This window comes from Pristis pectinata, chromosome 23 (assembly GCF_009764475.1).
Source record: "Pristis pectinata isolate sPriPec2 chromosome 23, sPriPec2.1.pri, whole genome shotgun sequence".
NCBI classification, from domain to species: Eukaryota; Metazoa; Chordata; class Chondrichthyes; order Rhinopristiformes; family Pristidae; genus Pristis; species Pristis pectinata.
The window spans coordinates 15,725,371-16,261,807 of record NC_067427.1 but is presented as its reverse complement, the minus strand read 5'-3'; the positions used below and the strand labels follow the sequence as shown (position 1 = coordinate 16,261,807).

Sequence of the window (536,437 nt, the reverse complement as noted above, 5' to 3'; positions counted from 1 at the left end):
GAAATGCAGCAGTTCAAGCTAGCAGCTCACCACCAGCTTTTCAAGGACAGTGGGGTTTGGGCAATACATGCTGACCTTGCTAGTGATACTCACATCCTTGTAACAAATAATAAAAGAATACATTCTTGCATTCCTTTCTCCTTCATGAGGTTAAAAAAATCCTCCCCTTTAAACATTGGATTTATTAGTGAGACACATTTCTGGACTTTGGTTCTGGTTTTTCCTACATTCAAAGCAAAGGAGCCCTTTTTGAACTTCTTTGGCAGTTCCTCAGGGTTGAGAGGACTTGCTTCCACTCTGGTTTTGTGGGTTCTGCTGTGGCTGATGAGGCCAATGTGGGAACCGCAGACTCTTCTGCAGATAAAGCAAGAGGTGGCAGACAGATGGGTGGTTTGTGAGGCAGTACTTTCTGCCACTTATGCAGCGCTTCTGTTGCTCCAAATTTATCGATTTGAAGTTCTCGATACTATCTCAAACAGTCCTTTTTCACTTTGAGCAATCTTGGTCCAAAGGTTCCCAAAAGCCAGTGGGGATGTTGCAATTTTTCAAGGAAGCTTTGAGCACATTCTTGAATCTTTTTCTTTGTTTGCCTGGTAACCTCCTCCCACATCAGAACTAGTCAGTGTTGCGCATGCGAATGATGTGGCCCACCCAGTGTGGTTAACTGAGAGTAACCAGCTCCTCGAAGGTGGGAATGTTAGCATGGGAGATGATGCTGATGTTGATTCACTTACTCTTATATCCCATCCGGAGACCTGCACGGTGGTCAGTATCAATTTTATTAATGTTCAAGTCAAGTCGAGTTTATTGTCATATACACAAGTACATGTATGCATAGGTGCAATGAAAAACTTACTTGCAGCACATCACAGACCTATAGCATCATATAAGCTGCATTCACAAGAAAACATAAATTAAACATAAATTATACGCAATTTTTACAGGAAAGAACACAATTAGAACAAAAAAAGTCCACTTTAGTGCAAAGCGATCAAAATGATCATAATGTTGCTAAACTGTCGTGATTAGGGTTGTGCCGGTTAGTTCAAGAACTAAATGGTTGTCCTTGAACCTGGTGGTGTGGGACTTCAGGCTTCATAGTAGCTGTGAAAAGATGGCATGGCCTGGATGATGGGCAATGAATCACGAAGGGACTGACGCACCTGTTGCTCATGGTAGCTTGTTGACCAAAGCCTACATTTGCTTTCTAGCTGTGTGCTGAGTTAGACGATCAAAGACTGTGATTGGATGCTATAACTTCTACCGGCTCTCAGTGCTCTGTGAGATAAAGTGCCCAGTTTCTCCACTGCTGAGCACCACCAATAGCGTTGGCTAGAAAGTATGCACAAGGATGTCAAGTAAGGTCCAGCTCTGCAGCTGGAGTGCCCATATGTGTGTTACTCCTCACTGTTCAGATCTGTATGTAAAGAATAGAGCACATGGATGTGTTAATGATAAATCTGTCACCCACAAAACAAGTAGCCCAGCATATGTCACTGCCTCCAGACAGAACAGAGCAAATTCGGAATATAAGATTCAAAAACAAATCTTAATTCTTTCTGTTCAATTAAGAGATGTACTTCTAATAGCAATCCCTGCCAAATGTATACCATTACAATAATTGCATAATTAAGGTACATGTGAGCCATTCCTGGGAGAGGTGTGCAGTTTGGCTGTCACTCTGTAAGACGAGGTGAGCTCAAGGAGGATAGAAACCTCCTACGGAGCAGAGATCTCAACCATCTGGTTGTGGTTGGATCTTTGTGTCACACACTCGACACTGGGAATCAAAGGTATGTCAATTTCTGTGAAAGAAATCTACCTGCCAATGAGTGATTAACGTTTAGTCTAAACACAAGCTGTTAGAGTTTATTTCTGATAAAATTCTGCAGAATGCAAATTCTACTAGTATCTACTGTCAGATTGTATCTCTTGAACAGGCATTCATAGCCAAGTCGAGACTGGTGCTGTCAGTTCCGATTTACAGCTGAAAATAAAGTTCCATTGTTTATTTGTGTGAAACATATACTCTGACAATAATTGAACAATTATCATGGCCTAATTTTTAAAAAGATGCAGCAGAGAGAGAAATAGCTCGATGTGCATCACATCAGTTTCCCTTCAAGGGAATTATAAGTATTATAATATTGTATATTACATATATTTGAAAAATACTTTAGTTGAAGTGTAATAAACAAATGAAATTTAAATGTATAAAACTAGAAGCTGTCTCTGGCTGCGCTGTTTTAAGGTGTGCTGCGCAGTTTTAAGATGAGTCAGTCTCATCTTTATTGACTGTGTTATTTGTCATGAGAGGGTGGACACCTAAAGTAGATGCGTTTTTTGCTACATTAAAGGTATACTTGAAATGCAATGACCTTCAGTCTTCAATGCTGGCTACAAGTTATTACAAGACCTGGCGCAGTTTTTACATTTCTTTGTTAAGATAGCATCATAGCCTGAAACATGCAGGTGTTCAAACACTTCTGAGATTTGTTGAAACATGCACCAGGTCAAAAAAAAACGGAATTCGTTGTTGACAGACTAGCATAACCGAATGAACCAGCGTCAACCATGACTCGGTGGAAAGCTCTCTTGTCTGAGTCAGAATTGAGTCCATTATCTAAGGTGACACTACCACTGAAGTCCAGAGGGAATGCTGCACTGCTGGAGGTGCTGTCTTTTGAATGAGATGTTAAACCAAAAGCCTGAGAGCACTCTCACATTAACATAAATGATCCTATGGCTGCTCTTTTAGAGAAATGCAGGGTGGCAGTCCTCTGTGTTGGGGCAAATATTTACTCCACAGCCTTCATCATTGTTTGGTCGTTATCACAGTACAGTTTGTGGGAGTCATACAGCACAGAAACAGGCCCTGCAGCCCAACTGGTCCATGCCAACAATGATGCCCTTCTAAGTTAGTCCTATTTGCCAGTGCTTGGCCCATATCCCTCTAAACTTTCCTATCCAAGTACTTGTCCAAGTGCCTTTTAAATGTTGTTAATGTCCCTGCCTCAACCACTTTCTCTGGCAGTTCATTCTATATATAGACCATCCTCTGGGTGAAAAAGTTGCCCTTCAGGATCCTATTAAACCCTCCCCTCTTACCTTAAAGCTATGCCCTCTAGTTTTTGGTTTTCCAACTTTGGGGGAAAAAGACTGTGTGTGTTCACCCTACATATGCCCCTCATGATTTTATACACCTTCGATAAGATCACCCCTCATTCTCCTACACACCAATGAATAAAGTCCTAGCCTGCTCAATCTCTCTCTTTAACTCAGTCCCTTGCGTCCTGGCAACATCCTCGTAAATCTTTTCTGCAAGTTTGCTCTGCACAAACTGGATACCAGGATTCTCATATTACAGTGCAGTGGCGGAGGCTGAGGGGAAACCTGATGGACGTTTATAAGATTATGAGCGGCATAATCTCACAATCTTTTTCACGATATTAGAGAGCATGTGTTTCAGGTGAGTGAGGGCAAGTTCAAAGGAGATGTATGGGGAAATTTTCTATGTTCTATTTGTAAGGCACTTTTGAGATGTCCTGGGAATGTGAAAATCACGAGATAAGTGCAATTCTCTTGTTCCTTCTTCTTGACATGATCATGAAGTTCCATGGCTAATGTATCAGGCAGATTCTTGCTGGACTCACCCACTGCCCAGAATCGTGTCCATGGTTCCAACCTGCTGCGCTGACTTTTGCACTGCTGGTCAGTCCTTTTCATGCTGTAGTCAATTAGGGAGGTGCAGACAATGAGCAGGTCACAGCTGGTGTACTGCTGAAACATTTAAGAACTGTTAAATTTGTTCTAAATTATTTTTTAAAATACAAGTTATTAAAAAATATAAAAAAGTAAATTAAAATGCATTTAATCACTTGGAAATTATTAAACATATTAAAGTACCTTCCTCCTTTTGCAGGCTGAGAATCTCCATGAAATGAATGGGATCTCAGATTCAGTTCCTGATCTAACCTAGGATAAGGCCGGTGAGGCAGATCCACTAACACAACACTTTGGAATCCCAGCAAGATTAGGCTCTGCTGTTGGACTCTTCAGATTCAATATGATAAATGTTATTTCCTCTGGTAAAGGAAGAAAGACTTGCCTTCAAATGGAAGGATGCAGAACCTTTTCCGGTTGTGCGCCAGACTGACATCCTGAATCACTTCTAAGGGTCACACAGGTTAACAGAAAACTTCAGCGATGCCCTCATTGATGTCATTCTGACTGTTCCTTGATGTTGGACTTCTCAAGGAGTCCAGTGGTAGAACGACAACTTACTGCACATTTCCAGAAGTTAATATGGGAATCTTCCTATTTAAATTGCACTGAGTTAGCCTGGGGCAAGTTCAGCAACTCTTTTCATTTCAATGGAGATCAATGGCTTCAAGGGAGATAGGTGAATTTAAGGTAATTTACATTTTTCAATTAATTCAATTCAATTAACTTGCACTTACTTTGTTGTTAACTCACATGTATTTAATATTTTAATGGTTTTCTAGTGCTTTTTATTTTAAATTTATTCTAATTGTAGTTAAATGATTATTTATTCATAGATTTTGACCATGGTTCAATGTTCACGGGTGTCAGAAATATTCACAAGCATTCCAAGCTCTTTGTCAGTTTGGACAGCTGGTAAGCCTGGAGTGTGGTTAATCAGATATTAAAGCATTTTGGGAGTGAGGCTTGTCACCCACAGTGTGAAGGCCTTGTGCTGTATGGACCTTGCCAATCAGGAGCCAGCTTTCAGGTTTGAGTTGCCATTGCTACTAAGTGCAGATGGAGAAGTGAAATGTAAAAAGAGGTAATACTAATGATTGATCTGTACATGAATGTAAATGTTTGCACTGTTTTATTGTTGTATATAGTTTGTTTTTTATGATGAATAAAGTTTATTTTGGTTAAAAGAAGTGAAATGTGGGCAGCCTGCCACAGAGGCACATCATTAATGTAGTGACTTTCACCACACCCCTTCTCCCTTCTCCTCGTGCAACTCCCTGGCCAGTGCCTGAGGGTAAACCAAGGTTCACAAACCCAAAGGATTAACCCTAAGATGAGCTTCAGACTCCTCATCCTCTCCACATACAATAATGTCCTTGCTCTAGTCATGGTCCGTTTCCTGCTGAAACCTTGTTACCTCTTGACCACTGTTCCAACAAGCCCTGACCAGGTTCTCTCATTCTACACTGTTAACAAGGTAATCTGTTGTGCACATTCCTACTCCTACAATGGTAAGTTCAGCAAGGCAGTTTAGGCTGGTTGATCTACATTGTTCCCGATTTACCCACAATTTAGAAATTCTCTTCCTTTAGTTCAAATCCCTCCACAACTTTATCCTCCCCCATCTCTGTAACCTCGAGTTCCATAGCGCCCGTAAGATTCTACACACCTTCATTTCTGGCCTCTTGACTGTCCCCAGATGCTGTTGGCCCACTATTGGAAGCTTGCTCTCCTGACCTTAAACCATGGATTCTCTCCCTTCTCTACTTTTCATCTCTATCATCACATTTTGAAAAGAGGCCACATGGTAAATGAGGATTTGCAACTTGGGAGAAATACCGGTGTGCTGATGACACAAGAGGGTGTTGTGGTTCACAATATTCATCGTGTTCTGTAAAGGAGCAGGGAACTGGATTTAAAATATAAGGATGAAAATCAAAAGAAAACTGCAGATGCTGGTAATCTGAAACAAAAAAAGAAAACCCTGAAAAACTCAGCAAGTTAGGAACCATCTGTGGAAAGAGAAATAGTCAATGTTTCAGTCTGCAACTCTTCTTCAGAAATGGATATCAAATACAAGGACAACTTGGACCTGAGCTTTTGCCACTTGAGAATGAGAATGCTGCCATCTGCTGCTGGTAGGAAATATTGTTCCCTCATGACAAAGTAAAATACTGCAGATACTGGACATCTGAAAACTAAGAAGACCAAGAAACAGTAGCAGATCAGGCAGCATATGCGGAGAGGGGAACAGAGTTGCTATTTCAGGTCAATGGCTTGTTATCAAGTGGTAAATTGGTTTATTATTGTCACATGTACCGAGGTATGTGAAAAGCTTTGTTTTGCATGCCATCCATACAGGGGTAGTGACTGAGCTTTTCCTATTTTCATTTAAAATTGATCTTTCAAGATAGATATTTTTAGGCTAATTTCTGTCAATTGAGGAAGAAAAATACTGTTCATCCATTGATGTACTTCTCTTCCTACAAAACAATGTCACAGTTCCCTCATCCAATAGATCCAGACCATGGAGTGGTGGTGGCCATCGCCATCAGGGCTAGTCAAGCCTCTTGAAAAAAGGGCCCCTCAGTCTTCTGTGATATAATTAGTTCTTTAAGATTATGAATGAGCTTGATAGGGTAAACATAGGGATCATGTTCCTATTCAAATAACGTATCTGGTTCAAGAGAAACCATCATTGTGATCACATTGTCTTCTTTGTTTCCAGGCAAAGTCCCAATTTCCTAAATCATTCCCAATAACTTAGTCTTTAAACTGGGACCCCCCTGAGTGTTCTCTGAGGCCTCATTTTTGGGGAATTGCAGACCAATTGGAAGCACCTGTAGGAGAGACTCAAGGGTCAAGGTGTGAGTAGGAGGAAAAAGGGGCTTGGACTGTTTTCACACGTAAATTGGGTTACAAGAAGCTATAGCTTATTAGTCTATGTTGACACATTACTAACATCTTCCTTTTATGTAGTGCCAGTTAATGTAATAAAATGTCCTTAGTCCCAGTGTCAGCAGTAACTCAATGAGAAGCTTTCTAGCACGAGTCCCTCACAGGTTTGATTGCAAATATCTTAGTTGACACTCTGGTGCAGTGTTATTGCCAGAGATGCAGCTGTGTTATTGCCAGAGATGCAGCCTTTTGGTCGGTCTCTGAGGTGGACGTAACAGATCCCACCAGCCACTAATTTGAAGATGAGAAGGGGTATTATCACTGGTATTTACCCTTTGATTAATATTACTTGTCATTATCACCCATCTAGTTGTGGGAGCTTGCTGCTTGCAAATTAACTGCTGCATTTCCTAAATTATAACAGCAACTGCACAATCTTTACATTGACGTCATCAAATATGCTGCAGATAACACAAGTCTCTCATTCTTTGTTTCTTTACAGGGGTATTAAACTAAATTTGGCATAGAGCCATGAAAGGATCAAAAACTTGAGGAAAGAGATAGGGCCTTACAGAAGGGTCCTACTTTAGGGATGGGATTCCTGAACTTAAGACCTTGCCACTTTAGCTTGAGGTCTATGGGAGGTGGGGAGAGGTGGTGGGGTGGTGAATTGTGTGTAAATTGGAAACATGTAACAGGCCAGAATTAGGGAAGCACAAAAATCTTGGGGATTCGTCGGACTGGAGGTAGTTACAGAGAGAGGAAAGGTCAAGACCATGAGGGAACATGAAGATAAGAGATATAAGACATCTTTATTAGTCACATGTACATTGAAACACACAGTGAAATACATCTTTTGCGTAGAGTGTTCTGGGGGCAGCCCACAAGTATTGCCACGCTTCCAGTGCCAACATAGCATGCCCACAACTTCCTAAACCCATACGTCTTTGGAATGTGGGAGAAAACCGGAGCACCCGGAGGAAACCCACACAGACACGGGGAAAACGTACAAACACCTTACAGACAGTGGCCGGATTTGAACCCGGGTCGCTGGTGCTGTAAAGCGTTACACTAACCACTACACTACCGTGCTTGCCCTCATAATGAACACATGAATGAGAAATTTCAAATCATTTTTGGACCAGGTGCTAATTTATATCAGTGTGAAGGGGAATGATGGCCTTGGTGTGAATAAGGATACAGGCAGCAGAGATTTGCAGGTTCAAGTTGAAGAAAGTTCATTGGCGTGAATCTGTGGATTTGTAGTTCAACATGAAGCAATGCCTTCGTGTGACCCTTTGTGTAACCAAACAGTGAAGCTTTAACTAGCACTTCTCCTGACAGTTAAACATCTCCTTTTTGAAGATTTTATTTTGATGGCTGGTTGAGGTTTGTGCATTTATCCTAATCCATGGTTAACTGTGTTGCCTATCTAAAAATAAACATTTGCCTTTGAGCGCAGCTTCTCATTGGCTGTTAAAAAGGATAACTCCTCTGATAATCAGCTTTTCTGTACATGGTTTCTAAAGCAGCAGCAGAATAGGTTTTGCTGCTTGTTTTCTTATCATCAAATAATTTGCATGCTCCAAGAGCTCAAGGAGGGAAAAGGTTTTGGGGGTTAGATGAGGATATTGGGATAGGAGCTGGTAAGGCCAGGAAATATCAGGATAAGCACGGGGAGAGTTGAGCCACTATAATTCACCGAGAGCCCTAAGACGTTATACCTTCCAGAATCAATGGACACTCAATCCAAATTGTACGCTGCATCTCACCAAAGACAGCTGGGGTTCAGCAAATAGCTTTCAATCATCAGACCCGCCCCTCAGTATATTATTGACCCAACTGACCTTAGCATGAGTTGATTCAACCCACCAGGAGTATTTTAGACAGCTCCATCAAAACAACTGAAACGTCACAGTCATGCTCCAGAGGACATCAACTACAGCATACAAAGAAAAACCAGTTTATTCCATTTTACTAAAGTGATGTGACAATAACAGAAGTGTTTAGTACTGAAGAAATTCGATAATCAAATTTGGTAAAATTCACTTTTAGATCCTATGCCTAGACCACCTGGTGCTGCAGACCACCTGATTAAATTGGTACCTGGCTTTTGGAAAGCTCATTTGGGTCAAATCATGCTCAAGATGTCTCCTTCCACCTGGTTCAACCTGCACTGTTCCCACATTGGCCACTTCAGCAGCATTATATTCAGGAATATGTAATGTGCACAAGCTCCTGTTGAACCTCACTGCAGTGATTTATGTAGCTTGTAACCTGTATAAGAAATATAGCACTGCCCTTGTTAATAGTTTAAAATGTTGTGAAGTATTAAGGGAACTAGAATTTCCTTCTGGGAAAGCAACAAGATTTTAATTGTATATTTGTTTAATTAGTTCTGTCACTGTAGTTGTATGCATTCCACACGGCCTTGCAATAGTCCTCGAAGAAAAGTGTATCAGCATGATTAAATCACTCAATGGTTCAGTGGACAGCCTTCTCACTTCTGAAAAGAACATTGTGGTTTAAGTCCCCTTTCCAATTCAGACCAACATTCCAGTGTAGCAATGATTGTTTTACTGTCAGTGGTGGTGTCTTATTGGATAATACTTCAACTTAAAGTATTGCCTGCTTTCTCAAGTAGATGAAAGAATCCTGTGACACAATATTAAAGAGCAAAGGACTGAACCCCAGTGTTTGGAACAATATCTATAGCTTAGTCAGAAGCAGATCATTATCACAAACTTTAAAAAAAAAGGAAAAGTGGGGACATAATTTGTCATTGATGCCACTTGGTCAATCCAGTGCCTCTTAATTAAAAAAGTAGACTGATGTGCTGCTTTGTTTATTGCCAGCTCTCTCTCTTTCACTAGATGGCACTGTACCTTTCCATCTTGAACCTCTTGCTGAAGGAATGCCAACACATGCCCCATGTTTTAGAGCAGAAGGAAAGCGTGATCACGTTGACATAAGGTGTATTGTTGGATTTTTCAATGGCATGATGTGGCTGTCACTGGCAAGGCCAATGTTTATTGCCCATTCCTCAATGCTGTTGAGGAGATGGCGGTGAACCGCTGACACAAGAGATTCTGTAGATGATGGAATCTGGAGCAACACCCAGAAGGTCCTGATGAAGGATCTTGACCTGAAACGTCGACTGTTTATTTGTCTCCATAGGCGCTGCCTGAGCTGCTGAGTTCCTCCAGCATTTTGTGCACGTTGGTGGTGAACCGCCACCTTGAACTGCTACAAGCCTTCTGATGAAGGTACTCCCACAGGGCTGCAGGTATTTTCAAGATTTAGCCCTAGAAATTATGAAAAAATGTCAATTTTTTCCAAGTTCTAATGGTGTGTGCCATGGAGGAAACCTGCAGATTGTGCTATTCCTATGTGTCAGCTATTGATCTTCATGATGTTAGAGGTTGTGGTTTTGGGACATGCTGTTAAAGGAACCAAGAGAGTTAGAACTGCTGCAGTACATTTGTGGATGGTGCAGATTGGAGTGCTGAGGATGGAGGGACTGAATGTTTAGGGTAGTGAATGGGGTGCCAATCAAGTGGACTGCTTTGTCCTAACATCGAGCTTCTTCAGTGTTGTTGGTAGTACTATCCAGGCAAGTGGAGAGTATTCCATTACAGTCTTGCCTTTTACCTTGCTGATGATAGAAAGAACTTGGAATGTCAGAAAGTGAGCCACTTAACTGGGCTAGCCACGTAAATACTATACCTATAAGAGCAGCCTCTGACCTGGTCTTATAGGTATAGTATTTATGTGGCTGGCCCAGTTAAGTTTCTGGTCTATGACGTCTCCCACCCACCTGAGATGTTGACAGTAAGGGACTCTGCAATGGAAATGCCATTGAATAACAAAGGATAAGGTAATTGGAGGTGGCTATTTTCTGACATTTTTTTGGCGTGACTGTTTACTTACCATTGATCAGCCCATGCCTGACTGTTGTTAGGCAGGGACTGATAGGCACAGACTGCATGCAGGCGAAGGCTGTGTTAATTTTTGAGGAGGTGTGAATGGAGCTGAGCGCTGTGCAATCGGTAGCAAACGACTCTGTATGATAGAAGGAGGCCATTGATAAACTAGCAGAAAATGTATGGACCTAGGATATTCTCCTGAGGAACTCCTGCAGCGATATCCTGGGGGTATTGACATCAAACAACCACAACCATTTTCCTTTATCTGAGGTCCGACTAACCATCGGAGCAGTTTCTCCTTGAAATCCATTGGTTTCAATTTTTACCAAGGCCACTTGATGTCATACTCGGTCAAATACAGCCAATGCTGTCACTCTTACCTCATCTCTGGAATTAAGCTCTTTGTGCAATGTCTGTATCAAGGTCGTAATGATGTCTGAAGCCAAGAGGTCTGGCAAAACTCAAACTGTGCATCAGTAATATATCTTCCATTTCTTTGCTGATGATTGATACTCTTCTCAATTGGGGGTAATTATATTGGTCCTGACTTGAGGGAGAGGACTTACCTGGGTAATCTACTACATTGTTAGTGTATGCTAATTTTGTAACTGTGCTGGAATAACTTGAATAGGGACACAACTAGTTCTGGAGAGCATGTCTTCAGTACCGCAGCTGGGGTGACAAGAAAACACTATTTTTCATTAACACTATTTAAAAGTAACAGAATATGCACAATGGATGGTTATACTAGCCTCAACTGACAGATTGGCACAGAGAGTGTTGAGAAAGTGGGTGAGGGAAGCCTTGGTCATTATGTATCCACCCAAATAGCATTTACAGTTGTCTAATATGGTTGCTCAGTGAAAAAGGGGCCTTTCTGCACAGAATTCATTGTTGGATCAATATTCAATAAGTAAAGTTATTTAGTGGCAGTAATGAAAGCTGTTTACATCAATAATATAATCAAAATTTTCTTCTTCCTCGGTATTTGTAATTCAGTATGTTGAAACCTATGCTAGAACACATCTTCCCCACTGTCTCCATGCTAATTCACACCTACCCTTAGCTCCAATCTCAGATGTGCAATGCCTGGTTATTAGTTGTATCACCTGCTCTTGAACAAGCTGAGTAAGACATTTTTCAGAAAGATCTCATATTTAACAAGATGGAGGATAAACTCTATGAAAATGAGATTTGTCTCCATCAGGATTGTGTGGTAGTGATGAACACCCTCTACAGTAGATAGATTGTTGAGGACAAGGTCATGTTGGCTTATCTCTCCTGTTGGTTCATTGACCACCTTTCACAGATTTAGTCAGGCAGCAATGTCCTTCACTTCAGGGCCAGTTCATTCAGTGGTATTGGTACCATCCTACTCCGGTGATTCATCCGTTGAGTCAGTAGCAATAAGGAGGAAGTTTCCTTGCCTGTGTTTAACTTGATGTCATGAGACTTCATGGGAGTTGGATTCAATGTTGAAGAGTCCCAGGGCCACTCCCCTCCTACTAGTAAGTTAATGTGCTACAACATCTGCTGGGTTTGTCCCATTAATGGGACAGATGTAACCAGAAATTGTGAAGGAAGATCCTTATATGTTATCTGTAAAGTATGATTTTGTGATATGATTATGTCAGGTGTTTGCTTAAGAAACAGTGGAGCAGTCCATTGACACCATTGTTGAAAGGTATAGTGGGAGCAACTTACATAGAACAGCACAGCACAGCACAGCACAGGAACAGAACTGTGATACCAATCCAAACTAATTCCATCTGCCTGCACTTGGTATATATCCCTCCATTCCCTGCATGTTCATGTGCCTGTCTAAATGTCTCTTAAATGTTGCTATTGTATCTGCTTTCACCACTTCCCCTGGTAGTGTATTCCAGGCATCTACCACTCTGTGTAATAAAACTCACCTCATAAATCTCCATTAAACTTTTCCCCTCTCACCTTAAAGTAATGCCACCCCAGTATTTGATATTTCCGTGCTGGGAAAAAGACTGACTGCCTACCCTATCTATGCCTCTCATAATTTTATATACTTCTATCAGGCCACCTCTCAGCCTACAACACTCCAGAAAAAATAATCCAAGTTGTGCAACCTCTCCCAAGAGCTAATACTCCCTAATCCAGGCAGCATTCTGGTGAGCATCTTCTACACCCTCTCCAAAGTCTTCACATCCTTCCTGTAGTGAGGCAACCAGAACTGCACACAATACTCCAAATGTGGCCTAATCATAGTTTTATACAACTGCAACATGACTTCCCAACTTTTCTACTCAATACCCCGACCAATTAAGGCAAGTATGCCACACACCTCCTTTACCACCCTATCTACTTGTGTTGCCACTTTCAGGGAGCTATGGACTTGCACCCCAAGATCCCTCTGTACATGAATGCTCCCAAGGTTCCTGCCATTTACTGTATACTTTCCTCTTGCATTTGACCTCCCAAAGTGCAACACCTCACATTTTTCTGGATTACATTCCATCTGCCATTTCTCTGCCCACATTTTCAACGGGTCTATATCCTGCTGAATCCTTTGACAACCTTCCTTGCTATCCACAACTCTGCCAATTTTTGTGTCATCTGCAAACTTACTAGTCAGCCCACCTACATTTTGGTCCAGGTCATTTATGCATATCACAAACAACAAAGGTCCAGGTACTAATCTTTACGGAACACCATTGGTCACAGACCTCCAGTCAGAATAACATCCCTCCACCACAATCCTCTGTCTTCTATGACCAAGCCAGATGGGTTTTTCAGGGATATTGAGTAGTTTAATGATAACCCAGGGACTTGTTTTTTTTAAATTTCAGATTGTTTAATTACTCTGAATTGAAATTACCCAGCTGCTATGGTAAGATTTGAACTAGTTTACTACTTAATCATTTGTGTTAACATTCCCTTAAGCACTACACATCTGTGCCAAGCTACTAAGGATTGTAGTCAATATTTGGGCGTTTTGCAATACTTGCAAAATTTTTCAAAAAAATTGCAAAACATGAATTTTGAAATTGGAGACGACATTGAATACAATCTCTGATTTTATTATCTCCAGCCTTGAAATTCCAAAGTTTTTCTTGCAGGCCTCTATGGATCAATGTGTCAAGACAGCAACATATACCAAGGATTTGACACCCAGTCACATCAGGTATTAGGACCAAAAGCTCAGTCAAGGAGGAGATTTTAAACATTTCCTTAAAAGGACAGAAGAGAGGTGGAGAGGTTTAGAGGAGGGATGTCAGTCAGAACTTAGGGCCTTGGGAGCTGAAGATACAGTCACCAATGGTAAAGCGGGGCTAGTCATGATCTCAGACAGTTGTAGGGCTGTCATTAAGTGTGGGAAAGGAAAATCCACAAAAAAATGCTGAGTGAATCAAATGCAGCACATTTGACTTGTCAGATTTCAAAATTCAACACAATATGAAATATGCTGATAATTGGCAAGACATCTTAACCCATAAGTGCAAAATTGATGGAAATTATGCAAGATTGGTGATTAATAGATAGGTTTCCATCATCCTTTACCATAATGTGGAATATTGGGGTGAAAGCCATCCATATAATTTGATGTTTCCTAGTCCTTATAAATTCACTTGTACCCTAAGACGTGTCACCCACAGGAACTTGATAAATAGAGAGGTGTTGGGTGTCTTAACCCGAACTTCCTAACCCTACTAGTCGTAGCTGCACAAAAGAACTGTTCATGGCTTTTCCTAAAGTTACTTGATAATGGTTGGCTTCAATGCCACCTTGTTCTCCCATCAAGGCTTTACTTTGAAGTTTTTTACGGTGAAATTATTTATCACCTTATATGTATCTTACTTCTCACTTTTTATGGGTGAAACTACTAATTTCATCCAATTTGAGTACATTCCCTCAGCTTGGGATCAGCTAATTCAGCAAGGAACCTGGTCTAAGCTGACTGAGTGATTTGGTACCACATAAGGTAATGTATGTACTTGAACCCAGTGGAGAGTTATTATATATGCATTCAGTTTTTTAGTTGCAGCATCTTTTGCTGGGAGAATTGATATATCTGTTTTGATGTTTGTGTCTATGAAATATAGATAAAGTAGCTGCCCCAGCCGATACAAATGTGCTCACAAGGCAGGGGAAAAAAATAACAGCCATGTCACCAGAGAATTGCTCATGAACAAACACACAAGGGAAATTTCCATGGCATATAAAATACTTACAATGGTGTTTGCACATTGCACACAAGGGAATGATTAGCAAGGCACATTGGCAAAGACCAATATGTTGGTAAACAAACTGAATCGGACAAAGTTTCACAGTACTAGAATGTGGCAAGATTCGGTGAATTGTTACATTCTAGAGGCAAAGGTTACAAGGCAACAGGTTTAAAGTCTTAAATGGAATATTTTCTGCAAAAATGGGTTGTACAGATGCTGTGGCCAACGACATGGACTCAAACTTAGTTATGGAAAGAAAGGGGGGGAGATTGCAAGGGACATCCATTTGATAAGAGGCCTCTCCACCGATGTGTGGATTCCTGAGCTTCTTCCTCCACCCCCACCATTTAAAAGATGTACGTTATAAAAATGTGCATGTCCACAGTGGTTTTCATATCCTCAGGACATCACAGATGCATTATAACAAATGAATCACTGTTGGTAGTCATGAAAAAATCAAGGAAATACCCCACAAAGTTGCACCCGTCAAGATCCCTCAAAGAGCAATATTTTCTGCTTTAATAAGGTAGTTTATGGAAAGAACATTGACAGGACTCCAGGGAGAACTCCTTGCTCCTCTTCCACGAGTAGCTGTGCAATCTTACATCCACCCATTGGTCTTATCTGAAAACTGTGCTTCTCTGAATGTGTAGTCCTCCCTTAATACTAGGAATGTCAGTTTGTATCATTTCAGGAGTGAGTTTGACTCAGAAAGAAAGTGCTACCCATTGAGCTACAGATGACACAAAAAATTAGTCTGGACAAAGGATTCCTTTCAGAGGTTTTCCTAATTTTTCTGTACCATTCCTGAAGACAACAACTCCTTGCCAGTTTGAGATTCCATCAATGCCAGTCTCCTTTTACTATTTCCCTAAGCAGCCATTCTTCATAAGGGGCCATGAGCAGATATTGGCAAATAGCAAACCCAAGAATTTGAATAGCACCTACAAGTACCTCTGGAACCTTGGAACAAGAGTAGGAGAATCAGTCCCTTGAGACTGTTCTGCTGGTCACTTAGCTTGCATCTCAACTCCTACCCACCTTGGTTCAGCAGCTTTTAAAAGCTTGACTGGCAAAAATCTACTTCCCAGTTTTCACATGTCCCATTGATGTTCCTTCCTCAATAACATTTCGGAGGAGAGAATTTCAGGCGTACACTGCATTAATGCAGATTGCTTTCTGAAGTCTCCCGATTGCTTCCTGATGTAATTTTAATGTTATCTCTCTGTATTCTAGATTTTTCTCCTCACTTCACATAAATCACAGACTTGGGCTGGACAAAGCATCCACTCTATATGCTCAATTTCTCCCTTGAGAAGCTGGCTGAGGCTGCCTGGGAACACATCTACCATGTTGTATGTGCTCAGATTTTCTTCAATGAATGGATTGTGTCTGTCAGAATCTCTTTAATGAAGGCCAGAGGTGATCTGCTCCCTGACCTCTGAAGTTTCTTACCAAAAGCAATTGATAAAGGATACAAGGGTGGATCAGTGGAAACTCACTGTCATATCTGAGGGCAGCATGTTCAGCCTGCTTGATTCTGCTCTGCACACCTCTCTCCTCAATAGCCTGGCACCAATTTTCAGCATCTCAGGAATATATGACCAGTTGGTGCGAAGGATAGAAACTCCTTAAATGTTTTCATTTAAAACATGGGCAAGAAATCGCATCATGTTGAAGGTAAGTGTTGTTGTTGGTAACAGTTGAGTCATTTGACCACCTCAGGTTTACATGGAAATTTTGTACAGGCTCTGAGTGCTTCAATCTCTTTCTGAAAATTAGATGCCTCCAGGGCACAGGTGGCATGTGTGTGTGTGTGTGTGTGTGTGTGTGTGTGTGTGTGTGTGTGTGTGTGTGTGTGTGTGTGTGTGTGTGTGTGTGTGTGTGTGTGTGTGTGTGTGTGTGTGTGTGTGTGTGTGTGTGTGTGTGTGTGTGTGTGTGTGGCTGGTGTTGTCTGGTGGTCAAAGTTTTTGTCCCTTATGGCACGACTTAGGCTCCATGAAGCTATTGTTGTTGTACTGCCTTTTACTCCTCATAACAATGAAACAAACTACACAGGTCTCCCAAGCACAGCAGAATTAAAAGCACTGAATAGAACATTGCTACATGACACATTGGGATAAAAGTAAATTCACACAACTCCAAAAAAATATGAGCATCATTCTATTGAAAATTAGTTTGAATCAAAGTATAGCAATTCTGCAACATTCTCGGTATCATGATGCTCATTGGCAAATTCACTTTCTTATTTATAGTGGGATTTCATTCACTTACTTTTCTTGCATAAAACTCCCCCAAATCCTCCTCTCCATGGACTCTGTCTACACTTCTCACTGTCTCAGTAAAGCAGCCAGCATAATTAAAGATCCCACCCACCCCAGATATTCTTTCTTCTCCCCTCTCCCATCAGGCAGAAGATACAAAAGCCTAAAAGCAGGTATCACCAGGCTCAAGGACAGCTTCTATCCCACCGTTATAAGACTATTGAACAGTTCCCTGTATGATAAGATGGACTATTGACCTCACAATCTACCTTGTTGTGACCATGCACTTTACTGTCTATCTGCACTGCACCTTCTCTGTACTGTAACACCTTATTCTGCACACTGTTATTGTTATACCTTGTACCACCTCAATGCACTGTTGTAATGTATTGATCAGTATGGATGGTATGCAAGACAAGTTTTTCACTGTACCTTGGTTCAGGTGACAATAAACCAATTTATCCAATCAACAGTTGTGCACATCCAAAATGAAGTGTGGTTTTTCAACCTCAATGGTTTGAAAACTGACCGTTTTTCTTTACTCATAGAAGTGCCAGGTTTTACTAATTCTGTTTCCCATGAAATCGAGCTACTTAAAGGATTAAAACTCAAACTGCATTCTTTATGCTTCCTGAGATCTGTTATCTTATGCAGCCTTAAAAACAAACTTGCATATGTGCTTTGAAGGCTCTGTCCACAGAGATCAGGATCACAGTCATTCTCAGTTTCCTAGCCTCAGAATCATTCCAGGCTGCTGCTGCTGACCTCTTCCACGTCTCAGTCGGCTGCTCACTGAATATTGAAGAAGAAAAGACTTCATTTACTTTTCCTTCAGCCCACAGGAGCAAATAGAGCAGGCATGGACATGTACCTGTTATGTGGACTAAAAGTGCTGAAGTTTATAGACTGCACTTGTGATCTCGCAGACCTCATGGGGTGCCTGGCTATAGCCACTGAAGGTCTCTGTGGCCAATACTATCCACTGTTCCCCACTTTGCACAAAGACCATTTAATAGATGCATAGATTGCACCTGCTGGGCTACATGTTGACAACCATGAGAACTAGCAACACATCAATAGGGAAAACCATGCCGAAGCAGGCTATGTTAGTTCAAGAGTGGCATTACACAGGGGAACCTGACAATGCTATTTTTACCAACCTTGCAAATGAAGTTCTCACTCTCTGCAACTTTCACCAATGATGTTAAGTTGATCTACAATACTCTTTCTAATACCAAAGAAAATGACATGGAATTATTTCTAGCATAAAATAAACTGCAATTGCTTACATCATTGTAATCTACAGGCATTAGAGATATAATTTTCATTCTGATTGGAATCTTTGTGGCAGCATTAATATAAACTGTGTCCATTGACAATGCTGTGTCAATGAAAGAGCTGGAGTTAGGGCATAGGATATAACTAATCCAACAGCAAATTGTCAATTATACAGCAAACACTTAGAAAGTGGTCAATATAAAGAGAGAAGAGGAAAACGGTTTCATGGCAGAAATCACAGCAACCTCTGCAGGGTATTGGTCATGGAAAATGTAGTATGGAGTACAGTTACATACAAATTACATGCTTAAAATTATCTTGGTAATCAACAGCACATTGTTCGTCAGGCTTGATTGACAGGGGAATTGTGCAATTGTTTCCACTCTGTCTGGGAATAGCATTGTCACCATATGAAAACTAAATTCAAAGAATTTAGATGTTCAAAGCTAATCCTGTTTCTCTCTTCATAAACACTGCTTATTCTGTTGCATTCATTTGTGTTTCATTTTAGGGCAAGGGTAATGTGTAGTCTGGGATTGGCGCTACACCCTCACAGGTATCTGCAACTTCTTAATTCTGCCCCCCTTGTCATTTTCAAATTCAGTTGCTCCATCAAATGCTGCCAAGGCCCTAAGGGAGGCCCTGGAACTTCTAAATTCCTCTTTTTTTCCCCTTTAAGACATTAAATCTTAAATCACTTTAAATCTTCCCTTGGTGTTCAAGTTTTTTGGTCATTTCAGTGTCAATTTTTTTATTGTTAATGCTGCTGTGAAGCAACTTGGGATATTTTTGCCAGTTAAATATGTAAATGGATGATTGCTGTTTTGCTGAAATTTGTTCACACAGGATAGGAGTCTGAGAACAGAAAGTTAGGAGGTGTTTTATAAAATGACTGCCCAATTGGCATGAGGTCTTCCCAGGATTGAGTCAGCCACATTGTGAGCAGTGAATACAGTGTACCATCTGTGTAAGTAATACTGTTTTTGCTGAAAGATGTTTGCCACCATAGATGAGATAAGGACAGCAATTGCAATTCCTCTGCATGAGTGGGAATGTTTTGGGGTAAGGGAAGCTGATTCTGGGTGCTGCAAGCCTGCATAAAGAAGTCACAAAGTGAAAGAAGAGTGAAGATGTTTGAAGGTGGCAGAGAGTGACATGGAACTGGCTGCATTTGAAGATGAGAAGAGGGGAGAGGGGTGAGGGTGCAGTATGAACATGATCAAGGATCCAATTAACCAAAAGCAAGGCATATTGGAGCCATCAGTTTTTTCTTGCAAATTGGTATTGACAGATTTGATAGGATAGATAAAGAGAAACTAGAATACTAAATACTAAATTTGCCCTTGACATTTGGTGACTGATGGGTTTGATTTGATGTGTACTTTGAGTGTAAATATTAATAACCAAATGGCCTTAGATAGATGTGTTTATTGATACGGTATTGAGCCACAAAAATATGGTCTGAGTTAGATAATGACTTAGTGCAACTCTACAGTTGAGATGCTGGCAATTCTGAGCTGGTTTATGTAAACTTAAGTTACTATTTCATTTATTTTCTTGAGCAGTACATCTCCTCAAATCTCTGCAGACTTAAATTTCTATTCTCTAGGTCGTTCCTAGTTTTAATCTCTCTACTATTAGTTGTCATGCATTCAAATTCCTGGGTCCCAAGTTCTGGAATTCCCACCCTCAATCTCTCCACTTCTTTTTCCTAATTTAAGATTCTTCTATTAGTCATCTATCTTGTAATCTTGTGTGGCTGGATGTCCAAATTTCCATATGATTACAATCCTGTGGTATGCCTTGGAATGTTTCATTGTATTATAGGTGCAATGCAACTGGATTCTATGTTTCTCTTTACTTTTTTGATTTCGATAACCATTGTTCATTTCTCAAATGTACCAAAACAAAATGGAATGAAGAGCCATAAAGAAGTTTCATTATATCAAATCAAGCAGAGCAACTAACATGTCCACTTAATTAAGTGTACTCAAGAGGTCAGATGCTGTAAATAGAATTCCAGTGCTTATTGCTTGGGAATTATTTGATCTTTGTGGTATTTTGACTGAGGGCCTTGAATGGACTTAAGGGTGGAGACAAAAACAGCAATAGACTCATGATGTAGTGCCTGTTCAAGGGTTTAGTTTGGAATTAATTAACATGAAAGTAGCTGTTATTGTGGAAGTCTTGCCCTGACTGTACCTGGTGAAGAGCACAATTCTTGTATGTTGCATTTTTAATAAAATTTAGGCCAAAGACAAGTCTGTTGAAAACCACAGCGAACAGTTATCACAATCATCGTTTTCATTCCTTTCCCATTTTGAGACACTTGCATTGCAAAACTTTGAAGGACACATTCAGTAATGTGTTTCAAAAACAGCTACAATTTTTCTACTCATCAACTTTCATAATCTAGAGATAAATTTTGCATTAAAATACAAAAGTATGAGGTAATATTGTTGGAAAATTTAATAGTTGAAATTGTGATGTCATTTTACATTTTTATTCTAGTGAAACATCATTACAGCATTTTGTTGGCCTGGAGATTTTTTGAAGTATTGCATTTGTATTTTTTTCAAATGGCACAATCAAAATGGTCACAGTACAATGGGTTCAAATTCCAGAAGCTGAGCATGCTCACTCTATGATGAAATTTCTGATCCCCTTAATCTGCGAAAGGATTAAGTAAATTGCTGCAGACATAGATTTTGTTGGACTAACTCAAAAATAGAATAATATAAGTAGATATACTGGTGAACTAATCCCCTTGTCAACACTCTATGTACTAGGTTGATACTGACATAGCCATAGTATTTAGAGTCATGGCGTCGTACAGCCCACCATGTCTATATTGACCTTTTTACCCATCCATGGTAATTCCATTTGCCTGCATTAGGACTGGATCCTTTAGGTGGCTGATCCAGTTGAATTCCTCTTCAGTTCAACTTGATTCTTGAGATGGAGCCAGGGTTGTCCTGTGAGGGGAGATTAAGCAAACTGGGCCTATATTCTCCCGAGTTGAGAAAAATGAAAAGGATATCTCATTGAGATATATATAATTCTCACAAGGCTTGACAGAGTAAGTGCAAGGATGATATTTTCCCTGGTGAAGGTGTCTGGAACCAGGGGGTCATGGGATCAAAATAAGGGGTAGGCTATTCAGGACAGAATGAGGAGAAATTTCTTTACCCAGTGGGTTGTGAATCTTTGGAATCTTCCACCCAATAGCCTGTATAGGCTTTGTGCTCCATATGTTCAAGAAGGAGATGAATACATTTGTAGATATTAAGAGTATCGAAGGATATGAAGTTAGTGGAGGAAAGCAGCTCTGTGATTAAAAATCAACCATGATCTTATTGAATGACAGAGCAGGCACAATGGACCAAATAGTTTATTCCCGCTTCAATTTCTTATGTCCTTCTATTCACTGGTGGCCCCCTGGATTTTATTAGTTGGGAACTCAGTAATGATTTTGTTATTGAAGGTCAATGATAGGAGGTTAGACTCTTTTTGGGGTAATTGCCCAATGCTCCTGGGCACAAACATTATTTGTCACATTAGTCCATTCTTGAATATTGTCTAGTTCTTGTTGCATGCAGACTTAGACTGCTTCATTTCGTGCAGAATTGAAAACTGAATTCAGTATAGTCTGCTGATGATCACCCATCTCCACTTTTGACCTTATGATGGAAAGGTCATTGATTAAGTAACTGAAGGTCTTTCTCTTGATAATCTCAGATTGCAGGTAGCAGAGGGAAGAAGACTGGGACTTTCATTATTTACTTGCAGAAAGACACACACTTACAGCCCATACATCTTCTAGTTAAATTTACACCTACTTCCCTAATCTCTACCATATAAATGGATATGACAATCTTCAAGTATTAAGCATCACGTGAATACAATTAAAAAAATTGATACATCAGTTATATTAATGCTGAATGTGGCATTTTTTCTATTACTTTGCTAGAAAATTTTACCTACTACATGAAAAATATTTATCCTAGTTTCTCCTTGAAGGCTAAGAGAACCCATGTTCCAAGCGTGCCTACCTCTCCCCTCATTCTCAGCGAATGGTTATAATTGATGACTCCTAGTCATGGACTCCACAGCCCTTTTCATGCAAACAATTCACTGTAAAATATGTCACATAACTAGACAATTATGTAGCTTAATCGGACAAATGCTGACTGAGACTTTTCTAAGTATTGATGAGAAACTTGATAGGAAATATTGGAAGCACAAAGCGAAACAAGAACAAAAATATGACAAGTCCACATTTTCCACATTATTCATTCTCAGAACCAGGCAATACCTGAAATGTTTTCTTGGTTCCAAGCTTTGCTTCAGACATTGTTTTATTCTGAAACAGTAGTTTCTTTTGTTGAACATATATTTCTTTGAAACCAACTCCCAACACTCAAAGAGACAAACTCCATCCAACAGTACACTGAATGGAAAACTAGAACAGAGAATCCCTATCTGATTTCAAAACTATTTCTCAGATCAGTCAGGCAATTTCATGACCCCAAGCCATACAATGCAAGTATCCATATTCCACAATTATGTTGATTGTGAGAAATTCCAGCCAATTTAGTTATTTGAAGAAGCTGCTTTTCTGATTCTAGTTTGAAATGCAGTCTCACATTCCTAATCTTTAATCACAGTGGTGGTGCGTGAGTTGATAAGTCGGAAGACTTGAGATCAATAGGACCAGGACAGTGAGGAAAATCAAACAATAGAGGAATTAAACAATTACTTTGCATCTGTCTTCATGGAAGAAGACATACAAAACCCAGATATATTAGAGAATGAAAGAATTAAGTACTAGTCAAAAAATAATACCAGAGAAGTTGGTGAAATTTAAAGCAGATAAATACCAAGGACACAATGTTTTACATTCCAGGATTGTGAAAGAGGTGGTTAGAAATGGTGGATATGCTCTGATTATCATCTTCCAAAGTATATAGATTTTGGAATTATTCTTGTGGATTGGAGGATAGCAAATGCTAACACCACTATTTAAAAGAGACAGGGAGAGAAAATAGGAAACCACTGACCTGTTAGACTAACAATAGTGGTAGAGAAAATGCTGCAATTTATAATGAAGGATGTCTTAAAGAATACCTTGAAAAGAATAATAAGATTGAGCAGAGCCAATATGGATTTTTGAAAGGAAAATCACACTTGACTGATTTGCTGGAGTTCTTTGAGGATGTGACCAGTCAAATAGATAAAGAAGAACCAGTGGATGTGGTGTATTTGGATTTTTGAAAGGCATTCAATAATGTCCCACACATGAGGTTGATCAACCAGGTCACAGCACATGGAATTGGGGGTAATATACTGACATGGATTGAGAATTGGTTATGGGACAGAAAGCAAAGAGTTGGAAAAATGGTTTGCTCTCGGGTTAGCAGGCTGTAATTAATGGGATACTGCAAAGATCACTGCTTGAGTTTTCATGATCTATATCAACTATTTGGCTGAGGGAACCAAATGACGTATTTTCAATTGTGCTGATAATACTAAACTGGAATTGAGTATGGAGGAATATGTAAAGAGACCTCAATGAAATATCAACAAGTAAAGTGATTGGATGAAAACACAGTTGACAGAACATTGTGTGGACAAATGTGAAGTTATCCACTTTGATGCACACAATGGAAAAATAGGGTACAGGTCCTCACTGAGTTACAGCAGGGTTCCATTCCTGTGAACTATTCATAACCTGGAGTTTGCTAGTTTGAAATGCAGCCACAAACTGAGTTCCCAGGTGGTAGATGCTGCAACCCCACAGCTGCCAGCAAATCCATCCCACTGGTCTCCCAAACGTTTGTTTGTATTAATGGGTTGCACATAAGTTGGACGTTGGTAACCGAGGGATGATCTTTATTTGTTAAGTGGTGAGAAAATAGTGTTAATATTTAGAGGGATTAAATATACACAAGTTGCTAAAGGCCAACATGCAGTTGCAGTAAGCAATTAAGACAGCAAATGTCCTGTTGGTCTTAATTATGCGAAAATTAGAAAGTAAGGAAGTCAAACTACAATTGCAGCAAAAAAAACAAAGTGTTGGAGGAACCCAATGGGTCAGGTAGCATCCGTGGAGCAGACTTGCTGAGTTCCTCTAGCACTTTGTTTTTTGCTCCCCCAGCTACGGCATCAGCAGTCTCTTATTTCAATTGTATATTGTTGGTGAGACCATCCTGGACTATTGTGTACAGTTTTGGTCTTGTCACCTCAGAAAGGATGTACTTGCCATACAGGGAATGCCACAGAGATTCACTGGATTGGTTCAAGGGATGGTGAGTTTGCTGTAGGAGGAGAGATTGAGTAAACTGGGACTGTATCCTCTAGAGTTGAAAACATTAGAAGGAAATCTCATTGAATGATTCTTAAAGGACAACAGAAGAGATGCAGGGAAAATATTTCCCCTGTTGAGGAGTCTCAGAAATGGGGGAGGGGATCAGTTGCAGAATAAGGGGTAGACAGTTTGAGACTATGGAGAAATTTCTTCATTCAGAGGATGGTGAACTTTGGCATTCTTTACCCCAAAGGGCTTTGGAGGCCCAGTCGTTGTATTAAGAGTCATACAGAACAGAAACAAGCTCTTCAGTTCGACTTGTCAACGCCAATAAATTCATTCAAAACAGATAGATATCTAGATATTAAGGGAATCAAGGGTTATGAGCATAAAGCTGAAAAATGGCATCAAGGTAGAAAATCAGTCATAATATTCAAAGAATCAGGTTTATCATCACTGACATTATGTCATGAAATTTGTTTTGTGCAGCATATTTGCAATATATAAAAATTACTATAAGTTACAAAGATAAATAAATAGTTCGAAAGAGGAATAGGAGGTAGGATTCATGGACCCTTATAAGGTTCTTATACCAGAAGCTGCAATGGAATGGAAAAATCTGACGACCCAGCTTTTTAGTAACATCCATAGTTGTATCGTATGTCAACAGTCACCGGTTAATAAAGCTGGCCATCATTTGGGCGACGCCCCATCTCCCGATTGGTTAACGTTTGGACGCGCCGACGAAGATCCCCAGATGGAGTGGTAGATGATTATGTTAATAAGGGTTCCGTTATCCGCCCCCGGTGCAGTGTCATTGGCTGATACGGAGGCACGACTTCAGAAATCTCCAATTAGAGTGGTCAATGTGCCTGTCAATCGAATCTCGCCCGCCATCTGAGTGGAAAGCAAGTGCTTGCGATCTTGTCCTGCCGACAGCAGCCAGTGCGCGGTTGTGTTCACTCGTGGGGTTTTTTCCCTCTAAAATTTTAGCCGTCGATTTGGGCTTTGAGCCACTTTTCTCTTCAGAATCCAGCTCGCTCGGGAATGAAAGAACGTGCCCTCGCCTCGCCATTATTCAGCGGCCTCTTCTGCGAGTGCGAGGCGGCGTGCTCGGCCGACAGCCACTGCCAGGCGGCCCGGCTCGAACAGGAGCGGCGGTTCCAGGACCTCTTCCAGCAACTGGATGTCAACCAGGACGGGGGGCTGTGTGTCAACGACCTGGCGGCGGGGCTGCGGCGGCTTGGCGTCCACCGGACTGAATCGGAGCTGAGGGTGAGTCGGGTTTTTTAACAACCAAGCCAGCGGGCCTGGAAAATGCCGGCCGGCCAGCGAATCCGCTGGGTGGAGTCTGGGCGGCGCATTGAAGGAGGGGGCCCTGGTTAGCCGGGTAGTTACGCGATTAACACGTTATTAGACCGTTAACACCAGAATGATGAACCTTTTGTGATTAAAATTAAGTGTCGGACATTGGTCAGGCAGCACATGCGGAGAAAGAAATATTTCAGGCCGATGATCTTTCATCAGAACTTTTAGGTTTAATTCATGTACATTATAGCGGCACAGCAAGCTAGTTTCATTGATGATCATGGAACTACAGGAAGGTTGTAAAAGTCCATCCGATCCATTAAAACCTTAAGGAAAGGAAATTCTTGTCTGCCTGTCCTCTGTTGTCTAAATTAGGAGAATCTTAAAAGGCTCAGCAAACCAATCGGTTGTAACGTTACCGATGCATTCAAACGGGTAATAAAACCAGAGAGCTGACAACCACATGATCACTGAATTTGGACATAGCAAAGTCCTCCTCTTGAACATATCTGGATATTGATGTCTAAGTTCGGAGAGCTATCCCACGGATTAATTCTGCTATTGCTTGACCTGATATGAGATAATTTTGTAGGTAAAGTCATGCCAGAATCCTTCATTACACGCTTGGTTATGTTCAGTACCACAGGCAGTCTGACTTTTCAGAAGTGGCAGCACAGTGGTAGACAAAGGGAATAAGTAGCCCTTGGAATTCTCAGCATTGTCTCCAGACTCCATGAAGTCTTCATGCGACCAAACTGTAGCAAGGAATCTTCCTTCCTATTACCGCCTACTGTCCTCCTCTTGCTGACAAATCAGTGCTCTCCCACGTTGACTAACACTTGAAGCTCTGAAATTATCAGAGGCACAGAATGTACACTGGGTGAGGGACTTCAATGTCCATCAGCAAGGGTAATTTATTAGCACTAGCCCTGATCAAACAGTTCTGAAGGACGTAGCTGCCTTACAGGATTCATGGCAGGTAGTGAGTGAATCCACATGAGGGATAAACTTACTTGACCTCATTCTTGTCAATCTAGCTGCACCAGATGCATCTGGCCATGATAACTTAGCAATGCTTGTAGACATTGTCCTGACTTCACACTGAGAACACACCAAGTTGTGTTGTGTGAATTTACAATTACGATAAATAGGATAGAAGCAGACCTGGAGCTCATTTGGCATCCACCAGGAACTGTGGGTAATCAGCAGCAGCTGAATTGTACAACGTGATGATGTGTAACCTTGTGGTCTGTGTTATTTCCATAGAACCATAGAACAATACAGGCCCTTCAGCCCACCATGTCGTGCCGACCTTTAAACCACGCCTAAGACTATCTAATCCCTTCCTCCCACATATCCCCCTATTTTAAATTCCTCCATATGCCTACCTAGCAATCTCTTGAATTTGAGCAATGCATCTGCCTCCACCACTACCCAGGCAGCGCATTCCATGCACCAACCATTCTCTGGGTGAAAAAGCTCCCTCTGATATCTGATTCAAACTCTACTATTACTATTGAGCCAAGGAATCAACCCTAGTTCAATGAGGAGTTCAGGGCATGTCAGGAGCAGCATCAGGTATGCCTGAAAATGAGATGCCATCATGGTGAAGCTGCAACATGGGACTACAGGTATGCTACACAATGTACCATAGACACCACTAAGTAATCTCAAAATTAACATATCAGATCTGTAGTCCTCTGACATCTAGTGGTTAATGATAATGCAGAAGGTGGCTCCCAGCCCCAGGACATCACAGCAGCCCTCCTTACTACTGTGTCCTAAGTCAAGTCATCTTTGTTTCATCGATGACCTTGCTCCAATCAAATTGTGCAGTCATCATCAAATTTCTGAATCCTGTATTCCATTTACAATCCTCATCAGTTAGAACTGTCCACACTTGCACACAGCAAGATCTCAACAGCATTCAAGCATTGGTTGATGATGTTTGTGCCTCAAAAATGTCAGGCAATGACCTTCTCTGATAGGAGAACCTGATCACCTACTCTTGACAGTAGCAGCATTACTCTTGCTGGGGCCCCAACCATCAACATCTTGTGTGTCACTATCGTTAGATCTGCAGATTATGTTCAGAAGGTTCTTTGGAAGTCAAGAATGAGGTGCAAATTTTATGGTTAAAGCTGTTTTATTAGATATTCATCATAGTACAGGTCAAGCAGTGTCAGCTTGTAACAGCAAGTAAGGCAAGCAAAATGAAGTAACAAAAGAATTTGTCCTCGTGCTTTCCCTTTGTACTGCCAATTGGTCTAACTGGTTAGATAAGGAAATCTTCTGATAATAGCCTGTGAAAAGGTACTGTCTGAGTTGCACTTCAGTTTTACAGACAAATAAACTACAGAAGAATAGAGTCAAATATACTACAAGTTAGTAAAAGTTTACAAAGTGGTGATTTATACAACATATAAGTGTAAAGAAACCTAAAACTAAAAAAAACAATCTGGACCCTAATCCAACAGTTCCCCACTCCACTCCCCAATTTCTAAATACAGCATTTTGAATCAGAACTGTTGAAAATTCAGATGTAGAAAAACTTGCATTACCAGCATCAAGTATGAGATTTAATCAACCCCAAGTTATAAAACATCAAAGGGTCCTTATACAGCTATGTCATAATCAGGTGGATTGTCCTTATGGGTAGGGAGCTCACATGAGGTTGAACAGCTTTATTGATGATGGCCCTTACATAAATAATTAAAATATAAACTACAATAATGTGCACCAGCGTAAACATTACAACTCATAACATCAAGTAACCCCAGCTCCCTAGGGCTGATTTGACCCAGTCAAAGAAATCCCACCCATCAGATTGATGTATCTTGGCTGCTGCTTTACGGATATGATCAGATCAGACCAAATCAGATAGGTCTTCAGACTCAGCGGGTATATAAGTACAACATTCTTTGCTTATAACTGCACATGTCGCCGCCACCACCCCCCCCCCCCCACCTTAACGGCTAAGAGAAGATATAATGCCATGTGATTTTGGAGAACCATTTTACGCTTTGCAACCATTTCTGCTGTTACTTTCTGTGAGGCATCAGTAGTGTCATTGCTTACTCTTTCTAGAGCAGTAACAACATTTTTAATTTCCCTCATAGACCTTGCAACACCATACATTGGAAATAGGATTGCTGCAAAACAACTTCTTTCTGAGATGTTGCATTTATATCTGGATTCAGGGTAATAAGATAAGGTTTGTGTGTGTGTGTATCATAGCAGGGAACACATAACAGGATCCTAACCAGTCGGGTGGAGGGGAGAGATGAGCTCGATCTTTACACATAAATTATGCGTTGTTACATGAATTCAAGCCATTTCTTGTTGATTGACTGGAACCTTGTTGGATTGTGACATTCTTATGGTGGACATTGTAAATAAAAACACCAGAATCATTGTTCCATTTAGGATAGTGGAACCAGTAGTTATATGAACTATACCCTACTGCAATGGTACCTTCTGAACTCCTGCAAAAGGCAGCCTTTACAGGGAACACTTGAAAGGACTTGATCGCCTTGTCATGGACCTCAGGTTTGGGTATAGAGATATCCCAGGTGAAAACGTGGGTAGGACTGGACTTGATATGACTGAATAGGTTAGACATATCAGCATCAACAATCTAGACTAAGATGTTGTGTCAGGGACGTGGCCCTTGTATATCTGTGTTTCCCTTGAAAACAGTGAATGAGGGATACAAGGTTATTATTTTTAGATCGTGATGTTGAATTTTGTCCAAGGAAAGGAGTACATATCTGTACAGGGTCTACAGGAATACCTAACATTGGTAGGTATTGTGAGGTGTGTGGTATGTATTGGCATATCCAACAGCCAGAGAGATTAACAGCATCTGCAAACTCGTGTGATACTGGTAAGAACACGTTGTGTCATTTCAATTGGCACATTGTGAGTGGACAAGATTGGTAAAAATGCAACAACAACAAATAACCTCAGGATGAGTTTCATCATGTCCAGTGGTTAATGACTTTGTTCGACATCTTCTGGCTGGTTAGTAATTTATGCACTGTAGCCCAGCAGTGTAGGCACTGAGTCAGAGGTTACTAGCACATTAACCTCTGTGCATGCTGTCTCCATCTTCACTTCTTGTGCCACCTTAGGTTGCTTACAGTGGCTGGCATGTATCCACTTGCTTTTTCCTTCGACCTTTACTGCTGAATTACAGGTCCTGATACAGTCCTTCTCACCAAGTGCCCATTGGCACCCATGTGGTTTCTTGATCAGGACCTGCTCTCCAGGAGTCAAGGTGTGTCCTCCTTCTACTGGATTGCTCCAGCCAGCAGAAACCTGTGGAAAAGCAGACTGAACAGTTTGGGTCAGTTTTACACAATTGTCAACTAAGCTGTCTGTTATAATGTGCATATCAGCTTCTCTGAGGTCAATAGCTCTGGGTAATGACATAGGTTGTCCTGTCTCCACCTCAAATGTGCTTAGTCTAGTCTTTTTGTTTGGGGTTGCTTCGATACTGCATAAGACCATGGGGACGGGCATAGGCCATGGTACACCCTCTTCGTGATACTTAGTCTTTGTTTGATGGTTCCATTCATTCGTTCCACCTGTCCTGATGATTCTGGATGATGTAGATAGTGGAAGGACCATTCAGTGTTCATCAGCTGGTGTAACTCCTGACATATACTTACAGTGAAGTGTGTCCCTTGGTCAGAGTCAATGTGACATGGCAATCCCCATCTGGGGATGTAGTCCTTGATCAAAGTTTTTCCTGTATGTGTGACAGTGGCTTTTCTTGCTGGAATAGCCTCCACCCACCTTGAGAACTTGTCTACTATTACCAGTACATCTGAGTATCCTTAGCATTTCGGTAGCATTATGTAATCCACTTGTAGGTGCAAAAATGGTCCAGGTGGGGCAGGAGCACTCAATTGTGGTAGATTTTCGCTGCTCCTGAGTTTGTTTTCTGATATGTCCGGCATCTTTCCAATGTTTGTCGGCTTGTGACCAAAACTTTGGATTCCTATACCGTTGGGAGAAGCTACTGGTCACCTTTTCTACTCCAATGTGTTGTAGGGAGTGTGTCTGCTGTGCCAGCCAATCTGTGACTAGTGCTATATCTCCATGCTCTGTTGTTCAATTCCATCCAGGACCACTTTTCTTCATTAGAACATTGAGCTTGCATTTCTCGAATATACTGTATCTTTGTATGTGATAGAGGGTTCAAGTTTGTTCTCGTGACTTTAATTGTCAGATTCACCTAATTTATTTCTTTACTTTCTTTTATTCCTTCCTATGTGACCCTTTTTTTTTTGCTGCCTTGTCTGCTAATGCATTTCCAGGGCTTTCAAATGCGTCCATTTTGGAGTGGCTTTTACATTTTAATACAGCCACTTCTGATGACAATTGTATAACATCCGTTAATTCTTGTACCAGCTGTCCATTTTTGATTGGGGTTCCTAGAGCTGTAAGAAATCCCCTTTGCCTCCATAGATTTCCAAAATCATGAACAACACCAAAAGCATGTTGGGAGTCTGTGTCAATGTTAGCTGAATTTCTTCTGCATCTTACAGGCCTCAATCAGGGCTTTTAGTTCGGCCTGTTGTGCAGAGGTACCAGGAGCCATACTACTTGATGCCAGCGCTTCAGTTTCAGAGACAATAGCCCATCCAGCCATTCTAACTCCACCTTCAATCATCGAGGAGCCATCTGTGAACAGAATCAGATATGGGTTAGGTAGGGGCATTTTTGTGGTGATTTGCACCTTCATGGCATGTTACTATCTTTGCACACTCATGGTCATCATTGTCCTGCATGTCCAATGGCAACAATGTAGATGGATTCACTGTACTTGCTCACTGGATGCCGATGTTAGGTACCTCAAGACAGTGGACCATTTAGATCACTGAGCAGCTGTTACCTATTCAAGTCAGTAAGGCGTGTGCAGACGGACGTTCAAGACTTGATCAAGCACAATACTGGAAACAGCTGTGACTGTCAGATAAGTTGCTTTCACTGTTCGCAAACACAAACCCCATCCTAGTGCTATGTTATCCAATTTGGCAGAATAATAGCCAACAAGACGCTGTTGGTCTTCACGTTCTTGAGTCAAGACTGCTGTCATGTAGCCATGTTTCTCATTGACATGTAGGGTGAATGGTTTATCCATGTCAGGGATTCCTAATGCAGGTGTTGTGCATGATGCTGCGTTTAGAGTTTGAAATGCCTTCAATTGTTCACCAGTGAGAGTCACAGGGTTGTCTGAGCATTTGCTGCCTTTCAGCAAATTGTTGAGTGGTTGTGCACTTTCAGTATATGAATTGACCCATGCTCTATTGTAGTTACACAAACCCAGAAATGATCGGAGTTGCTGGACAGTTGCAGGTGGTTTTACTGATTTGATGGCCTTTGTACGATCCTTGGTGATTTCCCACTTACCTTGGGAAATTCTTTATTCCAAGCAAATTACTTCCTCTTGCAGTTGTGCCTTGTCCAAACTTGCTTTGTGGCCCTTGGAGGGTAAATAATTGACTAAGGAAAGTACATTGTGTTCATGCTGGTCTGCAGTATCAGATACAAACAGGACATCATCCACAAATTGTATGTTGGTCAAATCAGTGGTTGGTAAGTATCTCAGATGTTGCCTTAGAGTTATGTGGTAGACAGTTGGGCTGTTGTGGAACCCTTGTGGCAGCCTTGTCCACTGGAATTGCTGTCCATTAACTGTGAAAGCCAACCATGGTTGACAGTCATGTACCAAGGGTTTGCCATGTCAATGACTGTGAACCACTTGTGTGACTGTTTCAGTGCATTGAAAATGGTTGATGGGTCAGCCACTAGAGGGGTTAACTTATCAGTGAATTGATTGGCAACCCTGTAATCCACTGTCAGTTTCCAGGTGCTATTCCCTTTTTAACAGGCCAAACTGGACTGTTAGTTTTAATGGACTGTGAGTTTTGACAAAAATACCCTGTTCATCTAGCTGATTAAGGATAGGTAAAATACCTTCCATGGATGTTTTGCTGAGAGGATACTGCTTAGTACATGGGGCCACTTTACCGGAAAATGTGACGGGGTCCATTTCCAGCAGGCCACAGTCATTTTTGTCTTTTGACCATATTGGGTAGTTTGTTAGTTCATGTTTGACCAACCACATTAGGTTCCAGGCAACCTTACCCTTCACAAACTCAAGGGTGGAGTTTTAGGGTCAACAAAACGTCCATTCCAAGGAGAGGTTGGGAGATGTCTCCCACTCAAAATTGTATTTTTCTTTGCAGTTGAGGGCCAAGCTGCACTTCAACTGATCTGGTTTTGGTTAGAGTAATTTTCTGTCCTCCAGCACCACATACATATCTGCAAATATTGGTCAGTGGTTCTTTGCATTTTTAGGCAATGGTTTTGGTTATAACATGTTAGCTTAGCTCCAGTATCTAAAAAGAATTTAACACATTTGTTTTCTATCGGTAGTGTAACATATAGACTATTTTTTGCTCTATCAGGGCAAGTAAGGGGTGCAGGGAAGGAGTTGGTTGTTCTTTGACCTTGAGATTGTGTCCAAAAGTTGCCTTTCATCAGCTGACCATTGATCAAACCATCCTGTCAGGTCAGGGTCTTCCGATGTTGGTGGAGCTGATGGTTGAGCCTTTTTCCTTTGACTACCCTACAACTCCTAGCCCAATGTCTCATTTTACCATGATAGTGACGTGCTCCTTTAGGGACTTGGTCTCGCTTCTGTCATTGGTCAATGGGTGGTCCTGCCTGTAATGCTCTTACTCGAACTTCCATATTTGATTTCACTTGATTAGCGATATCTACTAACTGGCTGTATGAAATGTTTAGTTCATTCTAATTTGGTTTTGTTAACCTAACCATTCTGGCAACATCTGGCTTCAGACCATCCATAAAAGTTGATTTCCAGTGGACCATAGTCAGATCCCTCTGTTATCTTCATTTACCGTTGGCACTCCTGAATGGTTCAACCACACTGTTCTGAAGCATTCCTCGTATTCAGGGATGTCCTCAAGTTCTTCTGCTTGCAGCTGACTACCTTTCCCCAGTCTGTTGGTGTTGGGATTTGTTCATGCAACCACATCTTAATGGCATTCCAACCACCTTGTAGATTTTGCTTATCCTCTGCTATGTCAGTGTTAACTTTATGCATCGACTGTCTGACTTGACGAGTAGATAACAATGGCTAGAATTCAGATGCCATCATATGGCTGCAGGTCGTATAAATTCTTACTACGTAGAAGCTCAGTCCAGGTCTTTGAACCTTTTTTTTGGATGTGGGACCTTTTTGGACCATCTATCGATCTGCTTAGGTTCAGCAGATTTGTGAGAAAACACTTGTCTTTTTTCATAGGATCCGTTTGCATTCCTTTGTAGCTTCACTTGCTTGGTCTTTAATGGAGCTAGTCAAGGCATGGCTGCCAATCCCCTTTTCTCATCATCACTTGAATCATTAGAGGTCTCTGTAGTATCAGTGTCATGTCCATTCTACCATTCCTCCAAGTATTGGTATATTATTGTCACTTGTACCGAGGTACAGTGAAAAGCTTGTCTTACAAACCGATCGTACAGGTCAATTCATTACACAGTGCAGTTACATTGAGTTAGTACAGAGTGCATTGAGGTAGTACAGGTAAAAACAGTAACAGTACAGAGAAAGTGCAGGGCAATAAGGTGCAAGGTCACAACGAGGTAGATCATGAGGTCATAGTCCATCTCATTGTATAAGGGAACCATTCAATAGTCTCATCACAGTGGGGTAGAAGCTGTCAAGTCTGGTGGTACATGCCTCAGGCTCCTATATCTTCTAACCGATGGAAGACGAGAGAAGAGAGAATGTCCCGGGTGGGTGGGGTCTTTGATTATGCTGGCTGCTACACCAAGACAACGAGAGGTAAAGACAGAGTCTAAGGAGGGGAGGCTGGTGTCCGTGATGCACTGGGCTGTGTCCACAACTCTCTGCAGCTTCTTGCGGTCTTGGGCAGAGCAGTTGCCGTACCAAGCTGTGATACATCCAGATAGGATGCTTTCTATGGTGCATCGGTAAAAGTTGGTGAGAGTCAAAGGGGACAAACCAAATTTCTTTAGCCTCCTGAGGAAGTAGAGGCACTGGTGAGCTTTCTTGGCTGTGGCATCTACGTGATTTGACCAGGACAGGCTGTTGGTGATGTTCATTCCCAGGAACTTGAAGCTGTCAACCCTCTCGACCACAGCACCATTGGTATAGACAGATGCATGTACACCGCCCCCTTCCCTGAAGTCAATGACCAGCTCTTTAGTTTTGTTGACATTGAGGGAAGGGTTGTTGTCATGACACCATTCCACAAAGCTCTCTATCTCCTTCCTGTACTCTGACTCATCGCTGTTTGAGATACAGCCTACAACGGTGGTATCATCTGCAAACTTGTAGATGGAGTTAGAGCAGAATCTGGCCACACAGTTGTGAGTGTATAGGGAGTAGATGGCTGAGGACGCAGCCTTGTGGGGCACCAGTGTTGAGAATAATCGTGCTGGAGGTATTGCTGCCTATCCTCACTGATTGCGGCCTGTTTGTTAGAAAGTCAAGGGATCCAGTTACAGAGGGAGGTGTTGAGTCCTAGGTCTCGGAGTTTGGTGACAAGCTTGCTTGGAATTATTGTATTGAAGGCAGAGCTATAGTCAATAAACAATAGTCTAATATGTGTCTTCAGATAGACGCGCTGTTTTGGATTATTATCTGATGTAGGGGGTGTATCCCAAGGGGGAGGATCAGTGACAGGCCTGCCCCTCTGAGGACCCTGCTGTGCTTCTCTGTACTGTCTCGGTTTGTCTCTGAGCTTTGTACAGTTCACTTTGACACTATCACAGTTTTGTTTTCTCACTTGTTCAGTCAATGCACAGGTTTCCTCTTTAGATTTTTTACTGCCTCTGTAAGTTCATGGTGCTTATTAAGTAATCAGCTGTTTGTTTCACGGAAAAGCCACTTTACCAGTTCTGAGGAAATAGACACAAGTGATCAGCAGCCAACATTGTTGTCCATTTTAATTTTTTACAAAAGGTATGTAGTTATGTCATTGCAACAACCCACCCAGATTGTCTTAAAGGAAACGTATTGACAGCATTACAAGATGTGCAGCTGGCATAGGTGACCAAAAGCTAGGTCAAAGATATAACAGATGAAAGTGACTGAGAGAGTTAAAGTGTGAATTCCAGAGACCCAGGTGTGAATTTCTCCCAACCTCCTCCACCTTCCAAAACCTCACCAACTCCATAGCACTTTGAGACCCTCCAATTAACCTTTTAACGAAGTGTAACTTGTTGTCGGGTCCAAGCGCTTGAAGAGGTGGTCATCAATAGTGGGGTGACAGAAATTCTATCAAATATTTTATTCCTCGCCAACATAATCTTTCATTACGTGCTTTTTTTTTGGTATTGGTTTATTATTGTCACTTGTACCGAGGTACAGTGGAAAAACTTGTCTTACAAACCGATCATACAAGTCAATTCATTACACAGTGCAGTTACAGTGAGTTAGTACAAAATGCATTGATGCAATACAGGTAAAAACAATAACAGTACAAAGTAAAGTGTCTCAGCTACAGAGAAAGTGCAGTGCAATAAGGTGCAAGGTCACAACAAGGTAGATTGTGAGGCCATTAGGTCATAGTCCATCTCATTGTATGAGGGAACTGTTCAATAGTCTTATCACAGTGGGGTAGAAGCTGTCTTTAAGTCTGGTGGTACGTGCCCTCAGGCACCTGTGGGCACATTTTTTTTGTGGGCCTGGGCAATCATAGCACGTGATTTGGTAATAGCCGCAATCATCTCAATTATGTATGACTCCAGTCGGTAGAAAATGTTGTCCCTTTTCCCCATTGACTTCAATATCAGCAAGACTTCTTGATACAACACTCTGCCAATTATAGTCTTGATTCCAGGCAGATGTTCTTCTCACCTCACCTATGAGATTCGGATGTTTGGACTAAGGCGGTAATAAGGTTTGAAGCCAGGTGCTGCTGGCAAAACCCAAATTGCACCAGTAATCTTGTTAATGGTTAGTAAAAGCTGTTTGACTGCACTGTTGATGATGAATTGAATCATTTGTGGAAGATGGAAAGTAGACTGGGTGCTAATTTGCTGTATGGGATTTGTCCTGCATTTTGTGCATATGATGTATCTGGATAATTTTCCACTGAAGCAGTTTGAGTTACTGCTGTACTGTGAGTTTTAAACACTACAGCCAGGCTTATGATCTTTGCATATCTTGGTGCTTTGATGGATACATTTTTTGATATTATTTGATATGATTTGGCTTGGCTGAAGACCTTAAATACAGAACAATCTACTGGTGAAACTAAGCTCATTTTGTGAAAGGGAATTTACCCCATCAGAGTACATCTGTACCCTTTTTAGTCTTGGCGCTGCTTCCAAATGATGCTCAACATGTGTGTTGATTCATCAGCTGAGGGGTTTGGAGGGTGGTAGGTAAAAATGCAAGAGAATATACTGTTGATATGTTTGAATTGATGCCATGATGTTTCATGGGGCTCTGAGTTAATTTTGGTGGCTGCCAGGTTGACACACTCTTGTATACTGCCACCTCTTGCTGGATTTGACTTGCTGCTGGGAGAGTATGTACTGGGGGTAGGGGGAGGTGTGTGTGATTCTGTCAGCCTGTTGCTTGTTTGATCTGTGGAGCAGGTCTGCCAAATATTTGCAGTGAGGAGAACTCCTTCATGTTCCTAAAACAAAGACGTAACAAGCCTTTTGCCAAGTGCCTAGACAATGCTGTATTTTGTAGTGGCTTAGTGTAATTGACTTACTGAGGCTAAAACAGCTAAGATTTTCCTTTCTCAGTGGACATCAGTGAACTAGATGGGTTTTCATGGCAATTGTATTGGGTTTTGAAATTGAGATTCCATTTAACTATTTAGATTCCCAGTTGCTGTCATTGGTTTTGAAATTCTCTGAATTAATATTTCAAATAGATGCACTATGTTGCAGTGCTCACAGTAAATTAAGATATCTTTCCAATGACCTTTATAATAATGTTGAACTGAAAAGGATGATAGATGACCCATTAAATTTCAGTTTGCCTAATAGGGTGTGGAATATTTAGAGTGATGTAGTGTTTTGAGATTGGGAAATGGTGAATATTAGATGTACATTATACTGAGCCTCCTTTTATTTAAAGATGGTGTGCTTGGATAGGAACATAAAATTGTCACCATAAAGAAAAAGATTTTGAGATGTCTTCCATTTTGGTATTACTACTAAAATCTTACTGTAGAACTATCTGAATGGACGCAGTATAGTTGTACTTCTGAAATGCACTGCTGTAACATTTTTCAGCAAGATTTTTTTTAACAGAAATATTTTTGATTGAACTGCTTGGAATCCAACCTATTCCATGCAATCTTTGCTAATTTTTTTTGCTTCATTTTTTGATACTTGTATTAATATCAATTCTATGTGGAAGCTTTTATTTTCTCATTAAGGAAACACCTTGCGTCTTACTGAAAATTGATGTTTGTTGCGTATTGGACATTTTGGTGCTGCAAGTTATTTCTTGTCCACAGCTGCTATTTTTGTATGCCATTCTTAGATATATACTAATTCATTTAAATTCATCCTACAAATTTGGCAATGATATTGATAAGATGATTAGGTGCATGGAAAAACCATCACCAGGTTCCCCTCCAAGTGGCACACCATCCTGACCTGGACACATTTTGCTTTTTCATTATGTATCAATTAACCAAAGTCCTGGCACTTCTAGTGAATCATTACATTGTAAAAGTAGCTTCATAACAGACTATGGCTACTTATGAAATTGTCTGCTATCTACTCAAGGATAGGGTGGAGGGGGGCTTGGGATGGGCCATAAGTGTTGGTTTTGCCACATCACAAAATCATAATTTAGCTATTGAGGTAATTTTTAAATAATTTTTTGTAAAAATCTACTCTAATTAGCTTTTCATTTACTAGATTGTCATTTACTGTGTCTTGTTGAGCCATAATATTGACGAATTCTGATGTATTGGGATTGCAGTCCTCTCAGATTTTCATTTCAGTTCATGTAATACTCAAACATTTGAGATTTTTCCACTTTGGTGCTGCTTTCACTAGATTATTCAGTGTTTTGTTTTAAATAGTTGTGCCAATTTAAATGGCTTGAAATAAAAGGGGCACAGAATCCATGGGTAAAATTTTGTAGTAGTTTGTTTTTATTATTTTAATTTAATTGCAGACTTAAGTACAGGCAGTTATACTTCTGTAAACCTAGGGTAAGAATGAAGTAAAATTGTCAAGAGCTTCGTCCAAACAATTTTGTACTGTGTGATATGCTGACAAGAATCTTAATTAGATTGGATCAGCCCATGTTTCCTCCGGGATTTTTGCACAATGGTGTTAGTTGATGTTCAATTCATCTTGGTTAAACTGTCTGCACATGAAGTACAGTGGTCTGGTATGACGAATGAGAAAATGATCAATACAAATTGTTCAGCATTTTTTTCAATCATCACCCTGTAGATGCTTTGGCATCGGACACTTGTAATCTGATTGGCTGAAAGGTGGTTTTGAAATGAAACATGTTAGTATCTTGTTCTATGAATGGCTAGGAAAATGCTGCATTGAGTCTGCAGGCTTTGCGACATTGCAGAGAGAGAGAGACTCCCCTGCATTGCATTCGCATATTGTTTTTGGCCTGAAGTTCAGTGTATTACAGTGTAGGGTGCTGTAGCATCTCGCCAGTAGGAGTAATAGAAATTTCTCGTATTAAACTCCGAAGACTACAGGATGTTAAGAGCTGTATACGAGTATTTGCATAAATTATTCCTAAAAGTGCTATGTCAGGAAGCGGGATTGGGGAACGAACTGACCAATGACTTGGACAATGCAACTGAAAAGCATGGGACATCCATTAACACAGAGGATGCAATTGATGCTGAAGCAAAGTGCCATAGGCAGGATCAAAAAGCTGTGCAGGAACCAGTAAAGGTAATACATGGAGATTCTGTGGTTGGAGTTAAATATTATTTTCTTTAATTGATTTTTAAAGAATGTTTTGTGGAACATTCAGATAGCAAAATTTTAACAAAATCCAGTTCTAAATCCTTTTTAGTAAAATAGCAGAACAATCATGGAAGAGACATCTTATTTAAAAATTGTTAGTACAGGAGTTTAAAATGATGATGACTCGGAGTTTGTTTGCTAAAAGTATGCTCCGATTATCTTTTTTGATTTGCATTCAGCAGCCATTTACAAAATGCCTCCCATGAACTACTTTGGAAATTGAATTTAGTGAGTTATTTTAGTGGGTAAGAAAAGACACTTCTTATGTCATGGTTTATAGGAAATTTGGAATTCAATATATCTTGCATCACCTTCTAAACTACAATACATTTATTTGGTCAAATTAAGGCACTTTTGCTATCCTTCAGAAGGTTTAAAAGATTGTATTTATTTGATTGGTTTGATGACAATATACCAGTGATTTTTTTTCTGGAGTAATGTCTGCAGTATGTGCTGTAAGTGCGAGTCTTTCCTGGTGCAGCATTTATTGTCTTTGTCCTTCAAATGTGTCTCTGCTTAATTGACTTGCACTGTGAAACATGCATAATTTGGAACCCATTTTCTGTATATAGACTATGATTTTTATTTATTTGTGGCATTAATTGCAAATTATTTTGAAACATATAGTTAAACTTTTGGGTATGTTCTTGAGATTAGTTTTCAAAGTTTGAAGAAGCATGTTTACTTTGCTCCTAAATAGTCTAAAATGCTTAATGAACTAGTTAAAGTTGGCAATTTGCTGATTTGGGTATATGTAAAAGAAATTAAATTTCCAATTGCATTTTCATGGAATGTTGTTCCCAGTGTCCATCCAATTCTGAGATTGCTCTCTGGAGGAATCACAGGAGATCTAGAAATTTAATGGAAACAATCATGTTAGATCCAAAAGAACACTGAATATCTGAAAACACGCATCTTCATAATTTATGTCTGGAGGAGTGTGATGCAATATTGAAATTAGTTTGAACATAGCTGAATATCAAAACATATTGTACTGACTGGTCAGATTATATGAAATTGCACAAAAATTTGAATAAAGTAATAATTTGAATAACTTCAATCATACTGCACTTTGAAAATAATCAAAATGCATAACTGGAGATTTTAGGTTTCAGTTGTGCAAATAGTTATTATACCAGACGATACCGAACAAGTGTTTGCTATGAACAACTAGTTGAAAATCTTGAGCTAGATTTTAAATTTGAATTCTTTGTCCTGATGTGTCTTTTGTCTGATATATCCAAATATTTCTTTTTTACTTGAACATTCACGGGATGTGGGCATTGATAGCAAAGCCAGCTTTAAATGGCCATTTCCAATTGCTCTTGAGAAAGTGCTGGTTTACTGCTACCTTGATCTACAGCAGTCTCTCTAATGAAGGTACTTCCACAATGCTGTTAGTAGAGTATTTGAGGATTTTCACCCAGAAACAACGAAGGAGCACATTATATTTCCTTGGAGACAGAAGGGACTGCAGATGCTGAAAAACAAATATCTCTGAAGAAAGTCAGCAGGTCAGGCAGCATCTGTGGAGGCAGAGGGATAGTTGATATTTCTGGTCGAAACCTTATTGTCAGGATGGATTGTGACTTGAGGAACTACAAGGTTGTGCTATTCACATAACTACTCTTTGCTTTTTAGATGATAAAGGTAATGAATTTGCTAGATACTATTAAAGAAGTTTGTTACTATAGTCGATCTTGTAATATCTAGCTAAGTTTTCTATGCATGTGCAAAAGGTGGATGTTCAGAACTCTCTTCTGTGAAGGTAATTAATCTTGGGTCAATTAGTAACTTTAAGTCTGGATATAAAATACATGGAGTTGTGTCATGGTTCAGCCATGATGTTAATTGAGTGAATAGGTTTTTGGGGGGAGGGGGAGGAGGGTGCTAAAACACTATTTGTGTATTTGTGCACCCTATTCCTAAAGCTTTTTAGGGATTTTCCCCTGAATTCTAGACTTCTAGTTGGTGTAGGGATAATATCAGACTAGTCACGTAGAATCCTGGCCTAACAGACCAGAGGCATGAGTTCAAATCGTGCTGTGGAGACGTAGAATGTAAATTTTTTTTTCTCTCTTGAAACCAGTAGCTTTCCTCTTTTCAGTCAAGTGCCCTTGAAAGAGTTGTTATGTCTCGAGAGCAAGGACACGAGATATTTCGACTTGGGCCTCATTTTGCCATTAGTTCCCACGATGCACCTCTGGGAACTTCCACAAACTTATTCCAGCAGATGGAGGGGGGTGTCCAGGGCTAAATTCAGCAGTGGAGCCCCATGCTTTTATATGTTGGGTTCTGAAGAGCACATTTGTTCTCCCCACCCCACAAGGAAACTCCATGAAAGCATAATCTGGTAGGAACTGCTCCATCACTTTGTCTTGGGTTGAAATTGCAGATTGGGGAAAGAGGACCCATTAACTTGCTAACAATTTTCAAATTTCAGTCTGTGTAAATATGGAGACCCTTTACGAGAGTTGGAACTTGGTTATATCATGCAATACTCACTAGTTGTCTGGATGAATGGTAAGTTTAAAAGGATTTGGGATAAATATAGGACTTCCCTGGTAAATGAACACTTACAGAATTTTTGCTACAATGAAGGGTAGGGAGCATGCTTGGATACAGTCTTTCAAACATAGCTCCATTAAAACCAGTAATATTTAAGTTTTATTCATTGAGTTAATGGGAATGAGTTGGGGGAAAAAAAAACAACCTGCAAACTATTTAAAATGGGTGTTGGGGGCAGTGTGAGGTTGGAAACTTGAGCACTTGTGCTATTCTACCTGGCATTGATGGCCACTGGATGAATGACATGTATGCTGAAGCTTGTGTGTTTTAGCTCATAAAATTGTGTGGTTTGATTTTTGATCTACTGCAGCCTTACAGGAAGGAATTTGACTAACTTCTGACTTATTGATGGCAAGGGTTTTTTGTACTTCCTGCTGTACAAATTTTCCCATGACAACAACATTTTCTTTCGGACCCTAACCCCTTTTGTTACTCAATGGAGACCTGTAGTCTGCTTGATTGGCACTGTTGCTGCTGTACTCCAATATCCATCCCTTCTGTCACTGACTTACTATGACTGCAGTACAAGCTGTCTTTGGGTGTACTAGGGTAACACACTAAGCACTGCAATCAAAGTCAGCAGTCCTGATACCAAAATGATTAGAGTACCAATGTTATGGTGGTATTATCATTTTTCAGTTATTATCCTAGATATGTATGTCACTGTTCCTTTCTTTGGGCCAGCATGAGGATTGAAGCCTCCCCTCTGAAATTGCCTCACGTTTTGTCCGATTTAAGAAAGATTGTGGGCCAGTTTTTCACATTGACCATTGGGCTGCACCTGGGCTGTCACTGAGATAATAAACGTGTATATTTGAGGAATCACCTGCACCTGCGTTTGATCTGATGGAAGCCATGGGAGTGAAATCCAAGCCAGGAAATGAAATTGTTGTGAATGTGTAATGTCAGTTATTGCTGCTTTGCAATGCTGCTTCTGTTGCAAATGCAGTATGACCAGGAGTTACTGAAGAGTGTGTGTAAACCATGTAGATGCCAGAGGACACTGCAGAGGAAAGAAGTCTTTATGTTCAGACCATGTTTCATCTGAGTTTACAGGGAGCTGTGGTCCTACTTTGGATCTCCTGAAAAGCACTTTATTTTCTACGTCAATTGTGACAGAGATAGAATCCTACTATTGTTGTACTTCAGTAAAACTCACAGCCAATTGTGTCTTTGCCAGGTGTTCCTAGACCAATTCAGTTGAGTTCTTTATCCCATATATTATTTTCCATCAATTGCCTACCTATTCCTTTTTGAAAGCCTGATGGGCAGTGAATTGGAGTCAGAAATATCCTCTGAATTTTGCCTTGAACTCGTATATTGCACTCATCTCAAATTTGTGTGCCCTGGTCCTTCTGGTGATCCAGATGCTGAACCGTCAGGATTTCTGTGTAGTCATTTAGCAGATTATCAGAGTTTTGCACTACCCAGCCATTGTTTAAATTGTTCAAAAGAAATGGAATATTAAAATAAAGCATATCTGTCATAGATTCTTTGGTTTTCATGGTGTCTCAATGTTCCTTTTTGGGTTTCTTTTGTTTAAACATAGAAATGCGCTGATTGTGTGAACTCTGGCATAATTCAGTTGTAAATGGCTGTAGACTGCAATTTGATTAAAATGTTCGGGAATGACTGGATATTAATGGGCAATAAATAACATTTTTGTCAGCAGTTTATTTTAAGCTGGAAAAGTTAGCTGCCTGTCAGGGTGATAGAAGAATCAATCATTTCTAGAGTTAATAAATAACATTGGTATGTAAGAAGTTAAAATCTTAAAATGTGCTTGGGGTATGTAAGCAGCTGGTGACTATGGAAGAGAGTATGCAGTAAAGATACTAAGAGTATGCATTGAAGAAGTTTGGAAACAACTGCTTTAAGGTATTAACCTCCTCCAGATAGCTTGCTAAATGAATCTTTAGTTTAAATGTTAAATTGCCATTGTTTCAGATGAATGTACTCATATTAAATTTTATCCATTAAATTTGTAAGTTGTTGAATTATTAGTTTATAGTTCTAATGAGCTATAGGTATTTCAATTTTTGTACAAAGGATCTCTGGATGTACTAAAGCATTTATTTTGTCTTTTTTTTGCCTTTTCAAGGTATAAATAACATATGGTTAACCACTGATTTGTTTTATCATCACTCTTTTCAATGCTGTTTCCTAATCTACTACAGGCAACTTGTATCTCATGCCTTCATAGTTTGCTTTTTTCAGACTTAAAACCTTGCTTTAGATTTTATTATATTTAGCGTCATATCATATTGTGGTCACTGTTTCCTGAAGAGCCCTTGATTATCATAGCATCATCTAGCCCTTTCTCATTACATAATACTGGAACCTGTTCCTTTATTGGTTCCTTAACATATCAATCAAGAATACCATCTCTCATTCTCCAAGGACTAAATATACCCACATCATACTGCTAATGTAATTCCTCCAGTCTAATGGAGGTTTAAAGTCCCCATGATTGTGTTGCCTTGTTACATACATCTCTAGTTTCCTGCTTTGTACTATTCTCTGCATTACTATTTGTGGGTCTGTATTACAACTCTCACCAATACTTTTGTTCTTTGCTCCATCCAAACTGATTCTATGTGATTTCTGAGCTAAGATCCTTCCCCGCTACTGCTTTTTGTCCCATTCTTGAAGATCTGTATTACCTTGCTTCCTTTTCTGTTTTGCATCTTCTCAATATCTTTGAATATTAATTCCAAATCTTGGTTAGTTAACCATGCAGTTGCATCTATTTAATTCTATTACATGGGCTTGGTGGTAATGGAGGGGATAGACAGATTGTGGAATAGAAAATGTTTTGAAGTGGAAGTATGCAATTTTACTTCAGTCACTGATCTACTACTTTCTGTGATGGGATTGATTGCTCTTCCCATTAACTACCTTCCTTGTGCCAAGGTGTTTCCTTAGCTAAATCTTTTTATCTTGCTTCCCATCTTTCCATATGTTCCTTCTCCTCCTCTTCAAATATGTTTACTGTTGACACATTAGTTGTTGATAGGGGGCACGGTTTACAGAAGCTTGGGAGTATTGAAATATTCTGTTTATTTGTGAAGCTGTCCAGCTACTGCTATATACCAATATTTAATGAAACAGTCAATAATGCCTCTAGCATTTTTTTAAAAAAAAGCAGTCAGTTTTGATTCCCATTTATCAAATTGTGTGAATGATGTTTTAAGTGAGTACTTTATAATTGCATGGGGATAAGAAATATAACAGTGAAATGAGGAGACCTATTATTTTTCTGTCTGGTCTTCATTCTTATGTTGGTATACTATAGTAAAAATTTTACAATATGGTTGAAGTTGCAAAAAAAAAATTACCTATATACAAATAGCAAGACAAACGGTCCATCTGGAAAATCGATTTGGATTGTTTCTTTTTCATATTTTAACCTGGTCACTTGGCTATAATCACCTTAATTCTTTGCTTTTTAATAGCTTTTGATTCTTCCAGGTACAAGTTGGCCTGTTGTTCATTTTTCCATCTATTATAAGAATGTTTTTTTTCAGCCATCCTAGTTATGATTGATGCCAAATGGCCTTTAAGGAACACCTTGAATTTCAAACATGAAGGTATTAGTACAAGGAAAGCTGAAGGGAGAATTCACTGGCTTGAAATGTCATTGAAAACTAAAAAGCTCTTAATGTTTACTAAGGTTAAGACATTTATAATATTCCATTGGTATTTGGATAAACTTGAAGTAAGCAGGTTAACACCTGAAGAAAAACCTGGTAGGAAAGTTAAGTGGTTTTCTGCTAACATCAGCAACTTTAATTTTTGGAGTTGTTTATATAACAAAGTGCATATGGATAAGCCAGTAACATCTGGTCTCATTGGAAGTGTCTTGACCTTGAGTGTCCCTCATATCAAAGTAGAATTTGACTGAGCATGCCACCAAAGAGTTCAGGTGCAGTAAAACTTCAATTATCCAGCACCCTCTGGACTTTAGTGATACAAGACTATTGGGTGTCCCAATGCTAATGATATTCCAACACTTCTTTAATTCATCTTTTATCAGTAGGTTGCACAGTCCATATATTTTCCAGTGAACCTGGTGAGTTTAAAGGGAGCAGGAAATAGAACCCAGTGAATTCAGCTTGCCAAAATGAGTTAGAGACACAATTACACAGAATTCTGGCTTTGGCTACAAACGTATCTCTGATCACGGCTCACAGTGGTCCTCACCTTGTCCCCATCTGTGCACCCAGCCTGCACTCCAGATGCTGAACAATTGGATTATTGGAGTTTTAAACTGTTCAGTGGGCCTAGGATGCTGCATAAGTCATCAAAGGTACAGTAGTAGTATAATGATTAAGATGTCGTGGTACACCTCTTGCATTACTGGGCTAGTTATCCAGAAATCACTACAGCTACCAGTCTTTAATTACTTAAATAATTTGGGGTATAAAGTAACAGCTTTATTGGTAGCCATGAAAATACTGGATTGTCTTAAAACAATAACTTGGGGTGGGGGGGGGACGTCTGCCATGTTATCTAGTGTGGCATATATTTGACTCTACCATTATGTGGTTGACTCTTAAATACCCTCCTGAAATAGCTCAACAAAAACCTGCTACATTCTGTGAATGTGCCCTTTGCCTGCAGTATTTCTAGAATATGGCTCACCATTACCATGTGGGCCATCAAAATTGGCAAAGAATGTCAGCTTATAGCCGCACTCATGAACTAATAAGACCCAGTGGCTATAGTTCTACCTGGCACAAAGCTTTTGGTATGTTTTTTTTTATTCATTTAGTTTTCAGGATCTGAGGATCATTGTCAAGGCTTGAATTTATTGCCCTTGAACAGATACTGCTGAATCACCTTCATGAACTACGACAGTCTTGGTGAAGGTGCTCCCTTGGTGCTGTTGGAGGTAGAGACATTTAATGAAGGCTCTTCCTTCGTTGTCACTGGGTTAAATCCTGACACTCTAAGTAAGGATAGTGAACTTGAAAGGGAATATGCAAGTAGTGGTACTTCTGTGTGCCTGAAGGTCGTCGTCTTCTGGGTGGTAGATGCCACAAGTTTTGGAACTATTGTCCCAGTAGCCTAGGGAGTAACTGTAGTTCCATTTGTTAATGGTGTACACTGCAGTCACTGGATGGTTAGGGAATGAATGGTTAGGGAGTGGATTGGGTACAAATCAAGTGGTACTTGGTCTTGAATACTGTCAGGCTGCTTGATAGTCTTTGGAACTGCATTCAACCAAACAAGTGGAAAGTATTCTGTTACACTTCTGATGTGTGTCTTGTAGATAATATATTGAGGAGGCTTCGGGGTGTTGGGAAGTTTGTCACTTGCCACAGGATACCCAGGTTTTGAACTGCTTTTGTGGCCAGAGTATTTGTGGTTTATCCAGTTGACTTTCTGATTGATGTGGACCAACAGGATGTTGAGGGTGGGGTGCTCTGCAATGTTAATGCCATTGAATGTCAAGAGAGGTGATTAGACTGTCTTTTTGGTGTTGTTCATTGTATAGCACTTTTGAGGCATTAATGTTACTTGTCGCTATTCAGCCCTTGCCTCAATGTTGTCTAAGTCTGAGTGCATGCAGGGATGACTGTTCCAGTTGTTGAGGAATTGCAAATGGAAATTGACCAATGTGCAATCACTAGGAAATATCTCTATTTCTGACCTTTTGATGGAATGTCATTGATGAATTGGGTGTAGATAGTCAGGCATGGACACTGCTCTGAGTCATTGCTGCATTGATGTCATGGGGTTGGGATAACTAACATTTTAACCTTGAACAACCATATTCATCCATCAATCCATCTTTGTATGAGGTATGACTACAACCATTGGAGTGTTTTCCCTTTTGATGTCCATTGGCTTCATGTTTATCAGTGCTCCTTGATGGCATGCTCATTGAATTCTGCTTTGATGTTATGGGCAATTGCTCTCACCTCACTCAACTGGTCAGAGCAAGTGGTTCTCCTCCTTGGTCCCCAATGCTACTTCATGCTTTGATATCTGCCTTTTATGTAATGATGCCTTTTATGGAACGTATTCCATTTGTCAGATAAGTTCAGCTCCACAAACACATGAAGCTCAATACTATTTGAAAACAAGCATGGGGATGGAGTCCTGTTCGTTGCCAACATACCATGGCCACAGTGCACACAATTTAAGCAATTTGTGAAGCATTCTTAGCAACACCACCAAAATCTCTCGCCACGGGGTTACAGTTGTAAATATATGGAAACACAGTCACTTCCAAATTCTATTCTAAATTGTGCAGCATCTTTTGCATAAATCGCTATATGTTCACATATTTGGTTATAATCCTGGAACTCCAGTAGTACCTTTGCCACACAGATTTCATTGTTCAAAATGGCCTGTCCGAGAGGAATGAATGATAAATTGCTTGTGTTGCTCACATTTTGAGAATGAATTTAAGAAAGACTGATCCACATCATCATGAGGTGAAAGCTATGATCACACCAGCTTGTGTTTTTGGCATTAATTAAAAAAAGCATTTTTAAAATTTGTTAACCAAGTTCAGTGTGAGGATATTTTGTGACCAAGGTGAGAGGAGTATCGCAGTAGGTAAGGGAATTACACATTTAATTCTTGATTATTTTGTGTTCCTCATTGTTGCAGTTAAACTTTATGCACATGGAGAAGATCTCTGTATTTTAAAGTAACGCTGGGTATTCAGTTACTCCACAGAATTCTGGCTGGCTCATCTTGGGAACCACTTCACAACAATGGCCAGCATGACCACTCGTGAGTAAAACAGCTGCTGCTGTCACTTTGGTATGTTGAAAAACTTGCTCCTGCATTAAAATATAAATTGACACCTGACTATCAGGAAATTTGGAGTGCTTAGATTATAGGTGACAACTAAATTCATGGTCCATAAGTATAACTGATGTAGGAGTCAAATTGGACCGAATGTTAAACAAAACAAATTCAGTAATTAAATGTAAAGGCTTAAATTTATTAAATTCCAAGCTCTCTGCATTGGTGGAGGGATGGAGAATAGATGGAATTTACTATAGTGCACGGTGTTAATCAGGCCTGCTCCTGTATTTTTGTGCAGCCTGGGTAATCACAACCAGGAATTATCTGGGAAAGAATAGAGCTGAAAAATGTGCCTACTTCCAGGTACTCAAATTTAAGCTACAATGAAATATTAAACACTTGCTTATTAAGACCTTTATGACAATTGAAGTTTTCAAAATCTTTGAAGAGAATTGACACAACTGATGCAACTAAATTGTTTATCACTCTGAAATATTTAACAACGAAGGGGCACAGGTTAATCTTTAAGATTAAACAGGGTTAAATGGAATTTTTTTTGTTATTGTGGAAGGTATTAGCAATTGAAATGGTCTAAAGTCAAGAGATTGAATGCAATTATGAGTAGAAAAAAATAATTAAGGTTTGTAACTACATCTTCCTGTTACAGACCTCAATTGCAGGAATTGGGCTTATTGTGCCTAATGGTTTTCTTTTCCCAAATTTTTTGTTTCTTCCTGATTATTAGTTTGTCCATGGAATTGCAATCTGCCTCCCTGCCATGATTTTATTAAATTTTAAAATGAAAGCTAGAGCCCATCATTCTACAAATAGTAATCCTGATATATTGTCCTTGACTCTGTTCTCCAGCTTTGTTTTCAACTGGAGTTCGGAGTGTTGGTAGGATACTTCCTTGAGTGGTACAGATGGGCACACATGCTATTCAAGTTATTTCTTTAGTGTTCGCTTAGCTTGCACCAGAGGAAATTCAACCATCTGTGCACCCCACCACATGTCTATTGCTTGGTTTGAATTTCAGTCACTCGTGCAGCCACCAGAAATCACCTGTCAGCAACTGTACTTGGAGTCACCTTTGTTTCTTAGGAGTTTGATGTAATTCCTGAAGAATAGTAGATCTCCTTGGAATTTTGAGGCTGGTATGTGAATCTCCTTTTTTGAAAATAGATTGAACACTTTTTTAGTTAATTTATCTTGTAGCAAGAACTTGTGACAACTAACCCTGTGATACTTCCCTGAGGCAGCCATTATTTTACTTAGTGTGAGCTGAAAGACGCTTTAAATTTGGATCCTTGGAGGCTAATGGCTGTGACGTGGTTCTTTGAGTTCACTGCTAAGTTTGGAAATGTTATCTTAGTATCAGAGTCCTTCACTTAGTTTGTTCGGTTTTGACTTTTCTACAAAGATTCAGGATACTTTTTGGTAAATTTTGTGTAAAATATGGATATTTAAGGCAACTTGTGAACTCCAGTATAATGAGTACGATTTGATTAATGCATACAAACCTCTTATGAGACTTGCACATTATGGGAATAAGTGAAATAAACATATTGAAACATGTTTGCACTAAGTGGGAAGCATTGATGCATTTGGTCCCAGGGTGAGTGGTCGTTGCTGCTATCATCACTGGCTCTATTCCAATACAGTATATTACTCCAGTATACAGGATCACTGTTCCAGTCGTGTGCCCAAACTTAAGTTTGATGGCATTTTATGTAAAGATTTGGTAATGTGGACACATGCTTGGATATATAAAGTTCATGGTTAGTTTTGTTGAAATGTAATGTTGTGAACTCTCTGAACTTGGAACATGGCGCAAATATGCTGGTGAACTTCACTCATTTACGTGTGCTTAAACGTCAGTATGTCCATTGCATAATGCTGGAGAATTGCCAATATTCTTGGTCGATAAGCAATCAATATTCACTGAACAGGTTGTTTAATCCAATATTAAGCAAAATTATTAAAATTTTCAGCCATGCTTTATTTTGCTTTTGTTTTTCTGAAACTTGGCCGAGGATCTTTAATTACTAATCTGCAGTGAACTTTGCATGTTATGTGATGTAAATCTTAACGTTTGATTGATGAGAAGGAAGGGAGTCTTGATACTACGTAGACAGGAAAGGTAGGGATTAGTTTACTCTTCTATAAAAGTGACGTAGATGGCCTTCAGTCTTGTGAATGTCAGCCACCCAGTACTTCAGTGCTGTCTCGGAGGGTGCTAGATAATTTCAATCACTTTAATTTAATTTTTATACATTTTATATGTCTTAGTTTGTATAATTTATCCAAAAAATCTTTGGTCAGTATGCTGTGCCTCTGTTTAAATGTACCAGTGCCAGACACTGTGGAAAGAGAATTTGAATACTTTGAATCAGGACAGCTGCCTGCTGAGCTCAAATCATTGTTCAGGCTCAGCCTTTTCATCCCTTCGCACGAGTTACTGACCTATCGTCGGTGGAGACAGGTAAATCCTAACTGTCTTTATTCTAGATTGGTCAGTACCTTAAGTACCTCTTAAGTTTCAGGAGCCCTTAATTATCTGATAACTGAGTAGAAAATACATTGCTTGAACTTGTTTCAATACTTCAGTAATACTGGGCTGTTTTCTTGCTGTGCTAGCTTGGGAAGAGGGATAGGTTACAAGTCTCTTGCATATAGTCTTCTGTCAGTATTACCATTTTAATGCAAGCTACCATAACCTGAATTTCATAAAACATAAGAGGCTTGGTGATCTGTGAGTAGGATTGTAATGGGCTTTAAGGACGCGGGTTAAAGGTAGCAGGTAAAGTTCTAATGCTATGAAATGTGAAGCATTATTTTGCTTGGAAGAACACAGAGACAATGTAAATTAAACAGCACAATTCAGAAAATGGTCCAAGAATTGAGATCTGAGGATCTGTGTGTGTGTAGTGCTCTAAAAGTCTCTGGATAGGTTAAGAATATGTTTGCTTTTTAAAAAAAAAAGTCATGGACTTTGTGCATGGGTAAAGAATACAAGAGCAAGGAAGTTGTAATGAACCTTGATGCAGCCTCGCAGAAACACAAGATCTTTGGATTCATTGAACACTTGACTTTTTTTTTGAACAACATTTTTATTTTGCTAAAGGTATGCAAGTACTTTAAACGTTGCACACCAGCCCAGACTCTTTGTAAACTCTTGACATACAGCTACTTTTTCTGCCTTGAAATAAAATACTTTCTAATTGAACCATATGTTTTCTCCATGTTAGTGATATAGGTCACAGAATTTTGCTTGGCAGTGTGCTAATGCATTACATAAATCTGTAATGCTTCTGAGGGAAAACTGTTCTCTTCTGATTCCCCTGCACATAAAATTTGAGGCCAAATAATCCCAAATTCCTGAGTGACTGTAGAGCTATCATTTATATTTGTTTCACGATAGAAACTATTTAAAAAAAAAAGTCGTATATCTCGCATCAACTTGCTTCTAAGTGAATGTAGATAGTTGCATGACTTGGTGTCTGCTGAGACAGCTGTCTTCCATCAGCTGACATGACATTCAGTTCAGTGAGGAACTTGATCCTTGCATACAAGATTTTTGCTGGAGCTTGACATTTTGTATGGCTATAATATAGTTACAACCCTGACTCCATTTTAAAAATTGTGGATCAGTTTGCAGCATAATGTATATTGGTAAGGAGGGAAGAAATTAACTTGTCTCCATTCATTTATTGGAATTTTGTCCGTGGAAGAGGCTATTTAGGGCTCTTTAACTTGGATCTAAGTTGGCCATGGACTGTGAAAGAACCATTAACATAATGCTTTTTGATCAATATTCTTCCAAGCAGAATATATTGTGTCAAGAAATCTGTTTTATAAATACTGAACAAAATTGTGATGATAATGAAAATTGTTAGTAGGCCACTTGTACCAGAACATTAGTTAGAATGGTCTCTAAAATTTTTGGAGTAGAGACTGATTTTCCTTGAGGATTAAGTTGCCCACCCAAAATAGGCAGTAATGTGTTAGGTTTTGTTTCAAAAGTAGTTTTCCCATCACAAGATTTCCCTATTGTCTGTCTGGAAAATAAAAGATTTGTTTTTGTTTTAAACAGAAAAATTGTTAAAGCTGGTGACAAAGACCTAGATGGCCAACTTGATTTTGAAGAATTTGTTCATTATTTAAAAGATCATGAGAAGAAACTCCGGCTGGTTTTCAAAAGCCTAGATAAGAAAAACGATGGTAAGAACTAGTTTTTTCTTCCTGCAACAGTGTGCAATTTAGTAATTTATAAATGCATATAATTAAGTGAAATAAACATTTTATCTTAAATCTTGGGCAATACAATATAGAATTTGGCATTTGGGCTTGTAGTGTGGCCTGGATGTCTTTTAGTGGTGTCCAGTGAGTGTGTTCATAGTGTTCAATAGATTGTATATTCAGGTTTTTTTTCTTAATTTTTCAGGTAAAATTGATGCACAAGAAATCATGCAGTCATTACGTGACCTTGGAGTACATATTTCAGAACAGCAGGCAGAGAAGATCCTGAAACGGTGAGTTATTTTACTTCTTAAAACATTCACCTTTTGAATTTTAGTAATTGTAATTTATTTGCACCATTATTATTAATATGTGGTGTTTCCCTGCAAATTTTCTTCTTGTCTTCAATTGCACAAAAATCCTCTACTGTGTTTATTTTCCTTCTTTCCGTTTGGTTATAAACCAGATAATGTCAAAAAGCTGATAGATACATGAGAAGATTCCTGTATTAAAGCATCCTTTCATTTTTTTAATATACATTTGTCTAATGACCCTCCCTTTGTGATAAGGTAAAAACGAAACTTTATATATAAAAAAATATTTTGGTCAAATCTGAATAACTCCAATTCAGTAGCTGCTACTGTGGTGATACAACACAACACGTGATATTGTTGTTTTAATTTCCACCCACTACCCCAACTACTTACACATGGAATTCCATGATTATCCAGTTATGACATGACGTGCTAATATACTAATGGCACTCCATTGTCTAAAACCTTTTTTTCGCTTTTATTCCAAACACATTCACACTTCTGCACATTTGTATTGCCTGACATAATGAAAATTGTCTGATTTAACACAAAATCCATGTTTCTGTTCCTGACATTTTTGGATAGACCTTATGAGCTTGTGTTTGATTGACATCCTCGCTGCCTTTTAGAAAAATGATATGATATTTCTGCAAAGTACACATCACCATTGATCATGTGACATTGAGGAAGGTGACAACAAAGCTTTTAAAGCTGATATTCTTTGAAAAATAAAGGATGGTTTGCTGCAGATTTTGGTGGGAATAAGAATTACAGCATATTGTTCTATGTTCTCTGTTATATGTACAAAATACTTTATCTGTGCTATTTTTCTACATCTTTTGCTTTCTGTCTTCAGAATTTGGAGAGGGCACCTTTGGGGCCCTATTGCTTAGTAAGTACCAGTTATGTCTGCCTGTTTCTCTGCTTCTACTTCATTGAAATATATAAACAGCATTTTGTATCCATCATATGCAGCTTCACCCCTCCCTAGCAAAATAGGTTGAAATAATGTCCCTGCACCAACTTGAGCCTACATTGTCTTAACTTTCCAATTTTATTCCTAACATCCTTTAGCAATTACTTTATAGTATGAGAAAATCTAGTGTTTAACATTTTAATTATATCAGTCAAAGATTATTAAATGAGAGTTGAATATACAGAAACCACACTATATAACGGTTATTTTTTCTCTTTTTTTTAAATAGCATGGATAAAAATGGAACAATGACAATTGACTGGAATGAATGGCGAGATTATCATCTTCTGCATCCAGCGGATAACATTCCTGAAATAATTCTGTACTGGAAGCACTCCACAGTAAGTCCAGCAAATACTATGTTGACAATAATTACTTAAGAAGAATAGCCACGTGTAGTTTTGTTGAAATTGCTTTTGCCCCTATCCCAGTTTCTGTTGCATTCTCATACATGCTTGAAAAGACATGTCTATAGTGAAACCATGAAGATGTTATACATACAATCCAAATATTAAACATGATTTAAGATTTATAATTGCTAGAGATTTTAGGAATAAGAAATCTTGTTAGGAATGTGTCCACAATGTACAAAGCTAACATTCTTGGTTTTAATCCTTTTGCAGAACAAAACTAATTCTGATCACACTGATATTTGTTTAGACTTGAAAGGAACTAAAGAAATTGAGGGAAGATTTGAGAACATAAGGTTTAGAGGAGATCTGACAGCGTTCAATACCGAGATTTTTTTGTGGTAAATGGAATACTTTGTGTGGTGGTCACTAATTAAATAAAGGGCATTAATTGAAAGTCATTGTCAGAAGAAGGACGAGGAAGGGCGTTCATTTTATAATATAGTTGATTGTTTTAAAATGCCTTTCCAGGAACATTATTGGGAGCATAATCTCTAGTAGTTTATAACAGGGAAGTAGGTAAATACGTAAACTAAGAAAATTGCTTTTTCAGAGAACAAGGACAATATCCAAATTTCTTTGTAGTCATGTTATAAAGTTCTATGAATTTGATTTGCTTTTCCCATTTGGTTTCATTTTCCTTAGTAGTTCAGACCAGCTGAGCTACTCGGGCTGAGCTCCTTCAACTATACATCTATACTGATTCAGTCGATTGTAGTTTGTAACTTCATGACCAAACAGTGCACCATACTTGGTTCCTGAATTGATACTTGATACCTTCTAACGTCAGGTGTTAAAATTTGCTATAAAAATTTTCATTGCTGGCATTTAAAAGATATTAGTACATCTAATTGGTAGCAAGGCTGACCCAAATAGGCTGTTGTGGAATGAAGTGAAGGGCACTGATGTCAAGGGGAGTGTCATACACAAAGAGCTTCAGATCACTCCTTCCATTGGGAGTTGATTGCCTCTGTATATGATGAGTTTGCCTCCTTTCCAGTCTCTCAGTAGTATGGTGCTTTGGTGGTTGGGCAGAGATGGTTTTTACAGTGTTGAAGAACCCACATAAGTCATGGTTGTTAAGTTGCAGAGCCTCCTATGCTCTCTCCATCTGTTTTTTAGTTCCTTTTTTTTTCCCTGCTGGACCACCTGCCTTCAGATGCCTGTAAAGCTGTTCCTTTTCCTTTTGGCTCTTTGACCTTTTGATCACTCTTATCAAATCAGTCCTTGCTCTTATTAGAGAAGTCAAGAGTCTCTGTACTATACAGGTGTCAATCCACCGCCTCATCGCCCACATCTTGAAGGAGAAGGATGTTCCAGGGGATCTCGGAGATGCTATAATCATAACCATGTTCAAGAAAGGAATCTGTGGTAGCTGCAGGGGTCTCTCCCTCCTGTCCATCACGGAGATTTGTCCACAGAGTTCTCAGCTGCCTCCTTCCATGGCTGAAGAGCTTCTCCCTGAATCACTGTGGATCCTAGCTATCCAGAGACACAATGGACATGATAGAAAATATGCAGCATCTCCAATAAAAATACAGAGCACCAGCCACTATACGTGGGGTATTTCGACCTCACTAAAGCCTTTGACTTCATCAGTTCAGTGGAAGACCCTCCTCAGATTCGGCTGCCTACAGAAATTTGTCTTCAAAGTACATTTGTTCACAATGATTTGCAGCTATGATATTAATTGATAGGTCTACAACAGAACAATTCCAAATGAAACTCGTGTCAAACAAAGCCACATAATTGCTTGAATACTCTCAAGCTTTCTTGATGCATTGTTGCTTTGTGTGCCCAACAACTTTTCCACAGGTTATCCAAACTTCTATGGTTGAGTCTTGGCGTGGAGGTGATGCTTGCTTTTGGGTATGCTTGGAGGCCAAGCTGCAATCCATTGTCGTAAGTTTCACTAAAGCATACAAGAAGGCAGGCCATCACTCAACATCTAAAAGAGCAAAATCCTTTACCAACCTGCTCCTGCTGTACTATACTGCCCTCCCACAAATAATGTTCCAGACTACACCCAGGAAAATGTGGAACGCTTTCCATATCTCAGAGCCACTTCTTTTGAAGGCAGCGATGAATGTCATCATCAATGGCTGCTTATCCTAAGTGTCAGTGCAGGCTATGGGCGATTTGAGGAAAAAGGTATTTGAAGATCAAAACCTTGGCTATGGTACAACACTCGGGTTCTAGTGGGCAGCGGTGATCCCTGCCCTGAGATCTGGACTACTTACAGCGGGCATCACTAGGCATTGGGAAAAATACCACTGACCATACTTCAGGTAAATCTTCCAAATTCACTGGAAAGATGAGCAAATTGATATCAGTAATCTCTCCCAGTACCCAGTACTAAGGCCATAGTTAAACTCTGGTGGCTTAGTTTTGCAAACCATTGTTTGCAACACCAGACTCCTAAAACAGCTACTCTGCCCTGAGCTCTATGATGGGAAAAGATTGCATAGTGGATGGAGGAAAAGATTCAAGGTAAAGCCAGCCACTTTTACCACCCTAAATACTTTTGCTGATACTTTCAGGGAGCTATGGACTTGCATCCCAAGATCCCTCCATACATCAATGCTTCTAAGGGTCCTGTCATTTACAATATACTTTTCTCTTACATTTGACCTCCCAAAGTATTACACCTTGCACTTGTCCAGATTAAACTCCATCTGCCATTTCTCCACCCATATTTCCAACTGATCTGTATCCTTTGACAACCTTCCTCACTGTCCACAAGTCCATCAATTTTTCATGTTATCTGTGAACTTGCCAATGAGCCCACCTACATATTTGTCCAAATCATCACATAAATACATCACAGACGAGAGGTCCCGGCACTAATCCCTGCAGAACATCAGTGGTCACAGACCTCCAGTCAGAATAACACCCCTCCACTACTGCTCTGTTCTATAGCCAAGCCAACTTTGAATCTAGTCTACCAAGTCTCCATTGACGCCATGTGCCTAATCTTCTGGATCAGCCTATCACAAGGGAAACAAAGGACTGCAGATGCTGGAATCAAGATGGAAAAAACAAGATACTGGAGGAATTCAGCAGGTCAGGCAGCGTCTGTGGAGAAAAGCGGATGGTTAATGTTTCGAGTCAGGACTGAAGATAGGAAAAGGGAAAGCCCAATATATAGGAGGGAAAACAGAGCAGTGATAGGTGGACCAAAGAGAGGAGGTGGGATGACCACAAGGTGGTGATAGGTTGATGCAGATAAAAGAGAGTGATAGGCAGATGCGGTGGAGGAGCGGAGAGCAGATCCACTAGGGGATGGTTCAAAGGTATGGAGGGAGGGGCAGAGAGGAAAAACAATGGCAAGGAGGGAAAAGAGAGAGGCTGGGAAAGGGAAGAAAAGAGGCAAGGTGGGTGGGAGAGGGGGTTACTTAAAGTGTGAGAATTCGATGTTCATCCCGTTAGGCTGTAAGGTCCCAAGATAGAAAATGAAGTGTTGTTCCTCCATTTTACGTTTGCAGTGGAGGAGGCCAAGGACTGACATATCAGTGATGGAGGGGGAGTTGAAGTGACTGGCAACAGAAGGAGTTTCAGCAATTAATGTTGCATGTTTATCTTACATTGGATGAATCTGTTAAACTTCAAAAAAAAAAGTGAATATTTTCTGTTCCCCAATGAATCATTGAAGTTTTGTGTTGAATAATTTTTGCTTTGAGCACAGTGCATCGTGCTGCCATTTTTCTGTGAAAGATTCAAGTAGTTCGGATATCACTTTCCACCTGAATAAAATGTATTGATTCAGTAAGGGATGGATTATCTGAGTTGTGATTAAAAACAGGACGTTGACCAATTTTAATGAGTGAGTCATGTTATCTTCTGTATTGGGTACAAAAGCACCTGTAGACAAAATGCTGCTTTTGATTCTGGGGAGTGAGTGGGGATATGGTGGAGGTGGGGTCGTGGGATGGAAGGGTGACTTGCCAAATCCAAATCCTGCTTGAATTTTAAAAATTAATTTTGTGTAGCAAATCTAATCTCAGGTTTTTGGAATAGCTTTAAAATTGGTATATCTTTTCAAGTATCCAGTACTTCAAAACCGAAAACCATTGCAATCTTGAGACTTGTGCCAGTCTTGAAAATTAAAATAGAAATCTTTCTAACGAGTCGTAGAATGGTAGTACCAACTTGTACATCAAGATTATAAATTACCTTCCTGTGGAGAAAATTGCTCTTCTTTCAGAGGTTTTGTCTTGCCAGCTTGCAAATTTCTGCTTGGATGGTCAGGGCGTGGGAGGAAGCATGGGTAAAAGTTGGTTGTTTAAAATCCTCTAATTGTGATTGGGTGTGTAATAGTAACCAAAAAGTTCACATTATAACAATTCATATTATCTTGCTTCCTGTTGTTTCTGAAGGTGTAGTCTAAATTCTGAAACACAGCAGTATCAGAAAATGGTGTTGTAAAGTAATAGCTTAAAGCTTTTTGTGGCTGCTGGTTCTTCAGATTCTGAAGAACATGTTACAAGTCGGTGGTTGGAAGGGTACTTTTTTGGGTTACTTTAATGTTCTCTGCTTACCATTTCTTGCATAGAACAAAGATGTGAGCAACCTTTCCAAAATTTCTAAGTTACTGGGATAATCTGTATAACTTTTCAGGGCTGTGCAGATATTGAACTGTCAGTGATTGTTACTTTGTAAAATTGTCAAGACTTTTGTGCTTTAATCTGCAGTTAGTGGGTGACTTGCTTTGTCACAAAAAATAGCTCATGTGACATTGATTCAATAAAAGCACATGTTGATTCCGATTTTATTTGAAAGGATTGTTTCTATCTTTATTATTGGCATTTTAAATTTAAATTTTTACATTCAAAGATTAATTAGAAAGGATTGAGTTTTTGCAGAAGATGATTAGTTGTATAATACATGGAACTTAGTAATTAAGAATTCTTCCTACTTTATTATAAATGTGACTTGAACTGTAAAGTTCCATTGTGGTCAAGTTTAAGCATTTAATTGCTGAGAATTGGATGTTGATGTACCTCACTAAATCAGATTGATTAGTATGGAGCAATTGTTTCCATTGCTCAACAGTTGAATTGAGCAAAGATCAGAGTTTAAATAACCTTTGGACATCTGTTGATGAAATTCATTTAAAAAAAAAACTCTGCTTTTTTAATTCAAACTATTTCCATCTTCAAATTTAGTCTGTATCTAACAAAGTAAATTTTAAGCTGGAGTACAGATCCACCACATTGGAAAAGGTTATTATGGCAATTGTTATTTATATGTTCATTTTTTTGATTTACCCATTGAGGGGAAATAAAAGAAATCATTTTTATGTTTCAGATATTTGATGTAGGCGAGAGTTTAACAATTCCAGATGAGTTCACGGAGGAGGAGAAGCAAACTGGCATGTGGTGGCGACAGCTAGTGGCAGGAGGAGGTGCAGGTGCTGTGTCTAGAACGTGTACTGCCCCACTTGATCGGCTCAAGGTACTAATGCAGGTGAGTCCCCCACAAGTGTTGGCATGCTCTTTGATTACTCAGTGCATCATAGCTCAGTTGTCCTACCCCCACATTTCCAGCATGTATGCCTGGCTGGTCATCAGGAGCAAGTTTTTAATGTTTTCTTCCTACATCTCCCTGCCCTCCCTATCTTTCAGCCAACAACGCAGAAATCAATTTGCATACTGGATGCAGTAGGCTAGTTTAGCACAGACAAGACATCAGGATGAACAAACTTTGTACACAGTTTGCTTAGTTTTGTCTCTCCTGATAGCCAGCTATCAGAGCAGAAAATATTGCCTTTATGTGATACTTAATGGCTGCAGGGTATGTATATTGTGATTTTTGCATCCAGTTATACCTAGTGAGTTTGGAACTTGTATATTTTGCATCACACAATTTGATTGTCAGAAGCTGACTTTTATTTAAAAGGCAAGTTGATGTTTTCAGGGCATAGCATCTTGTACTATTTTTCGACTTTAACTGGAAGAGAATTTTGATAATCTTAACTGACAGGATTCTCTTTGAAGAAAACCACATGTCTTCCTGTACAAAGAGCTTGTGAAGCATATAAACTAACTGGAATAATTCACTGAGTGAATAGGATATTGATAAGGTAGAACTGCTTTCCTTTGGCTCAACCAGCTTTTCTGCTTGGCTCTGTAAAGAAGATAAAGCAGACCTCTGCAAAATAGACTAATGGCTTTGTTTTAAAATATTAGTGTGACATGAGAAATGTGTAAAATTGGCATTTCTCAGCTCTTTTTTAAAGTAGATTGATTTGCTTGATCTGGGTGATCACCTTCTAAGAAATTTGTTTGTTTTATTGATATGTTAATTATTAGGCAGACTCAGTTGGTATCAAAAAACAAAGATAGAATATGCAGGAAAAACCTCAACAGGTCAAGCAGTATCTGTGGAAAGAGAAACAGTCAATGTTTCAAGTTTGAGACTGTCAGAACTGGGAAAGAAGATTGCAAGGTAGTTTTTAGTAGGGGAGGGAGGTGCAAAACAAAGGGAGTGTCTGTACAGGATGAGTTGAAATGGCTTGAGGGGGATAATTGTCAGGTCCATGTAATGAGTTGTTAATGGTTAGGTCCTGGTACTTGCCTGGCAGGCTGGACCTGCATTTGTTGGATAACAAAAAAACAGAAATGTAAAATGCTGGAAAAACTAAGCAGGTCGTTAGCATCTATGGATAGAGAAACCGACGAGATCCTCCTTCAGACCTGAGAATAAGAGAAATAAGTTAGTGTGGGTAACAGTGAAATGTGGCTGAAACCAAGGGAATTTCTCTGATAGGGGTGAACGCATGTGGCAGATGGGATAAGATATTATGGCTGTGTAATTTGTTGCTGATTTGGTTCTGGCCTACTGGAACATGTCTGGCCTGCAGAACTATACACAGGAAAGAAAAATGGATGGCGGACAGAAATGGTGCTCATATAGACAGGAAGAAAAACATCTCTGGAGGAACTCAGCAGGTCAAGTGGCATCTGTGGGGCTAAAGGAATTGTCAACCTTCCGGGTCAAAACCCTGTATCAGGAAGATAAGGTGTTGATCCTTGTTTTTGCTTTGGATCTCGTAACAATGCAGGAGGCCACAGACGGAGAGATCAGAGTGGGAGTAAAATGGTGGGGTGGGAGTGAATTAAAGTTGCAGGCAATTGGAAGCTTGGTGTCTTTCCTGTGAACTGAGCACAAGTGCTCCACAAAGCATGCACCCAATCTGCCTTGGCTTCTCCAGTGTAGATAAGGCTGCATTGTAAACACCAAATGCAGTACAATGAAATCACTGTTTCATCTTGAAAGAATGTTTGGGTCCCTGGATAGTGGGAAGGGAAGTATCTGCTGAGTTTTTCCAGCATCTGATTTCCAGATTTCTAGCATCTGCAGTTTTTAAAAATTTTCATTTATTAGTATTCAGCTCAGTCATTTATCTGGATTCTCCCTCTGAATTTGATATATTTGGAAATAGGATAGAACTTCTGCATAAATTATATTCATTTGTCAAGTTATGCTGCTCGTGCCAGGGCCTTGACAAGAATATTCTACTGGTCTGTATTATTAACCTGGTCATAAAAGGCATGATGAGTTATTGACATTTGCAGGATAATGCCCTGATTTCTAATCTTAAACTAAAAAGTATTTTAATTTTTTTTATGCAGAAGATTTATTCCTTTAATCAGTGATTTTTGTAAAAATACTTGCATGTTTTGTAAGGATAACTGATGCACTTAGTGACATTAAAATCATGCTTAACAGCTTAATCATTAACAGCTTAAAATCATTGTTAATAGGTTCATGCCTCCAAATCTAACAACATGTGTATTGCGGGAGGATTTAGCCAGATGATTAAAGAAGGAGGATTCCGGTCTCTGTGGCGAGGAAACGGAATCAATGCAATCAAAATTGCTCCTGAGTCTGCTCTCAAGTTCATGGCTTATGAGCAGGTGAGAAAGCTGAAGTAGAAGGAAGGTCTTGCATTCATGAAATAGAATTTAGTTAAAAGTGAAATTATCAATAAATATACTGATAAGTTACTCTTACTATACATTATTAGTAATTATAACTTTGCTCAAAGTTGCATTAGTCCTATAGAGATTTTTTAAATGTTAATGAGGTAAGGAAACCTGAATAACCATTACTTGTCTGATCATCATATTTTTCATTGTGGATGTTACCTTGCAGATAAAGAGAATCATTGGCAGTAACCAACAAACTCTGGGAATACAGGAGCGATTGATTGCAGGTTCACTAGCTGGAGTAATTGCTCAGAGCACCATCTATCCAATGGAGGTAAAAAGACTTTATTTAGAGCGAAAATCTGTTTGTTAATTTATATTTCCCTTATTTAAAAATAAATATGCTGTTCTGTGTTTCTCTCTAAGTTTGATTATTGCTTCCATCAGGTATTAAAAACTCGGCTGGCACTGCGGAAAACTGGACAGTATTCAGGAATACTTAACTGTGCAAAGCACATTTTTAAGAAGGAGGGAATTACTGCATTTTACAAAGGCTATGTTCCCAATATGCTGGGCATCATTCCTTATGCTGGAATAGACTTGGCTATATATGAGGTGAGTTTTCCAACTTGCAGGATTTGTTTTATTGTAACCATACCTGACTGCAGAACCTAATTTCATTGCTGAATTTTCATTTGTTTGTTACAAGTAAGTTCTTGCCTTACACTGTATGAGGTTTTACTAATTGGATATATATTAAGTTTATCATGAGCATTTTTGTTTCTTTTTAGACTTTGAAGAATTCATGGCTGCAGCGCTGTGCCACTGATAGTGTGGATCCTGGGGTCTTTGTTCTCTTGGCTTGTGGCACCGTTTCAAGCACATGTGGGCAGTTAGCCAGTTACCCCTTAGCACTTGTCAGGACACGAATGCAGGCACAAGGTAATTGGCTAAGGTGTCAAGTTGATACTGAGTGGGGGGGGGGGGGGGGGGGGGGGGGGGGGGGGGGGGGGAGGGGGGGAGTCTTTTTCCAGATTTTATCAAATGATCTATTAATGGATTCTGTGAGGCGACAGCAGCACTTCTTACCAACATGAATAAAACTCTCTTGAGGTAGTCTATATCCTTAATTTCTAGTAATGTTTTAATACATTAGTAGGATACTTTTCATGGTGCTAGCATCTTTAATCTTCTTTGGTCTGATAGTTGTACTCTGATATCTAGAGTTTATGGTTTTCCATTGATTGCAAACAGAAATCACAAGTATTTTCTCTTCCTTTAAAGCTACCACTGAAGGAGCAACTCAGCACACAATGCTTGGACTATTCAGACACATTCTAAGCACAGAAGGAGCAATTGGACTGTACAGAGGCTTAGCACCAAATTTCATGAAAGTTATTCCTGCTGTGAGCATTAGCTATGTGGTGTATGAAAACTTGAAAATGACACTTGGAGTCACATCGCGATGATGAGACTTGAGGGAAAACTTGTTTGAAGTTGCTTGATCTTGGGTGATCATCCTGGGATTTGACCATCTCATTCTGTGAATGTCATAAAACACTAGTGAAATAACGACGCACTGGGGAAGAGGGTTAAAGGGACCATTCCCCAATATTTATCAGCAGATTTATTTTCTGAGTTGCATTTTATTTTTATCAGCTCTAAAATGCTGCCTGAATCCCTGATGGAGATGCTTTGTACAGTACTAGTGCCACTTTGGCTCATTGGTTGTACTGTGACATGTTCAGAGGTCACTTGGACCATCTTGATCATTGCATCAAATGTTGGTTGTTATAGAGGGTGAATGCTTACACACCTATATTATATTTATCTGCTATTCCAGTAGCAGTATTATCCTATTTAGAATAAGTGGCTTAGATAACAAACACAGGAACATCGTAGGAATGCTTTTAAAGTATTCATTCATTAATATCACTTTTCATCATTAATAACCTGCGATGAAGGGCTTGAGAAACCAAATCAGAAGTCTTAATGAATGTTTGAATCAGTAGAGAGAGAATTCCCACAAATACCAGATGTAGTATGGCCTAAGGGTTTTTTCCTGATCTGGTGTAATGCTTACAACTGGAAGCTCAAGGAAGGATTTTGGTTTGCATGTGAGTTTTTTAAAACAAAAACAATCATTCTTTTGTCAAACTTGTGGAATTCATCAGTTTCATTACCAGTTTAATTAATTTTGTTATTGTCTGGCTTTTATCATGTAGTGCTGGTTTAAACTGGATATTTATATTATTTATTGTTTACAAGTTTTCACAAGGCTCATAATCAGTGATAGTGGAGGCTTAATTTTTCACTGAAGCAACTAAATATTAGGCCTATACACAAATCTGTCATAGTACCATGCTGAAGTTTAAACCCAGAGAAAGCTGATTTGAAATTACCTTGTGTTGCAGGTAATTAGCTGTGTCTTAAGGAAATCTTAAGTGGTCATCTTACATTTAGAAAAGGGTAAATTATTTATTTTTGTACACCTTGGGGCTAAGCAGATATTTATTAATAAATGTGATCTAAATAAGGACAGATTGTGTGTTGCTGATATTTGCACAACCTGTAAATTAGCTATTCATTTTGTGTGGTTTTAAGATTCTTCCAGGCCCCCTCTATTGTGTGTTGTTAATGCTTAACCTAGGTTTCAATATTTAGATTTTATTTGTATTTTCCTCTTTAGATGATTAGGTTAAGGAATGGAAGGGGGAAAAAAACATGTGCTGCACAGTCCAGCTTTCTCCTACAATGTGCAACTCTTCCCAGTGTAACAGATTTCTGCAGGAGATGTTTAAGGGTATATTAAATTGTTGAAAGATTGTGAATTACAAAGCACTGAATTTTAGTCTTGAGCTTTTCACAAAGATGAGCCACTCCATTTTAAGTCATTGCAACGATTTAAAATGAAGACCTTTTAATTTTCTGAATATTTATGAAGAAGCTCTGAGCCGTCAAACGTAACTATCTTGTGTGACGTATGTAAAGGGAATAATGGTGTCTCTATTGGTGTATAATAGAAAGGCCTTGTTGTATGGTTCTGTGGACATTTGCTTGCCAGTGATGTACAAACCTCCACATTTTTTTTTGAATCTTCAAAAGAGGGCATGAAATGCTTGTGATGTATGTATATAGGATCATTGAATTACAGTCTGATTTGATTTAAAAAAAACATTTCGGAGAGGGAGCATTATGGATATTGGGAAAGTAATGAATGATGATGCAAACCTCCTCGAGTACTGGCACAGAGCCTGTGCCTCTGGTTTACAAGTATCACGGTCATGTGGGACCTGCAGGATTTTGGGACCAGATGATATCTGTCTAAAATGTGGGTTTTAGCAGGATAACCTTGGGCTCCATTGAGAGAGTCTGATCCTTATGTATTTGAACATGTTACAGCAGTAGGTCTTAAAAGTGTGGTTCAGCTGAAGCAAAGATCTCAATTGCTCACACTGTTTCAAAACAAAATGTTGTTTAAGCAGCAATATTCTATATTACAGCTAGTTGAAAGGCTATTGCTGATTTGTTTTTGTTTTAAGAAGGGCAGTTTCCTTTTTTCCGAGCTCAACTATAATTTGCTCCTCTACTGGTTGCACAACCTTTTGCAGGTTGTTGTTATTTTAGAATTGCAAACTGCCTTATTCGTGTTTCCAATATTGGCTGTTATGTGCCGAAAGCTAAGTTTTGAGGGATTTCCCTGCTCCCTATTTATCTATTTATTTTGAAGATATGTGAAAACCATGTGTAGCTTTAATTGAAACTGTGTAATCACTAAATTTAGTCAATGGATTTGGAGCATGGCTTGGGCTCTGCCTTGTTCAAATTGTTTCTGTTCTAGATATTTGCACAAAAATTTACAGGGGCATTAAACCGCTACTCTGCAGTGTTCTTTGGGATGACCAGGATGTTCGTTCCATTGATTTTTGTGAAAACCTTGCTTATTTCCAGTGATGTCTTGTACTCGGGTTGTGGGTTAAGGATTCTATGCGGAAGCTGTGAGGCAATCTTACTAATTTGATGCAAGGCTGTAATCTGCACTGTTAACATTTTTGGGGGAAGGGGAGCATTAAGTAAGGGAATGAAGTGGTTTATTGTTGCACATGGATAAGTTCCTTCTCAAATATGTTATCAGAGTTAATACAATGTTATTTTTCTGGGACCATTGGGTGTTTTCCACTGAAGGCTTATTTTCATGTTGTAAATCAGTTGATCATGTGAATATGGTTTTATAAATACTAAACATTAATAAAAACGAGGCATATTGATTAATGGAGGTAGATTCTGAGTACTAGACCTGTACTCCAAGACCCGTAAACTGTGACCGTTGGTCTGTTTTCAAAGCCTTAATGGCATTAAAGTGCCTCCACAGATCCCATTGTACTTGTGCCGACCCTGTTTTGGAACTTTGCTGCGAATCCCCTTCTTTTGGGAGAGTGTCTCCAGAGAACAAATACAAATGTACTGTAATGCTGCTGTTCAGCTTGATCCTTTTACTTCACATCTGAATGAAGAACATTTTGGAACTTCACAGTGGGAACCCAAGATGCTGATTTGCCAAAGGCAGCCTGTTACTAGTTTCTTAAATTATGAATGCAAGTTGAGCAGAACCAATGAAAGCAAGGTTCTCTATTTGTTGTTCCTGTTATGTTGCAGAGCAAAACTGAGTTTCAACCCTATGTATTTATGTTCAAATAAAAATATCTACTAATAAAGTTTATTTCTATGTGAATAAACAGTTTTGTCTCATTCTCTTTACTGTGTATACAAGTCTGCTGTCATGTGTGGTAAAATGCAGAGTCTTGCAGACCAGTATATCACTAATTTTAGCCCTGACCTGTAACGAATTAGCTAAACCCATAGCATTTCTGAGCTCAGATAGAGGGGTGGGGGGGTTAGTGGTAGCAATCTCCAACTGGATTTTCTGCTCATCATCATTGTCATGGGTGAATTTGCTCATTTGAGTGAGGACAGGATTAAGTTTAAATGTGTTGTCACAGCTGAATAACATGCAAGAACTGACTCTGGCCTCTGGCTTGAAGAATGATTTAGTGGGGTGGGTTGTTTGAGCTGGTGAGCAGCTGAAGAAGGAGGCAAGTTGCAGCTCAGTGGTTGGCACTCTAAGTTTAAATCCTGTTACGGAGACATAAATATAGAATCTAGGTTGAAATGCTGGAGCTGTAGTTAGAGGTACCTGCTGTTTGAATAAGACAGCAGCCGAGACCCTGTTAACCAACTAAATCACCATGAAAGATCCTATGGCACTATTTGGAGAAGAGTGAGGAGAGGTCAATCATGTATAACTGAAACAACAAAATGTTATTTATTGCAACACAAAATTTCCAGCACCTGCAGTTTTTCTTGTGAAAACTTTATTTGTTGTTGTGTGGGGAATTCGCTGAACACAAATTAGTTTCTATGTCTCCTTCATTGCAATATTTACCACTACTTAAGAACCTTGTATTACTGTATCTAAGAAAAACAATTAAGGACATTAGGCTGTCAAAGATGTACAAAATGCAGATCTGTCATTGGAGTATATTTTTCCCCTTCCTATGCTGTCTATTTAATGTTAGCCTCTGTTCAGTTTTATTTTACCCTGGTACTTTATCCATTCCATTCTAGCCTGAGATTTTTATATCCATTCTGGAGCTTCCATTCAGTACCAATGGCAAATTTGTCAATTTTATGTTTCTGAATTGTAATCATCTAAAATGTCTTTTTAAAAAAGATAGGCCTGTTTAGTTCACTTTCTAAGATTTTAGTGTCAATCGCACCCTAATGATCCACAGTGGACACATAATGAGGGAAAACTCCAATGGTAAAAGCCTTTTTGGGAATCATGGTTTCAAAGTTAACTATGTCACAAAATTTTTTTTGAAAGAAATGTGTTTGAATGGAAAAGAGATGTTGAAGGTATCCTGAATTACTTTGCAGCAAATAAAGCACTTGAAATAAAAGCTGAAAATATTGGCTGGGCTGTGGCTGCGGCTGTGGAGTGAGAAATGGAGGTTAGTGACTGTTCATCTGTATTTTAGGTGCAGGCAGGATGATAATATAGGAAATGCAGCAGAGAGCTTGCACAAAGAGCAGTGTTCTCATAATAATATTTGTATGATGTTGACTGATGTAATATTGGCAGGATAACATCGTGGAATCTTTTGCTTCCACTTGAAAGTGAAAGACAAGAAATGTGCAGGAGGGGATCATTAAACCCCTTGTGTGTGCTTTGCTATTCAATAAAGTCATGGTTGATTTATCTTTTTCCTGTATTTAAACTCTCTTGGGTAGAGAATTCCCGAGATTCAGTAAACTCTAGGTGAAGGAGTTTCTCCCCATCTTTGTTCTGAATGGCTAGCTTCTTGATTTGTTTTCCCCACCTCCCCCCTTCCCTTTTCACCTTAGCTGAGGGAGACATCAACTCTCTACAGCTATTCTGTACAAAATGCTTAGAGTTTGACAAGGTATAGCGGCACGGTAGCGTAGCAGTTGGTGCGACGCTATTACAGCGCCAGCGATCGGGGTTTGATTCCCGTTGCTGTCTGTAAGGAGTTTGTACGTTCTCCCATGTCTGCGTGGGTTTCCGCCGAGTGCTCAGGTTTCCTCCCACATTCCAAAGACGTACGGGTAGGTTAACTTGGGTTTAAAATGGGTGGCACGGACTCGTTGGGCCGGAAGGGCCTGTTACCATGCTGTAAATAAAACTTTTAAAAAAAAATCACTCCTCTTGGATCTAGAGAGAATAGACTGTCCACTTAAACTTTACTGTTAGGACATACTATCCTAGTACTTGATTCAGTCTACTTTCACTACACTCCCTGTATTCTTCCTAGGGTGAGATCAGACCTGCACACAATATTCCAAGTGATTTTACCAGGCCTCTGTGTAAGTGGAGCAAGGTGTCTGTACTCTTGTACTTGTGTACTTGTATATTGAATGCCATAATGTTGTTTACCTTAACTACTTGCTGAGCTTGCATGTTAATGAGCAGCAATTTGTGCATAAAGAATCCTTGATTCTTTGAACAATGAACACCTTTTAAAGAGGACAGTTTCAATGACTCACCAATGCAAAGTAGCATTCCTTCACTGTGTTATCCTGAAGACTAGTGTATAAGTGGCTAGAATTGGACTTGAAACCAGAATCTTCTGGCTTTGAGGTGAAGGTGCTAACAACTTGAGCCATATCTGAATGAATAAATCTCACTCAAAATGTCAATTCTTTCTACATTACGCTTTGAATGACATTCAATTTATTTTCTATTTTGTACTTCCAGCAATAATAGCTTTGCATTCCATTTTGAATATGGTTTCATCTGGATGAAGTGAATGGAGATTGTTATTGTGAGTATTTTGACTTGTGTATAAGAGAGTTGTGTTGTGATCCTTGTTCTTCCAGTTGGAAATTTTTGTGAGATTGTCAATTCTGGCAAAACTCAAATTTTTTTTTGAGTTGGTGAATCAATTAAACCTGCCCTAGAGTTTAAATTTGAGAAAGATGTGAGCATTGGGTTTGTTTTATACAAACAAGGAATGATAGAACATACAAGGAAGTCGTTTGACCTTCTATGGCTATGTCTTTGAAGATTATCCAATAAGTCCGCACATCTCTAGTCTTTCTCCATAGCTCTGGAAAAATTATCCCTTCGGGTATTTATTCCATTTTCGTTTGGAGGACAGTATTATAATAATTTGGCATTCGGCACCTTTTCAGGCAATGCATTCCAGATCACTCCCCAGTTTTTGCAAACTGTTTAATTCTCTGATTCTGGTTACTGAAATGATTTCTCCTAATTCATAACTTTTGATGTCTCTATTGCATTTCCTCCTGAGGAGAACAACTATGGTCTCGCCACTTAATTGCTACCATTCTAGCTTCTTGAGAGTGAGAAAAGGTAACTGTGGCAAAAAAAGATATTGACTGTAACCTTGTATCCACTCAAGTAACGCACAGCAGTTTTTTGGCAAGAAAAATAACTATCATTATCTCAAAATTAAACTATAAAATATCAATGGATTGAATGTCATTGAATATGATTTCAACTAGCACTTTTTAAGATTAATAAGCCAGTAGGATTGTTCTAATGTATTCCTTTGCACAAGGTATGAGTTCAACCACTGAAGTGTCTTCTGCTTGATGTCCATTGACCAGTTTAAGCAAGGTCCCTTGATGCCACAGTCAAATGCTGCCTTGATGTCAAAGCAGCTTTTTTCACCTCTCTTCTAGAACTTAGCATTGAATGATACAATTTATCTACATTACAGATTTGTCAGGTTTAGATGAAACATGCCTCAATGTTGGAATTTTGAGACCTGGCCCTAACAAATTCCTTCATCCCCAAAGGCAGTATTGCCCTATGGCTTCCCAAAGGAGCTTAATGTGTATCCATAACATATTATGACAAGCCCCACATATTAAAAGATACATTTTTTGAAATTACTATACAAGCATGTTTTTGTTTTGATCCTGAAAGTGCAATAGCAAGGAAAGAATGGAATCTGAATGAGACTTCAGACTTCATGCTCCTCCAATTGTGACTTCTTACACAATCCTGATTTTTAATTGCTTCACCAGTGGCTGTGGCTTCAGCTGCCTTGGCTCTAAGATTGTGAATACCTACCCTAACTTGTCTGTGCTCCATCTTGCCTTTAAAATGCTTTTTGGGGGAAGAAAAACAAGATTGTGTCAATCTACTGGTTTATCTCTGTGATTTTTGTGTTCGATTTTGTGTTAAATTTAGTTTGATAACACCCTTGTGATGCACTTTGAGTTGCTTTGCTGTGTTAAAATTCTAGTAGATACATGGTTGATACATTCTCAGTATTTTTTGGATAGTTTCTAGAGTAATGTGCTCTGTAATTAGCTGTGGCTTAAATCCAATCTGGCTAATCACTGTCCAATCAGTCTAATCTATTCACTGATGTCCAATATTGATTTTGCTAGGACCACTTACTTCTAAGCCTTATCAAAGTCTTGGCGCAAACATGGATCAAAACAAAGTTCTAGAGGCGAAGTGAAAAAAGCTGCTCTTGAAACCTTTTTACGTTCTCCTCCCAACTTACAGTATCATCTTATTTTGTATTGTAAGCAAATTAAAGTGACATTTGCTTTCTTCAGTCCAATTGTTGATGTAGTTTGTGAACATCTCAGTTCTGAGCATTGATCCCTTGGTATCCCACTAATCACAGCCTGCCGATCTGGGGGAAAATATCCTTTTAGTTTCACTCGTTGCTTTCTGCTCAATGACCAGTTCTAAATCCATTTTGATTTATTCCCCCAATTTGTATGCTTTAACTTTCTTGTCTGAACTCCTGTAATGGGACCTTATCAAAACCTTTCTGAAAATCCAAATACATTATAGAAGTGTATAAAATCATGAGGGGTGTAGATAGGGTCAATGTGCAGTCTTTCTCCCATGGTTAGGGAATAGAGGACTAGAGGGCATAGATTTAAGGTGAGAGGGGAAAGATTTAATCTGAGGGGGATCTTTTTCACCCAGAGGGTGGTCAGTATATGGAATGAGCTGTCAGAGGAAGTGGTTGAGGCAGCTACATTAACAACATTTAAAAGGTACTTGGACAGGTACATAATTAGGAAAGGTTTAGAGGGATATGAGTCAAATGTGGGCAAATGGGACTAGCTTAGATGGGAATCTTGGTCTGCATGGACCAGTTGAGCCGAAGCTCATAGAGCCATACAGCACAGAAATGACCTCATTCTTGATCTTAAGAGAAAGCAGTGATTATTGGCGGAAGGTAGAAAGTGGAGGGAATTAACTGGAGTAAACTCGTACCTCAGTAAGGCTGAATAGCTGATCATCTTGCATCCTCTGGTAGACTAAGGTGGTATTGCAAACTTTATTTGGCCATTTGATCTTGAGATTTAATAAAGACATGAATTTCTATAACCTTTTCTATGATCTCCAAATTTCCCAAAGTAATACAGCAAACAGAAAACTATAGAAATTTATTCACTGTTTTAGACAAGGAAATGCAGCATAGCAAGTTGTCATCAACAGCAATGACCAGATAATCTATTTGTGTGATGTTGGTTAAGGCATAAATATTTGGCAGGATACAGGGAATGGCTGACTAGCATAGAGTCCCTTGAAATCTTTTATCTATACCTAAATTAACAAAAATAGTGGGCTGTGGCTGTCACAGGCAGAATTATTGCTGGATTCTAATGGTCCTTGAGGCGATGGTGGTGAGCTTCCTTCTGCAGACCATTTGAAGAAGGCACTTTTAATGTGCAGTTGGATATGGAATTTCAGGAATTCAATCCAATTCAACAATATATGCTGTTCCCATGCGCCTGCTGCTTTTGCCCTCCTAGATGGTGCAGGTTGCAAGTCAGGGAGCAAATCTCCAACATTGCTTCCAATAATTTGTACCTTGGTCTGTTTTGTAAAGTAATATTATGCTGTGGAATACACAATGTATAATTTTAATAGAGTTAAATATTGCTCTGTGAAAGGCACAAAATGTTAGAATAGTCACAAATTTTTTACCCAGAGAGTGGTTGGAATGCGCTGCCTGGGGCGGTGGTGGAGGCAGGTACATTGGTCAAATTCAAGAGATTGCTAGATAAGCATATGGAGGAAGTTAAAATAGAGGGATATGTGGGGGGAAGGGGTTAGATAGTCTTAGGCGAGGTTCAAAGGTCAGCACGACATTGTGGGCCGAAGGGCCTGTATTGTGCTGTACTGTTCTATGTAAATTAATGAATCTTCTATTTCACTGTCAGAAGATGAAATAACGGTCTTTCTTTCTCTTAACACAAAAGGTTATCTATGTCATGGACTGCAGATATTATGACCTTCTTCCCCGCTTCATCCTTCAAAACTCTCACTAATGATGCATTTTCATGGTGGTATGAAGTTCATTGTTGTTTTCTAAATTACTTAAATCTAACATTCAGCATTTTCTGTTTAAATTAAAGAATTTCGCAAGCAAGTGGAACAACTGCAAGGAACTCCAAATAAAATGAAAGTGCACCATTGAGAAATAACATGCAAACTGTGACATACAAGCTGGAATATGCTGTTTTTCTTATTGCTCATAGATCTATCACTCAGTCTGTCAGGTAATTCACTTTTTTTAGGAATGATTGGTAATGTTAGAGTGTACAAATACAGAGGATCTATTTTCATCTCCTCCCATTGGGGATTTTCCTGCAAGTTGCACATGATTCCATTCACCTTTTTTTAAGTGGAACGGGAGTTGGACCATGGCACTTTGAAAAGGGAAATGTATGCAATACTGATGATGTATTGCTGATAATACCAACTGCATGATTCCCAGAAGCCATGGCTCACCATGAACAATCGCATTCCAAGGACAGGAATGTTGTATAGTGAATTCATCATCTTAGTTGTAGATGTGTGTCTCTCTTAAGATTCTGTAAAGCAACCTCTATATCTATTCTTTAAAAGATATGTTCCTAAACAGGCTGGAGATAAGAATCCTGCCTTTATTTATATAGAAGTCTATTCACAGCTTACAGATACTGTGGGTTCTGGTGTTCTTTGTCCTTGAGAAATTCTTTGTATTGTAAATGTTTCTTCATAATAAGATGTAATTATAACACAAAAATTTGAATTAACATTTGACTTTGGAAATAAAACTACCAAGAAGTATGTGCATAAAATGGTATTTATAATATGATTGGTTATATTAAATAACTTTTAATTGGATATTAACTGTAGCATTTGCAAGATATCATGGATGTATGAAGACCTGAATGAAAAACAAAAAATGTTAGAAGTACTCAAGTTGTCAAACAGCATCCGTGAAGAGAAAAACAGAGTTTGAGGAAAGGTCAGCTAGCTGAAACATTAATTCTGTTCCTTTCTCCACAGAAGCTTCCTGATCTACTGAGTATTTTTAGTATTTTTTAATTTAAAAATGTATGTTGCGTATTCTGTTATCTATGTAGAAATATAGCATCATGGTAGACGTAGTCCCTTGATTGTGGGCTGAGGAAATTTTTAAGGCCGAGTCTGCAAGTTTTGATAAACTGGGACTTCACATACATACTACCAGTTGGAAAAGTGACCAAGGAGTCAGTGCATGTAAGTACAGAGTTTCGTAAATTTCTCTTAACATTTAGTATGATACCATTTTGCTTTCGTGGTTGAAGTAGTTTGTTTATTTTGGATTCTGTGGTTGGAGATGACATGGAAAGTGGAGACGGTGAGAGAACCCTGCTGGCGCCAGTACTATGTGTCAACATTTGGCCTGTGGAATAACAACTGGGACAGGATAATATTGTCCACGGTTACAAGGTTCTTACTCCCTGCATAGTTGAATAAATACTAAGTATTTAGGCAATATTTATCAGGGAGGTGTTGACTATTTTGTGTAAGAAAATGAGGTGAAAGGCCAGTGTTTTCCTTGCTTTCCTGTGAATTTATTGATAGTTGCATCCTCTTTAGTTCTGTTGCTTTGTTTTTGACAATTTCCCTCCCTTTCCTGAAGTAGGTGTGTTGAGTTGTACCTGATCTCAGTCTTGGTGCACTTGATCGCCATCCAGAAGGCTAATTTATTTTGAGTTTGTATTATGAATATCAGTGACCTAGTTGACCTTAACTAATTTATTATAATAAGAACAGAAAATGCTGGGAATACTCAGCAGGTCAGGCTGCATCTGTGGGAAGTGAAACAAAACTAACATTTCAGGCTGAAGACCCTTCGTTAGAACAGTTCTGCTGAGTTTTTCCAGTATTTTCTGTTTTTATTTCAGATTTCCAGCATCTTGAAATTTTTTAATCTTCACAACCAATTTATTGTTATCTCACTGTTGGCAAGTGACTTTATAGGAAAAGATATGCCCCATGTGAGCTCCTTGACTTGGATACACTCAAGGTGCATAATTCATAATTTCATGTAATTCTGAGAGGGTTGAGAGGAATTTTGCAAGGTTATTAGCCCCTTATTAGCTCATATTTTCTCTGTGTTTGTTGACCCTTCCAGAAATTAAATGGCTGAGAAGAAACAGTGAGGAGCAAAGGGTGGAGGAGAGGGGAATATCAGCTGTGAAGGTGTAGTTTTAAAATTTCCCACTGGTCCATGAGATCAGCAGCCCCCACCCCCCGGAGACACACACACACACACACACACACACACACACACACTTGCCTTCTCTGGAATGGAGGAGGATGTATGAAGCTGGCTTGATGAGGCCATTTGTCTGGATCCTGGTAACCACCAGAAGTGAGAATCTCTGGTTGTGAGTTCCTCCACATCACACCCATCAAATTCCCTTCACTTGACCTCACCCGTAACTGAAGCTCTGTACAGTTGTGACGTCAGCTACCTTGGATATAAGATGGTTGTTAATAAATCCAGTGAGTAGTTCAGGGAAAAATCTTTACCCAGAGAGATACAAGCCTAAGAAATTCACTGCCAGAGGGAGTGTTTGAGGCAAATAGTATAGATACATTTAATGGGCAGCTATACAAACATGAGAAAGAAGTTCAAGAAACTGTTGATGGAGTTGGATTAAGAAAGGCTGGAAGCAGGAAACATGGAAAATAGACACAGCATGGACCTGTTGGACTGAATGGCTAATTTCTTTTCCGTAACTACCATGTAATACTACTACTTAACTATTGTGCCTTTTAGTCTTTTTAAGAAGAACTAATTTAATATTGACCAGGATTAAACAGGAGAACATCCTTGTTCATGCGGCCCAGTTCAAAAGAGTCATCTGGTTGATGTTTCCTCACCCAGTCCCCTTCTCTCCCCTCTCCTTGAAGCTCTTGTATGTACTGTTGCTAAATTTCCACAGAAAATGACATGAGTCTGAATTTGTCCCAGGGATGTCCTTCCCATAATCTCTGGTTGTTATGTCACATCTCAGATTATATTTTAAACTCTGTCATTTTCTAAAGGAAATGTAATTAATTTGAATTTGCCTGGATTAATACTGGCTGTTCCTATTGTCTATCTAGGGAGCCTGGTTCACAGATTGACCACTTGCTCAATTATTGTTCCCACAGATTAGTTTAGAATTCACTCCCTTTCAGGTGCAACCATGCTCCAGTAATTTGCATAAGGTATGATACCTTGTTAAACTCAGCATTATCAAGTTCCTTTAGAATCCTAAACACAGCAGTTGTATCTTTTCCTCAGCCGTTGGTTTCCCAGTGAGAACGTGCCGATTTATCTAGTGGCCATCAACCACTCACTCCTCTGAATTGTCCTGATTGCTGTCTTCAGCATCCTTTCAAGAGCTGCACTATTCTTGTATGGTAACAATGTACACTGTGCATGGTATTCAAAGTGCGGTGATACCAGTGATTTAGTGAGAGGATCACATCATTATAACTTCATGTGTTACAACAGTGACTGCACTACAAAAGTACATAATCAGCTGTGAAACACATTGGGGCATTTTGATATCACAGGAGACAACATGACAGTGTCATTTTCTTTGTTCTTTCATTCATCCACTATTTCAGCTTAAAATAGATCCTTTAGCGCATTGCAATATTTGATGCATAAACACATTTAATAAATAACCAGCAGCATAGTGCTATGCAGAGAAAAGATTTATTACCATGAAAGAAATACTGAATATGGTAGTGACTTTAATTGTGTCATATTGCAATCAGTGTGGCACAGTTATAAGTTAGGTATTTTTTTCCAAGAAAGAATAAGTCCTTGCTTATTCCACATAAAATGCATTTCCATATGTTCCCTTTATTCTATGATTAGATTACTATCTGACTATATGTGGTTGTAAATGGCTTCTAGTTAGTCATTTGAAGATGCATTCATTTGCATCTAATTATCACTTTCCCAATCTCATATTCTGTTTCTTTGTGCATTAAATGGGCAATGATCACATGGCCAGGTGTAGTACTGTCACTCTTTATTCAAATCTCAAGCAAAAAGAGCACAAGCTAATAAACTGTTAGCGTAATTTAAACCGATACAGATCATTTTTATAAATCCTTAGAAATCTGATAACTCAAACTTTGACAACCAGTCAAAGGCGATGTGAGAGGCAAGTTTCTTTATGCAAAGAGTGGGAGGTGTCTGGAATGGGTTACCAGGGTAATAGTGGAAGCAGGCAGTTTGATGGAGTTTGAGGCTTTTAGATAGACAGATGAATATGAGGGGATATAGATGATGCACAGCAGGAAGGCATTTAGTACAAATTGGCATCATGATCGGCACAACATCGTGGGCCAAATGGCCTGTCCAGTGCTGTACTGTTCAGAATCTCTTTGTTGCCAGCTCTTTCTAAATTTTTTCTCTGAACCTATTGACCATTTTCCTTTCTCATTTTTCCTCTTTGTCTATCATCATTGTGTTCTTGTCTCAATGGCATTGAAGGCAAACTTCCAGCATTCAGGAGCTTAAGCTCAATGACATATCATAAATTCATAATTTAAAACAGAAAGACCCAGTGTTTTCTGGTTGCCTCTGCCAGCACCTAGAGTTATCTAATTATTCTCACTCTGCTGCAGTTTTCCCCAAACCCTGCATGTCTTTTCTGAGATCATTTGTTTTCCTTTTGAACATTATAATTAAATCTATTTCCACCACCCTTTCAGACAGCTCCTTCTAGATCATTATAATTCACTGTTTAAAATAAATATCTCTTCTCCCCTCGTGTCCTTTTGTCAAAACACTTCTCCAAAGAAGTGAAACTTCCCCTTTCATTAAAATTCTCCACTGTTTGAATAGACTAATCTTACTACTTTCTGTTCCCGTGATCAAGTATTCTGAGAAATCACATTCGTCATAGTGCTTCATTCATTCTTCAACCAGCTTCAAATAATGACTGTAAATCAAAAGGAAATAATGGGGGCCAGTTTAAGCCAAAAGACTGCATGGAATTCCCTCTCGATCTAGTGTTTTTATACCCCTATCCAGATAATAAAACTTCAGATTTGACTGTTTTGTTTTCCTTGCGTGCTTGAGAGTTATAGTTGCCCTCAAGTGTGTCTATCCACATCTGTGGTGTTGCTGGTGAGGAGAATGGCAAGGTATAATTATTCACCTTGTCAGCTGACTGTTGTGTAACATGCTCCTATTCAAACCTTTGTCATTGGAGGCCACAAGGGAATTCCTTGGAGGCTGGTTAGACACACCATTTGCTCTGGGTCCTTCCTGGGAGGAGGAGTATGTCTGACTAGTAACCAAAGTGTTGGCTCTATTTCCTGCTGTTGCTCATCTCCAGACCCTGCAGACTGGTCTGTCAGCTCACTGTTTAAGAACCTTTAGACGGTCTATTGTTCAACAAACAAAGTCACGGTTCAGAGAAACAGAGTCAAAAGAGCAAAGTAAACAAATACAGCATCTTTTCCCAATTTTTTTTTAAAAGAAAGGGTAATTTCTCCAGAAACTGCTGTGCATGGAAAAATGCTACATAAATTTTGTGTTTGAAATCTACCTTAGCAACTTGCAGCAGTGATTGACAGGGACATTATTCAATCATTGTCACTCTGGCTGGGTAGAGCATTGTCATTAGCTGCAGGCCTAAACAAACCAAACTGACACTGCATTGTTGTCAGATTAAACTGCATTTAAATCCTATGTAGCATGAGCAGGAGAACCTACTTTTCTGTTCTAATCCCTATTTGGACTGGGAAAAGCAAATTTTGTCAGAAAATAGTCTTAAAACTAATGCTAAATTAGTATAACTAGCTCTGCTAACTTGGAATTAATACAGAAATTTAATTTTGGAAATGTGATGGTAGACAGTGATTTCCAAAGCTCCTCTTTACTGAGCTGTTGGTGCTTTTATTTTCATTTGATGTCTTCCACTGCGTCTTACGGCTTGCACTCATCCTGAAGGAAAGAAAACAAAGCATTTGGCAATGAAATACATGTTTAAGATGGTACAACTTTCATTCCATTAGAGTATACAAGTAGTCTAAAGGATAGCTTCACCCATCCTATAACACATTCTAGTTTAGTTTGAATCATGTGTTTACAGATTTTAGTTTCTTTTTTCCAGCCATGCATCTGGGAAGAGCCAGGCTACTCCAATATGAAGATTGTTGATAGAATCTCTTCTGATGTTTCTCTGATCTTTGATACTTCTAGCAAAATCCCTGCCAAATATCACTCAAACTTATGATTAGAAAAATTGAACTTTTTTTGGCAATTGAAGGTGCAGCCATGGTAGTGGAATGCTTAAGATCAGGGTGGTTCAAGAGGCCAGGATTAGAGACGGGTGCAGATATCTGAAAAAGCTGTAAGAGTAAGAGAACGAGAGGACTTGGGGGGGGAAAAAAGGAGTGTTTCAAAATGGAGATTGGGAAACAATCTAGGTCAGTGAACACGGGCAGTGCTGATGGGTAGAAAACTGCAAGTTGGGCATGGACAGTATTTTTGATGAGCTTACATTTTTGAGATTGCAGATGATGGGTGTAGGTTGGAATTATTATCTAGAGATAACAATTAAGCCTCTGCATGCAGGCTGTGAAAACTATATCCTGTGCATTTCTAGCAGGAATGAAAATAGGAAGCTAACCTTCAATTGAGGTGGGACTATGATTTTATCCTTCTTTATCCCCCACACATTTGCACATGTTCTTCAAAGATCTTCAATTCATTCTCCATTGTAATTGGATTTCGACCTGTTCACGGACAAAAATAAAATGGTTTATGTTTCCTGGTCGTGAATCTTGAGGAGGATTTTGATTTCCAGTTTGCTGAAAGTAAGTAGCCTTGGTACATCTCATCTGCGAGGTGGCACATCTGACAATAAGGCAATCGTGTTTGTGAGGGCAGAGCTGAAGGAGGACAGGGTTGGGAGGAGGAAGGGAGGATGGGAAAGGCAAAGTGGAGAAGTGCAGGGGAAAGTGGGTGAGCGGGGAGAGATGGTGCCATTGGGGAAGGGTGAAAGGGGCAAGTTGGAAGAGGAAGGGAGATGCAGGTGGAGGGAACAAGACAGCGAGGGGAAAAGCAAGAATGTAGGGATGGAGCAGAAGGTGTGGTGGGGAGGATGGGAAGGGTAAAGAGCAGATGGGCAGAAGGATGGATGTATGGAAGGATTGAAGGAGTGGGAGATGTGAGAATGAATAAGAAAGGGGGCTGGAGGAGTGGCAGGGTAGGAGATAAGATAGAACCTCTGACCCACGACATTTCACAAATAGCTTGGCTTAGAAACTGTTCTTCCTTTAGCATTTTCCTGAACAAGGCAACATGTGCTCACCGTAGAGGGAAATTGTGTGGTACGTTTTGCCTTCTCTCTTCTCCTCCATGTGGAAAAGCAAGGAAGTATGAATCTTTGTGTCGAGAATTCTGAACACCATAAATGGTTTGGCTGCAAGTAAAAGAAGAAAGAACTTATTTCACCCAGTTGACAATTTCCCAAGTAGGAAGCAATGTTCAGGAAGAAGAGTTGGATGTGGTGGCTGTTACTGAGATATGGCTGCAGGTCAGAATTAGGAATTAAATGTACCAGGTTATTGAAAAAGGATTAAAGTGGTGGCATAGCACTTAGACTCTGGGGCTACTAATCCAGATGTCTGGACTGACAATCCAGAGATATGAGTTCAAATCCCACCATGGCAGCTGTGGAATTTAAATTCAGTTAATGATCTGGAATTAAAAAAGAGTAAACTAGACTAAATAATGATGACCACAAAACTATCATTTTGGCATTCTAAAAAAAAGAACATCTGGTTCACTAATGTCCTTTAGGGGAGCATATCTGCCATACTTGCCTGTCTGGCCCTTGTATGAATCCAGCTCCACCCTATGTAGTTGGCTGAAATGCCCTGTGATAAGCCTAGCAAGCCACTTGTTGTACCGTTACTATGATGTTCAAACAGCAAAAGATTAGAACCAGCAGACTACCTGGCAGTGACCAAGGCACTTATTTCAGACACAGCAGATTCACTTCCATCCTATTCAACATTGCAAAGTCCTCCTCATGAACACCTGTGTGTCTAAATTCGGAGAGATGGTCAACCAGTAGCCTAATATAATCGACTCATGGCAGCATTCCTCACAGACCATATTCCAGACTCCTCCAATCATGAATGGTGGCAGACAATTAAACAGCTAATGAGAAGTGGAGACTCCAAGAATATCTCCATTCTCAACATGGTGGAGCCCAGCATAAGTGTTAAAGGCAGAGGCATTAGCAACCATGTTCAGCCAGAACCACTAAACAGGCGGTCCACCTTGGCTCCCTCCTGAGATCCCTAGTAGTGCAGAAGCCAGTCTTCAGGCAATTTGATTTACATGACGTGATACCAAGAAATGTCTGAGAGCACTGAAACAGCGAAGGCTACAGGAAAGACCACATCCCAGCTCTAGTACTGACAAGCTGCTTTACAGAATCGGCTGTGCCTCCAACCAAACTGTTCCAGTACAGTTACAATGCTGCCATCTACCTGACAATGTGGAGAAGTGCCCAGCGTGTTCTGTTCACCAAAGGTAGAATGAATCCAATCTAGCTAATTACTGCCCAATCATTTTCCCCCATAATCAACAAAGTATTGCAAGGTGTCATCGACAGTGCTATGAAGCAGCACTTATTTTATGATAACCTGTTCACTGATGCCCTGTTGGGTTTTGCCAGGACCACTCATCACAGCTTTGGTCCAAACATGGACCAAAGAGATGAATTCCATGGGTGGGGTGAGGATGATTGCCCTTGACCAAATGTGGCATCAAATGAGTCCTGGTAAAAGTCGATGAGCATCAAGAAGAAAACACTTCCGTGGCTGGAGTCATATGTTGCACAAAGGAAGACGGTTATTGGAGGTCAGTCAGTCATCCAAGCCCAGGATATCAAAGCAGGTGTTCCTCAGGGCAATATCCTAGGCACAACCATCTGTAGCTTCTTTAGCAATGACCTTTCTTCTATCAAGAGTTTAGAAGTAAGGTTATTGTCTGATGGTTGTGCAATGTTCAATTCCATTCACAACTGTTCAGAAAATGAAGCAGCCCATGTCTGCATACAATGAGATGTAGACAGCTTTCAGACATGGGCTTATAGGTGGCAAATAACACTAGAAACCATAGACATGCTAGACAATGACCATCTCCAATAAGAGAGGGTCTCATAACCTATCCTTGATATTCAATGGCATTATCTCATGGAATTTCCCAACATCAATATCCAAGGGTTGCCATCAACCAGGTAATCAACTGGACCGGCTACATAAATAAATATCAGAGCAGGTCAGAGGATGGGTCTCATGCATTGGGTGATTTGCCTCCTGATGTCCCAGGCCATTCCACCAAATACAAGGAACAAATCAGGAGTGTGACGGAATACTGACCACTTGGTGGATGAGTGAAGCTCCTACAATTCCAAAGGAGCTCAACACATCCAGGACAAAGCATCCCTTCCTCCACATTAAACATTCATTCCTCCACCACCAGTGTACAGAGGCTGCAGTGTGCATCATCACCAAAATGCATTCTACCACCAGGAAAGACTAGGGCAACGGGCATGGGGACACTATCATGTGCAAGATCCCCTGCAAGCCACACGTCCTAGTTTGGAAATATATCACTGGTCCTTATCATCACTGGGTCTGAATCCTTGAGCTCCCTCCCTAACTGCAGTGTGGCAGTGCCTTCACCTGAAAAACTGGGGAAATTCAAGAAGGCAGCAAATATTGGTTGGGCAATAAATGCTGGCCTTGCCAGCAACACCCAGAACAAATATATTTTTGGAAGATGTTTGAGCTGTCCAGTCGGCTATCCTGATATCAGTAATATCCCTTAACTTAGCAAGAGAAGCAACAAACTAGTACAATATGCTGCTAATTTTATCGAGCCTGTCCCATGACAGTTATTGTGTGGAGCTCTCAGTTCCAATTTGTGTTACTGTGGGCAAAGATGGGTGATATTGTGGATAATTATGTCATCCTATGTGTAGCTGATGCCAGTGAAACATCAGATACCCTAACGGGGATTGCATATGGACGTGCCTGGTCCAATTTTGAATGGTGAAATATCATTCAGAAAGGATTGCTATTGTGATCCATTCCAGGTAAAATTGAACTTTGGATTAGTTCCTAAAAAAACGCTTTGCATGCTAGCTTCTAGGCAAAAGTTAGATCAACTTGGCGTCATCACCTTGAATGGTAGAAATGAGTGGCTAATGATTTTCCCCAAGTTTGAAAACTCCTCTAAGTTTTATCAATGTGATGTATCTGCCCATCATGTCCTCATAGCTGCATCTGAGCTGCGATACACAACCTGTCATATTTTTGTTTAACTCTTAACTTTGGTACTTACCTTCAGAGGTAAAATCCACACCATCACTCGATAAATGGTAGGCCTCCATCTGAGAGATGCATTCATCTCCACTGGTGAAGTAAAAAAGGAAATTAATGTCCAAGCAAGAACTGATGGGTCCATTCTGTGTTACTGACTTATTGTTCACTGCTACTGCATTCTTTACCCTTGCCACAGTACTGCCCGGTTCCACTGTTTTCAAATACCAACGCCCACAGCCTCCCTCTCTAGGGCCATAGTTTATCTGATGGATTGATTTGTTGTTGGACTATTCCCTCCCCTGTGGATGCTCAGTTGAGTTGCTCCGATGTCTTTGTATTCAGGTGCAGACTGTAGTTCTAATAAATGGGTTGAAGCCCATCCCCATGAGCTGCCAGAACTCTTCAGGTGATGAGCATCCACCTTTCACCTCCCAGCCTCTTGCAATTTCCACCCCTCCCTCCTCGATCTGCCCATTAACTGTCCTCACCTGGATCCACCTATCACTCGCCAGCTCTATCCTTTCCCCTGACCTCTTTATACTGGCCATCTCCCCTCTACTCTTTCAGTCCAGGTGAAGGGTCTTGACCCAAAACATCGGCTGTGTATTTCCCTCCACAGATGCTGCCTGACTCGCTGAGTTCCTCCAGCAGATTTGTTTTTTTTTGCTCCAGATTCCAGCATCTGCGGTCTCTTGTGTCTCAATTTAAGAAATAGGAGGATGGATACAGTTAATGCTTTTCTATATTTTGTTCTGACAGTGAAAGAGGCCATTTGGCCCATCATGTCCATGCTAGCTCCAAACAATCCCATCAATCCCCTTTCACCAATTCTCTGTAAGCTTTTCTCATCCGCTCCTCTGGATCCTCCTACCACCCTGCAGCAGTTAATTAAGGTACCAATCCGTAGATCCAGCACGCGGAAGAAATGCACAGGTACAGGGAGGTGCGCACCCTCCACACTGGATGTCGGGTTCATACCCGGGTTGCTGGAGCTGTGAGGCAGAAACACCACCTGCTGCCCAGGCTCAAGGAACAGGCTTAAAGGGCTGAATGAGCTCAGCCAGTTACCAAATGGAAGGCATAGAGTAAAGTGGACTTACATCCGCATGTAGCCCTTCATCAACGTTTTGTTCATTGGGACGATAGGAGAGTTCAGAAAGAATGCGTTGTCCACGTGGCCAAATTCCTTTCGGTAAGGTTCATACTGTGTTGCCCAACGCAGTAAATACCACTTGCCGGAGAACTGTTGGGGGTGAAGAGTAAAAGCCATCATTGTAAAGGGGCTTTGTGCAGTGTTTCTGTTTATGGACACGTGGGATACATCACAAAGGTTCTGTGACATAATTGTCAAAAGTACAAAATGGCAATGTTCTCTGATGACAGCCAGGTTCCAGGGTCACCACCCACCACCACCTCGATGGCTGGAGAAATCAGTCCGGTTCGGCAAAGGAAGCACTAACCACGCGCACCATGATAAAACAGTTACCTGGAGCTTAACTGAGAATCGGGAAACCCCCTCCCAAGTCTGGCTGAATGTATTCCCAGAGGTTTCCTCATGTGGCATCTTGCCTCCCTCCCCACACCCATGTCATTGGTTAACTGACACGTCCATCCTTGTGTCCTGCCTCCCCAAGGCTAACTGGGGAGTGAAAAGACTTATTGTTACTCAGTTCCACGATCCTTAATTCAGCCCAATGATCCTCCCCATTGCCAGCTCCAAATTTTTTATAACTAACGAACAGAAACATTGAAGGAAAAAGAGTAAAACACACCGTTTCCATTGTCCAGATGATTTTATTGCTGGACTTGATTTCAAGATCAAACAAACCTGTTGCATCTGAAACCATATCTCTGAGGGACAAAGTGACTTCCCTATTTTGAATCAAAGTCAAGTATTCAGGTACACACTGGGCTAATTGTTCTGTGTTGGTAGAACAAGGTTCAGGTTTCAGTCAGTAAACCTGAGCTAAAGACTCTTGAGCTGTCTTTCTGTGCTGTATTAAACCATCACCCTCCAAGATGGTCACAAAAGATCCCATAGCACCATTTTAAAGAAGATTTATCATGGTGTTCTGGGTCATGTTTAGCCATTTTCACAGGTAACAGATCAGCTGGTCGTTACCACATTGTTTGTGGGAGCATGCTGTATCCAAACAGTTTGCCATGCTTCATACCGTACAACAGTTACTATGCTTCATAAACCTTCATTGCTTATGAAAATGCTTTTGAACAAAGGATTTGACAAATATTGCAAAACTGTGAGTTATTTGTTTCTTTTTTTTAGTTCTATTTGTGATTGTCTTACCGTTGTACTCTTCAGGTCAATCTTTCTCGGCTGGAGCATCTCGCAGTTTGAAGGAACAGCAGTGAATGACTGAATCAGGTTGATAGCGATGAAGACCAGCATGGTGAAGGCAGCCATTGTCCTGGTTGCTCATGGATCGCAGAGAGTGCACAGCTCTGGGGTTTTTATAGGAGCCTTGGGGTTTGTTGCAATCCGAGTACTGGCACAATGTTTACCCAGTAGCTATCCACCCACTTCTTATTTCATCACAGGATGATGTGTTTTCTTGGACTGCTGCCATAAAGTATTATTACACAAATAAGATCACTTAACAGAAACTTTCTGCATGAAGCAATAATGGAATGTTCTGTGTAGCCCTGAGCTGAACATGTTGACTGGTCTCGGCTGTTGCTCAATGGGTGACACTCTTGCCTCCAAATCAGTGGGTTCAAGGCCCATTGCCAGGAATGTGAGCACAGTAACAAGGCTGACATGATCTGGGACACTGAACCAAAGCCTGACTACCCTCTCAGTTGGATGTAGAATATCCCCATAGCCACTACTTCAAGAAGAGCAGGCAGAGTGTTGAGCAATATTTATTTTTTGACCAATACCACAAAAACATATTAATATGGACATTATTACAGTGTTGCTTGAGGAGACTTAATGTGTACAATTTGGCTGCTGTGCTTCCTATGTTACAACATTTCAGAGGTACTTAGAAGCTTGTAAGTTTCTTGGGGAACTCTGGGATCATGGAAGGTGCAAAGTAAATGCAAGTCTCCTTCTGGGTATCGATGGGGCTGGCAGCTGCTAGAGTTATTTTACATCTGTGTAAGAGGGTAGGGAGGCCTCGGTTTAACTGCAACTCCTACTGTCCAGCACTCCGTAAATTGGATTGGAGTGCAATCCTGGTCTTCTGTTCCAATCTCTAGAGACGAGGCAAGAGTTCAGAACCATGCCTGATAACTCAATCTTATTATCTCGGAACAAACAGATTTTCCAAACATCCCATCTGATATGTGATCCTTGAAATTCCTGCAATTTCCTTGTCAGTATTTATTTGAATAGAATTTTGTTTTAGCCAGTTTTTGTGAAGAATTGTGGCTAAATTGTTTTTTTTTGCCCAGAAATGTTGGGTAACAACATGTAGGTTGTTATGGGAAATGCAGAACTGAATTATCATAGGTTCCCATGTCACTACCTGCTTTGTTATATTGTGAAACAGAATTCAACAAATTTGGGCTGAGATCAGGGAAGTAACTATCCAAAACTGTTGCTTCATCATGAAGATGAAGCATGTTTACTAATGTGTTTCAGGGAAGGAATTTTGCAACTTTGCCCAAGATGTTTTAGCTCAATGTGAATTGAACTTTTCTGTCATTTGTACCTTTCCAGCCCAATCATGAACCAATGACTATAATTGTTTTTAATCTATCAGGTTGAATCATGTTTTGTTCAGGAGATTAAACAAGAAAACACCTTTTCACACAGGCACCTTGGTGAATTTTTATTCAGAGTGAAAATTAAATCAGTTTTCTGGGGCTCTGAGTGATGATGGGAGGACCATTTTTCACAGCAATGCCTGTGTGACTTAGTGTGTCACTTTCAGAAGGTGTTAAGGGACAACCCTTAAAGCAGTGAGACAGTCCATGTTAGGAGTCCTTGACTTTATCCTTTTTAATGAGGGATAGGACATTGAGGTAATGTGTTTGACATTTATATGTTGACTTCCTAAGAGTTTTGGATAAAAGTATTGCATAACAACTTACAATTTAGAAGGATGTGGCATTAAAGGAATGATGATAACTTGTGTACAAAATTGTCCAAGGATTAAGAGCTGTGACTACTGGTGATTAGAAGGAAGTATGCAGTGGGCTTACAGTTTTGGGTGCTATCTATAAATGTTCTTGACTAAGATACTCGGAGAGCAATTTCATAATTTATGAATGATGCAAAATCAAGTAGCATAGAAAATAATGAGCAGGATAGTAATGGTCTTCAGAAGGGCTGAGTGAGCCTGGTGAATGGGCAGACACATGGCAGATGAGGTTTAGTGAGTAATTGAGAAGTGATGCATTTGGGGGAAACAATATGCAGAGGTGGTGTAATCTGAATGCTACAATTTTGAGGGGTTGGTTGGGGGGGGGAGGCTGCAGGGATCGGAAAGTTGAAAGTATATGGGATACTTGGTTTTGTTAACATGAGAATGGAAAAGTAAGGAAACCGTGCTCAGGTCAGTTTACCAGGGTGATATCAGGGATGGAGGAGTTTGGCTATTGGCAGAATTTGGTGAAGTTGGCATTCTTCCCTTTTACAGCAGAGGAGATTAATGGGAGATCTTAAATCCAAAATCTCAATATTTTGATAGAGCAGGCAGTGGAAAAACCATTTCCTCTGGCAGGTAGTTCGGTAACCAGATGCAGCTTTGAGATTGACTCCTTTAGTCTCTCATCCAAATGGCCATCATTAAGTGAGCATTGCCTCGTGGTCTAAATGTGCCCTGACTTGACTTCTACACTTTAACAGCAGGAGTTGTGTGGTGATCAACATCAGGAACCTGGACAATTTTATCATCCTTCAGTGGGATGATTAAGACCATTGCAGCAGGGTTACTGTATGCAGTCTCGGGTGGCACATTGAGCCTGCCTGTGTTAGTGGCTGGGCTGTACCCTGGGGAAGTTTGCTGAGCTTCAGGGAACCTGCAATGATCCCTCCTTAATTCTGCTTTCTGGCTGAGATGGATGATGCTCTCAAGTGGTCTGCTTTTATCTGCCTGCTGACTAAACAGTCACAGCTTGGTGCCTGTTTCATTCTGGAACATTCTGCAACAGTGTTTCATTATGTATCATTGGACTGAGATCCATGGGAGATGTTTATTTCTCTGATGTTAATCCAGATTCTGTATGGTTCCATTCCTAGAAGTGTTTAATTCTGTTAAGGATTATAAATTATTTTTAAAAATGTTGTTCCTTGTAACACATTCCACAATGAAGTATATTTGTTGTGGTTCGTGGTTTTACGGATGAAGCGTGACGCCTGATTGATGTGCATCAAACTCCCTCAGAGAGATCATGTGACCAGGTAATTTGTTTTCTGAGTGGTAAGTATTGCACATTGTTCCTCTTCAAAATGCTGATGTGGGTCTTTTTTGTTGAGCATTTGCCCAGAATTGGATCCATTAGCACTGGTTTCTCATGCACAAATCACACACAAAAGCAATCTAACTCTGTTTAGACTGTGATCAATTCTAGATAAAATAGCATCCATTGGAAAATTGGAATAAACCCTTCCATGCATAATTCATCTTTGTGTGGCTGACATTTTCTTGGAGTCAGATATGTACTCAATAATATCATGTGTTACACACCACGTATTTCCTCAATTATTGACATAAATCGAAACTCGTGGTTATAACCATGACCTTTGTTGAACACTGATGCACAAAATAGGAGGATATCATGCTGAGGTCACCAATGAGATGTGAATTGAAGGGTCTCCATTTTACCATCAGTATCTTGCTCACAGCATCTGCCAGTCTATTTGGAAGCTGACACCTCGGCACTGGTTGTTCCATGCAGATTGCAGCCTTTTTAAATGATGCTACACGTCACAAGCTCTGTGCCATTGATCACCTCGAACCTTGCGGCAGCGTGGGGACACCCATGGCACAGGACTCATTCAGGGCAGGGCCACAGGGAGGTGCTCACACAATCCAAAACTCTTCAGTCCCCCCCTCCCTCCCTGCAAAATTGCCCCTCACTTCTGGCAGCTTTTTATGTAGCTGTTCAGTGGCTTCTATTAGTGAGTCCCTTTAAGGACTGATAGCCTTCACGATTTGTGGCAGGTACAAACTTTTCTTGTAGGTCCTGTTTAGTGGCTGGTTCTTGGAGCAGACCACGTCATTGAGGTTTACAACAGAAATCTGGGCAATTTCACAATTTTTTGCTACATGTTCTGTTGCAGGAAATTGCTTATATGTGAAATAAAGATATAAACTGGAGTTTTTACTGATAAAGGACATAGTATTTTCTGAATTATTTTGGTTTCTACATATTCTTCTCATTGTATATTATGGATTTTTATCTATTGCGCTGTTTAATATACCACATTGCCATCTTCCGTGATTTAAATTTCACATTGCTTTCAAACACCAAAGCTGCTCCGTAATTCCATTATGGATGCTTTTACTTAACTAAAACATGGGTTTACTCATCTGCCAGATACACAGCAGAGTTGCCATTGAATATTTTTCTGATGGAGTAAGTGAAACCCCACTTTTATTATACCTTTACTGAACATGTGTTTAATTCTATATGATTTGATTTGAAATTTGACTCTAACTCAAAAAGAACATGTAACACCCAGAAAATTATTGGACATTAAAAGTCTGTGGACAGGATAGTTCTTTTCTGTTTTGCTGTTAGATAGCTTTCCATGTTATTCTTTGTCTTCACTTCTGTGACATTGCTATACTGCAAGACAATAGGAACTCACTGTGAAAGAATTGCTCATAATTCCTCCATTATGACAATTTTTTTTCCACTTGTGGACAATTAAACACTGTAGTTCAATGCTTAACCAACTCGATTGTGGTTGTAGATGGCAGGACCAGTTAGTGCATTGAGAACACAATGTGATTTTGTGCTTTAGTGAAGTGATATTAGTTTTTTTTTAGTGAGCTGACTTCATTAAACAAATCCAGCCAGGCAATTTGTTTCTGCTGCATGGTTTTAACAGATTTTTGGCAACATTTTCTCTGGTATTGATTCTTGCTGAGTTGGTTAGTTGCAACCACCTCACATCTTTTCCCAATGCTGTCTTGTACAAGTTTAGACTGATGATGCACAATTCTGTTGCAGGGAGGTTCAGATTGACAGTCCAAATCACTTTTGAAGGTCATGCACACAAATGTGAAAGTCCTGAACTTTCTGGGGGTCCCCATTACTGTCAGTCTGACAGCACTGATGTTCGGCTTCTCTTCCAGCAGTATCATCCTGTGGTTTTCCAGCCAGTTACACCAGGAGACCCAACAAATGAACCTGCCCCAGATTGTCCAATGACTCCATCCACTTGATGGAAAGGAATGGCTCCTTCAGAGATGGGTACATTTCAGGTAATGTATGTTTTTTAAATTAATATAAATACATTTTATTATTATAAATGCATTTAATAGTTTGAAGTCTTTTCTAGTGTTTTTGCATGTTAATTAATTTTCTTTAAAGCAGTTTTTAAATTCTTTAATTTTTTTAAAAGATTTCTTTCAATGTTTGTGAATGTCAGAGATGTTTACTGACTTTGTGTTTCTGCACATCCGAACGCCCGTGGGTTTTGCTTGACTGGCTGACAAATCATTTTCTGGGGTTGGAGCTTGTCGTTTCAAAGGTGGTGGGGGAGGTGTCCAGTGCTGCACTTCACCAAATGGGACCTGGCCTTAGGGGCTAGGTTTCTCCTGCAGGTATGTGATGTATCTGAATATATAGATTGGCTATATGAGAATGTGGGGGAGTTTACAATAATGGGATTAATGTTGGATTAGCATAGATGGATAGTTGATGGCAAAGATCCAGTGGGTCAAGGGCTTGTTTTCATTCTATACCTTCCTATGACTCTAATAGAGGGGGGAGCAGTGAAAGCATGCAGCTTAATGCTCACTGAATTCTGTTGCAGGAAGTCAATGTACAGCCCAGATGTACAATGCAGCCTGTACATTGTGCACCACTAGCATAAACTGACTTCACGCATTGAAAAAAAATTACATAATCAGTTGGAAAGCTGGTTTTGCATCCTCCTGATTTAAAATCTCAATAATACTGAACAGGATTTTGAAAAACAGCATTATGTACTGTTGTGTCAGAATTATCCCAATATCAGCAATCTGTTTGACCAGGAAAAACTGTGTTTCATTTTATCCTCATTGGAGATGTGCGTACACATGTTCTGAGTGGGGAGGAAAGAAGAAAAGCAGAAAATACAACTTAGGAGATGTCGCCCTAGCTGAAGTTTGACTCCATCAGCATCAGTAACACAAATTCATTGCATTGCCATTAATGTCAGTGAACCAAAGCTTATGCAAGATTTGAACCTGCTTTAATAGCATGCCAGACTGCACTTACCTACTGAGGGCTTGAAAAGATCTCTTGAACAACAACCCTTACCCCTAGCTTACACCTACCATCTTCCAGCACAGCATCTCCAAAACAAAATGCCCAGATAAATTTTCTGAAGGAGTAACTGTCTTTCCTTAGCATTTGTGAACACTGCATCAGATGGTACGTTGTTTCATAACATCAGTCTGTGGGATCCAGTTTACCACTTGTTTGAGATTATTGTTTTCAGTTGTTTTTTTTCACACAATACTCTAAAAGCCAACTCTTGTAAATCTAGGAGTCAATAGAATGTTAAAAGCTGCTGATGAAGGGAGTTCATGCGTTTTGAAATGTTTGATTGAACACAGAAGAGACAATTGTGGAATAACATTGTTTTTCTTTTAATAATTGCTGCCATGTGATATTTGATGTGTTCTCAAGGTAGGATATTTTAATTATATCAGGACACTACATTGCCTTTGGTTAGTAAAGTGCAGTTTGTTTCTGGAATACTTGTTAGTCCCTTGTGCTTTCTCTTTCAAAGTCTGACATAAAGATCAGAATATGACATTTGTAGTGTGAGTGGCAGAAAATATGTGGCAAGATGTCGGGAACTTCTCATTGGGTCTGCTCAGTTAGAGAAAGGATTGATGTTAGGCACAGCAACCTTATTTCACATGAGATGCAATGGGGTAGACGGTTACCTTTTGGAGTCTAGATTCTAAACATTCCCTTGTTGAGATGGACACAACACCCTTTATAGAACCTGTTTCATTTTCCATCAGTTATCAGAGAATATAGAAAACTGGATGAGTTCTCTCCCCACCACAAGAATTTACTTCCTTCTGCTTCACCCAGACTGAATTTTATCATGAGTATGAAGAATGAAATTCAGCCTCAGTTACTGTGACACTGGTATTTGGCATGTTGAAGTTACAAAGTCTATTTTATGATCAAATATTTAAGCTGTGAAATTGGATCTGAGAGGATTTAACCCAGGTTAGATCATGCTAGGAATCACTTATGGGTGAAATTGTACCCATCAGGAAATTGGCTGGGCACTTCATGGAGAATTCATGTTAGTACATTGGATACTTTTCTGGCTTTAGTTATGCACCTATTGATGTCTTTAGTTGCACACTGCATCTTTCCTCCCTTCCTGGCATAAATTGCAGTTTCTAAGTGTGACCTACAACTTCCACAGTACTAATTAAATGGCAGAACATACTTACACAGCTGAATTAGCCTATGGATATCTGTGTGTAGGAGAAAGACAGACCAGGCATTGCTAACATAAAACGCTGTGCCTCCATGATGGTTTGGGATAGGGCAAGTGCTGAAATGGTACAGAGTTGTGGTGAGGCTTCAGTAAGGGAACAAAGAGGGACTAGGTTTCATTACCTGTAAAGTGAAATTGAACAGTGGATATTCTGAAGGAAAAATGCAGAATTAAAAAAAACTCTTCAATTGATAAGTGTAATCACATTACTGTGATATTAGTAATTTGAAACATTTGCTTAATGTTAGACATTTGTTGTTGCAGAATGCAGATTTTGAAAAAGCAGTTTGAGAGAATTCTGAAAGTCTCGTGGACAGAGTGTGCAAAGTGATTAGTTTAGAAATGTCAATACCAGAGAGTGGCTGGTACTCTTGTCTGAGTTTAAAAAGTCATGGGTTCAATTCCCATTCTAGATCTCATTATAAGAAGAAGCTTAAGATGTTTTAATGAGAAAAAGCTGGAACAAAAAGTGTATCAGAAGCATAACAATAGCAAATATAATCTCAATGGAACGGTTTAAGAAGTCTCTTGGTCATTAAACTGCGAAGTAAAATCTCATCTGATGTGTAACCAAGAAGTGAGAAGCAAGTTTTATTTCCAGTGTTAAAATACCTTGATATATTCAAGAAGTATTGATTAATTTGTTTTGTGGAACTCACATTTTTCTTGAAAAATGCACAAAACAGACAAACCAGGTTTCATTGCTTCAGTTTGAAATATTTATTTCAATAAAGTTTCAGAAACTTTTAATTTCAAACAATGGAAGTCTAAGCCCCAATGAGACTAGCAAAGGCTGAGTAAGGTACTTCACAGCTAAATAGTGAACCGTTGTACAGAACGTTCAAACATTTGCAACTAAGGCAATAATGATACTGTTGTCTGCGGATGACCATTTTATGGCAACTCTGTTTCTATAGCAACAGACACACAGAAAAGCAAATGGAATAGAAAAAAACCAAAGTAAAAAAAAATGAAAAATTAAAATAAAATGAAACAAGGTTGAAATGTGTTCAGAATGGTACCAAAATGTATCTGAGGTATTCTGATGGCTGGTTTTTCAACTGTTTTATCAGATTATTTAAAATGAAATAAATTTAAAATAATGTATTAGAATTCTAGATTCTTCACATATTTCCTTCGAAGTAAAAAAAAATCAGGAATTAAAAAGCGCTTAATGCATTTTCCTATACAGTACGTTTAAACTCTGCATAATACCTTATAGATTTGAAACACTGAAATATTTCTCTCTTCAAAGCACCAAATTTACACATTAGACAAGCCACAAAAGAACTCCACATAACTCTCCAAGACCAGTTGGGTGCTGAAGCAATATGTTTACAACTACAAAAAAGACAGATCTACTTTGAAACATAGACATCTGTGATAGGGAGAGGCGATTTGTTTTTTTTAACTATGGTTTTAAAACATTTAAATAACATTAAATAGCAGACTGTAAAATATTGATCCACTGTATACAACATAGCACGTAGAAACATTTTACACAATTTGATAAGAAGGTGGAAAATCTACCATTTCAGGAAAGATCTAGTTCCTTTTTAATAAAGCTTCCCTAAATATTAATTACAGCTTTCAAGGGCAACTCTGTACAAACAGAAGCAGTATTCAAAATAAAGAACTTAAAAGACAGTATAGCTTTTAAAAATAGTTTAACTCTCATCAATTTCCCAACTTTACTCTTTTTTTAAAAAAAAGGTCATTCAGTGACTCAGGAATGGTAGGCTGCTTTCATAATGCTCCAAAACACAATTACAATTATCCCTTAAAATATTAAAGGCACTTTAGACATAATTAGGACAACAACTATTGTTGCACTTACAGAAGGCGTGGGTAGGTGAGACGTGGATGAGGGGTCTCACCCCACTCAAAGTAGAAACTCTACCCTGGGACAGCCACTTTGGCCCTCTGGGAATTACATAGCACCACTGAGTCAGAAATGACATGTGAATGGAAACAAAACATGAGAACGTGAGCACCAGTATCAGGAAATGGGAGGTAGAAAATCACCCCGGGAAGCTCATTCTATTAGCACCGTTTCATAAATCAAGAAAACTAGGTGGTACAAGTGCACCACTTTTTTTTCTCTGATTTTCCCCTTGCCTGCAACCAGTCAATTAGGTCAGGCATCTTTTGGCTGCAAGCCAACTCTAGAATGGTTCACACATTAAATTAAGTGTCACGGATTTAGAAAATTTCAACAACTCTTAAGTTCCCCTTTCTCCTCCACTATTGCACATTGGTGATGCTTATCAGGCATGCAGCCACCAGCTATTTAATCACCCTTTTAGAAGTCTCCTAACCTGTGGCTGCTAATATTATGCTATGTTGGTTTCACAGCCACTAGAAACCAATTCGCTTTTTTAAAAAAAAAATGGATTTTCTGCAACCCAGTTATAGACATTCTCATTTCTCTCAACACAATGGCAGAAAGATTCTTTGGCTACTGGTGGAGATTTTTAATTCTAGTTGTTTTAGCTAAGAATTCTCCCTCAAATCAAGTCTAACATTTTCCTTAATTATTTTGAAAAAGCCATTGATGGCCTTTTCCGATCAGCAATGTGACATCTTCACATCATACCAGCAATTCCTTCACTTTTATTAATATATAGTAAAGAATAACTACGCTCTGATGTGGGTTAAAGATTGTTCAGTTAGGAGTTCAGAGAAAGCAGACAGGCCCGACCTCTAGGTGGTAATGTATTCCAGGTTTTGGTTGTGGTAAGTTATAGATGCCAATTATTGGCAGCTGACTGGGATCTTGTGTGTGAAAAAAGAAGTGAGTCTGATGCCACCGGCCATCCTGTATCTGAAAGACAATAAAGAAAAGGAATATGGTCACCAGTTTTATTTTATACCTGTGAGTAAAGCAGCTAAAATAAAGGGTTCCACTGAGTTAAAAAAAACATTGCTTTATTCCCAGAAGATCTTCAATCATTCTGAAGGACAGTGATGGCAACTGTAGTTTCACAGTTATTTGACAGGATCATTCCTAAACCTACTTTCGGTAAAAGGGGCCTCACTGAAAGGCATGGCCCAATGGTGGCCTTGCCTTTAGCTGCCACAGCCCTGGAATTCCTTCCCTAAATCTCTACAACACTTTACTTGTTCAGTTGCTTCCTAAATCCTCTTCCTTTGAACTGATCTAATATTGCTAAATGTAGTTTGGTGTGAAATATTGTCTGATGATGCTCCTGTGAAGCATCCAGGGTCGTCTTGTATAACTGCAAATGTTGTGTTGGCACAGAAATGCTATGACTCTGCACCATGAAATTATTTATCATTAACCATGAATAGGATGTGGGGTGGCAAGGTGGAAATTCTTGCCATGGCACAGTATGTGATGGCCTGTTCTCCTGCGTTAATATTAGCTTTTACCTCTCCATGTGGCTGAACTGTGAGGAGTGACAAAACATGGCGACGCACTGGTAATGTAAAGAATGAAGACACACACAGCATGGAAAATGGATTTGATTTAAGGTAATCTGTACCCGGCAATCATCCAGCAGCACTTTTGGAATAAACTGTCCTCCTGCCTCCAGCATCAGGCCATTCCAGGACTTGAACTTCACGGCTTGTTTGAAAGGTTTGTTCGAATTTCCATCTGTCCAGACCGGCACGTTCAGGCAGTGAATGGTGATGTGTTGGACTGCCTCTGAGCTCAGCAAATGCAAAAAGTTCATCTGGACTCGTCCCACAGAAAACTCCAACTGAAACCACAGAAAGGAGTGAAAATCCAGCTAATTAGGACCTGCTCTAATATGGCTAGAAAACAAAGAGTTGGGTGCACCTGCCTCAACTGGCTGATGCATACAGATTGCATACCACTAATTCTGGTCTCTGCAAATAAAACACATTAGTGAGAACATTTATTAGTGAGGAAAAACAAGCCATATTAATTACATTCAGTAAGTATAGTCAAGTATTTTATCCTTTTTAGAGATCAGCCTTTTTTCTCAGCACACAGTTTGTAGTTTTTATAAGTAAGTCATAGAAGCTCAAACCTTTACTTCTGTGTTACAGGCTTGTGCACTTGGACAAGATTCACAATGGGTTCCATGATATCCTAACGATTTATTGGATAAAGTGTGGACTGCTTGCCGCTGCCTTCCAGTTCTCCTCCAGATAAAAATTCAGGTGAGATTTATGTCCAGGTAAAGTGTAAAATGCAAGAAGATCAAACAACAAGCAGGAAGACAGTTCCACAAAAGGCTAAGTATACCCATGGGAAGTATCACATTGTTAAATGGACACATTAAGGTTTTTCTTTTCTGCAGAGTGTTACAATGCAGCACTCTGTGAATTCTGATTTCTGCTTCTTTCAACCACAGTTCTACAATGGGAGAATAGAACAGTTGTGTTTATCAGGCTATACCTGAATACTGTGAGTTCCTATGGATTTTTGACAAAGGGTCTTTGACCTGAAATTCCACAGAAGCTGCCTGACCTGCTGAGTATTTCCAGTATTTTCCATTTTTAGTTACCTAGAGAACTCATTATTTTTATCTCAGAGCTTTGGATTTTCATGTCATGTGGAAGTAACCAGGCCAATAATGATGTCAATAGACTTTATAACTTGGTAATGGTTGAAAGGGCACCATTCTGCCATGCTGAATACAACTCTGTCAAAACAAAATATTCAAGTCACTTTAGTGTAATTGCTAGCCATTTTATTCCATCCAGATTTTTGTGACAGTAATCCAGTCAGTCCCATTACCCTTTCAGGTAGTGGTTCCAAATCAAAAATATCCAGTATGTCAGCTTAAATCCATGCCATCTGTTTCTTAGCCCTCCTACCAATGAATCTGCTTCCCTTTACTCCCTTTGTCTAAATACTTACTGATTTTGAACATTCGTGTCAATCACTTCTCAATCTCCTCAGTTTTTCCAGGTAAATAGAGTCTCTTATACCTGATGTGATTCTAATAAATCCTTTCTTAAATTACAGTGCCAAGAATTGGGCACAATAGTCCAGTTGCAGCTCAGCCAGTGTTTTATAGAGGCTCAGTATGACTTCACTTTTGTAGTCAATGTTTGTTTTATAAACTCTAGGATCCTGGGTGCTCCTTTAAGGATTGGTGCACATAAATGCTTAAGTCTTTCTGCTCCTGCATTTCTTTTAGAATTGTATCATCTACCTTGTATGGCCATTTTTTGATCTTAGCAGAGTATAATTTTCATTTCTCAGCATTGTCCATCTGCTGTGTGCCTGCTCATTCCACTAGTCTATGTCCTCATGAAGTCTATCGGAACCCTTCACATTGTTCAATTTGCAAATGTTTAAATTGTATCCTAGTCATTAGTATATATTAAGCCAAGTGGTGTCCCAGGAGAAACAACCATTTACCAAAGCTGTGTTTTCTGTCGGCAAGCTAATTTAGAATCCATTCTGCCACTTTTTTCTTTAATTCCACACATTTCAATTAAACTAACATTAAATAGCACTTTATGAAATAACTTTTGAAGGTCCACAACTTGACCCTCAACCATGATATACAGTCAGCTGTCAGTCATGATTGTCTCTGGGTTAGAAGGTTGTGGAATCAAGCCAAAATCCAAAGACTTGAACTCAAAATCAAGGCTGACAATTCAATGCAAAATACCCATGCAATGAATCATTAAGATCTGGAATATCCTTAGATGGTTGGAGGAAGCAAATTCAGTTGTAACTTTCAGTAGGGAATTGGTTAAACAGCTGATGGGCAGAAAGATAGAAGGTTATGTGAGAAGGTATGGGATTGAGACTAAGGGCACACACAAAAGCGATGACTGAAGGGCTTTACTTGGTATTGTAAACTTGTATAATGTCATGTCTATGCAGCATATAACTTGGGCATTTCAGATTCTGACCTGTTGCATTAATAACCTTCCTCTTTGCTGTATTTAAAAGCAGATCAAAGAAGGACTAAGATATGACCCAGATCCGACGCAAAAAAAACATATGTGGTCTCCTTGGCAATATTTGTAGTTAACTGGAGGATACAGCACTTTACAAGGACTGGAGTTTAGTACTATTGCAGTGCACGAACTATATTACACTACATTAGGAACCTTGCCTGAGAGATGGAAGTGGTGTGTGGTTTAAATATAAAAGACAACATTTTCACTTTTCTCGTGGTACCTGCATCTAATTGGTTTCTAGGTATATATTTATTGAAATACTGCCCTTCTTCTTCCATGCTTTTACGTTGTTTCATTTGGATCATGGGAAGACAGTGCTTCCACTTAAATTGCCCAGGTTATCCCAGCAGAGTCACTGCTTCTGGTGGGAGAGCAGAATTGATCCAGGACACACAGATCCAAAGTAGAACTGCAGGCTTCCCAGCATCCAAGCTCAGAAGGATCCTCTCTGTTGTTCTAAAGTTTCTGTGTACATTTCCCAGCTCTTGTTTGCCTAGATTTGTTCTATGACTCCAGTTCCTCTCCTTGCTGGTAAGGCCTCAGTGACCTGACACAACATGTACCTTGGGTATTATTTTGGTCCAGGTCTCAATATTTCAGAATGTAAATGTTACACAAAAAATATTTTGGAGCATTACCTTAACCTTCAACTGAAAGGATAGTTTCAATCACTTCTTTATTTTATTCTGTGAGATGGACAAAAAAGAACCATACTAGGCTCACGGTTTAATCAGCAGTTCCAGTATCTTATAATTTTATAAAGAAGTGTAAACCTGAGGAGTTGGAGCTGTAGAAACCATGAAATAGTGAGGAATGGAATATGCAAAGGCTTCTGCAAGTGTGCAAAAAGGATCAGAATAACAGAAATAAATATGCTGCAACAGGTAATAGATAGGTTAAGTGAGTTAACAAGAAGGTAAGTTGCATTGTACCCAAAACATGGAAAGTGAACCTAAGGTTACAAAAAGCAAACTTGAAGGTTAGTGGTACATTGGCCTTCATTACTAGGGGTTGGACAGCAAATTTAATAAGTTTTGTTGTATTTATACAGGGCTCTAGTATGGCCACACTTAGAGTACCACATGCAATTTTGATCTCCCTATCTGAGGAAGTACAATGAAGGTTCAATAGATTGATTACTGGGATACAGGATGGAGGTTTGTGTAGTTGTCCCAGCATGAGTGAGCAGTAAGGGGCAATAGTCTCTGGAATTTAGAAGAATGAGAGGGGCTCTCTTTGAAACATAAAAGATTGGTGAGCAGCATTTACAGCCTATCTGTTGAGAGAGTTTCATCTGGCTAAAGAATGTAGAACCCTAGACCAGATGGCTTGTCCATTTAGGACTGAGATGAGAAAATATTTCACACTAAATAGTTGTGAGCCTTTGGAATTCTCTGACCCAGAGATCTGTGGATGCTCAGTTATGAATGTTTTTGAGGCTAAGATCGTTATGGCTATAATTATGGTGAAGGCTAAGGTTGAACTCTAGGGGAATTGAGGTTAGAAAGGCTGGACAGACCACTCTCTTTCCTATGTTTTGTGCGTTGTGTAACTCTTTGGGTGTGTTTAAAGCATTATTTTCAATATTTGATCAGTAATTATACAAGATGCCCATATAGCATCAGGAATCCAGATTAATGAACACACAGTAATTCAACACTGAATCAGAGATTGATATAGTACATGTGGAGGCCACTTGACTTGTCATTCCCCACTGGCCCTTTGAGAAAGCTGTCCAATTTTGTTCAACACCTCATATTTTCTCCCACAATCCTGCAAATTAGTTTTCTTCAATTACATGTTACCTTTTCCTAGCTAAAATAAAAAAGTATTTGCTCTAGTAAACTTAGTTATAGGATGAGGTCAGAGATAATATGAAAGTTATAGCATTTATTTGTGGAAGTTTATCCAGTTATAGGTTGAGACCAGGGCCAAAGTAACAGATGGAAGTCTGTGTTACTATATCCCTAGTCGCAACCTATGTCCTAGCCATTCCTCTCTGCAACTTAAAACTAACTTGTGTTCTCACTTTCCCAGTTCTGACAAAACATTTAACTCTGTTCCTCTCTCTACAGATGCTGCCTGTCCTCTTGAATGGTTCCAGCGTCAGCAATTTTGTAAGATTTTCAGTGGTAGATAATAGCTGTCTAACTTTGACCTGAAACCATTAAAGTGATAGTTTTGTTGCAGAATTATACTGAACTGTTTGTCTTTAGGACCAAAGTTAAAATGATAGTCACAATATTTGTTGTGTAACTATATACAGTTGCTATTTATTCAGCAACAAAAAGCAGAATGCTGCCTTTTAGCCCAAGGAACTCTGTAACAGGTGGTGGCCATTCTCCACCTTGTGCCTACCCTGCCCTTAAGCTCCAGCTCGCATCCTAACCCAACAAAAATCTACCTATTTCAATGTTGAAAGATTCAACTGATCCAGCTTGGCTTCCTTCAGAAGTCCAGATTTCCACTTAACTCTGTGCGAAAACTGGCTTCTGGTTACTCTTTTTCATGGCCAAGTTCCAACTGTGAGAACACGGAAACTTGTTCTGGACTTCCTCATCAAAGGAAATAGACTTTCTGTTACCATGTTGGGAAATCAGTTAATTATGTGAAGCACTTCAATCAAGTTGTCCCTCATCCAAGCAGTCCATGCTGGTATTTGTGCTGTATCTGCACCTCTTCCCATTCTTCCTTATTCAACTCCATCAGCAAAGTCCCCATTACAATTTCCCTTATATACTTACCCAACTTGATATTCTACACCATCCTACAGATGTCGAGAGATTGAATAATCTTTTAGAAGTGTTTTCTTTAACATTTAGGTAAAAGAGTAATTGCAATAGCCATCACACATTAAAGAATATTTTGGAAAGGCACTTGCAGCAAGAGCATACACCTGTTGGTGGTGCTGTGGTAATGATTTTGCTCCCAGCATAGCCACCTTGTGGTATTAACTGGTATGGCAGCTCCCTACAGCAACCTTCCTCCTCCACATTTTTAAAGTGAGAAACATAATAACTTTTGGACAGTCAAATTTGAAGGTTTTATTGTTGCTTTAAATTATCTGGAGCTCTTTTTCTAAAAATAATTCCAACTGCACTGTGTAAAAACGGTATACTGCATCTGCTGAAATCCAAAATTTAAAAATAAATAAGAATAAGCTTAATCTGACAAAAGGTCATCAACCTGAAATGTGAACTCTGACTCTTTCTCCACAGGTGCAGCCTGGCCAGTTGAGTATTTCCACCATTTACTGTTTTTATTCCGATTACATTATGCTCTTAAGATCTCTACGACCTGTAGGACAATGCATTATTTTTCAGGACCTGGGTGTGAATGACAAGGTCAGGATTAATTGGTCAAACTCATTGTCTTTAAAGATGGTGGTGACCACTGCCTTGAACTATTGTGGTCCATCTGGTGAGGGTACTCCAATAATGCTGCAGGTGAGGGAGTTCCAGGATTTAGACCGAGCAATGATGAGAATGTGCATAACTTTCTGACCATGAGAGTAAAAGAGTAAAGAATGAACCTTTGTAAAACTGGTTTGGCCACAACTGTAGTATCAACCCCAATTCTAGGTGGCACACTTTAAGCAAGACTTGAAGACTTTTGGAGAGGATGCAGAAGAGATTTACGAAAATGACTCCAGGGATGAGAGACTTTAGTTCTGTGGTTTAGCTCTGTCAAACAATCTGCTGGAGGAACTCAAGTGGATCAAGTGGATAGTTTGCTGCTCCAGATCCCAGCATCTGCAGTCTCTCATGTCTCTGACAGGCTGGAAAAGTTGGTTTGTTCTCCTGGGAACACAGGAAGTTGAGGGGAGACTTAACAGAGGTATTCAAGATCATGAAAGATGTAGGCGAAGTAGATAGAAACTCCTCCCATTGCGTAACTTAGAATAAAGGTGAAGGGCAAAAGAACCAGAGTGACATGGGCAAGATTTTCCTTACACATCGAATGTTCGGGGTCTGAAAAGCACTGAGGGGAATAGTGGAGGCCAATTCATTGTAACATTCAAAACTAAGCTGGAAGTATCTGAAAGGCCATGAAGAGGCCATGGATTGATCTCTCACAGCATCAGTATGGACTTGATGGGCTGAATGGCCTCATTCTCTGCTGTAACCAATCCGTGATTAATTCAAGACAGGCTCATTTTTCTGGATGTGGCAGAGGACAAAGGGCAGAGCTGAGCTCTGCCAGGCCAGGTTTGAGGGAGAACAGGTGACCAGGCCAACTTGCCCCATAGGTGAGTACTGCGAGGCTCAGCACAGTGTATCTGCTACGGGTTGACGACGGACACACACAATGTCAAAATATTACAGCTAAGATCCAAGGACTGCACCTTGAGTTTGATTTTTGTATATATTGACTGCTTCTTGAGACTCAAGACTGGTTTCTGTGACTTTATGAAACCATTCCATACTATAGCACACATTTCCCTCCCAAAAATTGTGATTGTAAACAGCTCAACATTCACTCAGTCTTTACAAGGACCTGAGTAATAAGGACCAAGAATTCATATAAGCTAGGGAATTAAAGATAGTTGGCAAGGCTTTGTGAGGGGGAGATCCTGTCTGACCAATTTTATGGAACTTTTCAAAGAGGTAACAAAATATATTGATGCGGTTGATTTAATTCAGTTGGACTTCAGAAAGGCCTTTAACAAGGCCCCACATGGCGAGATAAAGCAGGGTGGAGCACACACGCAGCACAGATCAAAAGATCACAGACCCTTTAAGAGCATTGATGTACAGTGGGATCTTGGGGTGCAAGTCCAGGGCTCCTTGCAGGTGTCAACACAAGTAGATAGAGTGGTAAAGAAGGCGTACGGCATACTTGTCTTCATCGGTTGAGGTGTTGAGTATAAAAGTTGGCAAGTCATGTTACAGCTGTATAAAACTTTGGTCAGGCCACATTTGGAGCACTGTGTGCAGTTCTGGTCACCGCATTACAGGAAGTATGTGGAGGCTTTGGAGAGGGCACAGAAGAGGTTCACCAGGATGTTGCCTGGATTAGGAAAGTGTTAGACATAAGGAGAGGTTGGACAAACTCTGGAGCATTGGAGATTGAGGGGCAACTTGATAGAAGTTTATAAAATTATGAGACTCCCAGAGTAGACAGTCAGTCTTTTTTCCAGGGGGGAAATGTCAAATACTAGAGGGCATAGGTTTAAGGTGTGAGGGGAATGTTTAAAGGAGATTTACAAGACACAGAGAGTGGTGGGTGCCTGGAACAGGTGCCGGGGAAGTGGTGCAAGCAGATATGACAGCGATGTTTGAGGTATTTTACAGACATGTGAACAGGTGGAGAATGGAGGGATATAGACTATGTACAGATAGATGGGATCAGTTAGATTGGGATCATGGTCTGCACAGACATGGTGGGCTGAAGGGCCTGTTCCTGTGCTGTACTGTTCTATGTTCTATGATCATGATGGAGTGCCACATGAGGGAAAGCTCCAGTGGTTGTGTTCCCATGCACCTGCTGCCCTTATCCTGCATGGTGGCAGAGCTCATGAGTTTGGGAGGTGAGTAACTGCAGTGCATTTTGTGAATGGTACCTTTTAGACAGTATAAAGGCTTTGGGTGCTGTAGGGTCCTGCTGCAGGACATCCAGCCATTGATCTCGTCCTGTTGTCATTGTACTATACTTAGATTTCCAGAAAGCATCAAAGGTTATTGTGAAAAAGAAAAGCTCATTATGTAGAGGTAACATATTGGTTGACAAACAGGAAACGGAGAGTATGCATAAATGTGTCTGTTTCTGGTTGGTAAGATGTAACAAGTGGCATACCATAGGGATTGATGCTGAGGCCTCAACTTTTTATAATTTATATAAGTGACTTAGATGAGGGCATTGAAGGTATCATTGCTGATATCATGAAGATAGGCAGTAAGGCAAGTTGTGAAGAGGACATAAGTTTATAAAGGGTATAGATAGGTTGTGAGGAGCAAGAGATGTGAGAGATGGAATATAAGGTGGGGAAAAACTAAAACTGTCCATTTAGAAAGAAAAGTAAAAAAGCATTTTATCTAAATGGTGAGAAGTTGCAGGTGTCCTAGTGCATGAGTTGCAAAAGGCTAATATTCCATGTACAGCAAGTAATAAGAAAAGCTAACAATGCTATTGTTTATTGCGACAGGAACTGAAAACTAAAGTAGGGAGATTTAAGCCCTAGTTACGTAAGGCACTAGGGAAACCACATCTGGAGTACTGTGTACAGAATTGGTCTCTCAAGGAAGGATGAAAGGTATGTTGGAGCAGTTCAGAGGTTTACTGGACTTGTACTTGGGTTGTCTTAAGAGACAAGGTTGGGCATGTATTGTCTGGAGTTTATTAGAGTGATAAAGGACTTGACTGAAACGCACAAGATCCTGATAGGTGGCTATGGGGTGGATGTTTCCTCATGTGAGAGTTAGAACTAGGGGTCACTGTTTAAAAATAGGGGGTTGTCCATTTAAGGCAAATGAGGAAAAATGATTTCTCTCAGTCATGAATCTTTGTAACTCCATCTTGATAAAACAAGGGAGTGAAAGGTTACCAGGGAGATGTGGGAGTGTGGAGTTGAGTTACAATCAAATTGTCCAATGGTGGAGAAGGCTTGAAGGACAGAGTGGACTCCTCCTGCTCCTAAATGGTACGTTTATATATCAAGCTGAGGTTCTTGTCAATGCTGACCCCCAGAATGTTGATGATGGGAGACTCGGTGATAGTAATACCATTCAATATCAAAGGTAAATGGTTAGATTCTTTCTTCTTGGAGATAGCTATGCCTGGCACTTTTGTGGCACAGATGTTACTTGCCTTGCCTGAACATTGCACAGGTCTTGCATGGACTGCTTCATTTGCTGAGGAACTGTGAATGGAATTGAACAATGTGCAATCATCAGGGAAAATAACAAATTAAGAGGCTGTCATTAGAGCCACAAACGTCCTCACTTCTGGCCCTATGATAGAAGGGAGATCATTGATGAAACAGCTGAAGGTCATTGGGCTTTGCCCTGAACAACTTCTGCAGTGATGTTCTGGATGGTTGTGGATGATTGAACTCCAACAACCATTGGAGTGTTCTCCCTTTGATGCCATGCTCAGGCAAATGCTGCCTTGACATCAAGGCAGTGACTTTCACCTCATCTCTGGAATTTGGTTTTTTAGTTCATGGTTAGACCAAGGCTACAATGAGGTCTGGTACAGAATGGTCTTGGCAAAACCCAAATTGGGCATTGGTGAGTAGGTTATTAATTAGTAGGTACCACTTGATTGACGCCTTCCATTGCTTTCATGATGATTGTGAGTAGACTGAGCAGTAACTGGATTGGAATTGTCCTGCTTTTTGCGAACAGGACTTATCTGGGAAATTTTCCACATTTTTGGGTAGCTGCCAGTGCTGTAACTGTATTGTAACAGCTTGGCATGAGGCCCGATCTACAGAATGGAATGTTGTCTGGTCCCATTGCCTTTGCTGCATCAGTGCTGCAGCTTTATCAGGTTTTAGGTGTGTGTGGTGCTACTCCCATCATGCTCTTCTGCACCCTTATTGTACTAGGATTCAGCTCAGCTCAATAGTCACGTTGAAGTGAAGGGTGTGAGGTTACAGATTGATGATGTATATTTCTGCCACAGCTGGTGGTCATGGAATCCAACTTTGTTGCACTAACTCATGTACCTTGATTCCTTTAATATCCAAGTCTATTCTCTGTCTTGAATATACACGGTGATAGCTGCACCACCTTTTTTTTGAAAGGGAAGTGCAAAGATCCATCAATCTCTTGGTGAAGAATAGCTAACCCCTTTGAGATTGTAACCTCTGGTTCCCCAACAAGAGAAAACATCATCCCTGCATGGTCCCTGTCAAGCCCTGTAAGAATTCTAAACGTTACAAAGTATGGTCCAGTCTGCTTAACCCTATTCACAGGACAAATCCCTCTATCATGAATATACACTCCTTTTGGGTAGGAAGACCAGACCAGAGATCTGATCCACTGGACCCCTATATAATTTAAGTCTGATGTCTTTGCTCTTGTACACAAATCCTCTTGCAATAGATTCCTATCTTCTCACAATAAATAGGTCATATTCAGGTTTTACAGACCAGTACCAGTGGGTGGCAAAAGGATTGTTCCTAGCCTCTTTGCTATTTATCAGTATTTTTAAGGGAACAAGTATAAGTTGTGAAGATGAGCAAAGCTGATGCATAGGGATCTAGACACGTTAACTGAGGGAGCAAGGTGGTGGCATATCAAATATAATTATATCAAGTATGAAGTCATTCATTTCAATTGGATGAACAAGAAATCAAATAGTGAGAATTCTTTGGTCACTGGTGTAAATTGTGATCTGAAAGCAGCAGGTACGAGAAACACCGATGGTTAATGTGCAGGAACGAAAACAATAAGTGTGTTGGCCTGAAGTTGAAACATAAGAGCAAAAAAGTTTTGTTGCAGATGTACACAGCTTTGAGCCCACACTTGAAATACTGTGTGTAGTTTTGGTCTCCATATTTTTAAAGAGATACAACATGGATGCACTGGATATATTTTTGAGACGAGAGATTACAGGAATTTCCTTTAAAGAGAGATTAAGCTTATACTCACTATGGTGTAGAAGAACGAAAGGTGGTATAACATTCTCAAAGGGATTGACAGTAGAAGCTGAGAAGCTATTTTCTTTGGGTGGGGAATTTTTGTGATAGGTTGAGTTTGTTAGGGCTTTTCTCTTTGGAGAGGAGGAGGATGAGAGGTGACTTGATAGAGGTGTACAAGATGATAAGAGGCACAGATAGAGTGAACAGTCAGATACTTTTTTCCAGTGTGAAAATGGCTAACATGAGGAGGCATAATTTTAAGGTGATTGGAGGAAAGTATAAGGGGGATGTCAGAGGTAAGTTTTTTTTTACACAGAGTGGTGGGTGTGTGGAACGCACTGCCAGCAGAGGTTATGGGGGCAGATACATTAGGGACATTTAAGAGACTCTTAGATAGCCACATGAACAATTGAAAAATGGACGTCTGTGTGGCAGGAAAGGGTTAGATATACTAGAGCAGGATAAAATGTCAGCACAACATTGTGGGCCGAAGGGCCTGTACTGTGCTGTTATGTTCTATGTTCAAAGATTCACATTTGTGCATAGAAATTTCTTCTCTCAGAGGGCACTGACTCTCTGGAATTCAATCCCTGGGGATATTGGAGGTCAGATCATTAGAAATATATAAGGTGAAAATAAACTAATATTTGAAAGATTGAGGAATTGAGGGTTATAGGGAACTGGCACAGAAGAGGAGCTGAGGCCATCATAGTTTAGCCATGATCATATTGAATGGCAGGATGGGCTTGAGGACCCAAGTGGCCTACACCTATTTCCTTGTGTTCTTATGAATCCTCTGCTCAGTATGCTCCACAATGGAGCATATACAAGGGGTTAGATCAACAGATTTTTGGACTATAAGGGAATCATGCACCCAAACAAAGATTATGATTAGAAACCTGCAGATATTTTGTGTCCCTTCAGTCCTTATAAAGAGTTGAGAATCGCAAAGTTACTCATATCTCAAGGCATTTAAAAGTCCATCTCTGTCCAGGCTTATCTATGAAGAATTTCTGCAGCTACTTCATCCAGGAATTAACATTACAGGCCCAAACTGGGAAGGACCTTTTGGGATATAGTCCAGATAGAGTTTTATTAAAATATATAATAAAATAGATAACTAAAGGCATAGCGTTACCTTTGACACAGTGATGGGTTTGAGACAGGTTTGCCCGCCATTCGTGAAGTTGCATGCTACTTCAATCGTGTCAGAGGTACAACCAAGGTTGGGATCGATCCAGTAAGTGCCTAGACATCATGCGAAAGAGAAGAGATCCATTATTGTACACAAGCAATAGTAGGAAGCTGGGAAATAAAAGGAAATGCACCATTCAGATGAAATTTACAAAATGGTCTGAGGTGCATATATAGTGTATCTGCCCAGCAAGACAAGGTTGGGAATGACTGTAATTAGACATTTACTACTCAAAGCATACTCTCAAACCATCTGAAATTGATGAGTTGGCTAACACCCTGATACAAGTGGCAGAGGCTGATAGCAATTGTGTCACTGATGTTGTGTTTTAGATCATGTGGGATATAGCGCTGCAACTTGTGTTCCCAACTGGGCTAGGTTCATCCAGCGGTTTGAGAGCTGCCCAGGTGTGTGCACAACCAGGCTTTTAATGTAAGTAACAAGCATCTTTAGATGGTTCATGACTCCACCAAAACCAGTCATCTCAAAATTGCCAATTTCAATAGGGAGAAATTCATGTCAATTGGTTTGGTGGGGGGGGGGGGGGGGGGGGGGGGGGGGGGGGTGGGGGGGTGGGGAGGGGAGGTGGTGGGGGGAGGTGGTGGCAGGGGTAGATTTTAGAGAACGAGGTCAGGAGGAGGGCAGGTGCAGATCTTGCAATGGATCAAGTGCAGAGTATAGAAATTTAAAGTGCTTCGCAAAAGGACCAGAGGTGACACAAAGAAACATTTTTGTATGTGATGTGCTTTTTTTTAAAACGCTAAATGTGCTGCTTAAAACAGCGGTGGAAGAAGATCTAATGGTGACATTCAAAAGAGAATTGGACAAACATGAAGGGGAATAAATAGTGGGAAACTGGGAAAGAATAAAGGAGTGAAATCAATTGGATAATTATCAAGAAGTTGGCACAGCCCAGTGGGTTGAATGGCCTCCATTGATGCCGTATCATTCATTGATACTAAGACTAACATTGCATGGTAATGCTGGGATGGGGTGGGGAGGTGTTGGGAAGATGCGTAAAGTGACTGCGTTAGTAAAAGAAATCAGTGTTGGGGCTGGACTTACCATCATTCATTCGCTGCTCACAGTTCATGAGATCACGGCAGACCCGGGCAGGATTGTCCTTGGTGCCCAAAGGGTTCTTTATGCTGTGGATAAGATTACTGAGGTAGTGTAGGGTCTTAAAGATCTCTGCTCCCTGGTCAATCAAAGGTAGGTCTGAATTCTGATAGTTCTGGGGAAGGGAAATAAATGTTGGCTTGAATAACCAGTTAAGTATTTCATGATTAATTTTGAATAAGCATTCATGACAGGAGATGTGGAAAAAATGGTTTCAACTGGTCAAGGATTTCAATAAATAAATGAGGGACATAAAGTTACCTCTGTCCTGAGTGCAGTTTTTGATTCGATATATGCTTGTAAAGCAGCACCTAGATCTTCATGTTTCTGAAAAGATAAGTGGTACAAAATAAGAATATAAAAAGTTTGAAACTCAATCTTGGAGTTGGGACAAAGTGGAAAGCTCTTGCAGAGAGTTAGCAATGGGCTGAGTACAGCTTTTAATTGCAGTTGTAAGTACTGTAGAAGTATGTTGGATATATTTAACTTTATAAGTCACTGTATAGCAAAGGATGTATTTTATAAATTACCCATTAGAATCTGTTACTGCATTTGGAGAATAAACTTTATCAATAATTGTATATTGTGGAAAATGTTTATTATGAAATAATCCATCTGTGATCACCTCTCAGTTATGAAATGTACAGTGAGGGCAAGTGTTCTGAGCTCTTAATTGTTTTAGCAGTTTAATAATGTGTGGCTTTGAAATACATGAAAAATTAAGAAGAGTAACTTTCAACAACTTACAAGTGCGTCTTGAATTCCGGGAGGACCCTGTTCAAAAGATCAAAAATTAGTTAACCAACAAATAAATGCTGGATTATTACCTATATTATGCTTTGTGACATTAGCAATTTTCCAACACAAAATATAAAGTTCAAAACATGCAATTATGTTGTTATAATATTAAGAGTATAAAAAAAAATGAAATCCAGGAACTTACTGGTGGTCCAGGGAGTCCTCGAGGGCCCATTGGACCCTAAAACATTAGAAGGCATAAAGTACTCCATCAGTTTCCAGTATTAAGTTCAAGAAGAAATGAATATTGAAAATGTTGTGATGGTATTTTCTCATGGGTGTTAAGTTTACAATTGTTTTGCAGCACCTAATTCTAATGAGTACTATTAAATAAAAACATTTTTCACATGGACAATTACAGAGCAGAATGGACTCTATTTTCTGTGGTGGGCAAGTAGGATATGGCTTGTCTTTAACACTGCAGATTCTAAATATGTTTATTTTGTCAATATATTTATGAACATGTGCTCAGCAGGGCTAAACTGCAGCACTTCATGGGAAGACTTCTTTGTCTGGGCTGTAGTTTGCACTAGAATGACCATTCTTTCCTCTTTGTGGAATTGCTCTTCAACTTGTATTACAATATCAACAAAAATGTTAAACAGAAAAATTTATATTGAGGCTGATTATACCAGGCAACCTCAGCAAAATACAGGTAAGATAAAGAATACCATAATCGGAAAAATTAAAAGAAGGAACATCTTACCTTTGGCCCTTGTGGCCCCTGCCATCCAAACAAGGAAAAAGAAAAAAAATAACAGATAACGATGAGTAAGGAAGTCCTATGGAGATTCTCAGAAATATTTTATTAATAAAAACCATCCACTGTAATGAATAGTCAGCCAAGGCACAAATCCCTATCTTTAGAACAGCTGTCCCAGACTAACTGGAACCTAATTAGAACCAACATATGCACGGATCATGAACCAAACTGAGGTATAATAACTAGTTGTAGCACAGATGTATATAAGACCTCTGACAGGGAGGCACAGAACATCTCTTGTTCACTCTGATGTATCCAGTGGCTCCTGAGCACGTGGAGGACTGGGGTTCTGGCAGGAGGCTGCTTGGTCAATTTTTACTTTTACATAAGCAATTGCCACAACGATTCACAGGTACCCAAGCAGTAGGAAAGGAAATTAAAGAAAATATCTGAAATGGCTTAAGGAGCTACTTGGAGGATTCGTGGACCCAGAATTATACTTCTCCCCGCAAAAGTTTTTTTTCCCTCAGTTACATTTTATGTTCATCAAGGTGAAGGAGTCTTGTGGCAGGAAGCTGAAACTGCTACTCTTCAGGGTTATTAACCAGTATCAGCTGCTGGCATTTCAATGTCAGCATAAGAACAAATCCCCTTTCACTTTGCGTCAACATTGAGCACAAGCGCATAACCTACTGAGAAGTATCCACCTTGTGGCCTGTACTCTCTTCCACTGATCTCATTACTAATTTGGTGCTCAACACAGTGCAAGTCTTTATGGGCTATCTGAGTACCCGAGTGAGACTAATAAAATCTTCTTAACCTTTTACTCAAATCCTCTTGCAATAAAGGCCAACATTCTGTTTGTCCTTCTAATTGTTGCTGTAGCTGGATATTACCTTTTGGTGATTTGTACAAAAGAACACCTATAGGTACCTTTGAACATCAACATCTTTCAATATGATATTTAAAAAACTTAGATTTCCTACTTTTTCTAACAAAGTGGATGACTTCACATTTTTCTGGTCTGCTGTGTCCCATTCATTTAGTCTGTTAATATCTCCCTGAAGCCTCTTTGCAGCCTTCTCAGAAGTCATCCTGTCTTCCAGCATCAACCTGGCTTGTTATTACACTTGCTTTCCTCATCCAAGTCATTGACAGAAATTGAAAGCAGCTGGGGTCTGAGCACCATTCCCTGCAGCATCCCACTAATCTCAGCCTCCCAACCTGAAAAAGATCTACTTACTCCTAATCCTCTTTTCTGCCCATTTTACAATTGTCCATTTCACCAATTTACAATCCAGAATCACCCCCAGTGCCACGTGTGCTAATTTTGTGTAATAACATGTTGTGAGGCACCTTATCGGAGGCTTCCTGAAAGTCCAAATAAACATATCCGCTAGTTTGCACGTATCTATTCTGCCACGTGGAACCTCAACAACTCTTAATAAATAGAAAATGATAACCGGATTGGGCATATTCAAAATGGATCTAAGTGCCCAGTAAACATTTTCTTAATAACAAACTTTACCACTGTTCCTGTCAGGCTAACAGATCTGCAGTTCCCTGTTTTCTCACTCCCTCCTTTGTTAAATAGCGGGGTTACATTCACTACCTTCCAATCTATGAGTATTATTTTAGAAACTACCATATTTTGGAACAATCACTGTATCCACAGTCTACACAGCTGCTGGTTTCAAAACCTTAAGACTTAGGCCACCAGTCTTGGAGATTTATCACCTTTCAATCTTATTGATTTCTCCAATACTACATTTGTCATTAATGTTAATCTCTTTCAGCTTCTCAGTCATTCTGGACCTATTGTTCTCTATTATTTATGGTATTTCTCTGCCATTTCCTTATTCGCCAATATAATTTACTGCAGTCTATAAGGGACCCACATTAACTTTTGCTAATCTTTTCCTTTCTACATATCCTTAGAACCTACTACACTTTGCTTTTAATATTTCTCAGCTAGTTTCCCTTTTTTGCATGAATTTCTTCATCTTCCTACGCTGAAATCTGAAATGTTCCAAATTCTCATTCTCACTGCTCTTTTTGGTAACCTTTTCCTTTCATCTATAACCTCGGGTTAGTCAGGGCTTGAATACTTTTCCTGTTGTGTTTTTATAGTTTTAAAGGAGTTAGATTTGTTGTAAACTATTTATCAATTCTTTAAATATTAGCCATTATCACTATTAGACCTTTTAATATGGTTTCCCAATCTATCTTAATCAACATATGCCTTGTTCTTTCTTAGTTTGTTTTGATTCAAGACTTCTTATATTGAACTAAGTTACCTTCAATCTTTATATGAAATACTACCGAATTAAGAAACCTCTCTCTGAAGGTTCATCATTAATTAACCCTTTCTCACCCCACAATACAAAATCTAAAGTAGCCTCTTCCCTTATTGGATTTTCCAGACCAGTGTCTGGAAGAACATCTCATAAACACTCCCATTAGTTTGTCCTTCACACTGTCTTGTCTATACATCAGTTAAAGTTCCCCGTAATTACTGTATTACCATTGTTACATTTGCCTTTAATTTCCCCATTTATATTGTTTACAGTAAAAATCCAGCACACTCAGGGCTTTGATGGTATTGGACCTGCAGATTTTACAGACTACTGGATTTTTTTTCTATAAATATCCCATCATGCTTTAGATATTACACAGTGTTGTAATAAACTTTACACCGAACCCAGTAAATGGAAAGAGAGTGCAGGAACCAGGGCCCCAGTGAGTTGAAAGGAATACAGAAAACATCGTCTGGTGAGCCTGATGCTGAACTGTCAGGATTTCTGAACAGTTGGATAGTAGATTATTGGAGTTTTATTGTTTGTATAGTATTATACTTTGCCATTACTATTTGCAAGACCACAACTCCTACCAATGTTTTCTGCTCCTTGCTATTTCTTAGCTTCACACAAACTGATTCTATTTCTTGATTTTCCAGGCTCTAATCCTTTTTCTTTATTGTTTTTATCCTTTTCCTTATTGTCCTTTTTCATCTCTTCTAAGAGTTAAGTATCCTGTAATATTTAATTCCTTATCTGGATCACTTTGGATCCACATCTCCATATATGCTACTAGTTCATAGCCATTTATTTGTATTATTAATTCGTCAGCCTGGTTACAAGTGCTGCATGCATTCAGAGAAAGAGCCTTCAATTTGTCTTTGCACCCTTTTTTCCCTGCTTTTACCCTGATTGGAGATGCACTTCATTGTTTGTTAGACTGGTTATTATTACTCATTTAGCTACTCAGCACCATCTGATTGTCTTTTCTCTTTAACTTTCTAAATTTCCCTTGACCAGGGCCAATGGCTGAATCTCCCTCCTATTCCTTGTGATCTATTGATTAATATTGATAATCATTATCATAATCAGCACAAAATAAAAGTAATAACAAATTGCATCCTGAACAGAAATTAAGTTCCTCAAAATGAAGAGCTAAATAAAGTTAGAATTACTCATCAAGTAGAGAGACTGGCTTTTAGGTTTTTCCAATATTGATCTTACCGTATCACCTTGATTTCCTTTGTAACCTTTTGGACCCTGAGAAACAAATAAGAAACAGAATGTGTTATTTCTAGATTAGCATAAAAAGAAAATGTAAATATTAATTATTCAAAGCATTTTTTTAATTCAACTATAAAGGCAAAGGAAAGAATACTTACAGGATGCCCCTTAGGACCTGTCAAACCAAATGGACCCATGATGCCTTCTTTACCCTGGATAGGAAAGAGAGTTTATCCTCTGACACCAACAATTTACAAACACAATTTTATTTATGCATGTGTTTGACTGAGACAGCAGATTCCAAAGTTGTTTTTAATGATTTTAGCAGGGCACTAAGCTTTCTAGATTCACAAAGGCTAGAAGTTAGAAAGATGCTAGCACCCAACAACCACTAAATCCAATGTACAAATTTAATAAAGAATCACAGAATTTTGCACATTTTTGCCCTATGGTTTTACTCTAAAACTTTGAATGCTTACACAAAGTACTATTATAACATTATATTTTATAATATCCATTATACTTTAATAATTCAGAACTGAAGATAGATGACAGTAATTCATAACACATGGTTTATCACCTTCCTGCAATCGACATCTTTACATTTACTCATTTTGATGTTTCTCATAATTATGCATGCTTGTGGAATTGTAAATTCCGAATTCAGTAACTAGTAAAATATGTAATTGAAATAGCCTGCAATGCTCATTAAGGTGCCATCCACTGCCCTCTTGTCAATTTCAAGACCACAATGTTCATCCTTTGCTGATTGAGCGGAATGAGGGGTTTACTGGTGCTGGTTGCATTGATAAATGTGCACTGTGCTGTAACTTTTGAGAGTCAGGTTTGGTAAAATGAAGTTAAGCAAATCAGTAATCACTCAACTTTAACTGACCATACCAGCTCTTTTATTTACAGTATATGTACAATTACTGATGATGTAAAACTCTGAATTTCCTGTAATATGTAACTACTTACCATTAATCCAGGAGGCCCTTTTGGACCTTGGATCCCAGTAAAACCCACGTCTCCAGGATGGCCCTAAACAGAAAAAAGCAAATAGCAGATGATGAATTATGTGATCCTAATTCTAACTTATTCCCACATTCATAAATAAGATAATTTGACTGGAAATGTTAAGATACACTTAAATGCAATGGAGAATATAACTGTCAACTGTTAAGTAACTGGCCTGACCACTCCCAGGATATAATTTTCCTGTTGTTGATTTTGGTGGGTGAGAAATTTCAGGCTGCTAAATATAGAAGAGGAAAACTTCCTAAGTATTGCTGATTGTCCAAAGAATCGCTCAGGAGGTTCCACTATTGTGTCAAGCTTGTCAAACACTGGAGGAGCCTTCAATGAGACTGTGGCATTGCTAACCAGAAGACGGTGTGTTACAGATCTATTTCTTTAAACCCTTGTGCTACAGTTACACAATTAGTACTGTATCTGCATGCTTCACTACTAGGCTCGTTTTGTAACTCCTTTTACTGCCTTAAACTGCTTTCAGCTTTTTATTTTTATAATGGTCTGACTAACCAAATACTTCCTTGAATTAGAAGTTGACCCTTAACATTTTCATTCTGCCCCACAAAAGGACCTGTTCATCACTTCTTAGTTCTGGTGAACTGTCCAATGAACACATAAGCTTATCTTTTCTCTTAATAAAATGTTATGGTTTCTCACTCACTTCCCTGCATACCATCTCCAGATGTATCTTCAGCTCCACTGAAGCCACTCAACTTTCCATCATATAACCCAGCACCTACGCTGGCAAATAGTGTTAATGTTTTTCACTCCCTAGGAACTGTCCCCATATTTTTTGAATATGCTGTCACCCCACTCTTTGCTCTTCATTTCCTTCTTCCTGCAAACATCACCCGTCCACCACCTCCGTTTCCTCACCAAAACCTCTGAATATGCTGCAGTTTTCAAAATCCTTGCCCATCTTTTCCAACGTATCTTGTTGAATACCTCTAATCAGGTTTCTACCCATGGCTGTGTTGTGTGTATGTGTCTGTGTGCATGCTTGCATGTGTGTGTCTATACCACGTAGTATGACCCTTGATACACTGTTGTATCAGCCACTGCTATTAATTGATTGCTGGTAGTCTTCATTCAAGAATGCTTTGTTGGTAGCTCTACTCTTGTTACTTCATGAACTGCAACAGAAAAGAGCCTTTAGGCACTGGCGACGTTTAAGATAGTAATGCTGCAGGAAGTTGCAGGGCAGCACTCAAGTATGAAGCAAAAAAATAAACAATTCTCCAGGTAGAACCTTGATAATGGCAGGTAGTGGATCTGATGGATATATCAGTGAGCTTGAGAAGTACAAGAGATCTTAGCCATATGCACTACTATTGGAACGAATGGAGGTGTTCCTGAGAATGAGTCCCAGAGAGGACACAAAACAGTGTAACAAAGTCACATGCAAAGAGAGGAAAGTGATATTGATGCTGGATGTTGGGCTGAAGACATGAGAAATTGTGTAAAAAAGCTCTATAGACAAGATCTCATGAGAACATCGTAAAAACCTTGAAGGGACATTTTAACCTTGTGCCTTCTGAGATTTTTGTCACATCACGTTGATGCTATAAGTGTGATCGGTGTGAAATATGAGCGCACAACAACAGCAAGTCATGAAGGTGCAAAAGGCCAGGAGACCCTCCTAGGAATGTTAAGGGAGCCACCGAGCCTCAAAATGCCCATTCTAAATGGCTTGGAGGCATAACTGTCACAGAATAGGCTTATTGCACGAAAAGGTGAATCGTGATAGCTCCAAAACAAATCCTTGAAGAACACTACTGAGCCACACAGCTAATTTCCTAGGCAGGTCAATACGTTGCTGCTCATGAGCTTTAGCTGCAGCCTTTTATGAGGGACTTTTCAAATGCCTTCTCGAGGTGCACATAAATAACACCACTTGACATTATCCTGTATCCTACTTTAGTCACCTCTTCAAAAAATTCATGACCTACCCTTTACAAATCCACAATAAAACAGAAAATGTGGAAATACTCAGCAGGTCAGGCCGCACCTGTGGAGAGAGAAACAGAGTTAACGTTTCAGGTCAAAGACCTTTTTGTTTGACCTGCTGAGTAATTCCAGCATTTTCTGGTTTTATTTGAGATTTCCAGCACCTGCAGTTTTTTGCCTTTCCTCTACAATCCATCTTGGCACTCCCTGACCAACTGTACATTTTCAAGGAGTACAGTCACTTTATGCTCAATTACAGATTCCAGTAATTTCCCCAACCACAAATGTTAGGCTAACTAGTAAATTATTCCTTGATTTCCCTCTCACCATTCCTAAATATTGGAGCAGCAAGTGCAATTTTTCAAATTTTGTTTGATATTCCATGCTTTGCTATGTTGGGTATCATATAAAAACAAACTGTTGCAGCTGCTGCTTCATAGCTCTGCAGTGTATGTTCATCCATTTTGTTTCTCCTTTCAGATATGTATTATTTACACATCAGTTTAGAATAGGACTTTAATATTGGTGCAGCAAAGGGCAATATGAATTGATGCTCATTGAGATGGACAGTTTGAGGCTTCTCTAAAAGTGTAGATTCCAAAGATTTGCAGGTTTAAACTTTTGCCATGTGGATACCAGAACAGTTCACATTAATTACCTCTTTAATCCAATGCATCGATTGTAAGTGGCTTCCAGCTTGGTTCAATCATTCCATTACTTGCTAACGTCAATAACTTTCACTCCAACAATGCCTCCACCCTCTCTGCTTCCTCGCCTCCACCTGACTTTTCATCTGGCCCCTCTGCTCTAGCCCAGCCAAAACTGGCAATGTAGCTTGCTCCAATTCATTAGAAAAGGGTTGCTGACCTCTGTTGAAAAGGTAAGTGAAGCTAGGTTATTTGTTTCTTATCTTTTATAATCAATTAATATTTTAAATTAATTTCCACGGGAAAGTGTTTTATGTTAATTTATTTTTTTTTAAATTAATTTTTAAACTGTGCTAGTGACACCTCCAGGACTTTGTGAGTGAGTGGTCATAAATAGTTTGTGTGGTCATGGGGACCCTGTGGGAGATGAATGTGAAGTGTGGGCTGGTCAAGCATAAATCAGCTGTTACTGGCCGTAAAGAGAATGTCATCAGCAAACTGTGGATACAATTAATGTAAAAATCATATGCAGTTGTGTATCATTGCTATGTTAATATCAGAATAACTGAAAAACGTCCATAGGTGATACATAAAGTATATGAAGGGTATGTGCTTAAAATGACTAAATACACAAGAACACAGGAAAATGGAAGCAGGAGGAGGCCATCTGGCTTCTCTCTGCCTCCACCATTCAATATGATCATGGTTGATCTATGCTGGCTTCAACTCCTCGTGTGCCAGTTCCCAATAGGCATTAATTTCTCAATCTTTAAAACATTTATCTATCTGCACTTCAAATACTTCTATTGACCCAGCATCCATAACTCTTTGGGGCAAAGAATTCCAGAGATTCACTACCCTTTGGGAGAAGAAACTTCTACATACCCCGGTTTTAAATGACTTACCAACCCGTTACCGTGCAATGACGTTCCATTGTTTGAGACACTCCCACTAGTGCAGACATCTAAACATCAATCCTGTCATGCACCCTTAGGATTTTATATGTTTCAATAAGTTCATCCCTTACTCTTCTGAATTCCAAAGAACACAGATCCTGTTTAGTCTCTCTTGATAGGATAACCCTTTCATCCCAAGAATTACTTTGGTGAATCTCCTTTGGACTGCCTCTGATGCTACTATAACCTTCCTTAGTTGAGGGGACAAAAACTGCACCTACAGTGGTTAAAAACTAAACATTTCAATAGCTCCCTAGTGGTCAAGAACATATATAAGATATGAGACTGTTTACACAAAGACGTCAATATTGGTTACACTCTCAATTATTTTAAATCTAACTTAATCCACTTACATGAATCACAACCAAGAAGTTCATGTACAATTACTTAAACCTATCTGACATCTGATGCTCATATAATGTTGGCCACTGGCGATACTTGCTCTATAGTTAATGAGTTTTTTGCAGGATATAGCAACACCATGTAAAGGAAATACACAGTTTATAAACAAATCATGTTGATGGTGAAATAGTGAATTACTCAACAACACATTAATTAATCAAAATAAATGTTAAAATAAAAACTCTGATCAACATGCTGGTTGAGAATCCAATGGCTTTCTTTAGATTATCTGTTACCAAATTATACAAGGTTCTAAACAGTTCATGGAAAACAGAAAGTGATCCTAAATCTCAGAAAATGGTCACAGATCCAATACCTTTGGTCCAAATACTCCCATCAGCCCAGGGAAGCCAGACTCTCCAGGATCTCCCTAAAATAAACAAATACATATTGGTTAGTTATTAATAAGAGGCCCCATTAGGCTGGGGGTATCACTAAACACAGACAGGGATGTTAAACAGTTAGCATCATAGTAGTCATCCAATGACTTATAAAGAACTGAATATGGCTGATGTATGATAGGTGACAAATTTGACAGTTTTGCATCCCCACCTCTGTCTCATTTATGTCCTGTATTCTATTACAATACCAACAAGAATTCAGTTCATGGATCCTATCCCACACACTCAATAAGATTACATTTCTCTACTATTGCTTCATTGAACCTTGATACGTTATATTAGAATATAATTTGTACCTTATAAGGTTCAAATTATACTTCAATTTACACAACATCTGCTGCTGTATTTCCAATGTCATAAAAATGGTTCCTGTTATTTAATCTTGCATATAATAGGAGCCCACAGTACCATGAAGCAAATCAGTACCAGGTGAAAATGTGATTATACCTGAACTTTAATAATACTAGTTGTGCTTGACACTTCAATCATACTGGGTGAACACATAATGCTGAATTTCAAACTGAGCTGATTTTGAACAGAAGGTTAACCTCAATAGTACTTCCTCTCACACGTTTTTATTACACCATCATTTTGTTTGGATGACTAATTATGCAATGATCAAATGCAGTTACTTATGCACTGCTGAGGCTGTGGTCAGACTCCATTTGGAATACTGTGAGCAATTTTGGGCCCCGTATCTAAGGAAAGATATGCTGGCCCTGAAGGGGTTCCAGAGGAGGTTCACAAGAAAACTCCCAAGAATTAAAGGCTTAACATATGAGGATCATTTGATAGTTATGGGCCGGTCCTCTATAGAGTTCAGAAGGATGAGGGGAGATCTCATTGAAATATATCGAATACTAAAAGGCTTGGATAGAAGGGAGGTGGAAAGGATGTTTCCATTAGCAGGAGAGTCTAGGATCTGAGGGCATGGCCTCAGAATAAAGGGATGTCCCTTTACAAGCGAGATGAGGAGGAATTTTTTCAGCCAGAGGGTGGTGAACCTGTGGAATTCCTTGCCATGGAGTGCTGTGGCGGCCAAGTCATTGGGTGTATTTAAGGCAGAGATCAACAGATTCTTGATTGGTAAGGGGGTTAAGGGTTATGGAGAGAAGGCAGGAGAATGGGGTTGAGAGAAAAAAATCAGCCATGACTGAATGGCAGAGCAGACTTGATGGGCTGAATCACCTAATTCTGCTCCTATATCTTATGGATTGGGGTGACAGTAAAATACATTCAGAAATAACTGATTCAGTTTCATATTAGATTTAAATAATTGATGGAACAAATTGTGAGATATTTATTACAGGACATCTACATTACAAAATCAGATTTTTCAGTTTTATTAATACCCCATCCACATAGGTATGCCATCCTACACTCTTCTATGCCAATTATCACTTTGAAAGAGTTCAAGAGGACTTACTGATTGGCTTCATCTTTATGGAATCCATTTTGAAAGTATCATCATCATAGAGAAAGCTTTTAGAATTCCAAAGAGATTTTGGAAGGGTCGATTACAGAAAGTGAGCGATCTTTCAATTATTTCAAAATCACGATGCATTTACTCAGCAATACCTAGGCATTCCTTGTTACAGTGGAACTGATTGATGAGGTATTTCCATCATGTGCATAATATTTGAACATCAATATCTGGGTAGGCATTTTAGACTCAATATCACGTCAGCAAAAAGCCCAGTCAACTGGAAAATCAACAGAGTGGTTTCTGAAGAAATTCCAGGTTATTTGCAGGGTTGTGAAGAGAAACTGGAATAACTCCAGGTAACATAAATCTTAGTCATGATCTGAGCCGGACACTGATTGAATCTTATGTTTTCTTGCTAGCCTGGGTCACTGCTAAACAAATTTTAGCAGGTGATTGGCTACACAATAGGAATAATTAAGAGGATGAAGCAGGCTGTGGGAGGCTTAGGCCAAACAGCCATTTTCTGTGCTATACTTTCAGTGCAACTCATTGTAACTGGATATTTCTCAATCACATGTATGGGGCTCTGTATGCTGTTTCACTTTGCTAGTGAAAGCTGATGATGCAAGCGGTGGGACATTGTCATGGTCTTGGAAGAGATAGTGAGTCTGAAGTTTATTTTCAGCACATTTGAAAGTTAGCTGTTTATGCTGATGTCTTCTAAGTCATTCTCTCAACTCCCACTCAATTGAGCCTGATTCTGACATCACCAATGTCCACGAACACACACACAGAATACAAAAGAAGTCAGTAGGCAATGAGCAGGAGTGAAAATCTTGTTTAATTAGTCAATTCCCCAGCAGAGATCAATTAACAAACTTGTGCCTCTAACTTTGTATAGTTGCTCAAGACACAGAACATTGACGGTCATGAGTCAATGATGGCAAATGTGCAGTGGCAAAACATGATACCATCTGATCAAATGAAGCAATACATCATATACACCAGATAATCTGAGTAGGATGGTTGGTCAAGTAGTTCCTCATCAATTTTCTGCCTAATTTAAAATTAGTTCTTGATTAATTTTGGACATCACTCCAAATCACAGTCAGCTTTTATTTCCCATAATTCTCAGTCAAACTTAGCTGATATCATCTCAGTGAAATACAACTCAAGAAAAAAGTGTAACTGACCGGTTGACCTTTGGAACCTGGATCACCTCTCTTCCCTGGAAGACCTGCCCCTCCTTCTGTTCCTTTTATTCCAGGTGGTCCTGCTTGACCCCGCAAACCTCTTTCTCCCTGTGACAATTACAATGGATAAAAGAAATCCATTTAATGAAAATGATCACAGCTTACACATTATCTGTATGGCATTTAACTTACTGCTATTCTAAATCAAACAGTAACTAACAATTAAGGTTTAACATCTCAGTATTCTTTAAAATGACTTACTTCTACTGTTGTAACAATATTTCACTTTCAGACAGCAAAAATAGATGGTCCCAAACAAATATCTTTTAAATGGAATTGCTTCCCAAAAGGCAGTGGAGTCAATTGAAATTTTCAATATTGAGCAATAGATTTTTGGCTGGCATTAAGGCACATAATTGCATTTGAAACATTCATGTACTGATTGAATGGCAGAGCAGGCTTAGGGACTGATTAGTCACTTTCTGTTTCCATCACTTCACAGAATAACCAGCAGTGTTTTGAAGATTGAATATATTCTTTTTGTTCACCACCTCTTCAATGTTCTTAGCCCAGGGAATGATGTAGGAGTATGGATAAAGACATTGTGCTACTCACTCAACAAAATCAAAACTGATTGAATTAAATCACATAGAGAGGTGTTTGGTCTGGCACTAGTTTTGGCCTTCCTTAAATCGTAAGGCCATGTACAAAAGTTCTCAATAGTTAGGCCTGGTGGTAGCACAGATAATGGACAATGGTGTGCTTCAAAGTACTCTTCTATCCTTTCTACACAATGCTCTCTGATATGCTGGGACTGGTGTCCTTCTCCACAGCCAGATCACACAGACCATTTTGTCACCCTCTCAAGTGTGACCTTACCACTTCCTCAATTGGGTCCAGTCAACTTCTATATCTGGAAGAGGTGGAGTGGCTTTGGTGCAGCCTGTTAGTGGGGTTCTCATGGAGACTGGGTCTGATATGCTAATCAAGTACAAGGTCCAAGAGTAGGTGCATCAGTCCAACGCAGAAAAGAACAGCTCTTACTGTAACATGATGTATTAAATCAACAGAGTGCTGCCTCTAATCTTACAACAATCAAAAAAGATTCCAATATCCACCAGTCTCAGAATGGATAACTTCATTTACACAATTACTCTCAAAGAGAATGAGCATTAATTATAGATGTGACTGGCAGACTTCAGTTTACTTTCACTTAATTTTGACAGGCACTTCAGTACCAAAGCTTGGTACTTGGATTGGGCACATGATGTAAGTGATTCTCTTGCTGGAGCCAAATGATGATACAGAATAATTATTTATAAAATATTCTGAAGCTATGTTTGATTCTTGTGGCAAAAGGATCTACAGCTGCAATTTATTTTACAACATTATTATTGCAATTGTTTATTAAGATGCTTTAAAAAAGCATTGTGCTGAGGAATTAAACGCACTTCACTGTGTGGGTGCACTTTGCTAATTGCCTCCACAGGGACACATGGAGATGTGTTACTTTCTGTGGGACACAGTATAATAGGACAACACTAGCACTGGGGAAGCCGGAAGGACTGAGGGTTGTGTTGCCACAAAATACAGTAAATGTTGTTGCTATGTTTGTGTTCTCGATCTCTCACTACCATCATTTCCTATCTTTTGTTTTTTTTTCTCTCCAATTCCGCCCATTAACCCGATGACCTCTACAACTTACTTTCATGGCAATCCTTGCCTCAGTCAGAGATTTTCATGTTGTCCTAACCATCCCTCCCTCACCACCTCTGCAACTTAAAACTAACCTATTTTCTTTTTTTCCCATTTCTGATGAAGGGTCTTGGAATTGGCACACTATCTCTGGTTCTATTTTCACAGATGCCAACTGACCTGCTGAGTGTTTCCAGCATTTTCTGTTTTTGTTTTAGATTTCCAGCACCTGCAGTTTTTGATTTTCATTTTCTCTAACTCCGAATTGGCAGTGCAGCCTGATAATCAAATGGTGTGCAGAATTTGCTTGGTGCACATGGAATTTTATTTATTTTTACTTTTAAATAGTAAAATATGTCAAGTCATTTTGATGTAAACTGCTTCCCATTTCACTAAAATTTCTTTTGACAGCTTGAGTTGTCAGGATGATCGCTGTTTATCGTGAGCATACATTCAGCTTTAGATTTAATTTGACAGATTTGCCCAAAGGAGTAGGATTTCAGGAAATCATTTGAAAATAGGTGGAGGAGGTCTCATTTAAATACAAAAAAATCTTATGTGTTAATTATGATAAGATATCCAATTTTATTACAGAAGCTTTATTCAGAAGGTATATCAATTTTTGGATTAAATTTTCTCAAATTTGAGAGGCTGAAAGTTTTGTCTGGAATATCGTGACAGCTTTATTGGGTTATATAGTAAGTTAATTCCAAAATTAGAAGAAGTTTTTAACTTAAATCAAAAATAGGGGCATTCATTGAACTGACATGCAAGCGTAGGGTGATTAAAAGTGTGAATGGAAAATGACTAGATTCCATTATTTGCATCAGTAGAAATCTGGTCCATCCAGGAGGCAGTACCAGCTACTAAGTTACAAAGGGTGCTAACTCATTCAAACCTTTAGTAACTCCATTATCCCATCATTTTGACTAATCTGACTAGACAATATAAATGCAAGGAATTTTTAAGCAATAACTCAGGTGATACAATGCAAAGGATAGATGTTAACAAGAGACTCTAACTCATTTAATCTCCAGAAATTTAGCAAGTATTAGAGACTAAATTAATCATGTAGCTTTTTACTCAGGCTTGGTCAGTACATGCTTACGTGATCACCTGGGGATAACAGGTGTTGTCTGCGGAAAGAATGAACCAAACACCAGACTGAATTCAGTGAGGATCTCAGTCACATAATTCATTTAGCAGAGGCAAAGCAATGTATGCTTCTAATACACAGATTGACTTGGTTCCTAAAACATATTTAGGAATATTTTTGAAATCGTGTTTTGATTAAATTGAGAAGAAACAATGTTTTAATGCACTTCAATAATTTTGCAATATTTCATTACTGCCATTAATACAGCAAACCGACCTAACAGGAGACTAGTTGAACCATTGAAAGTAAGTACCTTGCTATTGAAGCTCAGACTGAAGTTATAAATCTCATAACTTGAAGGTGCATTAAAATATCGCTACTTCCCAATTTAATCAAAACACTAATTCATACCGTAAATGCTCTTTAAAATATCAACTGAAGTAGCACATTTCCTAATTATTTGCAGTAGGGGAGGTTAAGTAGAGTCAATGGTGTCACTACAGACCCAAGATGAGATTTGAAAAGGTGTAGGAAACAATGGCTTTCTAAAACAAACATAAAGCAAGATGCAACATAAGGCATTATATATTGTGTCTTTCTAGCAGAGTGACAACTCATTCCAGAGTACAATAAAATTCCGATAGTCTACTATCTGACTATTTGGAAAACCCACTGTTTGGTATCTGTGGCAGGTAATGTTTGCCACACTCCTTTTCCACTCACCTGGGCCTGGTTCCCTCGCTCCATTTCAACTTACTGGGGCTCTAATTCCTCTGTTCCCTTTTAACCCACCTTGTTTGCTGGAAAATTTATCAAACTGTATAACTTTTAAAATAAAATGATTTTAAAAGATGTTGAGGTTTAATAGAAATAACCTGCAAAGGTCCAGAAAATCTGTCAGTCCAACATCACCAAAGATACAAGAATGCAGGATTATCAGAGTTTTACTGTATTAATGTCACCTCACTCCAGTGTTACACCAGTTCATTGGCTAATGAGATCATACTTCACCTCAATGGATAATGCTCTTCTGCATTGCATGAACAGATCATCTTTAAAGAACAATCTGTCTTTCTAATGATCAGGTTATTGTACAGGACTATTTTAGGCTACTGAACTGAGACCCTGGAATTCTCAAACCTGCTCACCTTAAAGCCAGGGGGTCCCTGAGATCCAGGCAATCCGGGTACTCCAACACGACCACGTGCCCCAGATGCACCAATCAATCCCACATTCCCATCATCTCCCTGTTCTCCCTAAAGTATGAGGAAAAGTTGCACGTTAACAAGCTTAAGCAAAATAAACTATTTGTCCGCTAATTGGGGCATAGGTAGGGTGAATGCACGCGGTCTTTTTCCCAGGGATTGGAAATCAAGAACTGGACGGCACAGATTTAAGGTGAAAGGGGAAAAGATTTAAAAGGGATCTGAGGGGCAACTTTTTCACGCAGAGGGTATTACATATATGGAAATGAGCTGCCAGAGGAAGCGGTTGAGGCAGAAACAATAACGACATTTAAAAGACATTTGGACCGGTGCATGATTAGGAAAAGCTTAGAGGGATATGGACCAAATGTGGTAAATGGGACTTGCTTAGATGGGTAACTTGGTTGGCATGGACGAGTTGGGCTGAAGGGCCTGTTTCTGTGCTGTATTACTCTATGAGTCAAATTCTAAAACCATTGTGATTTGTTATGCAATTGAAGTTGTAATTTATTATACTAAAAGAAAAGGATCTGGGAATATATAATAACTGACAAATGTAATGTGCAATCCTGAATTCATTCATTTCACCTCATGATTATGTACGTCTTATTCAGTTTGCTCTTTAATCTGTTCTGTGTCAATGAAAACACATTCATTCTCTAATATCTTATGACTAAAACTTCCTAGCATTATTGCAAATTTAGTAAATCTCTTCTATAGCTTCACTGTCTCAGCAGCACTCATAAAGCAGGGCCCATTGTTTTAAAATCTTGAGGGCTAATATCCTTTTTATTTTGACAGCTTTATCAAATTGCTTGCTATCTTAACTAAGCTGAGTCAAAAAGAACATTTGCTCTCTTCATTACAGGTGAAATAGATGACAGCAGGGGATCACAATGTACAGAAAACAAAAATGTCTTTATTATCAGAGGTTAGTTACAATGATGGTACTTTTGATGGTTGGGCTACATTTAAATTTGTTGACTTTGGCAGAAATGTACATCACGTGTGAAAAGAGTCTGTAGTAAAAGCAGACCAATACTTCATTTTCAACCAATATGTGAATACTGTTAGCATCTTGATTACTTGACTGTTTCAAAGGAAATTCCTTTACATGAAAGAGATTCCATGGGACCAATAACCCCATCTTGGCTACTGATCTTTTGATCCAACCTGGATGACGAGGCTCTGGAGATGCTGGAAGTTCATGCATGTAATGTCTTACATTGAATGAATAATTTGGTAAATACTATTGCCTAAGAAAAAGCTGTCTTCCCCCAAAAACTGCTACATACCATTAAAAACTAATAGCATTCATAGTATTAAATCCTTTACCAATTGCTTCCATGACCTACATGTTCATTGTGGACTGCGATGGCTGTGGACTGTGGGCATGAAGGGGAGGAGGATATCAAGGGCAGTACGTGACAGGTGGGATTAAAAATTGGCTCTCCAGTTATAAAGAAAACCTCGTAAGTGCAGAATTAATTCTGGGCCTGAGTACATAACTTGGGTGAAACAATTTTGCACAAGGTACCACAAACAGGTACATAATCTCTTAATTGTATATTCATTAAGTTTAATTCCTGCTGGAAGCTTGGGCAAAGGACACCTACTATCTTCTTCTTCCATACTGTAAGGTGACACACTTCTGGGGAATTGTGCAGGTGCTTCTTCCCCTCCATACTGTATCAGTAGACCTGATGGTGTCTGTAAAAATGGGCCATGCTCAAACCAATTCCTGGGACATTTCACTACTACATATATGATGTTTGGTATTTTGCCTGCACCTCTGCTATGATAAATATTATAATTAAATGTAAAAAAGCAGTTATCACAGAAGGCATTGCTGTTATCACCAACCATCAAGTTTCATCAGCTGGGTTAGGCAATATAGTGGTGGCTAACGAAGCAGATATTAGATTACAGATGATCTCAATATTATTTGTGGACAGTGGCACTAACAGGATTTATTAACTGAACAGTTTGGGAGTGAGTCTTTACTTTTAAATATTATTCATTAGTAATAACAATGTATTGGATTGCAATTATTTGATGGATAGACTATGTGCTAGGCAGTGGTAGTATAGCTTATAAAGTGCACAGGTGTGTGGTTTATTACTTTCAGAGCTGTGCAATATTACTGTTACAGAGCAAGATTTCTACAGGGATGATTACTTAAATCAATATCTTAGAGATGCCAATACAGATATTTTTATTATTATCAGAAGGTTCTTCTTACTGTAATTCCTGGTTTGCCATCGATTCCTGGAATTCCATCCAAACCTGGAGCACCCTCTTGACCTTGCCGGCCAACAACACCCCTCGGACCAGGAGGCCCAACTGGACCCTAAGTGTTAAAAACAAAAATAACATTAGTTAAGTTTTAAAATTTTTAGATTGCAACAACATAAGAATGTATGGTACATAATATTCATTTCCATACTATAGAATGTTCTTTCAATGCAAGAGGGACTGTACTTCAAAACTACTTTTTGAAAAAAAACACTTTGGAACATTCTGCAAGGTATGTGAAAGGCATGGTATAAATAGATATCATTTTTTTCTCTTTCGATGTACCATACTATTGGAAAATAATTATATTTACTGTTATTAAGGCAGACTAATCACATCCTCAGGGCATATCAAGCATTGTAGTCAATAAAATAGTTTGGATCCTAGTTAGTGTTGAAATGGGTAAGGCCCCACCAAATTGCAATATTGCAGAAAATGTGGATCCTGCAATATCTGGCATCTGATGCAAAGCACTGGATTGTCCAACGTGCTCCTACTCCTGGGGTCTCCAACCTCCCTCTCAGATGCTCTCACAGTTTATTGACTGGGAGCTCCCAGGATTGCTGACTTTCCAGACTTGAATGCATCCCAGAGCTGTAGCCTTCATTTCAGCTGTTTCTTGGACCTCTGGCCTCCCTCTTGCCCTGAGGATATTGAGCCTCAATTTCATCTGTTCCTGGGATTTCTGGTCTCTCAGGCACTTCTGGGGCTTGGAGTCTGCCCTCACAATCCCAGATCCCAGACTCACCTGTTTCTGCAGCAGACTCTCTGAACCAAGCCAACTGTGTCCCGGGAGTACAGCAATGAGGTGCAGAGCACTGGCACCAATGGAAAAAAGTCAACTACTTAAGTAAAACATTTCACTGATGGGATTAAATGAGATGCTTTATATGTCTTAAAGAAGTATAAAAAGTCTATTAGCTTAAGTTAGGTGATGCCTTAGTAAAGCATTAATACACTGTAAACACTGTACACATGTAAAACACTTACAGGTGGGCCTGGGCTTCCTCGCATGCCTCGGACACCTGTTTTTCCTTTACGTCCCTGTAAAAATGAAAAATATTGAACTGAGTTTTGACAGTTTGATGTCATGTTGCACAGTAGAATTCAGCTTTATCACATGTTTACCTTTGTTTTTGTTTTGCAGTTCTGGTCACAAGAGAATAGGTTTGAAGTTCCTGGCTTATAAATTTATCTTCGGTCAATAGTGCTAATCTGGCACTAGAGTACCAGCTATCTGTTGTAGTCTCCTCTTGAAATTTGGTTCCATTGCCATCAATGCAATCAATTATCAGGAACAGAGTAAAACACACAGACACTTGTTTAGCCCTAGCAAATAGAGGTGCATTTCTTTCCCACTGTGACTACATTGCTAGAAGGACTGTGGTTACAATGCATATGCTGACAGCTGAATTCCAGACTAATGAAAATTCTGCAGTCAGAAAAAGGGATATAAAAAAATGCAGTTGATCCACAGAAACAGCAAATGAAACAGTAATATTCTACTTGCAACATAGAGTAACAGGGTGTTTAACTTTAGAGTGTAGCATTTCATTTTATTTTTAAAAATCCTAGATGTTAGTGAGTATCCAATTATGGCTAGTTTCTAATAGATTTGGATTGTTCTTATAACTCAGTGGTTCCTGCCACAGTCATCTTACATTGACTTGATTTACCCACATTGGCAAATTTTACTTGTTCTTGCAAGACTAATAGGTGGAAATTGGGAGGGGATCTATGTTTGCCTATTGCTGTAAAACAAGGCAGGAGTTAAAAAAAAATAAAAATGACCTACTGGTCATCAGCTACTCAACAGGATTTTCTTTCCCTCACTCCTGTTTACCATCTGTTATGTTAATCTTTTGGAAAACTGAGGGACATTTCCCCATATTAAAGGTGCTGCATTATTCTTAATATTGTTGTTTCTTTGAAAATCTGTAAAATTCTTATTTGCTCTGCAGGGTACAAATGAAGAATGGAAGGTGGGTTTCTTTACTATACAGGTACGACTTAAGTGTTACATATAGTAATGCTGTGGATATCTTATACCATGAGATGGGGGTGCATTGAATACGAGGGATGCTGATTATCATAACTAATCTGCTAACAACACTACTATTTACAATAACAACACTTTATTCCTTTCAATAGTGCAGACACGAGGTGCTGGTTTGCAGTGATTAGACCACAAGACATTGGAGCAGAATTAGGCTATTCAGCCCATCGAGTCTGCTCCGGCATTTGATCATGGCTGATTTATTTTTCCCTCTCAACCCCATTCTCCTGCCTTCTCCCCGTAACCTTTGATGCCCTTACTAATCAAGAACCTATCAACATCCGCTTTAAATATACCTAATGACTTGGCCTCCACAGCCGTCTGTGGCAATGAATTCCACAGATTCATCACCCTCTGGCTAAATGTATTCCTTCTCATCTCTGTTCTAAAGGGACATCCTTCTACTCTGAGGCTGTGCCCTCTGGTCCTAGACTCTCCCACGACTGGAAACATCCTCTCCACGTCCACTGCCTCCGGGCCTTTCAATATTCGGAAAGTTTCAATGAGATCCCTCCCCTGCCTTCCCATCCTTTTAAATGCCAGCGAGTACAAGCCCAGAGCCATCAAACGTCCCTCATACATTAACCTGTCCATTCCTGGGATCATTCTTGTAAACCTCCTCTGGACCCTCTCCAATGCCAGCACATCCTTCCTTGGATATGGGGCCCAAAACTGCTCACAATAGTCCAAACGTGGTCTGACCAACACATTATAAAGCCTCAGCATTACATCTTTGCTTTTATATTCTAGTCCTTTCAAAATGAATGCTAACATCGCATTTGCCTTCCCTATTACTGACTCAACCTGCAAGTTAACCTTCAGGGAATCCTGCACTAGGACTCTCAAGTCCCTTTGCACCTCTGATTTCTGAATTCGCTCCCCGTTTAGAAAATAGTCTACGCCTTTATTCTTTCTACCAAAGTGCATGACCGTACACTTCCCTACGCTGTATTCCATCTGCCACTTCTTTGCCCATTCTCCCAACCTGTCCAAGTCCTTCTGCAGACTCCCTGCTTCCTCAATACTACCTACCCCTCCACCTATCTTTGTAACATCCACAAACTTGGCCACAAAGCCATCAGTTCCGTCATCCAGATCATTAACATATAACGTGAAAAGTAGTAGACCCAACACCGACCCTTTGGGGAACACCACTAGTCTCCGGCAGCAACCAGAAAAGGCCGCCTTTATTCCCACTTTTTGCCTTCTGTAAGTCAGCCAATCTTCTATCCATGCAACTACCTTTCCTGTAATACCCTGGGCTCCTATCTTGTTTAGCAGCCTCGTGTGCGGCACCTTGTCAAAGGCCTTCCGAAAATCCAAGTAAACAACACCTACCGACTCCTTTGTCTATCCTGCCTGTTACTTCCTCAGAATTCCAACAGGTTTGTCAGGCAAGATCTCCCCTTAAGGAAACCATGCTGACTTCAGCCCATGTTATCATGAGCTTCCAGGTACCCCAAAACCTCATCATAATAGATGGACTCTAACATCTTACCAACCACTGAAGTCAGGCTAACTGGCCTATAATTTCCTGTCTTTTGCCTCCCTCCTTTCTTAAAGAGTGAAGTGACATCTGTGATCTTCCAGTCCTCCGGAACCATTTCTGATTCTAGTGATAGATTCTTGAAAGATCACTACTAAAGCCTCCACAATCTCTTCAGCTACCTCTTTCAGGGTGTAGTCCATCCGGTCCAGGTGACTTATCTACCTTCAGTCCTTTCAGCTTCCCAAGCACCTTCTCCTTAGTAATAGTGACTATCTTTACTTCTGCCCCTCTTCCAAATTACTCCCAGAAACTCCTGCCATTGAAGATGCAGGATCATTTCATCCCAAAGAAGAAGCATTCTAAAGTGATGATGAGGCAACCGTGGCTGACAAGGGAAGCCAAAGACAGCATAAAAGCAATAGAGAAAGCATACAATGTTGCAAAAATTAGTGGGAACCTGGAGGATTGGGAAGCTTTTAAAAACCAACAGAAGGCAACTAAAAAAGCAATAAGGGGAGAAAAGATGAAATATGGAGGTAAGCTAGCCAATAATATAAAAGAGGATACCAGAAGTTCTTTTCAGATATATAAAGAGTAATGGAGAGGCAAGACTGGACATTGGACCACTGGAAAATTATGCTGGAGAGGTAGTAATGGGGAACAAAGAAATGTCGGATGAATTGAATAAGTATTTTGCATCAGTCTTCATTGTGGAAGACACCAGCAACATGCCAGAAATCCAAAAGAGTCAGGGGGCAGAAGTGAGTGTAGTTGCTATTGTTAAGGAGAAGGTGCTGAGGAAGCTGAAAGGCCTGAAGGTTGATAAGTCACCTGGACTGGATGGACTACACCACAGGGTTCTGAAAGAGGGAGCTGAAGAGATTGTGGAGGCTGACTTCAGTGGTTGGTAAGATGTTAGAATCCATTACTAAGGATGAGGTTATGGTGTACTTGGAAGCTCATAAAATAGGCCGAAGTTAGCATGGTTTCCTTAAGGGGAGTACTTGCCTGACAAATCTGTTGGAATTCTTTGAGGAAGTAACAGGCAGGATAGACAAAGGAGAGTTGGTAGATGTTTACTTGGATTTTCAGAAGGCGTTCGACAAGGTGCCACACATGAGATTGCTAAATAAGATAGGAGCCCATGTCATTACAGGAAAGGTAGTAGCATGGATAGAAGATTGGCTGACTGGCAGAAGGCAAAGAGTGGGGATAAAGGGGGCCTTTTCTGGTTGGCTGCCGGTGCCTAGTGGTGTTCCCCAGGGGTCAGTGTTGGTTCTGTTACTTCTCACGTTATATGTAATCCTTTTTTGGACTCCCTTTATTGCAAGTGTATCCTTCCTTGTATAGAGAGGCTAGACACGATAATCTATGTCCAGTCTTACCAGGATCTTATAATTCCTGTAAGATTTCTTTACTTGTGTACTCAAATCCTCTTGCATTTAAGGCTAACACACCATTTGCCTTCCTAATTGCTTGCACGACCTGTATGTTAACTTTCAGTGATTTGTGTGCGACACCCAGGTCCATTTGAACAACAACATCTTTCACCAGTTTGTTGGAGTCCAAACTGAACAGAATTTCTCTACTTTCACTCATTTCTTTGAAGACTGATATGTTTGCATGCTAATTATCTCTGTTTTTGCATTGTATTTGGCTCCTTGGAATAAATTCTCACTCTTCTTATATTTAAAACTGGCACCTTTATCATTGACTGGCATATATTTCCTTTAGTCATTTAAAAAATAAGTTTTATTTTTCCACCAAAATTGATGACATCAAAATTTCCCACATTGCCTTCCATCTACCATGTCCTTGCCTACTCTCTTAGCCTATCAATATCCCAAATGAAGCCTCTTCACAACCCACTCTGACAGCATTTTTTCATTTGTATAAATGATTTGGATCAAGGCACAAATATGATGATGATAACAAATAATGATAATAATTTGATATATTCCAAAGTTGTACATATGGTAAACCATGAGGCCGAAAGCAAGAGCATGCAGTACTTGGACACGCTGGTGGTCGGAGTATATGAATAATAAATGTAGTGGTATGTGTAACCATGAAGTGTGAGATAAAGGATTAAGAATAGCAATATACTCCAAGTAGCCAGATAAAATGCAAATACAGTGATATTTAGAGTATAGACACATAGGTCTTCAGAGAAATGAATAGAAGTAGAGAAGTACTGTTCAGTTCTGTCTCCAATGCAAACTTGACCACCAATGCGATGGAAAGCTGCCAATAACTGACAACCCCATTATAGAGTATATTAGTATGATGTAAAAGGTATGGTAAAAATTGACTAAGATTACTCTAAGTTATAGTTACGAGGGAATATTTAAAACATACTTTTTTACTGGAAAATTGAAAGTATTTAATCATTTTGAATATCTTCAGCTGATGGGTAGATCTAGTTAACTACAGTGGACAGACTGAGAATTATTACTAGAAGAGAAAGCAAAAATTGGAAAAACTCTTTTCACACAGAAAATTAATAGAATGTGAAATACTTTATTACAAGTAAATGCTGAGGCAAAATATACATTATCACAAAACAGAATTAAGTCTCTATTTTAAAAGGAAGGAAAATAAATATATGGAACATGAGTAAGTACAGTGGGCTACATTGCTTTGTTCTTGTTGATTTCTTTGATTCTACATCATTGGCTATATGAAATATTACTTATCATGGGCAAAAAGTTACCTACCTCTTGACCTTTAGATCCTTTTACACCTGGTTGACCCGGAGGTCCGGGATTACCCTAGAAATGCAAAACAAATAATTAAGGTATTATCTGTAATTCTATTTCTAATGCAAGCCAGCATTTCTACAACGTAAAAGCCATCCTCCTTTATGTGGAATCACTTATTGTTGCCCTTCCCATCCAGACAAATTCTCCCCCCACTGCACAATCATGTAAGTGATTCAACATTTGAGGTTTGGTGGACAGAATTAAGAAATACTGGCAATTTTTAAAAAATGAAATTTTAATCTTTCGGAGCATTTATGTAATGTCTGCAACATGTCAATTTTTATGAAGTTTTAAAATGTACTTACTGGTAAACCTTGTTGCCCAGGCTTCCCTCTCTCACCATCCAGGCCTTCCTGACCCTGTAGGAAATACACGTCCATCAATGATTGTGGTGCTAATATCTAGGCAATCTATAATATGAAGGGTATTTGGAGTGTTTTAAATTCAAGCACCCAAGTAGCATCACATTTGTTTATTGTGCACTGTTCTGGTGACAGTGTGTACAATTCTAGGATAGTCTCCTTGTCTCATATTCTATGCCTCAGTTTATGAATAAATCATCTGGTCTGCCTTTTTAAACATCTTTTCAACCTGCCCTGTTATTTTAAAGAATCTGTGGACATGCACTTCAAGGAGCCTCTGTGCATCCACACCTTTCAATGTCCTCCTATTTATTGCATGCCTTGCCTCACTGGATCTTCCCAAATGCATTACCTCATACTTCTCTGGAGTAAATTCCATTCGTCACTTTTCCACCAAACAAGCCATCAATATCCTGCTGATATTGAATTTTTTCCTCCTCCCTATCAATCACAGGTCAATTTTTGTATACCCTGTCCAATTCCAAGACACTTGTGATTTCATCATGGAATGATCATTAATCTGGGTAAAATTGATATTGGATTGTGCAGCATTAAAAAAAAAGAATGCTTTGCGATCTGAGTTCTGGGCTACTGTATTGTCCACTGATGGATGAAAGCATTTGCAGTTCAATAGTTAAGGCACACTATCGCAAATTGTTTGAATCCAAGTAGAAGCTTAATTGCTAATTATATCAAAGAAAACTGAGCCAAGTGTGATAATTACTGCTGAAATAAAACACAGAAGATCCCTTTAATAATACAGGGAGTACACATTGATGCTGAGGGAAGTGGTAGATAACTTACAGGATAACCAGGATCTCCAGAATCGCCTCTGTCTCCCCGATCCCCAGTAGGACCCTACAAAAAAGATTCACTTCAGTTAGTTAGGTACTTTGTTCTTCTTTTACATAGATTGTGGATAAAGCTGCGGAAAATCTGCCCTGCTGCAGATATTTTCTATTTAACTTTACTACCTCTAATATGAACCTTCATGTTTATGTGTTCTAATTCTTATTTTGGTTTGATTTTCAGAGTGATGATTCTACACAAGTTGCAGATACTGTTTCTTTATTTTATTAACTGAGACAGTATTACAGAGAGAAATCAGAAACACATTATTACTTTGATAATTGACAAAAATCTGGTGCAAAGTGACAAGAGTTAAGTATGTTGTTTAAAGCTGGAAATTAATGAAAACTTTTCTTGAAATTTACCTAAAAACATCTGCTGAGAGTTGAATCTGCACTAACTTGAGCACTCTGGTAACAATTTAATGACTGGAAACTGAATTGTCTTTGTGGTTCTCTGCAGAAGTTATCGTCATTCTGAAGAACATCTCGTGGCTTTGACTTATAATGCAGCTTGTATTAGGTTACATCAATTGCATGCAGATGTAGGGCCTGTATTTGCATATGGCTGTCAAGAAGTTTGCCTACTATTGCTTTCATCATTACTTTAATGGAGGCAATAACCTATTTAATTTTAACTCGGTGAAGAGTGTAATTTCAGTGTTCAAGTTATCATATAACTTTCTGTGTATCGAGAACATGGATCTGTGCCCTGCATTGGATGTGCCTATCCTGTATTTGGTATGCTGTTGGCTGAGAGATAGATATCAAAACCCCAAACTTAGCATTCCTTTAGTGTACTCCCACTAATACTCTGGCAGGAATGTAGTGGAAGGCTAAGTATTCTCAGGCCATGATGATTAGAATCACTCAGCCAAAAGCATACCAAAATAAGCAACAGGACTGCCCTTCATGACTCAGCTCCATTTGCTGGATACATAAGCAATTACACAATACTCTCAAGCACTGGGCTGAAATTCATGGCCTTGATCCATGGCATAACTGTGTCAGGCCAGAACTGTGGCTTGCTTTTGCCTCTTGATGCTGAGGTAATTTGTTTCTTTTATTATGCCATTGATATTTGCAAGGCATGACCTTCCCTTCCAAAATGAGGGGAATTTCAGGTAAATATCTCAACTATTTCCTGTCTCTGGAGGGAAGGAAGTGAGAGGCGTGGGATACAGGCAGATTGATCCAGCCTGCAATGTCCGTTTCTGGGGCCCTCACATGGTGCATCCGGCCTATATATAGTATTCTTCCTCAGGCAGTGCAGGGAGTCTCAAACCAGAAGCAGTATAAATATAAAAACAATGGCAGTGGGGAAGTTTATGGTTGTTACACTGTGGCCATCACCATTAAACTTAAGAAGTAAGGACTTCTTACAAGCTGAGAAACATTGGAGTTAAAGGAAAGTTAGAAAACATGCCAACATGCAGACAATGGTTAGAAGTCGTCATAATCAGTTAAGGAAGCAGTTTCAATGGTCCTAAGGTATTCACAATAATATTTTACCCTGTCACCGGGTGGACCGGATGGTCCTTCCACCTTCCCATCATCCCCTTGTTCACCCTGAAGCACAAGAAAAATTCTGTCAACAACATTCTTAGTACACTCCAGAAAACGGGACTTACAAGTAGGTCTAACTTAAACTCCAATGAAGTGTTAATGATCTGATTACTGTGGCAATAAAAGAATAAACAAGACAAAGTACAGAAAATAAAACCAAGAGTCTTTTTCCAGTAACTTGGCTTTTTACTGGTACAGGTTCACTGATGATTGAACCTAAACCCATGAATCACTTAAGAGTTGGCAGGCTGTCGCTACACTGTAGCTAGATTTATAGATAACATTACTTAATACCAGTGTTGTTAAGCTCAGAATTAAGTAAAGATTTTTGGGGTATTAATATCTACCTTAGTAACATTACCACAAAAGAAAAAAATTCACTAATTTCTACAAAATATCCTACTTTTTGACTCCAGCTGGACTGCATTCAATTTAGGAAGATGTAAAGGTTTTGTGAGGGTAGAGATGAGTTCCAGCAGGAAATACATTAGTGGATAGATTGAGATTATTCTCTCTGAAGCAGAGAAGATCAAGAGGAAACCTGACAGAGAAATTTAAAATCACGATGGACATTGACTGAAAACACCCCATATTATGGAATTGTGGTTCAAGTATGGTGCATGGCATCTCTTGACTGGGCTTGTTGTAGGGTAACATTCCTGAAGGGACGCCTCTGATACTTAACAGTCTTCTTCTTAGGCAGGCCCTCAGGATCAGGATTGCAGTTTTGTGGGAAATGAGGTGACTGATGAGGCCAGTATGGGAACTGTGGATTCTTCTGTAGATGGGGCAAGAGATGCTGGACGAAGTAGGCTGGTGGATAGTTTGTGGGGTGGTGTGCTGTTTGACCCACGGAGTTCTTCCAACATTTTGTTTTTTTTGTCTGTTTGGTATCAGGCATGCAAACAACGTGGAATGTCCAACAGAGCCAACTGGGTGTAATTAGGGTCTCAATGCTAGGGATGTTGATCTGGGCAGGACATTGGCATTGGTTCAGTTATCTTCCAATGAATTTGGAGGATTTTGTGGAGGTAGTGTTGGTGATATCTTTCCAGTGCTTTGACGTGCCTGCTGTAGGTAGTCGAGGTTTCAGATGTATATAGAAGGCAGGAATCACTGCGGTCTGGTTTCATGCCAGGTTTGAGATCTTGTTCTTCAAACACACTTTTCCTCAATCAGCCAATGTCTGTGTTGGTGCATTGAAGGCAATACTGACTGTCCTCAAGTCTCACAGCATCATGGGCAGTCGAAGGGGTCTTCCTCTGTGATCCGTTGCCATTGTGGAGAGAAGATAATGCTGAATAAGTGAACAGGGAAAGGATCATGGTGGGAAAGGACCAGGCAAATTAGATACTGGATATCTGAAACAAAAAAAGAAAATGCTGGAGGTACTCAGAATGGTGTTTTTTTTTATTTATTGACTTTTCAAGATCTGGATGTCACTGCAAAAGCAGCATTTTTTTGCCCATTCCTAATTGGCTTGAAAGAGGTAGCGGTGTGCTGTTACTGTCTGCTGTCCTTCTGGTTAAGATATTTCCACACAGCCATTGGCTGGTTCCAGAATTTAGATCCAGAAATGAAGTACTGGTTATAGACCTCCAAGTCAGGGAGGTATGAAGCTTGCAGGTTGTGGTGCTCCAGTGTGACGACTACCCTTGTCCTTCTTGGTGGTGGAGGACACAGGTTTCTGGTGCTGTCAGAATAGTCTCAGTAAATAACTGCACTGCATCTTGTAGATAATATATTGCAAGATCTGATGCCAGAGGTGTAGGGAATGAATGATTAGGGTGGTGGATAAGGACTAATCAAGGGGTTGCTTTATGCTGAACAAGGTTTAGCTTTTTGAGAGTTGTTGGAACTCTAGGCAAGTGGAGAGTATTCCATCACATTTCTGACTTGTGCCTTACAGATGGTGGTAAGATTTTGGGTTGTCAAGCTCATTGCAGCCTCTGACTTGCTATTGTCACCACTGTATCTATGCAGCCACAAGAGACTGCAGATGCTAGAATCTGGAGCAAAAAAACAAACTGCTCGGAGGAACTCAGCAGGTCAGGCAGCATCTGCAGAGGGAAATGGAGAGTTGGCGCTTTGGGTCGAGACCCTTCATGTGGGCTGAAAGTGGAAATAGCCGGTATAAAGTGGTAAGGGGAAGGGGTGGGGCAAGAGCTGGAAAGTGATAGGTGGATCCAGGTGAGGAGGGGTGATAGGCAGATGGAGGAGGGAAGGGTGGAAATTGCGACAGTGGCTGGGAGGTGATAGGTGGAGGTGACAAGGGGCTGCAGCTGATGGAATCTGATAGGAAAGAAAGGTGGAGCATGGAACCAAATAAGGGAGGTGGGGTGAGCAGATGGGAAAAGTTTTGGGGGGGGGGGGAGGTTAGGGGACCCAGTGGGAGGAGTGTGTGTGTGTGATAGGCAGATGGAGTAGGTGGAGGAGGGGAAAGAAACTGAATGATGGGGGCTGTGGAGGAGGTTGGGTGTGTGTCGGAGGGACAGGGTAGACGAGGAGGAGAGGGAAAGGGATTGAGGGGGAGCATGTTATCTGAAATTGGAAAATTCTATGTTCATGCATCTGGTTGTAGATTACGGAATATGAGGTGCTGTTCTATAGTTTGTGTTTGCAAGACCACTTAAGAGGGCATTTAAGAGTCAATCACATGGACGGGTGTCCCAATTTAGACAAACATATAGCCCAGACCAGGTAAGGATGACTGATTTCCTCCTCTTCAGAGTTCTCTGTGGTTGTGAATTCCACAGGTTCACCACCCTCTGAGAGAAGAAATTTCTCTCAACTTAGTTCTAAAAGTCTTACTGCATATTCTGAGACTGTGACTCCTCATTCTAGACACACCAGCTAGGGAAATCATTCTTCTCATACCCAGTATGTCTCGATCTGTTAGAAAATTGTATGTTTCAATTAGATCCCCTCTCCTAAATTCTAGGGAACACAAACCTTGTCAACCTAATCTCAGCTCGTAGAGCAGTCCAACAAATCAGTACAGTGAGCCTCTGCTGCATGCCCTCAAGGCAAGTATTTTTCTTCTTCGATCAGGGGACCAAACCTGCACACAATACCCCAGGTGTGGTCTCACCAAGATCTTGTATAATTGTAGCAAGTCAGCCTTGCTCCTGGACTCAAATCTTCTCACTGTGAAGGCCAACATACCTTTTACCTTCTTAACTGCTTGCTGGAAAGTATTATTGTACAGAGATATGGGTGCTCTTCTATGCATCTAGTCGCACAGCTGGCCCATGTACCCACCACTTGTTTGCTTTCAGTGGTGGGTACATGGGCCAGCTCCACGTGACTAGAAGCGTAGAAGACCACCCATATCTCTTTGTACAATAATACTTTCTAGACAAATACCATTATAATAACACTCCATCTTTGTTTTGATACATTTATCAACATTATACTGCATCTGCCAAGTGTTGCTCATACTGCCTAAGTCATCTTGAAGTGGGTCATTATTAGGGCCACTTGTTTTTTAACCAAACTCCAGATTATTAACTGATGCTACTGAGTGTTTCCAGCATTCTCATTTATTTCAGATTTTCAGCATCTCTCAATCCCAGAATTGTTTTCTTTTCTCTCTATTGTCCTCATTAATCTCCTTCCAATATCAATAAGTCTGTCTCTATCAGTTAAGGAATAGCTTGGATGGTGTTGGTGACAATCACATCAATCTCCCAGTTTATAATAGATAGGGCAGATATTTGTAAGATTTTTTTCCTGGGATAGAAAAGAAGATGGTCTCTTGTGATTTCCTCTCATAGACGACTAAAGGTACTTATTGATTTCTCCACAGTGCATTCAATTTGACAGTTAATATTCAAATTTGCATGGGATGGGACTAACTGATAGATTTTTCATAAGGCTGAGTGGTCTCCCTCTGTGCTGCATCATTCCATGATTCTATTAACTTTTTTCAAAACAGAGTGATGACAAATGAGCTTCAGAATTTTACTGAAAAGGCAGTCTTGGTCCTTACAACTCAGGATGCCAGACATTACGAAACAGTTTTTTTTCTAATCTTCCAGTGAAATAAGATCTTCCTTATGGGGTTGTGCAGACAGCAAGTTAATTTCAACTGTCAGGACTTGGCAGTTGTTCCCACCTTTAGGATTGCTGGACAATCCTGGGGAGTTTGTTTTCCTGACAGCTGAGTCCAGCTGAAACAGAGCCAGTTTTTAATCACAGATAATGTAGAGGTGAATCCGCAATGAACCATAGGACTGTGTTTTTAAAGCCGAGTCTGGAGAACTCATTGCTAAACCAATCAAGAAACCCCAAACATCATAACAATTGGAAAATGAGAGTAACTACAGTTAAAAATGGTTTGGGAGTCAGATCTTTTCCATCTCCCAACACAGCAATCATCCCTTTGACGAATGCAATAAAAAATTAAAGCACAACTGTTACATTTGGTAATATTCAGCTGGTTGCTCCTGTCTGCCCCATTTTACCATTGAATTTTACAAAAAATTATACAAAATTAGTATTATTTGAAGCCATTTTTTGAAAACCATTCCTTGTTTGTAAATGAGGCAATATGCTGTAATTCTGAGGCATTATTGTGTATGTGAACAAGATGTCCAGAAAACAGCCTTTCCATTGTGAAAAATATGCAATATATTTGTTTTAAATTTCCTTTTCTTCCATTGCAATGGTGATAATAGTCTGAGTACAATAAATTCCTCCTAATATTTTCAGACAAAAGCTTTTCAAACAAATTGCTTGGGCCAGATCATGCCGGACGCAGAGGACTACCTGGATATTTGCCCATCCACCCTCATTTACTTTTTCCATATGCAGAGAGCTGAACAAGCTGATCCTCACACCAAAGAGGCAGAGCAGGCCCAAAAATGGTAAGTCTATTCTCTGGCAGTGTATGACTGAATCTTACCTCAGAAATATTTATGTACCATTTAAAAAAATTTTAAAAGTCAGTAAAAAAAATTATAAATATATTTAATTTAAACACTGTAAGTATTAACAAGTAATGAAACACACTAAAATAGTAAAATAATGCAAGCACTTAATCTGCACTTGCCATGTTCCACCAGGAGTGGTAACCCCATCCATACAAATGAGGTGACCAGATGTATTTAAATCAACCAGGGTGTTGTCACTTTTAAGATGAAGACTTCAAACTCAGCACAAAGCTCAACATCTAACTAGCCAGCAGTGATCCCTGCACTCCTCTGTGCTTCTGAGACATTATTTACCTAAAGTAGATTCCTCAGAGCACTGGAGAGGTATCATGAACATCGTTGTTGCAAAATCTTCACATTCATACGCAAGATAAGTGAACCAATGTCATGTCCTCTCTCAGGTCAGTATCTCAGCTGTGAGGACCCAGTTACACTCAGTTGGCTCTGATGGGCAGCCCACAGCATTCCTATGCTCAACAGCAGACTCCTAAAATAGACACTCTATTCTGACTTCCGTCATGGTAGAGATTATCAAATGGACAAAGGAAAAGGTTCAGGGATGTCCTCATTGAAAAATTGTAACATATCCACTGACCTGCAAGGGATTCCTGACCCTGACAACTCAAAATGGAGAAGGAGCTTTTGGGACAGCACTAAGTACTTTGAGTCCATTTGGCAGAAGGAAACAGAAATCCAGTGTAAACAGGGCAAAGAGAGCACCAACTCCCAAACTACCCAGACACTTGCCCCATCAGGCACCTCCCAACCATTCCACAATGGCCACTTCACCCCTTCGAGCCCACAGAACTAGAGAGGATGCCAGTCATCCTTGACCACCAAGGGATTGCCAAAGATGAAGAGAAAGAGCAGATGAATGACCCAATCTGAAGTGCATTGGCTTCCCCTTTCCAGGACATCAGTCGAGCTCAATGGTGAGTCCAGAAGTGCAGCTGGCGGCCACATATGCTAGTATCACTTTGGACTCCTGTGTGAGCCAAGTATGCACACAAGTGTGAAACAAACTAAGGTGTTGCTCAGCTACTTTTAGCCCAAAGTGTGGCCAAAAGCTAATATTCACAAGTGTATTCACAAATATTCACAAACTTCCAGTAATGACAACATTAAAACAGAACTATTTAGTCACTATCAAAGCTACATTTATTTACCAATAGTAAAATGATCAACTTAAGATTCAGTCATTGTTATGACATTGTGTAAAAGTACAGGAAATGGCGTCTAAGACAGTGTTTCCCAACAAATGGTCTGTGGACTGGTGCTGATCTGCAGAAGTGCTTTGCCAATCCACGTGAGATTAAGTAAAAATATATATTTATAAATTTTTAAGGAAGGAAAAAAATTGACCCAGACTTCTTATATTTCTGAGAAGAGCAGAATTTCACAAAATCCCAAATAGCTTACAGTAAGTTCACATTCCGATTCATTGCAGTTCCACTTTGGGTCATCCATTAACCAGGGTACAGGAGTGGTATGGTGGGTACATGGGCCAGATGTGTGACTAGAAATGGGAAAGTGGGTAGGTACGTGCTCAGAGCCATTGGTGTGGAACAGGGGCCAGGAATGTGGTTGGAGCAGGGGGTTGGGAACCTGGGTAGGTGTGTGACCTAAACTATGGGTTGTGATCATAGAATGGACAAAAAGAACGTAAAGAATAGAAACTGGAATGGGCTATTCCTTCTTTCTATCTGCTCCATCATTCAGTCAGATCTTGGCTGATTTTCTACCTCATTGTGTTCCAAACAATCCCCATCTCTTACTTCCATACTATTTAAAAACCCATCAGTCTCTGTCTTGAATATACAAATCTACTGGATATCCACAACTCTCTGAAGTGGAAAACTTCAAAGATTTACAACACTTTTGGTGTAGAAATTTCTCCTTATCTGTCTCAGGCAGTCCTTAACTGCCTGATCCCTTATTCTGAGACTGATTCCTACTCCTGCCACTCAAAGTTTTCGATGGTCCAGACAAAGGAAACATCTGCCCAGTATCCACTATGCCAAGCCCTTTAATAATTTTATATAGAGCACTACAGCACAGAAACAGGTCCTTTGGCTCATCTAGTCTATGCCGGTCTGGTTTTCTGCCTAGTTCCATCTACCTGCACATGGACCATAACCCTCCATACCACTCTCATCCATGTACCTTTTCAAACTTCTCTTAAATGTTACAATTGAACCCACATCCACCACTTCCGCTGGCAGCCTATTCCACACTCACACCACCCTCTGAGTGAACTAGTTCCCTCTCAGATTTCCCCTCATATATTTCACCTTTCACCCTAAACCTATGACCTCTAGTTCTAGTCTCACCCAACCTGAGGGGAGAAAAGCCGGCATGCATTCTATCTATTTATACCCCTCATAATTTTGTATACCTCTATAAGATCTCCCCTCACTTTTCTGCATTCCAGGGAATAAAGTCCAAACCTATTCAACCTTTCCCTATAACTCAAGTCCTCAAGTTCCGGCAACATCCATGTAAATTTTCTCTGCACTCTTTGTTTCAATGAAATTAGATCTCATTCACATGAACCCTAGGGAGTGTAACCAAGTCTACTCAGTGTATCCTCATGGGACAAACCCTTGTTTCCCTTCTTACAAGGAAAGAATATTCTTCCTTTGGTAAGGAGACCAAAATTTTAAACACTACTCAAGTCCTAAATCCAATCACTTTCCAATTGAGTGAAATATACCATTTGCTTTCCTAATTGCTTGTGATTCATGTAAAAGAACACCCAGATAGTAATTTGCTTGTATAGAAAAGTAAAATCTGACTGAACCCAACTGACCACAGGCAAGTTAAATCTGCCCTGAGCCAACGTACTTGTAAATTATTTCTATACCCAACCCTACCTGAGCCAGTCCAGATAAATTTGTGGAATATGATGTCCAAGCGCTGAGACTTAGTGAGACTTGACATTCATGCTTGGAAAATACACTTCAAGCTTGGCGAAGTCTTTCTTTCACTTCTCATTAGTGATACCAATACCTGATCATAGCATTAAGGCAAACTTGAAGGTGATGTCCAAGAAACTCACTGGAAGCCCAGGTAACATTCACTTGTCAAATGTCACACTCTGCTGCTGACTCTAAGTTAAACTCAAAATCAAAATAACCAGTCCTAAACTGCATGTTACGTGTACCAGGAGTGCTTACTTGGGAGCATTTATCTTGTTTGCCTGAATCTGGACATTTCCGAATGCAGACTTGCTGGTACACGTAACATGCAGTTTAGGACTGGTATTTTGATTTTGAAGAGTGCAGGAGAAGTTAAAAAAAGTTAGAGGAACTATTTGGGTCAGATTCTATACTATGTTCCAATCTACTCCAGGAAGGCCTCTTTAAATAGTCCTGTTGAAAGCTCAGTTGTTCCCAGAATAACCAATGCTGCCAGTACATAAGGTATAGGTGCAAAAATAGGACACACAGTCTCTTGAGTGTCTTCTGCCACTCAGTAAGGCTTGGCTCCACTTATCCGCCTGTTCCCCATGACGCTTGATTACTTTTTTGACCAAGAATCTGTCTGCTCTAGCCTTGAATATATTCAGTAATTCATGTTCCCCAATGCTCTGGGGTAGAGAATTCCAAAGATCGACAACTCTTATGCAAGAAATTCCTTCTTATCTCTGACTATAATGAGCAACCACTTATTCTGAAATTATGACCCACAGTTCCAGAAGAACTACGAGATGAAACATCCCCTCAGAATCTTATATGTTTCAATAAGGCCATGTTTCATTCTCCTTTCACTACTAGACAACCTCTTCATCCCAGCAATCAACTCCCTGAACTGCCTCCAATGCAAATGTATCCTGAAGTTGTACATAATACTGTACATAGTATTTCAGGTACAGTTTCACCAATACCTGCTACTACATAATTGTAGTAAGACTTCTACTCTTGTACTTTATTCTTTTTGCAACAAAGAACAATATTGCTAAATACTTGTTATATGTGCATATTAACTTTTTGTATTTATGAATGATGACATTCAGGATCATTTGTACTGCAGCATTTTGCATTCTTTCTCTATTTATATCTTACTCTTTTTTTTTATTCTTCCTACCTCACAATCCCTATCTTGGCTGAATTTTTTTCCATTTTCCATTTGCTTAACCTATCTATTGTCCTCCTCGCACCTTGCTTTCCCACTTTGGAACAATGTGACCTCATTACTCAGACATTACTCTAGCTGAACATTGCAGAGGTAATGATATCATCTTTCATGCAACAATGTAAATTGTGTCATTGGCCAAAGGCGATTTACATCTGGAAGTGGGTAAACAAATTTCCGCTATGGATGAATTATGTAGAACAAAGAAAAAAAACAATGCTACAAAACTGTTTTTCTTGACTGTAATGACTAGAGGCAGTAGGTAATGCAAAACATCTCCCTCCCACTGGAAAATGATCTTAAAGAAACAGAGCAAAATCATGGCAAAACTGAATTCTCCACTGAATTCCTTTGTTTTGATTCTGAAAGGAATTTTACGTCTAATGTACTTACTTCTGAGGGTGTTAAAGCAGCTCTGGTTGAAAGCACAAGAGTGGAGAGAAAAGGGCTTGGTTGACAATGTCTTGAGCTATAAATTGCAGCTGGGAACAGAGGCTAGAGTTGAAGACTGGCCTGAGAGAGATAGTGATGATGATGAGGGGATAGTGGTGAGGTGAGTCTGCTTCTTTTCTATCAAGTTATTATTGTGAGCAGTCTACTCTTAAATTGTCTGTCCCAAACCTTAGCTGCAAGGGATGCATTGCTTTGGGAGATCTAAGACATGCAACGGCAGGTAGGGATGGAAGGTAAATGTTTTCTTTGGAGTCTAAAGGTTTAAAAAATCTCCTAGACCTGGGACTCAACACCTCCTTTTGCAATTAGATCATTGACTTCCTGACCAACAGACTGCAATTGGTAAAGATAGGCAGTTACACCTCCGCCACGATTATCTTCAACACTGGTGTCCCACAAGCTGCATCCTCAGCCCCCTACTCTGCTTCCTATACACTCATGACTGCGTGGCCAGATTCTGCTCTAACTCCATCTACAAGTTTACAGGTGACACCACCGTAATGGGCCGAATCTCAAATAACGATGAGTCGGAGTACAGGAAAGAGATAGACAGCCCAGTGGCATGGTGTTATGACAACAACCTTTCCCTCAATGTCAGCAAAACAAAGGAGCTGGTCATTGATTTCAGAAAGGTGGACAGTGCACACACTCCTGTTTACACCAATGGTGCTGAGATCAAGAGGGTTGAAAGCTTCAAATTCCTAGGAGTGAACATCACCTGGTCCTGGTCCAACCAGGTAGGCCCCACAGCCAAGAAAGTGTACTGGCGCCTCTACTTCCTCAGGAGGCTAAAGAAATTTTGCATATCCCATTTGACCCTCACCAAATTTTATAGATGCACCATAGAAAGCATCCTATTCAGATGCATCATGGCTTGGTATGGCAACTGCTCTGCCCGAGACCACAGAAACTGCAGGGAGTTGTGATCACAGCTCAGCACATCACAGAAACCAGCCTCCCCTCCATGGACTCTGTCTATGTTTCTCGCTGCCTCTTAAAGCAGCCAACCTAATCAAAGACCCTACCTACTCCACACATTCTCTCTCTTTCCCCTTCCACTGGGCAGAAGATACAAAAGCCTGAAAGCACGTACCACCAGGCTCGAAGACAGCTTCCATCCAGCTGTTAAAAGACTATTGAATGGTCCCCTTGATGGAATCTTGACCTCACATTTTACCTTGTTGTGGCCTTGCACCCTATTATCTGCCTGTAATGCATTTTCTCTGTAACTGTAACACTTTTTTTCTGCATTCTGTTATTGTTTTTCCTTGGACTACCTCAATGCACTGTCATAATGAAATGATCTATATGGATGGCATGCAGAACAAAGTTTTTCGCTGTACCTCAGTATATGTGACAATAATAAATCAATTTACCAATTTAAAATTCCAGTTCAGTGGATTTCAAGGTTATTAAATAATCATTTTCATATATTATATCTTTACAAGTCAGGCTTTCAATTTCCTCCAGTAGTATCTATGTGGAGATTGCATGTTCTTCCTGTGAGCATGTTGGTTTCCTCTGGGCGATCTGGTTTCCTTCCACATTCCAAAGATGTGCTGGTTTGTAGGTTAATTGGCCACTGTAAAATGCCATTTGTGTAGTTGTGAGAGGTAGTTGTGAGAGGGAGTTGATCGGAATAGAGAATAAAATGGAATTAGTGTAGGATTAGAGTGAATGGGTGCTTGGTAGCCATCATGAACTTGGTGGGCTGAAGGACCTGTTTCAAAGTTGTATGACTCCGTGACTCTATCTAAAGTACAGAAGTTACTTCCTAGTGGCCACAGTGTAGAATAGAGATAAAAGTGGAATTCATTTATATCCTTGCAATTTATGGCAATCAAATACAAATCTCAGCCTGTGCCAATATTGCACTGTACCACAATAGAGCTTTTCAGAAACAGTATCACTGGCACAGAATCAAACTTCCAGCTTCTCCCTCTACAGACAACTGAACATTTACATAAATGGAGTTCAAATAAAAATAAACAAAACATTTCCCCTAAAAGAGATCAAAAGGAACTGCAAAGCACTGGAGATTTAGAGAGATTAAGAGCCTCTATAAAGTATAAATCAATGAGCTACCATTTACTGCACATGAAGGCTTGTTTCATCTTTCATTCGACTAAGTCTTCAGTGCACAAACATTTCCAGATGAGTGCAACAGCAGACGGACTAGTCAATGCATACAAAATCAGATGTTGGCTGCTTGAGCAGAATACTTTGTTTAATTATTTAAATGAGTACATTGGAAGTAAGTATAATTCAGAGCCTCGGGCAATTGTCAATGAGCTGACTGATAGGTATAGATCATTTAATGCAATCGTATAATATAAACTTAAATGATTTGAGAAACAGTTTCAGATTATAGAGCTGAATGTGCTCTGCATGCAATTGGCTGATTAGTTTATTCATTTCTTGCTGCCAAAACAAAAGTTAACTCTACAACGCTTTCATTTCAGAGTAATTAAAAACTAACTTTAAATATTAGACCATTTTACCTTTTCACCTTTGGGACCTGGCGGTCCTTTTGGGCCAGGCGGTCCTTTATGCCCCTGTATAAGACAAAAATGAATTTTAAATATTCTACAACCAAATTACGATTAATAAGATAAAGCAAATGTATTGCCTACTGGATCAATTCTGTACTTTTAAAATCATTATAATATTCACATTACCAACATGAAAAATAAGACTGGAGATATAGCAACCTTGACTCTTGCACAGCTTGACCTGTTTTATACCAATCTGTGACATGATAACTGTATTCTCTGTATGCCAAAGAGAAGTTTCTATTGCAAACGAGTCATTTATCACCGTGTAGTCAGTAGATTATCAATTTATCAATGTCATATTATGCAGTTTGCCTTAATAACACACAACATATATTGAATAGTCATATGCAATAATTATAAAGGTAAGAATCGTAAAATTGGTCTGGATGTAAAGTAGGCAACTGACCACTGACCCAATCCTTATCCAAGGTCTGGTAGGAGGAGAAGTTGTGTGTGTAGGGGTGGGGGGGTGGGTGTTGGAGGAGAGTTTAACATTACTCACTATTTATAAGAGCAAAAATTTATTTTAAATCACCGTAGAAACATGGATAATATGTAACAAAATGGAAACAGAAATGGACAATGAAATAATTTCCTGCATTTGGGCGTCAGAACAAGGGGACAGAGCTCCCTGCTTACTTCAATGGAAGCTGTCCATATAGATCAGCAATCTCTATGGCATGGATTTTCCCTTTCCATAAATTAAAGTTAATTTCACTCTGGCGTCAATCTCTGAGACACAACAAGAGCATGTCATCAAGTCAGCTGAGGAGGCAATTGCACTGAAGAATTCTTACAGATAGAACTCTTATAGATAGGAAACCTGAAAGTGAAAGCTCTAATTTTTAAAGAACATTTTGTATAAAGTGGAAGTATAATTTGGGACATACTTGAAGTTAAGACAGAAGCTGAAATACAAGTTGACACTGAATTGAGGTACAATATTAATTGTTGAATGGCATCAGGACTTTGTACTATGCTAGGCAAACAGCACTGACATGGAAACAGGCCATTCGGCCCTTCTAGTCTGTGCCAAAACTTTATTCCACTAGTCCCATTTACCTGCACCCAGTCCATAACCCTCCAGACCTCTCCCGTCCATGTATCTATCCAATTTATTCTTAAAACTTAAGAGTGAGCCCGCATTTACCACATCAGATGGCAGCTCGTTCCACACTCCCACCACTCTCGGAGTGAAGAAATTCCCCCTAATGTTCCCCCAAACCTTTCCCCCTTCACCCTAAAACCATGTCCTCTTGTACTTATCTCTCCTAATCTACAGATGCTGAAAATCTGAATTAAAACAGAAAGTGGTGGGAACAGTCAGCAGGTTGGGTAGTATCAGTACAGAGAAACCTAGTTAACATTTCAGGTTGACGATCTTACATTAGCACTGGGAAATGTAAGAAATGAAGGAACTTTTAATTTGCAGACAGAATGAAAAAGTGAAGAGATCAAAGGGAAGATCTATGGTGTCATTCAATCTGTCATGGTCTCCATCTAATCAAAGCCCTTCCCTTCTGTTCTGTCCACCTCTCCCATTTTGTAAAAATACATAATTATTTATTTTGTATTTATTACATTTAAGATATTTCTGAAGACATCAAAAACATCAAAAACCCTTGACAGCTTTAAGAGCTGCAAAGTGGAGCAGGATTTTGCTGGCTTTCTAATGCTTCCAGAGGAATCTACTGGGTAAAGCTTGTTCAGGGTTGCCTATCTCACTCCCCTTCATGTTTAGAAGGCAAGCAAAACTGGCTTTTGGATTTGGCTAAAAGTAAGTTTGGGGGAATAATGAATATAGACAGTGAGTAGGGGCAGCAGCCTTGTGTCAGAAAATTATAGTTATGGATTAAAACGTTTAATTATTCTGACTGTCTTACCATATACCACCAATCAGAGTACTTGCTACTAAAAGAAGAGGCCATTTATAATTATAGGGTTATGTTTTTAGTTAGTTGAGATTGTGTGATGAGTTAATGAAAACAGGAATATTCTGAAGCCTTGCCTCATTGCCTTAGTTGTCAGAAGGAAGTTTCTAAACTTGTTCCTGAATGTGACACACAATTACTGCTTTTGCTGTTTTTTTGCCTGTTTCACAAGAGATTAGATTACTGGAAGAGTGTGGTTAATGAGCAAGGTCGATGAGACTGAGTTGGTTTGAGGAAAGTTTATTTTTCACTATACCAAAAAAAGTTGGATGTAAAACACTTTTGCACTGTACCTGAAGGAAATTCAAGGAATCTGTGTGAAAGGTTAATAATTTAAGACAGAGTATCAAAAAACTGTACATTGGAAGGCTCTTTAGGATCACTGAGCTTATTTAAGAATTTGAAATAAACCAGAGGACCATGAATATATTTCACTGTGTTTGCTTTCTTAGCTCAGTTGTATTGTTTTGTCTGTTACCCACCGACATTGTGTATCATTTCAATTCTCACTTTTGCTTTCCTCTTCACATGAAAGATATTTTCTTACTCCATTGTTTGGATGGAACCATGTGACACATTTAACATGTTTGAGTAGGTAAAGTAAACTTATTGGATTGGATTGCAGTGGCGGGACTTGAATTGAAATATGCAATTCTGTACCAAAAGACTGGAGAGGCTGACTGTTGCTGCATTGTCACTGATATTGCGAGACCTGCTTTCTATTTCCAATCAAAAAACTCCAGATGCTGGAAATCTGAGATAAAAACAGGTCAGGCAACAACTGCAGAGAGAGAAAAAAAGTTAATGTTTCAGAAATGGGTAAGAGAGAAAACAAGTTGGTTTTTAGTTGCAGAAAAAATGGGAGAGTAATGGATAGGACAAAGGAATATCTTTGGTATGGTGAAGCCATTGAGTTCATCTGGTAAATGGGTTAATGGGGGCAGTTACAGAGAGAAAAGATGAATGAAAACTCTGAAGGCAGTTAGAAAGTGAGAATACAAACAAAGGAATATAACAGTTACAAGTGCAGGGTTGTGGGATATGCCCAGCAAGTCAGGCTGTGCTAATTGAGAGAGAAAAGTATGCCTTTCCTTTACCACAGCTGACAGAGCTCTTGACCACATGTCAGCTATTTCCTGCACCTCTATTCTCACCTCCTCTCCTTTTGGATAGAACAACATTAGAGTTCCCTGGTCCTACATTCCACTTCTCCAGCCTCTGCATTCAATGGATCGTGCTTTGGAATTTTAGCCACCTTCAATGGCATTTCACCACCAGATGCATCATCCCTCTCCTCCTCTTTCAGCATTTCAAAGGGACCATTCCCTTCACAACTCCTTGGTCCACTCTTTGTCTCCAGCAACAGTTCCCCATCTAATGGCACTTTCCCATGTAACCACTGGAGATTCAACACTTGCCCATTTAACTTTTCCCCTCCCAATATCCAAGGACCCAAAAAGTCCTTCCAAATGAAGCAGTGATTCACTTGACCTTCTTCCAATCTAATGCACTGCATTTGGTAGTTACAATGTGGTCTCCTCTACATTGGACCAACTAAATGCAGATTGGACGACCATTTTGTGGAGCACCTACATTCGGTCTGCAGGGGTGAATCTGAGCTTGCTATTTTAATTCTCCATTTTACTCTCATTCTAACCCATCTGTCTGTGGCCTCACACTGCTATAATGAGGCCTAATGTAAGCTTGCAGAACAACACTTCATCATCCATCTGGGCACATTACAGCCTTTTGGACTCAGTATAAAATTCTGCGACTTCAGGTAACTCGCTTTTTCTGTCTACTTCAGAATTGGCCATTTTTGCTGCAAGTCATCTGCCTGCAATGTTGACTTGGCTTTTCTCTCATCATTAGTACAGCCTGACCTGCTTGAGATGTCCTAGAGCCCTGCATTTCACAACTTTTATGCTCCTTTGTATTCTCATCATCTAACTGTCATCATCTTGTTCCTTTTATTCATTTTCTCTCTCTCCCTCTCTCTATAAATGTCCCTTTGAACTCATCAACCAAATGACCTTTGTAAGTCAGCCCCAAGGTAATCCTGGCCTCACCCATTCAGAGATTTTCCCTTTCCCCTATCCAGCCCTCCCCTACATTCTCTACAAGTTAAAACAAACTTGTTTTCTCTCTTCCCCAGTTCTGGCAGAGGCTTTGGTATGGAATACATCTCTTTTCACAGACACCACCTGGTGTGCTGAGAATTTGAGCAATTCCTGTTTTTTATTTCAAACATTTGTTGTTCTTGTATTTCCAGCATTTGTAAAACTTTGTATTTTGACCATAACTACTTTATTGCTTAACCATAGAAATTCCTAAAAAACTAAGATGACTTCACTGTATTTGCCTGCCAGTAAATGTATTCCTGCTAGATAATAGTGAATGTTATTTCAATCAGATGATATCATTCCTTAGACATAACTGGCTTATGTATAACGTTCATACCTTCCAATATAAACAGAATATATTATTAACACAATAACAGATGGAAGGGAGCATCCCTTCAAGTGCAAAGGTTGTGTGTCTGCCATTTCAATAATTTTCTTTGCCAATGTTTATCCATCCCATATGTGAAGATGCAGATTCATGATGGGATCCTTTTTCTGACCTATTCAGTAACATGCTTGCAAGATCACATTAGAATATGGAATACTTTGGAAATAAGGACTAATTGAGACTGGGATCATTACATTTTTTTAAGCAGGGGTAGTTAAACATTTAGAGTAGTGGAATTAGTCCTGGATTGCTTTAATGAGGAATCGATGCAGAAACAATAGGCTAAAAGACAAATCTTATGTTCTGTAAATCTTAATGACACCAACAACCATGCAATACAAGCAATTTACTTTTTCAGCTACTTAGTGACATCAAGTATTTAAATCTTTTGCATTACAGGAAATGTAGTAAAATCTCTAGTACTCTGAGGATGAGATACCGCTCCTGAGCACAGTTGGATGGTGATTATAGCCAAAAAACCAAAGTAACTATCAATGCTGGAAAATGAAAATAAAAGCATAAAACATTAGTAAGCTTCAGCAGGTCAGGCAGCATTCACAGTAAAACAGCAATGGTCAATTGCCTAGAAGTTGGATATAATCCTTTTTTGATGCAGTAAATATTTACTGCGTATAAAGACCAATCAGATCCTTAGAAAAAAAATCATGTAACAGGTCAAAAATACATTGAAATTGACATTTTGATGGTTTTCATTCAGAATTGTCAGTGAAAATGTGACCCTGAGGGGCACTGAATACAAGAGTTGGAATGTTATGCCACAACTTTACTTTACTGGTTAGGCTGCACTTGGAGTTCTGGTCACCCACACTATAGCAAGGATGTGATTATGCTGGAGAGAGTGCAGAGGAGATTCATCAGGATGTTGCCTGCATTGGAGAACTTTATTTATGGGTAGAGAATAGATAGGTGGGACTTGCTTTACCTGGAGCGAAGGAAGCTAATAGAAATGGGTAAGATTATGAGAGGCATAGATAGGGTAGATAGTCAAAATATTTTAGAGTTACCAAAAACAAGGGGCATAGTTTAAAAGTGAGCGGTAGAAGTTTAAAGGGGATCTGAAGGGTAGGTTTTTTGTTTACACAGAAAGAGGCTGATATCTGGAACACACTGCCAGAAAAGGTGGTGGAATCAGATGTAATCATTATGTTTAAGAAACATTTAGGTAAGCACTTCACTAGGAAAGGCATGGAAGCACATGATCCTAATGCAGGCAAATGGGTTCACTATAGACTGGCAAAAAGATCGGCATGGATGTGGTGTCCGAGGGGCCTGTTTCTGTGCTGCACAACTCTTTGACTCCTTACAGTTCCCAATGGGAGCTGCATGAAAAGCTCCCAATTATTGCATTCTTGCCATGCTGAGCACTGGGAAGGGCATCGGATCTTCAGGGAACTTTCCGCAAAGCAGCCACATGACAGTTACATAAAAGGATGCCATGGCGTTGTGTGAAAAGGTTCTTTTGGAATCTTAAAGATGGAGGGCTCTGGACACAGGCTTTGGATTTTAAAAATAGTTTAATCACAAAGGTAAACGCGGGGACAGAATGAATGGGAACAGATGCACACTTGCACACACACACGCCGGAGACTGCAAACGTGAGGGGGAATCGCAACGAGGATGAGATACACACACAGACACACATACTCACACACACAAACACACAATAAATAAGGTACAGCTTATCAAGGGATAAACACTTCAATGCCTGAATACCTTGACCCAAACAAGCATTGGCTCTAACACTCCCTGGAATATGACTAAGACACTCCCAAACCACATGGTGGTGCACACTCTTACCAGTGGTCTCTGCAGCGTTGTCTCACTATTTCCTGGAGCAGTCGAGAGAGGGAGGGCCTGGGGATTGCAACACTCTTTATAGTGCTGGGAGGCTGGGTGGAGCCTGGCCAGGTGATTTAGACAGGCCAATGGTTTGGAGGTCAAGGACAAAGGTGCCTGCCAAGGCCAATGGTCAGGCAGGTTCAGGAACAAAGGTGCTCTCCAAGTCCACTCCCTATGCCCACACCTGATGAGTGGGGTCACTTCCAATCCGAGGAGCAATGCTGTCCTCCGACCAGAGGGGTCAGTGTTGTTACTGTCACGTGACAGCCATGTGCTCTCCTACTACGTTCCACCCCTCGGAAGTTAGATCACATGCCAATCAAAGGGAGAGCTACAACTAAGGGAAAAAAAGAAAAAAAAACTATAACAACTAAAATGAGGGCAGTGGCCAGTGGGTGACAGTTGCCCAATATCCCCCAGTGACCCAAACGGCCACCTGTATCCCCATAAGGTGTCGTGCTGGAGGAGTTTGTCCCTTGGTTCTGAGTTTTGGCCGCCGAGTCCCTGAAGTGAGCAGCCAGGTTGGAGGGGTTGCTGGGTTTATCAGAGGTAAGAGTTCAGTACTCCTTGGTGATCACCGCACGTGTACCACCATCTGCAGCGAGTGGATCATCCAGGGCCGTCCATTTCTACTGGGCTACCAGCCTGATGGCAGCCAGCTCCGCTGCTGTCATTGTTTCTCATGGGACAGTCTGGTTGTGCAATACGGGGGGGCAGGCTATCATCTAGAACCTCTGCGCCTCCGCGATGGCCCTGCTGTCCCTGCACCCGCTTTATGCTGGGTGCTCACCCTGTTTATCAAGCATGGGTTCGGGGCACCACAAACACTGGAAAACGGCAACTGTACCAGCCCGTGGGGAGCCACGGGTGGATACTGTAGCCGCAAATCCAGTGGGTCCCGTTCAGCGTTTAGGGAGCCCTAGCTTAGTGGCACCATCGGCAGTGGTCATGGAGGCACCCGGATACCAGTCTCGCTCAAACTCACAATGGCCAACTGAAAAGGTGGAATTGTGCTCATTCTGGAGTCTACACCAGCATTCCCTTGGCGTACTCAGTGACTGTGGAATGCTCTGGGGGTCGGGACTTGCATGGAGGTCAAATTATATGGAGGGAAATACCAGCTCCTGAAAATTGGAAGGAATGTGCAGTGGTGGGGGAAGTGATGGGGAACTGCCATCCGGCCCCCCCAGAACACCGATATACCGAACCTGACAGGCGCAACAGAGAAAAGTCCATGTAAACAGTTCATTCCAACAAGTATCCAAGGGAATCGTTATCAATGGCAGAGCTTTAGCGGCATGTGCTGCGGTTCGGAGGTAGATCCAACCGTTCGATATATTCGAGGTGCTGGCAGATTTATGGGTAATTTCGAGGAAAGGTTGAGCAGACGTCTCGCCAATCATCGCAGTCAGCAGGAGGAGGGGGTGGAGCAGTGCCATCATCCTGTAGCGGGGGGGGGTGGGGGGGGACAAACTCATTCCCGGCGGGTCAGGTGTTGGGTATGGAGACAGGACAGGTTAGTTCGACTCGGAATCGCGGCCCAACAAGTGTCGCCGGGACCACGTGCAATGACTTTTCCCTTCTGAGGGGGGGTCCAATGTAATGGGTGGCTGCCACCCCTAGGGGGAGTTGAAGTGAGGGGGGGGGGCAGCCTTGCTCAAGTGTCGGTAGTCCACTGTCATGCGCCACATCCTGTTTCTTTTGCGGACAGGCCAGACGGGCTATTAAAAGGGGAGGCTGCAGGCCAAATGCCTCCCTTCCGCAGCACGGCTTGAATGGCCTCTGTAATATTTTGATGTCCCCTGGGCACCCTATACTGCCAACTGCAGATGACCTTGGAGGGAGGGGGGACAACAACCGGTTCCCATTTGGTCGCCCCGACCACCACCGTAGCACGGGCAACTCCAAAAGTGAACTTGCCTCGGTTGGTGTGTAGGGACTGTCCCTTTAAGACATTCATCCCCAGTATGCATTCAGAAAAATCTGCAATTAAGACAGCTACAGTCCGAGGAGGTTGGTTCCCGATGGCCATGCGGACCTTGACTTCCCTCGCGGGCAAAAGGCAACCCCCAACCCCTCTATCTGCATCTGTGGCCCCTTCCACGCAGTGGGGTTACCCGGGATGATGGTGTGTTGGGCACCTGTGTCGATGAGCTCCTTGATGGAGAAATCCCGGGTCTCTGTAGTCTCAGAGGGATCATGGGCACTTCCCCTGCAGGGGCCTCATCCTGACTCCCCTGGGACTGCATGGTGATGGGTCGAGTATGCAGGGGTTCGGGTGGGTAGGGGGGAGGGTGGGTGTGAGGGAGCCCCTGCTCCTCGGGTGCCCCCTCATCATCCGTATCCATCCATATATCCCCATTCCCCAGCCATGCATCCAGCCTGTCGCCATGCCGGACCAGGGCTCGAATTTTAAGTGGGTCTGGCTGCTAGCCAGACCTGCGGGCGGCTTGTGCCTGCTGTGCCTGGATCAGCTGGCAGATGACCTCGGTACCCTGGACCTCGAGGTCATTGGCCCGGGTCTGGGCAGTTTGAACTGCCTCCTGCAGTGTGCAACATTGTTGCCGGAGGGTCTCTATTTCTTTTTCCCTCTGTAAGCAGGTATCCTGCAACTGGCTGGTAATCTCGACGTGGTGCCTCACGAAAGACGTCAGGAGCCAGAGCGCACCCCTTGGGCTCCATTTGTCACTGGGGAACCCTGACTGCTGGAGGAGGGCCATCACATGGTATCCCAGTTTCTCACCACGTGGATTTAACTGCTCAGCCCAGTCCACTGGTTTACTGTGGTTTGCCAGCATACTAGCCAAGCTCCCAAATCCCTCACTCTCGTCTGTCCACCCAGGGATTCTCTTCTCTGTATCTGCGCTAGCCTCATACCCCCAGTTTCAAAACATATTCCCTGCGTCTGTGTCCAGCCAAGATCTTCAAGACCCTGCTCGCAGCGCCAAATGTTATGTGAAAAGGTCCTTTTGGAATCTTAAAGATGGAAGGCTCTGGACACAGGCTTTGGATTTTAAAAATAGTTTAATCACAAAGGCAAACACGGAAGACCGCAAACGTGAGGGTGAATCGCAACGAGGATGAGATACACACACACTCACACACACAACAAACAAGGTACAGCTTATCAAGGGATAAACACTTCAATGCCCGAATACCTTGACCCAAACAAGCATTGGCTCTAACACTCCCTGGAATATGACTAAGACACTCCCAAACCGCATGGTGGTGCAGACTCTTACCAGTGGTCTCTGCAGTGTTGTCTCACTATTCCTGGGGCAGTCGAGAGAGGGAGGGCCAGGGAATTGCAACACTCTTTATAGTGCTGGGAGGCTGGGTGGAGCCTGGCCAGGTGATTTAGACAGGCCAATGGTTTGGAGGTCAAGGACAAAGGTGCCTGCCAAGGCCAATGGTCAGGCAGGTTCAGGAACAAAGGTGCTCTCCAAGTCCAATCCCTATGCCCACACCTGATGGTTGGGGTCGAGCCACACCTTGATTGACAGTGGTGTCACTTCCGATCTGAGGAGCAATGCTGTCCTCCGACCAGAGGGGTCAATGTTGTTACTGTCACGTGACAGCCATGTGCTCTCCTACTACACATGGAGATGAAGAAAAACACGGTGATCTTTTTTAAGCAGGGGCATCAACTCCACCTGATCATCTGCCCTGATCTAGTCCTGTACCACTGTGAGGTGTGGGATGATCAACAATGCAGAGATTGCAACATGTAGCTCTGACGTGCACGGTATAAAAAGGCTGCAATCACCATGGAACAACCAGGATTGAGGTTTCAGGTATTCCAAGCATTGAAACTGAAGCTAACAGAAGCTGTATGCATGACACTGATGTCAAAGTGAAGGCCCTTCATTATCAATGTTTCATTATCAATCTCTCATTATCAATCTCAGCTCAATAGCTCTTAATTTTTTTCTGACTATTCAGGGAATGTCGTAGGTCCCATTTATATTGGTAAAGGGGGAAGCATGTTGTGAAATGTCAAACACGCCCAGGTGAATTGCACACAGAAGTGTCTAGACTCAATGAGTGCGATGTCACCTGAAAATGATCATTTGCCTGATCCAGCCAGGGTTATATGGATGTTACACACCATTTGCAGAAGATCCAATCTCTCTGAGCAATTTTTCCCAATCTTTTGGTTCTGGACTAGAAGTCCTGAGGTTGAGATTTCCAGACTTCCAATGTCATTATAGTAGTTTGCAAAATTGAATTCCACTTGATCATTCCTGATTAGCAGTACGAAAAAACAACCACTCAGGGAGGAAATGTCACCTCCTAATTGTTGTGGCCGATGCATTGCTCTGGTGTGGCTCTTTACAGTCTCTGAAGCAGAATTGCAAGCCATGTAATGTAAAAGAAATGTTACTTTACTTGACGGCATTATAAGTGGTCATACCAGCAATTCAGAGAGCTCAACAACAAAACAGAACGTGGTCTTCTAATGAAGGATCTTTGATATGGAGCGTTTACTCTGCCTTTCTTTCTACAGAGACACAAGAGATTGCAGATTCTGGAACCTGGAGCAAAAAAATACCAAACTGCTGGAAGAACACAGTGGGTCAGGCAGCATCTGTGGAGGGAAAGGAATGGTTGAGGTTGACAAGTCCTGATGCAGGATCTCAAATGAAATGTTTACCATTCCTTTCCTCCAGCAGTTTGTTTCTTTTTTCTTTCCACAGATGCCATCTGACTTTTTCAGTTTTGCCAGCTTTATCTGATTTTATTTTTTAAATGGTGCTACTGCAGTCTTTGCAAAATGTATTCAAAACTGTTGCATTATGGATTGAGAAGTATTAACTTTGGAATATTATATTTCACATTCAGACCTGTGCAGTTATCCATTACAAGGAAGTAAATGTTACCAATGTCTGTGCCCTTACCTCATAGCCTGCAAGCCCAGGTTCACCCTGAGCTCCCATCCGACCAGGAGCACCCTATCAAACAGGGAAGAGGAAAGCTTATCTGACAACTGAATCAGGAAGCAAGGATTTATAGTGATATGTTTATTAATTTTAAATAATTTTATTTATCTAATTATTGGAAAATTAGTTAAATACTTAACATTCCATTTAACTTCAGACATTCCAATACATTGGGTCCTCATAGGCACTGCAATGTATTGGAATGTCTAAAGTTAAATGCAATTTCTGCAAACAGATATCACAGGCCTAGAACGAATTTTATTCCTTAGTACTTTTCACACCAATATATTTTATCCAACACTGTAAAGCTGAAGTAGGCCTTTAATTAAATGCCATGTTAATATATAAACAATATAAATACAGTATATTGCATTTAAAGTGGAAAAATGGGCAGCCTCGTCAATACTATTCTGAGTTAACAGACTCTATGACTCTATTAACTTTACATTCTTGTTAGCTTTTTAGTGATGTGTTTAGTTCAGTAAAATATACTGTATTTATGAAGCTTTGTACCAAAGATCCTCGTGTTCCTCGAGATCCCTTGGGCCCTTGGGTTCCTATAGGTCCTTGCTCTCCTGGGGGTCCAGTTTCTCCCAGATACCCCATGTGTCCTTTGCTACCCTACAAAACACAATGCATGAAAAGGTTAACAGGCATTTCATTACTGGCCGGTTAATTCTGATTCCAACAAATTTTGTATAAGAGATACTAAATCATATATAGCAGCAGAGTCCAAGAAACAACTAGACTCTAAATTTACTAAATAAATTTACCAAATAACTTTAGAAAGCGAAGGCAGAAGGAAATGCACCTGAGCCTTCATAATTTGCAATGTAGTAATTGTAGGAATGGAGGATGAAGAGGGGTTATTGGAAAGGTATTTGGATAAAGTTGTTTCAGTCGTTGGATGGAATACAATGCATTTTTAGAGGTGGATTCTTTTCCTCTCCAGCATTACAATTGCCACTGGATACAATAAATATCATTTAGTCACAAGAACAAAAGATAATCTCCAGAGTGAACACAATCTATATTTTTCAATGATGTGTGAATAAATAATTTGCACAGAAAATCTATCCACCATAATATCACTACTGAGTGAAGGGAAGAATGCCGTTTATCTCCACAGACTGAATCATTTTACAGTTTGTTCATGGATCTTCTCCAAGGTCACAAAGGGAATTATCCACTCATGTAACTTTCCATAATTCGATAAGAGCATGGAAGTGCTACCTTCAACCAATATTATTTGGCAAGTGTTAGAGTCTTTTAAAGATATTTCAGAGATGTAATGCTTTAACTCTTATGTATTAGCAGTGTGTGAAACAATTTGGTTCTCTTAACTGAATTTAACTCTAGAAGTGTAAAATAGAAATGAATGGGCCAAATCAGAATCAGCTTTATTATCATTGACTAATATATCGTGAAATTTGTTGTTCTGTGGCAGCAGTACAGTGCAAAAACATAAAATTACAATAAATTACAAGTAAATAAATAGTGCAAATAAAAAGGAATAAGGAATAATGAGGTAGTGTTCATGGGTTCGGGGACCGTTCAGAAATCTGATGGCAGAGGGGAAGAAGCTGTTTCTAAGTCATTGAGTGTGGGTCTTCAGGTCCTGTACCTTCTCCCAGATGGTAGTAACAAGAAGAGGGCATGTCCCGGGTGGTGAGGGTCCTTAATGATGGATGTCGCCTTCTTGAGGCACCGCCTCTTGAAGATGTCCTCGATGGTGGAGAGGAGTGATGGAGCTGGCTGAGTCTACGGCCCTCTGCAGCCTCTTGCAATCCTGTGCATTGGAGCCTCCGTCCCAGGCTGTGATGGAACCAGTCAGGATGCTCTCCATTGTGCATCCATAGAAATCTGCAAGAGCCTTTAGTGACATACCAAATCTCCCCAAACTCCTAACAAGGTAGAGCTGCAGGCATGCCTGCTTCATGATTGCATTAATGTGTTGGGTCCAGGATAGATCCTTTGAGATGTTGATGCCCAGGAACTTGAAGCTGCTCATCCTTTCCACCGTTGACCCCTCAATGAGGACTGGTGTGTGTTCTCCTGACTTCCCCTTCCTGAAGTCCACAATCAATTCCTTGATCTTGTTGATGTTGAGTGCGAGGTTGTTGTTGCGACACCACTCAACCAGCTGATCATCTCACTCCTGTACACCTCCTTGTCGCCATCTGAGATTCCACCAACAACAGTGGTGTCATTGGCGAATTTATGGATGGCGTTTGAGCTGTGCTTAGCCAGGCAGTCATGCGTGTAGAGAGAAATATTGAAAGGCAGATGGATACAATGATTGACAAGCAAAGAGACGAAGAAACGTCCAATTGCGTAATGATGCTATTTGGACACAGGCTGTTAGATCCATATGTAAAAATTGGCAAATACTGGTGTACCTTTTGATACTACTAAACAAAACACAAGTGCAACTAACCTTTCTGCCAGGTATTCCCCTTATCCCAGGTTTCCCTGGTTTTCCTTCAGGTCCCTAGATAAAAATAACAACATAGATTAAAAGTCAATACAAACAATTTGTATAGCAATCACGTACTAAGCTGCTGGTACAAAAACAGAAAGGGCTGGAAAATAGACAGCATGTCAGACAACAGCTTGAAGGAGGAGAACACAGTTGACAATATATGTTGATGACTTTTCAATTAACTGGTGTTACGCTAATCTGTGAAACCAGTTCTCAATAACTGTTTGCTGTCTGTATTAAAAGAAGAGTGATTCTTCTGGTTAGGACTGAATTCTACCACTTTCCTCACTTCTCTACTTCTCTTCTATCCACCACTCCCTGGACTAAAGATGTCCCATTATTGTATGAAATTTTATCCAACACTAGGGTCAAGAACTGGTGAAAGCCAACTCAGCTGAACTCAGTGGGTTGAAAAATAAAATGTAACCAAGGAACCTAAACTCGAGCTACCCACTCTTAAATGAAGTATACTTTATAAAGTTCTAGATTGAGTTTGGATTAAGGATAAACACATGACTTCGCTATGCATGTATCTAAAACTTCAATATTGCAGACCCTAGAACGCTTTTGCCATCCTGAGGTCTGATGAAATCCAAATATAATGCCTAAACAGACAACTTTCAATTTCAGGGAAATTTTACAGTAACTTTATAACTTGCTTAATGAAATAAACAGAGGTATTTTTGTATCAAATCTCATTCAGTTATAAATCAATTAAGTAGTTTCAAATCTGTGCACAATAGCATTACCAGGTTAAGTAGTAGCTTCTGTTCAGATATCAGTATTGGAGTAGACAGTTGTACATATTTCACATGTCAATTGAGGCTATTATATAGTGTGGAGACCCAAGGAGGATAAAAATTATTCTTGTCTATAACTTTAGCAAAAGTATGGAATCAACAAGAAATTATTATTGGAGTGATTTTATCCTTCAAGTTTTTTCAAGGTTTCTTCTGTGTTACTAGTCTATTTTACCCCAAATTTTTCATTATTTCAGTCATTTATTTCCTTATTTTTCTCTTCAGTGGGCTTTACATGGAATCCAATGAGACAAATTTCACTGCCAATGATTCAGCATGATCTTTTTTTAAAGTTTTTTTTTGTTCCATACTTTGTAATTGTACATTCCCAAAAGGCCACATCTAGCTTGTTAGAACACTGAAAAGCTGAAGGAAATTTTCTATAAAGCGCTTTCAGCAAAATGAATATTTCCTTGCCCTGGAGAGGGAACCAGACTAATGGTGATGACAGCCCTGCAATATGAACTTCAGCATTGTTGTAACAGCTACCAGCTAATTATCTGAAGGGTTTTACACATACAAAGTTTATTTAACTGCTCTAGGCAAGTTCTTAAAGCCCTCTTAAGAAACACCCACCAACTGTGACAACATTCATAAGGGTTGGGATGAGGGTGGGAGAGAGATGGGAATAACTTGCAGTTTATAAATGAACTCACAGACTGACTTCCCACAACCTGAATACTTGGAGTAATTTTCAGACATGACATTGGGGCCAGGAGCAGACAATTTTTTTTACAGGTCTGAATAGTCCCAGGATAGAGTAAATAGAATTTAGGTCTGCACTGCAAATCTCCTCTGTGTGCAATTAATATTTCATATTTCTGTGGAATTTCAGAAATGAAAATAGCATGAAACAGAAGTAATTCAACCTATATAATATTGTTTCAAAACGTAACAAAACTAAATGTCTCACAATATATGACATGTAGAATTTAACTGTCAATGGATTCTAGTTATGAACAGAAGTCCAATTTAAGCATGTCTTTGTAGTGACTCACCATCTGAGCACGCGAACCGGCTTGGCGGTCGGGTCGCGCGTCGTCGGAGCGTTGAGGCCCAAGATGGCATTGGGCCTTCGTCTTCCCTGAGCGACGGGGAGAACCCGCACGCGGGAAAATTTTGATGACGTGGCGCATACGTCATTTCCATTTTCGGTGGGTGGGAACTGTTCCTCTTAAAAGGCCCACGCAAGGTGGGAAAAAAAATCAGTTTTTGTTCTGCAGCCCACCGACTAGTGTCTTGCTTTCACATCGCGGTAGCAGCCGCTACATTGGTGACCCCGATGGTCCAAACGGATTTTGGACCCGCACAATGGACGACAATGCAGCAGCCAATGCAGTGGCACTCAAGCTGCCCACCTTCTGGACGCTTCGGCCCACCGTCTGGTTCGACCAGGCTGAAGCACAATTCCAACTACGGCAGATCACCTCCGACTCCACAAAGTACTACCATGTGGTCAGCTCTCTGGACTAGGAGACAGCCGCCCAGGTTGGAGACTTCATCCAGTCTCCTCCGGAGGAGGGTAAGTACCCGGCTTTCAAAGACCTTCTTATTCAGACCTTTGGCCTCTCCCATCGTGAGCGCGCCGCCCGCCTGCTTCATCTCGACGGCCTGGGGGCAGATCCCCATCAGCCTTAATGAACGAGATGCTGGCCTTGGCTGAGGGACACAAGCCTTGCCTAATGTTCGAACAGGCCTTCCTCGAACAACTACCCGATGACATTCACCTGCTGTTGGCCGACGCAGATTTTAGCAACCCACGTGAGGTAGCTGCCGGGGCAGATGTCCTGTGGAAGGCCAAATGCGAGAGCGGGTCGTTTGTCGGCCAAATCGCCAGGTCGTGAGCCCAATGCCTACCTAAACCAGTCCCAGCAACCGAGCGACCACACCCCAGAAACACAGACGATGACACTGGTGACCAGCTGTGTTTCTACCATCAGAGGTGGGGCGCGGAGGGCCGTTGACGTCGCCCACCCTGCAAGTTTCAGGGAAACGCCAGGGCCAGCCGCCGCTGATGGCTACGGCGGCTGGCTGCCAACACAGGCTCCTATTTGTTCGGGACAAACAGCCCGGGTGTCATTTCCTTGTCGATACTGGAGTAGAGGTCAGTATTTTGCCCCCGACTGGCTGCGACACTCGTAACAGGCAACAAGGTCCTGTACTCAATGCCGCAAACGGCACAACGATACGGACTTTTAGTACCCATACAGTTCAATTACAATTCGGTGACAGCCATTTTACCTGGAACTTTACCCTTGCCACCGTCACCCGGCCACTCCTGGGAGCCGATTTTCTTGGGGCCCACAGCCTGTTAGTCGACCTGAGAGGGAAGTGGCTAGTGCACTCCAGAACTTTCCAAACCTACCCCCTGGGAGAAGCTAGACTACCAGCCCCGCACCTGGACTCTGTTTCCCTGTCTGGTAATGAGTTCACCAAGCTCCTAGCTGAGTTCCCATCAGTTTTGGCACCTCAGTTTACAAATTCGATGCCCAAACACAGGGTGCAGCACCACATCATTACCACAGGGCCACCCCTTCATGCCCGAGCACGACGACTACCTTCAGACAAGCTCCACCTGGTAAAGGAAGAGTTCCACCGCATGGAGGAGCTAGGGATGGTTTGCAGGTCAGACAGCCCCTGGGCCTCCCCCCTGCACATGGTCCCCAAAGCCACCGGCGGGTGGAGGCCCTGCGGCGACTACCGCAGACTGAATGACGCCACCACCCCGGACCGCTACCCCATCCCTCACATCCAGGACTTCGTGGCGAACCTACACGGGGCCCACATCTTCTCCAAGGTGGACGTCGTCCGGGGACACCACCAAATCCCGGTCCACCCTGACGACGTCCCCAAAACTGTGCTTATCACTCCATTTAGCCTCTTCAAATTCCTTTGAATGCCATTTGGCCTTAAGAACGCTGCGCAGACTTTCCAGTGGCTGATGGACGTGGTAGGCCGAGACCTGGACTTCGTGTTCATTTATTTAGATGACATACTAATCGCCAGCCGTGACCGTGCAGAACACCCTTCCCACCTCCGCCAACTGTACTCCCGTCTCCGTGATTTCGGCCTCACTATCAACTCGGCCAAGTGCCAATTCGGACTTGACTCTATCGATTTCCTCGGCCACAGAATCACCAGCGAAGGAGCAACACCCCTACCCGCCAAGGTAGATGCTATCCGCCATTTTGCCTGTCCCAACACGGTCAAAGGCCTTCAGGAATTCCTGGGGATGGTCAACTTTTACCATCGGTTCATCCCTGCAGCAGCCCGTATCAGGCGCCCTTTGTTCTCGCTGATGTCTGGCAAGGGCAAGGACATCTCCTGGAACGACGAGGCTGCAGCTGCCTTCGTTAAGGCCAAGGACAACCTGGCAGACGCCGCTATGCTGGTACACCCTAGGACAAACGTCCCAACCACCCTCAGGGGGGACACATCCAACACCGCGGTTGGTGGAGTACTGGAACAACTTATCGAAGGCCGTTGGCAACCCTTGGCATTTTTCAGCGGGCACCTTAGACCACCTGAACTGAAATACAGCGCTTTTGATTGGGAACTTCTAGCGCTGTACCTGGCGGTCCGGCATTTCTGGTACTTTTTAGAAAACAGGCCTTTCACCGCTTTCACTGACCATAAGCCTTTGTCCTTCGCCTTCTCTAAGGTCTCTGATCCCTGGTCAGCTCGTCAGCAGCGACATTTGTCCTACATTTCCGAATTCACAACGGATATCCAACATGTCTCCGGAAAGGACAATGTCGTTGCTGACGCACTTTCCAGACCCACCATCCACAGCCTGTCCCTGGGTATGGACTACACGGCCCTGGCTGACGCACAGCAAGCCGACGACGAGCTGCCCAGCTACAGAACCACAATCTCGGGCCTGCAGCTCCAAGATTTCTTAGTCAGTCCAGGTCAGCGGACCCTCCTTTGCGACATCGCCACAGGTCAACCCCGCCCTATAGTTCCTACAGCCTGGCAGAAACGCGTTTTCGACTCGGTACACGGGTTGGCGCACCCGTCCATCAGATCAACTGTCCGACTGGTCGCCAGCAAGTTCGTCTGGTACGGCCTGCGCAAACAGGTCAGTGAGTGGGCCAGGTCCCCACTGCCAGACATCAAAAATCCAACGACACACTAAGGTCCCGCTGCAGCAGTTCAAGCCTACCACATCCACGTCGACCTCGTTGGTCCTCTGCCAGTTTCAAGAGGAGCCCAGTACCTCCCTACCATTGTGGACTGGTTCATGAGGTGGCCAGAGGCAACCCCTCTATCCAACATCATGACTGATTCCTGCGCCTGGGCGCTGCTCACAACTTGGATCTCATGTTTTGGTGTTCCAGCCCACATCACTTCAGACAGGGGCACCCAGTTTACCTCCAGCCTCTGGTCTGCATTAACGAACATGCTAGGGACACAGCTGCACACCACCAGCCTACCACCCTCAATCAAACGGGTTGGTGGAACGTTTCCACCGCCATCTAAAATCAGCCCTGATGGCCCGCCTGAAGGGTCCTAACTGGGTCGACGAACTGCCTTGGGTCCTGCTTGGCATACACAAGCCCCCAAGGAAGACATCCACGCTTCGTCAGCTGAACTCATGTATGGGGCGCCCCTGGTCGTCCCAGGGGATTTCATACCCTCCCTTCGGGGCCAAGAGGAACAACCCACGGCAGTCCTGGAAAGACTGCGCGAGAGGCTCGGCAGCTTGGCACTGATTCCCACTTCGCAGCATGGTCAAGCCCCATCCTGTGAGCCCAAGGAACTACGAGACCCTAAGAAGTTTGTTTTCGTTCGCAGGGGCACACCCCGGGCACCATTGCAATGACCATACGAGGGGCCATTCCGGGTCATCAGGAATAATGGTTCCACCTTTATTTTGGACATTGGGGGCAAGGAAGAGGTCTTCACGATGGACCACCTCAAACCGGCCCATTTAGATCTACAACAACCGGTCGAGGTGCCAACACTGCAACACAGAGGCCGACCTCCTAAGCAACGGCTAGCACAGCCCACGAACCTTGGGGACCGTATCCCCAGTTCTGGGGGGGGGGGGGGAGCGGTTGTGTAGTGACTCACTGTCCGAGCAAGTGAACCAGCTTGACGGTCGGGTCCTGCGTCATCGGAGCGGTGAGGCCCAAGATGGCGTTGGGTCTTCGTCTTCCCCGAGCGACGGGGAGAACCCGCTCGCGGGAAAAGTTTGATGACGTAGCGCATATGTCATTTCCGTTTTTGGTGGGCGGGAACTGTGCCTCTTAAAAGGCCCGCGCAAGGCGGGAAAAAAAATCAGTTTTTGTTCTGCAGCTCACCGACTAGTGCCTTGCTTTCACATCGCGGTAGCAGCCGCTACATCTTATACATATATCTCTACTTGTATCTTATAATGCCATGGAAAGAGGCCATTCCGCTCAGAGCCATGCCAGTTCCCAGGGGAGCAATTCCATTTGAACTATTCCCCCATTCCTTATTTCCATGCAGCCCTGCAACTCATTCTCCTTCACACATACCTATCAATTCCCTTTTGATTCTTTTTGCCATTAACCTACTCTAACGGGTAATTTACAGGAGCCAATTAACCTACCAGTTCATCATTGGGATGTGGGAGAAAACTGGAACTTTCAGAGGAAATTGATGTGGTCACAAAAAGAATGTGCAAGCGCTGCACATATGGCACCTGAGGTCAGGATTAAACCCAGGTCCCCAGAGTTGTGAGGCAGCAGCACTAAATGCTTCACCACCGTGCCACCACAAAGCTATGCCACTTTCAAAAAGAATTCTGGGGGTTGGCAAATGTGTTCAGTTAATTCCCAAACTACAGTTGCACTGATAGCTGAGCCAGATTTGAAAAGATTTAAATGTAATCTGGGAATGTAAATGCTTACTGGCAGCAGCTTGTAAAAATGCTTTCTAGTTTTAAAAATATCCCTCTGTTTTGCAATCACACATAAGACTTCAATAAAATTTAAATGAACTAAATGAGTGGTTTAGGAAAAGATGACATCACTTTTATTTTATTGGTTATTCAGGAAACTATCAGTAAACAGATAATCTGACAAAAGACAGCTTGACAAATAGCCTAATAATTAGCCCTGCTACAGTTTAACAAAATGTTCTTATAATATGAATTTATTGAACATTATGATATGTCCATTCCAATTTCACAGATGTCTTTGTGTTATGAACCTGCAACAAGGGAAGTTTGATGCTGAATGGTCTACCCTTCCTACTTCAACATAATCTGCATCAATGCTTCATGACAAAAAGGCACATGTAGCAAGGGGAGGAGAATTTGCAAGATTTCCCCATCTGGTGGCCAGCTGAACTTCAATAAACTCATCACTGGAAGAAACTAAATATAATGTCAATTGAGGCTGGAATTTGTCTTTGGTCTCTGAAAAGTCGAAGCAAAGTTTTAAACATTAGACTTTAGGTGAGCAGAAATCTTTTTATTTCCAATGTTTCCTCAAGGTCAGTCACATCAACGTATTTATTTTGAAGACTATAAAGATTTGACAATCAGAGAAATGCAATAAAAATAGGGTTATTGCACTGGGGGATTTAAATTTCCCAAATATTAACTGAAAGTGCCTTAGAATTAAAGGTTCAGAGGGGGCAGAATTTTTGAGGTGTGTCCAAGAGAGCTTTTTGATGCAGTATGTAGATAGACCAATGAGGGACGGAGCATTACTGGACCTTATCTTGGGGAATGTAGCTGGTCAAGTGGAGGGAGTGCCAGTAAGGGAACATTTTGGAGATAATGAATATAACTCTGTATATTTTAAAGAGGTTATGGAAAAGGATAGGGATGGACCAGCAATTAAGGTCATATTCTGATTTTATCAACCATATTCAATCTGATTAAATTTCTTTTGAGGGGGTAACAAAGTGTATTGACGAGGGCAGTGCTGTAGGTGTGTTTTTACATGGACTTCAGTAAGGACTTTGACAAGTTCCCACATGGAAGACTGGTCCAAAATGTGAGCTCATGCATTTTGGGAATCCTGATGAGTCTAGGACATACACCATGAATGGTTGGGTCTTAGAGAGTATTGAGGGAACAGAGGGATCTTGGTGTACAAGTCCATAGATCTTTGAAGGTGACAATGCAGATAGACAACATGGTTAGGAAAGCATAGGGGAATAATGGCCTTCATTAGTCAGGGAACAGAATACAGAAGTAGGAAGGTTATTGTCCAACTTTGTAAAACCTTGGTCTGACCTCAACTAGAGTGCTGCATGCAATTCTGGTCATCAAGGTATAGAAAGGATGCAATAGTGCTGGTGAGTGTGCAGAGGAGATTCACAGGATGTTGTCTGGGATGACGAAAGACTAGAGAAGCTAGGTCTTTTCTACTTGGAGCAGAGGAGATTTAGGGGGAATATGATTGAGGCATGTAAAACTATGAGGAGTATAAATAGGTAGACAGCAAGAAACCTATTCCCATATCAGAGGTAGATAAAACCGGAGGACATGCGGTGGGGGGGGGGGGGGGTGGGGTGAAGAGATTCAGCAGGGATACGAGGGGAACTTCTTCACCCAGAAAGTGGTAAGTATGTGGAATGCACTGCCTAATAGAATGGTCTTAGCTGGGTCAGTGACAGCATTAAAGAAGTTTTGAGATGGACACTTGAATTGCTTAGGTATAGAGGGCTATGGACCAAGTGCTGGTGATGGGGTTAATACGGAATGGTGCCCACTGGTCGATGTGGACAAGCTGGGGCAAATGGCTTGTTTCCATGCTGTATGATTCTATGATCAGGTAAACTGTTAAAGCTCTTCCAAATTCTTTTGCTGACAAGTGTTTGACTCATTAATGGTTCATTCAATATGTTCATGGCTGATCTACGCCACGGCTGAACTTCGTCTTTGTAACACATCTCCACAGCCCTCAATTCTTCAGTCCACTTTTCTGTATAATTTAGTTCCCTTTATTGAACTGTTTTGGGATGTTGCGTTAACTTCAAGGCTTTATACAAGAATAAGCTTCTGTCCTAAAATAATTTAGAACCATGAGATGTTTCGTCAGGTGGACCTGCAGCAAAACAATCCATGGAATGTCAAATAGACCAAATAGTCAATGTAGCTTTTAATACTCCACATCAAGTCTCCTTTTCCATCTAATTATTTTGACTTCTTTATCCATACAGTATTCTTTCCTGTGTCTAGTTTCCTTCTGAATGTTTCTTAGCCATTTATCCCAATTCCTTCCTGTGGTAACAAGTTCAATATTCTAAACACTTTAAAAAAAAATGTAGAAATCATATACTGGCCAGAGATGTCAGAGTCCCCAGATGCTTGTGACAAAATTTTGCAGTGCGGACTCAGCTGGCAATGACTTTGCTGAATATGAATTTAATGCCTGGAATGATGCCTCCTGGTTAGTCCAATTTCATTTTTATTCTGTTCTAATACAGTTTGCTAGACTATTTCAGAGGGTAGTTAAGAATTGCTGTGGATCTAGAGTGACACATAGACCAGACTGGAAAAAGGTGGGAGGTTTTCTTCCTAAAGGTTATTATAGAACCTGATGGGTTTTTATGCCAACCTGGTAGTTTCATGGTCACCATTACTGAGAATAGATTTTTCTTTTAGATTCCGAGTTAGGGGATTTGAACCCGTTTCACTGGATGGTTGGTCAAGGTCTCTGGCTGGAGGACAGGTTAGGCGGCAGAGGGGTAGATTAGACCCCAAGCTCAAGCTGCTTTCACTGAGCCTAAAGGAGGTCCTCCAGTAACCCAACAAAATACACCAATATTTTCATTTGGACTGCCAACTGACACTGGGTAGAGCATCATATAATACTTTCTGCCCCTTACTGTCCTAAAATAGTTAATAAGGAATCCAGAAACCTCACTGGATCCCAATTTGCACTTTAAAAAAGCCTACTATCTGACTTGGATGAATGTACCACTTGAATGGGCAACCACTATGAAGATGGGAATGGAAAGTTTTTTTGCCCCTGCACTTAAGACTTGACATAGGATTCACCAAAATAAATGACCAACCAGCTCCCTGACACCCCATCCCTTCCTCAAACCTGCTTCATCCTGAACACTTGCCAAAAATTCATTCATTTTTGGCACATTAAATCATAGTTGTGTACTGCACTTATGCCAATTGATCTAAGTGCATTAGATTGTTGGTTTTAGGTTGTGATCCTAGTGAAAAAACACATGCATTTTTTGGGAATGTTTCTGCATAGGGGAAGTAATGTGAGTCCTGGTACCTCCTGATTTTAACACAGCTACTGCCACTGAGCAACCAGGTGGGGCTAGAGCCCTTAAGGAGATCCTCGCCATGCTGACAGACTACTGCAGTGACTAATTTAATGGCCACCCTGCTGAGAAACAGGAAAGGGGAGGAAGCAGGTCAGAGGCTCGAAATCCTGCAGACAGTAACTCACCTCTCAACTCCCCAAAGCCTGCCCACCATCTACAAGGCTTACGTCAGGAGTGTGATGGAATATTCTCCGCTTGCCTGGATGAATACAGCTTCAACAACACTCAAGAAGCTTAACACCATGAAGGACATAGCAGCCCATCCACAATTATTCATTCACTCCACCACTGATGGACCACAGCAGTTTGTACCATGTACAGGATGCACTGCAGCAGCTCACTGAGACTGTGAAGGTGAGCAACTTCAAGTGGAAAAACTCTGGAGGCTATTGATATAAAACAGTCATCAAGAAATCAAATAATCCATTCAGGAAAAACTTTGGTCAGTAAGAGTGATGAGAATGAAGAATTGCTCTCATGTGATGAACAAATGGAATCAAACAGATACATTTAAGGGAAGGCAGATAAGCAAATGAGGAGAAGTTAACAAAGGTCTTAGATTAGGAATGAGGCTGCAGTGGCACATCTATGTTGGGACTGTCCAGTGGGAAGCATGGAATTTATATCTGATACAATTTTATGTAAAATTAAATTCCCGTTCTATAAAGGCAAAGATTCTTATGCATTTCATTGATTGAATTACTATGGCCTTCCTCAAGCTGAGGGGAATGACTTTGGGGAGATGAAACACTATTTATCTCACTGACTAGAATTATCATCAAACAATTCTAAACCAATTCTAGTATAGTCCTGCACTAACCCAAATATTTGCCTCACTCCTATTCTGTAAACATAATAATTTCCTGTTTCCAAAACCAGATATACTTTGGCTTCTTTGAATGAGTAGTATGCTGATTTTGTTTGAACTGCAATTTCATGAGAAGCTGTTCTGTGCTGTGAACGTTCTATTTTCAGGAACAGGGCTGAGGCTGTGGACCCTTACAAGATGAAGGAAACTTTTATCTCCTCAGTTTGGCTGAATTCATCCTTGGGGTGAAAGGCCAACATCCAAACCACAGAAGCATACAGTCTCTATGTATTTTAAAGATTTACTGCAGAGTACCACCAGGAAACTTGAGACTTGAATTCAGCAGAAGCTAGCTAAAACCTTACACAGTGAAAAGTGTTAAAAATCTGTAAGGCATTTGGCTATTGCAATCACAGAAACAATGAATTTTCTGAGATTACTTTTGAGACATGTAATCTGAACAAGTAGTGGAGGCTGACTAGACAGCAAGAATTTAGTTATATAATGAAAGTTTAACAGTTTGGTCAAGAGGGCCAATTACCACCCGTACACAGAGGAGGTAAAATTTAAACCTAGTTTTGAAGCACCTGAACCTGTTTATCTAACTTGTATAAAATGTACAGTAGAATACACCATCCATGAACGTAGAACAGACATGCACCCATGCCTCTGGAATAAGAACATCAGAAACAGAAGCACACAAGAACATAAAAACACAAAAACACATGAAAATACAAGCGGGAGTAGGCACCAGGCCCCTCCAGCCTGCCCTGCTGTTCATGGCTGATTTTTGCTGGCCTCCACTCCTCTGCCAGTTCCCCATAACCCTCAATTCCTCAGTCTTTCAAATATTTATCTCCACCTTAAAGCAGGAGGAGCCATATGGCCCTCCATGCCTGCTCTGTCATTCAATTTATGGTTGATCTACCACCTTGGTGCCACTTCCCTGCACTAACCTTACATCCCTTCATTCCATTATCTAAAAATCTATTGATCCCAGTCTTGAATATACTGACCGACTGAGCCTCCACCATTTTCTTAGGTAGAGAATTCCAAAGACTCACTACCCTCTGGGTGAAGAAATTTCTTTTTCATCTCTGTGCTGAATGGTCAACCAGACCTCTACATGATCTTCCAGTTTTGGTCTCAGCAACTGGAGCAGAATGTAATACTCTTGATGTATCTGCTTGTTAACCTTCATTGATTTGTATACAAAGATACCCAGATCCTTCTGAATACCACGATCTTTCAATCTTTCACTGCTGATAAAATACTCCATGTATTTTTCCACAAAATTCTTTGACCTCCTTTTTTCTCCACATTATATTGCATCTGCCATATTCTTGCCCATTCATGTAACCTGCTAGTTCCCTCCTGAAGCCTCTCTGCACCCTCCTCATGCCCACACTGCTACCTAACTTTGTAATATCAGCAAACTTGGATATATTGTTTTTGATCCCCTCATCTAAATCATTGATATAAATTGTAAACAGTTGGGCCACCACATTCAGTAATCACAGCCTCCAGACCAGGAAAAAAAACGGTTATTCATACTCCCTGTTTTCTGTCCGTTAACCAATCTTCAAACCATATCAGTAAATTATTCCCAAAACAATAAGCTCTGATTTTATTTAATCTTGAGTGACACCTCACTAAAGGCTTTCTGAAAGTTCAAATGCCCCACATAAATTGGTTTGTACTTATCCAGTCTGGTAATTATGATTTTAAAATACACTAACATATTTGTCAAACATGATTTCCCTTTCATAAATCCATGTTGACTCTACCCAATGTTATTATATTCTTCTAAATGCTATTGCAACTTTCTTAGAAGTAGTATTTTAGTATTTTCCTGACTGCTGATGTTAGGTTAACTGCTCAATAGGTCCCTGTTTTTTTCTCTCCCTTTTTTAAATAATGGGATTGCATTTGCTGTCCTCTGATCTCTGGAATTTTGGAAAATAACAACCAGTGCATTTCCTTTGCCATCGCCTTAAAAATGATCAGATCCAGGTCATCAGGTCCTGGGGACTTATCACCTTTCAGACCTATTAATTTCTTCATATCAAGTTTTAACTAATGCTAATTTTTTTGAGCTCATTCACTAGAGTTAACTTCTCAGTCTACCACAGCCAACTGTAGTCTGCCTTATTCAGATTTAGTACTCTGACTTCAGACTGTAAGTTACAATAATGTCTTGTGCAGTCTCCAGACATTAGAGTAGAATGGGTGCACATGTTGTGGTATGAGGCTCTGATTATTAAAGAGACCTGGAAGAGCCACTAGGAGATTTCCTACTCTTCACCATCTACAGGGAGGAGAGACTGCCAAATCCTGGAGTGATTTATGCAAACTCAGGCCAACATGAACTTGCATTAAGAACTAACTCATTCCAGATTTCACTGGCCTGGATCCCAACTTCTGAAAATTAATGGGAACAGTTAATCTTATGGTCCATCATGACTGAACAAACTCTATAGCAAAAGCCCCCAAAAAGGGGAATTTAAATGAAACTTCTCAGTAGTAGTCCATTTAACCCATTCTTGTCCTTTCAGTCAAATCTCGATGGACTTTTATTAGTTTCATTTACTCAAAAGCAATGCATGCAGAAGGCTCTCAAACTGTAGTCATAGTTAAGTATGATGTTTGTCAGCTTTTTCCATTGCATTAAGAATCAGCCAAGGCATTTTCAACAACAGGCAATGCAGACTGTGATAAATGTAATAAAAACATGAAACACTCAGCAGATCAACTACCATTTGTGGAGAAACAGCATTAACGTTTCAGGTTGACGAACTTTCATCAGAACTGGAAAAAACTACATATAGTTTCCATAAATCACTCCACGATTTGGCAATCTTTTCTCCCTGTGGATGGTAAAGAGTAGGAAATCTCCCTATGGCTCATCCAGGTCACTTTAATTAACAGATTTTTATACCACAACATAAGCAAAGTGAGTGCATGCCTTTTATTATATACATGTAAGATGTATTCCATTCTTTGCTTTATGGTGCTGACAGCAAATGGTACCACTTGGAAGAGGGAGAATGTGCTGGAGCTTCAAAACTAGATTTAAGAAGTAAGGAAAGAGGAGAGGCAAGGACAAAAGGGAAGGTTTATGGAAAAGTAACTACTACCACCCTGTTTTGTTTTTTACCACCTCCTTTTGCCACTTCATTCCTCCCTGTACCCTTTTTGTGTTTCTGTACTCACTTAAATCTATTAATGTTTTTACATTTACTAGTTCTTATTCACCTGAGGTGGTAACTTTGTTTCTCTGAACACTGATGCTGATTTACCAGAACACTTCCAGCATTTTATCCACATTATGATGCTTTTGATTTAACTATCATATGGCTAATCAGGGATTTTATTCCTAACTGTAACAACAGTATTAAAATATAAACCACTCATTAAACACTGCAGCATTCTGAGGACCCTTCCAATTCTGAGAAATCCAAAAACACCTCCAATTATATGCTCTGTGTTCTCTCCAGTAATGCACATCATTTCAGTGATGCTCTTTGGTCAGTGGGAGGTAATCACTTGTGTATAAAGGAGAAAATTTAATGATATGAGCTGCGATGAAGTTTTGAAAAGTGAGTTTAGGAATTTAAAAAATCAATTTTTTATAGGAATAAAATTGATTCAGATATTAATTATAAAGTTATAATGCATGCATTGTTTAGGTTTTACTATTTTTTTGGTAAATTAGAATGCTGCTCCTGGCCACATCCACGTGATGGGGTTGAGGATACAGTTCAGGTGCCGATTACACAGAAATGCTGAAAGATATATCCAAAAGCAATTCTGCCGAAGAAATAAAATGAAGCATTTCTGACTATTTTGGGAATGTGTTCAATGGATGTCTATATACCTGCATTTAAACCATTTGTTTGTCTCCTAAGTAGTTGGTATTTTTAGAATTTTCAGAAATATTTTTAGAAATTATTTCGGCTCCAGAACCCATTGGCTTGGCTCAGTTTCCATGTCCGTCTGGCACTTGTTTCCTCACCATTCTGACTGTACAACACTATAAAATGTCAGATTCAAATAACCTCCAGATGTTGGGCACCTGGTTCTTAAATTTGCTGCTGAACAACTTCCTAAATCTCCAAACATTATACAGAATTGTCATTTGGGATGAAATACCCTTTGTTTGTAGTTTATTGCAACATTTAAAATTAATCTCCAAAAAATATGTAATCTCTTTTGAATGTCATTCTTTCCAACAAAGACTTCATAGTGTTCCTGAACAATTTCACATGACACCTCAAAGCAGTTATAAACCACAGATAAGGATGTCAGCAAGCCACTGCTCCCCCATTTAACTCCTTTGAGAATATTAATTAAGAGTTTAGGAAACAGTGTAAGAAGAGCTTGGCATGGTGCACTGCCATAAAAGAAAGCATCAGGAGTGTTATTCAGCATGAACAAGTAGAAACAATATTCATTAAAAGATCAAACCTTGCCATACATTGGTAGAGTGAAAATAAACCAGACTAAAGTTTAGTTAACGACAATCGGCACCCTCCTATTGCAAAGATGTTATGGTACTATTAAACAAGTAAACCAGCACACTTTTTCTACCTTTATTGTCCAAAGTGCAATATGGTTTACTGTGCTATAATTCTTATTTTAACAGGTAACATAATTGTCATTCTATTTACATTATAGAGAATTGGTTCCTTGACAGATGACTCAGACTCTAAAAGAGAAAATAATCTCCTTGAAAACCAATTTCCATATCCCGAGGTGGGCAGACAGCGCTGCTGGAATCAACTGCCCACTTCCCAAATGGAATAAAGAAGATACCGCTATTTCTCACCATATTTATGAGACAGATGTTTCAAGAAAATAAAATACACATTTCCTGAATTTTATCGATAGTGTAACAGAATTATCAAAGCATTCCTGTGCAGCATGTGATTTAACATGAAATAATTCAATGACTGAATTAGCTGCTTGATTCTCTGATTGAAAGAGCTGATATGATAATGCAATGAAATTTCTACTTCTTCAACCGTAACATGAGTAATGATGCAGTTATCTGTGTCCTGAACAGTGAAAAATACACAGTCTGCTGTTTACTTCTCAGACTAGATAAGACACCACAATGAAACACTCAGAATTTAAGATTATCAGGCAATAGATGACAGCAGGAGTCATGCAGACTTAAGCATAGATGGGCAACTTCGTGCTATTAGTGAAAACCCTCCTAAGTCATTCATGGAATGTTCTCACCCTTAAATCTACCTTATGAATAGAAATGACACAATATATTGCTTGATTCCATAAGAAGATATCAGATCACTTTCCTTGCAAGTTTTCTGTTCTTGATAAAGTGGAAACAGAAAGTTTCACTTGTGATCTATGCACATTGTAAAACTGAACATAGTTAATGATTCAGACAATGACCTTTTATCTACTAGTTTTTTTTTGTCAATGCTATTTCCCTCTCTACAGATGCTGCCTGGTCCGGTGAGTATTTCCATATTGTCTGTTTCTATATTATTAAATGCAATATTACTACATTTTGATTACATTATAATCCTATCTTCACAATTGCACTTTGTACCAGGAGTGGAATTACTTAAAATTAATGGTAATTTGTGCATACATCACATATTAAGGCGGCAATGGATCTTGATCAGCAAATAATTATTATTTTAAATGTTCCCATGTAGCAATATTCCTATGATGCAAGATACCTCAATGTTAACGCCTGCTAATTGTTATCTCCAGTCATTTCACATTCTGTGGAAATCATTAGAAATGGTTCTTACTTGTACTCCCATTATTCCTGGTACTCCTGGTGGTCCTTCTTTTCCTTTCAATCCTTCTGGCCCCTTCTCTCCTTTATCCCCTTCTACCCCTGGGTCTCCTTTGTCACCCTGTTGGGAAATAAAACAAGGTACTCAGCAGGATGTGGCTTATTTAATCAGAGTAAGACCAGCAAGATATGTGGCCTTCTAAATCGGGTTCCATCAGTAGCATGGCATCACAGCATTCAGAAAATATTATACATTTATTTGAAAGCACATGAAACCACCATTAATTATTTAGAAGTACAGAGATACATTGAAATAACCAAAAATAAATGAAAAACTTACCTTAAATTTTGAAGGTTAGCAACCCCATTCAAATGAAAGTGGTATCAAAAATGGTATATTACATATACCAGCCACGGCAGACTAAAGCTAAGGGGTGGTTCTCATGGACTCACTGGCTAGCTATCAGCATGTTCTGGCCCAATGTTGTAAAGCAATAATACAAAAATTGGGCAGTCAGAGGCTTAGCAGTAAAGAAAGTTGAAGGAGCATGCACCATGCTGAGGCATTTGAGGAGTGCAAGGAGCAGGGAAGTTGGAGATAGATATGGACATTTAGAAACAGAGGCAAGGATCAGAATAGAAGAAAGTTTTGAGTGGTGATTAGTGGTTTTGAAAAGGAGCTTGAGGTTGACATTTATTTTTGAGATTTTTCAAATAGATTGGGAGAAACCGTGCTACTTAAACCACACCAGTCAAATGTACATATACTCTTTAAAATCTTTAAAACTTTATTTATACTACTCACTAACAGGCCCTTCCAGCCCAATCACAGAATCATAGAACAGTACAGCACAGCACAATACAGGCCCTTTGGCCTACAATGTTGTGCTGACCCTTAAACCTCACCTAAGACTATCTAAACTCTTCCTCCCACATATCCCTCTATTTTAAATTCCTCCATATGCGTATCTAGCAATCTCTTGAATTTGACCAATGTACCTGCCTCCACCACCACCCCAGGCAGCGCATTCCATGCCCCAACCAGTCTCTGGGTTAAAAACCTTCCTCTGATATCTCGCTTGAACTTCCCACCTATTACTTTAAAGCCATGCCCTCTTGTATTGAGCATTGGTACCCTGGGAAAGAGGTGCTGGCTGTCCACTCTATCTATTCCTCTTAATATTCTGTACACCTCTATCATGTCTCCTCTCATCCTCCTTCTCTCCAAAGAGTCAAGCCCTAGCTCCCTTAGTCTCTCCTCAAAATGCATACTCTCTAAACCAGGCAGCATCCTGGTAAATCTCTTCTGCACCCTTTCCACATTCTTCCTATAATGAGGTGACCAGAACTGGACACTAAGTATGGTCAAACCAGAGGTTTGTAGAGCTGCATCATTACCTCGCGGCTCTTAAACTCGATCCCACGACTTATGAATGCTAACATCCCATAAGCTTTCTTAACTACCCTCTCCACCTGTGAGGCAACTTTCAGGGATCTGTGGATATGGACCCCCAGATCCCTCTGTTCCTCCACACTACCCCAAATCCTGCCATTACCTTTGTACTCCGCCTTGGAGTTTGTCCTTCCAAAGTGTACCACCTCACACTTCTCCGGATTGAATTCCATCTGCCACTTCTCAGCCCAGCTCTGCAATCCTCCACACTATCCACAACACCACCAACCTTTGTGTCATCTGCAAACTTGCCAACCCACCCTTCTACCCCCTCATCCAAGTCATTAATAAAAATCACGAAAAGCAGAGGTCCCAGAGGTCAAAATGAGCCCACACCGCCCAATTCACCCATGTTAACCTACTAACCCATATGTCTTTGGAATGTGGGAGGAAACTGGAGCACCTGGAGGAAACCCATGCAGTCATGGGGATAACATACAAATTCCTTACAGAGAACGGAGGTAATTGAACCCTGATCACTGGCGCTGTAATAGCGTTACACTAACCGCTATGCTGCCATGCTACCCTTGAACGAAACCACCTATAGCACTTCAAATACAGGTCCTCTCTGGGTTACGAACTGTTCGTAACCCGTACTGCCAGTCTCCCAAATACTCATTTGAATGTACGGGCTGCACATAAGTTGGGCATTTGTAAGGATGGAGATGTAACAAGTGGAGATGAGTTCACTTATTGGAACAAATGATCACTCTTTCATATGACCATGGCACTAATGCAGGGAAGCCCAAACAGCCCATTATGCCTGCACCAAGTCTTTGACAGTTATCATTTAATTCGCCACTTTTTCCCCTTTAGTTTGTTTCCCTTCAAGTATTTATCCAAATCTCTTGAAAGTGACCACTGAACATAGAACACTACAGCACAGTACAGGCCCTTCGGCCCGCAATGTTGTGCTGACACTGAAATTAGTTTCACCATTTTTGGGAGAGAGGTACTCTAAATCAAAATCATTTGCCATGTAAATAAAAACAGTTTTCACTTTAAAACCTTTTTTGGTGAATTCAGCACAATCAGCATTTTATAAAGTTTTAGCATATTGTATTTCTGTTGCATTCTATTTCTCTTTTAATAAAAACAAGGACCCCTTATGTTATTTTAACAGCCTTTTCAACTTGTCTCTATTCTCAGAGGTTTGTGTATATCTGCTTCTGGGTTCCCGTAAACCATTTAAAATGGCATCTTTTTAGCCTCTCATCATTCTTCCCAATCACACACGACACTTCAAAGTATCTTGATTTAAATTTCATCTGCCATGTACTTCCAAATTTCTTGTCTATCCATGGCTTTTGAAACTTTTAGATACACAACAAGCCCCTTGAGTCCACTCCACTATTCCTAGAGATTCTGTAACTCAAGTCCAGCTTTCAACCTGATTACGACACACTTGACTCCCTTAGTGTCCAAAAATTTATCATTCTTGGTCTGAAATATAATCAATGACTAAGCATCCACAAACCACTGGGACAGAGAATTCCAAAAGTTTGCAACATTCCAAGTGAAGAAATTTCTCCTTATCTCAGTCCTAAAAGATCAACTCCTTATCCCTTGGCCTTCCAGTTCCAGATTCTCCAGCCAGTAGAAATAACCTCAGACCATCTACCCTGCTGTTCTTTTCAGACTCATGTGTTTTCAATGAGTTTATCTCTCCTTCTTCTTGACTCCAGAGAATACAAATCAATCTTACTAAATCTTTCCTCTTCCCACCCCATCCCAAGAATCAATCTGTCAGGGTAGTTCTTGAACACAGGAAAATTTGGAACATTATCAAGAATGCATTCACTACCTTTGCAGTCATCTTTTTGAATATCCTAGGAAGTAGGCTATTAGATGCAGGTCATTTATTAGATTTTCATCCTCTTAATTTCTCCAGATCTATCTGTTTATGAACAACTTTTTTCCAGTTTATTGGATCCCTGCTTCCCTACTACTTCTGCCTTTTCAATATGTCCTTTAAAATTAACTTAGATTCAAAATGCTTGTTTATAGCCTCAGCCGTTTCTTCATTTGCAGTTACAATGCTGTGCATGTCAATGTTGTACTAGATATCCTCACGATCAATTTTCTTTTCCTTGCAGCTGTGACTGTAGTGCATGTTATTTGACAAGCTCTCAGTGACCTAGTTGAACTCCCAATAGATCACCATCTCAATGATGGAGCTAGTGCCACGCTGGCTTCAACAGCATGCACAATGTGGTCTGCACGCTGAAGACACAATTATAAAGACATTTTCCCCAAAATCTGCGTGGAGGCTTGCACTGATTTTGTCACTGTCACCTTACTTGCATATATTGTTCATAATCAGGACAAAATGCAATCAGGTACTGCATTTGGGCATCCCAAAAATTCACTAATGAGTTAAAATTGATGGATCTTATTCCAGGGAAAAACTATTGAGAACACTGGGGAGCTTGTGAGCACATGTGTTAAACACAATAAATGTATTTCTGAAAAAGCCAAAGCATTTTCCAGAAAGTAGCTCGAGTTTAGTAAATGCTCTGATGTGGCATTACATGTGTCTTCCTGCTTCTCAAATTAACAGTCACACACCAAATTATACTGGTGTGTGTCCAACTGGAATGTTATTGAAAAATAATGAGCAGTACTGCTGTAAACATAGACAGACGTCTTAACAGGTCCTGTGGTAATTGAAGTTAATTTGACTTTTAATATAGTATGATGCAAAAACATTGGGCATTCATACCTAAAGTCTAAGACATCAAACTAATAGGTGGGCTACAAGCTACTAAGTATGGTTATAGTCCTGGCCATATCTTAATTGCATTGCAATAGTTTTATATATTGAGAGTCAAATCCAGTTTCTAACAACTTCCCAACCACAAGTCAGATCCAACGCTTCCACCTTTGTATAGTTGATCCTGACAATTTATGGTGAAAAATCTATCAGTAGCCAGGAGATTTGATGGCTAATACTTGTCATGAGATGAGAATATAATCCAGACATAGTAATCCTTATGGTTCAAGATCTCTTTTTTGACCCAAAAGCCAATACAATATAATCTACAAAATATAATGAATATTTTATCTTTTGGACTCAAAGTACTTTTTCAATATTTTCCCTTTGTTTAAGACACTGGCAAGCATTTATCACTGACCTACCATAAGCACCAATGAAGGATTATTATATCTTCAATGAATTATAATTACACAAGAGAGAAAATGAAAAGATAATACTGTGTAGGCTAAAAATCAGTTAATCTGGCACAAATCAAAAGGGGACTGTGAAATACAAAAAGAGACAGGGACTGCATTTTCAAACCTTCTGAGATACAAAGCGTCTTAAAATCTTCACAAAATGAAAACTATCAGCTTATAGCGGAGATTGGCTATCTTTTATTTAACAGTCTGCATTGTGGAAAGTAAACATAGCTTTGGTTATTTAAAACTTTCATAGAAGAAGATGGGTTTGGGTCCTTCCCACTGTGCACCCATATGTCTTAAGTGACTGTACTGGCAAGAAGAAAAGTCATGCCAGTGATGGAAATATCAGAAAATGGCAGACAAGGCAATGGAACAGGATTGATCAAGGCAGCTGGAAGATGGTGGTTTGATAATTTGCAAATGACTCTTGCCAATTTGACCACCTTCTGACTAGAAAGGCAGGTAAACATCAGCAGTTGTGGTCAGCAAGGGTTTTTATTTCTCAAAGTAATATATTTTGAGAATTATGAAATATTTATTTAAACATATCCCAGTGTTAACTGCCAGCAAACCTTTTAAACTAATTTCCCAATTGACCTTAGCCAATTTGCCTGCCTTACCTCTGTAAGTTAGTTAAGTTCCAGAATCTGATCGAATATAATGCTCTGTCATTTTGTAATCATTTTTCCTAGAAGATCACTTATTGTGAGATTACTAATTAACCTTGAAATATTAAGGAAGATGGGGTCAAAAATAATCTATTCCATTGGTGGCTCTTATGTTTTAATCCATGAAAATGCTCAAGTGCATTGTATGAACTTGCACTCTAAACTACTTTTACTAGTTTGATTTGTCTAATCTGTCAGTTAAAATACCCCATGATTATTGTAAAACCTTTATTGATTGTTCCTGCTGTTTCTTGCTTCTTTAACCTTAGTGGTCTCTTGTAGCACAGCCCATTGTCTGACTTTCTTTCCCTCCTACAATTTTATGTTCTCATCCATACAACCCACTTTAAACTCTCACCCTGCTTTTAAATTCTTATCTCAACCTTCCACTGTTCTAAATTCTCTGCCTGCTTTCTTGCCACTTTAAACCCTCATGCTGCAACCTCATTGCTTTAAAGCCTCACCTCACTCTCTTCCTGCTTTAAAGCTGCACACCATACACTTCCTGCTTTAATACCTCCCCACTCTCTGCTTTAAACCCTCACCCCACTCACTCCCTGCTTTAAACCCTCCCCACTCTCTGCTTTGAACCCTCACCCCACTCACTCCCTGTTTTAAACCCTCCCCACTCTCTGCTTTAAATCTCTCACCACTTTTAACTTCTGGCCTTTTCTCTTGACATTTTAAACTCCCACCATGAACTCAGTTTTTCATCACTTGAAATTCCTGATCATTCTTTGTTTTAACTATGATGTGTTTTCCTCTAATTTAAACTCCCACTCCCAAATCACTGCTTTTAAGTTTTATGTTGATCTCTTGTTGCTTTAAGATTTCAGCTTGTTTACTTGCTGTTTTAAACTCACTCTTTGTTTTAAGTTCTTTGCTGTCTTAATATGTTACACTCTCAGCCTACTCTCTCATTCTCTCCCTGCCTTAAAGTTTCGTTTGGTGCTGTAAAACCTTTCTTAATGGTTAAAACATTTCCAAGTTTCATATCATCTGCAAGTTATACTCTTATACAGGCAAATTCAGATCAGTTACTCTATATTGAAGGACTAATGGTCCTAATACCAATTTTTGGTGAACGTCACTATACCATGCATCAATCTGAAAAACCGTTCACTACCACTCTTTTTTTCTCCTTGAAACAACATTATGTTCTTGCTGCTGCTGTCTCTTTAATCCCATGGGTTTTAATATTGCTAATGTTTATTATGCAGTAATCAATTCGATTCTTTCCAGAGAATGTTCATTTTAATTAGGGTCATTGTTTCCAGAAGAGACCTTATCTACAGGATACATTAGCGGCCTTTAGATGAGAAAAATTTTAAAAGGGACTTTAGTATTCACTCTATGAAAACACCCTTCCTACTAATTTTAAGGAAAGATGTGGCACTCCTTTTTGTATGGTGAAATAGTTCCCTCAAAAAATGTAAACATAAATCAGAATTTGTGCATAAAAGAAAATTCTATAGAGCCTTTTATGAGCTTGTGAAGTCCAAATGGCATTTTAGTCAAAGGAATACATAACAGTCACTCCTGTAAAGACAACCAATTTACACATAGCACAATCACACAACAGTACTAAAATTAATAACCAAGTCATCCATTTTAAAGCAAAAAACAAACTGCTGGAGGAACTCAGCGGGCCAGGTAGCAACTGCAGAGGCAGAGGGATGGTCGACGTTTCTGGTCGAGATCCTGCATCAGAACTTGTGTCTCCATCCATTTTAAATGTTGGCTATGGAACATTTATCAGATATCAGACATAGTTACACTGATCAAATTCGAAATAGGGCCATTGGATCTTTTATGTCTTCCTGAGAGCGCAGAGAGGACCATGACTTAATCTCTCAAACAAAAGATAGCACCTTTGACAATGCAATGCTTTCTCAGTACAGTACTGGAGCATCAGTTAAGGCACTATCTAAATTGTAGGATTAACCTCAAAAAAATGTTTTAATTGAATAAGAAGGCACATTTGTTTTTGGATGGTAAAGCAGCTTAACTACATTAATAACTTGTATACTTTTAAAAACATATAAATCATGCCATTAATTCAAATCTATGGAGCGTCTTACCTTATTTTATATAAATTGTTCACAATACATACTGGATATAGTTGGATTCATTTTTGGGTCTATTGCTGAAACAGGTGACTTTGGGATCAGGGATTCAGTCGGCAGTTTACAGAAGTGGTCATGAGAGAGGTCAAGAAGGAGATGGGAGTGGATTCAACAATCTGGCCCATTGCTGTAGAGGCCAGATTGCATTTTAGGCAGGGCCTTAGTGTGAGCCTAATTTTAAAGTTCAAATAAACAACATGAATACTTATATGTAATGCAGTAATTATCATCCCAGGCAAAAAAGTATGAAGGAAAAAATATTAACAGTCCACTAACGATCTGTTCCCTCCTGCTTTGAAAAGGTTAACTTGGAGAAACTAAAATTTTCAAAATCTACATTTTAAATATGCACAGATATATTCAAAATGCTAATTTTAAATATACTATGTATATATTAAGTTCAAATATATTCTGGACGCTTAAGTCAAATTTATGCCTGTATTATCTTTATACAAGTCTATTCAGATTTCAGTTTTATTGGTATTATACTTTTGTGTTTTTATTCAAATCCATGCTTGAAATCCTTACCTTGAGCCCATCAATTCCCGGGGCTCCATCATCACCCACCAGACCAGGCTCACCCTTTGCAAATAAAAAAAGATTGATTATTGAAGATGTCAGTTTCATCTGGTCAATATATAGTGACAAGAAATTTCAAAGCATGCTTTTGTAAGCATTTGTAAAAATAACATTGCAACTGATCCATTCTCTCTAAGTTATCTCACCTAAGACCAGATAAAACTTCCAGACTAACCATGAGGAGGAGTAAGTGCTATGATCAGTACAGTGAGTGGCAAAGTTTGACAATTCCAAAGCTATCTTAAATTATGTGCCTACAAAGGCCAAGGACTTTTAAGGCTCTAACACAGGAACATTAATTTACAAGGACATTGAATAAAACACACCCATTTTGCAATATCCTGATGGTCTGTATCTTGGGCTAAAATAAGATTGGTATTTGGGAAACACTGAGTTTTACAGCACTAATGCCTAGAACCATAGGGTGATGGATAACTATCGATTTGAAAGGGTAGTATATTGGAATGGAGAAGTGACCACAAAACCTTTGATGCAATCTAACACCAGGGTTGGACTTGCAAAGAATGTAGTTGGATTATTAAAGAGTTAAAAATAAAGAATTCCTTAACATTACTAACTTGGTTGCCAAACATAAAAGAAAATAAATAATTTGGTGTACTTAAGGAGATTGAGATATAATTATTTTCAAAATTTATGGCATCCAATCAGTCATTCAGATTCTTTATCTGAACTGAAAACAGAAAGTACTGCAAATACTCAGTAGGTCAGGGTCCATCAATAGGACGAGAAACAGGGTTAACACTTCGGGTTGAAGATCCTCCGTCAGCACTGGGAAGGAGAGAAAAGAAGCTTGTTAAACTGCAGGGAGGGTGGGGGAGGGGTGTCTCTGATAGGGCAAAACCAGGATGACCATGGGGATAAACTGTAAACAAGATTATCTGGTTAACAAGTGAATGGGAGCAGTTAGAGAGTAAGACTATAGGTGAAAGAACACAGGAGATGTGAAATGCCAGTAGGAAAACGTGCCTGTCAGGTCAATCTGGGCATGTCCTACACTTACAGAGAAAATTCATGGAGTTGTACAGCACAGAAATGGGCCCTTTGGCTCACTACATCCATGCTGACCTTTTTGCCCATCTACGTTAATCCCATTTGCCCGATTTCAGAGCAAGAAGAAAAAAAATGAAAGAACTGGGGCAAATCCTACTTTCTTTTACCTAGGTCTTTTTGTTCTCATTCTCAAACTGCTCCCATTCACTCATGGACCAGATAATCTTGTTTACAGTTTATCCCCGTGATCACCTTGGTTTTACCCTATCAGAGACATTACTTCCATCCCCCCAACCCCCATAATTTAATAAGCTTTGTTTCTCTTCTTCCCAGTTCTGAAGAAGTGTCTTTTATCTGAAAAGTTAACTATGTTTCTCTTCCCACAGTTCTCATCCCACAAATGCAGTTTGATCTGCTGAGTATTTCCAGCATTTCTTTCGAGTTTTTATTTTAGATTTTTAGCATTGGCAGTTTTTTTATTTTCTGTAACTGAATTCCCTGAACTACGTGCAACTGTTTCAGAAAATCATTGTGACTTAATTTCTTGATTGTTTGCTCATCAGTTTGAAAAACATAATGATAATCTCTATTTTCATAATACCAACACACTGATAACATACATATTCAAATTTTGCAGTAGTATTTGGGTCAAGTAACCATTGTAAAATTTTGGAAAAAAATAAATGCACAATAACTTTTCTATCTTTAATTGTCTACATAACCCACATATGTTTGGTAATCTGAAAAAATTGGAAATAGTTCAACCTGAAAGAAAATCAGCTGGGAGTAAACAATAGCGTGCTTTTATCGAAGTTACACAAAGGTAGATTATACCAGCTAGATTAACTAGATGTTGATATTTCCTGGCACTCTTTTGCTATGTTGCTTGTTAAAAGGACCGTTCGCGACAAAGGAACAATGGCTGTGCTTTACACAGGGGTTCGAGGAACAAACAGAAATTCAGGGAAATACATGGTGGAATATAGAGATTACCTTTCCTGATGGCTTCCCTGTGACACTCTGGAGGAGTGTTTTTGGAATACCTTTCTCATACTGGGAACACAAATAGGATTGAAATGCCATATAATCAATCACTCACCCTTTGGCCCATAAGTCCTTGTTCACCTGCAGCTCCAGCTGGTCCAATTCCACCCTGTAGGTCAGAGGATTTGAAAATTAAGTATTAATTCACAACCTCTAAATCTCAAATCCTTTTGCATCATTCAATTTTGGACAAATCACAATTGTTAAAATATGGCCTATCTGCAAATGTTCTTATCAATCAGCAAAAATTAAAAAAAAAATCTTACATAGGCAATATTCTTTGACAAAATTTTTGTCAAAGAATATTTTTTGATGTCATTTTGTGAAAATTATAAATTATTTGTATGACACAGAAACATTTCAAAACTATTTTTTTTATCAAAGTTACACAAGGAGATGCATACAGGTAAAATTAAACTCTGCTTTCCCTATGATTTTAAGCAATCATGGACCAGTCAAGACTGAAAGAGTTCTGTTTTTAACCAGCAGACATTATCTAGATATACACTATTTTATGAAGATAAACAATGTTCCAGATTTTGTGGTTAGCAGTAAACGGACAACATTCACTGCCGACCTCAAAAGACTGCTCTTGAAGATGTAATGGACTGCAGATCATTTCACCCATTCCAAAGTAACTTTAAATCTGATGCCATTCATAGAGGAATCCAAACCCCTATAATGTAACTATACTCAAACATTTGCAAGTCAACACATATGTAGCAAAGATGGCATCAATAAGTCTGGTTCTGTCCCAAACAGCCTTTGAAAGTGGTGAAAATTGGAACTGTCACTAAAGAGAAACCCATTCACCAACTTTTTAGAATGCTGATAAGCTTAGACATTTCTCCATTGAAACACTTTTGCTGTGTTTTAATAGTCAAATATCAAGCATCAAACAATTCTACATTGAACTGTTCATGGTCTTGCTGCAGGCTAACAGGATGGAGATGGTACAATCAAAGTAGATCTTGCATGGCTGTGATTCTTGTATTATAAAATAAGGAGGTTCAGGGCAAACCTTAACAATTTGCAAGGATAATCTGATTCCTACTCATGTGGGGCCACATTCTCTAGAGCGATTTGCAGGGTGAGTTATGTTTAAAAGCATCTAAAGTTAAAGAGTGAATAATCCTTAAAGGAAAAGATTAGCTTGCAAGAGAGCTGCTATCATGGGTGTTTGCCTGTATGCATCCTTAGAGTAATTGAGGGAGTGAGTGGAGTTCATCGTCAGAGTTAGCGAGAAGTACATGTGAGTAGAAGTTGTATTCAGTTAAGGATAAAGCTCTGTAAGGTGCAGAGTATGGAGTTCCTATCAGTGTACAATAGTTTGTAGTATTTGACTCCTCAGCAGGTTCAGTCATGTTAAGTCCCGTGTTTGTATTGATATCATTTTATTTGTATTTCATATTTTCTAATGATATAGGAGGTTGTTTGGCCGATTGACTCTATGCGGCTCTCAGAGCAAACCCATTAGACCCATTCCCCATGTCTTTCCTTGTAATCTATTCTCTCTCCAAGGCCCATCAACTCCCCAACACTACCTCCTCCTTCCCCCCAAATTCTCCTGCCAAATTCTTACACTAGGGGCAATACATAGTTGACCATTAACTTACCAGCACATCTTGGGATGTGGGATGAAGCTGGTGCATCTAGAGGAAACCCACATGGTAATGGGAGAACAAGCAAACTTCACACAGATAGTACTGGACGTCAGGATTGAACCCAGGTTGCTGGAGTTGTGAGGCAGCAGCTCCAATGGCTACGCCACTAATAGTCTTTGCTCAGTCTTAATGTACTTTTAAGAGTTCTGGGTTGTACTGGTCTGTGAACTCAGAGTATGAGTGTAAGAGATGTGTATCTTATTCACAAATAATTTGTGTCTTATACAGTGAAACTCCAATAATCTGGCACCCTTGGGACTTCAATAGTGCCAGACTTGTAGATTTTCTGGACTATTGGATGTTACTCTTAGTAATATAGCAACATACTTTTAATTTATTCTTCTTTAGTATTACACAATAGTATAATAAGCTTTCCAGTGAATGAGGTGAGCTTATAGGGATCACAGAAAACAGAAACCCAATGAGTTTAAAGGGAGTGAAGGAAAAGGCTTTGGCAAGTTTAAAAGGAGTGAGGGACAGTGCACTTACAAGGAGCACGGGGATGGGTCCCAGTGAGTTTAACAGGAGGGTGGGAATGCGGCCCTGGTGAGCTAAAAAGATGCTTGGGAACAAGGCTCCAATGAGTCTAAAGGGAGTGCGGGACCAACTGCCCTGGTGAGTTCACAGGGAAACAGAACCAGTGAGCCAGATGCTGAACCAGTGGGTTTTCTGAAAAATCTGACAGTATACCATTGGAGTTCTTAAGCTTTTAAAATGTTTTGTTTCCCATCAAATCATTTAATTCTGTGTTGAATGAAGTCTGCAACAGCACACCCTGAGGAGAATTCTTTCTCTAACAGTAAAGTCTAGATTTCTGTACTTAACCACGTAGAGTAAAGCTCTAATAATCCAGCACCTACATGACTATAGTGTTGCTAAACTGGCATATTTTCCAGACTATTGGGTGTGATTCCTATTAATGACCCTACATACTTATAATTCACTTTTTAAAAATGTTACACAGTACTATAACATACTATAGCATGGATAACATGGCCCAGCTAAGTTTAAAGGAAATAGAGGAAATAGGGCCAATGAGTTTAAAAGGAACAAGGAAAACAGGACCCCAGTGAATTTAAAGGAAGTGTGTGGAGCAGAACCCTGGCAATGTTAAAGGGAGCACAGTTCACAGGGCCCTGGCGATTTTGAAGGGAGTATGGGAAAAGGGGCACCAGTGAATTTAAAGGGAGCACGGGAAACAACGCCCAATGAGCCAAATGCTGAATCATCCAAATAAAAGGATAGTGAATATCAGAGTTTGACTGTATATGCTGATTCCCCAAAGTTGCTGACACCATTACAGTAATGATGGTGAGTGGTGAGAGTTTTACTGTTACTACCACCACAAATTATAGACCAAAGACCAAATTTTAGACCACTTATAACACATTGTTATTTATAGATTTAAAAAAAATGAATTTTATAGTTTTTGACTTTCCTTTCAATACAGGGTTTCTGGCTTAGGGTAGTATTCAAAGATGTTGCCTATTGGACTTTGAGAAAGTACTCATTAAGATTCCACACTAGAGATTATCAACAAAACTGAGAACATTTAGAATCGGTGGTAATTATGTGAGATTGATTAGTAATTTGTTGATAGAACTCTCGGAACAAGAATAACCTGTTAATTTTTTGTTTGCTGAGAATGTAATAAATAGCATTTGCAAAAGATCTGTACAGGACCTTCATCTTTTCTATGTATGTTATTGACTAAGATAAAGGAAAATATGTGGTTTATCCAAAGTTTGCAGATGAGCACTAAGTTAGGAGGTACAGTAAATTATGTGGATGGAAGGATAAAGTTATGAAGAGACATAAATAAACTGAGTGAATATGCACACCTATGACAGATGGAGTACAGAGTGGAGAGATATAAGATAATCCACTTTGGATCAGAGAAAAATAAGTTGGGCACAGCTCTTAGTCTCCTAGTTGTTTTACTAACATGCAGTTAGGAGCAGTGGGTGAGTAAAAGGATTCAAATATCTATGGATAAAAATCATTAATATTTAATGCACAGGTATAAAATGTAAACAAAAGGTCTAATAGTTTTTGGCCTTTATCTCAAGATGGCCAAAATTCAAAAGTGAAGAAATAACTCAGTCTTGGTAAGATCCCATCTGGAGTGCTGTGTTCAGTTTTGGGCACTGGCTCTCAAGCTTTTGAGAACAAATTGGGCAGAATGACAGAATCTTAAACATAAAAGTTAAATTATGAGATCAGATTGGATAAAGTTGGCCAGCAGTTTAAGGCAATTTAAGTGAGATGTTGATATAAAAAAACTAATTTCTGCATTGGGAAAATGCAGAGGGAATTATTAGAATTAGAATTATTAGAATTAAATTCATGATATTCATAATTAGCAAGCATTTTATCATAAAGTTTGGAATTTCTTCTCTAAGAGGTGTAGATGCTGAATTAATGGACATTTTCAGGATGTTGACTGATTGGTTTATATTAGGCAAGGATATGATGCAAAATGGAATAAAAACCTGGTGAATGGAATTGATGTACTGATGAATGCTAATCTATTGATTGGTGAAACTCCTTCAAAGGGCTGAATGGCTGACTGATTCTTCAAATTCAAGACAACACACTTAACTCACTGGAGGATTTGATGAGTGCAGAGTTAAAAAAGGCATAATATTCTTTTAAGCTATGTCTGTGTACATGTGAGTCCTTGCATTGTTGAACAACCACAATAAATAAAAGCTGAATATATTAATCTGATAATTGTTATTCAAACATTTCCGCTGCTGCACATTTCACATCTGGTGCAATGTAAACTTTGCCTGTAGCTAATATACGGGCAGTAGAAACAAAAACTTTGGAGCTGGCAAATTCTTTCAGCCAGAATGCTCCTCAAAATGAAAACCCATTTAAGGTGGAAGATTTAAAAAAGTTATTTACAGTATATATCTATATACTGGTATATTTCTCTAATTTTATTTTATAAAATTCAGAATTGGGCATTTTTCAAAAATCAGTTCCAATGATATTACCTGATAGAAAACAGGTGCATATTTAACTAACTGCAAAGGAAACTCAGAGCACAGAGGGCTATTTTGAGAAAGATTCGGCCCACTTTCCCTTTCCACTAAAGAAGTTTTTCAGGAAGAATGGAGCCTGCTGTAGTAATTCTGGCTTATTCTGTCCGGCTGCCCAGTTGGAATGGGTTGTAATGAGAGAGCCAGTCTTCAAAACAAAAGCCTCCATTATCCTTAGAAAATTCAGTTAGTAATGATTAGAATGTCATACCTTTTCTCCTACTTCACCTGGGAGTCCAGGCTCACCAATAGGACCAGGAATCCCCTAAAAAAAAAAGAAAGTCTTTTGAAAAAATCTGTAGTATCTTCACATTAATACAGATGAAATCTGTGGCAATCAGACTCAGTGGACTGTCCAAAAGAACTATTGAATGAAAAGTTGATATAAAAAGATATGCCTATATATGTAACTCAGGTTAAAGCTAGTCTATGTAATGCATCAAAACAAAGCAACTCCTTCTCTACCCTGCTTGCCAGCATTAAGGTGCAGAGGAAACTTTGTGTATGCTAACTCTTCATTATGAACCTCAAAGGAGAACTTCAGGGAAATAAAGATTGACAATGGGTATTGGAAATAAGAGCTTCTAGAGACGAAAGGATAGGTTTTCAAGTGCCAGTTGGGCTGGGGGTGGGAGGTGCGTGTTCCACTGGCGGTGTTGGGGAAATGCAATTTGCTTTACACAAAATGACTGCTATTTCCTATGTAACAACAGAAATTATACTTCAAAAGTCCTTCACTGGCTACGGTCTGCTTTGTAATGCTCTGAGAGGCTAAGGGTATTATATAAATGCAAGTTACTTCTTTTCTATCATTTTTCTAGGAGCCTCATTTCATTTATAGTTTCTCCAGGTTGAGCTCCGGAGGGAATTGGTGGAGACCACTCCCAAAAGGTAAGATGCTTTATTCTACAAGATCTTTGTGACACTAGTAGGAGGAGTGTTGGTCTTGGCCCCACAAATATATTCCAATCCCAAGCAGTTGACTTTTGTTTCAGTCTGCTCACAGAATACACTTGTCTGCCAACAGGCTACCCGCTGGCTAGCTGTTTGCAGTAGCTTGCTGATTTTTTGTTCCATACCACAGTATGAGCTCACTTAAAAAATGGTAACGTGGCCAGAACCTAAAATTAGTTACAGCTTCTCAATTGTCACATTGGGCAAGCACCATGAGCACAACCTAACGTTCCACTCTGACACCTAACCCTGAACATTCCCAATGCACCACAATTTTTCAGATACTGGCCTTCAGTTCTGGGGCCTGGTTTGAAACTCATTATAGAGTAACAAGATTATTTTTGAACTGTCTGGTTAAGGGTTCAAAAACTACAATTAAATTAATCTGGGCAGCCTCAAACGAGTTCTCATGTGCTTGAATATGAAGCATAAACTGTTTACAATGTGACGCTTAAGTCAACAATCTCAGTCTTAGAAGCAAGACAATGTGGGATATAGGAATGCTACATTGAGCTGACCCCAGCTGCTAATCTGGGGCTATCTTTATTACATACTATTCAGGCAATAGACAGGAAACTTAATAATTAATTTTACTCACACTATATCGAACTTGTAATACATTTTCTGAAGTTGAACATAAAAGTGAAAAAATATCAACTTCCTAGCACTATTACCTTCACCAGTACAATATATAATTTTAAAAAATAATTGGATGGTTTTCACTTTACCTTTGGACCCATCTCTCCTAGCATTCCAATTACTCCCTCTGGTCCAGGAGGTCCCTGAAAAATAAGCAAAGGAGTTTGTAAATAGTTCACAATTTAAGATTTATGAAGGGCTTATCTTAAAATATTCTGATGGTGAATAGCTAGGTATGGATTTGTACTTAGAAGGTAATTGCAGGCATCCATCAGCCCACACAGTGGATTTTAGTTTTAATGATCACTATTTGTAGGGTTTTTTCTTTTAATATAACACAGCTTGGTGCAAGTTGAGAAAGAACATGCTGCACTGGATGACACCTTCACTGAAGTAATTTAACTGTTTCCTTATGCATTCAAACATGGAGTGTCACCAAGAAGGCATAAAAATAATCTTCAAACCTGCCAAGCTTGTTCACAGCTCAAGCACACCATGCTGACTGTGGGTGAGCTATATAGCAGTAAGATAATGAGGTGGTCATTTGGGATGAAAGCTTCTCTTTCTGTTCCACTTCCCAGAGTTGACATGAATTAAAAAAGGGCACTAAACTTAAGAGACAATAGAACTCTTAGCCAGTTTCAAGTGGGCACAGAAGTCCAAAATACAGAAAACAAGGAACCAAAGACCATTCAGCCTAACTTTGTTAGGGAACAAATGGAATACCTACAAGAGAAAAACATTCCAATGATAACAATAATAATAAATATTCGGTTCCGAGTTCATAAAGGAAAATCTATCCTAACATAATTGGATTCTTTGATGTCATAGCAGAGAGTGCAGACAAGGGTAATGCAGTAGATATAAATGACATATATATTTCCATTTCTTATTTTCGAAAACCCTCTGAAAAGGTGCCACATAATAGAATAATTAATGTTGGAGTATGCAATCAGGAGACTAGCAAAGTCAGGGCATTCTGGAAAGAGGGACTCTGGATTTGAGGCCTAGTCACCACTGAGACCATGCCCCACTCAACCCAAGGGAATAGGGGCCAGCAAGATCAGCTCTCCTCATGTGTCCCAGGTACATTCAGGTACATGGGGACCACAGGCAGAGACTTCAGGTAGCGGACTGGGTCCAGGTGTAATATGGTAATGGCGGTATTACTGAACAACTACTTAGGCAAATAAATTATTTCAAAATGTAGGATAGACCTTTTAATGAAGGTTCTTGGAGAACTGGTATATATGTAATATGTAACTGGGACGTTTTTATGGATTCAAGCCAAAAAGACTGATGATAATACAGCTAATAATCTACTCTCTACTATTTTGGCAATGTGTTTATATTTAATATAGTGCCTTTTATATTTACAGGTGGAGGAAGTTATAGACAGAAGAGAATAAAAAACAAGAGACAAAGACATAGGAGAGGGGTCAAATACCTGGCTGCTGTGAATCATTATCATTGAAAAAAATCCCCAGACACTTTATGGAGAGTAATGAACACTGAGCCAAAGAAGAAGCAGTTAAGAGGGCCAGCCAGATTAAAAATGTTAATTTTCAGAATGTGGAAATGTGGAGGGGCTTGAGAAGAGAATTCCAGAGAATAGAATCTAGACTTTGGATGATTTAAGGCCTGGGGATTTGGGAAAGAGAAGAAAAATGCAGAAGAGGAAAGTTCCTTGGAGGGATGTTGGTGGGGACATGGCTGGAGGGGGCTTGGGATTTAGTTGGTGAGTAGGTGTCGGGTGAAAAATATAGGGCTCAATGACTGAGGCCACAGTGGTATTTTAATACAAGAATAAGAAGTTTGAAGTGCTGCAGGACAGAAATACGTGTTGGTTACCAACGATGCAGACTGGGGATAAAATCTATGGAAGATGGGAAAAGAGAGGCCAGTCCGGAGAAATTTTCAGTAACAAAATCTACAGGCATTGAAGCTTCAATGGCTGATGTTTTGAAATAAGGATATAGGAAGTATGACCGATGTTTTGAGATAAGGATATAGGAAGTGATTATGGTAGTGAAAGGGATAAACTTTGTAATGGACAGGGTACAAGGTTGGATACAAGCTGGAGTAAAACAGGATGCTAAGACTGCCAATGGCTTGGTTGCCAGCATGAGGAATGAAGAAAGAGCTGCAGGCTGCCCAATGTTTCGCTGAAGGAAGTTACAAAGCATCCAAGAATGGATTTCAGGCTAGCAATCTGACAGCTGTTGGGAGTCATTCGGATATCTTTGGATGATGTTGCTATGGTATAGAAATTTGATGAGAATGAGGGGGTCCAAAGATATTAAAAAAAAGTGAATGCTGATTTTTAAAGATGAAGATTCAAGCAGGGTGTAAATTTGTAGCAAATTTTGGAAAAGGTGCTAAAGGTTTTGATGTGATGAGACGAGGAGAAACAGAAGACAGAAGACCTAAGTCATATGAGCAGAGTGAAAGAGATAAACTTTGTAGTGGAAAGGATACAAGGCTGGGAGGAGATATAAAGTTGCAGGTATGGGGTGGAGGAATGATATGGAGAAATTTGAAGATGGGTATAAATCTTTAAATTTAATATGCTGGGGTACAGACAGCAAGCAAAAGACTGAAGGGTGGGTGGAACAGTGCAGGACAGGAAATGGCTCATTCAGTTTCGAGTAAAATGAAGTTGATGCAAATTGGAGGTTGGACATTTGGCAGGACATTGGAGAAACCAGTCTTATATAACAAAAGCAAACATAAGAGACATATATTTCATATTCAGAGCAGATCTGTGCTGGACAAAGCAAGTGGTGAAGCCACTGGAAAAGATGGTAAAAATGTAGAAATTCTTAAAAAACCTTGGCTCTATTTTCACCACATGAAATTAGGAAATTCAACACAGTAGTCCTTGGCATGGCAGAGGGGAAACGCATTCTTTTCTGCTGGGCTCAATATAGTCCAAAGACATACAGACCAATAGGTTTGACATGTCCTAAAGTCCACATTCTACAACACAAGGGAGAAAGACCAGCTGTCAGTCTTGGTAAGATAAATGAACAAAGCAGGGGTAGCACTGTAGTGGAGGTCATAGAGATCACAGCACTAGCAACCCAAGTTCAATCCTGATTGCTGGTGCTGTTTGTGTGGAGTTTATACATTCTCTCTGTGATGCATGGTTTTCCTCCAAGCGCTCCAGTTTCCTCAAATGATCGAAAGACATGTGGTTGTTAAGCTAATTAGCCACCTTAAATTGACCTAGTGTGTAGGTAAGTAGTAGAATCTGGTGTGTGTGCGTGTGTGCGTGTGTGCGTGCGTGCGTGCGTGCATGCGCGCGCGCATGTGTGTGGGGTGGCAGGGGGCGAGGGATGGTAGGTGATGGGACAATCAAATGGGATTAGTGTATTATTTCAGTAAATGGATCCTTGATTGTCGGCACAGACTTGGTGGGCTGAAGGGCCTGCTTCTGTGTTGTATGACTCTATGCCTCTTTATAATTCAATATTATTAGTTGCCAGCTCTTCAAACAGATCTCCAGGTTTTATGGCAGGAACATAATGAGCTTATTCATCTCAATAATCCACATCAATGACAAGCATTTACATTTATTATTAATAGTGAAATTTCATTTCATTTCTCCTGTAGGTGACCTTTCACTCAAACCCTTTATCTGGAGTTTAGTGCCTTATGTGCAGAAGTTCAAATGCCCAGTTAACTATTATTCATTAGACTGGAAGTATGCCAAAGCAATATAATGTAAACATTAACTTTAGTTCCAGTCTCCACAGATGATGGCCAACCTGCTGAGTATTTCTAGGATTTTCTGTTTCCATTTCAGAAATGTGTAAAAATTGCAACCTGCTCACAGGTATTACAAAATATTAATTTTACCCTTTATCTTATACATATCAGGTAAGTCAAGAAGACATTATTGCAGAAATTATTGTTAATGTGTTCATGAAAACATGTTTGACAAATAAACAAATAATTCAAACTTGGCTAAAATAAAATGTATTGAGAGAGTTTACTGGAACAATACATAGTGGATCCAACAGGAAACAAGCACATTTAGATCTGGTCATGAGGAGCAATTAGTAACCTCATATAAAGGAACATTTAGGGAAGAATGCTCATAACAGGATAGAATTTCATATTCAGTTTGAGAATGACAAATATAAGTGTGAAACTAGAGTCTTAAACAATGCCAATTACTGAGGTACGGGGGATGCATTTCCTCAATTAGACTAAAAGTTATGACGGTAAAGAAGTAGAGGCAGTCGCAAAAAGAAATATTCCTTAATTTCCAACAAAATATTAATTTAGAAATAGAGACTCCATGGGAAAACTAATACCTTTATGGATAATAAATGTAAGAATGGTATCAGATGGAAAGAAAAGGGCAATAAAGTTGTAAGAATTGGGAAAGTTTTAGAAAAGCATACCAAAAGGTGTAGATATTGAAGGGCAAAAGAGAATGATCAACTTAAAGCAATTAATAGCAGGTAAAAGTGTTCAGCAAAGTAATGCAACTAAGGATAACCAAATCTCCTGGGCTGGGAGGCCTGTAACTTAGGATTCGAAAATAACTGGCTGTAGTGATAGTGGATGCCTTGGTTGTCAGCTTCCACATTCCTTAGATACTGGAGAGGTTCCAGTGATATTCTACTAAAAAGGAAGGCAGTAAATGTAATGCCTCTATTTAAGAAAGAAGGGAGAGAGAAAACAGGGAACTACAGACCAGAGAGAACTAATATTAATTGTCAGGAAAATGTTTGAATCCAATGTGAAGTACCTGATACAAGAATACTTAGAAAAAGTATAACATGAAGAGACAGGTAAATATGGTTTAATGAAGGCAAATTTATGCTTAATAAATTTGTCAGAATCCTTTGAGGTCATGACTGGCAGGATAGACATCGGAAAACCAATGGTTGTTGTGTATTTGAAATTCCAAATAACATGTTAAGGGGACTGCATAAGATAAAGATTAAAGGTAACATATTAATTTGGATAGATAACTGGCCAATAGACAAAGGATAGAAATAAAATGGCAATTTCAAGTTGGAAAAGTGAGATGCCTCATGGATCAGTATTGGAGCCTCAGCTATTTACAATCTATATTAATGAGAGTTGAAGAAACAGAGTAATGTATTCACCTTTGTTGGGTTGAAGATTGAGACTTCTGGATAGATACATGGAGCTGAGAAAAATAGAGGGCTATGGGTAAGCCTAGTAATTTCTAAGGTAGGGACATGTTCGGCACAGCTTTGTGGGCCAAAGGGCCTGAATTGTGCTGTAGGTTTTCTATGTTTCTAAGATAATGTTTTGAGGAGGATACTAAGTGTCTGCAAAGGTATTTTGACAGATGTATTCATCTAAGAATCACAGAAATTTAACATGCAAATAATTAAGAAGGCAACTGGAATGTTGGGCTGTATTGCAAAGAGGATGAAGTGATAGAGCAAGAAGGAATGATCCTATTTCATATGTGTAATGCATGTACTGAAAACCATGCATGGGTCAGTTCTCTCCTATTAATATTTCTTTCTTTAAGCTATGATAAAGATACTCACTGGTTCGCCTGGAACTCCTTTTATACCTGGAGGACCAGAAGGTCCTGGTATACCCTGCAACATCAAAGTGATTAAGTTCACTTTCAACAATACAATTAAATGAGGAGCTTAAATATGATGAAGCATACATAATTCTGTTATGTCTTATTATTTCGATCTATGGTCTTTTCTGTTTCTTTCCACATTTGTGTTGTTTGGTTTTACTGTCTTCTGAACTAAAACAACCAATTCTATCTATCTAATATGCTGTTACAATTTTTTTGGAAAACACTTGAGGTGGTAGATTTCTTCAAATTCAATTGCAGAGAAAGCTGTCCTTCCAGGGATGTGTTTATTCATGCCAAGGAGATAAAGGTAAAATTGGTCACATTATAAATTCTGGAGAATCTAGGATTTTGTTTTCTCTTTAGATTTGATGGATGTTTTCTCAAACTTCTGATAATAATGATAAAGTCTTTCTCCTGTAAGGTGATCTGGGTCATTGATTTAAAACATTTGACAAAACAAAATAATGAGGAGGGTTGTGAGAAGATTATTACCCCATAAAATGCCATTTTCTCTAATACAATGTTTTAAAGGATTATGGATGCAAATTCAGTATAGACTTTCAAAAACAAATTGATTATTTATACTTGAGAAGAAGTTGTTACAGGACTTGGGGAAAAAAATAGGTGTAGTGGATTCTAAGGTGGACCTTAGGATCCCCACCTCAATGAATTTGGAATCAGAAAGGGGAAGGTTGAACTCTTCTGTTTATTTCTTTGGTGGAGTGCCTTCACCCAAGACTGGACCCTATTCCTGTCCTCAGAATTCCCACCTCAGCTACCCTCTTCCCCCAGCCTCTTACCATCTCCAGATCTATTCACTGTAAACTATTGGTAAGACACTGCCTATCTCAATTTTTCCACTTCACTTACTCTAACCTACCTCACTCTCAACTTGCAACCCTCTGCTCACTAAGGATCAACCCTCACATTGTTAACAAAACTGCTGACAAAGACAGTGCTGTTGTTGTTTGGCAAACTGACTCCTACCTTGCAGAGGCTGAATGCCATTTCCTCAAGATCCCACTGGACCATGAGCTTGTCAGAACATCAGGTCATTGTTTCCAAATCACTGTCTTCAGTTTCTTTGAGGATCTTCCCTCCATAGCCTTCAGCCTCACAGCCCCCAACTATGGTGAACCCATTTCTATCTCCTCTCTAAGACCTATAAACAGGACTGTCCTGATAGATTCATTGCTTCAGCCTTTGCCTACAACTCACTATTTTACCTTCACTCTTTCTCACTGGTTCAGTCTTTTCCCACTTACATCTATGACATCTATGACATTATTGACACTTCCATTTTCCTGATCTTAGCTGCTTCATTTTGACTGTACATCCCATACCAGGATGGTCTGAGAGCCTTTCACTTCATCTTTGAACAGAGGCCCAGCCAGTTCTTTGCTACCGCCAACCCCTTCCTTTGGCTGAACTTGTTTATATATTGAATAACTTCTCATAGAATCATTGAGCAATACAGCACGATACAGGCCCTTCAGCCTAATGAGTCCATACCGACCATGGTGCCTACCCAGCTAGTCCCAATTTCCTGCATTTGGCCCATATCCCTCCAAGCCCCGCCCCTCCATATAGCTATCCAAGTGCTTCTTAAATGATACTATTACACCTGCCTCAACCATTTCTTCTGGCAGCTCAGTCCATATATTCACCACCCCCTGCGCGAAAAAGTTGCCCCTCAGGCCTCAGGTCCATTTTAAATCTTTCCCCTCTCATGCTAAATCTATGCCCCCTAGTTTTGGACTCCCCTATCCTGAGGAAAAGAATGTTACTGTCCACCTTATCTATGCCTCTCATAATTTGAAACATTTCTATAAGGTCGCCCTTCATTCTCCTACATTCCAAAGAATAAAGACCTAGCCTGGCCAACCTCTCCCTATAACTCAGGTCCTCTAGTCCTGGCAACATCCTCATAAATCTTTCTAGTTTAACCACATCTTTCCTTTAACAGGGTGACCAAAACTATACACAATACTCCAAGTGTGGCCTCACCAACGACTTATACAACTAGAACATAATGTGCCAACTCATATTTTCAGTGCCCTGACTGATAAAGGCCAGCGTGCTAAATGGCTTTTTCACCACCCTGTCTACCTGTAACGCCGCTTTCAATGAACTATACACTTGTAACTCCAAGGTCCCTCTGTTCCATTACACCCCCTAGTGCCCTACCATTCATAGTACAAATCCTACACTGGTTTGACTTTCCAAAATGCATCACCTCACACTTATCTGTATTGAAGTCCATTTGCCACACCTCGGCCCACGTCCCTAACTGATCAAGATTCCCCTGTAATCTACAGGAACCTTCTTCACTATCAACAAACCCCTCCTAATTTCATGTCATCCACAAACTTACTGAACAAGCCTTGTGCTTTTGCATCCTAATCATTTATATAAATAATGAATAACAAGGGTCCCAACACCGACCCCTTCGGCACACCACTAGTCAGCGCCTCCTTTCCAAGAAATGACCTTCAACCACCACCCTCTGTTTCCTACCTCCGAGCCAATTTTGAATGCACCTAACTAGATCTCCCTGGATTCCGTGGGACCTAACCTTCCAGACCAGCCTACCATGTGGGACCTTGTCGAAGGCCTTTCTAAAGTCCAAATAAACAACATCCACTGCCCTAGCCTCATCTACCTTTTTGGTTACCTCTTCAAAAAATTCTAAAAGGTTCATCGAGCACGATTTTCCACACACAAAGCCATACTAACTCTTCCTAATCATACTCTGTCTATCCAAATACTTGCAGATCCTGTCCCTCAGAACTCCCTCCAGTAACTTCCCTACTACTGATGTCATGTTGACCAGCCTGTAGTTCCCTGGCTTGTCCTTGCTACCCTTCTTAAACAACAGAACAACACTAGACACCTTCCAGTCTTTGGGACCTTCACCAGTAACTAGCAATGAAGCAAATATCTCTGCAAGGGCCTCTGCAAATTTCTTCTCTAGCCTCCCACAAAGTCCGAGGATGCACTTGGTCAGGCCCTGGGGATTTATCCACCCTGATGCACTGTAAGACTGCAAATACCTCCTCTCTGGTAATATGAATTTCTTCCAAAACTTCTCCATTAGTTTCCCTCATCTCGTGAGCAACCATGATTTCCTCCTCAGTAAACACCAAAGAGAAATATTCGTTAAAAATCCCACCCATCTCCTGCGGCTTGAGACATAAGTGGTCCTGCTGATCTCTAACGGGACCTACTCTCCTCTCTCCCTAGCCACCCATTTACTCTTTATATAGCGATAGAACCTCTTGGGATTTTCCTTCACCTTACCTGCCAGATCCATCTCATACCCTCTCTTTGCCCTCCTGATTCCCCTCTTAAGAATATTCTTAATCTCTTCATAGTTATCAAGGGATTCACTCGTCCCCGACTTCCTAAACCTTTTTCTTGACCAGAGCCTCAATGTTTCTTGTCAGCCAAGGTTCCCTAAACTTGCCAGGTTTACTCTTCACACTAACAGGAACATGCTACTCCTGGACTCTTCGTATCACACTTTTAAAAGCCTCCCACTTGCTATTCGTTCCTTTCCCTTCAAACAGGCTCACCCAATCAACCTCTGCTAGATCTGCCTAATTCCTCCAAAATTAGCCCTGCTCTAGTTTAGGACCCTAACCTGTGGGTCTGTCCTATCCTTTTCCATCACTATCTTAAAACTAATAGAATTATGGTCACTAGAGCCAAAGTACTCCCTGACTGCAACTTCAGTAACTTGCCCTACCTCGTTCCCTAAGAGGATGTCCAGTATTGCACCCTCCCGAGTAGGGTCCTCTATATATTGACTCAGGAAGCTTTTCTGGACACATTTCACAAATTCCACCCTGTCCAGGCCCTTAACGCTCTGGGTAGTCCAGTTAATACCGGGGAAATTAAATCTCCCACTAATACAACCCTATTATTCTTACAACTATGAATAATTTCTCTACAGACCTGCTCTTCAAGTACCTGCTGACTCTTGGGGGATCTATAATACAGCCCCACTAGAGTGATCCTCCCCTTCCTATTTCTAAGTTCTACCGATACAGCCTCACTGCACAATCCCCCAAGAATATCATCTCTAAGTTCTGCTGTTATATCCTCCCTTATCAAAATGGCAACACTCCCTCCTCGCTTACCCGTATCTCTGTCACGCCTGCAGTATTTGTATCCTGGAATATTGAGCTGCCAGTCCTGCCCTTCTCTCAGTCATGTTTGTTATGGCTACAACGTCCCAGTCCTCAGACCCAATCCAGTCCCCCTTACCTGTTAAACTGAGGAAGGTATAACCTGTACAAAAGGGATGGGTTACACCTGAACTTGAGAGGGACCAATATCCTTGTGGGCAGGTTTGCTAGAGCTGTTGGGGAGGGTTTAAACTAGGTTGGCAGGGGGAACCAGAGTGTTAGGTCAGATGATAGAGCAGTTGGTGTAAAGGTAGATGCGATGTGCAGAGAGACTATGAGGAAGGATAGACAGTGGATAGGTCATAAACACAGTCAATTGCATGGGTTGAAATGTCTTTAATGTGAGAAGTATTAAGAATAAGGGTGATGAACTTAGAGCATGGATCAGTATGTGGAATTATGATGTTGTGGCCATTACAAAGACTTGGCTGTCACAAGGGCAGGATTGGCTGCTTGATGTCCCTGGGTTTAGATGTTTCAAAAGGGATAGGGAAGGAGGTAAAGAGGGGAGGGGGAGGGGAGTCACATTGATAATCAGGGACAGTATCATAGCTGCAGAAAGGGAGGATGTCGTGGAGGGATCATCTACTGAGTCAGTGTGGGTGGAAGTTAGAAACAGGAAGGGAGCGATCACTCTATTGGGCGTATTCTATAGGCCCCCCAATAGACACTAGGACACTGAGGAGCAGATAAGTAGGCAGATTTTGGAAAGGTGCAAAAATAACAGGGTTGTCATGGAGACTTCAACTTCCCTAATATTGACTGGCACCTCCTTAGTGCAAAAGGTTTAGATGGGGCATAATTTGTTAGGTGTGTCCAGGATTCCTGACACAGTATGTGGACAAGCCGACCAGAGGAGAGGCCATACTGGATCTAGTACTAGGCAATGAACTTGGTCAGGTGACAGACCTCTAGGTGGGCGAGCATTTCAGAGATAGTGACCATAACTCCCTGACCTTTCACATAGCCATGGAGAGGGATAGGAGCAGATGATATGGGAAAGTTTTTAATTGGGTGAGGACTAATTATGATGGTATAAGGCAGGATCTTGGGAGCATAAACTGGGAACAGGTGTTCTCAGGGAAATTCACAGAAGAAATGTGGAGTCTGTTTAGGGAACACTTGCATGGGTTTCTGGATAGGTTTGTCCCTCTGAGACAAGGAAAGGATGGTAGGGTAAAGGAACGATGGTTGACAAGAGAGGTGAAATATTTAGTCAAGAGGAAGAAGGAAGTATACTTTAGGAAGCAAAAATCAGGCAGGGCTCTTGAGAATTATAAGGTAGCCAGGAAGGAGCTTAAGAAGGGACTTAGGGGAGCTAGAAGGGGACATGAGAAGGCCTTGGCGAGTAAAATTAAGGAAAACCCCAAAACGTTCTACATGTATGTGAGGAACAGGAGGATGACGAGAGTGAGGGTAAGGCCGCTCAGGGATGAAGGGGGAAAAATGTGTCTGGAGGCAGAGGAGGTAGGGGAGGTCCTTAATGAATACTTTGCTTCAGTTTTCACCAGGGAGAGGGACTTTGATGGATGTGAGGTCAGCATAGAACAGGCTAATGTGCTGGAGCATGTTGAGGTTAAGAAAGAGGTAGTGTTGGAGCTTCTGAAAAACATTAGGATAGAAGAGTCCCCGGGGCCGGAAAGGATATACCCCAGGTTACTACGGGAAGTGAAGGAAGAGATTGCTGGGGCATTGACAATAATATTTGCATCCTCCCGGGCCCTAGGAGTGGTACCAGAGGATTGAAGGATGGCTAATGTTGTTCCCTTATTCAAAAAAGGGATAAACCTGGGAATTATAGACCAGTGAGTCTAACATCAGTGGTGGGCAAGCTATTGGAGAGGATTCTTAGGGACAGGATTTATGAGCATTTGGAGAAGCATAGCCTGATTAGGGATAGTCAGCATGATTTTGTGAAGGGCAGGTTGTGCCTCACCAGCCTAATTGAATTTTCCGAGGACGTGACAAAACAAATAGATGAAGGTAGAGCAGTGGATGTGGTGTATATGGACTTTAGTAAAGCGTTTGACAAGGTTCCCCATGGTAGGCTCATCCAGAAAGTCATGAGGAATAGGATCCATGGAGACTTGGCTGTGTGGATTCGGAATTGGCTTGCCCACAGAAGGCAGAGGGTGGTAGTAGATGGAGAGTATTCTGCCTGGAGGTTGGTGACCAGTGGTGTTCTGCAGGGATCTGTTCTGGGACACCTACTCTTTGTGATTTTTATAAATGACTTGGATAAGGAAGTGGAGGGATGGGTTAGAAAGCTTGTGGATGACATGAAGGTTGGAGGGGCTGTGGATAGTTTAGAAGGTTGTCATAGGTTACAATGGGATATAGACAGGATGCAGAGTTGGGTGGAGAAGTGGCAGATGGAGTTCAATCCGGAAAAGTGTGAAGTGATACAATTTGGAAGAATGAACACGAAGGCAGAGTACAAGGTTAATGGCAGAATTCTGAGCAGTGTGCAGGAACAGAGGGATCTTGGGTTCCAAGTCCATAGATCCCTCAAAGTTGCCACGCAAGTTGATAGGGTGGTTAAGAAGGCGTATGGTATACTGGCCTTCATTAGTCGGGGGACTGAGTTCAAGAGCTGCGAGGTAATGTTGCAGCTCTATAAAACTCTGGTTAGACCACACTTAGAGTATTGTGTTCCGTTCTGGTCACCTCATTATAGGAAGGATGTAGAAGCTTTAGAGAGGGTGCAGAGGAGATTTACCAGGATGCTGCCTGGATTAGAGAACATGTCTTATGAGGAAAGGTTGAACAAGCTAGGGCTTTTCTCTCTGGAACGACGCTGGATGAGTGGTGACTTGATAGAGGTGTATAAAATTATGAGGGGCATACATAGAGTGGACAACCAGCACCTTTTCCCTAGGGCAGCAATAGCCAATACCAGAGCACTTCCATTTAAAGTCACAGGAGGAATGTTCAGGGAAGATGTTGGAGGTAGGTTCTTTACACAGAGAGTGGTGGGTGCCTGGAATGCACTGCCGGGGTTGGTTGTAGAGGCTGATACAATAGGGGACCTTTAAAAGGGTCTTAGATAGGCACATGGAAGTAAGAAAAATGGTGGGATATGGGTTGTGTAGGAGGGAAGGGTTAGATTGATCATGGAGGAAGTGCTCATATAGTTCGGCACAACATCATGGGCTGAAGGGCCTGTATTAAGCTGTATGGTTCTATGTTGAAATAAATGCAGTTTAACTGGGTATCCCTTTCCCTACCTTACTGTGCCCCTGGCTATCCTGATTACTGAACTTGCTCTCACTGGCTACTGCTTTATCCCATGACTTGCTCTTGTTCAGAATCCCATACCCCTGCCAATCTATTTTAAACCCTCCCGTGTAGCATTAGAAAATTTCCCTGCAAAGATATCGGTCCCCCTCTGGTTCAAGTGCAACCCACCCCTCTTGTACAGGTCACCTCTACCCCAGAAGTGAACCCAATGGTCCAAGAACCTGAATCTCTGGCCCCTGCACTAGCTCCTCAGCCGTGAATTCATCTGGCCTATCCTTCTATTTCTGACCTCACTAGCACGTGGCACTGGGAGTAATCCAGAGATCACTACCCTCAAGGTCTTGCTTCTTGACTTCTTACCTAACTCTCAATACTCATTCTGCAGGACATTATAAGCGGTTCTACCTTTGTCATTTGTAGCAACATGTACAATGATCTCTGGTTGTACGCCCTCCCCCTCGAGTATCTTCTGCAGCCGCCTGGAGACATCCTTGACCCTGGCACCTGGGAGGCAACACACCATCCTGGCGTCTCTTCTGAAGACACAGAATCTCCTGTCTGTCCCCCTCACTAATGAACCTTCTATCACTATTGCCCTGTCTACCTGCACCCTTTCCCTCTGAGCCTCAGAGCCAGTCACACTGCCAGAGCCCTGACTACCGCTGCTAGACCCTGAAAGAACATCCACCTCAACAGTATCCAAAGAGGTATACCTGTTAGTGAGGGGAATGGCCACAGGGGAACCCTGTACTGACAGCCTACTTCCCTTACTTTTCCTGGTGGTCACCCAGCTATCTGAAGTCTCTACCCTGGGTGTGACCACCTCTGTAGAAGTCTCATCTATGATGTTCTCAGATTCCCGGATGATCCTGAGTACATCCAACTCCAGCTCCAGTTCCTTGACCCAGTCTGTCAGGAGCTCCAGCTGGGTGGGGTGCAATTCCTACAGATGTAGTCATCAGGGAGACTGTGAGGTTCCCTGACTTTCCCACATTCTCCTTTAACAATATTTACCCTTCAAATCAAAAGTGTAGCTATGGGGAACATGGGGTCAAACTATGCCTTTCCCTTTATGGGAGTGGAATAGCTGTTGTTTAGTTAAATTAGAATCTTGCTGTTGGCAGGTACAATAACAACATTTAAAAGATATTTGGACAGGTACATGGATAGCAAAGGTTTAAAGGGATATGGGCATCTTGGTCAGCAAATCTCTCTATTTTTATATCAGATATCCAGCATTTCTAGATTTTTGCTTTTCAATTACTGTTATTAGTATAGTTTATTTGGCGTAATAATGGCCAAAGTGAAAAGGAATCTGAGCAGGACTTGATTGAATCTTAAGTGAGAAAATTGCTGAGTTTAACCTATACAGAGTCTGACTTGGATCTTCAAGACTATGTTCAGTTCTGATCAGCTCACTATGAAGACAGTACAGAAAAAAAACAAAGTTGATCCCTAGTGGCAGAGAATTCCATTAGGGGAATAAAAAGAAAACCACAAGTTTCACACTAGGAAGGTGACTGAATGGACTGTAACTAGAAGTACACCATTTATTAAATGAACAATGAACAATGTCAATTTAATTTATATTGTCTTAACCAATGTTAATTAACCTGGTGCTTAAGATGATGTGAATCCTATGCACCTAACTACTTCCTGTTAATGTCTGCTGGGTGGAAAAAATAAACCAAGCATAAAATTTAAATTGATATCCTCCATTGAAATGTAGCATACCAGTCTACCTAACCATTTCCCATTGAATCCCACTTTGAGCCAGGCATAGTACTAACAAATAAATGGTGATGCAGGCATAAGATTCTAATTTACCTAATCACTTCCTTATTGTAGAACATCAGATCCAAGTAAAACGTCTTAAAGTGAAATCCTGATCCAAACATAGAATGTTCCTGAGTTATCCAGATTTAGTTACCAATATTCCAGGGACAGCCAATCCATTCGTTAGGTTAAGCTAAACACAGCAACAGATTTTAGATATTTCAACAACTTTGACATAAATTATGATTTAATAACATTGTGTTATTTTTGTTTAGATTGAGTAATTAAATATATTTGAACCAAATTATTTAATGATTTATACTATAAAGATATGAAATTGTATTTTTTATATTTAGAAAATAAGTTTTTAAACAGTACATAGAAATCAATTTCTTGAAATATATTTGCTCGAAAATCTTTTCAGATTAGATACTAGTTCAATAGTTAAGGCTCTTCTCAAATATTTATTTTACAACCTAATTAAAACATATAAAATACCCTCCTTTCTAGGCATCCAGGATCCCTCACTGTTTGACATTTCTCAGCTCTGGGAGGAGGCCAAAGATCATGCTTTGAGTTGTAACTTATTTCTAATGAGCCATTTGTTCTAATTAGGATCAAATTCCCAAAATATGGATTATAAGTATACAGAATTACAGTCACTAATTGGTAACAAGCAAGTGTGGATTAAATTCAAGCCCAGAGTTGAATCACGCCCAAATTCAGGCATGACCTGTCTGCACTAGTTGCTGTTAGAGCCTGAAGAGGCCAGTGGCATAACCAGGCAAAATTAGTCTGCTGACTTTATTTGTTAATTGCTTTTAAGATCTGAACCCCATCATAGCCTGAGCTAGCTTGTTGATTGAGAGAAAAGGGTAGGATCTTCCAGCTAATTCCCCACGTCAGGGCAATAAGTATATCTGAGAGTGAAGAAGTCAGTAAGGTGGTCAGTAAACAGTCTAATAGGGAACCAAGAAGCAAAAAAAACTTGAATTTACTTCGCACTTTATGTGACTGCAGTGTTTTCAAAGTGCCTTATTGTCAATGAAATATATTTTGTAATGTAGATACTGTTGCAATGTAGGAAATACTGCCGTCAACTAGTAAACAATGTGGTCCCACAAATAGCAATAAGATAATGTCAGATAATATGTTTTAATGATATTCTTTGACATATATCTTAGCCAGGCCACTGGTGAAACTTTCTATGCACTTTTTGAAATGGTATTTGGGAGTGCTAAATAATGTGGTCTCTGCGTAGACTGAGTGCATGCATGCCATTTTCAGCCCTTTGATACCTGTTTCTTATCACAATTGAATTTCTGCACCAAAATATCAAGTAAGTGTGGATTTGGATGGAAACAACCACCAACAAGGATCATTCTTGACACACCTCCTCCCCCAAATGTTTTCCAGGTTCATTCTGACAAATGACAAAAACAACTTTATAGAATTCCAAAATGACAAACAATAGTATTTAAATATTAAATTTTATCAAATTCATTTGTAGTCATTTTCTTCTAATTGTTCACAATGCTCCTTAGTTAAAGATTAAGAACATTTTGGATGTTGCAGGATGTTTTCTCTAGAGAAATGTTGTCTTTACATTTACTTAGTATTTTTATTGGTTCATAAATTGTTATTCAAAGGCTTTAAATACATACTGGAAATCCGGGTGGTCCTGTCTTTCCTGGTTCTCCTCTTTTCCCCTGTAAATAAATACATGGATTTCAAACAACTTATATGTTATAAAGTGTTTGGCAGAAAAAGATTTACATGCTTTGGATAAATAAAAAATAATAAAAATACTGGGTTGCCTCTTTGGCTTCACATACCCTCTGTCCATCTGGTCCAGTACGTCCCATGTCCCCTACAGATCCCTGTCATAGAAAAGAAATAAAATTAATAAAATTAAGTTTATTAATTGAGGCAACCATTTTTTAAACATACTCCTAACTTAAGCAGCACAGCAACTTATGGAGCAGAAGGCTTATTTATCCACTAACACTCTGAATGCAACTGTTGGATCGAATGGTAAATTCCTTCATTAAGTTAACTCTCATTAGAAGTATTACCAATATTTATTTGTGAACATACTGCTGGCTACAAATTATTTATGGTATGCTCCCAACTACATATAAAGCCTTTTGCAGAAAGAAAACCCTTGTTTCATAGCTATTACATAATATCAATGAGCGTTAATAGCTAGTTCCATTTACATGATAAGCATCATGGGTGAAGTTAAAATAATGTAACAGGTACTGAAAGAAGTCTTGGAAACATTATGGAAACCAATGAGTAAACAGTAAAAGAAAGTTGAAAAATATTTCAAATTTTATGAACTCCACTTTGAAGATAAAATAGTGAATGAATATTTCTGTCTCTAAAATGAAGGAATATAGGACCCCAGTCTATCCCTTTCTGTCTAATCTTGTAATTACGTACCTTGACACCTGATGACCCTGGCTCCCCTGTAGGACCATCAGAACCTCTTGCACCCTGAAAGACAGAGGAGATTATTTGAACAGCAGGTGTCTCTCTCGCACTTCTTCCAACTTTGGTCTCAGCACAGAGTTGGTGTTGTGCTAGGATTTTTTCTCTATTTATTAATATATTTCTTTTTTAATCCCTATTTGTACAACATCCTGGATTGTTGATTTATTGGTTTGGTTTTTGCTGCTTTGTTCTCTCTTTCCTCCCCCTCTTTCTCCGATTTCTTTTGTTTCCTATCTGGAGCTAATTTTCTCAGTCATCTGAATAGTAGCATTTCATTCTGTGACCTGCTGTCTGCCTAAATGGTTAATCCTTTAAAGGATTCAGTGAAAGTTTACCAAAATAAGAGCACTGCCTACCAAGAAATACAGCTTCTGACAATAACATGAATGAACACTTTTATAGATGCAGTTTTATAAAGCCTATGTAGTAACAGTCAGGATTTGAAATGTATAGAATTTTCTTTTTCATAAGTCAGTAGACAAAAGAAAATGTATATTCTATATTCAGAGCACAATGAGTTTAAACCACTGCAAATACTTTCTATAAGCTACAAATTATCTTCAGTTCCTGTGTCTCTTGGTTTTGCAGCATGTGTTTTGTATTTTTTTATTTAGAATGTATGTCATAATTTACAAAACTATATCTCCTGGACATTCAACGTATTCTACAAATAATATATTCTACTTTTTAAAGGTTTTCAGTGTTTTTTTAAAGAAACAATTCAGAACTGAAACAAAAATCTGAAACCGATGATTTGATGGGATGGTAAACGAATAGTAAGAAATCCTCTAAGTTAATTACACTTAATTACTCCAAAAACTCCAACTCAGAAACATCCAGCAATCAAAACCTTTTTCAAGTAGCTAAAATACAATCAATATCAGATTCACAACAAACTGCTAACTATACAGGATACTTTGATAGAATTTTCAGTACCCAGTATATAGTTGCAATGAAATAAAGATCAGAAAGATCTTCCCCAGGCTAGGTCATAAAATAATCAAAATGTGAACACTTCTTATTTTTGTCTCAGTGAAATTACAAAAGCTAGAATGCAAAATTAATAAAAGTTTATTGCAGTTTTGAATTGTTAAAATATTAGTATTCCTGTAGATTTCTCGCAAAGATGAGTATTTCATGGTTTAAAATTAGCACCATCAAAAACTTTACTCATCATCACTCGAGAAAATTGGAAAAATATAACAGTGTTATCTGCAATGCACTAAGAAACAAAGAAATCCCATGGCAAGCATGCATCACCCATTCAATCAGACAGTTTGGTCAAAAATGCATCAATTTGCTGCTTTAGGAAGAAATTCAGGTTTATTTAAAATAGAACAAGACCAATACATATGTTAAAATAGTGGACAGAATTCAGCACAAGCTTGTTAATCATCCAACATAGTGTGTTGATAATTCTACCACTGTAGTGCTCAAATCAAGATTTTCACACCTCAGGTTCATTGCTTTTATCACCATCTGCACTGGTCAATATGGCCACTGTATTGGTAAATTTGGACTGGGTGTTATTTTGCTTTCTGCAGGGGAGGAATTCACAGGATTTTTGCACGTCATTATCTGATTGTAACTAACTCTGACTGCATCACAGTTTATTTGCCTTGTGAATATTTTACATGCATTCCATATGACTGACAGTTTGGGGAATACTTCTGAAGACTTGATTGTAATTTCCTGCTGGAAATGAAGTTTCTTGCTGCACAAGGTACCTAAAGATTATGAGTTAAAGTGACTGACAAATATAACAAATTATTACAAAGCAGGAATTTAATTTGTGAAGTAGTCTAAATTGGAAGCAAACTTTCTGAGTATGATGTTAAAAATGTACTGTTATTTTAAATACAAAAGCTACATTATCACCGTCTGGAGTTTAACTCAAACACTAAAGTATGAAAGAATTCGATAAAGCTTTATTAGAATGCTGTAAACAATCACTAACCACATAAAACAGATATAGGAAAGTTCTTTAAATATAGAAATTGATGGGATTATAACAATTTGATGATGTAAAAACAAAGGTGGTGCATGCGATTTCTTTTGCATTATTTTGAATAAAAAGAAAGTTAGTGTTGTAGTACTTGCACACAGTTCCCAATCTAAGGAGATACAACATGCAGAAATGTACGAGAATGAATCTGAACAGAATATTCACGTATCCCAACATACATTTCTTCAAAATAAACCACAGGTCTACTGGATCAATAGAAATAAATGAGGAAGCACAGTGAATACACAGTGTACGGAACTGAAAATTTAAGGGGTACTTTTGGCTTTCAAACTGGGTCATAAATAACTCTACCAGGTTTGTAAACAGGAGAATTTAAACAGATGTCATCTTTTGACCTTTGTAAGACAAACCACCAGTTTTAGAGCAATCTCTTTTGTCATGTCATGAATCTGTAACATATTTAAGATCTTTGGAAGGCTGTTACTGTAGATTTTCCATGCGGGTGAATGTCAGCTCTCTTTTTGGTAGCAGACGGGATGGGAAGAAGTACAATTTTATGCACTTGATCCTCAGATATATCAATGGTGACTAGTGCAGCAGAATCACATCTTGACATCACAGGTGAGTAATGTGAAGGCCTGAATGGTTTGGGTTTGTGTTATTCAATTTAAGCTCAATTGCTTTGTATCTGCTGTATAGATAATTTAAAGAGCATCATATAGATAAACTCAAAGGAAAAGAAACTGCCAGATTTATGGAGGAAAACATGCAGGGAAAAGAAACCTCGTATGTATTTTTTGGCAGGCATGATTGAAAGAGACTGCCAGAAATACAGAGACAAACGTAGTCGGGGGGGGGGGGGGGGGTGGTGGGGTGAAGACATGTCAGACTTGTGGAACAAGGCCAACTCAGTAACTGTCTTTTTATAAAACATATAAATGATGACTGCCATTTCAATATGGAAGAACAGAAAAAAAGATGGAATTGCAGATGAACATACAGCACAAGTGAAGATGATGGTATAACTCAAATGTGTTACAAGTTTCAGACCGCATGTCAGAACAAAAGTAATGAAAAGAAAACAGAAATGAAAAGAAAATGATGTTGCTGAATTATAAGAGACTTAAAATAAATCTATGAAGTAACAAATTTAAGAATTTATTTGTGCACTGATTTATTTTGGCTATTGGATTTTTTTCCCTCCAGCAATACAAATAAATTTGTTACATCACCTGTACATTTTATTCTTATCAATGTATGAGAATTGGGAAGTAAAATTATTTTATAAATTTTTGCATTATTGGACTGTCTTATAAAGGCAATTGGGGCAGGTCTCATCTACTGTCCTTCCAGATAATCTTATATAGACCTGTGATTTCCTAACATGTCTGATTGACACAACATTGGGAGTATTTGTAAAGTCAGTCCAACAACAAAAAAAGAAATGGGCAATCTGGCTCTGGAGCTTTCTCACTGAGGTTGTGGTTGTTTCGCACGCTAACTTCATTTACCCATTGTGGCTCCATATTCTTTAAAACTTTTGGTTGTGAAGAATGTATAAATTTCAGACAATTTCAAACTATTAATCAAGCTTGCTCTTGCAGATTTTTGCAGGAATTAATTCCAAACTTCTACCACCCTTTGAGGAAAGAAGAGATTCCTCATTTCTCTTCTAAAGGCCTGGCTCTGATTTTAAGTTTATGCCCTCTTGTCCTAGATGTTCCCAAAAGTATATAAAAAACAGTTTGTATCACCCTTTAACCTCAGTATGATGTACTGCAATGTGAGCCACACCACAACTTAGAGCCATAATAAACAATCTCAACAAAGGGAACTTATCACAAAAAATTCATAAAATGGCTAAAAGGCAGTTTTCTCCACTTCCTCTCCAGATGGCCATAGCAGATTTACTTGCAGAAAAACACTAACTATCATAAAAGATGAAAATTATATCTGGCTGACTACAAGGTTTGTGAACAAGACCATTGTGCTTTTACTGAACAATTAGATTTGCCATCCATATGTCTCTCCTGTCTGCGTCTGCCTACGTAATATTAATTAGTGTTTCATTTGAAGCAGTTATAATGGGATTGTTTGTGCTTGTTTTACTTAAATTCCTAACCAGATATCAGAAATATCGATCTTTATCCATTTGCCTGTGGAAAAGAAATGAAGTTGTACATATCTGGAGGTTTAACATACAGTACGAGGAAATCGATGAAAGTCTAATAATTATGAAGTGCGTCATATTAAATTTCAAGCAGATGATTAAAAATTCAAACATAAGGACTAATCATTAGCTTCTCATATATATTCACCTGGGATTTCCTTGGATGGCTCGTTACCTATCTGGACCTGGTCATTTGATAGTGTGGCAAAAAAACAGTAAAAGATTTGAAACTGTAGGATTCCTGGGACTCTATTTTTGTCTTTTCCAAAAAAAAGGAAATGCCCTTTTTTATTGAATTTAGCAAATGCTGATAACATTGCAGAAATGGTTTATTATCTAAAACATAGAATATAAGAGAAGTGAGATCATGCTAAATCATGTTAAAACCATATAGAACACTATTTAGGCCACATTAGAGGAAAAGTATGATCGAACTGGTGAGTGTACAGAAAAGATTAAGAGGATATTACTTGGACTGGAGAAGTTTATTAATAAGGAGAGATTGGCTAGGCTGAGGTTGTTTTCTTTGGAGTGCAAGTGACTCAGGGGAGGTTTAAGTGAGGTGTATAACATCATGAGAGGTCTGGAGAAGGTGAATGGGAATGATCTATTTTTCTCTGTAGAAAGGCCAATGATTAGGAAACAAAAATTTGAGGTAATTAGTGGAAGAATAAGATGGCTGGGTGGGGCTTTGGAACTCACAGCTGGAAATGAGAGTGGTGGCGAGAACCCTTGTCATATTTAAAGTGTACCTGGATGAAAACTTGATGTGCAGTAACTTACAGCATTATGGCAACAAGCTGAAGTGGAATAAGTCTAAATGCCTGTTTTTTGAGCAGCATGGACATGATGGGCTGAATGGCCTTCTGTGCTGCAAATTTCTGACTCTAAGGAGGCAGAATGAATCTGATTCCTTAGATTGCACTTTTATTGCAGATTCCCATAAACTGTCTCTACTGCGAACAAGCCATTTGATAAATAACTGCAAATTCTTAAAGAAAATGTCCAGGTGGCTACAGATAAAAATGCATTTGTGGCAACCATGATCTGTATGTGTCCAGAAGCTTAATATTAGTGAAGATAAGGATTTTTTTTATTGTGGGAAATGGTCCTCAAATAATACAAGGCAATGCATACACTGAAAGTCTCAGATAATTGCAAATCATAGTAGGTCTCTTGAACCAAGCCTGTGTATGTGGTTTCTATGTTCCAGCAGAGTACATATGGACATAAAGTTAAGTACTAATTACTACAGAACATGCAAAGAACAAGGATCTTGAAATTGATATAACCCTGCAGTTTGTAAGTCAATAAATACAGGAAGTAAAATGATGAACCATGGTATCATGGATATGACAGGATAGGGATGGCAAAGATTACCTTCCTAAAGGACAGCGATGAATTAGTTTCATTTCTAGAATGATTTTGAGGTGCATAGCTGGTTGAAGGGCTTTGCATTAATGGTAAACCCAAAGCTGTGGGGGTGGAAGAGGCTGTGAAATTGTTTGGAGGGTTAGTGGATGTGAGAGCAGATTGAACTGAGGGTTGAAGTGCATTTGATATTGAGTGGCTGGTTGTTGGGCGGAGTCAATGAAGGAATTTTAACACAAAGATAAGAATTTTAAATCTGAGCCAATGTAAATCTGTGAGGTGATGGACAAATGTGACAATGCAAGATAGGATACTGGGAGTAGAGTACTGGATGAGTGCACTGTTGTCACCTGTCCACAATGGCTACTTCACTGCACTTTCAGACCTTCTTGGACAAGCTGGCACAGATTACAGCAAATCATATAGTTCCTCCACTCTCCATGCTCAAAACCCATTCTCTCATCCTGATGCATTGCAGGATAAATTTACTAATCCTATATCTGTCTTGGATTAAAATAATCACTTTTCTGTGACTCCCTACAGCTGTATAGCATAATGTAAGTTTGCTTTTATAATAGCCTTCATCAAAATTGTCACAAGAAAAGGACTATTATATTTAGTGATCTCACTTTATTAAAGACCTTATTATATTTTGTGATCTCACTCTTTGCCACCGTTTGTGAAACATCACAACTTCTTTGGAAATGTGCATTACACAAACGTACAGTCTTGTAAGAATTTTCTACCAACATAACTTCTCATTCACCATGACCTTTTTATAAACATTAGCAAAGACAGAAATATCTGCCTCTTGTTGGCTGGAGACACTGGCTTGCTTTGAAAGGCAAAAAAGAAAAAGATTGTAAATGAAATGAATTAAATGTTAATTTGTAAACAAGTAAATTGTTCAAAAATGTTTTCCCTTGTTGTCAACAGCAAAACAAGACTGATAGGTACAGTTGTAAACAACCCTGCTGTCCCTTCCCTGGGCTGACACCTACAATTGGCAATCACCCTGCTCTTTCTTCTTTATTCTGATACAGAAAATCACAATTGGAGACTCAAATGTGTGACATACATCTTCATAATTTGATTGGACAGAAGCTGCAGGATTCGGCCAATTAGCTAAAAATGAATTCTATTAAGTTTACTAAACCTGACATGCTTAATTAAAGATTAGTGAAGGAAGTAGCACATTCCTGAATTAATTCCAGTAACTATCACATCATCAACCTCTACCTCCCCCCCCCCCCCCCCCCCCCCCCGCATCACTTATGGTATGGCAATGGAAACAGGGAAAAAACTTAGTCTTGAAGTAGCTGTAAGGGCAAAATTCATCCTGTGAGATGTTTTCACTGTAAGATTATTTAAGCAGTCAAATTTTTAGAATTAGCTACATAGCTGAAATTTTAAAACTCCTTAATCTCAGAATCTGCTCTGAAATAATTTCAACCACACTTGATTTGTTCTTGAATCCCACATAACTTAATTTCTTCCCTATGGAAATGAGAGATGGATTCATTACATGAAACAGACTTCATTACAAAAAAATTCCTCATATTACCAGTGTAAATTCATCCACTCAATCCAAAAGAAAACCATGGGTCTATCAGTCCTTTTGAAAATGAATTTACAGTTACAAATCTAGCTTCTCACATTCACTAACAACATTCCCTTGTGTGGCTTTCCTAATGGAAGAGGCATTCAACATATGGGTTAATTAATGCATGAACCTCATGTAACCTACTGGTACTACTCTGCTAAAAATCAGAATTGACAAGACAGATCCAAACCAGATTAATCTAGACTAAAACACCCCCATCCTGTGTTACCAAGTGACGACTTGTCTTTTATCTCATTTTTCAAGGCTTTTCCAGTAATTTCTCCAGTCCTATTTTTCATGATGTTCCCTTGAATACAAAATTACAGATTAAAAAGCCTGACTACACAAGTTAATTTGGCAATTGGTGATAGAAGAGCAAAATGCTGCAGATGCTGGAAATGTGAAATAAAACAGAAAAACTGGAAATATTCAACAAGCCAGGTGGCATCTGTGCAGAGAGATGGACAGCAAAATCATTTGGTGTGATCTGTTACTCTATTTCTTTCTTCCAGTTTTGTCAGCTACGCCTGTTCATGCCTTCGAAGGTTCCTTCCTGAGCTAGTCCCACTCACTGCATTGACCCATATCCAGCCAAACCTTTCCTATCCATAAACATGTCCAAATGTCTTTTAAACATTATATCTTTACCCATCTCTAGCATGCTCATTCCACACACCCCCCACCCTCTGTGTGAAAAACTTGCCCTGCAGATCCCCTTTAAATTTTTCCCCTCTCACAAACCTGTGTCCTCTAGTTTTAGATTCCCCTAAACTGGGAAAAAGACTGTGACCATCCACCTTATCTACGCCCCTCGTGATTTTATAAACCTCTCTAATGTCCCCCTTCAGCCTCCTTCGCTCCAAGGAAAACAGTTCCGGCCTATCCAATCTCTCCTTATAAATCAAGCCCTCCAGTCCTGGCAACATCCTTGTGAATCTTTTCTGCACTGCCTCCAGCTTAATCACATCCTTCCTATAGTATGGTAATGGCAACCAGAAATGCACACAGTATTCCAAGTGTGGTTTCACCAATGTTCTATACAGCTGTAAACTGGCATCCCAAATCTTGTACTCAATGCTCCATCCGATGAAAGCAAGCACGCCATAGGCCCTCTTCATGACTTTGTCTACATGTGCTTCAACTTTCAGAGAACTATGTATTTGTGGAACAGAGGTTAATTAACAGCACTTCTCAGGGCCCTGTCAGTTACTGTGTTAAGTCCTGCCCTGGTTTAACTTCCCAAAATGCATCACTTTGCATTTGTCTGAGTTAAATTCCACCTGCCATTCCTTTGCCCACTTTCCCAGCTGATTGATATCCAGCTGTAGCCTTTGAAAATCTTCTTCATTGTCCACCACACCACCAAATTTGGTGTCATCCACAAACTTACTAATCATGCCACCTACATTCTCATCCAAGTCATTAATATATAAGACAAACAGCAGGGGATCAAGCACTGATCGCTGTGGCATACCACTGGTCACAGGTCTCTAATCTGAAAAACACCCTGCGCTACCACCCTCTGAATCCTTCCACCAAGCTAATTTTACATCCAACTGGCTAGCTCACCCTCTACCCCATATGATCTCACCTTCTGGACCAGTCTTCCATGTGGGACATTGTCAACCGCCATGCCTTCATCAATCTTCTTGGCCACCTCTTCAAATAACTCAATTAAATTTGTGAGACACAATTTTCCATGCACAAAGTCATGCTGACTATCCTTAATCAGTCCTTTCCTTTCCAAATGCAGATTCTGTCTCTCAGAATCCCCTCCAGTAATTTATGCACCACTGACATTAGGCTCACTGGCATGTACTTCCCTGGCTCATCCTTGCAGCCCTTCTTAAGAAGAGGCACAGCCTTAGCCACCTTCCAGTACCTCACCTGTGGCTAAGGAAAATACAAAAATCTCTGCCAAGGCCCCAGCAATTCTTTTCCTTGCTTCCCGTAACATCCTAGGGTACACTTGGTCAGGCCCCTTTATGGGGCTCAAGACCACCAACACCTCCTCTTTCATAATATCAGTATATTTCAGGACATCACTTGTCACTTCCCTGAATCCCCTAGCTTCCATGAACTTCTCCTCGGTAAATAGAGATGACAAACATTTATTTAAAATCTTGCCCATCTCCCATGGCTCCACATATGTCCAAACTGATCCTTAAGGATCTATTCTTTCCCTCGTTACTTTTTTGCTCTTAATATACTTATAGAATCTCCTTAGGATTCTCCTTTACCTTATCAATACCCCTCGTCAGCCAGGATTCCCTAATCCTTGCCGTTTACTCTAACAGGAATGTGTTGGCTTTGAACTCTCCTTATCTCACTTTTAAAAGCCTCCCATGCCCAATGTCCTCTTACCTGCTAACAGCCTCTCCCAACCTTTGCAAGTTCCTGTCTAATGCCATCTATTGCCATTATTTCTGTTCACATAAACTGTGGGAGTTGGTATTTTTTTGTCTTATTTGACAGCAGTGTGGCGCCCCACTGATTCGAATGCTTACAAAAGAAACTGGATCAAATTTTAGAAGACTGTGAACCCTGGATAAACCTGGCTCTTCTGTCCTTTTGCATGTATACTGATGTCTACCAAGATGGTTTCAGATTTACACTCCAGAGCAAAATGTCACCCATAACTCATTTTACTTGTTGAATTTAGTGGGTTAGTTAATAATAAATATATGAGTATTATGTGTGCCAGAGCTGTACTAATTTACTTAATTCTTAGTACTATGTGACTAAAGATATTGTAATGGTACTAAAGAAACAAGTAGCAATGCAACTCTTAGACTGGACAAGAACTTTCCACAAACTTTCAAACCCAATTTACTGTAAGTTCATGATGATACTATGAAATTGGTACAATAATGCCACCCATAATTTTGCTCTGTCTTGGATTGTCAACAGCTCCAGGATGTTACTGGATGTGTGTTCCGGCTATGGTAAGCCCTACAAGGCAATGTAATAATTGAAGAGGAAAATAAATCTCAGCAATACATTCTATCACTTTGGCAATATTGTAGTGAATTTCCTCTATGTTCTATCTTCTATGGAGTGCTAGGAAGCAATTTCTAGAAATATATTTGAATTCATGGCAATGTAGATCATGTACCAGGGTCAAATGATAAGTGCTCATAAATTTAGAAACAAATATAAAACAATCATGAACATATGTTTAAAAGTAGCTGTGACTCATGTGTAGTAAAGTTGTGCAGTAAGTGTTAGTCTTGGCAGACTTCACAACATTCTTGCCTGAATCAGAAAGATTTGCTGCAGAGGATTTAAGCACATAATGTACCTGATTGCTTGGTTCAGCACTGAAGGAGAACTGCAATGTTAGAAGCAACATCTTTTGAATAAGGTGTTCAGAATAGTTTATTGTCATATACACAAGGGTGCAATGAAATTCCTGGCTTGTATGAAACTTACAGAGTAAACATTATAAACAGCAAATAGAATGTTAAAAAATAGGTCTGACCAGCCTTCTTGCGTGAATCTAAAAGATCCCATGAACTAATGCAAAGATAACTAAAAGAGTTAACTTGGTCAATATTACTTCCTCAAATAGCTTCACAAAAAAAACAGATTATTCCATCATTATTTTATTATTTGTAATGGAACATACCCCTGTGTATATTGGCGTTATTGCAACAGTTAAAAAACTTGGTATGACCCTGGTCATGAAAAGCTCTGCATAAATGGAGATTCTTTCTTCCAGCTACTGTGGAAGCATCTGGGACCAACACACCATTACTTCTTAAGAGGTGACCAGACATGTTAAATTATGGGTTACGCCAATTGAGAACCAAACTGTGAACTTGGCATTTTCTGTGTAATGCAATGACCATAATTTATTTTATGAGATATCTGAATATGATGCACCCTGATATTAGTAAGATTCCTCACACCGTTTGATTTTCCACTTTAAAATAACGTAGCAGATTTTAGACAGCATTTCTGTGCACATTTAGACTGTACCATGAATCCGGCCCTTTTCTCAGGACGTGGGTTGGTTACATTTTGCTGGCAGGCCCATTTTCCTTTGGGAGTTTCTGCAGTACCAGCCCAGAGCACAATCTTAGTAGTTATGGAGGATGTAGGTTATATTTTATGTTTAAATATTTAACATTTTGAATGTCTCTCCTAAGTATTATGCAATCAGCTGTCCTGTAAGCAACTGTCTTAGTCATAGTTGCCCTATAAATTTTAAGAATTCCAGTTGCAAAGTAAGGCACTAATGAAGGAAATACACTTTGTGACATATTTTTATCATTGACATTTTAATACATCCTCCCCATGGTGGGTCAACACACTAAGCACGATTGTGACTCCTAGGTGAAAATCCTGGTAGAAACAAGGTACTACCGAAAGCCATTGCCTTCATTGGTCAGGGCACTGAGTACAAGAGTTGTGACATTATGTTAGAACTGTAGAAGACGTTGATGAGACCATACTCGAATTATTGTGTGTAGTTCTGGTCACCTAGCTGAAGGGAGGGTGTCATTAAGCTGAGAAGGGTGCAGATAAAATTCACATTCCTCTCTTTACCAGCTTTGAAAATAGATGGTAAAGGGAGGACAATCTCCTGCATTGAGAACATAAGAAAAAAGAAGCAGGTAGAGACCACATGTTCCCTCAAACTCCTTTGTCATCCAATAAGATCATGTTTGATCCTGTCATATCCAGCCACCCAAGCCCCACTATTCCCAACAGACTTATGATCTATTGACCTCAGCCTCAAATATACCCAGTCACTCAGCATTCACAGCTCTCTGAGGTAGAAAGTTCCAAAGATTTATAACCCTCTGCATAATGAAATTTACCTTCATCTCATTGTAAATAGTTGGGCCTTATCCTGAGATGATGCCCCCGTTCTAGACTCAGGGCTGGAAGAGATAGCTCTTCAGCACTGACTTCACCAATTTCTTTCAGAATCTTTTGCGTCTTAATGAAATGACATCTTATTCTATTAACCGATCAATCTTACTTGGTCTCTTCTCAAAGGACAACCCCCTTATTCCAGGAATCAATCTAGTGAATCTCCACTGTCAAGTACATCCACCTTAATATGCATTACAACTAAAACTGCACCTACTTCTTCTAATTAGACCCTATGAAAGTCCTGTATAACCTTCCACCACAATCCCCCCCCCCCCCAAATTATAGTGGTGCAGTAGAAGGGCTTGCCAATCTAGTTGCCTACCTGAGCAAGTCTCATTTGCCTGCATATGGCCCATATCTCTCTAAACCTTTCCTATTCATGTACCTGTCAAAGTGTCTTTTAAATGTTGCAATTGCACCCACCTCTACTACTTCCTTTGCCAGCTTGTTCCATATACCCACCACCCTCTGTGTGACAAAGTTGCCTCTCAGATTCCCTTTAAATCTTTCCCCACTCACCTTAAACCTATGACCTCTAGTTTTAGACTCCTCTACCCTGGGAAAAAGACGAAGACCATCTACCTTATCTATATCCCTCATGATTTTATATAACTCTATAAGATCACCCTTTAGCCTCCTACACTCCAGGGAAAAAGTCCCAGCTTATCCAGTCTCTCCTTATAACTCAAACGCTCCAGCCCCGGTAACATCCTTGTGAATTTTATCTGCACCCTTCTCAGCTTAATGACACCCTCCCTTCAGCTAGGTGACCAGAACTACACACAATACTTTGAGTATGGTCTCATCAACATCTTCTACAGTTCTAACATAATGTCACAACTCTTGTACTCAGTGCCCTGACCGATGAATGCAAGCATGCCAATGCCTTCTTCACCACCCTATCTACCCATGTCATTTACTTTCAGTACCTATAGGTCTCTCTGTACTACAACATTCTACAGGCCCTGACAAGTCCTGCCCTGATTTAACTTACCAAAATGCAACAGTTCTCACTTGTGACGAATAACCAGGCAGTCTAGACAACTGCCTGTTACTTAATACAAATAATTTCAATCTTTCCAAATAATAAAATTTTCAAACATTCCACATAGTTAGATAGCCTTCCTGATGAACGTTGCTAATTTTGTAAATATTTTGACAGGGCCTCTACAAATGAGATAGAACAAAATTGTGACAACTTAAACACTTAGGAATTGTCCCCAAAAATGTACCAAGGAAATAGAGGTATAGAGTACTAATCAGGCAGGAATGCAGCCTGTTGATGAGGCAGGAACAGAGACAAAGCATATGTTGTTGTTCATGCATTAGATATACTTTACATTCTACAAGGAGATGTTTCTGAATTCCTAACCCTATCTATTTGCTCAATCCTCCAAAGATCCAGTAAGGCTTCCAATTAAAATCCAGATGAGCTGAATGTTTAGAACTAGCAATGATTTCTGATGCATCTAAGTCTTATATCACAGACCAATCATGTGATGATGTTTGGAATGTGCAGCTGGCAATGACTGAATGCATGCTTTGCCATTGTGGGGAGAAATTTCCTTTACTAAAGGCTATGCTATAAATGTGCTTTTGATGCTCATATTTATGATTTTGTTAAAGCCAACAGAGGAAATCTTTACCTCTTGACATCTCTCTGCTATTTGTTTTGGTATAAATCCAGCATTAAAGTCATAGAGGAATGTGAAACAAACCTGTTAAGAGTTCAACTGCTAACACTACCAAAATAACCTCTAGACCATTCAATGTTTCTTAAGCCTGGCACCAAAATTGCCCTTTGAAGTACATTCAGGTAAATAATCAATAAGATGATCTGAAGCACCTCAAGGAACTATTGATTTTTTTACTTTAGAATTAAGTATTCATCGTAGTTATTTAAATTACTTCATCATCATTAAGAACTTACTATACACGAGGGTTCACATTTCAGACTCAAATACTCTTTGAAAAATCTTCATCCTTTGAAAGCTAAGGGTCTTCAGTATTTTGGGAGTGGTAGTTAATTGACGAGAAAATTTGAAAACATGAGAGCTAGAATGAGCTCTAACTGAACTCCCTTGAAAAGAAACTTCAAAATATTTACCTACAGTGGGTTATTAATCCATAAATAAGTTTAAATATCTGAGCATGGGTTAATGGTGAACCTATTGAAGGCAAGCCTTTTTACTTACTTTATTACAAATGTGCAGGATTTTGAACAATTGATACACACAGTACTTTTTGGAAGAACTCCATTATAATATTTTAAATTATGGTAGTAGCTCTACTGGGACATTAGTAGTGTTCACTGTTTATGCTCAGTCTTCAAATTTAAATGTTGCTGGCCCATGAAGAAATTTAGTTCTGAGAGATCAATAAAGAAATATTGATGCAGGTAAAATATCATAGCTGCAATACTGAGTGACTTATCTTCTCAGAAGAAATTCACTACTAGAAGGTGGTAAGTCAGAGCTGAATTCTGGCACAAATCTCAGATCCTCACTTAAAGTCAGTAACTTAATACCAATTTTCTCCAAATAGAACATTTCCCCTCAGATCAACTTTTCAATCAAACACCAATCTCTCACCATGTACATATACTTCACTTTTTAATGTTTTCTATCTTGCTCTTTCCCACATATTCATCTATCATATCCTTGTCCATTCACTTGCTGTCCGTATCCCTTTGAAACTTTTCCTCAAAACCCACATTATCACCTACCTTAGTGGCAACAGCAAACATGGATATACTACATATGGATCCCTCATCCAAATCACTGCAGATTGTGAACATCTATGGCTCTGGCACCAATCTTTGAAGCATCCCACTTCACTACCTCCCCACCTGAAAATGGCACGGTAGTGTAGCAGTTAGCGTAACGCTATTACAGTTCCAGTGACCAGGGTTCAATTCCTGCCGCAGTCTGTAAGGAGTTTGTACATTCTCCCCGTGTCTGTGTGGGTTTTCTCCAGGTACTCTGGTTTCCTCCCACATTACAAGGACGTATGGGTTAGGAAGTTGTGGGCATGCTATGTTGGCGCTGGAAGAGTGTCGACACTTTCGGGCTGTTCCAGAACATTCTATGCAAAAGACGCATTTCACTGTGTGTTCTAACGTACATGTGACTAATAAAGATACCTTATCTTATTCCTATTTTGTTTTCCGTTGTTAAGCTATTCCACAATCCACATCAGTACATTATCCCCAATCCCATGAGATCTACTGTTGATCAATAACCTCCTGTGTGGCCCTTTATTGAAGGCATTCTCAAAGTCCAAATACACTACATCCATTGAATCCATTTATCTAATCAGCAGTTTACAACTTAAAAAAACAGCTAACAGATTTATTCAACGTGATTTCCTTTTCATAAATCCATGATAACTCTGCCCAATTATATTACTATCATTGTCCAAATGCCCTGCTCCGAATTCCTTAATCATAGATCATGCACCATTGCACCGATGCACCATTGAAAGCAACCTATCAGGATGTATCATGGCTTGGTATGGCAACTGCTCTGCCCAGGACCGCAAGAAGCTGCAGAGAGTTGTGGACACAGCCCAGTGCATCACGGACACCAGTCTTCCCTCCTTGGACTCCCTTTACTTCTCGTTGTCTTGGTGTAGCAGCCAGCATAATCAAAGACCCCACCCACCCGGGACATTCTCTCTTCTCTCCTCTTCCATCAGGTAGAAGATACAGGTGCCTGAGGGCACGTACCACCAGACTTAAGGACAGCTTCTACCCCACTGTGGTAAGACTATTGAATGGTTCCCTTATACAATGAGATGGACTATGACCTCACGATCTACCTTGTTGTGACCTTGCACCTTATTGCACTGCACTTTCTCTGTAGCTGTGACACTTTACTCTGTACTGTTACTGTTTTTACCTGTACTACACCAATTCACTTTGTACTAACTCAATGTAACTGCACTGTGTAATGAATTGACCTGTACGATTGGTTTGTAAGACAAGCTTTTCACTGTACCTCGGTACAAGTGACAATAATAATAAACCAATACCAATACCAACCAGTACCAATGCATTTTACCTACTACTGATGTCAGGCTTACTCTTTTGTTTTTTTTCCCTTTCATTCCTTTCTTGAAGAGTGGGATTACATTTCCTACCTTCCAATCTATTGGAACCATTGTAGAATACATGGAATTTTAGAAGATAATTACCATTGCACTCCTCATCTCTTTAAAGAAACCTTTTTCATAAGCTTTGGAGGCAGATCATCAGTCTTGGGCAACACACACAGAAAGTGCTGGAGGACCTCAGCAGGTCAGGCAGCATCTATGGAGAGAAATAAACAGTCGACGTTTTGGGTTGAGACCCTTCATCAGGACTGGAAAGGAAGAAGGCAGAAGCCAGAATAAGGAGGTCAGGGGAGGGGGAGGAGCACACACAGGCAGGTTATAGGTGATTTTGGGTGATAGGTGAGTTCAGCTGAGAGGGGGAAAGGTAAGTGGGTGCGGGAGGGGGAGATGTAAGAAGCTGAGAGGTGATAGGTAGAAGAGGCAAAGGGCTGAAGGAGGAATCCAGTAGGAGAGGGCAGTGGACCATGGAATAAAGGGAAGGAGGTGGGGAAAAGATGGGCAGGTTACGAGGGCGGAAAGGGAAGGGGTGGGGGGGGACACAGGAATGAGGAAAGACAAAGGTGGGGGGAAGGAGGAAGAAAAAAGGGGGGAGAAGAGTGGGGAGGGGGGGTTACCGGAAGTTAGAGAAATCGATGTTGAGGCGGTCAGGTTGGAGACTACCAGGCGGAATATGAGGTGCTGTACCTCCAAGCTGCATCTGGCCTCAACATGGCAGTAGAGGAGGCCGTGGACAGACATGTTAGTATGGGAGTGGGAAGTGGAATTGAAGTGGCTGGCCACTGGGAGATCCTTGCTTTTGTGGCGGACAGAGCGATGGTGCTCAATGAAGTGGTTACCCAATTTGTGTTGGGTCTCTCTAATGTAGAGGCCACTGCACCGGGAGCACTGGATGCAATAAATGACACCCTCAGATTCACAGGTGAAGCGCTGCCTCACCTGGAGGGACTGTCCAGGACCCTGAATGGTGGTGAGGGAGGAGGTGTAGAGACATGTGTTTACATGTGTAGTGACTAAGTGTCGAGAGGGTCATCAGTGGAGAGGGATGAGTGGATAAGGGAGTTGAGGAGGGAGCGATCCCTGTGGAAAGTGGGGGTGGGGGGTGTGAGGAAAAGATGTGTCTGGTGATGGGATCCCGTTGGAGGTGACGGATGTTGCGGAGAATGATATGTTGGATGCAGAGGCTTGTAGGGTGGTAGATGAGGACAAGGGCAACCCTTCCCTGTTCTGCCGGGGGGGGGGGGGGCGGGCAGAATGGGGTGAGGGCAGATGTGCAGGAAATGGAGATATGGGTGAGGGCAGCATTAATGGCAGTGGATGGGAAACCCCGTTTACTGAAAAAGGAGGACATCTTAGATGTCCTGGAGCGGAAAGCCTCATCATGGGATCAGATGTGGCGGAGGCGGAGGAACTGGGAGAAGGGGATTGCATCCTTGCTGTGGGAAGAGGTGTATTCAAGGTAAATGTGGGAATCAGTGGGTTTGTAAAAGATGGCTGTGGTTAATTTGTCTCCGGAGATGGAGACAGATCCAGAAAGGGGAGAGAGGTGTTGGAGATGGACCAAGTAAATTTGAGGGCAGGATGGAAGTTGGAGGCTAAGTTGATGAAATTGATGAGCTCAGCATGGGTGCAGGAAGCAGCACCAATGCAGTAGTCAATGTAGCGGAAAAAGAGTTGGGGAGCGTTACCAGTGCAGGCTTGGAACATGGACTTCTTCTACCTATCACCTCTCAGCTTCTTACATCTCCGCCCTCTCCCACCTACCTACCTTCCCTCCTCACCTGGATTCACCTATCACCTGCCTGCATGTACTCTTTCCCCCTCCCCTGACCTTCTTACTCTAGCCTCAGCCCTCTTCTTTTCCGGTCCTGATGAAGGGTCTCGACCCGAAATGTTGACTGTTTATTTCTCTCCATAGATGCTGCTGACCTGCTGAGTCCCTCCAGCACTTCTTGTATGTATTGCTCCAGATTCCAGCATCTGCAGAATCTCTTGTGTCATCAGTCTTGGGGATTTATCCTAAACGCTAATTTTATACCAATGCTAATTTCATACCAATGCTAATTTCTTCCAAGTCCTCATTCACTTTAAGTCCATTGCTTCTCACTATTTCCAGGAGATTTTCTGTGTCATTTTTCTTGAAGAGAGGCACAAAATATTTGTTTAATTTCTCAGCAATTTCCATATTCCCATTATCACTTTTTCTGTCTTAATCTGCAATTCACAACTACGAAAGCTTTTAAACTATGTTGTATTCCTCAATAGATTTCTTTCTTATATTATTTTTTCAATCTTTAATTCCTTGCTCTCCTCAGCTGAACTCTGAAATGTTCCCAATATTCAGGCTTGCTGTTCCATTTGGCAACATGATAAAGATATCTTTATCTTCTTGATTGCCAGTGCTGGACCACTTTTCCTGTTGAGTTTTTGTTCCTTAAAAGGTTACGTATTTGTTGTTAACTATTAATTAATTTTCAAGTGTTAACCATTTCTCGTTGCTGTCATTCCTCCTAATGTAGTTTCCCCACTTTACCATAGCTAATTCCTGCCTCAAACCTCCTGAGACTGCTATGTTTACATTTAAGACTCTGGTTTCGGATTGAACCAAATCACATTCAATCTGCAAATAAATTGATAGCATATAATGACCATTGTTCCATAAAGGCCCCTCAACTGGCAACATTAATTAACCCTTTCTTACTGCACAAAACTGGATCTAAGTACCAGCTCCCTCATTGGTCCCTTTACAAATTGTTCTAAGAAACCATCTTGTATTCACTCCATGAGTTTATCTAAAACATGATTACTGTTAATTTGGTTTGCCCAGTCAACATATAGGTTAATACTCCCCAAGAAAATTGTATTACTCTTGTAACATGTGCATTTAATGTCCTGCATTACCACCACTGCGTATGGGTCTGCAGTGAACTCTGTTCAATGTTTTTTGCCCTTTCTATTTCTTATTGCCACCCAAAACTAATATTACTATTTGATTTTCCAAGTTATTAACCCTTTCTCTCTTCTGCTTTTATTGAATTCTTTATTATCAGGTCTACTAGCCCTCCTTTTCCATTTTGGTCATCTCTTCTAAAAATCCAGTATCTTGAATATTCAATTCCCAACCTCGATTACTTCACAAACAGTTCTCTGTAATGACTTTAGATAGTACCCATTTATTTCTACTTGTGACATGAAATCATCTACCTTGTTATAAATGAGGTGTGCATTCAGATAAAGAGCCTTCAGTCTTTCTATCATTTTATCCCACTCTGACTCTAATTGGCAGAATACTCTTTTGTTTGTATGCTCTGTCCGATCCTGACAGACTTGGTTACTATTTCCCATTTTGCTACCCTGCAGTGTTTCCTTACCCTTCTTAACTTTCCAAATTTCCCTTGATAAGAACCTTCCCTCCTTTTCCACTATTTGCTTTAAAGCCTTATCTATTGCCCTGGTTATGTGATTTGCCAGGGCACTGCTGATTCAAGCGAAGCCAATCTTTAAGAAACAGCTACCTCTTTCTCCCATTTATCCGTCAGTGCCCATGAATTGGAACCCACTTACCCATATTAATCTTCAATGAAAAGGAATATGGAATGAATGATTGGATCAAATCTCGTTGATACAGAACATTGCACCCTACTCCTTGAATCACCATCTCAGGTTCTTGCAGATTTCGGATGTGGAGAGCAAATCTCACTGACTTGGACTCCAGCACCATGGCCTGGACAATGCCAGAGCTCCTGGTGAATTTTTTAAAAAATATCTTAAATGTTTTAACAAGTAAAGATAACCGAAAACATTAAAGTGAGATAATTAAATGAAATTAATTTTCTCTCCAAATTCCCATGTGTACAATTTCCATTGAAATTAATAGGATCTTAGATCCTAGCAATTCTTCAACATAAAGGGAATTAAAGATTGTAAATTTCTGCAGAGACTGTAACTGCACAACAAAATAGTAACATTTAAAAGGCTTTTGGATAAGGACATGCGTAGGACAGTTTTAGAGGGCTACAGGCCAAACGTGGGCATATGGCACTAGTTTAGGTGGGTACTTTGGTCGGCATGGACAAGTTGGGCCAAAGGGCCTGCTTCCTTGCTGTATTACTCTGTGACACGGCTCCAGCACTGGATTTCATGTGGTGTAGCAAAGTGATGGATTATGTGCTCTAAATCTGTGAGCATGATTTTGGTACTTCTAAGACTTCTGTGCTTGACAGCACATGCACAGAAATCCTGTTCTTAATATATGTATAAATGGATGAATGCCAGTGCTTTTGAATAGCAACACCAGGCTAATACTGTATAATACTTATTGTTTTGTTTAACCTTTTATCAGAATTAATTCATATCGTCCTTGTAGAAACATCTAAAATAAAGCTATATTTTAGAATAAAAACTATTAATTCTTCTGCACCCCTTCTTGTAAGAAGTATGCAAAGTATCTCACTGTGTTACAAATGAGCAACACAGTTGAGGAGCTTGGCTGCTGTCTTAGTTACCTGAACTCTAAATGTATGCTCAAGCCCATGTAACACACACAAAACCAGCTGTTCTTTTAAACATCAGTCTTCTACTCTGTCACTGAGGGATTATTTTTTTTTCCAGTATCACTGCCAAGTTTTGCTGCTCAGGTTTGAATTTCCTGCAGCTGCTGCTACTGTGACCCAAGAACTCTAAGAGGGTTGACATCGTACAAAAGGACACAGAACATGATTATTTTGCATTGTACATTACCAGAATATAGGAACACAGACTGCACTTGCCCATTCATCTAATTCATTTTCCAGCATCCTATTAGTTGCAGGATACAATCATTTGTTGACTAATCACAGCAATTAATCTCTATGTGTTCACTTATGGCTGAATCAGAAATCAAAAACCCATGTAATGAATTGATCTGTATGAACAGTATGCAAGACAGGCTTTTCACTGCACCTTGGTACATGTGACAATAATAAACCAATACCAAAAACCTCTGTGCTGGATATAAATTGCAAACTATTGGACAATAGTCACCTATTTACGCCAAGCTTGCTAAATTTAATCTCATGCCTGAAATTGCTCACATTTTGTAGCCCAAGACATTACTGTCTGAAAGGTATCTGTCTAATTTGTATTTGAATGAATCAATACTAAGTACATATATCATATGCCATTGTTACACAGCACAGAAAAAGGCCCTTTGGTGTAACATGTTCTGTCGGTTGAAAGGGAAGTCCCGAACTAATGGATCAGAACTTGCTGATAGAGGCAAGCCACGAATGTTCACTTATCATTCTGAGTCTGCAAAACTTTCATGAATTTGTTCCCAGAGGCCATCCATAGACTCTATGGGGAGGATCTGTGTGATGGCATGATGAAAGCTGACAAATGGGATTGAGCTATAGGGTTTGGAGGGTGCGATGGGGAGAGGGAAGATGGGAGTAGGCATGAGAAGAGGGAATTGGGAGAGGTGAAGAAAGGGGAAAGACAAAATCTGAGGGGGTAATTTGAGGAACAGGGAAGTGGGTGCTAAGGTGGACAGGAAGGAAGAAGTAGAGGAAGGGGGAAAAAGGAAGGGGAAAGGAGGAAGGGGAGAGGAAGAAGGGGAGGAAGGACATTTCCCATCCACTAAACAAAAATTTTTATCAGTAGGCTGAGCTAGAACATCCTTCAAACTCTCAAAAACTTTAAATGATCTGATCTTGACAACTAAATTTTCTTGCTTGTTCCCCATAACTCTGGACACGAATATAGACTAAATTTTCATGTCAGGACCTTCTCGCTAAGGGGTGATTTTGTGTTTGGCAAAATCAGCAATTTTTATTAAAAGATAGGATCCAATGTCAATAAATTTCAGTCTCAATAAACATAACTAAATTGAGATAATAACATGCACATTCAGGATGTTTGTAGCTTGATTGCCATTTAGCTCAGGCCTTTCTTCAACTGATTGTTACTCACCATGCTTGCAATGTGTGTTGCAAATCATTTACACAAACCTCTGACAAATACATGTTGTAAAGTGGCAGACTTCTCCCTCCTAAGTGCTGGAGGAAATCTATTTCCAGGTTTTTCAGAACGCTTAATCACCTGCCTCCTCTGATCCCCTCTGACATTCAATCTCCATTTTCTCTAATCACATTCCCATTAGTTCTCCTTGCAAAGCCTCAAGCCCTCATTCACTTCTGTTCACTCATTGCCTCATCCTGGGCCCTCCCTTTTTTCTTTCCCTCTCTGACCCTCCCACATATCTTCTCACCTTACCAATGACCCTGCCATCCCTTTCTCTGTTGTCTCTCACTGTCCCACTGCTCTCTGTTTGTTCTCTCCCAGGGAGAAGCCTCTCTAGTATCATCCCCTCCTCTTCAGCCTTCACACATGATGACCAACCTTTCCACAAACTCCTGTCCCAGCATGTGCACTGATGCTACAGCACAAGTTGCCATAATGGGATTTAGTGGAAACTAACAATGACACTACTTGTTGGTTGCTTATTTTGTTAAGAGATTGTGTTATGCTGCTGATAGACGTCAATAGAGTGCTCTTGAACAGTTGTATAGTTGGACAGAAACACACAAGACAACCTACAATAAAACTCTGATAATCCACTATCTGATTGTTCAGAAATCCTGATAGTTCAGCATCTGGCTCACCAGGAGCTGATTCCCATGCTCCCTTCTCCTCACCAGGGCCATGTTTCCTATGCTCCCTTGAAACTCACTCAGGCCCCATTTCCTGCGCTCTTTTCATTCACCGGGGCCATTTCCCCATACACCCTTTGACAAACTGGGGCCCCATTTCATCTGTTCCCTTTAAAATCACCAGGGCCCCATTGTTTGCACTTTCTTTAAACCCACTTTCATGCTCCCTTTTTAAACTGCATAATGTCTAAAAAATGCAAATTATGTGTGTGTTGGGCATTATTAGGAATAACAGCCAACAGGCCAGGAAATCTGCTGGTCCAGCATCCTAAGTGTACCAGACTATCAGAGTTATGTTGTTTTCAGTTTCAATAGACTCAAGCTGGAAAAATATTTAAATTAACTAATCCCAGGACACATGTGGGTAATTGTGAGGAATACATGACCAATGGAAATTGAAATTAAGACTCCTTCCTTAAAATGTGAGGAACTGTGGCTTATTTTCATGGGCTGCTGACATGAGTCCTATTCATTGCAAACTTGCTCAAGGCCAAGACAAATTGTTTGTTAAATTTCCTACACAAGCTTTGTGTTCACACACCTAGTTTTCCTAAATATGTTGAAGGTAGGTACTTTTAACCACTCTAGGAATAAAATATGTTTTTCCTCTATTATTTAATACATTATGGCCTAGAAATTATTGTTCATTATATTAGGTAACAGACAATAAACATGACATTCCTCTGCAATTTTATTGGAACTATTCATCATTGAAGTTAAACAGATTAATCCCTTCTCTAAAGCAGTGTAATGAATCTCTGGAATACTTTACCTTGGAGGTTTTGCTGGCTAGATTATTGGAGGTACTTAAAGAGGATTTACTTACATTTTTGAAGGATAGGGGAGTTGAGTGCTCTGGGAAATAGCACAGAAGAGGTAAGGCATGGGATAGATCAGTCCAATCTTCTTGAATGGTGGGGCAGGCCTGAGGGGCCAGGTGGTCTACTCCTCCTCCCATTTTCTTGTATCCTTGTGTGTGTGAACTGGGATTGCGAATGTTATGTGAACAGGTTAAGTATGCATGTGCTAAATCCTATGAATTCAAAGCTAAAAAGTTCAGCAAAAGCCATTTTCATTTTATTACTTTAAGGAACACAACAAGACCAAAATAATTTTAAAATAGTAGGGTCATGCAATTTTCTGCAAGATCCTACATATTAAATTTTTCAGATCAAATTCACTGGGCGAAGACAAACATTGATTTTTTTTTGTTTAAACAGAATTTCTACACTAAATCCTTAATATATAACTCGCAAGAAATCTGTTGAAAACTTGACTATTTCATGTTTTCTCTTTATTAATGGTCATTATGTATTTGATGTGCCAAAAGGGTTAAAGTGCATCAACATTCAGGCTTTACTGTACATGCAGCTTACCCATTGTGGCCCACAAATGATATGTTTGAAATGTTTACACTTTTCTCAATTACAAGAGAACAGATAATATAAAGTTCACTAACTTCATTTTTCAGAACCACTCATCATGAAAGGTGAATATTGAATTAAAAGTCCAATTACAATGACCTATTATGTACATTTCTCTTTCCAATCCTAAAATAAATCATTTGCTCTCATTAAGTAAATTTCAAATGTTTGATTCTCAGCGAAACTTAGCAGTTTAAAAAATTTCTATTCTTCAAGCTAATATCAAAACCATACTGTGAATTCCATGAACACAGTCAAGTAAATAATGAAGTTATATGAGCACTATTTAGACAGAATGACCCCATGTGGACATAAATCAAAAAGAGGATTCTTGCTGATTTCCACATAAAATATACACTGCAATTATTATTTTCATCAATTATATTCTGTTTTTGAAAATTCTACTTTACTTTTTAAACTAAAACACACTTTATCAAATAATACCAAAGACCTATGGGCCCCAATTTCTGGTATAATTATCATGATAATACTCCCCACTGTTGCCATGCTAACCATGAAGAGTTAATTTGAGGGATCCTCACTTGAATCATTTCTCCATTATCTACTGCCTACTGTAGTCTTTAGGTTTGTGAGAAGATTCCATGAGCCCTACTGAGGCCTGAAGCTTTGTGTCCAAGTCAAAATGTTTCTGTAATCTCTCCTTGTAATTTAACCCTTGGTTTCCAGATTTCTTCCCAGTAAATGAAAATCAAAACTGCTGATGCCAAAAATCTGAAATAAAAACAGAGAATACTGCAAACACTTAGCTCAGGCAGCCTCTGTGGAAAAAGAAATAATGTTAACATTTAAGACCCTTTTTCACAACTAAGAAAAAGAAAGAACAAGTTAGCCTTAAGCAGTGGCGATTAAGGGGGGGGGATTGGATAGGTCAAAGGGAATGTCGCTGATAGGACGAGGTCAGTTTTGCTGTGAAGTGGGAGAGAGAGAGAGAGAAAGAGAGAGAGAGAGAGAGAGAGAGAGAGGGAGAGAGAGAGAGAGAGAGAGAGAGAAAGAAAGAAAGAAACGGGAACAAAGGAACATATAAAAGCTGTGAAAAAAATAAATACGCACCATCTGAAACTCGCATGAACTGCTTCACGTATTGTAGATAGATGGCATCACCCTTATCCCTTCTGTACTGAATTCCCCCTAACCAAATTCTCAAACTTACATTACAAATCAATCCACTTAAGATCTCTCTATGTGGGCACTCTCTTGACCAGCACTCTGCTGGGTTCCAGGATGCACATGTTTTACAACAGCTCAGTCTTTTCTTCATCTTCATTTCCTCTGCACTCCCTGAACTGTTCCAGATATCAGACTACTCAAGTTCTACTTGAACTTATCCTCCACGTAAGTTTTGAGACCTTTTATTTAACATAGTATATCTTGCCTACCTACTAGATTTCACCAAAGTTAAACATAGGATTTACAAAACGTAGGAAGGCTATAAGAAGATATGCAGCAGAGAAAAAAATGCATGAAAAAGATCAGTCGCAAAAAAGAGAGAAAAACAGAATTGTACATAGATATGAATTCTGAAAAATGTGAAAAGGGTAAGTAGAGGTAGAGAAAGAAGGAAAAAAAGGAAGATCTTGAATCTGTGAGATGCTACTGCAGACACTGATCAAAATATCAAATGTTAACAATTACAAATTATTAAATACACATACAAGAGGAAATAGCATTTGGATGGAACAACGCAAACCTAACTCTAATGGCTAATGCATTCTAGCATCATTTCATCCTTTTAATGATCTCCAGTGGTTCAACCCACAGCCTTCTTTCCTAAAGGGAAAAGTGGTATTGTGTGCTTCTACCTTATTGATATATGTATCTCTACGTCCCCAATATCACCATCTGACATAATTCTAGAGAAGCTCCCATCAGAAATGAAGTCATAAGAAAAATATCTTTCTAACCCACATAGTGATTGGATTGGAAATTTCAGTGTAATTGGTTTCTTTGGTCATGTCATTCCCATGATTTTTTAATTTACTTTTCATTGTGAAACATGTTGTGAATTAAATTTACCATATGGAACTCACAGATAGTTTTGTTTATCACTATGTGATGTGACATTAGACTAGTACCAGTAAAAAACAGTGAAACCTACTCACCAGAACCAACATCATTCTTCAGCAGATCAGGTCCAACTATATTACCACTCCTTCAAATATTTAAATAGAAAACTCTCAATGGTCAGATTTTGATTTTGAGAAATTTTGTGTACATTTTTGGTCAAGGCACTGAGATTTATGGAGAACAGCATTTACTTGCCAAAGGCTAGACCTGCAATACCACAGTCCTTATGACTGTTGAAAGCTTAGAAAAATGCATAAAGGAAGAACATTTTTCCAGGAGAGCTTGATCAAATAGCTATATACTATCACTGAACTGAGGAGAGATAGAGTCATTTGAAGAATGGGCCACCAAACTACCCACAATTTCCTGAGGGAATTAAACAAGAGGTATGGTGGCAGTGGTCAACCATTGGCCAAGGCTAAGAATCCACAGACCCCTGTTCAAATCCCAGCACTGCACCTGTGGGACTTAAAGCTGGTTAATAGCCTGATGACCACAAAAACCACTGAACTGTTGTAAATTCATAAATGCCGTTCAGGGTAGGAAATCTGCCAATTTTACCTGGTCTGGTATATGTGTAACTCCAGAGCCACCAATGGAATTGACTGTTAAATGCCACTCCGAGCTTTCTTAACGAGCCATTCAGTTGTTCCACATCACTATAATGAAACTAATAAAGGATAAAATGGGATGGACCAACACTTCCAGCCCATTCAACCTTGCAAAGTTTTCCTCACAAACATCTGGGTACTGGTGTTTAAACTGGGAGAGACGGCTCATAAATTAGTCAAGGAATAGCCTTACAAAATCATATCTTACAGACTCCCCTGTTACAATCACTATTCCACCAACAGGGCTGACCCAGCATAATGACACAGTTGTATACTGGCAGGAGGGGGTAGTCCTTTGACATCAGACCCTGTGAAATCTCAGGGAAGCAAGTCAAACATGAGCAAGGGAACATCCACCTGATTACCACCTATTGCTGTCCTTCAGATGGTGAATCTGTGCTCCTCCATGTTGAACAACATGAAGAGAAAGCACTGAAGGTAGCAAGGAAACAGAATGTACTGTAGCTGGTGAACTTCAATGTTCATCACCAAGAGTGCCTTGATAGCACCACAGAGGGATTCATCCTGCCAGAGTGGGTCTGCCACAGGTAGTGAATGAACAAATATGAGGAATAAACTGACTTGACCTTGCAATCAGCAGTTAACTTGCAGCAGATGAATGTGTCCATGACAGCTCTGTTGGAAATGACCACTGCAAAGCCCTTATGCGGACAAAGTCTTCAGACAGAGGAAACACTCCATCATGTTGAGTGGCATTACAATCATGCTAAATGGGATGAACTCAGAATAGATTTGGCAGTTCAATGCTGCACACCCATAGACCATTAGAACCAGCAAAAATGTACATTGCCACAATCTGTAACCTTATGGCCTGGCATACCCCTCACTCTGCCATTAATATTAAGATAAGGGATTAATGCTAGTTTACAGCAGCACTGGGCATATCTAAAAATGAAATATAAGATGACAACCTGATGAAACTGCAATACAAGAGACAGAAAAAAACAGCATGCAACATAGAGCTAAGAGATCTCAAGACCAATGGATTAGTCAAAGCTCTTCAGATTTGTCACATTTAGTACCGCTTGGTGGACAACTAAACAACTAACAGGAGGAAGCAGCTCTGGTAAAAGTCCATCCACAACAATGGCAGGGCACAACAGGTGAAAGCTAAAGACGGTGGCTGGAGTGCATTCTATCAACAAAATGAATGGTGTTAGTCACCTTAGCTACTCTGAAAGCACCTCCCAAGCCTGCATACACATTATCAAAAAGAACAAGGGCTTCAAGCACGTAGGAACACCATCACCTGCATGCTCCCCACCAAGGTACACAACACCTTGACTTTGAAATACATTGGTATTTCTTCATTGTTACTGAGTCTAAATTCCGAAGAGCATTGTGGGAGTACCTTCACTAGAAGGGTTGCAACAGTTCAAGAAGTTGGCTCAACACCACTTTCTCAAGAACACTAACGAATAGATAATAAATGTTGATCTTGCCAGCAACACCCACTTTCCCAAAAATGAACAATAAAAAAAAATCCACTATGGCTAAAGTTCAATGCACAAAGCTGTAACAATGGCTTGTTAGATATTAGACCAGGCTGACTGAAAAGGCAATGTCATACAAGTATTTTTACATCAGAATTGTTAAGGAATCTGCTTTCTAGCATCATTGCTTATGATAATTATATGCTAAAGTTTCAACATTCAGAATGCTAACATTTTGTTTTATCTATAGATAAAACCACTTTACAAACTTAATTCATAAAGTAACTGCATGTGTACCAATTGCTGATTACAATCAAGAATATAAACTATTACCCAAAAACCGTGTGAATAGAATTCCTAACGTGAAAGTAAATCAAAAGAGAAAACACTAATAGTATGATATCACCATTATCATTTTTAATGAATAGAATTCGAATGCTTAGATGTGGCTGATGGCAAACAAGCTGGACATTGTATACACTGGACAACTTTTTAATTGCCAAAAAACGACCCAGGAAACTTTATTCATTAGGATGGAACTGTTGAAATAATGTATCAGATTGACCTATGATGTCTGCACTGGTGTTTTTCTCCACATACCACCTTGTACTTTCTTGCTCAGAGTTATACTCTGATATTTCAATGGCATTAACGACACTATATTCTTAAGATGCAGCAATTTTTAAATACTTTATAAGAAGAAAGAACGGCAGCAGGTTAACACATATATTTTGTGTGAATTATATGAGCCTGAAAAGCCCTGGATCAGCTACACTGGCACAAGTGCAACATAACATTTGCTGCTGACAACTACCTATGAACCAATTGCACATTCACGCACCCAGCTGGGGGTTATTTGCTTCTTGTATCCCTGGTGAGTGCACATTTACTACAGATATAGCTGGACTTATCTCTATGTAATTTAGGGCCACCTTTCTTTATTAATGCCGTTAGTTTTGACAGATACAGTAAGAACACAGAAGTTCCTCACAATGTGAACTTCAAATAGACAGATATTAGCAGTATGACATTCTAGCTCAATAGCATTCTTAAATGTCAATTTTAATCCCTAGTGTATGAAAATAGTGAGAAACAATTTGCTTACCTAGAAAGATACTGTGTAACATTATTCTTTCTCACTGATTTGGTATAATAACAAAACTACATTTTTCCTTTCATTGTTATCATCAACACTGCACAATATGTTAATAATTCACTTTCTGTGACTGAAATGCTCTCCACAATAAAATTATTTATTTCATTTATATTTGCTTGCTTACCCTGCGGCCCTTCATTCCTCTCATCCCTGGGGATCCTTGAACGCCTTTGGCACCCTGTGATAGATAAATAAGCAACAGGTTATAATTACCTAGATGTTAGCAACTCAACAACATAACGTCACTATTTTAATATGAAGTTTTATTGTCTACCATTGTAATGCCAGTGGCATCTTACAAAATGTTACGTTATTAGCATACAGCATAATCTTCATACTCTTATAAAAATTTTAATACCTTCACATCCATTTAGAGCTATACCTTTTGCAACAATCAGCAGTTAACTGGTCAGCAGCTTCACTTACTAAAAACATATTTGAATGACAATTTCTTCTGGTTTTTTAAAATTATGTTCATCAGTTAACACTATTCCAGATTGTTCTTTATGCTCTTCTAAATTAATTCAATACTGTGAGTACATTTTATATTCACAATGTATTCTAAACCTACAATGTTAGTAGTCCTCTAATCTTCTAGCACCACTTCTGTAGCCAGATGCAATTTTTTTCCTTGCTTCTTTAATAGCATTGGATATCACTAAAAAGAAATCACTTTATTTTGCTATTTATGGAAATATGCTGTATATAAATCTATTGTGTATCACCTATAAACAACAGTAGAGCACTTGGAAAAGGCCCAATGATATGAAAGGTATATTAGTGCATATTTGGTCACTCTTACCCAAATAGCTGCTAAGATTCTCTAAGTTCTTGCATGATTTTTCTCCAATCTTGACAAGCATGTTGTTGCAGCAGAAGCTGGCAGCAGTAAGTTAGGCAAAAGAAAAGGATATAAAAGATGAAGTTAGAAAAGCAAAGATAAACAGCAGCAGGAAGATAAAAATGAAAAAAAAATCACTAACAGAAACAGAATGAGAAAAAAAGTGGGAAAAAAAAGAGAAAATAGAAAGAAAATTAGCAAGAGTCAGGACAAAGAAGGAACTGTAAAAACGTAGGCTAAAAAGCAAAGCACTGAGAAGGAGATATTCATTTTCAATTTTAAAAAAATCACTTTTGTATCCATTTGGTGTAGAGGAAAGTTAGAGAAAATGGGAAAAATCACATGAGAAAAGCCAAAAAATTTTACTGGAGCACACAATACAACATTGTTAAGTACACTATAATGTTAGCTACATTTAGGAAACTGATCAGCAAGCACCATTATTGTTGTACATGGAAAAGTACACCTTTTCACTGTCACTTATATACCCCAAGAAAACACGGTATGTTACTAATGAAGGCTGTTAGAATTCTGCAGTACCGCTACACTGATGAAAACTGAAACATTTGTGAGCTAAAAGTCACTTTTGAATAAGTTAAAATAATTTGTCATTATTAACTACGTTATACATAAAGTGCACCACTAAAGTTAAGTATATGAATAGGAAGGGAATAGGAAATCCATTTTAGCCAATGATTATTTATTCTGTCATGGAGAACTGCTCCAACTCATTAAAGTTCAAAGATAAATAATGGTTTGGTTACTGGGGAAGTGCTATCCTGTAATATTTCACATTCCTTCACTCCAATATGAAGAGGAAATATTGCCTTTAACAGTAGGCTCATTACATAAAAAAATCCCCTTCGAGCAACTGAAGGTGTGGGTTCAAACAAAAATAAACATCCTGGGACACTGGCACTGTGATGTAATCGCTTGGGTAAACTTGTAACTCTAACATCCATAGATATAGCAGATTTTATATCCAAAGGAACAGTGTAAAGGGTCTTCAGATGCATTTGTAGTCTGTGATCCTTTGGTGGAATAAACCTTTGTAAGTCAGCTGGAGGTGCTAACTTTCTGCTCGAAGGATAAGCATTTTGTCACCTCACACACACACACACTCAAAAGTTCCTCACTAACATTGAGATATATTTAAAAAATGCTTATATAATTGGAGAATTCTTTCAGCTTTTACAGGCAATCTTTAATATCATTGTAAAATAGAAGTATTGAAAGGCACAATAATAATCAGCATTGTATATAAGTAAGAAAATAAAATGCAGTCATTTAGCACCCTGAGGTAGAAATTCAAATGCCCATGATAACATCGGCTAAAACATGCACAGGGGGACCTGTTCCAGTTTAGCCCAGTGCAATGCTTTTTCTTGAGTGTTCCTTGTGCAAGGATGCATGAGCTTATGTGGCACCAAATGCAATTTTTCTTTGTTTTAGCACATAATAACAGTGATATGCCCAGGACATTGCCCATCAAGCCACAGAGCTTGTATGAGACGCCTAGGAACATGGGGAACTCCAGCTTCAACCTTACTACTACACCAACTGTCATCACAGTTTCCAGATAGCCATGTAAGCCAGACTGCTGCCATTCATTACAAGATGATACAAAGCTGGGCTACCTAGGTCCGCAGGTACTCACAGTTGCCCTCCAGAGCCATCTGTTACCTCTTTTACAGCAAGTAAGCAATTAATCATACATCAGCTTGGCTGCAGCACTGGGGAACCTCTGTACCGAAGTAGACAGATAGGCAAAAACACATAGGAGACTGGCAGTAAAAGGAACACAAAAGGCTAATTAATTAGTAATCATATGGTTTTGGGATTGGATGTAAAATAAATATTTGGCATGCTGATTTAGTTAGTTCTTGTATCTTTCTTGACCCACTGTGGTGTTTATGGTGAAACTAATATGTGGGCAGCTCCACTGTTGAGATTGAGGAAACATGTCATGTGTTAGAAGTATTTGAATGAACAAGTGAAGAGCCACAACCTTCAAGGTCATAGATTGAGATTTGGAAAATGAAATAACCTACATAGCTCTTCTTATGGCGAGCATGAGAATGATGGGCTGAATTACCTGCTTTCTTGCCATAAATATCTAAGATACAATAATTATAAAATCAGCATTGTGTATGCTGTGTTACAATATCCAAGTAATTGCTGTACTTGGCCTTTCAGGTGGTGCAGGTTGAGGCTTTTCCATTTGTTCCCCTTGAAGTCTTGTATGTGGGTTGGCATTCAAGGATGCTGCTTAGTCCTGAATGAATGCAAGTTCCTTCAGTTTTGTGCACAAATGGGGGTACGTTGTGCTTACAAACACATATTACACAACTTGCTTTCTGAACTTTCGACTTCAAAATTATTCTGTGCTTATTCCATGGATTGAAATCTTTTTTTTAACCAAAGAAAGTCGTGAATGAGCTGCTTTGAGTTGTTGGCAAAATTGAATTATTTATCTAGTTATTATGCAATGTGGAAATAAGGTACAGGCATCTCATTCATTCTTAACCTGATCCATGATTAATAAGTGGGTTAAATAAACTTTCATCAGTCTTGCACTTCATGTACTCAAATTTGTTTTCAAAAAATATTTTATATTTCATAAATGTAAAGTTCATTGACTTTTGTTGATTAAATATTTTATGGCCCACAAAATGCAATTTCCTGTCATTTACCAGAAAAAGGTTTCTTTATAATAAAAAACCCAGATAAAGTTACTTGATTAAAAATTACAAAAACTGAAGTTCATAAACAGTGTGAACAGTAGGTACACCCAATTTGATATTGAGTATCCCTGTACTCTTACGCATTGTAACATTTCTGAATAGCATATTCTTAAACAACATTATTAAAAGAATAGACAGAAGCTGTGAAAGATACTTTGTGGGATAGTTCATCTGTGTATTTGTATACCAAAGCTTTTGGTCAAAGATCCAAACTTTAATCCAAAAATGTTGGGCACTTACTGGTGGTCCAATTGGTCCAGGGGGGCCTAGTTCTCCTGGAGGCCCTGGGTGACCCTGAAAATCAGAAAAAGAAAACTGTGAATTCAGTTAATAATATCTTAGATATTTTCCAAACTGATCTTTTGAGGATTGTATATAATAACAACTCAGAGTCATGCAGCACAGGAACAGTCCCTTGCCTCACCACATCCTCGCCAATCATCAAGCACCCTATACACTAATCCTGCAATAATTCCACTTCATTCTCCCAACATTCCCATCAACTTCCAGATTCTACCACGAAGCTACACACCAGCGGCAATCTACAGTGGCCAGTCAAGCTACCGACCCACACATCTCTGGGAACGTGGGAAGAAATGGGTGTTTTCATTTAGATTTCATTTAGAAAAACATCTCTTGGCACCTAAAGATGTGTTTGCGCTGGAGAGGGTGCAAAGGAGATTTACCATGATATTGCCTGGGATGAAGTGTTTTAGTTATGAGGAGAGACTGAAGGGGCCAGGTCAGTCTAAGGTTCAGTCCTGATGCAGGGTTTTGACCCAAAATGTTAACAATTCCTCTCCCCACCATAGATGCTGCTCAACCTGCTGAGTTCCTCCAGCAGATTGTTTGATGTTAGATCTAATGTTGGAATGGTTCTACAATGCAGGTAAAGCTGTGGAAGTGTCCTCAAAATATGTGAAAGAATTTTTACCAGTAGAGATTGTTAGTATAAATGCAGCATACAGACCAATGGTATAAGCAAGGGCAGGGTTCTGGGATTAAGTTCTGGTCACATGAGTTAGATAGTGCAAATAGTAGGTGTGGTGAGAAATACTGATGCAGTTGCAATAGGAATCATTCAGTACAAGTGTGCAAGTTCAATGCACCAAAATGTTTTAACTGTAGGAAGCAAGGTACAGAAGATTTTGCAATACCTTGAGAATATTAGGACAAATGGAATGATTGTTCTCTGACATATGGAAAAGTCTACTGCCACCATTGAGGATGGGATTTTCCTGGTGCCACCTCCTCCTGTTACCACATACATGTATTGCAGCACTACTAGGATGCATCTCACTATTTTCAGGTATGCCTGATGCTGCTCCCAGCATGCCCCTTTGCACTCCTCACTGAATGAGCATGGAGCATTGATAGTAATAGCAGAATGAGGTATAATGCAAATGCCTTACTGTAAATTCTTGATTTAATACTTATTCTATGTCTTGAGAACTATTAACAGACAGTAGCAAAAATGAGATTTGGTAACTAGCAAACTGTATGACTCAATTTTTACAAAATATTTTTTAAAAATTAGCATAAATCCAGTTATTAAATTACAGTCATTAAGCATTTAATTATTAGTATATTCTTATAAATAGGGAAGGATAAGAATAATAGGTATAACTGGAAGAGCACGGCCACTTAAAAAATTAAATTAATACTTTAAAAATTAATTTAACTTAATTGTTGTATAATTAGTATTTCACATTGGTCTTTGCATTCACTGCCCCCCTGAAATAGTTTTCTCTTTCTCTGTGCATTCTTTGCTTCTTGCAGTGGTTAATGTTAGTATAGAAAATGGAATATTTTCCACTTTTCAAGATCAGTGGTGGTACTGAGTACTCCCATGCTCGATACAGCATGGTCAGATGAACTAAAGTTTCCTCTTCTATTCTTCCTACCATGAATCTTAACAACACTACAGAGTTTACTCTCCACTACACAACTGTGACCTTCTCTTTCCAAGTTTGTCACTCCAAGCTGGTTTTTAGGGAGTAATATAACGTTTTGTGATGTACATGAGTCCACATGTCCACCAGAAGGTGAACTTTGCTATCTGGAGACTATTCAAACTCATTTCATGTAGGATTATAAAAAGTAATAGAAAGCAAACTTCTATTCTGTCATTCTCAGTTGGATTCAAACACATGCCCAAGGGTTGAGAAGGCTCTTCATCAGACAACCCATCCCAAATTAAAAGGATAAAAAATTCACCGTGGTATTTAATACATACCTATGAGGGATATTGAATTGTAGATTTCCCAGCCTAACACCTACTGTAACTTAGCATAACAATTACCTTGCAAGTAATCCAAACTTTCTGAATTTCTATATCAGTTAAAGTAATAAAGAATCAGGGAACACAGTGATCAGTAAAGGCAACAGATGATTGTATGGATCATGTGGACTACTTTTGCTCTAATTTATGTTCTTATGGACCATGCAGATCCTGAGTGCCCTTGCAGCCTTATTGAAATTAGCTCCACAAACTTTTAAGATCTTGACACAGTTTAACTGGACAATGCCAGAAATTTACAAAGACCTCATTTTGCATTAACTGGACTGGGCCTGGAACCTGAATGGAGATCTATGTGCTCAAAACACTAAATTACAAACTTTATTTTATACCGGCTTTGTGATTTCTTATTGTATTGAAGTCTTTTATATACTAAAGTGTAAATTTCTAGGCATCTTTCTTCCTTTTCCCTTTCATAATTCCTTGAAATTATCATGTGAAACGGGAATATATTTTTGAGCTGCTCTACATGAACAGTTGTGCCATGATATAAGTAGGTTCAGAAAGATCAGAATGAATGGCATATGGAATGTTGAAGATAGCAACTGTACATATCATGCTTGTAAAGGAAAGCTGAAGGACCATTAATAATTATTTGATTATTTAAACAGAATATATGCCAAAAGCTAAAGCAGATTGCTCAGTTACAAATACGTCTCATTTTTTCAACATCTGATGGTCAGTGCATCTTCATGTTTCTTCTATCCTGCAGTTCACAATATAAGTAGCTAGCAGGTTACAGCTATCACACAGGATGTGCATATGAAATAGGTTTCTTACAGACTTCTGAAACCAGCAATTGGAATAAAGAAGATGGAGAAAATAAATGTTTAAGAAAATACTGTGTACTAGCAAATCAAAAACCAACAATCATTGAGTCATATGTATATGAACCAACCTCACCACAACATACAATTACACCTAATCAAATTCATATCTGGATAGGTTGGAAGAAGTGACTAACCAAAACAAGCATATTCTATTTCAAATTGGAATAGTTAGCATCTTTGATTATATTAAATGTGGGATAATGTAGATTTTGGCATTTTTATTTGGAAAGAGTTCTTAAGTACGTGTTCATTTGTCTGAAGGTCACAGAACAGAAATTTCAGTATATCTTTGTGGGAAATAGAAAATGGTGTTCAGTGTGAAATAAGTTTTTCACTAGCATCTATGATTGGCCATCAGTACTGCCTTCATTTTGCTGCCATTTCCTGCAAAGGAAACTGCTTTCAATAAATATTTCTGTCTCTTAACTTTTCTTAATTCTCTTAGACTGAAATGTGCCAGACCTCTTTCTGGCAAGTGAAGACTGAAGCATCTATATTTCGTTTTTCTAGCTACATTGGCCAAGAGACAGTAAATACACAGAATGTATGTTCTGGTTCCAGTGGGCAGTGGGGGAATGCCCTCACTCCCACAGCAATTATCAACATATTGAAAAGATATCAGGTAAACAGATTCAACTATTCTAAAAATAGTCACCAGTATTAAAAATCCTTCTTTAGCATTTCTGGGTGGGCAGCTGAACTTATGCTCACAACTTCCAGCGAGGAACTGAGAGGTTTATTGACACAAAACTCTTAAGCTGCATTCAGTTAGACTTCCATCAGCAGTCTGAATGTGGTTAGGACTGGTTTGGCAGGACAGAGTGCAAAAAGACATGAATTAAAGGGAATTCACACTGGTATCTCACCTTGAAAATACGCCAGTTGGTGGAAATAATTTATCACAATAACCTGATGCATGCACCATATGTTGTCAACACATCCATGCAATCTCTTATGGCTGCTTTCACTCAGAATGTCTGTAAGTTATTTCTCAGTTGCACAGCTTTTATAGCCATTTCCGTTTTTAGTTCACTGAGCAGAAAATAGTAAGGTTGGCCATTTTTAACCCAATTCCATCCAAATAGCAATACTGAGATGAAAGCTCCAATGCAGCCATACCAAGAAATATTGACAATAAAGTTGGGTATGAAATTACCATGCACCTCAGTGTTACAATATAGTAAACCATATTTACAAAAAAAATGGGATGAATTTAGTCAATATGATTGTAATTAAATTCCAAATTTCAATGTTTTCAAACATGAAAATGATCTTAATGAAAATGTTTTTGTTAACTGTACCCATTAGATCTTTACAGCAGATAAAGTAGTTCATTGTGTAAGATTAGCTTTTCAGAATTTCCTCTCATCAAAGGGATGACCACACATATGTCATTAAGTGGTGGGATAAATTGGAAAAACAAATTGCTTGTTTTAGTAAAACATAATTGACATAAAAATGTTATATTTGTTGAACACCTTATTTTTGCTTTTGTTGGTTAATTCTCTTGTTGAGTATTTTACCAATTTAAAAGTTCAAGTTGTCATTCTGAAATCTCGTAACATTGTACTAAAGGCATTTCTCAAATATGATAAGGCACCTTATCAATAAACTCTTTCAAATACATAATAATTTTAACAAAATTATAAAATCAAAGTGAGCAGCTTGTAGAGAGCCCTTTATCTCTATTCAATTCATACACCTAATTATTGGCTGATAGTTATAATTCCTGAACATGGGAAAATATATCTAAAGGGTAATCTCATCCTGTAGATAATTACTGTTTTAAAATTCTATAGATACTCCAAGGCTGTTGTCAATTTTAGTCATGAATACAGGTGACATTTTCCATCTCCATATCTCTGGCAGAATCTGGTACAGCATGATAGAGAACTCTGGATCCCCTAGCACATTATTTTACTGTCATTAGAATTAATAGAAGATCATTGCTTACAGTACATAACTTCTTGATATGCACTCCAGGTTTATATCAGGAGCACTGAATTCTTCTTTTACCTCGACAGAAAAGAGCTCCAGTCCAAAGGGATTTGTTGGAATGTGATACTTTAAATTAAGATGGATAATTTTAATGCTAGTCAAATGCAGATCATTAGAAACGTATACAAAACCTGAATGAAAACCTTGCCATATTTTCAGGAAATCTTTTGTAAAGGACAGGCATTGTGATTTTTAATTTACTATTTTTAAAAAAGTCCACTGGTTCAGATTCTGAGCCAAGAATGCACCCTGTCACGTGCCATTCGTTAAATGTGACAGTATAAATTTAAGTTTTAACTTTTTTTTGCCTATGAAAGTATCAGAAGCATGAGCTGATTATAGGACAGGGAAGGCAAAAGGGCTACTAGAACCTTGGTGAACAATGCAACCAATGGTCTATCTCCTTAATCCACAAAACTATTGAGCAAAAGAGGGAGGAAGGGCTGAAATGGAGAGTAAATTAGAGTTGATGAATTCCATGGCAAATGACATACAAAAAATGTGGGACAGAAAGAATGGATAAAGAAACAGAAAAGTAACAGAAGAGAATGAAAATAAATGTAATCATATATATTTGCATATTAAAATCTCTTCAAAAATTCACTATCTGAAGGAAAGGGAATCACATTTCACTTTTCAAGCAAATAAAGCTGTGTGTCAATAATTAACAATTATCATGTCATTGAATGGGTACTTATTATGTTAAATGTTAGATTTAATTTTCTGTAGCAAGCTTTAGGGGCAGTTAATGTATAATTCATGGGGAAATTAATCAAGAGATGCCATTTTACAAATCTTCAGGCTGAATGGTGCAAACTAACCAGTGACATTCCATAAACTGCTGGCTGAGTTGCACATTAGTAACAGCATGCATTGACTGTAGATATTCTTCAGCAAAATCAGGGCTATAATAATTTTCACTGGTCTTCTCTCACTCATTTTCTTCTTATATTCTAAATTTTGGTCCTAATTTACATGCTAGTTTAGTCTAGCTTGTGGTCTCCTCATGTGAGAAACCATGGCTGGGAATTTGGGTAAATGGCTCCTTACATTGTATTTAAATAATTGCTTACAAAAGAACACTTGAGTACAAGTACAATTTTGGACACAAATCTCACTAATTTATCCCCTCACTTTTCATGGAGAAAACACTGGCCTCTGCTTGGCATGAAGCACTAGTGCAGAAAAAAAATCAGGAAATCACTGTGGTGTGAATCATGGATGTAAACCTTACCCCTTTGTTACATATCATGCTTAAGAACAAGATCACATGATTTTATTCCAATTATAGCTACATGGACCTGACAGTATGTTATAGGATAAAAGCAAATATTATGTTCTATTTATTATTGGCAATGGCTCTCAATTTTTTAATGCCCATTTCATCAGTTTTGAGTTCTAGATGTTGGTTATGCTGAAATAGTTCCAGTTTTGGCAGACACATATTAAATTCTAAAAGAATTTTATTCCTAATCTTAGCCCTTCCTGTTGGATTGGCTCCATGCAATTTATCAGACAAATGCTGTGACCAGCAGATTAACTGTTACCTTGCTGAATAAACATGAATTCTATGCATCAGTATAAATTAGTGTAGCTGAACTGGTGTATACCACATATAAAGTGTCCTCATGCACGTGTCTGGTTTGGCTGCTAAAACCCTCTATTCAACTCAGCCATTCTTATGTGAGATTTATTTATCATTATGTAATATAATTTTAATCCATCTTGGCCAGAAGACAAAAATTCATCTGCACTGTTTTCTGGCTTTAAAACAGCATTGGCAATCTGTTTCAAAAAGCTCTAAAAAAAATCATTAAATTCATTAGCAGTAGTTCCAAAACAGCACCACTTTAAGAACATTGCATGTTATGTATCCAATTACCTGCATTGATAACAACTTTCTTCATAACTTTGATTTTCGCAAATATATCTTAAAAGTTCACAGCACATTACAATCAGGATTCTTCTGGAGAGTTGATAATAAAGGGACAGGGTTTGCAGAGTCGTCCCAAAGAGGAAGTGGAATTTGCAAAGGCCTCTTAAGAACAGTGTATTCTGGACCCAACTTCCATATGCTAAAGGCACACATGAAAGGAAGTTGCCAGGGAGGTATCTGAAAGAGCATGAGTACCCACTATGAATGCCTGCAATTTTCGGAGTCCTGCAGCCAAATACTCCTTCCAGCTTTGACGAATAAACAGAAAGCACCCAATGCAGCAGTGATCAGTGAAGGTCATATGTGTCATATGTCCGCAGATACAGACGGTTAAGAATCCTGAGGCAAAATTTCTGAGAGTTAGCGTGACCCTGACTTTGACTTTGAGAGCAGTGCAGGCACTTGTATTTGGTTGCTAGGCAAATTTCAAGTAGCAACCAAATGTAAGTGCTCTACATTTCTCTTGAAGTCTGTGTCAGGGTCACCTTAACTCTCAGAACCCTGGCTTCAGGATCTTTGTAGGCTGGCTCCAATGAGATTCATTATTATGGCAATTTGCTGTTCATAGCTTCAGTGCAAAAGTCGAAATCTCCAACAGATTGTTGATGAATGTGACTTTTGCATTCATACTTCAAGGGGTCATTAGTGGTAATGCAGAGCTCCCAAAAGTGCAGCAGTCATAGAAAGTAGTCATACCCTAGCACCTTATAGACAATGCCCTGGCAACTTCTTTCCATGAGTACCGTGTGATCTGTTGTATGTCTTTCTCCTTCTTTTCCACTCATTTCTCATCTGATGAATATGGAAGTGCTTCTCTTTTGCAAGATTTTATTTGGTATTTGTTGCCACTTAATTTTGCTGAAACCACCTTAGGAGGTGGTAACTAGGATCTCAGTTTGGGTCAATCTGCTTGAGGCTTTTGGCAGACAGATGTGCAGCACTCTGCCCACTACCACTGGAGGATGAGCCTGACCTCTAAATGATGTTCAGCTGGAGTCTTCATCATTATTAAAAGCTCTTTCTTCAATGAGGAAAGTGTGCCAAAAGGTTGAAAGTTTCATCAGATACAGATTTTGGGTATGATGCTACAACTGGCATCATATGGATTAGCTGGACAATAGGAAAACAGTTCCAGGTTACCCAAAGTTCTTGTATTCAATCCTTATTAATGATGGGAGTTATCCCACTCCGAAATCTGCACAAAAATTGGTGAACGCTGTGTAAACACAATTTCCATCTGCAGTGTGCTTTATTGTGGACGCTGTGCAAACAGACTTTTAGCCATAAGTTTTGAATATGAAGGTTTATAACTATCTCAGTTTCCAACCCTTCTTTTGCCAAATTACTTTTCTAAGCTGAAAAGATAGCAAAGTTACCCTCTAGTCAGTTGGAAAAAGTGTTGTGGTCTAACAGAACTACTCTTTTCACTTCCCTGTGGGAAAATGTCTGGCTTCCAATCAATGCATCCCTAGGTAACTAGACTTGATGTCACTCTTGTCAGTAAATAAGCTTCCATGTGTGGAGAGTCACACATATAAGCTTATTTACTGACACTTCAGTGTACGCTCATGCCACAATGCAAATGCAAAACTAACATCTTCAAGACAAAAATAATATTTCAGGAGGTTCTGTTCTTTAATTTTGAATACAGAGCAGATATCTTGATCAAATGTCAACACATTATCTTGAAAAACAGTATATTTTAACAATGAGATTTTTTTATACAAACGTAACACATCACATCTGTGGTTTGATAATAAGTGATTAGTTTGTAAGATTAATTATGTTATTGGACTGACCTTTCACAGATAACACTGGAATTAATAAGAATTTGGAGAATGAATTGATATAGTTAACCAAGTAAATCTTTTCCTGATGACATGCTAAAATCTGCAGCTTAAGATATAATTTCAATGTTGGAGGGACCAAATTAGACCAGATGAGGAATACAGGGCTTTCAACCAAAAATGCTGAAATCAAACCCCAGTTTGCCAAGTTGTTCTGACTCAGCTGGTCTCTCCACTATTTGTAATAATTTATATTCAGTTTGACCACCAGATGGAGCATTTCATCACCAGGATGTAGTAAAGATGACACAAAAACTCTTGCAAGACCACTCCGCCTTAGAGAAACAATTTTGCTGTTGAGTTATATTGGCTGCTAGAACAATCTAAACACAGTGAGGCTCCACCTGAAACACTGATGCTTCCTTGATCTTTTCAAATGCTAATGATCTAGGTATATACTTAATTCTGTATTGGCATTCTTCCCTTTGTTTAACATTATGGCCAGAGAGTAACAGAATCACAGAATGATATGGAGCAGGACGATGATATTTGTCCTAAAGTGCCAGTGCCAACACTTTGGTAGAGCTACTAATTAATCCACCTTCCTCACTTTCTCCACTGGAGACTTATAAATGTAGTTCATTCAAATGTTTATCCAATTCTCTTTTGAAAATTACTAATGAAACTTCTTCCACCACTGTTATTGGGCAGTACATTCCAGATCACAAGAGCTCATTGTGTAAGGTAAAGAGTTCCTCAAAAAGATTACATGTGCCAATAAACTTAAACCAGTGTCTTCTAGTTAGAGACTCTTTTGCTATGGAAACAATTTCTGCTTATTCACTCTATCACAGCAATTCACAATCATCAACCTATGAAATAGCCACATAACCATCTGCGTAATATGAATAATTCCAGCTTCTCTAAATTTTAAACATATTTGGTTTTGCTCATTCCTATGACTATTCTGGTAAATCTCCTCAGCTACATCTCCAAAGCAACAAATTTCCTAAAGCATAAAGCCCAGATTTGAACACAATAGGCCTGAACATACTCATTTGTAATTGGAAATTTTGTTGGGAACCGTCAATTACTGCAGTGCAGGGGTCAGCACATCTCTGACTTCTGTGCCTACCCATCGAAATGCACAGATCAAAGGTGAGCTAAAGTTCAGATGCCAATACACGTGTCCTCCCGCTCCTCCTCTGGACTCGCCACTGAGTCTAGCAGCGAAAAAAACCCAAAACATCCTTCTCTGAGTGCTCAAAAAGTAAAGTTAAGTGACTTGTTTATTTTACTTCATCTTTTCGATTCATCTATTTCAAGCAGTTTAAGGTATTTTAAATAAATAAATAGATGTATTGTTCTTGTTTTTTAAAATATTTTTCTGGATTACTTAGTTCTATTTCAACTGTTTAAATGCCTCTGATTCTCAGGGCCATTTAAAAATTGTTAAAAAGGCCTTGACAGCAATAACTATCAGAAGACCATCAGGGCATCTGGAGGTGGGACCTCAGGCCCAGTCACCACTCATGGCCAACTCCACCTCTCAGGAAGGCCATGGAATCAAGAGTTCCGGGTCAATTGATCCCACAGAGCCTCACCAAAACAGCAGTGAGACAATCATGGCAGAGGCGAGGCAGGAGTGCAGGTTGCAGACCAGATCATCCTTGATCTGACCCATATTACAGCTGAGGCATAGGCAGTCATTTAAGAAGGTTTAGTGTGTTTTTGCTTTTGTTCGCTTTAGCTCAAATGGAAAAAAACAAAGATCATGTGTGCTTCTTTCACAGCCTTTTTGACCTACCCTGCCACCATGTGTGTACAAATTCCCCAAGTCCCTCTGCTCCCACTAACATGTTTAAACTTTATTGTTTAAATTCATATTGTTCTCCTCATTCTTCCTAGAGAAATGTAAGACTGCTCCTTTGTCTGTCACGTGCCTGCCTATTTTACTAATCTTTCTGTTTCGCTTACAGCCTGCTATTATTCTCCTCAACCTTACTCTGGAAACTTCAGGAAAACTACATAAGAACATAAAAAGTGGAAGCAGGAGACAGCCATTAAGCTTCAGGGTTGCTAAGCAAATCAAACGATTCTTTATCTGAGTCTCATTTTCCTGCACTAAGTCTATATCCCTTGATTCCCTCATCATCCAAAAATCTACCTCGATCTTGAATATACTTTGCGATTGAGCCGCCAAAGCCCTCCTGGGTAGAGAATTTTTAAGATTCACTGCTCTCTGGTTGAAGAAACTTCTTCTCTGTGTCCTGAAGAACTAACCCCATATTTGAAACTGACCCAAGTTGGGTTGAGTAGCTTGGTCCATACTCATTGGAATTCAAAGGAATGTGAGATGATCATTTTGAGATACCGTATGTATGATTCTGAGGGAGCTCAAGAATGCGACAGCTGAGAAGATGTTTCCCCTTGAGTATAGTTTCAGCATAAGGGGTTGCCCATCTAAGGCAGTGATGAGGAAGAAATTCTTCACTCAGAAAGTCATGAATCTCTTGAATTCTCTACCCCAGAGAGTTATAGAGTTTGGATTACTGACCACAGTGGGCAGATTTTTGAACTATAGAGGAATCAATTATGGAAAGAAACATCAAAGTATATTTGGATCAAGATCAGATCAATCATGATCTGACTGAATGATAGAATAGGCTCACCACATAGCCTACTCCTGCTCTTATTTCTGAGATAATGTTGTGAACAGAGTGATGAAAAATGAACAGGACTTGAAGTAAATCAGGCAGCCGAGAGTGGAATGAGAAAGGCAAGCCAGGAATACATATGAGCTTTGGAATAGTTAAGCCTAGAGATATCAAAGGCATGGATGGAGTATCAAATGAGCTGAAGCAGAGCTGTGCAATACGATAGAGGTAAAAATAGGCAGTCTCATGCTGCAGATAACGGATCTGAAACTCTTCCAGGGATCTGATGACATCAAAGTTTCAGTTTTGGAAAATTCTCTGGAAGTCAATGAATGGGACTCTAGCAGAATTTAAGAATTCATAAAGCCTAGTGAACAGGGGAAAGATTAATTACAGCTGGAATGTCCTCAGAAGTCGGGTTTGACTATTACCTACACACTTCCAAGCGTGTTTTAGATTTGTGGCCCAATTCTTAATCCAGGTAAATCTATATCTCTGTATTTAATTGCACAAAGTATTTGACTTTTCTCAGAAATAGCAAATGTGCTATGTAAAAATTAAGGACCAATATTACTTAAAATACAGCTCATTTCTGTTGACACATTGAAATTAAAAGTAAAAATACATTTTCAGGCCTATTCTTAACTGTTTCTTAAAATCAAACAGAAAATCTTGGAAATATTCAACAGCATTATTAATGGGAGTGTCAGTGTTAACGAAACATTAAATCTGCTTCCCTCTTTGTAGATGCTGCGATGGCCTATTGTGTGCTTCCAGCCTTTTCTGTTTTATTTCAGATTTATAGCATTGGCAGTATTTTGCTTCTGAATTCCTGATTATTAAAAACTGCAGACTCTGTGCATTTCAGAACTTGCATTTCTATGAGTAGATATTATCCTTTATACAAGTCTATCGTATAATCTATGGAACAATCATGAAGCTAATTATTTCTCATCATGCAAATGTTTTGTAATGGATGGAAAGAGGCTCAGAAAACATGGTTTTCAAAATGACATGGTGAGAGGGCAAGGGGGAGAAAATGAGCAAACGGAGAGGGAGATAAATGGGAGGAGAAAAAGGATGAAAGAGTTGAAAGATAGCAGGGAAAAGGAAAGTGAGGAAGAAAAGGGGAAGGACGAGAGGGGAAAGGAGGAGAGGGCAAGGAGGTAAGGAAAGAAAGGGAGCAGGTAAAGGGCAACAAGGGAGGCAAATGAGAAAGAAAAGGGGAAAGAAGAATAAAAGGAGAGTAAATAAATAAGTGGAAAGCAAGGGGGGTGGGAAAGTGGGGTGCAGGAAGGAAGAAGAAAATGGAGAAGGGGCAAGAAGAGGAGAGTAGTAAGGAAGGGAAGAAGAGGTGGAAGGGAAGATAAGAGAAGAATGTATAGAGGGGAGAGAGAGGGGAGGGAAGAAGGTGGTGAAGGGACAAGAGGGGGAAAAGGGATAGTGTATGTGAAGGGGATTCAGTAAAGGGAGGGGTAGAAGAAAGGGAGAAGAAAGGATATGGGGAGGGAGTGAGAAGGAAGAATGGGGTGGATGGGAGAGGACAGGGTAGAAAAAGGAAGGGGAAAATGGGAGGGGAAAGAGGGGCAAGGAGGAGGGAGAAGTTAAAAAGGGAAGGTTGAGGAAGGAGAGTGGGGAGGGCTTGTGGAGATAAGCAAAAGAGTTTGAGTAGATGTAGGAGCCGGGGAGCAGGGAGGGCAAGGGGCTATAAAGTGATGGGGAGAGAGACAATAAGCTTACTCCTTACCATTGCTCCTTTAACTCCTGGAGGGCCTGGAGGACCTGTTTCACCACGATCACCCTGCAGAAACAAGAGCAAGCAGTGTTCAGTGGAAATTCCAGAATACAGTTTACACAATGCTCTAATATTAGAGACTTCAGTGAGATGGGACAGATGCTCTTGGTATGTGTTCATCATCAGGAATCTAATGTGTTTCAAAATGAGATGGGGAGAGGGCAAGGGGGCAAAAAAGAGCAAAGAGGAGAAGGAGACAAAATATCAGGAGAGGAGAGGGTATACTGGTATATACTGTAAGTGTGATTATGCCCTAGTTTACATGTATAGTCTAAAACATTGTTCAAATAGCACACATTGTGTGAGGATCAAACAAACTGATTCTATCTCTGTCTGTACAAAAGCTGCTTTTTGATTTGCTCATACACCTGTAGTCTAAGTAGATTTCGATGATAAAATGGAGACACAACAGAGACTGCAGATGCTGGAAATATGGACCAAAACACAAAATGGTGGAGGAACTCAGCGGGTCAGGCAGCATTTATGGAGGGAAATGGATAGTCGATTTTTCAGGCCGAGACCCTTCATCAGGATGAAAGGTCCTGATGAAGGGTCTTAGCACAAACTGTCGACTGTGCATTTCCCTCCATAGATGCTGCATGACCGCTGAGTTCCTCCAGCATTTTGTGCATTGCTTTTGATGATAAAAGTTGCATTTGTACAATATTCCTAAATTTCAGTGCCTCTTTTTTGCTTGGAATGAGCTTAAAAGTTGTTTTTAAACTTAATTTGATTGGTTAAAACTTGAGCTATCACTGAAGTAGATCAACAGGAATATATGTGTCCGGCTAGATCAACTACCAAAAAAAAATCAGTAACCAAGAAATGGTGCCATATTTGAGCCAGGGAAATCAATGGACAGAGTGCTTAGATTTTGGATTCAGAATTGTGATGTCTTCAGCAGTTTGGAGGAAATATTTAAATTCTGAATGATAGCTAAGGGAAACAGACACATTGAGATATCCTCCTTGTATCCATGCAGCATAATATCTCTTTAAGCAGTCAACTTCCAACAGGATTTGAGTGTCGTTCAGTCATTTGTCATAGAGAACTGAAGCTTAGTGATTGAAGAGCAAAAGACTATAGATATTAGAAATGTGAAATAAAAACACCAAATACTAGAAATATTCAGCAGACCAGGCAACATCAGTGAAGAGAGAAATAGAGTTAATGATTCAGGGGATAACCTTTCATCATAACTAAGAAAGGTTTTGTTGAAAGGTTATCAACCTGAAACACTGATTCTGTCTCTCTCTTCACAGATGCTCCCTGACCTGATAAGTATTTCCAGCAATCCCTGTTTTTATTGTATAGTTATTGTGAGATGAAACACCTAGTAAATTGCTAAAGTAGTACTTGTTGCCTGGCATCAAAAGAACTCACAAGAACTGCCTTCCTTTAGGGACTCTGCTGCTTACCTAATCTTCCTACACACTAATGATCCAAAATGTCTCTGGGAAAATGGCAATTGGCAATGCATCTTGTCATGCTAGTAAGCACTTCTGATATTGCAACTCTCCCTCACTACTACATGGGAGTCTCACAAGAGAGTCATAGAGTCATAGAGCAATACGGCATGGATAAGGGCCCTTCAGCTTGAATATCCAGGAATAGACCCATGAAATTCTGATTCAGAGGCAAGAGACCCATTGCCATGACTGTACCAAGATGAACAAATATTCAGGGGTGGCACAGTAATGTAGCGGTTAGCGCGACGCTATTACAGCGCCAGCGATCGGGGTTCAATTCCTGTTGCTGTCTGTAAGGAGTTTGAACGTTCTCCCCGTGTCTGTGTGGGTTTCCTCCGGGTGCTCCAGTTTCCTCCCACATTCCAAAGATGTACAGGTAGGTTAACATGGGTTTAAATGGACAGTGCGGACTCGTTGGGCCGGAAGAGCCTGTTACCATGCTGTAAATAAAGTTTAAATATACAATACAGGTCCTTCCCAGGTTATGGCAGGTTCCATTCCTGTGAACTGTTCATAACCCGAAAAGTTCACAAGTTGGAAATGTGGCTATGAACTGAATTCCCACACAACAGAATGAGCCGGCAGCCCGACAAAACTATCCCACCAGTCTCCCAAATGCTTGTCCTTATTTTCAGGCTGTACCTAAGCCAGGCATCCATAAGCTGGGGAGGACCTGTAGGTGTTTATCCAAGCATATCAGCACATCAACACATGAGGTAAAAAGGAAGAGGATACATTTGCGGTGGCTGGATGGAGGGAGAAATCGCACATGGTGTATAAACACTGGCAAGAATTTATTGAGCCAAATGGTAGTTTCAGTTCTCCAATCCCCATAAATACTATCTAAGTTAAACCTTTTTCAAATGTTCTTATACATTGTTTCCTTTTACTTCAATCACCTTCAGTTCCTCACTTTGGTGAATTTTGCATCTGTTTCCAGCCATTCCACAATAAATTGCATCTTTGCATCAATAGGCCTGAATTATTTCTGACAATTTCTGTTATTTTACCAGTGACAGGATTTTCTTCTGCGAGTTACTAGAATTTAACAATATAGGACATAAACTATACATTTTATTTCTACCAAGTAGAGGAACTGTAGAGCATGGCTCAAATGCAAAGCCATTGTAAAGCAGATTGTTGTACTGTCTTTACACACTGTGGACTTGAAACCTATCACCAGGCTGGATGGCACATTGCTTTTGTTCAAACCATCTATCAACATCAATGTGTAATTTAGATGCCTACTATATTCCAAAATCTCACTTTCAACACAAGTTGATGAGTATTAATTTTATGTACCTTTTCCCCAATCTTCCCAAGTTCTCCGATTGGTCCCATGAATCCCGGCTCACCCTGGTAATAGAATAAAAAAAACAGAATATTTATTTCATTTTGAAAGCAATGACAAATGATTACAGTGTTGTAATTAATGGCTACTGGAGTCTGGGACTAGACAGAGCAATGATAGTCCATGGATTCTGAAGCATTGATTAATCAGGTTTGCATATGGACAACAATTGCATCCACTTTATCCTAAATTAGGCTATGTATGACAAAGTGTGCTGAGAACACAATTAAAAAATCAAATGAGGTTGCCTTAGAAAATTGTAGTTGGAGAGGTAGGTTCCCATGGGATTGGATGGAAAGCCACTATTATTCTGAAATGGATGGAGTGACATTGCACACTTATCATGTTTTCCAGCAAGTTGCCCTGTTGTGTCATCAGAGCCTTTGTGGCAGAAGATCAAGCATTACGTTGTCCAATGATCAAATTCCTGCCCAAATATATTGTAAATAACTGTAGCTTAGAAAATGCCCCACACTATTCTTTTAGCTTTAAAGCATCACCTTAATGTGAAGGTTGCATAAAGAATGAGAAATTCACAGAACAGTGTTGTCGTATATACATATAATATCATGCTGAAGCTGACATCGTTAGTTTCAGTGCAACATGCTGTAAGTTCTTGCAATTTCCGGCACATGGCCCAGCAAATGCGACCTTTGCAACCAACTCTAAAAGGGACATATCACAATACAAAGATCATTCTTTGAGCTACAAAGGAGTGTTGCTACTGAATGAATGGATACCGTTATGATGGGAAAGGAGAGAAAGGATGTTTCCAGGGGGTCAGAACTACCTAGATGAAAAAGTAGTTAAAGTCTCCTCTCCTTGAGTATGGAATTTGGATGACCTCCTTAATGCAGCAATGAAAGCAAACTGTGAGCTGTGGAAGAGATGGAAAGCACTATCAATAAACCAGGGCTATCAACTACAAAGCTGCTAGTTGCTCCAAATCACAATGAGCTCTGGGCTGATCCAGAGACCAGTGATTGCTGTCTGAATCTCACAATTTATTTTTTTTAAAAAGGCAGGAATCAGTGAAAGGAACTGCAGTGAATTATTTACTGTGAGCCTGGTCACTGAAAAGTCAGGCTGTGAGATGAAGTGTGCAATATGTTGATAAGACAATCAGGATCCTTCAATTGCAGTCTCATTTCTGAACCCTGCAGAATGATATACTACTAGTTCTTCTGTGAAACAACAAGAAAGATAGTAGGTTTCCCCCAAATATCTCCAACTTCTGACAGCAGTGGAGAAAACATGTGCTGTGTGAACTACACTATTGTTAACTACATGAATCAAACTGTGCCAACAGCTGCATGTAGGTGAATTGAAGTGCCTCGGTAATTGTATCAAGGTTCACAAGCTGACCCGGAAATGATCAGTAGTATGATCTAAGATGTGTAAAACAACATATGCAGATGGGACCAATTTCTTATAGAGTCATACAGCACAGAAACAGCAGCCTTCAGCCCACAGCCTGCCCTGTCCATGCTGCCCATCTGGTACATATTTTAAAAAATCATTTGGTTTATTTTCAAACATTATTAGTTTTCTTACCAGGTTGCAAATTTCAACGCATTTGGGACTCAACACCTCCCTCTGTAACTGGATCCTTGACTTTCTGACCAACAGACCCCAATCAGTGAGAATAGGCAGCAATACCTCCAGCACAATTATTCTCAACACTGGTGTCCCACAAGGCTGTGTCCTCAGCCCTCTACTCTACTCCCTATATACTCATGACTGCGTGGACAGATTCTGCTCTAACTCCATCTACAAGTTTGCAGATGATACCACCGTTATAGGCCGTATCTCAAATAACGATGAGTTGGAGTACAGGAAGGAGATAGAGAGCTTAGTGACATGGCGTCATGACAACAACCTTTCCCTCAATGTCAACAAAAGAGCTGGCCATTGACTTCAGGAAAGGAGGCGGTGTACATGCACCTGTCCACATCAATGCTGCTGAGGTCGAGAGGGTTGAGAGCTTCAAGTTCCCAGGAGCGAACATCACCAATAGCCTGTCCTGGTCCAATCTTGTAGACACCACGGCCAAGAAAGCTCACCAGTGCTTCTACTTCCTCAGGAGGCTAAAGAAATTTGGTATGTCCCCTGTGACACTCATCAACTTTTACCGATGCTGGAGACCTCCTCATGTTCCTGTTAATGAAGACTGGGAATGATACTTGGGAAGATCACATCTCTGCGTTAGAAAGGTTGTTTGAAAGACTTTCCAAGGCTAAACCTTACAGAAGTAAAGCAGTCTATGAGAAAAGCAGTTATTCATAGAATGATAGTTGACTATTATTTGGAGAAGGAAGTGTTTGAGTTGAGTGAGGTAGTTGAGTTTCCTGAGAGTAAACCAGTGATTTCTGATGTGACTTTTCAACCAGTGGAGTTGGAGGATCTGGAGGAGGAAGAATTAGAACAGTTAGAAGAGTTTTCTGGGGGTGAGTCAGTGAGACCTGTTAGACAGGTGCAGATAGCAAAGATGGAGTTAGAACAAACACGACTGAAGGTGGAGTTGGGACAAAAAAAGGATAGAGGCCGAACAAAAGAAATTGGAGACTGAACGAGAGATAACTCAGATGAAATTGGGGGCTCGTCCGGGATAGTTCCCAAGGTTAACGAGATTTGTCCGGGATCCAATCCAAAGATTAACGAGTGTCGTCTGGGATCGTTCCCCAGATTGACAAGATTTGTTCGGGATTCAATCCAAAGATTTTTGAGGGAGGTCTGATAAATTCTTTTTTTTTTAATTGGCTTGTGTGTGTGGAAACCAGCAGCAATGAATATTAAAGCATTTTTGGAGTCACCAACCCTACAGGGATTGGAGATGGCGAAAAAGGACGTAATGACGTTGTTGAAGAAGTAAGAAGAAGAAGAAGAAGAAGAAGAAGGAGAAGAAGGAGAAGAAGGAGAAGAAGGAGAGAGAGAGAGAAGGGAGAGAGACACCAGCCTGCTTGTTTTCTCTACCGATGGATGAGAAACAATAACTGTGTTTGCTACTGAAATCCATGTATGGAAGTTGGAAGTAATCCTGTGGAGTTCACTTTGTTGCTGACCTGTAGAAGGAAACAGGTATATTTGTGTGGACGACCACGATTCGGATGCTTTTCGGGGTGAGGAAGTCACTACCGAGTAAACACTGGAGTGTCGTTTGGGTTCCATCATGGAACATTTGGATTTCGTATGTACTCTCTCTCTGTTTTTCTACATCTACGTCTTATCTTCAGACAACGGTGGTTGTTGAAGAAGCCCTTGCTCATGTTTTACCTTATGGCTTGCGGAACTGAACTTTAAGAACCATTCCGGAACTGGGAGTTTTGGACTTTGCCACCCACACACACACACGAAGAGTTTAGTTTTGGGGTTAACGTTCGAGGTTTAACATTTTTGAATTCTAACATACTAACATTTTTACTTTTATTTTATGTATTATCATAAGTAGTGATTAATAAAATAGTTTTTAACACTGAATCATGCTCAGTGTCTTTCTTTTGTTGCTGGTTCGTGATGTCTGGATGCATCAACTGCACTGCCCAGGACCGCAAGAAACTGCAGAGAGTTGTGGACACAGCCCAGCGTGTTACAGAAACCAGCCTACCCTCCATGGACTCTGTCCATACCTCTCACTGCCTTGGTGAAGCAGCCAGCATAATCAAAGACCCCACCCACCCAAATCATCTCTCCTCTCCCATCAGGCAGAAGATATAGGAGTCTGAGGGCACATACCACCAGGCCCAAGGACAGCTTCTATCCCACTGTGATAAGACTATTGAACGGTTTCCTTATATGATGAGATGGACTCTTGACCTCACAATCCACCTTGTTGTGACCTTGCACCTTATTGTCTACCTGCACTGCACTCCCTCTGTAGCTGTGACACTTTACTCTGTACTGTTTTTGTTTTTACCTGTACTGCCTCAATGCACTCTGTACTAACTCAATATAATTGCACTGTGTAACGAATTGATCTGTACGATCAATATGCAAGACAAGTTTTTCACTGTACCTCAATACAAGTGACAATAATAAACCAATACGAGTACATTTAAAAAAAACTGGTTCCTTTTTGGATCTGAATGGACTGAAGTTTCCACAAAAATGCCTGTAGATGCGCACTGAAATGCTGGCATTTACTTCTGTAAATGAAGGTAAGTTTGAGACTTCCATGCAAGCCAGTGCAAATACAGAAGTCCAGCTGATCACTTTGTGGAGTCAAGTGGCAGAATGCAAACACATAGTTTCTTGACAGATATGCTGTCAAATCAGCCTACTGAAACTGCAGCAGGTTAAACCTTGTGCAGATTCAGCAACTCCTTTCATTTCAGAGAATGGAGGAAGGGCTGTGAAAGAGGGCCAAGTTTCCAGTAATTTGCATTTTTTTTGGAGTTGTTAATTTTAATTCTTTTAATAATAGTTAATACTTGCTTTTTAATTTATTGAACAATTTATCATTTTTAATGACCTGTTTAATTTTTAACATATTTTGAATGTGAGACATCCACAATCATTCAATCTGCTTTACAATTTTGACAACTGGTTCAAAGTATTACAGTGGGATTTATGATTGGAAGGCACTGCACAAATCAGATCTGAACTGGCTTCCCCAAGGAAGTTTTTGCCAGCAAACCTGCTTAGGGCAAAAGTATGGTTAGTGGGTGGAAAAATAGTGAGCTGCTCCAAGGGAATTCTGAGCCAGTGAGCTAGTTATAGTTTACCTTCTATTTATTAGAATTAAGTATTTTGGGAGGCATAACAACAAATTTGTGGCTAGGCAATTGTAATGGAGGAAAACATCTTTTGAATTTGGCCATGATGGCTTTTGGGAACACAGAAAAACTAATGAGAATGCACAGGAAGTCACAAAAATGCTCTATCAATTAAAGAGTTTGTAAAAGTCATGGGAGCATGCTTGTCTTCACTTTTCCAGTTATGGTGAAAGATCCTTGACCCAAAACGTTCACTCTTTTTCTCTGCTCACTGATGCTTCTTGACATGCTGAATGCTTCTAGCATTTTCCGTTTTTGTTTCAGATTTCCAGCATTTGCTCATCTTTCCTAAATGTTAATTTTTTTTAAATAGTGTATACCTTACAAAAAGTAATGAAATGTGATTAGAATCTAATGGATTAGCCTCTGACTCAAGCAAAGACTGATAACAATAAGCAATGCTTTAGTTTATCTCTGTAATAGATAAGTTGTGTTGGAAGTTCCTACGCCCTTGGAGGGGTAGCCTTCCTTGATGGATTTGTCTTGGATCTTCCTCACTTTTTACTGTGAACAAGATTGAAAAAAACGCTGCATGATTAAAAAAATTGCAAATGCTGGATATCTGAAACAAAAACAGAAAAAGCTGGAAGCACTAAGCAGGTCAGGAAGCATCAGTGAGGAGAGAAAAAGATTTGACATTTCAGGTCAAGGATTCTTTATCAGAACTGAAAAAGTGAGAAGACGCATATTTTAATTATGCAGAGATGAAGGAGGGTGGAAAGTCTCTAATAGGGTGCAGACCAAAGCTGCCAAGGTAATCATTACCAGCATTAGGAATCAAAAGAGAAAATTAAACAAACTGAAGTAGAGGGTACAGCCAAAACCATGGAGAGGGAACAAAGGGAGGTTTACTTGAAATTGTTAAATTCTGCACCAAATCTTGATGATTCTAATGTACCCAGAAGAAAGATGAGGTGCTGTTCCTCAAAATTACATTGGACATTGTTGGAACAATGCAGGTCAAAGTGAGAGAGGGACAGAAAATTAAAGTGACTAGAAACTGAAAGTTCAGAGCCGCCCTTGTGGACTGAATGGAGATATTCTGCAAAGCGTCACCCAATCTATATTTGGTTTCTCCATTGTAGAGGAGACAATATCGTGACCATCACTGTGACTCAAAATGTGCTTGTCTTCTCACTTTTCCAGTTCTTTTGAAGGGTCCTTGACCAAGAATGTCAACTAATTCTGCCCACTAACGCTGCTTGATCTGACGTACACTACAATACTTTTTATTTTTGTTACTGAGAGAGAAATTTTAAGCAGAAAGCAAATAAACACAGCTAGTATTGTCATACTGAAGACAATATCTAAGGTAAAGTCCTTAAACTAGTGCTGGCAAACTCAAGAGTTGAACGTTTGCAGGAGGCAGGAGTTTTTTGGGATGGGCCTTCTTCCTACAGGCCCCCATCCTGCCAACAACCAGCATTAGAAATGTCCTACGGTGGGTATCAGAATGCAGTATGAACAGAGTTTGGCAAAAAATCTTAAAGCACAGTTGAAGCAGCAATTGATTTCTTATGGAATATGACTATCCTGTTTCAGGATTGCTTTTGTGGTCAGAATTTTATCCAAAAAAGAAAAAAAACAGTTGGACCTGAACAAGTTGCTATTTCATCTTTTTTAAAGTGCAGTTTAATGGCAGGGAAAGGCATGAAGATCATAGTGCTGTTTTGCACTAGAACCATGGGTCAGTTGTTACATTATCATCTGCCACAGTGAGATAGAATAACCAAACATTACAGCATTACAGACTATTTAGTCTATGACTGTCCTTTTAAAGACCAATCCTGTTAGTTCCACTGCCCCACTTTCTCCCTTTATTCCTGCAGCATTTTTTCTTTAAACACTAAGAATTCATTTCAACCTATCTCGGTAATCCTGTTAGATCCATGCACAGCACCAAAATGCGTCATTTCTGTGTCTCACAAACTTCAGTACAGGCCATCCCTGGGTTATGAACACCAGACTTATGGACACCCCTACATATGAATGAGATCCCGTAATATTATGAAATTCAGAAGTCCAACATACTTACACACGTTCGTTCCTAAGAACAGTAGCACTAGTTCCCCCCCCCTCTCCACTTTGAGTAATTGTTCTTTCTTATCAGTCTTATGTGCTTTGATGCCATTCATTACAATACTGTGGAGGTATGGTTACCATATCGAGTAATTTTTATGTATTTTCAAACACGGACAAAATCAACTCACGGACGTCTGTAATAATGGAATCTGCTCATTACCTGGGGACAGGTAACACTGTGACACCTTGGATATAATACTGATTCACTAGGTGTCCATTCTTTTCTTACAAATGATGGTGGTTATGGAAATATTGTCATTTAACACCTCAAAAGTTTATTGATTCGAGTTGATCATTTATACTCCATTTGAAAATTATGTCTGCCCACCAGTTAACTTAAACTTGATGCAAGCAATCAGGTGACATGTCTTCAACTGTGTAATGTTCAAAAGGTAGTGACGATGACCAATGACCAATGGATGATCCTCCCTATAAATCCCACTCTCTCATTTCTGTCAACATGTGTAGTTCCTTGGCATCTGCTTGCCACCTCTTTGAGACCATCTGTATTTCTATGTTGTGCTGATGCTTGTGATACTTCCAATATGATAACAAGATGTCAAAAGAATTGCTTAGCATACAATCATGGTTCCAGCTTCGTTCTCCTGGTTGCTTTTGGAATATTTTTAAAACTAATTTCAAAAATCTGCATATTTAAAATAGAGCAAGATGTACAGAAGGCATAGGATGTTTGTGAAAACTCTCCATACACATCCATTCTGGAAATGACACTTACAGTGCTTCATTAACAAGGATCAATTTCCCAACTATGCAGTGCAAATGACTTTGGATTGAGTCATAATTTAAGAGTATTCCAATATAGCAAATCACTTCAGTTTCTCTCTCATTAAAATACAATCCAAGCATAATACTCAAAAACATAACCCTGAATTGAACTAATATGTTCTCCAACAATCTATTTTTATTGGTCTGCACTCTGAATATTGCCAGCTCAGCACATTCCAATTACCTTTCATGCACCAAGAGTTATAAAAGTCCATATTTGGTCTGATAATGTGTTTTAGTTGGACAATGTGTTTAAATGGTGCAGTGGTAAAAACTGGACATTTTTAGATAAAAACTAGATATGTATTCACCAAAAGACAGCAAGATGCAATAAATTCCTGTTACAAAATGAGAACGAGAAAGTCAATCAGTACCTGCTCTCCAACTTTCCCCACTCTTCCAAGATCGCCAGGTTCACCCTTTGGGTTGGGGATGGGAGAGAAAACAATAAAAACCTCAGCAATGTAGCCTCATTCTAACAGATTTGAAAAGTTAAACATTATTTTGAAATATTACTCAATTCTCCAGAGCCTGATATTTCTACTACAATAGAAAACTAATTCTTCAATCTGAATAATGCACTTCCAGCATTAGTGGTGGACTGAATACAGCCTTTCTTGAGTTAATACATTTGCCCAAAGCTTCTACTTATTGAAGAGAACTGTTGATGTCACATATGTTTAAAGTCATTCAACATCAACATCCAGCTTCACATACACACAAATGTTTTTGTTTTGACCCCATGCAATCCCATTAAAACAGCCTGCAGGTATGGAATGAAAGATACAATGCCATTAAACTATTGCATGAGACAGTAAAAATCATCCAAAAGAATGTCACATTCATAAAGGTGCAATACTTAAATAAAATAATTGTATCATCCAAATTCAGGCATTATATCAAAATAATTTTGCATTTATTTCTTTTCTGTAAGTTATGCTTCCCTTGCAGTACACTCACATTGAATAAAGAATGCACACATAAGATGCAGTTCTTCCTCACCATCAACAGTAAACAGAAGAATTTCAAACAAAACTTCACAGTCACCAAAGTATTGCACAGACAGATCTCCAAGAAACAAGTTAATTGTGAGGGTAAATGTTAAGAAAATGATAGAATCTCCCTTTGATATTTGAAGATCCAATTCATTTTTTGTAGCAAATACTTCACTATGATCAGACTGTGTGTTGTGCAATTAAATTATATTTGTAAGACTGTCAGACAATAGGGTAGCTTTTAATTCAAGTTAATAGGAGCTCAAAAATATCTTCTGCCCCATTTACATCAGCACTCCGACTAATTCCACTGTTGGTAGGCTAATCCACTGGATGGCTGTTATGGGTACTGGATCCAATATATGCATAAATCGGGTGCTATATCATTAACCAGAAACTGTCAAAATGGCAAATGTGGCACCAAAAGATATTAAAAATCATTTTGATGGATGTTCTCCTTCCAACTGAGGAAGAATAATGTCTGCCACTGCCAATGTGTCTTCCCATTGGGGTGTCATGTTCCCAGCTTCCTGATATCATTCTGGGTGAGAGCCACAGAAATGCCTGTTACCCATCCACAATACGGGAACACAATCAAGTTTTCAAAGTGAACAGGATCATCTGCAAGCAGGATGTTAGAATCTAACCTCTCCCAGTCAGCTAATATAACTTCACTGCACAATTCCTGCCCAAGTGGGAAAAAAATAAAGTGGGATCAACAACATGCTGATTTACATTTTAGTTAATTTACACTCAAGATGAAATGAAACATTTGGTTCATTCCGATCTAATTTCAATTTAAACCAGGACCAGGCTCATTTTAGAGATGTTGGGAAAGGGTTGGATTTTTATCCAGAATCATATTCCTCTTCAATCTATGTATAGGTTGTTTGTGATAGGAGCATTTAATTATGTCATTAACTGAAGTCATATTTGTGCCATCAGCTTAAGTTAGTGAACTTTAAAATAATATGATCTTGAACTCTTTGAGGAAACAATTCTTGAAATTAACAAATGCATTTTAGATTTTACTGTTTAGCTGTAATTCTAGTTAAATGTACATGAAGCAGTCAAAATATATCCATGTTGTTATATCCACCTATTCCTTTACCTTAGGACCATCAGGTCCTGGTTTGCCTGGAAATCCTCTCCTCCCAGGACGTCCCTAGAATAATACACATAAATAGAAGAAATTAATGCCACATGTTAGAATGATGGCTCAATTCCAAAATTTATTCAGAAGAAATTTAAATACCATGTTAGTTGGGGGCTACTCTAGTATATAATACATAGCACATTGGTGTTTTCCACCACATAACCCCTGAAATTGGTGGGACTTGTTCAAGTAGAATGCAATCCACCAAATGTAGGAAAAGTACAGGCAGCTCTTGTACAAATTCCTTATAGGTTTTCCAGGTGAATGAAACTCTCCACCATGGTCAGAAATTTAAGTGGATCATGGAACAGACATTTTCACCAGCTCACCTATGCTGTTATGAAGTAACATAGTTTGAGGAACCGTTTTCTGGACTTGGTGATTACAGGAGTACAAAACACATTTAATATTACTCACATTCATTATTGAGAGGCAGAATATTTACAAGCATTTACCAAGCACTAAGGTAATGACATATTGAATTTCTTTTGGAAATAGGAATAGAAACTTTTGCATATTATTTTTAACTGCTTTCTGGTCTAGTGCTTCCTAGACCAATTGTACGACCTCCAGTGCCTACACAGCTGAAATCAGTACATGGAGCACAGACCACAGTGGATCTGGCTGAGACCTTCTTGTTTTATGTTTTCACTAGCCTTTCAAAAGAAGCTTTTACTTAAATGCATCAGAAGAATTCCAATCTATTTAAGATTTGGATTAGCCCTGAGTTGAACAGTTGGCATTAGTCTGAAGGAATGGTATGCTGTAAAATGTCATCACTAATATGGAATGTTGTCATTTATTGGGTTAGCACCTTGTTCTTTCATATCTGGTCTATGGGTTTGAAAGCTATCCAAACTGCTGGGATAAAAGTTTCTTCTCTCTTTACTGTACAGGTTCCATGCAAAATAAGTCTGTTCAGTGGCAAGCCAGATGTTAACAAGTACAGACTTGCTTCACAAAGCTGGCAGTACTTCAACACAAACTGGCACAGGAATTAACCACAAGAATGGAGATATGAGAAATGGGAAAATTCATGCAGTAAAGAGCGTCTTTCTGAATTGGTGCCTGAGTCATATTGCGAGCAGCTTAAGGGGAGTTTTCCTATGAATCAGTGTGTTGTACCAACTTTGGTTACTTAACAAATAAAAACATTCCGTTCCCATCTGGAAAATCACTTACTGACTCAACACACAAAAAATATTAACACCTAGATCTTAGTCTTCATCAAGCAGTTAAGACCTTCATCCATATCCTACTGGAAATTTAAGCTATGATTTTCAATTCAATTAGAAAACTGTGGACAATGCATCCTTGAGTTTCCTATCAATGTTTGGGTGAATCTTACCCCTAATGTAACTCAATCAGTAAGCAGAATGGATTGTTCAATGTGCTAATCAAGATCTCACTTCAAAAGATGTTATGATCTGTTACAAATCTGTATTCAGTGTGGAGTTCTTCATTTCATACCATTTACAAACCATTCCAGAATCATTTAAATAGCCACAAACTCAATAATTCTGAATGTTAATTTTAAAATTGATTTATCAAATCGGTCCCATCAGAACTCTCGATCAGAGCTCTCACCCAAATTTATATTCAAATCCGCTTTTTCCTTAGTTTGCTTCCTCCAAATCTTGTTTGCTTCCTGTGTTCTTATTGATAATCTTGCCTGTTGCTCTGTCCTGCAAATTTCAATCAGTATGTCCTTCAAATCGCCCACAACAACTTCTTTTAAATTTCAATTCAAGTTCTTTCCCAAATTTTCTTCCACAAAATTTTGTTCAATGTCTCTGCACTTAAATCTTAGTCAGTACAATCTCTTCATGTCTCTCAGGATTACTTGAAGTTTTTTCCTTTATGTCTGGCTCATCGCTTTGTCCCTAAATTTCAGCTCAGCATTCTATTTTTCAACTTTCATGCAGCACTCATTCTTTCAAATCACATTCAGGGTTCCCACTTAAATCCTACCTAGCACTACTTCCTCCAGATCATACTTTATACTATCTCCTTCAAGTTTTGCTGAGGACTCACTTCTTTATGTTTTGTCCAGAATGTACACAAACTGTCTTCTTCAATGCACAGTTCTTCCAATTTCTTTATCTTCATGCTTCAAATGTTGCTTGTTGATTCATCCACCAATCTATCTTTATTCCCATGTCTTCAAATTTTACTCAGATTTTACATCCGCCTACTGTTTTCAACTCTCACATCCTCAGATTATCCACAACATTCAGTCAGTTGCAATTTTCAATGAATCAGTTAATGAAAAATTACTAAAAATTTACACAATGCTATAAAATCCTTTGAAGTGTTTACAGGTCCAATTAACACAATTATCCAACTAATTAAAGAAATTAAACTAAATTATTGTAGAAATGAGATCATTAGATCTACAGATGAAAGAAAAATTGCTGCAAATATTATAGTTTTATGGAATACTTAACATCTTGTGAATCACTGAATACATCGGACTAGGGATATGAACTCTTGTCCCAGTGCAGTAGGTTGGTCGCTTATTCATTATACATCATGATTTGTAATTGCTGTACAAGAATTGTATTTTCTGGATTCTTAAAAGTTTTAAAATATGCTGCCAATAGCCAATCAACAGTGAGATATTAGTAGTGACACCATTATACAGCCACACACTGAGAAGACTGAACTTGTATGTTTTGATATTCAAGGCTTACTTCATCTCATAATCAGTTCTTAGTGGCTTTTAAATGATTCTGGAATGGTTTGTAAATAGTATGACTTGAAGAGCTGCAGACTGAACACAGATTTGTAACAGATCACAACATCTTTTGAAGGTGGCAACTATTTTTTTGGTGAAAAAGCTATGATCTAAACTGCCATCAGTTCATGTTCTCCCACTCAGAAGTACATTTAATCAGTGCCACCATTTCGCTATGGGAGAATAGTCTAAATGTGTTTTTTTTAAACAATAATGGGGTGAGGGTTTTGCTGACAAGACTAACATTTACCTTCTATCCCTAACTGATCTTAAAAATGTGATTGTAACCACTGCAGAACTTCTGCGATGGTAATTCCATAATGCTATTGAATATGAACCTCCAAAATTTAGTTCCAGTGTTGATGAAGGAATGGAGATGTGTTTCCAGGAAAGGATAGTGTATAACTTGTGTAGGAAATTGCAAATAGTGCTATTCCTCTGCACCTGCAGCCCTTGTCCTTCTTGATGATAGAGGTTGTGTGGTTGGGAGGTCCTGTCAAAGTAGCTTTCTCAGAGATCTACAGTGTATTTTAAACACACATTGGTAGAAGAGAAAGTGAATGTTTAGGGTAAGGGATGGTGTGCCAGTCAAGTGAGCTACTTTGTTTTAGATGGTGCCAAGCTTCTTGATTACTGCTGGAGCTGCACTCATCTAAGCAAGTGGAGAGTATGCCATCACATGCTTCTTCAACAGGCATTGGGAGTCAGGTAAAAAGTCATTAACTGCAGTATATCCAGCCTCTGATCTGCTCTAGGAGCCACACCATTTCTATGGCTTGTCCAATTAAGTTTCTGGTCAATGATTTTGGTTCTCCAGGGTATTGTGAATGTTGTGTCAACACTGTTAGTACTATTGAATGCCAAGCTGGGTAATTCGATCCATTCTTGTTAGAGTTGGTCATTGCCTGGTACTTCTGCTCCATGAATGTTCCTTTCTACTTATGAGCCCACATCTGAGGGTTGTCTAGGTCTGCATGGGTTTCTTCATTTTCTGAAAACATGCAAATGGAATTGAACTTTGTGCAATCATCAGTGAACATCCCATCTTCTCACCTTATTATGGAAGGAAGTTCTGTGAAAAAGCAGCTGAAGGTGGTTTGGCAAGGCCATTGCCCTGAAGAACTCTTGTGGTGATGTCTTAGGCTGAGACATCCACAATAGCTTCCTTTGTGTCAGGTATCACTTTTTAGCCAGTGGAGTTTTCCCTTTGATTCACACTGACCAGTTTTGCCAGGGCCCTTTAATGCCACACTTGATGAAATCCATCCTGAAATCAACCACAGTTCCCCTCACCTCACCCTTTTGCTCATGCAAAGGGCTGCGATAAGGTCTGATATGAACTTATGAATTTGTCTGCTCCTTTAATTCTATCCAGCTCTTTGCTTCAAGGTGTCAAAGTAGTTATACAATTAAACTTTGCCTAACCTTAACATATTATGTGTTTGCATTATTACTAATGAATGTTTAAAATTTTAAACATACCTCAGGGCCTGGATCTCCCAACGGTCCATTTGGTCCTTCGTCACCCTTTAATAAACAGTTTAAAAAACATAAGTCAATGAATAAAATGCATTGATTATTATAATATGCCTTAACAATTTTACTTCAAAGCCATTTTATCCCATGGACTGCCTGCACATGCCAAACTAATTTCAATAGGTGGATTACGAGCATTTTTTCATCTACATAGCCTTTGTTGATTTGGATGAAACAAATAGAAATTTATGTCCATAAACAGGGAAACATTACTGTTAGCCTGAGTTGCTTATTTTTTTTTGATATTCAGCTATAAATACTATTTCAGTAAAATAACAACAGATTTCACCTTATTTCTGATCAAGTATCATATTGTTCATTGGTTCTCGATGCAGAACCTACAGTTTATCTTAAGAGTTATAAATAGAGCTCATTAATCATGCTTTTGATTAATTTTTATCTAATTCTTATCCTTCCTTGATGGGAAAATCTTTGAAAAGATATTGCACTGTACAATAATGTCACATTGGCATTACAATTGACCCTAAGTCATGGTAGCGGGAGTAGGCTATTCAGATCTTCAAGCCTACTCTGCCTCTCATCAAGATCATAGCTGATCTTCCAGCTCAGTGCTATTTTTCAGTATTATCCCTATATCCCTTGATTCCAATAATGCCCAGGAATCTATCAATCTCTGTTTTAATGGCATATAACAACTGAGCTTCCCCAGCTATCTGAGGTACAGAATTCTAAAGGTTCATCAATGTTCTGAGTGAAGAATTATCTCCTCATCTTGGTCCTAAATGGCTGACCCTTTATTCTCCAGCTGTGCCCCTTGAACATAGACTCCTCAGCCCAGGAAAGCATTCTGCTTGTATCTTACTTTTCAAACCGTTTAAGAATTTTCTGATGCCTAAGTTCTGATGCAAGGTTTCAACCCAAAATGTCAACATATCCTTTCCTCCGACAGATGCTGCTTGACCTGCTAAGTTCTTCCAACAGATTGTTTGTTGCTTAAGAATTTTCTATAAGCTTTGTGAGATCTCCTCATATCCTAAACTGGAAAGAATATTATCCCAGTCTATTCAATCTCTTTTCATACAGCAAAATGGAATCTAGTGAACCTTTGCTGCACTCCCTCCATGGTAGGACCAACCTTTCATAGGTAGGGAGACCAAAATTGTACACAACACTCCAGGTACAGTCTCACCAAGAGCCTATACAATTGCTATAAGACTTTCTTAGTCTTATAATCAAACTGTCGCGTAACAACATCTAACATACAATTTGCCCTACTGATTGCTTGTTGCACCTGTAATGTTGGCCCCAAGGTCCCTTTGAACATCAACAATTTCATCATTTCAACCTTTCATCATTTGACAAACATTCTACTTTTCTGTATGTGTGCAATGTGGATGGCCTTAAAATTTTCCACATAACATTCCATCTGCCACATTCTTGCCCACTCACTCAACTTGTCCCTAACCCCTTGAAGTCTCTTTAGATCCTCCTCCATAATTATAATCCCACCTCATTTGGTATTGTCAGCATACTTGGAAATATGACATTTTGTCTCCTCTGTCAAATTATGGATATAGATTGTAAATAACTGGAGCCCTGTGGTACCCAACTAGTCAAAGCCTGTCAACCTGAAAAGGATCCAATTATTCTCATTCTTTACTTACCAAAGTAGTTATCCTCAGGACTTACCTCTCGACCAGTCAGGCCCTGTGGTCCAGGTAGACCTCGCGCTCCAGGTTTTCCCTATAAAAGAATTTTAAAAAGTTAAAAGTAGTCAATTTTGTAACGAAGTGACTACTGCAACGATAATATGAATGACCTCCTAACTGTGGCCACTAAGGAAAATCTTTCAACATTTGTTACTTTTTTAAATAATTAGAATAGTATTGATAAAAATATTAGCATAATTAGGCAAATCAGGACAATTTTTTGAAAGACAACCAAATAATGAAATTAGGACACTGTTTTAGTTGTCTAATTCTTTGCCTGAATGGAAAAGCCATATAGATCTGCTCACCTTTTGGCCTTCTGGACCATTTTGCCCCGGTGGTCCAATATCTCCCGGAAAACCCTTAAAGATAAAATAAAAGATGATGCATATAGATAACCTATAAGTGTGACAGATAATGGTCACATTATACTGGCATAGGCAGCTGCTCATCCATAGTCACCCCACAAACTTACTTCATCCAGATTTGAAGGTGATACCCTGCTGGCCTGAAGTGTCATGGACTCTAGCTGGCGGCCTAAGTGACAGAGGGCCTCACCACCACATGGAAGAAGTCCATTCCAAAACTCCCCTCAAAGTATTTAACAAGTGGCAGGGTTGTGCCATCTGTTTTGTCAAATCTGAAAGTTTATTTTTCCTGTAAATGTTGCTGATAAAAAATACATTTAAAAATGAATCATGTTTTTTAAAAAAGCTAAAAGGAAAAAATTATCACAAAAGACTCAAACATTAAATAAAACTAAAATTAAAAAAGAAGCAATTTACCTTACCCTTTGCTCTCTTTTCCACATCCTTACAATCCCCGTTGAAATAACCTGGGTGCTGGATTTAAGAGACATTTCCCTAGTGCCTGTGGGAAATCTAATGGAGGAGTATTTTGGCAACCTCAACCCCCAAAGCCTCAGAATGAGTTTGCGATATGTACTTTTAACTGTACGTGTGCTTAAGTTCTTGGATTTGCTGACAACTAGCAGAAAAATCTGGGCTGATGTCAAATTCTATCTGTATTCTGAAGTTTTTGAAAAAAAATCCACGTATTTTGACCACACCAATGGTATGGTACTAATCCAGATGAAAACCTGTAGCTTGTTCGATTTGGCAATACTTTGGACATAAGAAAGTATAAATTGGAGTAGGCCACTAGGCTCCTTATACCTGCACTACAATTCAATATGGTCATGGCTGATTTATGCTGGCTTCAACTTCTTTTCTATGCCAGTTTTTCCAAAACCTCAATTCCCAATAAAGACTAACATGTCATTTGTCTTCTTAACTAGTTGTTGGACCTGCCTGCTAACGTCTTGTGATTCATGCACTAGAACACCTACATCCCTCTGACCCTCACTCACTTGCAACCTTGCTTGATTTAGAGAATAGTCCACCTTTTGATTCCTCTTACCAAAGTGTATGACCTCACATTTCCCTATATTCAACTCCATTTGTCGATTTTTACCCAATTACTCAATCCAGCTGTATCCCGTTCCAGAATCACAATGTCCTCATCACAACATGCCTTTCCACCTTTTTCATTGGCAAATCTGGAAACTGCACATTTCGTTTCCTCCTTCAGATCATTAACGTAAATAGTAAACGACTGAGGGCCAAGAACTGATCCCTAGGGTACTTCACTGGTTATACCCTTTCGACTTATAATGGACGTTATCCTATATCTGCAATGTAAATTATTAAACTAACTATTGCTTTGCTGATACCATTATGTCAAACAATCTTTTGCTTACTACAATTACAATAAGAATAATCACAAAGGATTGTTTGAATTGCTTGTCCATAGCAAGCTGTCATCAAAATTTATTCTACTGAAGCCAATGGAACGAATTTCAAGAGAAGAGTACAACAGATCTAATGCTAACAACCAGGGATGAATTTCTCCATTTGTAACATTTATTGATGCAGAGAGCTGCTATAATGTTGTAGCCATATACTGTAAATAGCATCAGCTTCTAAACAACATACAAGTTTCAAGACTTGCCTAAAGTTAAATTAGTAACCTGAGGTACAGACTCCAGACAGGCTCTAATGAATCATCTCAAATTGTACCACTAAAAACATCACTGTTGAAATGCTGCATGAGAAAGAGAAGGGAGTGCAGTCATACATGAAGGATGACTAATATCTTCCACCAGAATGAAACCCACTAACAGCTGACTGTTTGGTTCTAGCATACTTTAGTTTAAGTCAGTTGAACAGGCTTGAGAGAAAAGTAAGTTGTATTATACAGCTGTCTGTTTGATGGGGGTAACCAAAGGAACCACTGCATTGTGTCTAACTGTGGTAAATCAAGGAATCCCATCACAGCTTTGTGAAAGGTATAACCAATGTTGCCACTGTAGCATTGAAACCAAAGGGACGTGAACAAATGGAGTTAACTAATGACTCAAGAAAATACTTATTTGGAATTGTAGCCATTATACTAATCACTTAACCACTGCTCATTGGAATTTGCCTTGGAAGTCATTTGAAAAATCAGGATTTTCTGTTAGTGTAATGTTGGATCTTTGGTGTTAACTCTAATGTAACCTAACAGGAATCTTCTGCATTGTTGATTCACTGTGAGTATCATAGATGCATTGGAACACCTTTGTTAATGACGTGGCTCCCTTTGGTTTGCAAATATTTGATGCTAAAAATGGGGTATTGTCACAGCTGATTGGGCTTGCTATCGTCACGTTAATCAATGTTATGGCACTTACCACTTGATTCCTAACTTCTTTCACTGGCAGAATTTTACAATTTCATTTGAACAAAACAGTTCCTCAACAACAATGTATTTTAATTCTTTGGGCATTACAATATTCTTTATTCTGTCAAAGCAAAAATCTGGATCTTTGTATCGCTCTTTACAACAAAGACACATAAATTGTATTGAATTGAGGGCACTGGACAACACATAAAAGCATGACTCAGAATTTGATGCCATACTTTCAACTCTATGCATTATATTGCTTATTCATAACGTTCACTGTCCTAAATTTGTGTATCTGTTGTTCTTAGCTTTACAGCAGCAAATACATCATAGCTTGCATGTCATCTTAGAGCAAGCAAAAGATGGACACTAATTTCTGTGAGCAGCTGATTTGAGGAGGCTGTTCCACAGTTCCTCCTCACTGAAGGAGTCAAAGGGTTTTGGTGAGGTCGAGAAAGGCGATGCTGGTGATGCTATTCCCTGCATTTTTCTTGGAGTTGTCATACAGTGAAGATCATGTCCATTGTGCCTCAGGATTAACAGAATCCACAATGATTTAGGGACCTACTCTTCAGCCTCCTGGAAAAAGCAGTTGAGGAAGGCCCTGGTGATGACTTTCCCTGTTGCAGGAAGATTCATCTGTTGTTACCATGGATGGACATCCCATTTCTTGGTGATCTGATATAGTATCTCTGAGGTCTTCAGGAATATCCTTCTCTTCCCATATGTGAGTGTATTACATATTCACCACCACCTTCAATGTGGCATAGCCTTTGGTCAATTGAGGAAAAAGGATACTTGAAGATTAAGGTCTCAGACCTGGCACAAAACTCATGGTCTACTGGGCATCAGTGATCCTTACCCTCCTACATGCTTCTGAGACCTGAGCTCCTTCCAGCAGACATCTCAAGGCACTGAAAAAATACCATCAATGTCAAATCTGAAAAATCCTTCAAATTCACTGGAAGGATATAAGATATTTAAGACCTTCAAATCTGTGATTCTGCAATGGGATTGAAAGATCAAGTAAACCAACATCAGTATTCTCTCCCAGGCCAACATCCCCAGTATTGAGGCCCTAGTTACACTCACCTGGCTGCCTTAGAGAGGACATGTACCCCATATGGAATTGTATCATGTTCTCTCGGTTGTTGCAACAATGTTTAGTGTGGAATTTGTCAGAGTGTATATGGTTGTGGAACAAACCATAGCAAGACAAATAATATTCCTCACTACAAGCTTTTCTTTTCAATAAAGCACCTTTGTTTATATAAATTATTATTTTCCAATGTCTTAGTAAGAGAGATACTGAGACTGCATCTCATTGAATGTTCACATAAAATTAGTAAAGAATTATTTTGCTTCAAAGGGCTGGATTTTGTGAGGGATTTTGCAAGGAATTTTGTCAGAGCAATTGTTGACACATGAAAGTAATTAAAAGCACTGGAATAAATATTATTTTTCTAAAGTATTTATGAGTTATTTTTCTGCAGATTACAAATCTTTGATTAAGATTTGGTGGTTTCAAGTTTGGAAAGGCTCAATTCTAAATCTTTTCTTTGATGATTAAACTTTAATTGTGGCCACTCAGCTACTAGAATTATTCTAAACAAGGTTTTGTATTCTTCGTTTGAGTATTGCAAAACTCTTTCTTTGTGTAGATGACTCCTCTAAACTCTAAATATGCATACATGACTTTGGCTAATCGTGCTGTTTATCACATGTTGGATTGGCACTCAGCCTTTTTTTGGCCAATTGCATAACAGCTGTCAGCAAAGCTCATAAGGGAAATGTTCTGCAGAATAAGCTGATTGCCAAATGAGTCCTGACCTTGTAGTTCACATTTTGCTTCCTGTCATGCAGCTCTCCTCTAAACTACTAAGGCTCTCATTTTAATATCTTGCAGGAGTGAACAATGGGCGTGAAGTATACTATGGCAGCTATAATTCATCATCATTAATCATTGGATGACCAGGACAAGATAATGGAACTGAGAACCAATTTTCAGCTCTACAGGGAATGACCATCTCCTCTTACCATTGTTTCCCTGAAAGGATTTTTGAACATATTCCAGCAGAGATTGCTGTAGACGATGACCTGTGCCAAGATTCCCTCCTTTCGGAGGATTCGGACCTTGTCTTTCACCAACCATCTTCCCTTGGGACCAAAAGCTAGGCGCTCCTTTGTCAAATTACAGACAGTAATCACAAACCTGAAAAGTCTAAATCTGTACACCAGCACAACAAGAAACATCAGTATGGAGCACAATGGGGAGCCACAGTGCTGCAGATACACACACTGCATTTCCTCGAGATTTAGAATTTCATAGTGGGCAATGATTGTAATGGAAGCCGTGGAAAATCAGTGAAGGAGCATTGAAGAAAACTGGACAGATTTTCAGCAATAATAATGGCTAGAAATGATGTCCCACTTAACTTTTGGCAATTAAGCTGCCAATGAGCAATTGAAAGCTGTATTTTGCTCAGATTATATTGGGCTGTGAGATGCAGACATAGACCTGTGGTGTCTGAGCCAAGATTGGTCAGCTGTCAGAAACCCTTGGGGGACAATTTAAGAACATTTTGATGAACAAGAATGTGGTTAACGTTGGCTGATACACAACAAAAATAACTAGCAATTAGCTGTCCATCAACACAAAATATTGAAAATTATTAAAGAGTTGGGTCAGTAGCTGTTGTATATTGTTAATTTGTAGCCAGAGAAGAGAACAAACAACACTGCGCTGATCCACACTGGCTGCAGTAACCTCTCCCAGGTAAGTAGGGTCCAGGTGAAAGCAGACTTCTTCTAAGTCCAGGACAAGGAGTCCAAACAATGGAGCTGTACCTTGCCGGGACTTTTCAGCATTTTGCTGGAATCCACCTGTCCAAGCATTGCTCAGCCAGAATTGACACAGGATTTAAAATTATTTGTAGGAATCTTAATAATTTAAAAAACTACTAAGAATAACACAGGCAAAATTTCACCCCCAGCTTTGCCTCTTGTCGAGGGCAAAGGAGTTCCAGGCCCGAGGCCAACTTATTGTTGAGGCCTCATTATATCTCACCAGACCTTCTGGGTGTGGAGGTCCATTTTATCAATACTCTGCGTCATGTCCAAAAAAAGTGTGGGTTGGCAGGGACTGTGGGCAGAGAGCCTGGGCAGTTGGCCAAATCCAGTTTGATTTGGCCCATTAGATACAATTCCATTCAACTGATCCGAAAAGCTATTCCCTTCAGTTTCATTTATTTACTTATCAAATTATTAAATCTGTGTGCAATGTCTGTAAGCAAGTGGAATCTTGGCTGAAGTATGATGGGATCTGTGTTGAAATAATGTACAAGCATTCAGAAGGGGAGGATAGAAATGAGAGAGAAGGGAATTTAAAATAACAGAAGAGATTGAATAAGAAAATACAAATTAAAGAATAATACAAGTGGGAGAAAGAATTTATGCAGTTAATAAAGGGAAAAGGTTGAGTACTTACTTTTAAAGAAAGTCTTGACAATTGATATTAAAATTACTTTTAAACAATAGTTGGTAAAGATGAAACCAAGGGAATGCTTATGAAATAATCTTTATTGGAGCAGTACAGAAATGAATGGAGAATATGATGTATAATCGCTAAAATGATTGAACCTGGACTATTCATGAGCTTTCTATTATGCAGTGTCCCTTTGAAACTTTAGCAGGCTTGCGGATGCTAGAATTGTCATCAGCTGCCATGAGAAAAGTAAAAAAATAGAAATATAGAAAAGGTCTGAGTATTACAGAAACAAAAGAAAATGCAGCAAAACAACAAAAAGTATAGATGCAGTGCAAATAATGAGTAGAGGGAGAGAGGAACGGAGAAGGAGAAAGACATTAGTAATTCCATTAAAACATGATCGATCTGATTACCTATATAGACCTCAGCATGATTACTGATAATGTGTGACACAATTTTAGGGAAAATAAAATCCAAGTTTAATATTAATTAGAAATTACATTGTTAACCAACTAGTCTGTTTTCAAACCATATCACTGCCAATTGCCGCTGCTCTATCCATTGCCTAGTTTACTACAATCCAAGAGACTGGTTTTGGGAGTATAACAAGATGACAACTGTATTTCATGCAGATAATACTTCCAGTTCATCAAGTACTGCTCAAAACATTAAACATTTACAACATTGGAAATAAGTATTTCTAACATTTTAAATGTTTCATGTTTAATGGACATATGAAGTCCTTAAGTTGTGATTGTTATTTTCTGAGAATCTGCATATAATATAATATAAAAAAGAACCCTATAACATGAAGCCCGTATTGATAAGTTTTGCCTCGTTGGCACAATCAGTAAACTGTGCCATGATATCAACATTGTGCACCTCTAACCATTATTCTGATAAAAATATACTTGTAAAACTTAAATAGTTATACCGATCTTAAGTGACTAAAACTCAGTGGTAAATTCTAAGTGATCTGCATGTTGTTCATGGAACAATAATTGTCCAGAAATCAAATGAAAGGAAGTTCATTGGTGGCAGAATCTGAGACAGTTATTCAGCATATTTGCCATACAAAAATTGAAGAATTCAATGAAGGGGAAGCTGGAAGTAATGGCATTCCCATGTACCTGCTGACCTTGTACAGCAGCGTTACTGAAGTCATGGATTAGGGAGGTGCTATCGAAAAAGCTTTGGTTAGGCTATTGAAAGTCCTGGGTTGGGGGTGAAGGAGGTTTGAGTTGGGGTGAAGGGGGTTTAGGTTGGGGGTTACGCTCCTGACAAGCTGGCTGTTTTGTCTTGTATGATGTCATGCTTTTGGAGGTGCTGTTGATGACACCTTCTAGACTAAAGGGATGGTAATTAATACTACTTTTATTGGTGTTTCTGGATGGAAACATACGTGGGCAATTTTCTACATTCTTTGAAGTTGGGGATGTTTTTGGGCACTCTTCCCCAAGTCAATTGTTTTAAAGTTCATCACGATTCACAACAGGATGTGGCAGGACTGTAGACCTTTGATCTGATCCATTGGTTGTGGAACTGCCTGGCTCTGTTGTCTTATTGCTTTTGCTGTTTATAATGTGTATAGACCTGTGTCATAGCCTCATCAGACTGGCTTGCTTGGTGCTGCCCCTGAGCCATACTAGCTTAGGGTTGGGCCCTTGGCTATATAGTGATGGTAGAGTGAGGGATGTCATGCCAGGAGGTTGATTTAGGGTAGAATGAACTCACGACTCACAGTATGTTACGAATGACATGTTTCGAGCTGCCAGAGCTGTTCCGGATCCTTCCCATGTTAGTTCCACACAACACAATAAATATCCTTATTTCTATGATGAAAGCTCATCTCCGCATGACTTCTGAGACCAATACTGTTAACAACAGATGCACTTTCAAAATACAGACTGGCGAGGGCAAGGTCAAATAAATTTATCACTCTGGTGGCCTTTCTCACCACCTGGCACAATTCAAGCCAGCAGCCACACTTGATGATGAACAATAATGTTCTTCCATTCAGAGTATATTCTGTGCCTTTCTGACTCTCAGTTCTTTTCCAAAAGCATTCAACATGTGGAATATTGATTCATCAGCTGTCCAGGTGATTTCCTTACCACAAAATGTAATGGGGTCTGAAGCCAATATTGACAGGTCCCAGGATTAATTCCTCCTGACTGTGTACCACAGTACATCACTTCTGGTTGCACTTTCCTGCCAGAGCATACCCCAGAGATTGTGATGGAAGTCTGAGATGCTGGCACTCCCACTTTAGAAATATCTTTGGATGTTTATGAGGAGGACTTTGCAGAATTTACTGTGCTTGCAAGTACCTATGCAATGTGCCTAAACTGAAATTGGGTGGTTAGTCCATTTTTGCTTCTTACAGTGTATTGAAGGTCTGGAGTGCACAAATAATTTGGTAATTATGGTGATTTTCTTCTCAGAATTACATTAATGAACCAGATAGGCTTAACAACATTCCTATAGATTCATGATCACTATTATTGATACTAGTTATTTTCTCTATATTTGGGATCTGTACTGAGACCACTAGCATTCATAATTTACACTTAAGATTTAAATTCTGGAATCAAACACATGATTTCTAAATTTTCAGATGAGACCAAGTTTTGGGAAGGGGGTGGTAAATTCTAATGAAGACTGCAAACAAATTACAGGATGGTGTTTAAAAACTCACGGAATGGACACCAATATATGCAAGGTAGTACACTTTGGTAGAAAGAACAGGGAGACCACTTATTACTTGGGAAATTGGAGAAATGAAAAAAGAGATCTTGGAGTACAGATAAGTCAATCCTTACCACAGCTTAGCAAAGTAATAAAAAAGAAAAACAAACACTGGACTTATTCCTCAAGGACAGATTGAAAAGAAGGGAACTTTTACTAAGCCTATATTGAACCTTGGTTAGACCACACTAAGAATAAAACACACGGTTCTGATTGTCATCTTACAAAAGGCGCTCTGTAGAGGGTGCAGAGATTTACAAGAACGATATCAGAATTGTGACTGTATACATATCAGGAAAGGATGAACAGACTGGGCTTCTCTCCTCTCAAGAAAATAAGGCTGATGGGTGAAATGAAGCAAACTTTGAAATTATTTCGATAGAATAGATAAATAGAGAAAGCTTCCATTTGTGAGGAAGAGCATAACTAGAGATGGTCAATATAAGATTGTTATCTCAAAACCCAATAGAGAATTCAGAAGAAACTTCCTTACACGATGTATGGCGAGAATATGAAACTTGTTACCATAGAGTACAGTAGAAGCGAACAGTAGAGGTGCACTTTTGAGAGACTTGAAGATACAAGGGAGAAAGGACAAAAGGGATACATTAATAGATATAGCTAAGCAAAGCCATGAGGAGGTTCAAATAAAGCATAAATGTGGCATGGATTGGTTGGGTTGAATGGTCTGCATCTGTGCCATATATCATATGTAATCCTGTGTAATTAGCATGTTTCTGGATCATTAGTCCAAGCATCTGAAATACAAATCCAGTTGCTTAATTACTATCAACAGTTGTCCTACCACTATGATTATATGTATATTGCCTCTATATTACATTCCTTTCTTTATGGAAATCCTCCTACAACTGAATTTTTGTATATCCTTCTTTGATAGAGAGAAATAGAAAAATTAAAAAAATATTGATCTTGCAATATTGAGTCTGTTATCTTCCTTTTTTAACGTTACTCTTTAAGTCAATTTTTGTTAATTCTTGGCTATTATGGTAAATTCCCTTTGATAACTATTTTTTAATGGTCTATAATGACTTCTTAGATATTTTAAACAAAATATTTTAAACAAGAATGTACATTTCTTCATGTCTATCACCAGCCACATAAAGATATACTTTCAAAAGCTGAAGTAAATAAGTGTGATACAGCAGGTCTAAAAATAAGAAAATTTACTCCAACAAGGTAGTACATCCCATTGAATGTGAGATTGGATCACTATAAATTAAGAAAGAAGTAAGGCTATTCTCCGTGACTATACGGCAGAACATTCACTGATATAGAAAGAAACTCTCTTTTAAAGCCCTGTATAATTTTATTGGCTTTATGTTGTTTCCTACACCAAACTGGGTTCTAAATGTTGGGCAATAAATTTGGTTGCAATATGAATGAGACTATCCTTTCATATTTAGAATCATGTCCAAACTCCTTTAATGAATGTCTCTCTGACAGCTCTATCAATCATGTAGAAAGTTGATAGGTTGACTTCAATACAAAATGGGCATTGCATAATTTGTCAATAATCTGGAGAGTTCACTCAGGTGCCATAAGAACAGTGGGTGCAGAAATTACACCATTACACTGGAAATGCTCTTCTAGGGTTTGGAGAACAAAATGTTTTGAGGCAGATTTGAGCACAGTTGCAAATTATGCTCCAACTGACCAGGAAGTTTTTTATGCTAACGTCAGGTGCCAAAATTGAAAAGTTTCACAAACATCCCTTAGTTAAAAACAAAAATATGTTCCCTCAAAATAGAATGTAACATATCAAAATTATAGTTTTCAGCTGTATTTTAGGAATATCCATTCATTCAATTTTTACATATGCCACCACTATTGACAGATTGGTGACTTTATATGTATCAGCATAAATATCACAGATAGTTTTAACTTTTTTTACATAATTAGAATGAACAAACTGGATCTGAACAATTTTGTTTCGGATCCTACTAAAAGTTTCCTTGGATTAAAAAGAGGATTGCTGAGTTGGTCCCAAGACACTTATATACAGCCCACAGAGCCTAGCTTCAGTTCAAAATTAAATTTATCTAGCACAGATGGGAGTTCCTGAACCAATTTCTCTTCAATATTAATTAAGCTAATACTGACTAGGACCATGCAACTGATACTGCAGGCAATGAATTGTACATGGGCCGTGACCAAATTCTTTTCTGAAGGTCTGGAACATAAAAATAAAGAGTGACTCAAAGAAAAAAAAGTTGGGTCTCAAAATAAAGCTTAAAAAGTTGCTTAGTCATATTTAACTAGAGGACTAGTAAGGGCTTATCTCCAGCTCTTACTTTGTCAGCTGACCAAGCATAGCACTAACCCTGCTACACATATGGATATACTTGACGTGCTTAGAATTGCAAACTCGAAGTCCTGAAACATCATCAAACTCAACATAAAAATCAGTAACTATCAAATGCTTAATTTCTAGGAACACCCCACTTCTGAAAAAATGAATACGGTTAATTTGAAGCTCAAGCCAAACTGGTAGTTGCATATAACAAACATACTGCATATCACTAAATTTATTTCAACAATTCTGTTTCCAGATCTGAAAAAAAGAACACCTTCATAACATATATACAGCAAATTAGAACAGGAGAACTTGTTCTTATTCAGTTTCTGCACGTTATTATATTTCTAGGATTCAGATGAATAGCTTCTAGGGTATTCATAATCTGCCCAATTGACTTTTAGATCTTAAAACTGCTCTGCTTATTGCAATCATGTACTCCACTATTATTATTTACTATTGCTTAAATGATTTTTAAAAACATTTAAATATGATTAAGGTGTTTATAAATGTTTCTGATTTTCATACATGCTTAGAAACAGTCAAAAGGCCGATAGGGTGGAGTTTCTAAATCCTTTGCCTGAGACCTAGTGACAGACCACAGACTGTGGCAGCAAAGCCTGGATATGTGAGGAAATGAAAGGATGATGCAGCTATAGGGATAGCGCAGAGGGCAAATGTGAGGCAAGGGCTGGATCAAGCACTATCTGGTCCATTATTTCAGCATTCTAATATCTGCAAAGTAAAAATGTTTCCATTTAAATGTTTTAGAGTGGGGGAAGCAAAGTAGAATTTCAATCAATGAATTTGCAAATTAATTTAATTATTTTTATGTCAGCTTGTTCATACATCTTTGCATAACATTTCAAAGTCGAATAAGAACTGCTATACTGGCTTTTCAATTTTGTGGGTTCAGTAATACAATAATCTTGTATTGATATTTTTATGTAAAAATTGTTTCTAAATGGAATGGAAGACATGGATTCCTTTATCATTGCTAACAGAAACAATGGCTCAGTAAATCACATTATTCAGAGAACAAGAGGCACACAGTATTGGAAACAGCTGCTGTTAGTCCATATCCAACATAAACATCAAATAGACCAAGGCGGACCAAAACCTGACCTAATTTTTATTTAGAATACGGAAATGTCAGGCTTTTATTATTCTATTATTATTCTACAAATGCTCCTGGTCCAACACTGCCTGGATTTTAACTTGCTCATTCTTGTATTCTAATCTCTCCATGGCCTAGCTGTTTCCACTTCAATTGCTACAATCTCTAACAACACAATAGTTTTCCAAGACGTCTGTGGTCATCAGTTTTGGCCTCTTGTGCAACTTCTTTTTTCACTCCACTATTAGTGCTAGTGCCTACAGCTGTATAACTGTTGGAACTCCATTTCTAAACCTCTCAGCCTCAATGTCCCTCTCTCCTCCTATGAATTGATCCCCAAAACCAACCACTTGATCAAGTACTTGTGTTACGGACTCAGTGAAAGTCCCTTTAAGATAGAGAGTGTGTGTGTATGTGTGTGTGGGGCGTGCTTACGTCAATAGAAGATAAAGGACGTAATGACGTTGAAGAAGAAGAAGAAGAAGAAGGAGAGAGAGAGAAGGGAGAGAGACACCAGCCTGCTTGTTTTCTCTATCGATGGATGAGAAACAATAACTGTGTTTGCCACTGAAATCCATGTATGGAAGTTGGAAGTAATCCGGTGGAGTTCACTTTGTTGCTGACCTGTAGAAGGAAACAGGTATTTGTATGTGGACGACCACGGTTCGGATGCTTTTCGGGGTGAGGAAGTCACTACCGAGTAAACACTGAAGTGTCGTTTGGGTTCCATCGTGGAACATTTGGTTTTCGTATGTACTCTCTCTATGTTTTTCTACATCTACATCTTATCTTCAGACAATGGTGGTTGTTGAAGAAGCCCTTGCTCATGTTTCACCTTATGACTTGCGGAACTGAACTTTAAGAACCATTCAGGAACTGGGAGTTTTGGACTTTGTCACACACACACACACGAAGAGTTTAGTTTTGGGGTTAACGTTCGAGGTTTAACATTCTTGAATTCTAACATACTAACATTTTTACTTTTATTTTACGTATTATCATAAGTAGTGATTAATAAAATAGTTTTTAACACTAAATCATGCTCAGTGTGTTTCTTTTGTTGCTGGTTCGTGACAAAATTGGGGGCTCGTCCGGGATAGTTCCCAAGGTTAACGAGTGTCGTCTGGGATTGTATCCCAGATTGACGAGATTTGTTCGGGATTCAATCCAAAGATTTTTGAGGGAGGTCTGATAAATTCTTTTTTAATTGGCTTGTGTGTGTGGAAACCAGCAGCAATGGATATTAAGGCATTTTTGGAGTCACCAACCCAAAAGGGATTGGAGGTGGCGAAAAAGGATGATCTGATAAAGATTGCTACAAGGCTAAACCTTACAGAAGTAAAGCAGTCTATGAGAAAGGCAGATGTTCAGAGACTGATAGCTGGCCATTATGTGGAAAAGAAAGTGTTTGAGAAGGAAGTGTTAAAACAGTTTCCTGGCAGTGAAATAGCAATTTCTGAGGCACAGGTGCAGCTGGCAAAGATAGAGGCTGAACGAGAACAAAATAAATTAGAAGCTGAACGAGAGCAAAAGAGATTAGAGGCCGAACGAGAGCAAACCCAGTTAAAGATAGAAGCTGAACGCGAGCAAACCCAGTTAAAGATAGAAGCTGAACGAGAGGAAAAGAGATTAGAGGCCGAACAAAAGCTAACTCAGATGAAGATAGAGGCTGATCTAGCAATGAAGCAGATGGAATTGAAGAGGATGGAGCTGGATAACGAGGAGAAAAAGAGGCAGCATGAGTTACAAATGAAGCGTAGGAGTTCGGAATCTGATTCTGATGATGGTTTTTCAGCCAGCAGGGAGGTTCGATTAGTCCCTCCTTTTGAAGAAGATCAGGTTGATCAGTATTTCCAACATTTTGAAAAGGTTGCTGTGAGTTCAAACTGGCCAAGGAAAGGATGGGCTCTTATGGTACAGAGTGTGATTAAAGGTAAAGCTCAAAAAGCTTATTCTGCTTTGTCTGTTGAGGATGCAGCTGATTATACCAAGGTAAAACAAGCTATATTGAAGGCCTATGAATTGGTCCCTGAGGCTTATAGACAAAAATTCAGAGACTTGAGGAAATCTGCAGATCAGACTTATATGGAATTTGCCAATGGAAAGAGAATATGTTTTGAACGATGGTGCCTGGCTAAAAATGTAGATGGGGATTATGATAAATTGACAGAATTGATACTAGTGGAAGACTTTAAAAGATGTGTTCCAGCTGAATTAACAACATATTTAAATGAAAAGGCAGTGGAAACTTTACAAGAAACTGCTAGGTTGGCAGATGATTATGCTTTAACCCATAAATCCAAATGGGGACAACCTAAAACCTTTCAAAAGAGTTACAAAGACAATCCAGGTAAACCAGAGATTAAATTGGGAGGTAATCAAAAAGGAAAAGATGAAAAGAAGCCAGGGCTGGAGAAACCTGTTGAGCGTACTTGTTATTACTGTAGGAAACCTGGCCACGTGATATCTAATTGTGCCCTTTTGAAGAAAAAGAAGGAAGCTGGGCCCAATGCTTGCTTTCAGGCAATTAAAAATCAAAAAGGTTTAGGAGATGCTGTTAAAGATCAGTCCTTGCAAGAGGGAAAAGCGGAAAAGTTGGAGGAGGTGAGAAAGGAATTCCGTTCGTATGTATCAGAGGGTTTTGTTTCACTGAATGATGAGTCACCCCAGGTGCCAGTGAAAATTCTTAGAGATACTGGGGCTAGTCAATCTCTCTTGCTGGACAGTGTTTTAAATTTTGGTGAAGAAAGTGACACTGGTGAAGTAAATCTAGTACGAGGCGTTACAGGTGAGACCATGTCTGTCCCTTTTCACAGGGTGATTTTAAAGTCAAAGTTCGTAGAAGGACCAGTCGAGATAGGGATAAGACCTAGTTTGCCAGTGGAAGGAGTTTCTTTGTTATTGGGAAATGACCTTGCAAATGGAGAAAGTGATCCTGTGGTACGGTTAACAACCAAACCAAGGATTGATGAGTCTGAGGATGATCCAGATGTTTACCCATCATGTGCGGTGACTCGAGCTAGAGCTAAAGAATTAGCCAAGACAGACAGTCCGGTGCAGTCTGATGTAGTTCCTTGTGACAGTCCTAAACAGGAAGAAAATTTTGATGCCTTATCTGAGACTTTTCTGTCTTCACTGGAGGATCAACATCCTTACAGTGAGCCTGAATTTAAAGATTTGTCTTTGTCGAGGAAGGATTTTATGGTGGAACAGACAAAGGACCCTGAGTTGACAGAATTGAAAGAAAAAGCTCTCTCATGTGAGGAGATTGAAAAGGTGCCAACTGGATACTATGTCAAAAATGGAGTGTTAATGAGGAAATGGAGACCTCCTCATGTTCCTGTTACTGAGGAATGGGAAACATGTATCTGTACTAATCTGATAGTCTGTAGTTGTGTAGCATGATAATTATTAACATTACTAACTATGCGCGGTTAAAATTTTCTTGGGAAAATTTTTTTTTTAGGTGGGAGGTGTTACGGACTCAGTGAAAGTCCCTTTAAGATAGAGAGTGTGTGTGTATGTGTGTGTGGGGCGTGCTTACGTCAATAGAAGATAAAGGACGTAATGACGTTGAAGAAGAAGAAGAAGAAGAAGAAGGAGAGAGAGAGAAGGGAGAGAGACACCAGCCTGCTTGTTTTCTCTATCGATGGATGAGAAACAATAACTGTGTTTGCTACTGAAATCCATGTATGGAAGTTGGAAGTAATCCGGTGGAGTTCACTTTGTTGCTGACCTGTAGAAGGAAACAGGTATTTGTATGTGGACGACCACGGTTCGGATGCTTTTCGGGGTGAGGAAGTCACTACCGAGTAAACACTGAAGTGTCGTTTGGGTTCCATCGTGGAACATTTGGTTTTCGTATGTACTCTCTCTATGTTTTTCTACATCTACATCTTATCTTCAGACAACGGTGGTTGTTGAAGAAGCCCTTGCTCATGTTTCACCTTATGACTTGCGGAACTGAACTTTAAGAACCATTCAGGAACTGGGAGTTTTGGACTTTGTCACACACACACACACGAAGAGTTTAGTTTTGGGGTTAACGTTCGAGGTTTAACATTCTTGAATTCTAACATACTAACATTTTTACTTTTATTTTACGTATTATCATAAGTAGTGATTAATAAAATAGTTTTTAACACTAAATCATGCTCAGTGTGTTTCTTTTGTTGCTGGTTCGTGACACTTGGTCATTGGTTCCTTCTCTTAAGTATCTCTTTACATGACTCATTCAAATTTTACCTGATAAAGCTCTTACAAAATGCATTATGATATATTACTACCTGTTAAGTAATCTGTCATTTTCATTATGTAAAGTACAATGCAAATCCAAAATGCATGTAGGCAATTTGAGAGCCACAAAGATATGTATAATAGCAAGACCAAAAACAGAATCTTTTCATGACACTGACATAATACGAATGTGACACAGTATCATAAAAAAAATTACAAAACAAAGAAAACCATTTGGCCCATCATCTGTGCTGGTCCATTAAGAGTTATTTAACCTAATCTTCCTTTCTAGTATATAATCTATAACCCTGCAGGTCATGCCTCTTTAAGTACATCCAAGAGGTTTTTAAATGGGAAGAGGCTTTCTGCCACCACCACCCTTTCAGGTGGTGAGTTCCAGACCTCCCCCATCCCTGAGTGAAAATTGTTTTCCTCATCGCCCATCTAATCCTTCTACTGATTATTTTAAATCTCTGTCCCCAGGTTTTGACCCCTTTGCTATGGGAAGTTGATCCTTCATGTAGATCCATGAACATTTTATACACCACAATTAAATCTTCTCTAAGTCACCTCTGTTCCAAAGAAAACATCCCCAGCCTATCCAGTCTTTCCTCATAGTTAAAATATTCCAATTATGGAAACTTTCTTATTAATTTCCTCTGTACTCCCTCCCGTGCAATCACATCTTTCCTATAATTTGGTGACCAAAACTCTAAGAAGAACTCAAACTGTGATCTAATCAGTGTTGTAAATAATTGTGTTAATTAAGAGCAGGGATTAGCCACTTGGCCCTTTGAACCTGCTAGTACATTCAATAGGATCATGATGATCTGATTATAACCAGTCCTCATTGAGGGGTTAGCGTTGGAAAGGGTGTCAACAAGTTCCTGGGCGTCAACATCTCAGAAGATCTATCTTGGGCCCAACACATTGTTACAATCACAGAGAAGGCACACCAGCAGCTCTACTTCATTAGGAGTTTGAGGAGATTTGGTATGTCACCAAAGACTCTTGCAAATTTCTACAGATGTACGGTGGAGAGCATTCTGACTGGTTGCATCACCGCCTGGTATTGAGGCTCCAATGTGCAGGATCAAAAGAGGTCACAGAGGGTTGTAGACTCAGCCAGCTCCATCACAGGCACAACCCTCCCCACCAACGAGGACAACTTCAAGAGGTGGTGCCTCAAGAAGGCAGCATCCATCATTAATGATCCTAACCACTGTCTTGCACTGTAGTGCTGCCACAAAACAACAAATTTCACAACGTATGTCAGTGATAATAAACCTGATTCTGAACTTCATCATAATGTTCCAGCTGACCGCCCAATAACCTTCCACCCTCTTGCTTATTGAGATTCAATTTGCCACTATCTTAAAAATTTTCAAAGATCCTGTTTCCACCAGCCTCTGGGGAAGAAAATTACAAGGACTCACTGAGAGAAAAAATCCACCTCACTTCTGTCTTAAAGGGGTGACCCCAGGTTCTAGATTGTCCCACAAAAGGAAACATCCTCTCTACATCCACCCTGCCAAGATCCTGCAGGTTTTATTTGTTTCAAGCTGATTACTTCTCATACTTTTTGACTTCAGCAATTAAATACCTAGCCTGTCCAACTTTTCCTCACAAGATAAACCACCCATTCCAAGTATCAGCTAGTAAACCTTCTGTGAACTGCTTCCAACTCATTTTACATCCTTCCTTAAATAAATAGACCATTGGTGTTAGCAGTACTCCAGATGTGGTCTCCTCAGTACCTCATCTGAAGTGTTATCTCTCTACTTTTGTATTCAATTCCCCTAACAATAAACGATAACACTTTGTTAGCTTTCCAAAATATTTGCAATAGCTACTGACTAGCATTTAGTGAATCTATGCACCAGGAGAGTCATGGCCCAACGTATTTCGGAGTTCTGCAATCTCACGCCATTTAGATAATTTTTAAATTATTTTTTTCCTGCAAAATGGACAATTTCATATGTTTCTAGATTATATCAGATTTTTGTTCACTCACTTAACACATCTATATTTCTTTGTAGTCTTATTATATCCTCTTCACGACTTACTTTCTTACCTATCTTTATGTCAACAACAAATTCAACAATCATATCTTTGGTGCCTTCATCCAAGTCAATTATATAGACTTATACAAGTTGAGGCCCCACTACCATTCCCTGTGAGACACCACTCAATACATCTTGCTAAACACCGAAAGACCTTTTTATTCCTACTCTCCATTTTCTTTCCAACCAGCCAATTTTCTATAATGCCATACACTATCAGTGACACCATGAATTTTTATTATTCAAATAACCTTTGAATAAGGAATCATACTCCTTCTGGAAATCTTAATACAGAGGTTTTCCTTTATCTACAGTGCATGTTACCTCTTCAAAGAACGTAAATAAATTAATTAGATTAGTCAAATATGATACCCTTTTCACAAAACCATGTTGACTTCACCTAATTAACTCCATTGATTTTTTTAAAATTCTAGCATAACCGCTTTTATTCTATGCCTCAGCTAATAAAGGAAGGCATCTCATTAGCATTTTTAACTGGCTGTATCTTTTAAGGATCTGCAAGATCCCCTTGATCCTCCACGCTACTCAATATCCTCCCATTTATTGTGTAGTCCCTTTCCTAGTTGCACATCTCTATTTGATTAACCTTTAGCAAAAATTGATACACCCCAAGTTCTGTCGTATTGCATTTGTGCAGTTAGGTAAAATTATTATTGGTCTTGATATTGATTTTTTTCAACCCTGCATTTTCTACTGTGTCTCTTAACTGGCCTTTCACTAAATTGGTCTCAACCATAAATATTTTGTATCTGATGACTAATACAAAGTACATTTGAGCATCAATTTGCTTTCGGTTCACTTATCAAAATGTTGTGGCTTCCAATCTGGTGCTCATGTGCACTGTTTCCTCCTCCCCAACTGTATAATCAAGGCCAATAACTCACCATTTGAGTTCCAAATTGAGAACATATGCACTACAGCTTCCAGTTCACATACAAGCATAGAAAGAGGGGATTTTTTTTAAAGCATTTATTCTTTTATTGTTTGCCTTGACCAAAGCATATGTGTACAAACTGTTTATAATTTCATGGTGGAATTGAATGTTTTCCATTATTAGTTCTGTTTGAATGAAGGGTCCTTTTGATTACAACTACTATTTATTATTTAGCATTGTGGTACCATATTGCACTGTTTTCATTCATTAATATGGTCCTTGTTGAATGCAAGCTACAAATGCAGAAACAGTAAGAAAAAATGATTGGCAACTCCTGACTCAGTGATTCTCCTTCCTAAAACAAGTGACTACCCTAGTTCAGTAACCCTACAACCAACCCACAACAGACCTGTCCAGTTCTTGGTCAGGAATGGGCCCCTGGTCCAACAATCAGAGGCCCAACTATCACTGGTTAATGACTGACTAACACACTAATAAAGGTTTAAGTACTGAACTTGAAGGGGATATACCTTGGAAGGTTTAATCAGGAGATACTTGCATGAAGTTACTCATAGTCACTTGAGAATAGAAGACTGAGGGGTAATCTATTCAAAACATACAAAATTATCTTAGAGTTCATCAGGGTAGAGAAAGAGAATCTATGTTCTCTGGTGGGGCATTCCAGAGAAAAAAATGATTGCTGACTTAATTAGAACTTTCAAAACTGAAGACAATAGAAATATATCCAAGGACGTGAAGCAAAGACAAGCAAATGCAATTGAAATACAGACTGGCAGTGATGAAGATAAATGATGGGACTAACTGAATGAGCTGCCTTATCCTATAAGCCACTGAATAACAATTTACATTGTTGCAATTAGAAACTTTAACATACCGAAAAGTAGACATGGTGAAGATATCTCATCTAAAGCTTATCTCAGAGTCAAATACAACAACCAGGTTGAGTCTAATCTAGTTTAATTTCAGATAAACAGCAGGGATAAAATTGGAGTCAGCCAATTAGAAACAGAGTTTGTAGCAAGTAATGATTACACTATTTTTAATCTTTTCAGTATTTTAAAGAAATTTCTGTTGAATACCAGTATGTTGTACAAGCAACCAAACAATTTCAAGGCAGTGGAGGGTCAAGAAAGGGGGGAGTGAGTTATCTTTTACATAGGTCACCCTATTATTTTGCTGTCAATTAATATTTTTCATTGAAAAATAAAGCAGTTTTATTATTCTTCATTCAAAATATTTTTCACTTTGTACATTTTCAACAGATATTTTCCAGTAGGGGGAGCAGCTACCTGAGAGCATATTTCAAAAGCCTTGTCCATTTTTCCTATTTCTTGCTCACTAGTTTCAAAATTGAAGGCTATCAACTGTTAATTGATTTATGATCTCCAGGATGTTGATGATGGGGACTTAGCTATGGTGATCCCATTGAATGTCTATGGTAGGTAGTTAAGCTCTCTTTTTGGAAATGGCCATTGTGTGGCACGAATGTTACTTGCCACTTGTCAACCCATACCTGAATGTTGTCTATATCTTGCTGCATACAGGCATGGAATGCTTCATTTGCTGAGGAGCTGTGAGTGGAAGTGAACTCTGAGTAACTTTCCCACTTCTAACCATATAATGGAGTGAAGGTAATAAATGAAACAGCTGAACATGATTAGGGCTAGGACACTGCCCTGTGGAACTTGTGTAGTGATGTTTTATTTTGAGGCTCATATGATTGAGCTCCAACAACCTCAAGTACCTTCCTTTGTATGAGATACGTTTCCAAACATTTTTCTTTCAGTTCAGTTTTACCAGGACTCCTTGATGCCACTGTTGGTTAAATGCTGTCTTGGTTAAGGGCAGTCATTCTCACCTCACCTCTGAAATTCTATTCCTTGGTCTATGTCATGAGGTCTGATGCTGAATGGTTGAGGAGAAATCCAAAGTAGGTGTTGCTGAGCAGGATATTGGCAAGTACGTGCAACATTCCATCTAAACAGGACAACACATTCCATCACTCCGCTGATGATTGAACATTAATTAGATTGATGCTGTTTTTTGTGGATGGTACATAAAGGGGAATTTTCTACATCATTGGGTAGACGTTAATATTGTAACTGTAATGGAATAGCTTGGCTGGAGGTCCAATTTGTTCTGGAACATGGGTCTTCACTGTTGCCGCCAGATATTATTTAGTCCTATAGCCTTAGCTGTATCTAGCATTCACAAATGTTTTTGATATCACATAGAGGGAATTAACTTGTCTGAAGACAGCCTTTTATGACGATGGGGATCTCAGGAGGAAACCAAGATGGATGATTCATGGCACCTCTAGCCGTACAAGATTGTGAATGTTTCACCCTTTCCTTTAGCAGTTACATGCAGGAACCTGCAATTACTCAGGATGGAAATGTTCTTGAAGCAGCCTCCTCCCATTAACTGTTTAATTGTCCATCATTATTCACAACTAGATATGGTAGGGCTGTAGAACTTTGTAATTTTCTGATTGTTTCTTATTTTAAATTTACCTTATTTTCCTTTCCCCTTTTTAGAGTTTTCTTCACTTTGCGCCTCCACAAATATCAATCAGGAGAGCGATTTAAAAAAATAGATTCAAAAACAAATTGATAATGAGATCGTCCACACCTACAAATAGCAAGAGCTGGACAACACCCAATCTTGGGGTGATATGTGGCAAGTAACTTTTCCACCACACAAAATCAGGCAACGACAATCAACAAGAAAGAGAATATTGGCTAGCTCCTTAAGATTAAGTGCCACTAGTCGCTCACCTCCATCAACATCTTCAGTGCCACAGCAGAATGCTTTCTTCAGCGGCACTTCCTAAACCTGCAACTTTTATTGCATAGGAAGATAAGTACCTTCATCCTCAAGCTCCCTTCCAAGTCTGATGACATTCTGGCATAACTGGACATCTATCACCATTAATTCATTGTTACTGGGGCTGAAAAGCTAACAATACCTACATCCTGAGAAAGAAGGAGAAGAATCAAGCAAAGAGCCATTTCCTTAGGAAGTAATTCAAGGATGAACTGGATAACCATTTCTCCTTCTCAAAGAGTTTTGGTAACAATGTTAAGATGTCTAATGAATAACAGAATTCTTTAGATACGAAATTTAACTTGGCAGGACATGAAAGCTGGCCACTTTATATGGCTACACACTGAGTTCTATTGAATTTAATGGAACTGAATATTAAATGGGTCATATAACAAGCAGAGAGCAATCAAACAGTTTTGCTGAATGCCAAATCAAATTTCATCCTCTTGTACTCAGTGGAATAACTTAAAATAATAATTGCTGCAGAAGATGGTTGGTTGGGAGAACCAGGAGAAATTTGCTGTCCTCTGTCAAAATTGTTACATGAGAATTTATCTTTATTCAGGTAGGATTATTGTTTAATGGTTCACATGAATGAGTAAATCTCTGACAATGTAGCATTCCTTCCAGACAGTACGGAGAGTCAGCTGTTATAAGTTCTTGGGAATACATATAGCAGATGACCTGTCCTGGTCAACCAACACCTCCTCCCTCGCCAAGAAGGCACAGCAGCGTCTCCACTTTTTACGGCGGCTGAAAAGAGCAAACCTGCCCTCCCCCACCCTCAGCACATTCTACAGGGGTACTATTGAGAGTGTTCTGACCAGCTGCATCTCTGCCTGGTATGGTAACTGTAACACCTCAGACCGCAAGACTCTGCAGAGAATTGCGAGTACAGCTGGAAAGAACATTGGAGTACCTCTTCCCTCCATCCTGGATATCTACAACACACGATGCACACACAAGGTCTGCAGAATCATAGATGACCCTCCTCATCCCTCCCACGACCTATTTGTCCCACTGCTGTCTGGCAAGCGGTACCAGAGCATCTGGGCCAGAACTGCTAGACTGTACAACAGTGTTTTTTCCCCCCAGGCTGTCAGGCTCCTGAATACCCTGGAAGCAGTTTCAGACAAGTGCCGTGTCAAAAGCCCTGGTTTGCACAACGGCGTATAAAAGCTTTGGCTGCTGCTGAACATATTTATACATTTAGTGCAACACACTGAGTTCTGTATTTTCTTCGTCCAACTCGGTTTTGCACTAACCTTGCACTAATTTTATATTCTGTATATACCGTTTTTTGCACTATTTGTACTTGCACAATGTTTTTGTCTACGTTTATTGTATGTCCTCTGTTGTGAGAGTCTGGGGGAAACGACATTTCATTCCTCCATGTGTATTTATAGCATATGGGTGAATGACAATAAAGTATAATTTGAATTTGAAATGTCCGCGTAGATTATATGCTGAAGGATACAAGCAAGACAACTATCAGCCCTGTAGTATATGAATCTCGTACAACCCACTTTGCTTCAGGATCACTCCCAAGATCGCTTTTCTTTTCCACAAACACCTTCCCAGACCAGCAAAGGAGATAGAACCCCTGCCCTTTTATTTCCTCCTTTCCTACCGTTCTTGTCAAACAGCTTGTACTTCCTGCAGGGTCTCAACTCAAAATGTTAAGTTGCAACATTTGCCTCCACAGATGCTGCTTGATCCAATGAGTTCTTCCAGTATTCTGTATTTTTGTACTTAGTTGAATTTATTTTCCTGTATTTTTTGTTTGGTACATGGACTCTTCTAAGTTGGACAGGACCTCCACATCTCTTTCTTTCTGTTCATTTGAGAACTGGCCATTTTTACCTTCCATCCATTTTTTCCTTTTGCTTTTTGTGTAGTCAGATTATACATTACACAGACTAGGCAATATTAGCAACGCATTACAAAGCAGCTTAATCTTAACTTCCTCGATATTTCACCCTATTAGTGAAATTCCCCTTTGTTCCACCCATTGCCCCACCCCCCACCTTCATGGTACTTTGCCTAATTTGTTTCTCTCTTTCTCACTTCTAGTGAAGGGTCTCAGATGTGAAATGCTAATTGCTGAAGGGCCTGTTTCCATGCTGTAGAACTTTATATTTAAAAAAAATCAGTAAGGACTGCCAGTGTGGAGCAACTAAATGTGGATAATTGAGAAGCCAACCCTGAAAGAGCAAATTTCCTGCAGAATTACAGGATTGGAGGAGCTCACATTTATAAGGAGCAATGTGACCATAGAGAATTTGAAACCAAGGGTAAGAATTTGAAAAGCAATACACTATATAAACACAAGTCAGTGTAGGTTAGCAAGTACATGGCCAATAAGCAGCAGGACATTGCAAGTCAGAATATGAGCAGCAGAATTTTGGATGACATTGAGTTTCTGGACGGTAGGACAAGGGAGGGCAGCCAACCCCTGAGAAAATAAAGGCAAGAATGTGGGTTTCAGCAGAAGATGCATAGATTAGAGTGATTTTACAAGGGTGGAAATAGATGGTTTTTGTCATGGTTCAGCCATGTGGACAGATGTTCATCTCAGGGTGAAATAAAACATGAAGGTTGTAAATCAAATAATTCCACTTCATTTTAGGCAGATCTCAGGGACTTGGTCGCAAAGGAACATAGTTTGTAAAAAAAAATGATTTCAATCCTCCCAGTATTTAGTCAGTGAAAATTTCTGATGGTCAAGTACCATATGCGAGATAAGCAGTTTGACAATATAGAATCAGTGGAGGGATCAAGACAGATCATGATGATTTTGAGCAGTGTGCAGTCAGCATAAACGTGAACTTTTATTTGGAATCTTACAAGGAATCTTTAATGATATATCTTTAAGCTTACCTCAAGGCCAGGGGGTCCTGGTATTCCAATTGGACCTTTGTCACCAATTTTTCCCTGAAAAGTTAATGTAAATAACAAATCAAATAAGTGCATCAATATATATTTCAGCTGAAACTAACCAATAATTTGTGGTTATAACAATTTCTTTGCCTTTGTTCCCTATGCTTCTGTTTTTAGAGACAAAGGGTCTTTGAGCCATTAATTGTTGGTCTTTCCACAGATACTGCCTGGTCTGCTGAGTGTTTCCAATGTTTTCTGTCTTTATTTTGTAATATTTTAATGTATTTTTCAGCAAAACTACCTGGCAAGAATTTTAACCTCACACTAACTCAACTGATGTATCTTTATTCTGTTGGAAAAGGCTACAAACACAGCAGCTTATGAAGATGGCTGAATTACTGACAGCAGAAATCTTGAAGTTACTGTCACTTCCAAGGTGTGATGATAGCAAACAGCAATAGCTTCATCATTAATAGAATTGTAAAATCTGGGCCATTTACAAGTTCACTTTGTCCACAGGCATCAACTATAGTAGGTATGTGCTGAGCACAATAGAATTTTAAATATATAGAGACTCTCCAGCATGGTTTAAATTTTGTGAAGGATCAGAATTACAGAATAAATGCAATTGATCTTTACATCCAAGAGAGAAATACCTGACACATTGTGGAACAGCAAGAAAAATGTATGTTTAAAATGAACAAAACTCCAATGCAAAGATTAATATTATAATTAATGAAGTAAATACATAAAACTGGAATATACCACTAATCCGCTTTGCATTGCTCTGAAGAGCACTGATTTATTATTTCATTCTTGGTTCTTCAGTCCAAATATTCACAAACGGTTACACACTCACCACCCCCCCCCCCCCCCAAGTGAAGCGTGAAATAAGATAAACACTTACTCAGGCTGCATTCTGGGTGGATTGGGACAAGCAGTGCAGCTGGCTAGCACAGTGTTTGCAGATTGTTGCACCATGTATTGATGGCCCACCCACATCTTATAATCTCCCTCATCAATTCCTGTTGGTTGATTGTAAACTGCTGTCCCCCTCTCTCTTTGGCTAAACAGGCTCAACGTCCAGCAGATGTGAATGGGGTCAACCTTATGGAAGACTTTGACTCAGCAAACATCTTCCAAAGGCATGGAGACTGGCAGATTAATTGACTACTATTAATTATCTTTAGAGTGGTAGGTGGTAGGAGGAACAGGATTGAGGTGATCGGCATGTGAGAGAAGATAGGTTGCAGAGAAATGTGGGAAATGGCATTGGTGGGATGCTGTGAGCCACCATAGGCCTAAGCTTCCAAATGTTTTCCTTCAATGTTTCAATATATGAAAATATCAGGAGTGTTGATAAGAGAGTGGGTCTCTGTGAAACCTGGGCGGATAAGGTGTTGTGTGCCACCTCTTTTCTCAGATGTCTTTCTCCTGCTTTTTACCCATTTCTAATCGATTGAACATGAAATCATTTCTCCATTTGTAGGATTTCCCCTGGCAGCTAAATTTTGAGAAGGAATCTACTGAAATCACCTGGTGGTGCGCTTGGTGAACAGGATCTCAATTAGGATCAGTTTACTTAAGGTTTGTAACGCAGAGAATTATGCAACACTCTGCCTATGATCTTAGTAGAAACATGTCCAGATCAATGCATTGGAATTTTACTCATTATGAGCATACATTATTTTGCTGTCCACAGTGTGTCAAGTATTTCTCTAAAATGCACGGCCATAGAGTTTCAGTGTTAACAACAAGCTGCTTTCTCTGTAAGCATATGGACAGGTCGGCCATCAGATCAATATTGTTGAAAATATTGCTGGAGGTGAATTTTGGTTGCTGCACTACCATCATGTCACTTGGGCAGCACTAAGGTACAAAAGTATTTTGAAGTAGAAAGGCCAGAAAATATTAATGGCTGTCATTAACTCTCTGAGAAATATACGGAAAATTGCTTAACATTGCAGTACTGTGATTTTCTGTCTCCATAATGCCTGAAAAATGGATGTTGTGCAGATATATTTTGGGACCAGTGATTGTTTTGATTTGAATCTTCAAATCAGCATAAATAAAAATTTATTGTAGTTACATTAAACATTCATATCAAAGATCGTAGAAATTACTAATAACATATATACCTCTACAAATTTATGAACCTGAAGTATACGTAAAGTTGCATCAAACAAATGCTGAGATTGTTGAATGGCTGTGATATTTTAAAAAAAATCACCTATAAGAAGTGACATATACATCTGAATAGCAAGAATGAGAAATGATCAAATACTCACAGCTATCCCAATTTTCCCCCTCATTCCAGGCAAACCCTGTAATCCTGGATTACCCTGTAGTGATACAACAGCAAATTTATTGATTCAGAGTAACTTAGTTATCATTAATGACTTGTGCTACCAATGGCAGCATTCTGCTCAATAATCATTAAGTAAACAAAACTAACTTCCAATATAGTGGCTAGTTTGCAATCAGAAAGAAATATGATTCAAATAATTTTGTCTGGATATTGATCACAGCAGTAAATAGTACACTGTTAATATAAATTTACAATGCTCAAACATGATAAAAAAATGAGAAGATATCTTTTACCTGTTACTGAATGGATGGAGTGCATTATTGTTACTTGTTCCTGAGTCAAATTATACAACTGACAAGAAATTGGATCAATAACATCAGATACACGTCTGGGAGTTGTGGCATATTAATATGCCTGTTTGATTCACGGGGAGTGAGGGATAAATGGAATAGCCATACTGGTCATAATCCGTGAACAAATGAAGGAGAAGGCCTGATCATCTGAGTGATCTCTTTGATTTCATGTTTTATCAGCATGGAGGTAACTTAATTTTCTGCAGCTTCATGAATACGAGTAATGTTTCAACATGATCAGAGAACATAAAATGCAAAACAAATATCTTGAATTACCTGGTGCAAGCAACAATGGCAGAACTTCTTTTAATTAACAAAGGTTAGGTATATTTCCCCTTATTAGTTGGATCTTAGTCTAACTGCATCTTCTTTTAAACTAAACTAATAATATTCTGATTTCACAGAATAGATGGTGAAAAGGTCAAACAACAGCCCCTTCTGCAGTCAATGTATTTAAATATATCAACAATCAAAGTACCAGGAGTAATGTTGAGCAGAATTGGAGCAATTCTCCGAGTGGATCACATGCTAGTAGTTTGGGTGTGAAAATATATTTTACCATCTGCAATAAATTAATTTAAGCCTAGCAGCTAATTTTAATTTTCAGCATTCCTGCAGAGCAACTTCCCATATTAAGGATTTTTATTGGAACTCAAGGCATGTGGCCACCTAAATCTTTCATTCACACTCTGCAAAAAATTCTTTGAAGCAGTGGGATGAAAATGTACCATTAATAATTTCAGTACATTTTGTTTTCTTCACTAAAGTTCCAATGTTTCAAATTGTTTTGTAAATGCTTTTGATATATTCCCAGTAACTATATATAGTAAATTAATGACAGCACATTTACAAAAAAAAAATTCATCTTGAAATAATAACTTGCCTTCTGGGATTAGCTTTATCCAAAGCTTGCTTTAATATTTCTTGTGCCATCACATAATACTAAGAAAACAATCCTTCATCAAATGACAATGATAAGGCAGATTTTCAGTATCCTCATGCTAAACTGCATGTCAAAATCCAAATCTTTGCCGTTCCTGTACTCTATACATGTCATTTTTGATCTTGCACCTAAATGCTAATAACTTTTAAGCTTTTTTAGGATATACAAACTTGCACAATAATATTGATATTGAGCATAAACTACCTGCAACAAATGAATTCATGGAACATTTCTTGCTGACAACAACGAAAAGTTGGCATCTCCAAATGAAAGTTGCAAAGTCGGATCAATTTATCAATATCAGAACTTCTTTATAAGAACATAATGTACAGAAAAATAATCATGCAGGACATTTTCAATTTGGATCCCACTCATAGTCTGAACAAAAAATTGAATCCACATGGCATTCATTCAAAAAGCAGCTCCTTTTGTGATAAATACTGACCATTTCTTAATCTATGTGAATTATTACTATTTTTACATAGTGTGGATGAAACTGTGGTATATAAACAAGTAGTTATGGCTTGTAGTATTAATGAGTTCCAGCAATACATCCATTCACAAATTCTAGCACATGGTCAAAGGTGGAAGATTAGAAAAACCCTTTGAGGCTGATGCTCACAAATATAGTTAATAATGGTGACACCTGTTCATTATTTAATACTAAATCATGAAAACCATCTTAACACTTTAAGCAGAAATACACCCATAACTTTTCCAATAGTGAAGCAACTCTTGCTTTGTACAGCACCGAGGTAGTAACTGGCAGGTATTATTTGTGCCAACTCAAACAAGAGAAAGCTTAGGAGATTTCCACGTAACCATTGCTGTAACCTCCACATAACCATAGCTATTACTGGAAGCTGAGGTGGATTGGCCACAAGAACAGAAGGGCAAATGGACACCCTACAATGAGTGACTCACTTTCTGAACCATCAAAGTCTTACCTCCATCTGCAAAGAGTCCTTATTTATATGGATGGGTTTTCCTAACACTGGATTCAGTATCATCCCTCCCATCTTTAAGCTAGAGGATGCATGCTGCAGCTCACTAAGGTTATTCTGAAAACAGCTCCTTCTCTTGTAACAAGTACCACACAGAAGTATACAAACAGCAATGTTGTGAGACCAACCCAAATTTCCCTCAGTCATTTACCATATCGATTTGGACATTTATTATTGTTCCTTTATTGCCACTGATTTGCTACCCAATGCCACTATCACTACAAGCCCTTCAACAGTTTAAAGAAGAGAGACACCTCTATCTTTTCTTGGCAACTCGGGTTGGGAAATAAATGTGGCCTGGCTGGTGATGACCCCAATATCATTATCAGCACCACCTGGAACTCTCTTACCCCTATACTAAGAACAAAAAAATGTAAATGGAACCGGCTTGTTCTTCACATTGTGCAACAGTGTAAAACATGGGATAGGGCCCAGTTGAAATAAAAAACAGGCTCCTGATTTGGTGACACACATTTTACACCACTGCACAAATTCAAAATGTATCTTACATTCAAAACTCAGCTGTCGATTTTTTGTAAATTTGAAGTTCCTGATGGAACAGAGTGATTGTATAGCTAAGAACCAATATTCAGCCTGTTGTGTAACATTGCCTGATTGCCATCCTGACTCTTCATAGCCTCTGAGGGATGAACAGCATCTTCCTTATCCTGTCAGGGAAACTCAGTATTCTCGTCTGTAAATCTTGCACTAGCAACACTTTAAACACTTAAAAAAAAGGATGTATTTTGTATTTATATATGAACTCTCATCTTAACACTTTGGTTCATTTATCAAAATCATGACTAATTTTTAAAGGAAAGAAATTCAGAAATAAACATGGTCAGTTTTCTTTGTATTTGGGATGAATTATTCTGGCATTTAAAAAAAGGCACTACAGTTTACTTCCACAGGAAAGTACTGTACCTAAAAGATGGAAATACTTAATAAAAAAAGAGGTTCTACTAACACCAGTATAAACCCTATACTGAAATCAATGCTTGCTTTTTAAGTACCAGATTTAAACTGGGGATTAAATAGGTTGAATTAATCAAATTGAAACTCATTATCAAACCATTGACAAACTCACCTTATCACCAGGGAAACCTGGTTCTCCTGGTATTCCTGGAATGCCCTCGTCACCCTAGACTCACAGTACAAGACAACATAGTGTTAGAACATTGCTACATTGCCTAAACACTGAAGCACACAATAGATCTGTAAAACTGCCTCATAAATCTTAATGTAATGGATGTTGAACCATCTGAGTGTCATTCTAAACATATTTTACAAGCTAATATATTGTAGCATTATTTCATTATTCTAGACTTAGTTTAGGACACTTCTCCATTATTCTAGATACAGTTTAGAGAACTGCTTCACAACCCTAAATCAAATATTACAATGCAGTATTACATAATCACCTTTTAACTGCAAACCCTCAATAAAATATCAGAATTGGAATATAGTTTCATAACATGAACAATCTACAATAACAACAACATTAGGCAGTCGCCTCATCACTACAGACACTGCACAACTGCAAAATGCTGAAGTGAAGCAAAATATAGCAGACATTGTAAATAGAAAAAGTGTTGACAATGCTGCAACTGCTTAGCAAATCCGGCAACATCTTTGCAGGAAAGAGGTTTGGTAGTAGCTAGAGATGATAAAATTGGTAATGAATATCCACTGAATGAAAAATCTGTTAGATTGAAGGTGAGCAGATAATGAACCCTACCGTTGTTTTGAGATGGAAGGGAGCAATAATGTAGAAAATGGAGGAGATATGGTTGACTATGATGTTGGCAGATCCTTGATTGAGGAACAAGGAAACCACACAAAAAATGCTGGTGTGGAAGCTAGCAACACCAGAACAGATGCAGTAGAGCACAGGGATCACAGTGGGAGGAAGCTAAATAAGCTGGATTTGGGAATCAGTGAACAATCCCAGAGATGGAGATAGAGATCAAGAAAGGGTTGAGATGAGGATGGACCATCAAATGATGAATAACAAGTTAAAACTGGCAACAAGATCTTCCAGTTCAGGGCGACGGTAGGAAATGCAATTGACAGAGTCAAAGTGGAAAACGATGAGAGGGAAAGGAATTGAGCACCCATGACAGGATCCATGTGGGTTTCCATAGCAATACTTTTTACCCAGAAGAAATGTATGGAGTCACAGAAAAGTTAATGGCCTCCAACATTGTCCCATCGAAGCTCAATGTAAGTTTATCTTTTGATAGGCACACTGGATCCTTCCAAATGCAGTTCAAAGTTCAACAATTTCAGATAACAATTCTGTCTCTCCCACTTTCACCTCCATCCATCATTTCTTATTCTTTAACCACCCCTGGATAGGCTGGATTTGTTTTCCCTGAAGCAAAGAAGGTTGAAAGATAACCTCATGGAGGAATATAAAGTTATGATGGGTATAGATAAGGTAAATAGATAAGTAATAACCCTTTTTTCACTGTGGGGGGTGTCTAAGACATAAGGGCATAGGATTAAAGTGAGAGGTAAGAGGTTTAGAGGGAATCTAAGGGGAAGGTTTTTCACATAGAGGGTGGTTGGAACCTGGAACGCACTGCATCAAGAAGTGGTGAAGGCAGATAATTTCACAACATTTAAGAAGCATCTTGACAAGTACTTCTATCGCCATCGCATAGAAGGTTACAGAAGTAATGCGGGTATGTTGGATTTGTGCAGGTATAATGGGCAGCATGTACGTGGTGGGCCAAAGAGCTTGTTTCTTCATTGTACGACGATACAATTCTACTTCGTGATTACCTTAGGCTGAAAGATGAAGAATGCTGCCAAATCTAATTGCATCTCACAATGAGATACGAGTGAAACTGAGTGGTTCTTTTGCCCTCTGTAACTTTCAGAAATCAAAGAGTCCTTTCTGTTTACCCTCTCATGAACATTTCAAAAAGCACAGGTTCTCTGACAAAACAAGCATTCTTTTAACCCGCATCCAAGTTTTTTCAGCATATTTGTGTTGAAACAAAATGGTGCATTTTACACTGAGTACACATTTTAAAGATTTTCAAATGATAACTTGGCAGTTATCACAAACATAAAGGTAACACCGCAGGCAGGTCAATATAGCAAATATACAAGAAACTCTTGCCTAGAAATTGCAGTGTATTCTTAAAGGGGGCACCAATGACATATTTGGTTGTAAGCCCTCAGCTGAAACTTTCATGCAGCTGGATTGGTAAACATTTCAGAGGGCAAATTTGAGAGCCAACAGTCACAGCTTCCATTGAATCTCTTCAGTGACTTAGAGATTGGAGTGGGACATCAGAGCTCAGTGCAGGGAAATGAGGAGACTGATCTGTTCTTGGTGATGGATAGGGAGGAGGAAATTAGGAGATGGGCAACAACACTCAAGGATGGTGTTGGAAGGAAATCAGGACTGACAGCACACAGGGTTATGGGTAGGAGTGGAATTAGGGATTGGAAGCACATCAAGAGGATTGGAACCAGCAGTACTCAAGGGCCAGGGGTGGGTTCACATCCACAGACAGGTGAGAGAAGGGGAAGAGCTGAGAATCGGGAAATGAAGTGGTGGGGAATGTTGCCAAGGATGAAAGTAAGCAACTTACTTATCTTACTGCATCCTAGTTTGGCACTCTGCTGGTAACACCATCTTTTCCTGGGATTGCCCTATGTCAGGAATCCCCAGTACCATGTGGTCTATGTGTGCCCTAATTTGCTAATAGGTGCTTACACAAGGAATGACATTATCCTTTGTGCATGAGTGAATGATGTCAGGAATCCAACTAAATTTGCAGATCAATAGAAAACAACCCAATCCAAACTGATTTTTCATTGCATACATCACGAAAAAAATAGCAAAATCCAATTGAATATCTAGACCTCCGTATTGGAAGGGTACTCATTCTCTATAGAAATTCTTCCTAGATGCCTTTTGAAGATAAGAATTGGTTGTTTAATGACCTGATTTTAATGATATTTCACCACAGATAAAATTGCAGTATGGCAGTAAAGCCAAACCAAATACATACATTTAATTTTTTTTAACTTATCTGTGGTAAAACAGTGGAAGCAAATAGATCTTGAACTTGCTGCTTTGGAATAAAGTCAACCATTTTAAAAGCTGTTCGATTTTCAGTGAAAATTAGTTGGAGTGGTCAATATAATAGACGACTCATCCATAATATTTGGCGGGTGAAATAAAAATCGAATTTGTCACATTTTCCAACTTTCCAAAATATGCAGGTTACTGACATATAAAATATAACAAAAATGGAAAAAGAATTTTTCTGTCCCAATTGTGTAGTTTCATTAAATACGTTAATGGACATCTTTTCTTGCTGGTCCAGCAGTCAAAAAGATAATCAGGTTTTTAACAGAGATGCTGATTAGGAAAAATCTACATGAACATTAACACTTAACAATGCCCAAATCAATTTTTAACTTTATTATTTTATGTTTGATAGAAATCAAACAAAGATTCCTTGAAATTACACCAATAATTTAGTTGGAGCTTTAATATAATAAATGGAAAATAATTATGTTAATGCAGATTAATAACTCTGGTAAAACTCAAAGAAGTTCCAATAAAGAAATGATTGAACATTATCTTCCTAGAATTAATAACTTATATTTTAAGCACAGGACGGGAATCTGCATGGCCAAGTATATGAATATATGTATTTTGGCCAATCTAGCAAATAATTGTATTTATATTGCTGAAACAAATTGCACACTCCTTATGATGTCATTATATCTTTCTTGTCTGTTGATCTCATATGAGGATTGAACAGCAATTTGCAAAATATAAAAATGCTTTTAGTACACAAAACATTTATTAAAATGTTTACATTGTAAGAGTATCAACTATATCTGGAATAATGAACAAAGAATGTCTCCTTACCAGCCAAAATATTTAAATAAACTTCTAACATGCAAACCTAGTTCGTTATACTATAGTGATTAAATATTAATTTTAGTTATTTATATGTAAGCCTTAGGGGAAGCAATGTGTCAGGGATGAATTGCACAGCTTCTTTATATAAAAATAGCAACACTATTGCTATGCCCAAAAAGGAATTATTACAGTGGCATAGGGTTATCCTGAAAACAAACCACATATAAAATACCATGAGCAATCATATTGGAAAAGCAAGACATGAGAATGAGGAGGAACAATGCTGAAAGTAAGCTGTGATTAACCAAGTCAGTGAAAGACTGCAGAATATAGATCTTCAAAGAGCATATGAGGCCAGAACATATATTAGTGTCTCGGTATGAATACTTTAATAGTATTCATAAAATTTGATGGGTGAAATAATATTGAAGTCAGCATGACACACTGATAGCTGAACCTGCTGTGCTACAGAAGTTTAGTCAATGTTTTTTCCCCATAATTCCCTACAAATTAAGTTTCCAAACATAGCCATGCATCAGTAGAGCCGAAGAGATTCCCCAAAGAGAAAAAAAACAGTATTTAAAAATTATGATTAACTCATTTAGAGCCTCTGTTGTGCATCTCCTTACAAACAAAGAAACATAGAAAATAGGAATGGGAGTAAGCCATTTGACCCTTTGAGTCTGCTCCGCCATACGATGTGATCATGCCTGATCATCCAAATTCCGTCCCCTGTCCCAGGTTTCTCCCCATCGAATAGTGACAGTAATTTGCTTTTCTACTTCCTTAGATAGGAGTGATGTATAGAAAATGGTACTTAAACACTAGCAAAGGATGAAACAAACTACATTGCAGTGTAATAATGAAATTTTAGATGTTTTACAAATTGTTATGAAACTAAAATTTAAAAAAAATTAAAAGGTAAATTACAAGTAATGATAGGGAAATAAACTCCATGCTAAAGATAAAATTAATATTACATAGATACAAGGGGAAAATGTTATTTTTAAATTAGTGCGATAAAAGGGCATATATCAATACAGTATAGTGATAGAAAGTATTCAATACTATGCTTTGAAATTATTATTCTGTCACAATGCAATAGGGAATATTAAACTCGTGTTGGAAGGGTGCATTAATACTTCATCAGTGCAATAAGGGAGTATTCAAATCACCTTATCACCTTTCAGTCCTGGTTCTCCAGGGTTTCCCATCAGCCCCTAGGAAGACAAGCAAAAAACTTAGTAAACAGGCACATGGATGTCATGTTCTTGAATTAATTTAACATTGATGTTCAAATTGTTAACATATAAAAAAAAGTAAATTAGATTGTTGTTCTTGGTAGAATGCCCTCACTTTAGCGAATGATTTTCAGCCAGACTGGAGGAAAAGTTCACTGCATGTCTACTGGATCTCATGAAAATATGGCAGAAATTTTCACAGTGACTTAACTCCAATGTCATTTACTTATCAAATATTTACATTCAGATATGTTAGTTATTTTATAATACCAACTTGTATTAACCAAACACATTTTTATTTTGTAAAACACCTCAAAAGCACTTTACAGACGTATAATCAAACCTGCCCAAGTCACAAAAGAATGATCAAAGAAGGATGCTTAAATAAGCATCATTAGTGGGATAAGAAAGCTCAACCTCAACAGGTGGAGAATTTGTGGAGGAAATTCCAGTGTTTGGGATTTTTAAAGAGGCTAGAAGCACAGATAACTTGGAAAATTGTAATGCTAGAAGAGATTACAGAGGAAGGAAGTGGCAAGACCTTGGAGGGATTTAAAAATAAAGGTGAAAATATTAAAATTGATGTGTTATTTAATGAGATGCCACCGCAGGTCAGCAAGTAAGGAGATGATAGGTGAATGGGAATTAGTGTGTGTTAGGCCAATTTAGCAAATTCAGGGATTATTATAATTTTAGGCAGTATGGAAGATATGAGACTGGAGAGGAATATGTTCAAATAATGATGTCAAGGAATGAAAAAGCCATGAATGAAGGATTCAGCAGCAGATGAAATGAAGCATGGCCAGAATTAGCTGATATTCTATTGGTAAATGCTCTTAGTGATGCCATTGTACCCAGTCAAGTACATCCCGTTCCATCATTGTTTATGGAAGCAGCATCTCCCACATTGAACACCAAACATAATTTTCTCTGCAATCTTCATGATTCTTACACAGGCCATAAAGTTTATTTAACTTTAGTCAAAATGGAGGAAAAGTACTTCAAGCAAATATGAAGGTAACGTAAGAAATCTCACAGAAACATGTATTTAATTGAGCAGCAGATATTCACTCCTGCCATACTTCTATCAAACTAAATTTAACTGGTATTTGATTTTGAGAATGTATGCAATTAGAAACCCTATTTGTGAATTTCTTAGGGGTTTGATGTGGAGTGTTTTTAACATGGTAATACATTGTGGTTTATATTTGGCTCCTTGCTATACAAGTAAAAACCCACACAAAATATATCCACTGTCAATTTTATGGAAATTCATCTAAGAGATGTTACTTAATTTTAATAGAGGTGCACACCAACGTATTTCACAATTTTATACTAATATGAGCATTATCCTAATAATATTTGGTGTTATTAAATATGTATATCTAGAAATTCATCCCTAATAATGCTAAACACACTAATAATAACGTAGAAATGAGATACATTCAATTGAAGTCAATGTTGAACTGTATGTTGGCTTTCATACAATTGCCATACGTATTAACTACGATACAACTTTTGAACTGTATAGAATGTGTTATATGTGTACTTATTCTGTTTATGACAAATAATTTGACCATGATAAAATATCTAAGAGTTATATGCAGACCAATGGTATCTTTAGAGCATGGAGTTGCTATGGTTTTCCTCAAATTTCAGGTACTTTGAACACATATTTACAGTGTTTAAAAAAGCCTGTTATCTTTAATCCCCATCACAAATTCTGTTTCAAGAACAAAAAAAATTACACAAGGCCAAAATGTATAGAACTATCACCATATTCAGAAGTTATACAATGCACCCATTAGCACTCATACATATTCTATTCCCTGACAGTGGGCTCACATTATGATAAGAAACTTCAATCTATTATACTTGTTTACTTTTGACATCAGTAACATCAATAACCTTTCCAAAAAATCAGTTAACAAAATGAGTGTTGGTATAACTATCTCACCTTTGGTCCAAGTCGTCCAGGCCTGCCCATCTTCCCAAGTCCCCCCACATCACCCTGTGAAAAACAGGAAAGACAAGTAAAATCAATAGCTTGTGGTGACGTTCACCAGCAAATAAAATAGTTAAGGAAGAGAAATCACAGAAATGAGCGGGTCCTCAGTTCTGCTGAAAAATGGTGTTCCTACATACTCTGATTATTGAATATCATCAAGCACCTCCAGATCAGATACAACTCCAAACTTTTTCTGACAGCATATTGCAAAACCTTCCAGTTACTGTTGCCACAGAGCATTCCCATTTTTCACTCATGACAGCTTTGAGCAATTATATTGCATGTGTCTAGAAAATAAACTAATTGTTAATTATAGTTAAACATACTTTTCTACTGCACATTTCCACCTTCTGGGGACAGAATTAATACTATCCACAAACATAATACTTAACCTACTAACATCAGTCACGCAACCAACTTTTACTACTATACCTGGAATGGTGATATCTTGTGAGATAGGTTGGTACAACATATAGAACCACTAATTTACTTTTTATGTATTTAAATAGAACTTCAAAATATTAAAGAATGTTGAATATGAACTTCCCCTTTGGGGCTCTTCTACTTAAGTAATTATTGGCACAAGTTAAGTTTGCTCGTTGTTTTGTGGTTAACTTAGTAATGTATCTGAGTACATAAATATTAAACAAAGAAGTGATTCCTCTACTAATGACGGTTATACTACAACATTGAAGATGTGGGATAGATTCATTTGTATAAAAAGTTCTTAATTTGAATCCAAGCAATTCAAATATAAAGAACAAATGCTGGAAATACTCAATAAGCCAGACAACATCACCAGAACTTTTTTCGTGACCATGGGTACCATCATTCTCCATCATCATGAAAGGTCACTAACTTGAATAGTTAACTCTGTTGCTCTCTCCACAGATGTTGCCTGACCTCTGAGCATTTCTGGAAATTTCTGATTTTCAGATTTCCGGCATCTACATTTTTTTGATTTTCAATTATACGTAATCCAAATAATGCATAAATTACCAGATGGGTTATGACATTTCTAAATAAGCAGTTTTGAAAACTATGTTTTGAGTGGCATACGAAACATGTGTTCAAAAGTTCATTGGTTGTCCTTTGGGATGTTCCAAAATCATGAAAGATGTCATACAGAGGCAATTCTTTTTCTTTTTCTGAGGCTAATGGGAAACCACAGGGCCAGAATCGTGCAGCAGACATAAGAAAACAATCTGATTAAACTTGATACTTCCTTGTGCATTTTTATGATTTACTTTTTGTTTACCAAAAGCCCTTTAAGAAGGAAAGATTCTTGCGAGATTAACTTGTTTGTTAATACCAGGATGATCCACTGTTTCCTGAATGGTCTAATTACAAGAACAGATTTCCAAAATTAGCTGCTCCTTCAATCTACTGCATACCTTATCCTGCATAGAACAAATAAAATGTGGTTTTAATAATGATTTCATAGTGTATGCTTGGCAGTACAACTGTGGTAAACTGGGATCCATTTGGATTTCAGCAGGAGACCATCTCGAAGGCATAGTCTTCTCCTAACTCTTCCACATTAGCTGTGATATAATTGCAACCTCAGTAATGCATGCTGATAAGTTAATTTCCCATGCACTTCTGAATAGCATTTAACTATTAATGCTAGTGGATCCATCAGGATAAGTTGCTTTCAATTGCATTGATATTTCAAGAAGGTTTATGGGATACTTGATTTCATTAGTCAGGGCATTAAATACAGAAGTTGGGAGGTTATCCTTCAACTTTACAAAGCCTTGGTCAGACCTCAACTGGAGTACTGTGCAGTTCTGATCACCATGCTATAGGAAGGACTGATAGTGCCACAGAAGTTCCAGAGGAGATTCACCAGGATGTTGACTGGGATGAAGCAATTCAGTTATGAGAAAAGACTGAGAAACTAGGCGTGTTCACCCTGAGCGGAGGAGGTTAAGAAGAGTGACAACTGAGGTAAAATTATGAGGAATATAAAAAGGGAGGGTAGTGAGAAAATTTTCCTCTTAGCAGAATCTGGAGCAGGAGCAGGGCATGGCCCCTTGAGCCTCCTCCACCATATTTCAATGTCATAGCTGATTTAATTGCACATCTAGGTCTAAGTGTGGTTACCTTTCAACCCCTTGTCTAGCAAGAAACTATTCAGCTGTGTTTTGAAAATTATAAGACTCTGCCTCCACCACTCTTTGAGGAAGAGAGTTCTAAAGACACATAATCCACATTTCCATCTGGAAGCATGCGGAATAACGTACCAACCAGTATTGACACTTCCATATTACAGCAGCTGGTGAAGGCATGGGTGGAGGCCATCCAAAGCCTTTTTCAATGGAGTCTTATGTCACTCTAATCAAGTTCTGCTTTCATTCTCCAGGGAACAGATTGCTATTCTACAAGTGCAGAGTTTGCTGACAACAAGAGCAGATTGTTTTTCAAGAACAGAGAACATACAGTTACCATCAGGATAGTGTTTCTCATTCCACCACCAGTTCTGAGGTAATGCCTACACCTATGCCCCACAGCCAGTTATTGTAGAACATAGCCCTTCATTCTGAGATACTACAGTCAGCAAGCACCCCTTCCAAGAGAGTTCATCATAGTGTATCCAGACATCCACAATCCATTCAAATTAAAGAGAGGGACCTTCTTCCAGCCTGGTGGCAGGCACAAGTATAAAATTACTTCATAATGAGGGTTGTAGTAAACCTTTATGAAAATGAATTACAAAGGTATAACATTAAGGTGTTCAGTTATGAATTTAGTAAATTTCTTTCTGCATTGTGGCTTGCTAAGATTGGTGAACTGAAGTATTTCGATGATGCTGGAGGAACACAGATGCTGCCTGGCCTGCTGAGTTCCTCCAGCATCATCACGTTTTTCATCCAGATTCCAGCATCTGCAGTCCTTTATTTCTCTTCTCAATTAAAATATTTCATTTTGAGTATTCAATTGTTAGGGATTTCATGAGAAGTGCAGACAGAGAGACCAGAGGCTTATGAGAGAAGGAGCTTTATTGTTTCCTTATTTGCTGAAGATTCTTAAAAGTGGACACATCATTCCTTGTTTAACTCCTTGTGTACAGATCATGGATCATAGGTCTCTGTCGTCAATGCCTCATAAAGCCTTGAGCTCTAGATAAATTGTTCTTGAGAGAGCTGGAAATAGGAGCTTAGTTCCTGGAACATTTTTTGGGTTAGGTTCTGAAGATATGAATCTTTCTTTCCTTCCTTCCTCAGGATCTGATAGCATCAGCTTCTGCAGCATTACCACTGAAACACAGAATTATACAAGATTTGTGGATCTCACCCATGGTTTTTATGGTAGGACACGCTTCTGCATCACCTGGCGAGCTCCAGTGTGGTTAGTGGCAGACTGCAGAATTCAGTGTGTGGGTAAATATGGCCCTTTAAGTTATACCGTTCTTTGGAAATGTTGCTATGAGAATAACCAATGAATTGAATGAAGTGGAAAAAAGGGACCTAATTTTTCTTAACATCTCCTTTGATGAGCATTGCACTAAGAATAGTTTCCCTCCATGCATTCTCCACTTGCAGACTGCGACAAGAACTGCACAGTCAAATTTCCCAGCAGGCAAGTTTCCCAATAAGCAAAAGCTGTGCTTTCAAGTGTTCCTCTGGAAAAGATTCATTTTCCATGATGTAGCATTGAAAAAGACAGCAGGATATGATTTTTTTTTAAGCACAATAGTTGCTTATAAGCTTGTTGTGGTTCTCAGGAGCTGCTCTACATTGACTCCTCTAGAACTAATTTCAGTAAATGGGTTGCATTCCTTGTGATGATCGTGTATTTATGTTATAAAGTCGCCCATGAAAGGAGGAATTAAATTGAGCATTCATGTTGCAATAAGGAAGCTGGAGTTCAGTTGCAAAACTCAAGTTGTTGAGAATTCATTTCTGACAGTGAAATGGGGAGCCTGATCACTCAATAGAACTAAGTTGTAGCCTTATACCAAAGTTACACTACAGCTGCTAAAATGATTTTCAGCGATGTGAACTTTGTCATGTAAGTGATCTTTTAAAAAATGTTAAAATGTGTTCACAAAAAGAACAATCCTTCTGAAATAACAATCAATAGGTTGTAACAACAGTAAATTGTGGACTTACTTAATATTACAATTTTTTGAGGGAGCAACTGTAAAGTTAGTTCATTTAAACTAATATTTGAGAAAAAAATACTGTTTTAACTGTTCCACCTTGAGCCTTATGCAGACGAATGCTTCTTTAGGTAAAGAAGCATCACTATCCTCTGGAGACGCAAGAGACTGCAGATGCTGGAATCGAGTCGCATCTGTGGGGGGAAAGCCCTGATGCAGGGTTTCAACCCAAAACATTGGCAATTCCTTTCCCCCAACAGATGCTGCTCGACCCAGTGAGTTCCTCCAGCAGATGGTTTGTTGCATCACAATCCTCTGAAAATGCTGCTAGTTTTTATTACTCTGGTTATAAAAACTTTCTCTACACAGCAGTCTGAAAGTATGATTTTCTACATCACTGATTGTACTAACAATAATTATGTTTTCTGCAGTGCTTTTAAAAGAACCACTTGGAGATACTTAAATCAGCTACCAACCCATTCTTCTATCAATATGCAGCAGCTACACTGTTGCCTAGTATTTAAAAGTCTTCAAAATATAACAGGCTCCTTTTTTCACTACCCTAAGATTTCAACAGTTAGCTTGAAAGACATTGAGTTTGTTATTTGTTTAATAAGGATATCTACATTAAAGAAAAATAGGGCAAGAACTTGTCTTTGGTCGTTAATACTTAGTACATGCAAGAATATTGTTCACAGTTATGTTCAGCTCCACATATTCAGTTCCGTTGACTAATGGAGTGGAGCTGAGTGCAACCAGGGGCATATTTAGCATGCTACTGAGCAAAGATGAATCTTTACTCACAGTCATTTTTGTGCACTTCTTAAGCTCATCTATTGTTCATTATCTGCAAAGGGATACTATTCCTGTTTCTCATCATGTCTGTTTGATCTGTAAACTCTCAGATGTTTCTCAACTTATACCTGCTTGATGTCATTCCTTGTGCATTCCATTTAGTTGTTTTCATTGCCTAAAAGGTTGGTCAAATAATCTAGTGATTCACCTAGCAATGGTGCTGGGTGACATAGAAGTATTTGGGAGGGATGTGGTGTCTTTACTCCTCTCTTGTCTGATACTTTATCTTATGCCCTGAATGAATTTCAGAGAGAGGATGATATTCTCTCTTTGGATTCAAGTCAGTAATAACCAAAATGTAAAATCTGAGTGTTAACCTTTATTCCACCAATATGGCATTTCAATGTCTTTTGCCTAATACTTGGACTTTAGACATTTTTGGCGCCCGACATGTGCGCTGGGTAGAGACTAAAGTCAAATCAGAAGTTACAAATGAAAGTCATGAAATTGGAACGTTCTTGCCTTCAGAAATCATCATGATTTGCTTCCCCTTAAGAGCATTAAAACTAACCTGTGCATTTCACAGAAGGCAGCTGTTATATCTGCTGCACAAAAAAATGGGTCAGCCACTTTTAAAGTTATCTTTCCATAGCAACCTGAAGCTGGTTGGTTTGTGAGAGAAACATGAAGATAAGAGGAGACCATCACAATGGATGAAGCAGACCAATCACACCTAGTGGCCGTAGGTGATCCCAAGCACCTGTGAGCAGTGGCAGCTTGAGTCCACAGATAGAGGGATCTGTGAGCTGCAGCTGGCAGTTCACAGACCCCTCAATCGTCACAGTTGACTACAGGTGGTGTTTTTTAATTTAAGAGTGAAAGGGTTTACCTTTTCATCACATAGATGTCATGACATTGCACAAGATGTCTCATTGTTGGGGGCAGGGGTGCAAGGAATGGCATAATTTTAAATCACACCTAGCTCACTACTTACAGCACATTGTACTCATTTAATTGTAAAGTATGAATGTTGTAAATGGCAATCTTTAGATCTAATATCTGTCATTAAATAATTGAAATGAGTGGTCTGTTGATGACATCATCACATGCCCAAAATACAATGGGAAAATTAAACCTGTGTTAAGGTGAATTGCAACAGAAAAAAACCTAGTTCAATTTCTTGCTGGACAGAATTTTAAAACAGTAAATGTGTACAAAGACTTTAAAACAGGTGCAAAAAAGTGACTATGCATGATTTTTGCAAAAGGTTGCAAATGGGTCCAATTTCTAGGCGCAAATGCTTTTGAGTCATTTGTATTCCCATTGCAACAATGTATGAACTGTCCAGTTAACATCTGCAGAAGTTCACTTTGTGATTAATTACATGAAACACGTGTTGAATGGTTATTGACAAATTTTCCTTACTTATGGAATTCCATGGGTCTCCACCGAACACCCTTTGGCATTTTTTGTTATGAGAAAATGCAATCTGGTGGTTTAAATTCAGTAAACTGTTGCCAGCACTCAGTGTTTTTTGCAGTCATAATCATTCCCTCACATAATTTTCATAAGGAAAAATTCTGCTTCATAGTTTGCAAGATGAAATGTGCTAAGTTTAACAGCAGATAATGAGGCATTAAAAAGCTGTATATGTTAAGTAATTTCTATTTATTAAAACCACTACACATTGTTAAAAGATAGGTTTATGATCTCTTTTGAAATGTTTATGGCTTTTAAATGAACAGTGTTGGCAAATATCTGATGCTCGTTCTATTTAGGTTCTGTTTAGTTGTCATAAATATCTAGAATAAATTTTTAAAGCTGGAATGATACTTTAGCTAACGTAATTGAGACTGCTAAAAGACAGCTGTCAAAGAGAGTTTATTACATGAGGATACAAACATCAAAGAAATATAGAGTGAAACATTTATCTTTGGTCCCAAGTGCTTAGTGCAAGTTAGATCCTCTATGACAGCCTGTTGAAGGAATGGTGAATCTTCTGAATTATACTATCAGTTTTGATTTCTTGCACGAACCTAAATAATGATATATTGACCCAAGGGTAGAAACACAACTTTTAGGTCGAGGTTTCACAAGTGCACTGTTTGTGTTTCTATCTAACTGACAATTGTTTCATGAGTGCTTGGAAATTAAACGTTCAAATAAATTTATTCGATGTCTCTGTATTCTTTTAATTGTCATTCTCATTGTAGAACAAATACTGTCTCTTGGCAACTTCCCCAAAAAAGACTTTGCTGAGTGGGAATCCCTGCCTGAGTAATGCTTTTCTCTCAAGCTTATCTCATGCAAATCTTTGACAGAGAAGTTGCTGAACCCGACTGGCAAGGCCATGAGTGGTGCCACAGTTTTGTATATCATAACCAGGTACTGAGAGTGGACCAGAACAAACTCCACCCATGAAATTGCTGAGTAAATTGCTCACAGGCACAATCCTCCCCACCATTGAGGACATCTTCAAGAAGGTGGCATCCATCATTAAGGACCCTCACCACCCAGGACATGTCCTCGTCATGTTACTATCACTGGGGATGAGGTACAGGAGCCTGAAGACCCACACTCAACATTTCAGGAACAGCTTCTTCCCCTCCACCATGAGATTTCTGAATGGTCCATGAACACTACCTTGTTATTCCTCTTTTGCACTATTTATCCATTTCTGTAACATAGTAATTTTTATGTCTTTATGTCTTGCACTGTAATGCTGCTGCAAAACAACAGATTTCTTGACATATGTCAGTGATAATAAACCTGATTCTAAAGTCTTGACAGATTACAAAGCCATGGCCCCAGCTTTGCTACCTATCAAAGGTTTTTTCTTAATTCATTTTTCAAGATCTGGACATCACTGGCATGGCATGCATTTATTGCCCTTCCCTGACTACCCTTGAGATGTTGGTGGTGAGCTGCCTTCTTGAACTATTGCACTATTTGTGGTGAAGGTACTTCCACATTGCTACTGCATGAGGAGCTCAAGGATTTAAATCCATTGACGATGAGTGATTAATGAGAATATAATCAGGACGGTGTTCCCACAAAGCCCTTGTCCTTCTTGGTGGAAGAGGTGCTTTAGGAGACAGCTAGTCACATATCCTTATAATCAAATGGTTTGGTGTCAAATTTAGTGCGTTGACATTCCTACGGTGTTTTTAGGGTGCTACATATATGTATATTGTTGCCAGTGTTGCTTGGCTTGCAGAAGTCCATTAAAGGTTGATCCTGCAGCATCAAAAATGCAATCATGTGAATCTCCCAAACAAAGACCACCTTTGAGGTTGCCTTCTTTACTGTTTTCAATTCCAAAATAAATTAGGAGAGGTATGAATACTTGTTTCTATCTAACTGGATCTAAGATTACAGTTAGGGAAAAACAATCATAGATAATCCAGAGAATAAGAAAGCAGAAAGAAATTGTGTAGGGTGGGGAGGTGGTTACAAAGGGGAAAAAGTAACCTTCAAAAATGGAGGTGTTTCATTTCTGTTTAAACTGTGCATGGAAGTGTTTAATTTTAGTCTCAAGTATTTTAGTCTGCAACTTTAATACAGTATCACAAAGCAATTATATTTACAATATTATACATGATTGAGTCAATGTGTGCCAAAAGCAAGGAGGTTTGATCAAGGAAACAATAGTTTTTCAGGAAACCGAAATTTCTTTGGATATACAAGCAGTTTAAGAATTTAAAAATGCCCTTTCGTTTAAGTAAGCTAAGGATTAAAGCATCAAAAGGCCATGGCTAATAAAATGATCTGACATTTTAAACAGCTTTAACAGCTTTAAAGATATTCTACTAAACACTATTATCTACAAACTAGTATTTGAGACTTAATATTCATTCCCTACTCCTGTGTTGAATAAGAGCATAATGTGCTATAATGTTTATGCTTTTTCTTGAACAACAAATCATATTTCTCTGTGAATTTCATAGTTTCACTTATAGTTTCAAAAATAACAAATGCAAACAGCTGAATGTAAAATAAATAACAGCACTGAAATAGTTAAGGACTGCTTGTTACTTACAACCAATCCACGGACGCCAGCAGGGCCTGGGGCTCCCAATTCTCCCTGTAAGCAAAGTTCAGAAGATTATTGGTTCTTTTCTAAACAAATGAGAGTTTGAAAGTGGCTTGTGCTCTGAAAGCAGAGACTCAAGGGGGAAGACCTGGTTCCCTCCCTAGCCTGTGTAATCTGCAACTCCCATCTACAGAAGGCATGCAAATAAATGGAGCCCGGCTATTTCCACTCAGCATTCACACAGAAGCTTGCTTGTTGTCCCGTTTCAGTGGGCTACAGTTATGTGTGAGCCAGATTTCCTCCATTCCACCAGTGGGACTGCAAGAACACTTCAGTGAAAGAGATAACTGTAACCACCCAGTAGCCAGCACTTTTTTTTGGTAGATGGCAAATTGGAATAGAACCAGTGTAAAATACAGAATGTGGGTAGAACGGATGTTTCTGTTAGCAAAATCACTGCTATATTTAATCATACGAATAAAAATCTGAATGACATAGACTTCAATCCAAATGAACTGCAAACAGCTCTGTATATTGCATTATTGTATTAACAGAAACTGAATCAGAATCTTTATGCACCGTGCTACCATTTATAATGTTCCCATCTCCAAATTACTTTCTTATACCATTAAAATTATAACAGTGCTAATTATAATTTCAATACAGCAAACTGCTTTCCCACAGCACAAAACAATTTTCTTCAATTATTCATAATGACTAAAATACACCACAGATTATTAACACCACTTAATTATGTAGGGGAATTCAATAGTGTGTGGCAAAAATTAATGATGTACTTGGAGTTCAAAACATGAGATATACAGGAAAACTTCAGCATACAATTTAAAAACATCTGATTCATAACTGTTGCCACTTCAGTAGTATTTTGAGGAGGAGGGACGGTTTGTTGGCAATTGTCAACCAAGTTAAACTCTCATAACTGTGAAAGAAAAGTAACATATTTTGATCTAAAGGCAGAAAGTAATTTAAATGCGCAATAAGGTTTGCACATCTGCAACAGACCAGACAGCATCCAGGGAGGGAGAAATGGAAATAGAGTTTTTGTAGATGTTGATGACACAACTTTGTTGTTGCTACGTATTTTCAGACAAGGTATTGATGATTTCCCTTCCTAATAATTATTTCTTTACTGCTTTTACAAAAGGAGAATTCAGGTGCAATGTGTTTCCGTAATAGTGAAAGATATTCAAGCAACCCCAGATGTCAAGGGATGTTGAGGTTTGTGTAAAAGTTCTCTGGCAGATTTAACAATCTGGTAGAAAAGGGAGGCCTTATAGGAGCAGAGAATATGTCGGGGGAAGCGGTACTTAAAACAAAATCAGGAGGGCAACGAAGAGAGATGGAGTAGCACTGGCAGACAAGATTAAGAAAAATCCTAAAGCGTTTTATAGGTATATTAAAAGGCAAGTGGGCAAACAGGGAAAGAGTAAGGCCAATGTGGCGATCTGCATGTGGAGCCGGTGGACATAGGTGGGGTCTTAATTGAATATTTCCCATCCATACTCATTAGAGGAAAGGATTTTAAAATTGGGGAATTGAGGGACAGGATTGGTGGAATTCCTGTAAACAAATTACCATTGAAAAGGAGGTTTTAGATGTCTTAGTGGGCTTGAACATGGATAAATCCCTAGGGCCTAATGAGATAATTCACAAGTTTCTCAGGGGGGCAAGGGAGGAGACTGCTGGGGCTTTGACAAAAATTTTCAAATCTTCTCTGGCACAGATAAGCTACTAAATGGCTGGAGGACAGATAATGTGGTACCTTTTTTCATGAAGGGCAGCAGCCAGGTAATTTACAGGCTCATGAGTCTAACATTGATGGTAGGATTATTTTTTTTTAATTCAGAAGGGCATTGGAGTATGGGATTTCTACAGATGGTTATTTAATGGCTGGCATGGATTAGGTGGGCCAAAGGCCTACTTCTGTTCTGTATGACTTCATGATGGTGTAGTATGAAATGAATGGGAATAGACTTGGAATAAACGCTGTGGTGTGGAAGTGAAGAACTAGAGTAGAGAGTTCTGGAAAGAAGAGCAGAGTTGATGATTCTCCCAACAATGCTGCACATGAAAAAGGACAAAATGAGAGGGTGGATGAGTGAGAAAGAAGGATTTTTATTATAAGGTTATCCTTCAGTTTGGATACCATTAGAATAAATAAATCATCGATGAGTGGGAAAAAATTGATAGAGAATATTGCAAATAATGTAAGAAGGAATGAGAAATAAAAAGAGATACACTTTAGTAAAGCCTTTGACACAGTCCCACATGGTAGGCTGGTCTGGAAGGTTAAGACACATGGGATCCAGGGTGAGCTAGCCAATTGGATACAAAATTGGCTTGGTGGTAGGAGGCAGAGGGTGATAGTGGAGGATTGTTTTTCAGATTCGAGGTCTGTGACTAGTGGTTTTTAACAGGGATTGGTGTCGGGCCCCCTAATGTTTGTCATATATATTAATGATTTGAATAAGAACATAGGTGGCATGATAAGTAAGCTTGCAGATGACACAGAAATTGATTGTATAGTGGACAGTGAAGAAGGCTGTCTATAGTTACAACAGGATATAGATCAACTGGGAAAGTGGGCAAGGTAATAACAGATGGAATTCAACTCAGGCAAGTGTGAAATGATATATTTTGAGAAGTTAAACCGGGTCAGAGCAGCGAATGGCAGGGTCCTGGGGAGAGCTGTTGAACAGAGAGACCTTGAGGTACAGCTACATAATTCCCTGAAAGTGTCGACACAGGTAGACACGGTGGTGAAAAAGGCATATGGCATGCTTGCCTTCATCGGCCAAAGCATTTAATACAAGAGTTGGAGTGTCACATTACAGTTGTACAAATGTTGGTTACACCACACTTGGAGGATTGTGTGCAGTTTTGGTCACCACACTACAGGAAAGATGTGTTTAAGCTAGGTGTGTATAGGTGTACATGCACCTGTCTACATCAACAGTGCTGAGGTTGAGAGTGTTGAGAACTTCAAATTCCTAGAAGTGAAGATCACCAATAGCTTGTCCTGGTCCAACCATGTAGACACCACGGCCAAGAAAGCCCACCAGCGCCTCTACTTCCTCAGGAGGCTAAAGAAATTTGGCATGTCCCCTTTGACGTTCATCAACTTTCATCGATGCACCGTAGAAAGCATCCTATCTGGATGCATCACAGCTTGGTAAGACAACTGCTCTGCCCAGGACCGCAAGAAACTGCAGAGTATTGTAGACACAGCCCAGCACATCATGGAAACCAGCCTCCCCTCCATGGACTCTAAGCAGCCAGCATAATCCAAGACCCCATCCACCTGGGTCATTCTCTCGTCTCTCCTCTCCCATCAGGCAGAAGATACAGGAGCCTGAGGGCACATACCACCAGGCTCAAGGGCAGTTTCTATCCCACTGTGATAAGACCACTGAACGGTTCCCTGAAACGATGAGAAGGACTCGACCTCACAATCTACCCTGTTATGACCTTACACCTTATTGTCTACCTGCAATGCACTTCCCTGTAGCTGTGACACTTTACTCTGTATTCTGTTATTGTTTTTACTCTATACTACCTCAAAGAACTGTGTAATGAATTGATCTGTATGAACAGCATGCAAGACAAGCTCTTCATTGTACCTCGGTACAAGTGACAATAATAAACCAATACCAATACCAAGCTAGACAGGATACAGAAAAGATTCACAAGGATGTTGCCTGCATTGGAGTGCTTAAGTTACAAGGAGAGATTGGATACGCTGGGTCTTTTTTCCCTACAGCAAAGGAGACTGAGAGGTGACATGATAGATGCATATAAAATTATGAGAGGCAGAGATAGGGTAGATAGGGTAGATAGCTATTTCCCCATGATAGGGGTTTTCTAAAACTAGAGGGCACAGGTTTAAGGTGAGACAGGGGAAATTTAAAGGGGATCTGAGGGGTAAACTTTTCACACAAAGAATAGATAGTATCTGGAATGAGCTGGCAGAGAAAGTGTTGGAGGCAGGAACTGTAACAAAATTTAAGAGGTATCTGGACTGGTACTTGAATGAGCAAGGTATAGAGCAATATGGAATTAATACAGGCAATCGGGATTAGTAATAGATAGGCATGATGGTTGACATAGACATGGCAGACCGAAGGGCCTGTTTCTATGCTGTACAAATCTAGGAGGTGTGCTAGGATTCTAATTTCAACACAGTAATTCAATGTGTGTACGAGGTGCTACCTGTTTTGGGAACTTGGTTAAAAGGTTAGGTGAAGCATGGACATAGGAAAAAAACTTATATGGAAGTGGAAATAATTGGTCCTTGGTGACAAATAAGATGTGGTGAAAACTTAGCTCTTTGTAGAACGGAGGGTAATACCGCAGCAAGTACTGTTGTCTCACACCTCTAGCAACCCAAGTTTGATCCTGACATTGAGGTCTGTCTGTGTGGAGTTTGGATTTTTTCAGGTACTGTGTGTGTGGAGTTTGCATGCTCTCTGACAGCATGGTTTTCCATCAGGTGCTTTGGCTTTCTTCCAGGTTTATTGGGTATTGTAAATTACTCCTAGTGTAGGTGGGTGGTAGGAAAATTAGGTTAGAGTTGATGTGATTGTGAGACAGAAAAAGTTAAACATCAATATGTAGATTGATGAGTTACTCTGAGAGCCAGTGGCCAAATGGCCTCCTCCTATGTGATAAGAGAATATGAGAAAAAGATGTAGAGCTTTTGTGCAATCTGCTTCAACCTTTGAAAGAAGGACAGTTGAGTTGCAAGAATATTGAGCTTATGGTGGGGCTAAAGGCAATACTTTGGACTCTTCCACTTTTATTTTTGCATATACTCCTTAGAATCTTACCATTAACGTTAAAGTAAGTGCTGGAAATCAAAAAAGGGTTTGATTTTAACCCCGCCTTCCCATTCTGGACATTGCAGATATTGCTCTGCCAACTTCTTGATGATGAGCCCACTGGACAAATAACAATCCGCCTTTGAACAATTGTCTCCTGTAGTTTCATGAAGTCAATGTGATAAAGTTAATTTGCTCAGCCACACAGTTTAACAGAAGTTAATAATTCTATGAATTTCAAAATGGCTTAAAATGCAATTAATTTATTTTCAATGCATTCTATAGAAATAAATCTTTTTAATAAATTACATCAACCCAAATATATCTCTTGTACATAATTTAATTTGGTTAGGGACAAATGAAAATAGCATATGGGACATGTATCTAAAGGCATAATGGGTCGAATCTCACCGATCCAGCATTGATCTTCCTGGAATCGCAGTCTAAACTATCCGTATGTCCTTGTTTAACTGGTTTAGATGCGGAGCACTCTGCAACCTGGAATCCAGCTGAAAGTGCTCAGCAATAACAGGCACTGTCAGCAGTATAATGAAGAAAACTTGTCACCTGAAACACCCCAGGCAGCTTTTATCAGTAGGCAAAGCTATGGACAGGATTTTGCCAACTATAAAAGTTGCAAGTGACTTTTTAAAGTTCTTAAATTTCTTTGACATTCATAGAATTTAAAAATTATTAAAATTGAATTCAATCAAAAAAATTAAAAATAACTAAAACACATAAAATAATTTCAGTAAAACAAAATAATTGCGACTAACTTTTCCCCTTGCCTCCCAAATCTATGTCCTGCAAACCATAGTGAAATCAGGTTTGAACTGCCTACGGTCCAAGAGGTAATTCCCCAGCATAAAGACTGTACTTCATAAGTGGACTCTATGCTTATTCCAGCAGAGGAAAGAAGTGACAGATCTGGACTTCTGAATCTGTCAGTAAGTGCCGAACATCTGCACTTGACAGTGCATTGGTTAAAGTCTGGGACTTACTGCTGCTTAAACTGCTGAACTTCTGAACATCAGGCTGGATATCATTATAATAAATAAATTAACAGTTAAAAAGCTCTCAGAAACTGGAATCAAGGTTTCTGAGCTGCACATCTTCAGACTCAGGTCACTAAAGAGGACAGTAAATGCACAGGAACTATGCTTTTTACTCAAATAAAAATAGGACTTCAATTTATTTAGTTCATTCCATGAACTCAGGACATCATAATGCCCTTCAGAGTCAACGAGGTAGTTTAATGTGTAGTCACTGTTATACAGTGGGACATGAGATAGCCAATTTGTGCATACAGGTTTTCACAAACAGCTATTAGCTATAAGCTGTCTAGTCATGTTGGTTCAGACACAAATATTGCTCAGGATATTTACTTTGTTTTAATGCCTCATCCAAAAATGGATTTAGAATAAATAATGTGGAAGTGACATGATAACCCCTGTCCTACCATTTTTCCATTTTGCTTTTGAAAATAACTATGCAAAAAGAATCAAGTGTTGACACAGGATATGCGGCAGGCAGAATTTAAAGCACATAGCAATGAACAACTGCATGGGCCATTTATGCAGATTTTTCTTAATATGTCCTTGTCTGTCTGTTTTCATGAAGGTTTACATGAGCTTTAATGGTAATTGGTCTGCAACTTTTGTTTCTTTCATAGAAGTAAATGGGACTATTCCTGAAAGATTCTATATATGTGAATTATCGGATAGAAGAAGATAATCAGTGGAAGAATGCAAGTCAGATTGGGCTGCTCAAGTATCTTTTCCACTCTTTCCAAAGGCTGTCTGAATTTTGTTTTTCTCAAATGCACCACTTTCCTTTAATTATCTGCATAATTTTCTTTCATGGCAATATAGCTTTTCTGCTGTCATCACTATGCTCTGTAAATGTCCCAATTTACATATTCCTGTGAATTACTGTGCAAATACATAGCGATAAATAAAAATAGAATTCTATCATTGTATTTCTCTTCTGGGGAGATACTGAAAAATAAGACTCCATTCTGAGTACCAATCATGGAACTTATCCATCTGATTTAATATATAGATCATGCAACTGTACGTACAAGCAAATTGATGGTTTTATATTACACACATTTCAAACCACATGAGAAAATACATCCCATAGTGTTTCTGTTTAATTGGCAAGTTAGGTTTAAAGCAGTCATACTTTTTCATTACATATGTGGCCAAATCTTCTGTGACCTGGACTATGCTATTCCTTCCAGAATGGTCCAGGGCACAGTCTTGCACTGGGAAGGAACCCAGCTTCCAGTGCATCAGTGAGGCACAGGATAATATGGTACCTCTCATAATGAAAGTGGCCAGCTGCAATGGCATGAAAGGTATTGATTCCTGTAAGGCCCTGCTGCCTGGTTCACCAACTATCAAACCTGCTGTCTAAATTGAATGTTTATGACCATCGTTGACATTCACCGTTCAACAGAAAAGCAGGTTTAAAGATTAACTGGAGAAACAAAGGACTACAGATGCTGGAATCTAGATGAAAAAGCAACAAGATGCTGGAGGAACTCAGCAGGCCAGGCAGCATCCATGGAGAAAAACAGACGGTCAACGTTCTGGGTCAGGACCCTTCTTCAGGACTGAAGACAAGAAAAGGGAAAGTCCAATATGCAGTGATAGGTGGACAAAAGTGGAGAGGCGGGGTGGGCACAAAGTGGTGATGGATAGATGCACGTAAGAGATAGTGATAGGCAGACGTGGAAGAGGAGAGGAGGGCAGATCCACTAGGGGATGGGTCAAAGGTATGGAGGCAGGTGCCCCATGGGGGTAGGGAAGGAGAGAGAAAAAAAGGCAAGAAAAAGGAGAGATAGGCTAGGAAAGGGAAGAAAAAAAAGAGGCATGATGGGTGGGGGGGGGGGTGGTTAGGTCACTTAAAGTGGGAGAATTCTATGTTCATGCCATTAGGCTGTAATGTCCCAAGATGGAAAATGAGGTGCTAGATCGTGGTTATGGAATGAGTGCAGGTGTTCTACGAAATGGTCACCTAGTCTGAGTTTGGTCTCGCCATTGTAGAGGAGGCCACACTTGGAGCACCGAATGCAGTAGATGATATTAGGGGAGGTGCAAGTAAATCTCACCTGAAAGAACTGTTTGGGTCCCTAGATGGAGGTGATGTAGGGGCAGGTGTTACACCTATGGCGGGGGCAGTGGAAAGTCCCTGGGGTGGAAGCAGGATGAGTGGGGAAAAAGGAGTGAACTAGGGAGTCGTGGAGAGAGCGGTCCCTGTGAAAGGCAGAAATGGGTGGGGAGGGGAAGATATGCTTGGTGGCGGGGTCCCGTTGGAGATGGTGGAAGTGGCGAAAAATGATGTGTTGGACACGTAGGCTGGTGGGATGAAATGGGGGACCCTATCCCTGTTGGGTCTGGGAGGGGTGGGGGTGGGAGCAGAAGTGCGGGAAATGGCAGAGATTCAGGTGCGAGCTCTCTCGACCACAGCAGGGGGAATTAACTGAAATGGCTTGTGTCCAATAATTACGTAATAATTGAGTGTGACTGAAAAGGAAGACAACCAGATTCAGGAAAGAGGCAAGGCTGGCTGTGGAGGAAAAAAAGGAAGAGAAGCAGAGAGGGAACATTGGAGCATTAGGCCTGGCTAGCTGATGGCAAGGCTACCAACAGTGGGTCCATTAACATCATGGAAGTGCAAGAGACCAGAACTTGAGAAGTACGAAAAACTCACAATGTTGGAGGACCAGTGGAGAATACAGGGATAGAGAAAAGTAAGGCTATGGAGGAAAATTAAAACACTGGTTAACACTTTTAAGATCTATGCACTGCCATACTGGGAGCAAATGTAGGTGAGCAAGCAAAGGGCCAAAGGGTGAATGTGAGTTGTTATGATGTAGGAAAATGGCACAATGAAGGATGGGATATGCTCTAAATGATGATATAATTGAATAGTGTGTGTTAGTGTGGGTATATTTACAACAAATAATTTATGACAGTTGGATAATTAATTAAATGGCTAGCTGGAAATGTTTACCTGATTATCACTGTCAGCAGGGGCTGACTCAGGCCCTCAGAATTTTTGCTTGTATAAATACAGGAAGTTTTTGTTAGTACATGAAGTTCAGTTCTTGTAAGTACTGCTTCTACAAATCGTGAAACTCATGGTTTGGTGCATTAACGGAAAGACAACACTCATATTTTAAAGAAAAGTCAGCATTGAATAAATAAGATGCACCATCAGCAACTATTCAAATTAAAACCTGATAAACAGGGGAAAGAATCAAAGTGTGACTTCTCAGGAAGACAGGAAAGCAATCAGATAGTGAGCACTGCATTTTTTTCTATCTTAAAGAGTTCCACTGAAGTATAATCTATTAAAAATGAATTACTGAAATTGATATCTTAAATTAAAAATATGAATACCAAGTTCAAAAACTTAATTTCTAATTAAATAAATTATGCCAGGTATAACAGAGCAGTTGACGTGATGCGGCTGCAGAATGTGGGAGCTGGTGGAGATCGCTATGATCCATGGCAGCCAAATCTGCAAAGAGTACCTGCAGCTAAGGAACTTCAGTTCAAAGTTAACTGTAGTCTGAGCTGTAGACATCTCTATGCATCGAGACAATCATACTTCTTGGGTAAGTACTCTAGGACTGGCCTGCATACAGGGAAAAGAGGATGTAACTACATGTGTACTGGTGGGAAGATTCAGAGGGTGGTTTTGGAGGAGTCCGTTGTTCAACAGGTCCGAGATTTTTCCAGCCTGTATGGATAAATGGCTTAAAGGTGGCTCGTAGGATACAAGCTGACTATAGGAGCAAGGCATTTGGTGCTTTTCAGATTGGTGGATTGAAAATGAATGTAATAATAAAAGATGACAGCAGAGTTAGAGTGATAGATACTATTCCCTGAGTATAAATCTGAAAGACTGAGCCGCCCGCGAAGTGGCAAATGATTTCTCCTTGGGACTAGAGAGGAATTTCGAATGGCGCAGAATGGTCCAGTTCTCATGGTCCACAAGGATATCAATGACACAGATAGGAACAAGAAATAGTTCTGCTAAGGGAGTACAAGTAGCTAGGGTCTAAATTAAAAAGCAGAACCACAAAGACAATAACCTCTGGATTAGTAGCTGAGCAACATGCATATTGGCACAGAGTTGATTACGTGACTTAAATTTAGTGTTGAAGAGATGGGTTTCAATTCATGAGGTAATGGCGTCAGTACAGGAGAAAGAAGGAACTATTCTGTTGGGATGACTTCATTTGAATCTGAGAGAGACTAATGTTTTGGGGAATCAAATAACCAGATCTGTAGGTAGGGCTTCAAGCTAAATTGGAAAGGGAGGATTCAGATTAGGGGAAATCGAGAAAGTTAAGGAGAAAGGACCAGATGATATTGCAGGGTTGCGAAATGGACAATGATTGCCAGAATGTGACAGTATTGGACAGAACAAACAAACAGAAGAGTTCACTTGAAAACAGTCAGGTGGTAAAAACTGGAAAAAAAGACTAAATTAAAGGCTCCTTATTTGAACACATGCAGCATTTACAACAAGATAGATGAATTGATAGCACTCCTAGAAATAAATGGGTATATGAGAATCCCACTGAAAGTACAGTTGTAAGGCAGCTAAATATTCTATGGATACACAACATTTTGAAAGGATAGGCAGAAAGGTAAAAGAGGTGGCATACATCTGGGGGAATAGTACAACACTGAGAAATGATCTTTGGTAAGAAAATCAAGATGCAAAATCAGTTTGGATGGTAATAAAAAATACAAGAGAAATAAATTACTGAAGGGTGTGATCCACAGGCAGCTACACTATAGAGCAGAGTATAAATCAGGAAATAACAGGGACTTGCAAGAAAGGAACTGAAATAATTATGGGCAATTTTAATCTTCATGTGGATTTGAAAAGTCAAATTGTCAAAGGTTGTCTGGAGCAACACACAAAAAGCTGGAACTCAGTGGGCCAGGCAGCATCCATGGAGGAAAATGGACAGTCGACGTTTCGGGTTGAGATCCTTCATCAGGACTAGAAGGAAAGAGGAAAGGTAACTCGTATAAAAAGGTGGGGGGAAGGGGTGGAGCAAGAGCTGGCAGGCAATAGGTGGATCCAGGTGAGGGGAGTGATAGGCAGATTGGGGAAGGGGTAGAGACGGAATGACGCAAGAAGCTGGGAGGTGAGAGGTGGAAGTGACAAAGGGCTGAAGAAGATTGAATCTGATAGAAGAGGACAGTGAACTATGGAATAAAGGGAAGGAGGTGAGGAGGGGAACCGGTGGGAGAAATGTGTGGGTGATGGGCAGATCAAGAGGGCAGGGGAGGGCAAAGAGATGAGGTGATGAATACCCAGGATCCTTGCTGGGGCCAAACTGGGAGGCCTGGAGACAGAGCTGGAAGCCACATGGCACAAGATTGCAGCAGAGACAAGTGCCCAGGAAGGACACATGGCTGTAGTAGCCATGTCTGGAGAAGGTTGTCTGGACAGCACGTTTACAGAGTGTATGTAGGACTTTATCTCAGAACAATGCGTTGTGGAGCCAAATGGAGTACAGGCCATTTTAGATCTGGTTACATGCAATAAGTCAGGATTAAATAATAATGACATTATTATGGGAAAGATAGAATTTCACACTTACATGCAAGAATCAAAAACGTGAATCTGAAACTACAGGTGACCCATTGTTATGGGGTTGGGTTGCATTCCTAGGAAGTGGCTTGTATCGTGATTTTCTCTAACGCCAGACCGTATCATCTATGCATGTGTCAAGAAACATGAGTTTAAAAAAATAAATTTTGTGTTTATTCATTTACTTCTTTTCACATAAATTCTGTGATGGTAAATTTTATTCTGTATCTCAAATTTTGGGTAGTGATTTGTGAATTCTGTAATGGTGAATTACTGTAATGTGGGGGTCGCCTTTACTGGTTTAAACCTAAATAAAGGCAAATGCAAAGGTATGAATACAGATCTAATTTCTTTAGCTGCTTGGACAGCACTCTCATCCTTCATTCATTCGGGTACAGGAGCCTGAAGACATCTACTCAACAATTCAGGAACAGCTTCTTCCCCTCTGTCTCAGGTTTATGAATAGTCCATGAACTCATGAACACAACCTCGTTATTCCTTTTTATTTGCACTACTTATTTATTTTTGTAATTAATAGTAATTTTATGCCTTTGCATTATTCTGCTGCTGCAAAAGAACAGATTTCACATCATACAAGTCAGTGATAATAAATATAATTCTGATTCAAGTGAATTAGCTTAGTGAATCTTTTTCAAACAGCCTCCAATACCAGTCTATCTTTTCTTGAATAAGTGAAGCAAAATTGCAGCCAGTAGTCCAGCTGTGGCCTCAACAGTACCATATAACAATACATCTCAATTTCTAAATTCCAACCCCCTTGAAAATAAAATGGCCAATAAGCCATTTGCCTTCCTAACCCATCAGATATCTTTGAGATAAATGCAATGTCCTCTACCATGAAGGCCAATGCAAAGTATTGATTTAATTTACCTGCCATTTTCCTAGTTTACAATTATAAATTCCCCAGTTTCACTCTCTAGGGGACCCACACTTATTCAAGCAACCCTCCTCCTTTTTATGCATCCATAAAACTCTTGCTGTTTGCCTCTTATGAACTTAATCCTATGAAGTGGAGTCAGCATTTAGAAGGAAGGCACAGAAAAGGAAGGATGGGCAGAGAATAATAGAGGGAGGGGGAGAGAGGGGAAAAGGGAGGGATGAGAGAAGAGAGAAAGAGAGGAGAGAACAGAGAGAGTGGAGAAGGAAAAAGGGAGGGGAGAGAGTGAGGAGGAGGGGAGACAATGGAAGGGTGTGAGAATGGGGGGAGAGAGAGACACAGAGAGATGAGCTAGAGAGAAAGAAGGAGATTTATTAAGAGAGGGGAAGATATAGTGAAGGCATGAAGTTTCTCAGGAATGGAATTGAACTAGTCTCCTTTGATTGGACATTGTGGTGGTGGGGGCTGGTGAAAACAGTGACAATGCAGAGTGGGGTCTGTAGTCATAAATCCTCATGCTCTGACACCATGATGTGGAGGGAATGGGCAAAGGATATAGGTTCACCCTAGTTCAAGATACAAGGTATGTGGCCTGATGGGAAGATGCAATCAGGTGAAGGGGGGTGGGGTTGGACGGGATGGAAAAGGTCACCAAAGGAAGGAGAAACATACAGAAACCTGCGTGGACAGATGAGTGTATGTGGGAGAAGAACACTGGAGGTGTGGTTTACCCGAAATTGGAAAATTCAATGTTCATATTATTGGATTGTAGGCTCCCCAAGCAGAATGTAAGATGTTGTTCTTCCAATTTGCATTTGGCCTCTCCGTGGCAATGGAGAAGGCAGTGTGAACATGACATGCAAACAGTAGCTTGAGATGGCTGTTGCAGAGAGAATGCAGGTGCTCCGCAAAATGGTCGCCTAGTTTATGCTTTGTTTCACCAGTGTAAAGGAGGCCACATTGTGAGCACTGAATGCAGTAGAACAGGTCGGAAGAGTTGCAGGTGAATCTCTGCCTCATCTAGAAGGGCTGTTTAGGTTCCCAAATGGTACTGAGGGAGGAGGTGAAGGGACAGGTATTACACCTCATTTGATCGCAAGGTAAAGTGTCAGCAGATCATGAGTGATGAGCAAACCAGGGAGAAAGCAGAAAGGGGGATAGTGGGGAACATGTGACTTGTGGGATCACATTGGAGCTGGCGGAAATGGCGAATGATGATATGGTGGATGAGGAGTGATGGGGTGAAAGGTGAGGACTAATGGAACTCTAACACTTCTATCTGGGGAAAGGGGTTCAGAGCAGATGTGCAGGAAATGGAGGAAATGTCTGAAGGCTCCATCAATGATGGCAGAGGGAAAGCCACATTTCAGGAAGAAGGACAATATTTCAGAAGCCTTATAGCTGAGGGCATTATCTGGAGAACAGATGTAGTGGAGATAGAGAAATTGAGAAAAAGCGATGGCATCCTTACAGGAGGGAGGTTGAGGTAGCTGAGCAAGGTCCCCTGCATGTGACCCAAACAGTCCTTTTAGGTGAGACAGAGATTCACCTGCACCTCCCTTAATATCATCTACTGCATTCGGTGCTCCAAATGTGGCCTCCTCTACATTGGTGATTCCAAACGCAGACAAGGTGACCGTTTCGCAGAACACCTGCGCTCTGTCCATAACCACGATCAGCATCTCCCCGTTGCCAGTCACTTCAACTCCCCCCCCACACTATCACAGATATGTCAGTCCTCGGCCTCCTCCACTGCCAGGAGAATTCCAAGTGCAAATTGGAGGAACAGCACCTCATTTTCCGTCTTAAAACCTTGCAAGCTAACAGCATGAACATTGAATTCTCCCACTTTAAGTAACACCCCTCACCATGCTTCTTCTCTTCTTCCCTTTCCTAGCCTCCCTCTCTTTTTTCTACCCCCCTTTTTTTTTTTACCTTTCTCTCCTTACCTTTGACCCATCCCCTGGTGGATCTGCTCTTCCCTCCTTCCCTGCACCTGCCTATCACCATCTCTTACCTGCATCTACCTATCACCACCTTGTGCCCACCTCACCTCCATTCTTTTGTCCACCCATCGCTGCTCTGCTTTTCCCTCCTATATATTGGGCTTCCCCTTCTCCTATCTTCAGTCCTGAAGATGGGTCCTGACCTGAAACGTTGACCACCTGCTTTTTTCCCCACAGATGCTGGCTGGCCTGCTGAGTTCCTCCAGCATCATAATGTTTTTCATCTAGAGTTCCAGCATCTGCAGCCCTTTTTTCCTCTAAGGTTTCAAATATACTGACCACTACAAAATCCTAAAATTGCATTGTTCAAAATGTTATAACAAGCCATAACAAACATACTGGAAAAATCACTAATTATTCAACTTATGTGACTGGGGAAGGAAGTGAAGGGCAATCTGAGATCAAAACAAAAGTCTGGTGCATTAATTTCTTTTTAAAGAAGAAAAACCTGAATAAATTAAAAATGGGTTTACTGATGCACAAAACAGCAAAAAGTTGATAATTTATAAGTGATTAAAATTAGGCAGAAAATGTTGAATTAAAAAACATAGTTAGGAAGAAAAGTAAAACGGACAGCAACACCATTTAAAATTTAAAGGGCAAAAATGTTCTGAGGCTAAGTCCCAGGGATAAGTCTTTTGAAAATAAAATTAATGCAGTGATTAGCAAGTCCAAAGACAAATGTTTGGGTAAGTTTATTTTTTTAATTCTTATTTACTTTGGCCATGTGTATTAAGCTGGTATCAAACCAGTTTTAAAATTTAAATAGTAGCTAAATAAATCATATCAGCAATTACATCAATACAATAAAACTCCATTAATCTGGCACACTCAGGATTTTTGGTAGTGCTGGATTAGCAGATTTTCCAGACTAGTGTACATTATTCTATCAATACACCAACGCACTTTTAATTTGCTATTTTTTAGATGTTACACAAATGCAATAATAAAATTTCCTGTGAATCTGGTGAATTTCAAGGGAGCACAGGAAACAGAACCGGGTGAATTCAAAGGAAGTGCCGCAAGTAGGGCTCTGGTGAGTGGAAGGGAGCAGGGAAAACTGAAGCCCTGGTGAGTGAAAGGGTGCGCAGGACCTGGGATCCCAGCAAATGGAAGAGAGCGCAGGAACCAGAGCCATACTAAATGGAAGGGAACACAGGAACCAGGGTTCCAGTGAGTAGAAAGGAGCATGTATACTGGGGCTGCAATGAGTGGAAAGAAGCACTGGAACTGTGGCCCAGGAGAATGGAAGGGTGCATGGGAAGTGAGTAGAAGGGAGTGTGAGAATCAGCACCCAGTGAGCCAGATGGTGAATCATTGGGATTTCTGAATAGTCAAATGGTAGATTATCCAAGTTTTACTGTACAACTCATAACTTGCACAACCGCAGTATAAGTCATGATTGGGTGGTACAAAACGAAAAGACTGAAACATCTGAAACCACTTCAGTTAAAAGTTCCATGTGAATATTTCAACTCACTCTCCTTCTCTGGTTTCAGCTAGTGTTCAGCCAACACAATTCACTCCATGCGAGAGAGAAGTAAGCTGAACATAATAGATACACATACCAGTTTGGTTTTCCTGAACTAACCACATCTCTAGTCAAATATTCCAGAATATCCCAGCTGCTTCATCCATGATAAGGTCAGAGGTGGGGATGTTCACTGAAGCTTGCACAGTATTTCATTTCTATTCACAACTTTTCAGAGAATGAAGTAGTCTCTGTGGACTTGAGTATAACATCAAGGAACCCTAGCCAAACTGGAGCCAATGGGAGTCAGGGAGAAAGCCCTCTGCTGGTTCCAATCATACCTAGCACAAAGGAAGGTGGTTGTGGTGGTTCTCTCAGCCACAGGACATCTCTGCAGGAGTTTCTCAGGGTAGTGTCATAGATCCTACCATCTTCAGCTGCTCCATCAATGACCTTCCCTTAATCATAAGGTCAGAAGAAGGGATGTTCATTGATAATTGCACAATGTTCAGCACCATTCGTGACTTCTCAAATAAGGAAGCGATTCACAACCAAATGCAGCAAGACCTGGCCAATATCCAGGCCTGGCCTGATAGGCAGCAAGTAACATTTGCGCCACACAAGTGCAAGGCAATGATGATCTCCAACAAGAGAAAACCCAGCTATCACCTCCTGCCATTCAATGGCATTACCATCACTGAATCCCCCACTATCAATATCCTGGGGGTTACCATTGACCAGAAACAGAACTGGAGTAGCCATGTATACAATGTAGCTGCAAGAGCAGGTCAGAGGTTAGGAATCCTGCAGCAAGTAACTCATCAACTGACTCCCCAAAGCCTGTCCACCATCTACAGGGCTCAAGTTAGGAGTGTGATAGAATGCTGTCCACTTGCCTGGATGAGTGCAGCTTCAACAACACTCAAGAAACTCAACACCATACAGGATATAGCATCCTGCTTGATAGGCACCCCATCCACAAAAATTCACCAACCCCACCACCGACACTCAGTAGTAGCAGTTTGTACCATTTACTGGATGCACTGCAGCAACTCACCAAGACTCCTTAGACAGCACCTTCCAAACCCACGACCTCTACCAGCTCGAAGAACAGGAAGCAAAAGCATTGGAACACCACCACCTGGAAGTTGCCCTCCAAGCCATACACCACCCTGACTTAGAAATATATCACCATTCCTTCACTGTCATTGGGTCAAAATCCTGGAAGTTTCTCTGTCACAACATTATGGGTATACCCACACTTCAAGGACTGCAGTGGTTCAAGAAGGCAGTACACCAACGGCAACTATGGATGGGCAATTAAGTGCTGGCTCAGGCTGCAAAGCCCACATCCCTTGAATGAATAAAGAAAGTACAAGCAGCAAGGTCCAGATGGCATTCAGGCTTGCTCTGATGAGTGACAAATAGCATTCAGAATTTCTTGGCAATGGATATCTCCAAGAGACAGTCTAAATATCTCCCTTTTATTTTCAACAGCATCATCATTGCTACCAGTGTTTAGCACTTTGAGGCTACCACTGACTAGAAACCAGACCAACCAAGAAAATCAATGAGACAAATGCACTATTTCACAATATAAGGCTCACTTTCTGTACAAAAATATTAGCTTATACATTAAGCTGTTTCAGTCAGTGCAATGGAATTCATTTTTAAAATTTATTTGTTAACAAGATTTGTTGTTGCTGCCAAGCTAGCATTTATTATCCGTTCCTAAATAGCCCTGCGAATGACCCAGAACTGAGAAAACAGTTAAGAATCAACCACTGTGTTGGGTGTGTAGTCACATCTAGGCCATAGCAGTAAAACATGGCAGATTTCCTTCTCTGAAGGACTTTAGTGAACCAGATGGATTTTTAACAACACCTGGTAGCTTCATGGTTACTGTTTTTGAAACCAGCTTTTGTTTTCAAAATTCAGTTTTATTTAATTACTTGGCTTTAAATTCCCCAGCTGCCATTGTGAAATTCAAACTCATTTCTCTGATTCAATGGTCCAGAATTATGACTGCTAGTCCAATAACTTAACCACTACACTACTGAACCCCCAATGTGGATCAGTAAGTGACAAAGTGGCAGCTGCAATTTTTTTGTCATGATTAACACTTCACTGGAAATTTGATTGGATATTTCCCTTGTATCATGATTGGCATACTTTCATTGTGTAATTTCACATGCATTCAACTGGAGCAACAAGTAATCAACAGTTGTTGGTCTTTCCAAGGGAACCTTGAATGAGCCAAGTCCCTCTACCTACACTTGCCCTCAACTCCTGATTAACTTTCCACCCCCCCTCCCCCGAATCCTGACCAAAACACCAGTACTCTAAAGTTTCCCTCTCAATCAAACTCTCTCCCTAGGCCCCAATCACAAATCCCCATCATTTCAGGAGGCATGGGATACAGGGAAACTTGGCTGTGTGGATTCAGAATTGGCTCACTCATAGAAGACAGAGGGTGGTGGTAAGATGGACCGTATTCTGACTGGAGATCGGTGACCAGTGGTGTTCCACAGGGAACTGGTCTGGGACTCCTGTTCTTTGTGATCTTTATAAATGACTTGGACAAGGATGTGGAGGGGTGGGTTAGTAAGTTTACTGATGACTCGAAGGTTGGTGGTGTTGTGAATAGTGTAGAAGGTTGCTGTAGATCACAACAGGACATTGATAGGATGCAGAGCAGGGCTGAGAAGTGGCAGATGGAGTTCAACCCAGAAAAGTGTGAAGTGATGCACTTTGGAAGATCGAGTTTGAAGGCAGAATACAAGGTTAATGGCAGGACTCTCAGCAGTGTAGGAGGAACAGGGGGATCTTGGGGTCCACATCCACAGATCCATCAAGGTTGTTGCGCAAGCCGATAGGGTTGTTAAGAAGGCATATGGTATGTTGGCCTTCATGAATCGGGGTATTGAGTTCAAGAACTGTGGGGTAGTGTTGCAGCTCTAAAGAACTCTGGTTAGACCACACTTGGAGTATTGTGTTCAGTCTGGTCGCCTCATTATAGGAAGGATGTGGAAGCTTTAGAGACAGTACAGAGGAGATTTACCAGGATGCTGCCTGGATTGGACAGCATGTCTTATGAGTATAGGTTGAGTGAGCTTGGGCTTTTCTCTTTGGAGATAAGGAGGATGAGAGGTGACTTGACAGAGGTGTACAAGATGATAAGGGGCATAGATTGAGTAGACAGTCAGAGACTTTTTCCCAGGGTGAAAATGGCTAACACAAGGGGGGCATGATTTTAAGGTGGTAGGAGGAAGGTATAAGGGGAATGTCAGAGTTAAGTTTTTTTTTACAGAGAGAGTGGTGGGTGCATGGAACACACTGCCAGCAGAGGTTATGGGGGCAGATACATTAGGGACGTTTAAGAGACTCTTAGAAAGCCACATGAATTATAGAAAAATGGAGGGCTATGTTGGGGGGGGGGGGTGGGGGCGGAAGGGTTAAATAGATCTTAGAGCAGGGTAAAATGTCAGCACAACATCGTGGGCCAAAGGGCCTGTACTGTGCTGTAATGTTCTATGCCCATACATACAGTAAAGGTCTGACCCATCCTGACCCCCAATTAAGCATATCCCCCATTCTCCTACCCTCGGCTACAATCCCCAGGACATAGAGGCCTGAGACTTGTCTCAAAAGTGCTAAGACAGTAAATTTAAGGATAGGCATGACTTTCAAATGGTTAACTCTCCTTATTGCTCTTCATGAACTAGTAGGAAACTGTTGATGATTTGGACACCAGGAAATACTGCTTCAATGCTCTGTGCACACTGAAAATATACATTGGGCTCCCACTCCGTTGTATTTTTTCAAACTGTGGAAAATCACATATATTTCCTGATTTAGTCCCTGTAAATGATCCAGCACTTTGTTTGGAAGTTATGAATTTCATTATGTACATATTTCACTTTCCTTTGTCTGGTCAGCTAGCTCTATTGTAGATATCAATGTGCATGGGATGGTGGCTGCTGGGAATCTTTATAGTGTCTTATGGTCTCTGAACCCCAGCACCATTTTGTAAAATCTCACTGTCATATACACTGTGTTTTGTGACATGGTTCACCTCAGTACTGTGGTGACCAAGGTGCATTAACTGCTGATCCAATGCAGAGCAAACTGATATTATCATAGCCTTAAAATAAACTGTGTTCCCATATGCTTGGCAATTTTAAAATATGCACTTCTGAAAAGGAATCTCCAGAACAGTTTCTATTGGCATTTCATATTTATCAGCAAGAAAAATATGGTTCACAGCCATAATAATGGAGGGCATTTCAGCATCAAAATAGTAATTAAAATATATATTGTCTTGCAGAATAACAAAGATTACTATTTATTCATGGGTGATACATACTTGAATTTATGTAAAAATAATCACAATACTATAAAAATTATTTCATAAATCACTACTGCAAATATAACTTTACACTGCCAGTAATGTTGAAAAGTCAACAAACTTAAATGTTAACAGTGTTTTTCTCTCCATTGATGCTGTCTGACATGCTGAGTACCTCTAGAAATTTCTAATTTTGTTTCTGATTTCTGGCATCTGCAATTGCTGTGAGTTTACATAGCTAATGCTTAATTTCTAGCTGAGCTTTTCCCGGGGGGAAATAGGGTCAGATACCCATATATCACTAGACATTGCTCTCAAGTTATTTATTTTTTAAATCACAGGATGCTATTAGTATAACGCCTGGAGAATACTTAGGTGATGGGAAACAACAAGTGGCTTCAGCACACCAAAGACTGATTGAATTTAAATTTGCACAGTGGCTACACTGACTTGCAACGCAGCCTGGTCAATGCCGTTACAATATATGACTAACATGTTAAAAAAAAATCCCAAACAAGTACTTGATTGTCATACAAAATTATATTTAAGAATGCATTTGTGATGGAATTAGTCAAATGGACATTTATAATAAAAAACATTCAAAAGCAACGTTGTAATGTTAGTTAGATCTATAAATTGAAAATTTAGATGTGCAAGCACTCAGTCTGAAGTTAATAAAAAAAGTTATAACAATATTAACAATGTATCAAATAAAGTCTGCACCACCCAGAAACCACTTGCCTTAACACATGTACTCTCATCAATGACTCCTTTGTCAAAGAAAGGAAACACAATCTCCTCAATTATTAATATTTCCTACACCTGGAAACACCGTAAGGTATGCATAGAACTCAAATAAAAGTAACAAAAAATTTAAAACTAAAATAACAATTGTATACTCTCAGACTAAGTGAAATCAAATCAGTTTAGTTAGTAATCACTTACACAAGAAAATATTATGTAAGAAGTAAATCTTGAAACAAAGGAGAATCTGACATCTCTTTACAAGATATGGCCCAACCAAATAAGCATCCATATGGAGAGGCTACATGGTTGAAATTGGAAAAAGAAAAGAAACTGTTCTACCTATATGATATAGCACATATGTGAACTTACTGGACTTCCATCTGCGCCTGGCGTTCCCCTTTCCCCAAAATTTCCTGGAAATCCCTGCAAATAGGAGAAACATTTTATCAGCACAAAACCAAGACAATTCTTGGACAATGTACCATGTTAAACTGAAATACAAATTTTTTTTAAACATTGTAGTTTAGCTCTGAGGAACACATACACATAGCTAGATTACATTAAAGTTGTTGCTTTAAGTAAGAGTAAACTCATCAACCTTGTGCTACTAATAAGCATAAGTGGCATTCTCTTTATGGGGCTCATGCTAAAGTTCAATTCACACACCTACATTTTACAAAAGTATTGTACGAAGTACTATCCATGTATTCTAGTGTCAGATCAGCACATATTTTACATGGAACAATTCAGATAACCTTCCTTGTACTTATAACCGTAAATTAAGTTGCAGCACAATTTCTTTTCTCAAAGGAAGCAAACATTTTTTAAACATTTTGTTCATAAACTAAACTCTGACAACCAGAAAGCAAGTTAATTTGGGAATTGTCCAGGAGTTGCCTTTCAGTGTGTGTGCTATTAAATCTAGCTTCTAACCTGTGGCAGATTTGTCATTGTAGAACAAGCACTAAAAGCTCTCATTGTCAATCTCCCAATAAAAACAACTCTAGCTACAAATATATGCAGACTATCAAAGGCAATGTTATCCTTTCTATGTAATTAGATGATGTAATTACATAGTTTTGCAGAAGGATCTGAAAACTTAATTTGGAAAGCTGCACTGATTTTAATCAGTCAGACTGAAAAACAATGTTTTTTTTACACACTAAAGCAGCTCCAGTCAACTAAATACATGCACCTTATTAAAGGCTCACTGCGTGCTTCACCTGCTCTCAATGACTGGAGTAAAAAGTCACCCAAATTCCTCTTGTACACTTCTCAATCTAACAATATTGTAATAATACCTTGCATTGGTGTTTTTCCAACCAAAGTGAGTAACTTCTGATTTATCCATGTTATAATATGACTGCCTTTTTTTTGCCACTCAGTCAGTCTAAGTTGTCTGAAAGCCTCCTTGCAACCTCCTCACAATTCCTAATCCCACTCAGCATTATTGGCAAACTTCAAAATGTTACATCCAAGTCATCGTTATCTATTATGAATAGCTGAGGCCCAAGCACTGATCCCTGCAGTATCCCACTAGCTTACTGTGCAATATCCTGAAAAAGACACTGATTGTGATTACTACTAGACTCATCTCCAATGACCTATAGCTCCAGGCTAATACTCATTCTCACTGCTAACCCCTATCTCTACCATCTACAACCAATCTTCAGCCAAGCCACCCAACAAATGTCTTCAATGCTACCACCACAAAATGATCTCAGCCTGAATGCCCCAAAGCTGATCTCCAGCTGAAACAAACCAATCTTCATCCCAACCCCTTTTCTTTCCCAACGACCTCTGTCCTGACCTGTGTCGAATCTGATATATACACCTTATTGATTTCCCTCATTGACATCCAGGCTGACACCCCCCAACCCAGTCATCACCCTGCTGCACTGTTCTCCAGCTTTACTCTCACTCAGATATCACTATGACTGCTAACCAAACCAATGACTTGCCTCTCCAGCAGTCTCAGCCCACCCACCAACCCAAATCCTCCTCCAACCTATAATTTTTAAACCTTTCCCTGACCACTCACTCTTCCAACCACAATAGATGCACATCTTAAAATCTATTCTCCTCTAATTTTTTTCCAGTTGTAATTAAAGTTTAACAACCTGAAATGTTAATTATTTCTCTCTCCACAGAGAATGTCTGATCTTCTATTTCCAGAAGTTTCCGTTTTCATTTCAGTTTCCCTCTATCTTTGGTATGTGTACTGTCTGGATAGTCTTATGATTTTACTCATAAGATCTAGTAAGGCAGTTGTGTTTGTTAAATTGAAACACTTTATAATTTTATTTATTTGGAATAATTAATGGAGCGTAACAAAATATGTTTTTAAGACACTGCATGCTTGGTTTATTTTTTAATCATGCATTGTAGGTGATTAAAAGTAATTATTTTTGCCAAAATGGGAAAAATACTGGGAATACCCTAATATGTGTTTTTCTTTAAACAGACTCGGCCAACTGGCGGGTCTATTTAGAGAAAAACACGTATTAGGGAAATTCTGTGACCGTGAGTTATGAGTGGAAGACATTCAAATGGAGCATGAGTCAGAGATCATTTTAATTCTCCAATCTGCACATCTTGTAGTGTGGTACTACAAGATGACATCTATTGGGCTATCTTTATTTCAGGTGTTATCCCATTTGCTGTAATCAAGTGATTTCCATTTTTATTTCAGATTTCTAGCACTTGTAGCTTTTTTTACCCTCTGGTATGTTATACTTGGATAAGGACTGCAATAAGGATTCTGATCTAACTTAAATCTTCCTAGGTTTCAAAGGAAATTAATTGCTAACTATTTAAAGGCATTTATTTCATTTCCATTTCATTAATTCCATTTTCCCAATGTTCAATGTATTTCATTTCAAGATTAAATATTCTCTTGTCATTTACATTTTTTAATGTCTTTGTTATTATTTCATTAATCCTAATTATTTACTCAATTTTAATATTCTCTATTTCAGGCCTTTTCATTATTCCTTTTCTGCCTCTTCCCATTTGGTATTTTTTTCCCTGTGGCACATGCCTAATAGAGGAAAGAGTAACATTCGGCTGCCAGAAAATGAGTCCAGGAAATCCTGGCATTCTTCCACCTCTGTGTTATTTTCATCCAAAAATAGGATTGAGTTCTCCCTGGGTGAGGACCAAATTTAACAACAAATTCAAGGACTGTTTGAAAATGCTCTTTGTGCAGATAAAAGAAAAGAACTTTTGCCAATATCTCCTTGAAGTAAAAATATCTGCATAATGTCCTTCTGCAGGGATATATGTAGGAGAAAGAAGGTATTGTATCTATGATTCTCTCTTACTCTTACACAAAAGAACAAAAAGAAAACCTTCCATCCAAACTAATGCTAGTTTTTCTTCTGTTAAACAGTGAGGTCAAAGATTTGAACAGAAAGCACCTTTACTGAGGATCTGTCACAGTCAAAAAGCTGTTTCCTAAGATTTTAACCTGATGGCCAAATTGTGTGGTATGTAGTCACATCTTTCTTTAGATACCAGTTCTGATTCCTGGTCTCAGGGCAAAAGACTTGGTATAGGGGAAGAAAGGGAGAGGCACAGTAAAGCTTCCTTATTCTCATTACAATAAAATATTGGTTAAGAACTGAATTGAACTCAGCTCTAATGTACCAGATGATGAAATAGTCAGTTAACGTTCAATGTTCATGCCTATTGGTTATTTCACACAAAAAATAATAGTAACAAAGTGTATAGTGTTTTAAAGAAATCAGATGATTTAAAAAAATCCCGATTTGTTTAATCTGAAAAGCTTTTAGTGACTAATGGATTATTTCTGGAATGTCAGAAGCAAACGCATTTAGCAGTTCTGGCGTGGTAAGTGGATACACTTAACAACTATGGATTAACACTGACTATTGTAAATTACAGTATTTTAATCTTATGTCTACAGAACATTAAGGCACTTTTCACTGTACGGTAACTATAAAAGACAATTAGGGCAAGGCAATTTATCCACTGTAAAGGATGCCAACACCCTCAATATATATGCCCTTTCTCTATATTAATGATCTCCAAGATTCACATTTTCATACTTAATGCAAATATTATGGGGGCATTGTAGCGGTTAGCCTAATGCTAATACAGCACCAGTAACCCAGGTTCAATTCCTCTGCTGTCTGTAAGGAGTTTGTACATTCTCCCCATGTCTGCGTGTGTTTCTTCCGGGTGCTCCGGTTTCCTCCCACATCCCAAAGACGAACAGGTTAGGAGCTGTGGGCATGCTATGTTGGCGCCAGAAGGGTGGCGACACTTGTGGACTGCCCCCAGCACATTCTCAGTAATGCAAAAAGATGCACTTCACTGTGTCTTTCAATGTACATGTGATTAATAAATAAATATCTTATATCTTATCTATTGCTGCCACCACACAGCTCCAGGGACATGGGCTTTATCTTGACCCTAGGTGCTGTGTGTGTGAAGTTTGTACACTCTCCCCATTACTGCGTGAGTTTTTGCCCAGAGTTCTAGATTACTTCCACATCCCACAGATACGCTGGTAGATTAATCAATCATTAGGAAGTTGATGTGCATGAAATAGAGCTGCAGAGGTACAGGTAAATAAGGAGGGAGAATGGGGCTGATGAAATTGTTCTTCTGGGAGTCAGCATGGATCTGTTACGCTCAATGGCCTCACACCATAATAAGTAAGTAATCTCTGTGTCATCCATGAAAACTGATGCAACGTATTCATTTAGAGACATACACGTCTTCTGTCTCTAAAGTCAAATTAACCTTTTGGTCTCCAAAAGACCCTTTTGTTATCCTCTTTTCCTTTATGTATTTACAAACTTTTTTTTCTCTAGTTTACTTGCCAATGTCTTCACATGCACCTTCCATATCTTTCTATTTCCTTCTTAATTTTACCCTGCACTTGTACTTCTGGGCTTTCTGCAATGTTTAGCTCTTTGTTCAGCTCTGTCTGATAAGCAATCTTTACTACCTTATCCTAAAATTTCTGCATCTCAACAGCTAGAGAAGTCTGGATTAGGGAATTACCCCTTTTTGATTTTCAAATATCATAGATGAAAACCTTTACGCCAGATCCCCTAATATCTATTGTTTAAATTGATCTTCCTTTTTCCATACAAGATTTAAGTAGTGCAAATATAGTATAATTTATAATTAAAATAACACGTCATAGATCTTCAAAGAATATGCGTATCTGAGCACATCACTTGCAAACATGAACGTCTTCAAAATGGCATATGTAACAGTCTTCCTAAAAATTCCAGTGAGACATATTTATAAGTAATAATTCAGTGCTTTTTGTTTGTCTTCTTGCTAAATTGCATTCTTTCAGCTAATGCAAGATCCACAAATGTTTCTGTTAATTATAAGGTACGAGAGAGAGTATTAACAGAAAAGAACTTGCATCCATCAAGAGAATTCACAAATTGCTGCCAAGTACATAGACAGATAAACCTGCCTCACTAGCAGATCCCTCGCTGGAAGTAATTTTTAGATTTAGGAGGCTCAAAGGGAATGTCAGAAAGTATGACATGATGGGTACATGTTTGTTAAAGCAATCCATAAACATCATTCTTGGCAATCTGTGGGAAGAACAGTCCAATATAGATTAACACAGTTGTCTGTTTCTTATTGTGCTTCGAGTTGGAAGATGACCAATGAAATAATTGATTAGTCTGATTTCTGTAAACATTAGTGGCATTGAACTGTTGGTGGCACACTGAGCAAGACAAAATGCTTTGGCTTGCATGATTATCAGCATGCATGCTACTATTACAGGATTTACATTGGTTATATTTCTGCTCTACCACAGCAGTTCTACATGCTGTCGACAAGGTTTTGCTGGATGGGATATTCATGAGCAAGATCCTCTCAAGACTCTGGGTTAACACTGAAAGGTTTCAAGAATCACTTGAGGAAGTCCTTGAAATGTTTCTTCAGGCCTCCTTGTGTGCACTTTCTCTGTTCGCCCTCTATAAAAGTTTTTCTTCTGTAGCTGCTTAAGTGACATTCTGGTGATTTGGCCTGCCCACCTAATCTACAATTTTATCCTTAGCAGTTTTCTCAAAAAACCCTTTGATAAGTGTACAGCTTTACGCTATCGCCTCTATACACTTTTTGGGTTTTGCATCTATACATCAGGGTTGGAAAAACAATCATTTTATACCTTCAGTCCTGTTTGATGACTGATGTTTATGTGTCCACAGCATCTGCATTTGATCCACCTAAAACTAAACCTGCTTTAAGAATTCCATCATTGATCTCATCCTCACTTGACAGTGTACTGCAAAGGTAGTTGAACTTGTCCAACGTCTGAAAGATTTGGCTGTTATGAAGGCCATTATGAAGCTCTACCTTATATTTTCCTGAAGCAGGATGGTGCTTCACTTCTATCTTCTTGATGTTGATTGTGAGACCAAAGTTATCAGAATGCAAATAGATATTAATAAACAACTGCTTCATATAACTTCATCTGTAATCTTAAAATGAAAAGCTTGCTGTCAATCTGGTATCTGAAGTTAATCCAAGTGTCACTTTCATGAAAGGCATCTTGTAAGCATTGCAGAGAACATCATACTGAAATGATTTGGAACCAATGCACAGCTCTGCTTCACTTCATTGGTGATTGTGATTGATTTGGGTGATTCACTACCTTCACAAAGTACACAAGTTATATAAGCAAGGAATCACTGAATGATTGCAACTAATTAAACCACGCAGTTGGCACAGCACCCCACCTTTAGTATAAATGCATTACTATTTCTTCCTTTTTTGTACTCTACTGGTTTATAAAGTACAAAATGTTGATGGCCATTATGTTAGTTTATTTACCTGCATCAGAATTCCAAGAAATTGCACATTGTGTTAAGATCTTTTAATGAACTCTTAAGAGTTTAAGGCTCCAACATTTTATCATATGGAGCACAGAGTACATTCCCTACACCTATATGGTGAAGCTCAACCCTTGCCTGGTACTCTACTGAAGCCCAATATTGAAGGAAAACGAAAGAATGAGCTGCTTCTACCATAGTAGTGACTTGCTAGAAAGCAATTTTGAGGGTTAGATAGGGACGAAGTGAAAAGAATTATCCAACCCAGGAACGAGAGGTGTGAGAGTCTGCCACTGTTCCATTATAAGGCCTTAGGTGCTTCTTTTCACATCTGTGTGCCAACTTTTGTACCTCCAGCTCATAATGAAAATCCATTTCCTGTAATTTTATACATTTTATTATCATTCTTATACTGGTGTAGCTGTTGCACTGCATCTGTCTGAAAACTGAAACTATACTGAGAATTTATTACATTTTATCATTATCAAGCTTCTATCATGCACTAATTGTACTTGACTTAGACTGAGCTTTTACTGCATCTTCTATGAATTAACCTAGTAATAAGATATAGGCAAGAAAAGAACTATTTAGCCTCCCAATCCATTTGTTTTATCTATTTTGTAAGAAATATATTATTTAAAACATTTGAAAATATGCAATCACGATTCATTATCTTCCACAACTGTATTTACTACACAACAAAATAGTGATCATGAATGCCACTATTTTTAAATTAACTTTTATACTCAAATGGCAGGAGAATCTACCTTTAAACATCAATACTGGGTAGATATTGTACTCTATCAAAACTGATCAGTAGCTGTACATCATTACCAGAGTCAGACTTTATACAATACTGGAAGGGATCTGTAACATGGAGGCACTGTGCCCAACCTGAGTGAGAACCTGTACTGCACATTTATTATGCTCCACTTGCATGAACACTTAGTCTGTTGTATCTGTAGCAACGTAAGTACTGTGGGTTTAAGAGCAGATGCTTAGAAGATAGAACACTAAAGCAAGCCAATTGTCTCAACTGTTCAATGTTTTTGTTTATGTTCTACATGAAAATCCTCCCACATGACCATCTCACCTTATTGTATTCTTATATTTCTTTTTTCTTTGCAATTCAACTGTAAGTATAACTACTGCCTTCTATTTATATCAATGCAGCAATTGATTTCTAGCACAGGCTGCAGTTACTTGTACAGTGCTGGTGAAGAATACCAGACTCACACTCTGCACATATTATAATATGCTATTGCCTGGAATTTCCACATGATGTCTGCCTAATACAACAAAGCATTCTGGGTGCAATGAAATCAAATAGTGCAATACATTGCAAAATATTTATTGCATTAATCACATTACACCCAGAATATCTGGAATCTTTTATGTTAAATCAACAACCTTTGTCCAAACCAAGTCCCTGCCAACAAAACTGACCATGTTCCCAAATTGGAACTGCTTGTTTTTGCTCATTCTGGTAGGAATGGGCAGGTTTCAGTTATACTTTGTCCAAATTCTCAAACCCACAGGCACTGGTCACAACATTGGTGAATACAACATTAATCAATTGACAAGTAGGTAATTGAAATAACAGATCTGTTTTGGTGCATACATAATTACTTAAATTGTTAATTGAAAAACAGTGGCCAGCAGTTACTTCAAGCCACTGATGTACTTTTCTGTTGCAGAATTCATCAATTAGTTAAAAAGCTGTTCAGTGCCCAAGAATTGGCAGTGTGCTCAACTTTTGTTACAAAGCAAATGACTGCCAATTCACTACTGCCATTTTGCATTATTCCCCAAATGTCTTCACCCCTGTGTCCATTACACATTTAATGTTGGATCACAATTTTTGTTTAGTTTTTTTTGTACCTAGGCATCTTATATTTTTGCATATGTTTCAATTATCAATAACAATAAATCAATATTTAACTTATGAATCAGTCACAGCTCATATTGGATTAGAAACACACTGAGGATGAAATGAATAAAGAATCTACATGCTTCAGTTCAGAAACTGAAAAGCTCAGTGACAATGCTCATAATTAGGAATTTAAAATTTCTTGCAATAAATTTGAATTGATACAAACAAATGCTTGAACAAAGCATAGAGTCTTCCAATGTTCAATTCCCATACCTTCCCTCTACAACACAGATGTATATTCCATTCCTATTATGCAAAAGTTCTGATCCATTCATTGCATTCCAAAAGTTGAATTCCCATTCAACCATAATCCCTATCCAAGAAAAATATATATTTGCAAATGTAAGTGTAGCTTTGCACAGATTTACTATTGAAACCATAAAAATGTCTTGGTTTCTTATTGGGATTTTATTCCTACAAAGGCTGCTTTGTAAAGTACTATATACTTATGTTTTATATCAGCTTATCTCTAGCCCCTGTAGTTTCGTTTATAAAGGATATGTGCCAAAAGTTTGCACATGTTAAAACACTGAATCATTCAGCCCTACAGTCAATGTAATTAACATGGTCCTGAAATTACATCATTCATTTGACCTCAAAAGCTTGATTAAGACTTACAAAGTGAATCATAATAATTGACACTTTGTACCTTGAGGAAGAAATTATTGGTTACTTAAATATTAAAAAGGTCATGGAGTATCTACATAAAATAACCATATGTAATTTCTCAGTGCAATTTTCCTTTCCTCTTTCATCCCTTAATTCCTTCTGTAAATGTATTTTTTTATTTTAATTGTTATCTTGGACATTTTGTATTTCAGATGGAACAGCTGAGAAAAATGGAGAAAATCTTTACCGGCCTACCCATCTTGCCCCTCTTCCCTGGTTCTCCTGGCATGCCCTGCAAAAATAAGAAATAAAAATCAGACTGTGCAATGTAATATTTAGTCATCTAAATGCTTAACTTCAAAATGTAAAAGATTGCCTTAGTTTGGCTACCTACACATGTTTATCAACAGTCAAGGCCTTCCTTTTTTCATGGATGGATGTGATGCCAGTGCATGGCATCACAGGCAGAGTGCGCTATATATACACTCTATGATTAGATTCTTCCAAAAACAATCAGTTTTCGTGCACACTACCAATACCCTAATGAAAATCTGTAACTCATTTTAAAACATATCTTAAATAAAACATATTGCAAAATATATTTAATCAAATACATTGTAATAGTCATTATATGTGTAAGCTGTGACATGAAATGGAATACATGAGAGAAAATTGAAAAAAAACTGGAAATCTAAAACAAAAACAGAAATTGTTGGAAATACTCAGCAGGTTAGGCTGGAACACAAAACAGAATCAATGTTTCAGGTCAGTTCTGATGAAAGGGTTCCTGACCAGAGTATTTCCAGCATTTTTCATTTTTGTTTTAGAGTTCAATGAATTATCTTTCTTCTCGAAAGTTTACTGTATTGTGGAATATGCCTTTAGGAAGCACCTAGATACAAAAATTAAGCTGTTAACATTACACTTCTTGCTCCTTTAACAAACATACTCAGAACTATCAGTAAAGATAAGTGATACGACAATGGTAATGGATAAAGGATAAGTAACAAATGTTTTGCCGAACAACTACAGGGACAATTGCCTAGTTTTCCTTGTTATGCACTAAATTCCTTGAATGTGAATATAATAGTCCCCAGATGGCTTCATTCAACTCCTTGAGAACAATAAAATAAATACAGTACATTCACAATCCAGCAAATTTGGGACTTTGGTGGTGCTGGATTGGCAGATTTTCCCAGTGAGTCAGAAGGGAGTGCAGCAATCATCACCTGGTGGGCCAGATGCCGAACCATTGGGATTTCCAATCAGATATCAGTTTATCATAGTTTAACTGTAATGTTTGCACAACAAATTTGGGACAAGATCTTGGAAACAACCCAGAGTGTGTCAGTCTAGCTGAAGTCCCAAGTACATTAATTTGAAAATTCCAATGAGATGATTTCACTGACATGTACACTTATACAGTCTTTTGAAGCTAATTCAGAGCCTTGCTTCATTTTGCACGCTGTTTGCAAATTTTATTCTCTGGATCCATGAATTTGTTTCCTGAGGTGGCAAGTGCAATCAATTCTCAACTTATCTGATGGATAAAGCTCTATTCAGTAAGGAGCACAGGATCTTAAGAGAACCTTTCAAAGATATCTTAATCTTCTTGACTATAGCTCAATAATGGGACAGTCTGATTACAGGCACAAAGAAATCTTTTTACTTTTAAAATTTACCAGCTCTCCCAAATGTTGAACCACTATGCAATAATTATTATATGCATCAAAAGATATGGTCACCTAATAAGTGTTAAAAGAAGATGAGGGCCCAGAAATTTGGTCCTCTGCACACTAAATATGTACATTGGACTTCATTACAACATTGAAGATGCCCTGGGAGACCAAAGAAGGTATATGATAATAATGCTCCCATCAAGGAGGGACCACTGTGCTCAGGAATGAGCAGGATTAACAGGGAAAGGCAAAATGATTGCTCAACTTCCGAGGATCGGAAGTTGGGGTCAGTTACGTGGTGGAGAGAAATTCGAGAGACAGGAAAACATAAGGCTGGATGCAATGATAAATGGGAAGGGGGTTAAATGTGAGGTCAGTAGGAGGACTCCTGCGCCTTCTGGTTCGATATTCAGTGATGAATTACTTCTTTCATTGGAACCCTTATGTATTGTAGATGCTAGCTGTCATGGAAGGTTTGAAATCAAAATAGAAAATGCTGGATATACTCAGCATGTCAGGCAGCATCCATGGAAAAAGAAATAATTTAACTGTTTAGGTTGATGCCAGCTGAGTACAGTAAAATTCCAATAATCTGCTACCTGATTGTTTGGAAAGCCAGGTGGTTCAGCATCAGGCTCACAGGGTGCTGATTACTGCACTCCTTTTAATACACCAGGGCCCTGGTTCCTGCACTCCTTTTAACATACCAGGGCCTCAGTTCACACACTCCAATTAACAGACTGGGGCCCCAGTTCCTGCACTCCCCTTAATACATCAGGGCCCCAGTTCCTGCACTCCCCTTAACAGAGCAAGACCCCACTTTCTGCATTCCCTTTAACACACCAGGGCCTTGGTTCCCACATTCTCTTTAACATGCTGGGGCCCTGAATCCCATGTTTCTTCTAACACATGGGAGCCCCAATTCCAGCACTCCCTTTAACTCACTGGAGTCAGTTTCCTGCGTTCCCTTTCAGACTTACTGGGTTCATTGAAAAATTTATTATACTACCATGTAATATCCAAAAACAAACCAATTTAAAAGTCTGTTAGGGTATTAATTAGAATTATATCCAACTGTGTAATCGATCTGTCAGTCCGACACCACCAAAATCCCGAGTGTGCCAGATTAAGAGAGTTTTACTGTATTTCTGGCATTTTCTGTTTTTAACCCAGATTTCCAGCACCTGCAGCTTTCTGCTTTTAGGTTACATGGGAGATTATTAGATATATGGTTTTCTAATAATACTGCAGTTTTGTTTGGACATGGGAGGGTTAACATATTGTTGGTTTGTCAATTGTAAGAACACACTGGACAAGTGTTAATAACTACTTGATAGCCACGTATTCACCATATTCACTTACGCTGGGTCTTACCTTTACTGTCTGCACCCTAACTCACATCATCTGAATCTCCAAATACCCGTCTGCTTGCTGACCAACACTGGCTCTTGACTAAGCAATACTTCAAATTTTAAATACATATCCCTGTTTTCAAATCCCTGCATGGTCCCTTTTCTCGTTAACCTTTATAATCTCCAGCTCTGTAGTCCTCAGAGGTATTTGCCCTGCTCAAATTCTGGCATCTTGATAGTCTCCAAATTTAATTGCTTGACTTTGGATGCCCACATGCCTTCAAATACCATGGGTCTCAGTTCCGGAATTCTCTCCACTCCCTAAAAGACTCTGCTTCTGCATCTCTTTCCTCCTTTAACCTCCTTAAAATCTCCTCATTTTAGAACCTCCTTAAAATCTCTTCATTCACCAAGCTTTTAATCTTCTGCACTAGCATCTCCTTACCTGGCTCAGTGTCAATTTTTTGTTATGTTAAACTCTCGAGAGTAGATGCTTTGCTACTTAGAAGGTTATATACAAATGGAAACTGTTTTGTAATATTGCAATACCACTGTCAGCATCATTTGGCAAATAGTAGTAAAAAAAAACCCCAGGTTCACTGAGCAAGGATAGATTCAGCGGTACAGGAAGAGAGTTATCTCCATAAAGTGGAAAGCAAGAGAAGCTTAGACAACAGCCAATTCTTGTCCTTAAACAGACATCTGGCAACCACTATAAAAGGATTAAGTTTTGTAAAATGATCTTACCTGACTGTGATTGAGCCAAAAGCACATGTGATGATGGAAATTTAATGTAGTCTATCAAAGAAGTAAGCCTATCATTCAGTTAAACTCCTCATATTCTATGCCTTCTTATTCTCTGATCCTACACCATCTTGGTCTTGGTGGAGATATTTACCTTACACTAAGTAATAGGGAAGCAACATACAGGTCATATACCATGGTGAAAAACCAACCTATGTGAAAATAGGATTGAAAGTTGTGTTGTGCACGGGTAATCACAATAATAATACAACAACAGATTATGGATGAGTTTCTTTTCAGAAAACTCTAAGATAAAGATTTTTTAACATAAATGTAATGGATTATGGATGTTACTTGTTTATATTTGAGAGAGAGAGAGAGAGAGAGAGAGAAAATGAAAGACTCACTTGCTTTCCATTTGCCCCCGAAGGCCCCATTAACCCTGGTGGGCCTATGAAGCCCTGTAGAAAGAGGAGAGAAGTGCCATCAGTGGATCTTGTAGTAATTCAGGGATGTCAGTGAATTATCTGGTTCCAACGATGCAGCGAAGTGATGCAGGTGATGAACAAAGCCTTGAGGCAAGTGTATATGCCCATGGACTGCATGGTGCTGGCTTCCACGATGTAGTCCAAGGGCACATACCCTCACACCAGGGATCAAGCTGTCTGATGCACACTGCTTCTAGAAACAAAAATATGCAAAGCCTACCTTGCGATCCATGCTGGAGGGAGTAAGAACTTGATTATATTGTAACCATCATATTTCATTCTTGATATTTACCATTTGAGTTTGTTGAAAAGGTACATTAAGGTACAATGGAATATAGAATACAACCACAAAGGGCAGTGACATTTGATTTCTCTATCAAGTTGTGTAATATGGCGCATAGGACATTGTTTCTTCTCAAACAACAAATTCTGTAATTTATAAAATGTGTTCTAAAATCTTAACAATATTTTATATGTAACCTTTGCATAAATATTTTAATCCCAGCATTATTCATTAAAAAACTCTTTACCAATTAAGCATTACTATAAACATTCAGCTTTTCCATTCCAACGTGCTGTCTGGTACAGGAATTATATACTCTTGAATTTGCTTTAATTGGAACAAAGGAAAATTAAAGGTGGTTTATAAAATTATGAGGGGCAGAGATGGGATAGATAGGATCCTTTTCAGAGGGGAGGGGAGTCTAGAACTTGAGGACACAGGTTTAAGGTACGAGGGGAGATATTTAAAGAAGATCTGAGGGGTAAGTTTTTCACAGAGAGAGTGGTGATTATCTGGGAATGAGCTGCCAGAGGAAGTGGTAGAGGCAGAAACAATTATAATGTTTAAATAGGAACACTGGTAGGGTAGGAGTAGAGGGATACAGGTCTAATGTGGGCAAATGGGATTAGTGTAGATGGGCATTACAGTCGGCATGGACAAGGTAAGCCAATAGAGCTCGATTCTGTGATGTATGTTTCTATGGTTTTATAATTCGAAACTGTGTTTATTATGAAGTGATTGAACATGGGGACAGAGATAAGGGCATATATTTCAATTGCATAACTTGTTTTTAAATGCTAAATGGCTGAATTGTAGCATAAAATTAAATGCTAAATGTTATTGGGACTTAATAGTATTACATAGTGGATTATAGACTTTTAAGTATGGTATACACATACACAATTCATGAAGAACGTGCAGCCATGACATGAATTCCAATGCACATTCAGGAAATCAAGAGGTGGTGAAAAAGGGGCGAAAGTCAAGATGACCCTTGCAGGAGGCTACAGCAGCAAGGGCAAAAGTGTCCTGGACAGGAAGGTCAGCCCCCATACATCTTCACTTTAACTTGACCTGGGGCAATTCCTCCAGTGGCTGGGACTTTCACAACCAGTGGTGACAGAGATTTGCCATTTTCTGCATGCAGAGATCCAGCCACATACTCATTCCTGGACAGCTTTGTCAATGGAAATAAAATACAGTGCCATCCTCTCCAAATTATTCTATGTGATAGCTAACACATGTAACATACTGCTTTTTATAGCACACACCTACATAAAAGAAACCATGGAAGCTCTTTATTCCAGGTGAATATCTTGGGCTTTATTCAAAATGGACATCATAGATGATCTTTATTCAAGACTAAGGGAATTTTTCTCCTTCTCGTTAAGTAGAGAGCTGATTGAGCTGTGTTCCCATAGGATATGCACAGACTGCAGGGAGTGGTGCTCTGAACTTGAACCCAAACTCTTTTTAAATCTAAAGGCCAACAATGCCTGAATATCCAGATTGTGCATGACCGCATGCGACATTCCAATGAGGCATTAGTTGTCAGAAGGTCTGCTGTGAGGAAATCAATGGTTAGCTCTTTAAGGATGATTCTTGCACAGCCTCCTGGCAGTGCTAAAGAGTGCAATTATAACCACAGTCATGAGGCCACATGGAACGTAGGAGGGAGTGAAAATGGGATCCTCAAGATGTGATTATGCTGCATGCCCCAATCAGGGGGCATCTTGTAATAATCTCAAGAAAGGGCTTCATGCTTTGTCATTGTTTGCTGCATGTTGCATAATCTGGGCATCAGAGTGGCAGAGCTCTTATGAAAAGTCATTGGCCTGAAATACTTCTCTGCCTGCAGATGCTGGTGGATATATACAGCATTTGTTTTGATTTCAGATTTCCAGCATCTAAATTTCTTGCTTATGTGATATATTGGAGCACAGTCTAAACACTGCACACAACAACAGCATGAGTAGAAGAAAATTAAGCCCACAATTACAAGCCTCACTCTATGCATGCTTCCAGAAGTGCTTTGTAGATTGAGATTCATTTGAGGACAACATTCTACCAGCTTAGTTCATGTCGGAATGCAATATGACTTTACTACACTTGTGCCTGCCAGTGATCAACTGTTTCACTATTTCCCTTTGAACTTCAGGTGGTATTACTACTGCTCTCTCCCCCATCAACATATTGATAATTACAGTTGTGCTGTCTATGCAGATGTGCTGGACTCAATTTCTAACATTGTGAAGTTTTTCCACTATCTGTAAGGCCCAAAGTTACTGAAACTGTTTTCTGCAGCTCCAAAGACTGTGCCTCTGTACCTGCAGCTCCAAACACATTAATCAATGCTCCAGCTCAGCCTATATGAAGTAGCGCTGCAAATCACTGCCATGCACTGCCCTGAACTTTCACTGCAGTCCAATACCGATGCAATTCGAAAATGTGTGGCATTTTCCAAATAGGAAGGCAGAAATTCATGAAAGCTTCCTGTCACAAGCAACTTTCTCCTAGAGCATCTCAAAAGAAAAGGGTGATTATTGCCTGTGCATTTTAACACCTGCAAAATAAGTCCAAGTCACAAAAAATTCTCGGTTGGAAATATATCTGCCTCTCTGGCATACGTGTTCATTTCCCGTGACTGAGCTCTCACTTAGCAGCAATACTGGAGTAGCTTCACTACGACCATCACTGCAGGTTTAGAACACAGCTTACCACCACTAAATAAAGATGAACAAAATGTGGGAACCATTCAGTAAAGTCCCTCACCTGGGGATGACAATGAGTAAAGAGAAAACCGAATCTCATGTTAACACTGCTACTGTGTTGCCTTTACTTGGTTACTGATCTTCTCAGTGACCTCTGCTACAAAAATCATGAATGCCAGAACCATGTACCAATATGCAAAACATTTTCATACACTGAATCAAGACCAAGGGTGGATAATCACATCTGTGCATTCCCTTCTGCATGCTTCTAACTATTCTGTATCTCATATGCAGTGCTCCTTGGTGGAAATTGCAGGAAGGTCCAGATAGTTCTGAAGGATAGCCATGATCCTAGGTGGCCCAGCTCTGGATTGCACCATCTTGTCATGAACAGCTGCAGCTTGGTCACTACTGAGATGGCATTGATGGGTTCATAACTACCTCAATCTAAAATAGGATACTTGATTTATACCCTACAGAACTACATGGAGGGCACAGCTAACTGAAATATCTACTAACTTGTACATAACTGAAGTGTATTGACTTCGAAAATTCTGCCAAATTGGAATCCAGCTCATAGATTGGGTGGCTTCTAGCTGTGCTGCAATGGTTAAAACAAATACCACATTATAGTCGGTTCAAACCTTGACTTGGAGATGGCCACACCTCTCATACTGGAAAATAAATGATCTGGTGGACACAGCTGCCATCTGCAATTGCTTACAGTTTGGCAGCAAGTGTGTTAATAAATGTTTTCCAATGGGTATGTATAATATGCCTCCCACGGTTGAACAGTTGGAAATGTGTTTAAGGTGTGAGGTGTTTGTGTAAAATTGTTGTGAGTACAGTTGTTAGTATTTAAGTTTTGTTGCAGTTTCTACTAATTTTCACTGCATGCAAAGTCAATACATTTCTTGTGTAACTGGGATCAGGTCCCTGAGGCACTCCTTAGAAGTGCATAAACAGGCTCTTTCAGCCCAAGTTGTCTGAGTTGACTGTGATGCCCATCTATACTAATCCCATTTGCCTGCATTTGGCCTGTATCCCTCTACTCCTGTCCTATCCAAGTACCTGTCCAAATGCCTTGTAAACATTGTAATTGTATCTGCCCCTACCATCTCCTCTGGCAGCATGTACCAGATAACCACCGCCCCTCCGATCTCCTTTAAATTTCTCCCCTTTCACCTTAAACCTATGCCCTCTAGTTCTAGATTCCCCTGCCCAAGGAAAAAGAATCTATCTATCCTATCTATGTCTCTCATAATTTTATAAACCTCCATAAGGTCACCCCTCAGCCTCCTACATTCTAGTAAGAATATCCAATCTCTCCTTGTAACTGCAGCTCTCCATTCCAGGCATCATCTTGGTTAATCTCTTCCTCATTCTCTCTTTCGCTACCATGCCCTTCCTATTGTGTGGCAACCAGAAGTGTACAGCATACTCTAAGTGCAGTCTAACCAATGTTTTGTACAGCTGCAACATGACATACCAACTCCTATTCAATGCACTGGCCTTTAAAGGAAAGCATACCAAATGCCATCTTCACTACTCCATCCACCTGTGTTACTACTTTCTGCAAGCTCTGGACTTGATGTCCCTCTGTACATCAATGATCCTAAAGTCCCTGCCATTTACTCAACCAGAATTTGACTTCCTTCTGGCACCAGGTTCTCTGGCCACCATTATATCATTTTGCTCCTGCTGGCTTTTGGCATCACTTAACATGCAGGTGTCCTCCTCATCCACCAGGATCTCAAAATTGGCAGCAGTGAAAGAGCTCCCCAATTGCACAATAACTTCCAGCAGTAGATGTATTCTGTGGTCAGTCATCAATTAATGCAGGTTAGCTTCAGCAGATGGTCAGGAACTCCTGGAATTACCTTTACTCAGAATATGCTAATATGCAAAATATTGAAAATGTCAATGCCAAAGGGTATTAAGTGCATTCCCTGACTGCACTCAAAAAAAAATGGCATGGATACACCTGCACAGTGCAATTTTAGCACATTTACGTGCAATGAATTTCTAGGCATGGGGCTATGAACTAGGTATAAGGGAAAGCAATGCAAAAACATGAGGCTGAGAAAGATTACCATTCACATGGATAATAAACACATAAAGAGTGGTTAGACTATATACATTGTTTCCAAGACATAATTTCCATGCCATTCTTTGTAATTGTATCTGTGAACATTAGGATCTTCATCCTAACATTCACATTCTAACAATTCTCTAAGCACTTATGTCACCATGTAGTATGCCAATAAATATTCAGCTCAACAAAGTATTACATTCAACTAATCCAGACTAGCATTTCCTTGCACATTCATCTCAATAAACTAACAATAACATTCAATCAGCATTCTTTCCAAGCTGCCAGTTCTCAAAATTCAAATCAAATAGTCTCTAATAGGACTTTGTTTTAGGTGTGGACTTGCATGGCCAGGCTCATAACGTCAACAATTCACTTTGCAAGTTGCCAAAAATGTGTCTGTAACAATCACTTGAAAATTTAGAATATATTCATGTACTTGTAAGAAACAAAAAGATTTTTTTAATTACACATACAGCAAAATTAAATTATTTATCCTGATTCTGACCTGTCACCCTGCTAAAAACTGTAAAGAATTGAAATCCAAACACTATTTTCTCATTTGGCTTCACTGATTTCTATTATTTCACTGAGTGTCAAAATTTAATTTGAATTGTCAGATTTATATAATGAATCCTATTCTGTGTTATTATGTGAATATTGAGCAGTAAAAATACACATGATTGGAACATATTACTGATCTATAAGGCTGGCCTGAATTTTTTAAAGTACCACAAATGCTTCTTATATCCTGAATTACTTGACTAAGATTCAGTCTAACAAATCAAAGCTCCATCCATATGAGCTAACCAGTCAGAGGGATTACTCTTTTTTTTGTAAGCATTGGTCTTTTTGGTCTTTTCACAAGCACTATTTATGTTCTGACACCAAAAGTGGTAGTCATTGGACAGTCTGTTGCTCATCAGAACAACGTTTCTTCTTATTTTGAATCACTCTTTCTGAGATTTTTCCATCTTGCTCTTCACACAGAATCACTGCAGCAGCTGTGTAAAGGAACCCTCTGAGTTTATCTGTCGGACCCATCAGCCAATACAGTCTGTGGTTCAGGTCATTTCAGACTTCCATATGTGTATGGTCAAGTGCAAATGACTAAGATGAGCTGGAGGACACATCCTGGCTCAACTGATCTCCCACTCCACTGAGTCCAGTAATGGATTAGTGGTGTGCTGAGCAGAGTGCAGTGTTGGCTAGAATAGGAAACGTTACCTAACTCACTTGCATGTCTGAGGAAAGGCAAGTGAAGGCAAGTGATTATACTACTTTATTTTTAAGATGATTTTAATTAAACTTAACTTTTTTTTTACTGTTTTTTTAAATTATAGCAATCTATTTGAACAGTTTTTAAAATTCTCTGTCTCACAGAGGCCAAGCCTTCAGTACCTACCTCCTTATACCTACCTCCAGACCATGGCAATCTCCCAAACTGCATCAGGAAGAACCATGGATTCCCCTTTACAGTCACGTTCCACCTCACCAGCTTCTGCATTCAACAGATCATCCTTTGCAATTTTCACCAGCTCCAGATCCCATTACTTGACACATATTCTCCTCCCCTTTCAGAATTTTGAAGGGTCCATTCCATTCACGACTCCCTGATCTGCTCTTCTGTCCCTATCGACCACTTCCCATCTCATGGCAGTTTCCCATGTAACCACAGGAGATATCACACTTGTCCTTTCACCTCTTACCTTCCCCAATCCAGGGACCAAACAGTCTTTCCAAGTGAAGCAATGATTCACTTCACTTCTTCCAATCTAGTGTACTGCATTTGATGTTCACAATGTGGTCTCCTCTACATTGGGAAAGCCAACTGCAGATTGGGTAATGGCTTTGCAAAGCATCTGCATTCAGTCCACAGGAGCAACCCCTGGGCTAACTGTTGCCTGCCACTTTAATTCTCAATCCCACTCCTGTTCTGACCTATCTGCCTATGGTCACCTGCATTGTTATAATGAGGCACTATGCAAGCTTGAGTAACAATGCCTTAGACTCAATATCAAGTTCTCTATCTTTAGGTAAGCCTCTTTTCCTGTTTACATCAGAACTGGCTATTCCTTCTGCAAGTCTCAATATTCCTCTCTCCATTAGTACAGCCTGTTCTGCTGGACATGTCCCACAGCCCTGTGATTAGCAAAACACAACAGGAACAAACATAATCACCCTTTAATGTCCTACTAACCCATTTGACCTGATCTCACCCTCTCACAGATATTCCCATAGTCCTATCCATCTTTCCCATCACCTTCTCTGCAAGATAAAATTACCTTTTTTTTAAATCACTGGCAAATCATCTCCAACCTGAAACATTACTTGTTTCTTTTTCCATAGATGCTGCCTGACCTGTTAAGTGTTAATTTTCTATTTTTACTTCAGATGTCAGGCAACTGCAGTTTTCTGTTATTTTCTTTTAAAAATCTCTATTGGGGACATTTAAAACAGTTCCAAGGGATTTTGTCAATGGTGAGCCAACAAAGGTCTTCAGAGCATTCTGTGGGTGGGGCTTCAGGAACCAACACCTGAGGCCCACACAGAGTTTGGAGACTCTTCTGCCTTGAAACCTGCCTCTCAAATACAGAGGGTCAGCTCATCAGCCCTCCATATGCATAACAGGATAGTGTAGTTATGTGCACACAATTGGCAGTGAATGGGATCCATGATGATCCAGCCAGTTACTTGAGAAGACTGCAATTAACGGCAGAAAGTTGGTAGACGACCAGAAGGGAACCAACTTTTCACAACAGGAACATTTTCATTGCAATACAGATATCACTTAGAAAGTTCGGAAACTGCAGAAATGGAAATTAACTGGTCAAAATCATTGATCTAGTCATAACTTTAGGACTAGAACAATTGTTTCCACATTCCTTAAGTTAAAACTGCCTCCTTATAGTGTGAGACACCCAGCAGCATTTACAATGGAGGCAAGTAAATTTAAATAACTCATTTTAGAGAACAGGATGTATTGGTTATCAACAGCAGTGGAAAGACAAACTAGTATAACACCAATTCTTTAATTAGTAAACTTCTCTTCAGAGATTTGGACTAACATTTTAAGCTAAGAACTAGATAATATCCTCAAATATAAATTCCTAATCCTAAATGCAGTTTAATATTAAGAGTATTTTGCTGATTCTGGATTTTAACCATGGAAAATGTATTCATAGGCCAGATTTTGATGGTTTTTCCAGCAGTTCTACAGAGAACTGCTGGCATTCATCCTCATAAGTGCCAGCAACTTATTGGCCGAGCTCCTATGGTGATTTCCTGCCTGTGCTCTGATGCTGGACTCTGCATGAACTCCAGTGATGAAGTGGGTGTTTGCTGGAATTCCCTCAGATTTCTGCTGGGGAAACCTACTTGAAGATCCTGTGGCAGATTAGACCTGGCACAGGATCTGTGAACATATTCATTTCAATGCAGATTTTACAACAACGTGGAAGTTGAAAAAGTTAAATTTCTACAATTGTGTTTGCAGTTATTAATTATTAAAGAGTATTTTAAGCGATTTCATTTTTTATTTTGTGAATTCTTTTGACAAATATTTTATTTTTAATCATTTTAAATGTCTCCAAATGTCAGCAAAATTCTGGCCCACCCTAATGTCTTGATAACAATGCATTAGGCCTTGGCACTGCTCAGAGACTAGCTGTTTGGTTCTAAGACGATCTTGGCCAACAAGACTTCCTGGATGTGGACAAGGTAAGTGCATGACATCAAAATAGTTCACCAGGAAGTGCAGTCAGTAGGCACCGTTAATGAAGAGGATTAAGCAGGAATATTTAAAAGTTCTGTCACAGTGTCAAACGAAGAGCGAGCTCACGGAGAACCCAAATGCAGAACACTGGGACGAGACTGGAGTCGGGATGCTTCCTTGGAACCGAACGCAGGCGGCAACCAGGAGGAATCTCGCCTTAGGGCTCTGAGGCAGAGTCCCGACATGGAAACAGGATATCTTAGGAAAAACAGCGAAACCAGGACTGCTCTAGAGTTGCCAGCTCTAAGCAGCCAGGAGACAAAGTATACCCAAAGATTGACCAATACTCTGGCAACTAGTGCTAGTGAAACCAGGGTTCTTATACTAGTCTCCTGATGGGGCTCAGGTGTGTGTCATTATGTGATTAGTAATGCATGGAATCTATGTGCTGCACAACAAGGCACCATCAATGGAGCCAAATCGAGGGCCAGCACTCGGAACCATGACAGGTTCCTTCTTAACTTTTTAAAAACAAAGTGGATTACAAAGCAAAAAAAAAACAAGTTGATGGAGGAACTCAGCGGGTCAGGCAGCATCTGTGGAGGGACATGGACAGTCAACACTTTGTGTTGAGACCCTTCATCTTTACTGGTGGATTACAAATCTTGTTGGATCTTCCTGCTTCTTCAAATTGAAAACATTATTCACACACCACTGTAAAGAGTTTATTCTTTGGTGAGGTAACCTAGACAGAAAAAAAAAACAAGCAACAACATGCCATCAAAACATTTTGATGTTGTGACATAATGTGTCAGGAATGTTGCCCATAAATAATTTGCTGTTGCTCCTTCTGTCATTCAATATATGTAAGCTATATCCTTGATGATTCAGTTTGTTTCAACTATAAGATCCCTGGAGGGGTAGATATTTCACTGAATGTATTCTCTGATAGTCCTGATGGAGCAGCAGGATGCATCTACAATGGTTCAAGGATACCTGTCCTTTGAAGAATGAATGCAATACAGGTTTTCTTAACATTCACTTCCCACTCACTGCCTGAAACTTGCCAAGTGGCAACCGGATAAGAAACAGTAAAATTTACCTCCTAAGCTGATATAAATATTAGAGGCCAAATGTGAATTGCCCAGGGTTTCTGAATCAAATCAGAATTGCTTTGAAATGTAAAGATTCTTTCAGTCGATACATAGTGCATGGAATGGACTGCCGGAAATGGTGGTGGAGGCAGATACGATAGGGTCTTTCAAGAGACTGTTAGATAGGTACATGGAGCTGAGTAGAATAGAGGGCTATGGGTAAGCCTAATAATTTCTAGGTTAGGGACATGTTCGGCACAGCTTTGTGGGCCGAAGGGCCTGAATTGTGCTGTAGTTTTTCTATAATAAGTATAGTTGATGAGCATTTGTTTTAAAAGTTTCCTGTAAAGTAACTCTTAACTGAGCTGGGGAGAGAGCAATGGACGATCCAATTTATATGCCACGTTATTGATATCCATAATAATTCTGGAACATTGTGCTCACATCCTTCAAGGAACAGCATTTCTCAAAAAAATAGTCAGATTCTATGTAAGCATCCAAGTTATGGAGTGAACAATCCAGTTCTAACCAATACACTGAAAGACAGAATTAATGAACGTCAATAGAAAAATGATGTGTGTCATGCTGTGCAGAATGGCATAGAACTGATGAATGAAACATCTCTGGAACTCATGCAGCTTTACACAATGCTGAGAATAGCAAAACAAAAGGGAGACAAGGAAACAACGGATTGCCTATTCAGATGAAAGTAGGTAATCACAACATGCTTGTTAGATGATCAAGTATCAGCACAAATTTCTCCAAAGAAGGATGGAATGAAATTTTTGTTGCAGTGCATTACTTCCATATGCACACTTCCCACACAAATACCCCATCCACAATATTACTCAACAGGAACAAGAAAATATATTTAATCATTATAGAGGATGATGAAAGTCAACCCTATTTCTCTCCCCTTCAGATGATGTAAGACCTGTTGAGTACTTGCAACATTTTATTTTATTGGTGGTGGATGGAGTTGAATCTTCATATCAGAATCAATGCATAGGATTGACATTAGTCACAAAATAGGCACAGTTGGCAAAGATTTTCCACAAGGATTGAAAGTTGTGCAAGCATGGTTAACATCAAAACGTAAATATGGAAGAGAGTTTTTTTTGTGAAACAATTGCCTCTTTACTGAGACCACACAACACAACAGCAAACCAGAGTGGAGGCACAACTCTGGAATGGAATCAGCTGAGGTTTCTCCTTCGGATTAGAAAATAAAAATTCTGGAAGATGCTGCAGCCTTTATTTCCTGGCCAGAAGCCAGTCATCTGCTTATAAAAGGCATGCAAATGTAAATCTGTAGATGAGCTGCAGCAACTCAAAGTTGGGTCATGAGAGACTGAATATGATTGGGGAAGAGATAACTTGCGCTGACTACTGTGATCCTGAAAACTGAATTTAACAACTTAGATGGTAAAGCAGGATGGCAAAGCACATGAAAGTGAATGTGGTTAAGTTTAGTGTCCAGAAAATCCCTTTGCAAGTTCACAAACAGCAAACTACAATATACTAATTTATATCAATTGATCCACAGAGAAACACAAACTGCAATGCATGGATCAGCTTGTCCATGACCTCCTTTCATATATATTGTAATGAGGAAGTCAGGAACAAGTTGGAGGTCAGATACCTGAGTCACAAGCATAGTGAGATGAGCAGCCAGATGCATCTCTAATTCAGCCACTCCAATTTACACCAGGGATAGCTCATGTATGTATCACAACCCCATGCATTTAAATAGCATCACCTGTCTTGCTTGAAAAGGTATGTGGTGTGTTTTCTGTCTCATTTAACATAATCTTAATGTTGTTAAATAACCTCTCATACCGGTTTTGAAGCAAATGTACTTCTAATAATTCTTTTTTTAAGCTTATTTAAAATATATTTCAACAGTTTTTATATGCCTCTGATCAGTAGTAGCATTAGAAAAGGCCTGGGGCAAGCAGTGGCCCAGAACAAGCCCAATCCAGCATAATGTTTCCCTTTTCAGCTCTTCGTTCGAGAAACCTGTTCAAAATGTCAAATAAACAAGATGCTGGGAAACTCAGTTATGCAATTTGTTACAGAACTACTTGGTGAGGGAATGCTAGTCTTTACTGAGGATACTAACACTATACTTAGCCACTCCCGTATTCAGATATTTTGTTGGCATTAGGTCATTTAGCACGGAATTGGGTACTGCCAATTTCTTGAAGTGCTTCAGTGGTATTGGCTACACTCTTCAAAGTCCAGTGAATTAGTTGCAGATAGTATCAAAAAGTCTTGACGAAGAACCCAGATATATTTAATATGCAATCACTTCATGTCAACACGTGAACAGATATTGATGGCAGCAGTCATCACCATATTCCATGGTAGGTGTCATAGCACACATAATATTGGGTTTGACATGTTGAAAACTCTTGAGTTTGCATATAATTCATCATTACACGAACATGACAACAACTGAATACAGTTTGTGGCCAGAACATTTCACATTGAGAAAATCAAATTGAAGCATCAGGAATGTAATTTACCACATGCAAATCAGTGGAATTAAGAAGGTTAAGAGCATAACACTCTCAATGTGCTTAACGTTCTCAATGTAATGTCAAATCGTCTTAAAGAGGTATCATCCCTGTGAAATGGAGACATGAAAGACAGCAGATGCTGGGATCTGAAACAAAAAACAAGCTGCTGGAGGAACTCAAGTGCATCAGGGAGCATCTGTGGAGGCAAAGGGATTGCTGACATTTCAGATCGTGATCTGCACCTGGACTGAGTCTGCACAGATGCCTTCAAAGATGCTGCCTGACCCAGTGAGTTCCTTCAGCAATTTGCTTTTTGCTCTTCATCCCTGTGAAAGTTTCCCAGTTAAATGGCATTGAGGCATAAGCCTCAATGATGGTAAAAAGAGGAAAGTTTTACTAACATATTTATCTTTGAAGATTGCCTCTAGAAGTAGTGTTTAGGATTGTACACCTTCAGGTTGTGTAAGATTACAGATTTTCTTAAAACTTGTTTACTATCAGGAAATAAAGAAGAATAAATAAATTAAAGAAGTGGTGATAGTGTAGCATTAAGTCTATCATGTATGTGTGCAATGGGGCCAAAAGAGTTGCTAACCAGTAACAAAAACATTTAAAAAAACTCCCAATTGATATTGTTTAGGTTCCATCTATTAATAGTTTGGGAACCTCAGACAGAATAAAGAACTTTTCCAAATCAATAGATGTTGTTTACTCAATTTGAATTAATGCTTCTTTTTAAGATCATCAAATGTCCTTTGGATCAGTGTTATCCAGTTAACACAACAAATCTAGTTAATCAATGAAATATTTTTAGCACCCATTTGGCAGGACCATGGAAAACCAATAGATGGATGCCACATAGTCACTTACCCTTATTCCTTTAGGTCCACGTTTTCCTACTGGCCCTGGTAAACCCTGTAAAAGAAAAACATGTTCAAAAAAAAATTTCAGAAATAATAGCCTCAATTTTAATTTGTGATGAGATCTATTCGTAGGTAGGTGCAGGTGGCAGGGGGACCCTAGTGGGGGGTTCTTGAGGATGGGTAAGCAAGAATAAGTTCACATGCCAAGGCCCTGAGAGTGATCACAACTTTCAGGATCAGACCCACATTGAACCAGTCAGAAATCACTATCTGATACATCGTTAGGAGCAGATTTTCAAGCAGCAAAAGGCTGTCATCTACATTCCACAGGAATAAACCCTAGAAGAAGCCAGGTACATCAGAGGCATTGGGGAAGGGAAACCCTGTCAAGGAGCTGGTGGTACTGGGGAGTGGGATGTCCAGGGCAGGCACTGGTGTTCTTCCACTGTATAATTTGTATTATGAAAAAACAATAAAATGATAAAGGACTAAAATTAACTTGTGACTGGAGAATGAAACTATTTTCTTCCTTGGTGAATGAAAGGGACAGATCTTACACTGAAAAGCCCCCAGATTTATTCCAAGCTGCTGGTTTTTAAGTTCTTAACTGGACAGAATCACAGGACTACTGAGTACAGGCAAAAGTTCACCTTTCACTTTGTTTAACTTTGGCCTTATAACACCTGGGCTAGACAGGTGGACTCCTCAGGGATTCCAATGGGGCTGCACAGGATCCTCAAGCTTTCTAATTCCTGAGCTGGGAAATCTGCCCCGAGCCCACACTAGTGCAAGTACAGTGGATCTAGTGGAATCAATGGGAGTAAGCAGGCTACCCATTGAATGGTATATATACTTCTATATTTGATATCATTTAGTTACTTTAAATACATTTATTTAATTTTAGGTGTGTGAAAGTGTTCCCTTAGTATTTTAATTTTAAAATTTTCAAATTAATTTAAAATATGTTATTTTATATTTAAATTAGTCTGAATGTTTTAATTGAGACATTCACAACATTCCAATACAGTGACAGCTTTGAAAGCCAGTGAGGCTAGGGGTGGGGCCTCACCTGCTGTTAAAACCATTTTGGAGGCAGACTCAAGCACTCATACTTGTGGAGATCCTGCACTATGTTGGGCCTTCCCAATTCGCTGGGGGTCAGCCTATGGAAGATATTTCCTCAGGACCATACCAGAATAAACAGCATGGCCCAAAAACTCACTAATTACCAGAAAATCTAATGGAATATGTGGTATGGAATCATAGCAAACATAGTTAGACTGAGATGATGAACTCCTTGAAAAAGAACTTGATAAATACTTTATGAGGACAGATGGAGGAGGCATGATGGCCCTCTACAGCTGGGAATAGAAAGAGTGAGAATTATGTAATGAGGTGATCAGCACTTCAATGCTGACAATGAGTTTACAAGCTGACAATGAACTTACAAGCATGAATGCTGGTATTTTACTTGATTACATCTGGAATATAAGGTGAGTATTCCTTCAGGCAAATACATATCTTACTGGATAAGTTGTACAAGTAGAAGGAAAGACTGATGGACTAAGCAGGATTTATTTCACTTGAGTCTTCTTTTGGTATAAGTTGAGACATTTGTAATAGGAAACTCCTACTTCTACAACAGTTTAAAGACAAAAAGTCACATTGATATTTCTGAAAGTGACTTTCTTACTGCAGCAGCATACCTGTCAACTTTAACTTTCATGATTAAACTAAAGTTTTGACAACAGTAATACCAAAACAATAAACATATGTAATATGTGACCAAGAAAGGATGGTAATGGTAAATCATTGTTGCATTAACACAACTGATAAGGGAAATATCAATTGGTCTTGCCTGCAATGTATCTTTTTGTTTTATTGTACAGATAGTAAAGTCCCTGAAACCTTTGCAGTTAATAGTGTCTGAAACAAATAAATAATACTTCATTCTATTAGCTGGCTATAGAATTGTATAGAATATTGTAAAGAATCATCCGAAAGAACCATTAATTCTAATGATCTGGAGGGTGACTTTTACTAAAAGAAACTGAAATAGCTCAGTGTATAAAATTAAAACAACATGGTTCTTCTAGTGTAAATCCTTATGATTTCACATATCACATAGAATTTCAGGCAAATTTCTTGTGAAAATAATGCAACATCTCTTATTTTTTTCCTTAATCCAGGTGAAGTTGTAACTGACTTGTGCATATTCCAACCTGCTGTATTGCTTTCAGTGCTCATGATTTGGTCATCAGAGAAGAAACCAAACACAGCTCAGGTAATCACTTTGCAGAGTATCTCTGTTCAGTCTGCAGGAGTGACGTTAAGTTTCCAGCTGCCTGCCACTTTAATTCTCCATTCCACTCCCACTCTGACCTAGTTGTCTGTGGCTTTGTGCACTGTACTTTACAGGACAGCATCTCATCTTCCATCTGGGCACATTGCAGCCTTCAGGACTCAATATCGAATTCAACAATGTCAAATAACATTCTTTTTCTCACCAATTCTGCTGTAATGTTATACATATTTATTCAGCTTTTCTCCCCTAAGGTACTTCTTCATCTCTGGACATTTCCAGCATTCTCCTTCTGGTTTCAGAATTTTGCAATAACTCTGACCTGCATTTCATAGCTTTTATGTGTCCTTTTGTTTTTCTGCTCTCTCTAATTGCCCTCATCAATCTATCAACCAGACAACTCAGTGAACAATGGAATCACCTCAGCAACCCTGGTCTCACTATATAAGAGACATTTCCTTTTCCCATCCCTCTTTTCATTTTCCTTACTTTCCCAATTCTGGTCTGTTTCTCTTTCCACAGATGCTTAATGACCAATGGAGTATATCCATCATTTTCTATTTTTATTTCAGATTTCAGCATCTGCAGGTCTTTGATTTTCTCTGTAATAATCTATGCAAAGATTTTCCAAAGTTTCGCACTGTCAATACTAAAAACAAATTGCTACAGGAATTCAGTATCCACAGATGCTGCCTGACCCACTGAGTTCCTCCACCAGTTGTTTTTTGCTCCAGATTCCAGCATCTGCAATCTCATGCGTCTCTCTATGTATCAACATTTAAATGGTACTTGGACAGGTACATGGATAGTAAAGGTTTAGAGGGATATGGGCCAAACATGGACAAATGGGACTAGCTCAGAAGGAAACCTTAGTCGGCATGGACCAGTTGGGCCAACGGGCCTGTTTCCATACTGTATGACTCTATACTTTAATACCATTTTTTTCAAATTATTGCTTCCATTTCAAGGACTGCAGAACATTGTGGAATGTTTCTGTAATTAATAGAACAACACATGCAATCTAAGAGAAATCTGGAGCTGTAGTTTTTTGGGGCTGTGGTTTATCTCCTCTGTTTACTAACCTCCAATTTTCAACCTATTAAAGCATAGATAGAGTATAGAGTTCCCCCTTAGCCTCCGATATTCTAAAGAAAACAAATCCAGCCTATCACGTCGGATAATAGAAATGCTCCATCCAGGCAACATTCTGATGAATCACTTCTTTTTCTTTTCCGGTTCAAATACATCCTACCCACAGTGTGATGAACAGAACTGCACACAGTAGTCTAGCTGTGGTCTAACTAATGTTTTATTTAGCAACACACAAAACACTAGAGGAACTCAGCGGGTCAGGCAGCATCTATAGAGGGAAATAGACAGTCAACATTTCGGGTCAAGACCCTTCATCTGGACTGAAAGATAGAGGAGAGATAACCAGTATAAAAAAGTGAAGGTAAGGGGTGGTTTCAAAAGGAAGGTCTCAACCCAAAACATTGACTGTCCATTTCCCCCCATAAATGCTGCCTGACCTGTTGATTTCCTCCAGCGTTTTGTGTGTTTCTCCAGATTCCAGCATCTGCAGACTCTTATATCTCCATAAAGTTTTTTATAGTTATATCATTATCACCCTGCTCTTAAATTCTATGCCTCAGCCAATGAAGGCAAGTATCCCGTATGCCTTCTTAACCACCTTATCTACCTGTCCTGGTGCCTTCAGGGATCCGTGGACATACACACTAAGGTCTCTCTCTTCCTCTGTACTTTCTAGTATCCAAGCATTCATTGTGTGTATCCTTCCAAAATTCTATTAAATTCCATCTGCCAATTTACCAACTCATCAATATCCTTCTGTCGCAGAGGACCAGCTCGCTGTAGGCCATACTACTAATCTTCATGTCATCTGTGAACTTACTGTTCATACCTCCAACTTTCACATCCAGATTGTTCAGATCCCAGCATTGATCTCTATGGTATATTACTGGTCACAAGCTTCCCCTCAGAAAAACAAACCTCTGCCTCCTATCATCAATCTAATTTTGGATCCAATTTGCCAAGATGCCATTTGCCTTGTATCATATGCATTCTTACCTTTTGGACTTGTCTCCCATATAGGACTTTGTCAAAGGCCTTACTAATCTATGTTGACTACATCAACCACACCACCCTCATCAGCACATTTAGTCATGTCCTCTAAAAAATCAGATAAATTAATCAGACAGAATTTCCCATTAGCAAAGCCATGGTGATAACCTCTGATCATTTTCCACCTCTTCAAGTGCAGATTAATCCTGTTGCTCAGAACTTTTTTCCATCGATATCCCTACAACTAATGTTGGACTCATCAGCCTGTAATATTTGCCCATCTTGTAACCTTTTGCCCATCTCAAATAAAGATACCACATTTGCTATCCTCAGTCATCTAGCACCTCTCCTCTGTGGCCAGAGAAGATTTGTAGACCTCTGTCAGAGCTTCAGCATTCTCCTCCTTGATCTCCTATGAAAGCTTTGATACATTGCATCAGGCTCTGGGATTTTATTGATCTGCACATCTGCTAAGACATCTGATACCCCAACCTTTTGGATTGTAATTTGTTCTAGAATTCCACCGTTACCCACCCTGAATTCTCCATCTACAATGTCTTTTTCCACAGTGAATAAAATGGAAAATATCCATTTAAGATCCTACATTCTCTGGCCCCATGCACGGATTGCCACCTGGTTATCATCCCCTCCTTAATATACTTACAAAGTGGTTTGAGACTTTCCTTAATCTCGCCCACCAGTGCTGTTTCGAGCCCCCACTTCAACCTCTTAATTAGTTTTTTAATGAGCCTAAACACATTCTATACTCCTGAAGGGTCTCCACTGTTTTCAATTTTCTAAATCTGCCATTAGATACCTTTTTATTTTTTAACCCTCCATATTCCTTGACATTCAGTGTTCTTCAGACTTGTTGGTCTTACCTTTCACCATTACAGGATCACATTGGCCCTGAATTCTCACTATTTCCTATTTGAATGACTTTCATTTGTCACATGTAAAGATACTAGTAAGTAGCTGTTTATAGTTCACTTTTGCCAGTTTCTGTCTTATATTGAAATCAGCTTTCACCCAATTCAGGTCCTGGTCTTATGAGAAAAGGCTATGCTTGTGTCTGCTGGAGTTTTCAAGAGTCAGAGGAAATACACAAAAACCTGAGAAATCATGATAGGGCTATAGAGGGAGCAGATGTTTCTCCTTTTGGGATAATCTAGAACTACGGGTCACTGTTTATAAATATGGGGTCATTCATTTAAGAGAGACGTGTGGCACTATTTTTTCTTTCAGATGGTTGTAAGTCTTTAGAATTGTTTTCCACAAATGGCAGTGGAAGCAGTGTATTTTAATATTTTAAGCAGAGGTAGATAAGACCATAAGATATAGGAGCAGAATTAGGCCATTCAGCCCATCGAGTCTGCTCCATCATTCAATCATAGCTGATTTTTTTTTTCAATCCCATTCTCCTGCCTTCTCCCCATAACCCTTAACCCCTTTACCAATCAAGAATCTATCAATCTCAGCCTTTAATACATCCAATGACTTGGCCTCCATAGCCCTCTGTGACAACGAATTCTACAGAATCACCATCTGGTTAAAGAAATTGCTGCTTATCTCAGTTCTAAAGAGCTATCCCTTTATTCTGAGGCTCTGGCATCATATCCTAGACTTTCCTAGTAATGGAAACATCTTCTCCACATCCAATCCTTTCAGTATTCGGTAGGTTTCAATGAGATCCACCCTCGTTCTTCTGAACTCCATCGAGTACAGGCCCAGAACCATGAAACGCTCCACATACGCCAACCCTTTCATTCCCGAGATCATTCCTGTGAACCTCCTCTGGACCCTCTCCAGAGCCAGCACATGTTTCCTTAGATATGGGGCCCAAAATAAGCAAAGGTGTAAAAGATTATTGGGAAGGTGGGAAATGTGGAGATAATGTTACAATCAGACTGGGCATGATTGAATGGCGGAACAAGCTGGCAGAGACTCTTGCTCCTAATGTGTGTGTCTGTTTGTATTACTAAGCCATAGAATGGGGATAGTTAGGCAGATGCTGTACATTCCTTTCCCATAAGGAAGTAGAATAAAAAGTAGGATTAGAGGAGGAATAGGAGATTTTCTAGTTGGAAGTTTGATTAATATTTTGATCATTATATGTATAATAGAAATTCAGAAGTGTATGTTATTTGGTAAATAGTAACAATTTATAGGCTATCCCCGGATTATGAACGACTTATGTCCATATTCAATCTTGTCCATAAGTCAGAAAATACACAATATCACTCAATACAGTAACCACACTTCCATGGTTTGGTAACGAATGGTGTTGATGAGGGCCAATTAACATGAAAATTTATTTATTGTCTTCCCCTGCCCAGTTACAGTGGCACAGAATCAGGACATCTCATGCTCGATAGCTGATTTTGAGGGGTTTGAATTATCAATGGCTATTACATTGTTTAATAGGGTATCATTGCATATGTATCTATAGAAGCAATTGCTTGTCCATTTCCAAAGCAATTCTCTTCAGTGACCTCCAATGGTGAAAATGGCAGCCTGTGTTCTTAGAAGATAATGGTATCTGATTACTGCAGGGAGGTTACATATAGACTTTTTGTTTCAAGACTAATTCTCATTTGAAGTTAACATTATTTATCAGTGCTCATTTGTATGTGCAGGTGTCCATGAGTCAGGCGTTCTTATCCTACGGAGGGGAGGGCCTGTAATAGACCAGATAAAAACACAGGTTCGTATCTCAGTTTGAATACTGCATTTTTCTTAAGATCTATTATACCTTGGGTTATGTTAATTGAGTAAATGAATTGTTTTAATAGGTTTTGATGCATATGCATAAAGAAGCCTAAAATAATCTGCAAAGTTACAGCGGCCTGGAAGAATCTACCACCTGCCAAATGAGGTTCGCTACATGTAAAGTCCAATTTTACCACGATAATAAATCCATCTCGTGAATTACAGTTGCTTCACACAAGGCTTATTAAAATCATTATTATTTAATTCAGTTGTTTCTCATCAATGCTGAAATTGGGAAATGTTACCATTTTTATTAATTAAAATGATTGTGCATTGGAATTGGAATATTATTGTCACTTGTGCCGAGGTACAGTGAAAAAACTTGTCTTGCATACGGTTCCTACAGATCAATTCATTACACAGTGCATTGGGGTAATATAAGGTAAAACAATACAGAATGCAGAGTAAAGTGCATTGAATAGTTTACTAATAACTAATAGATATGACAAAGCAATCCAATAACTAATTCTTGGGATATGAGTGTCACCGGCACAATGGCATTTAATTTTCATCCCTGATTTCCCTAAAGATTGTTGGATCATCTTGAACTTTTCCAGTTCAGAAGCTGGAACTTGGCACAATAACAATTTCAGATATTTAATATAATTGACCAAATTGTGTTTGACCCAGCATGCATATTCTGCTCAATACTTTCCCCATCCAATGCAATCCTCTTGGCTGTGCTAACCTTTCGTGGATCTGTAGGTCCAACAGACCTGGCAGTCTAGCTCCCCCAGCTGTCCTGTGAGGCAGGGTCACCTCACACAACAGATCCTAAAGCCTTACCCCCAGACCACCTGATGGCCTTTTGACAGCTCATGCTGTCACAAGCAATCTTAACCATTTTTAAATGGCTCTGATAATCAGTTGAATAGATTTAAATACTTTAAAAGAGTGAAGTTTTTAAAAAATATATACTTTTCCTAACAATACACTTAACTTGTATAACCAACAATTCATTAAAATAAAGACAGAATACAAACCACTTACCTTCACGTACCCTTTCCATTCAGATTGGTGACCCCATTCAAATGAATGCAATCATACCAAGGAGAACAGAGCTCCTCCCTCTGGACTAAGCGTTGAGTCCAGTGGCAGACGTGTGGGATTCAGGAATATGCTGACCTGCACAATGTTTTTGTCAGTTATCTCCAGAAGCAAAGGCTGAATAGGAGCATGATCTAGGCTAACATTTGTGCAAGTGGAATGAAGTAAAGCCAGAACAAAGGACAGCAGATGATCCTTAATAAATATAGTTACTCTGAGCAATGGCACAGTCAGTAGTGTATTGTACCTGACATGCAACAAAGAGCACTTTTTTCAGATTCTGCAACACCTTTGCATGATAATTCGATAAAGAATGCTCAACATAATTTTGATCATCTGTTGTCCAAAAATGTTTAAAGCAACTGCTCCTTTATTTATTTTGTGCCTCCATTAAATAGTACAGAGGGAAATTTGATTGATTTTTTTACATTATTGTATCATAATTTAGGAGGAAATTCTTTGGGGAATCTTACTACAAGTACAATCTGGTAATTTTTTTTCATCTTACATTTTGTGTTGTGAGTTTGTAAGAGTGTCACCTGAGATGAGGAAAGATATTAGAAAATCAATTGTCATTAGCCAGTTGAACAAGTATTTCATTTTCTGATTTAAAAATATTTAACAGAAAGCTATATGTAGGATCAACCACCATACACTAATCTGTTCTTCTGGATGTTTCAATAGAATCTTAAGTAAACAAACTTTACAAAATGAACATTTTTTTCTGTATTAAACTGCACGGCACGAGAAGATTTACTGCACCTGCCTGCCAGGATAACCTTTGGCACCTCGGCTTCCATCTGGTCCAAGTTCCCCCTGTTAGAAAAAGGTGAACAATGTTCCAATAAGATCACTGGATCGATCGCCAAAGCTGACCAGCATTTTAGACTTCATTTTGTTTCAATGCTCAATATTGAGGAATTTTAAGCATTTTCAAATTTATTTTCAACACTAATTTCTATTTTATCATGAAAGATTAATGAAATGTTTCAGTTGGGATTACAGCTTTAAACATACTCTAGCAAACGTCTTTGAGAACTATTTTCCAGATGTGTTACTGACATAGTATTCACGCATGCACACAATTAAAGAAGTCCACTGCCAAGTGCAGCATGATTCAGTGTAAAAACTTGGCATTAATTTCTAGGATGTCCCTTATTCCAAGGAATTCATGTTTCAGTTCGACCCATGGGGGATGATTCCACGGCAAAGAACTATTCTTAATTTAACAGACTCAGATTGGTCCAAGTCATCTGGAATAATATTTAAAAAACATGATATAGTCTATATTGGTCCCAATGTGGGGTTCGAGTGGGGTAATTCTGTACTACTAATAAATTGAGCTGATCCATATCATCTAAAATTGATCAAAATATATGTTCCAAATTAATTGTACCCTTACTTCTTATTTAAGGTTTTTCTCGTGATCTGGAGTAAATTTGGCCTGGCTTCAGCTCACTACAAAATCTGCAGTTGCTGTTACAGAAAAAACAGTTCAGAATCAGCCAAGCACTGAACCAATTTCCATGGAGAGTAGCCTGGAAATTACTGTTAATTGCATTAACCCACGAATGCTTAACACATTTGGGTGACATTCACTGGTCTGCCAACTTAACTCATACATTGACACAGGGAATTTGATATAGGCACCATTCTTTGGCAGACAGAAAATTGCTATACAAATGCATTCCTCGTGTTTGCTAATATCCCCAACAGTTGTTGTTGGCTTTTTTTTTGCTTTAATATATACTCCAAAACTTTGTAGCATCGTAGTAAAGAAATAGATCACCAAAGAGATTGAATCCTGCCCTCTACTATTGTTGATTCAAGACAATGCAAATGGTTCCTTCACCATTAAGACTTAAGGTCTGCCAACAGAAACACTCACAAGATATTATTAGTGATGACTGACATGACCTCACTGTATCCAGATGTCTTAAATTGATACAGACATGCTGAGTATAATTTAAAAGCTTCTGTTTCAACCACTGTTGGAAGCAACATGAAGGCAGCTCCAGCATTTATCAAAAGGTCCTACAGTAAGCTTTTGCAGAAACAAGGATTTTTTTTCCAAAATAAGAGCTGGAAAATAGTAAGCATATATGCAAACTACAGAGTGAAACATTTAGAAGAATGTTGACTCCAATCTGATTCTCAACAATAATGTATTATGAAAGTTTAAAAGTAAAATAGTTCTTCCTAAATCATATATTAGGAGTGTCTATTTAATTATAGAAAGAGATGAGCACATTTTTTTCTCTCCTAGTGCTAATTCAGACATTTTAGTTTCTTAGATTCTTACTGACCATGTTACAGTCTTTTTGCAATATTTATTTATAGACTTCTCTGCATACTTTGTTGTAACAAATAACACTGAGATCCCATCAAATAAGTGTGGAAACAAATATGCAGTAACAGTTTGATGGAAAGTGTACATAACAGAGTAAACCACTGAATGCATTAAAATGCAGCACAGCTTAAAAGTCTTTTAAACTATGGAATATCTTATTTTTATATCATTATATTAATTCTTCCAGTTTTCTTTGTTCCTTTATTTTTTTGCCCATGTCCCTATATTCCACTTTGGGATTTTCCTTTCCAATCATTTATCTCTGAGGTTCAGCTGCCAATCTCCTATGAATTCTTATTTTTGATAGTCTTTTGTAATAACTGTTCTGGTTATGTCAACTGTGTTCGTAATTTTTGTAATTTTAACAGCTGTCTCTCCATTCCTGTATGCTGTCAAACTGCTTTTTCAACATTAGTCTTGAATAAATATTAACTTCCTCCTGGAAAAGACACATTGCACTGTGTGTTTCGATGTACATGTGACTAATAAATACATATCTTATCTTATCTAAGGAAGTTAACTAGCAGGAGGAAGTTAGGAAGTTTCCCTGCTGGGGAAAATGAAGCCATTGTCTTCGTTCCTCATCCTAAACAGTATTCTTTTGCTTCTGCATCTGCTCTCAATCTATATTCCACTCCTTTTCCTGATCTCTGTCTCAAACTGTCCACAATTGTGACCCAGTTGAATTCCTTATTAGGCTCTCCACCACCTTTCTACAATACTCTTCTGGATAATTTCCTTACTCTAGCTCATCCACTGACATGACTGCTAAATCTATCTCACATCAAATAACCATCTTTATTTCCTTGCTGACAATGCCCACATGCTGACAACATCTCAAATTTAATTCAAATCCTACTCTTACTAAAACATTCCCAGCCCTCAGATCTTCCTATGTTTGACTATCCATAAACACCGATTTCCCAAATTCTCCTTTCCTGTCTCTTTAAGGTTAATTGCTTCTCCTTTCACCCCATCCATCAACTGTGCTCCAAACTATCTGCATAACACTTTCTCTGATTTTTCCACAACCTATTATGCTTTCCTAACTCCTTAATTCACTGTTTTTTCACTGGAAGATATAAAAAGGTTGAGTGAATGGACATGAAGGTGGTAGTTGGAGTGCAATGTAGGACTGAGGAAATACTGAGGAAAGATTGAAAAGTAGGTTATAAAGCAGAAAATGCTGAAAATATTCAAATATGAAAAGAGAAATAGAGTTCGTGTTTCAAGTTGATGATCTTTCATAATAACCTCTGAACAAAGGCCATTGACTTGCAATTTTTACTCTGTTTTCGTCTCCACAGCTGCTGCCTAACCAAGCAAATACTTCCAATAGGTTCTGTTTTTATTTTAGATCTGCTGTGTCTGGAGTATTGTATGGCTAACTCGTATGCAAGACTATACAGCATACACATGTCAAATTCTAGCTATGAATACATCCCAATGAAAATTGATTTCATCTTCATCTGGATTCATGTACAAATTTTTCAGCAAGATCACTGAAGAGCAAGGAGGAATGGAAATCAATTAACTTTTCTCCCCTCTCAGCCAAAGATGTCACCTTAACAGCAGAAATCAGCCAACTAAGCATTCATCAAAGGATAAACCTCGAAGATCAATGCTTCACTCCCAAACTAGATGTTCCTATTATTGGCCAATGAAATGTGTTTGCTGATATTTAGACTTGCCCTTTCCTCTTAGCTTCAGTGATATTATGCTCTATGAGTTACTAGAAGTGGGAGATGGAAATCATTGGGAATCTGGGATTCAAGTGAATAGGGAAAATAACTGTGTACCTTTTTAACCAATAAACTGCAGAAGTACCAAACAAGGAACTGTAAATTATAATGAAAGGTTCAATGTCAAATCAGGGAGAGAAAGAGAGAGAAAGGGAAAGGAAAAGAGAGACTGAATTAAGAATGAAGAAATAAACTTTTAATTACATTTTTAAATGAATTTCCAGCAAAAAAAATCTCTGAAGAAATAAGACTTCACGTTTGTCCAGTAAAATATCACTGCCAGAGAGGTTGAACAGCAGTGAATAACACTAACTACACTATTAAGAGGATGTAGAATATAATGGACAAACCCGAACTCTCTGTGGTGAGTTTAGCCCATATCTACTGGGCAAGTACACCAGATGTTTTCAACAGAAATATTTATAGTTTTTGTGAAGTTAGTAGATAGAATACCCATCTCACACAGCATCTTTTGTATTCTTATATTTAATTTTGCATCTGCTCTCAACTGGAGTTGTTGTAACATCTGCACATAAATAATTACAAGCACTACTTGCAATCTGGGGGCAATGTCACTGAGAGAACTTTTACTGAAATATTTGTATTGGAGATGAGAACATTCACATTGAATTGTTTCAGCAGAAGAAACATTTCAGCTCAAATAAAATGTACTTATCTTTGCACATTTACTTACTCCTCACACAAGGAATAAATATCCTAGCAAGCTAAATGATTATGCTAAGAGCATTTAAAAGGTCTGTCCAATGGAATAAGAAATGGTTAGCTCTATGTACCAGCTTCTACATTAGCCACCTTAAATCCTGATGGTAAAAAAAATGTAGAATGCAATAGTTGTTAAATTATGTGATAATGAAGCTATTTTTCATATTGCTTTTTGCAAGTCCTTTGTAAGGGATTTTCCAGTATTTTTACTCTTTTAAATATTTTATTGCTTTTTGTTAAAATATCTGTAATAGCTATTTTTCTTTAAAAAAGATTGAATAGACATCTAAAAGCAGCTGGATTTACTTATCAAGCCTAAATCCTGCCAAAAGTTCCTGGAAGTGTAAATGCATTTGATGGTAAGTTGTCCAACATTCCCTGCATTTACAGCACATTCATTCATACATACATGATCCCCTGTGCATCAAATGCATATGGAAGTGGTTTTAAAAATCTTCTTTCCAATAAAATAAGACTGTTGTAGTGTAATGATATGACTGGCAGAGAGCAGGCCATTCGTGTTAAGAATCCAATCTTACAGCCACAGTTGTGCCACTTACATATTTTAATCTTATTACTAAAGATTGTAATGAATGTTCTAACATGTTTTCTGATGGAATATTCAATCTCCAATTAGAATTTACTTCCATTTAAAAATAGTTCATTCATTACTACCAGAACCAAAGTAGAGGATTCTTACTATAATTTCAACTGAAATCCTTTGCAGGATACTTATTTATCAGTGGAACCAAGGTGAGATTGCAGTTTTGGTTGGCACACTATAAGAAGGACATGATTGTACTGGAGAGGGTGTGGAGGAGATTCACCAGGATGTTGCCTGGGCTATAACATTTCAGTTATGAACAGAGACTGGATAGGCTGGATTGTTTTCCTTGGAGCAGACGTGGCTGAAGGGCAACCTGATAGAGGTATACAAAATTATGAGAGACATAAATAGGATAGATAGTAAGAAACATTCCCCTGTGGCAGAAGTGAAAAAGATCCAAGGGCATTGGTTTAAGCTGAGGAGAAAGAAGTTTAGAGGGATCTGATAAAGATTTTTTTTCATCTAGAGGGTAACTGGAATCTGGAACACACTGCCTGAGGGGAGGTGGAGGCAGAGACTCTTATAAAGGTTAAGAAGCATTCAGGACAAATCACCAAAGCATATTAGGCCACAGACCAAGCATAGGAAAATGGGATTCATAAAGGTAGGTACTTGATAGTTGGCAGAAAAATGGTGAGATGAAGAGCCTGCTTCTATGCTGTACGACTCGATGACTATAACAGTGAGTAAAAAATATACATTTGAAGCACTGAGTGATGAACAGAATGAAAGAAAATAATATTAAAGGCACATGGGGATTGCAAAAAGCATTAGAAGTAACAGAAAATGTGAAAAGTAGTGAAGGTATCTATTTTAGATCATCTAAATATTGATAGGATAGATTAGGAAAATCAGTTTGTTTTTGGACGATGTGTAGTTAGGTCAATGGTTTCCCAAAAAGTAACAGAAATAGATTCATTAATTTCTTTTTTCGGACTGATACACAGGTAATCTTTTCAATGATCTGCCTTTCCAAGGTTTTGCTGCTTTGAAAGGGTGAAATATGTCTGCTTCAAGATGCACAGGACAGCACAACTTTTTGGGACAGTTTAGATAAAGAAACTGTCCTTTACTTCTATTATTTTTGTCAGTTTCTCTTTATAGGCAGACTTTAAAACATGTTTACATTTAGCTTCCTTTCTAAAAGGCACAAACTTAAATCACAGAACTCTTTTGTGGGGTTGGCTAAAAAGCTGACACCATGTTCACAGACTGATTTGCTTACAAAAAATGAACTAAATTCCTTTAAAATTAACAGGAATAAGAAGACAATGGCTGATAATATCGTTCCTAGTTATGTTGGATCATTCATAAGAAAATAGGCTGAAATATTCTCATTAATTTTAAATGGATAGTTAGTTAATCTTTGAAAAAATGTAGGCTGGTTTTCTCTCACTCCATTTCATCTGTTCTTTGCCTCTGCTAGCAAACTATTAAGACATTCTTGAGCATAGCTGTTTGTAACCAGTGTCAAATTTAAATGCATTGAATATACCCAAGCAGCAAAATATATTTATTTAAGATATTTATTTATTAGTTACATGTTCATTGAAACACACAGTGAAATGCGTCTTTTTGCGTTACTGAGAATGTGCTGGGGGCAGCCCACAAGTGTTGCCACTCTTCTGGCTCCAACATAGCATGCCCACAGCTCCTAACCTGTACGTTTCTGGAATGTGGGAGGAAACCGGAACACCCGGAGGAAACCCATGCAGACATGGGGAGAATGTATAAACTCCGTACAGACAGTGGCGGAATTGAACCCGGGTTGCTGGTGCCGTAATAGCGTTACGCAAGCCACTACACTACGTATCAGAATAACAATGTTGCTGAAGTGATTCCTTTTGGATATTAAACCTGTTATGTGACCTATCTCCACCTTGCAAGTAATAACGTTATGATATTTTTTAAATTCTTGGTGATGTATCAGACTATAAGTAGAAATTGATGACCTATTGTGTGCAATAAATAAATTCATGCCACAAATATGCACAGGGATGGCTGATGATTTATACAGGTGAATATTGGAAATGAACAGTTTGAGTTATATAGGCAGGACATGGAGAGAGAAACAATTAATACAGGAAATAGAACATACAGTTATTTTTGCAATTTATCAAATTTCATCCTTGTATATTGTCTTAAAAAGCACACTAAATAGTATGGCATCATTAAGTAGAAAGGGAAGTGAACACTCACTGGTTCTCCAGGATGGCCAGGTGATCCAGGGTAACCTTTCAGTCCCTAAATTAAAGAAAACAACATTATTTCATTTGTAAAAGAACATTCATTGAAATATAGGTACAATATTATATATGAACATGCAGAACATCACTATAGACTCAATATCTGCAAAAGCTGGAGAAGGCACAATTCATCTTCTTGAGAAAGTGTTCAATGAACTATATCCTCTAAAAGGTGAAAATCAAGTTAAAAACTAAATGTGTAGTTACCTTGCAGCAAATGGGGAAACTTGTGGCTTATCGTGACTTGATTCATCTCGTTTTAAATAATTATGGAGATGCCACACTTTTAAATATTTCGGGAGATGAAATGAGTACTTTTTGTTTTGATCACACTCTATTGGCAAGAAGACTGATTTTCTTATCTTTGGCAACAGCCCTGGGCAAATGGGCTTAATGGGTAAAAAGTGTGGTAATGAGCCATGTAGATAAGAAAGATTTAAAATTCAACAACTATCATATATATTCCAGGAATTCATTCTCTACATTGTTGGTTGTTATGTAACAACTGCTATTTGGAGTCCTGTAACTAATCCTTCCTGGTACTTCTTAGCTCAATTTAAATTCATTCTAATTTTACACAATGATCAACAGAGCCAAGATCCTCTATATGTTTTATACTGACACCATCCCTTAATTCATGGTGTGACCCCACCTCCTTTTCCTGTCTGTTTTTTCTACTTCTCAAATATTCTGGAATATTTAGTTCCCGGTTTCAATTGCCCTGCAGCCGCATGTCCCCAATAGCAATTATACATATCAATTATGGCAATCATTCCATTTTTATGTCAATGTTGATGTACATTTCAGCTACCATGGACACTATATTTCATCCATCTTATTAAAATTGGAGCATGTATCTAGATATAGTTCCTTAAAATTTGGCCTTTTAATGCTTTTCTGTATTCTGACTATACTTGCTGCCTACCTTTGTTTCCAGATTCTCACCCTATTTGCTGTCGGTGTTTATCTGTGTTGCCTATTTATTTTGCTTGTGCATGTCTCACTTCCATTTTGCACCTTGTGTCTCATCCTGACTCTGCTCTCAGGTCCTTATAGTCCGATCAAGCTAGTGTAAAACCTCGCCAAAAACAATGGCAAACCCTCCTGTGTGGATATGGGTTCCCATCCTCTTAAGAAGTAACACATCTGACTTGTACAGGTCCCACCTGTATGAGAAACAGTTCAAAATTCTCAGAAGTCTAAAGCCCTCCCTTCAGCATCATCTCTCGATCAAAACAGTCATTCTTTCAATCACCTAGGTGCCTGTAAATTTTTGCAGACACACAGCTAATTTTCCACCAAGAATCATGCTGTCAGCAAACTTGGATGAAAAGGCAGATTGTAATGACCAAGTCATTAAAACTAAAGGCCCAGAGCAATATCTGCTGTGCCTGAGTAATAAAACTCTGCAAACTTGAAAAGATCTGTTTTCTGTAATTGAACACATACCCTTATCTCAGTTAATATGTTAATCCCTACATTGGACTGGACTCTTACACAGTTATCATGGGCTCTCAGCTCAAAATGAAAACATTAAAGATCCTAATTATAATAAGGATCACCCTTTGTTTACTGCGAGCAAGTCAACAGCTCCAAGGCTGTTGTGACCACTGAGGCGCCTTTATGTGGACTGCTTACCAGTAAAAACATTGCTCCAGCACTTGACGTCATGTGATAAACTTACTTAACAACTCATGATGCTAACAGTTTGGAAAAGACCATATAGCATCATTAAAGGGCTCACACACTTCATACAGGTAATTGCTGGGTTATTCTTTTAGGCAATTAGTTAGCTTTTGAGTCCTTGTTTCTATATTTTCTATATCCTACCACTAATCTGCGGACTACTTCTTGCTGATATGGACTGCTTTTGTCAGCAATCATAATAGTTTTGTTGTAGTCATGATTTACTTAGGTAGGCCTAGCACCATTTAGTTTAACTAGAAGCATAAATAAGGGGCAACTAATTCATGTTAGATGATCACAGCCTTTAGATTTCTTGAGCAGAATAAATTTGTCACTTTTTAAAAATAAATAATCAAGTAGAAACTACAGTCAAATTTGGACATCATTTATGGTCACATTTTTAGCTTCTGTAAATTCTGTTAATAATTATTGTGTGAACAAGTTCTCCCATAGGGTGTAAATTTGTTTCTGTCATCTGTCATTCTGTCAATACCCAACCATAAACTCTCACTTTAATCTACACAAAATTTGTATGCGTTTTTAAAATGGAAATGTCAGGCCAATAGTCTTAAATAAACTTGAGTTTTTGACAAACTCCACTGTAACTTCATTGGGAACACCAGAAACCTACAACTTTCCACAGAACTTCCAAGTTGGCCTAGAATGTGTGGAATCTCTACTTACTTGTGACAATTCAATGATCACAAGGAGGTAGATGCTCCCAATTAATGTAATACTGGCAAGTAATACAATGAGAATCTTCTGTACCATAAACTTTGAGAAGTTAACCATTCCTCACTTACTTCAATCATGGAAATCCTTGATTGAAAATGGTCAAAAGAATAGGTTTGAAAGTATGCATTATATTTATATAGCTTGGAATTTTTGTGCAATATTGGTATATCACTTGTAGAATATCATCAATTTTCCATGTAATTTTATTAATTATTTATTTTAGAATAGGACACTGCCATTTTCATTTTTTATGCCACACTTTATTTTTCCTTTGAGTTGAGAATTAAAGTATTAGCAAACTATGGCAGTCTGTTTAGCCTCAAACACATGAAAAAATATCACAAGGTTAAAATATCAACGAGATGGCCAATGCAGACAGAGTATAGGTGCTCCCCAAAATAGTCACCCAGTCTTCAGCTTCTGGTTGTTTGTCATTTTAACTGTTCTTCCCACTCCCGCACCATTATTGTGAAGAGGCCAAATGCAAATTGGAAGAACAACATCTCATATTCCACTGGAGCAGCTTATAACCCAATGGTACGAACAGTGAATTTTACAATTTCAGGTAGCCCATGTGCATGGTGTTCTCTCACACACACTCGCTCGAAGTATACAGTAAATGGCAGGAGTGGTAGGTACCTAGAACACACTATCAGGGAAAGTGGTGGAGGCAGATATGATAGCAATGTTTGAGACACATTTAGACAAGCACATCAACAGGCTGAGACCATGTGCAGGCAGATAGGACTAGTGCACTGCACTTTCTCTGTAACTGTAACACTATATTCTGCATTCTGTTATTGCTTTTCCCTTGTACTACCTCAATGTACTGATGTGATGAAATTATCTGTTTGGATGGCATGCAAAACAAAGTTTTTCCACTGTATCTTGGTACAGAACAGTAAAAGTTTTGGGGATATGAAGCAAAACAAAAGGTATTCATGATTACATGGAAGAATATCTTGTTGAAAAAAATAACTAATGTAAGGTCTAAACTAATCTTTAATTCTTAATTATTGAATTTAGTTGTGCTTAAAGAGGTAGTAAGTTGATGTTTTTTAATAACTGGAAATACCCCACTTTGACAAAGACATTGAAGAGACAGTCAGTGATGCAGAATCCACTAGCTTGAGCAATGAATACTGAGGATGCAGATGCTACATGTCACTACTTAATTTTTGAAAACATTTGACTGGTTAATAAATTAATTCTTTATAGCCTCTATTGGATTTTACAGTTATCTAATTTTGATATTACATTAGCTGATTGAATTCTTATTATGTAGTTAATGAACTATTTCCCTTTATAAAATCATTGAATCATGGAATTGTTATGCCAGAGAAGGAAGCCAACTCCAAGTAAAGCAAACCCATTTGTCCCATTCCCCTGCACTTTTCCAAAAACCTAAAAAAAATTATTCACTATTAGGTGTCTGCCCAATTGCCTTTGAAGAGTTTGTTGTTAAAACTGTGAAACTGTATTGTAAAATAGTTTGAAAGAAATTTCTACTTACTGATTATTGTAAAGAATCCAGCAATTATCATGGAGCTTGTATATTATCGAATTATCTTAAGACTCCACATGCATAACACTGACTTATTCAGATATTTTATTTTAACTTTTTACTGCGCATGCAACTTTAGTTTACAAAATAACCTAATAGTTGAAACTGCAATCTGAAAGAAATGATGGCCAAAGAGGATCAAGTTTGATTTAAGGATAAAAAAGCTATTGTTTGCCAGCATAAAATGCATAATTTATTCATTCTATCAATTGCAGAGTAATTCAAATCAGTTTCAGAAATAGCCTTACTATAGCAATGAATCAGAGAAAACCTGGCACAAAGTTCTAAAGTAAATGCCATTTTCCCTCCATCACTCGATTGTCAAGCCAATACTTAACTAAACACTATATGCATCCCACCACAGAAAAAAAAACACATGGCACCCTTCAGACAGTGTTCTTATTCAGCTAATTCAATCCCTCTTCATCAAATATGTATTTTCCAGAAGTCTCTTGGTGCATCTGATGTGCATATGTATCCAGCATACATAAAAACAAACCCCAAGAAAAATTTAACCCAATTGCATACACACACAGTATTACAGCATTACATTCAACTTGTGCTCAAGGACTGCGATTCTGACATAGGGTGACTAATTACTGTCCCAATATTTTGCTCTCTGACTTTGCAAAACATTTTTGCCAATTCCGTTTCTTCTTGTAACACAAGGTTTGGGTGTTGTGATGTTTGGTTCTGGGAAACACACGTACAAACTATTCTAGCAAAACTACTTATGCAACCTGGGCACAAATCTCATAGGTGGTAGAACACAGATCACTGCATCTACCCTGCTTGCACGACTAGTGGCCAGAATCACCATTGGTATTTCAGACCTCCATAGATGTTGACTATCTCAATTTTCTGTTTTGCTTAATACTGTGGAGAATCTATTAACAGTAGACCAATGCAGAATACTACTCATTCCTTTAGCCAGACCACTAATAACTAAATTAATATAAGGCATCAATCTTTTTTTAAGGATTTCATTCACAAAAAAAAATCATCAGAGGCAGCCAAAAACATTGAGGCCTGCTGTCGTCAGGTTGGAGTAACCTCGCTCATTTTCAAATAAATGAAAAACACTATGATGCTGGAGGAACTCAGCAGGCCAGGCAGCATCTGTGGAGAAAAGCAGGCGGTCACATTTTGGGTCAGGACCCTTCTTCAGGACTGAAGATAGGAAAAGGGGAAGCCCAATGTAATAGGAGGTAAAAGCAGAGCAGTGATAGGTGGACAAAAAGAGGGAGAGGCTGGGTGGGCACAAGATGGTGATAGGTGGATGCAGATAAGAGATAGTGATAGGCCAGGGTGTGGGGGAGGAAGGGAGAGCAAATCCACCAGGGAACAGGTCAAAGGTGAGTAGAGAAAGAAAAAAAAAGGTAGAAAAATAGAGGTAGGCTAGGAAAGGGAAAAAGAGAAGAAGCATGGTGGGGGGGGGGGGGTTGTGGGGAAGGGGGGAGGGGATTACTTAAAGTGGGAGAATTCAATGTTCATGCCATTAGGCTGCAAGGTTCTGAGACGGGAAATGAGGTGCTGTTCCTCCAGTTTGCGCTTGGAATTCTCCTGGCAGCGGAGGAGGCTGAGGACTGATATATCAGTGATAGCATGGGAGGGGGAGTTGAAATGACTAGCAATGGAGAGATGCAAATCCCGGTTACAGATAGAGCTAGGAGAATTCCAAGCGCAAATGGAGGACAGCACCTCATTTCCGTCTTGGAAACCTTGCAGTCTAACGACATGAACATTGAATTCTCCCATTTTAAGTAATCCCAACACCGCTTCCCCACAACCACCCCCCCCCCCCCCACCGTGCTTCTTCTCTTCTTCCTTTCCTAGCCCATCTCTTTTTTCTATCTCCTCATCTATGACCCATCCCCCAGTGGATCTGCTCTCCTTTCCTCCCCCGCACCTGCCTATCACCACCTCTTATCTGCATCTACCTATCACCACCTTGTGCCCACCCGCCTCCCCTCTTTTCTCCACGGATGCTTTTCTCCACGGATGCTGCCTGGCCTGCTGAGTTCCTCCAGCATCATAGTGTTTTTCATCTAGATTTCAGCATCTGCAGGCCTTTATTTCTTTACTCTCATTTTTCAAATACTTGTGGAAGGAACTGTACCTGTTGTTGCATTCTTCCATGTTCACAAAACCAATACAGTTTAGTCAAACAATACATGCTCTCGCATCTATTTATCACATTCATCTATCTTTCTAACCTGTCAGTCTTGAGACCTAATGTTGGTCAGCCTTATTTGTTTCATCAGGGCTCTTGAGGTCACTTATTTGGAGGGCAGAGAGCTGTCACCATCCATGGTCCCTCTGCATTATACTTTCAAAAAGTGAATGTGCACCTCAAGTTTGCTTTTGGGTTATCAATGGTCCAAAATTTGCAGTCAGTACTGAAGTATTGGTACTCGCCACTGATCTCAACAGAAAACTTCCCACAAAGCGTTAGTGATCTGACATCTGTTGCGATCTGGCATCAGATCTCAGGTGTCCAACAACTTTGATGTCATCAGGTTGATTGAGTATTAAAGAATTCTCACACACAGCTTTAACATTTTAAACATTTTACAGTGCACTAAATAAAGACGGAAACTTGTGCTCATGATTAAAGGGGAAGGTCAAATAATAAAAATAACTTTTTCAGTACTTTTAAAAAATTTTGAATCAATTATATATTTAAATATTTATTAGTGATAATATAATACATACACAAAATTATTGTTTTAAGGGCCAGGCTGGTTACTAGACCTCAGGATATTTTTCAGTGAAACTGTTTAAAAAAACTGCAAACAGCATGGCCATGGCAAGGGCTAGATCATTAATTGCTCTAAACTACCCAAACGGAGAAATCTCAAATTTGTATCCATTTTACAGAGTGATGGGGGATTGTGCTATTAAGTTAAAGTCACCATCACTTGAGTTATAAGAAGAGGTTCCGAGTTGCAAGGAGAGGCTGCATAGGCTGGAACTTTTTTCCCTGGAGCATAGGAGGCTGAGTGGTGACCTTACAGAGGTACATAAAATCATGAGGGGCATCGATAAGGTCTTTTTCCCAGGGTAGAGGAGCCCCTTAAACTTTAGGTCATTGGTTTAAGGTGAGAGGGGAAAGACTTAAAAGGGACATGATGGGCAACTTTTTCACACAATTATCCCCTTGGCCAGCAACTGGCATTCAAATTAATTCAAGTCTAACAGGAATTTGTGATGTACACAAGGAAGCTCTCTCAGATTTATTTCAATTCTCTACTGCCATCAGCAATGTTATATTACTGAATGGAATTCCAATAAATTTTTCAGTAGAAGTTTTAGGCAATGCTCCAGAAAAAAATTGGTTCAGATACTTCTCAAAATCTGATGTTCAGAATCAATACTTGTAGTCAATGATAAATTCACTGATTCTCAGTTGAAATGTCTGTTAAAATAAGATCTCAGATAATAATAAAACACATGTGTCCACTATCATAACATCAGGACCAGAATCAGCATATTCATTACTTTACTAATGTGTCACTGTAGTAGAAGCAGCAATCCCTAGATTTTTCTTTTATGTATAAATATAAGCTTATATACAAACATAAGCTCTGAAATAAATAGTTTAAAAGTACTTCTATTAAATACCACTGGTTGTTTGCTTTGGCACATGTGCTTTGTGTTAAGTGGAGGATTACTTTTCATTTCATTCACAGGAAATCACATTTATAAGAAGTAAAATGATAGTCAAAGAATGGATGAGATTTCCAAAAGAGCACCTTGAATGTGAGACTGAAGTAAGGAAGAACGTCCACTTTAGAGAAAAAGTTCCATTAGGTTTCTGGGAATAGGTAACAAAGATGTCAAAGAGCAAACACTGGAAATATTCAGAGGTAAATTAAAGTCACTTCAGTTGAAAAGAAGACATCTTTGAAATCTGAAGGAGACTGGAAAGGAAAATAAAGAGACATTAAGCATAAATTTTCCATGTTTTTTAGGAATTATGAGCTATATTGAAAGTCTGGGCAAATATATTCTCTCTGTGAAAGATGAAAGGAATAAGCCAGGAAATGGAGATACACTATAATAAGAAAGCCAAGCCCTGAGTTTCTGTAATCTGGGAGGGCAGTAAGTAAAATTTTGGTCAAGCTGGGGAAAACACTAAGAACTTGAGGCGAAGTCAATCATTTAGCCAGTATCAATCAGCTCTTTACATTCAAGTGTGGAGATTTGAAAGTAGCAACTGCTCTCATAAGAGCAGTAAGAAAATCCCAAACTTTATCTTCCTCAAGATGTTACCTGCTTCATTGAGCTCTCATGAATTCATTTTGCTCTACTATTAGGGTGGGAACAATTCAGGATGGGTGCTACTGAAAAACATGTTCTGTCACCAGCAAGACTACCATTTATTGTCTTTTCTTAATTTTAGTGGTGAACCACGTTTCCATAACTTCTGGATTTCATGTGGTGAAGGTATTCCTATTCTGCTGTTAGGGAGCTACAGGATTTTGAGCAAGCTTTGGTGAAGGAGTGACTGTACATTTCCCGGAAATTGTAGCACTCTGCAAAAAAGACTATATGGTCGTTGTGTGGTGCCCCAAGAACCAGTTTGTTTTTGCCCCTGCCACCGAAAGGGTGTTGCACTTTATATACTGTTTAAAGGCAATCTAGGTGGTAGTGCTATTACAATTCACCTGCTGCTCGTGCCCTTCTAGGTAGTAGAAGCAGCAAGTTTGTAAGGTGCTTTTCATGAAGTTCTAGAAAGTTGCTGCTGTAAATTTTAAATATGGTAATTTTATAGCTACACAGAGCAGAATGAGACCAGAGTCCAGAAAACAAAAACCAGGTTTAAACAGATGTAGTTCAATCTGGAAGATGATGATTTGGGAAGGGAAGATCTTGTCTCACAAGCCTGATAGGGTTCTTTGAGGAAGTGACCAGGAAGATTGATGAGGGTAGTGTAGTAGATGTGGTCTACATGGATTTTAGTAAGGCATTTGACAAGGTTCCGCATGGTAGGCTTCTTCAGAAGGTGAGAGGCCAAGACATCCAGGGAGGCTTGGCCATATGGATTCAGAATTGGCTTGCCTGTAGAAAGCAGAGGGTTGTGGTGGAGGGAGTGCATTCAGATTGGAGGGCTGTGACTCATGGTGTCCCACAGGGATCAGTTCTGGGATCTCTACTTTTTGTGATATTTATTAACGACGTAGATGTGGGGGGTGGAAGGGTGGGTTAGCAAGTTTGCAGATGACACAAAGATCGGCGGTGTTGTGGATAGTGTGGAGGGCTATCAAAGCTTACAGAGGGATATTGATAGGATGCAGAGCTGGGCTGACAAGTGGCAGATGGAGTTCATTCCGGAGAAGTGTGAGGTGGTACACTTTGGAAGGACAAACTCCAAGGCAGAATACAAGATAAATGGCAGGATTCTGGGCAGTGTAGGGGAGCAGAAAGATCTGGGGGTTCATATCCACAGATCACTGAAAGTTGCCACACAGGTGGATAGGGTAGTTAAGAAAGCTTTCATAAGTCGTGGGAGAGAGTTTAAGAGCCGTGAAGTAATGATGCAACTTTGCAAAACTCTGGTTAGACCACACTTAGAGTACTGTGTCCAATTCTGGTCGCCTCATTATAGGAAGGATGTGGAGGCATTGGAAAGGGTGCAGAGGAGACTTACCAGGATGCTGCCTGGATTAGAGAGTATGGATTATGAGGAGAGACTAAAGGAGCTAGGGCTTTACTCATTGGAGAGAAGGAGGATGAGGGGAGACATGATAGAGGTATACAAAATATTAAGAGGAATAGATAGAGTGGACAGCCAGCGCCTCTTTCCCAGGGTACCAATGCTCAATACAAGAGGGCATGGCTTTAAGGTAATGGGTGGGAAGTTCAAAGGAGACGTCAGAGGGAGGCTTTTCACCCAGAGAGTGGTTGGTGCATGGAATGCGCTGCCTGGGGTGGTTGTGGAGGCTGATACATTGGTCAAGTTCAAGAGATTGTTAGATAAGCTTATGGAGGAATTTAAGATAGATGGATATGTGGGAGGAAGGGGTTAGATAGTCTTAGGAGTGGTTTGAAGGTCAGCACAACGTGGTGGGCCGAAGGGCCTGTATTGTGCTGTATTGTTCTATGGTTCTATGGTTAACGAAACTCCTTAAATTATCTTTCACAGGATCCATTTTGTTTTCAATTTATAGAAATGATTTGGACATAGGCAAAAGGTAATCACAAGAAAGTTTGTTAACAAAATCAAGTTGAGGGATACAATGGACAGTGAGGAAGAACATTAAAAACAGAAAAACTTAGATTGGTGGAGTAAACAGAAGGGTGACAAGTCTAGTTCACTGCAGAGAAATATGTGGTACATTTTGAGGAATTAGAGTCTTCATTTTACAGAATACCCAACTAAAAACTGATTGCTCTAAAACTCTGTTATATATTCTCAACTTCAATCACGTTGGAGAGTATTTCCTCTGATCAGCAAATTGAAATTTTCTAGTTATAGCATAGAGGACCATAAAGCTGAATCTGTTACACTGGAGGACTCTTTTCCAATAATCCAGAATTTCCAGAGGATCCTCTTGCTGGGTGCTGCATAAACACAACACCATGGTCTTTTTGCTAGTCCTAAGATTAAGCTGAAGACTTCAATAAAATGTTAATTTATCCCCCTTTCTCAAACTAAATCAATAATGATTGATCTGGAATTGCAATGAGGAGTTAAGGATATAAACCAGTGGTTCACAGATACACTCAAATTGCTTTCAGCAGTGTCAAATGAATGCCATTAAGTCCTACAGCCAGATCAACTTGGAACTTTAACTATAATATTTTTAACATTAACTTTCAAAGATTTAATAATGGAGACCCTCTATCACCACCAGCAACTTGGCACCAATTTTACAAGTGAAAACCAATGCATTCATCATTAAACAATTGTACTATTTCTCTATGAGTAGCCAAAGAATTTTCCAAAGAAAGGAACTAGCCTGTCTGCAAGCTGGAAATGTCTTCTGTCAAAAAAAAATGTACACATTGGGTTAGCCAACTACAGGAAGTTTCTTCTGGCAGTTCCAGTAATATAGCTCAAAAAGAAGCCAAGGTGATGTACATCACAATAAAGTCAGTGAGGAAGTGCTCAATCTTCAATAAAGCACAGGGAGGTACTCAGCTTGCAGTGTTACCAATTCAGTTCAAACACAATTACCAAAACAATCACATGCCTTAAAACTCATTATACTAACTTCCAATTTACCCAGCTCACCCTGATTGTTAATTAGTGCTTTCCCTATTCCTAAACTTCATTAAAAAATTCCAAATCAAAAATAAACAAAAGTCAGGCAAACATCCAGTATTACTAATGAGTGGCCTACCTTTCGGCCTGGTGGCCCTTGGAGTCCTAGGGCACCAGGGTGGCCCAGGTCACCCTGTAAAACAATAAAAACAAATCCCATGTTAAAAATAGTATAAAATATTTTCATATTAATAGTGCAAAAATGCACAACCAAACTCACTTTCAATTACATCCAAGATACAGTAAACTAGTATTGGGTTCACTACTGACTTTAGTAATCCATTATTAGTGATATAAATATCAATATCTGCATGCATCTGAAAATCTTAAAACCACCACAGAATGCAAAGTAATATTATTGCATTATAGTATCTCATTTTCTAGCACTCCACAAAAAAGGGTATTCCAGATGTAAATACATTTTGCTCTAACAACATGTCCATTTTACAACCAATGGTTCCTAAGACGGAATTGATTTTGTTCATGTTTTCCACAGAAGATTTCAGTGATCAGGATCCAGACCGGGACATAGGGAGTTTTCTTACTGATGTATAATCAGAAGCTGGAGCAGGGAGTGTGGAGATGAGGACCTTCATCTGGACTCTGTCAGGGAACCGATAGTAGTGGACCTAAGACTACATCTGAAGCCATGAGGAATTGCTGGGCCAATGGCCTCAGGGTGGTGAGATCTCAGGGGACTGCTGGGTCAGGGATTGAGGGAGTGGAAAAAAATATTCATAGCCTTGGGTGATTAGAGGGCTTGCACTTACAAAAAGTGACTCATCAATCCAGATTTTCTTAAACTCAATTAGCTCTCTGGAACACCAGTCCATTGGTGTTCATGTGGCATTTTCTATCTATGCATTGCACTGCATAAGCTTCTCAACCAGACTTTGATGGGTGCCCCTATTACCAAAAAAAAGGAACAGCAAAATATCCAAGTGTCCTTCCAAGTCACACTGATCTGTGTGATTATTCCTGAAAGTCAACAGATCAAAAGCCCAGTATGCCCACTTGGAACCACAAGGGTTAACACAGTTCAAGAAGACTGACTTCCATTTTACAGGCAAGCTAAGGATTGTCAATGAGTGTCTCTGTATCTCAGGAATATATAAAAGGGACCCCTTAAATGAAAAAACTCATTTTGTGCCAAATTGCACTGTGAATTTTTTGTTAACCTTTGCCTCAGCTGAGATGAGCGGTTTTTGTAATAACAACACAGTATCAACCATTTTCAGTTCAAGATTTAATTGTGTTTTTTTCCTTAATTTTCTGCAATAATTATCAGAAAAGTGATGCCTCGTATTAGTGTTTCACGAGTGCTTGCTAGTGGTGCCAATCAAAGTGGCATTATTAATTAGCAAGCATAGATAATGGAAGTTAGCAAGAAATTAGAGAAATGCACATTTCCACCATCAATCAGAAAGTTTCAGAGGAAAACAATTAAAACAAGAACACTGTTTATTACTTTTCCCCACTCTTCCAAAGTATTCCCATTACTATCCATTTTCAAATCAATCAACGGTACAAGTGAGTAATTAGTTCTAGCATAGAGGACCTATGGGGCAATAGCTTTACCAACTAAACCACTGGGTTGATTGCTTACTACTTCAACACGTAAGTCTTTATTGGATTTACTTTCAGTATTTACTTTAGAAACCAAACAGTTTGTTTGGAAAATCCACACCAATGCCAACATCATTATTGGTGCTTCTTTTTCTTGCAGTAATTTAAATATGTTTCCCTCTAGAAAGCACCTTCCATTTTGTTTCTCTGGTGTACAACTGCAGACTATTGCTCATGTTGGAATATTATCCATTCTAACCTTTTGTCCATTGGGTGCTTTTCCTGGAGAGATGCCAGGTTCACCTTTTTGGCCCTGAAAGAAAAAAAGAATTATAGTTAGATCTCCTGCACTTACAATTCAGAAATGATTCCTCTAGGCATTCCTTAAAATCAACATGTCAGTAAATTGATGCCTGAATAAGTCCAGAGTTTCAATTTATGTAGATTTGTGAAAATACCTGCACTGCATGTACTCTAACATGACAAATTTAAAGTTACATTGAGTAATTGTTTGGAAATGTTCTTACAATGGATAGGACAAACTGATTTAACATGACTTCTATCAATAACATTCTTTCAGTTGAAATGAGAAATAGGAAACCTTGGATGTTATTCAATAGCTTCATTTAAAGAGCCAGAGTGAGTTCTCTTTTACATTAGTGTTAACATATTGCACAGCCTGTGTTCAGCAATAAAAAAAAGCTTCAGTAATTTATAAAAATAATTTGTTAACATTTTGGTTGAAATGTTAAATGAGAAAGATGGTAAACCTGCCACAGTTAAAATGTCATTTATCTTAAGCAGCAAACTTATTAATAAATTAATTTTATCAGACTGTTGACACCAACTGTTCTCAGTTCATACAAGAGTTGTCAACATTGAGGCAAGGTACTGAAAGACAGCAGAGATTCCTGAACCCATATGTTAAAAGTCTTTGAAGTGTAAATGGCAAAAATAAATGAGGACAGAATGAGTGTGTAAGTACACTGTTATCAGAAAGACCGGTAGGTACAATGCAATGGAGGGATGGGTGGATGCTTGCAAAGATATAGTCTGCAGTTACTTTTTAATATCAGATTCACAAAGTAATTAAAAATCATAGCTGCTGTTTCTTCCTTCTGTACTTGCAAGCATGTGACAAAAATGTGAACATATAGAATATCACAATGAAGGTAAAATTTGCCATTTCCTATTCTACAGTAATTATTTACATTACAGCATGCAAAGTCAAATATTGGCTGGTGGGGGGGGGCTTGAGGATTTGGAAAAATTAATCCAACTGAACAAGAGAACATTAATGTTCATTTCCCTTCCAGTTTTCCTCCTGAAATATCCCTATTCCATTGAAAATACTGGTAAACATTAAAGGTATCAAAATCAAAATCCATTTTTAGAAATCATTTAAATCTGAGGAAGATTTTATGTGGCTGAGTTGATCTTTCCAATTCTTCAGCTATCCAACCAAAACAATGAAATATGTAGCCAACCAAAACAATGAAATATGATCCTTATTCAGTTTTTATTTATATATTTGGATTTTCTATCTCTAAACTGAGCATCTCAATTCCTATTTAAACATGAAAAATATTACCATCCTGAATAAAAATGTCCATATTTCTTATGAATCTAAGTGAAAGTGTTCAATTTTAACTGATTTTTCTCCAGGAATGCCATATAGATGCAGTCAGTTTGAATCTGCAGACAAAGACCGAGAAATTGAACTCATATGAACCTTTGCATGCATAAATCATGCAAAAAAACACATGTTTTGAAGTGCCTGTAACTATTTTGAATTGGTCCTGCATATGGAGAAATTGGACAGGACACTTATTGTCATGGTTCGCCATAATGCAGCTGTCATTTCACCACTGTCCTATGTGAGCTTTTTAATAACGTTGATTTGTTTCCAATTAGTCAGTGAGTGAATGATATAGGAATTGCCTGCTTAATCACATAGGTGAGGTTTTAATGCTTCTTAATGGGAGGAAATCATGATTGTGATCTTCTAAAGCAAGAATGTCCCAATTTTGTGATTTTTTTTTCATGTCACCCAATCAGGCTTTTAGGGCAAAACAAAGAATCTAATTAGTGCACAAAAATGGGTGAAATCCAATTCCTAGGTAATAATATTGCATTTAACTTTGAATTCAAAAAGCAGAAAATTGTAGTAAGTTAAACCAAATCATGAATGTCAAAATAAATAACAACTGTTCTTTAAAATATAAACAATAAAATAATTCATTTAGCAATACATAAAAGTAATGTGAAAAGGGTTCCCTCCAGATCAAATGTAGGCTCATGATTCATAAGAACAAACCTGGCACTATTTAAACTTCTAATCAAGATTTCCTGAATCATTTAAGATCCACAAGACTTTTTTTTCCTATTTGGGATGTTGCCATATTGTAAAATAATTAAGGAAAAATCACCATGACCAACTGGATAAGGATTTCCAATTTAGTCAATCCTACAATCTGAACTATTTCACTATATTCATCTAAATGAAAACAAAATGAATGAGCAGGATCAATTGAATCTAAACATCCAGATTCTTAAGCTGCTTTACCATGTTTTTAGAACTCATTGGAGTTATTGGGGTGGATTTTTATGCATCTGGTAGGTACTGGCACTCAATAAACTTTCTCATCTCCTTCTCTTTTCTCATCTTTATGCTACAGTCTAGGCCAGTGTTTAATCCCAGGCTTTCTTCACCTAGAAAAACACTACCCTCATTAGCTGCATCATCCCACCTTCCAACCCCTGCCTATAAAATGATTCATTTGTTGCTATGATGAATTTACACACTGATATCTGGGAAGAGAAACTGATATAATAAAATAATTTTTAAGTAATTGAGTAGTGTGCTGTTGGTTGGGAATTCTGTGTGATGTACATTAGGACCACACTGCATTTTCACTGTCCCTGCTCTTTCACTTGTTTGAAAGGCAACAAATGGCTCTTTTTTTTAAACTTCTCTGATTTACCGGCACAAGCAAATGCACTGACTCTCACTAGGATATCTAGATATTCAGACAAAGGACAATGAATCTCACCAGCTATGGACTCCAAGTTTACTGTGTGTAACAGGTATGCAGATTTAATGGGTTTTGGCTTTCAATTAGGTGCATATGAACATAAGAACAGAGATACTAAAAGCCTGTTTTCCCCAGATGGAGGGTCTTGAACTGGATCAAAGCCTCAGGAAAAGTTGATCAATTAGGAGTGAGATGAAGATACACTACTTTTATTCAGAGGGCTGTGAACTTTATCCCAATTCTAAATCCCAGTTGTGATTTCCATCATTGAGTATATTCAAAACATACTAGTGGACTTTTGGAAACTTGAAGAATCAGAGGCTATGGAGATGGGGCAAAGGGCAAAGCAAATGATTGGCCATGATCTTAGTGAGTGGTAAGGAGGATTTGTGGGTGATATGGCCAACTTATTTCTAATCATTGACAATTACAGACTTTTGTTGCAAAATCAACCCTTTAATTTCACTGATCTAGAAATTCTAGTGCACCGATATCATTTCCCGGAAGGTCATAGCAGCAGGGTGCTTATGAATGTTCTGGTCATGGGGCTGCCGCTGCAAGTTTCAAAAGTATACAAAGCCTTAGATGTTACTAAAAGGACTTTGCATATTTTCATGACAGGGTTCAGGCATTTGAAGGTGTGGGATATATGAAAGAGCAATTGTACGGCTATTATCAGGCCTGGTGTCAGATAAGCATACATAATAGGTCATCAATATGAAACATTTACTCTGTTTGTCACTCCACAGGTTCTGCTGGGACCTTGTTTGTTCTGGAGTCATCTGACAGACACAAAACCCCAGGTTTTTATAGCTAGCAGTGAACACTGCCAGTTTATCTCCAATCTCTGAATTGATTGAAACTCCTGGAGCAATCTTCCCAGAATGCATTTCCAAGAGTCATCAGAATCCAACCAGATGAGGCAAAGCAAACTCTATCCACATCTACAAACTCCACACACATCAATGTGCTCTTCCCATAGCATAGTACTTGAAATGCAATGATAACAGCTCCTCAGAGGGTGGGATGGTGTTTGGGTTTATACATGCGAGTGCAAAAGTAACTAGTTTCTTTCCAGCACATGTGACCTCATTTGCTCCCAGAGCAGGGGTCCCCAAACACAGTACATATGCATGGGACATTTCCAAGAGATATATGGGAAGAACTGTTTAATTGTTGAGTTTATCTATTAATTATTTTATTAACTTATTTAATGTATTTTATAAGAGATTACCCAGACAAAACTTTAAAATTTTGTGTTAACTTGTTAATTTGAGATTTACCAATAAGAACATAGAAACCCACACTGAAACTCGAGGATGATATGGTGTAGTCTCTGAATACAACAATCTCTGTACGCAACAATGTATGTAAATGTATGAAATCTGGCTAAAATAGCTGAGAACAATGTCAAGTTTATTTTTTGGTTGCCCGATATATCTAAGAAGAACATACAAAGTACTGTGATAAGAGAAGTATGAAATTTGTCTTGGTTGTTCCAGCATGCGTACTAAAAGTGCTGGTGGAAAAACAACTACTGGCTCAACATATGAATCAGCCTCTGAAGCAAAATCTTGACATAAGGAACAAACCAGCATTTATATCAAGGAGACATAAATATGGCAAGAAGGACTTTGAGATGGGACTTACTTAGACTAGAGCTGGTGAATACCCTCTGCTTCAATGTGTTATGTTGTGAAGTCCTGTCAAATAACAGCCTAAAACAATCTTTTCCACACAGAAACTTGGAAACAAAATATGACGAACAGCCAACATTTTCACACTGACACCAACACAACTAGTGGCAAGTAAGAAAATTTTGTGCCTGCTGCTGGAAATGATAACATCAAGACCCTTAAATACTTATACTTCCCGAGTTACAGGGTTAGAAAGTCAATAATACTTCACATCACACCTGAGCTACTGACATGTAGCTTTAGACATGGTAAACACCAAGCTTGGAGAGATGACCCAAAAATTAATTCACTTAACACCATAGTCAAACAACATAATGTCACATTGAATTAACAATCTGGACCAGTAATATTCCAAATGTGTTAGTGTATTGCTTCATTAGCAGTCATTACTTTAATCTACACTGAACAAATTCACAGATGTGGCAGGCTTCAATTATAACGGTGCAAAGAGAAGGACATTTTGTTTTGAGAGTCATGGCCTTCCAAAAATATGGAGATTACTCAATTCTTGATAGAACAATTGTTGTGGAGATTTTTTGGTTGACGGATGGCTTACAACACAATATTGTCTGGTCATAATGTGAATACTAAGCCTATAATTAGATAGTGATACATGGATACCTAGTAGATCTGGAAAGGATATACAATGGCTTAGAATTAATGAGGATAGCTGTGAGGCTATCGGCACTTGCAGTTAGAATGAAGAAAAGCCGACAGCAACTTCTGAATATTCATGTGCTCAGTTAAATGAAGAAATCCAGGAATTGCTGCCAATGACCCCTACATAGACTGTGATTTTGTTGTCTTCAGCAAGGCAATCGTGTAAAAGCAATGAATTTTCAAAATTTTTCCCCATAAACTTCTTATGAACCACTCTCACTGTAAAAAAGCAATGGAAACATGTCTGTAAGGTATAACTAAGGCTCTAGTGACAAACTGAACCACAATTATACTGAACAACTCTTTTGGTCCTCAAATACTAATTATAAGAAATTACTTCAAAATCCTGTATGTTTTAAAATAATAAAAAAAACTTTCATTAGTTAAAAACAAAAGCCTAGAAATTGCTCTGAAATTAAAGCATTAAAATATCACTGCATATAGCACGTGCCCCGGGTTTAAAAGATGCCGAAGGATTGTGATATTTAATTTAATCATCCAACATCACAGGCATTTTTCCCCTAAACAATATGGACACTAGCTTGCCCTAATGAAAACATTCAGTGCAATTGGCACAGCTGCCAATGCTTTGCAATTGTAACCTCAGGGTTCCAGCCCCTGTACTGTAATACCCACACAGCCGTGCTATAACTTTTTAAAAGAGGACATATGAAAACAGCAGAAAGAATGGTTGGAGAGGGGAGCGAACAATCTTCCTAATTCACAGACACACGCACACACGTTATCATCTTGTAGTGGAGAAAATCCAGAGGTTCTTTATGGTGGGAGGGTAAGCATACCTGGCCAGAGGTGGTGTCAAAGCTCAGCTCCAGGAGCAACACATCCCATGACATAGAACAATGTAGGAAGAAGTACCACTACCTCACAAGATTTGTAAAGATATGATTCCTGTACCCTCCACTTTTTACTGATACGTGCCTTCGTAGCCTGCAAGTACCTTGGCCATTGAAGAACCATCACCAACACCCACTCTAGCCTGATGATGATACCTCTCCTTAACCATGCACACCACTGAATGACGAAAAGACTGCATAACAGTAGGAACCCATTGACTGACTGTATGTTCAGGTGTGCATGATATATTCTGAAGACGTAAACATTGGTCAAGATCTTGCATGTTTTGGACATATGTTGATCATTGATTGTGGTTGAGTTACTATAGTAAAAAATGCAGCTAGGAGTAATTTACATCACAATATATTGATCAGCTTTGCAGGCAATGGGTAAGAAAATACATTCAGGGGCTAACATTTCAAGACCACACTCTCCAGTGATGAGAAATCCATCATAGAACTTCGTGTACAGTTCTTTTTGAGCTATTATACCGATTAACCTTTTTAATATACACAGTGGGAAGAACTGTGTTCATAGGACCCAGCAGTAGAATCACTACATTTCTCTGAGCTCTCAGCAATTGGATGTGATCAATGTACCATCATGCTTTCCTGCACATGCAGTCACTCTTGACTATTGCTCTCACACACATTCCTGTCACTTTCAACCCACACATAAAGGGGTGGCTCCTCGAAAATGGGCATGTGAAGTGTAGCATTAGAAACCCTTCTAAATGAGGCCTGACAGATAATGCAGCAAAAGCAGCAGTCACCACACACCAAACTAGGTTATGTGCCTGAATTGAGAACACATTTGAATACTTTGAGTGCTTTGAGAATCGTTTATAACAACTTCAAACAATACTTAAATGGAAAATCATGACATTTATCTATAAAGGTAAATACTCTATTGCCTTTCTGTTTTAAGAGCCTTGCAGTGGCTTTCAATATCCAAGCACAAATTCACATTGTCCTCTCTTAATAATCTATTATTAGGTACTTATATCTGTGTTGTGGATGGTGGGATTAGTACAAAGGTAGGGTGGAGAATGTAGGAAAGAGTAGGATATGGGGGAAGGGGGGATGGAGTGATTGTGTGTGTGTGTGTCTGTCACCTTGGCACACAGGACCTCCCTCTGGGTATGTATCTCAATTAAAAGCATTTCTATGCTCATTTGTGTAAATCCAGGAGCTCTCACGTTTGCCCCTGCAGTCTCTCCATGGCAGCCATAAAATGTGCTGCTACTATCTGACCACAATGAGGAGCATTCCATGTTAGCCCTCCCTGATTGTTGAGCAGAAAAAGTGTGGCAGCTGGGCTGACAACGAATGTTGACCTAATTCTGCCACAAAATTGTTTTTGACTAATTTTGTGATTCTATGAGGGGGACTTGATAAGGCATGAGCACTAAATATGACAATGTTTAAGAGCTTCAGATCCTGGTCCAATCCATTTTCTCAGCCCTTGCTACTTCCATGTTAAGAACTATTCACAAATATATTATTTCTTCATCTCAGTCTTTGATATAGATGGTGTAAAGCATCCCCAGTAGAAATTCTTGGGGAACACTTCTTTTCAAATCCCATTAATTAGAGCACACTTCTCTTTATCACTATTCTATATCCAGCCTTGCCTCTATTTTCAAACCATGTCTTAAAGTTACCTGAAATTCCACGTACATAATCTCTTTTGCAGGTGATACCTTCTGGAAGTCCTTACAGATTCCTCTGTAACCCAGCTAGCTACCACCTCAAAAACCTTGTCAGGGATGCTCCCCTTCAAGAATCTGTCAGTTATCTGCAATGACATAATCTAGCAACTGCTTGACAACCACTGTACTTATTCAAATAACTATGGAATAAAAAGATAGATTCCAATAGAGAAAGGGGTAAAAGCTTTAAAGGGAAGCAATGGAAAGGTTTCACAACTGACATCATCTAAAATTAATACAACAAATAAACTATGTTTTACTTTCAATTAATTTATTAAATATCATTATAGTCATTTTCCCCTCTTATCATTAATATGATAAATTAATGAATTCATTTGTTAAGTATATTCTTGTTTTACTGTTAAAACATTATGCTGATGCCATTGCTACAATTTATAAAATGCGATTAGATAAAGCACAAAATACAATACACCCCATAACGACCTGCTGATTTATTTACTGTGTATCACATATACACTTGGAGATCAAAGATGCATGTGCAAACTCTCACATTCAGTTAATTTTGCCAGAACCATTATTTCCATAACCCTCAAGAAATGCACCAAAACAAAATTTCATTCAAACTACAGAACAGGAAAGGAATATAGTTGAAAAGGAACATCACCAGCATATTTAGAGCAATTTATGTAGAGATCACTGATTTCTAAAAATATGTTTGAAAATCCCATAGCTATTATGTTATTTGATACACATCTGTAAGCAAAGCCATTCATAATCAGGCTAACAATCCAAATTGTAAATTATATGGTTTCATATTATCTCAATCTTTTCTATACCCTTCCAGCTAAATGTGGAATCAATTGCAGTTTTCTGCAGAAGGTAACATTCAGAACAACAAGATTTATTATCAATTTTCTCCATGTTTTATTCTGAAAATCTAACTCACAGTCTGAGCATTGCCAACAATTATCAGACATGAAAAAAATCCAATAAGATTCTGACTGTAAAATATCAGGCTAATAAAATATTTAGAAACACCTCCTAATGTTTCTATTCTTGTTTATTAAGAGATATGGGATCTTGAACAAAAAATACATTCATTTCTCTGATTGCTTCCAGAACAAGGATTTTTTGTCTGGCTGATAACTGCTGCTTATGTTGACATCACATGCAGTTTTGGCAAAGACACTTTAGTGTAAGAATATAGGAATAACAGTATTTCCATATAGCCCTTCAAGCTTGGTCTTGAGTCAACTAGATGAATGCAGATAGTCTTCAAAGCATCTTGTGGTTGTCTTTAAACCTTCTTGTGGTGTCAAGTCGCTATGGTTATAACAAATAGTTATGCTGCTTCTGACAACCAAATAATTGTGTTTTGGGCAAATCACACCTCAAGTTTTAGGATATCAATCAGCATAATGCTGAAAGAGAAAACCCAGGATAATAATTACTGTGTTTAACTGCATTGCTATGCTATCCAACTTGTTGCAAAGCAGATTTTAAATAGAGAATGAATGAATTTCAATCCTCATTAATAATCCCATGTTTTGAGATGTGTGGTTTATTCTGCAATGACAACATTTAAGTAACAATGTCTGATCCTCCTGAATACATAGACAATTGACTCTATTACATAAACCTCAACGATAATCTGTATCAGAAGCCAGAAAGGAACAGCAGTCTCTTCTTTGGGTGTCAATATTTATACTCTCTCTAAAGGCCTAGTTGGCTTTAAAAAGACTGAAGGGAACAACCACTTTGGATGGGCTTCTGGAACCAGCAGTAAATCTTTATTTATCTTGCGATACTACTGCCAAATTTCAGGCTGTTATAAACAATGCTATTACTTTATCCAACGTTTTTGCTCTATAAACTCATCTATCCCTTGAGTGGCACAACAGTGGATCATTGCACATTACACCTAAGGCGATTTTGGTTGTGGACCCACCATAGTAAAATTCAATAGCACTCAACATTCAAATAGTTGCTCACTGGACACCTTCTATTGTGGGCTACATTGTGTATGAAGAAAGTTATCATGAGCCTAGTAAGATGCTAGTTCTTTTTTTTGGGGGGGGGGGTGGGTGGGGGAAGGCACAAGGATGTTGTTGGGGACCGGTTGGAGCCTGGATCCGGAGGTCAGGCTCTGGAGGGTTGAAGTTGTAATGGTGATCTGGAGTCTGGTGCCTTGACTGTGGGCATGTGTAAACAGGGCCTTTGGGGAAGATGTGGTGAAGTCCGGAGATTGGGACCTTGATGGTGTGAGGTAATTCGAGATTATTCCAGTTTTGGAGAGTGGATTCATGATCAGGGTCTTGGGGAGAGTCCAGAGATTGAGACCTATGAAGAGTTAGAAGGGTCTTGAGATCAGTGCTTTGTTGATTTTAAGGGTGGGAAAGATGCCAAGGGATCAGGCTCTTGATGCGGGAGTATGGAGGGCAAGTGGGGGTGGGAGGGTTAAGTGAATCTGGAGATCAGGAGCCTGCGGAGAGGGCATGAGGCTTGGGCCTGGAATTACTGAATGGGGCCAGAGATAGCAGGCAGTCCGTAAATTTGAGAAATTTGAGGGAGGGGACAAACAGTGCAGTTACATTATAAAAACATTAACAAGGCCCGACCTAGAATGGATTCCTGGTGCTGAGCGAACCTGCTCCAGGAATTTAAATAGGGCTGTTGTTGGTCAAGCAGACTTATGAAAACATGTTTGTGACCAATGGCTATTGCTGCTTGGAACAATGTCACCTAAATTCCCAGGCAACACTGCGAAGCTACACAAGTATTGACATCAGCCCATGTACATCTAATATGAAAATTGTGCCCAAATGACACAAAAATTGTGTTATTGGCATGTAGGTAATTTGCGGCCAAATTCTTTCATCAAATTTGCAGAGTGGAACGATTTGACAAGGAAATGGCTACAATTATGTTCCATTCCAAGAAACTAAGATCTGCAGATGTACAATGCTGAAAGGAACGGTGCCGAGCAACTACATTTCTAAGTCTCTTTTCCTTCTCAAAGGATATTGGAAAGTCAAACAGTGAAGTATGCTGAGAATTTAGCAATAAAATTGCTGACAAAATCAAAAGGTCAGCTACACATTTAATCAGTCCCTCAACAGACCAGGTTTCACAATTTACCTACATTGTGTATGTCCATTCAAAGAATAAAACATTTCCTATTTTTGAGATTCTAACTTCACCAATTGACCAATCAATGTAACCAAGATGAGGAGTGTTCCTCACCCTATATGGTCATCAGCAATGAAAATAATGCAATATTTAAAAGCAAAATTTCTGCCTTTATTCAGAAAATTAGCAGTGAAATAAAATACTGCATGTGCAAAAACCTAGAAAACTGTAGGACAACAGACACGAATTTAGCTTGTCAAGCAGATGCAGTAGTAGTAGATTGGCTAGACCAATGCCCTACTTTTGCTCATCATTTATATATTTATATGTTTGTAAATTGTACTGTGCCTAAAAAGGCTCCTGGAAACAGGCTTGTATTGGAAGCCCATTCAAGGTCCCTTAACTGTGAAATTCTGATACATATACAATGTGGTGTGTAATAGTCAGGCCTTACACATCTTTTGTGCACAAAGGATTTTCATCCACCTGTTCCCACAATTGTGGAACAAGCAAAGGAACTCTGTTGGACTGCAGTTGACAAAAGAAAAGAACAGCAACCACTGTGAGGTGGAATCAGGATGGGGTGTTGGGGTAGAAGATTATACAGCGTTAGGTTAGGGTTGAGGAAGTAGAATGAAATGGGATGAGGAACAGGCCAGGATCAGAGTCAGAGTGGCAAACTGAGTGAATGCCCTGAGGATATCAATAGCTTGGGGATCGTGGGTGGCATGAAACATTAAGAAGTCAACTTAAAGTAGAACCTAACTGGAAGATCATACACATCTCAGACTTTTTAAAGCAGTGGACCACATAACGTTAGGCTTCCTTTAATTCCCTGACTCCATATGTACAGAAATAATATGTACCTGTGATGTCAAAAACATGCACTGCATTTAGCTTGTGTCATTGCATATGCCTTGTGCTCTACTGCCTCTCTGCCTATGTGTCATATGCATAGATGATTGAAACAAACATGCAGAACTATGCTACCTGATGACAAAGCAATGGGTTTTTGATAATATTCTGCTGAATAGCACACAAAGGGGTTGCATTACACAAATAGAATTTGGGGTTATTTCTATCAGACATAAACTTTTTGGGACATGCTGCAGTGTATCTTACGGATTGTATATTATGGCCACAATGTGTCATTGGTGGTGGCTGTTAAAGTTAACAAGGCTGTACAGCTCCTAATCAAGCATTGCTTTGCCTTGCATGACATCAGTCTTCAGTGAGGCAAGTGGAGAGTATTGCATCACATACCCAAATTTGCCTTGAGGCTGTTGGAAAAGCTTTGGTAATCAGGAGAAGAGGGACTTGCTAAACAATAATGCAGACACAACATTCAATTATTCTTCCAGTGCCTTGGGATGTCTGCTGTAGGAAGGGCAAAGAGTTGGGGTGTATGGAAATACCACAATGGACATGCTTCCCTCCTGGAACTTCCACCCAACAGTACTGTGGAAGAATCTTCACCAAACAGATTGTAATTGTTCAAGATGGTGGCTCACTACCACCTTATCATCAGCAATTAAAGATAAGCAACAAATGCTTGCCCTACCAGTGACATCCACCTCCCAAAAATCAGTTATAAAAGTGGAAATCAAGGACGTATTGACTCAGTCACTGCAATGGATAAGAACTGGAGCTGATGTTCATTTTGTACCATGATCTGAAAAACTGAACAAATGTAGAGTCATCAGCAAAGGCGCTGATGGGAGTTGGATTATCAGTGGGACTATATAATTTCAAATGATCCAGGTAGACAGAAGAGGCCCTTGAGTTAACAAAGTCAGAGGTTAAGATCCAGCAGCAATGGAGTGATTTCTGTGCAATCCATAGAGTGGAAAGTATGAATTCTTATGAATAAAAATGAATTAATAATGAGAGACATCAATATCTATTGGGCAATAGGAAACATTTGAAGTTCATACATGGTAGATTACATTTTGTAGTTGGTTACAATCTAGCTCCGGCAGAAACCTAGGATTGTACGGTAGTTGGTTCTGTTCACTGCTCCTCAAATGATAAGTTGTTTATAGCACCATATAACATGAGCTGAAACAACTTCAGGCTTGGGCATTTTATTTTGAAGTGGGTAACTGCTGTGCATTCTGTAGATGCTACAAGCTGCAACCACAGTGGTGGAGGAAGTGAATACTTAGAGTGGTGGATGGGATGCTTTCTCTTTATTCTTCTGACATAATTTTTATAATTTCTTTCAAATAATCATAACTTCTTAAATTTTTAAGGTCTCATACTTATTCCTTCTTCATGGATTAGTACTTTTAACTTATCATCATTGATAAATTAGAGACTAGAGCAGTAGAGAGAAACTTCTAGGGACCAGATTAGATCTGCAGAGCCACTTCCAAAAAAAAGCATCACATGCAATTCTATTTTTCTTTTACCTTATTCTTCATGTGACTTCAACGCCCTTAAATTGAGGAGATTTTATATAGTTCCTTAAATTTTAATTCCGCAACTACCATAGTGGGATTTGAACTCATGCCTTTGGATCAACAGTGCAACCTTCTTGACTTTAGTTTACTAACTTAACCACTATGCGACCATAACCTATCCCAAGAATGCTGAATCCACTCTTATTTTCTTCCATATAAGGAATTCTAAGCATTCCTTAAAGGGACTGAGCTCACCTCCCAATGATGCAGGTGAGGTCAGTACCTTTAAGGAATGCTCTAACAAGCTTGCTTCCTTCTGCTTGAGCCTACTTTCCTGGTCAAACCCCACCTTGTCTCCAAGTCATAGACTGTGTGTCAGCAGCAGCAACAACAATTGTGCTTTGTGCAACAATTAATGTTAACGGTGTAATGGTACACACATCCATCAGGCTCAAGCACATTACATACATTCAAGCACATGAAATAAGGTCACAGGAACAGCTAATTATGTTTTGTAATCAATTTTATATTTCAATTCCATCTCAAAACACATAACAAACATAGTCATAGACTACTATAGCACAGAAACAGGGCCTTTGGCCCACCTAGTCCACGCTGACCTGATCTTCTTCCTAGTCCCATCTATCTGCACCTGAACCATATCCCTCCAAACCCCTCCCATCCATGCACCTATCCAAACTTCCCTTAAATGTTACAATTGAACCTGCAATTACCACTTCCACTGGCAGCTCATTCCGCACTTGCACCACCCTCTGAGAGAAGAAGTTTCCCCTCAGGTTCCCGTGAAACATGTACAATATATTTGAATTTCTCGGGCAATCTATTTTAATAAAGGACAAACCTTCACACCCGGGGGACCAGGGCGACCGGGGTTTCCATGGGGTCCTTGGCGTCCCTAAGGAATGAGAACAGAAAGAAAAGCAGGAATCAGAGACTGCATTTCTCAATTTGAACAGCATGTTGCACATCAATTAAAGCGCATGTGATAATTGTAATAAAGCCAAACCCAAGTTTGAATAATCATAAAAGGTAATGAATTCCATAAGAATCATATGATTTGGTTGATAAATGTACCCTCACAAATTCATAGAATTTCCTTTTGTATTTCTATTTTATCAAGTATATGAGATAATGTAACCAGTACACCAGATAAAACTAAAGCTGTGTGAAATGGCTATATTTTCAGTGAGTTCTCTTTTGCTAGTATGCACACTGGTACCTTGCTTAGTGCTCAGGATGTTTTCCCAAGATTGTTAATGGCCTCAGTGAAGAAAGGGGTCATATCCATTAATGATGGTGCAGCTGTGCTGGAAATCTGGCACAAAGCCTTGCCATTCCTATAGCTGTTGGCAACTGTGCCAGGAGCTGGTGCTAATCCAGCAACAAAGTGCCACACAGCTCAACGTGTAGGTGCTAAATGAAAACACTGAAACACTAACTTACCTTTTTGGGCGTTCTGCTGGCCAGCACGTTGAAATGTAATCATGGTCTGACTGATGCTATCAGGTCACAACTTTTGATTTTAATAACTCTCTTGCTTGAACTGTCTCTCTGATTGGTCAGAACTTGCCTGTTAAATCAGTATATGACCTAATGGCTAGGAAGGTTGAAGGAAGGCTCTTTAACACCTACAATACCTCTCCATCTCCAATCCTCATAATCACTGAGTACAGGATTTAAAATCTAAAAAAGCTGGAAATTGCAGATCAGATTCCACTGGATAATGCCATGATGCTTAGTCGAATCTGTCAGTTCACTGCCTTGCTGGACTCCACACTCAGTGGAGCTTAGAGTTACTATGATTCCCCACATAGTGGAGTTTAGAGTTACTATGGATTGAACATCTGGTTAGCTGTCACAGGATGTAAATCCCAATTAAGTTCAATGGGATTGTAGGGTTCTGGATGGGGAAGCAAAGAGAAAGATAGAAGCCATTTAACTCACTCCAGGGATACTGAGCCACAGTCTTCTTTTGCAATAGCCTCACTTCTGTTCCCTGATAATGATTCCATTAATGTTGAGTTTGAGCAAAAAGAGTTAAGATGGTTAGTCCAGCAGTGCACTTGGGGATCAGAGGATAGGGATCAGCAGATAGGGATCAGCATAATGTTGGAGAAATCAGGAGAGATGAAGGCTAGCTTGTCAACTGAAGAAGGATGCTGGGAAGAAAGACACGTTGAGCAGTATGGTGGTCAGTTGGCCTGGATAGGGTGGCTGTTAAATATAATATGCATGACATGAGTGATGTCTCTTGCTTCAATTGTTATCCCCAGATCATCAGAGGAGATAAATCCATGTAGGTTTAGGCAGATTAGTTGGTCATTTGCTTTAAGATTAAAGTTCAGGAGTACCAATATATTCCCTCAGGGTAGCCTGTGGCATTGCAAGTGCCAGAAGCTAAGTGTTTCTCCAAGTTTGAAATAAAAGCTACCATTTTCAACAAAATACTCAATGGCCCCTCACCACATCCTTGATCTTCAAAAGTAATGTTGGACAACTGACACCATTATGTACAACTGAGAGGTTGATAGAATCAACAGCAGTGATTAGTTTACCCTCGAAGCAATCTTCAATGTATTAGGTACGATTCAACGCTTTCGTCCTTGCATAACTTGCCTGGCAAAAGGCAACTTGTTTGGAGATGAGTTGTTGTTCGAGAGCAGAGCAAAGAAATAGTCTGAAAGCTCTTTGGATCTGAAAGGTCCTTACCTAGCTTTGGAAGTACAGATCTTAGGAAACCAATGAGATCTCATAATATAGGCAGACCCCAGGTTATGACAGGGTTCGTTCCTGAGAACTGTTCATAACCCAAACAGTTCATAAATCGGAAATGAACAAGAACAAAAACAGAAACAGCTGTGAAGGGGCATGGGAGCGGGCACAGGAAGAATGGCTGCCAGTAGGCCTCGATGACTCAATGAGTGAGTGAATGGCTCTGCTCAGCTCAACCCAGCCCCCCAATCGTTGCAGCTTGGGTGGGGGGGGCACAGAGGGAGAGAAGGCACACAGAAATTTCCACCTAGCAGAAGATGCCTGCAGCCCCACAGGAGCCAGCAAATCCATCCCCAACCATCATGTCAGTCTTCCAAACACTCATTTCTATGTACCTGGTGCCCATAACATGGGGAAGACCTGTATCAGCAGCCAGTCCCCTGCCACTAACCCATATTTCTTTATTTATTCAGTGTGTACACTGTGAAGCTCTGTGGCATTGCTATCTTCAAATAATTGAAGGCTTTTTTCATTTGAGTTGCTGTGAAACGTTCTCTTTATATCCTTTTTAAGGCCATTCCCTTTTATGCTGTTTGTTTGCAGTTTTGCTATTTTTAGGCAGTTTGTGCGCTGTTCAACTAGCTACTGCATTTTAGTGTTGCTGTTTTCTGTAGATTGTTCTGCAGTTTCTTCACTGCTAACCTGCTGTTGTGCATCAAGTCTGTTTTCTATTGGTTTCAGGCCTCCAATTAGCTCTTCTTCCTTTGCAATGGTGTCTTCTGCAAATGAGGATTTGTTTTGAACATTCAAATGTTTTTGCACATATGGTGGCCAGGTCTGGTGTGAGCTTGTTCAGCAGCCTCATGGAATGTGTATTTCACCATGTTTACAAACTGCTCATAGTTTTCTGGGTGAGATTTAATGTCTACCACTCTGTTGTCCAGGAACACTAAAATTCTGCCAGTTTGCTTTCATGAAATTGTAGACAAGGCAGAAAAATACTATTATTGGCAATACAACATGACCGACTCAGACTCCGTGAGGTGAGGTGTGAATGTAGAATTGGGTGCATGGCCATTTTGCAGGATTAATAAGATAAGATCTCTTTATTAGTCACATGTACATCAAAACACAGTGAAATACATCTTTTTGTGTAGTTTTTTGGGGGCAGCCTGCAAGTGTCGCCACGCTTCTAGCGCCAACATAACACGCCTACAACTTCCTAACCTGTACGTCTTTGGAATATGGGAGGAAACCAGAGCACCCGGAGGAAACCCATGCAGACACAGGGAGAACGTACAAACTCCTTACAGACAGTGGCTGGATTTAAACCCAGGTCGCTGGCGCTGTAAAGTGTTAGGCTAACCGCTACACTACCATGACTGAGATTTTATTGCTGATATAAGTAATCCCATTTCCAAAATTCATTGTTACTAATTAGGCTTAGCAAGTATGCCTAAGCCTAAGTTTCTACCAATTCTATATCTTCATTAGTATTGCTGGTAGTTATTACCTTGGCCTTTAAAGTCACCAATAGGGATTCAAGTTTTGTGTGTATGTGTCTTTGGTTCTGAAAGTTCAAAATTCCTTCTGAATGGTTTGTAGACCTCGAATGTCAGAACTCCAATTTTAACATTTTTATTTTATCTCAATGCCATTCTTGTGGGTCCTTGATGCTGCTTTGATAAACAGGTCTGATTTTACAAAGATGACACTGTCATATTGTTAATAAAGTATTTCCATTGTCAACTTCATGATTTACTGCTATTTGGCCTTTTGTGTGCCATTTCCACACAAAGAATCTGACATCTGTTTCCAAGCACAACTTTTCAATTAGTTAAATGTTCAACAAAGGTGAGGCCCTCAATATACAACAGTTAGTGCTATCCCTATTATGGACCCACTTTTGTGGTGACTATTATGTTTATGTTTGTCAGGATCACTATTCACTGAGCAATGGAGAATGGTTATGAGGGAGTGATTCCAAAATTACAAAGATATCACTTAGAGAACACATTATCTCCTAGTTTTAAGAGTATTTACAAAACCATATTTCTCAAATACTTCTGTAATTCACTGGATCTTCTTCACAACAATTTGCTCAATATCTAAAATATAGACTGGGGCCTGAAAAGGAGTAAAATATTCATGTTTCATTTTCTGTTGATGTAGTGCCACTCAAATTTACTTTTACTAAAAAAAGCTTTTCTTCTCCTACTTGCACTTGTAATACAAGAGTTTAAGAATGGAAAAATAGGAATGCTCTTGTAATCAGGAACTATGGAAGTGACAATCAACTTTGACTGGCATGAAAAATGGATGGCGAAGGGTTGGTCATCCTTCACAAATTCTGTCCACTTTTGACTATTCAATAATGAAAATTTATGTACCCAATGTGCTTGAATTTTATTTTTTTTAGTTTCTACAAGTTCTCAACTTACTAAAATTCACAGTTCACAACTGTTTATTTGCTGTCATTCTCTCATTACCCATATGTGTGCACAAGACATTAGTATGGTGCCATGCATAATAATAACAACACTACATCACTGGAGTGATTTACAACCCAAAGTGGAAAAAAGGAATGAACTAACTGTATTTTTAATAGTCTGTTTTATGTCATGTTTATCACCAGAGGCAAATTTCACAAATAGACATGAAATGAAACTTAGAAAAGAGAATATGTATTAATATAGCCCCTCCATAACTTCAGGATATCACAGTGCACTTCATGACCAATTAAGTAAATTTGAAGTGTATAACTATGATGTTTTAAGGCAACACAACAGTCAATCTGCAAACAACATAATCATACATACACTACAAAAGGTAGTGAGCAGTTAATCTGCTGTAATGGTGATTGAGAGCTAAATATTGACCAAGTTACTGGAAGAAATCCCAAAAATACAAAGGGATATTTGACCTCACTTAAGAAGACAATAAGACCTCTGTTCATCATCTCATTTAATGAGTAGCAGGCCAGAGATTGTAATGTGTCTGGAAAGGCACATTTAAAGCAGTGCAGTGTGAAGACCCAGGCTGGTTATGTGAAAGGCCGTGTTCTATTACGCAAGGCCATGTATGCCAAAACTCATCCAAAGGTCTTTCATCTGTGAGCCCTCACCATTGCGAAGAATGGAACTTATGGAAGAAATCAGTTGAACGATGGATTGAGGGTGGAGAGCAACAGGGTAGGGAGAGGAATAGAGGTAGGAAGAAAGGATGGTGAAGAAAAGAGAATATCAGAAGAAGCAGTCAAATGGTCAGTTGAAAGAGAAAGTCAGGGGGTGTCAGTCAAGTAGATTATAGGGGTGTTGGGGTTAGGAATGGGAATCATTCATGAATCTTTACTGCACCCACTCTATCACAAGCTTTTCTTCTGGTTTTCGGCACCCAGCCAAGGGAAATATCTTCCCTGCGTTCAGCCTGTCAAGTCCATTACACATTTCAATGAGATTTCCTCTCACTCTTCTAAACTCTAGTGAATATTGGCCTATTTGATCCAATCGCTTCTCATTCAATAGTCCCACCTTCCTGGAATGGCGCAAACAGAACTGCACACAATATTGACAAACCAAGGGACCTGGCTATCCTTGTACACCAGTACAGGAATCAGTTTGATCAACCTTCACTGCATTCCCTATGGCAAATTTGCTTTTCTTAGGTAAGGAGACCAAAACTGTATGGAATACTCTAGTAGATTCACCAAAGCCTTTAACAATCGTAGCAAGACATCCATGCTTCTATACTCAAAACCTCTGGCAAAAAAGGCCAACATACCTTTTATGTTCTAAACCATTTGCTGCACCTGTATGCTTGTTTTCAGTGACAGGTGTACAAGGATAACCAGATCCCTTTATTAATCAACATTATGTGCAGTCTAATCCAAACAATCTAAAATTTGGATTGTTTTCTCTGGAGCATTGGAGGCTGAGGGCAGACCTGATAGAGGTTTATAAAATTATGAGAGGCATACATAGGGTAGATAGTCAAGAGTCTTTTGCCCAGGGTAGAAATGTCAAATACTAGAGGGGGAAAGTTTAAGGGAAATACAGTATGTAGGATAAGTGTTTATTTTACACAGAAAGTGGTTGGTGCCTGGAACGCACTGCCAAGGATGGTGGTGGAAACAGACAGGATAATGCTATTTGAGAGGCATTTAGACAGGCACATGAACATACAGGGAATGGAGGGATATGGATCATGCACAGGCAGATAGGTTTAGTATAATTTGGCATAGCGATCGGCAGAGACATTGTGGGCTGAAGGGCCTGTCCACGTGCTGTACCATTCTATGTTCAATTCCTAATCTATCATCATTAACTAACACCCTGCCATGCACTTTTTACCAACCAAAGTGGATAATTTCACTTCACTTTTATCCAGCCCTATACTGTGTTGGCTAAGTGTTTACCCACTTATCTAACTTGTCTAAATCACCTTATAAGCCTCTTTGTATTCTTCTCACAACTCACAATGTCACTCAGTTTTGTGTCATCAGCAAATTTAGAAATAACACATTTATTGTCTTATCCAAATGACTGATACGTGTGAATAGCTGAGGGCCAAGCACTGATCCTCATGGTTTTCATCTTCGGATAACATGTGAGTTAAGGGGAATTTGCAGTTGGTGGCATTCCCACATGGTTTTCGCCTAATTCATCTAGGTGGAGATGGATTTGGGAAGAACTATCCAAACATCCTAGGCAAATAACTGCAATGCAGTTGTACTAATTATAGTCAATGTGCCAGTGGTAGAAGAGGTGAATGCTAAGGATGGTTAATGGGCTGAATTTCTCTTAATTCTTCGGACAGAATTACAAATGGATATTACTGACAAGGAAATATTGTATAGTTTTGTATATTTATTAATGTATTTTGGCAGTTACAACAAAGTACATTTTCATTGGATTTACTCTTCGACTTTATAGCTCTTAATTCTTATATATGTTCCCATGCAATGTTAAAGTTATGCAATTGCACACGGCACTAGTTGGCTATCTATTACAAGGAACTCGTGTGTAGAAGCAAATTCGGATTGTTCATCTGCACCAAATTGTTTCGGTCAAATTGACAGATGTTCTGGTATTAAAGTGGTTCAATGTAACTTTTCTCAGTCCAATGCTGAACCATTGGAAAATGAGCCAAACTGGAATATAACCCAGCTGACTTCCAGCCAATTTTCAACAATTAATTACGACTCTCAGTTAGGTTGTTGCGATCAGCTGAAATAACTGCTGTCTTTCACTTTTGAAAAAAATCCTAGTAATACTTTAGCACTTCAAATCCACAATGCCTCAAATGTAATGAGCAATTCTGTAAATCTATCTGCTACTCACATCTTCTGAAAAACTGCGGAGATCATTAAAAGCATTATTAGACACCACTGGCCCCTAAGCCAGGAATTCAATGTACAGTATTTAAGACAGCTGCAATGTTACAGATAATTTTGAACAGCTCACATTGTTAGTATCAAGCTGGTATAAACAATTCAATATGAACCTGGCTGGTGTGAACAATCTGATTCAAATCCAGTTGGTGTGAACAATTTGATCTACTTCAGCTGGTGTGAACAATCTAATTTAAGTCAGGTAACTGAATATTGCAATTAGATTTCTATGGAAGGCCTCCTACAGATAAATGTTAACATATCAGAGAGCTGCAGCGTGTATTTAAGTTATCATGCAGCTTCCCACATTTTGTTGTGTTAATTAATATATAAAAGTCTGCAAAACTGCATAATAATTAGAAATGAGAAGTCTCATTACTTTCAGAATTGATTCAAAACTAATGTAAAATATAAAAGGCCTAAAAATGTGATCACACTGGAATCATAATGCTCGAGAAAACTATCTGTTTGACCTAGTGCAAGAAGCTCTTCAAATCTGTAGCATATCTTACTGAGATAATTGAGTGCTCAGCCAGTGTGATCACACTATACAATGCATTAGCATTCATTCACATTATATAATTACAGTGGTTTCTAACACTTTTTTCTCCCCCGAGGAATTATTGACATATTTACACAATTCTCAATTCAGTATTTACAAAATGTACATCAAATCAAAACACTGCATCCTTGTCAGGATGCACTCTAGCCCCTGTGATGCCCACCAGTCCTGGAAGGCCTCCACAGAGCAAGTAGACACACCATGCCCTGTCTCCAGGGACACCCTGGCACAGATGTATCCATGATAGAAGGCAGGCAGTTGGGTCAGGAGAAACCCTCAACGGTCTGCTGCCTCAATCTGTGAATGGCCACTTTAGCCAGGTCCAGGAACAGACCAACTCCTGCACCTCTCTCTGCCCTGTGTGCCCAAAGATCAGGAGTCTAGGGCTAACGTGCAACCAGAACATTAGGAGACCTCAAATACTCAAAGAGGGGCTGCAACATCTTACACTCATTATGTGCATGGAACATGCTGCAGAAATGACAAGTGGCCTGGGGCTCTGTGAGCCAACTTAAAAACTTGTTGCACAGCACTGCTCTGTGCAACATTCTCCACCCCAGGTTCCCGATGTAAAAGGGGAGGACTCCCAAATAGAGAAACCTCCATAGGGGAAACCCCTCACTGCTGGATGGCAAAATGGACCAGCACAGTGTGTCCAGATGGCAGACAAGGGCAAAGAAGTGGAGAATATATAGGAGCAGCCCATACAGGAAACACCTCCAAGCTGCGTGGAACAGCATGGAGGGCTTTTTCAAGAGATGGCTCATGCTATGTGGACCCGCTCCCAAGGAGGGTTTTGGGGCCTGGGTCTGATGAGCAATTCTGGCTGAGTGGAGGTCAGCACAGTTGGGACCACCCCATACTCACTACCCCTCTCGTTACCCATTGTGATGAGACTTCTGGAGGCTTCAACCATGAGCCCAAATTGCATGCAGCTCCTCCCTCTGCCGGCAGGGAAGCATTGTGACTGGAAGCGACCACATCCCAGACTCTGAAAGGTCCTGGTAAAAGAAAAGCACTGCTGATGTTTGCCAGTGGGAGCTGCATGACATCTTGAAGGCAGTATCCTCGGTGGAAAGAAATACATTGCTAATGCATGCCATGTAGGAGGATGGTCTATGCTCAGGTACCTCTGAAGGGTCCAAAGCCAGAGAATCACCACCTGGGTTTGGATACACACCTGTGCCAGATCGTTCTGCTCAATCAGAAGACACAGAATTGCAGCAAAGGCGCAGTACCACCAGCTCCAGCAGCAAAGGCAAGGTCAGGACCAAAGTAACCAAATAGTACCACAGCATGAAAGTCACCTGTTAGTCTATGATCAGCTCTGCCTCTGTAGGAATACATTCGGAGCAGTCCAGTCCAGTACCTAGCTGGTTGGAGACTTTCACCTCCAGCTCCTGTCAGTTTGCTGGCAAGGTTTCCTCACCGGGGCTCAGGTGGACTCCCAGACAGAGGAGGTGTGTGGTGCATGAAAACTGTCTCATCTCCTCCAGCAAGGAATCCACCTGTCACTGACCTACCATGTGTCTGGAACATTTCTTGTAATTGACCCATGCAGAGAGCACACCCATAAGGACCCGCTGGCACTCGTACATCTTCCGCAGGTCAACTAGATCTGTGACCATGAGGAGCATGTTGTCAAAGGCTGAAAGGACAACTTCCACACACGGCCTATGCAGAACCTCCTCCAAAAAGCCACATAGTAGCTTCACAAGATGGAATACAACTGGCCAGACAGGGCCATCCCCAATGTACTCCTATCCCAAAGCGGAGGGGCGTCATCAAGGATTCATTGACTTATACAAGGCACTCTGCAGCAGCATAAAAAAGTCAGACCTGGGTCACAAAATGCAGCACAAATCTAAACTAGTTGAAAGTAACTAATGTTGGCTGAAGTCATAGCTGCAGCTCTTAAAAGGACAAAGGCTCATTGCATCCAACTTCAATTGAAATCAATTGCACATTTTTAAAAGACCACAGCACACCAGGTACAAGAGCAGACGTAACAATTTTTTGATGCTTTGAACAGGCAGAGGAAAGGGCTCTAACCTCAGCAATTAGAAACCCCTCAAGATTCAACCATTAAATAATGAAAGGATATGACTAAAGAAGCTGATGGAGGATGCAAAGCACAAAACCACAGATGCAACAAGAAAAAGCATAATGGTTTAGTAGTAAAAACTTTAGTAAAAATAACAGCAAATGCACACACAGCTCCATGCTATGCAACTCTATCACTATCTAATGACAACTCCATCAATCACAAATCTTACAAGACATTTGTGTGTCCCACAAAGCCTCACACACTTAACATTAATTTAACACTTAAACCCACACCTCCCACTTTTCCACTCTTTCAGCTGTTCAACCACAGAAGGGACATCATAGAGGCACGGAGTAGCAAACTCACTAACAGCTTTCCTCCACCTTGAGGGAAAAAAGAGGCATGCAACCACCACTAGCAGCAACAGGTGATGAAAACTATCACATGTTTAGACTTGATAGCATGGAGGAGAACTGGATATCATTAAGGTAGCTGCCTCAGCACCCATGACCAGCAATGGCACAGAGACTATTAAGATTGATGGTACAGTCAGTGGCACAGCAGATGGGGCAACGGTTGCATGGCTCCTGTGACCTTGGTTCGATCTTGACCTCAGGGGCTGTCTTTTTAAGAGTTTGCATTTCCCCCCCCCCCCCCCCCCCCCCCCCCCCCATGACTGCATGGATTTCTCCCAGGTGCTCCAGTTTCCTTCCACATGCTGAAGACACGCTGGTTAGTCAGCTAATTGGGTCCAGTGTACATTGGTGGCAAGAGAATAGGACAATGGTTGAGGAGTTGATGGGGGAATTAACGGAAAAAATTGAATGAGAGTAGCATTAGCTTAAATGGCTGTTTGGTGGTTGATGTGGATGCAGTTTGCCAAAAGGCCTGTGTTTTATGAATCTGGTTCTAATTCTCCAACTCACATCCCACTTCCACATCATCCTAGGGTCTCTTTGATTTGTAAGATGCAGGTATTTTAATCAGGACCAGACTAACATGCCTTCCTCCTTTCAGAAAACCAATAATATCCACCTGACCTGGGTGCAACTGCCGAGCAAGACAGTTAAGAAGCTATTGGACTATTAATCCATCTGAATATTGCAGCCATCAGCTTTGATATCAGCATTCCACATTCAGTGGAAGATAGAGGTAGCCATATAATGAGTCTTCAGACTGGGAGGAAGAAGGTGCCTGCTCCTGAGAGGGTGAGTTAACAAACCAGTTTTACAATGGAGAATTCAGATGAGATCTTCAATGGGGCAGGTTAAGGATGAAGGCGGGGCTTCACATGTACATCCCATAGAAGGACAGTGCACCCAATGTCTGTTAAAATTAAGGCAGCTGCAATAACTATTTATGTTCATAATGCAAGGCCTGTTGTAAGTGTACAAGTCCTAACTTCTGATTTCAGAAGGTTTTTGCATGTTTTTATTCTATTGCCATGAATAGGTATACATCTACAGTATATCAAGTGTTAGAAGATTAATTGGCTACTTTGTTACCCCTTCGTGTAGCTAAGTGGCAAAAGAATCAAAGGGGAATTGACAGGAGAGAATAAGTGGCTGGCCTACAGAGAAACAAGGATGGCAAATGGGACTGATGGGATTGCTTTCTTGAGAGCTGACATGGACCCAATGGGCTATATGCTCTCCTTCTGTACCACAGAATAGATCACACTTTAGGAATTAGCTTTCTGAATAATGTGGATGAAGACTATATCTGCAACAATAGCTAATAAGAGCAAACAATGATGAAGCAGGAGATGCTTTTTATTTTCCCCGAGGGCACCCAGAATAGTCCAGGCATCTAAAATGCTACTTGTGGAACCTAATAGCCCTGTTAAACAGCACAGATTGCCGGGGGGTGGGGGGGGCAGGGTGGTGGGAGCAGGAATGGCAGGAGGGCATGATGTTCTTGGTTAGAATTCTAACTAAACAGTTTGCACAGTACTCTGGCACTGAGTGACCCAATTTCTAAAGAATGATCTGTGCATTTAAAGCCAATTGATAGTGCGTTCCACAATCTCACAATGTTTGGTGTAACATTTCTCCTGCTCTTCACCCAAAATCTTTTTTAATATTGTCACTATGCCTCTCCTGGATTCCTCAATCAATGAAAACAGTTCATTTCCATCTACTGTGTTTCATCCCTCTATCCAGCATTTTCTTTGAATTTTTTTATGTTATAATGACTGTAATACTAACTTATCAAATCTGTGTTTGTACTGGTATTCCCTTGTACTACCAATACAGCATCCAAATGCACGTCATGGTGAAATCACAACTTCTTTCCTACAGTGTGAAACAGAAAAATACACGTTGCCCTGCATCTTTACTATTACATTCTAAAATAAATAAAGTCAATTAATATTCATACAGAGTCAGTTTTAAATTACTTTTGCATACTTTATGCCAAAAATTATTGTTGGTTTAAATGGTTGCCCAGTTTGTAGAAGGGTGCAATATTATTACAGCCTTTATAAAATGGATGCTTTATCAATAAGAATCTGCACAAGATTCATCAGTCTCAGCTAAATGGATAGAATGGGGATTATGAACCAGCTTTCTAGATTTCAAACTAAACAAATTAATGGTATTGCAATGATAGCATTTTGGACAATGACAATCTATAGGTTTCAGGACATCGATGATATGCTAATAATTAGATAGTCTTTAACTGACATCTGAAGACATTGGTAGGCACACATTCACGTTGACTAAAAGCAACCGTCTCAGTATGAATTTGATTCATTTACACGATCTGCTTCCAGCTAAGAGTGCTGCAAATGATTTGACTCAACTGATATAGGTGATTTATCATCACATTAGTATAAATATTTAGGATTCTTATTAAGTCAGTGTAAATCCTTGCAAGACTATGTGAAGCTATGGGTGCTTCATTTTCAACCTGGCGGTGGTGTAACTCTTCCAGTTGCAGATTATATGTTGCGGATTTATGACCTGGAGATAGGGAGATAGAATCTATGGACTCAACTCCTTCTTCCCCTCTTCTTTCAGGATCTCTGGGCACACCTGCCGTCACTGTTGCCTACCTGTACTTTCATCTCATGGAGCATACCCAACAGAACCACCATGGGGGCACCCTTGACAAAGAATAAAGAGAGAATTGGCTGTGCAATTCACACAAAGTTAGTGTAAAATTGCAGTAGCTTCCTGATTTCTCAACCAAACACCAGGACTGCCTGCAGCACCCAAGTGTCTAGTGACTGACCAGCACTTTACTTAACAGTTACTTTGCTGCCACTAAAATAGCTTTCCATGATTGGTTAATGAGTTTTCAAAAATCAGAGAAATGTGTCATATTTCCTCTGCTATGCTCCAAAACAATGGTTGACATTGCTTAATGTGTGACTAACACACCAAATGTCTGACATGTGCTGGCATATACCACAACGAGGTTTTACCAGAACTCTGCATTTCTCACAGAATGAGCATGTTATCATTATTTATTCAATGTTTATGCAATCAAATTTCTAGGCAATTCCTCTTCAAGTGCTCACACATTATTACTTATACAAACCAAACTGCACATGGCAAAATAAAGTTATTGGAATAACAAACAATCTACTGTTGAAAGAGAGTGGAAAGAACTTTCTGCACATCTTTAATTGAAAATACTTGGGGCCTTTCACAGCCATACAAACCACCAGAACATGCTATGCTATAGCATGCTGCAGGAAAGATGTGATTAGGCAAAGAGGGTGCAGAAAAGATTCACAAGAATGTCACTGGTGCTGGAGTGCTTAAGTCATGAGGAGAGACTGGATAGGTTGGAACAGTTTCCCTGGAGCATAGGAAGCCGAGAGGTGACCTTGTAGAGGTTTATAAAATCATGTGGGGGCATAGATAGTCATATTCTTTTCCCAGGGTAGGGGAGTCTAAAACTAGAAGGCATAGGTTTAAGCTGAGAGGGAAAGATTTAAAGAGGACCTGAGGGGCAAGTTTTTCTACACAGAGAGTGGTGGATATGTGGAATAAGCTGCCAGAAAAAGTGGTATACAGTATTGCGTACAATTACAATGTTTAAAAGACATTTGGACAAGTACATGGATAGGAAAGGTTGAGAGGGATATGGTTCAAATGCAGGTAAATGGGACTAGATTAGGTATGCACCTAGGTAGGCATGGACGGGCCAAAGAGCCTGTTTCCATGCTGTATAACTATGACTCTATAACAGAAATATAAGCCATGGTTTAATGCCTCATACACAGATAGAGTCATCAATAATGTAGCACTATCTCACTGCTAGACAGAAATATTGCTCGAGATTATGTGCTCAAATCTTTGAGTGGTGCTTGAATCCACAGCTTTCTGATTCAGTCAAGAGCACAGCCAACTAGTAAAAGAGGCTTTTATATAATTTTTTGTTTCTAGCAGTTGAAATTGAACCAAACCACTAAGTTCACAACAGACTACTGTTCACTGAAGTTTTCCACATTTTAATCTATTCCCACTTGTCAATTTAAAATCCAAGAGAACACAAGAAACATTTTTATTCACTACTCTCCTTGGTAAAAATATTTAAATATTTGATAAATAGCTAAACCAATTCCTTTAAATATTTATTCATACAAACTGTTAAATCAGCTTTTCTTTTTATTCAGGTGTTTATACATTGGATAAAGCAATCGTGAAATATGCCCTTTCTTTTCTAAAAGATTAGAACATAAAAACATACGAAATAGATGTAGGAATAGGCCATCCAGTCCTTTGAGCCTGCTGTGCCATTAAGATCATGTCTGATCTTCCACCTCAGCACCATTTTCCAGCATTATCCTGATACCCATGATTCATTTAATCCCAAAAATCTATTGATCTCTCTTTGAATGAACACAATGACAGTGCCTCTACAGCCTCTGAGGCAAAGCATTCCAGAGGATTACCATACTCTGATGTAAGAAATTTCTCTTCAGCTCCGTTGTATACAGCCTAGCACTTATTCTGAAACTATGCCCCAGTTCCTCTACTCCTCAGTCAGTGGGAATATCTTCCTTGCATCTAGCCTATCAAGCCCTTTAAGAATTTTGTATGTTTCAATGAGATTTCCTTTCATTCTTCTAAAATTTAGAGAATATAGTCCAAATCTACTAAATCACTCCTCATAGAGCAAACCCTCCTCCCTTGGAACTAGTCTAGTGAATCTTCATTGCACTACCTCAATGGAAAGTACATGCTTTTTTAGGTAAAGAGACCAAAACTGCACATAATACCCCAGGTGCAGTCTCATCAAGGCTGCATACAATTGCAATAAAACTTCCTAACTACTGTATTCAAATCCTCTCATAATAAAAACTATTTGCCTTCTTAAATGATTGCTGCGCATACGTGTTGGCCCTTGGTGACTTGTGTACAATCACACTAAGTCCCTTTGAACACCAACCCAACCCAATCTGTCACCATTTAACAAATACTTTCTTTTCTGGTATTGTGATTCAAAGTGGATGTCCTCACATATTTCCACATTACATTCTATCTGCCACATTCTCAGCTAATCACTTAACCAGTGAGAGAGACCTTGACGATTGTGAGGATGGTGTACGACAGACTGATATGCTAGGGCATGTCGACGTGAGGAAAGAGGATGTGCTGGAACTTTTGAAAAACATTAGGATAGATAAGACACCAGGGCCGGATGGGGTATATCCAAGGTTGTTATGGGAAGTAAGGGAAGAGATTGCTGTGGCTTTGGTGATGATCTTTGCATCCTCACTGGCCACAGGAGTAGTGCCAGATGATTGGAAGGTGGCAAATGTTGTTCCTTTGTTTAAGAAAGGGAGTAGGGATAACCCTGGGAAATTAAAGACCAGTGAGTCTTACTTCAGTGGTGGGCAAATTACTGGAGAAGATTCTTAGAGACAGGATTTATGGGCATTTGGAGAAGCATAGGCTGATTAGGGACAGTCAGCATGACTTTGTGAGGGGCAGGTCGTGCCTCACGAGCCTGATTGAATTCTTTGAGATGTGACAAAGCACATTGATGAAGGTAGAGCAGTGGATGTGGTGTACATGGATTTTAGTAAGGCATTTGATAAGCTTCCTCATGGAAGGCTTATTCAGAAAGTTAGGAGGCATGGAATCCAGGGAAGGTTGGTTGTGCGGATTCAGAATTGGCTCGCTCATAGAAGACAGAGGATGGTGGAAGATGGAGCATATTCTGACTGGAGGTCAGTGACCAGTGGTGTTCCACAGGGATCTGTTCTGGGACTCCTGCTCTTTGTGATTTTTTATAAATGACTTGGATGAGGATGTGGAAGGGTGGGTTAGTAAGTTTGCAGATGATACAAAGGTTGGTGGTGTTGTGGATAGTGTAAAAGGTTGCTATAGATTACAACAAGATATTGATAGAATGCAGACCTGGGCTGAGAAGTGGCAGATGGAGTTCAACCCAGAAAAGTGTGAAGTGATAGCACTTCGGGAGGATCGAATTTGAAGGCAGAATACAAGGTTAATGGTAGGACTCTTAGCAGTGTGGAGAAATAGAGGGATCTTGGGATACCCCGTCCATAGATCCCTCAAGCCTGCCACGCAGGTCGATAGGGTTGTTAAGAAGGTGTATGGTGTGTTGGCCTTCATTAGTTGGGGTATTGAATTCAAGAGCTGTGAGGTAATGTTGCTGCAGCTCCATAGAACTCTATTTGGACCACACTTGGAGTATTGTGTTCAGTTCTGGTTGCCTCATTAGGGAAGGATGTGGAAGCTTTAGAGAGGGTGCAGAAGAGATTTACCAGATGCTGCCTGGATTGGAGAGCATGTCTTATGAGGAAAGGTTGAGTGAGCTAGTACTTTTCCTCTTGGAGAGGAGGAGGATGATAGGGTGACTTGATAGAGGTGTACAGATGATAAGAGGCACAGATCGAGTGGACATTCAGATAGACTTTTTCCCAGGGCGAGAATAGCTAACACGAGGGGGGCATAATTTTAAGGTGATTGGGAGAAGATATAAGGCGGCACGTCAGGGGTAAGTTTTTTCTTACACGGAGAGTGGTGGGTGTGTGGAATGCACTGCCAGCAGAGGTTGTGGGAGCAGATACATTAGGGGACATTTAAGAGACTCTTAGATAGATACATTGAATGATAGCGAAATGGAGGGCTATGTGGGATGGAAGGTTAGGATAGATCTTAGAGCAGGATAAGATGTCGGCACAACATCATAGGCCGAAAGGCCTGTACTGTGCTGTAATATTCTATGTGCTTGTTCCCTATCCCCTTGAAGCCTTTTTATATCCTCCTCTATAATCACAATTATTTCATTTCATAAATTTGTGTTGTCTCTGCTCAATTTTGTTATTCTTTCAAGGTCTTCTGTCATTATATCTTTCAATATAGATTCCAGCAATCTTCCTACCACTGGATGTTAGGCTAACAGTCCTGCTTGCTGTCGCCCTCATTCTTTTAAATAGTGGAGTCGCATTTGCTATACTCCTAACCACAAGATCAATTTCAGAATCCATAAGACTTTGGATGATGATAACCAGGCCATCTACTATCTCTAAAAGCCACATCTTTCAAAACTCTGGTTTGTAAATCGTTGAGTAAGCGGGACAGCAGCTTTCAAACTCACCTATTTCTTTAGTACTATTTTTGGCAGGTATTGTCTGTCTTTTCTGTGAAGACAGATGGAAAAGTAATTGTTTCATTCCTCTTCCCTATGAATTCTCTTGCTTCTGTCTGCAGGTGGCCCATTCTTGCTAGTCTTGTGCTTTCTAAGCAGCTATAAAAACTTTAGTTTTGTTTTTATGTATAGCACCACAATATTCTATCTTTATCAATTTCTTGGTTCTTGGCTGAGTTCTAAAATGTTCCCAGTGCTCAGACCTACTACAATATGTCTCTTCCTTGAATTTAACACCATCTTTATTTCCCTTCTCTGCCTATTGAGTTTTGTGTCTTAAAGGATTTTTATTTGTAACTTATGCGTTATTTCTTTAAAATGTTAACCATTGCCTGGTCATGGTCATACAGATTGCTTCAAGCTTTTCAAAATAAAGTTCCAATGGCAAATATGGCAAATAATTCCATTAGGTAGTTACTCTACAACTCACATTTCTCTTGTTATTGCTGGCAAAGACATTATCTAAATCTGCTGTAATATGAATCTAATGCAATCCAATTCACATGGGAATGTCAGTCAGAAACCTTGGATCTATTCATCATTGATTGAGATATTGGGCAATCCACATCTTAACCAACTCCATCTGCCTTTGCTCATTAGACCTAAGATCCACTACCTGTATTTTTTCTGAACGTCGTGATATTTGACATAAGCCTGTAGAGACAGATATATGTGCAGGCTCCTTGATAATTGAAAAACTGCAACATAGCTATATTTATTTTAGTGTGGCCTTCTTCCATTAATTGTTGTTTCCATAAAAGGCTTGGAAACTTCACGATAGTGTCTTAGAACTTATTTAGTAATTGGAAACTTTTGTTTGCCTTGGGTGATTGTTATGTGGTGCACTAAACTGTTAGTTTGTGTTTTATTAAGGTTCTTCTAAAGGATTTAAAAGCTTTGAAATGATTCTCGTTCGGGAAAGTATAGGAAAAATTGAACAATGGAATCTGTCATAATTCAGATTCAAGCTCAGTTTCTTTTGTCAGCTGACTATTAGATTTCTTAATTAGCTAATATCTATTCACATATGTATTTGCTTTTTATTTTCTTATATTCGTTTGTGAACTATTAAAGCCAAAACTGAATACAGAAGAATACAGCAGAGATTGCCTGTATAAAGCAATATGAAGGGGGTGGGATAGAGGCAGATGGAACCAGGGAGGCGTAAGCAACTGGAGATGAAAACTGTGTGTGTGTGTCTGTGTGTTACCTGAAATTAGAAAATTTAATATTTATACCACTGGGTTAGGACCATTAGACCATTAAGATGAGGTGTTGCTCTTCCAATTTGCATTTGGCCTCTCTGTAGCAATGAAGGCAGCCAAGGGCAAACAGATCAGTGTGAAAGTGAGAAGGAGAGTGGGAAGTGGGAAAAAAATGATGTGTAACGGAAGCTCGAGATGGTCATCATAGACAGTGCATAGGTGTTGTGCAAAACGGTCACCTAGTTGATGCTTGGTTTCATCGATGTGGAGGAGGCTACCTCATGAGCACCAAATGCAGTAGACCAGATTGGAAGAGATGCAGGTGAACCTCTGCCTCACCTGGAAGGGCTCTTTAGGTCCCTGGATGGTGGTGAGGGGGGAGGTGAAGGGACAGATGTTACACCTCCTTCAGTTGCATGTGCCAGGGGACAGGGAGCAGTGGGGTGAAGTGGGATGAATGGATCAGAGAGTCCCAAACAGAGTGGGCCCTGCAGAAAGCAGAAATGGGGGAACAGGGAAAGATATGACTGGTGGTCACATCTTTTGCCTCCACAGATGCTGAATGGCCCACTGAGTTCTTCCAGCATTCTGTTTTGTTCTAGATTCCAGCATCTGCTGTCTCTTCTATCCTCACTGAATACAGATCCCTGACATTGAGCTACCATTTCATAATACAGATTCCAAAATTGCTGTAATGTTGCATGTCATGATGAGTGCAAGATTTAGATTTTTGTTTCAACCTTCAAGATCACACTATGCTAATACTGGAAATGTGATTTATAGCAATACATTAATATCATAGTTGCATCTGAGATGACATGGATATCATTCCAAATGTTGTAACTCTTTAATCAATTAAATGTATGATAGAGAAAACAACAATGAATGACAGAAATGGAAAAAGGATTAATTAGATGCAGAAAGAGAAATAAAGAAGTGAAAGAAAAAAATTAACAGGACGACACAGAGAAAAAGGACACTGTAATGCTGTTATGATTGGTAAATGAGTTGTTCCTCGAAAAAATAATAACAAGTAGATGTCTAATTCCATCTACCTGAGACACAATGGACAAGATCTTCAATGCAAAAAAACTCCAAGAAAAATGTAGAGAGCAGCACGAACCACCATCATGATCTTCCTGACCTCACTAAAGCACTTGACTCCATCAATCAAGAGTCTGTTGAACACCTTCTTCAAATTAGGGTCCCTACAGAAATTTGTCACTATTTTATGTTCACTTTATGATGGCATGCAAGACATGATCCTAATCAATGGTCTACAACAGAGCCAATCTTAATGAAGACCAGTTTCAAACAAGGCTCTGTCAATTCCCCAACACTTCTTAGAATCTTCCTTGCCAAAATGTCAAATAACAAATAAAAAAATTCCCACAAGAGTGGAGCTGATCTTCAGGACTTTTCAACTGACAGCATCTACACTCTAGAAACAAGGTCACAGCAATTTCAATTATCGAGCTGTTGTATGTAAACCATGCACTTGCTGACTTGAAGCTCAGCCTCTGAGCAAGTGCATTACCTTCTTCACTGAAGCACACATTCAACATCCTCAAGACAAAGTTCCTCTGCCAACCCACCTCTGCCGCACATTACTGCCCTCTGATAATAAAAGATCATGACATAACCCTTTAAAATGTGAACCAATTTTCATATTTCAGGAGCTCCGTTGGCCATGCCACATCACTCACATACCCTATACCAAACTCCAAAAACAGACACACTATTCTGAGTTCTGACACCAGAATAGATTTACCAGATGGAGAGAGGAAAAGGTTCAAGGATTCTTTGTATTCCTAAGACCTTCAAACCTCCAAACCTGAAACACAATCTCCTGAAACCCCTTTGGACACCACCTTGCACCTCCCCCTCCAGAATATCAAAGAATCCTAGAGGAAAGTTTTGACATTGTCTTCACACTTGTTGGAATTTCTTTGGCAAAAAAAATGATGGATGATCTTAATTCACTTTATTTTTTCCACTTTGTGGATCAACATTAGTCCTGAGTTGTAAAAAATGTTTTAGGGATGTGTATGTACAGAATTTATAGTTGTTCTGATGAAAGGTCATTGAACTGAAATGTAAACTCCTCTCCACTAATATTACATGACCTAATGAGTAATTCCAGCATTTTCTGCTTTTAGAGTTTTATGTTTTAGGTACCCATTTTAGTGTTTTAACGTTTGACTCAGCAAGCAAACTAAACACATCAGTTGTGCCTATTAATCAATAACTCTGATGAATATTGCAACAGAAATGGTATAACCTTCTTTTGGTTTTCTAATTCTTGAGTTAAAAAGAAAAGTACAAATCCAAATATCATTAGGCAACAAGACAGAGAGACAAATTATGTGAGTTTGTAATGAATCCTGGAATGTACTCTTGAAAATCTGAAACTACCTGCAACAGGATCCTTCATATGCTGAAGTAGAAAAATACAGTCCCGGAAGCATTTACTTTGCCATTCTTTAATTTGAGATCATAATGATGGTTTCACGTTGGAAAACCAGATTTCAGCCACTTTGGAGCTGCTCAATTTCCCACATTACAGTACGAGTGGAAAATAAGTATCAGGTTTTTTTTACTGGAAATGAATAAGAAGCATTTTTTGGCAATTACTTACATTTTCCACTCCGAATCCTCAAAACTAAATAATGACCACAGTTTAAACTAGGTAATTTTCCAGCCAATATTTTTGGATTACAGTAGTGCTTCTCATAACAATGCACCTTTATGTAACACATCTCTTAAAGATGAACATCCGTATGAGTTTTGCAAGGGCTGGGTGAAGAACAAAGAGGAATGTATCGGACCTAAGGGTCAGGAGATGGAAAGCACGAACAATTTACAGCTTTAGGAACAATAATGCTAAAAACGGTCTTGACAGCATTCCAAGGGGAGGTCTTAACAGTTGAAAATATAAAGTGTGCAGTAAACTCTGATTCAACATCAAATGAATGAAGAGTGTAAGCTGCCATGTGTTGGTTAAGATTGCCCAAATAGAATGGAATGAAATGATGGACAGATTTCAATGAGAGAGGAGATTAGCATGCTTATTAAACAGGATCTAGTATACCTTAATTGTGGAGTTTTTCCTGCATAAGTCTTTGTAATCAGGAAGATAAAGGGTGTAGAATTTGCAAATAGTTGAAGATTTATAGCACAGAGGTAAAGAATCCAGCACAGAATATGTTTGAGAAATCTATTCTCAAGATAATGCTTTCAGTAGCAGTAGGAATTAAGTGAGCTATAAAAAGCAATAATCAAAAAGATCAAACAAACAGATTTGGTATTGCAACAAAACTCTGATAATTCACTAATTCACTGATAATTCACTATTCAGAAATTGCGATGGTCTGGCTTCTGACTCTCCAGCTGCTGATTTCCAATCTCCCATTAATATACAGGGGCTCCAGTTCCTCTGCTCTTTTCCACACACCAGGGCCTCAGTTGCTGCACTCCTTTTCACTCAGCAGGGCCTCAGTTCTCATGCTCCCTTTCACTCACTAGGACCCCCCGTTTCCATGCTCCTTCCCACTCACCAGGGCCTTGGTTCCTGTGCACTCTGTCCTAGGTTCCTGCACTTTCTATCACTCACTGGGTCCCAAATTCCAGCACTCTCTTCCAACCCACTGGGATCAGGTTTCCCATGGTCCCTTCCCACTCACTGGGGCCCTGATTCCGTGGCTCCCTTTCATTCACTGAGACCTTGTTTCCTGTCACTCACTGGAGCCTCAGTTTCCATGCTCCCTTGAAATTCATCTGGGTTTGTTTCTCGGACTCCTTTGAAACTCACCAGGCCCTTGTTTCCACATGCTCCCTTTAAACTTACTAAGTTCACTGGAGAACTTATGATTGTACTAGTAATATCATTAAAAATGTATTGAAGGTGTGTTGGTGTATTAATACAACAACATCTGATAGTCCAGAAAATCTGTCCATCTGACACCACCAAAGTCCTAAACATACTGGATTAACAGTTTTTGTTTACACTATGTGTAATTGAAAACTCATCTTAATGTTAAGTCAGCTTTACCTGTTGCATTTGGCATAAACAAACATCCAAGGAAATTGATAAATATGAAATGAGATACAACATAGTTGATAATGTACATGCTGGTTCTCTTGTAAGTTTAGCCCTGCAGAAAATCTCAGCCAACCCAGAAGCTGACAGCCAGTAACGAGGAACTTGACACAAGGTATTGTACCTTCTAATAAATATATATCATCACAATACCTTTGCAAAGATACGTAATAGATCCAACAGATATCTGACAAAAATATATCACAGTCGCAGAGAGACGTTGAAGTTCTTGGAAGTGAGGCCAAATTATTGACATGTTTAGCAGATAGGCTGAGCACCTGAAGTCAGAGTTGGGGATAACAGCTAGGTATTCTAAATGGCAGCATGTGATTACTGGCATTCCCACATGAATCTGCAGACTGGGTACACAGTTATTAATTATAATTAATAAGTTACTAATTATTAAGGCATTGAGAGAGAGTCATGCTTCCAAGTTTGCTTGTTGCACAAAGATGGGGTAATCCTAAATGGGAACATAAAATTACATGAGTTTCTTAAGACTAAATTATGTTAAATGGATTTCAATATGGGCAAATGTCAAATTATCTACTCATTAATTTAAAAAAAAAATCCAAATGCTACTAGGTGGTGAAAGACTAGAAATTGGAGAAGTAAAGAAACTTAGGGGTACATGTACATAGATTAGAATACAACAACATAAATTGGTATAAAAATAATAAAAAGGCAAATGGAATTTATTTGAAAGGTTAGAAAATCATGTTGCTATACAAGGCTTTGGCCATATGGCATCTGGACAACCATGTTCAAGAAAGAGATTGATAGATTTTTAGATATTTCAATAATGAAACTTTGAAGAGGAAAGTATGGTTCTAACATTTATTCTCCTGTGATATACCCAAGTCAGATATATATAAAACACATCAGTTTCAAATAATTTTCAAATGACAGCAACCATTTTGCAAGATTAAAGAAAATAAATAAGCTGATATAGCATGCAAATGCAATAGGATTTCCATGTTCTGGAGCCTATATCATCATCTTTTTTATTAGTATCTAGATTACAGTTACTGATACAACCTGCAGCACAATACACTGGTGTCAGGCCATGGAATATGTTAGAGGGCAAATTCTGGGCAAGAAAATACAGTAAGGATATTTAAAAAGACACTGCACTCAAGGAAAGTATTTGGCTACTCCTCAGGGAAATTGGATTACCCTGAATTTAACATGCATTAGGCTTATTCCATTCATTTTCTAGATGTAGAACATGGCCTCGCCAGTAACTGCTGCAAAAAATGGTAAGACTAATTTTTTTATGTTCAGGTGAAGCCAGGGCTACAGTGTTCCTGCTGGCCATGATCAGGTATATCTGGTTGTTTTTTCCCTCTCCTCATTCACTGTTTGTGCCACAAGTACTACTGCCATAAGCCCATGACCCAAGTCTGACCTCATAAAAATGGTGCCTAACACAACTACACGATAACATAAGAAACAGGAGCGGGAATGGCCAATCAATTCCTTACCCCTGATCATCTAGTCTTGGTCTCAATTTCACTTTCCCACTCTCTCTCCAACTTCCTTGTTCAGATGTCTGTCAATCTCTGCCTTAAATGTATTCAATGACTCCATGTCCACAGCTCTCTGAGATAGAGAACTCCAGAATCACAACTCGCTAGAGAAGAGATTCCTTCTCCTCTCCATGTTAAATTGGTGACCCTTTATTCTGAAACTATGCTCCCTAGTTCTAGATATTCCCATTACTGGAAACATTCTCTCAGCATCCACCTTGTCATTATCCTCATAAATTTACATGTTTAAATAAGATCACTTCTCATTCATCTAAACTCCAATGAGTAAAGGCCCAACCTGCTCAATCCCTTTATGCCAAGTATTAACATAGTGAATGTTTTCTGCACTGCCTCCAATGCAAATATGTCCTTCCTTAGATAAGAGACCAAATTTGCATGCAACACTCCAGGTGCAGTCTCGCCAACTCCCTGTAAAGAGGCATCATAACTTACCAACTTTTACACTCTTATAGCCTTTGCAATAAAGGACAATATTCTCTTAACCTTCCTTGCTGTACCTTTAGCTTATACACTAGGACTCCCAGATCCCTCAGTACCACACTCCATTTGAATAATAATTTTCTTTTTCATTCCAAAGAAAATAACCTCATATTTCCCACAGTATATTCCATCTGCCAATTTCTTGCCAACTTACATAACCTATCTATATCCCTATCAGGCTCTTTGCAAACTCAGAACCTGCTTTTCCACCTATCTTTGTATCATGAGCAAATTTAGCTATAGTGCAGTCCACTACTTCCTCAGGAGGCTAAAGAAATTCAGTTTGTCCCCTTTGACATTCACCAACTTTTATCGATGCACCATTGAAAGCATCCTTTCCGGATGCATCACGGCTTGGTACAAGCAACTGCTCTGCCCAGGACCGCAAGAAACTGCAAAGAGTTGTGAACACAGCCCAGCGCATCACAGACACCAGCCTCCCCTCCTTGGACTCTATCTTTACCTCCCATTGTCTTGGTGAAGCAGCCAGCATAATCAAAGACCCCACCCACCCGGGTCATTCTCTCTTCGCTCCTCTTCCATCAGGTAAAAGATACAAGAACCTGAGGGCACATACCACCAGACTTAAGGACAAGCTTCTACCCCACTGTGATAAGACTATTGAATGGTTCCTTTATACGATGAGATGGTCTCTGACCTCACGATCTACCTTATTGTGACCATGCACCTTATTGCACTGCACTTTCTCTGTAGCTGTGACACTTTACTCTGTACTGTTATTGTTTTTACTTGTATTACCTCAATGCACTCTGTACTAACTCAATGTAACTGCAATGTGATTGTCCTGTACGATCGGTATGCAAGGCAAGTTTTTCACTGCGCCTCGGTACAAGTGACAATAATAAACCAATACCAATTAATGCAGACTGTAAATAGTTGAAGCCCAAACACTGATCCTGTGGGCACCCTACTAGTTTCCCTTCACTGATAATCAATGACAAAAAGTGGCATTTACACTTAAAAGGATAATTACAATAATAGGTGAACTCACAAATAAGGTCAGTCACAGATGTTGTCTTGGTATTATAAACATTTTGTTCACCTCCTTATTCATTATAGGCTCATTGATATTTGATTAGTTAACAATCATGAACATAAACTCCAGACAAAATAGCAACATCAACTTGGATTGTAACATCGTCTTTGATATGGCAATATACCCGAAGCACTTCTCCTGATAGTTACTAAATCAAATTTGATACTAAGCCATGTGTGGAGATATTGGTATAGATAACCATAAAATGGATCAAAAAGCTAGATTATGTCACGTGGAAGATGTAGAGGAGGGAAGAGATAAAGAGAAGAAATTCTAGAGCTTGGAACTATGGCAGCTGAAGACACATATCAGATACAAAAGTGAAGCAACTAAAAAATTAAGGATAAGCAAGAGACCAGATCTGGAGATAAGATGTATTGAGGTAGTATAGAACTGCTGGTGGTTATAAAGAGTAGGTAGGGGTAAGGCCACCGAGGGGCTTGTAAACAAGGATTAGAATTTTAAATTTAAGATGTCGATTAATCAAAAACCAATGCAGACCATGTAACACAGGATAAATGAGTGAACACAAACCACAAACAGGACATGAGCAGCAGAAATTTAAATGCCCTTATGTTTATAAAGAGTAGAACAAAATAAGCCATGACCAAAAGTAACAAAGACATGCACAAGGATTTCAGCGGAGATGAGCTGAGAAAAGGACTCAGTCAGGCAATGTATCACAGACTGAAATAGGTAGTGAAAATATTTTTAAAAACTGCAGGTGCTGGAAATCTGAAATAAAAATAGAAAATGCTGGAAACACTCAGCAAGTCAGACAGAATCTGTGGAAAGAGAAATGGTTAATGTTTCAGGTCCTGGACCCTTCATCAGATTGAATAGATAGTCTTACTAGTAGCACAGCTATGTCATCTGAAGGTCATCTTGAGGTCAGACAAGATACCAAACATCAAGGTTCAGGAAACTCTGATTCACTTTTAGACAATTGCCAGGAAGAGGGAGGGGCTGGGTGGCTAGGGCACAACAGTTATAGCACATCCAAAGATGTTATATCTAATCTTCCCATCATTTTCTCAGAGAAGATTTCTGTCCATCCAGTTCTGGATATCAGACAAGCAGGCCATTGACTTAGGGACATTGGTGCTCAAGCAGAACTGCGAGTCGTCAGTGTTCATGTGAAATCTGATGCTGTGTTTTTGAATGGTGTTACCAAGGAATAACATATAGATTGGAAATTAAATTTGCCCAAAGACACTTTAGGAAGGCCAGATGTTATAGTGAGGAGTCAGAAGAAAAAACATTTCAAGTTTACTATGACTGGGTAGAAAGAATGAAATCAGGAGGTCTGTAATCCTATCCACTTGGATAGCACAGGTAAGGCATTGCAAGAGGATGTAATGGTCAACGTTGTCACATAGCATATTGTTAGCAACGTTGATAAGAATTTTTTTTGGTACTATGGCAACTATGGAAACCTGAGACATTCATGCACAGAATTCTGGGCTAAATGACAATGGAAAAGGAAGGGAGGTGTAGTTTGCAAGGACAAAGGGCTCAAGTGCTTCTTTTTAAAGGGAGAATGATGATGGCAACTTTGAAGGAGAGAGGTACAGAAAAGAAAACCAACAATATCAGCTAGCAAAGCAGGCAGTAAGGAAAGTCAGATGCTTCGGTGAGTTACAAGTTCAGTGAAATTAGGATCAAAAAGAGCAAGAGAAGCCTATCATAGACAAGATGAGCTCAGATAGGTCACAAGGAGAAAAAGGTAAAATATATAAAGATGCAAAATAAAATGCACTTTAGTAATCAAGTAAAATGGTTGCGGAAAGTTTTTTTTAATAGAATAACGATGCTGATATTAAATGGTTGTAATCACTGTGTTGTGCTCTTGAAAATGGTTGATACTCAATAATATTAATTATATTATTTTGGCGTGTAAAGATTAAGAGCAAAGAAAGGCACTTACCCGAGGTCCTCTTTTTCCAGGTAGACCAGGTAGGCCTGGAGGGCCACGAGGACCCTGTAGAGAAATAATTAATATGTATTAAAGTATTATACAGTCATTCCTCAATTAGTACAGCAATTACTAACTAATTCCTCTTGAAGTGACAGAGTTCATGGGTTAGTTGCCAGAATACTTACTCTGCTTTCCACAGAGAATTAAGTTTTCAGAAAACTGACTCAGACTTGACAAGGTCACCTTGTAATGAGGGTATCAATTATGAAACAAAACTCTGTATCAAGCAAGTAGCTTGGAAGACACAGTTTGAACTCTTTTCACTATGTTAAAGGAAGTTAAAAATCTGAAGTACATCAGTTTGAAAAGAGTAACTTCAAGGAAATGTGGAAAGAATTTACACAATCTGATTAGACTATTTGTTCAAATCTGCAGTGGATGACAAGAGGAATACATCTAAAGTCATACAAGATAACCTGAGAAATAAATATGCATGTTTCTAATATATTTTGATATATCATAGTGAGTTGGAATGGATATATAGAACATAGTCTCAAAAATTTCAGACGGTTCCATCTCAGAAATATAGTAAATCAAGAAGGCTAGGAAGAACATGCAATCAAGAAATAGAAACAGAGATAGATCAGAGAGCCCTCAAGGATGCACTGTCATCCCATCCTTTTCGATTTTATAAGGCTCAATGAGATTCAGTCCTAATCTGCAGAAATGCCGGCATTTCCACACAGAACCATAACTGTGTCGAAGTTCAGGACTCCATGCAGTTCGCAGCTGACTACCAGGGATTTCCTGATAACAGTTTGACAACAGAAATGTCATGAAGTCTAACAGAAATTGCAAACTTCTGAATATTTTCTAGCGCTTACACTAAGAAATTTGCCCATTATTCCTGCAACAAGACATCAAGTCTATTCATTTGAATAGAGAAGAACAGCTTGCAAAGGAGAAGGGCAAGTAGAAGTAAGTTACATTTTTATTTAACTAAATTAATTTTAATGTATTTGTTACTTTTAAATGTTTCCTAGTATTTAATTGAATTGTTTTAAACCTTTCAAAGAATTTTTAAATAAAGATTTGTATGGTTAATTATTACTAGCTTTTGAACATTCAATTCTTTGCAGCTGAGAAGCCAAAGAACATGGCTTACCTGGTTGTCAAAGCAATCCTGTAGAGAGCTACAGAAAAGCCAGGCATTCTGCTGGGCTTTGCAGTGCAGCTTTGGGGAGGGGGGGAGGGGGGGGGGGAGGGTGTGGCAGGGGGATCTTATCTGAAGAAGCTCACATAAGAGCAGGAGGGCAGGTTAGATGGGCAGATGACCGGCAAGCACATGTAGTGAGCCAGTCCCTGGAAGATTTGGATCCATGTCTTGTTCTTCTAAATTCCACTAGGTGTAGTACTCCTTAATCACTATTCACAATACACCCCCCCCCCCCCACCACAGAATTAGTGTGGAGCATTTTAGAAATTGTGGAAATTGATAGAAACATGTTGCAAGCATTTGAAAACAGAAGTTTAGCAACCCACTTGTAGACTTTTCATTGAAGCTGAAAACTGAAGAAATCGGTCTTCTGTTGTTTAACAAGCAATCTATATGGCAAACTATAATGCTCAATCACTACTTTAAGTGTACCTTCAGAACAGGCAACCTGGACAAGCTTCTACCTCTTCAAAAATCTCTTTAAAGAAATTGAGAATTGGGTTTAAGCAAGATGTGGTAATGTAATAAGTAACTGTAGTGTTTGAAGTGCAAAACTATTATAGACCAGCATTTAATTGGTTTAATGAGTACAGATTTTCAAAAGCAGAAAATAGGGAAGAAAAATAAATTATATCCAATTAAAAAATAATAAAAAAAACTAATTGTATATAATGGCTGAGCCAGGCAGCATTAGACACATATAAAATACCAAACTGAAATTCGCTGACACACACAGAACAATGCTTCAGAGTCTGCTCAAAGAGCTCACTATTGATGGCTTACTTTGCATATTTCATTTATTAGTGAACCAGTGTGAACTAAAAACATTAGCAAACTTGCATAATGGGCAAATAATTTCAGATGAAGTTCAAACAAAGATTAACATGAGACAGTACACATTGATAGGAAGAATTGAGAAGTCAATCATTGTTTGTAAGGTGTGAGTCTAGTTGAGGTAAAGGAACAAAGGGATCTCAGAGTAAACATACAATGACCACTAAAGGTTGTGCCATGGGTTTACAAAGTAATAAAGAAAGTAAACCAAGGATCAAGGTTTATTTCTAGAGGGTAAGAGTTCAATAGGAAATTTACACCACATCTTTAACAAAGCTTGGTTGAACCACACCTATAGTAGTGCACATTAAAAAAAACTACAGATGAAATAAAAACAGAAAATGCTGGAAACTTTCTGCAAGTAAGGCAGCATCTGTCAAAAAAAGAAATAGAGTTAATGTTGCAATTCAAAGATCATCAGAATGGGGAAGGAGAAACTAGTTATATTTAAGTTGCAGGGAAGAATAAAACGAAGGGGATCTAGCTTGGTTTGTCATGGGAATAAGTTATAGAGATCCTTGATCAAATGGGCTAACGGTACAGCAAGAGGGTGATAAACAGACAAAGAAACTAAATATGTTACAAATTACCAGGATGTAGGACATGACCAGTATGTCCCATTGTACTCTTGGAGAGAGAAAAAGTGAACAGATGGATAACTCACAGCAGAAATGGCCAGTTCTGATGCAGACAGAGAAGTTAAAGCATTTGAAGTTGGTGGATTCGATATTAAGTCTGAAAGGCTGTAATGTGCTCTGATGGAAAATTAGGTGCTGTTCCTCAAGTTTGCATTGGACCTCGATGTAACAGTGCAGGAGGCCACAGATAGGTCACAGATAGGTCAAGTGGGAATGAGATGGAGAACTAAAGTGGCAGGTAAAAGGAAGCTCAAGGTTGCTCTTACGGACTGAACACAGATGCTCCACAAAGCAATCACCCAATCTGCAACTGGTTTTTCTAATATAAAGAAAACCACAATGTAAATAACAAACGTGGTGCACTAGATTGGAAGATGAATCACTACTACACCTAGAAAGACACCTTGAGTCCCTGGATGGTGGGAAATGAAGAAGTGAGAGGTCAGGTGTAGCATCTCCTGCAGTTGCAACAGAAATGCCACAACAGTGTTGGTGAGGGAGGTAGAGTAGACCTGGGAGTTGCAAAGGAATTGGTTCCCTTGAAATCTGAAAGGGGAAAGGAAAGTAATATATAACTAGTGATCGAATCGTATTGGAGCTGACAGAAATTACAAGGGATGATCCGCTGGATATGAAGACAGGTGGGTTGGAAGGTAAGAACCATGGAAACTCTCTGCTTGCTCTGTCCAGAAGAGGGGGGTCAGAAATAGATGAGATGCAATCAACTGCTCTGACCACTATGGTGGAGTAAATGCTTGTGGTTCAGGAAGAAGGAGACATTTCAGAGTCACCTGAGCCAATAGTCTCATCATCAGAACAAGTGCAATGGAGATAGAGTAACTGGGAGAATGGAGTGCAGCCCCTACAAGAGGCAGGCTGGAGATACCTATTGGAAGTCTGTAGGCTTGTAATAGATGTTTGTGGCTTGCCAGTCTTCTGAGATTAAGATGAGAGATCCAGAAAGTAAAGGGAAAAGTTAGAGATGGACCATGTAAAGATGAGAGCTGTCTGGAAATTGGCAACAAAAGTATTGAAATTTTGCAAGTTCTATATGTTTGCAGGAAACAGCACCAATACAGTTATCAATGTACTGGAAAATGAAATTGAGGGAGGGAACTGAAGTAGATTGTTCCACATAAAGATAGGCATAGGTTGGGCCCATATGAGTTTCAATAGCTACACCTTTAATCTGGAGAAAGTGTGAGTGGAATTGAAGAAATTATTCATGGCCTGGCAAATGATTGTGTTGGTGGAGGGGAGTTGGTTGCGCCTATGTGCAAAGAAGCAGCAGAGGCCCTCAGACCCTCCTGATGTGGGATGGAAGTGTGGTAGTTAGGTCCAGGGAATTGGAAACTGTTGAAGTGACAGAGGGCATAAAACGTGTCACGGATTTACAGTATGTGGGAAGGAACTACACAAGGGGAGAAAGGATGGAGACAAAGTGTAAAGAAATAAGTTCATTGAGGTAACAGCAGGCTGAAACAATGGGTTACCTGGACAATCCTGCTGGTGCCTCTTGGGAACAAAGTAGAAATGGATTGTGAGAGACTAGGGAGGGAAGATCTCCTGAGGAAATGAAGTCTGCAATTGTACGAGAGATAATAGCCTGATGTTCGGTGGTAGGGTCAGGCCGTTATCAAGATGGAGGTATGAGAATATGCCTGAGAGTTGAGGCTTGGCCTCTGCAAGATAGAGATTAAATTGCTAGATCACAGCAGCCACCACCCTTCCAGTAGCAAGTACAAATTCAGGTCATCCACATTATGAAAAGATATCGAAGATTGCACATCATTCAAATCCATGGGCAACTCATGCCTGCATTCAGCAAGACTTGACAACATTCAGGCATGGGTGATAAGTGTGGGTAACATTCATGGCACAAAAGTGCCAGGCAAGGGCCACCTCCTACAAAGAGAGTCTGACTACCATCCCTGCCATTCAAAGGAATTACCATCGCTGATCCCTCACCGTCAATATCCTGGAAGTCACCACTGATCAAAAACCCAACCAGACCAATGACACAAAATACTGTTCTTACAAAAAGCAGGTTAGAGAGATTGTGTTTCCTGTGGCATCTCTTGACATCCCAAGCCCTTTCCACCAGCTATAAGACACAAGTCATGAGCATGATGGAATACTTTCCACTTGCTTGGAAGAGTACAACAACTTTCAAGAAATACAGCACCATCCAGAACAAATGATCACACTTGACTGGCACCCCATCACCAACATAAACATTAATTGCCTTAATCACCAGCACAATGACAGCAGTACGTACCGTCTCCAAAATTCACTGCAGTTATTCGTCCAGGAGACTTTGACAGCACCTCCCAAACCTACAACTTTATCACCAAGAAAGACAAGGGCAGTAGGTGCATGGAAACACACCATCTTCAGGTTCTCCTCCAAGTCGGGCACCATCCTGAGTTGAAATATATCATTATCACTGGGTCCAAATTCTGGAATTTCCTGTCCAAGAGTATTGTGGGAATACCTTCACCATAATGACCACAGTGATTCCATCATTTTCTCAAGGGCAATTAGAAATAAGCAATAAATGTTAGCTTTAATAGATTCCCAGATCCTAAAAACTAAATTTAAAAAAATAATTTCAGAAGATGATGACTCTCATTGTGTAGTTCCATAAGCATGGTCATTGATGGATTTATTCAATTATGGAGCTCATCCAAGTTAAATTTCTTCCTGTACTTCTAGTGTCTGCTTTCAGAAAGACTTGCTGGATAAATACCAGAAGTTGAAACTATGGCTGATTTTTGTTTCACCTCTCCTGGAAGATGGCTAAGGCTAATTTTTACATTGTCAAATTCACCACAGCTGAAAAGAACCATTGTGACACAGTCAAGGATTTGAACTTTGAATCCTCCTGTCATGTTTTGTTCATTCTGTTTTTGAATAGCTTGAGCCATTAGGGAATGGATCCATCCAGATCTTTCCAATTACTCAAAAATTTTACAAATCATCTTGCATCGACGTGATTAAGCTCTGTGGATTGAAACTATTCACAGTTCCTACCTTTCCCCATATTTCAGAAACTACTGTACCATCCTGCAGCCCTGATATTTGCAGACATATAAGGGAAATGTGGAAGAAACTGAAAAAGCAAGCAAAGAACTTTGTGTGGCTAGAGATCCCACAACAATGTAGAATTTTGTTAGCATTTTTTCTTGGTTCCTGCTCAACAGCTGGTCAAACAATAGCCTGCCTGGTAGCCTGCGGGGAAGACCTGCAGCAAAAACCTGCTACTGGGCTCAGCCCACAATAACCGGGAGGGTGAAATGTCAAAATTCTGGGCTTGGGTTCATACGTCAGCTTATTATGGGAGGACGTAGATCATCATTCAGAGTTTGTTAAGCGGTGGAGGTTTGTTTTAAGATTGTCCATGATTAACTGGAGGGGAAAAGATGGCATTTGAATGGGAAGTAGTGGGGGGAGGTGCACAGTGCTGAGTTAGTGCTTTTACAAATTAAAGGCTATGTTCAGCAGAAGAGATGTTAAAAGCTTTCTAATCCACAAGAATAACTGGAAGGCCATCTAACTTGGGCAGCCTTTCACTGGTAACTTTCCCAAGCCCTGCACATAGTATCTGTAAAAATTAAATGGAGTTCACAACTGCACAGCAGGATCCTATTTTAAATACATTCCTGAAGTCTGGGGTATTTTAAAATCCAGTTTCATAAAATTATGAAGGTGAAAGTGCTGAGGGCTGGGAAGCAAATTCTGTGAAGTTGCATAAATTTGAAATTACAAAAGAAACTAATCAGATGGAGGTTTGATAATATCAAACCCTGCGTACTTTAATACCCACTGCCAAAAAATTTAACTTTTCACTTTGCTTCTCAAATCTCCTCAATGGATTCTATGTGAAAGGAAATATTGAATATGAACTCAATCAACTCTAACAAAGCAAACAAACTCAATAAATGGCATCCACTTATTAACAAAGAGCTGCCTTGTCCCCCTAGCAACTTCTCATATCAATGCCTTGGCAACCTTTCTCAATTCCTCAGGAATTGCTGCCATAATAATTCTGATTTTTCTTAATGTGTGTGTTACAGATAGCACTTTACTGGAAGACAGAAAAACACAAGGTTTATCTTAGAACGGAATAGATTCATGACTGCGTTTGTCTCCAAGATTCTCAGAGAATTGAAGACAAAGCTTATTATAAAAGTAACATTGCATGATAGAATTCATCTTTTTTGACATGTCAATTAATTCAACGTCAGTACCCAGCTATCATTATAACAGTCATATCAACTTAGATATAAATGCAGTTGTAAATTCTGAGAACCTCAGTTTTGCTGCTATAATTCTCTAATGTTTGGGCTTCTGTCACATATTTGTTCTATGTTTAGGATTAATCATACAAGTAATACGGTTCATGCTAACAATTACTGGTATCCCATGCCACCACCTGGGGTATTGGCATCTTACTTACACTATGTCAACCAGCTTTCACTTTTAAACACACAATTTACATAACCTCAGCCTGCAGCAGTGCAGACAGAAATCTAAATGGATCAAGATTCAAGATAAGATTCAAGGTTTACTTTATTGTCATTTCTCTGAGTATTTACATGCACAAAAAAACAAAATACTGTTTCTCACCAGCTCATATCAGTGCAACAAAAAGAACAATGATAAATATCTAAAATAGTCTATAAAACATCACTAAAACAAAACTAAAAACATATCAACACCACATATTCATATCTGTTAAAGTGTGCTTATGTATTAATAAGTGCTTATTCAGTTCGAGATGAAGTTCAACGTACCAGGTAACTAACTATCAAACTGTTTCTGTATTGATGTGAGTATGTACATGTGTGTGGAGGGAGAGCTTGTCAGTGGAAGTGGAAGGGGACACAGATCCTGACTGCTTGTGGGGAAAAAACTGTTCAGCATCCTACTAGATCTAGAGCAGATGCTCCTATACCTCTTCCCCAATGGCAGGAGGGAAAACAGATCGTGAGAAGGGTGATGAAAGTCCTTAATAATGGCGGTAGATGCGAAAGCAGCGTTGCTGATAGATTTCCATCAAAAAGGGGAGAGGGGCAACAATGATCCTGCTAGCTGTCTTCACCATCCTATTGAGCAGCTGTTGTTCGTAAGCCTTGCAGCTACCAAACCAGGAGGTGAGGCAGTAGGTCAGGATACTTTCAATGGTGCCCCTGTAAAAAGTGATGAGGTGTGGAATAGGGAGACCTGCCTTTCTGAGTCTCCGGAGGGGTAAAGCCACTGCTGGGCTTTTTTAACGATGGCTGCAGTGTTAATAGTGGAGGTCAGATCATCCGCTAGGTGAACCCCCAGGTACTTAATGTTGCTGACCCTCTCCACAGCAGCACCATCAAGAGTCAGCGGTGTATGATCATGCTTGCCAGCCCTCCTAAAATCAATCACCATCTCCTTTGTTTTGTCCATGTTGAGGGCAAGATTGTGGAATCTGCACCATGCTGTTAGCTGCTCCACCTCCATCCTATAGGCAGACTCATCATTGTCACTGACAAGACCCACCACTGTTGTGTCATCAGCGAACTTAATAATGTAGTTGGTGCTGAATGCAGTCGTGTGTGAGCGGGCTAAACAGTAAAGGGCTCAGGACGCAGCCTTGAGGTGAACCTGTGCTCACTAAGATGGTTCCTGATGTATGACTGCCAACTCTAACTATCTGCTGCCGCTGCGTCAGGAAATTGAGGACCTAATTGCAAATGCCAGTATCCACCTCTAACAGCCTCAGCTGAGAAGATCACATCTTCTCAGCAGAATGAGAAAAAGAAAACAAATTATTTGCCATATAGTTCTAACCTCAAATAATCCCTGCCAATCACATCCAATGCAAAGACATTTCATTGATAAGGAAATAGTGAGCTACATAATGATTTTGAAGCATAACTGAGAAAAGCAGGTGCATTTTCCATACAATATTTATATATGGTTTTCTGTATCCTTTGACAAAAAACAAATATCTTTATTCTTGAATGTTTCCAAAAGAGAGAGAGAGCCCAAATGTGCACAAGCAGAATTATTACGCTCTATCAATAGACAATTTAAAAGAACAGACAATCTCATATAGTATTAGTGGTTCATCAATACAAATTATAAATGCAATATAAATTGCATTTACATAATGATGAAAAACATTTCAAGGCAGCTCATAAAGTCATTGTCGAACAAAAATGCATAATAAGCTTTTGTGAAGTCTGTTTCAGCAGATCCTAGGATGGCACTGGGCACCTGACTCAGGCAGGTCCCCTTTCTAGTAGGTACTTCTCTGGCCCACTTCAACTCCAAACCCAAGAATGTGGACCTGAGGCCTCATCAAAACTGACCCTCAGACAACTTTTGATGAGGTGTGGACAGGTTTCATATTCCCAACAATTCCCACAGGACTTTCCTGTCAATTAATTACTTACATATCGTAGGTACTGTTTTTTGTAGGTAAAAATAACAGCCAGTATGCACACAAGGTTCCCCACAAACAACTGAGATTTTCTGTTGACGTTAGTTAAGGAATAAATGTGGGCCATAATATCAGGAAGCTGAAGACATAAGAGACCGCAGATGCTGGAATCTGGAGCAAAAAAAAAACAAACTACTGAAGGAACTCAGTGGGTCAGGTAGCATCTGTGGAGGGAAGTGGACGGTCGACATTTTGGGTTGAGACCCTTCAACAGGACTGAAAGAGAGAGAGGACATAGTCAGAATAAAGAGGTGAGGGGAAAGGGTGGAGCAAGAGTTGGCAAGTGATCCAGGTGAGGAGACAGGCAGATAGAGGAGGGATGAGTGGAAACAGCAGCGGAGGCTGGAAGGTGATGGGCAGAAGCGACAAAGGGTTGCAGATTACGGAATCTGATACAAAAGGAAGGTGGAGCAAGGAACCAAATAAGGGAGGTGGGGTGGTCAGATGGGAGCAGTAGTGGGAGAGGACCCAGTGGGAGGAGTGTGTGTGGGTGATGGGCAGAAGGAATGGGTGGAGGAAGGGAAAGACACAGGGTGATGGGGGTTGTGGAGGTGTGGGTTGGGTGTAGGAAGAACTGGGTAGATTAGCAAGAGAGGGAAAAGGGCCAGAGGGGGAGTAGGTTGCCAAAAATTGAGGAATTCAATGTTCATGCCATTGGGTCATAGACTACCGAGGCGGAATACGAGGTGCAGTTCCTCTAGTCAGCATACTAGGAAAGCTCTCTGATCTCCTCAATTGTGTCATTGGATTTCTACATTCATCAGCAAATGAACACTTGGTTGAAGAAAGATCTTTGACCTGAAGCTTTAACTCTGTTTCTCTTTCCATAGTCTGACTTGTTAAGTATTTAGAGCACTTTGTTTTTATTTCATATCTCCATCTTCTGCAGTTTTTTGATTTTGATTTACTTTCTTATCTGAAGGAGAATATGTTCAACAACTCCCTGCATACTGTCCTGAAGTGTGTGCCTACACTACACTTTAAAACACCAAAATAAGATTTGAGACCACAATTGTCTTCCTCAGAGACAACAACCCAATAACTCAGCCAAGTTGTTGGCTGGGAAAGGAAGTAGCTGAGCTATTGGTCTCTCATGGCCATTGCATCACAATACTTAATGTGACTGAGAGCAACCCTACATGAATTCAGTATTAGCAAGCCAAACCTCAAGAATATTACTTATAAATACACCATGAGGACAAACTTCAAAATAATTATCATAGAATATTCTAGATTAGTAAAATTAAGAAGTCTGATTCATTGAAAAAATATTTGAAAACCTTGTAGAAAGAAGGGACAATAAAAATTGGGCTGAGTACGAGGTATTACGGAAATAGGTCAAAAATAAGGATGGAATGCCAAGGAAAACTGAAAAATGATACAGCAGCAAAACGTGCCAAAAGATTCTTCCAATACAGTAACAGCTAAAGAGTAGAGGAAAATTTAAAACCCTATGTGACAAACGTAGAGCTGAACATGAGGAAAAATGGTTGCATAACTAAATAATTTTTCCATAAGCTTTACTTGAAATTTTGTAACTGCAATGCTGGAATTTGTTTGATTCCTTAGAGAATGCAAAACAAATTACTGTAGTTATTCCTGAATGGGCTACATCACCTTTTCTGGGATTTTACTTCTCAGAGGAGATTGCCTGATTAGGGTGTGAGGCAATGGTACATTTTGTAGACCCTGTGCTTGTTGTCTGGATGAGGAAACAAGCTTATACCTTTTAGTCTTCCATTTAAAATGATTATGTGAACTGAATTGTTTAAAGCTACAATTTGATTTCAGTCACAATTGTAAGTTGAATGGCCAGTCTGTGTAATATACAATGGTAGATTTACACAGATGCTATAATTTATGTCACATTGAATGTGGCCAACCGACATCATAGCTACTGTAGTGGGTAACTTTTTTGTGCCTGTGCAAATCTTTCAGAGTACTCAAGCATATATAAAGATAAAAACCTTCTTCAGGCAGGACACTAAGATATTTTATTCTAATGATACTCGAGTAGTATTTTGCTTAATGGAAATCACAGTGGATACCGAATAATTTTAGACCCAATCTAATATAAATCTGGCTTTAGTATTATCTTGCTTCTCTGTAAACAATAATGTAATTTCAACAGATCACGTACACACGATCTACCTTATTGTGACCTTGCACCTTATTTCACTGCACTTTCTCTGTAGCTGTGAAACTTTACTCTGTACTGTTATTGTTTTTACCTGTACCACATCAATGCACTCTGTACTAACCCAATGTAACTGCACGGTGTAATGAATTGACCTGTACGATTGGTATGCAAGACAAGTTTTTCACTGTACCTCGGTACAAGTGACAATAATAAACCAATACCAATACCAGTTTTTAATAGTGAGTGAATGTACAAATTTGGACCAAGGCCGCAATGAGGTCTGGTAGCAAATGATTTAGCAGAACTTAAAATGAGCATCAGTGAACACTTCTTTGACAGCTCGGTTAACACCACCTTTCATCACTTTGCTATTAAGATTTAAGAAATTACTTAGCCAGACTGGATCCTCAGCATAAGGATCGGGATTTTCATGAAGGCTCTGCCTCCCATTTATTGTGTAATTGCGTACCACCAATCACAATCGAACTTGTTTGGATTGAGGAGCTTAGATCAGATCTGTTGGTCAGGAGATTGCTTCACATTCTCTATAGTATGCTGTTACAACTTCACTAACTGATTAAATTAATACATTAGTAGATTCTAATTAATAAGTGAGCATTACTCAGCAATACAGGGGCACAATGAGAACAGCAAACAGGATTGGAATCCATTTACTAGTGAGTCTAATGTTACAAATGTCATATTACAAATTTCAAGCCAGATTCAGGACTGGGAAAATAATTTATAAAGGTAACACACCCTAAACCTGCTTTTTTAACAGTTGATAAACAACATGTACATGTTAGGCTCAACTCAATCAAATATCAGAGACTCGGCTCATGTGGCGCCAAAGAAAATATTTCCCTATAGTGCATTTTCGGAGTGATATCTTGAGGAATCCAAACAAGTTAGATGCTTCATGGAGTTCTAACATTAAAAAGTGTTATGACACATTTTCTAAATACAGAGAGCTCAGGTAAGTTCAATCACTTCCTTGGAAAAATTTGATTATATTTGTAGTATTAAAACATAATTAACAATATCATGTATTCAGCTGAGTAGAAGAGGAAGATGTTTGCTGAAAGGGCCCCATCCAGCACATCTAAAAGTTGCACTAGATAGATGTACCAATGGGCATCAATGACCATTTCAAACAGTGCCCCCCACCCCCCTTTGCCCCACCACTGAAAATTTCAGTTGCGAGAGAGATCGAGAGAGAATGAGAGTGAGAGCGAGATGGGTGATGGTGTGTAAAATGGCATAGAGCCATCTCATCATGCAGCAGGGGACTTAGTTCTTCTGAAGGAACAATGCCAAGACTGTCATAGACAGAAACCAATGTATCTGTAATTTAAGCTGGCTGGAATAAAGGGATCTACAAAACATATTTAAAGCTTCTGGGTAAAATGCTTCAATAAATATGGTTGAGCATACTATGGGACAGATATCCTGATTCTCCAGGTCCCTGGTTAAAACTGTGCACAAGTTATATAACAATCATTTAAAACAACTATTATAGATAGCCTGCATGTTTTCCTTCAGTAGACATGGATCTGAAGAACCAGATATGCTATGATATTTAGTTGGGAAGGATGAGGAAGTAAACTGGAAGGAGTTCATGAGGCTCTGATAAATGGGCGGAAGAGGAGGGGTGAAATGGTGGGTGGGGGTGGCAAGGCACTGCATGAAACACTAGGAGTCTGCAGTGACGTTTACATTAGTGGGGGAGGTGCAGATGAGAAAATCATGGCAGGTGACTTGTAGGTGGAAGCAGGAGCATGGAGATTGGAGGTGGGTGGTAGTAGAATGCAGTGCCAGGAATTCAGTGATCGACTGACATGACAGTTGCAGTCTAGTGATGCTCTGGGAAGATCAGATTGTCCCAGGAGTGTCAATGATGGGCAATCCTTGAAAACATGGTTTAAGTTCCCTTCCATGCTCCAAAGAGGAAAGATGTTATGCCATGTACCCTTGATGCAGAAATCACATCAGGGATGCAAGGGTGACTCACATCAGCAAGCACTCAGTTGAATTTATGGAATGACACAAATCAACCTAGAAATGGTTACTGCACATATCACACCTGATAACTATCAATTTTCAATTGCATTTGGCTTTAAAAAAAAATCAAGGAAATTAACTTATAGGCAAGGATTTTCAAAAATATTTTGAGTGACTGGATTGCTTTACTCTTTATTTATTAGTGTGGCTCTTGATTTCATCTTTGGTAGCTTTCATTCCTTCAGGTGATGTGCCAGTTGTGATTTGTTACAGTTTTTCAAATGTGAAATTTGATTCAAATGGCTGTATACCAAATACTTTGCAAATCAGGCATGATGGCTAAAGTTTAATGCAAGACGTATGACAGACAAAAATATAGACTACATTCAGTCAAAGAATATACAAGAGACATGAATCTTACCATTGGTCCAGGGTCCCCTTTTATACCTAAAGGTTCTTGAAATAGTGGATCAACAGTAAAACTTTCCATCCCAAATGTCTGGTATCCATCTGTTGCAGCAGGTGTTATAGACGTGACAGTGTAGGTACCTCTGGAGTCATATGGAGTTGTTGGCTTTGGCTCAGTTTTCTTTACTGGTGGCTGTTTGTTATGCCTTTGTGGTTGTTTGTTCCGTCTTTGCAGCAATTCTTCCACAAGTTCTGCTGAGGGTTTCTGGGTCTCAAATCGACTCTCAGTGGATTGGTATTCTGGTTTCTTTTTTACTGGCTTTGTTGATATTGGATTTGTTGTCACACTTACAGTTACTTTAGCTTTCTTTTTCATATCTTGCTCTGTTGTAATATCAGAAGGGTTTTGGCTAATCTGTCTCTGCCTCTTTAACTTTACATTATTTTTTTCCGTTGATTGGTCTTGAGCTGTGTGAGATAGCATCGTAGCAGGGGCTGTGGTTGGAAATTTGATACGTGGAGGGAACTGGAGAAACTCAGTGCTTGGGAGTAGTGTTGTTGTTGCCGGCTGTAGATGGGAGGAAGTAGCGCTCTGGTGTTGTACTGACAACAGAGCAGGCTGGGATGTGGTATCAAAAGATGACCGTTTATTGATCTGGATGTTGAAGTTTGGCACCGTTTGAGCCATGCCCATAAAAGCTGATCTCTCAGTACAGTTGTCATCTTTTCCAGTCCTTTTATGCAGCATTAATGGAGAAGAAGCGATAGCAGATGAATTAGGAAAACGTGGTAAAAGAGGAAGCAGTGGGAGAAGGTTCGGCCGATAGATATCTGCCTGCCTACACTGTTTTTTTATATATTTGCAATAATTATGAGCTGCTTTTGCAGAGGGATAAATATCAAACTGACAGATGGCTCCTTCAAATTGAACTGAGTTTTGGTTCATTTTTCCCAAAAGAAAGGAACCATCTGGATCTAAAGAATCTTCTTTTTTGAAATGCAAATTTGCATTAGTGCGATTTTTCCCACAAGAAGTATATAGAGTAACCTTTCGGCTCCTGATGTTGATCGCCATGTGGTGCCACTGGCCATCGTGAACGTCATAATCAAAATATACAGACTGTTTGTGTCCTACATACACAATGATTTTACCTGGTATAAACTGAACACCAAGCTGTAGTTTTTTCTTCTTATTTCTAACAGAAAATAAAAAAGCATTGTTGATACGATGTGAGCACAAGCTCAAAACTATGGCGAGGTTAGTGCCATAGGAGGCAGGAATGAGTGCTGCAACAGGTGTTTTGATGCGTGCTCTCTGTGTGAGAATAACGCCTGATTTAAAAGGAATGACCCCCTGAGGAACAGAGTGGGACGTTACAGAAGATGGCGATGACTGTGTTTGTGCTTTTTTCCCAGTAAGGCCCAGCCTTTGGAGAATGTCCACATCTGTAAAATAAAATTAAAAATAAATTAATTATTAAGTCTGTATAGATGAGATCGTAAAATAGCTGGTTTTACAATTGATTTAAGTGAGAAAAAAAACAATTTTTCTTGCATTTTTAGTTATTCTATCAAATTCAAGAACTCACTATCAAAATTTGATTTGAAATATGTTTAAGAATAGAAGCAGGGGTCGACCATTTGGACACTCATGGCCTTTCTTCCATTCAATAGGATCATCACTGATCTTTTCCATCAGCCCCACTTTCCTGCACTAGCCCCATATCTCTTGATTTTCTTAATACATAAAACTCCACAAGGAATGAACCTCCACAGCCCTCTTGGGTAGAGGATTCCAAAGAAGAAATTTCTTCTCATCTTTGTCACATATCTTGAGAAGTGAGCTCTCTGGTTCTAGATATCAAGCCTGGAGAAACTTCAACTCGGCATCTATCCTGTCAAGCCTTGTAAGAATTTAGTCTGTTCCAATAAGATCACTTCTCATACTTATAAACTCATGAGAATATAACCACAGGCTGTTTACTCTCTCATACTATAAATCTACTAGCCCAAGCATGTACTCCTTCCATAGACAGGAACACCAGACCTGTTCACAATGTTCCAGGTGCAATCTCACCAAGGTCCTGTAAAATTTCAGTAAGACATCCCTACTGCATGCTCAAATCCTCTCACAATAAAGGCTGATATACATTCTGCCTTCCCAATTGTTTGCTAAACCAGTAAGTTAAGTTTTATTTATGCACAAAGACAACTACTTCTTTCTGAACATCAACATCATCACCTACTTTTCCATTTTTTAACAAAGTAGCTGACCTCACATATTTCCACATTATATTTCATTTACCACATCCTTACCCATTCACTTAACCCATCTATAATACCCTGAATCCTTTCTGCATTCCTCTCACAGCCACACTGCCACCTTGCTTTACACAATCAACAAATGTAGATGTATTACACTTGTTCCCCTTATCCAAATCACAGATATAGATTGTGGAAATCTGGAGTGACAGCATCAATGGCTGCACCCCTATGATCCCTCCACCGCCCCATCCAGTCACAACCACCCAGCCAAAACAAAATGTATTTATTCCTACTTAGGTTAGTTTAACCATTATGAATCAATCCAACACAGTGCAAACCATCCTTTCTGCATATATGAGATCCTCAAAATCACAATTTATTATAGAGATCTGTACAACTGGTAATAAAATTTTTCTTTGATTTCTCAATGACAGCATCCACGAAAGCCTGTCCTGATTTACCCAGTACAATATAAAATTTGGCAACAACATTAGCCTTAGCAAAAATACCATACATTTCATCTCACAATGCAAAATTAGAATGTTAATAATACTTTTATTAATCAGAACTACTTTTGTAGGAAAATAGAATGGCACATTATTGCAGGAAGGTAGTCACTGGAACTGAACTTTATATATGTGATATTACCAAATGAAGCATAGCTCTAGACCTTGAGCATAGTCCACTGAACCACAGGAGCAGTCTCAATGACAGGCAACCAGCTATATTCACAGAACCCATTTGACAGCCAGTGACGTCCCATCCACTGGACGCACAGGCTGTCAAGACCCTCAGTGTGATTGGGGCTTGTGAATATACTGTTCACAAACTTTTTGTAACATACCGGACACATAAAACATAAAAAATACCAATACAAAATATTTTTTTTGATTTAGAAGGCTATAAAATGCACAAACACATTAAAATTCAATTAGAATCATTAAAACTAACTTGAATAAATAAATAATAAAAACAAAGCTAATCTGTCTCCTGTTCATGTTTAACTCAGCCTAGGCTCAAGAAAAGATTTCCCAGCCTGAGACCCAACTAGACAAACAATGACACTGCCAATTTAGACCAATGCAAATGTTAGATACCAGGACTTCTACTGTGATAAGTAGGTGAGTCTCAGTGGACATACTGGTGTTAGGATGGAAGATCTATTCTGTTGATCATTAGTGGGGAACAGCAGACCCAAAAAAAGGATAAAGGGAATGCACACTAATTGGTAGAATGTGATAGGTGGTGTTCATCATGAATCTTTCCTAGAGTTTCAACTTCTCATGATAAATATTGATTTAATAAAGAACAGAATTTATTTATCAACATTTGCAGTTGACTTTAATTTTGAAGCAACAGAAAGTTATGTGGCTGGGACCAGGAAGTAACAAAGGATTCGTGGGCAAAATTTGCAGCAGACAGAATTCAATGGGTTGAAATGTGAAACCATGCATTTTCAATCCAAAGTAAGTGGGAATATTTAGCTCATGAAACTAGGAAGGAGCAAAGAGAATAGGATATCCAAACTGTTAACTGAAGCACAAATGCAATAAATATTAAAATGTGTTAATAGAATGTTGTGATTTATCTTAAAAGGATTGGAATACAAAGAGTAGGAAGTTATGCTTCAATTTACAGAGCCCTGGTCAAACTCCATTTGAAATATGCATTCAGTTCTAGAACCACAGCTTAGGAAAATTTACTGGATGTAGTAAAGGTCTACCTGAATAATGCCAAGGTTTAAACAGTTAAATTATAAAGGCCATTTTGACATATATTCTCTTCCATTTAGAAGACAGCAAAATATAAGATAATGAAAACATTCACTAGATTGCATCAAGAGAGTCTATTTACTCAGTTAGAAAATCCAAAACAATAATCATAATCATACAATTAGTGACAGTTATTCAGCAGTGAAAAAGTGGTATTTTTCTACAAAAAGAATGGAAGAAATCTTGAAATTTCCTCTTGCAGCAACAATCTGCTGGAAGAACTCAGTGGGTCGAGTAACATTTGTAGTGAGAAAGGAATTGTCTTGAAATTTCCTCTATTAGGTTATGGATACTGGGCCAGTGGTAATTGATAGAATTTTATCAGGTAAGAGTATTGAGGACTAACCATCATAGCTAAGTAATTAGTGTAAAGGAACAGATCAACCATGATACAACTGAATGGCAGAACATTCTCAAGGTGATAAGAAGCCAACACTTGCTCTCTTGTTCTTATTTCAAAAAACATTTGAAATACCAATGCTATACCAATCCAGATGGTCTGATGCTTTCCACACTGAACACTATTATTTCTGAAAACATTTTCTCGTTTGGTGATCAGATGGTAATAATAGTGTACTGAGCATCATAATAATATATCTACTCTGTCAAGCCGATAAGAATGTTACACGTTTCAATGACATCAAATCTTAATTCTTCATAACTCTAGAGATTCAAGGCAAATATGCTCAAACTCACTTCATTGGACAACCACTCAACATCGCAGAAATCAATCTAGGGAACCTTTCGATGCTTCGTCATTTGAAAAAGTACCCTGATTTCACATTTTTTCTACTAATGTTTATGCCCTCACATCTTTCCATGTTATATTCTATTTATCACGCTCTCATACATTTATTTAACCTGTCTATATCCCCTAAATCCTCCTCACAACTCAATGCCACACAGCCTTGCATCACTCCCCCCATGTTATATGTGGTTCCCTCAGCCAAATCAGTGACATACATTGTGAACATCTGGGGACACAGTGCCAATCCTTGCTATCCCCACTAGTCACAGCCTTTCAACCCAAATATGAATCCTTATTTCTACCCTGTTTCCTGTGTTAACCAAACCTCAATCCACATGGGCATATTAATTCAAATCCAACAGATTCTAATGGTGTATAATAAACTCTCATGAGATACCTTATCCAAGACCTTCTAAAAGTCTAAATACATTACATCCATCATTCCTCCTTGTTTATTCTGCAAGTTACAATCCCAAAAAAATCTCATACCAATTTTTCATACACAATTTTCTTTTCATAAATCCATGTGAACTCTGCCCAATCCTATTATTTTTAAAGTGCTCTGCTGCCACTTCTATAATAATAGATTCTAGCATTTTCGCTACTGCTGGTAGGCTAACTAGTCTACAGTTTTCTGCTTTTCTTTTCCTTCTTTCATAATTAGTGAGGTTCCAGTTTTGCTGTATTTCAATCTGTGGGGATACACACTAGCATTCTTGGAATTTGACAACCAGTGCATCTACTTCCTCCATGTTACCCATTTCAAAACCATGTGATGCAGGTCATCAGGTCCTGGAAATTTAAAGCTTTCAGTGCCAATAGTTTCTCCAATACAAACCATTTTGCTGATACAAATTTCTTTGCCCACTCACTCTAGATTTGTCATCTTCTGCTACTTGTAGGAAATTTTCTGTGTCCTTGTGGAGAAAGATGCAAAATATGTTTAATTTCTGTTATTTTCTTATTCCAAAATATAAATTCTCCTGCCTTGGTCTGCAAGGGACCCATATTTTGGCTAATCTTTTCATTTTTACATATTTATAAAAGATTTTACTGTTTTTAATGTTTCTTGCTAAATCACTCTCATGTTCTACTTTTCTTTTCCTTTTCCTTATCAATTTCTTAATCCTCTTTTGCTGCATTCTGAAGTTTTCCCAATCCACTGCCTTACTGTTCTTTTGCACCACATCTTCAGTCTTTTTCTTTGATCTGATACTATTTTTAACTTCACTTGTTAACAAAAGCTGGACCACTTTTCCTGTTGGTTTTTTGTTTCTTAAAAGGGATATCTGTTTGATGGGGCAGAATCTGTTAGGTGTGTACAGGAAGGATTCTTGACACAGTATGTAGACAGGCCAACTAGAGGAGAGACCATGCTGGATCTGGTATTAGACAATGAACCTCCTGGTCAGGTGAAAGACCTCTTGGTGGGCGAGCATTTTGTGGATAGTGACCATAACTCCCTGACCTTTAGCACAGCCATGAACAAAGATAGGAACAGACATTATGGGAAAGTATTCAATTGGGGGAGGGCAAATTATGATGGTATTAGGCAAGAACTTGGGAGCGTAAACTGGGGACAGATGTTCTCTGGTAAATGCACTGCAGAAATGTGGAGTTTGTTTAGGGACCACTTACATGGGATTCTAGGTAGGTTTGTACCACTGAGACAAGGAAAGGATGGTAGGGCGAAGGAACTATGGTTAACAAGAGAGGTGGAAGGATTAGTCAAGAGGAAAAAAGAAGCATATTTAAGGTTTAGGAAGCAAAAATCAGATAGGGCTCTTGAGAGTTATAAGGTAGAAAGAGCTTAAGAAGGGACTGAGGAGAGCTAGAAGGGGACATGAGAAGGCCTTGGCAAGTAGGGTTAAGGAAAACACTAAGGCATTCTACACATATGTGAGGAACAAGAGGATGACTAGGGTGAGGGTAGGACTGCTCAGGGATAAGGGGGGGAAATATGTGTCTGGAGGTGAAGGAGGTAGGGGAGGTCCTAAATGAATATTTTGCTTCAGTGTTCACCAGGGAGAGGGACTTAGATGAATGTGAGGTTAGCATAGAACAGGCAAATGTGTGGAGCATGTCAAGATTAAGAAAGAAGCAGCGTTGGAGCTACTGAAAAGCATAAGGATAGGTAAGTCCCCAGAGTTGGACAGGATATACCCCAGGTTACTCTGGGAAGTGAGGGAAGAGATTGCTGGACTGTTAACAATGATCTTTGAGTCTTCCCTGGCCACATGAGTAGTACTGGAGGATTGGAGGATGGCAAACGTTGTTCCATTGTTCAAGAAAGGTAAAAGGGATAATCCCAGGAATTATAGACCAGTGAGTCTTACATCAGTGGTGGGCAAGCTGTTGGAGAAGATTCTTAGGGACAGGATATATGAGCGTTTGGAGAAGCAGAGTCTTATTAGGGAGATTCAACATGGTTTTGTGATGGGCAAGTCATGCCTCACGAGCCTAATAGAGTTTTTTTGAGGAAGTGACAAGACAAATTGATGAAGGTAGTGTGGTGGATGTGGTATATATGGATTTTAGCAAGGCGTTTGGCAAGGTTCCCCGTGGCAGGCTCATTCAGAAAATCATGAGGTATGGGATCCATGGAAAATTGGCTGTGTGGATTCGGAATTGGCTTGCCTATCGAAGGCAGAGAGTGGTTGTAGAAGGAGAGTATTGCAGAGTATTACAGGATGCAGAGCTGGGCGGAGAAGCAGCAGATGGAATTCAATCCGGAGAAGTGTGAAGTGATGCACTTTGGAAGAACGAACTTGAAGGCAGAGTACATGGTTAATGGCAGGATTCTTAGCAGTGTGGAGGAGCAGAGAGATCTTGGGGTCCAAGTATATAGATCCCTCAAAATTGCCGCACAAGTGGATAGGGCAGTTAAGAAGGCGTGTGGTATGCTAGCCTTCATTAGCCAGGGGATTGAATTCAAGAGCCGAGAGGCAATGTTGCAGCTCTGTAAGATTCTGGTTAGATCACACTTGGAATATTGTGTTCAGTTCTGGCCACCATGTTATAGGAAGGATGTGGAAGCTTTGGAGAGGGTGCAGAGGAGACTTACAAGGATGCTACCTGGGTTGGAGAGCATGTCTTACGAGGAGAGGTTGCGTGAGTTAGGACTTTTCTCTTTGGAGCGACGGAGGGTGAGAGGAGACTTGATAGAGGTATACAAGATTGTGAGAGGTATAGACAGAATGGACAGCCAGCATCTTTTCCCCAGGGTGGCAATGGCCAATACTAGAGGTCACCCATTTAAAGTGCATGGAGGAAAGATCACGGGAGACGTCAGAGGTTTTTTTTTAATTTACACAGAGAGTGGTGGGTGCCTGGAATGCACTGCCAGGGGTGGTGGTAGGGTCCAATACAATAGGGTCATTTAAGAGACTATTAGATAGGCACATGGATGAAAGAAAAATAGAGGATTATGAGAGGTGAAGTAGAGAGGGAATAGATTAAATGGGGATAAGGTTTATATAGGTCAGCAAAACATTGTGGGCCGAAGGGCCTGTACTGTGCTGTGCTGTTCTATGTTCTAATTTACAACATATCAAAGTACACTGTCTTACACCTTAAATTGTATATTTCACTTCCTTCAAACAGAATTAAATGCAAAACTCATACTCCTCAGATATCATCACTTACAAGGACATCTATCCAAGTCTGACATTCATTTCACCAACTGTTCTTTAATACTCCTCCTTTCCATAACTTTTCAGAAATTTACATCATGCAAATTCATACACACCTCCAATTATAAAACTGTTAGAAAACAATGTACCCATTCAGCTGGTCGAGGAAACCACCTTCCAGCAGAACAAACCTCTAGGTTCCTTTCAAGAGGTGATGTGGAGAATTGACAGGGCACTTCATTCAAAATCCTAGTATAAACATGTAGCAGCTTCTAATTCCCCAGTGGGTCACCGGAGTACCCTACAGCACAGTACAGAAGTAAGCATCAAGTGAATCCATAGCACTTTAAATCATCCAGCTTCCCTATGAGTTGCAAATGATTTTTCCAAAACAGAAAAACGTGACCCAACTTCATCTGGCACCACTCAAAATAGCACTGCATGACGGATGATATCATTTAGTGAATATTCTCAGTACCAAAGTTCTGATGTGTATGAGCACATACACAGTTAGTTAAGTTCTGCCATCTACACAATTCTTGTGGAAAGACCACTCTTGAAACTTAGTCACAAAAAACACTGAAGTTCAATTGCATATTGCTTAAACCCACAGCATGTGATCCAATCTTAATCTGGAACAGTCTGATGTTTTAAAAAAAAGACGAGTTGAAATTAGATTTATTTCCTGTTATCCCTGGCCAACTGAAAAAAAAATTTGATTTAAGGTTAAGGAAAAGAGAAACCTATCCTTGACAATGTGTGTTGAAGCATAGAAACAACTGATGTATTGCAGTGCCACTAGTTTCAAACAGTGTAGGAACCTGACTATTTTTCAATGCAAATGGTATAATGGAGCCAAAAGAATAAGCTACAGGAGAAAAAAAAGATCTCTGGTTGTACCACGCATTAAAATTTACTTCTGTTCCAAATTGGCTTTAATCCAATCTTGACTGTGTAGCAAAAATCACTAAAATCTTACATGCTAAACCAATTCCTGCTAAGACCATAATTTTCCTCTGGCAATGATCTGCACCAGTTCCATAAATTCAACATTAATATTTTCATGAGTTATTTACAGTACTGTGCCTCAGAATGATGGAGCTAAAACATTGAATGACATACTGTATACTCAGACTGAATCAGCACCACTGTACTATCTACTGTAATTTTATTTTCAAATTTTCACACGGCCCTTTAATATCTTTATCTTCAACTATTTCATTCTGTCAACCAAACTTCACATTCTAATCCAGATTTCCTGCCTCCTGTTATTGCAAGGACTTGTGGAAATGATATTCACTCTTTAGTCTTAAACCCAGTTATAGTTTTGAACAAAATTATTGCCTAAAATTTCATCTTCAGTCATGAGCCGAAGTCTTTTCCCAGGGTCAGGGAATCTAAAACTAGAGGGCATAGGTTTAAAGTGAGAGGAGAAAGACTTAAAAGGGACCTGAGGGGTAACTTTTTCCACAAAGTGGATGGTGAGTAAATGGAACAAGCTGCCAGACGATGTAGTAGAGGCAGGTACAATTATGACATGTAAAAGGCATATGGACAGTTTCATGGATAGGAATGGCTTAGAGAGATATGGACCAAATGCAGGCAAATGTGACTAGCTCAGTTAGGCAACTTGGTCGCCATGGATGATTTGGACTGAAGGACCTTTTTCTGTGCTGTACAGTTCTATGACTCTAGGACTAAATTATGCTAAATTTGCTGTACAGTAGCAACAACTTCCAATGACATGCTGGTATGTCCTGGTGTATGTGGGTGGCAGGTGAATCTCGGAGTTGATGAAAATATTAGAGAGAATAGGTTAAGGGAAATAAGTGGGGGGATGGGAATAAGGGGAATGCTATGAGAGCTGGCAAAAAGTTGATGGACAAAATTCCCTCTTGGGTCTTAAGAAAAGATATAAAATACTCAGTTTCTGAAATTCATTCCACTGAAGTCCATGGAAATGAATTTCCACAACAGAGCACAATGAATTGCAACCTCTATATAGATGACAGGAGACGAATTCAAGGTAAATGTTCATTGTTGTTCTATCCAAGCAACTCTGAGGGCTGAAAACTATCAACCTGTAAAGGTGGTTGGGTAAAAACTGTCATTACTTTTAAAAATACTTGAGGATGAGCTATTAAAGAGCCATAATTTGTAAGGTGAATGAATCAGAGTAACCCAAAGAACTCCATCTTTTGGTTGGCATGGACATGATGAGTTGAATGGTCTATTTCTATGTCGTAAACTTCTATAATTCTACAAGTTCTGCTCACTGAATAGTTAAGTTTCAATGTATCACATAAGACAGTTGGCTAACTACTAACATTAGAAAGATTAAAAGTGTAGATGTAAAAGTTCACAGGCAGTTCAATGGCTCCAAATTTCATTGTAGTTTGCATCAGTGACATTGACAATGCCAAAGTGTGGTTCAAAGCAGTTTTATCAAAATGTGGACATACACAGTTCCTTAGTCTTAGCAAGTCAAATGCAGTTTATGAAAATCAAAGACATGAAATAGGACTCCATACGTCCATCATTTCAGCACCAGGGATGCCAATTTGGCTGGAGTTTTAATTGGGATATACATATACTCATTTTACATTACTCGCATAGCTTGTGTACGGCAAAAGTAATAAACAGAGTAGGCAGATTGTGACATCAATCCTCCTGCTACAATTATCTAATGATAGCAGAGTTAAATATGGCACCAGGATGCCACGTATTTCGCATGCACAGAGAATCCAGCATTTAGCAGGAGGAAGAGGTACCATTCCATCCCAACAAAAAAATACTGTCAGTGCTATTTAAAGGGATTAAATATCAAGTTTTTGATAACTGATGAAAAGAACTTGTTGCATTGGATATTTGAGCCCTTAGTTTCAGAGGTCTAGTCAAAATGTTATGGCTGAATATACCCCTAAACTTGTAAATCTGTTGCTGCCAATCATTGTGCTTTGGTGGTTATTCCTTTGGGTTTGCGGCATAATATTAAGAAATATCTTTTTCTTTTTGTGCCGACAATAGCATGCAGAGAGAGAATGGAATGATTCTCGTGGATTACGAGCATCCCAATGGTTCATGGATCCAGTGACTGCATTTCATCTTGTTTGTGCCAGACAAGAATCCAGTATATACAGAGACACAGAGGTTTCACTCCTTAAATGTTCAGCTGGTCTGCAACCATTAACAAAAATCGGTGCCAATAAATGAAGAGCAATCAGGGCTTCTTCATCCTGCAAAAGTCCATTTTGTTTTTATTCTTGAACAATAGTGTGGATGTTAATGTGAAACTGATAACCACTGAATAGCTGACTCCTCATACAACTTCAAAGCTTGCACAGAGGAACGTGCACTAAGCTTTGGGAGTGGCTTAACTTTGGACTGGACTCTCTTGCCATAAGCAGCAGCAATGTGGGCTTGGCTGGCTCACATTCTAAAGCAGTGCACTGGGAAAAAGGTACTAGCAAGATCACAAGTTATATCACCCTGCAAGTGGATATATTTATGCTCCCTGGTGGCAATTATTGTCCCATGCCAGAGCACTTCAACAATCCTAGTAGCCTATTGGAGGACACAGTAGTGTAGCGACTAGCATAATGCTATTACAGCGCCAGCGACCTGGGTTCAATTCCCACCGCTGTCAATAAAGAGTTTGTACATTCTCCCCGTGTGTCTGTGTGGGTTTCCTCTGGGTGTTCCGGTTTCCTCCCACACTCCAAAGACGTACAGGTTAGGAGCTGTGGGGATGTTATGTTGGTGCCGGAAGAGTGGCGACACTTGCAGGCTGCCCTCAGCACATTCTCAGTAATGCAAAAAGATGCATTTCACTGTGTGTTTCAATGTACAGGTGACCATTAAGTAAATATCTATCTTACCATTCTTTGCTAACCTCTGCAGTATGTGGCACGTCAATCTTTAAGCTTCTACAACTTGTTGCAGCCACAAAGCATTGCTTCTTTATGACATGCAGGCAACAATAACAGCCATAAATGCAATACCTTAAATGTAGCAAAAATGTCCTAGGGCACAGTATAAAGGAAGTTGTTGCAGTGGAAGAGAGGTTTTTGGTTAAGATTTCCAGAGCTAGGGGCCTTTCCAGCTGAAACCAGTCACCAATTGTGGAGAGATTACATTCAGGGATAGGCAAGAGTCCAGAAATGGAGGAGTACAATTTCAGATGGTTATAGGGTTGAAAAAAATTTAAAAGGGATAGCAAGAGAGATAAGACCATGATGATACCTGAAAACCAAGTTTAAAATTGAGAGATTGCTTAACCAGAAACACTGTAAACTAGAAGACCAGGGACAATGGGTAAACAGAACATAGTGCAAATTAGGAAACAGACAATTTTTGATCACCTTTCGTTATAGGGAGAGAATAACAGAGGTTACCATTGAAGCAGTCAAGTTTAGAGGTAAAAAGAAGCATGAATAACAATTTTAGCAACAGATGAGCTAAAGCAATTCTTGAATGCACAATAAAATAAAAGCCAGAAAAGGTGGACTTAGAGATGGTACAGTTATAAAGTCAGAGAGACATAGAGCAATAAAGCATGGATACAGGCCCTTCGGCCCAACGAGTTCATGCTGACCATGTTATCCACTTAATTAGCCCCAACTGATCCAAAACTCAACTCAGGATTAAGTGTGATCCCAAATGTGCAAACAATCAGTAGCTAGGAAACTAAGCTTGCGACAGAAAGTAGAGACAATGTGTTTTTCCTTCCCAATATTTAAATGAAGGAAAATGTTGCACATTGGAAAAATGATCTGATAATTCAGAGACAATGGAGGGGTCAAAAGAATGAAAATCAAAAAACTGTAGATGCTGCAAATCTGAAATATCAGAAAATTCTGGAAATACTTAGCAGATCATGCAGCAGCAATGGAAAGAGAAACAGATAACATTTCAGGTCAAAGCCCTCTCATTAGAACTGCCTGGAACAAGGGAGCTAGTTGTGAGGCAAAGCTGTGTAAAACGTGCATGTTTAAAAAATTAAGAGACACAAGAGACAGCAGATGCTGGAATCTGGAGCAACACACAAGATGCTGGAGAAACTCAACAGGTCAGGCAGAATAAGTGGAGGGAAATAGTCAGCATTTTGAGTTGAGACCCTTCACCATCCAGTCCGTTTAAATGTCTCAGCCCAAAACATTGACTGTCCATTTCCCTCCACAAATGCTATCTGACCTGCTGAGTTCCTCCGGCATCTTGTGCGTTGTATGTTAAAAAAAATTCGGTGTTTTCAGATGACATTTCTAAGGAATAGAATAAGGATGCAAAGCAGGAGCAGCCTGAAAACAGCCACTTGGAGAACACCAGACATTAAAATGTCAGCACCAGAAGATAAGCCATTGTTAGTTAATCTTTGGCCATGCATGAATAAGTATGTATGAAACCACAAATGTAATACTATCCAATTGAATAACATTGAATGAGTGCTGTAGTTAGACAGCATTGTCAATCACTTCAAGAAGATTGCTATAATCAGCACCAACTAGCTTGAACTAGCAGGAGCCTACCAAAACTTATTTCTGTTGCTGTATACTGAGGAAATACGCAGTGAAGTTGGAACCACCTGGTCACTCTTATCATGGCAGTAAGGTAAGAAAACAAACTTTTGCAAGCAGTCTGCACCAAATCAAAAGGTTGCAGATTAATTGATGGAGAACCCAGCATGATTTTCCAGTGCTTTCTAATTTAGGCCCACAAAACTATGAATAAATAAACGAATAAAATTGGCTGAACCTTTAGTTTGAAAAACAGATTACTGGTAATCTACCCACTGAGCATGTATACAAGCTTATCCACAAATAGTGGGTTCAGTCATGTGGGTAATTTACATGTGGGCAGAATGAAAGTTGGCTGCCCCAAAATATTCTATTTGTATCAGAGTCCAAACAAAGCACTATTTACAACTGTACTCTCTCAACACGTCCTTCTTCAATCATAACAGAATTGCAACCTTAAATAAAAAAGTACAAAAGGCTTGTTGTCTAAAAAAATAACTGCATAAACCAAACAGTTCTGAAACTTTAACATTTTGAGCACAGGAGTATCTTAAATTCAAGAATTAAAGTTAATTTGAATACTATCATAAACTTTACATTTATCTTTGCACAACATATGAACAGTTGAAAATGAAATTTTAAAAATTACATTTTATGAGGACAACTTGGAAAGTTAAACAATTTGATTCAGCTTTACAAAGTGATTTTCCTACTTAACCCCCCCCCTTAATGGGCCCCACTTTTCTCTCTCTTCCTCGCTGCTGCCAAACCTCCACCTATCGGCTGGTTAGATGTTCTTGGCTATAAACTTTTCCATTCTGTGGTAAATGCCAAGAATCTGTTATTATTATTAATTTGTAGTGTTTTTTAAATGATTTAGAAATGGTATCAAGAATGATCCTCATAACAATGAAGAAATTGAGCTAAAGACAGTGACTAATTTTGCAATGCAATTCCTTGCAATGCTAAAAGCCCTGTCTTACCTTAGCCTAACACTCATCTATGTGCAATGTTATTTGTCTGAGAGGGACATCTTAACTGAGACTAATCCTGTTTGCACATGGGATCACTTAACAATCAGATGTGTGTGTCCTGACAGATTAGTCTTCTTCCAAGCCTAAAGTACTAAAGCCAACTTCAACTTCAGCATCTTTCCCCAGCCTGGACTGATAGGATATCAGAGGAAGAAATTATGACAGTAATTTTGAAAGAAAATGGATGGTACTTGAGGAAGGAAGCATAGGATATCTGGGTGCTCAGAAATGGCACTGAATGGGACGAAAGGAGGCAGGACATGAATGTTGTGGTAAACGTATACTTGTAAGAGTTAGCAAGAAAAGATTATGGGCATTGTGCATGAAAAAATGGGAAATCTGAAAATTAATCATCAGCAAAATTGGTACGATGAGAAAGTGTAGGAGTCAAAATGATAATAAACTTCATTATATTTATGCCTTAAAATCCATGAAATAACTAATTCAAGGTGTTCTAGACAATGAGGGGTTTAGTGAGATGGCAAGGGAATTGAATGAATATTTTGCATCGGTCTTCACCGTGGAGGACATAAGCAATGTGCCCGTTAGTCAGGAGTCTCACGAATTGGAGCTGAGTTCAATTGAGATTAATAGGGAGAAGGTGCTTGGAAAACTAAAGGGGCTTAAGGCTGATAAGTCTCCCGGACCGGATGAGGTGCATCCCCGGGTTCTGAAGGAGGTGGCTGTGGAGATAGCGGAGGCGTTGGCGATTATTTTTCAGGAATCGATAGATTCTGGCATGGTTCCGGAGGACTGGAGGGTAGCGAATGTAGTTCCGTTATATAAGAAAGGTGGGAGGCAGCACAAAGGCAATTACAGACCTATTAGTCTGACGTCAGTGGTGGGAAAATTATTGGAGTCTATCCTCAAGGAGGAGGTTACCGAATACCTAGAGGCGCAAGGCAAGATAGGACCTAGTCAACATGGTTTTGTGAAGGGGAGGTCCTGTCTGACCAACCTATTGGAGTTTTTTGAAGAAATCACAGGTAGGGTGGATAAGGGAGAGGCGGTAGATGTTGTGTATTTAGACTTTCAAAAGGCCTTTGATAAGGTGCCTCACAAGAGACTGATTAATAAGATGAGAGGTCATGGAATTATGGGCAGGGTAGCAAAATGGGTGGAGAATTGGCTGGTTGGCAGGAAGCAAAGGGTGGAAATAAAAGGATCTCGTTCTGGTTGGTTACCGGTTACTAGTGGTGTGCCGCAGGGGTCGGTGTTGGGGCCTCTCCTTTTTACCTTGTACATCAATGATTTGGATGATGGAATAAATGGTTGTGTGGCTAAGTTTGCGGATGACACCAAGATAAGTGGAGGAGTAGGGAGCATAGAGGAAATAGAAAGAATGCAGAGGGACCTAGACAGTTTAGGAGAATGGGCAAGAAAATGGCAGATGAGATTCAATGTTGAGAAATGTGCAGTTGTACACTTTGGAAGTAGAAATAAGCGGGTAGATTATTATCTAGAAGGAGAGAAGATTGATAGTGCGGTAGTACAAAGGGACTTGGGGGTACTTATACAAGATACCTTAAAAGTTAACCACCAGGTTGGATCGGTGGTTAAGAAAGCGAATGCTATGTTGGCATTCATCTCGAGAGGTATAGTGTATAAAAGTAAGGAAGTGTTGATGAGGCTCTACGGGGCGCTAGTGAGGCCTCATTTGGAATACTGTGCGCAGTTTTGGGCCCCGCATCTTAGGAAGGATGTGCTGACGTTGGAGAGGGTTCAGAGGAGATTTACGAGAATGATTCCAGGAATGAAAGGGCTTAAGTACGATGAGCGTTTGTCGGCTCTTGGACTGTACTCGCTGGAGTACAGAAGGATGAGAGGGGACCTCGTAGCGACATTTAAAATGTTGACAGGTAAGGATAGAGTAGATGTGGCTAGGCTGTTTCCCTTGGTGGGCGTGTCCAGGACCAGAGGGCACAATCTTAGAATTAGAGGGTACAGTTTCAAGACAGAGATGAGGAGAAGTTTCTTTACCCAGAGGGTGGTGAAATTGTGGAACTCCTTGCCACGCACAGCAGTGGAGGCCAGATCAGTGGGGGTGTTCAAGGAGGAGATAGACAGATATCTAAATAGTCAGGGTATCAAGGGATATGGGGATAAGGCTGGCAAATGGGATTAGAATAGTTTTTTTTTTCTCTCTCTTTTTTTCCCACCCCATTTCTTTTTCCCTTTTCCTTGGAGCAGACTCGATGGGCCGAATGGCCTGCTTCTGCTCCCTTATCTTGTGATCTTGTGATCTTGTGAAAAATGCCATTGTGGGCAGGATCATGCTTGATTCAGCCACGCCTTGAATATGGCCCCTTGTACTATTCCCAGAATTGCACTGAGCTTTTGCAGCCTCACAGCTGCAGCCAAAACAGAGCAGTCCACCTGCAGCAACTGTGCCTCAGGGAACAGAACTCAAACCCTGTCTCCCAACTGCACTGATGACCTACTGACAGCATGGACCTTTTTGACTGTTTCTAAATGTTTCAGATCATTAAGTGCTTAAATGCAGTTATACTTAAATAATATTAAAAATTGCAAATTAATTTCAATATATTTTAAAATAATATGTTTAGCTTAAAACTCATTTACCTAGCATAAATTAATTCAAACTTTAACATTAATCAGAACTAAGAAAAGTTAGGAATCAAAGATGTTTCGGGTTGCAGAGAAGTGGGAGAGATGGAAAGAAAAATGAAAACATCTGTGATGGAGTGGACACCACCCCATTAAAGACAGACTGTTCTCTCCAAACATTCCCTTCTCTGAAAACACCTTTGATTTTTTAACTTTTTTTAAATTAAAGAAGTGATTTTTTTAATATATTGTAGTGCTGCTGAGCTTCCATAAATCAGATTTCTGATGATGTTAAAATCTACATATGGAATGTGTATCCCTTGTTGCCTTGCACCCAACAATTAAACCTGTTTCCAGTTCCAAAAAGATTACAGAATTTAGACAGCTGCAGGACTTGAGTCATAGCAGCTATCCAGGAATCTTGTGCTCACTTATATAAACAACTTTATTACAGTTGCACACTTGGTTCACATTGCTGGAACTGAAATTGCAACAGTAGCATGGGACATTTAGGATTGCTCTGCTCAGATCTGGCATAGACTTGCTGGTCAAATGGCTTTCTTTTCTGTCATAACAATTCTCGAATTCTATGAGGCCTAGATTGCTGTGTATGTTATTGATGGCATCTTCCTGCTGTTGCAAAGGCAAGAGGCCTTGCATCAGCAGCAAAGTTGACATAAGTTGATTGATAGGGCTGGCAATTATCTCTCACTTAATATATGTATTTGTGAGTAAGCAATTGGCAGATCCTGCATCTCCATCTGGCAGACCCATCAAAATAAATAAAGGCCAAAATGTTCAGGGCAGCAGGGACTTAGGCAACCACAGACAATGTTAAGCCACTGTGCCCAACTGGAACAGCTCTTCATCAAGGAGACTACAGATCTTTATCACCTCTTGACCTGCAGTATCTTAGCTTCTGAGATACTGTATAACCATATTACAAAAACTGAGCCTCTGTCTGTAGACACTATTAAATTGTAGTGTTCAGTGCTAGAGGCACTTCCTTGTTGTACAATTGCAAGTTTATGAATAAAGGCCTGCTGCAGACAAACTATTACTGGTCATCTTGATCCCTCTCTGTGGTCTAATCTAAGGCACCAAAAATGCCAACCATTTTATTTGAAAGTGAATAAATTTAGAAGAGAAATAAATTCAAGTATAAAATCTTGAAAACAATAAATTAAACCCTAAACTGTACTCTGACCTATATTTCACAGCTTTTACATGTCCCTTTGTGTTCTTTCCACCTAACATCCCTTAATAAGAGTACTTCAACAGCTTTTGACCTAACCAAACCTGGTCCCACCCTTTGTCCTATTCATTCCTCCCCTGCCCTCTCTGCCACTAAAACCTAATTTGTTTTCCCTCTCTACCAATTTTGATGAGAGGTCCTCAACCTGAAACATTAACTCAGTTTCTCCTTCCACAGCTGCTTCCTGACCTGTTGATGTTCACAGCATTTTCTGTCTTTATTCTAAATTGTAGAAAGTAGCTGCTCAAAGAAAGTTCTCCAAACAAACCCTAACCCACTAGTAGGTAAGAAAGCAACTATGAGTACTGAGAACAGTGACATCTTTGCCTGTTTGTTTCCACTCCTTCAACTTCCACTATAGATGCACCTTGATTTCACTGGCAAACTTCAGAAAGCCTGGAAAGTCCATAGACCTAACATTGTGTCAATTCTCAATACCACCCCTATTGATTAATGGACATATGAAAATAAGAAACATATTTCTCCTGAGAGGCTGCATGGATGCAACCTACAGTGCTCCATGAAAAATATGGGTGTCATTAGTTTGGACGACGTTGTTCAATGATTAATTTCACCAATTTTGTCAGCCCACGCACACTCAAACCCAATCCTACATACCCCTTCAGAGTAAAAAAAATCAGATGAATAATTTTGTAAATTAGTTTTGAACATTAGTGATATCCCATAATCTACAACTATAAAAAACTGAAACAGTTTGTCAAAGCCTTCTTGTCCAGCAACAGATGTAACTACATCTGATTCCACTTTTCCTTAACCTGCTGTGAAGAAAACCTGCAGCACAGAAGACAATGCAGAAGAGCATTTTCCTTCATTTAGATTGTGGTATCAGATTTGTTTTTGTAAATTGTGAATTTAGGGCTCTCTTAACCCAAAGATGGATTTCACTTTGGCTTCACTATGGAAATACTTGCATATTTTACCATCCCTGCCAGAATATAGTCATTATGATTCAAGGAAAATATATAATCAAGCATAGTGTTCACCAAATTAAGTAAAAATTACCAATATTAATTTATATCCAATACAGAATCCAGAAAAAAATGTCATCCCTAATATATACATAAAGCAAAAATGAAACAAACAAGTTTGCACCAAGACCTATTACCCAGTAAAGATCCAGGCCTCTTTGGTTGCTTTCCAAGTTATGATATAACTGTGTAAATATGTTTTTTTGTTGTTTTATAGCACATTGCATCACTAGATTCAGAATTAATTTAGTTGAACCAATTCTGTATGCAGTGCTGCACTTTGGAACTTACTGGCTTCAATGAAGAAAATAATAAAAAACACTCTTCACTCAGAATCTGTTTCAGATACATCTGTCAGGTGTCAGCCTTTGGCAGTGTATGGTACAATATCTGCTGAGGAAATCCCTTGTACACATTGTCCAACTACAAATTTAGCTTTAAATAAAGTGGGGATTCTTAAATTAGATTTGAATAGTTGGTTCAATATTTAACTCTGTGATCTTTATCTTAGTCAGTTCCTTGGAGTTAAAGATGCCCCTTAAAATTCCAGATTATTTTAATTAACTGAATTTAAACTCCCTAGTTGCGATGGTGAAATTTGAACATGTATCTCAAGATTGTTACTCCAGATCTCTGGGTTATCAATTCATTAATTTAAACACTGCACCATTCCTCCCATAATTTAGTTATCACAAATGCCATGAGAGATCTAACACGAGGGCTTAGGCATACAACTGTAAATGATCTTAGTTGTCAACAAAAACAAAATGCTTTTTAGGAATAATGTCCTTACCACTTAGTGAAGAAAGGATTAAAATTAAAATGAATAACAGATGTTTTCATTGCTCTCGAATATGTTTTTGAACGTTATGTGACATTTTCAGAATACTCTTACTGTCCTGAAGTACTGACATGCTCCACAATTTTAATAAGCTCTTTGACTTCTGAAACACTCTTTTTCAAGACAAAAAAACTGTTTTGTCTATAAGATCACTGGCAACATCATCCATTTAGGAAAATGGACCTATTCAGTTGATATAAAGCCATTCTCTAGCAGGGATGATGGTACAGCAGCAATGGCAGGAGTTTCTGGGAGTAATTTGGAAGATGCAGGATCAGTTCATCCCAAAGAAGAAGCATTCCAAAGGGAGGATGAGGCAACCGTGGCTGACAAGGAAAGTCAAAGACAGCATAAAAGCAAAATAGGGGGCATATGATATTGCAAAAATTAGTGGGAAGCTGGAGGATTGGGAAGCTTTTAAAAACCAATGGAAGGCAACTAAAAAAGCAATAAGGGGAGAAAAGATGAAATGTGAAGGTAAGCCAGCCAATAATATAAAAGAGGATACCAGAAGTTTTTTCAGATATATAAAGAGTAAAGGAGAGGCAAGAGTGGACAAGGGACCGCTGGAAAATGATGCTGGAGAGGTAGTAATGGGGAACAAAGATGAATTGAATAAATATTTTGTGTCAGTCTTCACTATGGAAGACACCAGCAACGTGCCAGAAATTCGAGAGCGTCAAGGGGCAGAAGTGAGTGTAGTTGCTATTACTAAGGAGGTGCTGCTTGGGAAACTGAAAGGTCTGAAGGTAGGTAAGTCACCTGGACCGATGGACTACACCTCAGGGGTCTGAAGGAGGTAGTTGAGGAGAATGTGGAGGCATTAGTAGTGATCTTTCAAGAACCTATCACTAGATTCAGGAATGGTTCCAGAGGACTGGAAAATCACAAATATCACTCCACTCTTTAAGAAGGGAGGGAGGCAAAGGGCAGGAAATTATAGGCCAGTTAGCCTGACTTCAGTGGTTGGTAAGATGTTACAATCTATTATTGATGAGGTTTCGGGGAACTTGGAAGCTCATGACAAAATAGGCTGAAGTCAGCATGGTTTCCTTCAGGGGAAATCCTGCCTGACACGTCTGTTGAAATTCTTTGAGGAAGTAACAGGCAGGATAGACAAAGGAGAGTCAGTGGACATTGTTTACTTGGATTTTCAGAACACTTTTGACAAGGTACCGCACATGAGGCTGCTAAACAAGATAGGAGCCCATGGTATTACAGAAAAGGTACTAGCATGGATAGAAGATTGGTTGACTGGCAGAAGGCAAAGAGTGGGAATAAAGGCGGCCTTTTCTGGTTTGCTGCCGGTGACTAGTGGTGTTCCCCAGGGGTCGGTGTTGGGTCTACTACTTTTCACGTTATATGTTAATGATCTAGATGATGGAATTGGTGGCTTTGTGGCCAAGCTTGCGGATGATACAAAGATAGGTGGAGGGGCAGGTAGTGTTGAGGAAGCAGGGAGTCTGTAGAAGGACTTGGACAGGTTGGGAGAATGGGCAAAGAGGTGGCAGATGGAATACAGTATAGGGAAGTGTATGGTCATGCACTTTGGTAGAAGGAATAAAGGCGTAGACTATTTTCTAAATGGGGAGGTGCAAAGGGACTTGAGAGTCCTAGTACAGGATTCCCTAAAGGTTAACTTGCAGGTTGAGTCGGGAGTAAGGAAGGCAAATGCAATGTTAGCATTTATTTCGAGAGGACTAGAATATAAAAGCAAGGATGTAATGCTGAGGCTTTATGAGACATTGGTCAGACCACATTTGGAGTATTGTGAGCAGTTTTGGGCCCCATATCTAAGGAAGGATGTGCTGGCATTGGAGAGGGTCCAGAGGAGGTTTACAAGAATGATCCCAGGAATGAAAGGGTTAACATATGAGGCGCGTTTGATGGTTCTGGGCCTGTACTCGCTGGAGTTTAGAAGGATGACGGGGGATCTCATTGAAACCTACCGAATATTGAAAGGCCTGGATAGAGTGGACGTGGAGAAGATGTTTCCAGTAGTGGGAGAGTCTAGGACCAGGGGGCACAGCCTCAGAATAGAAGTACATCCCTTTAGAACAGAGGTGAGGAGGAATTTCTGTAGCCCGAGGGTGGTGAATCTGTGGACTTCATTGTGGAGGCCAAGTCTTTGGGTATATTTAAAGCAGAGCTTGATAGGTTCTTTATTAGTAAGGGCGTCAAAGATTATAGGGAGAAGGCAGGAGCATGGGATTGAGAGGGAAAAATAAATCAGCCATGATCGAGTGGCAAAGCAGACTCGAAGGGTCGAATGGCCTAATTCTGCTCCTATGTCTCATGCTGGTCATCAGGCATCGAGACTACATCTCTCAAATACCTAAGATAATGAGAAAAGAGAGAAATCCATCATTACCCTGGAAAAAAAAAGTTTCACAGCTTCAAAGTTAGACCAGGCTGAACTCTTACTCCAAACGTGGATTTTAAAACGTTAAAATGTGGATCAAAAGGTGAATTAGAGGAGCTACAACCATGGAAGTGGTTTTTCTACATTTTAATGGTGTGCTACTCCAGCACATTTTTTTTTTAAAAAAGAGTTCATTGGCACTTCAATCTTCAATTTCAAGTTCCCAGAACCCTTGTCACATTTCCCTGTGAAATGTCATGCCATGTCAACTTTGGCATTCGCTACTGAATTAATCTAATAGCCACAAGCATGGAGGCGGTTGGAGTAGGCACAGTAGTAGGGTGCTTCCTGGAAGTCACAGTGGCCTGAATAAGCTGGTGAAGAATGATATCCCAAGAGGTGTATTCCTTCCCTCTCTCTTCACTTTTATCGCTTTCCATCCTCCCTTCTCTCCTCCCACAAACTCTTTCCCTCCCACTCTCAGGATACAACCAGGCACTCCTGACAGAAGGGAGCCAGATTAGTCTCTGTAAGAAGACTGTCTATAAATGCTTGAACTTTGGGAAAAGGCTATAATAAATTCCTATACCTGCTGTGGCACTTGTGCCCACTCCAATGTCTTCTCTGCTGGAGTATGGATTTTGGGTGAATTACCTAATACAGCAGGGAGCCACAAGCTTTGTGTTGTAGTCAACGATCACAGCACAGCCTGGGATGATCCCAAGACTAGGAAGCTGAGGGTGACGATGACCTTGATTTCCAGAATCAGAGTAATCCAGGTATACATACTGGCCTATATGGATCCTCCCCGGGTTACGGCAAGGTTCCTATGAAGTGTTCGTAACCTGGAAAGTTCACATCAGAAATGTAGCCACAAACCGAATTAGGAAGTGACAGAAGATGCCTGCAGCCCTGCAGCAGCCAGCAAATCCCTGCCAGTCACCCAAATGCTCATTTCTAATGTACAGGTTTTACATAAATCGTGCATTCGTAACCTGGGGAGGACTTGTATTTGAAACCACATCAAGTCACAGATCTCACAGAGGGCAAAGAGTGCAGTGTGAGTGGTGACCCTTAAGTAGCACAGATTTGTGGGAAATAGGCTTTGTAAAAATTGGTTGTTTTGTAAGTGAATAAGAACTTGTTTTTAGACTAGTGAGATTGAAAAAAAAGTCACACTAGAGATAAAACTTGGATGTTGATTATCATCATTTAGGGATTTTTACAATTGAAAAAACATGCAAGGCAAAGGAAAATCACACCAAGACTTCGGGGCATTAATTTCCAAAAAGCAGTAAGTATCACTCTACCACAGTATCAATTAGGCCAATTTTCAATTATCCACACAATTTCTCTTTCAGAGCAGTGCAAAGGGATTTCCAGGCCACAGTGTTCAGCTATTTAAAAGTCCAGAACAGAATAAATTATACTACAGGAATTAGCCTTAGAATGATATACCACTGTGCCTGGGAATAAAAGTGCTTTGGAAATAATCGCTCATCCCAGTTTCAGGGTATTCAATCTAGTTTGCCAACCTAATTCTTGAAATATACTACTGCTTTTGTACTAATATCAATCTGAAACCATTTTTTACTGTTACAAAATCAACTGTTTCAGGGTGCAGTTAGCACCCTGTTTGATTTCAACACACTTTCCAAGATTGAGAGGTATTCAGAAAGTCTCCCCAGTCATGATCAGTATTCATATTTTGCACATTAAAACTCACTGAAATAATATTCAAATTGAGAAAGCTTATGAATTATTGAGAAGAAAAACATTTGGCATGAATGTTACAACAAAATTTCTTGGAGACAGTTTCAACAGTCGACAAAATATGAAAGTTCTCAGTTGGGATTAGAGTAGTTAGTGAATCCAAGTTTGTCAACAGAAGGAACAGTGTTAAAAGACTAGTGGCCCTGTACTGTAAATCAGAAAAACAAAAATGATCTACTGACTCAGGAGAACAATATTATGTCTACGAACCATTTGTCTGAAATATATGTACTAAAAGATTTATTGGATATTTTTGACATTTACCATTGGTTGAGAAAAGCCTTCTAAAATAAAAACTGAGCTCTAGCTTTCAATCTTTTTTGTTGCTTCTTTCTGTTTAACGCATGGCAATGCATTATTCATTCTTTATTGAATCCAAAACATAACTCATGTACAATTGCAATAAATTAGAGAAGTACATGACTGAGATATGTAACAAATGAATCTGCATGGAACCTATGTCCAGAAATGCAATCCCTTAGCGTGTTTGATAAGTGGCTTTTAAGATCAATTCCAAGTGATAAGTAGTTTATAACAGGCCTTGCAAATAATTCAAATTGTAAAAAAAAGTGTTTGCTTCGTTCACTGCGAGCTACATGCGCATGCCCAAACCTTACAAGGGCAATGTCAATAATCGCTCTGTTACACATTTGACATCTATCTTGTCAGTTTAGTCAATGTAGATGGCACTGATGCACAATGTGGCCCTAATTTCTTGAAGGTTTGTTGAGGATTCAGATGAAATATGGCTTGCTGGAGTCACCTTGGAGCTGCAACAAATAAGATGAGTTCTATCTGATGAGATGAAGCCATCTATTTTTTTTCTGAAATTCATGGGTGCTTTGGTATTGGCCACATTGAACCTATTATATAATCAAGCATTGTAGATAGGTGAAAGCCTCAGCTTCCTTCACAGAGCAGGATGACAGAGGAGGAGAAGAGATCTGGCTAGGGGGACAGCTAATCCTTCAAGAGCCTTCTTGGAACAATCTTCCTACCCCTACCTATCTGGGGAGCAATATATTCATAGACTATATTTTCAAAGACACTTTACCTGTGCCTGTGGAGGTAAAGACCATTAATACACTGAACATCTTAGCCTTCAGGGGTGGTGGATGATTGATATCCCTGTGGTGCTGATCATCTCAATGTCCTCTTGAGCACTAATTATGAAAGCTTGAGCTATGAAATCCTACCTATATATTTTTCAATCAAGGCCAAAACCCAAGAATTATTTACCATTCATTATAGTCCAACCCTCATAGTTCCTACGTTTTGCAAGCTTTTTCATTTCCTACTACTTCTATGCACTGCTCCCTGCAGTCAAATATGTGAATGGTTGCTCCCCTAAAGGAGGTTATAGAAGTCTGTGAAGGAAAACTGTGAGCAGCTCTATAGCTAGGTGACCAGGCTTTGAACTGCACAATCTCACTGGCACATTGGCACAGCAAGTACAGCCTCATATCTCCAGCAATTCAGATTCAATCCTGACCTCTTGTGCTGTCTCTGTGGAGCTTACACATTCTCCCTAACCTTTTAGTGGTATTTCTGTGGAGTCTCCCTGTGACTGCATGGCGTTCCTCCCATATCCCACAGACATGCAGGTTGGTAGCTTAATTGGCTGTAACTTGCCTTTGGTATGTTGGTAAGTGGTAGAATCTGGATGAAGTTGATGGGAATGTGAGAAGTATAAAAATGAGAACTGTGTAGAATTTAGTGTAAATGAGTGCTTGATGGTCAGTGTGGACTCAATGAGCTGAAGGGCCTGTTTCCATGATTTACAACTCTATGAGTCTAAGCCAGCTGGCCTATAGGCAATAATGGTGTGCTGAAAGAGTGACAGTGGAGAGAAAGGACAAACGCTGTTACCCTAGGAGAAGAACAAGGTTCATGCTCTATGCAATCATTACAACTCAGCCAGGATAAGTAATCAGCAATCATATTCATTTGCTGAAGGACAGAATGCTGGAATGCTTTAGCACCCTCAAAACCTCTTCAAGCAATAGAATCATGTTGATGGGAGTCTGAGTTCACATGGCAGAAGTCTGAGCTTTCACTAAAGCCCTCTATATTGACTAGCTTCTGCCTGTGTTGCAATGGAAGTGGTGTCCTCTGCTATCAGATGCTGTGCCGTAACTGTGTCCACGAGTGATGATACGGAGCTGCTCAAAGTGATAATTACCAGGCTCTGCTAAAGCCATGCAAAAATGGGCCCAATTCTCTCATGCCTCTATAGTCTTTTAGGCAAGCCAGGCAATGTCTCAAGCAAGCACATTTGCCATTTCTATTGGTTGCCCCAATGCAGTCCAGTTCTGAATGTTCTGCAGTAGCAGTAGTGACAACAAGGGAAGTCGGTATTTGCAGAGTGGGGAAGGAGGGGTGGTTACACTTTCCACCTGGTCTGGCTAAAGACTGCACTTCTAAACTACCCTCCACTATTTGCAAAGGTCCAGAATCTGGCATGGTGCCTTCTGCTAATTGCAAAAGGCTCATCAGCCTGGGATTCTACTGGCTGTATTTCTTCAATCTCTAATAATACCCCACTACTCACAGCCTGACAACCTGAGAAGAGCCTGTTTATTCCTACCCTTTGTTTCCTATCCATTAAGCAACACTTAATCCACACAAGCATATTACCCAAAATTCCATGTGTTCTAATCTTGATCAGCAACCTCCTGTATGGGACTTTATCAAACACTTCCTATAATCCAAATACATCACATCCATTAGCTCTTCTAGATACATCCTCAACAAATTAAAAGATGACTCATCAAGGATTTGAACTCCTGACCTCTTACACTTCAGATGGGCCAAATCCCTCTGTAAGAATCATATCCCTTGACAAATTGTATTTTATACAGTGATGAAGATGCTGCATGGGGGCATCTTTAAAGATATAGTAAATATATGCAGTATGTAAATGTAGCAATAACCAGAAAAACTTGCAGTGCCTTTAACAAAGTAAACCACCCCAAGTTGGTTCAAAGCAATTATCAAATAAAATTCATCAGTGAGCCAGCTGAGGAAGTATGAGTTCAGGTGATAAAGACAATAGTCAGAGACAGATTTTAGGTGGTTTAAAGAAGTAAGTTAGGCAGCCAGATTTAGGAAGGGAGTTCCAGAGTTCAAAACAAAAGCAAATGAAAGTTGCCAATAATAGAGCAAAGAAAGATGTGAATACACAACAAATTTCAGAGGGTAAGGGGAAGGCCATGAGGAGACCTTTTTTGGGGGAGGCAAGACCTATTTGCTAAGGATGGGTTGCACCTAAACTCCAAAGGGTCCAATATCCTGGCGGGAATGTTTAATTCAGTTGTAGGGGAGGGTTTAAACTGATCTGGCAGGGGGATGGTAACCAGGATGCTAGGTTACAAGATGCTAAGGTGAGGGAGGAAGCGTATAGAAACGAATCCAATGAGGATGGCAAGAAGGACAGGCAGGTGATAAGTCAGGATAATTTACTGAATAATAGAAGTACAACAAATCAGGATGTTAGGATACAGAATGTTAGGATCGGGGATGAGGATGTTAGGATACCGAATGTTAGGATAGGGGATGAGGTCTGCAGGAACATGTCTAAGATAGTAGGTAGCGAAGATAGTAAGAAGGATGGACAGGTAGAAAGTCAGGATAATCTGCTGAACAATAGAAGTACAATAAAATCAATAGCAGATACCAGTCTAAACGTACTATATTTAAATGCACGTAGCATCAGGAATAAAGTAGATGACCTAGTGGCACAACTACAGGTTAATAAATATGACATCGTTGCAATCACTGAGTCGTGGCTTCATGATGGATGTGATTGGGAACTGAATGTCAAGGGGTACACAGTGTATAGGAAGGACAGGCGGGTAGGCAGAGGGGGAGGTGTGGCCATGATGGTTAGTAGTGATATAAAATCAATAGAAAGGAAGGACATTGGGTCAGAGGAAGTGGAATCCTTATGGGTGGAGCTAAGAAATAGCAAGGGTAAAAGGACAATAGTAGCAGTCATATATAGGCCCCCTAACAGCAGTCAGGAAGTGGACCATAAGTTGCAGATTGAGATAGAAAAAGCGTGCCAGAGTGACAATGTGAAGATAATTATGGGGGATTTTAACATGAAGGTGGACTGGGAAATCCAGCAAGGCGGTAGAACTCAGGAGAGTGAGTTTGTGGAATGTCTAAGGGATGTTTTTCTGGAGCAACTTATTGAGGAGCCCACCAGGGGATCGGCTGTTTTTGGATTGGGTGCTGTGTAGTGAACCCGAGGTGATTAGGGAACTAAAGGTAAAGGAACCACTGGGAGCAAGTGATCACAATATGATTGAGTTTAGTTTCAAGTTTGAGAAGGAGAAGCTGATAACTGGTGTATCGATATTTCAGTGGAATAAGGGAAATTACAAAGGTATGAGAGAAGAGTTGGCCCAAATTGATTGGAGGAGTAAGTTAGCTGGAGGGACGGCGGAGGAGAAATGGAAGAAATTTCTACAGGAAATAAGGAAAATGCAGGATAGATATATTCCAAGAAAAAAGAAGGTTTTGAATGGAAAAAAGGCACAGATGTGGATAACAAGGGAGGTGAAGGATAAAATAAAAAGCAAAAGGGGCGGCGTACAAAGTAGCAAAAATTAGTGGGAAAACAGAAGATTGGAAAGTTTTTAAAAATCTGCAGAGAGAAACTAAGAAGGTCATTAGGAAAGCAAAGATGAGTTATGAAAGGAAGCTGGTGGACAACATTCGGAAGGATTCTAAGAGCTTTTTTAAATACATAAGGAATAAAAGAGAGACACGGGTTGACATAGGACCAATTGATAACGGTGCAGGAGGTATTATAATGGACGATAGTGAGATGGCAAGGGAACTGAATGAATATTTTGCATCGGTCTTCACCGTGGAGGACATAAGCAATGTGCCGGTTAGTCAGGAGTCTCACGAATTGGAACTGAGTTCAGTTGAGATTACTAGGGAGAAGGTGCTAGGAAAACTAAAGGGGCTTAAGACTGATAAGTCTCCCGGACCGGATGAGGTGCATCCCTGGGTTCTGAAGGAGGAGGCTGTAGAGATAGCGGAGGCATTGGCGATTATTTTCCAGGAATCGATAGCTTCTGGCATGGTTCCAGAGGACTGGAGGGTAGAGAATGTAGTTCCGTTGTATAAGAAAGGTGGGAGGCAGCACAAAGGAAATTACAGACCTATTAGTCTAACGTCAGTGGTGGGAAAATTATTGGAATCTATCCTCAAGGAGGAGGTTACCGAATACCTAGAGGCGCAAGGCAAGATTGGACCTAGTCAACAAGGTTTTGTGAAGGGGAGGTCCTGTCTGACCAACCTATTGGAGTTTTTTGAAGAAATCACAGGTAGGGTGGATAAGGGAGAGGCGGTAGACGTTGTGTATTTAGACTTTCAAAAGGCTTTCGATAAGGTGCCTCACAAGAGACTGATTAATAAGATGAGAGGTCATGGAATTATGGGTAGGATAGCAGAATGGGTGGAGCAGTGGCTGGTTGGCAGGAAGCAAAGGGTGGAAATAAAAGGATCTCGTTCTGGTTGGTTACCGGTTACTAGTGGTGTGCCGCAGGGGTCGGTGTTGGGGCCGCTCCTTTTTACCTTGTACATCAATGATTTGGATGATGGAATAAATGGTTGTGTGGCTAAGTTTGCGGATGACACCAAGATAAGTGGAGGAGTAGGGAGCATAGAGGAAATAGAAAGGATGCAGAGGGACCCAGACAGTTTAGGAGAATGGGCAAGGAAATGGCAGATGAGATTCAATGTTGAGAAATGTGCAGTTGTACACTTTGGAAGCAGAAATAAGTGGGTAGATTATTATCTAGAAGGAGAGAAGATTGAAAGTACGGTAGTACAAAGGGACTTGAGGGTACTCGTACAAGATACCTTAAAAGTTAACCACCAGGTTGGATCGGTGGTTAAGAAAGCGAATGCTATGTTGGCATTCATCTCGAGAGGTATAGTGTATAAAAGTAAGGAAGTGTTGATGAGGCTCTACGGGGCACTAGTGAGGCCTCATTTGGAATACTGTGCGCAGTTTTGGGCCCCACATCTTAGGAAGGATGTGCTGACGTTGGAGAGGGTTCAGAGGAGATTTACGAGAATCATTCCCGGAATGAAAGGGCTTACGTATGATGAGCGTTTGTCGGCTCTTGGACTGTACTCACTGGAGTACAGAAGGATGAGAGGGGACCTCATAGCGACATTTAAAATGTTGACAGGAAAGGATAGAGTAGATGTGGCTAGGCTGTTTCCCTTGGTGGGCGAGTCCAGGACCAGAGGGCACAATCTTAGAATTAGAGGATACAGTTTCAAGACAGAGATGAGGAGAAATTTCTTTACCCAGAGGGTGGTGAAATTGTGGAACTCCTTGCCACGCACAGCAGTGGAGGCCAGATCAGTGGGGGTGTTCAAGGAGGAGATAGACAGATATCTAAATAGTCAGGGTATCAAGGGATATGGGGATAAGGCTGTAAAATGGGATTAGAATAGTTTTTTTTTCCCCACCCCATTTCTTTTTCCCTTTTCCTTGGAGCAGACTCGATGGGCCGAATGGCCTGCTTCTGCTCTCTTGTCTTGTGATCTTGTGAACTAAGAATCATTTGTTGTGCCCAAGAGAAACTAAATTCATTATTATTGAGCCACAACAGGTAGTTTCTCTATCAACATAACTGCCTTTCCTATTCCTGTTTTAACATAGAAACTTCAGCTTTGGTATCAGTAAGCTGTGTGTTTATGATGAGAAAATGACAGTTCTTTGAGGTTTTCTCTTTTCTGCCTGTGGAATCTGGATTGATGTGCTCTACTGTACCAAATTATTACACATCTTCAGTGTGCTGGCAACATCATCATGATAAAATGGCAAACTCAATCCTCCGTTATCATCAAATAAAAATCTATGGTGGGGGAAGGATCTTATCTGTACCCCATGATGAATAGTGAGTGGGAGGTAATAGAATGGAAAGAGTGGAAGAATAAAGATCCCCTTTGTTACTTCAAGTGGCATACTACCATTCTTGGGAGGAGATTGGGGCAGGGGGCAAGTTGTGTGCCATGCCAGTATCCTACTCTTAAAAGGTAGGTCACCTGATTATCGAATTAAACTAAGCACCCAGAATACAGTTAGTAACCTGAGTTAAACTCATTGCTGGCCAGTCAGGTTTCTCTGTCCTCATGAAACATGGCAGAAAAATTGATGAACCAGGTAATTATGCTTTATAGTAATGCTTGTAGGCCACAGGAAGTTGGAGTGCTCCCATGCCCTCAAGCAAGTCTACTGCCAGACACAACTGTCCCAGCATCCCCAGCAAAGTCACAATTCTAAGACAGCTCCTCAACAATCTATCCCAGTTTTCACTGGGAAACTAACCAGACGTTGGATGGAAAATGAAACAAAGAAAATAGATGACCTGCTGTTAAATTTGAAGACTTTCATACCCTTGGGATTTCCAGAATACCAAGGAGTTCCTGCATTCCTGATATTCTATCATTCTTCTCAACTACTCTCTACTCCTGCTTCCCGTAAATCTCAAAATAAAGTTAAAAGAAATAAAATTCTAAAATCAGAATTTGGCTTTGATGAGGGAGTTGTGAAGTGGAGGTGGGTTTCAAGGGCACAGGTTAAGAGAGTTGCAGTAAGTGACATCAAAAGGAAGGCTAAGAACGAGAATGAGGTAATTTATATGTTTGGTGCATCCGTTTGAGTCAGAAGACCAAGGCAGTCAAAAATAGAATCAATGACATCACAAAGGAATGAGAAGCCACTTCAACTAAAATCTTGGGTACCAGAAGGAAACACCACCATGGGCTTGGGAGGATGCAGATGATAATTAAAGGTGAGCTGCAAGGGATGGAACAAAGTATTATGCTCAAAAGTTGAAAAAATGCCAAAGAATTTGGGGAAGGGGACCAATGGAACACACTAATTAAAGAATGGATTCATTATAAAAGACACAGAAGGAATGTTTAAATTAGGAAATAAATTCATCAGCAGTTGCCATAACCCAACAACATACATTTGTCACATTTGGGAATTGATAATTTGCAGTTATAATTCTTATGTTTTGGGGGATTTTCTTTTCCTCTGTTTTCATCCTACCACAACATTTTTTTCCTGAAGGGTCATTTATACTGAAATGTCCTGGTTGCAAATTGCAAACATTTCCTACAATAAAAGGAGAAATAAAACAAAGGAAAATATGATACTGTAATTGATGCCAGTTTGTATCCTGGCACAATATGTGTATCTGCAGACATGTGTTTTCATAGACTGTACTTAATGGATGCCTTACAGTTCTTTCTGTTGCCAACCTATTCCCCAAGCAACTGTTTTAGCAAAGGTCAACTAGTCCTGAGTTATTTTCACGCAAGCTTACAACTGCCAACATAATTTACTGAAAATAGCACATACTGGTCTTCAAAATTTCACAGCTACAGTCAGTTATATTTGAGTTGTGGGAACAATAATAAAAGATTTGTGGAAAACTTGTAATGGCATTGCAACTGACCATAGCAAAAGACAAATGAAGTTTAATTAGAGACACACATGAAGACCATAGCTACAAGTGAAATATTACCATGTCTCAAATTAAAATATTTCACAGCAGACAAAATAGTGGATTTTAATTGTTTCACCTTGATCAAAGAAATGTCTGGAATTAAATTGATAAACAGACACAATGCAATAGCCAATTCATAACTTCCAGTAAACTGCTGTAAGAACTCAGCAGGTTAAGGAGCATTTGTCGAGGGAATGAGATAATTGATGTTTCAGGTCGTTTTCAACCCAAAATATTGACTGTCCCTTTGCTTCCACAGATGCTGCTTGACCTGCTGAGTTGTTCCAGCAGTTTATTATTCGCTCCAGATTTTGGCATCTGCAGTCACTTGTATCTTCATAACCTTCAATTCTCTAAACAGTGCTCTGAAGCAATTTGAAATAATGGAATATAATGCTAAGATACTAGAAGACAAATTTAAAGTGGTTGGGTTTGGCCTATACATTGAAAAGGTCAGACCATATTTAAAATTTCTCATATGCACTACCAAAAGAGAAAATGAAAGTGGTTAACTGATAAACAAAGCTGTCAATAATCCAGAATTGCAAAATGACCCCTTTAGACCATGGCACTTATCACAGCACAAAAATATAACACTGAGAAGCCTATAATGAATCCAATGTGGTTTTGGCAAACATATGAACCAATAACCTACTCACTGATGGTCAGTTTGAGTTTCACTGGAGCTATGCAGCTCCAGAGCTCATTATACCCTTGGTTTAAATGTGGACTGAGAAGCTGCTTTCCAGTGAAATGTGGGAGGTGAGAAGTGAGAGTGATTCACCTTGATATCAGCATTTGACCAAGTGTGGCCCTGCTAAAACTGAAGTCAATGGGCCTCAGATCGTAAACACTTTATTTGCAGTCCAATGTCACAGAATGAGAGGTGGTTTCACTGACCACTGAGAAGCTTAATAGTTTGTTGTCTTGGAATACGAATTATTATAACCGAAGGGAGTTAATTATCTCAGCCCCAGAACATTGATGCAGGAGTTCAGAACACTATCTTGACTTAAGCATCTGGAGCTATTTCATCAATGATGCCATAAGATAGAACTGGGAACATTATGTGTTGATGATCACATAATGTTCCCAACCACTTTAAATTTGTCTTCTAGTATCTTAGCATTATATTCCATTATTTCAAATTGCTTCAGAGCACTGTTTAGAGAATTGAAGGTTATGAAGATACAAGTGACTGCAGGAGCTATTTCATCAATGATGCCATAAGATAGAACTGGGAACATTATGTGTTGATGATCACATAATATTCAGATCATTTTCCAACACCTCACAAATGAAGCAGCTCACATCTGCATGTAGCAAAGGCAAGTATAAATGCCAGGCTATTGACCACGACCAGAGAGAGTCTAACCACCTACCCATGACATTCAATGGCATTACCACTGACCCACTGACTAGAAACACATCTGGATGACCATACAAGTACATTAGTTCTAAATGCAGGCCACATATTGATTTTCAAATGATGAGTGACTCACCTCCCGACTCCCAAATGCTCTTCACCATCTATGGGATACAACTCAATAATAGAGTGATTGAATCTCTTAATTTACCTGGTTGAGTGCATCCCTAACAGCATTTATAAAGCTTGGCACCATCTAGAGCAAAGCAGCCCATTCAACACCTTACCAATCACTTCCTTCACCAATAATGCACTAGACCTTCAGTGCATACCAACTATAAAAATGCAATGCAATTACTTGCCTTTGTTCCTGTGACAGCATATTCCAAACTTGCAACCTCTACGAAGAAGGGCAATAGACACATGAAAACACTACCATCTGCAGGCTCCCCTTCAAGTTACACACCATCCTGACTTGCAAGTATATAACCATTCCTGGAATGGTTACATGTCTAATATGATTTCTGCATCAGACATGTATCAATTTACATAATTCCTTGTGCAAAACTCCTTTTGGAGTAATTGTCGGGGAGATCAGAGCAAGTTGGTCAGAAAGTGATTATTGTTATTCACCTTAAGAAAAATCCCATATTCACCTTTTATTCTTTGAGCCCTTTCCCTTCACAATACTGAGAACCCCAACAACTAACCCTGCCAGCCACCAAACTCCCATGGAATCTACAATATATTGATTTCCTCCTAACTCTACATTTCTGCCAAACTTACGCCTACCCACCATTCTATCCCCCAAACCACCAGTCCTTCAAGGCCCCAAATGCACCAGCCCCACTGGTCATCACAGATACCTCAAGGAGCCAACCGTATGCCCTACCCACTGATCTTAGACCCAACTGTCCAAAATTCCTTAATGATCTTCTTGACTTGGGCCCCTGCACCCTATCTCTATCCCTCAATCTCCCTGCTAATCCTTTGATCTCATGAGACCCTGATCCACCATGCCTACATTCCCAACTTCAATCAGCTCAGGTCCCTGTCCTTGGGTACTACTGAAGTTTGCAATAGAGAAAATGCCACAAACTTCTGGGCAATTTCAAGTAATGATACCACCATTTCCATTTTCACTCTTCAAGACCCCACTTTTTTTTTTACTTGAACTATTACCATGTTCTTTTGCCTTGCATGTTCATACCTTTGATTAATTAGTTTCTCCTGCTTTCCAATACTAAGTGACCTGAAAAGTTAACTTTGCTTCCCTCTCCCTAAATGCTGCCTGAAATGCTAAATATGTCCTGCAGCTTTTGGTTTTATTTCAGATTTCCAATACCTACAGTTTTTATATTAATGAAATACATCTTACCTTCAGGCAGTACTTGCGCAAGTCCCAGGCAACAAGTACAGTACAATACAGCACAGAGGACTAGGGCTCTCCTGGGGATTAGATTAGAAAAGATTATAGAATAGATTAGAATTTTTAAAAATAAACTGCATTTATCATAACTCATGTGTCAGTGCAATAGTGTTACATTTCTTTGCAATATCTTTGCCCCTGACAAGACATATTCAACTAAGAAAGGTCTCCAATTCTAGGATAGCGACCATGAAAATTCCGTTTAGATTATTTAAGAGTTTTACTACAATTAACATAAACAGACATCCATTCTGTGTGCCATTAGTATTGAGTTTTCAAATACTATTGGATTAACTTCTTTAAGATTACCTCCTCGTCACCATTTTTCAAGAATGAAAAACAAATTCATTTTAAAGTCCAATTTAAGAACAGAAATACTATTCTGTAAGCATAAATAATACAGGAACTGGCAGTTTTTAGCTTAATGAAATGGGTAGCACATCTGTAAATATGATGACCTTTATATATTAGCATTATTATCAAAAATACAAAATTCTATATTCCCTACTGTTGTTTAAGCAAGAAACTCATACCTATGAAGTTTCACTTCACAATATTTATCTTTGCAAATCTACAGGCATTACGTTGTTGTGGGTTAATTTATCACCTACCCATCATTGCAAGTGGGCAGATGGGTACCCTTTAGGACAATTTCAAATTTTAAACTACTTGGTTCTGTATGCAGAATTTTGTGATCTGTACTTGTGAAAGGGCTGCTTTAGCAACAAAGTTAACAGCCTTTTCTTACAGACACTGGTAAATAGGAGGAACACAAAGACAATGACCACAGCAAGGAGGCATCAGTGTTGAAGAAAACCTGGAGGAGCAGCCAAGTTCACCCGCTTTTTCTCTGGAGATAGTTCATCCAAAAGTTGAAGGTGTAATGCAAAAGTAAGAACTTGCACATATGGTGTGCCTTCACATCCTCAGGTTGTCCCCAAATAATGAAGTACCAATGAACTCAAGTCAATATTGTGCACACACACAATGAAATAATCAAAAAATATGTTTTTAGAGGCTTTGGATTTTTTAAACATCTGTGTAAATAAACAGCTGGAACATCAGTTTATCAGGGTGCTCCAGATCTGAAAGTGTTCTTCACAGCTAGACACCTCAGAGTCCAGTTGCGGAGCTTTATCTTGCTGAGATTCCTCAGTGTTTACTGATCCAGGTTGGACCTGGTGCAGGATTTGTAATACACTAATTTTAAAGGGGATTGTATGGCTATGGATAATAAAGTGGATAATAAAGCAAATGGGAAGGGAGATTCTTTTTTTTAAAAACATATTTCAGTTTATTTTCATTATTATTCAAGGATTTTGTTTTTAATAATTTCTACTTTTTTAATTATGCATTTAACTTATAATGGAATCACAACTTTTGGAGTAGCAAGTTGCAGGGCTGGGCTTTGAAAGCATTCAAAGCTTTCAAGGGTATTTGGGGCTGGGGCAAATTCAGTGCATCAGTGAAGTCCTGACACTGCCTATGCCTTAGCACTGAATTCTGGGGCACTTTGGGCTATCAAGATAGGTTCTCCACACCCACACCTGGTTAGTACAGGACAAGGGAAATTGCAGTCAGCGATTCTAAGAGGTGGGTCTTGGCTAGAATGGTGTGACCATTGAATTTTGAAGTGGATCAAAAACTAAGCAAGAAATAAGGCATAGATAACAGGCTATGTTTCTAGTATCAACCCATTTAATCTCAATATCCTCAAGTTCACACCCTTACTGTCAATGGCACCAATTGTTCTTTATTCAGTCTAAAGCCTTAACAAATTTGAAGATCTCTTAAATCATCTTTCAATTTTCTAAAGAAACATCTCAGCTTCTTCAGGCTAGCCAAATAACTGATCTCCTTCATGCCCTGGATCTTTTATTACTAAATCTTTTCAGCACCCCAAGTGATTTATATTATTTCCTATTGTGAGATGACTAGAAATGGATATGAACTAGCTACGAGCTGCGGTCAAACCTGTATGTTATAAAAGTTTAATGTAAACAGTTTGCTCCCACAACCTGTGCTGGCTTTCCACTTTTAATTCCCTGACATATCAGAAGAAACAGTTTCACTAAAACAGTTTAACTAAAATCCAGTTAGTATATTTTTGAAGCCCAGGATTATTTTTCTTTCAATCTCTATTTCAACCTGTCCTACCACCTACAAAGATTTATATACACACATTCATGCAAAGGTTTTTTCTTTTCTTCTATCCCCTTCATATTGCACCATTTGTATTGTCTTTCCTCACTTTCTCTGTCATAATATGTCACTTCACACTTCTCTACATTGAACTTCTAATCTATATCCCCCAAAGTCCTTCATTATCCAGTTCACTGATTATTATACTTCCAAGTTCTGTTTATTTGCAAATTGTGAAACAGTACTCTGCGCACCTAAGTTCAAGACTTGAATATATCAAGAAATGCAGAATCCTTGGGGTACCCCGCTGCATACCTTCCTCCTACCTGAAAAATAACTTCTCACCACAATTTAGTTTCTTGTCACTAAGCCAGCTTTATGCTGCCCTATTAGTCACTGGATTCAGTTTTGCTGACGAGCTTATAATGTACAATGTTTTCGATCTACTTTTGAAAATCCACTCATATATATCAATCACATTGTCTTCATCAACCCTTTTACAACTTATTCCTGGCTTTCCTTGACTGATCCTGTGACTCGCAAGAAATTTACTAGCAATAATACAGGCCTTTAATACAGTATGTATTTCCTCTAAAAGTCACACCTATTTCTTGTAATATTTATTTTGTACTTAGCTTTAAAAAAAACATTAAAGTGAAACACAATGTAAAAACAAAAAAATGCTGGAAATGCTAGGGAAGGTACTGAAGACAGTTTACTGACAGTTTTGGAGCATTCCAGATGTGTCTGATAGGACTTCTTAGAGATTTTTTTCTTCAATTTGTCTTGAAGTTTGTCCCACGTGGTGGGGGAATAGAAGCCCAAACAGATGTTTTAGCTACACATTTCAAGCATTTTGAATAGACAACAGACACTACAAATCATGACCAGCTGCCATGGTGAATGCTCCAGGGAGCTGCAAGCAAAGCTTGAAATTAATCACAAACTTCATCCAAATTTTTATTTTGAAAATGACGGAAATTGGAGAAGAAAGTTTTCCCTGTATTTTTAAGATGCAGTTAACAAAATGGTTAATTTTTTTCATGAAAAAAAATGAAAAACAAATAAACATAACAAAATCAAAAGTAGCATTAACAAACCTTTTAGAAACAAGAAGTACATGTGCATATCAAATGCTGGGGAAAACAAACTACTACTCAGTGGTCAAATCTAGGCCTATTATATGATACGAATGATACCTCAAATTTGCGACATCAGATCAACTGGCACATTGTAATAGTTTATGGAAATGTGATCTTAGGAAGAACAAGGAAGATATGGAATGGTGGCATAGTGGTTAAATTACTAGACTAACTATTCAGAGGCATTGACTAACAATACAAAGATATGAGTTTGTGTGTACTACAACAGCAGTAGAATTTAAATTTAATGAATTAAATAATCCAGATCTTTAAAAAAAATCTCTGTAATGATGAAACACCTCTGTATTGACCATAAAACTACATGCTTGTCATTAAAACCCATCTGGTACACTACTGATCTTTAGGGAAGGAAATTTTGCTTTGTATGGCCCATATGTAATCCAAGACTTGCTGTAATGAGAGTGACTTTTAGCAGATCTCTGAAATGATCTAGCAAGCCATTCTGTCCTATCAAAATCTACAATGTTTAAACAAAATAAGTACATAATCACATGGACTACCATCATCAAGTTAGGCACTGGACAGTCATAGTAAAATGACCTCTGGCCTATTTCAACCTTGCAGCATCCTCATCACGAACATATGGGGAATAATGACAAACTGGTTAAACTTAGAAAAAAATTAGGAGTGGTACTGTTGATCCTTCGCTTAAATTTGAGGAAGTTTAGAGTCCATTTATTCAATATTTCCATATGATATAAGCAGACCTTTTTCGAATCCCTTTCAATAACCTTTGAATATAGAGGAGCAGAGCTGACGACATAATAATGTTTTTTTTTAATCTAAGAAATACCAGTCCAGTATTTTTTCTTTGAAGTTTTTGGTTTGCTTTTGTCTATTATTATATAATTTTTTTGATTTGGGGGTTTTCTTTTCATATAATCAAATTTCTTTTCAATGTCTTTTTTTTGCATTATGTACACTTAGCAAGAGAGCGGGAGGTCTAGATTACATATTTTACTCCTTGTGAGTATAAATATTAACTATTATTATTGTTATCCTGATCTCTCCGCATCATATATATAATTATTAATGTTATGTATTGTAGTGTGAAAGGTCTTGGCTGTCATGTGACTGTGACAACACTGACCCCTCTGGCTGGGATGACACCATTGAGCACATGGCTGAAAGCGACACCACTGTCAGTCAGGGTTTGGCTCCACCCCTGCTCCTCTGGGCACACCTAACCATTGGCTTTTGTAAAACACCTTTGCACCTGGCCCCGAGCGATTGGCTTGTGAATAACCTGGGCTGGCTCCACCCCCAGCCCTCCAGCAGTATAAAAAGTGCCGCATGTTGGCTTACGGCCTCTCTCTCTCTCCGAGGATGTTGAGGCAAGCTGTGCACTACCTCACGGTAGATAGTTAAAGATCCCAGGGAGCGTTAGAGCCAACGTTTGTCCAGATTCAAGGTGTTCAGACATTGTATTGTTTATTCCTTGATCATTTGTAACCAGTTCTGTGTGTGTGTGTGTGTGTGTGTGTGTGTGTGTGTGTGTGTGTGTGTGTACACGCGCGCGCGCGCATCTCACCCGTTGCGATTTCCCCCACGTCTCATGATCACCCATGTGAGAGTGTGCATCCGTTCCCATCCATTCTGTCCCCACGTTTGTCTTTGTAAATAAATTTTCCCTTTTTGAAATACAAAGACTTGTCTCTGAGGCCCTCTGCCTTTAAGACCTGAAAGAACTTTTCTCACAACATGTATATTAATTTGAAATTCAATAAAAAGATTGAAAAAGAAAGAAAAGACAAATGGGGAGACATTTCCCATTGCTCAAATAGTAGCTGGATAACATACTCAAAGAATTATAACTTTCATCAATATCCAAGACTGCTCCAAAACGATTCCAGAATATATTTTGTCTCACCAGCAAGAGGAATGATCCTGGAGTAACTAACATTGACAGAACTATTGATCTCAATGCATTAGATCAAACATGGAAAAGGAAATCTCCTGCTGATTACTATCATCATCCCGCAGCTGACAAATCAGTACTGTTCCGCATTGGGCAACAATTAAGCAGCACTGGGAATAACCAAGGACGCCAAATGTATTCTAGGTAAGAGGCATCAATATCCATCAGAGGAGTTAGTAGTACCACCTCTGATCAAGCTTGAGATTACTGAAGTACATAACCCTCAACATGATGGTAGACTGAGGATTGCATATTAGGTAGCACAATGAAGAGAATTTCATTGCTCATCTTCATATGCTGCCCATCATAGCAGACAGATTTTGATCCAATAAAAGGCACTTGGCTTGCAAGTGAGGGTGCCACTATAAAACCATGGTTGAAACCCTTTTAACTGTCATTCTAAATGAAACAAATGAAAATGTCGTTTTCACAGAAAGCCAAGAGGTACATTTACTTTTACAGGGCCAAAGTAAAGTTACACAGAGGAATGATGAAAACTAAAATGTTTAACTTTTCATAAACACATAAATACCCAACTAGCAAGATAGTACGAGTAATAATAACCAAAAATTATTCCTTACTAATACCAATTAGCACACGTTGAGACTATGGTTTTGGTTTGTCAGTGCCCCATATGCTACCAAAGCCTGTGATATTAAAAACAGTGAATGTATCAGTAGGAATAGATTAACAAACTATGTCATCTGCAAGTAATGAAATGGTGTTTTAAACACTCAAGTCCAAGTGATTAATACATCAGGAAATGCAGTGGTCCTATGCCCATGCTTTGGGAACTTAACGCACATCTTCCTCCAGCCTGAGAAACTACCATTCGTCACTACTCCCTGTTACTTTTACGAAGCCAATTTCATTTACATGTTGCCATTGCTGCTTTTATTCAATGGACTTCAAATTTTCTGACTAACTTTTTATGTGGCACTTTATCAAGTGCCTTTTTAAAGTTCACATACACAGCAGCAACTGCATTGCTCTCATCAACACCCTTCGTAGTACCAAAAAGTTTAAATTAGTTATGAAAGATCTGCCTTAAACTAATTCGTTTGCTTTCCTTTATCAATCCATACATATCTAAATAATTTTTTTCTCTGATTATTATCGCCAGCAACTTCTTCACCCTTGTGGCTGAAATGACATATTTGTCAGTTTCTCTTCACATCCTATTTGAACAAGGGCATAACTGCATTTGAAGTTTTTGAGTCCTTCGGCATCACCACATTTCTAAGGAATATTGGAAGATTATTATCAACACCTCTACAATTTCAGCTCTCAGCAACCTCGGTCACATCCCATCTGGAATTGTGATTAAAGTACCCACAACCTCTGCAACAATTTATCAATTTTTAGCCACCAGACTCTCTCAACAATCTCTGCTTCTGGCAGTATCTTTTTCTTTAGTTAAGACTAATGGAGAAATTGCATACAGTACGTCTGTTATGGTTTCTGCCTTCAAGTGTGAATCTCCTTTTTGGCCCTATCCCTTCCTGTACTACTTGTTTATTGGTTGCACTCTGATGGAAGCCTTGATGTTCCCTTTTTGTTGATTGCCATTCTAGTCCCATATTCTTTCTTTATTTACTTAGCCTCAGATCTTTCTCTAGTTGTCAATCATGTTATGAATCTGGCAACTAGGATACATCCCCTTCATAGCTCTATTTTACTCGCCATTTCTTTCTATTCTGGGAAGGTCCATCTTTGGTTGCTCCACCTTTCCCCTGTATCTAGATTTTACCTGAACCATTTTCTTTTTGAAGGCTACTCATTGTTCAATAACAGTTCTTCCAATTAAGGATTTTAACTCTAAATTTCACCATGTCCTTTTCCATAGAATCTAAACCTGATGATAAGATGACCATTGTTCATTGTGTTTCCCTATTCACACTGCTACACCTGACCCACCTCACCCCACAGTACCAGATCCAGCAATATTCCTTCCTGAAGAATGAAAAACACTATAATGCTGGAGGAACTCAGCAGGCCAGGCAGCATCCATGGAGAAAAGCAGGCAGTTAATGTTTCAGGTCAGGACCCTTCTTCAGGACTGAAAGTAGGAAAAGGGGAAGCCCAATATATAGGAGGGAAAAACAGCGCAGTTATAGGTGGACAAAAGAGGGGAGACGGGGTGGGCACAAGGTGGTAACAGGTAGATGCAGGTAAGAGATAGTGATAGGTAGGTGCGGGGGATGAGGGGAGAGCAGATCCACTGGGGGATGGGTCAAAGGTAAGGAGAGAAAGGAAAAAAAAGGGTAGAAAAAAGAGATAGGCTAGGAAAAGGAAGAGTCTGTGTTTGGTCTCACCAATGTAGAGGAGGCCATATTTGGAGCACCGAATGCAGTAGATGCTATTAAGGAAGATGCAGTGAATCCCTGTCTCACCTGAAAGGACTGTTTGGGTCCCTGGATGGAGGTGATGGTGGTGGTGGTGGTGGTGTAGGGGCAGGGGTTGCACTTATGGCGGGGGCAGTGGAAAATTCCCGGGGTGGGAGGAAAGGAATGAACTAGGGAGTTGCAGAGAGCGCAGTTCCTGCGAAAGGCAGAAAGGGGTGGGGAGAGGAAGATATGCTTGGTAGTGGGGTCCTGTTGGAGATGGCGGAAGTGGCAGAGAATGATGTGTTGGATTCACCTGTCACTGCTCTGCTTTTCAGTCCTATATATTGGGCTTCCCCTTTTCCTATCTTAAGTACTGAAGAAGGATCCTGACCCGAAACATTGACTGCCTGCTTTTCTTCACGGATGCTGCCTGGCCTGCTGAGTTCCTCCAGCATCATAGTGTTTTTCATCTAGATTCCAGCATCTGCAGTAGTTTGTTTCTCTAACACTCCTTCCTGGCAGGACTGAAAACATAATCATAAGGAAAATTCTGCTGAGCATGCATTAGAAATTCTTCCCTATCTTTACCTTTTATATTATTATTATCCCATTCTATACTAATATTTTGAAGTCTCTATCATCACTTCTCTATAATTTCCACATTTCCCTGCAAATTTGCTTCCATTTATCCTTCCCACTAGTATTGTAAGAAGACCTCTATTATTTCTTAGCTCTCGCCATGTTGTTCATCCCCAAGGACATCCTCCTGCTTTAACAATGGAACATTATACTTAATCAATACCATCATATCCCTTTCTTTCTTTCTTTCTCTCTCTCTCGCTCTCTCTCTCTCATCTTACCTGAATACCTAGTATCCAGGAATATTCAGGACAGAGTTGCCCTGTGTTGTGCAAGGTTTCTATTATCACCACAACATCATAATTCTACGTAGCTTCTGACTTTTAGTGCATCAAACCTTATCATGCTTCACGCATCTGCTCACATAAACTGAAAACTCTCTGAAATCTTTTGGTATTCTTTCTTAGTTTGATCTTATGCAACACTATAATTTTGTATTCTATTGATTGGTGTGTCTCATTCAATCCTGTATACTTGTATGAATAGATCAGAGAGAGTAACCTGCCATAGGACGGAATCATGACATCTACTCTGAAATCCTGCATACATTTGCAGAAAGCTTGCCTTGCACTCATACATTAGCTGCATGTTTAATGTGGAAGCCACCCCAGTTGATGACAGCACTCCTGGGGTTGCCATTCTGTTCTAATGGAAAGCTATCCAGAGCCTCAATACCAAGCACAAGGTCATTCTGACGGACCAATTCATAAGCAAAATTCATATTTTAGTCACCTCTAAAACAGTAATCACCTTGTCTTATGCATTTGTGCAGTCATTTTAAGATTTTGCTCATGAATCCAACACAGCCCTGGAAGGATTCCCCAGTCAAAGCAAATGACTACTAGGCCCAGGCAGGAGAATCTCTTATTTCTGAAAACTGCAAGTATCTGCCACAATCTGATGCATTATCCTCAGCTTCTAGAGATCACAGAAATCAAGAAAACAACCTCCTACATGGCTGCTTGCAAGCATGATCTTTTTACTGATCTTCTCTCTCCTATTGTTTTTCACAAGGTCTTTTTCATCTGGCTTCCACAACATTTCACTGTAAACTGTATCCATAATCATATGGCCACAGGGAGCGGCAAAGTGGAATTATCAAATCACCAGCTACCAAAGTCCAGAAAGTGAGTAGCCAAGTTCAGAAAATTAGCCTGATTTCTAACAGAACTTTTTCTGAAATTTTCTACGTAATCTCTCAGGGTGAAGCGGCCATTGTGTGATGGAGGGGGAAGCAGCCTCGAACGTTGTTTTTTAAACGGTAGATGAAGAGACAATCTGACGATTAAAAGAAACAAAAACTCTCTCAACACAACTTCTATGAAAAAATGCTTTCTTGTTTGACCTTGTCAAAGGATCTCTGAGCCTACAGTATTTATTGCCAGCCTAGTCTATCGGCCTTTCAACCCAATGTAAAATTGTTTGCATTTCAGTAGCAAGCTCCAAGAATCTCAGAACTACATGCACATATTTAAAGGCCCAACTTCCACTTAACATTGGTTAATATTAAAAATACCAATTGCCAGAGGCTGCTTGCCAGGAGTAAGGAGTGCAGGAAGGTCATAGAAGGAAAGTCAAATTGTTGAGACATAGTGAATGACTATATCTTGGTAACAGAATGTGAGATTCCCAGGAGCTTCATAACTGATCATTTTTAGCCAAATATATTACCAGAACTCAACTTAGTGTCAGGCCTAATATTCAGGAAAGAAGATACTGTGTCATTTGAGAAAAATGCAATTTGCCAACAAGCCAAGAGTCAGTTTATCCAGTGCAGCATAGAAAATCCACCCAGGAAAGCTATACACATAAATAGAAGAGAAACTAGGCAAAAAAACCTGACTTGAGCCAGGACTTGATTGTGACAGAGGTTTCATCGATGTCATCAAAAAAATGCCTAATGCTTGAGGTATTATTAGTTGTAACAGTACAAGATACTTTTAAGTTGAAAAAAGAGAATGTCAATGACTTTAAGCATACACTCACACATGTTCATAGTTGGTAGGTCCATTTGTGAAAGAAATCAAGAATTTGATAACAGGAAGTTCCTAATAAAGCTTGGTTAAAATACGATGTTCTCAAATTATTAAAACAGTGTACCAGTTGTTAAGATCAAACCAACACATGGTTACCACATATGGTTTCAACTTTGCTCTTTTACAAAAGAATCCCAGTAACGGATGTCAGAATATCCTTTCATGAACCATGATTAAAATCTGGTGAATCTAAACACTATGTATACTATGGTATTCAATGACTAGCACCAGGTTTTCTCCCATCAGTACAGAAAGATATAACAGGAGAGTCCATCACTTACCTACATCAATCAAAATAGTCTAAGGATCTAAATCTTTTAGAATTAAATCAAATTCATTAGCAATATGAATACCAATGTAATATAGGAGCAGCATGACATAGATCAGGCCCATCACCAATTTCTCTGATCAATTGAAGATGAGCAATAAATGTACGTTACCAGGAAATCCTGAGAATATAAAATATCACCCTTAATAACATACAAGATTAACTTTAGCTAAAAGCTATCATTTTTAATCTGCAACCACAGCCTTATCCACCCCAACCCCTTTCCTTCCATTACCATGGAAATCCTCATACCATGCTTTTTCATTCTGAGTACCCAAATGATTACTAAATTTAAATAGATTAAGGAACCAATTAATCCTCACTTAAACACACACAACTGCAGTTGCGACCAAAGTGCAGTCAATCAATCTCTTGTAGTTATTTATTCCAGAGTTAGTGCCTTGGATTTTTTCAGAATACAATGACATACACTGAATGCCTTTATTACAGATATTTGTTGCTAATCTACAAGCACAATGGCGCTTCCTGCAGCTTATCATGGCAAATTTTATTTCTTGAGTGTGCTAGAGAATACATTGGGACTGCTGCCAGGCTGTTAAAGATATAACAGCTTTCTCTTTTATTGAAATATATTGGGGATTTTCACTCAGTATTCTCCTTTATGGAATTTAGTAGTTCAGTAGCCGATGACACCACTGTTGTTGGCAGAATCTCAGATGGCGATGAGGTGGTGTTCAGGAGTGTGATAGATCAATTGGTTGAGTAGTGTTGCAACAACAACCTCACATTCAATGTCAACATTGAATTGATTGTGGACTTCAGGAAGGGGAAGTCAGGAGAACAATCACCAGTCCTCATTGAGGGGTCAGCAGTGGAAAGGGTGAGCAGTTTCAAATTCTTGGGCGTCAACATCTCAGAGGATCTATCTTGGGCCCAACACATTGATGCAATCATAATGAAGGCACGCCAGCAGTTCTACTTCATTAGGAGTTTGAGGAGATTTGATATGTCACCAAAGACTCTTGCAAATTCCTACAGATGTACGGTGGAGAGCATTCTGAGTGGTTGCATCACCGCCTGGTATGGAGGCTCCAATGTGCAGGATCGAAAGAGGTTGTAGACTCAGCCAGCTCCATCACGGGCACAACAATCCCTGCTATCAAGGGCATCTTCTAAAGGCAGAGCCTCAAGAAGGCGACATCCATCACTAAGGACTCACCACCCAGGACATGCCCTCTTCACATTACTACTATCACGGAGGAGGTACAGGAGCCTAAAGGCCCACACTCATGTTTCAGGAACTGCTTCTTCTCTTCTGCCATCAGATTTCTGAACGGTCCATGAATTCGTGAAACTACCTCATTATTCCTCTTTTGCACTTTTTTGTAACTTATAGTAATTTTTTACATCTTTATGTCTTACACTGTACTGCTGCCGCAAAACAACAAATTTCACGACATATGTCGGAGATAATAAGCCTGATTCTGATTCAGTTAATCCATAATTGTAGCATTTAGGCTGCTTAAAAGAAGCGCCATCAATCCTTAGAATTATTTTGTTCGGGTTGGTGGGTAGTATTGGGGGGGGGGGTACAGCTCCTTAGGAAAAAAGTTGCAATAAAATTCTTCCACTTTAGACAATGTTATTGAGGATTCTCCAACATTCTTTTTAGATAGTTCCTCAGTACTTAAAACTTTGAATGCTAATAAGAACATTTGTACAAGATGGTATATTACTGCACAATGATTTCACATAAACATTTATTGCTGTGTAAAATGAGACCAGTTTGGAAAACGTCATCTTTTAAACTGAATGAAATATTTGTCAAGTGGTGTACAGTAAGGAAAACCAAAACAAAAATGGTTACAGATCTGTACATCTAAAGAAAAAGAAAAATAGACTGTGTACCATGAATCAGCACCATGTTTATTGCCCATCAATGTCTTTTTCCTAGTCTTGGATGACTTCTAATCAGTCATGCTTGGTTCTTTTCTTGTCTATTTATTTGTCATTTTAAAGCTTTTATTCAATTTTGTTTAATTTCCCTTTTGATGGACATATACTATAGATTGTGGTGTAGGTCTACTAGGCAGATTTGAGAAGAACTCAAAACATATCTACATGGAATATGATGAATATTTAGCACTTTATATTTTTAATTTATTTAACAATCCTGTTATTGAAAATAGGAAAATACTGAGCTGAAAATAAACTAAAGTAAAATAAACAGAAAGTATTGGAAATACTCAACATGTCAGGCAGCATCTGTAGAAACAGAGATTGATGACCTTTCATTAGATGAAAGGTTCTGATGAAAGTCATTGACCTGAAATGTTAATTCTGCTTCTCTATCCACAGGTGCTGCTTGACTGCTGAATATTTCTAGCATTTTGTTCTCATTTCATGTTTCCATCACTGAAAGTTTTTTGCTTCTCAATCAATATCGGGAGCTGGCATATGCATCAAACATAGGAACAAATCAGAGTTGTCAAACCTCCAGGAATGTCCTCCAGGAGCAACACAACAGAAAAATCATATGAGCATTAAAAATATCATTAGAAGTTTTTGTTTATTAGTTATAAAAATACTGAAGTTGTGAAGTCAAAAATCATCCAACTAAATAATGAAAAGTCTTTTCGTGGTAACAATGATTTGAGGATAAGTTATGCTAAGAAAGCAAACGTGTGCAGCTAACAACAGTAGCAGAGGAAGTGAGGAAGGCCATGGGGTAAGGCAATTGGAGAGACAAAGTCATGTGACAAAACCTCACAGGAATATTTCCAGCCAAAGTTCCATCCTTGGAAAGCACAAATATAGTAAGAGTTAGTGCAAAAATGTAACTGGCACGATGGGATTCCCGAGAACATGTTTGGGTTGAGCCACAGATAAATGTAGCGCGTCTTTGGGCAAACTATATATTTTAGAACAAACAAGAAGTTTAAAAATAACAGGACGCAGAATTCCAACCCATATCCTCTCCAACATATCCCCTTCAACCTAGTGAAAAATAGCACCTCTCTGGGGAAGTTAATCGTGCATAATATTCCAAATAAGATTTCTGAACAAAGAGTACAGTGAATTTGAATGACAGTTGTTACTGACAGTGACAAATTTACCATATGTTAAGTTGAAAATCAAGGTGTCAGATGGTGAAGTTATTAACAATTCTGTCCATATAGGGTGGAGGTATCAGGCTCATTCTGAAACTTTGCCATATAATATTATAGAGATGCAAAGTGATTAAATATTTTTTTTCTTTAAAGACGTGCATTCCTTACACAAAAATATCATCCTCATGGAATTTCAAAACAAATCTTAATGCTGACAATGACACCTTTGAAATAAAAACCAGAAACAGGGGAAACACTCTGAAGGCTTGTCAAACTTTTTCAACAGAGCATGTCTATGTTTCCAGAATGGAATTTTAATTCAGAAATTCTTGATAATACAGATGTAAAAACAAAATCAGAACAAGATAAAGTCAATGACAAAACTTCCACGCTCTACAAATTAAATGCAAGGCAGCTTAAAAAAAGAGCTTTGCATCTTTCTATTAAGCACTCAGCAGACTTTGTTCAGGCCATAATAGACCTAAATGATGTCATAACTTTAATTATCATTTTGCTTCTGCCAGTACAGGGGCTCCCCACATTACGGAAGTCCTGACTTAAGGAAATTTAACTTTAAAAATTTGAGAGAATTTGCATAGTTTTTTCAAGATAGAAAAGTTAGTTACAGATATGAAAACATCTTCAGGAGTTATAGAATAAGGGTAGCAGCTAGTTAATTCAAAAAGACAACTAGTCTTCAAAAACTGTTTATATGTAACCTCCTCACAGCAATCAAACAGACACCATTGTATGTCAAGAATGCTCAACAGAGGAGGCCACTTAAGAGATTTGCTTTGGAAACTGACAAGTCAATCTCTTCTACTGACACTTGCAAAACAATGTAACAGCCATTGACACTTTAAGGTGATCGAAACAAGCCACTGGATGTGGGACATTCTGATTCTGAACTCTTGTTAACTACACAGGGAAATACAATAAATAAAAGTTCATATCAATCAATGAAATTGTTCATTTCTGACTTTTGGGGAAGTGGGGGGGGAATCAGTTTACAGACAATTCTCAGGAATCCCTATGTAACCCAAGGACTGCCTACATGTTCTATTAGTATAGTATGAATATGACACCATCTCCAGGAATGGGGGAGAGAAGAAAGTTAAGCTTGAGATTGGGATTGTGCTTGAGATGGAGGTTGCAACCCCAGTTTATGCTGGTTAAGTGCATTCCCTTAGTATCAACCTGCTATTTATTTTCTTCTTCAACCATCAGGAACCTGCCTCTTTATTAATTTTTCCAAGTTTCCCATTGTACTTTCCCCCTTCAGTTACTTCCACACTTTCCATATCTTGAATGTGTTTAACGCAGGTAATTTTTTAAAATTATATTTCCTTTTGTCAATTTGCCATCTAAGTTTTTTTGACCATTGCATTCTTGTATGTATTCATCATGGCCTTAGACCCTCACCTGTACCATTTTCTGTTTTTCTTTAAATATTGTTCATCTGTAATATCATGTATTTCTAAGAACTGCAATTCTGTAACAGAAATAACAACTTCTGTCCTCTCAATGGGCATTGCCTGAAGACAGTTCAGCTTTTTCTGATTTTACTTCAGATTTCTAGCATCTGCAGTATTTAACTGTTAGAAATAAGAATTACAAAATCCCTGTGCTTCTTCTTTGAATTGCTTCCAAGACTGCAGTTTTACCTCTATTACCCTAATGGAAGATTAAATATGCTCATTTTTTTCTAAAACAAAGCACCTCTTGACGTCAAACTTAAAATTTAACTTTTACCATTCTACATGCATGGCACCCTGCCCCTTGATCACAGTTTAATCTAAAATAATGCTTGAATACTAGCAAATCAACTTTAGCAATTACCCATTTGTCTTATTTAACTATGTCATTCATCTGTCAACATTGAAGAATCCAAGTTTTCTAATGTTTTCTTATAATTCAGTCATCTATTTATTGCTCCACTTTACACTTGGTTCCTCTTACAGTCTTAAGTGTTTCTCTTACCTAAAAAGCTTGAGCACAGTACTCAAAAATGAGGCCTAAGATCCCTGTAGTTTCAGTATTATTATTTCAGATGTGTACGTTACCAAACTCCAAGATGAATAATCAAAAATTCTTACAAATGTTGGCGTTCATTTTGAGAGGCTGGAATTCAAATGCTGTGTTTCAAAAGTTAAAGCCAGTTCGAAGGTTCTGTTTTGGGCAGTGAGTCTCAGAAAAATATACTGACCTTGGAAGGATCTAGTGTAGATTCATTAACATTATACATGTACTTCAAAGGTTGAGTTATGAGACAGGTTGAATAACTTGCAGTCTTTGATTTTATAAAATTGAGGAATTAACTAACTGATGTACAAAAATAGCGAAGAAAGGAAATAGAGCATTCCCTCATGCATAGGGTGGAAGAGATCTGGGCACGTTCACCAAAGTGCTGTCGATGCTGGATCAATTGAGATTCTCAAGAATGAGAAAATGTTGGCTTAAGGAATCAAGAAATATGGTACAAAGTCAGGGCAGGTGCAGTTTGAGGTACAAATCAGTCATAATCTAATCAAATGATGAATCAGGCTTGAAGTTCAGAAATGACCTGGTCTTGTTACTAGGTTTCTATAATTTTATGATATCTACCAAGGTAGGTGGAGTCTCTTGACACTAACACAAACTTAGTAAACTTAGCTCATTGGGCTTCTAGTCTAGACAATGACTTCAATAAATTCAGCTGTCTCTCTTATGCTGCCCGATTCCTTATTACATTTTGTTCCTTCTTATTCTATCTTATAAATATTTAACCTTTTTCCATTACCCTATATAATTGTGATGAACTTTACACACTATACAGTCAATTTGGAGTGCTGTAAATCTTCTTAGATGATCTTATTCAAAATATCTTATTCTCCCCTCTTTATATTCTGGTGAACCGGATAAAGGGCAGTATTATTTGCTAAAATTGTCATTCCTGCTAGGTAGAATTACAAATTATTTTTCCTTATTTATTGCACAGATAAAAACCCTCAACTACCAATCCTCAGCATTCACACTTGTTCAGTATACAAATAAAACTTCATGCATTTTGACAACTATATCCTATTCTGTGTCCTGCAGTCTTTAGTCTGTGCTTTTTTTAAGAAACTTAGATTGAAGTTCCCCAGTGGATGCAGGGTTTCAACCTGAAACGTCAACAGTTTCTCTCCCCTCACAGATTCTGCTCGACCCACTGAGATCCTCCAGCAGATTATCGAATATTCAACTGTTTATATCTGGGAAAGCTATACAAAAGAAGTTGCAAACTTGATTCTGGTCTGTGCTAGGTCAGCTTAGGCAACTAATGACTTGCATTGAGAAAGGACAATAAATTAGACAGTGCTTCAACCTTACTATTGATCACATTTGAAATTAAGATTTTGAAGAGATTTGGAGCTGACATGCACGTGAAAAAAGTTTCAAATGAAAATCAAAAAGAGAGTCTGAGATAAAAATATAAAAAGAACAGAAATGATGAGGACTCTTTGACTTGAAATACTAAATCTGTTCCTCTTTCCACTGATGCTGTCTGACCTGTTGAGTATTTTCACCACTTTCTGTTTTCATATGAAGAGTTTAAATTAGCTAATAATCATGAGGTTCTAAGGAATAAGTTAATTATATGAATTAGATAACAGTACCCCTTAAACATGTCAATAAGAACTCAGATTAAAAGGCACAATTAAGGCCCAACCAAAACTGCATTTTGCAGAAATTGTACTTTTTGCAAAATCAGGCCTCAACTGAAATGAGCCAGACTGCCTGATCTGCTCCCACTTCCTGGATCTCTGGCCTCCACCCTAACTTCTTGTTGAGTCTCTGACTACCCTCTCAACCATGATCATACCTTGCAATCTGCCAACCCAATCTCAGATCTCATACTCATCTGTTTCCTGTAAACCAAATGAATCACGTTTCTAGATGGGACAAAGGAAGTTCAGTGTACCAGGAGATAGGTATTGAGAAACAAATGATAATTACAGAGATAACACTTCATGGAAATGATTTAATGGTACAATTTAAATGTTTAAATAGTTGAGCAGTTGTAATTTTTAACTCTAGCTAAGCTATACAAAGCAACTAACAAACTTGATTCCTGGTCTGTGCTGAGTCAGTTGGTCTCAGCTTGGACATTTGATTAGATCACGACTGATATACATCTCAACTCCAATTGCCTATTATGTTTCACTCCCCCAGAAAGGAATATCTTCTGACCATTGCAAATTACCACAAGTAACAAGGGTAAATGTTACTTTTCTGCAATTTTTAATTCTCGTCTGTAATGCTTTGACATTCATTCTGCAAATTATGCAGCATCTTAGACATAATTTTAAAATTAGAGCCAATCATTTAGGAGAGAAATCAGTAAGCTTTCTTTTTGCCACAAAAGGGAAGTGGACATCTGGAACTTTCCAAAAGGGCTAAGGATGCTCAGACACAAAATTAGGGTTTTTTAGTGAGTAAAGATATCAAAGAATATGAAACAAAACATTTACAGAGATATCTCAAAACACAGTTGAGATATTCCTGCATGTGCCTTTATTTAGCTTAGTAATATATCTATAGGTACTTTTACAATAAAGATATAATTTTCCACAATTACATACAGTTGAACATGACTTTCCTTCAGGGTTTAAATTTGATTGCAAAATACAGTTTAAGAAGTATATTTTTTTCCCTGACAAGATATAAAAAATTAAATGGCTGAAGTTGAGACACAAGAGATTGCAAATGCTGTATTCTGGAGCAATAAACACATCGCTGGAGGAATTCAATGGGTCAGGCAGCATCTGGGGAGACAGAGAGATGGTCAACACTTTGGGTCAAGGCCCTGCATCAGGACAGAATCTCAACCCAAAACGCTGACCATCTCTCTGCCTCCACAGATGCTACCTGATCTGCTGAGTTCCTTCAGAGACTTGTTTTTTAATCTAAATAGCTAAAGTTATTTGGTACTGAAATGCATATTCAGTAGATAGACATGTGCACAGCTAGTTAAGGAAATTCCCATGGATAAATAGGTATTCACCAAAAGAAATGGGTACTCATTAACGGGAATTAAAATGTCACAATAAACTGGAACTCCAGTGATTCTACCAAATGTAAAGTTCCCACACCAGATAAAAAGATGTCAAGTATGACATGAACACTTCTCCATGTGGGTAGAGAAACCCTGGAAGGCCGGTGACCCTGAATCATGTTAATGCACCTCCTAGTGGTTAGCTAAACTGTAGCTCCGGCAGATTTGCATTGACATGTAATTCATCATATCTGCCACAAAAGTACATGACATGGGAAAGCTAAAGTGAGAAAGCAAGTTAACTAGCAAAACAAGATTTTTCATACACCAATCACACAAAAAAGCCTTTTCAATCCAAGCAAAAACAGAATTTTAAGAAAGTGTCTTGCAATATACTACAACCAAAACCATGAGAATTCAACTAGAAACTTAAAACACATTCTCCAGTTATCTCTCTCAAGTAAATGTATTCACCATGCTCGATGTGGAGTGACGTAATTTAAACAGAATAATACGTTAGATGACTGCAGTTATAAAAATTGGAACAGAACACAAATGAGAAATGGAACATGATCACCATTTTGTTACTATCAGATTGATTCCCAATAGGATACACTGCAATATAACTGATCACTAATGGACAAGATGACAAAAGAACTTCCACTGAGTTAAAGAGGTTAATATTCAATGCCATATACTCCAATGTAAAAATGAACAGGACTATCAACAGAGGTTAAGTATTACAGTCCAGGAGCAATCACTGTGGATTTGAGTCACAGTCTCCACTGTATAGAAATACACAATGCTAACTACAGAACTGGAAAACTTCCAGTAGTACACTACAGTACAGAGAAACCTCTATGGATTACACTTATGGTGCAGATATTGTATGTTTCTAAGATTTTCAGTAAACGAACACAACACAGAGTATTTAAAATATTGTCAAGTTCTCCTTTTTGTACTTTAAACTGCAACACGTGTATCCTGAAAGCTATATTAATAATCTTTGACTACCCTTTATAAAATAAAAATAATATCAACATGAGAACATAATAAGTAATATTCATTTCACTTTTGAAATACCCATAATATGCACAAGCAAAACCATCATTTGAATAATCTTGGAACACTGATAACAAATCGATCTCAAATCAATTAAATGAATAAAACTACAGTGCATTCCTTGATTTTTAAACAAAAATTATTGGTTGTGCTATTTTGGCATAGAGAGCAAACATGCAATGCTCTATGTAAGTTTGAGCCTTTGGCTATGCCTCATGTAATTATTGTTGTTTTATGTGCCTGAAATTAGCAACTGATTTTCATCCAACTGACATCAGCAAAGAAGGGTTTGAAAACCGTGGAAGGACATTCATCTCAATTAGTGACACTTTATGTGAACTAATTCAAGGGCCAATTAGAGTTGTGCTTAAAACACTAGAATGGGGAATAAAGACATAATACTGAATATGCTAGAAATACTCAGTAGGGCAGGCAGTGTCTACATACAGAGAAAGTGTTAATGTTTCAAGTTAATGACCTTCCTAATCTGAAACATTAATTCTGTTTCTCTCTCCATAAATGCTGCCTAACCTGAGTAGTTCCAACATTTTCTGATTTATTTCAGATTTCTAGCAATTTCTATTTGGCTTTTGCATTACTATTCAATTTGCTGCCACTTCTATTCCTGGAATGCCCTTCAAAAAGAAGCTCTGTTCCTCTGTCCCACGGGATTTCCATTTATCCCTGTTTGTCTTGTTCGGCTTTGTTGTTTTTGATAAGGTTATCTACCAAAATTCACTTTCATAACTAGATATCTTTCCTTAACAAATGAATCCAACTCAACGTATTCCATGCACGTTCTAAACAAAATCCCAGTCTTTGCATTTTGGATTAACCATGATTAAAGATATTGAGCTCAATCATTGTTTTCATTGCATATTGTGATCCACTCTTAATTCTATATGTCAGTTCATGCATGTTCTTGATGTCCCCCTTCAACAGCACGAACTCGCTCATTCTAATCAACGAGCTTCAAAACCTGGGCCTCTGTACCTCACTCTGCAACTGGATCCTCGACTTCCTTATTGGGAGACCACAGTCAGTGCGGATAGATAGTAACAGTTCCTCCTCATTAACAATCAACACAGGTGCTGCTCACGGAAGCATGCTTAGCCCACTGGTCTACTCTCTCTACACTCATGACTGTGTGGTTAGCCAAGCTCAAATGCCATCTATAAATTTACTGATGACACCGCTGTTGTTGGCAGAATCTCAGATGGCGATGAAGAGGTGTACAGGAGTGAGAAAGATCGGCTGGTTGAGTGGTGTCGCAAAAACAACCTTGCATTCAATGTCAGCAAGACCAAGGAATTGATTGTGGACTTCAGGAAGAGGAAATCAGGAGAACAAACACCAGTCTTCATCGAGGGGTCAGCAGTGGAAAGGGTGAGCAGCTTCAAGTTCCTGGGCATCAACATTTCAGAGGATCTATCCTGGGACCAACACATTGATGCAATCACAAAGAAGGTAAGCCAGCAGCTCTACTTTGTTAGGAGTTTGAGGAGTTTTAGTATGTCACCAAAGACTCTTGCAAATTTCTACAGATATATGGTGAAGAGCATTCTGACTGGTTGCATCACCCCCTGGTATGGAGGATCCAATGTGCAGAATTGAAAGATGCTGCAGAGGGTTGTAGACACAGCCAGCTCCATCACAGGCAGACCCTTCACTGCCATCGAGGACATCTTCAAGAGGCGGTGCGTCAAGATGGCAGCAAGCATCATTAAGGACCCTCACCATCCAGGACTTGCCCACTTCATGTTACTACCATCAAGGTGGTGGTACAGGAGCCTGAAGACCCACACTCAACATTTCAGAAACAGCTTCTTCCCCTCCATTATCAGATTTCTGAACAGTCCATGAACATTATTCCTCTTTTGCACTATTTATTTATTTTTGTAACTTACAGTAATTTTTATGTCTTGCACCATACGGCTGCCACAAAACAACAAATTTCACGACACGTCAGCGATAATAAACCTGTTTCTGATTCAAAGCAGACTGTTTCACCTTTTCATTTTTTTAACCCTTTCAGGTGCAAAGGATTGCAAACCAACAATTCTTCAAACCTTGCTCTGAATCCTTTTCCCTTCACATTCCTCTGCTGCCATCTTTTCTCCTAATCTTACCCCTTTCTCTATTCCTTTTGACCTTCCCCTCTCTCAACATAAATAATTATTCCTCGGGCCTCAGATTCATCCCCTTACATTTGTAACTCAATGAACTTGGAGTTCTTTTCCTGCTACCTTTGCTTTTGTGTGCGTTTCCTTGGCTGCGAGTCTTCAATCCAGACGGTTGACCCTTTCCTCCATCCAGTCTTCAGAATTCCCACCTGGACTCCATCCTCAAGCTTTTCATCCTTTAAACTCCCAATGTGACATTGACCATCTCAACCTTTCCATTTTACTCACTCACTCACCCACTCCATGAACTTGCTGTGCTCCATGAACTGAAGATGTTGTCATTAATCACAAGGGTGGTGAAGTACAAACCTGTACCTTCCCTGGCAGGTACCAGCTCTCTGACACCACCTCATATCTCCCTCTAGACCATGACCCCATCACAGAACTGTTTAATTGTCTAAAAAGATTTTTTTTGATAAAGTTCCGATGAAAGTTATCGACCTGAACCCTTATCTGTTTCTTTCTCCTTAGATGTTGTCTCACCAGCGAAGTATTTCCAGAATTTTCTGCCTAATTTCAGATGTCCAACATCTACAACTTGAGAGTAAGGAATTCTGCTTTTGCCTCAACACACGATCTTTATTGCCGTTTCACCTCCCTCTCACCTGAAATCTCCCTTAATTGTGGATATCCGCCGCGTGCTGCAAATGATTCAAGTTGCCTTAAGTTTTTCCGGCTGTGCAGCTTGAATGGAAATCATTTCTATTTCAGATGCAGACTATGTCGACACTGGAGGAAAAGCCCCTCTCGGAGTGTTTGGAAATGCTTCACAGAGCAGTGTTATACAGTACTGCGAGTTCAGGCACCGTCTCTAAACAGCTCGATATTCTTCTTTAAGTCAAGGACGCAGAAATTACATCCGAGCAAATTCAAATGTTGAATGATAAGCCTCCAGAAGAAACTATACAAAGGCTCAACCTGTTTTGATATGCTAATTTAAGGCTGGCACTCGATGGCTACGTTGACCGTTTTGGCATGATTAAATACCTTTAGATTTCGACCGAAACTTTAATTTTGTAAGAATAAACAAAGAATTCGTAATAATTTGCAAGATCAGAAACATGACACACCCTGGCCACAATAAACATATCCAAATCAAATTCTGTATGCATTAGAAATGATTTAGAGATTATTTATTTTTAAAACGACCACTACAGTTCGTTCGAATTTTGCAGTTGTTCCCTTACTTGGAACTGACAGATCTGAAGCATGTCTGCCTTGCGGAGGAAACGGGAAGATGAATTCACACGGATCTCCGTCTCATCCACAGTACTACCCCAGCACTACTGGCCTCCCATTCAATTCAAAATTAGTTGTTCTTACTTTGAACTATATATTTTTTCAGCATATTTTGTCCTAAACTAACTGCATTGTTAATAAAGGCTTTGAAGGCGGTGTGTGTGAGCCATAGTAGATACAAGTCACCGTCCTCCAAATGTGGAAACGATTTCATATATCAGGCTAATAAGTGTTAATATTTTTAGATTTTATAATGCGTAGCAATACGTTCATCCGTTACCGGGGAAGTAAGGGTTCAAGGCTCTTTCATTGTCATTTGGGTGTATATCTGCATTAGTCACGGGCTTTGCTGATAATTTTAGAAAGAGGAATGCGGGTTTAAACTACTTCCTGTCCACCGGAGCCCGCAATCCCCTGAATATCGTAAATTGTCAAATGCTTTCGATTAAGTTTTGAACTCACCCCCCGAAGGCAGCAGCTTTGCTGGAGTCCGGGACTGCCGCCGTCTCCATCCCGTTACTTCATTCTCTTTCTGAGTCCCATTGGGGAAAAAGGAGACTCTTCTGACAACATCTGCCTGTTCATTCCATTGACTTCTTGGAAACTTTAGGTTAAAAAATGGCTTGGGGAAAGTAAGTAAACTTTGGAGCCGGTTGAACTCTTGAAGATCGTACTCTGCCGGCCTCTCGATGTGTCACACCGACTCTCAATGCCATTTAACAGCGAGCAGATGCAGTGTTACCAGCGAGCGAGAAACGCTGCAGATTTCTTGTGTGTGTATAAAAAAAACCTCTTTGGAAAAAAAATCAAAAAAAATATAAATCCCAACGGGACCGACCGAAAGGCTTGGGGTTGGAGGGGGGCGGGGGTTTACCCTCAGCCTGATAACTTCAGAGCTGTAGGCAGATCCCACTCCCACCATGAATAACCCAGGGGTCTCGACATTTCCGAGCCGAACACACTCCAACTGAAACCGCTCGAAAGCAGCTGGAAAGGGCAAAGAAGGATTTCAAAGCGAGGAAGTTTATTTTAATTATAAACTCTCTACTGCCGCCCCACGACAAGGAATGCAATCTGCAATCCGACTCCGGTACAAAAAAATCTGGGCCCTGATTGACAAAGCTTTTGCTGATCTGTCAAATATAGTTTCTGACAACTAATTGCAATAAAACTCTAAATAGCTGAAACATAAATGCTTACGAATCTAAGAGATCTCAATCACTTACTTTAACTGATTGAGTTTTACCTTTGATAAACTACAAAAGCTTATTAATATATTGAACAGTACAAAATGACCATCAGTTTGAGATTACTGCATTGTAACGAATAAACTCTAGAGGGGCACATATCAATTTAGTCGTGCATGCCTGTAAGAAGGTCAATTTTGAAGTTAAACAATGACGGATAAAACGAAAAGAATGTTAAATTAGTCGGAAGCAAAATACTGCAGATGTTGGAAATCTGAAATAAAACAGAAAGTGCTAGAAATACTCAAGCAGCAGAGAAACAGAGTTAGTACTTTAAATCATTGACTTTTTAATCAGAACGCGTGATAAAAGCTAATCGACCTCAAATGTGAACTCTTTCTTTCACTACAGATACTGTCTAATTCGCTGGGTATTTTCTGTTTTATTATAAATTGCTTTGAAGCCGTCCAAGCCTAGGTCAACATAAACAAATCCAGTAGAATTTCAAGTCTTACGAGGGCACTGCGCAAAATCAATTCTCTAACCCAGCAAAGATAAACTTGTAGACTTGGTTGCGTTGATCCAATGTTTTGTTTGTTTATGCAACAATATTGCCTCTATTTACTCTCCAAATAGTAACTACATACCACGTGACTGCAAGCTATTGTTAGGAAATAAACTGTTTATTAAATAATTAACAAATAAATGACATGTTTTCATGCGTTCATGTATGTGTATGGTGTTTATGTTATATTTATGTTCAGGGACTGTGTGTGATGCTATAAGTTTGTGCGTGGCTATAATGGTCTGAATATGTTTATTAGGTGACAAGTTCATTGGAAGTGTTAGAGTAAAACAGTGAAGATCATTGGAAGTGCTGGGAATAAATGGAAATCATTGACTGCAGTCAGTCAGCGTGTCACTGAGCTCACCTGTATTATTTAAATACTTGAACGTGATTGGTTAAGAATGAAGCATTAGGGATTCGTCGTGTAAAGTGTTTTAGATGGCCCTGTTTGCTTGTTAATGAAGAACTTACCAGATGCTACTTTTGTGCATCAGTGAAGGCATTTTAGTTAAATGAATATACTGTGACTAATAATATGATCCTGCAGCCATATATTCTGCATTCTGTTCCCTTGTACCACCTCGATGTACTGATGTGATGAAATGATCTGTATGGACGGCATGCAAAACAAAATTTTTCACTGTACATCGGCACATGTGACAATAATAAACCAATTTATCATTTCTATCGAACAACATTCCTTGGGCATTGTCGTCAAAATTCTAGAAGATATTCCTTTTTTTCCAAGGAGGGACCAGACTTGCATATGTGGATATTTTTGAACACCTGTAATGTACGCGCCTACTAGGATGGGTCTGCATGACGAAGTAAGGGCGTGCAAATCTGTACTAGTGGTATGTATGTGTGATTTAGAGGCGCGTCGTGGTTTCAAGGAATATGTGCTGTTTATCTGCAGATGACTTTGGGCAGGATATGTACACATAGATGAGTGTGGCGGATGTTTGCGTGGGCGCTGAAGAGTTTGGAATGATGTGTGTCAGCAGATACAGGAACCGTCCAAACCTTTGTTCTTCAACACTACTGAACGTACTATAACGGAGATTACCGACATTAACTTTCAGGACTACTGATCACCAAACATCATATCAAATGTGGAATCAAACACACCTGGACTTTTTCAGGTGAAAGGTGAGTTCCGACAGATAACTCACTGCAATCTTATCTTAGAAATACTCCAATAGATCTTCGGTATTAATGTAGCAAAATGAGAGTTGACTACAAAGAGAAAATTCAGATCGTTCCGAAAAAAATGTGTCTAGGAAAGAAAAACTCCCAAATGGCCTATTACAATGCGCATCCAGGTCTCTCCTCTTTTCATATTTTCCTGCAATAGCCGTCTGAACTTTATGGCATTCAGCTGTGCGGATGGAAACTTTGCCTCGCATCCCCATTGGATCTCGACATGCTGAATCATAGCTTTAGAAACCCACACAAAGAAATCTATCTTAAATTGTAAAATGTGTTCTCAACCATTATGCGCGCACTTCTACAAGATACTCAAAATCTAGATCAGCCACAGTGCTTATACGCGAAAGTGTCCAGGCAACCAGTAAATACAACACATTCATTTCAAATTTTTCGATTTAACTTTGAATTAAACTCAAAATAGAAAACGATTTTGTATAATCCTTAGTAAAAGTTTTAATGAATTTTTTTTAGACCTAGATGAGATGTGTGCTTTTGAGGGGAAGGAGGTCGATAAAGGCGTTTCTGAGAAAATAGCGTAAAGCTAATTAGCATGTCTACGCGCTCCAGGATGCCCACCGGCTTTCCGATCCAGTGAAGAAAAACTGCTTCAAAGTTAAAGAGGAAAATCTTACTTTTTTGCGAGTGTAGAGCGTCTGCAATCTCTCCTTCGAGTCGCTAAATACATTTGTATGCATTTGTCCCAGTAGCTAAATCCAAGCTTTAATCAGAACGTGACTCTAAACTGGCCCATAGAATGGAGTCCCTTGCATTCATTGGGCGAAGAGCGAAAATATCCCTACAGAAAAAGATAAATCTTCTCCGCCCACCTATTTGGGCAACAATCCTAAAGCGTGCGAACTCTTACAGGGTAAGCTTGCAATTCCAGGAGTAGATTTTCTTATTTTGGTGACGATTACTCATTGAGGACAATCCGGATTCCAGGGAGCTCCAGTACCTGGAGGGTTGGAGGATAAACGGAGCTGATCCGCCGAAAAGTTGGACGCACGCGGGCTGGGAACTGACGATTGCTCTTTTCCTTTTAAATAGTGCTTTACTACAGACTGGGGTTTTGGCTCCAGTGCTTAGGTGTCCGGTTTCACCACTCATTCAGTTTAATGAGCCGGTATCCTGCCTCAAGGATATGGCTGAACTGTATAACTTGCCCTTTATCTCAGATGCAACTAAATTCAGTAACCCCTTCTGTCTTCACATGTTACCCTTCACTTAAATATCGCTCAATTTATTCACTTCTTCAGCTGCTGAACAGTACTCCAGCGAAACGTAAAATAACATTACTTCCAGCTCTCAAACAATTCTCCGAACTCGCTCTAACGGCAATGACCAATATCTGACACAGACTTTGAAATAGATTTCGCCCTTCTCTTTAATTCCTGCCTTTACTACCATATTAACACACATGTCCGAAACGATGAAATTCGCCCATTTCTCAAATGCCGCTGAGATTACACGGCGATTTTGGTGCAGTTTAGCACAGTTGTGGTAAAGTGTAGGGGAAATGTGAGAAATTTTGAAGGAGACTCAATCTGGACCATGGCATTGCATGGAGAATAACTGTATTGTGATGTTAAATCAGATCGTGTGTCCGTCATGGCTCAGTTATAAGCAGCTTGGCTCTATTTCAAGCGGTTCAAGTCCCACATAAATGTGATCACAAAAATTTGATGTTACCTTAGCGTAGTTTTAAGGGAATGCAGGTCGTTCTGAGATGCTGCTTATTTTATACCAGTGCAGTACTGAAGGGGGTTGCTGCACAGTTGGGGGTGCTGATTTTCAAATGAAATGTTAAAACGGGGTTATTTCTTTCTCCGGTGAACGTAAAAGGCACTGTTGGAGAACGGTGGGGAGCCATTCTTCTTGTCCTAACCTCCATTTATCCCTCAATCAGGATCAGGAAAAACAAATTGTCTGATCGTTGTAATATTAAATTTGTTGGGAGCTTGTGGTGCTCAAGTTTCTACATTATCAAACTGACCACACTTCAAAGTATTTACTACGTTATTAAACACTTAGGGACATCTGGAATGTTAAGAGGCTCCGCATAAATGCAACAAATCTGTGATTTATTTGTAAAAATCATACTCAAAGTTCTTGGACTTAAGAATATAGGCTCCTTAACCTTTTCAAATGTTACTGCTTTAAGGAAAACTCTGCACATACATATCTGTTTATGAGTCAAGCACTTTCTGAGTCAGGAGAACAGTAGTTCCAGCCAGGTAATATAAATAGATAACTGAAACAGAAGTGTTGGACACACTCAGCAGATTTGGCAGCATTTGATGAAGGTTCCACCCCTGAAATATTAACTTGTCTATTCTCTTCACATCTCCTGGCAAGCTACTGAGTGATTCCAGCATTTTCTATTTTTGTTTCAGGTTTCCAGCATTTGCTTTTGTTCCTTTATGTAAACAAAATATTGCTAGTCTGGAACTAATACTATAAATATAACCTCCCCCTGGAGGTGCTCTGAACTCCTTCCAAGGTTAGGATGTTTGGATCCCTAGAGACACTGAGCACAATAGGGCATAGTACTCAAGGCAAATTTTGACCAGAGGACAATGTTTATTCTGACTTCCACTCTACTGTCTTAGGTAAAAACTGCAGCATTCTGTTATGCTTTGTTAATTGCTGATTCAAAGTGATTGGAGATACTGAGTGCCTAAACTACCAAATCCATATAGTTCCTCTACTGACCTATACAGCTGATCAAAACCACCCTCAGACAATAAAGATCCACAATGAAGCTCTGAAAAACCTGGGGCACTTTCCATATCTCAGGAGCCACCTCTCAGTGATGCCAAACATCAGTGATGAAATTCCCTATTGCCTGCTGTGAACCAACACAGCCTTTGGCCATCTGAGCAAAAGAGTGTTTGAAGATCAAGACCTCAAACTTGGCACAATGATCCCTGCTTTCCTACACACTTCAGAGACATAAACCAATTATAGCAGACAACTCAAAATATTGGAGAAGTACTACCCATGCTGACTCTGCAAAATCCTCCAAATCCACCAGCAGGACAAGTGAACATATCAGTTTCCTCTCCTCCAGGCCAACATTCCCGACAGTGATAATCTAATGACACTCAACAGTTTCACTGGGCTGGTCATATTGTTCTCGTGCCCAACACCAGACTCCGAAAACAGACATGATGACAAGAAATTACCAGAATAAAGGAGTCTCCTTGGAAAAAAAAGTAACATCCTCACCATTTTGTGGGAACCTCTGCCCTATGACTGCTCAAAATGAAGTATATCTGCAATGGCACCAAGAACCTTCACACCTTGAGTCTCTTCATCAGGAGCACAATGAAGTCCAGTGAAAACAGCTGAAGGAATGCAAGGCCTCCCATACAATACCCAATGCACCCCACCTACCCCATCATCACTACCCTAGTAAACGCTTAAGCATTGTCTGCAGCACATGCAGCGAAGTCTGCTGATCCCACATTAGCCTCAGAAACCATCTCAGAACATACAGAACTGGACTAGAATCAAATTATTCTCAACGCCAAAGGATTACCTGAAATAAGATCACTAAGTATTTTTCAACTTCATCCTTAACTATTTCAACAAAGTCATGTAAAGCACGTGTTGCTTCATTCACACTGTGTTGTCAGACTTTTCTCTGTATCCAGTCCTGAGATGAAATGTTCTCAAATGAAACAATATGAAAGCCAAATTCATTGTCTTTGGCCCTCACCACAAAATGTGCTATTTTGCCATTTATTCTTTTTCGCTTCTTTCTTCCTGTTTCAGGCTGAATCAGCCAACTTGCAACCTCAGTGTCCCATTGAACTGTGAACTGATCTTTGAACTCCATATTGTCTCCTTCACAAAGACCACCTATGTCTGCCATTGTAACAAAACCTATGACCACTTTTGCCTCAGTTCATCTGTTCGTAAGTCCCTTATTACTCTTTCATTATCTCCAGAAAAGATAGTTTAGTTATTACTTTACAAATAATTCAGAGCCCTGAATTAAAATTTCAAAGATATTAGTTCAAATCCTATGGAATTTAAATTCAGTAGTATTAAAAAGCTGAAACATGAAATTTCCAGATTGGTGTAAAATCCCAACTTATTTGTTAATGCCTTCTACAGAAGGAACTCTGTCACAGTCTGGCCTGTATGTGACTCCAGACTGAATCTTAACTGCCCTCAGCAAATGTCAAAACAGAAGAATAAAGCTGGATGGACCACACAACGTCAATCTAGGGACATCGTGCTTCAATTACATAGGACGTTGGTGAGACCACACCTGGAGTACTCTTATCCCTATTTAAGAAAGGAAATTAATATTTTGGATGCAGTTCACAGGTTTATTACATTTATGTCTCATATGAGTGGGTTATCTTAAAAGGAAAGGCAGGACAGGCCGGTCTAGTATCTTTTGGAATTTAGAAGAGTGAGAGGGAACTCGATTGAAACATACAAGATCCTGAAGGGTCTTGACTGAGTGGATGTGGAGAGGATGTTTCCTCTTGTAGGAAAATCAGAGGCTGAGGGAAGACCTGATAAAGGTATAAGAAATTGTGCCAGTCATAAACAGAATGGATAGTAGGAAACTTTTCCCCATAATGGATGTCTAAAACGAGAAGGCATAGGTTTAGGGTAAGGGTTATGTGGTTTAGAAGGAATCTGAGGAAGTTTGTTTTTATTCAGAGGGTGGTTGGAATCTTGAATACACTGCTTGAATGGGTGGTGGGCACAAGTACTCTCACAACATACAAGTAGTATCCAGATAAGCACTTGAATCCCCAAGACACAGAAGACTATAGTGCAAGTGCTGGTAAATGGGATTAGTATATTTGATGGTCAGCATGGGCATGATGAGCCAAAGAGCCTGTTTCAGTGCTGTACTACTCTAGAACGCTATGAAAGTGAAGAGCATTCCATCACACACCTAACATGCAACTTGTGGATGACTGAAATGCTTTGGGCAGTCAGGAGGTGAAACACCAGCCACGAGATATCCAGCCTCTTGACCTGTTTTTGTAGCTTATGTGACTGCTCCAGTCAAGAATCTGGTCAATAGTGACCCCTAGGGTGTTGATGGTGGAGGATTCAGCAATGGCAATGCCATTGAATACCACAGAAAATATTCTCTCTGTTGGAGATGGCTACTGTATAGCACTTGTGTGGATGAATGTTACTACTTTTCAGCCCATGCCCAAATGTTATCCAGCTCTTGTTGCATGCAAGCATGGGCTGCCTTATCTTCTGAGTAGTAATAAGAGCAGCGGTGATCTAAGCATACGCTGTCAAAAGGGCTCTCTCCCATGGAGCAAAAGATGATAGACAGATTTTTGGTCTTCAAGGTTTTGGGGATAAGCAGGGAATTGAAGATGAGGCCAAGATCAGACTAGCCATGCTCCTGTTGAATGGTGGTGGTGATTTAAGTGGTCATACTCGCATACCTGCTCCTGTTTCTTACATTCCAATGTTCACCGAAAAGTACTCTTTGCACTTCCTACTCTGATCACTCTGAATTACATGGAGTGAGTCATTAGTTCCTTGAATTTGATAAAGGCTTCCACCATGATAGAGTGCACTAAACACAACTCCACCTATTTTTGTGTTGTCTACAAACTTACTAATCAGCCCACCTACATTTTCATCCAAATCATTTATATACATCTCACACAACAGAGGTCCCAACACTGATCCTCGCTGAACACCACTGGTCATAGCCCTCTAGTCAGAATAACACCTCTCCACCACTACCTTCCATCTTTTAGGGCCAACTAATTTTGAATCCCATCTACAAAATCTCCATGGATCCCTTGTGTCTTAATCTTCAGTATCAGCCTGCCATGAGGAACCTTGTCAGAAGCTTTACTAAAGGCAATGTATACAACATCCACTACTCTACCCTCATCAATCATTTTTGTCACCTCCTCAAAAAACTCAATCAAGTTTGTAAGACATGACCTCCCCCACACAAATGCATGCTGATGATCTCTAATAAGTTTATGCTTTTCTAGATGTGAGTAGACCCTTTCCCTAAGAATCTCCTCCCTAATTTGCTTACTACTGACGCAAGGCTCACCATCCTAAATTTCCTGGTTTGTCCCTATTACCCTTGTTAAAGAGGAACAATGCTGGCTATTTTTCAGTTGTCTGAGACCTTGCCTGTGGCTGATGAGGATTGAAAGATCCCTGTCAAGCCCCCAACAATCACCTCTCTTTCCTCTCTCAGTAACCTGGGATAGATCACAACAGGCCCTGGGGACCTATCCACCTTAATGTTCTTCAAGAGACCCAATAGCTCCTCCTTCATGACATCAACATGCCCTAGGATATCCACATATCCCTCCCTATCTTGTTATCCTCCATGTCCTTCCCCTAGGTGAATACCAATGCAAAGTACTCATTTAGTACCTTGCCCACTTCCTCTGGCTCCAGGCATAAATTCTCCTTTTGTCCTTGAGTGGTCCTACCCTTTTCCTAGTTACACTCATGTTTTTAAACAGATACATAAAATGCCTTGGGATTCTCTTTAATCCTACTTTCCAAGGTCATTTTGTGGCCCCTTTTAGCCCTGTTTAAGTTTTTTCATGTTTCTTTTATTTTCCTCAAGGGCCCTGTCCAATTTCAGCTTCCTAAACCTTGCATATGCTTCCTTTTTCTTTTTTTACTAAGTTTGCAACAGCTCTCATCATCCAAGGCTACCGGACTTTGCCATCCTTGTCTTTCTTCCTCACAGGAACATGTTGGTCCTGAATTCTGACCAGCTGGCCTTTAAATGACCTCCACAGGTCAAATGTGGATTTACTCAAATAACAGCCACTTCTAATCTACTCTCCCCAGCTCCAGCCTAATACTGTTGTAACTAGTCTTTCCCCAATTTAGCACTCCCCCCCCCAACCCCCATCAAGGTCCAGTCTTATGCTTATCTATAACTATCTAAAAACTGTTATAATCACAGTTTCCAAAATGCTCTCCCACTGAAAGTCTGATCGCCTGGCTAGGCTCACTTCCCAATACAAGGCCTAGTATGGCCCCTTCCCTGGTTGGACTAAATACATACTGTGTCAAGAACCTCTCCTGGATGTACCTAACAAATTCTGCCCCATCTAATCCTTTAGCACAAAGGGAATCCTAGTCAATATCAGGGAAATTAAAGATACCCATTACAACTACCCTTTTGCTTTTACATATTTCCATAATCTGTGAGAGGAGCTGCATCTAGACACACTTCCTGCAGCCATAAGGAAACTTGAATGCTCCTTGATCTCCCACATCTCACAGGAGGTACATACCACTCCACTGACTGCCATCACTGCCCTTTTTAACAATGAGTGGAATAAATAATCAAGAAAAGGAAAAGGAAAAATCTTACCTCTCTATACCCTGTTCCATACCCTCTTCACTGAAGCCCAGCATTTACCAAAGCCTGCACTTTGACCTCAACAGAAGCACTTCTACTTCCACTTTGACCTTCTGAAAATGGCCACTCTACTAGATTTTGCCTCCCATTTATTTGCTACTAGACCACACTGCAGGAAAACAAACAGCTCCTCATCTGATACACGTTTTAAATGGTTACTGCTGCTTCTCCGTTCTAGACTTCATGGTAAGGAAACAAGAACTCCCAAGAAATTTGTCAATGCCAATTCCTTCTCATATAACCATGTTGACATTACTTTATTGCTTTATGATTTTCCAAATACTTCTTTGGTAATAGATTCCATCATTTTCCCAATGAAATGTATGAGGCTAAGTGGCCTCCAGTTTCTAGTTTTCTGTCTCCCTCCTTTCTTGCATGGTATAGTAAAATGATTGTATGGGACTGAAGGGAAGTGGGGATAGGGAAGGGGAAGAAGTTGAATGACTCCAGGTGGAAAAGCAGGTATATTGTGCAAAATAAGTTTTTTTTAACTTTGACATTTCCAGTGGATCTATGAAGCATGTCCAACATTGGTGCCATGTCCTGGGAGTTGAATTCCTGCCATTGACCTCTTTCTCTTCTCGCCGGTGGTGGAGTGGTTTAGATGGTTTTCTATCAGACCCAGCACCCACTCCCACAACCCCACCCCACCTTCCTCCTTCCTGGAATGTGCATGATCAGCCTCAACCTACGCACATGTAGTTTCTACAGGTCTTGTAGATATTTCACAAGCATTCCTTGCTCTGTTACTACAGTGCATTTTGTCTTTAAAAGGTGTTGCCTTTATGTAGCATTAAAGGAGACTCATTTCACAACGCCCTGCCACCACCACCAATCTCTTCAAATAGAAATGGAATATTCAGACTTTCACAAATTATCCTTCCCCCTAATTAGACCCTCTTTTCTCTTCTTGCTCATATGCTTGTCGGGCTTCCCCTTAAATGCTTCCATACTAATCATCTCACAATTCCATGTTATCAAGTTCCATATTATCAACACTCATTGGGTATTTCTTCTGAGTTTTCTATTCGTGAGCATCATATATTTATGACTTCCTGTTACGTTCTTCCCCAAAATTGAAGACATCATTTTTGCACTCTTCCAAAACCTATCATGACCTAATGAGCTCTATTAATCACTCCTCAGCCTTCTTTTCTCAAGTGCTAAGTGACCCAGTCTGTTCATTCTTTCCCTCACATTTCTGGTATCATCCTTTAAAATCTCTTTTGCACCCTCTCCAGTACCTTTATATCCTTTTAATAGAATGGCAGCCAGAAATATATATAATACCCTTAGTGTAGTCTCACCAAGGTACATACTTAGAATTGAAAAGTAGGCAAGTTATGCTATCATTCTGCAGAAAGAAACCCAGTTGCTTCTTTTATGGCTTTGCTTTTCTGTGGTGCAACATTTAGTAAGCGCCATATTTGTATTCCAAAATCCCTAACCCAAACCCACATAGATTTGTACCTCCCAAGTAGTAAGTGACTCCTCTTTTCTTGTTATCAAAATGTACAAGTATTTGTATTATCTCCCAACAAGTTGCATTTTTATGCAATGCCCTTATTTACAACTTAAACCCACGATTTTAAGTATTTTACATGGCATTTCTTATTATTTTGCACAGTTGCTGTTTTTGATGTTGATGAGCACTGTTTGGAGCTCTCTCATTTCACATTGGAAGTAAATATAGTTCTTTATCTCCATCATTGTGATCACTACACATTATGTAATTTTTGCATTATCTTAAGCAATTACAAAGTGACTAATCAAAATATAAGTGCAATTTTAAGAATGGAGATGACTAATTTTGATAAGCAGCTGAAATTCAGTAATTATTTCTGATAACGTAACAGCAAAAATGTCTCCAATTATATTCTGATCTTAAACATATTAAGATTTGTTAATATGAACAATATTTGTATTACTAAAATTATAGTCCAAAATGTTAATTATAAATGATTACTCCTTTTGCTTCCAATTCTTGAGGGGATATTATTGAAAATATGATAAATAATGACAAAAACATTTTCTCAGTGAGATGCAGGACTATTCATATATTGTATATAATTACATCATAGTTATAACTTCACAATTCTTTTCATCTTTTAAAGCCGATGTCCATTACTCCTACATTTTGATAATTTGTTTTTATCCATTTTTGTGCAAATATTTATCGAGGTTTGCATTTTCTAAAGTTCATCATGCTCAAAAGCTCAGATTGTTCTACAGCCATTAAGTTTGAAATATATGATAGGACGTTCCCAATGAAAATATTTTAAATGTTTATTTAATATTTAATGGTGATTTTTCCAACTTAAATAGGGATATCAATTACCTCATTATATCCCAACTTGTAGATATTATTTCATAGCTTCCTCTGAATCATCCACTAGGGGGAGAATGAAAGCAGTGTAAATATGCTTTTGAATATATGTTTCCTCCCAAACTGGCCACGATGAGACAAGTAACCCATTATCTACAGCAATGCAAAACAACTAAGCTTATATTCCACAAGGGCCAACTGAAACACTTACTGTCTTTCGCTTTTATTTTGAAACAAAATGTATCGGGTCCAACGAACATTACAGATATTTAACAACTTAATTAAGCATTACAGTAAAGTCATTAGTTTTACCAAAAAGAACTCTGAAGGTATTGCATGACAATACGTGGATCTAAGCTTACCAAATAGGATAAAGGCATCATCTAATAGCTACTAAAGGTCTTAAGCGAAATTAGCTCAGGTACTCTCAACAATGTGCACACAAAAAAAAACTTTGTCACATGGTTTCCTAAATGCCAAATGGATGAAAGAAGTTAACATCTCGGGAAGGTTTTAAGGTATAACTCCTAAAATGTGTTAAATTGCATGATTTCAGATGGAGTCCTGTCATCTACACTGCCAGGTTAGGGTTGACAAATTCAAAAAATAATCCTACTTTCCATTGCTATTTAACAACCCGGTATGAACATGCATAAACAAATGTCTTGTCAGTACTCAATGTTTTTAGTTTAATTATGAAAAATAACTTTTATTAACTAAATAATAAGAATAGCAAAGGCCCACAAATTAATGGAAGACTTCCATTTTCCCTTTTATCAACTACAGCTCTCACCCTGAGATGAAATTGAAATCTCCTAACCACCGCAAAGCACAGGATTGGGGAAAAACCAGAAGAATAGTCTAATGAATACAGAAGGAAACTGGATTCTGTCATGGATCAAAAAATTGCAAATCAGTATGTCACATCCAGAAATCAGTGATGTTCACATACTGAGTTTGTTCACTGCTGGGCAGGATCTGACATATTCCAAGCTTTAAAGGCCTACAGTGATTTAGAGCATTTGGGGGATGGAAAGACAAAGCATAAAACTCCACAATGTTAGGAAATAGCTGTGTGAGAGCAGCACAGTTGTCTGATGTAAAATGCTGCAAAATGGGCAACACACGTTGGAGATCTTTCACCTTTCACTTGTTGCTGTGAATTAACATAACCAGTGCAGGGCACATAACAGGAAGTGATCAAAATTTTAAATGCAGTTATGGGATTCAGCAAATATAATTGCAATATGTTCAATGAATTTATTTTATTTATCAAAATAGTTAAACCATGAATCAGACGTGTGACATGATGTTACCTCCCATGCAGTCTTTGCATGTTTACTGTCAACACGCATTATTGTGTAGTGTTCCTTTCCTCTCCATGTGTTCTTAGTCTTAAATGCTATTTCTACTTGCATTTTCCATCTGTTATCTTTTGACTTCCACACTTATAAATAGCTATCACTCTATGTGTTCTTGCATTTTTATACTTTCACCTGTCTTAATATATTTATGGGCAAAGATGCATAAAAAAAATTCCCTTCCCCTGTCTGTCCTGAAACCTGCTTTGGGAAAGGAGCTGCAGTCAGTAGAGATGAAAGACAGGAAATTGGATGGGGCAGTTGAAAACTTTGCTCTGATTCATGGTCTATACAAAACCCCTACAATTCTACTGCAATATTAAACTCCTACATTCAAAGCATATGCTAGAAAACAATTTCATGTGATTCACTGAGGAGAAAAATAACCTCTCTCATTATGACAACAGCATATTATATATCCCTCCTCTCTTTCTGTAGGTATACACCATGAAAAAAGAGCTAGGAAGAGAAAGGAACTTCCAGCTCACAACATGCACAGATCCTCTCACTAATCCTGAAAAGTGTTGGTTGCAGTACATCCACCTCAAGATTTTTGACAAGTGAGATAACGGAGAATGCACTCAGAAATTTGAAGCAGCAAAGTAGCTCCAGCAATCACTCAATGGAGTTGCTTTGTTTCTCTGTACAACAGTAGCATTGACAAGTGGATACCAATGTACATCAGCATGATCAAGGTACTAAACTTAAATGGAAGTTCTTTACTTTTTTCAAGGATTTCTTTTACTGTCGTTATTCTTTAAATATAACTGAAACTTAAGATTAGTTACAACAAATCATTTACGATAAACAAGGAAAGGATATTGAAAATAGTACAAGTAAACCACAGTTTTATTATAAAGGGTTTGAGGCCCTCAATGATGGGATGGAAGGAGGTAAGAGGAGGTTTTACCTTCCTTTTATCTCATTCCTTCCTTCAGTTCCTTTTCTTGCCAATCTTAACTTGAAACCTATTACATTGTTATATTAAAACTGAAAAAAAACAGTATCGACCCAAGATATTTGGCTGGATCGCCTGTCTCGACAACTGTTCTAATACCTTGTCCAGATGAAGGGTCCAGACCGAAAATGTCGACTGTCCATTTCCCTCCAAAGATGCTACCTGATCTACTGAGGTCCTCCAGCGCTTTGTATGTTGCTCCAGATTCCACCATCTGCAGTCACTTGTCTCTCTAATACCTTGGCTTATCAGTTTCCCTTTGGACTTCTGGTTTCTAGTACTAGTAGGGGCCTAAGAAAGTCATTGCACCATCTGCCCTGCCGCTGGGGCTGCACTGGTGGCATATGTTTTTCTATTTATAAGCTTCATTTGGATGCGACCCTGTCCTCTAATGACCAGATATTTCTACTTCATAAAATATCATTAGCTGCCTGAAATTGAACTTAAGTACTGTACATCTGGTTCCAGGTAAAGGTTTCTCATAATGCACAAAAGAAGAAGGTAACCAGATTTCAACTAGACCAAATTCCAAAGCTGGATATGTAATGCACATGAGAACCTGACTACAGAGTTCCTGGGAACATACTCGGCCTTACTGTAGATGATGGTAATTGACTGGTGCCAACTGCAAATGACTGGGTGCAAAACATTACATGGATGTGCTGCAACATTTCAAATAATCAAGCAGTCAATAAAATTCCAGTGCTCTCTCATATTCTCTACAAATGCTGCACATCTACTTCCAGTTAATCCAATTTCTTCTGCCAAGCAGTTTAAGGAACGGTGGGGGTGGAGATGGAAAGGAAGAATGGAAACTACTACTTCTCCTGCAGAACACCAATAAGCTCCTTCATCCTCAACAAATATCCAACAGAAAGCCAACTATGCCAAATTGCCCCAGAAATCATCAAGGTTCTATTACCTTAAGTTGGACCTACTATAATCTACTAACACAATATAGGCAACGATAATCATTCAAATTTGATCTAAAACTAGTAGGGCAGCACAACACAGAATTTTTAAAAGTTTATTAAAACCACAAACACCAGAAATAAAATAAATACAAGGTCTACAAATAATGTAGTACAAGATACTAAGAAAACTATTGAAGATTATATGATGTAAAATGTTGCAACAAAAATCATGCACTAATACGACCCCAGTGCTTTCATAACCTTACACAAATTTGTTTGACGTTCTGTTTGAAGATCAACCATTAGCACAGCAAAAATAGATTGATGGGGAATAATCCAGCTTTATCAGCATTCTGAAAAATTGGTGAACGGGTTTTACTTTGGTGATGATCTGGTGTTTACCATTTTAATAGGCTATTGAGGACAGAACCCAGATTTGGCAGAACTATCTTTGCTACTTATGAAATGTAAATCTTGTTCACAGCCACACTACAGGAGTTTAAAGAACAACACAGATGGTTAAATTCCAATTGCATTCTGTTTATGTTTGCATTTCCTTTCAGAACACAGCCTATTTTAAAATTTCATGACAGAGCCCTTTGGTTCTTCACAGCATGCTGAATTAGAAATTATAGTCTATTTTCAGGCAACATTGGTTAACAATGAGTTAAAGACATTTGCTGAAGGTCATCTATACACCTCAAGAATTTTAATCGAAATATAGCCAAGAAAAATCAGATGGGCAAAGGTAGTCTAGATGAGGAGTTAAGAGAAAGTTTCTTAGAACAGCACATTCTGGATCCAACTAGAGAGCAGGCAATACTAAACCTATAGTGTGCAATCATACAAAATTAATTATTGATCTCATCATGACAGCATCCCAAGGTTGCAGCAATTATAAAATAATTAAATTTTACATTCAGCATGAGGGAGGGAAGAATGAATCCAAGAATGATATTTTAAAACTTAAACGAGCAACTACGAGGGAGTGGAATCAGAGCAAACTAAGGCAGACTGGGCTTATCAAGTTATGGAATCAGTCAGACAAGATGCAATAGAAGAACACATTTTAATAAGAAAGAAACATTCTCAGGTGGGAGGAAAACCACCATCTGATGATAAAATAGTTAAAAGACGGTATCAAATTTACAAGCAGAAAAAGGACTGCCTGGGTTACATATAACCTGACATATGCAAATCCAGCTTTACACAAATTCTCTCATACATTTTAAAGCATTTTTCAAACTAGTAATAAGGATTAAATGTTTCCTGGTACTCATTAATGACTGGATACAGTATACATTGCATTGGTCTCTTATGGATCGTGTTTGCATGATTATTTAATGAATTGAAAGAATTATAGCAAGTGTACTAGAGCAAAATGGGCAGCTATAGAAAACCGACATTTCTGACTTATGGAGAAATCAGCTTACGGACAGTTCACTCGGGGACTGACTGTAATTGCACAAAAGCAGGTGGCAGGTCAGAAATTAGGGAGAATTTAAACATCAATAAATGATTAATAAGAAATGAAAAGTTAAAGTACGAGATAAAGCTAGCCAGATATATAAACAGTTAGA

The 536,437-nt window shown here is 39.2% G+C and overlaps 3 protein-coding genes across 3 annotated transcripts; 1 reads left to right on the top strand and 2 right to left on the bottom strand.

The window, feature by feature from the left end:
* Positions 1-25,359: 25,359 nt before the first annotated feature.
* On the top strand, positions 25,360-67,883 carry slc25a25b (solute carrier family 25 member 25b). Its single transcript, XM_052037051.1, has 11 exons — positions 25,360-25,873; positions 53,383-53,509; positions 53,733-53,820; positions 54,698-54,733; positions 55,047-55,158; positions 60,535-60,693; positions 62,994-63,146; positions 63,385-63,492; positions 63,606-63,773; positions 63,950-64,100; positions 64,443-67,883. The coding sequence occupies exons 1-11, from the start codon at positions 25,646-25,648 to the stop codon at positions 64,625-64,627; spliced, it is 1,515 nt and encodes a 504-aa protein (XP_051893011.1). The 5' UTR covers positions 25,360-25,645; the 3' UTR covers positions 64,628-67,883.
* Positions 67,884-78,018: 10,135 nt separating this feature from the next.
* Positions 78,019-86,839, bottom strand: LOC127581970 (major urinary protein 3-like). Its single transcript, XM_052036788.1, has 6 exons — positions 86,672-86,839; positions 85,467-85,609; positions 84,386-84,456; positions 81,336-81,446; positions 80,652-80,757; positions 78,019-79,963 (listed from the first exon to the last, which is right to left on the bottom strand). The coding sequence occupies exons 1-5, from the start codon at positions 86,786-86,788 to the stop codon at positions 80,687-80,689; spliced, it is 513 nt and encodes a 170-aa protein (XP_051892748.1). The 5' UTR covers positions 86,789-86,839; the 3' UTR covers positions 78,019-79,963; positions 80,652-80,686.
* A 7,980-nt stretch (positions 86,840-94,819) lies between these two features.
* On the bottom strand, positions 94,820-519,849 carry col27a1b (collagen, type XXVII, alpha 1b). Its single transcript, XM_052036787.1, has 62 exons — positions 519,386-519,849; positions 495,748-495,818; positions 459,713-461,145; positions 445,991-446,044; positions 418,169-418,222; positions 404,116-404,169; positions 402,370-402,423; positions 390,989-391,033; positions 384,130-384,183; positions 375,175-375,219; positions 361,807-361,860; positions 357,872-357,916; positions 348,616-348,669; positions 327,318-327,362; positions 318,328-318,381; positions 316,305-316,349; positions 311,320-311,373; positions 307,913-307,966; positions 305,625-305,678; positions 280,622-280,675; positions 280,294-280,347; positions 278,590-278,634; positions 274,326-274,379; positions 272,594-272,638; positions 264,531-264,584; positions 261,712-261,765; positions 248,698-248,751; positions 244,997-245,050; positions 215,299-215,352; positions 214,689-214,733; positions 214,518-214,562; positions 203,601-203,654; positions 198,147-198,200; positions 196,676-196,729; positions 193,370-193,405; positions 191,809-191,862; positions 189,648-189,701; positions 181,706-181,813; positions 164,991-165,044; positions 163,067-163,174; positions 162,512-162,565; positions 151,258-151,311; positions 139,182-139,238; positions 137,626-137,679; positions 136,765-136,818; positions 136,415-136,468; positions 131,143-131,196; positions 130,100-130,207; positions 127,801-127,908; positions 123,862-123,969; positions 121,158-121,211; positions 116,836-116,898; positions 116,016-116,069; positions 115,858-115,893; positions 112,340-112,357; positions 111,779-111,814; positions 111,583-111,609; positions 111,097-111,162; positions 110,782-110,950; positions 109,660-109,769; positions 97,525-97,743; positions 94,820-96,842 (listed from the first exon to the last, which is right to left on the bottom strand). The coding sequence occupies exons 1-62, from the start codon at positions 519,433-519,435 to the stop codon at positions 96,696-96,698; spliced, it is 5,265 nt and encodes a 1,754-aa protein (XP_051892747.1). The 5' UTR covers positions 519,436-519,849; the 3' UTR covers positions 94,820-96,695.
* Positions 519,850-536,437: the final 16,588 nt, after the last annotated feature.

What these genes read in the sequence shown, in the direction of transcription:
- slc25a25b (XM_052037051.1), top strand. Translation starts at nt 25,646, where the DNA reads ATGAAAGAACGTGCCCTCGCCTCGCCATTATTCAGCGGCCTCTTCTGC. An exon ending in GGACTGAATCGGAGCTGAGG is followed by an intron (nt 25,874 to 53,382) that starts GTGAGTCGGGTT and finishes GTTTTAAACAGA; the next exon opens with AAAATTGTTAAAGCTGGTGA. An exon ending in TGTACTGGAAGCACTCCACA is followed by an intron (nt 55,159 to 60,534) that starts GTAAGTCCAGCA and finishes TTTATGTTTCAG; the next exon opens with ATATTTGATGTAGGCGAGAG.
- LOC127581970 (XM_052036788.1), bottom strand. Translation starts at nt 86,788, where the DNA reads ATGGCTGCCTTCACCATGCTGGTCTTCATCGCTATCAACCTGATTCAG. An exon ending in TTGACCTGAAGAGTACAACG is followed by an intron (nt 85,610 to 86,671) that starts GTAAGACAATCA and finishes CACCCCCAACAG; the next exon opens with TTCTCCGGCAAGTGGTATTT. An exon ending in ATGAAGGGCTACATGCGGAT is followed by an intron (nt 84,457 to 85,466) that starts GTAAGTCCACTT and finishes TTACTTCACCAG; the next exon opens with TGGAGATGAATGCATCTCTC.
- col27a1b (XM_052036787.1), bottom strand. Translation starts at nt 519,435, where the DNA reads ATGGAGACGGCGGCAGTCCCGGACTCCAGCAAAGCTGCTGCCTTCGGG. An exon ending in TAGGAGAGATGGGTCCAAAG is followed by an intron (nt 196,730 to 198,146) that starts GTAAAGTGAAAA and finishes TTTTTTTTTTAG; the next exon opens with GGGATTCCTGGTCCTATTGG. An exon ending in CAGGTGAAGTAGGAGAAAAG is followed by an intron (nt 193,406 to 196,675) that starts GTATGACATTCT and finishes GGTTTCCTCTAG; the next exon opens with ATGCACCAGCTTCATCCCAC.